Source organism: Hirundo rustica, chromosome 2, assembly GCF_015227805.2.
Source record: "Hirundo rustica isolate bHirRus1 chromosome 2, bHirRus1.pri.v3, whole genome shotgun sequence".
NCBI classification, from domain to species: Eukaryota; Metazoa; Chordata; class Aves; order Passeriformes; family Hirundinidae; genus Hirundo; species Hirundo rustica.
In genome coordinates this window covers 21,021,197-21,597,912 of record NC_053451.1, presented here as the reverse complement: position 1 = coordinate 21,597,912, position 576,716 = coordinate 21,021,197, and the positions used below count along the sequence as shown (strand labels likewise).

The 576,716-nt window shown below is 40.2% G+C and overlaps 9 protein-coding genes across 20 annotated transcripts; 6 read left to right on the top strand and 3 right to left on the bottom strand.

Annotated features, from left to right (window-relative positions):
* The first annotated feature begins 162,925 nt into the window (after window positions 1-162,925).
* On the top strand, window positions 162,926-204,834 carry DCBLD2 (discoidin, CUB and LCCL domain containing 2). The gene is made up of 15 exons (XM_040055838.1): window positions 162,926-163,046; window positions 179,804-180,031; window positions 182,811-182,948; window positions 184,121-184,172; window positions 185,470-185,542; window positions 187,667-187,800; window positions 188,454-188,494; window positions 190,572-190,787; window positions 192,503-192,627; window positions 196,411-196,558; window positions 197,022-197,192; window positions 198,165-198,258; window positions 198,626-198,675; window positions 199,558-199,695; window positions 200,770-204,834. Exons 1-15 carry the CDS (start codon window positions 162,929-162,931, stop codon window positions 201,210-201,212), a joined length of 2,169 nt encoding a protein of 722 aa, XP_039911772.1. The 5' UTR covers window positions 162,926-162,928; the 3' UTR covers window positions 201,213-204,834.
* Window positions 204,835-220,943: 16,109 nt separating this feature from the next.
* Window positions 220,944-228,956, bottom strand: LOC120749041 (cell cycle control protein 50C-like). Of its 2 annotated transcripts, none has more exons than XM_040056129.2 (7): window positions 228,740-228,956; window positions 227,825-227,931; window positions 226,607-226,708; window positions 225,128-225,218; window positions 223,153-223,290; window positions 221,990-222,199; window positions 220,944-221,220 (listed from the first exon to the last, which is right to left on the bottom strand). In XM_040056129.2, exons 1-7 carry the CDS (start codon window positions 228,954-228,956, stop codon window positions 221,030-221,032), a joined length of 1,056 nt encoding a protein of 351 aa, XP_039912063.1. In that variant the 3' UTR covers window positions 220,944-221,029. The 2 variants fall into 2 exon arrangements, with proteins under 2 accessions (XP_039912063.1, XP_039912062.1); XM_040056128.2 differs by having other exon boundaries at window positions 227,825-227,935; window positions 228,744-228,956.
* Window positions 228,957-229,680: 724 nt separating this feature from the next.
* Window positions 229,681-452,568, bottom strand: CMSS1 (cms1 ribosomal small subunit homolog). 8 transcript variants are annotated; one of them, XM_040089124.2, is made up of 11 exons: window positions 452,376-452,568; window positions 451,956-452,114; window positions 249,985-250,085; window positions 245,229-245,300; window positions 242,112-242,241; window positions 239,388-239,447; window positions 238,560-238,662; window positions 237,052-237,112; window positions 236,136-236,223; window positions 234,426-234,514; window positions 229,681-230,350 (listed from the first exon to the last, which is right to left on the bottom strand). In XM_040089124.2, exons 1-11 carry the CDS (start codon window positions 452,434-452,436, stop codon window positions 230,267-230,269), a joined length of 1,008 nt encoding a protein of 335 aa, XP_039945058.1. In that variant the 5' UTR covers window positions 452,437-452,568; the 3' UTR covers window positions 229,681-230,266. The 8 variants fall into 8 exon arrangements, with proteins under 8 accessions (XP_039945058.1, XP_039945065.1, XP_039945071.1 ...); XM_040089131.2 differs by lacking the exon at window positions 452,376-452,568 and adding an exon at window positions 332,150-332,484 and having other exon boundaries at window positions 451,956-452,045; XM_040089137.2 differs by lacking the exon at window positions 451,956-452,114 and having other exon boundaries at window positions 452,376-452,443.
* On the top strand, window positions 262,043-450,556 carry FILIP1L (filamin A interacting protein 1 like). The gene is made up of 10 exons (XM_040089027.2): window positions 262,043-262,260; window positions 283,183-283,288; window positions 303,157-303,298; window positions 348,503-348,592; window positions 371,209-371,495; window positions 373,640-373,813; window positions 380,667-380,845; window positions 431,492-434,225; window positions 446,701-446,885; window positions 448,232-450,556. Exons 5-10 carry the CDS (start codon window positions 371,226-371,228, stop codon window positions 448,320-448,322), a joined length of 3,633 nt encoding a protein of 1,210 aa, XP_039944961.1. The 5' UTR covers window positions 262,043-262,260; window positions 283,183-283,288; window positions 303,157-303,298; window positions 348,503-348,592; window positions 371,209-371,225; the 3' UTR covers window positions 448,323-450,556.
* An 867-nt stretch (window positions 452,569-453,435) lies between the features above and the next one.
* On the top strand, window positions 453,436-485,402 carry TBC1D23 (TBC1 domain family member 23). Of its 2 annotated transcripts, XM_040089079.2 has the most exons (19): window positions 453,501-453,572; window positions 460,268-460,379; window positions 460,592-460,697; window positions 462,621-462,825; window positions 464,089-464,212; window positions 466,376-466,500; window positions 466,613-466,656; window positions 467,555-467,658; window positions 468,437-468,559; window positions 469,514-469,606; window positions 472,140-472,310; window positions 472,528-472,570; window positions 473,322-473,428; window positions 474,082-474,224; window positions 475,626-475,670; window positions 478,676-478,764; window positions 481,472-481,607; window positions 482,149-482,343; window positions 483,548-485,402. In XM_040089079.2, exons 1-19 carry the CDS (start codon window positions 453,532-453,534, stop codon window positions 483,627-483,629), a joined length of 2,088 nt encoding a protein of 695 aa, XP_039945013.1. In that variant the 5' UTR covers window positions 453,501-453,531; the 3' UTR covers window positions 483,630-485,402. The 2 variants fall into 2 exon arrangements, with proteins under 2 accessions (XP_039945030.1, XP_039945013.1); XM_040089096.2 differs by lacking the exon at window positions 475,626-475,670 and having other exon boundaries at window positions 453,436-453,572.
* Window positions 485,403-488,280: 2,878 nt separating this feature from the next.
* NIT2 (nitrilase family member 2) lies at window positions 488,281-500,263 on the top strand. The gene is made up of 10 exons (XM_040089158.2): window positions 488,281-488,323; window positions 490,332-490,450; window positions 492,831-492,951; window positions 493,074-493,162; window positions 494,461-494,554; window positions 495,527-495,601; window positions 496,035-496,113; window positions 496,761-496,859; window positions 497,940-497,995; window positions 498,411-500,263. The coding sequence occupies exons 1-10, from the start codon at window positions 488,296-488,298 to the stop codon at window positions 498,497-498,499; spliced, it is 849 nt and encodes a 282-aa protein (XP_039945092.1). The 5' UTR covers window positions 488,281-488,295; the 3' UTR covers window positions 498,500-500,263.
* A 1,516-nt stretch (window positions 500,264-501,779) lies between these two features.
* TOMM70 (translocase of outer mitochondrial membrane 70) lies at window positions 501,780-525,011 on the bottom strand. Its single transcript, XM_040089110.2, has 12 exons — window positions 524,751-525,011; window positions 516,265-516,438; window positions 515,034-515,160; window positions 512,433-512,542; window positions 510,957-511,105; window positions 509,622-509,829; window positions 508,899-509,033; window positions 507,623-507,730; window positions 506,410-506,526; window positions 505,472-505,569; window positions 504,838-504,960; window positions 501,780-503,900 (listed from the first exon to the last, which is right to left on the bottom strand). The coding sequence occupies exons 1-12, from the start codon at window positions 525,000-525,002 to the stop codon at window positions 503,747-503,749; spliced, it is 1,755 nt and encodes a 584-aa protein (XP_039945044.1). The 5' UTR covers window positions 525,003-525,011; the 3' UTR covers window positions 501,780-503,746.
* Window positions 525,012-527,143: 2,132 nt separating this feature from the next.
* LNP1 (leukemia NUP98 fusion partner 1) lies at window positions 527,144-536,308 on the top strand. 3 transcript variants are annotated; one of them, XM_040056203.2, is made up of 3 exons: window positions 527,144-527,299; window positions 533,587-533,832; window positions 535,844-536,308. In XM_040056203.2, exons 1-3 carry the CDS (start codon window positions 527,153-527,155, stop codon window positions 536,042-536,044), a joined length of 594 nt encoding a protein of 197 aa, XP_039912137.1. In that variant the 5' UTR covers window positions 527,144-527,152; the 3' UTR covers window positions 536,045-536,308. The 3 variants fall into 3 exon arrangements, 1 of the variants encoding a protein (XP_039912137.1); XR_005699522.2 differs by lacking the exons at window positions 527,144-527,299; window positions 535,844-536,308 and adding exons at window positions 533,190-533,256; window positions 533,387-533,476 and having other exon boundaries at window positions 533,587-533,725; XR_009207573.1 differs by lacking the exons at window positions 527,144-527,299; window positions 535,844-536,308 and adding an exon at window positions 533,263-533,476 and having other exon boundaries at window positions 533,587-533,725.
* Window positions 536,309-550,089: 13,781 nt separating this feature from the next.
* On the top strand, window positions 550,090-574,317 carry TMEM45A (transmembrane protein 45A). The gene is made up of 6 exons (XM_040055679.2): window positions 550,090-550,175; window positions 564,576-564,785; window positions 566,670-566,882; window positions 567,353-567,537; window positions 569,680-569,825; window positions 571,053-574,317. The coding sequence occupies exons 2-6, from the start codon at window positions 564,596-564,598 to the stop codon at window positions 571,144-571,146; spliced, it is 828 nt and encodes a 275-aa protein (XP_039911613.1). The 5' UTR covers window positions 550,090-550,175; window positions 564,576-564,595; the 3' UTR covers window positions 571,147-574,317.
* Window positions 574,318-576,716: the final 2,399 nt, after the last annotated feature.

Genomic DNA, 576,716 nt, shown 5'->3' with positions numbered 1-576,716 from the left:
TACCCTTTGAATTTCACATAAATCCTATTTTAAGAGCTAAAGTGGAATATGGGTTTTGCTGGTTATTTTGCATGGAAGTCAGCTTTACATTCGTTATTTTATTGCATGTAGTACTCAGCTGCTTCTAGTCACTGACATTAGCCAAATTGTCCAACTAACAGATATTTTCAGTTTAAATTTGAAAGGAAAGAAAAAACCTGAAACAGAGTTTCTTCATTTTTTCCCTCATGACAGCATTTAATTGAATCCCTCATTATTTCTGACAGTGTTTAATTTCCTTTTTTGCTTTACCCTGTGCCTACAAAAATAAAAGTAGCAAAGTACCTTTAAAATAAAACAAGCAAGACAATTGATTTAAGCAAAAATGAAGGGGGTGCCAAACCAAACCCCTGTATTCAAATGCACTACCTAATGAGAAGTCCACAATGATACCTTGAATTTTGTGGTCAAATATCAAATATCTGGTCTCACAACTACATGTGAAGTTCTAATATGGTAAAAGGACTGATTGAAAATACTTTCTGAAGAGGTTATGAGAAAAGACTTACCTAGGAATCATGGCCAAGATTTAAGCCATTACTTCAATTGTGAAACATTTGGCAACAAGAGATCATATTCATCAAAAAAGATGTCCTAGTTCATTATTTTTGGTCTGAGAATAATTTGGTTCTTTGCTTAAAGCTACTCAGTGTACCAGCAAACAAGCATTATATAAATAGAATAAAAATGCATTTTTTCTTTTATCAAATAACATAGCACCTTAAATAAATAAATAAATAACATTATTTTACAGCCATGTGAGGTGTGAGATATGATCTGTTAATATACAAAATTAATGCACCCCCTCCCATGCAAAATCAGCCTATTTCTGTCTGGGTTGGAACTGGCACAGTTGGCCCAAGGGACTGGAAATCTCGGGGGCTTTGTTTGTTTATTGCTGCAGTGCAGCACAGTTTCCACTGGACAGCTGTGCTAAACTGATGTAACCTCAGACAGAGCTGGACATACAAATGGACAGACACACTCAGAATTCATTGGCCTGTACATCCAAGTGTTTTAATCAGGCCTGATTAACCTATCTGAGCATCAAGCCCTCCCTTCTCCTTGGTGCACACCTCTAATCATCCTGTCATGCTCGGAAGCAGTTTGTTCCTCTTTCCCCTCTTCCTTCCCATAGCACAAGTACTACAGATTTGAGTCTTCTGACAATTTGTGGTATGTAGGTCTTCCTTCCCTGGCCAGATCTTTTGAGGTGAGAAATGTTTCTTTGCTTCAGGGAACGATGGAAATTCAGGAGTATTCTTTGGCTTCTCAGAGATTCAGTTCTGTTCTACTGGGTTTGGAGGATATGATTGCAGTAAGAGCCATGCCTGTGGAAAAGCAAACAGACCTCAGAGGTCATTTTTTAAAGCAGGAGCACCTTTGGAACAGTAACACAAGCTCTGACAGGGTGGGCACGGAAGAGGAGGAAAGAAGGGAGGCCAGAGAGATCCATGACTAATGCAGCAGTAGTCCAGACAGATCTGGATCTTACGACACATTTAAACTATGCCATGGAAAGGCTTGACTCTGATCCCACCGAAATCAGACTTCAGGGAGGGGTAGAAGGGTGCCACTGATTGATTTTATATCATTCTACCTTTCAGTCCTGTTCTGATCAAGTGCTGGAGTGTATTTAAAGCACCCACAAATTGCTTTTAGGGGTAGCTCACTGCTACTGCTGACGATAAATTCATGAAATAACATACACTTCCTGTGCCTGGTGTATGCCAAGTTTGTGCATGTCTGCATTCAAATAGAGATGAAAAATTAAATTTGTTTGGCCTGAGCAGTTTTCACTGACAGCATAACTCATTCCTCTTGAGTTCCTGGATACGCTGAAGCTGAAACTATTTGTTCTGCTTTCACTGCCCAGTTCTTGAAGGCTGGGGTTAGAGCTGGCTTGCTTTATATCAAAGTTGTGCTGAGACACACCGACAGCCAGGGCAAATAAGCTGTCACTTTCCCAATCTCCCCAGTTCACCCACACTTTAGTATAAGACCTTAGAGAAGGATTAGACTTAGTTGCAGATAATACTGGAAATTACACATGACTTTCAGTAATTACCTGAAAATGGCTTTCCTGATAGTATTTTTTTAAAATTGCCTGATATTTGACAATAATCATATGTCTATATAGCCTTCCTTTTTCTTGTTGGAAGAACTGATAAATTCATGTCTTGCAATAATGATAATTGCAGTGAAAACACAGTTGTAAGATTAGAAGTTGTTTTTGTTGAACACATATCTATTTTATCTTGACAGCTAATTTACCTCAGCAGTTTTCCAGGACCAAGAAAGCATCACTCCAGTTAAAAGGAGACTCCTTCTGATTGACAGAAATGTTAGTTAGCATTAGCAGTTGCACTAATACCAAATACCAGCTTTTAGAAGAAAGTGTGAAGTTTTTAATCCTGCCTATTGATTAAATAGGGTGATCAAGAAGGAAACGTGGGAAGAGTTCCAGCTTAAGAATCTGTCTTTTAAAGGTGTTCGAAGATTCTTGCAAGCACATCTAGTGAATATAAGGCCAGTTCTGGTTTACAGTACGACTAGTGCCATTGCTCTAGTAAAGGCCATAAAAATGTTACAAAGCAATTAAGTCTATGCTCCAAAACTGGAACATGCTTGAAAAAGAAAAACGTTCATAAATGAGAGTTCATCATTAGAACATCCTGTAGCTGGATTATTCTTCCATTGTTCTCAACAAGTATATATAATACATGAAGATACTAAGCATGCTTTACCAGCTTGTTCATGTGTTATTAGTGCTTTGAGGTGCCTTAGTTTAGGACCTACCCCAAAGAGCACGGTTTTCAGCAGAATCACTTCAGGGTGTATCAAGTCACTATGAAGTATCAGCTGTCACTTTTGAAAGACTGGGCAGTGTAGCAGGTGGAGGCACAATTTTGAATTTTCCGGATTTGTACTATGAGTGTACTAAAAAAGATCATTTGCAGCTTCAAATCTTGCATCTTCTATGCTTACTTATTCCTTCAGAAAACACCTTTTAATGACTTATTGCTTCCAGTGTATTGAATACAAACTTTTCCTTTGATATTGCAAGTTTTCCAAAATACCAAAGCAATGTGAGAGAAACATCATCTGTATGTTTTGCCAAACAGACTGACTTTGGCTACCCACATAAATTTTCTGGATCTTTTGATCAAATACTCCACCCTGTTGCAAATTTGGAATTCATGCCAAATATAGCATCCAGCAGTGAGATAAGTCTGAATTCTTTCATGTGAACTACAGTGGAGTTTTTAAATTCTTATTTGTGATAAATATTCTGTATATATTGTTACAAGTGTTGCTCAAATTATTTATTCCTCATATAATTTGAAAACACTGTTGTTGCTTTTGAAGTCAACAAACTTAACATACATTCTCAGAAAGATCTTGTTCCAATGCTGGTACAAGTACTACTGCTCCTCCCTTCATAAATGTGTGCAAATACATGTTGTTAGCTTTTGTTATTATCCAAGATTTTAAAAGTTGGTGAAAAATATATTTTTACTGGAAAATGATGTTTGGATAGTGAAAAACAAAAAGCAGGCAGGGCTTACCCACTGAAGGGAGTGGGACTTTTTCTGAGATTTCTATTTAGTATGTCTGACAGAAACGGACTTCATGCTGCTTCAGTTCAAGATATTTCCAAATACATTTTTGGGAAACATTATAGCTGATGGTTTTCATCAGACAAGAATATCCAGTACAGCTAGATTACCTGTTACTTAAGAAATCTTAATTAAAAAAGAAACAGGTGTAAAAACATACTCAGATTGTCCAGGATTGGAAGGATTCTATAAGGAAGAATAAGAAACCTTAGCCAGCATGTTCAGGCAAAACAAAAAGAGGGATAAGATTGTATTCTATAAATACATTAGAAAAAGTGTTATTTAAACTAAGGGAAATGCTGAGACAAGAGCAGATGGATATAAACTATTTGTGTACAGTTATTCTGGATTTTAAAAGGTTTCTGATTCTGAAAGAAATGAGACTCTATGAAGCTCTCCCCTAAGAGTACCAAGAGCAAAAACACCAAAAAAGCCCAACCCCCAAACAAAAAAAAAACCCTTATTGATTATAAGCAGAGCCATCATATGAAAAAGATTATATGGCATAGTTGCCTACAAAAACAAGGGACTGAACTCAACGACCCAAGAGTCCCTTCCAATCTGCTGTTCTTAATTAGATATATGAGTATCATGGGAGCTCTTCTAGCCTCCAGCCTGTTCCTGCAAGAAGATCCTTTTATTTGTATAACTTCTCACTGATGTCCTTGCAAATCTGCAGATCCCCACTGACATGTAGGTGATATGGATTCTTGGATCAAATTCTAGGAAAGGGTTCATGATCCCAGAAGAAAATTCTATATCTGGCTTCTGTTTTCCATCTTGATTTTGCATGCAGCTTCTGTTTCACTTCCCGAAACTCCCTTCTATTCATTGTTTCATTTTTCTTGTGAAGATAACATTTCTTCTTGAAGAATGAATTAAATACTCATTAAGAATACATTTGTAATTAAAATTCATATGAATGGGAATAGTTTTACATGCACAATACTTGTTACCAAGACCTGAGTGTCCTTGTGAAATCTGTGAAGAGTTGAGTGGTTTTCAGATCCTTGAAACAACATTACAACTTTCATTACTGCAGGTCAGGTCTTGTGCCATAAAAATTGAAGCGTGTACTTCTCATAAGATCAGTGGGTAAATGTTAAGGTAGCCTGAGCTTCCAGTGCCAGTGGGAAAAGAATTGTAGTGGGAACCTCTGAAAATGAAGTTCTCAACCCAGTAGCATCATAGCTGATCACACAGTTGCGCTTTATGGAGCTCCATAGTGTAATAGTTTTTGAGACTGAATCCTTATCTTGCCACTTACAGTCACTTCAAAGTCCTCACTAAAGTCTTTCCTTTACACAGGATATAATCTAGCTATTTCTGCCTCTGTTGCTTCACCTGCAAATCAGGGCAGTGTGGCAAGGACTGCACAGACTTGCAGGGGATATCTGGAGTCTCTGATAGAAAGTCCTACCTGTGAACTATTATGATAAATATCTGTCCTAGAAATTACCTATTGCATTGCAAGTTCTAACTTGCTGTGATGGCAGATGGGAATGGAATGATTCCCATTAATTTGCGATGGCTGGTAAACTCCAACAACTTCAGTTACTGCTTTCAGTTGTTCAGGGATTCTCCAATGTGTTGTTTTCATAGGGAAGTTCACCAATGGCAATAACCCCAGCAGTCCTTACTGTTTGTGAGCTTGCAGTGTGAAAGCCATGATCTCCAAAACTGGGAAGAACCCATTTGCTCATGCCAGCAGCCATTCCAGGTCTGCCTGCCAAGCACCACCCACTGCCGAGAGGGAAGTATGGTACCAGGGTCTGAAAGGAATACAAGCCAGCCTTCAAATGCTGAATAAAGAGGACTGAAATTTTCTTAACCCTCCATTCTGAGTGGAAAGGATTTGATTCTGGCATTTTCCTTTGGCAGTGTTTTATCTTCGACTTTGTATAGTTTATTTCTTCCTATTCTGGACACTGTGATGGATAATCTTAGAATTTTATTGCATTTAAAAAAAGACTTTTTTAGAGCAAACTTCTGCCTTTGACATGGTTTATGCCGCTGTTAAAGTCTTTAAATTCAATCCTGACAATTAAACTAATGAAAAATCCATAATACCACTATTTAACTCTGCACTTCAGAAGGTAGCTGCATATCTTATCTCTGGAAGTCTAAAACACAACTACTAATCTGTGGCAAGCACAGACTAAGAACAAACTTGCAAGAAGAAAGTTTGATCTCTCATCAGACATAGGCCAAGAGGTTTCTTTGGCCATGGGCTTGCAAACTCTACAAGCACTTCTTTACTCAAAACGTTGTAGCATGTGACTGGAAAAGACATTTTATCCAAAGCAAGTCAGCCTGAAACCCCGCTGCTATTTAGCTGTAAAATGGAAGCTGAAGTGTCTTTCATTATCATGTGGCACCCTAAATGCTGATTTTCTACTTGGTCTTTTCTCAGTATTTTCTGTACACATGAAAATTTGCAGTTTCTCGGAATGTTTCTCAGTACCTTGCAAGCAACAGCAAATGCAAGTTACATAATTTAGACAGTTAAATGTCTTAGAAAGGCAAACTGTCTTCATTTTCTAGTAAATAGATGAACTGAGCTCATAAATATCAGATCACCTTTATGCAGAGAAATGGGCAAAAGCAAGACTGTGCCTATAAGAGGAGTCAGAAGAGCCTCCTCGCTTTATGATGTTCATGCTCCTATTTCCCATTTAAAAACACTACAATCCATACTGCTGCTTATCTTCAGGGACTGTCAGGCAATTTAATTAGTTAATTTTTTAACAGCATAGGAAATTGAAAATACAGTATATGCGTTGAATATTGTCATTTGGTCTGGAGGATTTTTCAGTGTATGTTTTGGGAAATTTGATTTTTTTTCATAGATATATATTAGCTCTGCCTTGGTCCCATTGCCAGTACAAGTAATTTTGACTTTAACTGAAAAAAAAAAAAAAAAATCTGCTTTGTCTCTTCACATTTAAGATAGCAATTGTTTTGTGTCTGTGGGAGTTCTAAATTCCAAGATCTGCTGGCTTTTTTTTTCCTCTTCCTTATGACTTGCAGGATATATTCATTGCAATGAAGTTTTAAAGGACATCGCATCTGCCCATATAAGGAAACATGGAAAGCCATTCTGGAAGCATAGAAAGCATAACCATTTATCAAACTAATCAAATTTGTTGTTTTAGAAGGCACTTTGAGTTTACTTCTTTTCACCTTAGAGTTAGCTTCTCACAGTGGTCACCAAGCTTTATTTTTTGATGAAACTGAGTGGTTTTGAGGTATTTCAATTTGGACAATTTGAAATAAGAAGTTAAAATCATTAGCTGCACCTCCATCTCTTCAGCTGGCATCTAAGAGCAGGCTTAGGTTGACATCTCTAAGGGATGAAATCCCTACTCTGATCCTTTTACTTTCTCTATGACATCAGGACTTCCATTGCATTGCTTTGCTTGTAGGATATTCAACCTATTTAAAACCCTTTGAGGTCAGTAAAAGTCCCCAGTCAGGAAGAAATCAACTTTACCTCAGCATCCTTCCATTCTTACACAGGGAATCACCATTACAGAGTTTAAAAGAGTCTGAATATCCATGTAGATTCATCTGGATTCCCAAGCTGAAGGTAATCAGAATGTCCTCTCCCTATATTTTTTTCATTTTTTTGGTAAATGCATATTCAGTTAATCTGCAAGGTATTCAAGAAGCTTTAAAACATATTTATAGTTCCTGAAGGTCTTTGCTGCTGTTTCCCTTGAGTTTGAGCTGGATTTGTTTGCCAGTTAACATCAACTTTGATTTTATGAACCACATTATGAACAGTACAAAATAAAGGGTAGGGGATTTAAAATTATTTTCTGTCATTTGTACAGGTAGCATAATCTTTTGAGAATGTGGCCAAATATTAATTTCAATTTAAAATAGTTTAAACTCATGATGATTGTTGCCCCCATTTCACTGGTTTGGAAAAACACACTAAAGAGACTGTATTACAACCTGCTCAACATGTTCAGTTCCAGACTTTCCAGGCTGCTATTCAGAAACATTATATTGTTACATTTCCAGTTAAAGTTATTATTAACAGTGATGAACACTTATGCTTGTCACCCTTAAAATTTCAGAATTTTTCACATTCTGGAAATCCCTATACTTGAGTTTCAAAGCAAGAAATTTTATATTGCCTTGTATTCCAAAGCCTTGAGTACCTGCCCTTTGACGATCCATTCTCCTTGGTCGTACAAACGCAAGGACTAGGATGCCTCAAAATGAATGAACATATTTTGGGAAAAGACATCAAATGACTTACACCAGGATTCACTGCAGTTATCGTTAGAAGATAGCAAATCAGGAAACTGTCACTCCTTATTTGTCATTCCTTTCCTTACATGAAGCCAAATGGAATCTCTGAGAGCAAAGACTTATTATCTCTTTGAGTCCAAGAACAGGAGTCTGAGGCATGTCAGAAATGTGTCATCTGATCTGCTTTCTCTGTGTGATCCAAAACATGCCGTCTGTATTCTTCAGGCTTGATTTGTCAAAATGCATAATGATGCTGACCAAAACCAGAATTCTGTACTAACAGTCAAATAAAAATAAGCCAAAGTTCCCATATAAGACTAGTCTATAAGCTGGTGATCTATTTTTCTTTGCAACCCTTATGCAATCCCTGCTTGCATACAAGGTAAAATGTGGTCTATTGAACAGTAGTACTAGAAGTCATCAAATTACTTTCTTTATACTGTTCTAGGGTGTTGGGCCAGACAAGTGGATTTTGGTTTGTTTTGGGGTTGGGGGTTTTTTTTTGGAGGGGGTGGGGTAGACTGTTAGAGTTTTGGTTTTCTTGTTTGTTTTTGAGATGCAAAAAGGCAAAAAAATTACAGTAGATGGAGCACAATGTTTGAAGGGTGCATGGATTTCAGACTGACACTGGCTTCTGTCCCGATTATTCAGAATACAAGCAGAGTGAGGTTGGTTCAGTCTGCACCCACTGAGGCAGACAAGTTCTGTGTGGTGTTCTCAAGTGTATATCTGTTTGTGTTATGTAAAGATGAAAGTCTTTACAACTATTTTGGCAAATAGTCTTGTATGGTATAAATACAAGTCTCTTCCACTGTATAAATAACTTTGAAAGCTTTGTTGAATAAATCAGGATTGACTTAATATATACAGTCCTTGAACACTTTTCAAGTGTTTTCATATAAATCTCTTGATTTCACAACCTGTTTATGGTGATCTCTTACAAGGCCAAGTGGATGCTGTGAGAGCTTCACTCAGTGCCTCTGGATGCAACTATCTCTTCGCTGTGAGAGAAGAGCAGTAAGATTTACCAGCACACTATTGCAGCTTCTGTAAATGAAGTATCCTTTATACCCTCACTCTCTTACTAAGGATAAGTTTGCATCTTTTCTTCAAACCAGGGAAAACTGCAGGAATTTGATGGAATTGATCTGTATGAAAGAAATCTGCATTTGTTGCATTGGATGCCCTACCGTGTGTGATTGTAAACTGAGTGCCATTTACCTGCATGTGAGAGTTTGTTGCAACTGTCCTTTAAACTCATTTTATAAATGGAAAAGTGCAGATAGCTGAATGAACCTTGGCTAAAACATCTGTGCTGTAGTTTCAGCTCTTAGGGCCTCAGCTTTTCCTAGATTTGTGCAGTTTATGGCTATGGAGAGAAGGAAAACATTTTTTCGAATGTTCAAATGAATCCATTTGACAATGTTCAGCTTCAGTAACCAAAGCGCTTTTGAGAATAAAAGAAAATAGATTTTGCATTCTTAAAGTAAAAGTTTACAGTCTTTTAGAACAGATGTACTCCTGAGGCGGGTGTGAGTATGATGTTAAATCTGATGGGAAAGTTTCCAGAAAGGGCTTTGTTCATTTGAATGTGCTTAGAAAAAAACAGGTCTTAATTATTTCTTTTTTTTTTTTTTTTTGGTAGGATGGGGTGATAACTAAGGAAGAATATTCTCAATATATTATTTTCCTCATAAGCTAAATGCTGTCACTTTGGCATGATTCAGGTTTGTGAACAATGCAAAGCTAACCTGCCTTTGAGGGAAAACCAGAGGCTATTCTCTTTCTGGACTCACAAAGACTTCAGGAGGAGCCTAATGCATGAAAAGAGCTCCAGAGAAACTCTCCCTCGTGCCGTTGTTCCACACGGGATTTAGAGTCTTGGAGACTCCTCTTTGTCATTTTTATGGTAAGGCAAGCTTCCATGAAGAGAATTAGGAAGCTGCTCTTGTACTAACTATCCTGTGATGGGAGGAAAATGCTTTTTCCCAAGAAGAGAGAGTTCTCCCTTTCTCCTCATCCTCATCCTACAGAATGAGTAGATATACAGGAACAAGGATCAGTACTTCCTTCCAAGATTATGCTCAGGATTTTATGGCAATCAGGAATGACTACAACATGTTGTGGCATTACGTTTATGCCTTTGCAACTCTATAGCACAGGGTAGCAACTACTGAACTTTTCACACATCTTCATGTAGCATTTACCTATCCTTTGTTGACCTCTCCTCCTTGTCAGCCATCAAACTTTCTAGTAATTTTATAGCAAACACACACCGAAGTGTATGTGTGTGAGAGAGAGTTGCTTAATACTACAGTTATTTCTGTTAGATTTCACACAACCTAAACTTGAGTTACGATGTGGAAACCAGTGAATTAATGTGTTTCTGGGTTCTTTTAGGGTCAGTTTTTTGAAACCATACACTTAAGTTTGGAAGATTGATTTTCTTGGACTACAGAGCCTTAATCTCAAGAGACATCTGTATTAAAGTAATTTAGTATGAGAATCAAAGGGTTTGTTTACATGGAGAATTGATCAGCACTGCTACAGCAGAAATAGCTTTACTTCAGTGTTACTCCCTCATGTGGACATTGCGCTCGGGAATAAAACCGACTTTGTTTTGAAATAATTACTCTTATTAATTGTTCCAGAATAGAGTGTCCACAGGAGGGAGTTATGGCAGAAACAGCCATAACAGAAATAGTTACATCTCTCTGATTATGTTCACTGAGTAAGAATGCCTTGTGCAAAGGTGGCATGAGATTTGCAAGGGTAAAAAATGCAGTAGATACTGTCATTTCTGGTCTTGTCAGCCAACTGACAGCCAACTAGGTTGCTGGTGTTAGCTTTTTCTGCTATACAAAGATTTGTTGTTGTCACGGTGTTCTGGGAAACCACAGCAATTTTGCTTTGATAGCACTCTTCAAATAACTCAATAAATTTAGTCTAAAACACAGCTTTGTCTCTTCTCTCCCTCTCCCCCATTTATTTTCACCATCTAAATTCAGTTACAATTTGAACATAAAATTCTTGGGTGAAAACCAAGTTTTTATTTTTTCTTGCAGTGTTCCCTGACCTGCTGGTATTTGGCAGTTCACTGACGTTTCATGCCTCTCGCTACCTCTGAGCTAAAGAATACCTTCTTGAAAGATCTTTTCACCCTTGCCACCATATAGTCAGGCTTTAGCACCAAAAAGAATATCAGGATGTCTGGTTTTCTTGGCTGCTTTTCTCCTCCATAACAGCAAAGAGCTTTTTGCTAAAATGTATTTCAGACATTGTTGATAGCTGCTTGAATTTCAAGTGGCTGGGACAAAACCCCCACAACAAACCAGAGAAGCAAGATAAAAGTAAAATTTTAACTTCTCCCATAAAACCTGCTGTTGCAAAATGTTTTGTGACTCCTCAGAAATCTTAAGGAACTGAGGTTTTTGGCAGTTTTCTGTAAAGCTGAGAATTGTATGTTTTAATCCTAGCTCTGCTAAAGAATGAGTCTGTGGCCCTAGTAGAATCTCATATGTGCCACCATTTGCACAGAGACACACTGTACAGCATGTCTGACAGTTCAGGTAACAGCTGCCATGCCGCTGCTAATGCTGAACACTAATTTTTCCTGCTTCAGTCGCAAGTTGTAAAAGAATCATTCAGGAAAGTGGCTCAAGAATGGAAGCAAAGGTGCTGAAACTCTGATAACCTCTTTGTGATGTATGGTGGGCCTTAATGAGCTTACTCTTGCAGTTCTTCAAGCCAGTTCAAAGTTAGATGGTTTCATTGCCATAGGGATGAATCCCAGTTAATATACTTTCTTTTCCAAGGTGGAGCACTGCCTTAAGCTCATGGAGCACAGTAACCTGGCTGCCTCTGGGAGGGCTGCTCAGCAGGCTGGCAGCCAGGCAGTATAGAGTGTAGACGCTGAATACAAAGGTTCCTGTGTGAGGATAGCTCAGCACTGAACTGGAATTTGGTTTCCAATTTGCAGATGAGTACTCCTAGCCAGTATATTGGAGAAGAGGTCTGAAAAGGAAGGAGAACTTAAACTGCAGTTAAAATCAAAGGAAATCCAGGAACATGCTGGCTCATTCCTCTGAGTATAGCAACATAGATGCTTCAAAATGGTGATAACTGGTGCTATAGAATTAAAGAATCTGCACTAAATCTAATGAGAGAAAGCCTGTAATTAAAAGGATAGAATACACCAAAGCGGAAAGAAATTCTCATGGAATCACAGAAAAACAACTAAACCAGATGGTTTCTTTCCCTTCTCCCAACAAATAGCCTGTCCCTCTACCAATGCTATTGCCAATGAGCATGAGAATCAGTGGAATCCTCTCCATCCTGCAACAGCCTTTTACATTTTGAAATACTGCTGTTTCTCCTCACTTTGGTTTTCTCTTCACTGAAGAAAACACCTTCATCTTACTCAGTTTTTCCTCATGGGTCTGGCTGTGTAGATGTCCACTTGTTCTTGTCACTCTCTTCCAGACTGTTTCCAGCAAGACATGAATTATGTCATTCATGCACGACACTTGAGGCTTTATCTGGGCCTCACCTAGAGGCCAGAGGACTCCTTCAAGCATTTAAGTACTTTATATATTCTGCTTTTTTTTTTTTTTTTTTTTTTTTTTTTTTTTTTTTTTTTTTTTTTAATTTACACTAGTTTTAATGTGAGGAAAAAGAAACAAGTGCTTTTGCAAATAAAGTAAACTTATTCATATTCAGACTAGCACTCAAAGTGAAAAGGAGGAAATGGGCCAGACCTGGGCTGCTACCAAGCTTAACAGAAGCTGTGAGTAACGAGTGATTTCCTCCCACAGCAACAGTATAAGAGAAGAACCAGGAAAATGGCAAGAGAAGGAGCAGCAAATTAAAAGTGAGGTTCTCTCAGATATAGGCAGCACAAAGACCAATATTAGATTAAAAAGGTGCCTTGGTTATAACTACAATTCATTGCTTCCTCTAACATGAGACTCCTATGCATCATACAACAACTGCTAATTCAAATGGGATCTTGGGTGTTTCTAAGTTGGATTAGGAGGCAGTAGAGGCATTCAGTCCCACCTGGATCTCCAGAATGACTGCTTGCATTCAAATCAGGCTAACTGGAGGGAGTATCTTTAAATATCAATGTTTAACTGTGCAGTGATTAATAAACATGTTTTGGCTAGCTTGATGTGGAAAGAAAACAGAAGGTAGAGTGAGGATTAAAGAGGGATCTCAAGCAGATCAAGAGAACCAAAGTGTCAAAGGGGCTTACTTTTCTCTAATGGAAGATGTATTCACTTTGCCACGACTTAAACATCATGGCAAAAAGGGGGCCATGTATTGTCCATGAAGTAGCTTTAGCAAAGCTCTTCGAATGGTATATTTCACCATCATTGTGGGTACTTTTGTCCAGCACACTCTTTCCAAGGCTTTACTGCAGCAGCATATTTTGCTGTTTTCCTTCAAAACAGTGTATTGACAAACATGAAGAAAGTATTCAAAAATAAAAGCTATAGAAGGAGATCAGGCAGAGCAGAGAAATCTCTTAATTTGCTCATGAAGTGCTGATCCATAACAACAGAGGCTTTGAACACTGAAAACTTTTAATGCCCTTATTTCTAATCTAGTGCAGTGCCTCTGTGGAAAGAGTACTCTTAAATCTGCACTTAATTCTGACAAGCTGGACTGAGGCATTAAAGAGCTTTTTTGTAAAGAAGGATGTCTGATCTATTTCTTCACCCTGATTGTTGAGTTATCAAATTCTGAAATTGTCCACCTGTCCAGTGATATAATGCTTTTCAGTCACTGCATGATTACCCCTGCAGAAGGAATAGAGCAGAGCATTATCCCCGTCCTCCCATGTGTCCTCATTTCTCAGCAGATTTGTGGAAGACTACAGCCTTTACTAACAGCAGAGTGAAGTACACAAAAATGGGTCACCCATGGCAGTGCTGACTGCCTTTTCCAACAACATGTGTCATTGTGAGACAGTGAATACTTCCCTGAGGGAATATTTCCTTGAGATTGATTATTTGGTAACTGTAACAGTTAAAGCAATGTGCTATTTATCATTGTTCTTCATTAAACTGAGAGACAGGATGTTCATTAAAAAGAAGAATGTTTCTTCTAAATTAAAAGAAATTGTAATTCAGACCAACTGCTTGCATGCTAGATTTCCACAGCTGTTGTGCTCAAAGTGAGGGGATTCAGTGGGAATTGTTTCTGAACAGCACTCAGGTGGTCAGATTAGTCTCCAAGGTCCTGTCCTGAAGTGTTGCACTGCAGTTGTTTCAGTAGAAGCAACTCATGTTAAAAAATATCTGGGTATTAAGAAGAGGACAGTGGGCACACCATTCCATCTGTTTCCTTGGACACAGATCCTAGCTGACATAAGTAGAATCCCTGGGGTTTTGCTTTTTTTTTTTTTTTTTTTTTCCCCTCTAAAACTCAGGAAGCAGTCAACCCTGTGCTTCTTCTCAGCCCTCAGCTTGCTATCTTCTCTAAATATCCCAGTCCAACATGAAAACCTGATTTGGTGGTTAAACCTGTGCCAAATTAAAAACTCCTGTGTGAAGCTGTCCTTAGAAGGCTGCAAGATCTGATCAAGAGGGTAAAGATTGGGATTTCTATCCTCTTAGCCTGGCATGTGAAGCTGTTTCTTAAAGAATTTAAACTATGTAATTGAGGCTCTTTGTTTTGTTTTGTATTTTTCTTGAAACAGGACTAATATGGAAATTTAAAGATCTAAGTGGTCCCTTCTGAAAGTTCCTAACATTGCTATCAGTATCATTCCTTTTTATAAACAGAACTGTTACAGTTCTAAGAAATAAAGTATTCAAAGAATGCACTCATAAAAGATTACGCATACAATGGAATTTTTTAGCCTCAATGGGAACAGAAGGCTTTGTGAGAAGTGATTGTGTGCAATGAACATAATGTTTGAATCAATTTTTAAGCTGCTGCTAATGAAACACCACCATTTGAATAAGGGGCTACAAGGCATGCATCTTACAGATGCACAAAGTATCAGTTCCTGCTCGGCATATCAAGACCCCAGGGCTTTGGAGTGTGAAAAAAGTGTTCAAAAATAACTATTCTAGAAGGGGAGGAGAGGAGGGAAAGAGCCTGAAATGCAGCTTGAAGTGATGTGAGATTTATTCCCTTAGCTCGTGTTTTCCGTAGTTTCATCATATGATTTGGCAGTTCTGCAGAGCTGGCGTTAAATACATCACATGGGAATGTAACAGAGATACTTCTGAGCCTCGGATAAGTGGCAGACCTCACAGAGAAGAAGTTACATGACAGTTCCTACCTGTTCCACTTCTGTAGTTCCGCTTTTCTTTCTTATGTAGTTTCCAGTCTGTTTCTCCCATCACATAACTGATCCGACCACACCTCAGGGCTTTCCTTTTTAGGGACATGGCTGGTGATACTGCTCCTACTCAGATTTTTCAGTGAATGGGAAGGTTGGGGGTATCCTTCTCTTCATTCTCTCTTCACATACATTATCTGCTGCTAGCAGTCCCTCAGGCAGATTTTGTTCACAACTCAATCCCAGCATTGCTCAAAAAGCAATATAGAAATACAGTTAAGGATGAATTGGTTATTCTGAAGGGTTGGGTGAATGGTTCAGATGGGTACGTGTTGTCCACACTATGAATTGTTTCCAAATAATTTCCTCCAAGAACCAAGAAAGTTTGTTTCTTGAGTCTGCAAAAAGGCATATTGCCAGACAACATGGGGGCTTGGTCTTGAATGGACAACTATTGAGCTTAAATTTAATTTTCAGCATGATATGTGAATGTTTCTGTTGCCTTCTCACAAACCTTGCCATCACGATTGTTCTCTTGCACACATATTTATTTCTGTGAGTTTCCATGAATTACAAGCAAAATGAGACAGACACACACACAAAGCCACCAAGTGCATTTAGTAGTTCTTTATTCAAGTGAGTGTTTAGATTGACTGTTGCTTAATAATTGCCCAGAACTGTGTGGAGCTGGGTAGCTCTTCTATGAATATATCTCTGAAATTTCCACTGGTTAGCAAAGTTTGTTGCATACTCATTCCAGCAAGCATAACCCACTAGAAAATGAGCCACTGAGAAATACTGCATTTAGCTAGACCTTTCTTTGGTCTGTTTTTTTATGGTGCTTTTGTTTAACTGTCACTGCATCTGGTGAGCACATTCAGACTAGGGAGACGGAGACAAAAAAAAAAAAAAAAAAAAGAAAAGAAAAGCATAGAGAGCAAGTGAGAAGTTCTTGGAATATTACAAGCTGCTGTGTGACTGGTAACGGCAGGGCACGCAGGCAGGAAACTCTCTCCAAAGGTGACACTACAGTGGGAAAATTTGATACTTATTAGCTAGCAAATTCTATGAAGCAGTAACCTTGAAGTGAATGTTCGGCTGCAAACAATACTGAATGTTCTGCTCTTCTTAATTTCTTTCCCCATTGATTCTTATACCCTTATGCTTTTCAAGATGCATTTTCTGAACTGTATTGTTTGAAATCTTATAGTCCAGATGACATGTTTTCTAGATCTAGGGACTACTGTACATTTTTAAATTACTTCAATTGTTTTTATTTTAAAGTGATCGTCCCATTTAGACAATAAAACAGATTATTGTCTAATTACAGATGCCATTTGGGATGAAGCACAGATTACCTTGTATGCTTTAAAGACAGAAATGAGTTCATTATTTCATCTGCAACAAAGCTGATTTGCTGAATCCTTAGAAACAGCAAAGCCTGGTTCCCATGCTGTCCTGTGTACCATGTTTCCCAAAAATGCTGTATTCTGGCAGCTCCTTTAGCTTGCAAATGTGTATAAGCTGTCATCCAAAACAAGAGGATGTATTGTCCTTAAAAAAAATTGAGAGTAAAAAACCTCTATCCTCATCTTTCAGACATGAATTTATGCCATTATCAGGATTGCATAAATAAAGTGTGGCTTTTTTCCTAGTCTTCCTTTTCCTCTCTCTTAGAACTTTGTTCTCTGAGAGCTTTCCAATAGGAGGGGAAAAAACAACCCAACACTTAGAAGAGCAGTTGAGGGGGTCCAATTCATATTGACCATTTTGAACCTTTTCTTAGCCCACCCCTCAGTGGCCCAACCAGGACAAGAATTAGCTTTAAAATTACTCCATTCTGGCTATATTCCTGGATTAGGGCCCGATTCCCAGAACCACTGCATAAGGTTACCTTTCCTGACAGTTTAGGTATTCTTAATACGCCTGTATTACATGGTAAGCAACATTTTTTGCTACATGACAAGCAAAAGTAATGTTAAAAAGTCAAAGTGCAACATGGGAAAAAGGAGAGGAGATAAAGCAGAAATCCATGGTCACATACCTGCAGGTATCTGTAACATTAGGACTTGGGTACCCATCCTCTTGTTATGAGTGCCAAATGAATAGATCCAATGAAGTCTGTAGAGTTCTTGTGGTGTGTAAACAAATGCAGTCACTTGGTCAAGTATCGCTCCTCATCCACCCTCCACCCAAGCACTCCTAGCTGCTTCAGTGACTGAGAGAAAAAAATGTTCTGTTTCTTAACCCAAATGTGCCGCCTTTTTTTTTTTTTTTGGTCCCCTTAATGTTTTAAAAAACCACAGCTGAGCTGCACTGTTTTTGGGGTGTATCTGCATAGTGACGGTAGCTCCACCCAATCTGCAAGCCACAGGGGCTGGTGGCAGCTCAGGCTGGCACCCATTTTGGTCCATGGCTGTGGTCTGGTGGCGCAGCCCCATGCTCGCACGTCTGAGCATCTTCCAGAGCATCCCAGCATCTGGAAAGAGGCAGCGCAACTTCACACTTGTCTGCACCTGAGTCTGCAAACATCCCTTCTGATGCTGTAATAGCCTCAACATTTTCCGGTTTCAGTGGAGTTAGCAGCTCATCATGAAAAGTTTGCAATGGCTTTTAGGGAATCGAAGCATGCTGACTTAATTTTCACTTTGCATCAGCTGCAGGCAGGCTCGCCAGCTTATTAACAGGACTTGGCCGTGAAGGGCGGTGGAAAGGAGGTTGTGGAGCACCGATACAGGATGCTCGGAGTTAACTGTTGTCTTTGAACAGAGATATTCCCTTTCTGGAGATGCAGTAGCACGACTTATGCTGCCGCAAATAACATTTGGGGGCAGAGAAGCTGCAGAGGAAGGCCTGGCTGGTCTAGAAGTTGTTGCTATGTCAGTGACTCAAAAATCCCCGGTGCCACCCAGCAAGGCCAGGTCACCGCGGCGGTACAGAGAGATTTCCACGCAGGCAGTTTCATGCCTGTCCCGTAGCCCTTCTCAGAGACACGGGGGCAGCGTGGGGCTACGGAAACGAGACGGGTTTAACTTGTTCCTTCCCCTGTCCTTACACAAACGTTTGGTCATACGAGAAAAGTCGCCTTTCCGTACACGTGGGAGAGGCATTTACGCAAACAGCCCCGCCTGCTACCGAAACAGGCGCCGCCCGCGAAAAGCCGAGGGGTGGGAGCACCATCTCCCGCGAAAGGCGGTGAAACGGGGCCAGGGAGCGCGGGGTGACACCGGGGCGGGGGACGGCGACGAGCCGGGGGCGGCGCCGGCCCCGGGCACGGCACCTGCCGCCCCCCGCGGCCCCGCCAGGTGGCGCCGCGGAACCGGGGGTTGCGGGTTCGTGTCCCGGGGCCGCGGGTTCTTGTCCTGGGGGCGCTTCCCAGAGCCTCGGCGACGTGCCGAGGGCTTGTGCCGAGGGCTTGTGCCGAGGGCTTGTGCCGAGGGCTTGTGCCGAGGAAAGGCGCCCGGGGCTCCGGGCTGTCCTTCCCGCGTCGCCTTATCCTTGCCGTTGAGTTCCCAGGGGCAGGAAGGGCCGAGGAGGATGATCTGCCCTGGGGAAAATTGTTTCGTGTCTAGACAAATTCATGAAGTTGGGCGGGGTGAGGATGGAGGAAATTATCAGAGTAGCCATTCCCCATGGGTACGTCCAATCTCCTAACACCCTCACGGCTTGAAGTCCTGCGGGGCAGAGGAGGGGCGCGGAGCAGCATGCTTGCCGCTCCAGCCGTGTTCTAGGAGGGTACACCCGGAGAGAGGAAATTTTCAGCTGAACAAAACGTGTCCCTATCATTCAAGAAGCACCGCAGAAATATTTATATTTCAACAAAACCTTTCCCTGGGAAAACTTTGAAGATGAGGGAGAGTGACTTTGTACAAGGATTGGTCCCTGTTTTGTTTGAATGAAGCCTCTGCTCAGAATCAGCGCAAGAGACCAGCACTGAAACACCAGATTAAAACAAAACAAACCACTTTACAAGTCCTATCAAAATTTCTGTGCAACACTTTGCTTACTTCTGTTTTTTGATGAAACATCAATATGCTTGAATTATATGAGAGTTAAATTTTATTTTGGTATTCTAGAGGGCTGCCATGAAATGGAGTCATAGTCCTCTTGGCTGTCATGGTGATTGATTGCATTTTTTCCTAATCATGGTGAGAGAGCTGTGGTTTCTTATCAGGCTGCTATTTATGTTATGTTCTGTATCTGTCGTATTATCTGCTAGTTGTAAGAGCTGAAATCAATAAAGCTTGATTGCTTGACTATTGCTTATATGCATATGGTTTTTAACAAATAGTTTTTAACAAATGCTGTAATATATGTGGAAAACATTAACTTAAATGTTTGGGTCTAATGCCCTGAGAGAGACCAGTGTTGCCGAATGTTGCAGGTTCTTGTCTCAGTTCACACTAATTTTACAGTAACTGATAAGCACTCTGTTGTATTTCTTAGAAAAATCTGAACTTCCCAGAAATGTCTGAGGTATTACAGTGGCAAAACAACTCAAATTTTGTAGACTTTTGATGGTGCTGAATTTGATGACAATCACAGATGCAATTGTGTAAGGCAATGCCTCATATAGGCTCTCTTTAGTTTAGCTGATTCCTCTGGTATGTTTTGCAAACCATCCTTCATTGCTGGGGTTGTCTTTCCTGTAACCATTTACAGGTAGGAGCCTAGTTAGTACTTTACATTATTAATACATAATCTTGTTCATTTTGGTCAAGACAAGAGGCTTGAACAAATTCCTGGGGACCCATCACAGTGACTCCCCACAGGACTCCGAGGAAGCTGCTTCTCTCTGCTTTATATTGGGCTCAGCTGTAGAACAAGAATTATGGTATTTTATCTATGAGAGAGGTCAAGACTTGTAGGTGAAAAATGTGACTGTAAATTCAAACCTTTAGGAACAGACACATTGGCCGTATGCTGTCTAGAGAAACAGAACAAAAACCCCACCCTTTTGTGGTGACTGATCCAGTTTCTCTGAAGTCTTTTGGAATAGAACTGAAGTATTTCACATGTAGAGAAATCTACACGAAGGCTGTCCAAGCTTGTAAAGTGTCAGATGGACCAAGCTCACTAAATATGTGCAAGATTCCAAAAGCACTTCAGAAAACTTGTTTTCCTTCCACTGGCAACACTGAATTTTTTGTATCTCTGCATAAAATTGTTTATCATACATTAAATTGTAACTGTGTGACATCCATAAAAAATATTTTTCTCTCTCTGCTCAAAAAACAAATAGTAATTTTGTCTATGCCTAATGTATATCTCAATAAACTTTATACTATTTTTTACCATTGAAGTACTCAGCCTGCACACTAAGAACATCATCTAATCAAAGTAACATATCAGAACATATGTGATCACGATAGAATCATTTAGCTAACAGCAGTTTCTGTAACGGTCAATTAAACGGACTCTTGTTGTTTGCACACGATTTTTATAATGAGAACAAGGGTAGTGATGATGGTGTCAGTTAAAAGTTCAATTATTTTTGTAACTCAGCAAGCTGATTCATTCAGATATTCATAACTTTCAGAGCGCTCAAGCAGAATTATTGCATTCTTGCTTATAGAGAAGCAAAAAATTTGTCAGATTTTCAACAGAATACATCCACCCTTTATGAATCATACTGATGCCAAGTATTAGAAACCACAGCCACAATGAAGAATGCTTTTATTGCTCCTACCAAAACATAAATGTGCATGTTCCTATCTTGACAGTAATTTAGCTACAAATGCTATGACTTGCCTTTTTGTAGCGCTCACTGAGTCCCAAAACTTTGAAAATAGGTTTTAAAGTTATAACCACTTGCCTAGATTTTTTCAGTATCCTAATGTTTGCAAGCAGTGTCAAAGACATAGGAAATACTGTGCTTTAGCAGTGTCGGTACTTGTTTTATTCCAGCTTGGTTGGAAATTGCAGAAGGGAGGGAACAAGCATAGCACTTTTAAAATACATTCTTCGTCTGTAGTGTTTTGATGTTGGTCTTCCTTCTGTAATATTGAGCTCTGATTTTCAGAGTGCAGAGTGCCCTTGTGCCATTTAAGGCTTACGGGTTCTTTAAAAATCTGACATGTTTTCATAAACACTTTAGGAAACCCATGAGTTTTGGTGCTGCTGCTGATGTACTCAATTAGGAAGCTTAGAAACATAAGAAGTGTTAGGATGAAGGCTCCCAGGCTCTGTTTCCCACTTAGTTGTCATCTGGACGTACTAATATTTCCGTTAAGAGAAATAAATAGACATCTCTTTGAGATGGTTAATACAACCATTTCATAGGTGGGAAAATGGAATTTCAGGAAAGGATATGGGTTCACAGGCATGTATGCGTGAGGAAGGAATTGGCATCTGAAACAGGATACAGCTCCACCATAAGCAAAGTTCTAAGCCCCATATGTTAGCTGTTTCTTTACCTTCAGGGAAATTGCTTCTTTGGTCTCTGCTTTCTTACCTGGAAATTGAAACAAAACCATAAAACCCTACAGGTGATTGAAGAATAAGGTCTCTAGTGGTTTAATGCAAGACGCTTCCTTTTCTTATTAGCCCTTTTATGTTGATTATATGCAGAGGCCTAAGGAGGCCACCATGGTAAATTGTAACTTAACACATTATATAATGCGAAGTTCAAGTGCAGTGAGTTTCAGTACAGTTTATGTATTTTTCCTATGCGGCTCTATCCTCAAGTTTCAAAGAAATATGCATTCAAGCCAAATTCAAAGAAATTTTTTTTGGAGCTTTCACACTGAGAAACTTTTTCAACCTTTCCAGCAGCTTAGAAACCCATGCTTTTGAAAGTTTTTTTAATGTAGGTTTGTTCCACTTATATTGACTTTATTAAAGTTGTTAATCATTGCTTTTCCTTCCTTCTGGTCTGAATTAGAATGCTGCCCTAACTGCAGAGCTAGAAGGCGGCTCTCTTGAACATTTATCCTGTTTCTTTCTTTATTCTTCTGCTGTCTCACCAGTGTCTCAAAAAATCTGTTTTAACATGATGTCTCTACAGGTCCACCTAGTTTGTCCACGGGCCTGCAAAAGATGAAGCAGGAACACTGTAGTGAGAAATTTGTTTCTTGTCTGTCAGTTTGCTTCTTGTGGCTTTAGCTATGTATTGAATATATATATGCCAGTTTAGTAGCTCCATGAAAGATTTGGTATTGTACATATCTTATAAGAGCTGTCATAGCCTGTCCCTGCTTCATTTTGGTTATGCTGCGTGTGTAATTTCATAAATAAACATTTATTCACAGAATGTAAATTTGGCTGAATCATTCTGCATATGTGAACCATTTATTCTTGAACAGAGTAATGTTCCATATTCAGTAACTTAAATATTATATAACCACTGCAAAGCTTGTCCATTTGAATGGAAAAAGAAAACACAATTTTCTTTTGGCCCCTTTCTTTCATTTCCGTAGAAACCTTTTCAATTGTGATTCAGCTTTGAAACACAAAAACATTAGCTTCATTTTATTCAACAGAGCTTTAGCTTGTGTTTATCAAAGGCATAGTGGAAAAAAAGTAACCTTTTACTGCCTTTTGCTTCTGTTATCGTTTAGATCTAACACTGCTCTGAAATTACTCAAGTTATGTTGTCACATGCAGCATCAAAGCAGATTATTGAATTTTAAGCATTTGCAATACAGGATAAACCCACTGCTTGAATCACAGTAGGAACACTGGTTTGTGTGCTCAGCCTCACTGGTGCTGTCAGCAATATATGAGAAAATAAATACTTCGCATAATTTGCATAGCATTGGCTGTGTTTGCACACTCTGTGAATGATTATGTTCAGTTGTGAATCACTGAGTGCAGAAGCAGGGAGCTGCATGGAGACCCCAAGCTCCATTTTGTGGAACCATGCTGACTTACTGCTGCCATCCAGAGGGACCTGGACAGGCTCAAGAGCTGGACCTGTGCAAACCTCACGGACTTCAACAGGGCCAAGCACAAGGTCCTGTGCCTGGGTCAGGGCAATCCCAAGCACAGATTCAGGCTGGGCAGAGAATGGATTGAGGACAGCTCTCAGGAGAATGATGTGGTGTGTTGGTGTACAAGAAGCACAACACGACCCAGCAATGTGCACTGGCAGCCCAGAAAGCCAAACACATCCTGGGCTGCATCTAAAGCAGTGCGGCCAGCAGGGCGAGGGAGGGGATTCTCACCCTCCGCTCCACAATCATGAGACCCCACCTGGAGTGCTGCATCCAGCTCTGGACTCCCCAACAGACAAAGGATGAGGAACTGCTGGATTGAGCCCAGAGGAGGACCAGGAAGATGAATGATCAGGGGCTGAAGTACCTCTCATGTTATGACAGGCTGAGAGAGCTGGGGCTGTTCAGCCTGAAGAAAAGACTTTGGGGAGACCTCAAAGCAGCCTTTGCATACCTAAAGGAGGCCTGCAAGAAAGCTGGAGAGGAACTTTCTCTGAGGGCCTGTGGGTTAGATATAGGGAAAAAATTCTTCATTGTGAGAGTGATGAGGCACTAGAACAGGTTGTCCAGAGAGGCTGTGGATACCTCATCCCTGGAAGTGTTCAAGACCAGGCTGGACGGGGCTTTGAGCAGCCTGGTCTAGTGAAAGATGTCCCTGGCCATGGCAGGGGCGTTGGAGCTAGATGGCCTTTAGACCCCAGCCTTTCTATGATTCTTTGATTTGCACACATAAAGTTTTATATTAGGACAATAACAACCAGGCAAAAAGATGCAGTCCTAAATTGTGGAGGACTGCTTATCCTTGTTTGATAAGGGATAGGGTGTTGTGGGCTTTCCCCGACATTCAGGTGATGTTAGAGTCTTTTCGCCCTCCGCAAAGCTCTGTGCCAACCAGAAGAAAGAGACGTAGTCTTCAGGTTCTGAATTTTCAAGGTTGCATGCTTCATTTATTGTTCTTATCTTACAATTTTCTCAGTGCCCCATGAAAGATGTTTGCAGCTGCTCGGGCTCCGACTCTGACTCCCGACTCCTCCTGACTCCCCCCGAACTGGGCTGTCGTTATCTTTTATACTAATTGCTACGTTTTCTTTATTTATCATTACTTGCCAATGTCTATCATTTATACTAAACAGGTCATCCCTACTCTGACCCTATCTCTTTGAACTACTTGTGCCACCGTCACAGCTAAAATGGAGTGAGGGAAGAAGAAAGAAGAAGCAGGAGACAACGCCCCAAATCCTCCATCTTGCCCCCATTCACTTCAATGCTAGAAACCTAAATTTACTGTTTTTTCACCCTGTGATAAGGTAAACTACTATTTTTCACACTCTTGTGGCCTGGAATCCATCCCACAGTGCAGGAAGCCTTTCCCATGGACTGAGATCAAAGCCAGTCTCCCTCTGAGCTCTGGGCCGGGGTCCTGGGACCCCCCTGTCCAGGTCTCTGACCCTCCAGGGCAGCCAAAGGAATGCCCTGGACTCCAACAATAGGGAAAGTTGTTAGTTCAGTAGTACAAGCACGATTCACTCACATAAGCATAAGCAGCAGTCACCTCTGACATCATTTTATAGGGTGAGAGGTGGAGGAATTTAAGTATCTACATGTTTGAATATACATTTACTCATTATTTCTTCTTTTTCTGCTTCTTTATGGTCTCCATTGCCTTCTCCTTCATCTTCTTTGTCTTATTCCATGTAATGAGAAGTTTGCTGATAAAGGAATGAAAACCTTGATAAATTCAAGGAGAGAGGACATAGCTCTTCCCTTCTGGGTCTCCATACATACCCCCTAGGCATGTATAAGTCCTTATGCTTCCATATATTTTTTGAATTTTCTCACAGAAGAGCAGCCTGTCATTTAGTTGAGCTTACCCAGCAGACTCTCATGTATTTCTGGAAACTGTGGTTCTTCTCTTGGGCTAGCAGTTTTGTGACTGAGTGGGAATAAAAATGCCAGTCTGTTTAAGCTAAACTGTTGTATAATTCTAACAGCATGAGCAAAGCACAACATAACATTAGAGAAACATGATATTAAAACTATACAGGTCTGTATGTACTTCACCTTTACAAGGCCCTGACTTTCCTCTTCCTGGGGTTCTTAGAAGGTAAACCTTTCCCTAAATTCTCATACAAAAGAGTCTCATTTCCCAGTCTAAGTCATAATCGCTCTCACTTTCTGCTCTCCCTGAAACAACTGCTTATCTCTTTAAAAAAAAAAGACAAAAAACCCCAAAACAACACCCCCCCCCCAAACTAGTCCAATTTGTCTATTATAGATTCTATTAAAAAAAGAAAACCACCCAAAACCGAAAACCACCCATAAACAAAAACCAGGCTTTCCCGTAATGTCTCAGGTGTATGAAGAGTCTTAATCAAGCCTCACTGTAATTTTCCAGTCTGACCATGCCATTATTATATTAGTTGAGTATATGTATGCAGTAAGTCAGCACATAGGATTCAGGAATTATCATGGGCAGCTTTAAATCTGTTTCAGGGAGGGGATTGTTCGTAGCATTGAGTAAAAAAATTGTATATGAGGAAAGAAAAATTAGATATTACTGGTGTTCAGTATCAAAAATAAATAAAAGTTGGGAAAATGTAAAGACTTATGTAGAAAGAGTTTGCAATTCTTAGTCTGTGTTTGGCCTGCCTGATATCTTCTAGACTGAGCATGAGATGAAAAGTATCTAAGTGATTAAAGATTAAGGCTGTTTGAGACTTAAAGGGATTTTGTGCATTTAATGCCTATCTGTTCATTTTGGGCTATCCTTTCATGCTAATTTTTCAGTCCCTAATGGTGGAAAACTGGAATGTAACAACTTCTGTGAGCTAAACTGTGTCTGCTATGGTACTGCTGGGCTGAGAAGAGTACCATAGGCCAGATGCATGTCTAATGTGGCTAGGCTCAATGATCCTGAAAATAGGATGTGGTTTGATCCAAAGTGAGAGATATTAGCTTAATTTTCCATCTGCGAAAGAGTTCCACTGTTCTGTTTATATTACTTCTCTGAGCCTGAACACTTGCTACAGTTCTTTGAAAGGGAATCATTTACCCTCTTCCTTCACAAGATATTTATCTGCAAATTCTCAGGTCTCCAAGAGCCCCCTCTATTCCCTCCCACTTTACCTTGCAGACATTGGCACACAGCTAACTAGTCTTCCTGGCCAAAAAGTTCTGGATGTGGCTCCAAGTAGTGTCATTCAACACTGCTGCTGGCTGAATATAAAACATGTGCTGCTCCTGCTCCTTGTTACACAAGTTCTGCTTCCTGCCTCCACATTGCTCATCAAAGTTTGCTGTGCACCTCCTATTTAATGAGAACGTCTGACCAAAAAAAAAAAAAATCTGTTATCAACTCAGAACTTTAAAGATGTTCTTTAGTCTGTTCAATGTCCCAGAGTCTATTGATGCCCTTTTATATTTTTCATATGTTTGTAGCTTTGTAGATTGCTGATGAATGGCTGTAGCTCCTAGTACTTTCCTATCCTCTTTCCCTACATTTAGGAACAATAAACTAACCTTCTACACACATTCCTAAAATATTGTTTAGTTTTATTCCAAGAAGACAACCAACTACAAGGATGTTCTGTTTTCCAACAAGAATCTGGGCCAGACATAACTAAAGTGGGGCAAAGAAGCCCATGGACAATTTCCAGTGGGGCAGAACGCTGGGAATTATTACCTAACCAACTAACCTTTAAATTGGACAATATTTGATAGGTATACTAATCAACTAATCTTATAAAATTGTAGGATTACTGTACCACATGACTTTTTTTTTGCCGTATCGTACCTGAAAGCTTTCAAGTAAAGCTTTACTTTTATATTATCACTCTAGTGTTATTTGGGAAGATCTCTTCTGTTCTCCAGGCAGCACTATGTTATTTGATCCTTTGCTACTTCAGTAGTAAAACTTTTGTTTCTGGAGCCTTATCCAGTTTTGTGTGATCATCTTTAGGAGGAAGGAATAGGGAAGGAACCAGAAACTGTGATTTTCCAAAAGTGGTGTATTCTCTGTGCCTGAAACAGTGGGGTGTAATATTACAGCATGTACCATGCGTACTGTTGTGGAAAATAGTGCTGAGAACAGTATCCTACTTTTGAAAATGTGATCTCCTATCCAGAAGAAACTTGATACTTTTCAAAGTCTAATATCTTTCTGTCATTGTAAGGATTGTGGTCTTTATGTCATAAAAGACAGGGAGAAACTTAATCAAAGCAAAAGAAATCTCCAAGGCCTTCACAGTTTGCGAGGGCAGAGGTTTGTGACATGGTATTTCCAAAGAGCTTAAGGCCTTCTCTGAGTGAGCCTGAGCACAATGGTAAGATTTAACCCCTCTGCAGTGGTCTGGAAATAACATAGGAAGGGAGTTCTCCACCTGCTCAAGTCCACAAAGGTCACAGGTCTTCCTGTGTAAGGAAGGGAGAACAAAGTTGCAGTGAAGCTCCAGGAAAGGTCTAAAAGACAAAGTGAAGGAGCCGTGTAGAGTAGGTAGTGAGGCATGATAGTTGCAGAGAAAAAAAATACCATGAGATTTTGAACCAAGCATATGAATGGCATCAATGGGAGCACTGCAAGGAAGGGAAGAGGGCTCTCTGCAAGATGCACAACTATGCATTTGGGAACAACTGACTTTTACTGTTGGCTCTGTGATCATGCCGGAATCTTCTCCTTGTGTCTGAATTATTCAGCTATAATCCAGGAGCTTGTCTCATAGGTAGTATTCATATTATTCTGGTATTTGCCAGATAAGATGTAAGGAAGAAACACTTAGAGAAACCATATCTTCAGCAGAAGCTTCGATGAATTTGAGAATTTTGCTGGCAGACATGTTAGGTACTATCCTGTCATTGACAATATATTTTTTTCATACAAAAGCAATTGATTGTATTTACTCGGTAGTGCTCTTTATCAACCTCATTCATTTCAGATGTACAACATTATATTCAGAGCTCAGATTGTGTTAAATCATTACTGAACTTTGCAATGCTCTTGCAAGCTTTGCAAAGCTCATAGGTACAAGGAAAATCCTTTATATTTTCCATTGTGTCAGGTGGGGCAGACACTCTTTAAAAATCCAAGCTTTCACTATACCATTTCTCCTGCCAACACCCTGAATGCTGAATGAGCTAAATTTCATATTTAGGAGCCAAAATAAATATTTCTGCCACTTACTGCTGGCAGTGTTAGTCTGATTCCAGTCTAAGCTAGAGTAAAGATGTTCCTGGAAAAAGAAATCATTGGCCAATGGTCTTTCAGAATGTATTAGAAAGCTGGATGTATTCTGACGATCAGGGATACAGGATTTAAGTGAAATTAGGTTAATAAGGTTTCTATGGTGTTTCTGTAGTGTGTGTATGCCAACATGCTGGGGAATATTTATTTCAGCTAACATGAACTGTCTTACAATATAGACCATTAGTCTGGCTCCATTTGTACGCTTTTCATGGGGTCATCAGATAAACAGTTCCAGAAGGCAATTTTTCTACTTACCTCTGACATCTATGGTGGGAACGGAGGTATCAGTTCCCAGAGGTATCATCTTCTTTCATTGACTACAGAGGAAGCCTGTGCAATCAACCAAGCCCAGATGCATAAGTGACTTAAGTGACTACAGGTATCTATGATAAATTCACCCAGTATTGTAACGTATATGTACAATATGTAGCACAGAAAACTTGGAGAGCCCAGGGAATGCAAAGTGGTTTGATGTGGTGTGGCTTTATTGTTAAACACAGAATTCAGACAAATCTCTGTGGCTTATCCCACATTTGTCCCATTTCTGCAGCCTAGAACCTTAACTTCCAGGGGAGGGTAATTGTTTAACCACGCATGCACCCTCACACATCAGTGACTGTTCTTTCATCTGCTGTGATATAGAAAATGTGAGTACAGCCTGGTCCTCTTCCACTGTATTTTCATAGAGTCATAGAATCATTAAGGTTGGAAAAGACCTCCAAGATCATTGAGTCCAACCTTTAATTGATCATCACCTTGTCAACTAGACCACATCACTAAAAGCCATGTCCTGTCATTTCTTGAATACCTCCAGGGATGGTGACTCAGTCACCTTCCTGGGCAGCCCATTCTGATGCATGACAACCCTTTCCATGAAGAAATTCTTCCTGATGTTCAACCTGAACCTCCCCTGGCACAGCTTTAGGCTCTGTCCTCATCCTATCCCTTGTTGCCTGAGAGAAGAACTGACACCCACTTGGTTACACCTTCCTTTCAGGTAGTTGTAGAGAGAAATAAGGTCCCCCTTTGAGCCACCTTTTCTCCAGGCTGACCAACCCCCATCTCTCTCAGCCACTCCTCATAGGACTTACCCTCTATATCCTTCAGGAGTTTTGCCCTTCTCTGGACACACTTCAATGTCTTTCTTCTTGTGAGGGGCCCAGAACTGAGCACACGATCTGAAGTGTGGCCTCACCAGTGCTGAGTACAGGGGGACACTCACTACCCTGGTCCTGCTGGACCCACTATTTTTGATACAAGCCAGGATGCCATTGGCTTTCTTGGCCACCTGGGCACATGCTGCTTCATGTTGAGCCAATGTTGACCAGCACCCCAGGGGTTTTTTTCCAGTTATTCTGTAGCATGGAGTTGTTCTGACCCAAGTGCAGGATCTGGCGCTTCACCTTATTGAACCCAATAGAATTGACCTCAGCTCATCAATCCAACCTGTCCAAATCCCTCTGCAGAGCATTCCTACACTCCTGAAGATCAACTGTCCACCCAACTTAGTGTTGTCCATGAACTTACTGAGAGTGCACTTGGTCCCCGTGTCCAGATCATCAGTAAAGATATTGAACAGGACTGGCCCCAGCACTGATCCTTGGGGGACAGCACTAGTGACTGGACACCAGCTGGACACCAGCAGAACATTCCCCTCCATCCTCTAGGCCCAGTCTTCCAGCCAGTTCTTAACCTAGAGGAGGGTGCACCTGCCCAAGCTGTGGGCAGCTGGCTTTTCCAGGATAACACTGTGGGAGACAGTGTGAAAGGGTTTGCAGAGGTCCAGCTAGACAAAATCCACAGCCTTTCCCTCATCCACTAGGTGCGCCATGTAGTCATAGAAGGAGAGTAGGTTGGTTGAGCAGGACTTACCTGTCTCTCCTAAACCCATGCCTGATCCTCTGGTTGTTCTGTACGTGCTGTGTGATTATACTCAAGATTTTGTATCCTGCCTCAAAATGTCTTCTAGATTGAACAAAAGCAATCTATGAGACAATATCTATTAGCTAAAAGAGTGGAGGGAAAACACTGAAGATGCAGGGAGCTTGTTTTTATTTTTCACAGAACTGAGAGAAATGGCATTGAGTTGTTGAATATTTTTTTTTCTTATAGAGATGAAACAATATAATAGTTTTAGTAATCCAAATTTCCTGCTTCAAAATGGCACCAGATCCCATTTGAACTTGTGGCAACAAGGGATGTCAGCCTGAAGGGGGCAGAAGTAGAGATTTGATAAGACTGGGTTTTAATTTATGTGAAGTGGGCACTTCTAAAGAAAACTTGGGTGAGATTTAAAGGAAAAATAGTAACATTGGTCTAAGATACAAACAAGTAGCTGGAAAGTTACGATAATGACAGCAGTTTGAAGGAATGGCTATGGTCCCACAGTGCCAACAGCCAACATGCCAAGCAAAGAGTGAGGCACTGGTTTGTTAGCAAAAAGTCTTCTCAGTGACTGATTGGAGGAGTGTCTGGTACGCCTATCTAGATATAAATACCAGGGACAGCAACCTCCGGCAACTCATTTATGATCATCCGAATGTATGAATGTAGGCTCTGGGAATTTGCTAAACAGTGGGAAATTCAGTTGGGTCTCAGAAGAGTGACACAGGGTGTGAATTAATTTTCGCTTAGTGGCAAAGGGGAGGCAACAGTGGGTTCACACACAAAATATGAAGTTCAGAAACTGCAGAAAACTCCCTCATGTTGGTCTTCAAGGTTTTGGTGGGATAAGCCATATGTGGTGATCCTTCTCTTTCCTCCTTCTCCCAGTTTATCCAGACAAGCACTGCTCATCACAGGCTACTTAAATGCCAAATTTTATGGTTTGTTCTTTAGCCATCCTGGAACAGCTGACGTGGAAAAACTTTGTAACAATGGTCAAAATGTTCAATATATTTAGTATTGTATTGACATGTATTGTATTCAGTACAGTGTGTTTCTCACACATATCCTGGAAATGTCTCAGTAGATTTTTTTTGTTTTGTTTCATTTTTCCCAAATGTTCTCCAGAAAAAGTTGCCTTTGGCCAAATACTAAGCATGGAAGACTTTGGCCCAAAAGACCAATATTTTATGAGGTTAATGTATCATCATGGAAATTACTTGATAACCAATGATTAGAGAAATAATAATGATGCCAGCTGTCACATGCCTATGTCACAGGTGGGATTGGGAGCACTGTCTGTCTGCCCCCCATCTTCCCATGATAAGATCTTGTTTTTCTTTGCTTTATAATGCTGTTGAACTCAGACAGTTTAGGCTGAAATTTTCCATGTCAGGTGTCTGCCCAAGGCTGATTATTTTGGAAAACTCAGTTCAGCCATTTCCAAAAATAAGACTAGAGGAAAATATGTTGGTTCTGACTATGTCTAAAAAGCTGTGGTGAAGTTTTTATTTAACAGCTCTAGAACTCCAGTGCTTTAAGGCACAGGTGTACCATTTTCTGGGGCGATGAGGCTGAAAGCAGGGGAAAAGATTTGCGTCAGTGACATAACTTCTGTTGTTCCACTCAGTGCTGGGCACATACGGTCAAGTTATAAGCCTCTTGGAGAAAACATTTTGCATGGACTCTGTAAAGGCCTAGTTGTATGTAAGAGCTTAATATTCCTAAGTTGTATCTGTGCTCAGACCGTTTTGCACCTTAAGGTTTGGCAAGACTCTCTTTGCAACTACGGATAGGTGCTATGTCTGATCTGTGTAAGGGCAAAAGAAACACCAAAAGTAGGGCCCATGACAAGAGATGGGAATAAATAGGGAGATGAACAAGTAAATAAGTGTGAATTATATTAAGATGTACAGAGGCGGTATAAAGGAATTATCTGTGACTAGTCAAGGTGACAGAAAAAAGGAAAGAACATCTAAAAGAACAAAATTATGAGTTCCTGTACCAGAAGATGGGTGCTAGGTTAGAAGTCCTGAGGAACAGCTTAAAGGAATGAACTAGTGAAGGAAATGAACCCTGCGGATCTGGCCCTAGACACGGGCAAAATACTTAGAAGAGCAAAGTCCATTTTCTTGTGGCATATTTTGGCCATGCTAAAGCCCTGAAAATTTGACAGGCTTCTGAGGATGATAGAGGAAGAGATGGGATATGCAAGGCAGCATTTGCCTCTGCTGAATCTCTTATGTCCCAGTTTTCGCGGGAGCAGGATCTCCTGCTCTTCAGCAGTCACTTCGGCAATTTGACATGGGTCACACTTCTTCTTCCCAGGCCAGCCCTGAATAAGCCCTGACATTAGCCATATAATATTGTACATTCATATTGTAGTACATGAAAGTAATTTTTTTCTGGCAGTACTTATTCTACCCAGGTTTGACATATAAACAGACAAAATCATATTAATAAATCCAGACCTCAAATATTGTCAATGAGTGCATAGCTGATTTTTAAAAATAAACAAACCTAAACACACCCATGCTCTGTGCCATTGTCTTGGTCAAGCACCTTTGACGTTCTGCTAGCTTGTGCTTTCCTGTGTGCCGGTAAAATGACAGGCAGGAGGTATTTGACAGTGTGTTTGTGACTAAAAGAAATGGAACTAGTGGAGTACATCAGTTTATAGCAGGTGGTGACATGCAATATGTAAGAAGAAGAGACACAAAGTTGTGTGGTGTGGCGTGTTTGTAAGTACAGATTGGAACATTTTATCTAATGGGAACACCAGGAAAGATTTACACAGCTAATCACAAATGAGTGCCAGTGACGCCTTTTTTCAAATTGGCTGTTATGTATTTATTGTATGTATACCAGCAAAACTACTTCAGGAATATGCTTAAAAATTGTATTTTCAATTTAAAACAAAAATATTGAGAAATAAACAGAATAATAGTGACAACTAGATTAGAGTTGGTACTTAAGGACATTTGGAAGTATGTGGACTTGGACCACTAAATTTGGAGGCAAAACCCCACAAACAGGAAGCCCCTGCCCTCTGGGAAAATTCAAACCTGATTCCATGGTGCCTTACTGAGGCCCAGACATATAATACAGTCTTTGTCTGCAAGCATTTACACATAGGATAGACTGGTAAAAGGGAGATCATGTTTTGGTACACCAGAGATACCTGGGGTAATTCAACTGGAGTAGGAAGAACCACATATTTACAGCTGCATGCCTAAAAGAACGATATGGTCCATAGTCTCCAGAGTGTTAAAAAAATTTAAAAATAGGGCAGTCTCTTGAAAGTTCTCTCTGCTTTTGTCCTGTTGAAATTATGTAACATTTAATAATCCCTTCTTTATTTTCAGATTTATTTGTTAAGTCCAGGAATTATTACTTTTTTCTTGGCAACAGCTAATCCATCATTCTCTAATTTCTCTACCTTGGAAATTGCATTTTCTATTTTACAATTGGCATCATCCTCAAAAGAAAACAAACAAGCTGGTAGTCAGTGAAAGAAAGGACAAGAAACATTAATGAAAGGATAGGGAAAAAAAATCTTCAAATCACGTTTAGCCCCATCTGGCCCTAGAAAAACATGGAAATGGATGATCGAGTGCAGATTCCAGGATGGGCTGCCTTTCAAGGGAAACAAAATCTGGATATTTCTATGTCTAGACCACAGAAGAAAAAATGCTTTGGTGCTAATTAACCCATTAAAACCTTACAAATCCTGAGTGGTGCCTGGCAACATATGTAGGGAAGTTTGCAGATTTAAGCTGCCAAAGGAATTGTAGGAGGGTGCAGCCTGGGAGTCAGGAGATCTGGGTCCTGCTGCTTCCTCTAGCCCTGGCATGATCTTTGATTTTAGCATCAATACTCAGCTTTTCTCTGCCTTTTTTTTCCCCTGTTTAAAGTGGGTCTGTGACATTGCCCTCCCTCCAAGAGCTCCTTGATATCAAGAGAGGAAAAATGCTCTGAAGCCAGTCTTGCCCTTTTATGTTGCATGCAATTTATTCGCCTGTTGTCTAAGTAGAAACTAGACTCTAAGTTTGTGTGCTGTAGTCAGATGTTAAATAGTCACTGAGTAGGCACTTCTTTAGGACCATCTATATTGCTAAAATGGTAAATAAAGAAGAAAATAATATGCTCCATGCTTCTCTTGCGGTGCATATGTTCAGAGTTTCTAAGTGAGGATTAGAGGGATATTAGCCCCTCAGAAACCTATTAATTATGCTTTAGGCTGGTTGTCTTTGAATTACTAAAGCATATTCACCATAAGTGTGCCCTTAAAAAACAGATTCAATATGGATTGAAATGAAAAAGTAAAAAAAAATATTTCACCCAGGCAGGTGCTGCCTTTGATTCTTTCCATGCTTCTCAGCCCATTCCTGCAACCACCTGCCATCATGATCCTGCTGCTTGGGAACAGAGTGGAAATTGTTCCCATATGACTGCTTTTTGAATTCAACAAATACCCACTAGAAGGCAGAAAAACAAAAAAATCCATATTAGCTGCATCAAAGAGAAAAAAAATCAAAATCCAGGCCTGCCTGGATCTATAATACAGTGATCATTTAGTACCTGAGTTTTACCTCTTGCTCCTTTGTCAGCTCCCTCTAATGCCTTGGCAACCCACCCACTCCTCTGTTACCACAGCTGCTAGCTCAGGCCTTGCTGCTCTAATTTCACTGTCTGCATTACCCGCTTTCCCATTTGGAAACACATGTTCCTAGTTTGTTTACATACCACCCTTTTCCTGGATTGCTCTGACTTTCACAAACTGGGGATTTCACAAACTGCTGGGGAGGGAAGTTGGAGAAGGTTGTTTTGGTGATGACTGATGGAAAGTCTGTGTTAGGACTTCAAAACTTAGACAAACTTCCATTAGCACAAGAAGTTAATTAATGATATATACTTTGGGAAGGAGCTTGAGAGGGAAGGGTCACTTTTAGCAATTTGGCATTCCTTCTGTGTTTACAGACACTTCACACTAATAAATTAGTTTAGTGTGTTTCTTTAGCATCTACTTAAATGTTTGGGTTGTCACCCACTGATTGCTAGGTTGAGAAGCAACCAAGTGAAGATTTACAGTCCCACCAGATCAAGATGCCTGTTCAGCAAGAATATTGGCTTAGATGTTTAAATAAATATTGGTACCTTGAGGTTCTAGATTTGCCTGGTAGGATGTCCTACCATGCTTCTCTTCATTCCTTCCTCTGTATGGCCTGTTTCTCACTCCAGCTTCCTAAGGTGTATTTTTATCCTCCACCCTGCATAATTTAAATCTGTATTTTCATTCATTCTTATTCTGGACCTCATCTCTTCTTCCATGCACCTGCATTCAGTCCTCCACATCTTTGTCACTGGATCCCAGGGTGACGCTGGGCTGTCTGGAATCTCTAAGTCACTCTGCATGTTCAAAGCAGGCGGCTTAGAACCATATCCAGTTGGGTTTTGGCATACCCAAGGATGACAACTCCAAAACCTCTCTGGACATCTTTTCCAATGTCTGCCCAGCCTTAAAGTAAAAGAAAAGATTTTTCTCCCATTTAAATGGAGCTTTCTGTATTTCACTTTGTGCCCTTCACCTCTTATTCTGTCTGTGCATTCCACTGAGAAGACTCTAACTCTATCTTTTTAACTCTTCCTCCTCCACCATTTACACATTTTGGTAAGATCCCCCTTTCTTTTTATAAAATCTTTGGGTTTTTGGCTTTGGTTTTTTGTTTGTTTTTTGAGGTGTTTTTTTGGTGTAGGGGTTTTTTGTTTTTTGGTGGTTTTTTTTTTTGGGGGGGGGGGGTTTTGTTTTTTTTTTTTTTTTTTTTTTTTTTTTAATTCTCTCAGTTATCATACCAAATGTTAGACAGGGAGAGGACCACTGCAGTGATAAAGTCCTAAAAAGTACTGGTTGATTACAGGATGAGACTACCTGGAGTCATCAGACTGCCTGGAAGTGCCTGGAAGACAAGTGCCCCGAGGCAAATGGATATTTCCCAGGGAGGAAATAGGCTGAGCTTGGGCAGGAGCTCTCTCCTGGACTTCTCTGACAGTGGTGACAGGGAGTTGAACTCAGTATTCAGCTCAATATTGGCGTGAAGCTGGAGAAAGTGAAGCAGTGCCAGAAGAAAGTCTTCCCTGGAGACAAAGAACTCTAGACAGAAAAACAAATAGCTTAGAGGGAAATAGGGTCAGGCATCTTCTTACTTCTTGACTGAGATAAGAATGGAACATGGGTTGTTTTCATAGAGTAGGTTGCAGAAATCTGGATGGTGGCAGAAATTTGAAGTTCATTTGGGGGACACGGGCAGAATAGTACCCAGGCCCTTGAAAACGTGCCTATGCTAACAAAAAACTGAATGGAGTTTTGAAAATGGAACATTGATAAAAAGTGGCATTATAGGATACAGGACACATTGGTTCAAAAAGGATTTCAAATGCCAGCTGCAAAGCTCAGATTTAACTTTACACCTTTTGCTATAGCATATATCAACATTTATTTACTGTCTTTGAGCTAGTCTCCAGTCCTAAGAGATGAGAGTTTTCTGCCCTTTCCAGAGATTCTGTAAGTTCATGGGAGTGAAACCTTTACATCATATCCTGCTAATACTCATGCCAGAAGTGTGAACAAAATCTGAACTCTAGGGAAGACAGTAATAAGGGAAGTCAAGTCAGCTGACCTTTTAAACCTGGTAAGCAGATTTTTAAAAACATGTTCTGGTTTGATAATGAAGCAAATTTGATTGAATTTGGAGCTTTTATTGTTTGAATTTGAATTTGGAGTTATCTTAACTCCTGAGTCAAATAGAGCATGCCAGCATATTAAACTCAACCTACATAAAGCCAGACTACCAAATGCATGTTGATTTATAACCTGTGAGATTACAAAATCACAATTAAAGAAAATATAAACTTTGAATAGTACAGCTGTGAGTTCAGCTTTGGTCACTTAGGAAACTAGCTTTTGTCCTTATCAGTCCAAAAGCATTCTCCTGACTAAATGGGAAACATTTCTCTTTGATTAAGATTCAAGTGTATAACTTCAGAGTTGAAAATGGAAATATTTTGTTATTCTTTGTAGATGGTCTTTCCACTCTTCATCAGATATAGTGTGTATGCATTTGTAGTACATAGATCTTCCCAATGTAAGCTCTCACCAAGTCAAGTCTTCCATCAAATAAAACTACTAACTTCAGCCGAGATTTCCTCTGCTGAGTATTGTACTAACAACTGATTTTTGGTTCAGTAGCTGAATATTTAAAAAACAGATCTAACTTGAATTATCTATTCCTGACCAATATGAATAAATGATGGGGGGTTTGTAAGCCAAATTAACATTTTGGCATTTGAAGAGAACAGATAAGTGGAGATGAATGACTAGACTTGAGGAATGTGGACAAAGTAAGTGAGGAGGTTTTGGCGCTGGGAGATAAAAAAGGAGTATTGAGATAAAAAGGGAGTATTCTGCCTTTGGCTTTTTCTTTGCTTTTTGTACAACTGTTGCAGAATGTAATGTTCTGTTAATGCCCAAATCAAATGTTGAGTGTGCAGGAAAATGCTTATTTTCCCCATTTTTCTTCTGAAGTGAAAAAAGCAAACAAGAATTGATTCAGTCTAATATTTTGAGAATTTTCTGTCCAACAAATAACAATTATTTGCTCATTTCTACTGACTAGATTTTTATAATTTGAATGGAAGAAGATACACCAAGCAACCGCATTCAGTAGTAATGTGACAGCTATGTACAAAGAGCTAATACATGATTTTGAGTTGTTTATAGAAGCCCATCATTCCCATAAAATTTTCTATGTCCTATAAACTTATTATTTCTTTTTCCTTTGAGGAAATAGCCACACTATGCCATATAATTATGCAGCATCATTCCTGTTAATATTTTATATTGTTTATAGATGATAAAAATTATAGAACATGGTGCTATATTTTATAAGTATCTATTTATCTTTCTTTCTAGATATTTTATTACTAAGTAGTCAAAATGAAATTAAGCAGACTGTGTCTTAAGAAGTGAAGCTGTTTTATATGATGATGAAAACCGTGTTTTCACAGTGACATAGGGTCATTCTGTTAACAAAGTAAAAAGGTGAACAATAGCAACTCTGCTCATAAATCTGTTTTGGCGACATTTTTGTGTAGGTTTTTATTTCCTGAGAGGTTAAAGCACATCACAGAAGAATTTGGGAAAGAAAGATTGTAGGACATTTAAATAGTTTGGTAAGAGGACTTTTAATTTGGTTGTTCATACCAATTCCATTTGAACCAAATTTCATTAGAAGCAGAAGTGGGCAGATGAAATATTTTGATACATGTTTAAACAAAACACTGGTTTAAACAGAGGTCTTATTGCCCTCTATTAGTATTCTAACACTTTGTACAAATGAAGGAATTTATGTGGAGAGTGCTGAACAACATAATGAATTGTAAACATACATGTGTGTCAAAGTTCTCACTGGAAGTATTCAGATCCCACTTTCATACATGTTTGTTTAGAGGGGGGGTTATCTGTGAAAGCAGTAAAAGTAAACCATGCCACTTAGGCAGCCAGCATAGTAGGAGGAATGAAAATGTAGCTACTGGAAACAGCAGCTGTTCCAAATTTGCTGTGACCAAATTACAGGTCAACCTTAGTTTGCCTAATCTGTTCCATGGCATGGAAGGTCTCTACAACCTGTGAACCAACGAAAAATGCTAATTTAGTGTCATTCATAGTCCATTGTGAACAGTTAATACATCTGAACAAAGACCGATATTTGGCCTCATTTGTGCAGGCTGATTAAATCATGCTGGAAACCATTACCATTGCTGCTTTACTCACTGTTTATAAACTGGAGTCCTTTGTTGGTTCTGATTTTCCTTTTTCACACACCTCTCTAATGAAGTGTTGCAGTTACTTTGCAAACTACTGTAACTGAGGAGCCAATTTCTCAGCATTCCAGGGCTAGCTAGTATTCATACTTCTCCCATGTTTTCCTGAGTGCTAATATCTATCTCTTAGTTCTCTTTGGAGCCCATCATTGTACTTAAAAAATGAGTTATTTAAGTCACATCAACATCATTAATGGGGAGACCATTTTACATAAAAATGTTTGTCGTTAACTTCTTGAATATCAAAATACTGCAAGGAGTGTGGTTTGTGTTTTTCACTTTTTTGTTTTATAATGTTATTGATTTCCTTCGTGTCTGGAAGAGGTTGATAGGACATAGTCCTGTTGAAATGACTTTATGTTTTCAGTAGTGTGGTCCAGCCGTTTTGCATCTCCCCATATGATGCCCATCTGTTTCTTTCCCTTATCCTGTAATTTATTTACCCTTTGTGATGTAATGGAGTGATATTTGTATGAGCAAAATATTCTTTGTGTAGCTGTGACTGTATAAAATCACGCTTTGTGTTTCATAGATAGCAGCCTTGCTGTAAAATGCTTAAGAAATATGCAAAGACAACAGTGGGATTTCACTGTTCAGGATGTTTACCTTTTTCTTGAATAACGATCTCTGCCATAATTTCTGACTTTCTGGAGATTAAACCAAAAAAGATAGCATGAAGAAGGACTCAAAGGACTGAAGTCAAAACAACTTTTCCATTCCTGATTTGCTTGGAGTCTGTGAGGGTGCTTAGTTAATGTTGCCATAACCGTTCCTAAGGCATTCTGAGTGCAGTATTGTGGAATCAGTTACCTAGTTCTAAAGGAACTTTTAAGTATCTGAATTTAGGCTTTGGTTATAATATAAAAAATCTTGTAGAGAAATAAACGCTTCAGAGCAAATTCTCAGATGGTTATTTATCACTCAGCATGCAGAGTTATCAGTGGTTTGCATGGGCATTTCTGCCTTTGAAACATTTGTTTTGGAAACTCTTGCCCCATTGTGCAGCACAGAAAAGCCCATATTCATGTTCTTCATTATCCCATATCCTTTGGCACTGCTATGATATTGCTTGAGTGCCGCAGTGTGGCTGATGCCCTTCTGTCTCGACAAAATACTTCTGTTTTCAAATGCCATAGTACAGGTTTTCTCAAGATACTCTTTCTCTCTCTCACTCTTTTGTATTTGTTGTTTAGACCTTCTTTGTAGCTTCTCAGCAGCATTGGTACTCTCTCCAAAAAGAGGGGTGAGGGAGGAAGCTGGGCCTCTTGAAGCAATTAGAAGTTTTGCTTGGATGTCTGAGAATATATGAAAGAAGATCTTCCCTCATAGGAAAAAATCCTGATAGGGAGAAATCCTGATAAAAGGCAATTATATTTGTTCCTGTTATGACTGTAGGGTAAGATTCTTTCTGGGTCTCTGGTAGGACTAGGATAGTGAAATGGAAAAAGCAAAGAAGAATTATGGTGAGATTTTATTTTTCTTTTTAAGATCTTGCTCTGTTAATGTGTAGGAGGTGTTAGTAAACCTGAAGTTTGTGCTTGCATTAACAAGAAAAGAAACTCAGGTCTGACATCTGCAGAGTCCTAGAGAGATTGTGGCACTGCTGGAGACACATGTATGATTTTGGAACTTTTGTGATGCCATGGTATGTCCCTGGCACAGTTATCCCAGCAAACGTTTCAGTAAGCCTAGTTATTAGAGGTGGTAAGTTGGCTGCCTGTGAAACCAGCCTGGGTCAGAAAGACATGAGTTTTCTCGCATTCTTTGTTAGCCACTACTGAGCTCTTGTGTGTAAAATCTCTAGGGTCCCTAATTCTATGTTTGTTAGGGTTCCCATGGGATATTGTACCAAAATGGTTGCCAGAAACAAAATGTCTACCACAACTGGAACTTTTGTAAAACCTTAGAGTCCTTTGTAAAAGGACTTTTGTAAAATGTTGGAGTTTGTTTGTTTGTTTGTTTGTTTGTTTGTTTGTTTGTTTTAATTTGACAGTTTAGTTCTGGCCTTTATGCTCCAGATCAGGTTTGCGGCTCCTATTTCCAAAATCAAAAAAACACCTTATAGATATTATTTTGCAAGATAAAAGACTTATAAGATAATAATTGTATTAAAGATAATAAAACTCAAGTACTTTTGTTTCTCTTTGACTTATGACAATATATAAAAAAGCACATTCCTTTTTATGTAGCTATACTTGAGCATTGCAGATGTGCAGGGAATGGTAATGATATCTTGTCTGACTGACTAAATGAAGACTGTCACTTCCTTTGGACATGCAATAAATGAAAACAGTTTTGGCCCAAGATGAAAATGGGTAGAGAACACACTGATCTGTTGCTAATAAAAACCAACAGTGAGAATTACTCAGCACTGCGAATTCATAAATATTGGTTATATAATCTTAGGTCCCATTAAAATGTGCCCTTGACATCATAGCACATTCATTGGAATTCATTGGTAAATAAAGCAATTATATGTGATTAAGTAAGAACAATGTCAGTCTACCTTTCATCATATTTTAGGTTTTCCATAATGACATTTTGGCAAGTAAACCTGATTTTTGTCTCCATAATAAATGCACTTTGGTATGATTAAAGGCATACCACAGCAGTCAAACTTCCCCTGTTTATCTGGCCGGTTCCATAACAGGAGAGGAGAGAGAGCTCCCAGATCCCAAGTCTCTGTCTGGTGGATGCTCACAGCACAAGTCTTAACTATCATGGCTTATGCTCACTTTGATGGCTGTTTTGCTTATATCCAGTGTTAAGCCTGTATGACTCGTTTCATTACCCTTTTCAGCAAAGTTTGCCAATCATAGCAAAATAAATGTCTTTCCTGCAAGGGCTGCTGTGTTCAGTCTCCTCAGGAATATCTGCTGTGGCAGCAGGATGAGGGAGAAATTGCAGAAAGGGCTGTTTACTGGAGAGGCCCTGCTACAGCAGGGGTGGCTCTGGTAGGCAGATCAGCACCTGACATGAACCACACAGAGCTAGTTGAACAAAAGTAACCAAGCAATGCACTGGGAGAGAAGGATGCAGAGACACTTCATAAATCTGTAATTCAAAGAACAGTTCACCACACATTCTAGGCTGACATTCAGGTCAGCTTATTGCATTCAGACCTTTTCCTTTCTTTTCATCCACGCCTTTGTAAGGTTGCATTCAGCAACCACCATTACAAACAAATGGTTAAGGTAATAAAATATCTTGGACTAAGCTAATCCTGTAAAGGAACTGCTGATGCTTAGTCTGAGAGTGTTGAGAGAACAGAAAATTGGTGGGATGATGGGTTGGAGGAAGACACAGAATGCCTTTTGAGTATATTGCTTCCTATTCAATTTCTCAGCTGGATGCCATATCAGGAATGTACTTTTTCATTTGGCCAAGATAGTCAGTCTTTTCTAATTCTGCAAGTGGTTGTTGGAATGTGAACCTGAAATCAAAAGAAGTAAAATGGAAGAAGCCAAGTACTTCGTGTAAGATTTATAAAATAGTGTTAGAGGCACGTACAGCATTATACAGTTATGGTATTTTTGCAGTATTCTTATAATACAATAGAGAAAAACAAAAGGCCCACATGGTTACCAATGGTTACCAACTCTATCTGCTATGGGGATTTGATGGAAGAAGTGCATTTATCCATCAGCAACCTGATTCTGCTTCCATTGAAGTCATATGGAGTTTTGCCAAAGGCTTTAGTGGGTGTAAGAATAGGATCTGGGAGGCTATAGATGAGGAAAAGACAGAGCTTGTAAAGTTTTCTCAGCATGTTATTGGATAAGTGCCACTGTCTAGAGGGCAGTGGGTGGCCCAGAGAGAAAAAAGAGATAGAACATGAATTCAAGCAATTTTGGGGGGAAAATTCTTGTGTAAAAGAAAAGGCTTTTGAGGGACATCATATCTTTGCATTGACTAGTGACAGTGGAAGGGTCCACTGTGTCAGGAAAATACCAGTAACAAGTCTAGGTTTGATTTTTAAGTGTGTTGTTTCACAAAGTGGTGGTGTCAGAGAGATGCACAAAACAGAAGAAAACAGATTTGAGTGGCCAGTTGATGTTCACGGTTGTCAGCCCAAAGGAGCCAGACCTGAAATGAGAGTGTAGGAAGATAAGCCTTGGAGATACACCTTGTTCTTTGGAGGCTTTTGTTTGCACATCATTACATTTGTAGAAAGCAGTTCTGTAGTTGCCATTCTGGGAAAAGGGCACAGCCATGGAAGGGAGATATATAAAAACAGTTCACACATAACCTAGGAACAAAATGGAATAGTGAGCTTGACTATTCAACTAGCTCCATTGACTTCCACAGGGTGGCCTGCTGAGAACATCAAGAAGAGTGGCTTATCAATTTAGGATATGTCTTTTTCCACTTGCAAATGAAAATTTCCAAAGTGGATATGTAGCTTAGGAATTTATAAGGGCCACAAATTTTCTAGTCTGTAATCCATAAAGGCATCAAGAGGATGCTGCTGGATACACAAAGTATAGTTACAGTACTCGGCACACAGTAGTCAACATAATACATATAAAGACAGGGAGACCTGGACTGTCTGAAAAATCCACTAAATTCACTTCATATCCTGGAGGAGATGTCCTGTATAGACTATTCTCGTGTAGTTTTGCATACCTTAACTTCTCTTGCCTTTTTACCTTGAGAAAAATGGGCAGCTGACTACCTGTGGAGATATCAACACACTTCAATCTATGCAGTTCCATCATGGTGGGCATGGCTAGAGGTGTGTAGGACGTGCACAGAAACTGATTCTTGGAATACCAGTGTTAGGTGTACAGAAAGAGGCCTGAAGGCGTTAAATGTAACAGTGTCAGCCTTTGAGAAAGCAGAAAGACAGAGGTACTTGTATAAGTGTAGAACACTATACTGAATGACAGATTCAATGTCCAGCTCTGCCATTCTCCTCTTTGAATGCTTGGACAGACCATTCTGCCCTCAAATCTCATTTTGTAGAAACTGTAAAAATACGTGTTGTTTCTGCACCTGTTTTATTTCTGGTTAGGGAAATCTGAACAAAGTGGATACAAGGTAGTATGCTGAAGTGGATCAGAATCTGCTGTTTTAAAAATCAATCTCAAAAAAAAAAAAAAAAAATCCCCAAACATACCCAAAACAAATCCAGCTGTTGGCGTCAAGCATCTTCAGATATGCAGTGATGTAGAGTGCAGAGGCCAATATCTTTGTGGTTTCAACCAGAGTTCAGAAACCTTAAGCACTCTGCATTTCTGGTATTTTTCTTTATTTCCCCCCTATGTTTGATTTCACATTGTGTATATCCACTAGCAAGGATTCAGCCAGGGGACACTTCAGGCTGGAAAAGGCATGCCATGGAGTCATGGTAGGGCACCAAAATTTCTGCCTCCATGCTTTTCTAATCCAGGAAAAACATGGTGAAGGTGACCTTATCTGCTGCCCCAATATTCCATTAGGGTTAGAGCTCAGAGAGCCAGAAAGCTCGCAGTCCCGGGGACACTGAAGCTCAGAGTCATGCCAGGCGGATCACATCAGAGCTCCAGTGTTGCCAGCTCCACACCTTTCTAATCTGGGCCTTCCATGGTGATGGGATGGGGGGAAGTAATTTGAGGAGTGGCTGAGATCGCTTGGTTTGTTCGGCCTGGAAAAGACTGAGAGGAGACTTCATAGCTGACAGCTTCCTCATGAGGGAAGTGCAGGAGCAGGAACTGACCTTTTCTCTCTGGCGACCAGTGATAAGACCTGGGGGAATTATAAGAAGCTGTGCTTAAACCAGAGAGTCTTTGGGCGCTGGAACAGGCTCCCCAGGGAAGGGGTCATCGCACCAAACCTACCAGAACTCAAGAAGTGTTTGAACAATGCTCTCAGACACAAGATGTGACTCTTGGAGTGTCCTGTGCAGGACCAGGAGGTGGCTTTGATGATCCTTGTGGGTCCTTTCCAACTCAGAGTATTCTAGGAATCTATTATTCTATTCTATTTTTCTACTATTACCACTTGCAACAGGAAAGGTCAGAGCACAGGATACAAACTTTGCACTCTTTAAAATAATATTCTGGAAGGCACAAAGCTACAGCTGAAAAGAGGAACTCCTAATTCACCTTTTATATCCCTTGTCAGCATTCACAGAAGGGGATACAGTGGAGATTTATGTATCAGAATTGCTAAATTAAGTGAAAATCTAATATCTCTGAATGACCTGATGCCATTCATTAAACTGGGAATCATTGAAGACCTCTCTGTATGTAATCCCATTATATTTATCTGCCAAGAAGCATGGCTAATACGTTCAGCAATTTTATAATGGAAAATCAATTTGTGTATAGTAAAGAGCTTGCATTTTCTTCTTAGTAAGTTTTTAGTATTTACAATGAAAAGGTATGCATCTGATCTACAAGCTGGGCAATAAGCACTCTTGGGTAGAGGAGTAGAAGAAAAAAAAATGGAAAAAAGAGGGACTTCTGCTCCACTGGTATCTCTTCTTGGAATCCTTCCACCAAACACATATTTAAGCACTTCTATAAACCTACTGTCTCAGAAGAAATATCAACACCAGTTGCATTTCAGCCTCTTTTACAACCTGATAATGGTATGTGTTTTTTTAGCGACTTGTGAAGCTCTGTTTCAAGTAGTAGTCACTGTTTTATATTGCCTAATGGCTTTTCCAATTTGCTCTGGTTAAATCTGATAGTAGCACTGTGTGTGAACAGCAAATGGGCATACACAGATTTCCCATCGTGTATGTAGCTTGTTAAAGAGCATCAGCCTGCAATTCTTCCTGCAATTTTGCAGAAGTCCTGTCTTACACCAAATATGGAAGGCGCTTTTGCTATGAAATTTCATAGGTCTCTAGGTTTAGATGCACAGTAAGGCCACACAGTTAAGAGAATGGTAAGCGTGAGAAACTTCCTTTGTCCTTTAGAAACATTCGTCCTTCCTGAAAGGAGTTTGCCCCATGCAGGTGAGGGAGGTTCTGTGATTTGGTGCACAAGTTTACCATATTGCTGAAGAGCTGCAGTGGCTCTGAGGAGTCAGCCTACTAAACTGATTTGCAGTACACACACAGGTCAGGGAGATGCTCTAACACAGCAGAGGCCACACCTTGTGGCCCCCAGTGATGTCCACTAAGCACATGCTCTGTTCACCTGTCACAGAAGAGGCTGCAAAAACACACAGCGCTCATCACTGGACCAGAACTGTGTTCACTTCTGCAGGCAAAGCAGAATTGGCATCCTAACCCACGTTTGATCAAGTTGTATGGATGATTTCAGGCTTCTCCCAGCTTCATTCTCTTGCTTTCTTGTAAAAGGTTCAGTAATGGAGTGAAGCATTAAAAAGAAAAAAAAAAAAAAGGGGGGGGGGGACACCAAAAACAACAAAAACACACCACAGTCCAGAGCTTTCCTTTGTTTCCACATGCAAATTTAAGATTTTTTTTTTTTTTAATTTTGAGGCTGCACTAGGTGTTTTAAGAACGGTACATAGATCTATGCTACAGTGAAAATCACTGGCAATTGCTCTTTTGTTAATGTCTCCTGTCTTCTGAGGAACTGTGCTATCAGTGGCATAGCTTTCATGCAGAGTAATTGTCTTTATGTCAGCTGTGCAGAACACACCTAAAGGTCAATTTATTGATTTATTGATTTATTATTACACACAATTTCACACACATACAACTCAAAATGGACTTAAAAAGGGCTCGGAATATTCCTTTAAAAATATATTTCTATTGCAAAAATGCTAATTAAGGCCATCCAGATGAATCAAATTGTCATATATGGTAGAATAAGAGAATAATTTTGAAATAGAAGTTTAATGTTATTTTAACTCCAAGTTTCAAAATATCTGAAATTTTAACTTAATTTTTTTTTTTTAAATCTTGCTAAATAGCTGGCAATGATTCAGATCTTGGTTTTGGTGGTTTTTTTTTTTTTTTCCAGATTCTTTCTTATGTGTTTCCTATAAACTATAAAAATTATCTTTGCATTTGTGTTTCATATTTGTAAATTTTAATATTTTCCCAAAACTTGAGAAAAATGGAAGCTGACAGCAGCATATCCAGGAGAGAACAGCTTGGTATGTTAGAAATTAGTTAATTTTGGTAAGATCCAATGGTCTGGAAAACGAAATGCAAATTACACATTTAATCTAGTTCCTACTTTTTAAACCAGTGAAACTAAGAGTATCAATTTTAGGATAATAAAGCATAATTTGCTTTTTAAAATAAAGTGTTAGGATTCTTATATCTCTGTAAGAATAAAAACTTAATTTTGCCTCATGTGAAGAGGCTTCTTGCAAAACACTACGGTAAGGGTGGATGTTTAGTTTTTGTGATCTGGGACCATTTATTCATTTTGAGCAATTATTTTCAACACTGATTTTTTTTATCTTCTCATATGGAGATTGTGGTAGTTTACACTGTCTATATGTTTCCTTTTCACTTTCACAGACTCCAGATAAGCAGTTCAGTGGCCCTGTGTTCACAGCCAGAAGATAAAAAGATAGTAAGAGTAATATTATTACATTACTTAGTTTAACACGTCCAGTATTGACAGAAAAAATTATACAGTCTCCCTGTAGACAATCTTATCTTACAGCAGGGGAAATATTAGAATTGACACGATGGTATCATGACCATGTAGTTTCCCATATTCTGTTTTTTTTATCTGAACCTCATTTTTCTTTAAGGATTTCAGTCGTGTGTCTGCTACCTTTCCAAGCAAACACAGGTGTCCAACCTCATACACAGGTTCTTTGGTTCATGTATAACACATATGAAATTGGATTCATTGTTTTTGTTGCCTGGGTATGCATTTTGGTCTCTGAGGCCTGAGAGGAGGGGTTGCTGAGGGAAGACTAGAGGCAGTATGATGTAAATGGGTCATATAAAGTCATGCTGCAAAAAAAAAAATATGTATGCCAAACAGCAAGTTCCTTGAAATTTAAACACATGAATAGTTTTTCATACAAAGTGACTAATATCTGGTCTTACACAAGAGGAAAAAAAATTAGATGGACCCCAGGTTACTCACTAAATTCTGCTTTTTAGCATAAAATATTACTCAGATGCCAAGCCTGCTTACTGTGTCCTACCTTCAGTATTTGGCTGAAAACATTGATGAGTACTTTTAAGTAGGAAGTTTCATGCCAAGCAAACCAGCAGCAACTTAAGTAAAAAGGAACTTTAGAGTGGAATAAGTGAAAACAGACGGTTTCAGTCTCCGTTTCAGAGCCATATGGCTCTCCAGGAATTGTAACAAAGACACTATGACCTTATTGCAGACCAAGTACTGTGATGAACAGAGTAATAACTTCAGTACTTTTTTTCCCCCCTTTTTTAAGGATGAAAACTAGTTTTGTAAAAAAGAAACTTCACACACTTGATAAGGTGAAGGGAAAGTCTATCACTTGGCTAGAATTAAGAATACTCTCTATTGGACTTTACAATGTCTTTGATTTTTGCTTTTATAATGAGTTAAGTAAGAGGAAATTTGATTTGGATTTTCTGAGTTGCATTGCCAGAGACTTATGACAAAACCAGACTTTCAGGAAACCATTTGAAGGAAGTGTATTCCACTGGATCTATAGGACTTCCATGGTCTGAAAGACACACTGGCATTTGTGGAGTAAATGGGATTGTTGGCTCTTCCCTGATCCAACAGGGACTCAACCTACAGATCCCATTCTGGAGATTCAGTGCTTATCTGTGAGAGCAGGACAAAGCGCAGGAAGATGAACTTACCCTCCTTGTTTTAAATTCACTTCCTGGTCAAAGAGTGCGTGGAAACAGCAACATTCATTCAATGCAGAAGAATAGCAGAGGTCGCTAGCAGGTTTAAGGGTCTGTTCTTACTTTTTGTTTTGGTTCTTACACTGGCAGACAAAAAGACAAGGAAACATTCAGCTCTGACAGATACTGGAATTCGTTCAAATGCATTCTGCTTATACCTGATCCATTTCTACATGCTTTGCCTGTGAAACTTGTTTGGATATCTGACAGTTTGCAGTTGTATGTTCATCTGTTAGGTGGAAATGACATTTGAGGTGGAGAGTCCTACCTGTATATTTTTAATGGCTGCTAAGCCAACAAACACAGCTGGTGTGTTGCCAATTTGTGGCATTGTTTTGTCCTAGTCTTAAACTCTCACTTATGCAGGTTACTCCCAGCAATTGAAAACTGAGTGACTCTTTGAATTCTTTCATTTTTCAAAGTTTGCTTTGGGTTTCTGAGGTTTTTGTGAGATTTGTCCTTTTTTTTTGTCATTACTAATCTGTTTTTCTAAGTCTGGACTATTACAAAAATCACACCATTCACAAGAATTTCATAACACATTTCTGTTATGCTTATTATGGCATTATACTGGAGTTTTTTATACACAGTCTTTTTTTACATGCAAAGCTGTTAAATACTCCCTTCCTAAATTTGAGATTTTGCTAAGAGATCTCTGTATAGGTCTCTATTTTAATTTGAATTAACTTTGCCAAATTTGAGCTGTTTATACTGATATTTTCCATGTTGGTCTTAGCCTGAAATTCTTGTTTTAATGTTTCAGATTAAATGGTGCAGATGTTTCCAAGAACTAGATTAGGGATAAGTGCATTGTTTTTATCTATTGTTGATCTTTTTTTCATAAGTCCATCAGGAATCTCTGGAGCCTTTCGTTCTCTGGAACAAAGATTTGAAGCATTAGGATAAGAGGAAAGCCATGAGGAGGAGGTGCAAAAAGAAATGAGATGGAAACAAGCCCTAGGGGATGAAACAGTCTCTCTAAACAATGTTCTCTGAATGTTGCTTTGGACCTGCGTGTCCCAAGTGTTTCTTTCCCTTGCTCTCGGCAGTTAGTTCTGAGACATTTTGGAAAATGATTATTAGCCTTTTCCTGGTGTATGTTGATGCCACTTGGGCAGTCCTCATTATGGCGTTTCCTGAGGGTATTTTTAAGCTTTGGATTGTAACTAACTTGATATCAACTTTTTTCCTTTTGTATGATTAGGTGTGGAGTTTATATCATGAGGGTATTCCAAAGGCAGTTAAAGCAAAGGTGAAGAGACAAATGCACTTCCATAGAGAGCTCCTACTTCAGTGTAGGGACTGAAGCAACATATGAAGAACAGTAGTGCAGAAGGTGACAAGGGAAATACAAGGGCTAAACAAAAGGTGTATACAAAATAATTGTTATGTTTTCTGATATAAAGCATCGCATAGCTGTAGACTCTGTCTGAGAAAAATGGAAGACTGAAAACAAGGCTCATATGAGCACCTGTTTTCAGATGGCTCTTACCAGAATAAAAGATTATAAAGTCTTGAGTGAATAAAACTTTGTAGTTCCTGCATCCATCTCTGAAAAAAAAAAAAAAAACAAAAAACAACCCCCCAAAAAACCCTCACAACCCCAAACAAAACAATAAAACATACCCCCACTCAAAAAAAACCCCAAAAAAACCCCACAAACAAACAACAACAAAAAACCCAAACAAACAAACAAACAAACCCCAACAACAACAACAACAAAACAAAAAACCACCAAAATAATTTTTTTTTTTTAAGATTTCTTTGACTTATGTTAAGATAAACCATAGTGTATATTATTTTTGATAGGGAAATTTTCTCACCTTGAGTTTTCAATTTTTACAGAACACGTAGTCATTATTGCTTTCCAGGCAAAGACTTTGCACCTTGTAACACATGACTTATTCTAGTCTACAATACCACTGTGCTTGCAGAGCTTGGTATTTTTCCCTGGCAACTCTATTGACCCACATGGTTCTGTCTTCGACTTTCACTAGTTGAATTCTCCTTCCAAAATAAATGCCAAAGCATTAGTCAGAAAAAACATGAAGATTCTGCATATAGAGGGGAAAACCCTGTTCTGTAGTTCATTTTTAGGACAAATAATGTAATGGTAAATAAATTTGTCAAAGAAAATTGTTTCACAGATCTGAACAGATGAATATTAATAAGCCCTTTCTTCATCCTTGGCTCACACAGTCCCCTCATGACTGCAGGCAAAAAAACCCTGGACCTTAGAAAACATTTTCCCTTCATGTAGTCCAGCATATTTCACAGATCTGCATTGCCATAATTCATAGCCAAAGATGAGTAAAACTTATATTTTCTGTGAGGTAGATCTCAGTGTCTGGAAAGGTTCAGGAACACATGGAGGCCAGAGTTGGCATCCATTGGACACAATTTACTGAGTCAGCTGCAGAGACAGGAGCTGCAGCCTGAATGGCATCTCACTGCTCCCCAAAACAGCCGTTCCCTCCGTGGCTGGAGAGCAGCTCTCTGAAGTTGCTCTAGCTAATGACTAACGATAACCTATCAAGATATATCAAAAGTGACAAGCCTGAAAAGCCCAAAAAAAGCCTGAGAAGAAGCCTCATTGGGAAAGATGAGGCAGGAGGCAGGAAGATTGAGGAGATACAGCAAAGAATCTGTAACAATCCCAAGGGGAGAAGAAAGATAGGATCACATAAACTAAGCATGCGGTCATCACACACATGCCGAATTAGACAAACTTAACCTTACCTTTGATATTTCCCAGTTTTTGAGTGTTTGATTCTGTAATTAGTTTCTGAAGTAGGTTGTTGAGGGTTGTTTTTTCTTAGTTTGTAACTATACACACATGTATAAAACGAATCAAACTTTGAACAGGCATGTGGAAGGGTGTGTGCTGCCATGGGCTGTCCTGCTTGTACATGCGAGTTAGATCAGTAATTAGGCACTTTCAAGTGGAAGAGTTGAATGAGCACAATGCAGCAGAGGTGGAAGATAATGTGATTTGTTGGGATTTCAGCAGGAATCTGAATCAGTATTTCGTACATCTACATGTTCTTCCTCATGCTCTTCAAAATGCCAAAGGAGGCTGAGGATGTGTTACAAAAACCTTCTAGTGTGGCAAGCAGGAAAGGTTTCTGAGCGCACTGGTTAGGGACAACTGGCCACCTGAAAGAGAGTATGACTGAATAAAAAGCATAATGGAGATGTTTTGCAAGTGGAGGAGAAGGCAAACTATTAGAGCTGCCCTGGTTGCTACTTCTGTTCTTGTCTATCTGGCACAGAGTGTGGTGGGTTTAAAGTCTCAAAATGCTAAATAAGAGACAGACACATCCTTTAATGCTGCTTGGTGTAACCTGCCCTTTCTTTGCTCTTGCTCTGCTTGAGTGGATGAGAAAAGGCAGAGAGGTAAGGAGTGTTCATGTTTATCTCCTCATCAATTCCCTTGCCTTTTAACTAGCTAGCTGATGGGCTAAGAACTCCACTCATCACAGGGTTCAAAATCATAGAGCTTTTTTTGCTTTTAAATCAAATTTATCGATTTGGCACATAATGCTGTATGTCTGTTACAAGGATCGAGATAAAATGCAAGCCCATTTCCTCCTCTCTTCTTCTTCTGCCCCTCTTTTTTCTCTTTGCTAAAATGAATACCAGACAGTATCCTTTGACAAAGGGATAGAGCTTCCTGCAGGTCATTTCAGAGGTAGTCCTCAGATTCTCATGGGAAAATCAGATTGCAAATGAACGACACGCTACATAGAGTCTAGTGTCTGAATAAATTCTGATCTCTTGTCTTAATATTAGCATCTATCAAATGCAATATGTTGTTAAAACAACATGAAAAATTTGAGACTGAAATTATTTGTGTATAGGGAAAAAATTTTAATTGATTTGTCATAATGTGCAGGTACTGCTAGTGAGTGAATGAAAACTGGATTTTGCAAAGGGAAATGGCTGCCAAATACCCATTTGGGTGAAATTTGAATACTTTAATCTCAATTTAAAATTCCCAGACACAATTCTTAAATATATTGTTTTAGTCTATAAATGTTAAAAGATACTCCAATTTTTTCAAGAAAGATGTGTTTATCTAAAGTGATAAAGGATCTGGGTGTAGGATAGTAACACGAGTTCTGTTCAGATGTTTTTCCCCGACACATTTGCACACAGGAGAATAGGGCTGTCCAAGCCCCAGCTTCTTCCCCCCTCCAATCCTAGCAGTCCCCACTCCCTTCTTCCAGATGAATTTACAAGACTTCACATCCAGACTTTTATGCTGCCCATCAACTCATGACAGACAGTCTAGAAAATAGTGTGCCCTGAATGTCATGTAAATGTTAGTCTTAATCAGGCAGCCAAATACAATATTGTGATACAGCTAAAAATGAATTAAAGAACCTGCCACACACACTTTTAAAAATTACCCTAGAAAGGAAGGTTTAGGGAAAGTTCAAATGCATAAAATAAGGAGAACGTAGTCATAACAGGATATGTCTTTTGTTAACTAAAAAAATGAGGAAGGGTCAGCATCCAAAAGAAATTACACCCATTTAAAATGTTACGGTAGAAGGGAATCCATTGCTGCTAGGTGAGAAGGCCTACCTGTCTGTTCTGTCTGGGGATCATGGAAACATTATAGAAAACTAAGAAGACTCAATATCTCAAGGCCCTGTAAAAAAAAAAGAAGTGGCAGGAAAAGCCATTTCCATCATCATCAATAACTTTCACAAGAATTGGCTGAACCCACATTTCCTTTATCCTTACCTTTTAGCTCTATACTAGGGATGAGTGGTTGGCTCCCTTTATTGTAGAGCAACCACTATAGCAATTAAAGCATTTCCTGTTTCTTAATGGTCTATAAGGAACTTTGCAAACATTAAGAAAGCTGTCCTATGAATAGTTGCACAGCATTCTGAGCCACCAATAGGCTACCCAAAGGGAGAGTATTTCTTGTGGTTAGCAATTCCAAGTTCCTGATGCAAAAAGTGATAGCAAAAATGAATCTAAGTGTCCTTTTTTGTGCCCCAGTAATTTTCAGATTGAAGATCCATCTGGACAGTTACTGAATATATTTTTTCCCGTTTCCATACTCAGTTGCAAGAGCTTGCTTTGTGTGGCACATTTGGCACTTTATCCTTACTGTGAGTTGTGGTACGACTCCTTTTCCTTGTACTCTGGTCAAGTCTGTCAGCTGATTTTGCTCTGTCCTTATGTTCTCACTTTCTTTCCTCCTCGGACATTGATAATCAGGTGACATTTCCTATGCTTGCTAACAGCTTTACTGGCTGTTGTGGACATCTCTATTTCTTGCAAACTGATCTGGGGTTGGAGCCCAACAGCCTTGCTCTGATTATAATATGGAGGTTCTGACTAGGTTTGTTGTTTTTCTGTGCTCAGTACAGACTGCAATATTAGTTGCCTAACTGCCTGTTAGTTGTCTGAATTTGTACTCCTTTTTAAATATCGGAATATAACCAAATATTTAATCGTGTCATACTATTAGTTTCTTGTAGGGAGAATGCGAATTACCCAATACCAAAATGGTTTCCTTTTATAGAGAAAGTTGATATCCCTTTTTAAATGCCAACAATTAGGAAATAAAAATTTCCTACATGTTATTTCCATGTGGGAAAAAAAAACCCCAAAACCTGATGATGGTAGATGAAGCAGTCCTGCTTTATGCATAAAGGATGTACATAAGCCATGTTCATCTACATAAGCCATGTTCATCTGACCGTATTTGAACAAAAGCAGTTACTTGGCCTATAGCTCCATGCCTGTCTCTCTGGCAAGCTACAATAAAAAAGCTGGTGCTTTGCCATGCTGTTTGTCTCCTCCTGTCTGTTTTCCTCCTTTCTGTTTACAGTACACACCTAGCACTGAATCCATGTCCAAATCCTGGTGGTTTATTTTGTTTTCTTGCGTAACAGAAGGGCACTGACCCTTCCCTGCCTTTGTCTTAGTGGCCTCTCCCACTTGATTAATTGTAGAGGTGTTTGTGATTTCCTTTAAATCACAAGCTTATCAAGTAATGTCTAGTCAACCACTGGTATTCTGGGCAATTGTGAGAAAATCTGCCTATCAATTTCTTTCTGTGTATTTTTCTTTCAGTATCATGTAATTGCAGGAGGAGAATCAGATTCCAAGCCAGGATCCCGTCTACATAATTTGTTGCTTTTGAGACAGAGCTGTTTTGGGATTTCAGCAACCAAAAGAGCCAATCATCCAGCTCACTTAGCCTGGAAATGAACTCACTTTTTCTCTGCCTGGCTTTAAAGGTGTCAGCGATACAATGTCAATGGCAAAAGGCAGGTTTGTTTCCAGGTCCTTTTAAGTTGAGTTGTTGCTACAAAAAACTATAGCTCTGGCAGCACTTCAGTGCATTGCATTTGTAGTATATTAGCAAAACCGGCAGCTTCCATGAGACTGTAAGGCCTATATTTGCTTCCTTCAAGCTGTGATACAAAGAACTTCATTATAGTATAATCCTCCCAGATTACAACTGATACAACACGTCTTTACAAAGTTTAAAGTTCCTGGTTTTTACTGGAAACTACATATTTTATTGATTTTGGTGTTAACAATGCTTATTTTTTACTCGATTCAATTTCTTTGTCAATGTAAGTAACATTGACGTTTGGTTGGGAATGTATTGCTGTTTTGAGAGAATATGTGGGAAAGAAGTAAGAAAGTTAATGAGATATTAGTTTGATACTACATATTTGAAGTCTGGATACAAACATTCATTGCCTTTGGTTGTCCGCTAGTTATGCTCCACTTTTGAATAAGAAGTCCATTTATCTGAAGTTTTTTATGAGATGTTCAAATCATGCACAATCGTAACTTTCCTCTGTATTGTGAATATTTTTGCTGTTTATAATAGAGACCTAAAACTCATCCTACTTTCAGGTTATACATACAGAGGTTTGCCTTTTTCCTTTGGTGAATGATGTAGGAGCAAAAGCCTTTCACCCACAGCCTTACTGGGCATTGGGTTGTTTAGTCTGTTTTGCCCTTAGTCCTGTCAGCAGTCATCATGGACCCACCTTGCTCTCCTGAGAAGATTTCAAAATCCAGTACTCCAGAAGCAAATCAGAGCCACTGTGGGCCCTTGGTTTATGTAGGAGAACTTTATTTTCTTTTGGGAGAGAACTGATGAAAGTTAAGCTCACTTTAAGGCTTCTTCATATTGGGACTGGATTCTCACCTGCCTCATAGTTCCTAGGAATCACCTAACTTGTCTGTTTGCCTGAAGGAGAAAGATGGTGCGATGGGGTAGACAAAAGATATATCACAATGCTTTCAGAGGCAGAATATTGCACTAATTTGTGGGTCTTGAGCTGGCTGCAGGCAGCCATATCCCATCTACTTCTGACCCTCATGTCTAGTTGGCAGAGTTTTGTAGTTCTTGGCTTCTGACTGGTCATGGGCCACAATACTTGACTCTACCTGTAGACCTGGACTTTGTAAGACTCTTTGTGTCTTACAGCATGGTGGAGCTGCCAGCATTTGCCTGTTCTGTGGTTCTTCCATTACATCAGCCACAAAACTATGCAATATATAAGAAGATAAAGAATTACCAAAGAAAAAAATCTCCTTGGAGCTCTGTATGTGTGTCTTGTTTAAACACTGAAACAATCTACAGAGAATAACACCCATTATCCACTGTCAGTGAAGCGGAAGTGAGAGGCGCACTTGTTCCTCCTGTAAAAGGCAAGAATGACATCCCTTGTTTTTGCATGTGTAAGCTGCACAGCAATCCATCTGTTTAGTCTTTACTCTGCCCACCTCTGTCAATAATGCCATTCTCTCCTGCCTGCAGAAACTGCATGACACTTGCAATCAGAACTGGTTATGCAACTGGACTCACAATTAGAAGGAGGCACATCAGATATGTTTTCTACTGAGTATTTCTTTCAAATTGTAACTTCTTTTTCTGTCCTTGACTCCTAATCCTTCTGCTGCACAAAAGCCTTGATGAAGTTTGAGAAGTTTTTTGTTCCAGTGCAGTAGCCAGGAGGACATTATCTGATTGAAAAATAACTCAGCAGCAGGGTCCTCATTGCAGGGTCCTCATCACCTAACTTACTATACACAGCAATTGCTAACACACAGTATAAATAAGATTAATATATAATATAAATAAGATAAATAAATGAGATTTTGTGACCCTCTCTCTTATAGGATCCTTTTGGATGCAGTGATATTTGGGGGGTTCAGTGTGAGGAACTGAAAACTGCAACAGTGCTTTTCTTGCACTTTGAAGAGACTCCAGATTGCTTGTGAACTTCACTTCAAGGTACAACACTTATTATAGAGGCCTCTTTCTGATGGCACAAGCACACACTGTGGGTCCCATTCAGTGGCACAAAGATCTTCTGTGATAATCTCTTAGGAACTGAGAGTTAGATGAAAATTACAGTTTCCAAACCAGAAAGTTCTTGCTGTTACCTAATACACTTTTTTAACACAGAGGGGCATTTGTTACATGTGAGTCTTTGGCAGTAACTTCTTAACCACCTTTTCCTGAAACTCTCACAGTTGGGAGTTGCTTTCTCAGACTAAGGATAAATTACTTATGAACGCATAAACATAGTTATTTTGTTAATGCTTTGGGTATTAGTGTGAATAATAACATGGCCCTAAGCAAATTTCTCTTCAGATTTTAGACTTGTGAAGGAACAATAAGACCAATTATTCTAAAAAGGGTTATTTTTTGTAACTCTTATGTTGTGTCTTTGCAGAGCTTGCTATTTTTACCAACTAAAATGCAGGGGAATTCTCAAAAGCAGTTTAAAATAATAAACTTGTCTTAGGTCAAGAACAGATCCTGTCAACCTATTGGCTCCTGCTTCTGTTTTGAAAGTAGCATTACTGTACCAACAGCCATTCTTCTGGTGTGAGTTTCCCATGGGTTTTCACTGTGGGTAATCTCTAAATTTTGACCAGGTCTTAGACAGTGACATTACTGGAATTAACAGCTTCTGAATGAGTTCTGTGGAATGACATTTGCATGCTGTACAGCTTGTCCGACAGATTAACATAAAGTCTTGACCTCCTAAGCTTAGCTGTTTTCCTCATTCCAGCAGATGTCACTGAGAAATAGGAGAGACAATTTAAAATAATGATCCACATTTCAGTCTGTCTTGGGTGTTTTTGGTTTGTGGTTTTTTGGTGGGTTTTGGTGGGTTGTTTTTGTTTTTGTTTTGTTTTGTTTTTTGTTTTGTTTCCCAAGAAGTGAAATTATCTATAAAAATTTGAGTAATTAATGTACGTGATTTCTTGACTCAAGAATTTGTGTAGGATGGAGATCAAAATACAGAGCATACACAGTGAAGAATGTATGCTCGTCCAGGGGAGCATTCTCACATAAAGAACCAACAGCAGTGTGTGGCCTGTGGGCTCCTCCTGTACTGTGTGCAGGGCGTCCAGTTGCTGTTGCAGTGCTCCTTGGAAATCTGTCTTCTTGGACCCTAACAGGTTTACCACAAACATGTCTGACAATAAATTAAGCTGTTTGATTTAGGGCCACCAAGGAATGTCACAGAAAGGCTTTGCATACAGAATGGTGAACAAATTCCAGAAACATGAGCATAAAGGAGGGTCTCTCCACAAGGCTTGTTGCGGGTCCATGCTGGGAGGTCTGCGTGCTTCTGAAGCACTGCAGCCCTATTCCCGGATCCAACCTGTCAGCTACTGCTTTATTGCATCCCTGTCAGCAACAGGGATCAGCATGTGGTGGCTGCAGGAACCTCAGCAACCTACCACCCAGAAAGTGGGATGTCATCTATACCACCAAAAAAGCTGCCACTACCTTCATCCTGCCTGGAGTAAATAACATCCCATCTCAACTGACTCACTGTTCCTCTCCAGTACAGCTCTCTAGAGGATTGTGGTCAAAGGAGCTTGCAGATTTTACTTCCTGTCACTGGTGCTATATCAGACTTGATGCAGAAAGGTTGGTGTCCCCAGCTACTGGAGATGCAGTCTTAGCTCAGACTTAGAGACAGAGGGAATCTCTTTGTTTCAGTCTGCACCATTAGCAGGGCTCCAGGCTGAGCTGTGTCCTCACAGGCATGTGCCAACTCTTTTTTCTTCTATCAGGACAGGAACCTGCACACAGGTTCAAAGTGCTTGGCTTGGGGACTTAACAAAAACTATCAAAACAAGAGATGAAACATATAAAAACAGAAGACATACAGAAAAGCGTGCATGTGCAAATGGCAAATCTGCTTAGAAATGAAAGATCCATAAAAAATACAAAATCACACAGTGACAACTTCTAAGCTATTTTTCAGCATAGACCTACAATACCTATTCTCCTCCTTCGTTCAGGGATCAGGCCAGGTATGGTCACCAGAGCAGGCTGGCTGGGAGAATGGATTCCTTGATTCTTTGCCAGAGCTGTAGTCAATCCTCTGGATCCTGCTGTTAAGGCAACAGTAACTGCAATAGCTACAGTCATGTATTTGAACAGAATATTTGGATTTCATCCTGGATGAGCTCAGACAAGCCAATTAACATCCTTGCTATGTCTCATCTGCATTTGGTTTAGTAATATTTTTTATACATGGCATCTGGGAGTGGTGATTAATGATCAGAATGGGGTTTTGAAATTCTTGAATCATAAGCGGCTGTATCGGTACAATGTCTAAATATTTTAAATTATTTTTTTTTTCTTTTAGTGCCAGTGTTTTATACATTGTAAACTCTTCAGCACAGCACGAAACTCCAATCCCATTAAATTTTATTGAACAACTTAATAAAAATCTGTGAAGTTCCAAAGAGAAAATGAACCACAAGTAAGAGCACGAGGAGCAGTTTTGTAAGCCCTTTTGTGGGTTTATGCAGGGATACCTGGGTGCCAATGGAGCCCTCTTTACTCCATTGGTGCAGGCTATGTCTTCTTGACACATTGTTCACAAATAACCACAGGAGATCATCTTGTGTCCCGTGCAGCTCGTATTACAGCAGCAGTTTATGTTTGCACAGGCAAGCCAGCATTAGAAAGCACTCCATGTGCCCTAAGCCTGGTTTGCAAAGAAAGAAATTGATATTTGCTGGTTCTACTGCTGTGGTTGCCAGAGGAATTGTCAGAGTTCCTGATTTCTTCATGACTTTTGCCATGGGAATGTTTTGTGCCAGTGAATTGGTCTGAGGCTACCGCGTCTGCATTAAGCCCTCTGGTATTATGCCTAACAAACTCAAGAGGTTTGGAGCCAGTAAACTGCAGACAGATAGACATAGAGCTCACAAATTCAAGTGCAATATTTGTCTCTTTATATCCTAAAGTAAAACTAGGTAGTAACTAAAAGGTGTTTCATAAGTATAAATCTTTCCTAATTGCATTCATTCTCGTCTTAATATTTAAACGCTTTTCTCATTGTTGTTTTCTCATTGTTCTCTTAACCTGTAAAGTTAAAGAACTTGTGGGCTTCTTTGCTCATAAGGATATCCCATGATACTTAGAAGCAGAAACAGCTAAATATAGGGAAACTCTCCTCCACACAGCCCCCTAGGAAAATATTATGATAAGCCCAGGCCACAAGCAGGAAGACTTGAAAAGGAAAGTAAGACATACCTCTCTGAATCTGTACAAACCTTAGGAAAGCACGGCTTAAGAAATAGACTACATTTAAGCTTCTATTTTATATGAATCAATTTGCCTATGCAATGTAAAACACATGTCATAATCCATCCAGGTAATAGGAACAAGGAAAATTGCTTTCTGTGATCCTGCTGCTTCTCTGCACCCAGATGTGACCCTGGCAAAAGATCAGAGGTTTGTTTTACATTTTGTTGGTCAGCAGTATACATCCGTAAGGCTGTCAGGGCTGCTGCTTTTCCTGCTTGCACATCCATACTGAGACAGAATTGCCTGAACTGTGAGATATCCATAAAATAACAACAAAAAAATCAAATTTATATGAAGCATTTATATATGGGAAATTGAATATGCTGTGGCTCAGATTATCAAGATAATCATGGTTTTGGGTTGCTGTACTCTTAGGATGAGTAGCATGGTAATGCTAAGGGGGAAGAACAGGTTAGAAAGCAGGGAGCTAACTTTTTGGGGAGTGTACATGATTTCAAATTGTATTTCAAGAACATTAACATCATCTGACTTTGGTGTCTAGCTTACATGCCCATTGGAAGGTCAATGCCATACAATGTAGTAAAAATTGTCAGGATCTGGTCACCTCTGCAAACCCTGTTCCACAGTTTTTGCTGTAGTGTCCAAGGTGAGAAAGGATCTGCAGCCCCTTGTGTGTGTGGTAAGAGCATAGAAAAAGTTTTTGTACTTGGATCATTTTAGACATTTTATTAGCCAATTATCTTCTTATAAATTAAGGACAACTTCCAGTGCTACAAGGGAAAGCCCATTTTTACAAAATCATGGCTAACCACATGAATATTAGTTCTGTGAATCCCAGGGAAAGGGGTTCAAAAAAATTCCCAAACATAACCCAAGCTATTTCTTAGAGTGACTCACCATGAATACAGTGAGGAAGAGCAAATCTGCAGGGAAGTGCCTTCATCTTTCAGGTGTGCCCTGAGAAAACTTACTGTTATATAACTCAGGGCAAGGCTGGATAATGTCTTACCCAACAGAAAAAACCTAAAATATTAAACTCTTCTGTGAAGTTTTGGAAAGCTCCCTTGCCTCTGTTTTATGTTCTGTTCATTAAGGAGCTCATGTAACCGGACATCATGCCACACCCTGGAGTCTGGCTGTGCCAATGTGGCAAGCAAATGGCTGTCAGAGTGCAGGCATTGTATTCAAAACTTTGTAACAACCAAAAAATACCCCAATCCAAACAAACAAGAGACAGCCACCCGAACTCCTGACTTCTAGCACACTGCGCTGAGGATATTTTTCAAGAGGATTGTTTTCCAACTAAGAGAATTGGAAGATATATAAAAACCCCAAAGCAATGTACTTTGCTCAAGGCTGAACTGAACTTTGATGTTTACCTTTAACCCTTGCACTGCATCCTCTCACTAACTTCAATCAGGCATGGTGGCCTCTCCACATGGTTTCTTATCTCCTAAATGCGAAGCATGCTTTCAATGGGGTCAATCTAACACTTAGGGCTTTTTAAGGGTAAAATGTATGTGCTAAGTATTGCATATTTAACAGGAAATTGAATCATGAAGTGGTCTTAAAATACTTTTGATGGCATAGAAAGAGCTAAGAGGTCCAAGTAGGAGAGTATTCCTTAGGTCATGGTTCTTGTTTTGATCATGGTGAGTATGGAAAAATAGTCATCATCATCATCCTCATCATCATTATCGTCATCATGTTCACAAAAGCTGTAATTAACTGGAGCAATTGTAGCAGGCTGCTACATTTTTTTTGGTCAGACCTGTCACCTAGGATTATGCACCTTTTCTGTGGTCTATGTCGGTGTGCAAGAAACATTCTGAACAGGATGGTCAGAGTGAGACACCCACATGTGATTGTTCAAAAAAAGCAATATGTATTTCCTAACATGTTCAGAAGAGGCCTGGAGTAGAAAAAGCAGAGTGCTAGCTTACCTTTCCAAGAATTTTTAACGTCAAATGGAGCCTGGAGTTAGAAAAAAGTTTTCATACCAGTCAGTCTGTTATATGCATAAAGCTGGTATTTTACAGGGCATTAAATATTTTTGCCATATTTGAAGTAATTTTCTCCTGTTGGTGCCAATTCAAATACGTGCTGCGTTTTCTGATCTTTGTTACTTACTCCTGACTAGCTCCCTGTTCATAGCTTTCCTTCTCCCAGCCTGCAGTTCTCAGGGGCATCTCATTTTTTACTTATTTTTCCTCTTGATATTTCACTAATTTGTTTTCCATAGCATCTAATCCCTTTCAAGTTATTTGCCTCACATGTTCTTTTTAGTCTGTACTCTCTTTTCATCGCTCCCATTCATTTATTGTTTTTTCTTGTCAAATTTGTTTTCTATTTTTGCTTAACCTCTCTCATTTAGTATTTTTCTACTCTGTCTAAGCAAAATACAGTCAGGAGATAAAAGGGCACTTCTGTCTCATACATTCCTTTCCCAAGAGACCAGGATTGTTCCCATCAGTGCAGGACCAGACTTATTCCTTGATGAGGTCAGTTATATACCAAAATTTCAAGCCCAGTTTTTAATTCCTGTAACAGAAGGAGCACATCTCAAGTATGATTTTTTTGTAATGAACTAAGAATTGGTATGAGATGGTAATCTCATATAATTAGTTGGCTGGTGATTGATTAATGAGGGTGAAGGAACACTAATGCAAGCTATGGGATGATCTAGAGGAGTAACAGCCAAGAAAGCTCTTGCCAAATAGCTGTTATTTCCCTGGTGTCCACATGGACACTTGCCTTTTAATTTCATTAAGTTTTGGACGGAAGCTCTTTTACTACTGTGAAGATTTTGGAACTGTGGTTCCAAGCTGATTTTTATTTTCGCCAGCAGAAATGGACAGCTTAGTGCTCCTAATCTTGGCCTCAGAAGAGCCAAGACATTAAAATTTTAAATTCAGCAAACTTCATCTCTGCATTTATACTGAAACAAGTGTACCTGAACACACACAGTAACTTCCCTTATTTGTGCAAATTTAAGCACACAAGCTTGAAACATTCAGCCAAAATCCCCTCAATACAAACATGAAACCCTTGAGCTTTTCATACTTTTTCTTAGTCAAATTCTTCTGTCCTATATGCAAAAATGAAACTATAAGGACTCCCTCTTCAAAACTATGCAGAAGGCAGGTGCAGCAGCACACTCAGAATCTCCTGGTTCAGGCACCTTAAACTTCAGCCCGCTTATTGCAGGGTGAGTGCAGCACAGCCATCACCCCTGGATGTGTAAGACTGAAATGGCAGAAATCAGAGAACTATTCCCATTCCCTGACAGAATGGCTGAGAGAGAGAACTGTTTGCAATAAGCAGAAACATTGAGCTTGGCAATACTGCCACTGTTTGTTTTCCTCAGTTAGTGCTGGACTAACTGAACACAGGACCAGTTGCATGGAAGAGTTAGCAAGAAATGTGAAGTGCATGGAGACCTTATACAGTGTTCTTGCCAAGGCTTGCCTGATAACCTCTAACCCACATAGATACAGCAATGCTTTGTGACACAGGGGGAAATATACATGTGAATATTCCTTGTCCCTCCCTTTAAAAAGATTGTTTCCCAAAGCAATATGGAATATTTGAGAAAAATTGAGCCAGGACTGACCATGTCTCACAGGTGAGCTCCCCTTGTGTTCACCCCTCCTGGTTGGGAATCAGCATCCACCTGCAGGTCCTTTGCTACAAAAGTACATAGAGGCACCAAGCACTGCTATTCCAGCTGAAGATGCAGTCCCTTCCTTCCTTCCTTCCTTCCTTCCTTCCTTCCTTCCTTCCTTCCTTCCTTCCTTCCTTCCTTCCTTCCTTCCTTCCTTCCTTCCTTCCTTCCTTCCTTCCTTCCTTCCTTCCTTCCTTCCTTCCTTCCTTCCTTCCTTCCTTCCTTCCTTCCTTCCTGCCTTCCTTCCTTCCTTCCTTCCTTCCTTCCTTCCCTGTATGTTTGGAGGAATCTTGTTATAAATGAATTGAAAGTTACAATTACAACTGTCTGAAATGTCTGAAAATAGGATTTTTTTGTTGTTTTGGGATTATTGAAATGGGATTTTTTTCCCCCTTTCTGCTAAATGTTTTCCTTAATTTGTAACTTAAAAAAAAATATACTGATAGTTGTATATGACCATGGGTTCAGAGAGCAGTGATAACTCACTCTGCTGTGTTTGTGTCAGTTACCCAGAGCCTGACATGGCCCCAAACAGCCAAGTTTGCATGTGCAAGCAAGGAAGAGAAAACTCTCGTTGACTTCTCTAAGATAAACTCCTTTTGCAAGCAGAATTAACATTGTGATGATAATGAGAATCTCAGTAACTAAGGAGTTCTTAGGACATTTGTTCAGAAATAGTTTCATTGGTAGATGTGTCACATCGGGTTCTCTATATAGTAGACACACTTCCAAAAATACAGAATCTGGGGTGAGGAAGCATTCAGACTGGATGAGAAATGAAAGTCGAGTTTCAATAGTAAATAATACAGTACAGGAATAACATCTAGTCCAAGACAGAGTTGTGATACAGTTTTCAGAAAGCTGTTGCAGTTGCAACTTTGCTGAATAGTGGTTTATTTTCTGTGTATTTGAGCAATTTTGAAGAGTTTATCAATCACTCTATATTTAGGTTGAAGCTATATGGGGTTGTTTTTATGTGTGAGCACCTATACCAGTGAGGTACATGTAGTATGCAAATATAATATCTGAGGTTGTCTTAAAAGTATGGAAAATATATTTTAAAGGCAGTAATTAACATTTGATTTGAGGAAAAACTTGGGAAGAGCATAGTGTTTCTTATAGAGTAAAAATCTTGGGTTTAGCTTTTTTCATTTCATCATAGCGAATGCAAAATATAACAGCTGAGATTTTGTTAAGAGCTGAACAAAGCTGCCAAAATCCAGTTCTGTTACATCTTGAAACAGCCAGCTAATTTGTGTTCTAACTCCCCTCATCATGTGTATGTAATTTAGAACTGTAAACAAAAAAACTGAGAATTCAGGTTCTGAAACTTATCCATTTCCTCAGTGCTAGTAATGATGATGACCAAAGATACTCATATCTCCCTTTTGTGTGTCAGCATATTATTCAGTTGTCAAAAATCATCCAACTGTATTTCTTGTCATTTTGGTTTTCTGAAAACATGAAATAATGTTGAAAGAATTCACAATCACAGTTATTCTCTCTCTCTTCCACATGGCCTAAGAAACTGATTTACATCACCAATGTAACAAGAAAAGGGGAAGGAAATTTTCTTTAAAATATGTAAGGGAGAAAGTGCATGTAAAGGGAAAATTTTGCTTATGCTTAGAAAGAATGAAAAAGCTAATGTACATCTCTCTTTGGACAGTCGTTACTGTCTCAGTAATGCAGTCTCAGTAATGCAGTCTCAGTAGTACATGAAACATTTTCAGAACTGAAAGGATTGGAGTTTTATTGGCACAGCTGCCCATCCACACACAAGGACTCCCTTGTAAACTTCAGTGTCTTTTCTGGGAAATACGGGACATCTGCAGATGTTTTAAAGAGCGTTGACAGAGGAAGGTTGTTGCTTAGACCTCGTTTATAATAATGAAGTGGCAGGTTCTGTAATAAGTTCAACAGAAGACAAAATGTTCTAATTTGTGCTGATCCTCTTCTCTTCTTGAATTCAAAGAGGAATAAACTTATGACTTTAGGATGAATCCTGAAATAGGATTTGGGGGCAGAAAAATATTTCACTCTGATTTGTATTAGACTCTGTGGCAAGACTAGGGAGAGGAGTAAGATTTTAATGGACATAAAAGATCAAAATTTGTAGGCAATTAAAAGAATTGTGTTACATCTTGTTCTGACTTTAGGCATATAGTAGCTTTCTGACCAAGTATCTCCCAGAATATGTGTTTTCTAAAATATAACCTAGGACTGTGTTTGTAGAGGTATTGCCCTTCAGAGGTGCTGAAAGCCTCTTGGACTTAAAGAATATACTGAGTTTCCACTGTCTTCAACAAGAGAAGAAAATATTCAGCACCAGGTAGGAAGTAAAAGAGACCTGATTTACTGGTCTCACAAAAAGAGGAATCTTGAGATATATAAAAGAGCCTTACATCCTGAATTCTTGAAAGTCCTCGGGAGTTCAAAATGAGATTTCATTGATCCATAGGTCAAAACTCTTAGAAATATGCCTGTCATCAAGCGCTGAATTAAATATATCTTATGATAATCTGATCATATCCATATATTACTGTCTTGGCCTTAAATGTGGTTATGATGGTGCCAAGTATTCCTTTTTTTTCCACCACTGATGAAGTACAGATGTAATAGCCCACGTTAGCAGAAGGGCGATGATTGGGATATAGAGGCCTAAAATTACTGAATTTTGCCCTTTCTACTCTTTTTACCCTGTATATGTAACACGATTAGTATCACTGATGACATTTATAGTACTTATGGTGCACTGCTCCAGATACTGGAAAATTTCCAGTAGGGAAACTTGCTGCATATCTGATCCTATTCCTAGTAAAGGATGTGGAATTACACCAACATAAATACTGAGACAAGTTCTCTCAAATAAGGGCATCTGACAGACAGCAAGTATTTCTTTTGTTTGTGGATGGAAGTAAAGCTCAAGAGGGTGTTAGGATTTCTGAACCTAGATTTGGGTGTGTGTCTTCAAGAATCACCTGTCACAAGGTTTGAATTATGCACCGGGTATAAAGAGGTGCACCAACCTTTAAGAGCCTGGAGCACACTAGCGCAAAATTTACAGTGCTGTCAATTAGTCAGCTAATGACAAAACATCTTACTACGTTTTTACCAAAATCCCTTTGGTTGTAGCCTAGCTAAGATGCAGTTGATCTACCAGTAGTTCTATACTTTATCTTTATTGTGGAACAAAGTTGAGATCTTGCTGGATTGGAATAGATTTCAGAAAAGCAGACACATATTGTTGAAACCACAGTGTGGTAAGGGGTTAGCTGGACATAAAGCCCAGAAATCTTTTGCTAGTGCAAAAAATTAATACATAACCTAACTACCTAGAAAGTGGAAAGTTGTATTGTTTAAATTATTATTCTGTTTGTATCAGAGATGTGGTTATTCTTTAGAAGAGAATGGGAATTGGACATGATGTTCAGATGGTCTTGAGTGACCCTTTACCTTTTGCAAGCCAGTATGGAAGTCCGTGTATCATGTCAGCTCTTGCAATGAGGCAAGAGGAGAGGAGGGAGCAGAACTAAATGGTGGTGTATCAAAAGCTGAAGTCAGACACAGAGGGAAAGAGCAAGCAGCTGTCTGGCAAAGAGGGAGGAGGGAAGTCAGTGGTGGTTTTTTTGGTTTGTTTGTTTTTTAATGAATACCTAATTTTGAAGACTGTGAATGAAAGAGTTCCTATCTGCGGCCATTTCAATGTTCCTAAATGTGCAAGTAAATAGTAATTGAGGATAAATATTTAAGATCTGAGAGTGGATCAGTGATTCTTTAGTTAGTAGTGATTCTTTGGTCAGTAGCCTCTTCACAGGAGAGACAGTGAAGGAAATGTTGCAGTTTGTCCTGCAGTCTGGCCTCTCTTCATATTCCTTCCGAACAGTCTGTGAGAACAAAAGGCCAAGCCTGTAAATAGAAAAGCTGCTTTTGCATGTCATCACTACTTGATAAGTATAAACATAGCCTGTTCTCACTTAATTCCTGCCACAAAATACTTCAGTTTTCCATGTGATAGAATTTATAGCACATGTACAGAAAAACTTGTCACCTGATTTTTGAAATGCAGGTGACAAGAATGCAAGAAACAAGTTTGCTCATTTGTGATTGTATGTCTCTAAAACACTTCATAAAGAGTCTTCAGTGAGATGATTTGCAGAAGCAAAACAGAAATTAGTTTTCAAGGTCCTAAGCAAATTCAAAACTGCACTGACTGTATAGCTTTGAATTGCACAGCTTCCTATGGACTGACACTTCTTCCTGAGAGATCACTGTCTCTGGGGTCTTTTTTCCATGTTGTCCTGGCAAAATTCCACGTAGTATGTGATTACTGAAAGCTGTCCTCAGATGATCTTCAGGATTTCCCAGGCAAGCATTCCTGAAACTGAACTGGGATTACAGAATAGCTAATTTGAGAGTCCAGCTACAGTTTAAAATAAATTCTGTTCTGTCTTCAACACTTCCAATTTTAACTTTAATGCTCAAGTGGCATAAATTATGTACCGAAGCCTACCAGCTGAGCTTGTTGTCATGCACCTTTCTGGCTCTTAAAAAATGAAGTAAAAAGGTAGCAAACAGCTATCACAGAACAGCAGGAAATTTTCTCAGAGCTTTACAGCATGCAGGTGTGGAGGCAAAAGCAGTAAGTTAGGGGGCCAAATAAGGTGGATCAAGCCACATGTTTGTTTAAAAGAGAAGATGGATCAGTGCAGCTCTGGGCTTGAGACAGTGCTAGGAAGTGACTGACCTGAATGAGGAGTGAGAAATCTGTGTTTATCCATGTTTACCCCCGACTAGACCGCAAGGCAAAATACAGGACAGGCTTCTTTCACACTCTCTCCCCTTACCCATGCTCCTCAAAGTCCAGATGTGGCCGGACCTTTGGTCTGTGTGTGATGTGTCTGGAAGAGAACCAAAAGGAGCTGGAGCTCTGGTGTTCTGCTGTCTGGGCTGTGCCATGGACCAGTGAGGATGTAAGCGGTGGGGAAGGAGAGACCTTTCATCAGCCTCTGATCTCCTCTCAGGAAGGTGGGGAGCCCAAGAGCCGAAAACATGGCAACATTGTCTTTTGGAATAGACTGAACATGTGAAAAATCACTGTTCTAATGATAAACGCTGTAATAAATATTGGCAAGACATGAATCCAGCCTCTGCAAAAATGTCTTTTATTTGTTTTTGCAGCTCAAATCACATTTTTCTTAAACACATCTTTTTAAAGTTTGTTATCTTTCACCCCTCTCTAGATGGCCAGCCACATGGTGAAGGAAATGGCTCTTAGAACTGTTTTCTGTAGAACTGTAGTAGACATGAATACCAAACAACTTCACAAAACCACGGAATATTTGGCAAACTTCTAGTCTACTGTACTTTTTTTTAAAATGCTCAAGACAAATGTTTGTGTTGAAGGGGAAAAAAAATCCCCAGGATAAAGCTGTCAATTATGGATAATTTCAGCTTTCCTATATAACCTTGTTCCATAAATCATGCTTCATAAAGAGTGAATACTCTTCTAATTAAATGTTTCTGAACCTTAAAGCATCTGAATTGTAAGTGGATGGTGCTCTGGCTTTTTTGGCATATTACATACAGGACGTCTGGCCAATTCTCCAGTCTTCTCTCAGATATGTTACTGATCCAAAATATTTTCACCAGACACCCTGAAATGGAATCACAAGTTTGCCAATTTCCATTTTGTGTATCTTCCTTAGAAAACTGAAAATTACAGTTCATGAGTATTGGTGGTTTGATTGCTCAATCTCAGAACTTAAATCACTGGAACAAAATAACAACAAAGATGCAGAAGATGGTGCTTCGTCTTTGTAAGACAAAATTGTTTTTAAAAAAAAAAGCACTACCTCATTTCTAGTTCAGGAGTTAAATCAGGGAAAATCAGTGCTCTTAAAACACTAATGAAGTACGGATCAACACTTCAGCAAAGGTACTGCATTATTAGACTGACATTTCCCTGAACCTGCCCAGGTCTCCAAAGCAAAAGAGCAATTTTCAGCATCTTTACACTGTGTAATTTTCAATTTTCTCAATTCTCTGAGCTTCAAGTCAGTGCTTTTTTTGAGAAACATGAAAGTCAGAAGAAAATTCTCAACAGAGGTCTCATATTCTGATTTCCTTGGACTTTACAGCAAGATTTCAAATGCTGTTGAAACTGCCAAAGAAGAAAAATGTGTGTTATAGTATTACAGATGATAACATAGTCCAGCCTGGAGTTTTTTCCTTCTACCCAGTGCTGTGAGAGCTTAAGCAATGTTATTTCACTAGGCCAGGAATTCTAGGCAGAACTTCATTAAAATACAGCTGAACGACCTGCTACATGAACTGAGCTCCACAATAAAGTATTTGGGAGTTTGGCAATGCTATGTTCCAGCAAGTTGGTTCATCATTTACTAAAGCTGAAGCCTGTGGCTTAAACAACTCTTCTTTTCTAGAGAGGGGCAGCTTTTCCTAGATGCCCCATAAGGTGTCCGGTCCTTATTGAAAAGTTCTACCCTGGTTCAAGTAAAAGGATTAAATTTATTATTATTGTCCTGAAAAACACCCCCCTCCCAGCCCCCCATTCTATTCAAGACACATGCTGATCCATCATGCCGGCCCACGCTTCTTCCAAGATGAGGCTGTGTGTTGGGGCCACCTCTTCACCTTCCAGAAAATCTTCCTGGTGGAAGAAATATGGAAAATGGAAGAGAGCTGTGGCTTTAGTAGTGAATCCCACGGGATATACAATGCTATGGTAATCTGACTCTGGAGAAAGAACACCCAGTTGATGTTGCCAGAAGCACACCAAGAAGCTGGTAAAGATTATAGCTAGGCCAGGTCCAGTACTCTAGGTACAATCACCCAGATGTACAGGATATTTAGATCTGAAGCCCAAGGAGAGGACAATTTTAGGAACAAGTTCAGATTTGCTGAACTGGAGAGTGAAGTGATAGCCATTTAGAAGGATATCATCATGTATCCAAAGCTCCTAAGTTCCCTGATTCAGACTCTGTTAGAGATTTTTTTGTCCAAACTCATGTTTTGACCTTGAAGGTGCTGCAAATCCCATGTAATTATAGTCAGTGAGAATTTCAGGAGCTGGATCTTCTAGGAAAATCTCAGCTAGGCAGACCAGCTGCAATTTGCAGGAAGTGATATGAGAAGTACACGTGGAACCAAAAGGCGTATCAGACTGGGAGGGCACTGCCTGGGTTGGTGTATGGTAACAACCTGGCTTCCTCTGACATTCCTGAACTCTTGCATGAACCCAGCTCTTCTCAAAGCCTGAAAACCTTTCCTCAGTCCTTGCGCGGTGTAATGTAACCACCCCACCAGGAAGCTCCAGCAGGAGTTGATAGAGAGTGTATGAGTGATTTCCAATCAAGGATATCCAAATATGCTCTGAATAGTAAGATTGACATAGTGAATATTATTCTCCTTGAAGGAGAATAATATGATGTCTAGTGAGGGGAGGGACTGCAAGCCCATGGGCAATCATCCAGAACAGTAAAAGAAGGCTATCTTTTATATTAGTGTATATCTGTTTATAAATATCATCAGAGGGTTAAAGTAACTGCTTACAGACAGGTCATAAAAATAAAAGAGCCCTGAGGAGTTTCAGGATTAGTTTTAGTGGTGGGAACACAGTATTTTTATTCATAATTGGATACAGTCTGTCATTAGTACAGCAGCCTCTTCATTTTGTGCAGCATAAAATGAGAGGGAACAGTGTCACTTCTGGCTGTGTCATACCAGCAAGTGCTCTGTGCTCAGTAAAGGGCTTCAGTTATAAAGACTGCCAGCTCATCAAGTTCCACTGAGGTAAAATAAGACATTAATTTAAAATGTTAAAAGCCATTCTTGCCAAAACATCATCTGGAGAGCACTAACATTCTCTATGTTCAGGACAAAAGCAAGTTGAATATCTCCTGTCCAACTCTCTCCCTTTTTTTTCTGCCATCATAAATTCCTGCAAGGTGAGTGAACACCAAAAGTGAAGTATGGGCAGTTTCCTTATCTACTTCCAAGTGGCCTGACTCTGTTCCAGCCAGTGAACTCTTGCTCAATGAGACTGATTTTTGACCCTGTTACTTCGGGGTGGCAGTCTGTATCCCTCTTTGCTCAGTTGTCAGTGCCGACATGGCAGTGGGTAGTCTTGCCATGCTCCAGTCTGAGCTTCCTTCTCCTCACTTGACTGGTGCACACAGGCAAGGATCAAGCTGCCCAATGAAAACCCCAGGATGATTATGGAGGTTCATTACAGGGTGCCCAGCTGGAAGCTTGCAGCGGCTCGTAAGGATTGCTGCACCTCAGGAGGCTCCCATTGCCTTTACAAAGGTGTTTCATAAGTAAAAGTATCAGGGATGTTTTAATCCAAACCAGGTTATTACTCCCTCACATCACAGAAGAGGCAGATTGTCCTTCATCCTCCAGCGTTGTTTCTGTTGCCATGGAGTGGCTCAGAGGTGTGTGCCAGGGGTGAGTGGCTGCAGGGTGCCAGGACCAGTGAGGACAGTGAGCCCCACCACTGCCTCCACCCCACCACTGGCCTTCTCCTGCTGCCTCCTGTGCTGCCAGTGTTGTCTGCATTGGCTATCCGAGTACTGTACTCTTTGTGCGCTGTCAAAGGGGAAATTGCAAATTATGGGAAGGCCAGATGAGATTTGGTGACCCTAAACCACCACAGAGAGGATTTTAAAGGGTTTTTAAAGCCAGAGCTTTCAAGTGCACAGCCTGAAGTTAAATATTTAAATCTGTGTTTAGATATCAAAATAAACAGAGTCTGATTTTAAAGAGTTGTGGAACAATTTGGGTTTTCCACACTATTCCCCAGAGCTTGCAAGTTTTTCATTTCTGGCAGCCTCTTTAGATTTTTAGGAATGGAGCTGCACTCCCAGCAGCCTGGGCAAGACAGAGCATCCCTCAAAATTTTGCCGAGTAAGGAACTGAGGACTGAAATCCAGAAAAAAGCTGAGTCCTCTAGTCTGAAGCACAGCAGGAGTCTGGGTGCCTATACTCATGAGCAGGAAGTAAAAACAAGTAAGCAAAAGAATTGAAATAAAAAGCAGGTCCTCTCTATTTGTTAACTTCCAGGCCTTGCCAGTCTTGTATGGCTTTCCTAAGTTCTATAGCTTCCACATCACAGCTAGATCCTTGGAGCTGAGATTATTTCCTTGGGAGAGGACAGAAGTGGGCTCAAACCCCCTGGACTTGTGAGGTTTCTCCTTTTGGAACCTGTGTTCCACTCCTTGCACTGTGATAGGAAACAAAGCACTGTTCTCACTCTTGTCCATATTTCTTTTTCTCTAAAGAAAGCAATACAGTAATGCCAGCTGCCAAAAAGGGGCCAACTGTAGCAGAAGCCATGAGATTGCTGCCGTTTGCACGTAACTGTGTATGTGGCAGGACTGTAGCTGCTCCGCTCATTTGATTGTTTCTGTTCATCTGTTTTAGGTAGCTCCTGCTCACCACACCTTTTTTCCTTACTTGTTTTCCTGTGTGTTTAACTTTTCCCCATACCCTGAATAAAGAATTCACTGGGGGCTGTGAATTCCTGTCCTGAAAACTCATGGTAGTGACTTCATTCCCCTGGGAGAACAGATTCTGTGACCAAGAGTCTGAACACCTATTGTCACCATCTGAAAGGCAGATGCATAATCTGAAATGCCTTCCAGCATCCCCTCTGAGGTCCTTTGAGAGAGGCCAAGACCTTTTCTAAGGGCAGTCCTGGCCAGTTATCTCAGGTATCTTTCTGAGGAAAGGAAAAATTTGGCCCAGTTGATCACTTGTTCCAGAGTTGGACACGAGATATTCATCTTGTTTTTGCCCTGAACACAGAGCATGTTAGTGCTCTCCAGATGATGTTTTGGCAAGAACAGCTTTTAACATTTTAAATTAATGTCTTATTTTACTTCAGTGAAACTTGTTGAGCTGGCAGTCTTTATGACTGAAGCCCTTTATTGAACTGACAGTGGAGGAATTCAAGAAGAACAAATAGCATTAGATACCTAACAGCAGCCTGAACATGACTGTCAGTTGTCACTGTCACATTCAATGATGTGTGGGTGAAGCTGGGACAAACATCTCCAATCAACACCGCATCTCTCCCTGTACAGTGTTGCACAAGACCTTAGTGAAAGATTCAAGTCATCTGTGCTCCAGAAAGATGAATTCACACTGGAACACATGTAGAGGGTCAGTAATTAAAATGGGAAGTGAGGAACAGGCTTTAGGAGGGAAGTTTATAAGAGCTGTGTTAGTTCGGCCTCATTAGATTGAATTTGAGAGCAGAAAATTATTTTTTTCACATACAGAACATTATGGAAGGCAAAGAGTTGCTTAAGTGAAATTAGAACATTGGTAGAAGCACATAGTGATAGGAAGATATCACAGATGCAGAAATAAATGCAAAGCATTTCTAGAATTTGCTTCATCCCTTTGTCTCTTCACGGTGTTCATGCTGCAGCAATTGGGGTCCCTTACAGGGAAAGCGTCACCTGTCTGAGCTCCTCTCCCTCCTTCCACCTCTCAACATGAAAATGATTTTAATAGTTATATAATGTGAGAAGCCTGTGAAAAACCTTCTCCAAATATATTGATTACAAGTTGTCTTTTGGAGAGCATCAATGAGTTGGACCTTTACTCCACAGCAGATTCACCTTGCATGACTGTGTAAAGATAAAGGGTGTTATTCATATGCAATAATAAAAATATATCAGCCATGGAAATATTTGGAAAAACTCATTATTTTGACTAATAGGAGACAAATAATTAAAATACATTAATAAAGGATTTACATCCTTCCATCTCTTAAAAAAATTCAGTTGCAATTTAATAATCCCTTTGCAAAAAATGCAGTGTATAGAGAGGATGTGAGAGTCTTATATATAGGTTGTACCTGCATAATACCCTACCATCATACTGTATCCTGGATACACTATATGATTAACACAATTCCCCATATACCATAATATGTCAGGCACAAAATTGTCCAATTCATGTTCTTACCAGAGCACTTGGGTATAAAACATCCTGAAGTTCCCCTTCCTCCTTCTCCAGAGAAGGTAAAATCACATTATTTCTACCTCATTTTCCTAAATGTCCTGAAGAAGTTTGCCATTGGTAAGGCCCTGGAATTTTCTCCTGATCAGCTTTCTTCTTCTGGTCTCTCTGACTGAAACCTTTCAAGGTCTCCCTAGCCCCCTGGTATCATCTTTTCTCTTATTGGTCAGCAAGTTACAGCTGGTGCAATTCCAGGTTACTATGGGGCTCTGTGCCTGGCTTGGAGCCCTGATAATACCACGGAATGGACATAGCAAATTATTTTCCTTTAAATTCCTATTTTAAAAAAGGCTCAATGGTACCCCAGTATTTGAACTTTCCACAGCTGGTCTTCTAGTTCTTATGGGGTGCCTCCCCATAAACTTTAGATCTCTCTCAGGCAGACACTTAGGGAAACTGCTGATAGAGTGAGCATAGATATAAAGATACTCCATCCTCATGGCCCCTGCCATTTATCCTGGCCTCCTGGATGCTGTTCCCAGTCAGGAGAGAGATCACTAATCCTGGCTGGGCTTAGCACTGAAGTGGCTCTAGTTTCTGGACACTGTAACTGTTAGCTTGATGTGCTTCCATTCACTGCTCCCATTTCTGCATCATCGGTTTCCAGGGATATTGGGCGTTGCACTAAGTCTCGCACTGTGGTTTTAACTATTCCCCAAAACTGCAATAAAAATGAAACAATCCAGCCAATACTTTGATGTCTTTTTCTTACTAAATCCATGAAAACATGGCTCTTAACAGCACTGGAGGTTTTCCCAACAGCTTTCCTGACAAAAAGCAAAATTTAGTTGACTAACAATGTCTGCTTTTTAAAAAAGCTTTTCATAAAAATGTAGAAGGTAAATGTATTTTCCCATCAGTACAACTAATTTCTGGGTGCCTAGATATGATCTTTGCCTCCATGAAGCAGGTTCATGAATGGACACCTAAAGAAATGTGGAATTAATGTATTTATTGATCAAAAATATTTAAAAAACCCCACTCCTTTCTAATGGGCCAAAAAAGGCTTGAGAGGCAGACAAAGCAAATAATTCCACTCATTCCTTCAACTCAAGTGATAGATCAGTGTGCAGACATAGTGTTGAACTGAAAGTTGTCCATAAATATTTCAGTTGAATAGCTTTGCATCATTCTCTCTGGTACAGGCTCCCCCGTGCTCATTGCCTTTACGTTTTAAATCGATACTATGAATTATTGAGAATTCTATTCTCCATAAGATTCTGCACCACAGCCCACAGTTTTTGGCCGTGTATTTCATTTTAGCCTTGATAGAGAAAGGACGACCACTCTAGGAGGCTGTACCCCAACACACACACCCACAGAGACAAATCTGGATAATAATCATCATGGAAGACATTGCTATAATTTTTACACTGTAACTGATAAGAGGACTTCAGAAGAATATCCATGAAGAGGATATAAATTAAATATCTTTTGTTAATTACTTGTGCTGTGGAAAGAGCCCTATTTAGGAGCCCTGTTTGGATCTCCCAAAAAACCATGAAACCTGCCTGGCCACAATAAAAATGCGTAAGTCAGAGAAGGAGAAGAGGAAGATTATTTTACAGAGAATTATAAGACTTCAACCTTCAAAGATTTTCATCTGGAGAAGATCTTGACAAAGTCATCTTGAAAGGGCATTCCAAAACTAAAAGTAAAATCCTGATCTCACAGTCCCCATGCCAACACTGTCCATCCCATATTTTACATTCTCTTATGCATTTAGAGTACATGGCTTCTGATTATTACTTTGCTGGTAACTGGGCCCTTGAAAACTCAATAGAGGGAAGTAGTCAGACAATCACTGCTCTAAACATATTGAGAAGGTTCCTGTAGTAAAAGAGCTTGGTACAAGACCTGAAAGTGATATGAAGTTGATGTCTTGAAATAATTCTGAAAGAAAGAAGCCTGCCTTGGTAGTTATTTTCTTCTCATTAGTTTTAAGCACAGAAGTTCTCAATTGGTTCCTGAAAACCATCTACAAGTGTTTTTGTCTCCCAGTTTGTCACTTCAATTGTCAGTTCTGCAAGAACTCAAGAATGAGTGACTCCTGGAATATGTGGATATGTACTTATATGATGTTAAAAGTATAGCTAACACTAACACAGAACCACTGTTTCTATTGCTGCCATGAAGAAGGTGTGTTAAAATCCATTGATGTAAAATGCCTTATCTGCCCATAGCTGATACTATAAAGGCCAGCTATCATGGAATCACTGTGCCTGAAATTCAGCTTTGCTGAGGTGGGTTTCAAGCAGCTCCTGTCATCTGCATAGGTCCTCTTTAGTAGAGCTAGCATTTTTCATGTGACAGCTGTCAGATAGCACGGTAGTGACATCTTAATAGATTTATATCAGCTAAGCAAGGGCGTTATGGGCATAACTTGGTTTGGTGCTGCTCCACACAGATTCTGGAATAAGGCTAAAATTCTGTATTTTTCTACACTAGCCTTAGCTGCTTGTATCAGTCATCACTGGGTTCTCTGCAAAATCTTTCTGATTGTTTTCTATTTGTCATCTAGCTTTATATTAAGCTTGTGTATAATGCTTTAATCATCAGGCCTTGTGGTCCTTGGCTCAGAGACCAATGTCATTTGCTCTGAGAAATGGAGAGGTTCTGGGCCTGAGGCATCTGCGCATCACAGGACAAAAACAGAAATGCAGTATTTTGTTAAAAGTTTGAACCATCCTTTTTGTCCATTGGAAGCAGAAAGAGTTTCTGTGTGGAAAATGTAATGGATGACATATGATTAAAGATTGCAGTAGAATGTCTACATGTGGGAAGGCCACATTCATCTTGATCAAGCCACAATTGATTCTGATATTCCCCTCACATTTCAGTGCTTGATATTGGCATCTTAATAGTGTTGTTTCTGCATATTTTCTTTTATCAAAAGTTCTACATACATTCTGTGCCATGTTTTCCTAGTTAAAGTGCACTAAAGTGAATTATCGCAGCATAAAACTGGAAAAATAAACAGATCTTTGTTTTGATATAAGAGAGCGATAAATCAGCAGTTTAAACTCAAAGTAAGTTTCAAAATATCATTGGGTTGTAAGTGCAAAGTACCACTGAGATCTAGAGACTTCTGATAGCTAGAGACATAACATTTTCATAGCATGAAGAATCTCTTCATAGAAACTCCAGTTCAGAAAAATGGTACTATGTGTTCTTAACTCCTACAGAAGACAAAGCACATCCTTTTCTGAGCAAGGGCCAGAAAAACAGTCTCATTCCCTCTTGCCCTTCCATTCATAATCACGTAATGCTTCTGTACCAACTCAAAATACTGTATACATAGAAAAATGTGTGTTTCATTGCAAGCATTTATGGATAAATGATTCTGTCCGTTCTAAGATAAATTAATCATTCTGTCTACATTTTTTCCTTATTTCACCTGCTTCTCCCATCTGTTGTCTTCCTCTCTCTCTTCCAGCTCACTCTGTTTTAACCAAGTTTTTTTGTTCATCTAAAATCAGAAGTTGACCCAGCATGTGTTTGCAAATTTTATTTTATGTGCCTTAATAAGGTTTGGGTTTTTTTCTTTTTAAAATCTCTTTCTCTAAAAATGGATGCAATATCTAGGCCATTGGTTTCCCTTTTGTGGGAAGTCATAAGGTTTTCCCCTCTGAATGGTCAAATGAGGAAGGTCGTGTTAACAGAAACCTGACTGATGGAGCCTTTCTGAGCTCAATAATGTGCTCCTGTTCCAATTCTGGGGAAGACTTACTTGACAGCCAGCCACATTTAGGGAGCAGAATGTGGGGTGTTTGTGAGGCAGGACTTGGAGCCTTTCACCTCCTGCTCTAGTGCTCCATCCCAGAGTGAGTTTTGTACCACATCAAGTGCTTTATATCCACTCTTGAGAGTGTGGCCAGGTGTGGCAGGGGTTTTTGTTTTACTTAGGTACACATACTCTATTCATGTGGCTCCAAATGCGAACACTCATCAAAGCAGATTAAATAGACTAATATTCATATGGAAACAAAGCATAAGTGGCTGCTTTCATGACATTTCTAATTCAAACATTTCTGTATGGCCTAACCTGTCTGATAAGCAACTGGTTTGCTTCTTTTCTTCACCTGCTATGAAAGCATCTTCAAGATAAAGAAAAATGCAGCAAACCAAATACATCATTATTCACTTGGAAAACATGATTTAAAGCTTTGGAAGGGTCATGCATTTCTGCCCTGTTTGACTGCTCTTGCTAAAAGAATCCTAGTTTTCTGCATAACAACTTGATGTGTTCCAGGGCTGAACACATTTGTAACAGCCACATGAAAAACCATAACTCTTACCAGTGCATTTGAAAAGCAGAAAGTTTTCCTGTCCAACTGGAGGATTCAATTCTGCTCTACATACTGTCACCAAAAAATTAGATTAACTCCACTTGAAGTCAGAAACATTGTTGCGCTGGAGTAATATAAAATTCAGAAATCAGCTTCTAGACATAATATTTTTCAGTTTTAACAATAAAACCAAGAAAAAAACCCTTGAACTTGGGCAACCCTTTGGCTTCTTGTCTGATCCCACTGACTCTTGCTTCAGCCACTTGCCTCTCTACTCATGCAGTCTCTCACAGGCACATAGCACTGGTTTCAGTCTGTCATTAGATCCATTACTTTCTACTACTCCTTTTTATTCATACTGTCCAGCACATACCACTACTGAATTTGCTTCAATTTCCTCTTCCATGCTGTTGGTTAGTGGCAGTCACATTATCCACAGAGAGAGAGGCTCCTTGCTTTAAGTCCCTGTGCATAGTCGAGAGGAATTCTGAGCCACCACTGCTGTCCTGACCCCAGGAGCCCTACCTAGCCTGGCTTGGCAGCAGGGCCCACCTAGGGAGCGCTGACCATGCTTTGTGGGGCAAGAGCCTCCAGAGAGCATAGTTACTAGAAAATCAAGGGCTCTACTAAGGAGGTGTGAAATGCATTTCTTTAAAAATCTTTCACAAAGACAGCAGAAAGGACTCCTGGCAGGAGTGCCCCTTCCCCTGCCAAATTTTATATACATTCTTTAAAGTATTAAACAAATTGCATACAAGAAATGGCCTAATTTTTTCAAGTGTGGGCAAAACTTATTTTTCCCTTTCTTCTGAGGAACAATTGAACCATGACTCTTGAAATTTAAAAACACATGAATAACAACAGCCTGGAACAAACACCAGGCATGGAAAATGCAACTGAACATGTAAAAGCTTAACTAAATTATAACAGCATCTTATAACATGAAATGTCAAGAAGTCCCTTAATAGCTATAGAATAATGGTGAAGCACATCCAGCACTTAATTTTCGAGGGTTGATTAGGTAATAAATAGCATCACAGGAAGAAAAAATGGAAATAAATGAATGGTGGGTAGTAATAGATAGCACACACAAACTACAGAAGTTGTAAAAAAGTTTAGAAAGTATTTCAGAATGTGTTTTTCTTAATATATTCTTTTCTAATCATAAGAATTGTTAGTGGCATATTTAATAACAGTAAGAAAAAATGTAAAATACATTGGAATGCTGCAAAGTGGTGATAAAATGATGAATGCTTTCAAACATCTAACTATTTTCATAGCTAAGGAATAATATCTTGGGTGTTCTTTTAACTTTGCCATTCCAGTCTGGTATTTTTGTAAACCAGGCTGATATATGGCAGTCAGCTCTGTGGTAGGCACTCCAGTTGCAGTAATATTAGGTCCCATTTCTCCCATCCATGAAAAAGAAAAGTCTCCATTGTAGGAAACAAAACTGCGTGGAAATCAACCTTTCCTATACATTGTAACTTATGGTTGTTAGATACCAATTACACTACTAGCACACATCTAGACCATGGTACAGATGAAGCTTTCTGAAACCCTCTCTTGCACTTGGTTTTTCCACCTATTTCACCCACAGTCAATGCACCCTCTTTTCTGTTGTTGAAAAATGAAGAACAAATTCCCTTTCTTTGCTCTCCAAGAGGAGTTTTGCATCAGAGCAAAAAATAGCTGGTGTTCACTGAGGTGAACTGGCTTTCGCTGAAATTCTTTGCCTAGCGCCTTACAGGTAGTCTTTCCTTTTGAGAAGCAAAGAGTGTTGGCAACAAAGATGAAGTAACCATTTATTGTCATATTCTATTATCACACACACACAATGGCTTATGAAAGGTCATCAGTCCCTAAGGGTGTCAGTAGAGAACTGTCTTAGATTATGTAACCTAGAAATGTGTATTCTATTTCATCTGTTAAAAGCTGTTTTCTAAGAAATGTTTTATCCTTCTTACTCCAGGGGGGAGGGAGGAGGATATCTTGTGATAATAGCCCAGGCATTAAATCCAGGTGGGGCAGTGTTTCTTATCTCTTTCACCACCCCTTCATCCTCCAGGGGGACATCTTCTGATAATGGACCTTAGGGCCCACCAATGACATGGCACATTCCATCATCCCATTGTGAGATGCTCCACATAGTGGGGGAGGAGCCAACTGTTCCTAACTAAATGAAAACTAAGACTGAAGAACACAAGGTATCGTGTTTTTCCACTGGATGCCTGGCGGAAGACTGGGCCCAACTCGTCACCAGTGGACTTTCTACAGGACCATTCTACTCCACAGAACATCCTCTGTTACTCCAGGAGGACTTCCTTGGTCTGCTTCCAACACCCTGAGCAGCAGGGTGCCAGGTTGTATCCTTGACTGTCAGGGTTTTTTTCAGGATCTTTCTTTGCTTCCTTGCTTGTTTTTTTCATACTACTACATTTGTATTTTCTTTTTTTTTAAATATTCCTAGTAAAGAACTATTCCCATGTCTTTACCTAAAAGCCCCTAATTTGCAAAGTTATAATAATTTGGAGGGAAGGGGGTTTACATTCTCCATTCCAAGGGAGGCTTTAGCTTTCCCTGGCAGACAACTGTCTTTAAAAACTGAGACAAGAATATCAAAACTACTGAATTTCCCTGTTTCTTGGGACCTGTCTTGTCTAGACCTCAGGAGTAACTCTTTACAGGGTTTTTTGGTCCCTCTTTTTGTCTATCTGCATTGCAGATGATTCTTATGGATATGCATCGGTATGAATGAGACATCTTGGCCTTCTCGTTAGTCAGTTCTTAGGTAGCAAAAATTAATTTGGGACAATTGTACACCTCCTTTCCCACCTATTCTTGGAAAAGCTGTTCAGCCCTGGAACACTTCAAGTTGTTCTACAAACCTACAACAGTTCTCAAATGTCACCTGCAGCAAACTAGGATTCTTTTAGCAAGAACAGGGGGGCATCAGCTCAGGCTAGTCTCTTCCAACCATTCCATTCTATCAGCCAACTTTGCTCCCTTATCCTCTACCATGAGGCTACTGACACATTCTAGGGGTTTATTTTCTTAGACAAAAATAGCAGCTTCCCAAGACTCTGTGTAATCAGCTATAAATCCAGCTGGGCCTCCAAACAGACACTGGTGCAACTTTCAGCATTTTCACTGTAATGAGTTAGATCACGCAACAATAGAAAAAAAGTCATATTTTCTTTTGTTGAAATAGAAAGGAATAAGTCTCAATCTACACAGGGTTCTTTCCAGGGTTCCACACAGATCTTTCAGTAACATTGCCCATCTGAAAGTCTTTATGAAAACTGGAGCTTTGTGGTATGCCAAATACAGAACATTCTGACAAAAGAGTAGAAAAGCATATTCCAAAGAAAGGAATGCTTTTATATTTAATTCCCTGAGAATATTTTAGCTTTGGGCTTAATTTCTCTTCCAGTATACTTTTCCTCAAAAAAGGCTTAATTTGATTTCACACTGTCTCTTTAACAGGAAACAGTGGAATGCATCACAGTGTTTTCTCACTTGCCAAGATTTGCTTTTTCAAATATGTGCATTTACTGAATGAGGTAAAACCAGATTGCATTCTGCTTGGGCAGCAGATGTGACAGAAGTCTTCAGAAATTCCCTGGTGAATGCTACATGGTGTAGCACCCAAGATGTTTCAGGGAGAGACACTGACAATCTAAGGAGAATTTTTCAGTGGAGAGAACTTTCAAAAAAATGGGTTAATTTTCAGTAGATTAATATGCTCCTGACCTTGCCAGACATGACAGAATACATTTCAACTCATCTCACAGCCAAGACATATTAATTATCTGATGATTTATTTATACTACAATTATCAATCGGTGTTGTTATTTTCCACCCTCAGCTGGAAAGTTGCATTTTCTGTGAAATAATTGTGAAATATTTTTGTGTCATTTTCAATTTTCATTTCTAATTTTGACGGCAGAGGAATGGTATCCTTTTTATTATGTTTTGTGTTGTATAACAAAAAAAGTTACAAGAATCAGATGGCCCACACAGTAATGGTTGCACATGGTCATTATTAGTCATTACTACTATTCCAGGAGCTGACATCCCTAAGGACTATGCTCTATTTTACCCAGGGGAAAATAAGTCAGGGAGAAGGACTGTGGCCATTAGTTTGGGGAAAAAAGCACAAAGCAGAAAATCTAGAAGAAGCAGAAATTGTAATCTTGATTTCTAGTATTGGTTGGTCAGAAACCATCTCTGTGCTTGTTTCTGCTTAAGGGAGGAATATCTCCTCACCAGAAAGCTAAGGTGTATACAGTCCTTCTGTTTGGTGTCCTTTTAAAGCCCAAGGCCTCACTTTTGGTTTCACTTACATTTAGGTTTTGCTTTAGCAGACTAATTTAAACAAATTTACGTCTGCTGCGAATGGGTCACATTTGCCACTGCACACCGGGAGCAGCAAGCAGCCATTAATCTGGGATAAATTGTTATTTAATGCAGATTTACAGCTGTGCATTGTCAGTGGCCTCCCCTTCTCAGTTTGCTTGTGCTGCAGCAATGTTTTTCAAAGGGCAGGCCATGTTCTCCTCGAAGGCTACGGGGAGGATCAAAGGGTGGGTTGGAAGCTGCAGGAGAAGTGATCATCTCAAGCAGCCCTGGCTGCGGTTCCACCGGGTTTGCTTTGGTTGCAGCGCTGGTGCGGGTACGGGGCTGGCAGCAAGGAGGAAGGACAGGGGGACTCCTGTGACTTTGTAAGCTCAATTCCAATTTTCTACTGTTGAAGTCTGTAAAGATAAACCTGTGCTCATCAGCTAAAGGACAGGTCTCTTAAGTTCTTGAAGAGGTTATTCAATGCACACGGTGACCAAATTACCTCATTCTAACAAAAAGAGTTTTCTTTACCCCCGGACAGGGCTGGGGAGTCACAGCACCTGAGCCAACAGAGGCCAGCCTGGCTGGTGAAATGCTCTGCCACACAAGCACATGCCCTGTCACAGCCAGATGTGTTTCCAGGCCCAGCTCTCCGTGCAGACACGAGGTACCAGAATGTTGCTGGCTTCATGCCGGCTGTGGCACAGGGTAAGAACGAGCTGTGAACACCAGGTTAAGCAGCAGAGCCACAAGCTGGGAGCTTGTACTGCCAGGTCATTCAGGGTCGGGGAAAGTGGAGGCTGTAAATACTTGCTACAGTTTTGAAACTAGCCAGGAAACTACAAATTGACTTTAATTGCAGACAGTTTGTCTGCATGGAAGATGTGATTATTTAACTAATACAACATACATGAGCAGCCATTCTGGATCAGACTAATGTTCTTATTAGCACTGTATTCTGCCTCCAACATGAGCCAAGAAGTGTACAAAGAAAACAGCCATACTCAGTACTTCTCCTCAAATACCCTCCTTGCTGCCAGCCACTTGCAGCTCAGGGGTTTCTGAGCTACATATGGTTGAATTTAGCTGTCCTCAGTGGACTGCTCTTCTATGGATTTCTATTTCTCCTTGAACCCGTGTAAAATTTTAGTGTTTGCAATGTCCAAAGACAGTTTATGCCTTGATGTAGTAATTTCAGCAAGTCCTTTCTTCTCTGCCTTGGAGAAAATGACACTTGGAGTCATACCAAGACGTAGGAGCCAAAAGGAGTGGATGGAATTGCCACAGTTTCAAAAGAGTAAAAAAACCCCTCTTTTTGTTAGAAAGAGGTAATTTGGTTACTGTGTGCATTGAGTAACCTCTTCAGGAACTTAAGAGACCTATCCTTTAGCTGGTGAGCACAGGTTTATCTTTACAGACTTCAACAGCAGCAAATTGCAGTTGAGCTTAGCTTTGTAAGTGGCCATCAAATGGCTTGTAACATCTGCTTTTGCTTTTGGGGAGGAAATTAAAACAATGCTCCCTGCACAGCCATCACAAAGTCAGAAAGTGAATTGTTTGGATTGGCATATGATGAGTCATTTGTTACCTAAAGAGTGGCAGAGGTCTCTGGTCATTGATCAAATTTTTCAATATCCAAAATTCAATCTTTGATTTGTACATGTTGGATCAAAGCTCTGCCAGCTTAAGGATCCATTGAGCCTCTGTGCTGACTGCATATTACAAACAAGCTGCACAAATTCTGCCTGCCAATGCACTTGTCTCTAACAATGACTATTGATTGGATTGGTATACAGTGGAAGCATAAAACCTGTCTCATTTGCCTTCCAGTAGGTTGTTCATTTGCTTTATCAGATATTAGTTGAGGTAGAATCATAGAATCATTAAGGTTGGAAAAGGTACCTCTTAAGCAGAATGCATAGGAGCTTTTCTTTTGGTAATTTCACATTACACCTTCAATTCCTAGATCATAGTAGCAAAAAATGTGCCCTTCAGAGGCTGCTTTGTTTTCTCTTAGATTGTGTATCTAAGACTCTGAAAAACAGTATTAACCTACTGAGGACAGAAGCTGTGAAATCTCAAAAATACCAAGTCGATGACTTCCAAGCACATCTGTGCTGTGACATGATAGATGTGCATGCACAATGAATGCCAAGGAAAAATGTACTGTAACATATGTTAGAAGATGCTGTGGGTTAGTCCTGGCAGGCAGCTCATTCCCACCCAGACTGCTTGCTCACTCTCCCAGCTGAATGAGGGAGAGAGTTGAGAGGATTAAAGTAAGAAAATTTGTGTTTTGCAATAAAGGCAGTTTAATAATGAAGGCACTTGTGTGCACAAGCAAAGTGAAACAGTGAATTCATTTGCTACTTCCCATGGACAAGCAGGTGTTCAGCCATCCCAGGAAGGCTGGGCTCCATCACACGTGTCAATGACTTGGGAAAGCAAACGCCATCACTACAAATGTCCCCCCTTCCTCCTTCTTCTCCCAGCTTTTATTGCTGATCACAACACCTTATGGTGTGAATAACCCCATGGTCACTTGGGGTCAGCTGTCCCCACCACCTCTCCTCTCAACCTCTTGTGCACCCTTCAGCCTTGTTGTTGTGAGAAGCGGTGCTGCACAAGCACTGATCAGAGTGGCTAAAACATCCCTGTGTGTTCAACACTGTTTTCATCACAATCTGAAGTATAGCACCAGAGGAGCTGCTATGGACAAGATTAACTCTATCCTTCCCCAAACTGATCCAAAGTCTGTATATTCTCCATATACTGTGCTGGGAATAGATTGATTTACATACCCTCACTTAGCAGTTCTAGAATTGACTGGAGGTTGGTATATCCTGAAAGTGACAGAGAAAAGAAAGCAAAAAATTCAGTAGTTAGTGTTGAGTATAAGCCATGTATGTATTAAGCTGTTATTTTTCCCAGTTATGTTTTATCACTCAGGTGAACTCACTGCTTCCTTAGTTTCACCAATACATCCTGTCACTATTCAGAACAAGGCTCCCAGAGGAATTTACCCAGAGCACCAACACTTTGAATTGCTCCCAAAAGACCTGCCTTGTCTATTCTTATCAGAGAGAGGACCTAGGTAGGCCTTTGGCTTGCTATTTTGGGTTCATGGAACTGGGTGATTTTATTCCCCCTTTCTCAGTGACCAAAAATAATTTAATATAAAGATTTCATCTCCATATTGATTTACACATTTTCAGTTGTATGTGTGTTTCCAATATGATATATTTGAATTTAATTTGTGTTACATTACATACTTTTGTATGCAATGGCTCCCCTGTCTCTTTGCATATTTAATGTACAACACAACTCATGATACCTCAGCAGCCTGGAGTAGAGCTCTCAATCTGTGCAATGATAAGGCTGCCAGAGGGCTGGGGCAGAGAAAACAGAGAAAGCAGCTGTCCTTTTGGTAGAGGTCACAGTGTGGAAGCTCTCATAACTTCTTGGGGCCTGATTCAGGCAGATCATGGACTCTGAAGAGCAGTGCTCTTGGCAAGGGCACTCAAGTAACAAACATTTTGCATGATGAAAAATCATGTCAATGTACTGATGGTAAATGTCATTTCATATTTTGACTGTCCTCGGTCCTCCCAGTTTTCTTCAGGGACCACATCTAACTTTTAAAACCTGAAAAACTTTCCAAATTATCTCTTCATCATAGACCTTTTCTTTCAGTTGTACCGAACCACAATACTTTCCTTCTGCTCTTTTGCTTCAAATTGCATTGACCCGAGGTGTAAGACAGTCAATAAACAAGTTTGAACCGATGGCAGACTTCCGATCCTGTGTCTCACCAGAGCTAGACATGGAAGCTTCCCAGTGCCCTGTGAGATATTTAATAGACTCAGAAATCTTTAAGAATTCAAAAAATGCAATTTCTTAAAAAAAAATAAAAAGAATGCAATTTCTTTTTTTCTTTTAGAAGTTTCTAAGCTATATTAACTGTGGGTTCTATCTGTGTTTCAGATCCACAGTATCTCTAGATAGGAGAATAAGAAAATTCTAAATCCTCAGCTTACTTCCAGTATATTTTTCTTTAAAATGCAAAATAATCTTTGTTCAAGCATACAGAATGCTTGGTATTTGGCCTGGTAAGTTATAGATTTTAGCTCACATAACTGTACTTCAAGATAACTCACATAACTCAAATAAGGTTGACAACTTCTGAATACAGTTGGAAGAATAAAGGCCTTTTTTTTCTCTGTGTCTGAGTGGAAAAAGTTGGAGAAATATTATTTAGATTCCATTTGGAGGACTCAGGAAAATAGAAACAACAAACAGGTGTTTTTGAAAAACTCCAAATATTTAATTTACTCTGAAATAAAACATTTTAATCCATTCTTTTGTCATCATCATTGCTTTTTTAATAAGCTTTTTGTACTTCCTTATTCATAAGGTAGGTCTTGCTAATGGAAAAAAGGACATTTTAAACCAGAAGTAAAAATGTCAAAGCAGACCACTCTGGCTCTCCATAGACAAATATTTCATATAAGGAGAATGAGGGAAATTGCCTTTTAGTCTTCAAAATTCTTTCAGTTGATCTTGGAACAAATTTTGTTCTGTTTCATTGCCTCCAGAGCTCAAATTCTTCTACCACATCTATTGCTCACTGGGAAAAAAAAAAAAAAAAAAAAAAAAGAAGCCCCCTCACTCTACTCAAAATAAACTCATCCAAACTGATGCCAGGAAACACTTTTGGCCTTAGCTGTATGTTCTGAAAACCTGCTCATACAGGTACTGTGTGCTCTAGTAATTCCCTTCAACAGTTGTTAATTGCCTCCTCTTGACCCAGACCCCTGGCTACCTTTGAGCAAACTTGCAGTACTCCTGTGTACAGGGGCCTGTCCATGGCATGACCCAAAGGATCCAAGCAGCTTCTCTGCAACCTCTCAAGTGTTAGTGCAGGGGCAGACAGCTCCTGCCTTCCACACAGGCTCCACAGAAGAGCTTAACCAGAGCTCTGCATCACAGCTGAGAGCATCAGCTGCTCTGATCCAGCAACTATCCATCCACCAAAGTCCATGACTTTGAATTAAATGCAGTAAAGGGAAGCACAGTAGGACAATAATAGTCCAAGAGAAGCCAGCCTTGGACTTAAGGCAATAGTGAATGTTTTGCATGAGAAATACAGTAGCACTTATGGGAAGATCTGTTCCGCAGGAAAATTCTAGGGTGATTGGTCCAGCTCTCTGGAACCACTGCCTTGCTGAAAGAGGACAGACCATAGCCCATACAACTGGCTACTAGAGATGAAACAAATGAATCTGCTGTTGTCGTCACTTAATGCTGTACCATGAATGTTTTTTCACTTCTGAACTTTCAGGTGCAATACCTAAAATTGCATAACGTTCTTCAGCTACTTTTTGTGGGAAGTAGGAGCTGTCTCCTAGATTTGCTGTATTCATTCTTTCTCATTTGAAGAGTTTGCTCCATGTGTGTGGAAAGGAGGAGGAAGGGGATAGGAAGGACAGGGTTTTCCAGAATACTTACTGCTTTCTTGAGCCCTTATTAAGCATATGCACGAGATGTATCTCCTTCATTTCTTGCCCTAATATATGGAGTTTATGCTTCATTTACAGAGCATTATAAAAACTCCATAGAGAATCCAAAAAGCAGACATGCTATTTGACTAAAACATCTGGGAAACAATAATACTTTTTCTCAAGTCTGATTATCTTCATTTTACTCACCTAACAAAATGAGAAAATATGTCTTTAAGTGGAATTATTTGGAATTAGATTAGACGCAGGATGTGTCATTTGTCTGAGATGTAGAAACTTCTGGATTTATTTAGGAAAACATTGCTTTAAAGGGAGTTCCTCAGAAGAAAGCAATTAAATGTCATTTAGGAAAAAAAAATGCATATTGTTGCATAAATGATGAAATATGATTGCAAAATGTATAGCTTTCTCTCCTGGTTTTATTTTTCCTGGTTGGACCTTCTCCATAGACCTGAACCGCAACAGCTAATCGTACTGAAATGTGGGAGAGGTTTTAGTGGTTTTGGGTGTGGGAAAATACCTAACAAAAGGACAATTTCTTGTTGCGCGGATCAGACTTACAAAGTTCTGATCTGACTGAAATTCCCAAGGGTGAAAAACAAGTGCATTGAAAGACTATAAAAATCAATAGCAGTCTTTCTTTTTTACTTTACTGACCCTTAAAAATTACTTTGAGGTTGAAATCCTGCCCTCACTAACTTCAGTCGTTCTTGGATGAGGTCCACACAAAAGTGTTTACTACCTCTGGAGCATTTCTTCAAGAAGTGGGGAGCTTCCCTATATTTGCTACATACCAACTCCATTGGCAAAGTGGAATCAGAATTCAGACAACTTAACTTTAGATCAAATGTATTTATTAATGAAAGTACTTTAAGCAGTCCTGCTGAATGCCTGCATCCCTCTTATCAAAATCTTGCAGATCCTGAGGGCTTTTTGCTCTGTGCTTGATTCTGCCTGAGGAATTTCTGCCATCCTCCTCCAGGGGCTTTGTGCAGATATAATGATCCACATCCACAACCTCTGCTCCTCACAGTCAGGGCTTCCAACTGCGGATTGGAAAGGTATCACAACATGAAAATGAAATGAAATGAAACATTGAAATGTTTAAGCTAGTTTGTGACCTGCTTTTTCTCCTTTAGGAGTGGGAGTGAAAACCTGGATACTTTCCATAATAGCAAATTATTGTTTAAAAAACCCAAGAGACTTTAGGCTACATTTTCTTCCTTAGGTTTAAGTACTGTCCAGAAACAACTCCAGAGGCAAACATTTAAAAAGTCCTCTGTGTACACTTTGGTTAGGTTGATTCCAATCACTTTTGTGGGTACTACAGAGACTGTCATTTGTCTGGTTTCAATATCGAAGTTTCAGAAAAGTATTAAGGTACTGAATATGAAAGCAGAAATGTGTCAGCCTCAGTCCTGCACTCACTTGATCTGCACTAGCTGGGACAGCAGTTCATGTGCTTCAAGTGGTTGTGGTTAAAAATGCTTTTATGTCTATCTAAAGTTACCACCAATAACACAGGGCCCTCTACCAGCACTGTCGCAGGGTACAAGTTCTTGGAAGCCGTAATAACAGGATTGTTTCTCTTCCTGTGTGTATGATCATTTTAACCTTAATTGTAGCTGTTCATTTATTAAAATAAATAACTCAGGAATATAACAAGTTTTAAATTCCAGCTGTTCAAACAGTCTTTTTATTTTCTTTGTGCACACAGTTTGGTGGGTAAGATATTTTATCCTTTTTTTTTTTTTTTTTTTTTACCCAAACTAAGAAATGTTCACTATATTTTCCAGATACACTTGAGAACTACATATGGAACCATTGCTGGTTCAACATGGGGCCATAACTGAACTTAGCCCTTTCTTTAATAGCACGTGACCTATGATACACATTGATTTCTTATTCTGATAATGATTCACAAGGTGACTGAGACTGCCTTTGTGCAGCTTAATATTCCACCTGTCCCTTTGTTCTTCCCTTTACCTGTTAGTTCCTTTTCCCAGAACTTTGCTTAAATGCTTATTAGTATCCACTGTGCCTTCTCCAAAAGGGATGCTGTTCTTTGTCCTTGAGATGTTCACCAGACTCCATTTAACAGCCTTCTTTGAGATGAGAAGCTCTGCTTCTTAGATCAGACAGCTTACAGGACTTACACAAGTGTAGATTTAAGGCCAATTCTTCCCCATGCTCCTTCAGTGAAGCCAGAGAAGGGCTTCCCCACTGCTATTCCCTAAAGGAAGAGGCAAGAGGGCAGAGAGGTTCTGTCCTCCCACGCTCTGTCAGTCTTGAGGAGATGCAGGGAAAGGGAGGCAACTTGCAGCAGCAGAAAAAGTCAGCACTGCTGGCTGATATCCAGGCATGATTCAGAACACAAGTAATGAAAATATTCTCAGGAGCTGCTTATGATTTTAAACGGTTCATATACATTATTGAGTTAGACTGGAAGGGCAATAGAATCACTGAATCCAAAAAGGGTCTGTAAAAACGTCTTTCTTCTGTAGTTTTGTATTCTTGTTATCACACCATCTCACACATGAAGCAAAGATAGCGATTTTCTTCATTCAGTGATGCAAAGCATATGATGAAGCATCGTTTCACTTGTAGAAAGATAAAAGATAAAGGAAATAAAGGAATTTATATCTGCTAGGGAAATGGGACACGCACATATTAATGCCTTGATTTTCATTAGCGTTTAAAGCTGGCAGCACATTTGTCTGGTCTTAAAGCGGATGCAGATCCTTTTCAAACCCCACTCTGGTAAGGGAATGGTTTAAAATGTCCCTGTAAATCAAACTAAGGACAGGGTCTTCTGACCATTTATCTTCTGACCACAGACACTGTAAAAGTCTAATGTGGTCAAGAAAGGCTGCAGCTTTTCTGCATGGTGACAGGTTTAAATAATCTGGAAGAGAGCATGTAAGGTCTGCTTCTGCTTACATGTGTATACCAGTTGCCTAATTCTGATGTGTAAATGCTTCCCATATCCTAAAAATGGCAAAGGCTATACAATTCACCTTAAGTCACCCTGGAACTCTGAATCTAGTTTGTGATAGGAGCCAATGAATTCTGCTTCAGAACCTGTTTCCTTCCAAAAACAAAAAGAAAATCTCTGTGAAGGAGTGGTTTTTCACAGGACTGCTGCCTCCTCATTTTCTCTGCGTGGTGTTCTCCTTCACACAGACTAATTGTCAGCACTTCTGAGTGTGATATCCAGCTTCCAGCATACTATAAGATGCTCATAGGGGAAAACATACCATTATTATGAAAGATAGTGTGCTGTCCCAGAGGACACCCTTGGCAGAAGGAATTAGGAAATAAAGTCAGCTTGAAACTACAGCTGAACATTTGCAGACTGTTACAAAGCCTGTAAAACAGGAGAAATCCCAGCATGTTTCAGTTATATTGGCTCTCCTATATCATGAATCTCACGACCTAGGCAGGTCTGTTCCACAGTTCACAAGAATTAAAAGTAGGAGAGAATAGATTAAAGTTGAGGAAGAAAAAGCAGCAAAGATGTTAGAAGCAGATTTCCTAGCTTCTGATGAGGAATGTCTAATAAGAATTCTAAAAGCTGCCTGTCTTCAGAAATGTTTGCTTGAAGTTCCAAATCCCAATGAAAAATATTTTAAGCCATAAAATTAGTATTTTAATGTTTTGTTTAAAGGCAAGCGTGTGTGTGCATGCACATGTGTGTGTGTGTTGTGGGATCTGTGTTTTAGCTCTTCACCTTGGAAAAGAAGTTCTTTTTTCTGCTTATGAAGAATTACTTGTAGTGATGTTGCAGTTATAAGCAATGTAAATGCTTTTAACCTAAAAGAGAACTAAAATGTCCAGATACCAAGATAGGCAGAGGGCTTGTCTGGAAAAAATTGAGAATGTTGCTCTGAATAGTGACTAACAAAAGATCCTCTTTCCACTTACACAGTAAATAAACTAGGATGAAAATAGCTACTGTCCACAGGTATGACAAAAACAGCTGATTCCTGTGACAACTATGAACAGATGTACGAGGAAACCTTCCCAGGGTTTACAAAGCACTGCTTGCGGGCACCAGAAAGCTTTGTAGCCTAGAAGGATTGCTGATGTTTTACTGGATACCACACACGTTACCAACCACCAGAGAAGTCAGAGATACAGTGATTTTGTCTGAATCCCTTCCCCTCGCCGCTTTGTACACATCAGCGCGCATCCAGTCCCAAGCAGAACTTTCCAAATGGAAATCACACATTGTGCTTCCCCTGAAATGTGCAAGCCATCTGCCACAACTCTGTTTGGGTTTGAGCCATTTCTTTGTGAATAGGTGCTTATCGGTTTCTCTTGTTATTTGTACTTTGAGGTAGGCGACCACCAACACTCTCTTTGTCTAACCAGATGCATACAGAATTATTTTCTATAAATAATAGAAGAGGGACCTGAAAAATGTATTCTAATTTATACTTCTATTGGATTTTTCATTAGTTCTGGCTTGTGTGTTTATTTTTAATGTGTTAAGAAATAGAATAGAGATGTATTGTAAGTATATCATGACAAAGGTGCTAATAACATCAAAGAACATAATCTATTTTATAAAAATGAAGAAGAAAGTGTTTATGAGTCACTATAAATGTATGCCAGTATACTTATGAAGTATGTGAAGTACTAGTAAGCAGTGTTTGTTTTCCCCTGTGGATAGCTGAGATGGTTATCCGTGATATATAGGAGACAAAAGGACAGTTTTGTTTTGCTTTCTTTTGGTTTGGTTTTGAAGAAAACCCTGCTGAAGAAGTGGCTTTTTTTATTCCTTTGACCTACATGGTCTTAAAACTTGGTTTGCTCTCTTAGAAACAATTCCTTAGCCAGTAATCCCCAAAACACTCTCCCCAAACACTGTCTAAGACAAAGTCAAAACTTGTCTTTTTTAAATTTTTTTTTACATCTTGTCTCAGTGGAGCACAGCTGCTCTGTGGGTTGTGGACAGAAAGGTGATCTGATGCACACTTCCTCTGACCATGCACAAGAATGTATAATCATCTACACTACTTTTTTTTTTCCACATAAATTATCCCAAACATAGTAAGAAAAGTAAATGTTATTCCCTCACAAAATGGAAAAGGTCTCAATAATTCAATAATCTGAAGTATTCATTTGATACAAGTATCTCTTGCTTCTTTTTCAAGGCAGGAGATTTATGAACACATGAGCTGAAAAATCTAATTTGGGGTTAGAAGGGATCTGTGGAGCAGGACCACTTTAAAGTTGTTTTAGGTTGCTTGTGACCTCATCTGGTCCAGTTTTAAATACCTCCAAACAAAGAGAATCCATAACCTCCTTGGGCATGAAATAAAATTTTTTCATGTGCTTCCATTTTTAAATAGGAATCTTTATGGTCATCTTACTATTTCCACTGTGAATTTAAGCTTTCATATCCATTGTTAGAAAACCACACTTCAGCTCCTTGTATGATTAATTTACATTTTGCTTTTTCAGAAGACTTCAGAGCAAGGGAACATGTCAGGCTTACTAGTGTTTATTAAACATGATAGCAAGATAGGAAAGCAACAGACACAACCTGTAAGCTTGAGTTCCACTGGTAGGAGCATAAAATGCTTTTCCAAAAGTCTCTGGAATTTTTAAAGGAAATTGTAATTTGATTTTCACTAAAAAAAAATTTAAAACATTCAGTCCATTTGGGACACACTTGCCAGGAATATTTTAGTAAATGAATTTGTTTTGTAAAGAAAAGAAAATTATTTGCAGGAAATTAATTCAGAAGTTTTATCCAGAAACCAGAACCTGAGTTTTAGGTTTTTCCCATGACCGTAAAACTCTGTCCAAAGAAATAAAATGCAACAGACAGCAGAGCAAACAAATGACAAACCGAGGCTGAGTAAGTAGTGGGTGAATTCAGGAAGATGGCATTCTTCCTGCAAATACCTTTCAAGCAGAGAAAACAGTGGTATGTGCCAGGTTCAATTTTTGTAGCAGTTTTTCATACACCTCTCATATTGATGCAGTCTGAGGAACATGTTTTAGAAATTTACAAAACCAGGTTGGCTGCTGGATAAAAGGATAATCCGGCTTCTCAGTGTTTCTTAACCTTCATCATTTGCACCACTCCTAACAACAATCCCTAGGAAAATTTCCTCTATATACACAATATTTAAGGATCCTGTTCTGAATGGAGACAGTTCCTCTACCAGTGTCCAGAAAATAAATGAGTTTTACCCGATGACCAATCTCAAATGCAGGCTGCTCTGCTGTCCCTAACCACTGTTGTTCACTTTCTTGGAAATGTTTGGAAGCACTTAAAATCACTAAGGTCAATTCTTTTAAAATATATGTCTGCCCATAAAGCCAGATGCCTTGGAAACATGAATGCAGTTTATGGATGTCTGAGAGAGAGGAGGAAAGTGTAACTGATACTTTGTTTCCCCATCCCATTTGAAATGTTTTGCTTCTCTAAAGTATGGTATCATTTAAGGAAGAAAGGAAGCACCTTGGTTGAACTCGATCATCTTAGGGGCCTTTTCCAGCCTTACTGTTCCTATGACCTCTCCTAATGTGGAGACCGCCACCAACTCCATCAAACAGTCCTGGGAATGGGCATAAAATATAGGGTTTTTACCTTTCCAGACATCTTGGAGTAAATGTTTTTCTTCTCCTTGACTAAGTATATTTCTTTCTTGTGAAGACAAGTATGGGAGAGTTTGGGGCTTTATGTCTTATCCCTGAAGATGAATGTAAATTTGAAAAAAAAAAAGGTGATATTTAAATAATACCAAACCCTCACCTGTATTAAAAACTAAAAGAGGAGCAGTAAAAATCAGATAAAATTCCAGAGGTTTTGCCAGAGGCTGGTGTCCCTCAAGTGCATCTTTGTTCCTCTGATCGAAAACTACAATGCCCTCTTTAACAATCCAAATGAAGAAGCAGAGTGACAGGCAAAGAGAGAGATCAGCAGGAGAAAAGTATTCTGGACCACGTTTACATGCTGACCTTAAATCTGTGAACTACTCTCTTAATAAGGTCCTCATAATAAATATAAGCATTAATATTTCATGAACAGCAATTCTATGAATTTTCATTCTTTATATTGTAAAATTCCCCCCAATAACCTTATCTCCGCCCATGTTATCTCTGATATTTCCCTTGACAGCATTGCTGTGACCAGTCTGGGGCTGCGTATATATTACCAGCGAATATGTGTGTACTCTTAGCAAGGTTGCTGCAATTAAATTTTATTTATAAGGTCAGAGTTCTGCTCACATTCTCTCAGACTCTGTCTTTTACCCAACAGTGTTTGACACCAATTGAAGTAACTTCATTACCTACCTCTCTTTGAAACCTAGTTAAAATCAATTCACAAAACTCTAGTGATTGAGACGGCAAGACAGACTCATAGACAACTTCTGTGTAAGACCCATTTCTTTGCAAAATTCCCACATTTTGTCAGTTTCTTGGCTTGAAAGAAGGCTGAATTAAGTTCTAGATGTGTCCAGCTGAAGACATCATGTCTTGGCATCAGTGTGTATATAAGAAGTGGTCTTGCTTACAGTGGTCTCAAAAGTTATAATGCTGACCCCACAAAAGTCTTTTCACACTGTCATGACTCGCCTCTTTTAATATCAAATTTCCTGCCTATGAAATTAGAGCAATAGAGAGGAGCAGCAGCTCGAGATTGTGATAGCCAATGGCTTATGGACCTTATTGAAATGGTGGGGCATGAATGGGCAAATTAATACTTAAACTAAAGATTACCCTTCCTGTTCAGGAAACACTTAGTGTGAGGTAGTATAGTTTTAACAGGAAAAACATTGAGGCTTTTGCACAAATATAATGTTGCCAGACTCTAGAAAAACCTAGTCCGATACTCTGGACTAGAAAAATCAGTGTCCTCACAGACCCTGAGTTTAGGTGCCCTACATCTGGAACTGCAAATCTTGGAGTGTGTTGGGTGCCTCATGCAGCTTCCCCTTTTCTACAAGCCAAAAAGTTTATACAGATCCAGAAAGGCATCAGATCTCCAAAAGGAAAGAGCTTTAAGTTGTACATTTACATGTGGGTTGTTTTAAACCCTACTGCTACATCCTGTAAAACATACTAGGACTGCTGTTACTTCTTTATTGGCTTATAAAACTTGATCCTCTCTCCCAAATCCACAAGAGCACTGTTTACTAAGCTACTAGTTCCTATTTTCCAAAAGATACCAGACAACTGTAAGGAAAATTTAGTCTAGGAATTAAAGTTCGTCAGCTTTTTCTGAAGTTTTGGGTTGAAAGATGTTGGCAAAGAAGATGCTGTTAGCAACAAAATTGCTGGTACATGCCGAAACAGTCTCTATATGTTTGTAATGAGATGATTGTTATAGTTTGATTACCCGAGTACTATTAGGGTTGTTTCCAATGGGTTGTATCCATATATAATGCATAATGGAGGGCAGGATTCATGCTAGTTCAGGCTTACCTAATAATTAATAAGGATTTGGATGGGTGATAAATCCAGGACAGCTAACTCATGTGCCTTCTCTAGGTGTAGCTACTGAAGTTCAAGCTTTCAGACTACTAAAATACTCACGTGGCGGCTGCCAGATCCACTTGTGCTGCCAGATGCACTGCTGGAAAAGAGGAAAGTCCCTGGCCAAGGAGGTGAGATGCAGCTGTCCCCTGCCCCCAGGAGGGGCAGTCAACAAATTATTGTCAGAATAGGATGGAAAAGGATAGACCAATAGACCATGGATTAATTCTGAAGAGAAAATATGATCCGAAGTGGACAGGAGTTTAAATTAGTTGGTGAGGCAAAGGGCATTGCTACTCCTACTGTTGGTGATTAGCTGTCCAATGGCAGTTGGGGGTTTATCAACCAATTTGCTACCTTATTGGCATCTAAATTTTCTTCAGGTACCTCCTTTTAGGCCTACACTGTCAGCCCCTTAAAAATGGTTTTCGTTGCAGTCTGAAGGAAGCTGAAGGAAGCAGAACACAGGCTGAATGTTTTAGCAGCAGAGGGATGTGAGAAATGTGGGATCTTTCGCCAAATCTTCTTGGCTCTTCTGCACAAAATTTCACTGATTTTTCCTATGTTTTGACTTCTGACACTGTTCTTTAGGTGCTGTGTGTAGCATATATTTGAGCTGTTGTAGACTCAAACAGTCACAGCAAAAACCTAATGGCTTATTCATAAGGCACGACAAGTTTTCAAGACTCAAGTTATTTCTTAGTAACCAGCAAGTTTCTTAGTTGCACCTATGCATCTAATGTACAGCAAACATTCTCACATTCTCAGAAAACGAGTGTTTCTATTCTTTTCAGTGTGGGTAGAAATGGTGAATAGTCTTCATTAAACTTAATTCTTGCAGTCTTCTTTATGGCATGTCTTTATGGTGAAAGTTCTATTCACCCAAAATAATAATAATTATTTGTATTCCTTTTAACACATTTTTTCCTATAGTCCTTCAGAGGCTGATAAACTAGATGTAATGAGTGACCACAATTGAAATGCAGCCAGTTCTGAGGTGAAACAAAGCAGCTATAAAATGGCAAATAATAACATTTCAAAATTGGTTAGGAGAGGACAGAAGGAGTAATAATATACGCAAGAGAAAATTCAGAGAGAATATAAGAATACAAAACAGGAATATGGTCAGTACATACCGTGTTTAAAACTCACGCTAAAAATAAGAATTTCAGGGGAGGGTTAGTAGCTGAATGTTCTTTTGAGTCTACATTCAGCTTGTTGCCAAGCACGTTGATTGTGTGATAAAAGCAATTGAAATGTTTGACCAAAATGTGAAACATTGGGATTTTGTTTCACACTACACCTATTAGTAGGAAATTATATGTATTTTTACTAGTGAGAGGTATTCTAGTCAAAATAAGTAGCTATCCAGGAGGAGAAATAGATGTGGAGAGAGTCCATTGAGTTTAAGCCAAGGAGCACTCTGTGTCCATCAGCACTTTTACTCCATCACACCTTGTCCACAGAGGGATGTGGCACTTATTGACACCAGGGCACACAGTATTTTGATGGCTTTTTATATTATCTCTCAGGATCCTAAAAGGAAAATGAGTTATCCAACCACCCATACTTTAATTTGCAGGTATTATTGAAAGAGACCATGGAGCTAAGGTGTCTCTCAGTAAATTCTGCCTTGTCTGTATTCTCTTATATGCACTTGGGATTTCCTCTTGAGCAACATCAAGAACTCTCTATTCAGCCTATGAAAACTCCCATTTGCTCCACTGCCTCATGGAAAGTGCACTGGTTTAAATTTCTTTCAGCAAGGCAATATTGGGCTTTGGACATTGTAGACCCAGTTGTGTTCCTAGCCTTTTCCTGGCAATTTTGTTCATTTGCTTTTTGCATTTTTGAGGTAACGCACAGCAGCCCCTGGCGCAGTGGCCCATGGAACCAGCCCTGTACAAACATCCAGCTTACTGGCCCTGTTGGCCAATTGTCAGTTCCAATGGACACAGTAAACATCCCACACTGGTGAAGGAAGTTGGGAATGGCAGCCAAGTGATGACATGAACAGCAAAGTCTTGACTTCATGTTGAGATAAGACACCCCAGGGCTGCACACCCATCCCAGCCTAGGTCTGGTTCAGCATTAGAAGCAGACCAATTCCCCAAGCATTTTTCAATGAACTGCTCAGGGCACTAAGCTCAAATGAAGGCACAGCCCCAGGGAGATCTGCTTCCCTGCAACATTGAGTTCCCACATGCCTCTTTTTTCGGGGGGGATCCTGGTAGGCACCCTATTATAGGGGGAATACCACCAATTCCTACAGTAAATTTCTTTCCTTCTCCTGTCTCCTGGGCTGGCATTGTCTCTGAAAGCTGGAGGGAGAGCTCAAGACCTGGCCAGGGGACAGAGGGTGAAGAGGGGAACAGCTCTACTGCTAATGCAGAGTTGAATTTTGCCACATCCAGGCTGCAGACAGAAAAGGGATTTTTAGCTTTATTTATCTCCTCCATGATTAGAGCAACAGAACTGGATTTTTGCATATATTACTAGGAAGTCTGGAACTAACTTTCAGTAGCAATGAGCTTTATGTCTTTTTAAGTCCCTGATGTTGTTTACTTCTCATGAAAAAAAAGCTGACTTAGTTTGTAGACTGAAATTCAGATGAATAGTTCCTGGTATTAAAATTATTTTGCTGTTACTCCAGCTAAAATGTGAGGAAGCAGTTCAACCTTTCTGGTAGCCATTGTAACCTCCTAATCCAAATGTTTCAGGTGGAATTGTTCAGCAGATGAGCATGCATTTCACAGAAAATGCACGTTGGACAGTCTGAGTAGTAGGAGTGATGGGAATTATGCTGCATTGGCATCCAGCTAACACAAAGGCCAGCTTCATTTTCTGCTGCATTGACATTCTTAGGCTTCTTTTCCCCATTTTTTATGTTTGTTCAGACAACCTGAATCTTGAAATGATGGAAGGGTGCCTGCAACTTCTTGGGTAAGCTGGTGCCATTAGCAGTTCAGCCAAATGCTTTGCTGTAGCTTAAGACTCCACCAGAAATCCAAAGAGCTCTAATGTTCGTACACTCCAGCCCAAGCAGACAATGTCTAAATGTTTAGTCTGAGGTATTTTATTATCTTGTTTCTCATCTATCTGAGAATGAACATTTAACCTGTCCTAGATTTTTAATAATTTTTTTTTTTGCAGTGGTTGAAAAATATAATGAAATCAATTTGCTGAACCTGTGTCCTCCTAGTCCCAGTGAAAGAATAAAACATTTGAAATTCTCTAGGTTAAGGGAGTGAATACTTATTGCTGTGGGCTCTCAGGTGAAATCCATGACTTGTGTAAAAAAAACTTTAAAAATCCTCCAGGCAGAATATTTTCAGAGAGAGGTTTGTTTTTTTTTTTTAACTGTTGAGAGCTTTATTCAATATGGACAAGAGAAAACATTCTTCCATGAAATGCTGGAGAGATTTCAATGTATTGGGCAGCTGGGAAACATTATAGATCAAATGAAAACCTTCTGAATTGAATTTTTCATGGTGGTTGGTGATTATTACTTATTACAGTACATGTTAAATTGCCTTTGCTCACTCCTGATGATTTAGCTTACATATTCACTCTTGATTACATGAAAGGTTTGAGTAGTGGAATTAATTCCTCTTGGAAAGAAGCTCCCAGACTTCAGCATAAGATATGTCCTTCTGGTCAAATATTTCCTGCATTTCCTGGCAGGAAATTTTTCTTACAATTAGATGGCTTGAAAGGAAGATCTCATTGTTATTTCTTGCAGAGATGTGTGGGTGCTATTTTTTAGTTTTACTAGGTGACATAATGATGTCTATCTTAAAATAAATTGTTTTTGAAAACTTCATTTTCACAGACATTTCAGATGAGATCCAGCTGCATCACTGGGCCAGCAGCCACCCCAAATAATTGAGGCCATTAATTTCAGAAGAATGACATCAATGTTCAGTTTGCCCAGGAAGCAGAAGACCCTAGATTATTCATCCAAGTTAGGGTGCTGAGTTTCTACTTAGCTGATTCAAGTCACTTAAGGTAATCTAACTCAATGACAGTGTAATTGGAGTACCCAGATCCATACTAGGGATACTGTAAACAAACCTTCATTTCTCCATCTTTTTCTTCTGTTCATCCTCATCTTTCATGGTTGTGGTGACCAGTAGAATCAAAGCTTGTGAGCTTCAGACTTATTTGAATGTATATATTGTCAAGAGGTGAAGGGAGAGAAGCAAAAGCCTCATTTAGAAGATTGCTGTGCTGTAGGTGCAAGTGAAAAGAGAGGATTTTCAGCAGCCTGTGCAGTTGTGATGTTCACCGAATTGTTTATTCAGTAGTGACTTTGGGACTGGAGACCTGTAATTTGAATCACTAATAGCCTTCCTCCTGCTCTTCATCCATGCAAGTTCATTTTGCTGTGAAGTAAGATTTTATAAATATTTTAGCAGCAACAGTTAACCCTGTATTTAACAAGTTTGGCAGAGCTGCAACAACTTGTAGCAATGAAGCCTTGAAAGTAGCATGAAAATATTTTAAAGCTTCGACCAAAGCAGAATTAAGAACATGAGCTTTTTGCTTTTATGATTACAAATAAGAAGGTTCTTCCTTGTTGCCCAAAACCTTTAACCCTCTAAACCTTGTCTTGTCTGTACAAAGCTATCTCCATTATTTACATTAACAGAAACACAGGGGTGGCTTTAGGACACAAGGATGGTTTTTTTAGACGGAGTAGGAAAATTCACATGCCAAATACTGCTCTGTTGAGTTGAAAGAGAAAGTTATTTTCTTCCATTGCCATGTCACATGATGGAGGAGCATCCACATTTAAAATGGGAGCTAAATCCTTTCTTGTTACCCTCCCCAGGTAAATACATGAGGGTCACTTTTACTGTCAAGATGGATTACATCACTTATTTGTACTTATTTTGGTATTGATCTGAAGATCTATTAAAAGCAGTGTGTTGTCTATGTGTCCTTAAAGAGAAAGAAAACATTTAAAAAAACCTAATATCTGTTGATTTTTTTAAAATGAGAATTTTCTTCTTTTTTTTTCTTCCTCTGCACCAACCTGAGAAAATATTGCAAAATTGGTTTTGTGAATTTTCATTCAAAATTTTAACTAGATGCTTAATACAAAGACAATCGAGATAGTTCTCTGCTTTGTTCTACCCAACATATGGACAAACTCCCTATAAAGTAAGACTTTGCTTTTCCTACCTTTATAATAATTTCATAGCTTAAAAAATTGAATTTCCCCCCACACCCCCTTAGTTGTAATGGTTTTTCTTGTGATTGGAGACTTAGGCTATATGGCTGTACATCTGGAAACTTTTTCTACTTATCTCCAAGATCTTAGTACAAATGATACTAACAGGCAACCAACCAAGGAAATTATGATGCTTGGACTGTGTCTTTGAAAAGGATGTTTTGAGTGATGTGTGGTTATAATTTTCCGGATTGCATTCAGATGTCAGAACTGGCAGTTGCTTCCCCAAACAGCAGGTGTTCAAGCTGACAGACATGATGGTAATAATAGCCAGCATAAAATTTTATGGTGAATTCTATATAGCACAATATCTGTGTTGGACTACATGAGGAGGCATTAGGCAGTGACAGATTTATTAAATCCCCAGACTGATACAAACAGAATATGAATCCAGTCACTGAATGTGGAGAAAGCTAGTGAGTAATGAACATGAATGCTCCTTCATTCCTTCATTGACAAAAACTTTTTCAGTACCTTCTCCATACATTTACCCCATGTCTCTTCCCTGTGAGCACCCTGTAAACATCCCTGAGACACTCATCCGCCCAAGCTCCTTGGGCTGTCTCCCTGCAAACTAAAGTGGAGAAAATTATCAGTAACGTAAGAGCAATGCCCCTGAAAAGTTATGAGGCACAGGCATGGGTACTGGAGGCAAATGTAGAATTTGATATCTTCTTAACCACAGTAAGGCTACATGAGTATTCAAAACCTTTTGTATTATAGGTCACATAGAAATGTCATGAGATGGTTTAGAAAGAACAAACACAGTATTTCAATACAAACTTGGCAGAACAACCACAAAAGAAGTGTTAACAAAAGAAAAAAGAAAAAAAAAGGAAGAGTCTGGTTTTGGATGCCTCTGTTTTTAGGCTTATTCTTAACTGCTTATTCTTAACTGCTGGATGATCTTTCTGACAGACCTGTGCTCCTAGTCTGACACATACATATTCTCTTAAAATATACAATGTTGAAATTTCAACAACATGAAGCTGAAAAGGTGGATGATCCAAAGAAAACGTGCTTGCTATCCAAAATGCCTGTTGTTCTTTTACTTCAAATATTGACATTTGTCTGGGTGCTTCTTGTTGTTTAGGTTGTCCACAGACCAATTTAACCAAGACCAGCCTGCCAAGACATAGGACTTGTCTCAACAGGAAATTTTATAATCATTACCACTGTTTAGTGCCCGCTTTCAGTCTCATTATATTTTTTAATAAATCAATTTAAGTTACAAATTGATGAGGTTTTCTACCTGTATGTCACCATGCCACATGGTTCTGCCCTCCCAGTAATGTTAAATACACTGTTTCTTCTACATTTATTTTCAATCAATGTTTAGGCATGCATAACTAGACCAGTGCTGTTCAAAGATCTGTTTACTGGTCTATTACTTTTAATTTACTACTACAAGCCTGGTGTTGGAGAAAGCCATTAAAAGAAAGTTGTCAGAGGTGATTACAAATCTACAGGCAGACAGAAAGAAATTTCCAGTCTAGAAAAATGTTTCTAGAAAGGCTGAGAGATTTCTGAAGAATTCAAATTCTTGTAAAGACTTGCTAATCTTAAAATGTGCCTTAATCTGTCCTTATTGTATGGTAACTTTCATTTTATATATCTTATGCTGTCATTTCAAGGGACAGTTTAATTGCACAAGAGAATAGAGATAGCAAGGTAAAATCTGATTTAATTCCAGAAAAAGAAATTCACAGCAAAGGATATCAGACACTGGAACAAGAGGCTCAAAGATATATTAAAATTTTCATCCTTGGAAATATTCTAGATTTGGCTGTATATTATCCTAAGCAACCTGCTCTAGCTTCAAAGAAGGATCTGCTTTTAGCAGGCACTTGTACTAGATGGTCTCCAGAGATTCTTTCCAATCTAAATCGTTCTCAGAGTCTCAAAAAATTCTGCATTTTTGTCAATAGTTTGTGAAGAAAGTTTAGCATACTAAGGCTTATAAAATCTAAAATTTTAAAGGATAGCAATAAAATAACATAGTGATAGAAGATACTTCATTGAGTTGTCATAGACTGAATTCATTAGCATTTGTATCAGGGAGATCCCCACTTTCTTTTCCTAGCGAATTGGTCTAACTCCTTTTCCTTTTTGATTAAAATAAAGCATTAGCCTCCACCTTCCACTACTTTTTGCTGTCACTTTGCCAATTAAAATATCACAGATTAACATTCTAATGAATGGTTCATTCCACCTCCCAACAGTGGAAGAATCTTCCCTTCTGCATGTTGATGCTTTTCCTGGTCTCATTTTAAGTCTCCCAGGGTTTCCACTACTGCATTTGCCATCTGCTTATTAAAAAACAAACAGAACTCAGTCTAATGAAGTTTTCCCTAATACCAACCTGTTTTCTTGTCTTATCTTTTCCTGTTGATTCCATTTCGCATATTATATTAATATACCCGTCTCACTCTTTGTGTTTAAATATTTCTCATTCTTTTAGCAGTTTATATGTTATCACCCTCATTTTCCTCTGGGTATTGCTCTTCCCAGCCATTTTTTGCTTCTCTGAAGTCCTGCCATCTTTTTGATCACTGGGCATGTGGAACTAAGCATCGCCTTCAAAGCCCACATATATGGGAGCCAAGAAGAATTTAGGTTATTTTCCCCTTGCTTTGTGAAGAGGTACCTCTGCAAAAACAAGACAGAAGTGCATTTAACTTTCCTTTCCCAAAGTTATATTACAGTCCAGCTGTAGAAATTTATCATCCACTGTCCCCATCAGAGTTCTTTCAGGATTACTGCCTCTCTGGAGGATAACTTCACTGAGAAAGTGAACTCTGGGGTCTAAGAAATGATGCTTTAAGACAGGTTGTTAAAATCACTGGGTATGTATGTCTTATTGGAAAAACAGAGGATAAATGTAGTAAAATTCTCTGTATGCAATGAAGCCAGCATAGTCCTTTCAGCATGTTTAAAATATTAATAGATGCTACCTACATGCCGTGCAACTGTATGAAAGCACAGACTATGCAGAGATTTTCATGCAGCTCCTAACTCACATCGTGTGTTGTAAAGGTCATCTGATGGCCATGGGACTGAATGAGAAATACTTCAAGCATGTGAATGAAGCTAACAAGTGGAGAAAGGAAGAAGAGAATCAAAATCTGTGGAGGAGGGGAGAAGGAAAAGGGAGATGACAAGAAAATGGTAATTCCCCAGTGTAAATACCCCATATAGCTCTCCTACTCAGAGTCTGCATGATAAACTGAGAGCTATCCAAAGTCTCATTCCCTTTCTTTCTGCTCATCTCCACTCCATCTGACTCCAGCCCAGAGGAGGCCTGCTGAGAGTGCGTCTCTGTGTCTGTGCACAAAAGGGTCACTTGTACCTGCTTATCTTTTGGGTATGTTCTTCATTCAACACCACCAGGAATATGTTTCTGATTAGCTAGAAAAAGAACATGTTCTATTTCGCATTGAACCTCCCTTCAGGGAAAAGCAAACAAACGTGTTTAAATTGCAGGAAGAAAAAGTTCACCAATTCAAAGTGGTCTGCTGGGTCTCTAAACTCAAAACAGAAGCATGGGAGGTTTGCCCACCGGAATGAATATGTGACTCTGAATCACCAGAGAGGGAGGTCAGCATGCCAGCAGAGCTCTCCCTTCACTATGTCAGGAAAAATCAGGGGCCCTGTGTTAACTGGGAATTCATCAGGCTCTGGCAGTAATCTCCATCCACATCTCTGTTGTCTGCAGGCAGGCAGTCTTGCAAACAGATGAGCATTCAGCCCACACCCCGGGGATGTTACCACACAGTCAGACCTGTGAGACACTGAACTTGAGCCCCTTCTATACCTGCTTCTGTTTATCATGAAACTCATCTGTAGAACCTATTAGATAAAACAACCTTTGACAAGCCTCTAAATGATAGCTGTGCTGCAGTAACGAGCCAGTCATGTCTGTCAAAAACTTGGGAAAAGTTGTACTCAGTTCAAAACAATACTTCTATTTCCAACTTTTTAACAGAGAACAGCTCCTAAATATGATATCGTTTTGCTAGTCTTTCTGGAAGTCAACCTTTCTGACTGTTTTTCTTTGGCATCTGCTATTCCAGCAAGGAATGATCTTAATAATTTTATAGAGGGTTGGTTGGATTTTTCATCTCACAGTTATTAGAAAAGCAATGCTCATGAATTGGTCAGTGTTTCCAATATATTACAGATTGCATCTCTAAAGTTGAAGCAATAATGATTTTATATTTTTTTTATTTGGGCACGTCTTAGGAACAACACAAATTTTCAGTTTAGCCTGCCTGTAGGCTCTGTCCTGCCCTGTTTGCACTGGCTTCTCTGCTTGTCCTTTGTCCTGAGGGACAGCAAAATGCCTTCCTCTCAGTAGGCAAAAGGGTTATGGGGTTTTTTTTGTTATTCTGTCTGGCATCTGTTCACAAAATAAAACCCCACAAATTGAAGGCATGATGTCATAGAGATCTATCAGAACTCTAAACCTCTGCTGATGCTGCATCTCTCAGTTTGGGAGGAGGGATAGTATCATTAGATACCCTAAATTAACCTGAATTTCAGAAATACAGATTCTGAAAAGGGGTTCCTTTTAAAAGTACATCAAAGTAGGCAATTTCATTCAAACATTTTTTTTGACAGCCATTTTTCTCTCTTTCTTTTGTCTGTTACCTGTTCAATTTTACCACCTTGTTCTATCAGCCCTTTTCTTCAGCTGTGTAATTTCCTTACCTAATAGCTAAACATCAAGTGCAAAGTTGCTGCTGTTTTAAAGTGATCCTAAAAAGATGCTTCCCTCTTTTCCATCTAGAATCTCTGTGAGGCATAGGCATCCTAGTAATTGACATCTATTTTATTTGTGAAATTGTAATATGAAAATACTCATTAAATTCTTAATGAGGAGTTATTTTTGTTCCATTGAGCAATATTTTTTGCAAAATGAAAGTTATCTAGAGTCAAAAATATTATTACAGCAGGATTTTCCCATAGGATGTATGCTCTGTTTTATTTTTTACTAATTTTGTCCTTTGTATTTACATGTTTATTTTTTTAATAAATATTTGAAAGTAGTGCTTTCGGTTACCACAGCAATGCCTGTTTCTAGTGAGAATGTTTAATAATATCTGAGACTTTGTAGCCACCTTCATGTTTTTTTCAAGGGGCGACAAAATTCAAGCAAAAGACTTCCAGTTGCCTACAGTGCTTTTCCGTGCAGTACCAAGAGACGTAACATGCAGGGACTGTGTTGCTCTCCTAAGAATACCTAATGCTGCATATTCCATAGCTATTTTAAAAAGGTGTCTGAGGGGTCAGAGGGAGAGGAGGAAAGAGGCTGAGGGATGTAGTCAGGCTTAAAGCATAGAGATTGTTCAAAATGGACCATACAGAAGATGCTGAGATGCTAATTCACTGAAGTTAAACAATCTCAGCTTAATTCTTTGATACAGCAGTCCCTTTTCTCCTCTGTCTCTGAACTGAAATCCCAATTAGAGCTTTTCTTGGATACAACCAGTGTGATCAGTGTTAGGGATTCAATTTCCTATTACTGATATAAGGACATGTAAGTAATATAAGGGACATAAATGTAAGCAATGTAAGGGTCTTAAAATAACATTCAGCTGGACTTTTTGAAGCTGAGAAGTCCTACCTTGTTCTTCATAATTCCTTAGTGCACCCATCAATGCAGATAACCATGGAGTGGGAATTTCACAGACAGATATTGAACTTAAAAAGATATTGATAATTCGTGGTAAAAATTAACAATTTAGTGCTTCTTGCAGCACCTGGCTCTTTGCTGTGTTGAACATGTACCATTACAGTTGCCTATATAAATACTGAAACAGAGGTCAGGCCCTAAAATAAAACAGAAACCCAACTGTGCTGTCTTAGTTAGCCTCTCTTCTGTCCTTAGAAATGAGCTTGGTCTTTCTCAAATTACACTATCTCACTTCTCTCTGTTGAAAACTTTTCCATTGTGAACTCAGACAATTAGTTTAAAATTGTGTCTTTTGCCTGGCAATGACCTGCTGTGGACAGTCTTGCTGTAGCACAGGGACAAAATGCTCTCTTTCTGGAACAGCAAATATGATCTTTTATCACACAGTCCCATATATTTTTAGCAGGGGGGTAGGGGGTGGGGGAGTGGAGGGAGGGAAATAGAAAGAAAACTATTTATTCAGGCTTTTGCATTGTGTTATCAATACAGCAAGGACCTAGAAAGTTTTAATTCCTGAGAGGTTTGACAAAACTATCCTTAAAGAAAACAGTGAAAGAACTAATAAAGTTGTATCATTCTTGAAAGAAAGGGGCTCTGTTATATGGCATCCCTATAGACTTGGAGATACTATTATTTATAATAATAAAATCTAATTCTTATTTGGCATTTTTTCTGAGTTGGTCTCTGAGTTCCACAGATGGAGTCTTCATCTCCATTTTGCAGACGGAACAACTGAGATACTGACTGTAAACTGCCTGCAAAGAGTTGCTCCAAATGCTATCAGCAGAGCCAGGACCAGGATTTGAGACTTGTGGGCTCAAGCCTTTGCACAATGCAGAAATCCAGGCTGGCCCTGGAGGGTGCTGACACCATTGTCTGAGAGTGCCAAATGACTTGGGCAATTTCTTTGGGGTGCATTTTGGGGAAGCACTCCGCTCTCCCTCCAGTCAGCCACAGTTCTGCTACTGTTGTCAGAGAGAGCGGAGTTCTAGATTTTGAATTTTTAAAGAAATGTTGACCTTAGTACAATGCATTTGTAGCAGCAGCTATTATTAGGGAACCTGTTTGTGCTATTCACATGAGCAAGTCCTACACAGTTACATCTCTGCAGCTGAAAACCTCTTGTAAACTCCAATGTGAGATGAAGTAGCTGTTCTGCAGGCTGCTAGGCTCTCCACACTCAGAGATAATACACCAAATCTGTTATACCAGCAATTATGGCTTACTCACGGAGCCATAATCTTCTTGTGATTATTTAATCAGTCAAGATTTGGTCTCTTCATCTCTTATCCTGCTTCCAAGAGGGCAGATGGTTAACTTCACAGTGCCTTTTTCTCCTTGTTGCAATGCAGACAGAATCTTCACTAATATGGGAAGCCTGGAGGCCCAGTGGAGTACCAACAGAAGGTTTCAAAATTCTTAAGAGAGGAAGATCTGTGAAGATCTTAAACAGCTCGTACTGGCAATGCCCAAAACATCCTTTCTTCACTGCTAAAAAGAAGTTGTCCTAATGTATCCTTTAAAAATAGGGATAAGTAAGCCATTCAATGCAAAATACTTGTTACTATAACAAACTGTGTCATTTTTATACACTGGAATTTGAACAGCTGCAGCTTTTTTTCTATCTTGAAGGAGGTAATTTTTAAATTACCTCTATCTTGATGTTTTGCATTTTGGGGCTAATTATATATGGAAAAGTGAATGGCTGTATCAGATCAAATTGAGGTTGAACTCTGATCCAGAATCCTGCAACCAAAAAGTGACTAGAAACAGATGATGCCTGGATAAGAGCATCAGGAGAGAGAAACTTCAGATTAATACATATCAGCATAGTTGTGTTTTCTAGCTATCTGCAGTTCAGAGACTATCTGAAGCTGACATGACACTGTGTTTAAGCTCTGTCAGGAAAGAGACCATCAAGAGACACTGTGCTTGTGTCTAGGGCAATTACATTACAAGTACATTCAGTTTTTTTGATACCATATGGCTTTCTGTTTAATTCACCCATTTCTTTCTGCAGTTCACATAATTTTCTGAATTACTTCGCAAAATGCCTATTCTTGCTAGTTGGCCAGAGCAGAGAAATATAGTATAGCATATCTGCTCTGGTGTCACCTAAGAAGAAGTATTTTACCTTTTGCCACATCTACCTATTAGCCCTGTTTCCTAAAGACACCAGGTTCAAATGCTGTATGTTTAACGTTTAAGTCATTATCAAAAAATTATTGAAAAGGACAAATCCCAACAAGAAACAAACCCAAAAGGGAAATGTTTTGCTTTATTTTAAGTTCTTAGCTGGACACTCAGATTTTTTTCAGGAGGACACTTGAGTGTTTTGCCAATTATGTCCTATAATCTGTAATACTCTAGGACTTCTCATTCTTTTTCTTCATGAAAAGACCTGCAATTTCTTCTCTGAGTTGCTGAACAGCTAATCAGCTAAAATTGGGACAGCATGTTAAAGTTAGTGATGTGCTATATAAAAGTCTAATGGTAGTGTGTCTCAAATCCAAACAATCTCCTTGGACTAGTAGCATTCCTTGGAGAAAAATCTCTTTTCAGCTTACATCCATAAGAGTGGTATGTATTACAGGCTTAATGTTGAGAGTGTAGTGGAATTACAGTTATGATATAGAAGTTACAGCTCTGATTATCAGCATGTTAATTTATTGTGATTTGGGGTAATAAATCGTGCTCATACTCCTACATGGTTAAGTTTCTCATACATGCTCCATTGGGCTGATTTGTCTGTGTGCATCACTGCTTACATAGTACCAGTAATTAGAATTACACCAATGCTAAAATGAATAAAACTATCAGTCTTGAATGATGGAAGTCTAAAGCAGACAAACATGTGACAAGTCGTTGGACCAAAGACTTGGCATCAGGAATATGTGGAAAAAAAAAAAACTTCAAAGAATACTTTCCAAAGTCATGTATTTTGCAAAGACTCAGAAAGTGATCATTGCTTGGAATTATACAAAAGGGTCTTCTCCAAGATTCATTTGCCTGCTATAGAAGATGTTACTTTCCCTGCCACAGCGATCATCCCAGGCTGCCTGGCTATTTGGCTCCATATGGAGAACCTAAGAGACTTCCTGCTGCTACAGCTCAGCCTTCCTGGGAACTGAAAATGCTAAAAAAACACAAACATGATTATTCTTTCAGTTCTCATTTGGGTGCTTTGATTTCAAAAATATTATCTTCATAGCTGCCTTTTTAATATAAATCATTACCTTCATGACTGCTTTGCACATTGCTTTCCTTTTCACTTAAGATACATCGCTTACACTGGGAGAAGTTGTGCAGCCAGTGATTTGAAAAGAAGGTCAAGTGGCAGGAGTTCTCACACCCAGCATCCAGTTTGCCACTGATATTACATATTGCCTTGGGCAAATTGTCTGGTAGCACTGTCTCTCAGAGGTCCTGTGCATCTGTAAAAGGAGATCTACCCTGTAGTGGTATTCTGACTCTGATCACCGAGCAGTTGAGTTTGCACGCCCCAGCAGAGCCATCCATCTCTGTGTTGTCTGGGGATCTGATCTGAAAATAGAGCATGGAAAAGACGACGTAAAAAGAAAGTGGAGTAAGTAGGGAGCAAGGAGAATGCTGGCCTGCTTCTCACCAGCATCATTCTCCCAAGGGGAAATCAAAGAAACACGAGTTTTGCAGACACTAGCCTCTTAGTTTAATGCCTTCTGTGGTAAGCTTGATTACAGCTGTTGTTGGATACCTGTGCTTAGGCTTCACATAATTTTTTCCAGTGGAATAGTTCTCTCAGTATAAAATTAGAAAAGTTTGTTATTTTTCTTGGAAGAGGTTGTTGGTTTTTTTTTCATAATAAAACTAAAAAGTTTTCTAATTCCAACAAAACCAGAAGCCAGATTGGTCTATACAGTCCTGCTGATTTTTATTCACTGAGGTGAACTTCAAATGTGAAGAGTGTGGTGGGAAACTGGTCAGTGTTTGCAAATTCTGCCAAGAGCTTTCTGCTTGAACACATCACATTTTTAACCTGAAGCACAATGTTTTCCATTGTGTATTATCATAAAAATCACCACACTCACAGAAATGAGCAGATTATTTTACATATAGAGAACTAGTATTCAAATATTATTAAGACACTTAATTTTATCATCAATTAAAATACTGTATTCTTCCTTTTGGTTGTAAATTGTTCCACAGTAAACAGATCTGTATAGCTGCTACTAGAAGTCAGAGTAAATTTAAGTTTCTCAGCATGAGGGTGGCTCCAAGATTAGATTTACAGCTGAATTATTTCCAAAAGAACCATTCAGCCATACCCCAGAACTGTATATTGAAGTCCATGAAGTTTTAATAAAATGTATGTCCTAATTGAAAATGCTATTTTTACTCGGAGCTGAAGATTAGGTATGAATATCTACAGATGAGGGGCGTTTTTAAGGAGACTTTCCTTCAAACCTGATGATCAGAAAATAGTTTGAGGAAACATTTTCTGTTGTTACATGTTATTAGTGCAGTGCAAAGTCTTAAGACTGGTTTGATCAGAAAGATGATCCGGGGAGTCAGAAAATTCCCTCTGACAGCTTTCCTTTGGGCTGTTTGCTCAGGTGTAGGAAAGACCAGGCTGATGTTTCAAAACCACAATTCTCTAACTCTTTCAGAAGGAACCAAAAAACCAGGAGTTACATCAGGTCCCTCTGATCACACTGCTTATTCTCCTGTAGAAACACCTGTATTTAAAATCCACTTGGTGTCTTATCTCCATGGTGAAGCTAGGAAAATTATTATTGGCAGTATTTTCAAGTCTTAGATGCTTAGATTTAAGCATCTAAATATCTGGCTTCATTCTTGAAGTGAATGTGCACAGATTTTATTGTAGTCGGCTGGAGAAGCTGGGTCAGAAGCATTTTTTGAAAATCAGACCACTTATTTAATTGTTTAAATATGGATTTATGAGCAGAACTTCAGACACACTCAGGTATAATTGTAGCTGTCATAGACACCACTGTATTGTCCCAGAACTGTATGTACATATTTCAGACTGATTGTTAAGTCCCATTCTATCACACTTCACTCAATTAGGATGAATTAAAATAACTTTTTTTTGTAATTATTTCCATAAATTAATGTAATAACAATAACTATTATTGTTGTTGTTATTCTAGGAGAGATAGGATATTATTCTTCCTCTGCAGTAGCTGGAGCATAAATGTAGTAGTCCTTACATTTTATTGACCTTTTTCTTTTTTTTCTCCTTTTGTTTCTTTTAAATATTACAGTGCTTACTGAATTAGTGGGGAAGCTTGTGGTTATTACTTATAAAGAGCAAGGGGACCCCCAGACAGTCCTTGCTGTGCCACTGCAGCACTGTTACTACATACTGCTTTGTGCTCCAGGCTTGGGACAAAAATCCAACCTCACCAAGGGGTGTTAAAACTGAGCAATGAAACCCATTTTGCTAAACTTTTCCTGTCAAAACAAGGTTCAATTCTGTTCATTAGCGCCTGAGCAGTATAAGTTTATACAAACCGTGGGAGGCTGAGCATTTTTGATGATTCCAGTCGTACATGGAATGGAATCTTGCACTTTGAGTTTCACCGAACCAGGTGCCTCTTTAGCTGTCATGACTAACTCAGCTGAAATATGTTTGTTCTCTCCTTTGCTTTTCTCTCTCCCCTTACCACAGAGAAGCTGATTAATGCAGAAGGCATGGCAGGGCTGAAGCCAGCTGGGCTAGAACTTTTGAAATGGTTCTTCCCCCTATCCCAAGACAACGTTGTTTCCACTACCTTTTCAACATTCATGTAATATAAAAAGCATGGTCTAAAATTACATGAGTGCTGAAAAAATAAGAGCTAACATGCAAACTGACGAAAGACTTCCAATGGCTGAGTCTGCACAGAAAAACATACAAGATCAGGGGCAACAGTGGTTTTGGGCCTGTTTCTTAAAATGTCCTTAATTCTTTATAAAAGAATGAATGTACTATCAATTCCATTTTTGTTTCTAAACATTCCCAGAAACATATTTAATATAGAACTTTCACTGGTACTCATTTTGCTCCACTGCAGGTTTCCCTGCTATTTTTATTGTCTAGCTTTATCTTTCTCATCCTCTTCAGCAGTACCTCACTTTCTGGATGTTCCTTGCCAACTCCATAAACAATGAGTGACAGACTAAGTGGAGATAGACTAGTAGTCTCAGAAAAGAAACATCAGGAGAAACTGAATTTAGCTTTCAGAATAAAGGAAGTAGGTAAATAAGAAACGACCTGCTCCAAGTGAAGAGTGAAATGTACATGCCAGACTACACAGGAAAACTGGAAATTTTTTTCCTTCAGACACTCGGTAACAAAAACTTCAGTCAGCACCAGTGGGAGATTAGTAGAATGGTAATAGTGTCAGAGCCCAATGTCCTGGGCAGAATATCACAGCAGTGTAAAAAGATGCTTTTCACAAGCAGAGGAATTATCCCTGTCTCATGGATCTTAATAGTCCTGAAGACAAAGGATGATGCAGAGAAACCTGTGATATCCAATAAAGGAACAGGAGCACAGACAGGTACATGATTTTTGGCTGGCTGGCTAACAATTACTTCATGTTTCTAGCTGCATAGATGCCCTAGCCTTTAGCTTCCTAACATGGTTCAGTTCTTTTTTTTTTTTTTCTGTCTGCATCAGTTCCCTCTCCATTCAGTGTCATCACTCTGCTACTTCCTTATAGTTGTCCTGTCCTGCCCACAAGAATACTGAGATGATAGTCATGCCATCTCCTTAGCTCCTTGCTTAGAAAGCAAGAGATCTTCCAGAAACTAAGGAGGTTCTGTGCAGGGAGCATAGACCACAGTGAAGAGGTGAAGGGGAAGAAGTGAACTTGATAGAGAGATGCTCAGCACAGGAAACCAAGGATGAAACAATCAGACAGGAGCATGGGAACATGCAGAATATGAAAGTCAAATTACTCTGATTTTTTTTTTTTTCACTCATGTAAACAATTAGCCTATCAGTATAAGGTTCCCTCTGGTACTTTCCATCACATAAACAGGCTGTCTCACAGTCTGGGAATGATGTGGGAATCATCTGAAAAGCAGATCATTTGAAATAATTGTGCCAGCCCTGGACTGTGAAACAGTAAGAAAATTTAGATTTGTGAGGAAGAGAAGGTCTTGAGCTAGTCGCACTATAAAAAAAATGCTAAAAATGGCCCAAAAAAGCATAAAAACTGGAGAATTTTTCAGAAGATGAGAGGCAAGACGGGCCATCTGAGGTGAGAAACAAATCAACATGTTTCTAAGATCTGCGAAGATACAATAAGCATGTTGCTGTCTTAACCACAGCAGGATTTTCAGTTCCCAGCTACCTTCATCAATAATGAACCCACTAAAAACAAAAGAAGGTTACTTATCAGATATTTTTGGCAGCAGGACAGAGGTTATTCAGTCAAAAAGTCATATGACATACAAAGCCATTTATGACGTCTGCAGGACAAGGATTTTGTTGTGGTGATTTTCCGATTGATTGCTCTTAAAAAATACAAAATTGAATGTAACATTTAGAGAGTAATGCATACACGCACACCAGCAGAACTGTGGGAAGAGGTCTTGGACTGAGGTCGTGTAATTCAGGATTTGGGTTAAGACTGGTTACATATTTCCATATTCATTATTAGAAGGAAGTGCCACTTCTGGGCACATTAAGTTTCGTACAAACACAGAGAAGAAAAAGTTCCTGCTCCAAAAAGCTTTAAAGCTTTGGGGTTTGTCCAGTTATAATACAGAACTTGTTTTAACACATTTGAGTTAGACAAGCTGAAGCCTGTTTCCCACAGGCTTAGCAGCTGGAGCTTTCTAAATGAGTCCTGGACAGAACATAAAGTAAATTTACCCTACTTCACTCCCTTCTTACACAGTGATGTGGCAGAAGGATGCTTCACACCATCATTAAAAGCCAGGCATATCTGCCTATCTGCCTATCCGTGTACACAGAATAGCACGCTCTGTTTTACCTCTTCATCTAATCTCCCCTGAATCCCCTGCAGAATGCTTCTGCATTGTCATTATTTTCTCTGTTATTTTCTTACTAAAATTTTAAAAATTTTGATCTTCAGCAATATAGTATTGATTTGAATCCTAAATGCAGGTAAGGGTGATTTGAACTAATTTTTCATACACATGAAGAAAATTAAAAACCTTTCAATTAAATTAGATATAACAATAGACCAAGTAAGCTCGTAATTTTTTACTGAATCACCTCATCTAGATTACACTAAAACTTCTGGATTCATTCTCAGATGAATTTGGCTTTCCAAAGAACATCTACTTACCTGGATTGCTCTTGTCCAGAGGCTTTAACTCATGCAGTGGTTGGTCTTTTTCAGAAGTCATGAAACTGAAGTTTCGTTAATTTCCATAATAGCAGCAACCAAAAATCTTAGAAATTTCTAAGGACGCTGGTTCCCATGTTTTTATCTCTGTTCTGATGTCATCATGTGAGATGGTAAAGAGGAAAGAATTTTTTCTATCCCATAATGCAGCCTAGTGTGTTGGGGTTGATGTGAGATGTATTTAGGCCCCTTTTATTAATGGACCATCATCTGCACTTGGGAATAATTTAATAAAGGGATTTGCTTGAATTGTTTCTATAAAATGTGTGTTTGCTTCAAGAACCAAACTTTTAGGGGGTGAACAGTGATAATGATTTTCAGCATAGACATTGCAGAAGATTGCATGCATAAGTCAGATATGTGGCAATGGGATGTTGTGCACACCAGCCAAAAATACCTTTACTTGTCAGATGAAAAGAGGCCTCTCTCCTTCCATGTGTGCTTTTTTCAGTAAGACAAGTTTATATTGCTGAGGCTATATGAAAATGTGAAGTTACTGCCTGTAAAATGTCAAACTTAATGCCTGTTTGAGTGGACACCACAAAATCCATATGTTTTAATCTCAGGCAGCACATGAATTTGTTTCCAATTTTGTGAAACACACTGCTGATGGTATTTTGTCATCTGTTAAACCTGTCGGTACAGAATTACATCCTGTATCTGTAGGTACTGAAGGTGGAATTTGTCCTCATTTACAGATGATCAGGCCTACTAGGTAAACTACACTTGAGTTGCAACCACACTCCAGTAGAGTCAGTGAGGCTGCATCAGGGCAGCTGAAAAACGAATGTTCGTTTTTCATCCCAGCATGGGCTGTCTCCAGTCATTGTTTTCATCTGCTGCTGCCTTTGAGCCACCAGATCTTTCTGCCTGAGAATGTTTGAATCCTTTGTATTCCTCACCACCTAAACTGTATCCAATGGGCAACATATTTTCCCTCAGATTTTTAATATTGATTAGGTAACTGAATTTAAAGTTTAGAACTATGAAGGTTTGGAAACATCTGCAGACATTGAATAAAGTCTGTTTTCTCTTCCACAGTCTGCGAACAGCTGGAATCCTCAGCTTGAAAAGGCTTCTTTGTTTCCCAGGTTTCCATTACACATTTTTGTACCACACATGCAAGCTATCCAGGCCTATGAAGGAGGGGCAATTCTTATTTTTGTGAAAGATGTTTGCCATTTTCCATTCTGCACTCTTCAGACCTCTCCTTGTCCAATAAATGCTAAGTTGTTAAAAACGTCCTATTTTTCCCTCTACAGCTATATTTTTAGGGCAGATACAGAGCCAAAGTTTGATTTTTCACCAAATTTAATCCATTGCACACAATTAACATCAGCAAGTTTTCTCTAGATCTGTATTGAGGCATGACACAAACTTTTTGCTAATCTCTTACTCAGAAGCTGTAGAACAGGCAGGGCATGTATTAACCATGGTACTCACTAAAAATATCAGCAGCATTGGTGAAGAGCTGTATGTTCCTTTTTTCCTCCCTCATAATTGCACATGTAAAGTATGTTAGGTGGAGATTTATAGACCTTACTCTGCAATCTTTCACTGAGCATAATTCTTGTCCCGATATATGACTTCACAGATGTTCTGCTAATTTTCCATGATTAGGCCTACCAAAAACTGGTTTTAATAGCATGCAGGGCTTGTTGTATGTGTGTGAAATTATTCTGTGATTTAAATGTTACATAGATAACATTTGGTTTGAGTATTCATCAGTAGTCTAATTTGAAATCTTTGGAATAAAAACAATGGCCGATCAATGTCTATCTTACTTTGTCCAAGTTAACAGAATTCTTTTCAACATGTACTTGGTTGAGGAATCATTGAATACACATAGAAATGTCTTTGAAACGGAGTGATCCCCACTTCCTAGAGTTACATGGCAATATTTTCAAACTTGGTACTGAAAGATTGAGTTGCAATGTGTAGACATTCTTGGTCCTTGCAATTGCACACTCACAGAAATAAAAAGGGACTATAGAAGGTTGCTTAGTCTACCTTTTACCATGTACAGGATGAACTACACTGTACTATATTCTTCTAGCTATGGCTGGTGGAAAAAAACCCAGCTCGATACTAAAAGTGTACCAGAGAAACTCTGCTGCTTTCCCATGCCATGTATCCCAGGCTAAAATGTCTTGAAGCTTTGAAATATTTTCTGGTGGTTTTTCCAAATCTCCATATTTTTTCTGGTTGCAGTGCACTGGAGAACATGTGAAGAAAAATATACACATCTTCTCTTTGCAGCAACTTCTTGTTTTTTGGAGACTGCCTTCAAATTATTTTTGGAGAGACTGACAAAGAGTTTGTAATAATCAAGGCATTTTGACTGAAATGCAGTCAAACCCAGATTCAAAGGACTGCCTTTCAGTGATTGTCTCTGATGATACTTGCAAAGACCTGGAACAAAGATAAGTGAAGTTTGTGCCGTGCTTTTAGTCAGTCCTCTTCCCAATGTGGAAGAGTTACCAATTCTTTTATTAAGGACAGGCAGAATCACATGGACAGCAATGTGCAAAACTTGTACTGAAAACTGCTTTAGAATCATGCACCTGATTACCAGAGAGTAAGGTCAGAAGCAGTCTTCCAGCTAGGAATATTGATTAGGAAGGTATGTCAATTTTTTTTAATGATACCACCAAAAGAGAAATGAGAGTAGTACACTAATAAGACAAGGTTTTTTAGATTTTAAATCTATTTCTGCTGAGGAAGTAAAGGTGAAGGACAGGGTACAGAAATTATTTTTTTAATCAGTGTTGAACTAATTTTTGCAGAAACACACGTTTCCAATAAACCCTCACCTTTCAATCTGTGGACACAAGCCATCAATGGAATTAACTGCTCACAGAAAATATTCAAGCACAGATTTAAAAAGCAAACCTGCTTCATCATTATTAAGTAGATTTTTCATATTAACATCACTTTGTCCTGCTCTTTCAAGCATATGAGATCCCTCACTTTAAAATTACTGTTTCAAAAAGACTCCTGTGTAAACTATTCACATAACTTTAATTTCCTAAAACTACCTCCTGTTGTCTCTAGGTACTTTGTCCTCTCTACCTCTCTACATTGACAATATTTTTCTTGGTCATAAACAGAAATTGACATTTCTGGATTTTATTTTATTCCAGTCAAGAAAAGAAGAGCACAGAAGCTCCAATAAATTATAGCTCTGAATAATACTAGTTATAAAGGAATGGCAAAGCTTCTTGGCAATGCATTTGCAAGCCAGAGCCAGAGAACCAGAGACTAATGTCTAGTAAAAGATGTCAGATTCAATTCTTGCTGCCAATGTCTGGTGAAAAAAAAAAACTGCTCAATACATGATTTACCTCATATGACCCAGTTGGCCCTCAGGGAAATGTTGCCTAATCATCATAAAGATAGTGCAGGTAAATTGTAAGGAAGGCATGTAGTATTTCCCATACATCCCAATATTTGCATACTGTTGTTCCCTGGATTTTTAAAACTGGGCATTTATCCATAACAGTATTGTCAGGGGCTTATAGGAACCTCAGTCTGCTGAAAATAGTGAAATCTTTGGGATTTGAATCATTGCTGGCAGTGGGTGTTCACCCAGTGGATTCAAGAGAGCTTCTGCTCTTCTTCACTGACACTCTATCTGTTTGACCTCATTTTCATAAGGGAGGGAAATCACAAAGTCCTTGTGTTTCTGTGAAAAGCGTAAACTTCCTTTCCCTTTGGCTTCCCCCAGTGGCATCAAAGCCATACATTGAATTGTGCAATGGTATTTTAAGGGACAGAACACATGATATCTGTCAAATACATGAAGCAGAGCTAGCCAGGATTCAGCTCTTGTTCCATAAAGCTGGGATATGGTGTGCAGGATTTTGGTGGCCTATTGGAGCTGTTACTGCTCAGCCCAGGAGCATCGGTGGATGCTTGGGTACTCACCTGTACTAACCATGATGAAATGGCATGAGAGCAAAAATAGCTAAGGTGTTTATCCAATTAGCAGCAAATTGGCGGTAATAGAGGCTCATATCCCAGAACTGTGACACCAGCTCCAAAGTGACATTTCTGCGTGTATGCCTTCGATTAGAGATGGTGGTTTAAAAATGTGATTTCTCTCAGGCTATATAGAAGTTATTCCCTCTACAGTTGGCTCGGCATGCACAAACTTAGACAGCCTGGCAAAGGCATGCTCCCCAAAAAAGTCTAAAAGCAAACTAACTCCCGTCTTCTCTACCTATCTGCTCCTGATGGATGTCCATCGGGCAGTCCATTACCTTGACAGGTTGATCCTAGTGAGGTCAATCAAATGACTACTTTTAAAAGTCAGACACCAGCACATTTGTTTTGCCCTCCTCGACAAAAGAAGGAAGATAAAGAACAAAGAAAAATTCCTGGTCAAGGACAAAACAAGCAGGTTGAAATTTATGCCACTTACCACAGAAACTCAAATAGTGTGAATACCACCTAAATTCCCTAAATAGCATTTCATTAACATGACAAGACAGCTCTACAAAGCCAAAAGATAAAATCAAAGTAAGAAAAGATTGCCCAAAATGAAGTAGTACTAAAGCCTGACCCATTAACACTGACTGGCAAAATGTTAATCAAGAACAAGTTGCTCAGTGCTTGCATCAGTCAGCAGTTCACCATTCAGCACATTATTTCTCTGTGATGCCCAAAATGTGCTCTGCTTGGGTTATCAGCAGTTTCTGTGGCCACCAGGGAGACCAGTCCCCATTAGGACTGCCCAGGATGTTCAGTCCAGCTTGTTGGAGATATACCATTTGAAAACAAACAAACAAACCCATGGTTTTGGGGGCTGCTTGCAGTATTCATTCCTGACAAGATGGCTGTGTGACTCCCAGATAGCAAAGACAATTTTTCGGTAAATAAAATCTGATGAATAAGCTGTCCCCTGGGGTTTGGCAGGACTTAGTAACTGCCTGAGATCTGCTGTAACTTTCTCCATTTGGCCTAAACTCTCTGATATGGGATGCCTGAAAGTTACACAACTACAAGCCATCTTTAACCACTCAAAAAAGCAGACTTGTTTTAGAGACTCTGAAAACTACAATTCCAGCAGGAGCATATGGGAACACTTGCTGTGAAAATCAGGCCATTGTCATAAATGACTGCTTTAGGCACACAAGTTTGGAATAACAAGGCCAGTAAACTGAACAGTATCATTAGTGAATGACCCACCAGTGGCATTCACTCAAAAGCTTGGAGATAGTTTGGATTTCATTCATTAAGATTTGCATGCAACTAATTTTCCCAGCTGCTATTTAAGGAACATTATAGAGCGACAGTGAGAACTTGGGGTTTTTTCAGTTTGAGTTTTGTGCTTTGAGTGCATATTTTATGAAGCATGTGTTTGGCTAATAGTTGCAATTTCATCTCAGCAGCCTCTTTGACAACATGTATTTCTGAAACAGATGCTTATGCTGATGGAGTGACGTGTTCCAGGGTCAAGTGGGTCCTACAAGACATAGCTCTGACTGCCTGCTGCTGGGGTCACCAAACTACTTCAGTAGGTTTATTTTAGCTCCCTGAAAGACACCCCTCCTGATGGCTTTAGCTATGGGCAACATTCTTTTGCTTCCTAAAGACATTTTTTGACTTCACCATGTCACAGTTTACAGTGTTCTAGCAATTCAATCCTGACTTGCTTTCATTTTTTGTAATTTATCCATGGGTTACATGTTGGTTCATCTGCCAAAAACCAATACACAGCAGCAAGTGAATATTGTTAATTAAATTACTACAAGCAGCCATCTCCATTCAGCACCTGAAAAAGTTTGCAAGAGAAGACCAGTCCAGCTGCCTACTCATAGTCACCAGAGACTGGTGTTCAGCTCACAGTTTATCCATGCCATGTTTATGTCTCTGTCATTTGATCTCACAGTGTTTCAGATCCTTCTGTGTCTAATGGGAATACTACAGCCTCTCATATCCTACAGTCAGTTGTTTTAAGGTCTAACTCTTCAAGGACTTCTGTCTATAAAATGGTCTTTGTGAATCTCCTGCTTTTAAGCAAATTTACTCCTAAGCAGTCAAAATTCTCATTCAGAATCAGCACTTGTCTCTCTTTAAGGCTACAAAGAGACCTTACTCTTTGCCCTCTCAGTGTTCTTCTACTTCCCTCAAGTTCAACTCTTCAAGTTCAGGTTGTGTTGTGTGAGAATAAGATAAGAGCAGATCCATGTAAGTCTGAGGTCTTTGTCACTGTCCCCTTTGTCACAGTGTACAAGAACTTCATAGTCCCTAGGACAGCTCCCCTTCCTTCACTGATGTGAGTTCTCTGCTCACAGGTAACAACCCCTACCTTTCCTAAGCTGGTTTCTGGCAGTAGATCTAGAGGAGCACTATGAAACAGTTTCCATGTTTTCCAAAAGGAACAAAGAGAAGAGTGCAGACCAAGTGCATAATGTCCCCTTTTAGCTCTGAAGTGAGATTTAAATAGCGTTTAGATGCCAAGTCCAGGTGTGGAATCTGACTCTGTTAAGTACTCACATCCCCTAGCTTTGCCAAGAAAGGATATCCCAAGCATTAAACCCATGTTTCTGCATATGCTCAGAACAGCTTCTGATTTGGCAAGACTCATCCGCTCCTAGATCTGCTGTTCAAGAGTTTAATCTGATGTCTCTGGTAATTCCTATCGCAGCCTTCTACTATGGTTTGAGTAGAATTTGCAAACTGGCATTGGTAGGATTTATGTATTAGCAATCAAATCAATTTGTAGTGTTAATAATGTTTCTGTAGGAACATTAGGAGATCTCTAGCATTTCCTCCTCAACACTTAATCTAGGTTACGTGAAATTCTTGAAAAAATATGTATTTCTTCTATTCATACTTGATGTTCAGATATAATTTTGGCTAGAGCAAAGCATCTGGATATCCTGAGGGTGTTTCCATTACACTCTCACTAGACAGGTATTACTTCCTGTAGGGTAAAAATGCTGCAGAATAATTTCTCCTTATGCAAGTCAACAAGTATTTTTTGAACCAGGAACCACACATCTGCATAAAAGAAGACATAGGTAGAACAGATTTGGAAGAGAAGGAGCATACAGCTATATAAATGGGAGGTTCTTCAATCTAGGAGGCATGGGGCTTTTTTTCAGGACCTGAAAATGAGGGGTCAGAAAATAAATGGAGGCATTATATTCCCATTTCCTATCAGACACAATAAATAAGTAAATCATATATTACATTCAGTGTACCCCGTATTTGTTAAGAATGTTGATTAATAAATGAAATCTATAGATTAAAGACTCTGGCAGTTTGAAATACACTACATTAATTTAGAGAATGAGTGGAAAATATTCTTAGCCCCAGCACCTGCTGTTGAATTCCTCTGCTTTTCTGTGGTTTTACTATAACACTTTCCAATTTTAAAAAAGTAAAGCAGGCTAGACACAAGATATTGTCAAATGCCCAAGGCAAATAAACTGGAAAAATATTAAGAAAATTGTATATAAATTTATGTAATAGCAAAGGGAATATTAAGTGAATAATATTAAATTAAGAGACAATTCTGAAAAGTAAAAAGTGGAACAGCATCCCTTATTAAACAAATTTCCAAAATGCCCACTGAATCCTAAGGGGTGGAATCTTTCTGTGGTTGCTTCAATACAGAATATGGACTATGAATCAATCTTAATTTATGCAGTGGATTAATGACACATTTTAATGTGAATCACATCTCTCAGTTTCTGTACTTATAAAAGTCACCTTTACTGGCCTCAGCCAGTAAAGAGAGCTCAGTGCCAAGACCACCCAGTGACTTTACTTTGAAGGATGCAGGAAACTGTAGAGTCTTAAATTCTCATGCAAATGCTGATTCTCAAATTCCTAACTTAAAGAATAGGAAGATGGAAACTCATAGCACATTACAATAAAAATACCCTTTGCACCTAGAAGAGAAAAAGTAACTTGTGTGGTTCCCTTCTGAATTTCCCTGTATTTCTCTAGGACGTCCCAAAAAGTGGACAAAAGACCTTTTATCTTAAAGACAATTATGACAAATCCAGCTCAGGGCATTAGGTAGGTGCCTGAGAAGCTGTATCATTAAATCCCTTCTGTTGCTTAGGAAGGGAAAGACCTAAAATGGGAAAGAAGGCCAGTACCATGTTAAACTACTTAAGAGGTCAAATAAAATCTGACTGCAGCCAGCAATGCTTGGATTTTTCCTTTGGCTCAGAGAGCAAGCTGTACATCATCCAGTAAATGTGGACTCTACAAGGGGTCACAGGAAAAAACATCTGCCCAAACTGGGCAGCTGCTTCAGTCCCCTCTTGTTGCCAAGTTCCTAAAAGCGCCCAGAAGCATCTAGGCTGATGCATCAGGTCTCCTGCCTCTTCCTGGGCTGGTGGGTTCATGTCCACCTGAGATCCTTGTGCATTAAATGTGACATGTAATATGCAGAGAGAAGGGGGAAAGCACTGATGAACCATTTGTTCGTCCTTCTTCCGACAAGGCCGCAACTCTTAAGTTTTTTATCCCAACTTGAAGGGGATTGTGGAAACCGTGGAGAGGGAGAGAGAGCTCCAGAGCTCCTCATTCCTTTGCTGGTTTGCCTGAGTCCACACACTTAAAAATCATATACATTCCAGCCTTACCCTTAAGACAAATTGTCTACTTGCAAGAAAGGAGATAAAATTCTCAGCTCAATGGAGAACATAAAACCAGCTTTTTCAGTAGAAAAGCTGGCAAAGCAGGAGGTGGTGAAACCTCCCTGGAGATCATGGCAGCATAGGAAAAGTACGTGGCAATGGGAGGGGTAGTTGCATTAACTCTTCCTGACCCATGTTTTTCCTGTAAATATCTATTAAAATATGTACCTAGATTTGTGTCTGTGTATTTGTTGGTCTACAAAGCCACAAAAAATTACAGCACTTGTCAGTAACGACAGGGATGGACTTTCAACAAAATCAGCTGTTCTGAGACCCCCTCGAAAGAAGAATCATGTTGTAAGTGTAGGGAAAGCCTTTTTCACTTTCATATACCTACAGTTCTACTGCATCTGGGGGTCATTTCTGGCAGGGTAATGCAAGCAAATATAAAGAAGAATCCCATGATGTACTAAGCATCCTGGACTTTACCGTCACCTGTGCTCAGGACATTCTTAGTGCTTCACTATGGTCTGGGATAGAAGTAATCTGCAAGAGGGATGGAGATGATTTCTCATTTTTTATTTCTTTTGAATGTGCTATCTACCAGCCTGTCTTTACTAAAAAAACTGAGATTGGAGCTGGCCTAGGTATTTGGCTAATACACTGGCTTCCTGCCTTCACCTTGAGCTTTTTTCTTTCCTGAAGGCATGGAAAAACTCACAAGTCTGCTTAAAAATGAAGACGTCGTGACACCTAGTGGTGAATTAAACGCCAATAACTTCTATTTCCCTCCGGATTCACGCATGTTTTCCGCAGGCACGTTGTTCTTGGTCAGACTGCTGTGAGAGAGAGGTGGGCATTACCCTCACAGCTCTGGACATCCAAGAAGCTCCTCATTTCTGTTACAATCCCGGGCAATGTGTGTGTCGTTTTGCATCCGAGTTCTTGCGTTTCTCCACAGAAGGTGGCATTGTCAAAGCGCCTGTGCAGCCCCAGGTCATGCTCCTTATTGAACGGGATATTTGGAGTAGCCATTTATACCGAGATCACTCCAAGTGCCTTGTCTTTGGAGAGAAAGGGAACATAGCAGAATCCTGGTATAAGACCAGCTGAGAATTTCAGACTCATTTTCTTGTCAAGTACTTATTCATCAAGGCTGTTTTCAGATGGTGACTGAAAAATGTATTGTATGGCATGCTACAAATTCCTGGCAGGCTACTTAAACTGACTCAGTTACTGGCAAATTCTTTTGCTTTTGAAGACTTCTCAGAGTCTGCCTTGGTCAGCAGCAGTGAAAAAGTACATACTGGCTGTGATACCATGACAAGAAGTCACACTGAAAAGCAGTAAACCAGTCTAGACATGAGCAAAAAAATTATAGGTTCTTTCCAAACAGTGGCAAGCCTTGGAGATTTTTTTATTTATTTTTTTAGGGAAGCAGAACAATGTACAGTTGTGCTCACGGTAACTAGGCTGCAATCACCAAGTGGCGAGATTTCTTGGCTTGTTGAGCCAACTGGCTGGGGAGTGCCCGTTTTTTATCACAAGAATGAGCTTCAGTGCAAAAAATTTCAAGTGAAAACATCACTGTAGGTTGTTTGGGAATCTGAGTGCATGCTTCTTTGCATCTGTAAGGGCTGTTAGCAGTGCAGCCTCACAACTTCATGTCCATATTTGTGCATGCTATATCAAGCTTACTTTCCACTGCCTTCAATGAGACAAACTCCTTCCTCCTCCTTTGTCTTGCAGAAGAGATGCATGACAAAATTGCATGTTGTAACCGAGAAATGGAAACTAAATTACTTGAATATACAAGGTTTGCTTCATTGACAGATTTATTTTACCACATGTATTAGTACCTGTAACTTCCCCAGTTTGCTGTCTTGGGTATAATTAACACTTATACCACCAGAGTGTCTGGATATAAGGCAAGTGAACATAAAAACATCAGCTCTGTCCAAAATGTTCCAGTTTCTATCCCTTGAATCATCAGCATGTGACCTGTTCTGTGCCAATATTAATAACCATTGCTCATGGTTTTCAAACAACTCAAACTATTTAAAAATTAATTCTGTTTACTGTGCCTTCTAGAGGAAGTATTTTGTAGAAGTGAATAATTCACACTGACTAGTGGCTACCCACAAAATATGACTATCCAGTAAGAAAATGAATCATTTAGAACTTAGTTGGCAAGCAGTGGACATATTGTTGGACAAAATACAAAGTGGAGGTCAGATACAGCAACAGAGACCCCTGGGTTCTTTTTCCACTGTACCATACATTTCCTATGTTGCTGTGACAAAAGCAGGCCTAGCCTTTGTCATCCCAAATCCCACCGTTGGCTTCTTTTTTGCCCAGAGCTGTAACCTGTGACATTCAGCTGTCACTCCTAGGAACACTTGTAGACATGAGTTGGAGGCCATAGATTATATTTTGTCTTTGGTTTTCCCTCTATAAAAGTGAGATGGCCACCAACTGGTGCATGACAAGGTTGTTTGAGCCCCTGGCATGAGCCAAGGGCTAGTATTTCTTCAGTCTTCGCTGAAGAGAAACAACACATAATAGAAAGACAACACTAATGCTGGCAAATCTGTAACCTGAAATATGTAATGCAGTCACGGACAGTAGCAGTGCAGGCAGTTTTTGAAGTGCCAAATTGAAAACTTTGGTGTGACTTTGGTCCAGCAACAATGGTGTGTTTGGTCATTCTCCTGCCAGGCAGGACAGTCTGCTGCAGTCTGTGTTATGTGGGTACATACACCAGAACCTCTTCTCTTTTTGCTCTTGCATTTGGATGATTTTCCTCCTGATAGATAGGACACAAGAACTGTAAGGTAGAAAGCTGCTGCCAGAGACACACTGAGGAGTAAGTTTGTAGGTGATTGTCTTGGTTTTGAAAGACTGTTGTCTGCCAAGGAAAGCTAGAGCCTCCCTTGGAATGGAGAATGTAAACCCCCTTCCCTCCAAATTATTATAATTTTGCAATTAGGGACTTTCAGGCAAAGATATGGGAATAGGAGTAACAGTTCTTTATTGGGAATATTTTACAAAAGAGGAAGATACAAATGCAGTAGTAAAAAAAAAAAAAAAAAAAAAAAACCACCCCCCCCCCCCCCAAAAAAACCCACAACCCACCAAAAAACAAAACAAAACAAAATAAAACAAAACAAAAAAAAACCAAGCAAGGAAGCAAACAAAAATCCTGGAAAAAAGCCCTGACAGAGTCAGGGATACGACCTGGCAGCCTGTTGCTCAGGGTGTTGGAAGTAGTCCAGATAAATCCTCCTGGAGTAACAGATGCGGTTCTGTGGAGTAGAGATGGTCCTGTAGAAAGTCCAGTGGTGACGAGATGAGTCCAGTCTTCCTCCGGGCATCCAGTGGAAAAACCGGATCCCTTGTGTCCTTCAGCCCCAGTTTTTCTCTAGCTGGGAACAGTTGGCTCCCCCTCTCCTCTGTGTGGAGCATCTCACAAAGGGATGATGGAATGTGTCATGTCATTGGTGGGCCCTAATGGCCCATTATCAGAAGATGTCCCCCTGGAGGATGGAGGGGTGGTGAAAGAGATAAGAAACACTGTCCCACCTGGATTTAATGGCTGGGCCATTACCAGAAGGCATCCACCCCCCTCCCCCCTGGAATTACAAGAGAAGGATAAAACATCTCCCAAAAAACAGCTTTCAACATTTTTAGGTTACATAACACAAGACAGTGATATTCACTTGCATAGGAGCTTCAATGCTCAGCTAGGTTGCAGTTTTTAAGCTAAGATCCGTATTGAGTGCAGCTGAGATGTGGACAGTGAATCCCCAGTGTATCACGCTCACTTGCATGGCTAAGACTGCAATTGCAGAATCACACAATGGTTAGGGTGAGAAGGAATCTGTAGAGATTGTTTAGTCTAAACTCCTTGGTCAAAGCAGGCTCAACTACAACAGGTTGCTCAGGGTCATACTCAACTGGGTTTGAATATCTTCAAAGACAGAGACTGAGACTTACAACTTCACTGGGCAACCTGTGAAAATCCTGAATCATCCTTCAGTTATAAAAAAACAAAAACAAAAAGGGTTTTGATGTTTAAATGAAATTTCTTGTATTTTGTATTTGTAGATTGTGTTTATTGCCTGTTGTCCTTCCACTGGATACCACTGAGAAGAGTCAGGCTCTATTTTCTTTATACCCACTATATCAGGTATCCATCCATGCTATTAAGAATTCCCTCTAATCCTACTCTTACCAAAGTCAAACAAACCCAGCTCTCAGCCTCTCCTACTATGTCAGATGTCCAACCCGTTTGTGACTTTTGTGGCACTTCCCTGGACTGGCTGAAGTATGCTTACAACCCTCCTGCAGTGAGGAGCCCAGCACTGGACCCAGCTCTCCAGCCTCCCTCACCAGGCTGTGTGAGGAATCACCTTCTTTGTCTTACTGGCCATGCTCTTCCCTGACGCAGTGACAACAGCCACCCTTGCTGCAAAAGCACATCTCTAGTTCATGTTCAACTTGTTGTCTACCAGGACATCCATCTGATGTCCAGTTCCACATTAATGACTAGTTCCAGCTGTAGCTTTCTTTAGCTTCCTTGACTTAATTGCTTGAGTTTCTTTTTAATACAAAGATAAACATGCCTGGTCTGTTGTGCATCATGGACTGCTTCTGCATCAGTACTATTTAATTATTCAGTAGCACTGGGAGCCCTAAAAAGGCCTCCAGGCTGTTGATAATTCAGCAGAACGGAGTCAACTGCCCAGAGCTGACAGAACCAGCAGCACATTACTGTGATTTCCAGGTAACAGTGAACCTCTTGCTGTGCTGTAAGCTTTACTGGTATCCTAACACTGCAAAATAGCTTCAATTGAGGGAGGAGCTGCTTTTGCTAGCAGTCTCATTGTTGTCCTTGTGGATAAAACAGTTCTGTGATCTCTACATACATATTTGGGGCACCTCCCAGGCCTACATTTCTTTGCCCTACAGCAGGAAGGAAAATTCGCCCTTTCCCTAGTAATTGACTGAAATTCTTCTACAAAAAGCCCAACTGCATTCTCCAAAAGGCAACAAAAATGGACACTGCGTTAACACTCCAAAAACAGGAAATACCCCTAACCAACACTCCATGTCATCACATAACCTAGATTTCAGTTGAGAATTTGGGTGTTGTTTTAGATAACAAAATACAACATGTGTTCGCCATTAATCTTCTTGAACATTTGTTTGGCCAGAAACTGTCTCTGATCAACTCACTTATGTAAACAGGTCTATGCTTCAGACTGAAGTGGTAAAATGTTATTCCAAGGGCTTGCATTGCAGGGAATCTCTCCTTAACTCTAATGAGATTCACTTAATGACAGCCTCAGTATCAGTGTCTGTACTTCAAAGACTTCTATGTTCAGTTTAATTTCAAAATTTAATAAAAAAATCTTGCCTCAAAGGAGAAGAGCACAACCTCTAAAAATCTATGATTTGTCCCTACTCTATCTGCAGTTTCAATTTCCAATGATTTTTCATCTGGTTTGTGAAGAAACAAAAAGCTGTTTCTTCTTTCATTACCAAATGGCAAATGCATTCTTTGCAGTGGAACACCCTGGAGAGGCTTCCACTCATCGTGTAATTTTTTTTACAGTTATAGCACCATATAAAAAATTAAAGAAAAAAATGAGGAAAGTAAGCTTGGTTTATTTAAGGAAAATAAACTGTACATCTCAGTTCTGTCAGCTAGTTCTAGGCACAAGTGATGTATTTCATTTACGTTTGAAAATGTAGGCACATAAACTATCAACATTTTTAGTTGCAGAATATTGGTGCAGTAAATTAAAACATGTAATTTCCTACAAGCTCTTGCTCCTGATAGTTGGCCTCTTCATGTCTTTTTGTTTCGGACCAAAACGAGAACATGCAAACAGCTTCAGTCCAGCCAGTCCAAAGGCAGTGTGTGAATGGGGACCAAGGCTCTCCTGGAGCTGTGATCACTGCAGCTTCTTACTGACTGTGAACCATGACCAAACCTTTCTGTCTTTCTTTCTGCATTTGTTAAATGTAAAATATATCTAAACCAGCCAAGAGCCATGTACTTACTCACATCTGGGGAAGTTAGCTCTTCACAGTCTAAAAGAGTTAATGCTTTGATTGCTTGTGGGTTAATCCAAGGCTTGAAACTGTCTGATAAGAACTCATGTCCAGATAGAAGGAGCCCCAAGCTTGCAATAAACACAGCCATTAGAAATATTTATCATTGAGTCAAAGCATTGAAGAGGATTAGTCTCAGCTGCGCCCGTGCCAGAACACAGTATCTTAATTGCACTACATATTTTGGACACTGTCCTGAAATGCTTCCGGAGATTGTAGAGATAAAGAACTCTTGAGATATGGTTTTGTTTTGCTCTTAAATCTGTAGTTCAGTTTACTCAGGATGATTGTTTTAAGGATTTCTTCCAAAGGTCTGCATTCAGTAGCTGGGAAAATGGTACAGAAAATAGTGTCTTAAGAGACATGCAGAGTAATAAGGAAAGTACAAGAGCTAGAAAGAACAGAGTAAAGGAAATAAAAGGCAACTACGCTGGCTCTTAATATTTCAAATCCCTGAAGGGATGAGAAGAAAATAGAGTTACTTTTGTAGCTGCAAAGAGAATTTGGTAGCTTTAGAAACATGACAGCTGGTATCAATGACATGGCTTCTTTTCTCTGCTTTTGGCTAAAATTGTACCCCTCAGAAAATGCTGCAATTCCACGGCATTTTAATGCTTTTAAATGCATTTAAAAGCTATATCTGCCATTCTGCAGAGCTTGCCACCAAAGACAGAAATCCTGACAGAATAAATGAGTTGAAGTCAGACCACCCCTTCCAATTCCAAAATTATTAACGCCATCCCTTTTTCATTTGGACTTCAGTCTCAGTATGCTGAACTGAACAGTTGTAAGTCTCCAATATACTGGGGTTTTTTTGCCAAGTGTTGCTTTGAAGCCCCTCCATCTAGCAGTTTGACCTGCCACAATGCTGTCATGACAAAGGTTCCTTCCGAGATATTATCCCATTATATCTACGAGTGATTGAGATCCATAGAAGTCTAGATTGGTTGTCTAGAGTTGTCAGAAATTACAAAAATCCATTTTAGCCTGTTACATAAACTTGTTTTGAAAGCAAAATGAAATTAGAAGCAGATAGGTTGGCTCATATCAAACAGATAGGTTAAATCAATTGTAATAGTGAATACTTAGAGTTATTTGGTCATGCAATGATTACAGCAATGAGAAAAATAGGAGAAAATTTTGCAGCTGAAGTCATTAAAATGTACCATAAGCAATGTTCATGGAATGTGGTTGTCAGCTTTCATGTTGTTTTTCTGAGGCTCACTGAACAGAGGGAGAGGAAAACTGACTGGGGAGAGCTCTTACCATCATGGATGTCATCCTAGCGTTATCTCAGAGGGATCCATCATTACACTAACACACTACTAATAGAAGCCTGCTCTGGTGCTAAACTTGGATTTTGGCTGCATTTATTCAGTGAGAAAAACTCCCTGGGAGCCCTCATTTCCTGAGTCGCTTTGGAGCACTATCTGAATAACTTTGGGGACAGCAAAGTTAAAGGTGCAGTAAGTAAGGTCTTGGCCAATTCTTTTTCAGAATCTGGACAGCTTCAAGGCTCCCTCTTAAAATCTGAGAACTCAATCTTCCAGGATTCATTATTTCTAGGCTTCAAATATATGTAGAAGTTTAAGAATGTAAACAGAGCCAAAGACCTCTTAGTCTGCAGTCAAGCTAATTTTCTTTTGACACTGCTAAAATGTAATGTTTAGATCAAATATAACTGGTATTTTTATATTTTCTTTTCCAAAACCAAGTTCAGATTTCCCATCTTGCCTTCTGAGCTGGTATTTTTTCCTTTTTCCTGTTCACTCCATCACTCTTCAGTTTCTATCCTAAAGAGAATCATGACTGTGAAAGGCTCCACATTTCAGCAACGCGGAATCACAGAATCACAGAACGTTAAGTGTTGGAAGGGACCTTAAAGATCATCCAGTCCCAGCCCTCTATATGGGAAGAGTGGAATCAACACAATATGCCCAGTAAACTGATGTAGAAAATGTCTGAAAGAACCTGGATGTATGGAGTATTTACCTAAAGTAGTATGTACTGTTATCCAAAAAACCGAGGTAATGTGAAATACAGACTGAGCAAAGTGGGCCCTGAACTGTTTACAAACAGCCGCAACTCAGGTTTGAAATGATCAGTACTCAAAGTGGTCTTGATATGAGACACACAGTGGGGGAAGTGAATGTTACCGTGGTTTTTCTGAGCCTTTTGATTTTCTTAAATGGAGTCAGATCTTTTAGTTATTGTACAATATTAAGAGCAGTTTTCTACCTTTCCCACAGATGTAACAAAACCAAATCCTTTGTTTTTCATTCTCTGTCCTTTGTTTGCATATTTCTAACCTGAAAACAATTGTAACTGACAATTGGTCTGGCCACTGAGGCTGAGGGGTGGAAACCCCAAAACGCCAATCTTCTGCTAGACCCACAAATGTATAAAAGGTAAAAAATAAACAAAGGGGTCTCTTCTCTCCGCTCTTTCAGCTGGGAGCTGGGATCGGAAGGACCTCTGCCTTGCGAAAATCTCTTGTCTGCATGTGACTGCTTTGTGTGTCTCGGTGACAAGTGAATTTCTTTTCTCTTTTGTAATGGGGGTTATCTGAATTTATTTCACATTTATTCTGTGCACAGTACTGGTAGAAAAAATATAAACCCACTTCATGCTGTATTAAGAACCGAATCCACTGCCCATTTCTGAGTATCTTTTGAGTGTTCAAGCTGCCTGCAATCTGACTAGGCATTCAGCTTTTGCACAAGGGGCCTGTCTCTCCAATGGGCCTCTCAGTGATTGAACCCAAAATCCTGACTCCAGCCTTCCCTGTTTTGAGGATGTTTCCCTGTTAATATCTGAATTTTGCTGCATGAGCTTGCCATGTCTGTCTACTGCAGATAGCAGGCACCTTTTCATTTTCCAGGAGCTGTGTCTGTGCTCAGAGGGAGCAGCCAGACTGTTCTCAAACTATGTTCAGGGTCACACTAAGGAAACACCCTCTTGGAAGCTGCCTGGCTCTTTGTTCCTTCCATCAATCTAAAATAAATGCCATTGAAAATGTCTCATTCCTCCTTGTGTATGCAAAGACCATGGGAACACTTACAATCACTGTCTTTCAGATAGTGCATACAAAATCAGAGGAAATAACAATGTTTGGATCTTTTAAGAAAATCCAAAGTGTCCAGATTTCTTTGGCAGACATTCCCACTTTGTTTTTCCAAGCTGAGAATCATGGAAGTGCCTTTTCCACCTCTTTCCACCTCCCTGTCACTCATAAGGCTGATCATACTGGGAATGAGAGACAAAACTTAAAAGTGGATGGAAAAACACATCCAGCTGACCCAAAGGAGAACTGCGTCCTCTACCTGCCGCTGTCTTCTTCCACATTTTACCTTCTTTCTGCAGGTTGACATTCTTCTGCCAATTACTTATCTTCTGTTTTCTCTGTGTGCACAGCAAATCTCTGATGCTCGTGGGACTGTTCCAAGTTCAATAAAATTTCATTTTCTGAAGATTATAAGATTCCTCAAACTCCAGTCAAGATCTAGAGCCAGAGGGAGGTCCAGACTGCATAAATAAAAAGTTCTGCCACAGGCAAGTGACACATATATCTCATTAATAAAGTTCTCAATCTGAAAGTGTTATTTTCTTTATGGCAGTAATCTTAACTGACTATAAACTATTGCTGAAATTTTAACTGGAATTAGGTACATGGTCCTGGCTGGCGTAAGCAGAAAATATTTGCAGTATCCTGACCCACAGACAGAGTTCAAACAAACACTGATGGGAAAATTAAATTAGAGGTACAGGATATTGTCCTTCATTCTCTGCATTCAGCCTACTCAGATGGCAGAATCTGAAATTTATATGGCATTTTAATTGGTCATAAACAAACTCAAAATGATACCAAGGTTGGATCTGAACAGATTTCGTACATGAATATTTAATATGCATAATGTTTGCCAGGAGGACTATTCTGAATGTTGAAACTTTGTATTCTTCTGCAAAACAAGGAAAGCAGCAGACGTGAACAGTGGAAATTTAGGCAGAAAATCCCATTAACACACCTTTTGTGATCCCCTGTGCTGTGCTATAGTGATACGTTAAACACCTGAAGTGTTTACTTTTTCACTAATGCTATCAATGTTTCTATTATTCTCTTTAATTTTTATATCTGTATCTGTCTCCATGCATGAAGTTAAATGGTATGTCAAAGGAATTTAGCACTATAAGAGAGGATTTTATGCTATTTGGCCAAATGGAAAAGTTGGGGAGAAAAATCTATTTTGAAAAATGTGATACACAAATTAAAAAATGAGCATAAATGAAAGCACTTGTTTTGTCCCAGCCATCAGTATTTAATATAGTGCTTAGTTTAAAAACTTTATTGACATTTTAACATATATATAAATTGCAAATAAAATAAAAAGGAAAGAAAATACTATCCTTAAATATTCAAATAAAACATGCATGAATGGGATGAAACAATTGCAATGTGATTTACCAGCCTCACAAACAGCTCAAAACTGTGATTTCTTGCTTGCTTGCTTTTCTTTATGGCAAATAATTCTATCCAGTATCAAAATAATCCATCATAAAGGAATCATCTTAGCCTTCATCAGACCCCTGTTAACACCTACCCCTCTCCAAAAATAACCAGAAGTCATAAATCCAATGTCCATCCCCAAGTCCAATCCTTATTCTATCCCAACAGAACTGGCAACATCACATTTCTCCAGATCCTCCTTTCCAGCCATACTGAAGTGAATACTAATTAACCTTTCTTGATGTCAAACTTTACCTCGGCTTTATCAAAACTCGTGTTGAACATGGAGCAACTACTAAAGACCTAAAGCAAATCCCAGCTGAAAGTCTTGTCCAGTTTTATCCATGCCCCAGCTTCTTTCACAGATTACATTCCTGCTCTTCACAACTTAGATCAACGGTGAAATGGGAATTATTGTTCACACAGAACCCAGGCAAAGAACATGCTTCTCAGGCTTTGTTTATGTAAAACACTGCACCAACCATTGCTCCCCTCTCAGCAGAAGCCCTGCTCATCCACACAGGGAGCACACACCCTTCCAAACCATGGCTTTCATCCTGCCTTAGAGAACTGAAGGACTCCAAAAATAAGCTGACCTCTGCAGCCCCTGCTTTCCTGAACTGCAGTTTTAACACTGTCTAAATTTCAAGTCCAGAAAGATCATCTTGTTCTAGGTCTCAATGCTCTGCAAGAAACCACACCAATATTTGAAACCACACCAATATTTGAAACCACACTAGTATTTGAATTTTGCTTCACAGATCCCTAGTTTCAAATCTGGTCCTATTGGTTGTCACATCCAAAACCTTGTCCATGTTTCCTGCCATTCACTACTCACTGGAAGGATCAGCCACAACCTGTCAGGATCCTTTAAGAAAATTTTCTACATTCATCTTTCCTTACCTTAAACACAATGTTAGCCGATAAACAAAATAAAACCCCATCAACCCAGACACTCTAAAAAATAAAGTTTGGAGAAAACCGCACAGCTCACTACAAACAGTAGTTCCTACATTATTCCTGCAGAACTTTGTAGGTCCATCTATTAACTTGCTCTTGTAGCCTCCCTTTTCCTGGACCATAACATTCAAGATGAGGATGTTTTTTTAAATAAAATGCTTATAAGTTCTACTGATAGCACGAGTGGCTTCTCGTATATCAAAGTTTGCTCTTTTTCCTTAGCTTTTGAAGGAATGAACATAAAACCAAGAACTTAGCCATCTTTGATGGCTACCTGTGATCCATAGCCACCCAAGAGCATTCCTGCCAGGGAATGCTCCTGCATCCTTAGCCCAGTCACTGTTTTCTGTCAGAGGATGAATTACACATTATTCATTGCCAAGAGAACTAGTCCTGAAATGGTTGGTCTACTGCTCCTATTGCAACTAGCCAGAAGCTGTAAATCGTTGCCACCACCAGCCCTCATCCTAGACACACCACACTGACAAGATCCTGAAGTAAATGTATTTGTCCAGCTCTTCCTTTCCTGAACCCTAACTCCCCCTGTAGCCATACAGCTCATCCCTGCCACTCCAGAGCATCAGCCATAATTGTAACCTTGACTGTAATCAGTCGTCTCCACCACAGATTTAATCACCTGCAGATTAATCCTCTCTCTACTGCTAGATGGAAAACCTGCGAAATTAGGCTTACAGGGCAGGAAAAAATGCCAGTACAGGAAAATTATCTTCCAGTGATATGTTCCTTTTTCCATTGCTCAAAAACTACTTTTAAAGGTACTGCTATCAGTTTTTACTGTGGTTTTGATTGAAGAAATGAGTTTTAGGTTTTAGTGTAGCTCCTCAGTGTTTTTACAAACCAGGGCTAACATAAAATCTTTATTAGCAGCTTAATAGCAAAAGGAGAAACACATGAAAGCATCTTCAATATCAGAACTGCTGTGCAAGGACAAATACATTGTCTCCAGTAAATATGCAAATGTTTTACCATGTCTAAGCTGTATGTAGAACTTTGTTGGATGGGATTTTTATCTTTGTCTTTACTTACATTTGCATGTGTTGGAAGATATTTTCACTTATTGCAAAAAAGATTAAGTAAATTTATGAAATCATTTTGTCTCTTTTCCTCAGTAAAATTCTCACTCTTCTAATCCAGTGCTAATTAAAAAGTTGTGATCCCCATTAATTTTAATAAGTTCTGGAAGATACTGTAAACTAGTACCTTATAAAACAGCATGAAAAAATGTTTCAGAATTAACATGAATACTTCTCTCTATATAAAAATTTCTTCGAAAGCAAATTCAAATATCTGGAGTTTTCCACGGGTTTTCCTAATCATATTTCTTTTTTGGTAATGTAAGAAGTCATTTCCCAAGGGCAGTATTTTGTTCCACTTCAAGTCAAAAATAAAAATTCTCTTGAGTTTCATGGGAACAAGAGCATTCTAAAAATAAAATCCCTTCTCTGATAACCTCTAATGGATGTTTTTTTTCTCAGAAAGTAAACACAACAAAGATGACCTTTTCATCAGTTCCATTTCTTTCCTTAGAGTGTAACTCTGTTTAGTGCAAAAACAGCTCAAGGATCTTTCAAGGCAGGTTTTGTCATCTCATGCTCCCTCTGGATTGCCCTGAGGCAAAATTGTCCCTTTCTAGTGATGGTCTACAGCTGTTTCTGGGCATTGATGTAGCACAGGAGCCTCCAGATAAGTAGGGAGAAAGATCGACTGCATCACAGCAGGGGCAACTCTTTTTCGAACTCTCAGTCAGAATTTCTCATCAGCCCTGGTATACTGCCGTGATTACCACAGAAGAGGCTCTAAGTCTGCTCTTAATCCCTGTGAATCCCTACTGAGGATGGGAAGAGATGGGGCTGCCACAAAGGAGCAAAGAACTGAACTCGTATCCCAGCCACAGATCAAGTGTGTAAGTGGAAAAAGAACCAAAATCATTATACAGATTCAGGAATCAGCCTGTGCTTGAGCCTCTCTAGTTATGAATTCTTCAGGTCTGTGCAAAGACCCACAAGAGACATTGTGACCCAAGGTTTCCAGGAGAGAGGCAGATGTTTAAACGTTCTGGATCTCACTTTAGGTAAAACAATGAGCAATGTGTTGTGATGAATGCTGCCTGTGTGCTGTGCCCTTCTCCTCATCTGCTGTTTACTCTTGCAGTTGAACAAGGCTCTGCAGGACATTTCCTAATGTCTTTTGGAGACTTGTTTGTCGTTCTGCATGCATATGTGGTCCCTTGCTCCAGTGGCACTGAGCTGGGTGGCTGTGCTGGGCTCAGCAAACACCACTGTAATTGGAGCACCGCTGTTCACTCGGGTATGTGAGCAGGGTGATGGAGAGAACTACACAGACACAACCCAGCATATGAAAAACCATTGTCAGCATCTCTAGAACAACTGTGCAGGCAGCTCTGCTTAAATAAATGCTGTCCATCAGGTTGTCTGTTCAGATAGAAGCTGAAAGAGAAAGAGACGTTTGCTTGTATAGGCATATACTGCATGTTTCCTGTTTTGCTTGTGTTTTGTAGCTGGATTAAATAAATTTTAAAAAAAGAAAAGAAAAGAAAAAAAGAAGAAGGAGAATGGGAAGGCAGTGGGAAGCAGCTTCCTGCCTACATTGTAATGGCAGAAAGTTTACATTAAACTGATGGATTTACTTGAAGCAACTGCATTCGGAAGACTGTGCTTTTAGACACACACACACACAAGTTAAGTATTTAATTTTAATACTGACAATATATCACTTTGTGCAGCCATTACGCCTTTCGTTTAAAGGTTTATTAAAATATTTCATACTATTTGAGTGAGCACTGCTTACACAAGTACTGCAACTTGTGCTCTTCACCAGAAGAGGGCAGCACGAACCCACGTATCGTCCCAAAAGTTGCTCCACCTTTTTTCTTCCTTTTTTCACCCAACAGCTAAAGTCAATGCAAGTTTCCTTGCTACCTTTTCCCCAAGAGAAATATCTAGTCTCCTTACTGAATCTTTTTCACTGAAGTAAAATTTAAGCATATGTTTTATCACTCGCAGAAATCTCTAAGGATCAACATACTCACAAGGCTGCTGTTCTACCTGTTTTCTTCCTTCCAAGACACTTTGACCTGGGAGTTCCTCTAACATTTCTCCCAGGCACAGAAAATATAGAAGTTAAACCACAGGTGAGCCTTCCAGGTTGATGGCTAAACAAGCTGTGTTCAACTGCAGTTTACAGATGTCACCAGCCTGCAGTCTGCTCTTCGCTCAGTGTTACTTCCAAGATGGGAAGCCTAGAACTGCATCAGCCTCGAAAAGCACAAAGGAGAACAGGGTCGTTGTCCTAAAACATATTTTATCTTACCTTAGACAAAGCTTACCTATTCAGGCAGGTAGAAGGGATCCTGCTAAGAAGATAAGCTGCAGATTCTGCACTGCAGTTCATAGTGGATAATCACAGGAGGTGGCTGGTTCTTCCTTTCTACCTAGGGATTTGCCAGGAGAGTTTACTTACTGCCTAATTCATACGATGCAATTAATTGCTCTGAATCTCTCATCATTTCAGCTTTTGCCTTAATGCTTGTTTGTGTTCCTTAGACCTACCTCATCCCCACGTATGATCTGGGCCCTGGGCTGCCTCTGGCTGCCATGCCTGGCTGGCACTGCTTGGCTCACTCTGGTAGCATGGGGCTCACACAACTTCTGCCCTATTGTTCTTGTTATGCTTGGCTTCCAGCTGCTCCCCAGTGTTGGAGAACAGCTGGGCTTTGCTGTTCCTCACACTCACCCACCTCACAGTAGCTCAAAATCTGCAGAAAAATGAAAGACAAAAAAAATTTAAGTTTTTCTTTGAATATCATCTGGGTAGTACTTCTATATCTCTGCTTATGTGAGTCCTACTTGTCTAAGCTTGTGATTTTCTATTTTCAAAGTGAGTAACAAGGATTTTTCCAAGTCAGGCAGCTTTAATGAAAAGATTGTTTTAAAAATAATTCTTTCTCTCAAATGGACTCTTTTGTGACTTGAAAAAGCCTACTCCCACTCCCTATTCCCACTTATACCCAGAAATTCAAAACTGAAGTCAGCACCTTCTAAGAAATACAGGTTTGGAGTTTCACATGTGCACTATGGCTGGGTATAGATAATGGTGTAGAAAATGTTAGGGAATTATTGAGTTATTTTACTAAAGCTGCTTAATTATGAATATTTAAGATGAAATTGAAGGATGATTTCTAACCACGCAAATTTTAAGTTTGTCAAATGCTCTCCTGTTAGCTGTACTGGGCAGGTTGCTGGCAACAAATTAGATTTTGGCAAAGCTTTGAAGTTTTTGAATGATTTAGGGCACCTAACTTTGCATGAGATGAGTGAAAGCCAGGTTAGAAAGGGACACAGAAAACTGCAAGTTTTATTACACATTTACTTCAGCCTTACCTTCTGTAGTTTGGGTTTCTGTCGTGAGCTTTTACACAAGGGTACGAAGCACAACATTGACAACTTGGCAAGAAATTATCAAACCCTAAATCTCTTTTGGTTCATAAGATTTTTGTTGCTTTTTGAAAAAATTGAGTTGGTAACAGGACATTTTCTGCAGCCTCTTACCTCCTAAAATAATCCTAAGAAGTCATGATAGATAATACACTGTAAGTTATTCATCATCTCAGGCCCACTTAGTTCTGTGATCTCTTCTTAGAGAAATAATAAAGAGCTGGGAAGAGCTATAGATGACTTTAAGGAAGTTAGTGAAACCATCAGCAGCTAATATATATTCTAAGGTCTGTTTGTGTTTTGTGAAGATAAAGCTGTACCTACTCAGCAATTTCCAATGCACTGATTAGTCTGCAATGCTAACAATTCCTCCTGCTCTGTTAAAATAACAGAGTATCCTTTATTTTGAAAAATGTCGTCTGTGTACAAAAAGAGTCTGACTCAATGCGACAATTTAGCAGCCATGTTTCTTGCATTCAGACTCTCTAGTCTGAGTGGGATGTTTCTGAGGAGATTCCTTTCTTAGCCTCATGTTACTTCTTTCCTGAAAGATGGGAGATGGCTTCCTAAAACCATGAGGGATGATATTACGTTTTTATTACAATATATCCCTCTGCCTGCTGATGGAATCTAGCTGAGAGGAGTGTCTGGAAATTGCATAGCCTCCCCCAGCTTTGATTGTCTCAAGCAAACTGGGGTACATTGTAATTCTTATCTAATGTTTCTTAAGGTTTTTGAATTCCTTTGTCTGCAAGTAACAATATTTAATCTTCTCTTTTGTGACAGATATGCATAATAAAATGGTTTGGTTTTTTTTCTTTTCGAGAAAGGAAGACTGCCACAAATTAAATGCCAGGTGAGTAATCGTGCATTCATAATGAGCAAGGACATGTACTCAGCAAGTATTCTGGGCTTTATTTTTTTCAAAGTAATTCCTCTGCTCTTATTTGAGGCCACCAGGCACAGCTGAATTTAGAAGTCTGTGATATTTCTTGGAGGTGGAATTCTTGCACAGAAAGGCAAATTTCTTGTACAGCGGATGCTAACCTAAATGTTCTGATGACTTGATCAAATGCCCCATAAAGCAAATATTTCCATGGGCTATTTGATCAGACTTGAGAATAACATCTTTAGCTTGAAGGAATGATGCTAAGAGTAACTTCTAAAATTCAAAGCCATATAACTCCTATATAATAAATAAGAATAAATATCAACCCTTATTATCAATGCTGTTTACCCCCACTGCCAAGCTACGATCTATTTTATTAAGGCAGTCATCTTTTTTGATTCCCTTTAATATTAACAGAGTGTTTATTCCTTTACCCTCTTTAAACTCTGCCTGATCACATAGCTGTTCCCCTAAAGGAAATTACAGGCTGCAGAGAACTCTGGAGAAATATCTGTGTTTTAATACTAGCTGTATGTCATCCAGGATCCCACCGGAGATGACATTATTACTTTTCAATGGCAAGAGCTGGTCACATGGGAGGTGATGTTTTTATTATAATCAGCTGCAGAGAACTGGCGAGGGTGAGCTCATCTGCAGCTGAGTATGTTTGAACTTTTGCACCTTTCAGTACCTTTCTGTGAGCAGTGAAAACTCTCTCCAAGTGGGATGTGTTAGGGAGTTAGGTTTCCTATAAATGCTGAGATCTTAGAAAACGGCCACAGGATATGAACATTGCAAAATAAAATAGAACCAAAGAATTATGATGTTGATTATTGAGGCAAAGTAGTTTCATCTGGGTTCTGAAGGAAAGGATTATTATGGTTTAAATATCTGATTTGATATTCATCTTCCATTCACAGAATTAATCAAAAGACTTCTTGAATCTAGGTCATATTTCTCAAAGCAGATTCCACGTGCACTGTGGCCAGCCATTATGCTGTGAGTCTCCTGGGAGATGCTGCGCACCTCTAACTCCTGTCTGAAGCTTCAAAAAATGGTCTTTTGTCAAAACCTGGAGAAACACATCACATCTGCTTCCCCTGGACAATTTCCAGACAATATGCATTTAATTGACTTTCGGTGAGGAATAAATGGAAATCTAGTGGCACATCTGGTGCTGCCTTCAAATCAATTTACAGTGGTTAAATAGATTTGAACTGGCACTCACTCGCATGAAGAACTGTCATGCAGCTCTTTGTTCTCTTCACCCCGCTAACCAGGCTATTAAACAGTGTCTTTTGCCTTAATGCAGATTTTGCTGAAAAAAGAAGATGACATTTTGCACATGGCTGGGCTTTAAGGCAGTTAATGAAATTAAAGCAAAGAACTCCCAGCACAGTAGGAAACCCAGATAACAGGAACAATCATTTAGTCAGCACATTTCTGCTCCCACAGGAGCTGAGGCTAATTATCAGGGCCAAGGCAGCCAGCATCCAGAGGGGTGAGGAGATGACAGCACAACAGCATTTCTCTGCACAACTGCCCTAGTCAAATTTATTTACACATTCTGGAGAAACAATGCTTTTGAAACATATTTTCCCAGTGCAGACAGGGAAGTGTAGATAATGGATCCATGCAGTTGTCCTATCAAGTTTTCACAACAATCTTGCAGTTCTTGGAAAGCAGCTGAGGCAGTCTGTACGGTGCCATCCATACAGGTTGACCCTGGGTAATTTTGGAAAAGATGTATCAAAGGAAAAAAGGAGTTTACAGAGGGAAAGGATTCAAGTCTGGAAAATGTCTCTACGAAAAACAGACACTTTCTTCCCCCCTCCCAATTTAAGAAAAAGTCAAATAACATTCCACAGTCATCAAAGCACATTCTCTTATCACCAAGCTGGCTCTGAGTTAACAGCGTACTTATTGATCTTTCTCTATTTTCTTTACTAAACCAGATCATAAAAGGTGAGAAAGAGCAGTTTTGTCTGAGCACTTTTATGAGTTAAAAGCATTATTTTGTGCTTAAGGCACTGAGCCAAATCTTCGAACATCTGGTTCAGATCCTGCTTTTTCCTGTGTGACAAAATATATTTGCATTTCAATTCCCCATCTACAAGGCGGGGATCATGTTGTTTTATTGCTTTACAGAGGTGGTCAGTTCATGGAGTTTATGTGAGTGCCTGTATGGCCCAGTTCAATGAAAATGTGACTTTAAGCTGTGCAAAACAACTGATTACTTAATGTTTTGATTATCCGGTCCCAGCTCTATCACTGTTTTCTGTGGCTTCAAATTATTTTTTCCAATATTGCCATTCATAATATGAGGAAAATGTTGGTTTCTTACTTCCAGTGGCAGTTGTATTAATAAGTTGTTTACAGTGCTTCCAAAAATGTGCCGTAAAATGGAAATTATTTCAGTCACGTGAACTCCATCCGCTAAGCTGGCTGCTGCAAAGAGAGTCCTTCCACTGTTTTTTGCTGCTCCTGCTCATAGAGCCTCTTCCCTGTTGCTTCCTATACATGAAAAAGTCCATTCAGGCTTCACACATTACTGTCTCCGAGTTCTGAGATGTACAAATCCAGCTGCAACATCGTGAAAGATGAGGAATGAGTAAATGATGGTTGCAGTCTGATCTTGGCCAGAACTCAGTTAAGATTTTATCTTAACGCTGCCTTTGGTGTCCAGGGAAAGACGCTGACCTGTGGGCCGTCTTCCAGCTCAAGCCTAATTGGAATGCTGGCTCTTGGCCAACAGCCCAGCAGAAAGTCAAGCTGTGAGACAGGAGAAATCTTGGAGTCAGCTCCTGAAGTAGGTGAAGTGCTCACAGGCAATGAAGCCTTTTTACCATCCACGCTGGGATACGTCTTTCCTTCCCAAGATTTTATTGTTTCCGCGGCTTCCTGATAGTTTTCCAGCAAGATTGCAATCTCAGCCTACAAAGCGCTGGAAGATTGATCCTGGCGGAAAATGATCTGTGGTAAACGGACACGTTTCTGAGGACTCTGCTTTTCTGTAAGGGAGCTGTGTGTTTGGAACAAATGCTGCAGACATCTCCTTTGGGCCGATCATTTCTGTTGTGAGTTAGTTCAGGAAAACCTACTTAATTGCTACACAGGACCACAGCTATCCCAAATATAAATATGCCGATTATCTGGTCCTGTTCTTGTATCCTAAAAACTTCCCCTTTTAATCTTTCACTTAAAATCACAGAATTATATTCTCAAAATTACAGATTCAAATGTTCCACAACCTGTTTATAATGCAGTATTTCTGTAAACTGTGTGCTGGTCCTTTTACTGCCTCCTAATTGCAGAAGGGTATTTTTCTGAGATGAGGGAATCTTTTTCACAGTAACGCAGGAACACTCAACAAATCTATTCAATATCCTTCTTGAGCCAAAAAAAAACAAAAGGAAAGCAAGCAAACAGGCTTTTGAGGAAGGATTCAGCTTTTCATTCCAGGATTCTTACTCAGAGCAATACACATTCCACAATTCCAGCCTGTTCCTGATAAACGCAGAGCACACTCTGCTTTCTCAGGAACAAACATTTTCTAGTAATTTATATGTGTCTATTTGGAGTGATTGAAATGATAAACTAAGTGTTTTGAAAAATGCCTGGGATTTCAAGAAATTGTATGCAGATCTGGTCATACTTCCTCTAGAAGCACACCACATGTTTTGGGGTTCCTCAGCATCCCAGCCAATGGGTACCCCGAAGTTCCTTCTGAAACAAGAAATGCTTAGGGATTTTTTCAGGTTTCCCCTTAGCCCTGGGGGAATAATTGCTAAATATTTTTTTTCGTGGTGAGTTTTGAAAGAGGATGATCAGATAATACAACACAACAACTGCTTATTTAAAGCAGAATATAAAGAAAAGATACTTCTTTTCTTTTTAAAGAAAAGATAGGGTGCACCAGGGATTGGGAATATGCAAACAATGCAGTGCATATTCAATGGGAGACAAAACTCCCTTCTCACCAGTCTGGAAATGTTCAGTAAACAATCAAATGAGCAGTGTGGGCTGGGTCTAGGAAAAACCATCGCTCAGGAGCTGCTCTTAAGTACCAAACACCGTTTTTAGAAAGTCATGCCTTCAACCAAACTAGCCAGAGAAAAGGCTTGTAATATGCAAACCAGTTTGGGTTTTGCTAGTTCTACCAGCAGGTCTAGAAAAAGGTCACTTCCTTTGTAGCCTATTGCTGCTACAGGAACGCTGCAACATTTTAATGCTGTTGGGTACTCCTGAGATGGAAAGGGTATAAAGGACCAGCTTGTGAAATCTATGGATCCCCAGCAGCTTTGATGGAGTTTCTCTTTATTTACATGAAGTAAATCAGGCCTTGGTCCTTCCTTGAGACCACTGTTAAGGAGAGTTTCAGGAATTTGTTTCAGAACAGTGATCCAGATAGTTAAATAGATTTGAATGCATGAGTGGAAATAACAGTGATGTGAAAGTATAATTAAAACTAACACAGTAGCTAGAAAGCTGATAAAAAGTAGATCAAATAAAAGAGTGTGATGACAAATATTGTGAGCAGGCAGGACTTGTACAGAAATTAAGTGCAGAGAAGTTCATTCTCAAACATAGGTCAAATTTCAAGATGTTTCCTGATAACATGGGAGGCAATCTGTGCCTGCATGCAATTCCTCACTTAGATAATGCATAGGAAACAAAATGATTTAAACTCCCAAGGCATCTGACCCTGTGAGCAGTTGTCTAGAAACAAAATTATGTACAAAATACTGAGATATTATCAGAGCCTTGTGCATGTCGTGATTCCATAGCAATGGAATTTGCTGAAGAATTGTGGTCTTGACTCTTGCTTATTATTAGTTTCTATATGAAAGGGAATGAGAAGGAATTTGGAAGCTGTCAGGGAATTCTCTGTGGTGGGCATTTTGCAGACATCCAGTAAATGAACACAGACTACTGAACAGGAAACTGCACCAGAAGGTGTAAATCACAACACTAGTTGCAACAGCTGTGATTAAAAGAAAAAACAAACAAACCAGCAAACAAACACACACCCCTGGGGGGAAAAAAAAAAAAAGGGAGATGGTAGTTTATAAAGTGGGTAATATGTCTGTATGAGTATAAAAATCCTTTAACAGTGCCAGCCAAGCATCATCAGTTGTAGTTAGCAGCGAGAAGGATGAGTTCTGATCATCTGGAAGTGATGGAAGGCAAATTTGGAAAGGAAAATTTCTCTTTAGAAATGGAACAATTAACTATGTCACTGCAGAGTAATTCTCTAACTCTGATTTCTAGTCATACTCATCCCATAAGCCCAGGCTGTCCCTCTGACCATTACAGAAGTTTGTCATGCAAATGTAACTGCCAATAGCTGAATACGAAACAAAAATACTACAATGAGTGTGAAACTGAAGAGCTTCTTTGGACTGTTTGAGTTAATGCTCAAAATAATTTTTTAGAAACTCTTACTCTTCAAAATACAGAGATTTGAGCTATGGGATTTCTAATATTCCAGAATGTTTTATGCTGAGTTCTTAGGTACACGTCTAACATGATGATTTTTAATTAATCAGATCGTATGTTCAATTTAAATCTTACTTCTTTTCAAAGATTTATTTTAAATTTGAATTTGCAACTCCCATTTATTAGTCTGAGATTCATTCACACTCCCTTCTGATAATATTTTGTGGTGATAACAGTAGCCCAGACTGTTCTTTTCTCATTTTATGTTCATTTTGACATCTGTTGGTTACCTTCACATTGTGCTTGGGAACAGACTATAGAAACAGCAGCCACAGCATCACACCAGGACACCTGTGCAGAGCCTGTGGAGCCCAAGGAGGGGAAGATGAAGCCAACAGAGGGGAAGTAATCACTGTTAATCAAGCAGGGTTAATCACCAGCACTCCAGTTCACTGAGCTTGGCAATGCAGTTTACAAGGGCATGCCTTAGAATTACTTTCCCCATCTCTGCTGGAGCTTTTCGAAGAGTCAGTCTGTGATGTGTGGACAGCAAATCTGTGGATATGTCTCAGCCTTATTCTTCTAAGGGTGATTTTAGGAATCCCAAATTTGGCTGATGGTGCTCCAGACTAGCACAGCTCCGCTGGAGGAGCCGTTGTTGTCTGGCCATGACTATTGGTGTTGTGTTTGGGGGACACTTGGCAGCTGTCAAAGTGAATGGAGTCAGGCCAAGAAAGATAAAACACAGGCATGTTGTCTTGGGAAGGCTAAAGCCAAGGGTGCATCTGATATCATCAGCAGACCATAATCAGGCTAAGGCAGAGGATGTTGTAGAATTTCCAAACTCTTTCCAAACTCTGCCTAATCACAACCTAGACAAGAACTTTTTGAGCCTCGCCCAAAAAAAAGCTGAATTTAGATGAGCACTATAACAAGGAGGACGAGTTCTACAGGACAATGCAGAGAGGTATTGAGGAGTCAAAGAACAAGTAGAATTGACTAGAGCCTGAGGGGAAGCTAAACGCTACTTAGAGCTTTTTGAGGTCGTAAGGAGAATGTTTCAAACTGTCTGTATTTAAGTAGATTCCTTAGTCCTAAACAGCAGAGGCAATTTTAAAAGTCTTTTTTCCTCTTTGCTTTTTTGCTTTCCATTGGAAGAAAGTGGAGAGAAAAAAAGTGATGAGGTTCTGTATAAAAACCTTGAGGTGCACAAAGTGCAACCTGCTGTTTTGGCAAATGGTCATTTAATAAAAATCTACTCATGAACAGTTGGCAGTCCTTTAAAAACATACATTATCTTATTGCACCTCTAATATTAGAAATTCAGTTTGATAACTGCCTGCTCTGCTCTTTAGAAATTCTGCTCTACCTTTCCTTTTGCCGGTATCATCTTGTGCAATGAAGAACAAATTCCTCTTATCTATGACCTTACCTATTTGCTCATTTGAACAGCATCACTCATTTTGGCACCTTATCCAGATAGACTCTTCATGATTGTGAATCCAGTCTCCTGAGCAACCTAGCAGCCCATCTCCAAAGGTGTTCTGTGTGCACCCAATCCAGATCAAGTAATTCCTCTTAATAATGGCGACCCATTCCAGAAGACATTTTATTATTTTAAGTAAAATTAATTTAATATTTCCATATCTCTGTTAAAATATCTCAGCCAAGCAATACATTTGTCTTATCTGACATATCTTAATGTCAGTTACATCTCATAGTTAGGCAATCAACCTAACATGCAAGTCATTGTCCCTGCCTCCAAATAATAAATTGTCAACTTAATTGAGAAATTCTTATTAGTCTTTTTTATTTTAGTTCATCACATTTCTATTACTCCTGACTTATAAATCCATCTTTCTTGTACGATAATGTTCCCCCTGCTTACACAATGTTTTATCACAAACTGAAAATGCCTCCCACTGTGTCATCAGCGGATTTCATTAATGTGTTCCTATTCTTTGTGCCAAGGCCATTCATATGGGTATTTTATAATGCTGAGTTCCATAAACAGTCCTGGAGGATGTCTCTCTGCAATCTTCCTTGAACTCTCAGTGATAAATCCTCCTTCTCTCTTTCCCTTCCTCTCTCTGCCAGATCCTCTTGCTATTATCATACTCATTTGTATTCACGTAGGTGATTCCTATGCTGTTTCATATCTTTTCCACTTTAATTTATGAACTGTATGAGAATACGGAAGTCATGATAAATTTGCTGTATTTTTTTTTCCCTAAAAAAGCTGATTGCTGTCAAAAACAATGCCAGCAGCATCTGTTATTTTTCATAAACCCAAATTCTATCTCGTCCTATTTTTTACTACCTTTATGCCTTGTATTTTCCTTTGCAACACGTTCTAAAGCCTTGTATACTGTACGAATTGCATCAAAATGTTCTTTCTGTATTCTTAAATACAGAAGTTTATTTACAAGATGGAAAAATTAGCCCCCATTTTCTTGTGGTGTCTTTGGCAGGTAATCTTTCATTTCTCATTTGCCAATATTAAGCAGTAAACCATATTTTTAAACAATTAAAGTCTCCTTTTTTTGGTCTTTTGATAATTCATACTTTGTTGCTATTTTTTCTCCTCTCTAAGGCTGATTTTTTGCTAAGTTTTTGTTTATTTCTAACATATATTTTCAGGTAGATGCTCATTCAGTTACAGTAAGATCCCCCCTCCAAGAGTTACAGAGGGTTTTTGCATCTCCTATTTACCAGTCCTCCCAAACTTTCTCAACATTCAGGACTCCACACTATTCTCTCCACCCTGCTTCTCCAAATGGTTCTCTTTCTTTTATAAAATTTCTTCCTTTATTTTCTAACACTTTTTTTTTTGGTTGTTATTTGCAATAATTTTATTTACATTGCTCTGATGTAACTCATTATCATCAGACCCAAAACTATTTTATGCTACTGTTGTTCTTTAGCCAGTTGGAGCAAAGACACAGTCCTTACTCAGTAGCACTTTTTCAGTAAATTCTCAAGGTTTTTCCTTCCTAAGAAAAATGAAAAACAATACAACAGAAAAAGAATGTATTTCTTCTATTAGAACAGCACATCTTTCAGTTCATGTGATGACCAGTCTCTTTACCCAGTCCCTGATTTATAGTGATTAAGAGACTGATGCATTCTATATACAGTCTTTTTCTCCACAATGAAAAACCATTTGTCTGAGAGTTTTTCAAGACACATTTTACCTATTCCAGTGATGCCCACTTTATTCTTTAAGGCTAGAGCCCTGCCCCTTGTATAATTCTGATAAATTCCAATGGCATAAATTTTGGGCATGAAATTCTGAGAAGACATAAGAGAATCGGGTCCTAAAAAAGAGGCAGTGAATGTTACTGAGGGAGAATTTTTAGTGTATTCCAATGGATGGAGTAAGCTAGTAATTATGGGAAGAAACTGAGGTTAAAACAAAACAAAACAAAACAAAAAACAAAACAAAACAAAAAACAAACAAACATACTGAGACCAAGATGTCTCCAGTCTGGAGACATCTTCCAAAGGGAATCTCGGAAGCAGAAGTGTGTTGGGCTTTTTAAAAGCAGATTTGACAAAGCAATAGAATAAGAACTACATTTTTTAAGCTGGCTAGGGGAGACTTTTTCCATCTGTAGCTTCTCTATGTAGCTTCCATGTGTCTGTGTTCTCCACCTTCTCTTTCCCTGACAGGTGTTCTACTCCTCTTTAAATAAGGAAGTATCAACTCCCTTTACTGACTTTCCCTCAGTTTTCACTCATAATTTAACCCCAGATTTAAACTGCTGCTGCACTGCTTTGATCTATTCCACCGAAATTAATTCCAGGTAGTTTTTTCTCTTTGAGGTACAGTTCCTCCCTGTGGCCCAGCTAAGGAGGGAAAGGAAGAAAAAAATGCCACCTGCATTTTAACAGTTTTGTGAATAAAGAAACTTTCACTTAATGACAGCTTTCAGCCTGTGGATAGGACTCAAAACAAGGTGGGGTTTATTAATTGTGTTTAATATCACACACTGAAGTTTGAGGCACCAACAGCAGGTGATCAATTTGTGTAAAACTACTGCCCATATCTCTAATTCCTTTACAAGCTTTCTTTGTACATTGTCAGATTTACACGCACTCCCCCCTCAAACACAGGGCTGGAGTCATCCTTCATCTCTCAGGGTTAACTAATTCATCATCAGATGAACCCGTGCAGATCCCCATGAAATGTTTGCTTTTAAAGCCAAGCTTTCTTACATCAGCTTTTGAAATTTTATTCACTTGGACAAGCTGATTAATGGTGTCAGCATTGTTCACTTGCTTTGCAACGCACGCTGAGCAGATGTTACGCTGGCTTGCTGCCCCACACCGAGCACGAAGGGGTAAATCCTTTGAGACCTTGCTTTTGTCAGGAGGTCACTTAACAAAAGGTCAATCTGTTTTATACATAAACGTGATATTGATTAATTGGAGATATTTTGATTCAGTTCTTGTGAGAAGGGCTTTATGTTAGAAGCACAGGGCCAGAACCTGACAGGTCAGACTAGGCAAAACACTGGCTCACTGTAAGGGGAATCTTTCATGTGAGGGCTCCCAGGCTGAGGCAGTCGTGGGACGCTGTCATTACAGTTTGCATTTTTTCTCTCAGGAGGCATGCAGGTGAGGGCTGTAGGGAGAGCTAATGTCTTTTCATCGAGGCGATGAGATGTAAAAAAAGGAATGTTTCAGGCATGCAAATCCCTCTTTACGTGTGAAATGGAAACCACAAACTTCAAGCTCAAGACAGAGTGAGAAGGTAAATGTTTATCAAAAAAATCTGGGTAAGTAGCCCTAGGAAAAATATGAAATGTTAGCAAGAGAAGGAATAATAAGCCATATGTAAGCATTTTCCTTCAAAATGGGCTAAACTTCAGAAATTATTCCACTGAAGTAGGAACTACAACTGGCAGAAGAGAATCAAGAGCATTGATACAAATGTCAGAAACGTTTAACCAAGAATTTTAAGTCAGGTATGAAGTTTCCCAAAGCTCAAGTAGTATTCAGAACCAGAACTTTTAAATTACAAAATGGAGGCTGTAAGCCTACCTTATTTGTTGTCCTGGGAAAAAGATTTTGAATATGCTACTCTCACAGAAAGAAATAAAATCATTATCTCCCTACCTCCTGAAAATGCAATGGAGTTATTAATTTTATTTAATTTACTAATGTAATCATTTTATACATATATATATATATCTCAAATTGTTAATTCACACATGGGGTGTTTGGGTTTTTTTGTCTATTTTTCCCCAGAATTCTTTCTCCATCTTAGCCAAAAAGAAGAAAGAAAATAAAAAATGTATGCATTAATCCCACACAGGTAAAACTTAATCTATTTCAGCAGATGCAAGATATGAATATTCACAATGCTCTGAGATCTTACAGCCCTCCCCAAGGCTCAGGCCTTGCCTCCCAAGAGAATCTCTAACATCCAGTATTAAATCTTCAAAATAGATTTTATAAAATAATTAGTATTTGTAATATTTAAATATCAGAAGTATGATATTATCATTTTTATGTCATACAATGTTTGAAGGGAAGCTGCATCAGCTAGAATGACACAATTATATGGACATGAGTCTGCTGGTCAGGAAAACCTCTTACTTTACAACTGTTCTTGTCTCACAGGTTCCTGGGAGCTTGGCTTTTTAGCTTAAGCTGAAGAGAATGGATTCAGCCCTGGAGGTCCACAGCCATTGCCTGCTTTTGGAGGGTATGACTAATATTTAGTTCAATATTTCATTCACATCTCTAGAAAGACAAATGTAAACTGAAAATGACACATAAATATAACTAGACTATAGCCTGTATTAAGTATATTTCTTGTTAATTAACATTTAGATTGTTTGTATTTCTTTCCCTAAGCATAGGTACCCAGTTTACTTGCATGTCATTAAAATAAGTCTCTGTCTTAACAACCTGTTTGCTTAAACTACTGAGATTTTATATGCAGTAAAAGCCTAAAAGTAATGAGTCTTTTAGTTACTGGACACCTTTAGGATCAGTCTCAGTTATGACAAGAAGTGGTTTCTAACAGAATTCATCTCCTTCCAGCTGACTGCACCCTTCCCCTCAAATAAGAATTTGCAGGCAAAATAGCTGCTTAAAGGTCAAGGGATAAAGAAAAGCAGCCCCATGAACAGAATGGCATTTGTTCCTTCTGCTGCTTCAAGCTGCTGGCTTCCTTGCCCTCTCCAAGAGTCCATTTGCATAACAGAGTTGATCACCTGGCCTTTATTACAGCAGACTGAACGTAAATCATTACTGCAACATGAAATATATCCTAGAGAACACTCTGCTCACAGACATAAAAGTGAAGGTGCTGTTGCTGCCTAAGGATACCGGAGGGGATAAAAGAAGCACATCGATGTTGCTGATTGATTCTCTTTGTTACAACTGGCATGGGAGGCTGCAGGAGGTTTTCACGGTGATGCTGAAAGAAGTGCTTCTTTTAGTTCACCTCCTTTCTCCCTTTGCTGTAAAGTTGTTTAGGAGACTGGACCTCAGACCTCAGTATATAACGTACCACCAAAGCCATCCCCATTTTCGATACCCTCTTGGACTGAACCAGGCTCCAAACAGGGAGGTTTCATCTTACACTGAGATATAATCATGTACTTAAAGATCACCAGCCTAATGAAAAGACCCTCCTGGTCTGCAACATTTTACTGAGCCATTCTGCTTAAAATATATTTTTATATTATATTTATGTATTTATTTTATAAATTATATATATTAAATACATGTATATGTATATAAATAATATATAATTTTATATAATAAAAATTTATGTTACATATATTGTATATATATAATATATATTTATTTATGTTTATGTCTGGAAAGACACTCCTTTCCTTCTCAACATATAAGCAGCTGCAGGCTTTAATTCCTAACATTTAGAAATATAATGAAAAGTACAAGTTCCATATTTAACCTTTTTGACAAGGATTCTTGGACTTTTCTTTTTGCTAGAGCAAGCTGGGTTGCCATGCTTCCTGTATCTGTGCATTAACAGAATTATTGCACGCACACACTCGGTCCAGGACTTCCCAGTGAAACACTGCACATCTGTGGTGCTGGGCCTTGTCTCAGGGAGCCTGTGAGTTACTGCTCCAGCCTTCTGATATTCAACATGGTAATTCCTTCCCTTTACATCTGCCCATAAGATATGATTTAGTGAAGCTTTTCCTTCCCATCTGCTGCAACTGGCTGTCCAAGCTCTACAGGAGCCTCTCCAAATCCATTTTCACTAACATTTTGTTGAGGGTTAAGTTTCCTGTAGAATTCCCCCCCGCCCCCAAGCTGCTAGGAGACTAAATACTGATAGTTAGACAGTGCTTAACCTGGACAAAGGAAGCTGATCACTTAGTTCTGGGGGAGGGAGAAAGCTCCCGGAGAGCTGAGGGTGGTGGTCTCACGGCTCTCAGTCTTCCAGGGAGCACGGATCGGGCGACTGCTGGCTGCCTGGAGTCCACGGTTAACAGAGGAGTCTGGTCCTGGGAATTCTACCATCTGTTGGAGTATCCAGGAATTCGGAGTTTTCTTCGCTGTTCTGCTGGATTTGGGGTCAGCCAGGGTCCAGCCGCTGCGGCTTCTCCGGCACTGCCACCTCTGCCTGCCGAGGACACCCCCTGCCTGCGGAGGACAGTCCACCGCGCCCGGCTTCCAGCCATCAGCGCCGGAGCCTCCACCGTTTGCCCTCGGGGTTCTTGGTTCTGTTCTGCTATTGTTATAATTGCTGTTGTTTTTTCTGTCTGTCCTGCTATATTTACTAGTAAAGGACTGTTATTCCTTTTCCCCATAGCTCTGACTGAAAAGTTTTTTTTTAATCTTCCAAATTATACTAACACAGAAGGAAGGATTTGAATTCCTCATTTCCTGGAGAGGCCTGCCTCTCCTTAGCAGACACCTGTCTTTTCAAACCAAGACACATTTGTATTACTCCTATCTCATTCACAGGAGAGATTGACACTATGAGGTTGGAACCTCCTCCAACGGCTCACATCTTTCTCATGAAGTCTTGCCCGAAAGACACTTCAGGGCCTGTTTTGGCACAGAAGTTGTGGTATTGCACCTCATGAGGAGTGGGTGTCATTTGCCCCTTATGTCTGAAAATGCAAAGGGACTGGGGAACTGAGTATTGCCAGTCACAAATTAACAAACAAACAAACAAACAAACAAACAAACAAACAAAACCCTGAAAAGACAATACTATTTAAAGAAGATGCAGGGCCAGGGAGTCTTTCACCTATCTTTTGATTTTATCAAACTTTTTGGTTGATTTGGGAATCTTTAAAAATTATTTTAATAATCATGAGGGCCAGAAACCTACCCTTTTGTAACATCTTTTATATCTCTATCTCTCTCTCTCTCCCTCCTATTTTTTAATTTGGATATTGATTCTTGAAATTCTTGCACAGTCATTGCTTGCCAGCGTCCAAGTTCTGGCAATAACAGAAAAAAAAAACCAAAAACCCCAACCCAAGTTTGAGGGGTTTTTAGTAACTGGTAATGCTGCTCTCCAAAGAGAAGAATTAGCCCTGCACACATAGCTTGGATTTCACATAAAACAACCCTGTTTCCTCTTCAAATTTGATCAAAAGCCCTCATGTTTATGCATGTCTTTATTAGCAAAGTGTAATATTTCCTTTAAAGCTTTTAATATTTTCAGGCTTTCTTCCATTTAAAATTATAATTCTCGGCTATTTCAGTTAAATGCTACACCAATTTGTTTGAAGTTGAGTCATTTTTGCCTGCAGTTCTAGCTGTGAATTTCATCAGCACCACTTAGAGCTGTCCATCAGCAGCACATAACTTAAATCTATACAAAAGATATCAAGCTTTTCATCATTAATCTGGTGTTTCTAAATGTTTCACATTTTGATTCTCTTCTTTTCACTACATCATTGTACTGATATGGCTGCAGCTCAGCTCAGCTCAGTTTGTATTGGTGGGACTGCAACAAAAGACCAGACAAAGCCAAGCTGCTCTCCAGTTTCTTTATCTGGAAGAGAAAGGGCTGATATCAGCTATTTCATATCCCGAGTCACAATTTTAAGAACAGTCAAAGTACAAACTCTTGAAATAAATTAATTTATTTGCTAAGGAAATTACCAATCTCATCTGCACCTATTTCTGAAACAGAAAATTTGCTTGAAGCTTTTCCTTTTGGATCTCAGCTTCCAGACATTGTCTTCACAGGTCCCAGGCCTCATTACAGTCTCACCTCAAGGTTCTGTTGACATCTGACTCTCCCCATGTAGACAGCATTAGGCACAAATATATTACAACTAAACATTACAGTGGTCTCTGACAGTGATGTATGGACACAGAATCTTCTTTAGACTGGATACAAAGCCCTGAAATGTGCCACACTTAATTCCTCTCTTTCACCTTCATAAGGACAAAAGAAAGGGTGCTCTTAATTATTTTCCTAATCCTAAATGTGATCTGTTCTCCTCAAGCATGCAAATGTATCACTAAAGAGCTGCAACATTTGAGGAGCTCAGCTTCTCAAATTTTTGTAGCTGCCACTGGTGAATGAGGTTGGAAGCAGAAATCAGTATAAATCAAATAATTATTCAACCTTGTACAGTGACTAAATCAATTCAGAGGTAGTAACAAATAAGAGAAGAGAACAAAATAACAAAACAGAGAAGAGAACTAGAACAATATAAGCAAGATACAGAATTTGGAGCAGGCACAAGTCACAAAAGATTGTTTCAACCTGGGCTTTGCATGCAAGAAGAAAAGCTAAAAGACAAAACTAAATCCTGACAAAAATGCAAGATGTTGAAGAGAATATGAAGAACAGTATCTTAACTGTAAAATAGAGAGGAAATGTGTGGAAATAATTGAAGTAGAGGACTCATAGCTCCTGATTAAGCAAAACAGATACAGACTTAAGTATGTTCTTAATTCCCACAGAAGCTAAAGCCATGATTAAAATTTTATCCGCGCTTAAGTGCTTAATTAATCCTATAGTAATCATAGACTCCTCCTTCAGCTTTCACTGAGCCATAGGATTCACTGTATCCTGGGAATTTAAATTGCTCAATACTTTGAAATATTACTTTTATTTAAATGTAAAAACCCCACTGTTATAAGATACAATTCTTGAATGTTTTTCTAACCATTTTTGCTTGAAGGATCTTAGTAGTACTGGGGATTGATCCCATAAACATGAACTTGTTGAAGAGTAGAAGATAGTAAGAGATCCTCCCTAATATTTTCCTTCTCTATTTACAGTGTTTAAATAAGAAAAAAAATAGCTTTTTTTCTTTTTTAATCAGCAGCATCCCTGAATTGTTTCATATTTACAGTGCAGTAAAAATGTAAAAAGAAATATATTCTTGGAATTTATGCTAGTTTTCCCCACATAATGACTTTTAGTGCAGTAAAATTAACAGATGTTTCTTACTAAAATAATCCAAAACTCAGTGTTGAATGTTTATTCTCTTTTAAAAACACAAACCTGTCAGCAACCAAATAACTCTAGAGTGTCAAATAAATGTGCTTTATGTACAGTCATGAGGCTCCTATCTGAAGTGAATTAATAATTAACCTCAGGTAAATATATCATGGTGGCTTTATAAATGTGTTTATCATGAGACTAATTATGTACATTGATGTGAGTAATATACAATCAATACCCATTTTCCTTTCTAAAAGGATGGTCTTAAACCCATTCTGCACCTAAGACTTTGTTATTCTTAAAAAATATTCACCAAAATACACAAGAAAAACTGGAGCAAAGTAAAAACGAGAGCCAAGAGAGGAATAGAATGATTTTTACTGAAAGCTATAACAAAACCTAGAAATCCCAAATGAGATTAAACAAAGTAGCCAAGTGCAACAAAAGTTAGGTTCTAGAACATCACCTGAAACTATAGGACTTCCATCCATAGCCCATCACTTGGTGCCTTAGAAGCATACAATCATAACAGGTCACAGGGACCTTCAGGCGTTATCCGGTTCAACTCCTTGCTCAGGTCTCATCAGATCAAGTCTATCAGGGCTAAGAGAGTCCTGAATATCTCTAAATACGGAGATTCTACAACATCTTCGAGCAACCCAGTCCAGTGTATGACCATCCTCACGGTATTTTTTTCCCCTTTTATCTACGGTATGGAATTTACTGAGTTGCAATTTGTGTCTGTTGGCTCTTGTGCCATCATGGTACACTTATGAGAAGAGGTTGGATCCATTTGCCACTCCTGTCCTGCAGTCAGGTAGTTTGTAAGCAGCAACAAGGTCTCCTTTTCTCTGAGCTGAAAATGCCCAGCTCTATCAGCCTCTTCATGTTCTCCACGTTCTCCATCCCCTGACTGGTTTGGAGGCCCTCTGGTTGACTCTGTTCCATGTGTCAGTATTGTCCTTGTGCTGGAGGGAGCCCCAAACCAGTGACAGTACTGGGATGAGGCGTTACCAAAGATCATTCCCCTGGCCCTCTCATTAATGCAGATCAAGACGCTGTTGTCCACCTTGGCTGCAAGGGCACAGTGCTGGCACACATTCAAACTGGCCTCTAGGACACCAAGGTGCTTTTCCGCTTCCAAACAGCTCCCAGCCTGTACTGCTGCACAGGGCTGTTCCTTCCCGGATGCAAGAACTCGGAATTGCTCTTGTGGAGCTCTCTCTGAATAGCAGCCCTGCCCTCCAGCTGAATTCAGCTTTCGAAATACAACAAAAGAATGTAGAATCTAGAGAGCTATGGTGGGAAAGAAGCCCAGCACTCCGAAGCTTCTCGAGGGAAATGAGAGAACCAGATGGAGATGATAGTTTCAGTTACCTCTAGAAGTTACTCGCAATGGGAAGGAAACATTACAGAAATGCTTAGTTGGCTAAACATTCTTCTATCAGCACTAAGGAGTTGGTTTGGTCTTCTGTCTTTCCATATTGAAAAAACAGTATTTGTGCTGATTTCGTAAGAGGTGATGGCAACTTGCCTTATGAGATAGGTATCATATGTTATCATATTTGTGTTCGCTTCCCACAGCATTTTAATTTTGTATCTGTTTTGATTTGATGACAGTGACAGTTCTGAAGTCATAAACTAAAATCGAGTCTCTCTTACACAATTTTTTGCCCCAGTGGAGCTGCCTGGGACCTCTCACAGACCAAAATATGCAGTACTCTGCACTGGTGTACCTAAACTCATTTTGTGCTGGAATCTTCTCAGAAGGAAGATTCTGAAAGCCATAGTGACCATCTGGATTTATCTAATGCTTCGGATTGTTCTATTGCATGAAAACCATGTATTACGACAAGCCTTTCAAACAGTTGCATTGGAAATCCCTTGGCTCTGTAGATTCTATAAATCTTTGAGTCTTTTAAGGCATATAACCTTTAATGGTTTGTCATTGCTTCTGCCAGGATGGTGGTGGTCCCTTTGCAAAATATGTAAGCTAGGGTCCACAAAAACCATTTGTGGTCAGGGAATGTAGCTTTGGGATAAACTTCCAATATAGATTAGGCAAATTTGGCCTCTGGCTGCTCTTAGGAATTCTGCAAGTTTTCACACCCCCATCTAGAAATCAACCCTCTCACAGATTCAGATATTCCTTTTTTACATGCACAAATAAACCATTTAGAATAGTCAAACCAAGTTCACAAAATACCTTAACATCAGAATATAACACAGGAGGAAACCTCTGTCAGGTCCACCAGAGGCTGTTACTGAATTTCATGTAGGACGTTCAGATGCTCCCCTTAACGCATGGCACCACTAAGCCACAAATTATTCAAGGAGTGATTTTTCCCAGCACACAACAAATACCACCAATGATTGGTGATCTTAGGAATGTGGTCTCTGTAGTACAGAAAGGATGTTATTGTAGTGATATAACTGCTTCATGTGACCTATGGCATGCACTTCTGTGTCTGGTCAATGGAAGACAAAGCAATGTATGTCAATTATTTTTGACTCACCTTCCATAATGTGTTGCGGGATTTGTTGGTGGCTATTACATCTTACAAGATGACTTTAAAAAGATTCATCTGGGATATATTTCTATTGACTTTGTTGTCATTGGGGTCTCTTCCCATGTCAATAAAAAGTTTCAAAAGGGGAAAAATATGAAATGTTCTAAAATCCCCATGTTTGTCATTCTCTAGTCATATTAGAAGCCACCTCCTAGGAGCTGTGGCACAAGTATGGGCCAAACAAATAAAAAACGTGCAACAAAATTTTGCTGTCTTTAGTCTGAGCAGCTGGATCTATTCTGGAATCTTCTGTTCTACCTTGTGATTTGGCACAAGGGGTATGGATGATATGCTCAAGGTAGCAGAGGTAACGCTCTCCATGTTTCTTTGTCAACAGGCTATAATAACCTTACACAAAGCCCTTAATAAGCACGGACTCAGACATAGTTCAGTTTTCAGCATCCTAATAAGGAATAGTAACGTTAAAACAATTACTGAACATAATCTAAATACTTCTTCAAGCAACCCTGTGGATTGGGTAAGACTGACTCCTGAGATGGTTTTCCTGCCATTTTGGTGGGGTCAGCACTGGACACTCGTGGCCAGGAAGCAGTATGTGCTTCAAAGAGCTGTTTGAGAGGAGAACAGTTTCTTCCTAAAGACACGTTTTATGCTGCAGCTGCTGGATCCGGATGCCACAGATGTGCAACAGCCCTTCCACAGCAGAAAGGACGAACCATGAGGCCTATAGTGGCTGAGAGGCTGATCTTTGGAAGCTGGTAAATCCCAAGTCCCTTCTGCTTTGTAGTGAGAGAGCATGGTCAGCGGAGTGCTGAATGCTTCAATCATGAAGCTGAGAGAAATGTGAAATTATGTCTGTGTAGCTGTGGCTCCCACCCTTCCTCTTCATCCTTAAACCTTGCTGGGAGGAATCTGGGCTGTGACTGCAGCTGTGGACGCATGGACACGATGTTTTATCAGCACCTTAAAATTACATTCTTTTAATCTACCCCTGAAAAAGACATAGAAAGTGCTCCTTTCCATAATGATGCTGTTAGAAAGGTGATTCTTTGATCCTGAGTGGTTAAAATCTCATCATTTTAAGACTTGAGAGTTTCAGGGGTTTTTGTTTGGGCTTCTTTTTTAAGTATTTATTTCTCACGGGTGACTTCAGCCTTTAGGGAAAGCTCTCCAACCACACATGGTGAGTGTTCAAAAGCTGGGGGACAAGGGCTTAAGCCGCTATGGCTTGGGACCTCATAGCGAAGCCCTTCCACATCTACAGCTAAATTCACATTTGCTTGTGGAGCACTGTGACACCAGATTATCCTTTCTATTAACAACAGCAATACTCGTGTTTCCGAGGACTTTTGTTCGGGTTTTTCCCATAAATTTTACCTTCATCTCTACTTTGGGAGGGAAAAAAAGCTCCAAAAAGTGAAACATTCGCAGCCAGCTCGCAGAGGAGGGCGGAGGTGGAACAGAGCGGGAATTCAGAGGCGGACTGCAGGAGACTCGCTCTGGGGCCGTGAGCCCCGCGCAGGGCGCCCGGGAGGGCGCGGCTCGGGGCGGGAGCGGAGGGGGCCCCACGCTCGGCGGGGCCGCGCCGGAGCCGCCGCCGCCGCCCGGGGCTCCGCGGCGCCTGCGGCGGGCCGTGCGCGGCGGAGGGGGCGGCAGGAAGCGGGGCGGCCCCGCCGCGCCCCCGGAAGCGGTTGGGCGGCCGCGGGGGACGGACGGGCGGGCTGGCGGGCGCGCAGGGCTCAGACGCGGCCCGGCGCGGCCGCCCCGCAGCCCGCGATGCCCTGGGACCGCCGGGCGCGCCGGCCACGCCGCGGGGCATGGTGAGCCCGGGGCGGCCGCTCCCCGCCGGGACCCGGCGGGCGGCCTCGCTGCTCCGCCCCAGCCTCCTCCTGCTGCTGCTGCCGTTGCTGCTGCGGAGCACCGAGGCGCAGAAAGGTGAGTGCGAGAGCCCCGCAGCCCCGGCGGCCGGGGGAGGGAAACCGGCCCTCCGGGGCTCGGCTGCTGGGAGGAGGCGCCCCTCGGCATGTGGCCCTACGCGCCGAACCTGTCCTCTCCGCGGCCAACAAAGGGCGAGAGAAGAGCCCCGTTTGGGAAAAAACAACCAACCAGCCTAATAAAGAACAACAACAGAAAAACGCAACCCAAAGAAAAACGCAATAAGGAACGTTTTTTTCCTCTCCCGCACTCCGACGGGCAGCTGGCGGCGGGAGGGCTTCACCCGGTCGGGGCTCGGCAGGGAGCCGGGGCTGCGGAGGCGGCTCGGGGCGCAGGGGCTGTGCGGGGTTCGGCGTGCCCCATCCGCGGGTGACCCCGCCTGCGGGCTGAGAAGGGTTCGTGTGAGCCGGGTGAAGGGGAGAGCCTGCTTGCTGTCAGAATTAACTTACACTCGCCCAAGAGTGCGCCGCAGCGTGCGTAGGGGTGAGAGTCTGGGACGTGTGGCAGGCGGGGTAGTAGGCGTTGTTGTTTTTTGGGGGTTGTTTTTTGTTTAGAGAAATCGACGAGATTTCTCCTCCTCGGGTGGAATTAATGAGCAGGCTTTAGCGCTGTGAAAATTACGAGGCACAGTTTGGTCACTTCGTGGCAGAAGATCAGAGGATGCCGCTGTGACTGTCACTTTGATCATGTGCTTGGGACAAAGTGGTGGGAGTGAGTGTTTTGACAGCGTCTTGAAACTCACTTCTGGGTTTGGGAAGATTAATTTTGTGGTTTTCAATTCCACTTGCTTCTTGCACTGGTCTTGAATCGTTTCAGAAACTGATCTCCTCAGAAACTGTTTTGTCACATAACTTTTTCTTTCTATCTCAGGGATGGGAATATGGTTGAATTTCAGAAATGCTACATTTAAAAGCACAAAGAGAATAGGTACTATATGCACTCTACTGTTTTTGCATCTAAATCAAACATTTAACTAATGAATAAAAATTAATTAATTGAATGGGAGAAGTTCAGTGATGTATCCATAGAGCAAAGGAGTTGCGTGGACTTAGCTTTTTCTCTTATTTCTAGCTAATTGCATTTAAGTATGTGCCTATACACGTACAAAACTAATGCCAATAAGCATTTGACGCAGCTGGGTTTGTTTTCTTGTCATTTATAATGGGGCCGGAGAAGACCCATTTGCTTTTGGGAGGAAATTGGGCTGTTTTAACATTTAGTCTTTTGAAGGTTGCTGCTGGAGGAGGCAGGCAGCAGCAGCAAGGTGTTAGTTCATGCAGGAGGAGCATCATGCTTGTGCTGACCTGACACTTGTCTGACCTTTTGGTGGGCAGACTGACTTTGTTATTCTAGGAGAAAGCTGAACTAGCCGTGGGGGTAGGGAGAAGTCATGATTTACCTGCAGATGTCGAATCGGCTCACGGAGTAGTCAGGGGTGTGTCAGGGGGGGTGGGACCATGCAGCAAGAAGTGGTGCTTTCGAGGACAGTAGGCTTTTAGGGAAACAAAGTACAGAAAGGTAAAGTGAAACTCTAGTTGATGCTTAAAGTTTGCTCAGAAGTCTCACTTTTGAGCAGGAGGGTGTCTTCTTTATTGACAAGGTTCATTTTGTTTGTTAACAATAGGCAGAGCTTGTTTTGAGGTGAGGGACTGTGGTATTGTCAAATACAATGCTTCAAAATGAGAAACTGCTAGGGCTTCTAGGAGGAGTTCTGCTAGTGAGGGACTGTTTCCTTGCCAAAATATTTTCCTTTATCTTATTCCAGAGAAGGTTGGGGAGCCCATATCCTCTATATGCTGGTAAAATTCTGATTTGGGTAAGGAGTCCCATATAGAAATGAAGCTGCTGTCTAGCTCTTGAAGGTCTGCACAAAGTTATTACTCAATTAGGGCATTAAATATGTGAACAGGCTTCTAAGAGAAGATCTTGATTGACAATGAAAGTAACCACGAGTTGGGGAATTCCACAATTAAAGTTGCTTTTAAGCTCCTTTATAAAAGTACAGTGAGTGATACTATGTAGGAATCTAGCCTCATTCATTATGTTAGAGGCTGATCCTGTGTTAATAAGAAATTGTTCATTTTATTTTCCACTGTTCAGCAGCTCTAAGTCTCACATACAACATGGTATTTAAATTTTTTTTGAAGATAGTGTTTTCATTTCTCACATGCTTTTCTGCAGAGCACCTTCCTTGTATGAACAGATTTAAAAATAACATTATTTTGGTCAACGTGAAGCTTGTTTTTAGTACTGGGTCAAATGGTGCTCCTCTCCTTCCAGACAGCAGCAAACTGAGAAATGAAAAAGTGCAGGTATTGCCGTGGCGAATGTGTTTTTCACAATAGCCCATTGTATTATCTTGTAGGATTCGAGTGGATTTTTTTTCAGTCTATCATATTTAGAATCATTCAGTGTATGTAACTCAGAATTCCTTGGTCAAGGACTTGAGTGTGTTGTGGCCTTTGAAAATTATGAGCATTTTTAATTAGCTGTTATGCCTTCAGAGGTGCCCTGTGCTGCATTTCATAATCTCGTGCCTTGGGGACTGTCCAGCTGATGGCTGTGCAAGTCAGCTCTTGTGATTTTTGAAACAGTTGTGTAGTGATTCTAGTTCCTGATTGTAAGGAAATTGATATTTGAAAAACACTTAGAGTATTTTTTTTTTGTTTTTCCTGTAATTAGGCAGGTGTGAATGAAAGCAAGCCAGCAGCTAAGCTTCCTGCTCTTCGTGGATTGCATTTTGAGGAACAGCGCTCTTAGCAGATGTTTAGGTATTGACATAAATTTGGTATGGTCTGTTCATTAGCTAAGTTTAACCTCTTTTTTTTATTTTTTAATTTAGAAAAACACAGCTACAGGAGGAATGGTTGCTTAGCTTTCGTCAAAGTAGAAGTTGAATAATGTGTCAGTAATTCTGAAGGAATGAAGCTTGTAGGGTCTGTAGAGCAAGAACTTTGTTTCCACACAAACCAATGTACCTGTAAAACTGGGAGAAAGTGCCTAAAGTTAAAAGGAACCTTTTGTTCTGAAGCTGATTCGCCAGTGACTTGAAGCAGATTTATTTGCAGTCTTTTTTATAAAAAAAATAGTGCTGGATGCTTGTTTTTGAATATGATTCCCGCATTTTGTTCTAAACAAATAGCAGCCCATCAGGATGTTGTTACACGCTCAAGCCTCGTTGAAGAAAGTGCAAAAAAGTGATTCACTACTGTAGTTTAACAATGTTTGCTTCGGTGTAGCAGAGAAAAATATTTTTTGAATGTCTGATACTGGGTTATTGTCATCTGAAAAGTGAAGTGGAAGAACTGATGGCTCTGTGCACGTTGAGCCTCATGAAAGGGTTTTCCATGGCCTTGCGTTCAGGGACTCAGCTGCAGCATTTGTGGATCACTTGTGTGTTCCTTGCTTCTCCTCAGTTCCTCGGGGTCCTCTCCTCCCTCCTCTCTCCTCTCCTCTCCTCTCCGCAGTGCTCCTGCTCTCACCTCTGCCTGTCCCTCCTGCTGGGCACTAGGCACAGGTGCCTTTGGCTGTGGCCAGTCCAGAACTGGGCAGGTGCTGCTCCGTCAGCCCTAGTCCGGGGAGAGGGAATGTGGCAAAGAGAAGATGGCTCTAGTACACATCCAGTGGCTGAGCAAGACGGAGGGAGGCTGCAGCTTCTCCCTCAGGGTCCTGGGAGAGATGATTTCCTGCTGGAACAGAGGCTGACAAGGCTCCTGGCTGCCAGGGTAGCCCAGTGCAGGTGGTGTGTGTTTTCCTGCTGCAGAGAGCTCCGGGCACGTGAATATAAAGCACTGCCACAGAGCCGTCTGTCGCATGAGCCGTTGCCGTGTGCTGCCTTGCGCACAAGTGCTGGTTTCCATTCTTGCTAAATTAGATTGGGTGGTGTCTCGCTGCCTTTTGTATCCCTTGTCCTTGGCCAGGCTCATCTGGAAGGAAGGGAGTCACAGCCAAACCCAAAAGGAATTACTTTGATTAAAAAGACCCTCAGATCTTTGCATGAGACATTTATTGTCCCTCAAATTAACATCAGATTAAGTGTTTTATGAGGAGGAGGGCAGTGCTCTAATGAACTGTTTTGCTTTTTTAATGGGACAGTTTTACTTAAGAGTGCTGAGTGTTTTAAAGATGCAGTTGCGCAGCTTGAGGACTCAGGGGTTGGTACCACTTAGGCAAGAGTGCTGAAGCAAATAAATCCCTTTCATCCCTGCGTTGGGAAGTATGGAAAAATTTTTCAATACCAGGGCTTAAAGTTAGGTTAGGCTTTTTCAGGTTTTCTGATGCTCTTTTTAACTTCCCAGCATTGCACCTTGAAGATGGATTTAGAGAGGAGGAGCAGTGCTGTAAAGAATTTTGTGGAGGAATGTTGTTCCTGAAGGGAAGTGAGCTGGTATTGGAAGTATAGAGCTAAAAAGAGTGAATATTCTTTGCTTTTGAAAACAAGAATCTGAGTGACATTATTTTCCTCTTCCAGTTAATGAGCCTTATTTGAAGTGGGTATGTGGATCTGGTGGGCAGAAGGTACATCCATGTGTTCTGCAGAATATCTTATTTTGGGAGGGTGCCTCCCAGTCCTGGCTTGGCTCAGCCCAGCTCATCTGGGAGCCTGTTGAGGTCGTGCTAGCCTTGTCAGTTCCTATAAAGAATGCAGGAATCACCCTTTTGTGTAAATACCCTTTGGAGCTCTTATACTCGTAAGATGTACTGCATTTTGCATTTAAGCAGTACCGTGCATGTTGGTTTTATATGTATAACTATATGCATGGCTATAAAAATCAGGCATCTGCTTCAAAAAGCAATGTTAAGTGTTCTTTCAGAAGCTTGTTACTGTGTGCATCTCAAGCCAGTGACATTCTAGCGTGTTAGCGCAGTCTTCAGGAAAATTATTTTTCTGCTACTGAATGGAGATGTTCAGCTTTCAAGATTTTCAGGAATGTTTTCCTACGTTATTCATGTAAGAGAAAAATGAAAGTCTCCTTTCTCTGCAATTCTGCCAACCTGCTGTATGCCGTGGGAAATGATGCATTAGGTTTTTAATGCGATCGCTGCCGTTCTGTGTAGTTTCAGTCATCAGCTGGTTAAGGGTTGCCTTGAATGCATCAGCTTTCATAGCTCAGTCATCAGTTCAAATGTAATCCTTGTTGGAATGGCTGCTAAGCGTGTTGTGAAATGTTTCTATATTGGTTATTTTATCCATATTTTGAAAGACTTTTTAAAAAGCTGTTGCTTGTCACCCCCACTTCTATAACTGCACCCTGTGCTTTGGGGAAACGTGGAATTTGTTTTGTAGTTGAAGTATTTCCTTTTCCTCCTGGATTTTCTGATTGAGTTGCTTTTAGATTAATTTCTCTAAATCAAACACTATGGAACATTCAGGGTCCTTTTATTTAAAATAGTTCAGTTGAAACCGTTGTCCAAGCATAGAGTGTGCATTTGTTACTAAAATGAAGTTCAGGGAGGTGGAGAGGGAATAATATTGATGTAGAAGGCCATGTGGTAACTTGCATTAAGATAAAATTTTCAGTCCTGGGGTTTTTTTGTACAGAGTGGTGGGTTGTTATCTGTGAAGCTGGTTCATTAATCAGCAAGACTATGAAATATCAGATTTTGCTAAGCTACTTCCTTTGCCATCCATTACTGGAGGCAGACAGCTTGAGCTGTGGTATTCGTAGTCTATTTGAGCTTGTTGCTTTATAACTGAACACTTTATGTTGTTTGAAACAAGAATTATACTTGACAATCTAATAGTGACTTGCCATTTGGACCACCGAATAACACTGATTTTCAAAGTGGCTTCTGGATGATGCATTTTTTGTCTAGTACCTAAAAAGAACTCCCCAAAACCCGAACACCAGCCCTTGGATGGGTAAGAAGCGTTTAACCAGTGCCTCCTTTCCAAGCATGTAATTTCTGGTGTTTACCTGCATGACCGCTTAGTTTCTCTTGGTGAAAAGTTGTAAGAGGATAACATTTCTTTATGGTTGCTAAACTCTTCAAAAATTAAATTCAACCAGACAGTCCATACTTGTTTAGCTATCTCGGTATTTCAATCAATAGGATCGTGGAATTGTAACACAGTCACTTGGTACTGCTTGTGGCATTTGAATGCTTCCTGTTGGCATTTCTTCAAAAACTCTGTGTTTGCAGTTGTGACTTCTGTTTGGGTTATATTCTTCTTTTCTCTGCAAATACCAAAACAAAATTAATTTTCAGTGAGTTAGCAGTCTTTAAGGTTTAGACCCACACAGCTGGTGGTTTCTGAAGCTCAGTGATTAGTTGTCTCTGATTTTGGTGAGTTTAGTTGCATCCTGAAAATCAAGCATATAAGCATTTATCTTTGCTGTGACAGCTCATACCTCTAAGTATTTTGTTGCAAGTTGCAGTGAGACTGTGATTTGAGTTGACCTCTCTAGCTGTAAAACAACTGGAATATATTTGCAGCAGCAATGTGAAATGCAAGTCCACGAATCATTAGATGTGCAAGGATTCCTAGCAGCAATTGGCAGTTGCTTCTAAAAAAGTGCATTCTTTTGAGGACAAAGGGTTCCTGGAAGCAGAATATGTGTAAATGTGACTATGTACATGTCAGATGCGCTTGTTTTTAATGTTTGCTGACGTGAGGAGGACGTGTTGGCCTGGTCACTGGTCTCTGTACAAGAGGCGTTGTGCATTGTGACTCAGGTAGTCATTATTTTCCTACAGTTATTCGACTGCTGATCTCCAGAACCTCTGTTCTCAGTATCTTACTGAAAATGCTAACTTCTGTCCTGTTAGTAGAAATTCCATGGATCTTGTTTTCGGGTGGTGTCCCCGTTAGGAGGTCCCAGTTCCGCGCCACGGCTGCGATAGTTGCGTACATTGTTAATAAGTAAATGTTGTTGTGGCGGCTGAACCAAGTTTGCGAACTCAGTTGTGTCATTCTTGGCAATACCAGTAGGTGTGTTTTTTAAGAATGTCCTAGAAACAGATGGGGTGGGGTGAGGAGTTGGTTTTGTATTTTGTTTATTTGTTTTCTTCGCCAGGTGTTTAAAGCATGCTAGCTTCAGAAATAGCTAAAAAGTCTCTTTCTCAAGATGCCTTTGCTCAAGTCTGAAAACTTTCTGGAAAAAAATTTAGTGTAACTTCCTGAATTCCCCTTAGTTAGAATGGTGACTAGCCAACTCTTAAGTAGTCAAGGTGTACTGCTGCAAGAAATCATACTTTAAAGGGCCTTTTTCCTCTTCAGTACACTATGAAACCATCATTGTGTAAAATGACTTAAAAGTTAGGATCAGACAGGTTCAAACTTGCCACTTCTTCCTTTTTGAGAGAGAAACTTGAAGTTTTTTATTTGTGTAGTTTTTCAAATTTTTTTTTTTTTTAGGATCTATTTCTCTGACATTTTCTTTCACTGGCAAAACTATATTACAGTGGTTTTGTTAATTGGAGTATTAAAGAAAAAACCAAACAGCTATTTTAAGATTTAGTTGTTGTTGTTCTGTGTGGGAATCTTTGATTTTGTTAACATTTGTCATTGTTCAGTAAAAGTTTTAAATTACTGTATAATGTTTTAACATTCTTCATGGTGTGACAATTCAATTCAACTAATCACAGGAGACTGCCTTATTAACCATATTCTGTAGTTCATGCATCATTTATGAACTGAAAAGTGGAAATAAAATCAATGGTCACGTCATCTATGTGCTTTAATAACCACTCCCCTTCCCGCTTGACATCTTCGCTAGTTAATCACCCTTCTAAATCTTCCTCCCAGATTTTCAAGTTCTCTAAATATACTTTTAGCTCGAGGACGAGGTTTTGTTATCTGGGATTGGAATATTATCTATCAGAATGACAGTTCTTGCCAGGTACTCATCTTTGGATTGTCAGTCTTGCTGGAATCTGATGGATTGTGCATGAAGTCACATGGGTTGTCTTTTAAATTTTTTTTCCCCTAAATGTTTTTTCTGATAGAACGACTTCTCAGAAACAACCCCTCTGATTTTCTTTCTTTATTTTTAGTGCTGTCAGTGGCAATAATTTGATACATACTTGTGAATACTATTAATGATGGAAAAGAGAACTTGAAAAGCTTGACATGCTTCTGAAAATGGTTGTGAGCAGATGATTGTTCTGTCATGGTTTCTAAACAGGAGGGTGGTGTAAACGCTTCCCAGAGTGATGCTGTCAGTCATCACACTAATACTGTTTATCTAGGCCTGGCATTTAATCAAGGTTTTTATATAAATGTTCTGTAAAATTATTCCAGATCTGCAGAAGATTAATTATTTTTCATCCCTCAGTACCATTTTCTCCTCCTGTTCAGTGATCCATTTGTGATTTTCCTAAACTTAGTTTGGGCCATTATAAGACCTCAAATGTTGCTTAACTGCGAAGAGGAAATCTTTCCAGGTGTCTTAATTGCAAATTCTTGGAGTAGAAGGAGTAGCTGTTTCAGTGGCCAGTTACAGCTTTCAGTGTTGAAGGATGACACTGAACTGTTTCAGCAGTTGTGCCACAGCTCTCTGTAGTTTCACCCCAATATAAAATTAAAAATGCAGAAATAGGATGTGTAGAGTGTTTTAATTAAGACTTGGCAAGACAAGCCACTTGTATAGCTACTTGCATGTAAACATGGGGGTTTTAACTGGAGAGAAACCTCGCAGGAATGAGGCAGGTGAAAGATCATTAATATCTTGAGTGGAAAGACAAATTGCAGTGGTGCAATTTTGTGTGGTTGCTCGGCAGAGTTCAGAGCTTATGCCTCTGAAAGGATCGTGTACCAGAGATATAGCAGGGATGCTGAGTATGTTGTGCATGTATGATTGCCTGCAGGACCACACAGGGGTTCATAGCTGACAGCTGCTGCATCTTCAGCAGGACCCTAGCCAGTTAAAGCCCATATCTGTCCATTTTAACTTTGCTCCAGAATGGTTAAGATATGGAAAAAAACATCTTGCCTTGTTCAGTGTGGTGGAAAGAAGCCACTGATGCTTAATTTTTCTTTTGCAGGTTGGTGAGCTTTGTGATAAACCAAGAAGCCCTAAAGCACATTATCTGTTCAATTCTATTTTTATGCAATTCTGTACAGGTGTCAAAGTGCATCTCATTATCACAGGGGTGGAAGGAGGAATGCATTAAATTGAATGCTTTTGAACACTTGTGTACTAAGTCTAGTGATGATCAGTTTTCGTCTTTTTCCTAAGTATATTTGAAAATTTCAAATAAAGCATTTGCGTTACTTTATCTCTTCTTTTTAAAGAGATGTTTTCAAGTTCTCCAGTCCTCCTAAAGAAGGCATCCCTTCCTTCTTGCTATGAAGAAGGTACAGCAAAGCCGATGGGCAGGCTTAAAATTCAGATAGTTTTTACTGAGGCTTCACACACTGACTTCCAACATGCTCTCACTATACTTTTTTTGCTAGATTTGGCACTTAAAAAAAACAATGACTCAAACATTTACATTTACTGTCATTTCCCTAGTTCATTGTGTTGGTTTTCAGTAATACATAATGCTTATTTTATTGGTTGTATTCATAGAGGGTCAAAAGTGTGACAAAATCTTTGCTTTAAGGGAATATCTACAGGGCAAAATTAGGAATGAAGTGCCTTTTGAAACAGATTGTATATTCAATTTTTTTTATGCTGGAATGAGGCAAAGTAATTGAAAATGGGGAAACTCCAGACAGCCCCTGTTGTAATTTTGAAATAAGATTAGGAAATGAATGTTAGAAATCAAGATGGTGCTGTATGCCACTTGCAGCGGGAGAAGGAGCTGCTGGCGCACGGGTGTGGAGTGGGACTGTGTCATCAGTTGGATGATAGCCTTTAGAGAGGGTTAGAAATATATTTAAAGTCTCGGTTCTTGGTGCAGCTGTGGGGTGCAAATAACGACAACTGTGTTTTGATGTTTTCTTTTTGAAAGCATCCACACTTTTTTTCTTTTTGTTCAGGTACCCAAACCAGGAGCTTCCTCCCTGCCAGCTTCTGTTGGTACCAAAAGCTGTTCTTACCTGTGACTGCTGCAGTCTCCTCCCTGTCCTACCCTGCATCCTCTGCGTTGTTCAGGCTCCAGTGGCTGGTGGGCCATGCCCATCCCTTGCCCAGCAGAGGACAGCTGGGATGGCAGCCTGGGCTCAGAGCTGGGGTGCAGCCCAACAGGGGTTCAGTGAGCACTGGGTGGGGCAGGGAAGGGAGAGCTGCTCCTGAGAGGCAAGATGGTGCTGCCACCGTGGATCTGCAGTTTAGGCTGTGCAGTCTCATTTATGAACTGGAAAAGGGAGGGGGGAAATGTTGAGTGTAGTGTTAATTTAGCATGTGAATTATTGGTATGATTGGAGAACGCTTTGCCTCTTAGTTGACATATGTGAGGCTTGTGAAATTTCTTGTGGTCCGGGTGTGGGGAGGAGTTTGAAGAACTTCCAGAAGGTTTGAAGCCCATTCTGACCATGACCATTGCTTATTCTCATAGTGTTTTGCATGAGCGTCTGTGTGTTATTTTTCATTCATTTGTCATATCTGTTTCTGCCGTGTAGCACTTAGAGCACTGAGGCACAACAGTGTTTATTTTTGAGAAAGCGTTGGTGCGGGTTGCAAAGCAAGTGCTGGGAAGTGGGCATGTGCCAGCCAAACAAAGACATGGAGCACGAGCTGTCGCTGTGAGTCAGCCTGGGCAGGGGGTCAGAGGGGCTCCTGCATTATGTGCCGTTGAGCACACAGTCCTCGCACAGGCTCCTCATGTAAATCACTTTTCACCATGCCTAGCCTGTCTCTGTAGGCTCCTTTTGCCAGCATACTATTTAAGCAAGTCATAGCTGTGCCTGGGGATTTACACAGTTTCCTTGGGATCAGAAAGTAAAAACTCTGCAGCAGTCTTAAGCACAGCTGATGTCTCTTCTGTTCTTTTGAAGCTGTCAGTTCAGTTAGTGCATGACAGCAGGGGAAACACATCTTACCTGCTCTGACAACCTAATAATTTTAGATAATTGATTTTAAAATGTTATCATATTTTGGATGCTAAATTTAGGATTCCTAAGTGTTCCTCTTTTGTGTAAAATTCAGTGGCTGAAAGCTAAGACTGGAGTTCCAGAGAGGATGATTGTAAAGCTGGATGTACAGATTAAAATAATAAAGTGCTAAATATCACTAGCCCAGCACGTGGCCAGTGTTTTAAATGAAAACAGTAAAATTTTGTTGTAATGGCATTTTAAATTTTATACTTCTGCTGTAAGAACAAGAATCAGCCTCTGTCTTCTCTCACCCTCTCCTGTCACCCCACTGAGCTGCCAACATTATGAAAAGCAAAATGCTCGCCGTGCTTTTGTCCTGTTCCTACCTTTGTTAAACCTCATCCCATAATTTTATTAGCTGTCTAAGGATGCCCCACAGCAGGTAGATCAATCCAAGCTGAGGCAGCCATAATCCCACCTGCTCTCCACTCCTTGCCCTGCCCCTGGCAGTGGCACCAAGAGCTGCCTCAGGGAGCTGGGTTGATGAAACCCAGCTTGGTTCCTCAAGCCAGGGCACCACTCTTGTGTGACTGCTCTTCCCAGAGCTGGGATAGTTTCTTCCTCCCTGGCTGGCCTTCAGGGTTCTTGAAAATGCAAACACAGGTTGGCAGTGCTGGTGAGAGATGCACTTGCTGGTGTTCCCCTTCTCTCACGCTCTCTTGTCCCTCTGTCGAGGAAGGCGCTGCTGCATATGCACACTCAAATAAATTAGGGGGTTGCTCTAGGTTAAGACTGACAGCTGTTTTTGTGCCAAGTCCCTGCTCTGGTTGGCCATGTGGCTGCAGAAATGTTTGCCTCCAGTACCAGGAAGGGTGTGAGAACATGTGGCCAAAAGTGAGAGGCAGACAAGGCTCGCTTTTGTCTGTGGCTGTGCTAATTTAAAGTGCCTTCAAGTGTTTATTGAGCTGTGGCCTTGCTTGTGGCAGTGTGGGGTATTCTATGTTGTGAAACATCTGCGGTGGGAAGAAATGCCCAAACCAGTGTGTTACTGAGGCAGATAAATGGCACTGACATCAAAGTGGACTGTGTGCTTGTTGGCTTGTTAAGAAAATTAATCCTGACAGAGGAACAGATTCCTTCCTGGAGAACATCACTCTGTGGAATTTGGTGGAAACAGCAGTGAGTTTGGAGGACACGAATAAGGGCATTTGAAAATACTTGTAAAAGCTATTTAGAATTTGATGTCTCTGTGATTTAATTCCTCAGTGTTTCTTATTCATGGAACTCTTGTGTTCTTTGTGTAAGCTTTCTTGCTCACACTGAGAAAAGCAAAGAGCAGATGCAGTGTCTTCTAGTGGTGTGTTGATAAAAAGTAGGGAAATGCAGAGCACAGGAGCTGAACAGAAGAGGAGAAATTATGCTAATGCATTGAATCAGTAAGAGTTGTATATTTGAAGTTAAAATGAATGTCTTAAAACACTCTTTTGTTTACATGACTCTCACAGATTTGGTTCTACCTTTGCCTAGTTAAAAAAGTTTTAATTACATCCAATATTTAGTCACAAACGTACAGAAAATAATCGCTTATATATGTAAAATCTTCTCAGGAAACCCACTGGTCAAATTGAGTGTTAAAATTAAGATTGCTGTTTTGATATGCATCAGTTTTGCTTTATAGATTATAATACTGAACTGTCTAATGTCTTTATCATTCACTCTTCTCCAACTAAGGAATAAGAAAGTATTCGCTGGTCTAAAAAATTATTTTGAACATGTTTTGATAGTGAGAACAGGGTAGCAGTCACTAAGAGCAACTGTTCTTGGGGGGGAAACTTCGGATTAATTGACTTCCACAACAAAATATAGTTAATCTTCTTTTTTTGTGGGTAATTATAACTTAGCATCCACTCCTGCATGTTCAGTGTTCTTTCATTTTATCAAATTCCACATTTTCTTCAAATATCAAAGTCCTGTGGATTTGATGTTTGTGTTGGTCCAAGTCCTGTATTTTGTTGTTGTAAAGAACTTGGCTTTAAGAAATTGTTTTCAGTCATCTGCATGATTGCATCAGACGTCAGTGTGCCATGGCTGGGGCGTCATATGGGCTCTGTCAGGAGGCTTCATCCAGGCTGCATTCAGGTGCCTGCAGAAGAGATGGATCTTGCTGCTGGTGCCAGCAGTCTGCCGTCCTCTGCCAGCTGCTTGAGAGGTGCCCGTGTTTCTAACACAAGTTTTGGTGAAGAGCTGAGCTTTTCCGCTTGGCTGTGAACTCGGTTCCCAGGACATGTAAAATTGGGTGCACATCTGCAGCCTCTGCAGGTGTCAGGTGTGATGTGTGCACATGAGTGATCTGTTGCTCCTACAAAGGGTTTTATCTGTCCTGCAAGTGCAGGAGGTCTGTGCTGTGACACAGAAGGCTGAAAGAAAGCAGGAGATTGTTCAGCTGTGTACTGACAGCAGAGGTGGTCAGGCCATCCAGGAATGATTGATCAGGGATTTGGTGTCTCTCTTCTGTGTCTTCTCAGGTATTCCACTCTCACAGATTAACAGAAGCAGAAGATGCTGTGGCACTTAATGACTTGCAAGTGCACGAAGTGAATGCTGTCCTATATAGGCTACTGTAGTGCAAAGAGTTGTACTTTTTCTTGGAGAAATTGCTGAGTATTGGAGATTGCTCCCCTGCTGCTGGATGTGTGCACGTGTCTCTGGAGTTCATCAATGGTGTTTAAATAAAGTATGGCAGAAATGATGAAGCACCACGTTACACAGAGAGGCTCAAGAATTGCCCTTTTATAGCACCAATACAAGATGTGGGTTCATTGTTCCGCAAGTTCCACTGGAATTATGACTTCTAAAATTTTCCAAATAGCTCATGAGTGATGCTGCTGCCCTCGGCAGACTGTATATGCCATGGTAATTTTCAAATTCTTCAGGCATGAAGTATCTGGCATTTCTGTTATCATTAACCTAAGTGAAATGTAATAAAAAGATCTAAAATGTCCATGAGACATGGAATGAGCTACTGTTAAAAATGAGCTACTGTTAAAAATTTCATAGTAAGATGCTATAGTTCATCACAACCGTTGGTTTCCTTTCCCTACCTTTCTAGTATGATTTGAGAGCAGGTTCTTTAATATGGATAGAGGAGTATTTTTCCTCTCATGTTTTTAAGAAAGCCTGCAACAAAAGGGAGGTTTGAGATGGACGTTTCCATTAAATTGTGTGAGGCAAATGAGAAAGTTTTTCTCGCTAGCCATGGGAAAGAAGACATTGTTCCAAACTACAAGGGATAATATGGTCATTTTTTAGTGATGTGTCTTTAAAAGAAGAGGCTCAATGTCTTTTTAGAACTTAAAATATTTTATTTGGACTTTCTCATCTAAATGTGTTTAGTTGTTTTGGAGTCCTTTTGCTTTTCTCATCAGAAAGCTGTGCCCTGTTCATCATGCACAGTGCAAGTATTGTTTCATGCTTGAGACAGCTGAACAGCAAGCTAGCGGAGAGAAGTGTTTAAAGGAATTTTAGGCATGATCTTTTCTACTCCTAACTAGAGAAATTTACAGTTTAAATACATTTTGGGTCAAAGAGGAGACCCAGGCTTTCCTTTGTCTTTGATTTCCAGCAGCATAGGCTTAAGATGCAAAAAGGTGGGGAAGAATCAAAGATACAGGATCATGTGCATTATTGGTATTCCCAGTTTTAAGAAATAGTATTCGTACGGTGACTGCATTGCAATAACTGGCCTATTGAAATGAGAAATATTTAACTGCTGAGCATTATAGTTCATGTAAGGATTTTTATTCTCCTTAAAATGCACTCAGAACGGTGTATCTGCCCCTAGAGGTGAATGCTACTATGATTTCTTATTCAAAAGGCCGCTGTGTCAGTGTATGTACAGAGTATTTTCAACCTGTGAATGAATAAGCAGTTGCTTACCCCGTCACGGGACAGGAAAAGCACAGAACTGGTAAATGGCTCATTGCTTTTGTTTGGGACATAACCAAAAACTGACTGCTGCTTGTGTGGATAATTATTTTTATACCTGCAATATAAAGAGTTTTGAAATGCTGACCCCATATATCACCATGAATATATTTGTTGGTTTTGTTGTTGTTAATATAATAAATTCCATGCATTTTGTAATGTGTATATTTGCTTGTGAAAAGCCATTTTACTAGAAAAGGAATCCTTTATTGTTACGTGTTAATGTATTAAGACTAATCAGAAATCTGACATTTGAATAGCTAATAAACCAAGGCCATACAGGTTCTGCATAATAAAGCTTTCACTTTTCTTAGGTTCATAACATGCCTTTTGAAAGAAACCAGGATTATAATGACATATAAAATATGCAGTTTAAGTTACCTTTTTACAATGTTGAACAATGGTGTCTCGTGTTAAAAAACTCTAACCTAGAGAAATAATTTATCAGGTGTCATTCAAATGGAAATAGTATTTCTCATGGGATAGAACAAAATGTTTTAAAGCAAATTGCATTCATGAAAACGTGGCTGAAGAACAGCTCCACAAATGTAAGTTTTGATTTTACTAGGCAGATATTCCAGTTAACTTTTCCAGGGATGTATCTATCATTTTCATTCCAGACAGCTAGCAAGATAAACAGCTCTAGTTTGTATCTGCATCTGTTTATGATTCTGTGTGTACTAGCAGCACTTCAGCTTTTATAACATGCAGCTATCTTTCAATGTGCTCAGATTATAAGGAGAATAGTTTTTGTTAGCAGAAATTAGATGTGTTTGCAAACAGATTAATCAGGCCTAGTTAACTTAATCGCAGGGGTTTGTTTTCTCCACATCACTTCAGTGCGTTGGACTTACTTTTCCACTCAGTCTTACATGTAATACATTTAAGAATTTCAAAATTTAGTTAAAATTCTTAAGTATGTGTACAGTTTTTGTACCTAAAGCTCCGCTTAGCTTTTAATATTTAATAGAGGAACTACACATATTATTGTGTAATATGAAACACTTGTAGCTGTAAAAAGAGATTTCTGTCAATAGGAATCATGGTGATCAGTGTGAATGTTACTCTAAGAACACTCACATTTCTAAACCAGCACAGGATTTCTTACATTTTTTTTGCTACATACTGGGGGAAATGCATGTCTAGCTGTTGAGTAACTGAATTTATCAAATTAGAAAGAGGAAACTGATAATGACAGTACACAATTTGTGCTATTGTTTACCATTTGCTAAACAGATCAATTTTAGTACTGTTTTTGCTGTTTAAAATTGATACTCAAATGTTAGGTAGAAGGCTCCATGTTGGAGTCACAGCAAATTCCAAAAAATTGAGTATATTCTCCAAATAAGAGTGAATTGCAGCATTAAAATATCAGTACAGTAGAAAACAACATATCAGCAGTTTCGTAATGGTCAGAGCTATATTTAATATGCTGTATTTTATTTGCTGTCCATTGACTTTCTTCTTTTTCATTGTGTTGTGAGTACGGTAACTCGGTAAAATCAGTGTGCTCTTGGTTTATTGTCAAGTTTCTCTGCGCCTTTTCAGCGCCTGCTTCCTTCTGTACTGAGGTGCTGAGGAAATACGAAATAGCAGGGACGCTTCCTATACTGTGTTTTAAGTCATTGTGGGTCGGTTTCCATCTCTCTGAGGAAGTTGTAGCAGTTCTCTGGTCCCCGGTGACAGTAAGCTAAGCAGAAGGCAATGGTAGTTGGATGGTATTTTGTCACCATTGCTGTGTCATTTGCATGTGGCTTACCTTGGAGCTTCCTCCCAGCGTGGTCGGTGTGGTGCCATGTGAGGCTTTGAAGATGAAGGTGGGAGCTGATTTCTCTCTGTTCTTTCCTAGGTGATGGGTGTGGACACACTGTGCTGGGCCCTGAGAGCGGGACCCTGGCCTCCATAAACTACCCGCGGACCTCTCCCAATAGCACGGTTTGCGAGTGGGAAATCCGTGTGAAGCCTGGCCAGCGAGTTCAGCTCAAGTTTGGCGATTTCGATATTGATGACTCCGATTCCTGTCACTCCAGTTACCTGAGAGTTCATAATGGCATTGGCCCCAACAGGACAGAGATAGGTAGGAGCTTTCATTATCACTATTTGAGAACTGTTGTCTTGTCTAGAACTCGGGTGTATCGTTGGTACTTTGGCTACTTTTTAACAACAGCTGTATGATAAATGCAACACAGAACCTGTAATAATCTTTGATTCTTCAGATTCTCAAAGAAAGCTCCAATGCAGTGTAGGTTTCTTTTCTCAGACGTTTCCTAGTAGCTTGCAAAGTTCTTGTAAGTGGTGAAGGGGGAACTGTGAAACTAGAAGCATTTTCATTAAAAAAAAAAAAAAAAAAAAAAAAAAAAAGAGTAAATAACTATCTATATATATCTCTTACCTGAAATGCCTTTCTTTTTATATAGATTCGCTCTGATTTGAGCTGCTAATCTTGGTGGTGTTAAAGGATGACAGGCTTCAAAAGGTGGACGGTCCAAATATACCCCATGTTCTGATAATGTTCTTAGTTTAGTTTTGGTTCTCTTCAGGAGAATTTTATGACTAGAAGTCAGTGGGTTTTTTTCAAATAGCAGTGTGATGTTATCATCTACATCAAGGTGTATATATAGGGTTTTAAGAGTCTTGTGGTTACTTTGCATAAAACTCAAGATAAATTGTCATTCTTCCTTCTCTAAAATGAGTTGTTATTATACAGATTAACTTTTTTTTTTCCCCTAAAGCTTTATTTTGGAGAGAGAAAAAGAGGTATTTACTTCATTGAGACTGTTTCTATGCAGTTCAAATGCTGATCCTGCTAAATTGAGTCTTTTTCTAAAGAGACTTGTGGAGTGTTAGGTTTATTAAGCCTCTTTTCCAACTGTTACCTAGGTAAGTGTGTGTGAAAATAAGTAAGTGCTTGGAGCTGTTGAGCCAGACTTGGTCTAAAATAGGAAACACTGAATGCCTTAAATGGCAAGGAACGTCAAGTTCTGATAAGTCTATTACTCACTTTTACAAGGGACTTAATGGGTTCAAGTAAATTCCTGCTTCTTTTGTTGCCCTTGCTTTTCAGCTGTGGCCTGCTGGTATAGCAGCACAGTCTGTTGAGGAAATGTGTGTTGTTCTGCTCTTAGTAAGTTAAGTCACAGGACAAACAGTGATGTTAACTTGAATTTTCTTGGGAGAAATCCGGACTTAGCCTAAGTTTTTCGATTCAAGACTACTGACGTGGTCTGACATTAAAATACTTGTGTTACATAAAATCTGAAATTTAGTCATACATTTTTTAACCCAAAATTACTTAAAAGTTGGCCGGTTAGATTAAAAAAATAGTTAGTGGGTTCACTGATAAACAGAGAGGGGTTTTGTTGAAGCCTTTATGGGCTAGTGCTTATTCCAAGCCTTTTGAGTATTTATCAGGAAATCAAAAGAATATTCAAATGCTCAGAGTTATGGTTGTCTGTAGCATAAGTAAGATCTTGAGGAGTTCATAAGATTTCAGTGCAGTCAAACCACTGTGTATCTGTAGTCACACGTGCTTATTTAAGACATGGGAATTCGCTCTCCTGCTGTATTGCTGCTGTACAAAAGCACTCGGGATCCTTCAATGTGTAAGTACAGACAAAATAGCTATTTTAACTTTTAAAAATTTTTAAATTATTTTGTTAGTGTCTGGGAGTGCAGTTCACTCACTTTTTAAAGGAAATTGACATACATACTATGTTTATTTTGTATTATATTTGTTAAGAACTATTCCTGCAGAACTGTGTTACTCCACTTCCTCTACATTAGTGTTGTAATTTGCCTTTATTTGAGAAAGGAGTATTGCCTCTTTTTCTGCTATTTTACAATATGGCAATTACATACTCATTATGAGGAAAGCAAGTGGAATGATGAGCTGAAACAGAGGCAGTGTCGTTTACTGCTGGTGATTATCCACTTTGATTATCCACTGCGGAATCTTAAATAGAGTTACAGATGGTTTCTACAATATCAAATGACCAAGGTAGTCTGTAGAACAGAAGATTATTTTTTTTCTTAACAAGTTAATTAACTGGTCAGTATCTTTACTAAAGCTTCTAGTTAGTGGGACTGGAGAATTCCATATTGAATGGGGTCTGTTTACAGCCATTCATCCATTAATGTGACTTGGTGTCAATTTTGGAATTTCATAGGGCAAATACTGTCAATATCTGTGGACTCCAGAAGTTGAAATTGTGTTATTTTTGGTTTTTTGTATGGCAAGAGAAGTACCCAGGTACAGGGCCTTCGTAACATTTTTTAGGTGTGGCAAAATAGAAGGTGAACTAACTGGTAATATATCCTAATGGTGCTCGCCTGTGATGTGATATGATATATGTATGATACTGCTGAAATGCAGTGAGCTGTGCCTGCTGCTGTCCAGAATTACTGTGACAGAAGCCATGGAAGAGTCTATGAGGAAAAAGTGCTCCAGCAGCTTTGGGAAAAGGAGGGCTTTTTTTCTCATTTGTTTCTCTAGATGCTTCTCATTTTTCTTACTTGGTCCTTTTCCTTGAGAAATTCTTCATGTTCTTTGAAGCTCTGACTGTGGAGGTTATGCATGGCTAGAGGTGAATGGGGTAAGGTCACGTTTATCTGTAGGTATTGGGGTATGAGAGACCTTTGACAGTGGCAGAACAAATGTGGAACTCACAGTCTGCCATTTGCTTTAAATGGTCGCTAAACACATTATTTAGTGTCATGCTCATGTATTTGCTTTTGAGTATGCACCAGAACTAAAGTGAGTCTACACTGCAAATGAAATAAGAGGCTGGAAATTGAATTAGATGCTTATTACATGCGTTATTTTGGATCAATATTTGTTCTCCTCCTTCTCTCCACAGGAAAATACTGTGGGTTTGGCTTTCAAATGGATGGTTTAATTACTTCAAAAAGTAATGAAGTCACAGTACAGTTCATGAGTGGAATTCACACTTCTGGACGTGGATTTCTTGCATCTTATTCAACTACTGACAAATCAGGTATTTATAATTATTTGATAATTTTTCTCTTCTAGCAGAATTAGACTTGTCTATTAAAAACACAGAATCAATTTATTTTCTCCCACATTCTCACAAATTAGCTTCTAAAAATTTAGTACACTTTTCATAATACTTCTGTGTAGGAAATTTGACTGCCAGTTACCTAAAAGTTGCTGTAGTTTTGAGGAAATGGTATCAAAGCTTACCTTGAATAGCAGATGTCAGTTGTCTGTTCTATATGAAAGAACTGCTTCAGATTCAGGACAAAATGCATTTTTTCAGGCAGTAGTCAAGGTGTCAGATAGCTAACTAGTTTTATTATCAAACTCTATGTATTTTATACAGACTAACCTTGTGGAAATTTTTATTTCAGTAGCAATATCCTAGCTGTTAAATGACATAACCTGCTGACTATCTTTTTGTCTTTTTCTTGGTTTTGTTTTTGTGGTTTTTTCCCTGATTTTGGTTCTTTTAAGCCTCTGAAAGGGGTTGCTGTTCATTGTTTTTCGTCTCCTCCCACTCATTTTAAAGGTGAGTGATACACGTGGTCTTCAGGGAAAAGAAAGAGCAGCAGCAACTGCCTCAGAAGGCAAAAACCCTATCTGGAAGTTATTCTAAAAAGAGCAGATAGAGTTTCAATTTTTAATTTTTTAGGGTTTTTGATGCTTTCCTCTGAATTTTGGACTGTATGTGTTGATACACAGCACACACAAACACAAAATTTGTGGTATCAGTCATGAATGCCCGTAACGCAGTATTTTAACATTTGCTCTGTGATGCTTGGGTTCAGCACTGCAGAACCATTAAATGATGAAAGCACAGGCCTCTTTAGCTTATTAATGTAATTTTGTGAGACGAGTATACGTTTCTGTCTCTGATTTATCTCTGAAATACAGCTATAAATCAAAATTAAGCTTCACAGAAAATGAATTTTGTAGTATTATCTTGTATTATAATAGTCAGTAGATTTCTCAGTTACTCAGACAAATTAGCAAGGTTCTACTGTAATACAAAATCTGTTGCAAGAAAATTTAGTAAGAATGTGATTTTTTTCACTCTGAGACCTTTGGATAAGCCTCAGAGGCTCAAATGTATGTATTCGCACACTTTAAAAAGTATTTTCAAGCTTGTTGTCTTTATCATCCTCTTGACCTAACATTTTTTCTTTCCAGACTTAATTACCTGTTTAGACAATGCAAGTCACTTTTCCGAACCAGAATTCAAGTAAGACTGATTTTTACCTGTTTCCCTCCCAGTCTCTTTAATGAAGTAATTTCAGTGTTTCTGCTTTGCTTTGTTACGTATATCTGATGCAGCTTGAAAATTGGCCATCCAGAGAACTTGAGACACCAAAGAATTAGGGTTAAAGCTGAAGAGTTTTGACATTTGCACTCCTCCTTCCTTCTTCTGTCTCTCCCATTTGTGTTATTTACATGCAGTATACAGTAGAACCTCGTTAATTTGTGCTAACACATAGGAGCTAGTATCTCATTTCCATAGAAAGAATATTGCTTTAATAAATATATTATATCAGGTACACAACTTAATTACTGACATTTGTATTACAGTTACCTAAGGAGCACTAAATGATGAAATGTGGTAGAAATTGCAAACCCATTTCACAGTCTGGTGCTCATTAATGAGGTTCTGTGGAGACACAGTACATTCTGAAGGGGAAAATGTGTCATTTCCCTGTTGTCTCCTTCCCCTTTTCCATCTAAAGCAAGGGCAGTGTTTAAAGCTGCAGACTGTTGTGAAGTATCTAAGCTTACTTTTTGGAGAACTTAAACTGTGGCAGCGTGAAACGTTTCAAAGTGCAATCTTTGCATTTCTCCTTCATTTTCCCAGGTTCCAAAATAAGGTCTAGTTGTAGGTTCTGGCCTTAGTCAACATGTGGCAAAGTCTCTGAATTCCCCCTGTTTTCATGGAACCTACAGTGTTGCTTCAGCTGTTGCTGAACTGTGGTGAAAATGTTGATGAGTTTACTGCACTTTACTTTTAGCACTTGAAGATGTAATAATTTCAGGCATGAAGTATGAAATGGCCCTAGAATGTGAACACAGGCTTGCTCCAGAGGCCAGTCTTTTATTACCAAAGCATTGCCAAAAGTTGTTACAAAATAGCATTACTTTTCAGATGTGTTATTTAAGGATGCAAAACAGATAGATACTCAGGTCTCTAGTTCATAAAATAAATTCATTGATATTGTTACTTGTATGACTTTAAATTTACAGGAGCCATGTAGTATTCATATTATAAAATGCTGGCTTTGTTAGTTCATCAGATTGAGACTGGAGCTGTACTTTCAGCTGAGACTTGTTTTAAAACATTTTTAAGTGTCTTTTCTCCTGTTGTGTACTTGTATTTTTGATCTGATTTGATAGGTCTTCAACTAGGAGGTATCCTTACGTAGTGATACATGCATAGGAGACTGTTGTAAATCCAAACCATAACTTTTTTATAACAGTAAGAGAGTTGTAGGTGCATACATATCCTAACTTGATACTTTGTTCTCTTTCAGTAAGTATTGTCCAGCTGGATGTGTGATTCCTTTTGCTGATATTTCAGGCACTATTCCTCATGGATACAGAGATGTAAGTGAAAATACCATGGGCTCGAGTGAATTTTGGTAAAACACATGATGGATAATGCAAGTCAGTTGTAGTTATTGGCATTCGTTGTGCTTCCTGGATGCTGGGATTTGTACCTCCTAAAAGTGAATAACATGATACTTAATTTTTAGAACTGCTGCTCAATGACAGGTGCTTCAGATGTTGCCATCTCCAAGAATTGGAGTAGTGTAGTGGAGTCTCAAACACTTTTGTAAGTCCTGCAGAGAAGGGTGGATCCATCAAAAGAGTGGGGGTTTTTTTCATTTCCTGTTTTCTTTTTGTTGGTTTTCTCAAGCTGGGAAATTGAGATTTATAAATAAAGAATCAGTTATTTTAATGATGTCCTCTTGTTTTTGACACTGTAATGCTTCTTTCAGCAGTGTCTTAGTGAGTATCTTAATTTTTGGTACACTTGAGAGATGAAATACTGTTTATGCTCAGCAGCTATAAAATAATATACAAAACGAAGTTAATACTGTAACAGTAGTTCTGTAAATTGGTAATGAACATCTTTAATAGTGTCCTGTTTACTTAAAACACTGCAAAACCCCGTACAGTATTTTTCTAATGTAAGCCTTTGCATGTCAATGAATGAACTTGCCATAGGCTGGGAGGATGTTTGTTTATTTTTAAGAGATTATAATTTTGCTTGCAGTCAGCTGAAAATGACATAAAATCCCTGGTTTTTCTCTTAAAATACTTTTTAAATAAGCCGTTAGATCTAGCACAGAGGTAAAACAATGTAAAAATATTAGTTACCAAAGATTTTAGTATTAAATACAAACTTAAAATGTGTCTGTCTGGCATTTTTTCCCCAAATATTTGTGAATCCCAGGCTGCTTGCTTAAACAATCGACCCCATGTTAAAATGTTACCACAGTGTAACTGTGTTACTTGTTCTGGTCTGCAGCGAGTCCAAACGAAGTGGCTGCAAGGTAATTTTTGTAGCTGGTAACAAGATGAAATTGATTCTCTGCCTCACAAATTTGCAGCATCATGTAGGATTTCTGCCTGTTGGGAGTTTTTTGCCAAAATCTGGAACAATTCTTTTCTATGGAGTAAAAGGAAACATTTTCCTAATGAAACTTAAGGAAATAAATGCCCCTTGACTTGCTTTCTGTATACTTTATCGCTCAAAAAAGGCAGAGAATTTCCCAGAAGTCAGGCTGTGTGGAAAGAAATTAAATTATCCAGCACTTCAGCCCAAGTTTCGGGCTGAGGTTTCTCACGCATCTCTTTCAAATGTACAGGAACTGTTTGCTGCTTTAAAAAATACCCCACATCTTGATTCTTTTCTGTGTCACCCTAATGTTCAAAGTCCTTGAGGTCTCAGAGCTCTCACTGCTGACATCTGGTGAGCAAGGAGGAGAGAGCTGCATCTCCTGCAGAATTCTGTGCTCTTGCTTTAATGGAAAGGGGAGCTGTGTTGATCCCAGACCTGTTGGATCTTAGCAAGGCTGAAGGACTTGGTGTGATGAGTGCTGCTCACTGTGGCACCTGTAGCCTGCAAGCCAAGGAAGTGACACTGTGACATTTATTAGTAGATTCTGTCATCCAAGGAGAGAAGGCAGGAACATGATACCCTGCAAAAACATTTTTCATTGCTTATCTCCACTGACTTGTACAACATAGGTAATTGACTTGTTTAGGATGAGTTGTATGCATGTATTACTGTGGGTCACAGTGCATCACCTCTTAATTGTGAGAAAATAAATAAACATACTTTCAGTGTGCCTTCTAGTACAAGGCTTTCTATGTATTCACATCTTCTGTTGTCTACTATAATTTATTATAGGCTGAGCCTGGCTGGCTTTTTCAGACTGATTCACCTTGGTGTTAGTTTGAGGTTATTTAATTACAGCAGTTACATTTTAAATACATCTAGGTGAGAACACAGTGAAATGTAGGGCCTTCTTCTTGTGTTTTTATAAATTCAATAATACATAAAGGTTAATGGTTTCTTAAATAACCAAGATAACAGTTAACTAAGAATAGTATTTCAATGTAATAATAACAAAGACTGTAACTGGACAGCATAGCATATGGTGTGGTGTTTAATTTATTCACTAAATAGTATGAAATTTTTCTTTCCCTCCCTCCTTGAAGTCATCATCACTTTGTATGGCTGGTGTTCACGCAGGCGTCGTGTCAAATACTCTGGGTGGTCAAATTAATGTTGTAATCAGCAAGGGCATCCCATACTATGAAGGCTCCTTGGCTAACAATGTCACCTCAAAAGTGTAAGTGTATTTCCCATAATTTCCTTATCTTTAGCATCTTAGGTCTTGGTAGCATCTCCTTACAGGATTAATTTCAGCTCATGGAGTTATATGTTCCCTGGACAAGTTCTCTTCTCTAAGTATCTCACACTTTTGCTGTAGTGTAATTGTTTTACCAAATATCTTCAATCTCTAGACCAGAAATTTTTATTTTCCAAATTCTACAAGGAGTTTTTACCTTCTTGGCCATAAATTCCTACAGGTCTGTGGAAAAACAGTAATTTAATGGCAGCTTTTCAGTTTCAGGGGAAGAATGTAGCTTGTGATTGTATCTCAAGTCCCACAAATGAAAGCAATCACAGGAGACTGATTTCTGATATGTGATTAGCTTAATTTGAAAAGAAAGCATTTTAATGAAGTCTTGCATTTTGCTGGGTAGGTGTTTGTTTGAAAGTCTTTAACCCAGTATCTCTGGACTTGATTTCATTTGAGAAGATGTTTGTACTGAAAATGCTGCAACTTGATGGTAGGATGTGTTAATGATTAAGTGCTTGTTCAGGCATACGAGCATAGGTTTCAGTGGGAAGCAGTCAGACAAGAAAAATAAATGGAAGACAGTTTGTTTCAGTTTTTCTCACTGGGTACTGCAAAACAGCATCTTCTGTTCTCTGCAGGGGACCCTTATCTACAAGTCTCTTCACCTTTAAGACGAGCGGTAAGTGTTACCACATGTATTACGTGTTCCTGCTGTCATACAAACATTGTGAATAGAAATAAGTGTGCAGGTATGATTTCTTAATTTCTGTTCTCATTTGTGAGACCTTTGTTTAGTGCGATTCTGTTCCTCAAGAGTGTATATTTTTGAATTGTTTTACTATCTCAATTTGATGACTAATCATCACTACACTTATAGGTACAGTGGTCTTTGCTTATTTGCAGAAAGAGATTCTTTCAGGCTAATTAAATGAATTAGCTGTAATTTTCTAAGTGGAAGCTAGCTTTTCTATACGTCACTTTAAATGCCATCTTTGAGTGGATGTTGGAAATAATGTGAAGACAGTGGCTTTTCCTTAAGACAGTCTCTTTAACTGTCTTAATAACAATGTAAAAACCATAAAACCATAATATAAGTTTTTCATAAAGTTAAAAAAAGAAAGGAGGGGAAATCATGCACATACTTCTCAAAAGTAAACAAATGCTTTTCCTAATGCATAAATAAAAGGCACAGTGAATGGTGACATAAAGACAGGAATCTGATGGTTTGGTGATGGAAATGTATGAATAAGCAAAAATTAGAAAATACAGTGCACAAAAAATTAAAATTATTTCTCTCTCAGACGTCTACAAGAGCTGAGAGAAGGAATTACATGTCTGGTGTCCTTATGCATAAAGAATATTAAACACAGTGATCCAGGCAGGGTTTGCTGGTTTTTTCATTCTGTCTTTCAGAATGTGATCTGATAGTGTGTATGAAAGTAATTAAATGGCCTGGAAATTGGAAGAGATAGGACAGAATGCTGATCTGGACTTTGTGGATTTCAGTGACACATGAGAAATTATTGAATAAGCTAGAGACAAGATGCAGGTCTAAATTAAAATGTCTGTAGTTGGGTTGCCTAGGAGTTAGCGAGGGGGAAAAAACCCTGTAGTATACTCAAATGAGGTTTATCAGACTGTGGCAAAGGTCCTAGTGTGTTCCTGCTGTTGTAGTTGGTTTCATGGCTTGGCATGAAATAGAAGTGTGTTATTAGTGTGAGAGGTGTGGTCAGTGCAGAGGAAGATGAGACTACTTATACTGAAAGAACTGCCTGACTTTGAGACTTGATAGAAATTACCTGAAGCATCACAAAGCAAAGAGTGGAATGTAGCAGGTATTTAGGGACTGAGCATTTCTGGTTCAAAGTGGCAGCATGTTAGATGGAAAATGACAGATGAGGGAAAGGGTTCCCTTAGTGAGGTGATCCTGTGCTGTGGCAGGTGACGTACATCCAGCAGAGACAATAAACTGTTAATGCCATCTCACAGGCCATGGGCAAGACTTCTCTGGGATCCAGTCACATGTGGGCTCTGCCACCTGTGCCTCCCTTGAGGGATGAGTGCCCACCTTGGTGCAGAGGGGGAGTTCACAGGAGAAGGGAAACCAGGCTGGGCTGTTCAGCCTGCCTGAAGACAAAGGTTGCTCTCTACTTGTACTTCTGGGGACTGTGCAAGTGAGAGGGCAAAACTGTTGGTAATATAGAACAAGAAATTTAGCCCTGAATTCAGGAGATGTTTTTCAGCCACTAGCAGAAGGCAACATGGGAAGAAACATATAGTTAGAGTGATGACCAGAAAAATGTAACTGATCTCAAGGATGTGTTTGAGTTCAACACCACGATTATGACATGACTTCCTACATGCTTTGGTTTTGCTCAAATTAACACTGTGGTACTGGGGTTGGTTTAAAAGTTATACAGACACAAAAAAAAAGGGGAAAAATGAACCAGTGATCTGTTTCCCATTCTTGCATCAACCATAGGTACTCTTAGACCACAAAGTTCCCCAGTGCTTCTTGTTGAGTGCTCTGTATGAGTGGTGACTGAGAGAATATCCACATTACTCTTGGAACAGGCACAAATCATGGCATTCTCATGACTAGTTTGGTTCTAGCATCCCTGTCAGAAAGCAAAAGACAGCGTGTTTTGTTGGTATACAAATTCAGATAGCAGTTTAATATTTGCATGTAAATTCTTAACATCCAAGCAGTGTAACTTCAGTTCTCATTTTCAGTCCTCACCTTTTCTGTTGTTCAGGTTGCTATGGCACACTGGGGATGGAATCTGGGGTGATTCCTGATTCCCACATCACATCATCATCTATTCTTGAGTGGCCTAACCAAACAGGACAAGTAAACATTTGGAAACCTGAAAATGCCAGACTAAAAAGGATTGGGCCTCCCTGGGCTGCTTTTATCAATGATGAACATCAGTGGTTGCAGATCGACTTGAATAAAGAAAAGAAGATAACAGGTGAGTGAATCTGATGTGGCTTCTCAGCAGCATTCAAAAGTTTTGGTTACTGACATCCTTTTTTCCAGTGCTGGGCCTTAGATGAAGCTCAGGTGGCGCTTAATTACCGTTACACTTAATTTGCTTCCGCGGCCTAGCTAATACACTGAGGAACCTGGAGCTGAAAAGGTGTCGTTTCATAGCAGAAGACATCTCTTCCCATCAGGATTTGTTGAAGCGTTTCCTGTGGTTTTATTGGATCCTCGATGCTCCCCTTTTCCTGCTCATTGTCTCCTTGGAGGTGCAGATCAAAATCCAGTCAGCCCAGCCCGCGGGCGCCTGTGACGCCGGTGCACTGCCCTTGTTCCTGCATTTTCCCTCGTGCCCGTCACGGCCCCAGTGAATCCACCAGCAGGGAAAGGAGCATTTCCAGTGCAGCGTGAGGAAGCGGCAGACACGGGAGAGCAGCTGGCAGCCTCTCCTTCACCTCCTCACCTCAAGTGGGGCTTGTGCCCACAGCTGGGGCCTGCGGCCCGTGGCGCTCTCTGCTGGGCCTGGCCGCAGCAGACAAGGCCCAGCAGCGCCGGCTCGGCCAGCCGGGCTCCGCGTTTGGCCCGGCTCCTGCGCACACGGGGTGGCTCTAAGCAGCTGTGGTGACCTGGAGGCGCAGCTGGAGGTGCTGTTTCCCGGGCTGCTCTGGATGGTTTGTTTTCTGTTCCGAGTTGAGCAGCCAGCTCGTGGTTACCGATTCCTGTTGACTGCAGCGTTGCCCGCTCCAAGTAGCGAAGCACTGAGGCGTTGGCATTTTGGGTTTAATCTTCAAGAGGTGGTGGCATTTTGGGTTTAATCTTCAAGATCGGGTTGGTTGGCATTTTGGGTTTAATCTTCAAGAGGTGGTGGCATTTTGGGTTTAATCTTCAAGATCGGGTTGGTTGGCATTTTGGGTTTAATCTCCAGGGCAGCTGTGCAGCTGTTGTAGCTGCAGTGCCAGTGTTAGTGTTTGCTGGTTTAATCGTTCAGAGGCGATTTGCTGTTGTTAATTGGCACGTTTGTCATCTGGTGTAAATCAGAATTCAGGTGGATTTAGGTGGAGAGTTTCACAGAGTCCAGGGCTTTAAGATTGTTGTGAAACGTATTCTGCTGATCAGTTTGCGTTTGTCTCTTTCCAAAATGCCGGAGTTGGTCTGTGTAACCTCAGCTGCATCCCCTGCTATCAGCAGCATGGCTTGCTGTCACTGGATTTGCCAGTGGCCTTTTTTATTACCTCCCTGAGGACTCTTTGGATTTTGCATTCCTCTGCTAATTCCTGTGCTAAGAAGCTTTTCCAGAACAGCTTTCCTGTGTGAGCTGTGCTGCAGCATCAGCCGTAGGGAGCTGCAGTTCTTTCAGTGGTGCCTTTAGGTTGGCAGAACAAGAGCAGGGAAGAGCTGTCAGCACCTGCAGGCAGGGGTGGGCTGTGGTCAAATGAAGGGGCTCTTTCCATCAAGAAACGGGGGGAAAAGGGCTTAGAAGGGTTATATCATGAAAATTAAAATACAAACTAAGTAAAATGAGTTTAGTAAGTTTAAGTCACTGTGCAAGCTTCAGACCCCCTGGCACTTTGGATAAACTTCTTGACGTTAACTGGACCAGTGAAGACTCTCCACTGTGCAGCTCTGGATTCAAAAACCCATCTGTTAATTTTTACAAAGTGGTACCAGTTTTTTTGTCCTAACTGGACACCTCAATTTTCACAGGAATTATAACTACTGGATCAACTTTAGCAGAGCACTACTATTATGTCTCAGCCTACAGAATTTTATACAGTGATGATGCACAGAAGTGGACAGTGTACAGAGAACCTGGCATGGGTAAAGATAAGGTAAAAATACCACATACTTTCTAGGTATGTTCTGTGGAGATTTCACAATTGTAAATACAAGTCATTTTGGTATGGTGAGGAATCATTAAATAACTTCCATTTTCGGTGTTATTTTGAATCCTAAACAGCAGATGAACAAAAGAAAATATGACAACATGCAAATATGTAAAGATTTGAACAGTTCTAAAATTCAGATATTATTTTTATTACTACTATTTGGGGTGGGAATTTTCTATACTAGAAATTTCTGTTACCAGAGGTAGGCTGTATGGTACTGCATCTTTTCAAGAATAATATTATTCCTTTTAAAATAGGTTATATGTTTTAAAATTAGGCTTTTCTTTCTTACCCTCTCGTGGTTACAGAAAATAAATGTTACAGGATGTATTATTTTTCATGTTTTCTAATGTTTCTGTCACTCTTAATTTTTAACCAAATACTGTCAAGTTTCTTATATAAGAGTGCAGCCCTTGCAGCGGGGGTGTATTCAGATTGCAAATGTTTTGCCACACAGAAAAGTCCCTAATCTTAGCAGCAAGATAATTTTATTTTCCCCATGTTTACAGCTCTGCAGTATTTCATAGAGAGAAAAATGAGAATGAACCATGTATTCCCAGTGGTTCAGATCAGATTTTGTTACAGAAATTAGAGGATTCTTAGTAATGTGACTGGAACTAGATTTCCCATCTTTTTCTCAAGATCTTTGTATATGATTTACCTTAGTTCTGTAGGTTTGTGGTATTACTTACATGTAACTGTAACTACTAGTCTGGTAGGTTTTTTAAAAATAAGCTTTAAGGATGGTGACTTTGGCTGTCCTAGGTCTTTTCTTTACTCTCTGGGTTCAGAATGTTTCAAGGTAAGATGTAGCATCCTGTTGAAGAAGTAAAAGGCTGAAGTTTGTTAACTTAAGAGATTTGTGAACACTGAACATAATTGCAGTAGGAAACACTTGAAAGAGAGGAGGAGAATTTACTGTTGGGTCTGAGTCTGCATGTGAACTAAAGTTAGTGAAGTATTCAAGAAAAAAGGAAAAAACCAGCATTTTTTGCTAGTTTTGAGTGCCCTCTTCTGGCCATAAAATAAGATTTCAGCAAGCTGCCTAAATTGTGGCTTCAGTATTAGTTTGATCATTTTCTTTAAAAACCTTTGCAGCTATTGCCTTGAATTTGAGCACATTGTTCCTCTTGCATGCTCATGGAATGAAACAAATTGTGGAGCCTAAAATTACAGGCAACAGATCTCTCTTTGCACTCTGTGTGTCATTAAGGGACAGGGCATGAAGAATCATATGTACCCAGGAACTGGCAGGTGTAGCTAAATGACAGAAAAAAATGGTTCTGTTGGGTTCAAAATAGCAGATTTTCTCTCTATCTGCCATCACCTCACTTGATACAGATTTGCTTTTGGATGCATCTGCCTGCAAGCTTCTCCCTTTTCCCATGCCAGACCAGCCAAGAGGTGCTAGACCCTGTTATTTTGAAACTTGTTTGGAATTCCTAATGTTTTTCAGGAAACTGGAAGCTTTTCCGAGATTCTCCTGTAGTCCTTTCTGCAAATATCTCTTAGAGATATGGCAGTACTCAAGAAAACCTTTTCTTAACTTTTCATGGATAAAAAAAAGAGTAAATGCTCGAATTGGGGAAGAAGGACAAATCAGAGTTGCAGTGTTGGAAAAGCTTTGTTTAACAGCACAGAGGGAAATAGAAAGAGTTTGATAATAAAAAGAACATGAAAGTGATTAAAAAGTTTGTACTGTATTGAGTTCAGAAGCAAGTTAGTTTTTAATGCAAAAATTAGGGTAACTAAAAATACAGAGCTGCAGATAAAGTTAAAGTACTTCTGTAATACTGGACATCAAAAACTTGACTGATAAAAGCCTGGAGTAAAGATCTTTACTGTTAATCTTTCTTGAAGGTAAGAGTTGGCATTGACTGTTTTTGCCCTTGCTGTTGCATGCTCAGGAACCTCAGCCTCGAAATCTGACATGAGATTCGACTTTCAGAGCTGGGCATCTGTGTCCCTAATCTGTAACCTCTGCATGTGTTGCTTGGGCAGCCAGATGTGCCTTCTTTTGGTGCTGGGTTCTGGCAGGCACGGCACGAGCAAGGATACAGTACAGCAGTTTGGGCTGGGTGCATCCCCTCAGGAAGTCACCTCTCTCTTTTGCTTCTCACTTGCATCCTTACCAAAACAAAAAATGCTTTGGTGAGATCTGTAGCTTACAAGCCTGTCATAAAAAAAAAAAAAAAATAGTAGTAAGGGAAAAGTGGCTGTAAATTGCAACCCAGTCTGCTGTGGGCACTTGAACTTCAACTACTTGATGTTGTTCATTTTATTTTCAAAATAACATCATAGGCTTGCCCCTGCATTTACTCTGTCTTCATTTGTTGCTACTGAATATATTTAAGAACAAGAATGAATCTGAAATTCAGAACAAGGACTTGTTTTGAATGGATAGTTTACTAGAATAATTATTTCAGACCTCTAGGCATAGTCTAGACATTTTGTTCAAAAACTCAGCAGTGCAATATGGATATCTCTTCTCTCGTGTATCAGAATTGAAACAGCAGTGATCAGAGATGTGCTAAAAGCTCTTGGCTGCTCCATGTTCTGCAGACACATCAGCTGTTACACAATGCAGTGCTTGTCGTTAAGAATGGCAAGGTGCTGTATTGATTTACCAAGGGGTGTAAGTGAGGAGAAAACTCCTTGTAATATTGACTTTTTTCCAGACAAGTGCCATAATTCTGTTCTGCGTTGTGTCCACTGTGATTCGCAGTGTCTGTACCAGTGCTTTCAAAAGAAAGAACTCGTTCACTGTCATCGCAGGGGTGCAGCAGCCCCACTGAGTTGCTTGTGCAGGGCCAAAGCCCCAGTGCTGTGCTCTAACAGGGAGAGGCAGCTCACTTCCTACCAAAAGACACGGTGCCAAACCATTCCTCCTGCAGGAGACGGAGGCTTGGAGCACTGGGCCGAGCTGCTGTGTTGTTTTAAGCAGCTCGGGGGTGAAAAACCCGTGGCTGGCTGTAAATCTGTCAGCGTGCTTACACTGCATCTCCGCTCACTGCTTTTAAGCTTCAGCCAGACCCGTTGTGTATTGTCACACTTTGCTGAGTCCTTAGGGTGCAAGGGTGGCAGTCAAGGACCAGCTGGAGCTCATCCTTCATGCAGAGGCTGTGCCCTTCTCTTGAGACTGCGGAGAGCTTTTCACATCCTGAACCCAAACTCTTCTATTCTGTTGTGGCTCAGCACTTGAAGGCAGCAGCCACGAGAGGACAGTGTGGTGACACACTTGAGGGTGCCTCCCAGTGCTTTCTAATGAATAGCATCCTCAGACAGGCCGTGCTGAACTGCTGGCCTGTGTGAAGGCACAGCTTAATTCTTGCTTGCACAGCTCCTTGCTATTCAGGTACATTTGAAGAGTAAGTGCAAAACACCAAGAGGGACCACGTTAAAATGCCTCAGTGCCATGGACGTGTGAGATGTGTGTAACAGCAGGCACTGCCTGGGGACCATCAGTAGGATATTCCATGGTAGCTTAATCTGAGCTATGTTGCTGTGTGCATACATGCACTCACCTTCCTTTGTTTTATTTAGTTGTAAGTGTAATGAGGCCGAGGGAGTGGACAAGTGCAGGCAGCAGTGCCGTTCCGGGGTGAATTGGATCCTTCACTGTTTATTCTTCCTAAATAAAACACCAAAATTGGTAGTACTTACTTGATTGCTGTTGTATTTGTAGAACATAACGTTTCTCTTTTTTTTCCCCCCCTTCTTTTCTAGATATTTCAAGGGAATACTGAATTGTACCAGGAAGTTCGCAATAATTTCATTCCACCCATTGTTGCACGGTTTTTTAGGATTAACCCCTTAAAATGGCACCAGAAAATTGCAATGAAAGTAGAGTTGCTAGGATGTCAGTTTAGTATAGGTAAGACAACTGAAAACTTTCAACTGTGCAAGACAAGAAGTGAAACTATTAAGGTTGTAATTGAAATTACTAAGGTTAGAAGTTATATCATGGGTATATTTTCAATATATTCAATACTACTACTACTTTCAATATTCAATACTACTGGCAGTAGTAGTTTCGATGGGTCTTTTTGACTGCATAATCCTTCTTCAACTGGACCTTCTGAGTTTATCCAAAAGTTACTACACTTAACCAGGAAAATACTGAATTTAAGTGTACACAAGGTAATTTACAAAATAAGTGTGTCAGAAGATGCCAATCACCTGCTTTCCATGTCACTGATTCATGGGGCGGGGGTTGGGGGGGGGTGATTTCTTCATTATATTACGTGAACAAAAACTCTTCCAGCTGTCTTCTGAAAAGGAGGTACAGGAAACTAGCACTTCAAAGAACTTACCTTATAAAATCTTTTCTTCTGAAGGTCGTGCTCCTAAAATCACCTTGCCATCACCACCTCAGAACAAGAATGATGAGAAGAATGCTGACTTCATGGATGACTTCATTCATTCAGTGAAGACTTCACTGCAGACAGATAAAACAACTTTCACACCTGAAATAAAAAACACTACAGTGACTCCAAGTGTAACCAAAGGTATCCACCATTTGACAGTAGAAATGTTGAGAACTCCTTATAGTGCTTTGGCATATATAAAGTGTGCTTTCTGCATTGAAATTTTCTCAAAACTTAACAAATTACAGCAGATGATCAATATTTTATTGGTAATATTTACCAGTTATTAAATACACATATGATAAAAGATGAGCAGTTGTATACTGCGTGCAGAAACAAAACCAATCTATCAAGTACTACATATAAATGTATATACAATATATATTTTATAGATATATCATAGTTCCATCTTCCAGAACTCATTCAAACTGAGTTCAGCTTTTCATCACTGAGCAAATTTAGTCAGAAGGAGAAGTTGTAACTTGGACTTCTTTTCTGAATTAATCAGGTATAACTGCTTTATTTAATAATATCTTAGAACAAAACACCTTTGATAGAGCGAATCTTTTCTGGAGCAGTCTTTTTTTACATGAAATTTGAAAAAACGTCACCCGGCATAATCATTTTGTTTATCAAAGAAAATGGTCAGAAAAGGGAGCAAAGTCACTGCAGATGTGGGCACTGCTGAAGTGTCCTTTGGATGGCAGGGGACAGGATCACACACAGACCCAGCACAGACTGATTGGGATTAACCATTAAGGTACTGTGGAATTTACTTCTTAAAGGAGGTTCAAACTTACATGGTGGCACTAAGGGATTTTCTGCCTAAATAATAGAATACATTGTTGAAATGGAAAAACCATAGATTAAAACAAACTGGTTGATTTTGATGAAAAACCCTGCAAAACCACCAGCTGTGCACGCATGTAGAAGAGCCAGATGTTAATTGAAGTTTGCACTGTGGGAGCATCCAGCAGAGTGCTTAGCTGGGGGATCTGGTGTGATAGACACTAAACGTGAAAACTGTGTGCTTTACCCAAGTAATTTTCAAATCAAAAACTGATTTATGAGAAGCTCTTTCTGTCTGACACCACTTAATTTAATGGCTTTCAGATGTGGCATTGGCAGCAGTTCTGGTTCCAGTGCTGGTGATGGTCTTCACTACTCTGATTCTTATCTTAGTTTGTGCGTGGCATTGGAGAAACCGGTAAATGAACAGATGGATGGAAGTGCTTTAAATGATTGTTAGCCTGGTGTGTGGGAATGAAATGCTGCATGTATTGCTGTGGGAACTCTGTGCTCTGCACCTGTGGAAAGAATTGCATTCTTTCTGGGAAAACTTCACTTGACTAGCAAGGACAAAACAGCTTTTTGTAACTTTTTGTTGGAAGTGGTTTCACTAAAAACTGGTTTCTCTGGTAGCAGCAGACTGGTGATGGCAAGCCAGGTCACTGGTGCTTATACATTTAATTTGAGGACCAGTTACAGCCCCGGTGGTAGTTGCTGAGCATTAATTTGTGCATCTTTTGATAAGCAGACTAGCTAAAATAACCTTTTTTCTTTTTTTTTCACAGCAAGAAAAAAACTGAGGGCACATATGATCTACCTTACTGGGATCGTGCAGGTAACAAAATGGGTTTATGAAACCATTTACACAGTGTTTTTCGTTCAATGTGTATTTCAGATCGCAGTTACAATTTCCATTAGCAGAAGCTTCTCTAATGCTAACTGAGGGAGGCGTAGCAAACACTCAGTTTCTTTCCTGGACAAACTTAACTGCACTGCTTCTTTCCCTGATTTCTTTTTTTTCAGAAATAGTAAACATTGTGTTTCCTGTTAAGAGCTGACCACTTCAGGGTTTTTTTTGTGAACAAATAGAAAAACCCTTAATTATACAACACGAGGGGAAAAAATTAATTTATAAGGAATGTCTTTATACATTTGATGGCCATTCCTTCAGTACTTTTTTGTCGTGGAAGAAAATCTTTCATCTTAGCATATAAGTTCTGTTCAAAAATTTTGTCTTCATTGCCCTAGTAAGCATGTGGGATTTGGGTTTATCTTCCATCCTACTGTCCTGTGCCTCATAAACTTGAGATCAGACAATTGCAGCAAGCGGCTCTTTGCAATGACCCTGAAACCACCTGTGCCCCAGGTGCAAAGGGCAGCCGCAGCATTTGAGTTGGTGCTGCTGTGTGACTGTGCTTCAACTTCCCTGGCCTCCTGTTGAAAACTTGCACATCCATGTGTCTGCTCACAGGTAGTCTTAAGTATGTCTTACCCTTTAGACAAGGAACCTTTTAATCACTTTTTTTGGTACATGTCTGCTTCTGATAGCTCACAGCTCTGATGTCTTAGGCTATTACTCAAAATAGTGATAATTGAGTTACTTACCTGCTTCAGCAAAATACAAGATGTGCTGAAAAATATTTTAGTAGCTTAAAACACAGTATATATATACAATCTTGGGTGGTTTTTTGTTGTTTTGTTTTTAATCCTTGTGAAGGATGGTGGAAAGGGATGAAGCAGTTTTTCCCAACCAAATCAGCAGAACATGAAGAAACTCCTGTACGCTACAGCAGCAGTGAAATCAGTCACCTAAGATCAAGAGAAGTCCCAACAATGTTGCAAACAGAGTCTGCAGGTACTTTGTGGGCCATGTTTTTTATATATATATGCACAGAGAGAGAGGGAGAGGGAGAAGGACATATATGACATGCCAAAAAATCGCAGGAATCCAGCTTCATTCAGTTATTTCCTGGTTTTGGGGGGGGAAGAGAGGAGAAATTAATGGTTCTTTGGGTAAGCATATCTCTTAAAATGCAGGCTTTTTTGTGTCTGTTCTCTCATTTCATGTGCTATAGATAGACACTTGCCCAAGTTAATGAAGTAACTGAAAGGTTCTGAAGTTGTTTTTAAACCTCATAAAGGGGTAAAGGATTCTTTTGGTTATATAATAACCTGGAAATAATTTCATGACAATACTTTTATGCACAAATCTGAAATGTGGCACTTGATTCTCTACCCTCACTATGTGGGTTAAATCATACTTGTGATGTGGAAAAGGGGGTTTATGGATAGTGGCACGTGCCCTTTCCCTGGTGACCCAGGCATGGGAGGAGGATGACTGGCTGTGCCTTTGGTTCTGTGCTTACCTGCTGATGCCAGAATTGGGCAGATGTGTATGAATTGCAGCCTCGCTGCAGGCAGAATTACTTTTCTTCTTTTGGCTGCCTTTCTTGTTTTTACCCAGCTGGGCAGGCTTTTCACCTCCAGCTTTTGCAGCTCAGGTTATCTCTTGAGCTGAAACATCTCAGACGACGTGCAGGCTTCCCCCCTCAAAGGACAATCCCTCCACCCCAAGAACCACCTTTTATCCAGACCCAGGCAGAATAACTTTATTTAAATCTAAGTTAAAGAGAAGAACATTTCCATAAGCTTAATTTTCAGGCAGATTTGCAGCATGGGAAGCTGCAGCTCACCTGGGAAGAAGTATAAACCTGAGAAGTGGGGATGTTTGGGCTGTCTCAGTGGCTTTACCTATCGGGTGGAGAAGGAACCATTTTCCTGGTGGACAGAGATGGACCACTGGTTTGATGCACGATAGCAGTGATCTCTGGGAGACTACCGCCATGTTGTATTTAATGTGATGCCGCTGTAAAACATTCCATTAAGTGTGTTTATGTTTTGTTTTGTTTTGTTGGCGCTTGCAACACAGAATATGCTCAGCCCCTGGTAGGGGGAATCGTGGGCACGCTTCACCAGAGATCAACCTTCAAACCAGAGGAAGGAAAAGAAGCCAGTTACGCTGACTTGGACCCTTACAATTCCCCCATCCAAGAAGTTTACCACGCCTACGCTGAGCCGCTGCCTGTAACCGGACCCGAGTACGCGACTCCGATCATCATGGACATGTCCAGCCATCCCAGCACACCTCTTGGCGCTCCTTCCATTTCCACCTTCAAAGCTGCAGGGAATCAAGCTCCTCCACTGGTCGGAACGTGCAATAAACTGTTATCCAGGACAGACAGTGCATCCTCAGCACAGGCACTGTACGATATACCAAAGGGGCAGCCGGCGCCGGGCAGTGCCGACCAACTCGTGTACCAGGTGCCACAGAGCCTGGCCCATCCCACTGTGAGTAAGGATGAACAAAGTTAGCTCATGGGTAAGGCAGAATGAGGGCTCGTTTCTAAAAGCCAGTTCCATAAAGCTCACGGTTTCACTTTTTAAATTCCATTGTTTTGGTGTCGTTAGTCTTAAATAATACAACGTTGAACCAAAAGATGTGGTATGGGAGGTCTGGGAAAACAGTGATTCTGCTTTTCCTTAGCTGTGTGTACAATGAACAGCTTGTCTCCTGCAAAACCTTGGACTTGTTTATTACTACTGTACAATTGTCTGTCAGACACGAGAGAAGAACTCGTCATGATTAGCTCCAGTAATTCATAGATGTGAGTGGTAAATTAGGAGAAACAGTTTAAGTACAAAAGCCTGTTATTTCTTCCTAATGGTACTATTTCTGGGGGAAAAAAAAACCCCACCTTAATACCCAAAGCTCTTAATTTCTGTGCAAGCACTACAGCTTCTAAAATTCCTCTTCTCTTTGTAAAATGTCTGCACAACTTTGGACGTAACAATCTGCTATCATGGCAAAAATCCCTTCAGCTTCATGGCATAAAATATTTTGATTCTGAATTACATTATTTCAGCTTTTGTTAACAGAATTGGGACTTCTCAGCTGTGTGTGCCTCAGAAGGTTCCTGCTTTGTTGGTTAGGTTAGCCTTCCAGAACTAGAAGCTGCTGTCTGTACAATCTCTTTTCTGCCTCTTCTCCTTATGCCACTCAGTCTCATTCCTTCCTAGGGAGCCAGGAGGCACAGATTGACACAAGCAAACTACCTGGCAACTGCTTTTACATTTTTCCCTATGCTGTGAGGGCCACTTGAATAGCACCTGCCTCCAAGTCATACCTCCCTGATGCTCAGTGCACGAAGCACCCAGGTCTTGGAGGTGACTTGAATTGAGAAAGGCCCTGCCCTCCCCCAGAGTGTCCATTATTCTGTGTTCAGGTGTGAGCTTATACAAAAAAAAGATCTGTACATACTTTTGTGAGTGCTTAAGGAAGCACACAAATATTCTAATGGTGCACAGTTTGTGTTAGACATGCATTTAGCACATACGGTACGTTTTAGCACAACTGCCAAATTTAGCCTTAGGGCTTTTTTTAATGATTGTTCTTATTAGAAGCATGAAAGATTTCAAAACCTTTGCAAAAGAACCAGTACCATTCCAAAGAGTGTCCATTTCAGATGTATTTATTGGAATTTGTATCCTTTGAATGTTCCAGTGTTCTGTACTATGAAAACGTTGCAGTCGGTCATTTACTAGGGTAATGTAGACTCATTGTAGCTACGTAATCACAAAACAAAACCAGTCTGAGTGGTGTATTTTCCATTTTTTATCTTGTTAAAAAAAAGCACAGTTTTCTTACCTAAGTAGGAGAGAACCCCACTATAAAAATACTGTATTTTTATTCTAACAGCATTATTGGAAGGATGCTGAATCAATTCCTTCATGTGGGACCCCCTGGCTGCACAGTAGCCCAGTTTTATGGACTTCAGGGGTTACTGTTTGTTTGTGATGCAATTCAAAGCCTTGTTTACAGCCCAGGTCCTTAAACGCTGTGGACAACGTCTGAATGGAAGCCACAGTGCTGTTCAAGAGCTGCCACCATGTCTTAATAGCAGTACAGTGTCCTCACTCACCACTTCAGAATCTGTTTGCAGAGGGGCTGTGTATCAACTCTGGAGTCAGACATCACTCGTGGCCTGTTCAGCATCTAAAATACGATACTATGTAGAATCATAGAATGGCTGGTGTTGGAAGGGACCTTACTTGCAACCCCCTGCCAAGGGCAGGGACACCTCCCCCTAGATCAGCTTGCTTAGAGCTCCATTGAACCTGGCCTTGAACACTTCCAGGGATGGTGTATCCATAATTTCTTTGAACAACCTGTTCCAGTGTCTCACCATCCTCACAGTAAAGAATTTCTTCCCAGTCTGTAACCTAAGCTTCCCCTCTTTCAGTCTGTACCCTTTACTCCTTGTCCTGTCACTGCAGTTCCTGACAAGGAGTGCCTGTCTGGCTTCCCTTGGGGCCCCTTCAGATACTGGAAGTTTGTAATGGGGTTTCCACACAACCTCCTCTTCTCCAGGCTGAAGAGCCCCAACCTTCTCAGCCTGTCTCCACAGGGAAGGTGTTCCTGTCCTCTTGCCAACCTCGTGCCCTCCTCTGGACTTGCTCCAACAGATCCATGTCCTTCTTCTGTTGGGGGCACCAGAGCTGGGTGCAGCACTCCAGGTAGGGTCTCACCTGAGCAGAGGAGAATCCCTCACCCTTCTGGCCACACTGCTTTTGATGCAGCCCAGGATCCCATTGGCTTCCTGGGCTGTGAGAGCACATTGCTGGCTCATGTTGAGTTTTTCATCAGCCAGCACCCCCCAGTCCTTCTCTGCAGGGCTGCTCTCTGTCACTTCTCTGCCCAAGCTGTCTGTGAGCCTGGGATTGCCCTGACCCAGGTGTAGGACAACACCTTGCTCAACTCCACGAGGTGCCAGCTCTCAGGGCTGGCATCTGCATGGCATCCCTTCCCTCCAGCGTGATGGCACCTCACAGCTCGGTGCTGGGGGCAAATTCACTGAGGGTGTGCTCAGTCCGTGTCCCTGTCACCAACAGAGATGCTGAACATTCTCTGTGCTACCTTAAAGCCCAGTTCTGCAATTTCTGATCATTCATTCTCATTCATTGAGAATGACATTTTTTAATTACTTGTTTTAGAGCTAGGTGTCTTAAGCCTAAATGTGAATGTAAGGATGGTAAATAAGACCCATTTGTGAACAGCAAATTCCTGCCTGCAATTGTGCTTTTGATGTTGTTATGTAATTGCAACTTTTTCTGCCTGACAAGAGTACTCTGCAATCTTTGTAGTTTTGCTTAAACAGGTAAGTAACTGTTCTTAGCTATCAGCAGCAACTGTGACTGAAATTATCTGAGCTGATTTTATTTCAAGGAGTGGGAAGTTGTTAGTTCCCATTAAGATGTGATGCTACAGCTACAGCCAAGTTAAGAATCCTCTCCATTCTCAACCTGTACCAGTTTAGGCTTAGAAAAATTAATCTACCATAAAAATAAATGGATGTGTCCAAGCCAGTATAAATAACACACCTGGATTTCATTTTTACCACAGACCAGGAATGGTAGAACTGTGGATAGCTGAAGGCTAAGGTGGTGTAAGAATTAAGAAGTTTCTCTACAGTGGGTTATTTTTTTTTAGCAAACATAATGCAACTTCATTATCTGAGGAGCATGAGGTGTTAACGAAATGGATGTTTTTAAAATTTAAATTCCTTTTTGGAAGGAATTTGGTCTCAGGCTTTGCTCCTGCTTCAGACTTTGGACATGTTATCTGCTAGGGCTAAGATACATTTGAACATGTAACAGTTGGGTTTAATTGCATGACACACAAAGACTAGAACTTGCCTGCGAACAATAAAGCAAAGGTACATTTCATGGGTCTCTCATATATGAAGACATGTATATAAAATGTATTTCAATCTTGTTTGGCTTGAGTATTCTCCCAGAATGTATGTTCTTACCTCAGCATGTATTGTAGTTGCTCAGTATTTGTATATGTTGCTAGGACTTAGACTGTATAAATAGTGAGGGGGTTTTATATGTTAAAAAGTATTTTAAATAAATTGTACATACGTATTACTCAGTATGTTTGCAATTAACACCTACCTTGTATCTAATTCATCTGCAGTCTGGAAATGCCAGGGAATTGTGAGTTACATGGGGTTATTCCCAGTCTCCAAGAGTTTCCTGGCAGCAGGTGGCACAGCCCCTCTGCACTGCTGGAGAGGCTGCTGCTTCAGTTACACCATGGCTACTGAGTAAAGCTGATGCTGCTTGTGCTTCTTCCTCTTCTTCATACGAATTCCAGCACTGCAGTGCCTCACACAAAGAACTCAGTCATAATTACTCATAAAAGAGTAAATGTAGTGAGAGTTCACAGTGTCCTGTTGCAAAATGGAAGAAACACCTGTTGCTCTACCAGACACTCCAAGTGTCTCTTAAAACATCAAAGAAATGCACACAATTAAAACAGGTGATGCTGACCTGTGGGGAGATGAGCACTAAGGAATTCTACTGCATGTGATAGTCCAGTGTCAGCTTTAAGGGTTGTCTGTCCCTTAGGTAAGAATTAAAACAATTGTTGATAATGTAATCAAGGGTGTTGTGGCTCAACTTTGCACTTTTACAAAACCACACGATCAGTAACCAAATTCTGATCTAGAAGAGATACAAAACTTGAAACTGGTGTCAGTTTTCTGTATAACTAGAAGTTCATACTGAGGCTGTCTCTGGTGCCTTGAAAAAGGAAAGAAAACAGCTTTTCTGCCTATGTCATGACAGTATTGCACGGGAACTGGATGAGACTCCTCCTTATAATCATGTTTAAATATCAGAAGATTAGAACAGCTTTTAAGTGTCCTGGCTGCAAGCTGACCTGAACTAGAGCGAGCACGCCCCCACAACTGTATGATCAAATTACAGCACAGAGACTCCCTAAAACCAAACTCAAATAATGTTGTGACATTTTAGCTTTTTTACCTTTGTACATGGCTTGATGCAAGGCAGAATCCAGACTGGTCAGGATGCAGCTGAAGGCAGTGAATGGCTGCAGGGCAGGTTGCACACTAATACAATGCCACAGTACATAAAAGGTATTTATAGACTATGAAGTCTTACATAATTTTCTAAGATCACTTGTCTTGCTCTTGAACATGCTGCAGCATCATAAGATTTTTAGCTCCGCACAACCAGCTTCTGCCAACAATAGGCTGAGTGCCAGAATCCATTCTGCTCAGGAAGGCTCCTTCATTCTGGACATGAGGCTTTCTGAAATAAGGCAAAAACATTGAGTTTTATTAGTTCAAAAAAAAAAAAAAAAATCAATGCTGTATATATAAGGAACCTGATCCCTGTCTAAATTAGCTGATACAAAGCCATGGATGATTAAAATACTCTTTCAGAAGTTGCAGAAATAGGTGTGTCTCAAGCCCTTCTACACCTTTCCTTTATAACCTCTCAAAAGCAGATTCAAAGGTATGGTCTGTACTGCTGTACCTTCAGTAACTTAATTTTTCCCCCTCCATCAAAGTCATACAATTGCCCGGCTGTGAATGTGGGATAAGAAGGCACTGGATCATCCAATAAACTCACCTGCAATTGAGGTGAGCAGCTGCCTCTCTGCTGAAAGAATAGCCAAGATTAAAGACATAAGGTGGGACTGATCTTTCACGTGTCAAAGAAATTCTAAATCCTCTCTCATTGCTATATTTGCTTCACTGAAGCCTGATCACGTAGAAATACGTGGGGGGTTTTTTTGGTTTTTTTTTCCTAAAGTGAGGAGTTTTGCCAACTTTCTGGTGACCAAAACACCAAATGCTTGCAGAGGGGTGGAAAAATAATTTACTGAAACACATTCCCCCTCTGAGAAGAGCTCAGCTGGCTGCACTGCAGCCTGTTAATCTACAGGAAGAGAAATACAAGCTCCTGTCTTTCATATTGTCCATGTTCTCCAAAATACCTAGCTAGAGCAGAAGAGGAGGTTTGTGGAGGAATGTTTTCTGCTGCTCTGCAGCGGGAAGCACTCAACTGGCTTCTGCTTTTGTTTTTTGAGAAAAAATACAGCCTGAAGACTGTGCTTTTTCAAGTTTGGCTCATAGACAATACAGAAAGCACCAATTCCTTCATGAAAGGATAATAAAAAGTATTTGTGAAAACTTAATTGCCATCAGTGCCAGCAAAGCGCAGAAGTGCAGCCTCTGCCAAGGCTTCTCGTGAATCTGCTAAGGAAGGAAGGCAGGCAGGTGGAGGCAGGCAGGAGAGAAGTGCAGTGGAACAACTTTCCCAGCACATCCCTGTTAATGCTTTTGGAAGCTGGTTGCACTCCCTGACCTGCCAGTGACTGCAAAATTTTGGGACCAGTTTAAAAGGTAAACCTCATGTCAACAGTTAAGTAACATTCTTTAGCTGCCAAAGTCATGGCAAGCTACCTGCTTTGCATTTCCTGAACTGAAGAGACCAAAAGAAATTTCCATAGCAATTATTAGCAGCAAGTGAGGAATGGCTACAAAGAGGACAGGGCAGAGGGAATGTTAAATGTGTGTTCTGTAGTTTAGGATCAAAAGGCAGACAAATTCCACACATTACCTCTAAGAGGCAATAAAGTAATTAAGAGCCTGATACAAATAAATAAAACAAAAGTCAGTGCTATTTTGTACTCCTTCATATTTCAAAGGGACTGAAACCAACCTTACCCTAAAAGTCACCTCTGCTCTATCACAGTAAACTCAGTTTAAGGGAAGGATGAAAAATGGACAGACATCACTGGAAAACTTGGTACAGGGAAAAGAGTTTGAAACAGTGTGGAGTGTTATACAAAATACACTAAAAGGAAACTGACAAAAAAAACAAAACAAAACAAAACAAAACAAAGGTCTTTTACAATTACCTACAGGTCAAATTCTACCATTCAGGCTAGGACAGAGCTGACACCAACACCACAGGAACATGTGGGGTTTATGATGTCTGTCTTTGTTTTGCCTTAACTGTGATTCTCTTCTCTTACATTGTTCCATCTTCTTTTGAAAATTGAGAAATCTTTAGGGACTCACTGTAAGTTGAGGTCCAGGGAAATCCAACTCAAAGCTCCACCCCACAGAAGATCCCCTCGCAAAGCTACAGGGTTTGCATGGGAACTGCATCAGGAATGTGTAATTCACATTCACACATCATTCACTGCAGTCCAGCAGACAGCAATACCATGAACAGGAGCTCATCCAGACGTGGAAACAGCACCTGTTCTGAACTGGTTTGTGATGTTCGATCTCCTGACGCAGCAGTGAAAACTCCTGATGCAGAGGAATCTTGTTGAGATCCAGGATTTGTTCTCAGCTCCTTTGTGAACGCAAAACAAGATTGAGTATCAGAAATAACACCATTGTAAAATACCAAAGTGTAAATTCGCTTGTGTATATAAAACATCTATGAAGGAATATATTTGGAATTGCATTTGCAGGACAAAATTAGGATATTCTCCAGAGACTGAGACAAAATACTTAAAGAAATCTGTGGGTTTTTTCTTCAGGTTTTACAATGCCAATTTGTTGTGACAGGTAGAAGAATTATAAAGGAAAGGCCTCATAAAATCAGGCCTGCTCTATTAAATTAATAGTCTGTCATCTCTTCTAAGTGTAGTTAAGCCATTTTCAATTTCCCATGCAAAAACAGTCTTGGTAAGAAAGGTTGGTTAACAACACAACATATTCTTGGGTTGAAAAATAAGTGCATCTGTGGAAACAGTAAAATCTGTTCCATGAGATCCCATAAAGGAAGAATGTGAACAAATCTTAGCACGTACACACAAATCACCTTCTGACCAAAATATGAAGTAGTAAGAAAACCGCCAGCCAATGGGTGTTGCACACAAGGTCTGTGAAAACTGTATATGTTATGTGAATAAAAAATTGGCTTTTCCTGCATGAAGAAAATGGAGTCTCAGCTAACTTACTACAATAGCAATTTTAGAAGAAAAATACCAAAACAGAGGGGAAAAAAACCAACAAACCCTGAAGTTCCTAAGCCATCTGTATTAAGTAACATTATCCAATGTCACTTTGATAGTTACCTTTGTTTCTCAAAATTAAATGGGATCAAAATTCAGTACTTTGACGTGAAGGAAAAAGACCCAACATCCTAACAAAATTCTGGTTCCTAAGAGCAGATTATAACTAATGTCAATTATGTTTTCTCAGCAAAATACAAATAATTTGTGCTTCTATGCATATTTTATAGCATTTTTCCCAACACAGTAAGGAAAGATGAAACCATAATCACGAAGTACTGGTCTCTGCATAAAGCAAAGAAAAATGAATGCTGATTATTAAACCAAATGCCTCTTATGAAACCAGACCTCCACTGGCAGAATTCTCACTCCAAACAGTGGCAGATGCTAAATTTGTCAGCATCAAAAGACTGAAATCATTACTGATTATTTCAAAAGTTTTAATTCCTTTGCATCTGTTATCAGATTTTAAACTCGCATGATAATGAGACAGTCACATGATACCCAGTACTAATACAGCTGCCTGCAGGAATGAGTCCCAGGATGATCCACTGCATCCCAGCTGAATCCTCCTTCATAAATGGGACAGTTTAAAAAGTCTCCCTAGTGACAAATTGCTTGCTTCAGAGGGGGTACAAGGAAGCTGCTTTCCCATGGGAACACTCTTACACTTCAGGGCTTAATTTTTTCAAAATAACTAGTTATGAAATGTCACATTTTTTCAGGATCTTGGATGCAGAACATCTCAGAGCCAGCAGACTGACACTGAACCCTTCTGAGGAGCAGTGTATACAATTTTACACTGTTTCAACAAGTTCTCTTTCCCCTTTCATTTTGCATGGTAAGATATATCTGACAAATTCACAGTTTTCAAGTTCTGCAGTTCAAACACAAATATTTACAGATCTTCATTCACATGGTTTAAAAAAATCCTTACCTGCCATTCTTTTTTGTGTGTCTTCAGACTTAACTTCAGATGCTTTCCATGTCTCCTAATCATGAAGCTGCATCTAGAACCAAATAGAAATTTAACTTTAAAATAAAAAGTTATTTTTCCTTAACTGATCCTTTCACTACAAACACATGCACAATGTATACACAGCACTTGTTTATGAGTGTACAGTAAATATGACTACATATAATTATTTATATGTAGTTAGATAATGTATGTGGTTCCAATTCAAGATAGCATTACTAAGTTTTGCAATTTGAAACCAAACTCTTTATTCTCACATAACTTGAAAAAGCAGCATGTGAAGTCTTATTTTTCTATACAACAAATTATATAAAAATACCACTGTTTTAATCAGTTTTTCTCTAGTACACCTGCACGGAAGTTTATTTCCTCACAGCATTTATAATTCCATAGAGACAAATGGATTTTGTTACCAGCTACTTGGTGTGTATAAACTAAATATGCAATAGCAAATAGTTACAAAAAAACCCCAATGAGTCAAAAGTTGCCTGAATTCTGAATGTGGGTTATTGCCACTTAAAAAAGATAAATAAAATTTTTGCTTTCATATCAAATAAGTTCAGCTCAGACCATAATTATTTATGCCAAAAAAGCACTTTATGTTATGTATTATGATGAGAAATTATTGTACATCATCTCAGTAACATAACTATTTTCAGATAAAAATCTGTCTTCAAAAGGCCTCAAAATAAGCACACCAGAGACTTCCTACCCTTCTTCTAGAGAAGGAGAGTACTAATGCCTGGAAAATGTCAGAATCAATCCAGTGTTTTCCTCACAGGCCCTTAACTCATCAGTGAGAATCACACGTTAGGTAGAGACAACTCAACTCTGGTATGAGCCTGAAACTTTAAAATTATACTGCTCCCCACAGAAAAAGAATATATTTTGCCCCAGAGCTCAGGGCTATCAAATTGAAGTAATTATGGAAAATAATCTTTCAGCAGCTGAGAACACTTAAAATTACACCTGACACATTCACACTTCACTTACTTCTAGACATGATCACTGTCGCCTGTCAGGTTGGTGCTGACAGAAAAAGTAAGTTCCAGGGCAAGTCCCAAATTACAAAACTTAGCCTATTCCCTTACACTGAGTGAGACATTCCATTCCAATCAAAACCCTCCACAAGCAAAGAAATACAAAATTGCCCAACAGGCTTGTGCTCTGCCTTCTCATTTTCTCACCTCCCTTTGAAAAGCAACTCTTGACCTTGTTGGTTAGGACTTGGCTTTCCACTGGTTGCCTGGGGTGAAGTTACGAACTTAGAAATCTGAATGATAAATTCCTCAAGCTGCAGCCTGAAACACATTGACACAATTACAGATTATACACATGCTAAGCAGTTCTTGTATTTAATTCATTTAATCAGTAACAAGAACATGCAGAGAGAAAATCTTACCCGTAGCTTTTCTTCTTAGCTCATCGGCTTCATTCAGGATCAATTTTTATTAACTGCACAGCCAGTGCATGAGGAAAGCTTGCTCAAAGGCTTTCCATGATCACTGCTGGGCCTCATGTCAAACTTAAAAGGCAAAAAATCTGACTATAAGCACCGGTGTAAGGTGCAGATGATGACTCACTGGTTATTCTTTATTAGTTTTAGTGATTCTGATTTCCATTTCTGGATGTCCCACACTGGGATGGCACCACGCAGGCCAGCAAAAGCCGGCCCATGCAGGGACTGTCATCGAATTACACCACTTGGAAGCACACCCTGCCACCCACCAGGATGATGTGGGTGGCAGTGCATCTCCTTGGAGCGTGTCCTTGGCACCCGGCATTGAATCCCTCCTTCCGCCCAGCGCTGGGGACACGGCCCCGCTGTCCCCTGCCGCCGTGACAGATCTCCCAGCGCAGCCTCTGTGGGGAGGAGGGTTATTAACTGCAGATGTTACAATCGTCCTGAGGTTGCTGTGAAGCCTCCCTCTGCACTGGCAAGTAAGCGCCAGGTTTCACCTCAGAGGCAGCACAGTGGCTCCACACTCTTCCCACTCATTAAGACAACCAGCGCTATGGGCAGGTGCTACTTCCTCACATTTTTCCCTTAACCATTCCGGTTTCTTGGACACATTTTGCTACCCAGTGTTTTCAGATTCATTGTCACTAATTATACAGCCCAGAGTTAGCCCAGGGATTCATATAAGTTAGCTGAGAAATCTCAAGACTTTTTAACCTCCTCTTAAACCCTGAATCCTCCAGTATTATAACTGGTAACACAAGTCTTCATTACAGACAGGAAGTGCCATAGGGAAAAAAACCAAAAAACTTCGGGTAGCTGCGTTTCACACAGTAGAAAACCTCATATTCTTCACAAGCTTTTTAAATTGTTTTGGTTTGAGAGGGATCATTTTAGGTGCTTTACTGCAAAGTGAAAATAGCTGCAATAGCATAGGAGCATAACCAAATGGCCTTTTTTTGTTTCACGCTCTGTGTTTTTGTTCGCAGAGTACATAGTACATACTCAATAAATACTAGATATTTTGGTTAGAGCTTTCTGAAACATAAGCTTTCCAGGGAGGGTATGAGCTATTTTCACAGAATCACAGAATGATCTAGGTTGGAAAAGACCTTTGAGATTGTGAAGTCCAACCTAACACCTCCTCATCAACTAAAGCATGGCACTGAGTGCCACATCCAGTCTTTTTTTAAACACCTCCAGGGACGGTGACTCCACCACCTCCCTGGGCAGATGATTCCAGTGCCCAGTCACTCTTTCAGTGAAGAATTTTTTCCTGATGTCTAACCTAAACTTCCCCTGGTGCAGCCTGAGACTGTGTCCTCTCGTTCTGTCAGTTGCTGCCTGGAGAAGGAGACCAACCCCCAGCTGTCTGCAACCACCCTTCAGGGAGTTGTAGAGAGTGATAAGGTCACCTCTGAGTCTCCTTTTCTCCAGGCTAAACAACCCCAGCTCCCTCAGCCGTTCCTCACAGAGTTTGTGTTCCAAGCCCCTCACCAGCCTCGTTCCCTCCTCTGGACATGCTCGAGCATCCCAACGTCCTTCCTGAACTGAGGGGCCCAGAACTGGACACGGCACTCGAGGTGTGGCCTCACCAGTGCCGAGTGCAGGGGAAGAATGACCTCCCTGCTCCTGCTGGCCACACCATTCCTGATCCAGGCCAGGATGCCATTGGCCCTCTTGGCCACCTGGCACACTGCTGGCTCATGTTCAGCTGCTGGCACCAGTACCCCCAGGTCCCTTTCCTCCTGGGCACTGTCCAGCCACACCATCCCCAGCGTGTAACGCTTCAGGGGGTTATTGTGGCCGAAGTGCAGGACTAAGCACTTGGACCTATTAAACTTCATCTTGTTAGACTCTGCCCACCCATGCAACTGTTCCAGATCTCTCTGCAGAGCCCTCCTACCTTCCAACAGATTGACACATGCTCCCAGCTTAGTGTCATCTGCAGATTTACTCATGACAGACTCAATTCCCTCATCCATGTCATCAGTAAGAATATTGAACAGAACTGGCCCCAGCACAGACCCTGAGGGACACCACTGGTGCCTGGCCCCAGCTGGATGCAGCACCGCTCACCTCCACTCTCTGGGCCCAGCCATGGAGCCAGTTCCTAACCCAGCACAGAGTGCTCCTGTCCAAGCCATGGGCTGCCAGCTTATCCAGGAGTGTGCTGTGGGAGACAGTGTCAAAGGCCTTGCTGAAGTCCAAATAGACAACATCCACAGCCCTTCCTGCATCCACCAGGAGGGTCACCTGGTCATAAAAGGAGACCGGGTTGGTCAAACATGACCTACCCCTAAACCTGTGCTGGCTGGGTCTGATACCCTGGCCATCCTGTAGGTGCCATGTGATGGCACTCAAGATGATCTGTTCCATAATCTTGCTGGGCACTGAGGTCAGGCCAACAGGACTATAATTACCAGGATCCTCTTTCCTACCACTTTTGTGAATGGGTGTCACACTGGGCAGCTTCCAGTTATCTGGAACCTCGCCAGTGAACCCAGACTGCTGGTAAATTGATGGAGAGCGGTTTCCCAAGCTCATTTGCCAGCTCCCTCATCACCCTGGGATGGATCCCATCTGGGCCCACAGATTTGTGAACATCCAAGTGGCTCTGACTGCCTCCTCCTGGATAACAGGGGGACCATTCTGCTCCCTGACACCATCCAGCCCAGGAGGACAGCTGTCCTGAGGACAACCTGTCTTTCTCCTGAAAACTGAGGCAAAGATGGCATTAAGTACCTTTGCCTTTTCCTCATATTTAGTTAATAGATTCCCTTCTGCATCTAACAGAGAATGGAGGTTGTCCTTGTCCTTGCCTTCCTTTTGCCATTAATTTGTTTATAAAAATATTTTTATTACCCTTCACAGAAGTGGCCAGATTGAGTTCTAGTTGGGGTTTTGCCTCTCTAATTTTTTTTTTTTTTCCCCTACATGACCTAGCAACTCCCTTAAGCATTTCCTGAGATACCTGACCCTCCTGCCAAAGGTGGTACACCCTGGGTATTTTTCCTTAGCTCCTTCAAAAGTTCCTTGCCCATCCAAGCCAGTCATTTTCCTTGTTGGCTCATCTTTCATCACACAGGAACAGTCTGTTCCTGTGCCTTCAAGATCTCTGTTTTGAAGCATGCCCACCTTTCCTGGACCCCTTTGTTTTTAAGGGCTGCTTCCCAAACTTATTCTCTGAATAAGTTTCTTGAATAGACCAAAATCTGCCCTCTGGAAGGCCACTGTGGAAGTTTTGTTGATGCCCCTCCTTGCTTCACCAAATATTGGAAACTCTATAGTTTTATGATCACTCTGCCCCAAGCAGCCTCCAACCCCCACATCTCCCACCAGCCCATCTCTGTTTGTGAACAAGTCTAACACAGTCCCTCCCCTGGTGGGCTCACCCACCAGCTGTGACAAAAAGTTGTCCTCCATGCACTCTAAGAATCTCCTGGACTGCCTCTTCTCTGCTGTGTTGTGCTCCCAGCAGATATCGAGATTAAAGTCACCTACAAGAACAAGGGCTGGTGATCTTGAAACATTCTCCAGCTGCTTATAGAAGAAGTTGTCCACCTGTTCATCCTGGTTATGTGGTCTATAACAGACTCCCACCAGGATGTCAGCCTTGTTGGCCCTCCCCCTGATTCTTACCCATATAGGCACTCGACTTCGTCATCATTAATCTCAATTTCCATGGCATCCAGAGCCTCCCTAGTATACAGACCCACCTCTCCACCCTTTCCTGCCTCTTCTGAAGAGCTCGTAGCCATCGAGTGCAGTGCTCCAGCTCCGTCACTCATCCCACCACGTTTCTGTGATGTCAACTACATCACAGCTCTGCTGTTGCACCATGGCCTCCAGCTCTTCCTGGTTGTTACCCATGCATTGGTATATATGCACCTCAGCTGGCCTGCTCATTTCAGCCCTGGCTCTTGCTTACCACCCTTGGGCTTGTTTCTGGAGAGCCCAGCTGCATCCTCTTCCCCCTTCAAACCTAGTTTACAGCCCTCCCAATCAGCTCCACCCTTTCATGGCTAGAATCGTTTTGCTCTTGATAGAACAGATGGAGCCCGTGTGGCTCCAGCAGGCCAGGTGCAGTCAAAGTTGCCCCATGATCAAAGAACCCAAAGTTCTGTCCGTGGCACCAGCCCTTGAGCCACTTGTTGATAACGTGCGCTCTCCTATTCCTTTCATCATTTTTCTCTGCCACCAAAGGGACTGAGCAGAACACCACCTGTGCTCCTGCCCCATCAGCCACTTGACCCCGTGCTCTGAAGTCCCCTTTAATTGCCCTGACACTCCTCTTTCCAGCCTCATCCCTGCCAGCCTGCAGTACCAGCAGTGGGTAACAATCAGAGGGACGAATCAGCCCAGGGAGTCTCTCGGTAATATCCCGTACCCAGGCCCCAGGGAGCAGCAGACCTCCCTGTGGGATGGGTCTGGTCAACATACGGGGCCCTCTGCTCCCTCAGAGGGGAATGACCCACTGTGACTGCCCTTCTTTTGTTTTAATGTCAGAGGTGGTGATCTGTGTGACAGGTGAAGCCTAACTGGGAGGATCCCTGGGCAGATCAACTTCTTCTATGACATCTGGCTGACCCTCTGGACCCAGGGCCTTAGATCTATTCTGAAGTGGCACCTGGGTAGGTGATGGGGGGTTGGAGGAATTTTTATTACCTCCCTGCAAAGGGACCCATTTCCACACCCCTTCATCTACAAGGTCTCCTCCTTCTGCCTGATGGCAGGAGGCATGAGAGTCCTCTGACCCCTGGCCGGCTTCTCTCAGGGATGGAAGGGTGAAACTCCACCAGTCTGTTTCCCGTTCACTTTCCCTAATACTCCTTAGTCTTCCTACTTCCTCCTTAAGCTTTTTCATTCATTCATGAATGTGAGCAAAAGCAAAACAAGCCCCACTCTTCTCCTGCCTGGCTTCCATAACCCGAGGAAAGAGGAGGACTCAAAGAGAACAAAAAATGCTCCACAATCCCTCTTTTGGAAACAAGAGATGACCAAATTGAAGGCAGCCGCCCAAGGCACTCCCAGCTCATAACAAAATTATTCTTGGAATTGTAGGAAATAATGCAATTACAGAGACTCCAGTCAAAGCACCTTAGCTCAAAAACTATGCACTATAGCTCAGACTGCGCTGAAAACCGAGAATATTTTACCTAACTTGGCTGCTGCTCGAAATCGTATGGGCTTTCCAGATCACGTGTCAGGATGTTCCATCATCCTGAGCAGCTCAGCCAAACTTCTCTGCCTCCACACCCAAGAGCACCAAGAGTCTTCCCCTTCTGCTGTTCCCCTCATTTTGTGGTTACAGGTTTTTCTCAAATCAGCTGTCTCAAACCTACTGCTCCCAGAGAGGCTTGACAGCACCTTCTTATGTGACAAAAGCAAACGCTCTCTCCTCTTTTAGATCTAGCTCAAATCCAAATTGCTCTTCAACTTCTCTTTATATTTTCAAAGCTCACAAAGCCCTCCCTTCCCTGAACTGCCATCTTTGGCTTTGCTCTTGCATGAGTTTCATTTCTCAGAGGAAGGAGAGGAAGCTTTTATACTGCAATGCATCACTACAATAACACCATCCAAACACTAATATTAATACTGTGCATGTAACACAGCTGGTAATATTAAATAGATGCAGCATGTAAGTAATTTTTCCAGATTCTACAGGTCTGTGATCATGCTAATCTGTTTCAAATGAAGGATCATTCCTTTATTTTTAGATGAAAGCAAATGTCTGTGAATAGAAACAGAAAAACCAACTGAGGCAGACAAGTACCTGACATATATTCATGAGACTGTAAAGCCTGAAAAAGGCTTAGAAAAATTCTCTTACTGAAGTGCTACTGAAATATCCTGTAATACCTGATTAATTTTTATGTATCTCTTTCTAGATATAAGAGTTATAGCTGTTATTAAAATTTAATCCTAAAAGGAGCTGGCAACCAAAACCACTACAAGAGTTTTGACATTTAAATATAAATGTCCCCTACACCTCCCTGTAATTTAGAAATGAGATTTAAATTGCAGGTATGTTTTTCATAATGATGGGATCTTGTCCCCTCCAGATATTTTTGCCATTGTTAAAAACCAAACTAAAGAATCCCAGAAGATGCTCCCACATGTAATTGCCATCTGCAAAGTCATAAACAAACCCCAGAAACACATATCCCATTTGACTTATCTACTTTAGACCATTTTACTATATAAATTTAGATTACATCTGTTAACAGGAATCTTTTGCCTAGTTTTCTAAATATTTTACTAAATATCCACTCACCACCCCCCTAAAAATCTGAATAAATAATGTCCTCCCTTATTCATCTGTTCTAGGTAAAAATATGGGGTGGGGAAATGCACTTTCTAGTAGCGTCAGCATCTCTGACATCACTCATTTCAGTTCACCAAACCTAAACTTCATTTCTGACGTTCATCTTTCTTTTGTTGAGGGTGAAGGAAATTGCAAAATTTCATTTAGCTCAAAGGGACTGAAAATGCAGCAATGATGCAAGATGAGGCTTTAGTAGCTGTAACAAAAGAACCAACAATTTAATAATTTTGATATGTCAAGATACTACAAAAAAAGGCAGCTAGTCTTTTACGGCTTAATGTTGTAGCCCTCATGGTGGTGCTGTTGACTTAAGACTTTTCAGGTACAGCTCAATGTCATTCAGCAATCATAAACCCAGACATTTTTGCACTGAGTTGTCAAGTCTACATAAATCAGTCTCTTTGAGAAAAGAACTCACTCACTGTTGGTGAAAGCATGTTTGATAGATAAGCCAATTAAAATTCTATTTTGGGAATTCTATTTTGGGAACTTTTACCAAGGCATTTAAAAAAATTTTCCTCTTTACTCAAGACCCCTAATCTTAATTGATAAAATCAAATGTCCAAGGCCAAAGCAGCTCTGTACCAAAGACACAGTACTGGTCATAAACACTCCAGGTATTCTGAAAGCCATTTGTACCTCAGGAAAAGTGCAACATCTCTGGTTGCTTCAAACCTCTGCCCTCCAAACCTTAGTGTTGCTTTTCCCTGATCCAACTGACCTAATGATCTCCTAATAGCCAGGATAAATGAACTCAAAATCCCACTGGATACTTGCCTGGATCTGTGCCTCCTGCAGCTGACAAAAGGGGACAATCCCCCGGGACCTGGCACAATGAGGAGCAGCTAATGATGGTTTTCACCATCTTCCTGTTAGGTTAGACCAGTCCTTCAGCCCAGCCTCTCACTTCTGTTCCAGCCCCCGCACGAAGGGGAATAAGGCAGCAGCAGCATAAACAAATTCAACAAACATTTCGTGTAGATAGAGAAGCATTCCCAAGGTGGGCACTGAGAAGCACACCTGCAAAGCTTTCTTGAGAAGGTACAATCTCGAGGTCAGGCACAGGGGCAGACCCACAGCGCCGCTGCAGCGCTGGCACAAAAGGCAGGGGGAGGAGGTTGCCAACACTTGTTTTCTGCCCTTTTGAGCAAGGCAGATTCCATCTGCTGGGAGTAATCCATCAGACCTTCCATTCCCATTGCTCTGGTCTGGGCAGCACCATCCTGGACCAGACAGACGCTGCAGAGCTTCTCAGAGCTAACAAGAGAAACAGTTGGAGCTGGAGCAGCAGCTTCCAAGGACACTGTTCAGAGGGTACCAGAAAGATGTAAGGCATGTGTAGAACTGTGCTGAGATGAAAAATGAGATTTTGGGTTTATAAAGAAAGACTTAGACAACTTCAGGAAAAACACATAGACTTGTTTGAAGACAGGTCTTCTCTATGGAGGGGTTTGAAGACAATCTCTAGTTCAAGAGAAGAGGTTCCTGCAAAAACCTCTGGGAGATAATGGGCAAACACTGCTTGATGGGCCGTGTTTTCTGGATAACTTTTTTTCCTGGTAGACACTGACTCACTGAAATACATATCTCCTTATTCAGATTATTCAGTCTCCTTTTACTAACTTTTTTACCAGATACTTAATGAAAAAATGAAATCAATGACAATTGCATGGTGACTTAACCACCCCTATAATTTCTTGAAAGTCAGTTTCTTGGACACTGAAAAAAACCCCATAAACAAGAAAGAGAAAAATAAAGAAGTTCCTATGGTCTGTTAGGGGCCAGAAAATGTAAGTTCAGCTTTGTCAGGAAATCCCACCAAGGTTTTCCAGAGCTGCATGAGATTACATTTTCAAAAGGACTTAAAATATTTAGGAGCATGTCCCACTGTTAAAAGTGATTTAGACTAACGACCATAAGCATTGTTGAATGCACTGCTTCATGCTGTGTCTTGTACAGCCCAGTGACAGGTGGAGTTCTTCCACAGCTCCTGACAGATCCAGGAGCAAGGGCTGAAATCCAGGAGCCCTGTTTCTACAGCTTCAGGATGGAGGTGACTGGCCCCGAGCAGGAAGAGCAGAGGGGACAGGCACCTTTCCCAGGCCAGCACAAAGCATCGGTGGAACAGGACTGTACTCCCAGGCTGGGCTGGGAACTAGAGCAGCTCCCCTTCTGCTGCTCATGGCTCAGCTACAAAGCAGAACTTCAAGGAAACTGCACCTTCTGTGGTGCTGCAAACCCTTTCAGCAGGGGCCATCTGTCACAGGTCGCCAGATGTCTGGCCCCAGACACTCTCAAAGGCAGATGTTGGTGCCTTGGCATTCCCACATCCCCTTCTCCTGCTCCAGTCTGTGATTCCTTTCTTGTTCTATTGAGGAATTTTTTTAGGAGATAGGCAAGGCACACAAAATACTTATGAAAGGAATTGAAAGTCTTTTATTCCACTTGCACTTTTACAACAGAAAAACTATTTTAAAAAAATTCACACCTGCCACAGTATGCTTGACCTAATTTCTTCAGTGCCGTTCCTTCATTTTGTGAGACTAGAAATAAGTCCTAAATGTGTAAAATTTTGAACATGAACGCTGATGAACCTATTCATGAGCTGCAGTGTATGCTTTAAATTAAGTTGACAGATTTTCTGGTGCTTTGCTTTTTATTGACAGTAAATTACCATTCAGTGTCATGTAAGAATTTGTGAACTTCCAAATGGAAGGGTGGGGTAAGTAGGAGTGCAATTTTGGCCTAATACTTATATTAGGTAGATGGTTCTGCTAAATATTTTACATTAAAGGAGCTTTTAATTTAGGATTTCAATTAAACCATAATTTAAAAAAAATGTAAATCAGTGATTCGATGCCCTCCAGCTCTCAGGTGCTAGATAAATCCAGTAAATTTGATCTAAACAAACTCCAAACTCCTAATAAATGCCCTGTATTCAACCACAAATCAGGTGTCAAACTGGAGTGAATACACTGATGTGAATTGGTTGCTTTTTCAGCATAACTGAAAAAGGTAGATAAAACCAAGCCAAGCCATTCAGCACATGTCTGTGGCCCACAAGCAGATTTTAGCAGTGAGTTCTACCTGCTCAAGCTTTTTGTTGGATCAAGATTGACCTCACTTTTTACCCATCCAAAGCTCCATGTCAGTTAAGAGAAATGTTGCCTGAGTTATGGGCTGAGTAAGAAATTAAAATGGACCCTGACTCCTGGCCAGACATTGGTACCACATAATTTCTTTGCCACTGCGATTCTAATCTGAGCTATCTGCTGTGGGAAGCTCATCTCACTACAAGCTTCCAAGGAAACAAATTTAGGCTCACAGGTACATTAATGAGAATGGCACCTCAGGTAAGTTTGGTTTCTGATGATGGAACAATCCTGTCCCTCAGTTGCTTACATTCACCAAACCTGACACTGAAAATGGTCCGGAGCTCAGGGGAAAGAGTGAAAGGTCTGCGCTGCACCTTCTTTGTCCATTGCACACTTCTGTCTTTGTTCAGAAAGTCAGGGGAACCTTATTGCTTCTGAAAGTATGTTTTCTTTTTCCTGAGCTTTAAGTGGATGCCAGTTATGACAAAACCTGCCAGGGTTGCTGCTGCTCCAGAAACCAGGTAGGCAATTCCCAGGAATGGGTTACTTCCGCCACTCCATACCACGGTTGAAAGAATCACATGCTTCCTCCCCTTGAACCTGGTAACAGGGAAATCTGAGAGAAGGACGTTAAGATTTTGCTAACAAAGTGTACACTGTTTCCAGGAGAAGAGAAAGTAGTGGTTAAACGCTCCAAAAGCTTTCCAAGGCATAAAGAGTTTTGAGGTCTGCATTTTCTGCCAAAACTCCTTTAACTGATTGGTGATGTTTCTGCTATTCTGGATCCAAAAACCCAGCTGTTTTTTGGGAGGTGGTAGGCAGCTGGTGGTAAGAAACACAGTTATTTTAGATACAGTCTTCGTGTGCATGTGGAAATACTTGCTTTTTAAAAACATTGTAAATTTCATATTCATAATTTATAGGACTGCTACTGCATTAATTTGCTCTGAAAGCTCAGTTGAAAACGGGCCTTTTGGGAAGCTCATCATGACCCTCCACATGGTTCCTGCGAGGCTAAGAGCTCACCTTGACCCGATATGTTGTAGCCAGAACGTTATGTGAGTTTACCTTTCATCTCTCCCACGGAAGCTTCCAGAGTAGAACCACGACAGAACCTTTAAAACCACATCTCCATCAGCTGAGAAAGAGGAGAAATTCATGGCCATGTTGACATAACTCCTGCTGACAAAAGCACTGCTGGGTGTGAGGGGGCTTTTGCACCAGCACGAAAGCTCCTGTCAGTCAGGACACGGCCCAAACCCCTCAGAGGGCTCTGCTGACACAGGGGCGCTCCGCACGGTTTCTCTGCCAGCTGACCATTCAAACCCTCTTCACTTCCATCTCACTGCAGCTCTCCAGCGGCCGCAGGGAGCCTGAAAGGATACTGTAGGAAATCCGGAAGGTGTAATTCCCTGCTGGCAGGCCCTCGGCGAAGTGCCGCACGCGACTGACGCGCCGGTAGAGATTCCGGAACGTCGCAAAGGCCGACACTCGCATCCAGACTATGAAGTCGTCGTTCACGTAACCGTTGTTCCTCTCATCGTCCTCGTCCAACAGGTACGCCGGTTTCTGCCAGTAAGGGGGTCTGGCTGTCCCTGGTCACACAGGCACAAAGCAGGAAAGAGGCCGTCAGTAAAAACAGCGCTTGCTGAGATTCTGGGCCTCACACAACCAGCACAGAAAACGAGCTGTGGAAGAGACATAAGACACTGTCCAAAATTATACATATGCCAGGTAACAGCGTCTCCATGCCCACTCACCTCAAATGCTACATATTAGAACCTTCAAGCAAAGGAAAAACAAAGTGACTTGCACAAGTGAAAATACTGCTTATTCTGGATTCTTGTCTCTTCGGCAAGCGAGATGTTCTCCATAATGAGGAGCTTGCCTTCATTTTTACACATTAATATATCCCTGTGCAGTCAGGAAGGCAGCATTTTGCAATCTAATGGCACAGCCTATGACATTTAGAATCTGTCCCATGAAAACTACTCACATGATTAATTCTTGCATACTGCACCCAGCACAGCACTGCCCTGATCCACAACAGGCAGCTTTTAGCCCCACTTCAATAGACATCAACCATAACGAGGAAATAGCCCTAGGAAACAGGTCTGAAGGAACTAGTGACAAAGGCAGCCTCTCATGTCTCACAACTGCCCAAGAATCTGCAAAGGCATGAAGGAAAGATGGGACATGCAATTCTCCTTGACAGATGTTTTCAACAAGAATAAAAAAACCAACTGTATTCGTGCTTTCTCTGAACAGATCAAGCATTACAGGAAACTATAAAGAAGGGTGTTGATGTGGGCTAACTTCAGTCTTCCAAAGCCATTTTCTCTCAATTTCTGTGGTCACTGATTAAAAAAGTAAAAAGGTGGTATTTTGGCTAAATGTGTCCTCTGCTCTCAGTTACCCTCTCAAGCTGCGTCTTCAACTTTGGGAGATTATTTCTCCCAAAGGTGCTTTTTCTCAGAATGGGAGAAACATGAAGGGGGAGATATGGAAGCCACTGAAAAATAAGGACCACCAGCAGAACCATTCTTACCTGCAAATGCAGAAGAGAGATTGTATGCCTCAGGATTGCGAAATTTCACATTTTTATCTGTCCACCAACTGTTTCCAGTCCTCAGCAGTGGCACTTGAATCACAGATGAGTTACGACTGTAAAAAAGATCAATAGTATCTGCAAGGAATACAATAAACAACATCTGTGAGTCAAAGGCAGCCATTCTAATTGCCAGCACGACTAACAAAAAAATGTCACAATGAAGCATCTTTCAAGTGGATAGAAAACCTGAATGTCCTGGGAAAGTTTTCATCATGTGCATGGAGCACTGCACATTTCCCAAGAAGAATTAAGGTATCAGAGACTTAGAACTCCTAAAGTTTTAAAGATTGAACATCTCCTATCAATCCCTGTGCATATTCCTCTTGTCCCTCAACTCCTGTGGGACTTGCTTCTCTGCAAAACACTTTTTGAGCTCTCTAGCTAGTTACAGGAGTTACTGTCCTAGTTAGTTTCCCCTAGAATTTGACAGCTGTCCCAAAACTTTGCTATGCATGATGTGTTTTCAGGGACTAGGGTAGAGGTAAAAGCACAATCAGAGAAATCCAGTCCTTTGGAGAAAATTTTGCTGTAGTTTTATGCCAATTAGAGCTTGCTTACCGACTTGGACAGAAACACTTTCTTCAATCAAAAACCATTTAGTTAAAATTGTGCCTAACCATGCCATCCAGTTTCAGTGCGTGAACAGCGCTTGTTTTCATCCATTATTATTTTCCTACACAGATTAATTTAACATTAGGCAAAAACAGTATAGGACTCATTAACAGCTCTGTAAACCCCTAGGCAGCCAATGGGATGATGGGCAGGGGCAATCAGATGATACAGATGGGGAGGGGTTGCCTTTTAGGAGACATGAAAAACACAACTCAGCTGCGCAAGCATCAATGGACGCATACTTTTTTTTGTTTCCTCCTACAAAACCTGTGCAGCTCCTTAAAGCTCAGACACACTCTTGTGGGGAAGTGATCCTTCTGTGGCCCACCACATCCCCAGCTATCTGTCACCATTTCATGAACAGGAGTTGCAATGCTCTGAGCTCTGCCTGCTCAGTTGCTCGTCTTTACTCTCACTCACATGCTCCAGGACAGTGTGGGCTGCGCACAGCTGGGCTCTGCTGGCTGAGGTCTGAGCCCAACCCAGTAAATCACACTTCCAGGGAAAGCAGGTGGCGAAGCAAGCAGGTGAAAATCAAATGGATCTAGAAGTTATAACGCAACTGGCTTTCACAAATCCCCTGGTGTGGGTAGCACAGCTGCTTGGAAAGAGCTGCTGCCTTCTCAAAGCCTGCTGCATGGAATGGGTTAAAAAAAGAGTGGGAACAGGGAGTGGTAGAAACTGGAAGACAAAAAAGATGGGGTAGCGGAGAAAAGTCTGTACAGTTTTTTTCTGTTGTTGCTTTCCCTTCTGAAGAGACATTCTGAAATCTCCCAAGTGTAACTCATAAGCAAATTTTGCCCACTAGATTACTACAGAGATCAAATCCAGGATCTAATTAAGATTATGTATGCTTCCGGCATTCTAAAAACAAAAATGAAACCACACAGATCCAAAGACCCAAAGTAATGAGAACATGGAGAATCCTTCTTCTTAAGCACATAATTGTGGGAAGGCGGAATCTGGGCTCCCCCATCACTGTTCAAGAAAGTACATTAAAACTGTTGTATCCTCACTCCTTAATTCAAGAGGGCCTAAATTCCTCACTCCTGCTGTCCAGTCACAAAGAAGAGGGCCTTAGATAATGAGAAATCTCCCTCAGTTTCCAAATGAGGGCCGAGTTACTAAACAGTAGGAAGCAGAGCCTCACGTTCGCCAGAGCAGCACCGCCAAAAAAAGCCCCTCGTGAGAGGCTTTGTGGAGGAAGAAGAGGCCTGGCAACACCAGGTCTCCCTGGGTTGGGGTGAGGGAATAGCTCCAAGAGGGACTCAGTAAGGGGCAGAGGAAGGTGCCCACGTACCATTGAACATGCTGTTGGCAATGGCCCCGCACGGCGCCATCGGAGTCCCGTTCCTGTAGGTGCTGAAGGGCGCGCAGTGGCTCCTCTGGATCTGCATTCGAGGCCACACAACAATCAGGCACAGAGCTGGGGTTTGGGTTTCATTTGCTGGTGTCCTCCCATGCCCTCTTCTGAAAAGCCACTGAACAATTAAGTCTCCAGTACCTTTTGGTCACATTAGAGAGACATCCAAATGAACGGGTCTGTATTTCAGGAACACCCTCCATATCTAGGTACAGAAACTTTAGGTCTTCAGCAAATCCTGCCGCTGACTTGCAAGCTCCAGACTACAAAAACAGGTTTGGGGATCTGCTATTGTAAAATGGCTACAACTGAAAATGTTCCAGTGAAGCCTTTGCCTATCCTAGAAGATCTTATTTTTCCTCCTTTTAAATTCTGACCTGGGCTGCATTAGTGCTGGAGAACAGCAGATGTAGTTGGCCACATTACTGCGGTATAGCAAGGGCAAATCTTGATGTATGAAGATACAGAACGAAAAACAGGAGTCCACCTCAGCTTTATCGTATCTTTCCTATCCCATTTTATAAGAAACTATAAATCTTCAGGTTTCAACACAGAAACATTTTCAAGTAACTCCAATGAGGCGTGTATCTGATTGGCACAAAAGCCAAAAGCAGCTGCATCTGGATGCAAACAAACAAGCTGACAGGACACCTGGAGAGTTGTAAGAAGCATTTTATAGAAATGAGGAACATGTCTGGAGAGTTGTAAAAGCATTTTATAGAAACAACAGATTATCATGGCACAACCATCATATATATACTGAAAGCATGTATGGACTATGTGCATATTAAGAAATGCTAGTTTTAAGCCAAAGAAAATATGCTTTTGATTTTTAAGTAAAAGAACCTCAATGCTTTGATTGCATTCTCCAGTTTCCTTAGGCAGGTCTGCTGCTGGTGATGTTGTCTACTCCTTCTTTAGACTTCTACATTGCACACTTAGAATACATGAATACTTATTTCAGAACAAACTTTTTACTGCTCCTTGCCTACTTCCAAGGCAAGATAGCAAAACTAAAGACTTAGGATAACTTAATTCCTTTGCTCTATGATAAAAGCACAGTTTAATACACTTCTGGGAAAGAAGACTGACAACAGAAGAAGGAAAAGCCTTCTGTATATTTATTTTAAAAAGACAATGTATTTTTAATCAGCACTACAAGGTGCAGGTTTGAGAAATACAACACTGGAGTGACATCTTTTATCCCACCCCTCCCATCTTCCTCTCTTATTAACTTATTAGACATAATGGCTCTAACAAGCATAAAAGCTGGGACCGAACACTGAAAATCTGTACTTTATTATTCCCTAGAGCCACCTAAACACACTTATGGTTCTGCCTGGTTAGCTCTCCATATGGCCAAAGGCACACCTGCTGGAAGTGCTGCTGATCTCACAACACAAAAAGAAAACTTACGTTTACATTTCGGCCCAACAGCTGTGCATGACTTCTTGACATCATGTATCGACGGTGGTTTTGATAGAAGTTTTGCAGACCATAGTACATAAAAACATCACCCTAGAATCCAAGGATAAATCCCTTCAATAAGGAGAGTTCATGAAGGGAAGGAGAAATCCTGTTACTTGCTAAAAAAAGAGGGGAATTAAGTACAGATATTAAAATGTCTGTAACTACATCCTAAGCAATACAGCAGTCATGGGCTAGAATCTAATATTTAACCTAACTGTTAATTTTTATGTTTTGGCACAAAATTAAACGTAATTTAAATCAGCAAACAAAACATAAAATAAAAATGCCTGATAATTATTTTACTCAAGCTGGCCATGAACTTGTAATGACTATGAATCATATAGTAGAGACAGGCACTCATTTTCCTTAAAAGAAGGCGCACAAAAACCTTCACATGAAAAGGAGAATTCTAAGCACACAAATCACACATGAAAGATAATTATGCAACTATAAAAACCCATTACTCAGTTAAATTGACTTCTCATCTCAAACATCACTCTAATCTGAAGAATTACGAAGTATTTTAACAGCCTCCCCAATACCGAAGAATCCTAAAGTGACTTTAAATTGCACTGTAATTTTAAGGGATCATTTATTCAGTATAAGATCTCTTTGGCAGAACATGAAGCATTTTAACAGTCTCAACAACACGATCTGGTAGTTTAAGGCAGGAAACAGGATACTTTTTCCAAAAGAAACTTCAGAATCACACTGCTAGACTTGAATTATTTCAAGGACCTGGGGGATTAGCAGCATAACCCTTGTAAAAATGACTACAGGGGTCTACTTATGTAAAGTGGTCAGAGCTTCAGATTTCCTTCTCACTTGAGAGCTTAGCAGGGCAGCAACAACCAACCCCAGGCCAAGGGCAAGGCTTTGCCACTGACTCAGAGAGAGACACAGAGAGTCACCTCCACAATCAAACACCATTTCCTCTACTCCCTTCTTCCCCTTGGACATCTCCCAGCCAAGGATTCTGTTCTTGGATAAAAATACCAAAATGAACAACAAAGGCAAAAGTGTAAAATTCTGAGCATTAGATGTTCTGAAAAAGTACAAAGCAAATTTACTCAGGTGCTCTACAGAACAGAATTACTGTCTTATCATTAGGAATATAGGTAACAGGTGGTACCAACCTGAGTTGGTTTTTTTGCACCCACTTACCAATATCGCTTCCTTTAGCGTGAAATTAACAGAACAGTGGCATTCCTTATTCCAGTTAGAGGAATTTTCACGGAGCTTTGAACAATCTGAGCATTTATCTGAATAATCTATCTGTCAGAGAAGTGAACAAGCAAATATATTGTAATCAAGGACATGCTTATAGGAAAAGGTTAGTGCTTTAGGTCCAAGGTCTCTCAAAGCCTTTCTCTTCTAAGTGACTTCGGACTGCCAAAAACATTCTTGAAAATGAAGAGGTAAAGTGAGGACTTGGCCTCAATGAACAACCACAAAACTTATCCCTTAATTTAAAGCTAGTTCAGAGCCTTTTGATGACTGTTGTAGAACTTTCACATCTGCTCCTCGGCAAAGGAGTGCTGAGTGAAGAACACTCCTGCACCTTGGGCTGGCTGACCAAGGAACGCTTGACAAATCTCCACATGCATCATGGCCCATCCCTGCTGAACAGCCTGGGTGTAGTGCTGAGTGTTGGCTCCAAACAGGGGTCTATTCACAACACCACAGTCCGAATAACCTTTTCTGCAGGAGGGATTTAAACATTAGGGTTCCCCGTATTTCAAGATTTTGCCCCAGAAAACATGGATGTTCTTATAGTGTCAAACAATCTCTGAGGGATTTGCTTATTTCCCTTTAAAACCCCAGAAAATGACATTTTGGTATTACCAGCCAGTGGCAGTAATTATCACCCATATTTCAAATATTCCCACCCAGTGCTGTAATTTTTTTGATGACCAACTGCTTCTGAAGATTTTCAAAGGAATACATGTGCTGGACACATGTCCAAGGCATGAAGCCATTGCTATCACCTTTATTCAGAAGCAAACACTCAAAGCCTTTTCCCTCCAAACCTGGCCTGGTTTCTTCTTTACAGAATATCAAAGAACACCACTCCCAGACCAACCTGTATTTCTCTGACGCTGTTTGCAGACAGGACAAGGCAGACTCCCACAGTGAGGCAGAATGCCCCTGTCAGAAAGAAGCTGGAGAGCACAGATGCGATGGTGAGCTGGGGCTTCCAAGCTGGCAGCCTCTGCTGTTTGAATGCACTGTTATCTGGACACCTGGAAGGCTGGGCTTCTCCCTCTCTGGGAAGAAGACTCGTCTCGTTTTTCATTTTCTTCTTGGTGAGAGAAAGGAATAATATCCTTGTGCTGGAGAGTGTTTCAGCTGAGATACTGTCCTTATTGTTAGGAGACTGTATTGTTTGTTCAGACTTGCATTATGGTGAAGAATTACTTATTAACTAGATCTCTCTTCCTTGTTTTCTGTATTTGTGCCTGGATCCCCATGATCAGCTTGTACCAATCAAGTAATTGTGTACTTTGATCAGGATGTCCAGTTTATGCCTCCTGGAAAAGCTTAGATATATTTTTCCTGCCCCACAGCTCATTAGGATTTGTTATGTCTTATTCATTTGCAGGGATACTGTCAGCTATACTGGAATTTCTGTGTAATTTCAGATGCATTATTTCCTCTCCCCTCAGTTCCATAGCTGCCCAGGTAACAGGCATGGAATACAATGAAAGGAGTTCTGCTCCAGTTGCACTGGATTCCACCGGGGAGGACTGCAGGTGCTGAGACAGCAACGGACAGAGAACATTGCTTTGGAAGACCCAAACAGTTTTCTTAACTTATTACATTAATTGCTATTGACTGAGATGCAATTAAAGGTTGTAAAAAGGTTGCGTGTTCTTTATTGTAGGACTACTCATTTTTAAAATATCCAACTTGGATCAATCAGTATCTAAGATATTAACGATTTCCTCACCTCTATTCATCTCATTCTCTGAAAAAGAATCTACCCGTTCCCTACTATCCACAATGACAAAAGAATCACCCAGAGATCACCTCATTTTAATTTAAAAGGCCAAACATAAGAATGTTTCTTGCACACTTCAACAGTTTGACCAAACTAAAACCTCAGTATAATATACAGATAATTTATCATGCAAAAGCAAAAAGTAGCATTTGGCCAGCTCTAGAACAGATAGGTGAAAAATACCTTCTTAACATGTTACTGAAATTCATACAACTTTTTCAAAGACCCCCAAGGGCAAGAACTAGATTACCACTCTCACAAGAGAAGGACGTGTCTCACTTGGGGCAGCACAGGGAGGGAACAGAAAACCGAGCTGTGCAAAGACTTTCACACCCATGTTTACTCATCTTCAAAGTCTCACTAGTGACAGACAGTAGTAAATCTAGCAGGTGAAAGCAGTGCAACTCTGACTTCAGTGTGACATTGTTCCTGCAATAAAAATAATACTAGAACTACAAACAAAACTTCTGGCTTTTTATTAAAAGAAAACTCAGAAAAAGTTGCAATGTGCCTTCTGTATAGAGACCTCTGAAAAGTCAAAATTCAATGGCAGGCCGGATAATAGCAAAATGCAGCTGCAAATTACTTCCTTGTCGGTAAACTCATTAAAAGAGTCCCAGCTTCACAGATCCATCTCTGCACAGCTTTATAATACTCTTCTCCAGTAGGTCAATTGTTTCTTTCTTTATCTAAAGAAAACAAAAGTCAAAGAAAGCAATAAGAAGTTACTGATAATGATACCATTATTTATTTGCTCAGGCACCTTACTAGAAATTAAAGAAGAGATTCCTATACAAGGTCTTCTAGAATGTTTCCATTTTTTAAAATACCCATCATTTGCCCTGCAGCCCTAAAGTCCCATTTCAGAGGGCTACAGAAAGGCTGTCATTGGCAGAGTTGGTAAGGCATACCAGAGCAAAAGGCCCATCCTGGGCTACAGAATCCCTACAGGACTTTCCAGACTAACAACTGGCATAAAGCAGATCAAGGGCAGTGCAACAGGCACAGCCCAGTCTGTGCCTGAGACACCTGAATGGAAGTGAGCCTGAAGCTGTGCTGCATACAAAGTACTTTGGTTTATGACACTGATATGGCTGTAGCTTATGGCTTATCTAAAGATAAAACAAATGTATTACAGAGCAAATATTGACTACACATTTCAGAGGGAACACAAGGTTCTTTATCATCACAGTCCAGAGTTTCCTTATAGCTCTCTCTTACCATTTACAAATAACTTGTTTGCAGGTTTTCTCTCAGGATTATATCCTTCTGTGCCTCCACTTTGCAGAGGAATAAATGATGTAAAAAAGCCCAGCCAGCCTCAATTTCAGACTGGATGTGCTACACGAAGGTGAAAATAGTTGTCTTTCTATCAAAAGTCCATTTCTCACAAACCTCTTATTTTCATGAAGTCTGAAACTTCCAATTAGCATATTTTCAAATATACTGAAGACTTGGTGTGTGTTTGCAGACAATACAATATTGGGTTTAATTGAAAAAACCTTCACTTGAATCATAAGAACAAGTAATTTGAGGAGCTGAGACAGCTCTGTATTGTCATCCACCTCTGTACAAAAAGCTTTCAAAGCAGGAAGCTTGTCCTTTGGTCAGATCAGAAAGTATACAATTCATTTTTATTTACACCTTTACGCTTCACTTCAATTCCAGTGTGCCAAGACAAAGTCTGATAAACTCCTTCAACTCCTCCTGTGGTTCCTTTGGGAGCTTTCATCTCCTTCTCCCTCCATTGTTTGGGATGAATGAAGTGGGAGACACAGAAACAGAGAATGAAAAAATCCAACAGCATCAACTAATGAGAATCTGAGGCAGCTGAGAGCAGTGGATCAGGGCACCATCCATTGTGTGGATATGATGGGATACAGAACTGCCACGTGGGAAGATCCCATGTGTTTTTAAATTCATATATTTATTAAAATATACCTCTGTGTACAGAATTCTCCGCTGAACATTGGGTGACTACAAAAACGGCAAGTACAATGGACATGTGCTTCCAGCTGTTCCCGCTTTCTGGTGATAAACACAGTTTAGCAATGTTGCACCTTAAGTATGCAAAGAAATTATCGATAATTGAGGTTTGCACTGAAAACAGGCCAGTATGCTGAGTTTCTAAGTGTACAATTTTGCCTCCACAACTAACACAGGTGAAAGAAACCAGTGCATCAAACAGCCAATTCTCTAAATTGTCTTTGGTACTGTACTTCCTCTCTCTGAGAAAACTTATAACCATTCATAGCATGTATTTGACATTTTTCTATGTAATTAGAAAAGCTGCCTAAGACTGTATTCCATATTTGAAGCCCACAGGTTGCTGGAACATCCCACTGGTTTACAAGTGGTGTCAAGATGCCTCATCACCAAAACATTATTTGGGTGTCTTTCGCTGTTGACATTCCTTATACATAACTTTCAGGAATCTGCCTGATGTCTGTAGTGGGATAAATACCTGCAAAATACTCCACTTATAACGCCCAAGATGTCAAAACCCTTTCTTTATGATGTGTTACCTTCAGCTTCTACAGTTTGAAGACTTGTCTGTAATTACATATTCACTATTCTGTAATCACACATAAATATCTATTGCTTATCCTAATATAACATATGATTGTTTTACCTACCTGGATTGAACTCGAACTAAACTTTAATTTTTTATGCTAAGATAGCCTTTGGATTTCACCTTAATAAAATAACTTGGAGTCACAGCTTCTGGCCTGTATTTCTAGACAGACACACAGAACTGCTATGATGCTGCCTAGAGTGAGATGAAAGCTATAGTTGAGGTTTGCAATAGCCCAGAAAGAAATATTGGCAACATAATCTTAATTTTTTGGAGGTGGATCACTTATGGCCTACTTTATGGATATTTACTTCAGATGACTTAAAAAATCCATCCCACTGACATCAGCTCCTTTTATACTGCCTGTGATTTTGTACTGAATTGTCTGTAATTTCGTGTTTTCTGTTCTTTAAAAAACTTACAGGTATAACTGCAAGCACCATACAAAAAAAAGCCTTATGTATTAACCACAAGAGGGAGCCTCCTTGCCTCTAAAAAAGCAAAGGCAGGGTTTGGGGGGGTTTTTTGGGGGTTTTTTTGCTACTTCATTTCTTCAATGCATTCTTTTTTTCTGTGTACGTCGGGCTGTAAAATGCAGCACATTCAAATACTTAGACAAGCACACAGATGGATTAATGACTGATAATTTGTTTCACTTGTGAAACAGCTCAGTGTCTATACGCAAAAGAAGTCCTTTTCCCTGGAGATTCCTTCAGTGTATGGACCTGCTCTAAATGTACAGAACCTGAAGCACTGTGCAGGAAATTGGGAGGTTTCTAACAAGCACTAATGGAGGAAACTGCCTCTTCATCTGGCTAGAAACAGCTGATGCCCCACAACATACTGTAAACATAGCTTGTTACAGCAAGAAATATAAAAGCTGGATTTCAGAACTGAAAAGAATGGGGAATTATCTTAGGAGCATACAAATGATGGATGGTTCTAAGTTGTTTGTAGCCTACTTCTTGTCAAAAAAACAAAACAAAACAAAACAAGAAAGAAAAGGAAAGAAAAAAAGAGAGAACTGTCTGTAGATTAACTCATATGATATTATCTTAAACTCAGATGGAGAAACATAGATGTTTGGCTGAGGTTTTGTTCAGTTTTTGAGGAAACCTTTCACTGAATCACAAAAAATGCTGAGTTGGAAGGGACCCACAAGGATCAAATCTAAATCCTGGCCCTGCACAGGACACCCCAAGAATCACACCCTGTGTCTGAGAGCATTGTCCAAACACTTCCTGAACTCTGTCAGGCTCGGTGCTGTGACCACTTCCCTGAGGAGCCTGTTCCAGTGCCCAACCGCCCTCTGGGGGAAGAACCTTCTGATATCCAGCCTAAACCTCCCCTGACACAACTTCAGGCCATTCCCTCAGGTCCTGTCACTGATCACTGTAGAGAAGAGATCAGTGCCTGCCCCTCCTCTTCCCCTCTTGAGGAAGCTGTAACTGCAGTGGGATCTGTCCTCAGCCTCCTCTTCTCCAGGCTGAGCAGACCCAGTGCCCTCAGTCCCTCCTCATATGGCTTCCCCCAAGGCCCTGCACCATCCTCATTACCGTCCCCTGGAAGCTCTCTAACAGCTTCATATCCTTCTTACATTGTGGCACCCCAAACTGCCCCCAGCACTGGAGCTGAGGCTGCCCCAGCTCAGAGCAGAGCAGGACAATCCCCTCCCCTGCCTGGCTGTGATGCTGTGCCTGATGCCCCCAGGACAGGGCTGTCTCTCCTGACTGCCAGGGCACTGCTGGCTCAGGGCACTTTCCATCCACCAGGACCCCCAGGTCCCTTTCCGTGGTGCTGCTTTCCAGCATCTCATTCCCCAGTCTGTCTGTACACCCAGATGCTTGCCCATCTCTCTCATTTGCTGAGGTGGAGGACTCTGTACAAACTCTCCTTACTGAGGGAACTTCCTGGGGACAGGTAGAACATCCATTGAGCATAATCAGGGGAAACTCACAGCACAACCATAGAAGTCACAACTGTGACTTGCAACAATAAAGGAAAAACTCTTTCTCCGATAATTTTGAGACTTCAGAGTACAGACTTCTCAGTCAATGTGAACTTCTTTGTGTTCCTTTACCACTGAAGACAGCTTTACAGAGAGAAAACTTTAGGGACCAGGACCTGAGAACTACGAACAAAAGTAATGAATACACAGAATGTAACATATATAGGTGCTTATACAATACCTCAGGGATGTCCATCATTCTCCTTAGTTTCTGATCTCTCCAGTTCCAATCCAGAATCATATATTTTGTGGAGTTTAAGCACAGGGCATCTAAAAAGGCAACATAAATTTCACTACCAAGATAATCTCACATGTGCTTATCAAAATGATTTTTGGCTTTTACATCTTTTGCTGTCTGTTTCCAAGGAAACTAATCTTTGAACACTTAAGTACTTACTACGTTTGCTGGTTGGAAAACTAATGCACTGACACTGCAAACTCCCTTAGCCACATAATCCCATGCCTTTTTGGAAGATAAACACAAAAGCAGAACAACTACTGTTGCCAGACTTGTCAAGAGCTTAACATCCTGCCAGAAAGTAATTCCTCAAGCTTCCTCTTGATGAAACCACAGGAGCTGAATTTCCACAGCTGATGTCACTGGCAAGTTACAAGGACCCTAACCTGAAAATTGATGTTACAGGAACACACAGCGTTCAGCAATTTACAGGACAGGGTGCTATGTGAATATGAGTCAGGTCAGTGGGGCTGACAAAGAATTCCTTTATCCTTCAAATAAATGGCAGTAAAAAAACAGGTCCTTTCCAAACTTGCTTTTCAGACATTCTCCTATTTTTTCCCTGGTCTTCTACATGGTGCCCACCATTTTTTCCCCATTGGTTTTGGTTCCTCTCCCTTCTCTATGTGACCTGGCACTGCAACACTAAACTGTCAATAAAGAACTAGAGCTTGGGATAAAATTTAACACTGTGGGGCACCCACAGTTTCTCTGGGCAACCTGTTCCAGTACCTCACTACTCTCATGGCAATGTGCTGATGTGCTGAGCACTAACACTTAATGTTGGTGAAAGCAAGAAAATGATGTTACTCCTGCACTCTTTTGGAAGGAGCAGTAGAGTCCCAAACCACCACCAGTCCCCGACCAAGAGACCATAGTCAGAGCAAGACAGTGTCTCGCATAAGAGGAATGGAAAGAATTGCCTTATCATCCCATCATTTTGTTGTTTCTTTTTCTTTGTGTACATACTGTCTACCGAGTAAGTAAAAATACTCCAAATTTGGGAAGAGAAAATGAGATTTATATAGAATAATTAATTTTATTACAGGCAAATGAGAAGTAAGATGAAATCAGCAAGCAGATTTTTCAGCCACCCCTCCCAGAAGTTTACACTGAGCTCAGAGTGACATACGATACAGTGACTTCTGCCACTATTTCCTTTTGATCCACTTGCAGTGTTTGGTTTCCTGGAGCTTTAAATCTCACACTACGGTTTTGCAATCACTTTCAAGTCAGCATAAATCAGTATTCCTGCCAAAAGAGGAAGCCCCCCCACCTCTGCCTGCTCATTACCTGATTTTGTGTGCACACTGGTTTTGGTTTAATTGGGGTCATTTCACTGAGCTGCCAAAGAGACTCCTGGGCTTGCACAAGGAGCAGGAAAGGGGAAGAAGCATGGACTGGTGGGTGAGAGGAAGCATTACTCTGCCTTTCTCTGCTAATGCTGGCTTATGCCAGCTTAAAGTCATCATAAAACAAAGTACTAGAACCTTGACCTTGTTTTGACTGACATAGCACAAGTGAAGAAACGGAACCATACTTTAGTGCCCAAATCTACATGTTCATGTCAACCTAAAAAAACCAGTTGAAGTTTCACTTTTCATGAGACCAAATATAAAATACCCAGGGAAGAAACCCTCCTTGTTCTCCTACCTTGTTCTACTAGTGCCTTTACTCTCCCAGGAGTTCCAACCCCAATGTGGAACACGCCTTTCTCCAACATATTCATTTGTTCCTTTATCTAATTTGAAGAGAGAAAGAAAAATCACAGTAAACCCATAACTGTTTTAAAATTTCCTCTTAAGGAGTTGGAAATAAATCCATGATCTCATTGTATTTCTCTCTAGAACACCATCAAGTCTGAGACAAATGATATTTGTCTCTCAAACTGTCAGACAATTATATCTGGAAGAAAGATTAAGAAATATAACAAGCCAGCTGGGCATCACACTCCTCTAGAAGTTCAATCTTTTTTAACTTTAAAAATCTGCTATTGCACCAACTATTTTTGGAGGTGAGAACATCAAGATTCCTTCAGCATTTCAAAAAATTCTCTGGAATACTGAAAAACTTGCATTAACTCTGAAGCCCTCCAAGATGAAGATACCGGAAAAAAGGTGAAATAAAGCAAATGACACGTGCGTGTTTGACAGCATTTATATCAAAGGCCAAGCGTCCACTCTTTACTCCCAACACCCCCATAAGGTGATACTGGGGATCCAGGCATTCAATTTGCAGCATCCAAACGTGGGTGCTGGTACAGCTTGCTTCCACAGACCTGTGCTGTGTGAGCCTTCTGGCATTTGAATGAACACTCGATGGGAATGTGGAACGGTGAAACCCAGCAGGTGCACAAGCACCTACATTCTGCACAGGGTTGCACAAGAGCTACCAGAGACAGTGCTTAGTGAAATTCCTCACACTGCAGCAATGAGTCACCAAAGGAAGCACCACCCAACAGAGGGAACCTCATATGAACACTGCATGAAAGGCACCACTGCCAAAGGATTGGAAAAGAAAGTGGGATCACACTATTTAGCTGTTTACTCTCTCTATTAAAATTCCTTACCTTTATGTGCTTTGCAAACAACTTGAGGACTCTGCAATCTCCTTTAAAGGCTGTCATTGACCTAGCAATTAAAAAAAAAAAAAAAAAAAAAAAAAAAACAATGAAATACAAGAAGCAGGGCTGGGCTTAAGACCACACATGAGAAAAGAAAAACTAGCTGGCATTTCTCAATATGTTTGGGACACACACAGTCCTCCAGTGAACCCTGGTTGTACTCTGAACACTTTGTACATTCTTGTTTGCTACTCATCAACAGAGATCAACAACTGGACAGACACAATAGAAGATATCAGTAGGGGGCAATATTGTTTAGATAGCTTTTCAGATAATATTTAATATTACGGCCTGTGCTTTCACAGTTAGCTTAGTTCAAAACTGGTTAATCACTAAATACTAATCAAAGAATAATTCAGTTACTGAGATAAAGGCGTTAATGAATATGAGCGTGCACAAAAGGAAGGTTCTTTGTATGGACAAACCTGTATTTTACAGTCTCCCTGCCCCATGGCTACTGGCAAAACCTAGGCTGCCACTGTCTTTGCTGCAGACATTGTCCAGATTCCAATGAACCAAACTAATCTGTTAGAAACCTTGACTTGTTTTTCTGACACTCCATTTTTGCACACAGTAACAACTCTAGGTTCTGTATTCATCGAACAGGAGACAACATATTAGTATTTGCTGAATGTCACTTAAGACAGCTTGCTCTGGATGCTTCTTGCAGTGCACCAAGTTTTTAATTTGCAAAGTTTATCTACATCTAACCACGTAAGTCTCAGGTAGTAGTCGCTGCATGCATGACTGGCACTTATCTGCCTGATCCATGCTCATTACCTTGTGTCATGGAATCGAACTTCCCAGCTCTCTATCTCATTTTGTACTGACAGATAATCACAGGAAGTAGGGTCAAGATACAGAAGGCAACCATGAAATTTTTGAGGTAGACATTAATTCATCAAAGTCATCAAAACTTCTGGCGTGAGAAGGGGGAGGATGAAGAAGGGGAAAAAAGAGGGACAGGGCACACTGAAAATTGTCATCTCTGCCCAGCAGTTCTGCCAGCCTGAGCCAGCTGAGAACACTGGCACAGACCTGGAGGCACTCAGGCCAGACACACCTTGGCATCTGAGACCCTGAAGTGCCATGTCCTCGCTGCCTTTGGTGCAAAGCCATGACTTCCAGTGGTGGATCGTGATGCTTTATGGACTTTCTCAGTTCCCAAAGTATAGTCTAACATGTTCCACTTCCTTTAAATTGGCTACAGTTCCCTTTTGGTTTTTCACAAAAGTAACACTTCCCAGGCAACCGAAGTACTGAGCATTACCTCAGTCCAAAACGGAACACCACACTCCCAGAGTTCAAGGAAGGAAGGGATATTGCATCAGTTTGAGTCAGTGAAATTGCTGGCTAGCAGAGGACAGTGTCCCAGTTTTGCCTTTTGCCTGCGGTTCCAAGACAAAACTCCTGACCGAGTGCCAAGCTCAACACGGCATTTGCTATTGACATACTTGATGAGCTCCAAGGAGCGAAGGGCAGAACTGCAAAGAACCAGCATCACCACCGACTTCTTCTCCTTGTGGTTCCTCCGGAGCTTCGCCCACTTCGGGCAGACTGCAACGGAAAAGCCCTTGTACCCACACAAAGTACTACACGCCACAATTTTACATCACTGGAGTGCATGATGAATGGTAGCCAGCAGCAAGAACACACATGCCGACTCCTTTGAGGGCTTTGGCAACACTTCTGCACTCAGTCATGGCTGAGAAACTGGAACACGGAATGCCCAGAATAAAAAAAATACAGAAATATCACATAACGGAACAAACTAGATAAGCATTAATAATCAACAGTTTTTAAGGCGATGAGCCCATTGTCTTTGATGAGCCCACTGTCTTCGTTTGCCACAGATGGCAATTTGTATCAGAGAAGATCAACCACAAAGAAACATTTACCAGACCAGAAGTTCTGTCTGTATAAATATACAAGAGAATAAAAATTCTCTTAGTTCATGTCAGCAAACAGCTGCAGGACTTTTATTGTAAGATAATACATAAATGTACTCATGAAGCCACAATAAATTACTGATAAATAACCCCTAGTAATTAAAAGAAAGCCCAGAACTCTTTTTGGCACTAAAAAAAAAAAAAAAAAGTGCTAGAGTGAAAAAGAGCCAGACAAACAAGCCCTGTATTAATAAAGAAATAAACAAAAGCTTTAAAGTTATTAATATCTCATAATAAACAATATTTGGACCTACATATAAAAATGCAATAATATTGTCTTAACAATATTTTTCATACAACTTTCATCTCACCCAGACCAACATTTAAACTCACTTTCCTTCAGGTATGAAGAAAAACTGTGGGTAAGATCATTGGCTGGCAAAAAACAGGAATCTGAAAACATAAAGGAAAAAATATTTTTGTTGATGTATTTTAGCAGCAAAGGGAGAATGCATGTTTGCAGCATAACCACTGGTTATATGGATGAAATTCCAACTTCATAATCCATCATCAATAAATTACCATTTCTGAAACAAAAATTAATGTAGAAGAAACTTTATATGGATTAATTCAATGAAGGTAACACCTCTGAATTGCAATTTCTGTTTTTCCTCCCAGCCTGAAACCTCGAATACAGAGCTGCTGTACATGTGTGATCTCATGCTTTAAAGAAAGTTTTCATATGTCTTTGCCACAATGAATCAAAGCCTCAGCCAAAAGCCTTACACTCCTAGACTGTTCCTCCAACGTACCTACGATGAAATATGTTTGTACATCCCCCAAATAATTCATACATGTGAATGCAAGTATCTACCAATAATTTACTTGACAGTAAGTTTGTTCACCTTCTGGCCTTCCATATTCTACCTACCGATATCGACCCTAACACCAACATCCCCACTGCATTTCAGTGCCTTTCTCTCCCTCCATTTCCTGCTGACTCCCTTTTCCCTGGTCACTATATTAACTAAGGAAGTCTTTTAAAAGCACTCTGTGGCAGACATGCCATTTAATTCTATATAATGGCAGTAAAGATCCTAGCAGGTTCTTTGGAAGGTCATTTCTCATGCCTATACAGAAAATCAAAGTTCTTAAAAAGGTGATTAAAATTCCACGGTCTGAAAACTTGCCACTGCTCTTAAGGGCTCTTTGCCTGATGGAACAGTATGCAACTGCAGAGCATTAACACTTCTGTCTTTAAAGACTTACATATTTATCATTATCTTGCACCAAGCACAGCCCCTCAGGGTGTCCATGGATATTTGCTGATACATTTTCTAAACTAAGGAGGTTTCTTCAAAGACGTTATTCATGTTCACATGGATGGTGCACAGTGCTAATGCTGACAGCATCAATCCAAGATCATCAGAACGATAGTGTGACAAACCTGGTTTGTAGCTAATGCCTGGCTGAAGTCCTGTCTTGCTAAAAACTTTTATTTTTATTGCTATTAAATCCTGAGATTGACATTTACTGGGACTTGAGCTTCAAAGGAAATGAACATGTACAACTGAAGGATCAGCAGCTGATTTACTTGAAAATCATGTTTAAAAGATGCACTTGATGCTGGTGGAGATGGGCAGGGGCTGATCTTCTAATAGATGGTCTCATTGATGACTGGCAGCTCCAGAGCTCCTTTCTATAGGACACAGCTTTGGTCACTGACTCCTCACCAACAATCCAGCAACACTGCAGTATTTACAACAGTTTAAAATAGAAGCTTCAGAAAGGAGGGAAGAAACACACAGCTCCCGACTGCAGCAAGAGACCGTGCTGACTTTCTGACCAACCCTGACCTTGTGTGTTCTGTCAGTGAACAGGAACACACAACTCCAAAGTAGCTGCTTGTTATTTACTCAGTGCTTTGACGTGAACGACTTGACAGCTGTACAGGTTCATAAACTACTTGGCACTCTAAGCCTTCAACTCCCAGCAAAAAAATTAAGGAAAAAACGTCTCTCTCCAACACATATGCAAAATGGGTCACTTCACTAGCCCAAAGGGCTCTTTTAATGAGAAAGAAACCAAAGCAGTTTATTATTTCCTAAAAACCTTATTTGCCAAAAAATACTTAACACAAGCTTTTCAAAGAAATCTATATGGGACTTCTCCAGGTTTTCTCGATCCAGTAACAAAGCTGAGACTGCCCCACAGAAATAAAGAAGGGTCCACCTAGAATCATGGGGATTAAGGAGGACCACATTTACCTAGAGAGACAGGCTCATGCATTAAAAAAGAAAAAACCACTGCTGGACTAGAAGGCTTCTACATTGGGCATAGGTCACTGACAGTTCAAGAAGTCCCAAAGGTGAGTGCAGGTTGGTTAGCAGGCTGCTACCCTTCATGAGCCCTACCAAGAAATAATGGGCAGTGTCTCTGCCTGCACATGAAAGGCAGAGAAGTTCAACGTTGCTGTCATTGCCAGTGCAACCTCCAACTGACAGAAGCTAAGCCTGCTCTGTCCTGCTTTCTGCCTTTTCTGTCTGGCTTCCAGTGGAGACAGGATACAGGGAACAAAGAAGGTCCTCATGGCTAAAACTTGGTCACTTCACACGTGGACCAAAATTGCCTCCTCAATTCAAGCCACACCCTGAAAAAACACTGCATTCAAAATCTCATACCCATATGAGAATGATGGCTCATTATTTCCTCATCTGTTTCTGTCAGGCCCTTATTATGCACCTGGATTGACTCAGACAATCCCAGGAACAAAATACGTCTCTCACAGCATCTTGAGAGCTACTACTAGGAAACATAAAATTTCTATCAGAAAAAGTGAGCTCCAGAAATTAATATTTTACAATAATAAGAGACATTTAAACAATGTTTCATTTCAATTACTCCAAGAAACCTCACATTTATTCCAACGAAACTAACATTTAAACTAAAACAACAAATTAATATTCAGTAAAAAAGAAATACAAGAAAATATTTTCATTAAAAAATACAACTCAAGACCTGCCCCAAATATCTTCTTTCTTCTGGAAAAAAAAAAGAAAAAAGTCAATAGTATCATGAAAGAAATATTATTTATATATTAAATACACTGTAAATTACCTGACAGCTGTAATTCCTCTATTTCAATCACGGAACGGTTTTCACCAAAATGTTGATTAAGCAGATTTTGTAGATCTGCAGGGACACCAGGTTTTGGAGCAGATTTTTGCAGAACATCAGAAATCTTCTTCTAAAAAATCCAAGTAGAATGGGTTAATATGGTATTTCTACATAGCCCTTTGGCTAGCTAACGTCACTGTAAATAAGTGTTCCTCCATATCTTTGCACAGTTATATCAGTTTAATTATGGCTTCATTGGAAAAACACCTTACAATGGGACAAGATTCCCTTTGTCTTTAGAGGGAATGCAGACTTCAGATGCAGGCTGAGTGAGACACTTGGACAAGATGGTCTGTGAGCCTGAACGTGAAAGACCTTGTGCACCCACCTGAAATGCTGCTGTAACAAAAACATAACTGAAAGCTGGTTTTTGAGTTTTGCTATGGCTACACTTGGGTGTCAGTTTGAAAATTCAGGTGTTTTTTTACAATTTGTTTATTATTCTTAAGGCATAACAACAGGAATCAAGTGATAGTATATGATGTGGTTATATTTTGATTTAAACAGGGTAACTATCTATCTATATTTGGAAGGGAAGATGCTTAGCTATGTTCACAGAAGACCATGCCAGGATGAAGAAAATAAGTTAAAACAACGAAACCACAGGTGAAACAGCAAGAATTCACAGCTGCTTTGTTCTCCCCCACTGTGTAATTTTTTTAAAAAACTACTAATTTTTCGAGACTGAACACGAGTTCATAATGATTGCGTTTTACACCTTAGGAATGTTACCAAGTAACAGGTCTGAATTCTCATTGAAGTGAAAGGATTGCTGCATTTTTTGCCATAATTAAATGGAACATGTGGGTAGAATAGCCCAAGGTTCCCAATGACCCATCTGCCAGCATTTAAGAGAAAGAAATTTTAAGTGTTTAAGAAAACAGCAAATTTGCAAGGATGGAGGCAGTCTGGAGAGAATGACAAGAATGTGATGCCTCTCTAGCTCTTGCTGAGATGTGTTTAGTTTTTGAAAGGACAGCTTAAGGCTTCTCAGCTGTGTAAGCTAAACTGAACTCATCATCAAGGGGACACATGGTAGCATTAAGTCTAGAAGCGAAAAGGAGCAGAAGGATGTGGTTAGGATGGAGCAAAAAGATCCATATTTTTGAGGCAAAAAGGGATTTTACAGAGATGAGGTGGGTCTGGAAGAAAGTTTGGCAGCTTTGGAGGGATGGTGGGTACTTTCAGTTTGGTAGACTAAGGTTCAGGACAGCAAGGATCAATGGAAATTTTGAAGAGAGGTATAGCAGGAATTTTCATGTCAGGGACAGACCTTCTTCCATCCATTCCTTCCCTCACTCCATCTCAGCACCCACTCCCTCCTCTCTTCCACTCCCCACCCCTCTGTCTCTGCCTCTTGCCCAATACAGCCCAGATACTCCAATAACAGCAGCTGAACAGGGAAGAGCCCTGTGGGAGCAGCCAAAACAGCAAAGGCAAGGCAAGCACTGCCTCTCCCAGCCACTGCCACCTTGGCACTGCCTGTTTCACCCCTGCCAAAAGCCACCTGTGGGTTTGCCAGACCCCAGCTGAACCTTGGACAGTGGGGGACGTGGGGATGAAGCGGTGTTGCCTTTCTCTCGGTCTAGCTTTGGCCTGGTGCAGAGCCCTCGGCAGTCCCTGGAAGTGTGGCTATTTCTGCAGTGCCTGAACCTGTAGCACTCCTTCCCAAGACTCCCCTTCACTTACCACTCTTGTATTTTTCTGCCATGGAACAAGTGTCTTCCCAAAGCATGACAGGCAGCTTCTGTGTGAAGCTCAGAACCAAACCTCTCCACTGTTCTTCCCAACAACCCCAAATGCTTTTCCCCAGCCCTGCCTCACAGGCTGCCTCAGAAGTGAGCCACATTTGGGAACCTCTGATTTAGCAGACAGCAGGGCAGAACTATCAGGCTCGTTTTACTTGGTAATTCAGCGTAAGACGCTGTTCCACAGGACCATTACCTCATTCATTGTGCCACTTGGTTCCTTCAGAAAAATTATTGCCCTCTGGAGGGGAGAAGCCCGATACAAGGAATTCTTTAAGAGCAAGAGCAAGGACACCTGAGCAAACTCCCTTCCTTCAAGGAGAGCTGTGGGGAAATGTTCCTCATGCAGGAAGTTTTATTATTTTTCTTCCAATTCATTCCAGATGCTTAAAAACAAAAGGGCTTTCCCCCCCTTTTCCTTACTTTTGGAGACAGCACTTTGTTTGGAAGCCACAGATCAACCTAACGCGTGTTTCCTAATGGGGTTTTTTGACAGGCTGTGTAAGTCAGCTTAGTGGCCCAGGGAAAGCAAAGGTGTAAGTAAGCAGCTGCTGTTTGCCTGAGAATGGGGTTTCTTGCTAGGTGGGTTTGCCAGCCTCTGCCATGGCATGCCCTTGCTCTGGCCCCAGTGGAGTAGGTACTGTTCTTACCCTGCCAGAGCCACGTTGAGAGCAAAATCCCGCTCTTCCCGCTTCCCATTCCCTGGATGATTAAGAGGGCTAACGTGACACAAAAAGGCCACCCCTCAGCCTTGTGCAGGAGCCAACTATTTACAGTTTGTCCCCCTTCAGAAAGACAATTAACTTGCCTGGTGCCATATAATCTCCATTTGGACTGCAGGGCGTGTTTGCTGTTGTGGGTGAGCATGGAGCACGGCCAGAGGGACAATACAGAGTATTTATTTATATACTTATGCTATGAGGAGAAGAGTGAACAAGGACAGCCCTTGGCTCAAAAGATGTAACAGCAGCTGGAGCCTGACCACACAGTGGGAATGGGTCAGATTCTGCAGCAACTGAAGTTCCACCCTTCTTCCATGCCCTCAGCCTTTCCTGGTGGGCAACACTCGCAAGTAGGGTGTAGGCATACACAACCCTTGAGGGGAGCACAGACATAATGCCACAGGTCAGGCTGGGAATAGGTATCTTGAGTAAGGTTAAAAATTACGAATTTCTCTTCTTCTCCAAGAGAAGCTGCAATATTATGACCATATTACTCCTCATCATCATGGGTTTGTCCCAAGTCTGCATCTTGTAGCAGCATATAACCCCACTGCCCAGACCCCAAACACACTCTAGGACACTCATACCTTCTTCCTCCTCTTTGCCTTGACAGTGCTCTCTTGCTTTTCTTCAGGCCCACTTAAAAAACATTCTGTAGGCTGAAAAACACATTATTAAAAAAAAAAAAAAAAAAAAAAAAAGTCACCAAAGGCAGGCAAGGGAGGTAAGAGGAGATACAGAAACTATGATGCTGGGCTAGGAGAAAACAATTAAAACTGAACTTCCCTGCCCGTAGAAGGAATCAGATCCTTACAGTTGTATGCATAGAAAGTAATTTTGGAACTGAGATTGTTGCAAGCAAGAGAGGGAATAAAAGAATAGAAAATGGAAACATTCAGGGTATAGTCATAATTCCATAAAATAGTGAAAAGCAGGTTTCGACACTTGAAAAAAATCAAGAGGAAAACATGAACAAAATCTACCAATAAATTTATATTTTTAATCTCAACTATTGCAAATGATAATTTTTCTAAACTTTGCCAGTAGTGTTCTAAACAACTGGGTCTAGGGTGAGCATCCAGACAGTAGAAAATAACATGGAACTGAGCATGATTAATTGGAAACAATCACGCTCTGGAGTTCCTTCTACACTTGCAATGCAAAATTTAGGAAAACGTGTTTCAAATTTCCCCTACCCCGTTCTTGCTTTGTCTCCTCATAGCAGGCAGGGTGAAATACACACAAGAAAAATACATGGTGCATTTCAGAATAATCCAACACGTGCAGCTATCATCAACCCTCTTTTGTGCCTGAGTGAACAGGCTGAATTGGTCCATTTGTACCAGAGTCCCTGCCCACAGAATCCAAGTCTAGGATTTGTCCTTAGCCACCTAAAATTGTCACAAAAACAGAGGAAGTGAGGCACAGACTTCTGTTGGTTTGGGTGTAGCAATTCTCTTTTCTTTTGCCTTCTTAGGGCCTTCTACTGAATGGAAATGCACATTTATCTCTATAGACAGGCTCTGGAACTCAATAAGCAACTTGATGAAGAGTAATGGGAAAACAGGATGAGCTGCAGCAAAAATCTCCACGCTACTATGATGCATTTGGCTGGAAAATGCTGTTCTTGTGAGAAAACGTGAAGAAGACTCATCACATGGAGCATTAAAAAGCTCAGGAACAGCAAATCCAGCACCCCTCCCTGGGGAAAGCCTGAAAGAAAAGTATCAGCAGGAAAGGGAGCCTAGCTGAAAGCCAGAGGAGCTGCTCCTTTGTTCCCCTGGGAAGGCAGCTTCAGTCAGGCCAAGGGGGGCCAAAGGAAAACTAAGAGAAGTTCAGAGTGTCTGAGCCTCTCTGAGCCCTCCCTGCACTGCCCCACCTTAACAGGAGGACGCTTCATGGCAACTGGAGCTAAATGACCCAACCCTGTCTTTCCAAGCCCACTCTCACTGCCTCATCAGGAGCATTTTCTGAGGTTTAATTGTTCATATTATGCCTACATTTCCCTTTTCCTCCCCCCTCCCCTTGCTAAATTAGCAATTAGAACAGGCAACCACCACGCTCAGCACAAAGAAAGGACCTCTCGCTTCCTCTGCTGTGCTGCAGCCACAGCCACTGCCCTTGCAAAGGCAGTAGTATTGTAGAGCAGTGGCTCTGAAACTGGTTGAGGATTGAAATGAAGCTTAGGAATTATGAGAGAAGATTTGGCTGGGGACTTGCTACAGCTAGCAAAGCACTCTGCAGCTACGGCTGGAATGTAACGCAGCCTGCATCAAAACCCATGAGAAGCTGTGACAGGGATTACATCTTGCCTCAGCAACAGAGATCTCTCCCTGTGATTTTCTCAGGTAGAAACAGAGATGATCTTCACTAGAAATGAAGGGAATGACTGCAAGTGGAAACTCACTTAAATTAACAAAATTGTTCCAGAGTTAATGTAAGTTTTTTGGCTTTATTTTTGGCTTGTTGCTATTTCAAAAATTTCTGTCCTGACTCTGATTCAAGTGTTTTTAAAACACCACCATACATTTCTTCATTCCTATCCCTACCATTAGCGTTCCCAGACATTGAGACTGAAACAGAGCTACCCTCTGCTCTACTCTTACACGTCCCAGCTGTCCATAGATACTCAAAGGCCATCTGCCACGTGTTTTAATCATAAATTTTATGTTCAACATCGTATTTATGTGGAGAACAAGCCTTTGGATTGCTTCAGTCAAGAGCTACCTACAAGCAATCCAAAAGTCAGAAAAGGGCCAACCTGAATCTCTGTCCTCCAGCAGAGTATGATGGTTTTCTATCCCAGTTGGTGCTACCACTCTTCCAGCATACTGAAAAATGTCACTCATTCACTCTGGGCCTATTTCTCCCTTCTTACACATCGTGAACTGTTTTACATAACTCTGCAAACACTCCTACAGGTATCTGTATGAGAAAAGAATGAAATGTGCCACATAGCTGAAAAAACTTCTCTGAAAGAAAAAAACTTCTCGCTGCTAAGCCTTCATTCAAATGTTTGAAAGTACCACCAAATGCCATGGCTTCTTTTTTGAAGGCAGTGTGTAACCCTTTCTTTCAACAGCCACAGAAACACATAGCAGGCAACACAAGCACGCAGCAGGCTTGCAGTTAAAGCCTTGCTTCCTTAGAGAAGCGTGTTAAGACTCAAAATTGCCTCCTTTACACTGCATATATATATATATATTTAGGCATAGTATATTATTAGCCCAGCAATAGCAAACCCACTTTATTCAGACATTAAAAATAGTGACATAAAAAGGGAAATTTCGTGGTGGTGAATGGCTGTAAACTCACATGTCTTCGATGATCTGCAGTCTGAAATATTTCAGCATCTGATCTATCCTGAACTTCTGACCCTTATCCAAGCATCAGCTGCCTACCTACTCATGCAATAGCTCTTTGCATGCCACCCTTAAGTAAAGGTCATTTGCATGCTTTCCTTATGCAAGACACAAAGCAGACAACCACTGTTTTTTGACACGGCTCCCTTGTGCTCTGTGTTTTTATGCTATTTTTACATGGAAGTTCTTAAAATGCAGAAAACAGGAAATTTGCGCCGGGACCAGTGATTTATGAACTAAAATGTCATAAATTCCTTGTTTGTTAGTCACGCACAGAACATAAAATATTTCCTGTATTATATTTCTAACATGCTTTTTTTTTCTTTACATGTTGCCAAACTTAAGGGAAATTCAAATGTGGAGTGAAAACAGTCTTGCATGTGTGTGAAATTTACATTCCAGGTCAGCCACACACTCTGACTTTTGGAGTTTGTGACAAAGTAAACACATCACTGCGTCACTCAGATTGGAGACAGATTACTCATTTCACTGTAAGCCCGAGGACAGCCTGCAGACTAGGAACATGGATGCTCACAACTCTGTTTGGTTGTCTCGTGACAGGCTTTAGGGTGCCAAGTCCATTGCAGAACAGCTTCCAGCCTCTGAACAAGGCAGGCAGGAGTAAAATGGGTTTTGTTATTTGCACCAGAACTACAAATCCACCAGCTTTCCGTAAATAACTCTGATTTTGTATGTGTAAAAGACGGGCAATAACTCACCCATGACTCTGAGCTCCCACAAAGCATTTCCCTCTTACAGTTTCATATCTAAACATCAAATTACCTAATTCAACATGCAGGCTGATATTCTTTATATGACAGAAAGAACAGTGGCAGGCGTTCTGCTACAGCTGAGCAGTCCCAGGCTACCTTGGCAAGTAACTTGTGCTGGCTATCCTTTCTAATGTTCTCATAAAAAGGGTCAAGCAACCCTTCAAAATAAAGTATCTTAACCTACTTCTAAATGTCTAAGTGAAAATGGTGATTAAAAATGGCTCCATAAGAATTCTCACTCCTCAGCATCTGACCTCCTGGTAGAGCATGTACAAAGGCAATACAGCTTTCTCCTGTATTGCTTGGTTCTCTTTCCTAATCAAAACATTGATCTCATTCACATATTTGGATCACTTCACCTTTGGTCTCTTTGGAAAGACATCCAAAAGCATGCTAATTGCTACCTTGTTTACACTTCTCTGTTATAAAAAAAGAACATCCCTGCAAATGGCTTTCACTTGGGCAATTGCCTAGGCATTACAGAGTGAATTTACTATAGACCTAGGGGTCAAAATTAATATCCATAATCTCAAGGAGAGATAGCTTCCAATGTAATTTTAGCTCTCTGACAGCCACTCAGTCAATTCTCCTGGGTGGTATGAGAAAGGCAGAACAAATTTACCTTCAAACAAGAAATTTCTTAAAATCAGCTGACTTCGGGATGACTTTTTTCCCCCACAAACTGGGGTGATCCTGCCTGTTCCTTGGCATCCTCCACGTAACGCTGAACAGGACAGTTCCTCTTGGCATTAAATGAAAGTTTTAGCAGCGCAAGGGTAAGAAAACACGAATCCATGAAGACCTAAATTCTTTCTAACTTGGACCTTGAACTGGGGACATGCTTGGGTAGGGAATCTGTACAAGTAAATATAGCTTTCCAGCCTTTGTGTGTGCAGGGAAAGGGAAACAAATGCACGGGGGAATACTCAGTAGCACTATCCAGGGTTGTACCACTGGACAGTCACTTTGTAGGACTGGCCTGGCAATCTCAATTCACACAAAACAAGTGTGAAGTTATTGCTGAAATATACTGGAATGTGATCACTTCCAACTAAGGCAACATTTAAAAAAAAAAAAAAAAAAAAAAAAAAAGATACATGAACAGATCAAAAAGAGTGATGAAAACTGTCCCTTTGCTGAAAAAAAAGGACAGTATGTTTCCCTATGTGTTATCATCGTTGCACTAAACAATTGCTTAATTTACAAACCTGCTTTCTTTTCTTTTTCACAGCAGGTTTGGAATCTGAATCTTGACAAGCTGCTGTCCTGTGTTCACTTGCTTTTTCAATAGCTTCATCATCTGAAGGATCTAATCAGAAAAAAAAAGAAAAGTTCTTGTTACTGTTTTTCAAATCCATCTATCCATCTTTGCATTCAAAAACAGGGATAAAATCTCTAGCTGAAATGTTGTCACAATAATACACTCTCATGATTAGCAATAAATAGAAGCTGCAACAAATGCATTCTTCTTGCTAAGTTTGCTGATACTTCTTCCAAAATAAAGTTATTTCCTCCTACTAAAACAAGTTTAGCAGATGAAGGAAAAAAAGAATCCAAGCAAACACACAGAAAAATGCATGAAATCCCCATTCCAACTGATACACATTAAAGAGGAAAAAATTATAAGACAGGTGTAATGTCCTATTGTGTAAAAAAATGCACACTTTTCCTGCCAAGTACATTTTAATTGTGTTTCTTACTTCAGCAATAATTAGACCACTCCCAAAGTTTGAGCAGAATGTCCACAAGACTAAAACACACTTATGTTTTAAAAGACAACTATTTAAATACAGGTGTCTCTACCCATTCTCTTCTTCATCTCTTTCATCTACAGAGAGACTTTGGGGAAAAAATAAACGCACAGCAACAGCTCCTTCCAACAGTGTTATAACAGTGCTTTAGATGTATTCAGACAGACATTTTTACTGGGGACTGAGTTATTTCCCTGATTATTGCCAGAAGTATTATCATCCATCAAACTGAATTAATTCGACTTCTGTAATTAGAATATTTCTGCCCAACAGGTATTGTCATTATTGCAATCTCCTGTATTCCAAAGCTGTAATTTCACAGCTTCAAGATTCAGTTATTAATTCTGAAAAGTGAGGAATAGGATTTTGTAAGCATCACCCCAAGCACAGATGATATAACTGTATCTATGCAATCACTAGTTGAGAGCCAACTGATGGCCAGAGAACATGAGAGAGAGAAAATCAGCTAGAGCTGGTATTTACAAATTCCATGTTGAAATGGTTATCTACTAAAAAAAGGTAAGCAAAAGGAAATGTGAAAAATATGTAAAAGAATTTAAGTGAAAGGTCAGTAAAGGGATGAAAGAGGGGAGGGAAAATCCCTATTAATCCACAAATGCAGCATTATACATTATGTGGCAATAAGGCAATGGCTTTAAAAATCCTAATGTGACAGAATGGGTAACAAAATGGGTACATATTTATTCCTGGAAAGACACCATCTCATAATCTTCGCTCCTTTCTCCCACCTTGAAAATCTGTGTAAGTCAGCATCCTAAAGTTGGGTTCTGACAGCTGTTAGGAATTCAAGAAAGTTTAGGAAGTTGAAAGACAGTAAAGAAAATCAGCGAATATTTTAGTAGGTTGGATGCCATTTGTCACGAAATCTTACTTGATATAGACTAGATTCTTGGCAAACCACAAGAGCTTTAGAAAGAGAGCAGCAACTGAGGACAGAATTTGTTTTCTGTTCAGTACAACTAAGAGACTCCCAAGTGAAGAGGGTAAATAAATACGTTAATGAACTTGAGACCAAAATAGATGCCACGGAAGAACTGACAGCACTTGTCTGGATCTCAACATAGGATGAAGACATTCTGAAATAGGAATTCACGTAGAAAAACCCTCATTTCCCAGCTCTAGGGCAAATGCAGGAATGTGCGCAAGTGAACATTACAGCTCAGCTGACCTATCTGTTTCATTCTCCTCAAATCAGAGCTGACTGGACTGTGGCCACACGAGTGACAGAGCCCACGTGGAAATGATGTGGCTAGTCCTCTACAGCCCAACACATGGCAGCAGGTGAACAGGGCCACAAAGAAAGGTCAAAGTTTGTGGGACAAAGCTTTTCCTTACATTACAGAGCAAATATCTTTCTCTTGAGGATGTCCAAGTGCTCCTGTACTGTGAGGGTTCTGACTTCTTTTTTTTCCTTGCCAAGGTCGGGATTAATACATGGGAAACGTAGGTTTCAAGTTCAGACTTGGATGTTTATTATTTCTTATCTGTTTACAGACTCACGAGCCATGAGCTCTAACTAGCAAGTTAGAGAAACAAGGTAAAATGGAGTACCTCTGACTCTTTCCAAGGTTATTTAAGCAAAAATTACCCAATAATGAGGTGACACCTATATTATTTATACTTTTGATCCAGTAATGACCACCCAAGGCCCACAATGCAGACCTTTTTCACCCAATTACAGAAAACCAGCTAAATCCACAAAGAAGAAGGAAGAAGAAGGTGAAGAAGAAGGACTTGGACAATGCCCAAAGCCCTCCATCTTGACTCACATGTATTAGTCTACATTAAAACCCCAAAATCTAAGTTTCTAGAATTCCAACACTGAACCATATGGCTGTCCCTGCACAGCAGCAGATCTTTCCTGCCTATTCCTCTCTGAAGTCACTGAGCACTTATGTCCTCCGGCCACTCTGGAATCTCAGATACAACACTTTGTTAGAAGAAGCTGAAAAAGCACATCATTCAGCATACTCCAGAAAGTTTAAAAGATATCTTGGTAATTCAGTGTTACCACTGGCCATTGCCATGGGCTTGTTTCCCTGTGGATCACCCTTTCTCTGGCAAATTTATTGTGCTGTATTTTGGTAGGGCAGCTTCTGCATTTAAGGACCCATCACTGACTGTCTCATTTGCCCTGACTCCAGAGGTACTGAAAGAGCGACCAGCTTTGACACACACCCAGCTCCACACCCTGGGGTCTTGGACACACTGTATTGAAGCAGGCTGTGGAGAGATGATAAAAATGAAGTACATCAAAGAAATCAGAATTGCCTCTTCATCCCTCTTGCTCACTGCGCTTGAGCCCCAAACACCCACTCCAAAATGAGTTTGTGCATGTTTCACTAAACTGAACTGCTGTGTGAGCTCTTTCCCATGTTTCACATTGAAAATAAATGAGAATTGCATCAAATACATTCAGGGGAAGCTGCCTGTGATCTGCAAGCATTCCTTCTGAAATCCCACTTGGCACGCTCTGAAAGGCAAACAGGAGTCCTGTAAGTCTTAAATAACCTCTTCTCTTTCTCACAACTGAAAGACACGCTGCTAGCAATAGCAATCTAAAACTGGACAAATGGTTTCCATGATCTGAAATAGCCTGACAATGTAGCACCTGTTCACTGCTCATTTGAGTTTTGGACAGCACTTCACGGTGCACCATCCTCTGCTCTCAGCAAGAAGTGAGAGAAGAGGGCACAGACTCAGACTCAACAAACATCAGTTCAAATTTGAGCATCCTTCTGCACTACCTGAGTATCTTTATTTCATATGAATGGAGAACTTTCTACCTATTCCAGAAACAATCACCCATGTCCCAGTCAGGAGAGCAGCTCATCTCAAGCTGTAATTGTCTGTGACACCATGTCAGGTCCAGTGATGACAGGAGCATTTTTTTGCAGGCATAAAAGTACCACAGACCAGATTCTGCCAACCATGCTCACATTAAACTGCGTACCTTTCTCTGCAAATAGTTACCTTGATGTCAGCAGGGTTATGCACAAAATAAATCATAACTTGATGCAAATAAATTCAGAAGCTCGAAGATCACATACATGTCTGTAACAGACCAGCACTGTTTGCTCTGCTTTGAGGTGTTGAGCTTCCCAGGGGACGTCTCTCTGCCAGAACAGGAGAACTCACAAATCCTTCCTTAATAATATGTTGGTGAAAATGCAGAACCTAATTGATTAATACAAAGTTGACTTTCATCTGGCTTGAGGTGCAAAGGAGTGGGTAGGCAGGTGCTGAGAGGACACACTGCTTGCAGGGTGATGCTGTTGAGCGCAGCAATTCTCCGCCTCTGCTTCCCCGAGACTTACGCCATTTACGCAACCACAAGGTCGTGCAAGGCATCAGAACAGTCACAAAATGCTCTCAATAGAGAAAAATAAATGAGAATTCCACAACTCTCCACATGCTTTGCTTTGGTATTGCATCAGCAGCATGGCACATACTAACAGGCTTCCCAGTCATCAAGTATTTATATTTGATCTTATTCTGAACCATGTAAAAATGGAAAAAGCCATTTCTGCTTCACACACACACACATACACACACACACAAAAACTTTTTCATTTATATCAATCACTCTTTAAAATATTCCAGTGCACTGGTCTCTAACTTCTTTCAAATTTAATAGTAACATTTGCATGTAGTCCAAGTACATCAATATGTGTACTAATTATATACATGTAAACACACATATTCATACATGCACATCACATTTATATACATTCATATTAAAAAGTACAGAAATGTTTAGACAATTTAACAGGCTCCCTTTAATAATCACCTTTATTAACTAATATATTCACAACAAATTAATATTTTTTCATTATTTACTATGGTATTTTTATAGGCAAACAAGACCTTAATGATGTAGGATGCAACGACATGTGCTTTGATGTGAATGCAATTTTGTTCATACAAAACAGCTAGTTCACACAAATTTGCATTTGCTAGGCTGATTCACCATTACTGAGACTTCTGACCTTCACATGACACTCTTCTACTCTGAAATTATTAACATAGGACTTATAGCGACAACAACATAAATAATTAATTCCTGCAAGAACCAAGGTTGACTGAAAAAGTGAAACTCTTCTAGGCAGGACACTTCCAAATGCCCCAAAAGAAATAAAAAGTTACGACTGAAAATAATCTTAACATTCTTTGGGAAATGCAGCTTGTGGTTCAAGCCAGCCTACAACCGAAATAAAGATAAAGGAGGCTCACAGAAATTATGCCAGACATGGGAAGCTTGTTACAAGACGGGAATATGAAGAAAACAAAAGGAGCTTTTTGAGAGAGGAGGGAGGCAAGGAGGAGAGGTTCTTAAAACTCTTCATAATGTAGGAACAGCCAACATGTAATTAAAAAGAAAACTTGGAACAGAAATATGTTGTTTCACATACATACCCAAAGGTGAGAGAGTGAGAGAAGAATTTCTACTAGGTGGGTTTTTTGTGGTGGTGTGGGTTGTTTTTTTTTGTTTGTTTGTTTGTTTGTTTTGTTTTGGTTTTTTTTTGGTTTGGTGTTTGGTGTTTTTTTTTTTTTTTTTAAATTTGTTCTGGAGCTAAGTGAGATCTGGCATCTATTTGGGGTCCAAAAGGCTCCCAGTGATAGAGGCCAGTACAGGACAAGTTCAATTCTTATCACTAAATTAATCTCTCTGACAAAATTTGAAGGGAACCTGTTTTACATGCCCACAAAGAAGAATCCCTCAACTTTTATTTGATGTATCTGCCTGCAATCAGACACACACTGGGTCAGAAATCCCTGTTTTCTCCCTTATGCTTTCATCAGGGCTACATATCAGTACTAAACTAGAATTTCATGAAAACAAAGTTTGTATGAAATTTATTATGCCCCCGTCCTTTACCTCTTTCTGATTTCCATCCTTCTCTGCCTGCTCTAAAATTATTTCACACTTGAAACCAGATTTTAAATAAAGCCTCTGTTTCCTAATTTTTAACAAAGAAAGTCAGTACACTGTGGAAACAGGTTTTGTATTTGTTATGCTCTCTTTCTAGTTTCAGGTATGATACAGGAAATTATGTGCTTGTCATTATTCTGCAGGTGGGCATAGTTCAGTTTGGGTGTGCTATGATGGATTAATTTCAGGCTGCTTTGTAAGTGGTTATTTTTATTTACTGGTTGATTAAATTGTACTGATCTGTGTCCACTAATCTGGGGCAAACTATTCCTCAGGGCTCCCACCTCTTAAATTCAGTAGATTGAAACATTTTGATGCCAATTAAAATGCCAAGTGTGTTGGGCACATCTTGAGACTTTTCTTAATTGCCATTTCTCTTTGGGAGAAAGGGAGAAGAGGGGAGGAGATGAGGTCAGAGAAAAAAAAAAAAAATGGAGACTTCCTTATTATTCTGTTTTGCTATTAAAAACTGGCCTGAGTCTTTAGTGAATCAGATTAAGTAATCTCAAGGTCAATGCTCTGCTTGGAACTTCTCTCGTTGCATCTCTCCTGCATGTCCCGTCAGGTATACACAGTGCAAGGTCAATCAAATTTCTGCAAAATCTAACAGCTGTCAGCAAAATTGGCTCCCAAGTCCCTGTTCATCCTCGCTCAGCTGAGAGGGCTCCTGTTGCCAGCAGACTCGTGCTGACCACAGTCGCTGGGCTCAAAGTGGCTTTGACAGTATTTTACACCACACCCCTACGGTGCCAGTCCTCGAGGCAGCAGAGAACAAGGGGCTCAGGCTGCCCACCAGTACCCAAACAACAGATGAGCTCTTTCAAATGCCACAGCCCTGGCTGGTGGGCTGGTGAACTTAGAAAAAAAAAGGATTAACATACTACCCTGACAAAAGGGAAAGGTTCTGCGCAGCAGTGGGAGAAGGAGGTACAGAATTCAGCATTTCACAGCAGTCCAAACCATCCCCTGGACAAATCCCAAATTACTCAGCGGTGTGTCACCAGCACAGCTGACCCCAAAAGGAGGATCTCTTTCATGTCTACCAGGTCAATCCTCCCTAAATTCCCTCTCTGTAGGCAGTGGACAGCTTTGATTTTTCCTGTTGAGGAGCCTAATAATAGCTCAGATACCCTGGAGCCCATGGTGTAAAGCCAACTGGCCAAGCAATAGCTGTGAAGCTCTTTTGGGAACTTTCAGACCACAGAATGTCTAAGAATGCAGATTTTATTATTAATATCATTCTTCAGACCAGTTGCTGGCTATTTATCATGGCAATACTTTAGAAATTTCTAGTAAACAAGATAAAAATGTTAGACACAAAAGCAATCTGTCCTTGGGAAGATCACCACAAAACCATTGCATTAAAAATAGCTACGACAGTGTCAGCACCCTTTTCTTTTCTCAGATTGCTCTGGCTAAATTAGAAAGGGTCCCCTGGCAACTAAAGAAAAAGAAGTAATTCTCCCCATCACAGGCATGCATCAAGTGCAGTGAGTGGCACAACTGAGAAATCTAGATGACACGTTACAGAAAAAAATCCCCAAATAACAAAACATCTCCTTACCTCCTTGCATAAGGATTAGCTAAACCATTTAAAACAGTAGAGTAAGACAAGATCTAGTCTTAGAAAGCAGTACAAGAACATATACTCACTAGAAATGAAAGAATAATATTTAATTGCATCAAAAGACATAATATTACAACTTCATGGAAAACTTAGGCAATTTTGGCAGTTTAGCTTTTGCAAAATGGGCACATGAATCAAACGAAGTGCCTTCATTCATTAAGCCTGAAAATTTTTGGTTATTTTGACCATTGAGAACTAAAGCGGGAACACTGAATGCACTGTACCTGTTATTGTCACTAGGAAGCCCAAAGCTGCACAGAAAGCTCTGTTGCAGGTTATTACCAGTTAGTAACCATTCCTCTATCAGCCTACTGCAACTGGGGACCGAGCTGCCTCTCTGCTCGGGCTGAGACAACCTCCACAGGAATTACACATGGTGCCAGCGCTCCACCATCCCAAACCATCTGCAGTCCCCACGGTCTGGGCAGTTTTGCCTTCCAATCTCTACAAACTGAGGACTTCTCTCCCAAAACAGGCGCGTTCCAGCACAACAGTAAGTTTTGATGTCTGCGAGGATGCCTCCAACTGCAGTCTTTACGTGCCAAGGTATTTGAAAAAAGGTATTTCCAAGTGTGCCTGTGAGGCACACCTGAGGGGCAGACAATGTGGGCTCAGCACAGACACAGTCCTATCAAAGAATCAAAACAGCTTCAACTTTGTCCCCATGGGTAACACTCAGCATCAAGTTCTTCACGCCCCAGCCAGGCTAAGCCTGTGCCAAGCACTCAGTAGGAATTCCCTGTAATAGTTCCTAAGGACTGGCAAAAGTTTGTACTACAAAGTCAAAGACAACATTCTTCTAAAAATGCAAACGCTTTCCTGGGGCAGTTCAAAAGGCATATCTAACACAAACAACTATTTTTGCCTGATAAATCCTGTGACAGGAAATTCAGTTTAGGTTCCTCTTCTTTACCTGATGGATAATTTAAATTAAAATCACTGTCCATTCAAGCAAAAAAGAATAGGCTTTAATGGAATAATATCAAGTTAATTTTCACTATATTCTGATCAGATGAAGTTTTTTTATCACAAACATAACTATCAAATGCAAAGGACTTCTCACAATGCATTTCTAACAACTACATCTCCCCTTTTTTAAGGCTTTTCCTTCAATATTTAAAACAGATACTTCCAAACTAATTTTTGACATGACTTGCTGATTGGGAGTGAATTAAGAGACAAAATAAAGGGCATATCAGAGAATAAGACCAGAGGAAATCCTGTGTTGTATACATGCAAGCACAGGAGAAAAAAAATTGTATGATCGAGGCTAGGCCTTGTAGTATAGCTACAACCTTGCCATACTTGTAATTTGACTTTTTCATTGTTATATATTGCCTGCAAGACAGAAAGATGGTAGAAAAGCCAGAGAACATGACTGATCAGAGGTAAAAAGTAGTAGGCCACTCCCCTTCTAATAAGAACAACTTTTTCACCTGCTAGATAAAGGTTGAATATATCCTACTTATGCGTCGGACAATGGAAAACAGAATCACCAAGGTAAGCAGAGAGAACTCAGTATTCAGTTAGTCACTGGAGTTTTAAAACCCATGGTAAGCAAAGGACAAACATGAAGATTTGACATGATAGGAACATGACAGGTCCTTTGACTGTTTTACATCCAATTTAATTTCTTCATTATCAGCTTGCCAAAAAAGAGCAACCAGAGACTTCAGCACAGGGTACAAATCAGTTCTGTTGTTTGTACCCTTCACTCATGGCATCATGAGTGAAGGCTGAGATAACATTCACAAATCACTTCAGTCTACTCTTTTTCTTCTGTTCTCTCAAAAACTATCCTTCATGCTGAAACTTCCAATAATCTCCTTATAACTCCAAATTTAATTCAAAAGCCTATTTCTAGAGAGATGGTGAAGTGGGAGACTGTTTTGTTTAAGTAGCATGGGGTTTTGGCTATTTTCAAATCTACTGGATGGACACTATATATGTTAACCTTGCAAAAAGAGTTTCTCTTCCTGATAGATGCCACACGTTGCACACCATACAGTCAGTTTAGAAACCACTCAAAAGGGTGCCAGCAATCCTGTGCAACAGTTTATGCTCCTAAGACAACGCTATCCAACTCCGAAAAGCAGAGGAACAGAGCAAGCCAGGATACACTTGACCACGCTGGAAACTGTCTGAGCCATTATGGTTCACAATCTCAAGTTGTAAATGCTCCATGGGATATTTAAACTACTACAAATGTCTAGGAATTTGGGGTTAATCAAAAGAAAAATCAGCTCATACATACTAGTTACAGAATGTTTAACTGTGTTGAGGGAGAATCCCACGAGCCTGGCCTGAAATAAGTGCAATACAGGCTTCTGGAAGAGGAAACTGCCTGGGCTCTGGAAAAGTCAGACCCAACTCACTCCAGAGGAAATGCTACCAAAAAAAGCTGGGCAGTCAAAAATTGTCAACAAAAAAGCAGAAAAAAACATTCAGAATCATAAGGAAAACACAAGTTAAGAGCTCAGGAAGAGCTAGACACAAATGAGGGCCAGACTCCCTATTGCATTTTCCTCTTCAAGGTAAAGTCATCCTAAAGAAAACCTGAGTGTACAACAGCTGTCAAACAAAACACTTTTGCATCCATCTTGATGAACACATACAACCACTTTTAAAGACTTTTCCCCTTCTTCCCGGAAGTTTGCATCACTGGGGGTGGTCATGCAACATTTAGAGCCCTGTACACATGAACAGCACCACTCTATAAAAGCCTCCCCAAAGATTAACTCCCTGTCCAAAGCCAACCAGTGTATTATTTGTATAACAAGAAATCCCTCCTTCTCCACAATATTCCTATGGGAGAAGTGCATGGCCCAGGTCCTGATGAAGTATGACTATGCCTGTACTTTAAGACCCAACAAGCACTGTGATAAATTCTTTTTCTAAGAACTACCCATCCATCATGTATAGAAGCCTCTGTTTGCTGCAGAGGGTGAAAAGCTGGTGAAAAAGAGGGTGAAAAGTATACTCCTTATGCTGGGGAGGAGTATATATTCCCTCCTTTATCTTCATCACCTTCCTAGTCTGAACGAAGGGATCTGTGGTGAATCCAATATCCTGGCACTAGAGAGGGGTAGAATTGGCAGTGGCACTGTGGAGCTGGAACTGGAAGGGTTGGTGTGGCTCTCATGAGGGGATCACCCTGGGGCACAGACAGCAAAATGCTCTCCATGTTTAGTGATGCTGGTGACCTGTACATTCAGAATTTCACTATTTACACGATGCTATTCAATAAACACCTATCTAGAGGTGGACTTGTTCCTTTTTCAGGTCCTCTTCTAAATCAAACAGCAGCATTCTTCACTTGTTACAATATTGACTTCTGACAAACATTTATTCTTGTTAACGGGGAAGAAATAGGTAAACTGGGAGGAAAGATGAACTTGGAGAAATCCATAAAACTACTTAATGGGTGGGGTCTAGCCTAGGTCTGACTATGAGCGAGTTTTAGCCAGGAATGTAGCATGGTCCCAGATGTGACATCTCCCTTAATACAGCCAATGATTCGTGCTTTTTTCCTGCTCTCTGCATTGGGAGGCAGCTGCGGCTCACAGCTGCAGTTCTTGCTGTGAGGGTAACACAGAGTCTGGCTGATCCCATGCACTTCAGGTCTATAGATCATGATAAAATTACACAGTGGAACTTGCCAAAAATAGTAGGCTGCAATTAAAAAGGATATATTGCACACTTCACAAAAACTTAACAGCACAAATTATTGTTCACAGCAACACATTGCCATTTTACTGACTACTGATAGCATTCCCACCTTTTTGGCTCATGGATATTTTGCAGACATCTGTAGTATGCACTTATCACAGTCCTGATTTTTCTCAGATTTTCTCCGAACATGGAAAACTGTACACATGCATAAAATGTAGCATACACTCACATAGATGTCACCACCAAATCATATATCCCACTGAAGAACAACGCTGCAAACAGTCTTCTATCCCAACTCTCCTGCCCATCTTTACACAGAACATGAGAGCTGACATTTTGAGCTGCTCTGATTTCTGCAGCTTTTTTTTATTTAGAAGCCTTCATATGACATAGAAGTATCAGGTCTCCATTTGACAGAGTATCGGGTTGACTCCTATCAAGTTAAACTCTCCTTCAGGCTAAGAACAAATACCCTGACATGTTGCCACACAGTTAGAGTGGCAAATTCCCCAGATTATAAAACATCTGTTGAAAACCAGTTCCCTATCTAAGGCACAAGGGTTTGCTTCCTCCTCCTCTGCATATACTTCACATTTCTCTGCAGTTTGATCTTTGATATTGCAGGTTCTCATCCCCTTTTAAAGCTATCCTAACACCTCAAATTTATACGGTAGTAGAATACACATTTGCGGATTTAACTCACTTTTCCAAAAAGTCTTATTTATTGTAAGAGCAAGTGAAATGAGGGATAATTTTTCATAGTCAGAAACATTTAGGGCAACACTGCACACTGATGCATTAAGGTTTTTGAGAGGAGGAAAGGCATCGGGCTTGTCATCTATGTCAGTGCTCTCTATTTAAGACTATTACAATGCAATCTCATCTGCACAGGCCCTTTGTGAACTGACAAGCAGCTCATTTGTTTAAATGATCAAATAAAGCACATTATGAGTCAATCAGTTCTAACTACCAGGAAAATAAGAGCTCATACCTAAATTCATTTGCTGCAAGCAGATGGCGGATTGCTTTTCTGTCCTTTATGCTGCAGTCCTGTTCCCTTAGATCCTCTCTCCTAAGAGGGGGACATACCGAGAGGTCAGTTTTCCGACAAGGTCATCTGCCTTCAGAGTATGAAGAGAATTGCACAGAAAGTGGGTTGGGCTATATTTAGAGTTTGGTCCAACTCCGTGCCAAGGTCCCCCCCGCTGTCTCTCTCTTGCAGCACCGTCTCAGGTTTATTCTTGCAGATTCTCAGCCCACAGAACACACGAGGATAGGAAAGTCGCTCTGAGCTACTGCTGGATCTAGGTTTTTTTGCAATTTGCTAAAAACAAGTGGATCAGCAGTTCAGATGAGAACTCCTTAAATCCCTCGCTCTTCTAGTCCTTATCTTTTTTTTATTTAAGTGGATTTTCCCTTTTCAGTTGAATAAGGAGAGGAAACTGCCTGGGATAGAGCAAAAAGACACTCCTGAGCTAAGGTAAGGCTGCTTCATTTTTGTATTGTCATTGTAATTACAGAGCAATTGATGATTTGGATCAGATATGCTTCTTCTGCTACACCAGTTCTGCATGTCAGCATTAAGGGTGACATTTTTGGATAATGAAATATTTCACGTAAAAATATCAATTCTCATTAGCACTGTCTATAAGAAATGAGAAAATAAAATGGGTATCAGCATGTGCAGCAGAATAAACACTATCTGATTTTTACCTGCTCAAATTACTTTAAAAAGCACACAGCCATGCCAGTAGACTGTATCATTCTGAAAATGAGAGAATCCTGAATGTGTGGCTATGGGCACATCGATTACATATACAGGCATGCATTTAGATGTGCTGAGTGATGTTTCAGCCACATTATTTTGCACAATATGAGCAAGCATGGCAGCAAGTTTGTGATATAGGGCTTGCTGTAAATGGCACAGATACAAGTTTAAAAAAAAAAAAAAAAAAAAAAAAAAAAAAAAAAAGAACACGTGCTTAAATCCTTGTATAGTTCTGAAGAAGTTGCTCAGCTCCAGAGTAGAGGTAGTATTACAGATCATACTGTATTTGGTTTCCTTTCCACTGTATGCTATACACTGGTTCAGCACTGCTCCTCTTTTTAAAAACACATATGGCTCAACAATTTTCCTCAGCACCATTTTAAACTGTTGTGATTCTTAAGAAAAAAAAAACAAAACCCAAAACCTGGACAGAATACATCACTGCATACCTGTCTGTAAGGAGATCCTAACACACTGCAGGTCACATGGGCATCGTGATACTGTAGTGTGGATCCAGCACGAGGAGAATGTTGTCATGTAAAGACACTCCGGAGCCATGGATTTAGCACTGGCACACACACACACTTTCTAATGCAACATGACCACGGCAAGGCCACAGGAATGGTAACATGAAAAAATTGGGTCAGAAGGTCCACTTGATCCAAAGGTCCAAACGCTGATGGGACAGCACCAAAACATTCTTCACAACATAATCACTGTGTAAAAGCCTTAGCAGAGGCAGATGAAGAAAGGCAGATGGATTCTGGATTAAAAGTAAGCAAAGAGCACGAGAGGTCACCAAGTCATTGTGCATTCAGCTAAGGTGACTGGGTGAATTCCTGCACTTATTTCAAGCTGTCTTTTCTTAAAACAGCTGCTCATCAAATAATGCTGTGCATCAGGTTGTAAAACATTCTAAGTTGGTGAAAGTCTTACCTGCTGAAAAAACTTCTCATTTTGCTTACTTTCAACCACGTATAAGATTTTCTCATTCTTTGCTTCTGATTTTGCTTAGTAATTTATACTTGGAGTCTTGAATTTTAAGTTTATTTGACAGAAGTAATAAACACCATCCATTTCACACCAAATACCTTCCTAGCAGTCCTAACACTCTTTAACAAATGAAAATTATGGTATCATGTCATGGAACCAGCTTGGGCTGTGTTGCATGTGATAACTCAGATTCAACCAGAAGGTTGATATTGTGAGAACTTGAAGAAGAGGCTGTTAAAGGAGGGTTACTGAAGTACTGCAAATGCTTTTATCAAATTTATCAGCAAGTAAAAGGCATCCCAGTGTAAAAGCATCTAGTGCATTGTAAGATCTGAAGAATCTTTTAGAAACAGCAGTTAAACACTAATAGAAAAGGGGAAAAATACGTCTTTATGAATTTTAAATGTTCAGGTTTTGCCTAAAGTTATTGCTTAATGAATTGACTTAGTTTTTGTGACACTCTGTGGTACTAGTCTCCCTTTGTCAGAACATATTACTTACTCCCCCATCAATATTAAAGACATCAGGGATGTAGGGTTGGCTTAAAAAAAGCAGCAGTGATGTGACTGAGATTACTAATGCCGCATTCCAAACACCCCCCCGGCAGAGGGACAGGAACACTGCTGCATCACAGTGGCAGACAGGGGCTGGCTTGTTTTGAAGGAAGGGTCATCACACCCTCCCCACAGGAGCTGAGCCTAAAATGTGTCTGTCACCCAAACTGGTGGGAGGTTTGTTGACACAGGGATGACAGGATGACAGCCCTGGAAAACGGCAGTATGATAATGAATATGAGCATGGCATTACCAGAAAAAGCTAGAAAGAAGCACATCTGAGTGAACAGGACTCATATTCTAAGGTAGACAAACCTCAGCCTGCTTCTAACCTGTCTCTAGGGCCAATCCCACTTGGTGGGTTCTTCCTCTTCCTATTCTCTCCTCATAAAACTCCATTAAAAAAATTCCATGAGCTAGCTTTGTCTTGCTACGGTGTGGTCTCCAATGGGCACAATATGTCCATTCTAGTGGAGACCATCATGGAAGTGGAAAAAAAAAAAAAAATTAAAAAAAAAAAGGAGGAAATTTATTTTTTTCTCCTTTCATGTAAGAAATAAAGACTGAAACCCTTCATTTCTGTTAGTGGGGCTGATAAGGCTGAAACTCACCTCCCTTCCCTGTGGTGGAAGGGCATGGCCATACATATTGAATGACATGTCCAAGGCCGTGCAGGAGGAGGAAGGGAAGGCTTGCCTGATGATGTATGCTGCCAACTGGCCAGGCAAAGCTCCAAGAGGACATTCACTCACTCCTTGCTTTGGCACTGTCCCCCTCAGCTGACAGGTGTAAGCAGGGCCAGAGCCAGATGGGTAAATCCAAACAGCACCGGGGGGATAAGTCCCACCAGCAGTCAGATGCCCCGCACTACTCACTGTATTTACCTTCTGCCTTGGGGGCTTTCTTCTGGTGCAACCAAACAACAGGCAACCCTGGGATTTTTCTCCCTCCCTGCCAAGCTGAACAGACAGAAACAAGCTGGGATTTTGGGGAGAGTCAAAGCATACCTCACCTCATACTGAAACAAGGACCTTTAACAAGAGGTCCTGCCAGGTGGCACAGCACCGATGCTACACGGCTCTGCAGTCATCCTGCAGGAGCCAAGACTCACCTCCATCCACCACCGTCAATGCAGAGCTGGTGCTGCAGCCGGCATCCAGGCAGGGACACCCAAAAGGGGCTTGGAAGAGTGTGAGAAGGGTAAGGGTGGCACTTGGGAGTTACTCTGTGAGAACTTGGGTACAGCTCTGCGTAAGGGAGGAACACAGAATTTGGCATGAAAACAGGTGCCTACAACTGCTGAAGGAGCTCTGCCTTAAATCCTGCACTGAAATTTTCTTTCAAAACCTTTAGTGACTATTGCCACAACTTCTGAATATACTTTCCAGGAATGGATGGATGATGATATGCCAATATATGCTGTATAGAAAAGAGAGATACTTACAGACATAGAAAAATCCCACAGCTACAATTAATTGAACAGTTAATGAAATAATTACAGTCATTCTGCTAAACAGTACTTTCCCCTGAGACGTACTTGTAATAAGGACAGGGAAAAAAAGCAAAGTTCATACAACCAGGCACATAACCCCAACCTTTGTCTGACCTGCTTTCACAAATCCATCTCTCAAAAACGGGAAGGAAAAAACACAACTTTTCCATAGGGTGCCCTGCTGGTAGAGGGATATCTCATTGCAGAAAACAGTCTGTCCTGAGGAGAGGAACAGACCCATCATCTGCATTTTCTTTCAGTCTGATATAAGTGTTGGGCCTGACAGAAAGATCTCCAACACTGGTTTTCACGTTTTGCATTACGTGAGTATTACTTTTAACTGTGGCAAATTGACTGTTGTCTACTCAAAGCACAAAAATCTTCATGCACGCAACTAAGCACAGTAAGGCAAGGGACAAGAAAGCCACTGGAACAGTGAGGTACTCTTCAGGCCTGCAGCACCACACTGCTTGGCAGCTGCAAGTGCCACCTCTGAACTCAGGAATACTGCAGGCAGATCACAGTCTGCTACATCCAGTGCCCTGCTTCTCAGCCAGACAATTTGTGGCCAGAGTCAGAACAATTTTCTGGCTCTCAGTCCTTACTTTGGTGATTATTTAGGATGGGTATACAACCCATCCATGTGAGAAGATGAAGGCTGTCAACATCAAAACAATTCCCAATGACAATCCCACCTATACAATGTGGCATTAAGCTAAGCAGGCAGAAACAGTTAAAACTGGGATTATATAAAACTGATACAAATTTCTTATCCTCCATTACAAAAGCCTAAATTTTTTCAATTGAAGCAAATTCAGTGACCACTACTGATGCTAAAATGCCACAAAAAGTAATCCAACAACACTTGAGTTCTTCTGTCTCAAACACCAGAGTGAAAGTGCATATAGACAGCTGCGAAACAGTAAATTACAATTTTACATAAAACGAAACATAGTCCTGTTAGACGAAATTCTTGGAAGTGAACTTTCACTTTTCACTCATAACTAGTTTTTTAGCATACCAATCTGATCTACAGGCATTCACTTCAACAGAACAGGGTCCAATCCCTAGCACAGGTAACATTGCAAAAAAACCAAAGATCAGTATTTACAACATGGTTGTATTTTAGCACAGTCCTCACACACTTTTCTTGACCACTAACAATATTGTGGGTGAATATGAGAATGAAGGATGAAAAAGAAAATAAATCTCTAAATGGATGTCAAATAATTTAATGCTCTCCCTAAAGAAACAATTTCAAAATCATGTACAAAGTACAGTAAAAATAGGCATTTTATAGCACCTTGTCGGTCTTTAAGAACACTCAATTTAAATAGCAGATGAGCAGCAGCCACTCTTCCTGTCACTGCATTCTCTTCTGCTAACACAACGCTTAGAGATGTCATCCAGTACAACTTGATGCACACCCCCCCTCACAACACCTGCCTAAAAGAGGGGGGCAGCGAGGAAGTCCCACTTGGGAAGAAAGTGAGACTGTACAGGATGAGCTTGTCAGTATATGAGAAAAATGAAGGGTTGAGATGATGTGTCAGGGCTCGTGCGCTCGAGCACCTGCTGTTGCTGTGCAGTCCCTCGCACCCAGCCAAGCCAAGGGGCTGCACATTCCCTGCTGCGCATTCACCCACTCACCAGCGCCAACCCACTGAGAAGGAGAGAGAACCAGGCTGCAGCGGAGTTTCTCAACACAGACAAGTAGACACCAAGAGGTTGAAATTATATGACCTTTTTCGCAACTTGAAGCTCTTGAAGGGGGAAAACCAGAGCTTTTGTTCCTTCTCACACGAATTTTCATCTGATTTCCAGCTGTCTGAGGTGGACAGCACGCAGTCTAATTATAGGTTTATTGAGTCTTCCCAGAGACTGGCTCCTTATGTGGGCAAAGAATTTCACAAATCTCTTTGGGAGACTGGATATTCCTCCGTTTTAGACTTCCCTGTCACAAACATACAAGGCAGGTTTCCCATCAAGTTTGCTCCTTGACACTGAAACAAAAGGAAGAGATGCCAGGCTTCATCAAAGAGTGCAGGGTATGGAGTGATCACTGCAGAAGGCACAACTAGACTCTTCCCTACTCACCTCTCTGTGATGCGTCACTTAAATAGAACTGCTAACACTGAAGACATTTTTATCCTTGAAAGTGCAAAGCTATGCTGAATACTAAGTAGTTAATATTATATTTTACAATTGTCGATGATGTACTGCATAGATGAGTGAATACGCTGTGCTTCCTTTGAGTAAATGCCCAGTTCATGTGGTTAGAGGAGAGTTCTAGAGGATTTACTCGGATGGAAGTCAGGGCATGTATGTGCTTTGTTATACTAAAGAGATTGGGAGCATTCATTGAGAAGGACTCAATGAGAGGGGCTGCTTAGCCTTTAGCAAACCACAAGCACTTCTTCCACCTCAGTTTGTCTTTACCCCAGAGAAAGAAAGAAAGAAAAAAAAAAAAAAAAAAGATGCAGAAATATTCCTTAATGGGGTTTGTTGGAGCCTAAATAACATATGTAAAGGCCTATGGGATTCTGGAAGTGTTATAGGAGAATATTATAGTTGTTTTTTATATTGTGACAGAAGGGACATGAAATCCCTTTCTTTAACACTTTAAAATGTGAAAGTGTTTTTAAAAGTCTTTTTGGGAATCCAAACCAGTTGCATTCAGTTCATTATCATGAAGAACAAACTTGGGGATCACTCTGTGAGAGCCACAACTCAGTCGGATACATTTTGATTCTGAGTTACAATCTTCAGGTTCCACTACTGACAGCCACTATCAAAGGCTTCTTTGTCATGTCTTTGCTATTCAGCAGCTTCTGGGAGAGTGCCCCTGACAGGACACAAGAGAAAGATAAGGGTTAGCCTTATCCAGAGGGTTTCACTACTGCATCCAGCTCAAGGACGAACTGCTGACAGACTCTGCAAAGCTGGGGCCAGAATATACATGGGGTGGGAGAGACAGAAGCAGTGCTTTATCTAGGTCCTGAAGTCTGGACTCTGGAGACAGCCTCATAAGGCAGATGTCCTCTGATATCCTTACGAATTCACATGATGTGAGTCCTTCCTTCGAGACCCTGCTGGGAAATGCAGTCTCCACCTTGTTGATTTACTGCAGGACTGCTGATAAGGAAACTCCTGTAGCAGAGCACTACCCACAGCACAACAGGGACAAGACAGGCAGCATATCTGCATGGGGAGATCAGCACCTTAGCCAAAGTTACAGAAAACAGCAATTGTAAATTATTCCATGTCTTCCAATATGGGAAACTGCATAACCCTCACATCAGAGATACTTCGTCTCTCACTGTTTGTCTTTGGGAGCAGAAAGAATGGCCATCTACAATTAATGATATCAGAGCCCAGCATAGCAACAAAAAACCCCAAACAATACATTAAGTACTGTCATGGTCACTTTATCCTTTGGTTTTTGTTTTAAACTGAACTAATTACTTAGCTCAGCAATGGTCAGGACTGGAAGGCTACACCAGGACCGCAATGAAGGTATAACCCTGGGGAACAATTTTGATTATAGTGAAGGTTTCAGCTGACTACATTTTAATTAATCCAAGTAGTACAGCACTCTGAATCCCCAGATATCCCAGATCAATTTGGAGACTAACATGACTCATTTTATAGCATACTTTAACATTGCTCTAATAAATTCTTCAACAGTTCTTTTAAGTCTCAGAGGTAATCTAATTTCTCTTCTATTTTTATTATGGAGGCTTTCAAAAGACATTTCAACTATGTATCACTAAAATCTTGTGGCTGTGGAATGCTGAATACAGCATCAGAAACCAAATACCTCTTCAACACTGGTATTAATTAAAAGCACAAAAACATTCCTAATTACAAAAGAAGGGGGGGGGTTTCATATTGATAAAGCATTTTAATTTTAAATAGGTCTCTATTATAATAAAGATGAGCCACAGTAGCATTTGGTTAAAAAGCTCAGCACTGAACTAGCATAATAATGTGAGATATCCTGACAAGATAAAAAGCAGGATGTCCAGGGTTCAACACATGGTGCAGTGTCATATACATTTTCTGTATAATCCAGGCTCATGGGAGTCATGCCTAAGGCCTGACAAAAAATCACAGAAATACATGACAAACGAAGAACCAGATCCCAAAATAAGCAAGTTTTGAGTTAATACATCATAGGACCCATAAGATGATGTCATTTATATCTTTAAGTTCAAAAAGCACATAAATTTTCCTGTGCATTCTCCTCTGCATCATGAATTCACCAGTGTTTTGCTGCTGTATGGGAATGAAAATGTTAAATTGCCCAGTGCTCTCCCTGCTTCTACCCAGACACTGATGCAGTCCCAGCATCAGTTAAACGCGACCTGCAGAGGTGGCTGCGTACTGTCCCCATCCAGCAGCAGTAGTTGATGCCAAATCTTCCTCCAAGAGGGATGTAAAAACCAGAAAAAGATCCAGACAGTGTGAAAGGATCAGGAAAACCCCTGAAGGCAATATTCAAGCAGACATGGCTAAACCCAAGAGAAAGGCAGCCAGCACATGCCACTGAAGCCAGTGGCAGTGGTGGCAGGAAAGGGAATGAGGGCAAGAGATGTGGAGCTCTGATTCTGAGCCAGAACATTCCTCCTTCTTGTCATGTAGAAAATGCTTTGTTTTCTGCAAAACCCAACTCTTCTGCACCCCCTGCTCAGGCGCTGGGCAGTCATGGTCCCTGCTAGAGGCACTGCCACACAGCGGGGGAAACACCTGCTCCTGGCAGCTCCTACCCCTGTGAAGGGGTACCAAGTCCCTCCCTGCTACACCACCAGGCCAAATGCAGCCCAACTCTGACAGCTGTTACTGCTGTTACCTACATTTTTCAAAAAGACAGGCACGGAAGAGGCTGGGGGAAAGAAAGAGAAGTAAATTCACACGTCCTTTACCCCAGTGCATTCATAAAGCTGACAAAACCCAACCCAATTAAAATAAAGTATGAATTAGATTAGTTTTCCCAGGGTGAAACTGGTGCGTGCAGGATAAAAAAGTACATCTCACTTCTGTGCAGGAACAATGAAATAAATCTGATTTAAGAGAATGATAATGGATTTCCTCTGGCAACAGGTGAGGTACAGACCTATGCTCACATCTCTAGCAAGGCACCTAGTTCATTATTTTGTTTGCTTCTGCTAACCTAAAAGTGCTACAGATATTGTATTTTACAGCTGTCATTACCCCAGCAGTTATAGTAATAATTTGTTTCAGTAAATAATCACAGAATTGGGTAAATGCAATGGCATTTTCTGGAGCATGTAAAGTTTTTCCAGGCTGGAAAGCAGTCATTCATGCTTAGCAGTAATTGTTTGTGAAACCAATGCTTCAAGAGCTTGGACTGAAAACCTCAAAAAGGAAAAAGCATCAAATTATTACTGCAGAACAGGGCACAGAACCTGACTTTTATATTTATAGAGGCAGTCTCTGCACAGATTTGCAAGTCTCAGCCATTTTATTTATTTTTTTTTCCACACTGGGCAACCAACTGAGTATTTAGTTCAGGTTTCAGAAGAACTTGAGTGATGTATTTAACACCCACTGGGCACACCACCACTTACACCGTGTTCAAGCCAGCAGGAAAGGAACAGCTGCTATTGCTCTCCCTGCCTCAGGTTAAGCACCAGGAATGTGTGATACCACCAGCACTTACATGCTGCAGTCTCCAGTGATCAAGAATCCCCATCCTAATTTTCTATTCCTCACTCATTCCGTATCTTTTAATTGCATCCGAGGATGTGGAAAGGTAACTAACACGGTGCACTTCACCTTGGGCTGACCCTACAAACTGCTTCAAAACTGCAAGCTTGGGCAGATCACAGCCAGGACCTCAGACGGGAGCCCAAGAGAGGTGGAGAAGAGATAGGTCAAAAGCCTCCAACCTGTACAACACAGAAAGCATTCAAGAGACCAAATAGTTCTCAATTTCCAAATTGAAAATGGGAAGCAGAAGTGACTGCAGAGGATTCTAATTCAAAAAAGTGCTGCTGTTCTGGTTTGTTGGTCAAGATTTGTGTTAGCCTGTATTTCACTAAGCACACTTGCAGCCTGCTATTCAAGGGTGAAAAAAAGTTCCTTCTGCTGTACTTTTTGTGTTCAGTTGTGGGGTCATTTTTCTAGGAGAGTTTTGAAGTGTACAGAGCCAGGAATTGGACATGATCACACATCCATAGATCTGTGCTGCATTCAACAGTCTGCTGCAAGGTGTGAGCAACTTGCCTGCAGAACAAACAGAAGCCAATCCCAATCTGTCTCGGTTCCTGCCGCTCCTCTCCGGAGGCCCAAAGCAGGCAGCTGCTCCTCCTCACTAGGAGTGCTTGCTGTGGCATCTCAACAGATTAGGCTCCATTCCCCATGAATCTATACATTATTAATCTTATCTGAAGCAGACAGTGCTGACGCCCAGCTTCCTCAGCGTCTGGAGGAATACCAGCTGTGTCCAGCTCAGCACAAGGAAATTGAATCTATGTATGTATTAAGAAGAAATATTTCCTAAGGATTCAGCATCCTTCCCCTCTGCTTTTCCCTGCGCACTATCAAAGCAACTGCCAGGGGTTCATATGCCTCTCCATAGCTCTGCATGCCCAGGAGCAGCACACTCCTTTCTTTATCTTCTGCTCACAAAATGACTGTGCCACCCTCTCTCACACAAGGACCTGCCCCAACAGCCCATCCACTTGAGTTTTTTTGGATGGGGTACGCAAGGACTGTCTTTATCAGACCAACCAGAGATGCCCAGATTTTGCAGCCAGTGGAAGATACGGCAGCACACTTCTCAGAGCACAGGAATGGACACTAAAGAAAACTACCGTACTCAATTCCTTAAAAAAGTACCTCTGAGAAATCCTTCATGTTCTTGGTTCTAAGGTTCAACAATTTCTATGGTTCTCTTCATCAGCTGTGGAGTGTTACAGACAAGAGATACCACACAGTTGCTAAACTAAATAAAATAGTTCATTGCTACTGAAAGACAACCAAACTGAGAAACAATATCTAACCCTGAACTTAAGAATTGGTTTATAGGGGGTAGCAGGTAAGATTCATATTCATCAGCCCTTCTTAGGAGTGACCCTAATGAACTCAATGGCAAATTACACAAAAAGAGGGTAGAAATGGATTTTTATGGACTTACAGAGCTTTTGAAATCTCTAATCATCCCAAAGATGTCTTAATGGTTGTGTAGACATGGCACAGACTGGTGCATCACAAAAACATGGTTCGACAGGTAGATTAATTCCTTAAAATCCAAAGAGCACTAACTACTGTAGCTAATTTTGCATCAGAAACGTGTTTCTTAGAGCAGTTTTGCATTGCAGGCTGCAGTCCAGCAGTAAGTTGGTTTATGAACAGTCACATTAAGGCACACATGTCTTACCCTCTCAGGGAACTCAGGGGTCTCTACTGTGTCAATGTCACATGTGAAGAAGTGCTATTTTTAAATAAAAACATTTCATTCTGGGGTAAAAAGTGAATTTCAAACAGCTTTTGATCCCCTAAATCAGGAACTGAGACTTTGCTAGCAAGTGGGAGAGTTTTCTACAATTCAAAAGGTTACAAGCAAGCAATGAAAGCAACCTGAAATGGTTCAGTCATTTTTACTGTAGCAAGTGACACACCATGTTCAGACTAATAAAAGCACATCAGTTGTTGTTATGAAAAAGACACTAACTTGACCCACTAGTTTTCCACAGGTTTACAGCACTAATAAATCCATGTTTGTGTCATTAATCTAGAGAACTAATGACCAGTAAGAGTGCAGTAAGTGGTGATTAAAGCAAGAGAAATGCTCCATGTTATTGGAGGCACTGTGTGGTAAAGGAGTATTAACTTCAAAAATCATGCTCATTTTACAGTTGGGCTCGCCAATGAAAGCTGGATTTGGATCATGCTAGTGTATTAACATATTCTCCAGTGTTATGTTATTTTTTAAATTGGTGATTATAATGAAACACCCTGGCTGAACAGTATTACCCTCACCCACTTACACCATCAAAACAAGATGTCAAATTTTCTTTTCCTAAAGCCTGATTTTGGCAAAGCAAGTCATCTGTACTCTCAGGTACTGTTTAGAAAGCAAGATTAGCAGATTAAGCCATTTACCTCCTCAAATATTGCACTTTTGACGTTGCCATACTTGCCACATAGCTTCAGCCATGGCAAATAAAAATCTGTCATAAATTTGTGTTTGACAGGGCTCTTTATGCCTCTTGGAGCAGGCTGACAAGCTTTGTAGCATAAGTCCTGGTATGAAGTACTAGGAAAAAAAAAAAAAGATTTCCAACAAGAAAATTGAAATGTATTATACATCCATATTCAAATTCCACAAGGCAAACCTACTCACATATATTTACTTGGCAAATATTTATGAAGGTACTTTGACTGTTTATCATTGCAAGAGAGGAAGGCTGGATAAGGATTTATATCTCAACAAATTAGCTTTAGCCTATAGCCTTCCCCACACTCATATCTGGGCTTGACCTTTACAGTCACCTATGTATTTCTATTAAGATACTTTCACTAAGCCTTCATCACAAGGCAATGACAATTAGTTCCCAATAACTGATTCTCAATTAACCAGACGTCTTAAGGAGCTGATGTCTCACATAGTAGTGTAGGGTTGGAGCCAAGATCTGCCTGTTTATACAGGACAAAACAATTTAAATATACACTAGTAAGAGAGTTAGATTTTAATCACGCAAGACAGTATTCGTCCAAGCAAAAGCACAAGGGGAATACATTAAAAACCAAAAGAAAATAAACCCCCCAAAATGTGGCTGTTGAAAGAAAATTATGGTTGCATTTCACGTGAGAAATGTTGATACAGGAGTTCAGAGCTGCTGCCAAGGTTATGGTCATTCTGAATACATATTGGTCATTCAGCTTCTACCCACCAGATTTAAAGAATAAAACAATGTATAGGTTTGCATAGATCTGATACTTCATGTAAAATGAAACAAGTTGTTTGCTTTTTTTGTTGTCTTGTTTTTGTTAAAACCAACTACCATTCTGCATGTGTTTGGAAAAAGTCACATTTTTCAGGGGTCTTTTAATGAATTGTAGCAATTTATAAACCCATTTCAAAAATAAGTATTTAGAGGTCATGTAAGCAATGAAGTCAGAGAATGGCTGAGATCCAAGCATTGTGTAGACTGAATGACATGATCCTCCAGACATTTTTCTGCCCATGTGGTGCCATCAAAGAATTTTGGGGTTTTTTTTGTTTTTGTTTAAACATCATGACAAAAATTAGGAAGGAAATAGAAAGACATATGAGAACTGTGAAAAGAGACAGGAATAATGCAAGAGGGGCCATATTCCATCACTCAGCCATGGGCCAGCAGAAGAGAAGGAATGAGATAAGAAGAAAAATCAGAGCAGCAATGGCAGCCAAGTCTTTTCTTGGAAAGAGCTTAAGAACAAAAATAAAACAAAAAACAACCCTCACATTTCTCTTCAACATCAGCTACTCTCTGTACTCTCCTCTTCTCATCAGTTTGGACATGACTTTGACCAGGAAACAATTTTCAATTGCCCATTTGGACTGTGAGGTGCTTGAGGAAAGTGCTGAGGACTCGGCTGTCATGACATTAAATGTGGTTGGCAAAATACTCTGCTCTACTAATTACCTTTCCTCAATCAAAAAGCTTCCTGGGGGTGACCAAGGAAAAGGGGAAGGAGAAACACCACCTCACTGTTGATAAATTATCTGCCATTTCAGACCACTGGAAAACTCTAGAAAAGTGCTGCCTCTTGTCCAGTTTAAATACGAACACAAGAGACTGAGGCACCTTGATTTTGACAGCCACGCAAAGGATTCTTCTCTGGCCTGGCCACCAACCATGCCAGGTCTCTGTAGCAATTTGCAGCAATATCCTTCACTGGATTACACTGCTAAATTAGCTGCAGATGCTTCTGTAGTCAATCTTTCCTTAGCTGTGTGCTTCAGAAAAAAGGAACTGGAAAAGTCTGCTTCATCGGCTCTGTATCAGCCACAAAAAACTGCACGAAACCATGAAGCCAAGCGCAAACGCCCCTGGAGAATTCTGGAGCATCACTGTCACATCCCGATTTTACAGCTTCACCCACTCAGCTGAAAGGATGTGTAAAACCAACATTTCTGGGGACAAAGAAAATCTCATTTCATTCTTCTCTCATTACTGAAGTGTGGCTGAAACCTATTCTCAGAAAAGCCAAAAATAAATAAATGTTGGTCTGTGCAGGAAAATTTTAGCCTCAGAAGTGGAATTTCTCACAAGAACTGCTGAGCAGCTGAAGAGATAGGAAAGAATACTATTATTTCCCTCAGCTAAAGCAAATGCCAACATGATTCTATTGTCTCCCTTTAAGGTTCATGTACACAAAGGGAGGTGAGCCTATCAGCAAATAACAGACTAAATTATCACATGCCCATAAACCTCTCATCCTATAACTGCCATACACATGAATATCATCATGAAAGCAGATCCCATGCTCAAGGTGAAAGCCATCTAAGGCCTTCCTGTTAACTTAAGCTCCATTTCAGACGCTGAGGTGCTGTTTCTTAACAGCATGACACAAGCCATGGTGCTGACAGCAAGGCTGTTTCTGAGAAACACCACTGCACTTCCATGCCTCACTGTTCTCCTGTTCCTCAGGTTGACCTCCATATCTGAAAAGTTTGTTTGGTGTCCCAACTCATCCTATACCATGAGCTAAAACCCTTAAAGTTAAACCCTTAGTTCTTCATTTTGGGTTTAAGTCTGAGATTGAGAACCTGATAAAACCCAGGATACTCAAACTATGTCCTGCAACTACAAAATACAGTCCTTTCCCCAGCACCTTCTGAATACATACTGGAAAAAATACTACAAAGCTCATCAGAAACAAAAGCCAACTTTTCTACAGAAGAGTAGACTGAGATTTCAGAGGGCAGCCACAGCCTCTAGTGAAAGCAGATATGCCAGAGCACAGAACGGGAAGATGATTTTTCCCAAATCACAGGCCAAGTTAAATGGCAACACCAGGAACAGTATGCAAATCTTACTGATGTGGTCAAACATCTGCAAGCCCATGTGTGGCTTTTCTGCTTATTTATGTGTCTCTACATCTCGTTACTTTTCACATGCTGAATATGCAAGACTGAACTATGCTTTTCCCACACTTGGGAAGTGTTACATGTAACTGCTCATTATTTTCATGGAGTGGGAAACATACCTTTGAATACCCTTTGTTCATCTAAAATCCTGTGTCTTTATGCTTGCAGTTACCATATTTCTCTTAGGGTTACTAGAAATAGTACCATATTTCTCTTATTTCTGAAAGATCTTTGTGGTTAAATAGGGCAAATCCTCCCTGTCTCTTACTACTTCTAAGGTTGTTTCTCCAAGTGCCCACTGTGCTGAACTTGGGTTACAAGTTACATTATAAAAGAAAAAGCCACCAAGCATCCCCTATAGTCCTGGTGGCACATAAGCAGGGAAGCTCAAACAGGCAGGGAAAGAGAAGATGCTGTACTCCTATCCCCAGCTTTGTATGTGCAAAATCCCTGTTTCTCAGGACACTCTTGGTGATTCCTTGTCCCACACAGAGCCCACAATGCGGTTCCCACTGCACATCCCCTTTTCTTTGCTTCTTAGGGAATCAGGATTTATATACAACAACCACAATACGTCTGTGTGTATGTCTATGTCTGTGTGTTGATCCCAGAGCTTGTGTCTTGGCCCACAGACATTGAGCCAAGATTTGACAAAAAGCTGCAGAAAGCAAATTCCTGCAAGTTCTTACAAGTTTTGTGAAAACGGGCAGGAAAGCGATTCTATAATTATCTTTGTGAAAGGCGAGGTTGGCATGTGCAGTCCCAGAGAGAGGGGAGCATCCCAGCAAATTCCTCAACCATGGGAAAAGTATCCATTGAGACTCACAGTCAACCACTCAACACAAATTCATTGGCAAGTATGCATGTTCGACTCAGTGCTCAGAGAACTACTCATCTGGCTAGGCAGGCACTGCAAAACATGGCCATTTGAATGATTTATTCCATTCTTTCTTCTAAATCTTTCCCAGCATTGGATCAGGAGGGAGGAAACTGGTGGGTGACACACATTTGCTAGTGCAGCAAGGATCTTTATAAAAGCAGATATTGTATTTTCCAAATTAAATAGAGAAAAAAGCCAATGACAGGGTGTGGTAAGAAATCCTGTTTGTTTCTAAGCCTCTTTTCAAACACTTTGCATGCATGTACATTCAAAAACAGAACAGCATCCATACTTAAATAAGCACCAGAGTAGAGCCATTGCATCTGTCTTGGGGTAGCTAACTTTACTTTTTCAAGGTCTGTATTTCAGGGCACAAGTATCTATTGGTAATTATGATGACATATCCCCAGTCAGCACTGGCTGTGGCTGCTTAAATAAAAGAGGAAAGGGGAAGACTGAGCCCATCATCACCCTTACTCAAGTCATGCCCCTTTAGCTGCTCACACAGTTCAGCTGCACAAAGCAGCCTGGCAACGGCCCTTTACCCAGGCTGTTTACTGCTCACCCTGCTCGTGATGATCCAGGGCAGTCACTGAGCACAAGCAAGCCACTCACCTGGGAGATCTGCAGCCAGCTGGAGGAAGCAGGCAGTGACCTTTTTGGCCAGCAAAAACCACAGCAGGAAGACGGTGCTTGTACAAACCTTACCACGCCACATAAAACTTCCCCACTGGCGTAATAATGCGAGGGGAAACTATTTCCCACCCCAGCTCACTATGTGAGGATGCAGCCTCAGTACAAAGGGATGCATGAATTTCCAGGCTAAAAGAGTTGTGCCAGACCAGATATGCACACTTACGGAGTTCAATCCTGGGCAGGCACATTATCACACACGTTGCCCACAAAAGCAGCAGTGGTAACAGTACAGGAAGCGCAGAACTGAGGACAGGAGACTCAGACACGCCCAGAGGGTCTCATCAGTGAGAACTGAGCTGCGACACATTTTCTCTTGAATTTTCCTTGCCCCAGAAACTAACACAGTGTGGCAGGAGGGCTGTGGACTCCCTAGAGCTCTGTCCACCTACCCCAACTGCATCAAATCTTGCTACCTAATGCCACCATCTTCTCTCCACCCCACAGATAGCTTCCTTTCTTCCCCCCCTGGAACTCTGTTATTTTTCACAAGTCGAAATTACCAATACTGATAGAATTCTAACATGTCTTTTTTAAAAATTATTTTTAAAAAGTTTTATGATTGCACTATGTACTCCAACCCTCTCCACTCAATCCCTATCTATAGATCCTTCCATAGGAATTATTCCATTTGTTTTCTAGTTTCCCAGGTGCTGACATGACAGACCTTCAACCTGGTCTTGCTCAATCAGCAAAGGAGAGGTCAGTGAATTGGCAATAACAAAGTAATTGAGAGCCAGCAACAGGGAGGGGGAGCTCAGATATTCAACAATAATGTACTAGCACAATTGCATCCTTCCCTCCACAAAGACTCCAGCATAAATAAAAGCTTCAGGAACAGATCCTTCATCGTAATCTCCTAAGATTGTTTTGATCTGGTTACTTAAGCACAGTTTGATTCGCTTGCCTTCATCTGTGGCTGGGACATGCAACAGAAACAAAGAGCTGACGCCTGAGGTCTAAAGAAGAGACCAAAATACAACAGGCCCTACACATCTGTGAAACTTGTAATAGGCAATCAGGCAAGGGTCTGAGTTGAATCTCTCATCCCTGGTTTTCTGTTGCTTTCACATTCCCTGAGTCAACAGCCACCTCTCCTTTTAAGAATTTGGGATGAACACGCATTAATTGCCAGTTCTCACAGATGAGCTCACCTGGTCAGAGCACGGTGCTAAGAACACCCAGGCTGGGGGTTTGATCCCCATACAGGCCATCCACATAAGAGTTGGACTCGATGATCCTTGTGGGTCCTCTCCAACTCAGAGCATTCTGTGATGCAGGACTTACAGGGGCACAGCGCCTCTTCCACAGCATGCAATGGGAAAACCATTTCAGCAAAATTGCTCTGCCAAGGCTGGGTCATACAGTCAGTGAACAGGGGCTACAGGGATCCCCTGAGCCAGTCAGATCTCTTATGTGAGAAAAAGTGGGCCAGAAAAACATGTGTGGGAGGCAAGGGAACGGGAGAACACCTCTCCCCAGTAATATGAGATTTTGAAAAGGCTGACGTTTGACATAGAGAAAGGCTAGGCTGAAACATCTCTTTCTAAAAAAACTCTCCATGCATAGCAACATGAAACTCCTGAGTGAGAAGTTCAACAAAACACAAACTTTTTTTTAGCAGGGAGAGCCTTGTTAGCTCACCAGTACATGGGAATCTATATGAAAGAAAAAAGCAGCAAAGTATTTTTAAAACATCAATTTAAATCCAGACCAGATCTCCCTCCTCAGTAAGGCTTCAGTGTAGTTGCTCCTGTTAGTGAGGGACTGGAAGTGGTGATATTTCAGGCCTGTTCTTCAGCAGTGCTCTACAAGCCCTGGCTCTGAAGCCAGCCTGCCAATCACCCACCTTGCTCTGTTTGCACACAAACCCAAGTCGAGTAACCTGAGGAGACATTAGCAACTCAACACTCACCGCAGTTTCATGCCGTGGTCTGACCAAGTGGCACAAGCTCTTAACCACAGCATGCTGTGCACGCTAATCCCTCCTTGATAGTTCATGTCAGCTCCCACTGTGAATCAGCACGGAGAGCAATGGATTCCGGCTTAACGAGTGCACTCAATTGCACTTGCACTTTTTGGACTGAGAGGGATTATCATTCCTACCTACATTACACAATGATCCTGACTACAGTCCATCAACATCCTCCAAATGGTGCCTTAGCAGGGCATATGTGCAGCTGGGGGGTCCCAGCAGAGACTGCCTGAACAGCTCAGCCATTCCCTTCAGGGGAAAACACCGAAGGAGCTGATGTCATTCACACTTCACCTGACTGTGTAGAGCCAACCACAAGACAACAGTGACACTTTAGAAGAAGCGTTCAGGACATGCTTTTCACTACCACAGTCAATCCAAACCCAGCATCGCTGCCTCCACCTTATCCCCCTATGCAAGAGTTCAAAAAGCTAAAACATGTGGATGATGAAAACACTCCATTGGGATCTGGAATATGCTGAACACCGGGAAAGAACATGAAGTTAGATATTTTCTGTATCCAGAAGTATATTTTCATGACATATTAGACTTCCTAATTTTTATACTTCTTTGAAATTCAGGTCCAGAGTGAGGTGAGGCCCCAAGGCAGTGGGCAGAGAAATGCGTACAGCCAATATGGCACAGGGTAACAATTCCTTTGACTTGCCCATCCAGAAAGGGCAGATACTTTGAGAGGTACCCACAGCCTGATTGGAGGAAACTTGTGGATACAAACCTGTCCCAAGCAAGGCTGCTCCTCACTCATCCAGACTGGGAGCAGGTCTTTCAAACACTCAATAAAGAGCAAAGCATTTGGAAGCACGACTGCTCTTAATGGATGTGCCAAGAAACTAAGAGTTCTGCTGTTATGGAGGGAGTCAGTTATCTGCAGACAAGATACAGTGCAGGATCACTTCTAAAACAGAGTCAGTTACTTCCTTCCAACTGGTATCTGAAATCTGCCAACCAACCATGAGAAAAGTATTCAAGAGAAAAAATAGGGGAGCACAAACATGGGGATTAGCTGGAAAAATAGATTGCCTTTTGTTTATTACCATTGCTATTTTTAATTGCAAGTGGAATCAGAATACATTCTCCTAGTGATAATGTAATTTAAGCCGTGTGTTATTCAGCATTGTGTTGAATCAATATTCTGCAAAATGTTAACTTCCATGCCAAGTTCATCCCTCTATCCCATCCCCAATATACTTGTTCCAAAAAACTCACTATATTTAATCCCAAAGTTTATAAAGCAGATAACAAAAGCTATTGCAGTCAACTCTAGAGAATTACTTGCCCAGTTCTCTTGAAATCTCTATGGAAACTCCTGCTGGTGTAATATTTAAGACTTTAGTCCCTAAAGCAACATTTTCCATATGACCTCAGACCTAAAGCTACCTAAGTTGCATCAAACTGCTCCGACATGTTGACGCTGGCATAAGCTCAAGTTCTTTAAAAATACAGTTAAGATGTGCAATAAATAGAGAACAATGAAGTCACCACATGAGAAAAAAAATTCAAAAGTTACCGATCAGAAAAAGCAAGGCAGATCTTGCACAGAAACATGAGCAACCATTTCAAAGAGTGGCTGAGTGCCCTCCTCTCTCAGAGCTTGCTCAGCCATTATGCTCTTAAAAGTACTGCATGTCACCCTTCAGTTCTGTCAATATGCTATAGATCAAGGATGGAGACACAGGTTAATATACAACCCAAGGGAGGTGAATATATTTGAAATTCCATCTGATCCTCATCAAAGGAAAAAATTCTTCACCCTTACTTCAGAGTGCAGGAAGTTACCAAATGCCCCTGAGGACAATGGCTGCCCTTCTGCAAATAAGGCCTTCCCCCCCGGAGCGACACCATCAGCTCCAGGTGGACTGTATGGGTTCTCCATGGGATCTTCACCTTTCAATAGTGGCTTACAACCAAGAATGTTACTATTGAAGAACAAGGGCGGAAGGGCTGAAGCCCAAGATAAGTAAGCCGCAGGGCTGACCTCATCTGCTGTTCCCGAGGGCATTGCATTTAGGATCGCATGAAGTTCCTGAGACAGCATATGAAAAACAGACATTGAGGTTTTACTATTCATAGGCAGGAAGTAAACAACATTTAGCAGGAATTAAAACCACTTATTCAGAGAAATTTAAAACACAAACGCCACATAGAAATCATGCTGGGGTTAAAGCAGTACTTTGATCCAATGAGGGAGCACAAGAGGAACAGGCCACAAGAAAGTCCACACTTGCAGTGCACACACACACATACACCTGTGAAGGTATAGAGAGAACTAGAGATGCAGGTATCCAATGTTCTTCAAGAAACATGGCCACTACATTAAAACACTAGAATCTGAACCATTAGTTTGGTTCAGATCCGCTCGCAGAGAAGTCAGTAGAAGAAAAACAGCAACAAAAACCTCCAAAACAAGCAACACATTTCAGGGGGCAGAAAATCAAACTCCTCATGAGCACTTCTGAAAGTCCCCATCCTATGTGCATGCTCTGCTGAGAACAACCTGTGTGAGCTGTCAAAATATTTCAGCTTTTGTCCACTTTGAGGTCTGTCCCATACAGATGAGTCTCCCATGAGTTTCCCCCTTAATACGTGTATGCCTTTAAATATTCCCTAATACTGAAGCTTATACTTCTAACATGCTGCAGACATTCAGGGGAAATTAACTGGGAAATAAAAGGTTTTAGAAACATCAACAATACCGAAAAAAAGCAGAAGATAAATATGATGGGCCCAGAATTTCACACCTATCACTGCAACAAGCCACGTTCTTTTAGTCAAATATTTTCATTTTTTTTCCTACAGTGATGACCTCAAGGACATCTATCTCTAGGCCTTAAATCACAGGGACCTCAGCTGTCTGAGCTGCAGCCTTAGGACCCATAGATGAAGGCAGCTGGCATTGTTCTCCATTCATCTTGTCTGTTACAGGCTCGTGTGGACTGCACTGCAAGCAACACAAGTCCTGTATTGATCGATCGGTCCCCTGCCACCAAACTGGCCTTGAGATCAACTTAAACCAGAAGAACCATATCAGGTAAACATCACAGAGCAACTGTTCCAAGGAAAAGGGTTAGACAGATATGCAGTGATCTCCCCTAAGTATTTCTCTCCCCCACACTGCCCACCCCAGAATGCTCAATTTGTTCCAAGCAGTTGGGGACTACTGAATACTCAGTGCTCTGAGATCAACATTTTTGTGTTTTCTTCCCTTAGAGGCAAATTAATAACTAAGGAAGAAATAATTTTGAAAGTACAACACTCAGTGCTTATATAATGTCAGCAACTCAAAGAGGTGCATGTACTTTTTAATGTACTTAATCAATCACAGTTCTAGAAAACTGGACATGCCTCTACTCGGTCTTTTACAATAGATACCAGTTTTTAGCAAAAAAAAAAAAAAAAAATTGTCTTTTCCAGTACCAAAAAGTCATACTTTTTAGGACCTTAGAAAGGAAGAAAACCAGCTTTTGGTCAATTGCATCTAATGCAGCCAAAGTCTCACATTCAGCTAATAAAAAAAATTCTCTTGATTTAGCCAAGCTGTACTCCACTGATATCTGGGTATTATTCTGGTGCTAGAAACACTTAATTCCTAAAAACCTGGAATTCTATTCAAAAGCTATTAGGATACATGAATCTTAAGTGACAGGTACACCACCAGAGGACAAAAAACCTCCTGGCTTTGAGTCCACACATTAAAAACAGTAGGTTCTGCAAGAGAATAGACACATACTCCAGGGCCAACTTGCTGCTCTGCTTTGCCCCCCTGGCTTTACAATTCTACATATAACTGAAATAAACCCAGCTCAAAGCACCATTGTGAAAACTCAATGTACTCAAAATTTGCTCCATTTACAAGCTCTCATGTCCTAAGAGAAGGGCATAGAACACAATAAAAATATTAGGAATTGGGTTTTAGGAACTGTGATCTCAGAGATGAGAACAGAACAATTTCAACTGAAGTCAATGGAATTATACCCACAGACATGAGATCACAACGTGGCACTCAACAAATACCTTCAATCATAAAATCCCCAGATGCAATGCCTGTGGCCAACATTTATATTAGCCACACGTGCATTACCCTGAAAGAAGGTTTTAATTATTTTTATAGTGAGATAATGTTCCCTCGACGATCCTAAAGTCTAGTAGCATGTAGCAATTAAATTTCATTCTTGAGAAGACAATAGCAAACATCTGCTACTTTGAATCTATACAAAAATTAACAATTTTTCCATTTCTTCACAATAACATTGACTTTTCCACAATATCATAAAAGCTACTGACAAGCTACATAAAGAAATTTGAGGAGAAAGCAGGGGAAAGTCTTCTCTGGGGCCAAGCACAAACTGGAAGTTTTACACTTTGCCAGTTGCAAGAAAAATGAGAAAGAAAACACTTCATTCTGTAATAAAATATCAGCTAACACACTTAGCAGAAGGAAACACATTCTTCACCAGCCAAATCTGACTTTCATTCAGTGAACTAAAAATACATCTAGAGAGGTTTGTTAATATGGCTGACCTCAAAATTTGGAACTTCCTTCCTTCCAGATGCAAAACAGCACAAAATTATGCATTTTCAGGTAAGGATCCAAGGGCCCCTCTACTGTGTATTCCCCACAGAAGTTAATCACAAGCCCAACTGAACACAGTCAGTGCCTGAAACTGCGGAAACACTGTTATCCCCATGTATGGATAGAATATTAGCAATTAGTCTCCTGTGTGTTTTCTAGGATACACTTTACAGAGAACATGCTTCTTCCCTACTACACATAGTTTAGAGTTGCAGTTGTTCGACTTACCAAATTTAAAACATAAGCTAGCCCATTAGGACAAATTCCTGTGATGAGCTGATTTTACATGGCCAATAATGTATTCATCTTACACCGTCAGGGATCAAGAGTGCCAGCAGGACTCTCCAAGCACAGGAACACTAAGGGATAGAACCCCAGCAGCTTTCCTTCTTGGGTGACCCTTAACATTAATCCAACATAATGTGCTTACAGCACTCCCAAGTACCTATGTGTAATAATTTGGGAGATTATTCTCTGTTCTGTAGTTTATCTTCCAAATAATTTACAGGTTTGGATTTTTTTTTTTATAACTTCAGGATAGATAGTGAGTGGCTCAATAGCTCCCCTCAGTTTTTGGCTATGTTTGTAGAGGCCAGTAAAAGGAACTGCTCTAAAGTGGGCACACATATTTAAATTAAAAGGAAATTCATGAGATCCTACCCTTGACTGTCTGAAGAATACCTTCAGCTGTTTTGATACATGTGGGGGTCTATATAAAACCACTTGGAAGCAAAAATTTCATCCCAAACCAGAAATGGCACTTCTGTTATTGGCATGGTGGTGTGGAATGTGGAGTTTCAAATAATGCAGTCATTAGGAATAGCAGACATCTCAAAGACAAAATCTAAATAAATGGACTAAATTTTTCTATAGCCACTGACAAAGAAAGTGAGTATAATTGTGTGGGAACAAAGCAACAGTACAGCTATTACTCAGTGTATAAGCCCTGAGCAACTCAGTTTCATTATGCAATGTTTAATTCAGAGGAGTAAGACAGTCCCTGCATCTGAAAAATTTAATCCAAACCAAATTAAAATCACAGGGCAATGTAGCAAGCAGTTTAAAACACATTCTAAATAAAAATGCAGAAAATGGATGTCTGTCTTAAAAGTGACAAGGATGTACAGTTCGATGGGTTTTGTTTAACTGCTTAATTTTGAGGCCAAGCCTCATTTGAATATTTATTTCACTCAAACTACAGATGAGGAAAAATATATTCATACAGTCTATAACACTCTTGTGTATAGCTACTGCTTTCTTGTAACAGGGCTGCTTCACTCTACTTTTAACTTGCCTTTGAACTCCATCTCCTTAAGATGCCTTTGCAGTAAAAAGAGATGGTCAAGTTTGCAGACTGTCTTGATGTTACATGTAAAGAGGAGCTCTTCACAGCTGGCTCACAGTAACACCCTCTGATCACTCCTTGGCAACAGCTGTGGACATCCACCACCTCTGTCAGCCATGAAAAACAAGAGGTGGGGGAAAAAGCCTACAGGTTAATTTGGTGGGGTTTTTATCTTTCATTCAGAGGTGACAAAGAGACACAGCTCATTATGTCTAAGACAGTACACGGCTCTGAGCTGCTTGTCACATAAAACCAGTAAATTGCCTTCCTAAACAAGGAGCACTTACCTAAATAAATTGTAGGCTAGAAACGTCTTGCATCACCATGTCAGGACTTTTAGGTCATGCAGGCAGGCAAGTGCATTCAAAGCCAGGTAGGCAAATGTCTGATTTATGTTTCAAAAACTTAAACAATGTAGTTATTTCACAAACCTTTTTCTAGTGCAACATCTTAGTTGGTTCATCCAGTTAAAAGGCTCCAGGATGAAACTGTGATACTGTGAAAGAAGTACATTGCCATCCATTTTGTTAGGAAGGACGATGAAGACATAGGAGAACACCCAAAAAAGCAGTAAAGGAAGCTCTACTGTATGTAATAATCATACCAGCTCTCCATCACTGTGTAATTTAGTATAAAAGTGGTTCTTGTTTCCTCCTTAGTTTCTCATCCTGCATCTGGCAACTTTTCCCATCCATTGTGAATGATCCTGATCATTCACAACTCTCTCACACCTCAATCTTATTGAGTCTTTACTGTGCCTTTGACTTAAATAGGAATTTTGCTATTGGTGCAAAGAAATCCTGACCGAAGTCTTCAAATAGCGCCAATACATATGCCTATGGCTAAATAAAATAAATGTGAAAAATGAGGCAATACAGCAGTTAGATCCATTACATGCTCTTGCAGTGACTAATAATTTCTTTTGTGTTTCAGAAGATTTTTTAAGAGTCAACTGAAGCATGAGAAAATATTTAATGTGATTTTCCAAAGCACTGTATTTCTGAAGCTCTGCCAGTCATGCAATAGATTGAACAGAGCATTACAATGTATGCTCACTGTAACCACAGGGATTCTATGACACAGGTTATTTAAAGCCTCGTGAGATTCATTTACAATTCTAGGTAAAGCAACTGTCTGAAGCTGTGTTTCAAAAACCAGAGTGCAAATTTCACAGCCTCTAGTTCCAGCAATTCACATCCTATAAAATATTCAGAATTTTTATCTTTTGCAGAATAGCTGGAATCCCATGCTCTTGCAAGACAATTTACATATTTTTTTCTCCTAAACAATAAAAAATAACAAGAGCTGTTAGCAGGTTGGAAGAGGGTCAACAAAACTAGTGTCATGGGCTTTTTATTTCCTCTCTTTCAAACTCCATGGGGAGTCTAATGATCAAAACTTAGCAAAGTGCATAAGTATGTTGTGTAACAGGATTGTCAGATCTCTTGGCTTCAAACTAAAAAGACTATAAACCAAAATTCCTGTTATGGCTATTTCTTGATGTTTGGTGGTCTGTTACGCATTCCCAATACAGATAGTGATTTTCATCCTCTTGCCATTAAGATTTTCTCATTAAGAGGTATTGCTGCAATACTTCCGTGAAATTACTGTATTTGGGGATTTTTCTTCTGGAAGGAATGTAACAGAATAACTAATGTGTCTATCAATTTCCATTCTCTTGGTTAAAAGTGGAAGGGACGAATTTTAACCACTTGCTTGCTTTGGCTAGCACATTGACAAAATGTCATAGAATCACGGAATCATTTAGGTTGGAAACAGCCTTTGTGTTCGATCCACTCAGAGCATTTCCACAGTGGAAGAAGCTCCATCTACTTCTGTCCACAGAGACCTGTCTGGATGGACAGTGCAGACCCACAACAAACATCTGAAATAAAGCTGGGTCTTCCTAGAAACACCTGAACTAACATTTCAGTGCTGATCCCCAAGAAAAGGGAAAGCAGACAAATTTGAAGCATATTTTGTACTTATGCTTAAGCAATTCCTGGTTGAAGCTTAAAAAGCTGGTTTTGATCAATGAAGTTCTCAGTGCTACATTAAGGAATGCCTTGCCTTTCTTTGTCTGATGAGATGGCCTAAGACTTGCCACAGCAGAGACAATCTTTCCAAAGCTTTCCTTATTAAATGCTTCATCTATTTGGAGGGGTTATCTGTACAGTAACCCAGCGCTGTGGACTACAACCAGTGACCAGCAAACAGTTTTGAGCTTCACCAGTGTGACTAAGAAAGGAGTCCGGCCTAAGTGCCATAAGCACCATAAGCCAAATCTTAGTCACACGGAATTCAATGGCAAACTTCCCGCTGATTTTGTGGAATTCAGAACTTACTTCCTAGACACAGACACTTATCTATTAAAAAAAAAAGAAGGAATCTGACATTAGACTTCTTCAATATATGTGCTCAGGTAAAGCTTTTTGCTACATTTTCACAAGCACCTAATGTTGAAACTTTTCTTCCAAAATTAAAATGTCACATCCTTTGGTATTTATTTAGTATTCTACCTTCCCACTCTTGGTATTTTACAAGCAGATCTCAGCATCATAAACCAACACACCACATATAAATACACACCACATCAGATATAGCAGATTTCTCTCAAAGAAAGTGAGTTCACAAATTCTGAGGTCAGTTGAGTAGTTTTTCCTCTAAATAGCTAAGTCAGACTTTCCCCTAGTAAATGTAAAGTAGCATTTTAGATCTTCACGTATCACTTGAACATAACATTATTTCTTAACTTCTTAGAGAAAATACTGGCGCTTAAGAAGCTTAACAACACAGACCTAAATCCCCTGAAATCAAAATGACCAAAACAAGAAACTCAATCAGGAAATTAAGTAAGTTCCTAAATTTCTGCACATGGCTGGACTTGCCTCAACAGGCCTTAAATGCACCTGCAAAATATAAATGAAAGTTAGCTAGATAATCTTGTAACCATAACTGCAAATTTTAGTGCATATTTTGAATAGTTACTTGCTTCCAAAAGATGCTAGTATTTATTTTAGCTGTTTCATTTAGAAGTTTCTTTCTACCACTTCTCCAGAAGAAAACAGAATTCCTTGATTTTGGTTATTTGCCCTGAAAACTGGGGTAATTTATTTCAAAGTCAGTCAAGCTGTGTCTGTTTTGTGGAGAGACAACTAACATCAATTGTACACTACAAACCAACCAACTGACCGCTACTGGGTTTATAATTTCTCATATTTTAACACACTGAAGGCAAAACACTTCAGGTAGAATATTAAAAAGCCAAAAATCAACTCATCCCAATGAGATGGTTTAATTTTGGTACTAGTCAGTGGTAACTGAAGTGCAGAAGTGTTTCAAGCAAATTTTTAATTATGCAGGTAAACTGGGAAAAGATAACCAGAAAGAACTAAAACATAAATCAAGCCAACCATGTATAAAATTAAGATAAAGAACACACATGCCATATTATCCTTTGAAAACACCCAAGGGGCCAGATTTCTGCAAGAAGCAGTGCAGGTTTTAAGGAGCAGTGGGCACTGTCATTAGATGAATCCTTACTCTGCACTTACACCTTCCACAACTATTTGATGCACCAGAAGGTGTTGGGAGTAGCTGTGGTCTTGCTAATCCAAAACCCATGCAATCATCAGAGTTAAATGAGAGCTGACTAACATAATAAGGAGTTAACCCTTTAAGTAAGATGTTGTAGAGTTCCTCCTCGAGGGATTTCTTAATTGTTATAAAAACAATGTTCTAAGTCCAGCTTCCGTTGGTAGAATAAAAACAAATGCTGCTTCAGTTACCAAATTTAATGGTTTTAGTATCATTGTAATGACAGGCTCCAAAATAACACTTTTCCAGAGGTCATGGCTCACAGATTCCAGGCAATCCATCATCAAAACCTTTCAAAAGTAGGAGCCAAATTTAACTTCAGCACCTGATAGGACAGTATTAAACAGACAGACTGGCACTAAAGGATTATTACCTAGGAGCTTACACAAAGCCCTCAAAAACGTGTGTGTTATCATAAATCATACTTAGGCATCTCATGTGATCTCAGCAAGCAAGCATGGGTGAGTTCACCTCATATGGCACTAAAATCAATGCTGCAGATTTACTGCTTCCTTCTCCTAAAGTAATGATGAAAGCCATTCTTCTTCCATATTACTTCCTCCACTGAGCTCTTCAGGCTATTGTCTTCTGCTGTAGACACAGAACTTCAGCCTTGCCCATTTATTTGCCCTAAAACACAGAAACTGATCCATCTTCTGCAGCTGCTAGCTTGTTCAAACCACAATTTAGATTTTTATCTGCCTCATCAGATTTCCCCTTTGGTGATACCTGAGTAATTAATTTTATTTTCTCCACACAAGCCTGTTTTTTTCCCATCTTTTTTCTAATTAAACTTTCACAAGTTTTTCAAATGGAGGAAAAGCCAAGCTAGAAAATTGTTCTGGGGCAAGGGAACTGCTTTTAATTTTAACTTTTAAAAATGCATGATATATGGGTCTTCCAAACGAGTAAGATTTTAAAATGCAAAGAAAGTAATTGTGATTAACAGATGGTTTTACAAGAGCAGCGGTGAATAAAACCTAGCCACTAGGCAAATTCTAACAAGCCAAATTGACCAATTATAAAGGAAAGAGGTGATGGCATCCAGCTGCAAAATAAGCACCACTTTTTAGAAATTTTCTTTTAAACAATCTTTGGAATTTATTGTCAGATTTTATTTGCATCTTTTGCACTGAACTTTATGATGGTGTCCGTCGAGAGATGAAAGTTGTGATGTAGTGTTACTAATCCTCTTACCCAAATATTTTGGACACTGATTACAGCATTATGAGAAACACTCAAAACTCCAAGGCACAGGGGCATAAAAATGTTACTAAAGGCCATCCCTTCATAGGGGAATGAAAAGGCTTCAAGGAAGCACAGTTGGATGTCACTGGTTGTCAATGCTCAAAGAAGTCAGTTTGGCCATAAAATTTCCTTCACTGCCCATCCATACCGCTAACTCAAGCTCCTGCTGCTCACCTGGTACAGTATAAGGTCTAAAACCACACATGGCTACCAGTCCCTAAAAAACTTCAGTTTGCACGTTCCTCATCTACTTGATTTTAGGCGGCTGTCATTAGAACAAGTGGAATAGGCCTGATCTGACAATGCTGTCAGAAGAACTGAGGCTGCACAGCCCCATGCTCCCCGGTGCAACCAGCAGCAAGGCTGAAAACGTGTCCTCAGTAGGGGACACACAGCCTCTCCCTGCCTGAATGGGAAGGGCTCTGCTAGTCAGAATATGTCTGTTTTGTATGCATACACATGAACTTATTACGCATGTGTGTGTGCATATTTATACACACACACGTCCACACACATGGGCAATATATATTCCTTCAGCAGCTGGGCTCACAGAGTCTGCCCAGCAGCCACTTCTGGATCCCACTCCAGCTGCTGGCACAGACTGGCACACACATATCCAGATATCTCCAAAAAGTGCTCTGGCATTGATTCATCTTGATGGGTTTCAGATCTGGACTCAGGAACAGAGGTTCTCCTGAGACAGTCCTGGAAAGGACTCTAGACCTGGTGTCCCTTCCTTTGTGTCTTTAGTTAGTTTTCTGCCTGTCATTGTGTCCCTGTGCTCCTCTGAGCCTGTGGAGGTGGGACTTTGGTGGGCTGATGGCCCCAGTGATGGCCTGGGAGGGGTCCAGGACAGAGTACCAGTTGGGGTCCTCTGTCTGCCTTTGTCTGTGCTCACAAAATGTAGCAGATTGTCCCATACAAGAGTGACCTGGCAACTAAAATGCCCTGCCCCACCTCCAGATTCCTTCCTCTTCAATTAATCTATTTTTCTGTAATTGGTGAACATCTGCTTTTCCTACTGAGCACTTGGTATAATTTAGAGGAAGAATGAAAGGCATCTGTATTGGAAGCACAAAACAGAGGCACTTGAGATCAGACAAAACAATCCTCACAGAGAGCATGAAAATAAATTCCAAACAAATGCAAAGGTGAATTTTCCAAATGCCAGTCCCCCTCGCTTTAGGAGATGCATTGAGCATTTGTCTCTGATTTTTTTTTTAACTTTTAGTTTACTATCAGGCAAAGAACTCCATTAACCTCATTCAACATCCACCATAAGCGTGGGTATCTTCAGGCTGGCCCCACCCAGAGCTCCCAAGCTCGCTTTGCCACACAGGATGCTTTCAGCCAGTCCAGCACATCCCCTTGGGAGAAGAGCAGGAATGGTGGCCAGCAGAGCAGACAGGCCTCCCTGGCCCACGCAGGCAGAGCCGGGCTGGCTGACCACGGTCCTGCCAAGAGGTATTTTTGCTTTCTGACCGAGCACTGCAGGCAGCAGCCCGCTGCATTTGTGGGGAGTTGCTAAGCATTTCAGCCAATACTTTCCAAGCACAGGGAAAATTGCTGCTGCTTATGTAATCTGTCTTTTGCCAAATGGGAATCTGGGAGCTCAGCTGAGCTGACGTTAGCATTTAGGTTACGGAGCCAAAACATTTTTCACTCTGACGCTCTTTTGGTTTCCACCACTGACTACAGATTCTGCTAAAAAGTGACGTCACTTTCCTAAATGCCACCTATAGCATTAGGTCAAGCAAAGTGCTTCGTTTGAGGTACTATTTGGAAGGCAAGTTTTGGGAATACAGGGACATCAAGTCATACACAGCAAAAGCAGCAGCAGCACTGACCTGTGTAAGCCCCACAGGGCACAGGCACTGTGTGCCACCTGCTTATCCCATGTGCCAGTGGGTACCCTGCTGACCTGGGGCTCCTGGAAAGACACAGCCCCAAGTGTCTTCATACAACCTTCCCAGCTGGCTTCTTAAATTGGAAACTTACTTAACCTCTTAACTGCCAGCACATAATGGCATTGATTTACACTCACAATCTGCAATATTTCCCTTGAAGAAGTTGAGTTCCTTATTTTTATACCACTTAACATAAATATCTATCATGGAAAGAAGATGTATAGGCCAAGAAAAGAAAACAGAGACAATTAAGAAGGATCTTTCTCAACGAAACCAGCATACTGATTAATTGAAAGCCCATTTCATAATTTGTCAGGAAACAGCAGTGATGAGTATCAATTTCAAAATAATAAGCATAAAATAATTACAGAAAACCAACTGAAGGAAGTCTGTTATGGAAATCTTTTACAGCAGTAATAAACCCCAAATCCTGGAAAACTTTAAATGGTTCAATACCACATGCTCTTATCAGGTACAAAAGCTGGCTCATAAACTGCATATGAACGAAGAACAAAACAATGGCATACACCAGATTACATCTGTGATGAGAAAAGGCTCATCAAAAAAGAGGATGCCAAGCCACCTGCCACTGCTGTAAATTGAGCTTGGGTCAGTCCTTACTCTCAGTCAGGAGATCATATGGATGCTCAGAAAAGTCTCAAGTTTAGAAACTTAACTCTTGTATATGTATACGGGAAAAACAGTCTCTTCTGTTCACCTCATGGAACCTTAAAGAAAACAAGCCATGAGGGCATACTGATGCAAACAGGTGTGACAGGAATCACGAGCTCCCTCTTCTGTAAATACCTTTGGCTGGCAAAGCATTTCTTTGCCCTTGTATCTACTAAGGGATCACTTCAGCAGGGTTAATGAAACAGCTGAAAGCAGCAAAACCGTTTTTAATTCAGAAGCCCCTAAACATTGTCCAACAAGGAGCAAATTCAACTAAACAGACAGGCGGGTGTTTGGTGAATCTCTCCTCCCTAATTAAATTTTAGATACCTTGTGAAAAGGATATGCAAGTGATGCCATCTCCGAACCAGCCTCTGGTTGTGTCACTGCCGTAACTGAAAGGGTTGAACTTTTGTTATTCTCAAGCCCAGCACTCTGCAACAGCAGAAAATGCTTTTACATCTTTCTCACATGCGCTGCTAATAAACTTGATGAACAGGTCTACCACTCTCTCATGACTCAGCAGCAGTCAAGTTTGTTTTGGTAGCTACGTGCCTCTTCTCTTTCACTATTTTCTCCAAAGCTGATACATATTTTCAGCTATTTTAAAAAACAAACAAAAAGACCTAAAGAAAACGCCCACAAGCAAACAAACAAAAAGGTGAAGCCAAAGAGATGCAAAGACAAAACAGGTTTGCTTTGCTTGATCTGGCTAACCACAATACAGCAACATAAAAAATCTGGCTTTCTTCAATACAGTATTCAACTTGAATGCCACATGTAGGGGTAAGGGTAAGAGAGCCTTGTGACACTTGCAGACACCTCACTGCAGTTTTCCTGTCTATCTGTTTATCACAGACCCATGTCAGTCAGTAAAGCTGATTCTCAGTGAACCAACGACAGGTGTCATCAAAGTAACAGGAACTCGCAGCAGGGAAAATCCGCGGCTCAACGCCGGCGTGTCCCGGGCTTGACTCATGTCTAGTTATGCCAACACACTTCAAATGGTCAAATTTACTTTGAAAACCTGATGGACTCCCCTCAAATTATTTCTGTAACAGCAGTAAGTAAAAGCTGGAGTACTGTGAGATTGGATTCCAATCAGTGTGATGAAAAACTCCCTAAAAAAGAGAAAATATGAGGAAAGCAAAGGAGAGATGGTGGATTTTGGCTATGGCTGCCGCTGCTGTTGCTTTGCTGCACTTTATTTTAAGTAAAGCTACATTTTTAAACACTGACAGTGCTCAGTAAAATTTAGTAGCTATAACTTACAGTTAATCTTGGTTAGATTCTCCATCACCTGAAGTCTTTAAATCAATATTGGACGCCTCCTCAGAAGATAAGCTGTAGCTCAGCCAAATTTATTAAGCTGTATAAAAATCTACTAGATTAGGCTCTCTGGTTTGTGTTTATGTAAGATTGCAACCATGACATAATGTCTCCAACCTTAAGTATTCACTAGGCTATAGAACATCCAAAATTCGAAGCCTGTATGTGAGAGCTATTGACTCTAGTGCACCAAAGGTGGGCACATAAAACATGATATGACAAACAATTAAAAAACAGTACAATAGCTCCAACAGGGGCAACTTTAGTGAAGTATGGAAAAATACTGCACACGCTATTATGCTGCAAATACAGTGCTGAAAATAAAATTCACATCTTATAACAAGACAAACAACTACAGAAGGTATCTGTCTTACCAGCGTCATGGCAACTGTAAAAGAAAACACACACACTGACCTGAAATAGTAGCAACTTCTTCCCGTTAAGAATACTGCTTATAAGGGAACGAGCAAAAGCCGGCTGACCACATATCCATAAAAGCTGGGAATGTTTTCTGTTTCCAGAAACTGTTTCAATGCCTTTACTATTTTACCAAAATAAAAAGAAATCAAAACAACCAACAGAAAAACAAACAAACAAAAAAAAAATCAAGGAAGAAAAAAAAAAAAAAAAGATGGGTTTGTCACGAATTTTACAGTCCCCAAGTACACGAAGCTAACTAGCTGAACATACACACATACACACACTTCAGGGACTTTTCATAATCCAAACCATCCAATTTCCACTTGCCTCAGGATGTGCTGATAAAAACAAACGCCCTTAACCAGACCCTGATCCCACAGGCTGATCTAACCCTTTCACACAAGCATGCCACTCCTTTGTCTCAACAAAGAGACAATGACCTGCTCACACAAGTAGGCTGACAAAGTAAAAAAGGAACAGCTGCATCTACCCAGCCAGGGATTAACTGGCATTTCAGCCCTGTCTGTCCATTGAACAGCTTTCACATTACTAAGATTTACCACTTTATTGCCATTAACTCCACTGAATTTTTAAGAAATGCTATACACAATTGGATACCCCTGTAAGAAAGGTTGTACCACGCTTATTGGAGACTCCTTCCTAAAGAAAATCTTGCACAGGATGTTTTACAATTGTGTATCAGATATCGTCCCTTATCACTGTTGGCAGATTTCAAAAGAGAGAGAGAGAGAAGTCCTGAAAATAGCCAGCTCCTAAAAATCTGGTAAAAAAAACAGAGCAAAGAAAGGAGATCATAATCAGTGTGTAGGGAAAAAGCCCCCAGATGTGAACTGTGCCACTGTCAGTCTTATTCGATGGTACAGCACCAAAACAGCTTCTGACTGAATGTAGCAGACAATGGCTATTGCCCGGTGTAGTATTCAATAAGGAGAACACTGTGGAGTTGGATGTATCCAAGCAGAAAAGGACACTCATCTAGTCATTATCCTATTTTCAAGCCACAAACAGTTTGGATTTGCTTGTTTAACCATCATATATTTTTCTATTAGCAAATGACTATGTATGTATGTTCACAAGTTCTCCACATCTGAGCAAAAACCCAAAGCAGAAAATCCTGCCTAGAAACAAGTATCATTTACCATCTCCTATAATAAATGTAACTGTAACAGAAATAATCTTACATACTGCACTGCACATTTAAATATTGTATAGCAAAGCAGAAATAAGAGCTAATACGTATACTTACATATACCCTTCATGTCCTTACTGTGACTGACACAAAAGTCTGATTTACAAATACTTCATAAATTTGTGAAAACTAGCATGGAAACTGTTCTGCAGCTCAGTAACCTGTTGGAACTAACTCAACAAGTGCTGTGCACACAGTCCTTCCCTTTGAGCCTGTGAGCCACCAAGGGGGAAGGGAAAATGGCAAAACAACAGGAATGTCTTTGCATTTAATAACCAGAAACAGTTCGGACTGCTATTCTCTACCCTGTTCACTGACTTCTAAGAGCTCCCATTTAAACATCTAGAATAATTTACTTCTCATGACTACTTAATCCAGTTCTCCAACCTGAAAGTCCTAACAGCTGCTGCTGTTTGAAGCATCCAGAACATTACTTGAATATACTTTGTAAAAATGGCATTTGCTAGTAAAAGCAAAGCTCTTAAAGCTTAGGGGAAATAGCCTCGGGGTTTTCCCCTTCTGAGAGCTTAAAGTTTTATGAGTGAACCTAAAGGACTGCCAGACTTCTGAAGTGACAACACATTACCAAAAAATTTCCTATGTGTTTTGCAAATTTGAAGTCAGCCACATTTCACAACTGACATCAGGGTTTTTAATATCAGCTCTAATGAAATATAATTCTCCAATGACATAACTGTGAAGTATAGCATTCTCATTTCACTAGCTGGCAGAGGGGTTTTGGCCTTATTATTATTATTTCTTATGCAGAGCCAAAAGTGTTCTAGGCCCTGCACAGACATGCCTGAAGACAAAACCTTTTCCTTGTATCTGCTGTAAACACAGAGACCACAGCATATTCAGCTTTACAGAACAGGTCACACATTTTCACACGTCTGCTATGGCCAAGTCATATGGTAGGACACAGGAATAAGACAAAAATGTAAGAAATAATTTGCCTTCATCTTCTCTACAGTTACACTTTCACTAAATCTCTTTGGGTAGGATTGGATAGTTTCAGGGTTGGGAGAATGTCACTGTTTATTGAAAAAAATCCTACAGTCAATGAAGAAATTCCAGCCATCATCACAAAAGCCTGAGGGGAGCCGGGTGCAAGCTGAGAATTAAAATGATAGTCTTATTTTTGAATCTGGTTCTTCCTGAGGTCACAACTCCTCTGCTGGATGAGAGAGGTGTTTACTTTAGAACTGATACATGCACAGCTCACGACAGTTTAACCACACACCAATAAAAATTAAAAAGCTGCCATTTGAAAATGACTGAACTAAGGATTTAACTGTGAGGAGCTCTGCCTTCCCTAGACCCTGAAAACTCAAAAAACAGGGATGAGAGGAAAAGCTCTACTCCTCCCATCAGGGCCCAAACCCCCTGACGACTGAGATGAAGTCCAGGCATGGAAGACAGCAGTCAGAGAGAGGTTTGTCTACTCCAAAGGCCACAAGTAGTTGGTAGGAGCATCACACATGAGCACTTTGCTCTGAATTTGTTGCTGGAACAAGCAACAACAATAACAAGGTTGTACTCACCCCTTCACCTACACACCCCGCTCAATGTACATTTCTTCAGGTCTCCAATGGTGTTGCTTGGGAAAAAAATTGCCTCAGTTTGGTTGTTGCCTGAATGTTGTGCTTTGGGATGGAGCAGTGACCCTGGCATCACCAAGTGCCTGGGGATACTGATACTCCAGGGACACCTCCACACACAGCTCCAGCTCCAGCAGGAATTTGGAAGGGGTATCTCATGGCACAGCTCACAGCAGCAAGTCTAGGCCTGACCTGCTAAAGCATACACAAAAGGGATAAGCCATACTGACAGTTAAAAAGGGGATGCCTCTACTGTGGCAACATCTCCCAGTGGCTGTCATGAGGGGAAGGTAACAGGACACAGTCTCTTTGCCACAGGGCTGAAGCAAACTCAGCTTGAAAAAGAGTAAGAACCAGCATTCAGCACATTAAGTTGAAAGGTGGAGAGAAAAGCCTCCAAAAACGTAAAGGGCAGATGTCCTGTGAGAGTTTACAAATAAGTACATTTGTGGGGTCCACTTGTTGGCTTCTTGTCTAAGTCTTGAGATAACACCTTGTTGGATTCGTAAAACACAAATGTACTTGATCAGCAGATATTTCCCCTTTGGCCTGGACACTGATCAGGGTATCTTGGTACCCTTGCCCTCCTTTTGCATCTTTCTGAAGTCCTGAGGCACATTTACTGGGGGTTTGCAGCCCCTGAACTGCAGCCTGAACATGGTTTGAACTCTTAGTGAACCACTGACAGCTGCACATACTTCTGTTTGAGGCTGCAGCAGAAGCTGAACAGAAATCATGTTTGATTTTTCTACTTTGGTGGGCAGGTGAGGAGAAGAGTCCACATAACGCATCGTGGTGCAGCTTGCAGTGGTGGTGGCTGTCTCCTTTGGTGCCGCAGCTCATTTCTGTACAGATAGCTTTGCAGGATGAAGTAAGTGTTATCCTTCAGTTTCTCCAGACTGCTGACAAACATTACGCTGGTTTCCAACGCTGATGGAACACAGAAGAGAAAACACAGAGCGTGACTTCCCAAAAACAGGCAAAAACTTTGGTCCTCTCTGGAGGATGCTCTGGGACGAGGCAGAGGCTAAATGGGGTCAGAACAGCCTTTCCCAGCTCCACATAGCCACGTGTAAATCTACAGTAACAGAGGTGTTACCTCTGCGGGGCTGTGTGAAGCTTGCGGCAGACAACAGCACAGCAAGGGAAAAACTGCAAGGCACGTCTGCTCTCCACAGCCAAGAGATCCCAGTCAGGACTAACACACTTGCTGCAAGGTTTGCCTGAGAAGGGAGAGAATCAAAACCACGGAAGGATGGCAGGGTTTGTCCCACTGTAAATGCTGGCATTTATAATGGAGAACAAAGTGTCACCGGATGCATGTTGCAGACATTCACGGTTTGCTTTTCACGATGTCACGTAACAACGCTTTGTACTAAGATTTCACACAGTAGTAGGTCTTTAAGTAATTACATTTTCTGCTTGTAGGAAACGGTCTCCTTGGACCATACCAAATAAGCTATTGTCCCAGCAATCATATTGCCATAACCAGCTACCAACATTTGTTTTAAGCCTCTGCCATTTCTTAAGAGCTCTTACCTCTTTATTAAAGGAGAATGAAAGCCTAAAATTGACAGAATACTCTTCCCCAAAGACAATAGCCCTTTCATCAGGCACTGAAGCAATAAGTGGCATAGGAAGGAGAAAAAATCATTAGTTACAAAAACTAAAGCCTCTGTTTATGAACTCAAAAAATCCTATTTTTCACACAGTTCTAGAGTCCTAATATGTAAAGTTATATTAAAGCAGTATTAAATCCTCTACATCTTCCACCCACACAAATGAAGCAGTCCCCTCCTACCCCTCCACAGCTTCCAGCCTCAAATATCCTGGTGTAAAATGATCAGACAAAATAGGTGACTTATGTTTTTATTGGTTCCTCCAGACTATGACGACATTTCCTAAAACACTGAGCCAGGAAACTATTAATGCCTCTGAAAAAGTGGAAAGGGTCAGGCTATTTCAAAGGATGTGTTTGCTGAGAGGCCTTTGTTACGGATGTATAGGCCACTTAAGATTTGATTAATAATAACAAAAGTATTTCGCATTCCCGTAACATTTCTAGCTCCAAGGTATATTGTGAACATCTTTGTTACATTGTGTTACTAATAAATTCTTGTATTTCTTGTGTTATGAGAGCATTACCCCTTTTCACCTTTCTGAGAGCTAAAATAAGCAGGTTAATAAGCTTGCCTAAGATTTTGTAAAGTGGTATATCCATTCCAAGACCGGTATATCCATCCACAGATCCTTATGTGCTCCTAATCTCAGGCTGTTACTGGAGAGAGAAAAGGGTCTCAGCTTATCACCATTATAAAAATGACAGACCTGGGAGATTTTCTAGATTTATCTCAGTTGTGTTGGCCTGCATTTGGCAGCAGAAAGTCAGGTCAGGCACTTGCAGGCGGGGTCAGAGATCCCTGAGAAAAAGCTCTGTGTGTGTTATATACAAGCACTAAACCAGAGCAGCCAGTACTCTAACAGGAGCGCAGCACAATGCACGCAGGACAGAGAGATCCCAGAGAGTCGTCCAAACTTTCTAGTTTTCTAGCACATACTACATGAATATAGCTCTTTGTCTTGGCTGCTTCGTCAGCAGGTCTGGGAAATGGCAGGGGGGACACAAAGGACTTGCACAAAAGCCTTGGAAGTAAAGATGCTCCCAAGACATCATCACATCTTTAGTGGCCGGGACAATTTCACCCACAAACGCGGTTCTGATCCTGCCTGCACAAGAATACGTGGGAAGGTCAGCTCCCTAAGGCAGGAGTGCGAAGCAGATAGCATGATGCATTTTCACACGGGAGAGAGCTGAGACATCCTAAAAGAAGTACAAGCCACTGTTTTTACTGCCTAAGGAACTTCACCCGTCCGTCACGTCTCAATCCATCCCGGTCGGCCCAGACGACAAACGCCGCAGGTAAAATCCCACTATTGCACAGTGCCACCTCCTGGGCAAGCGAGACTGGAAAAGCACCCTGTGTCCCTCCTCTGCCGCAGCATCCAACGCGCTAGCGTCGCGTCCCGAGCCCCGGCAGGCCCGGCACCAGCTCCGTTCCCAGCGGGCAGGCCGCGAATCGACGGGAAGGGCAGCGGATTGTTCACAGCTCTCCCCGCAAACGAGAGCCGCGGCGATCCCCCTCTTGGGTGAGGCGGTATCTGCACAGGCAAGCACCGCACAAAGCCACAGGATTAAGTTCACTCTGGGTTGCTGGCTAATCACAAATTAGCCATCAGGGCTTCCTTTCAACATCCAAACAGGAAATGGGAGTGGAGGAAGTTGAAAGCTTAATAATTTCTTGCATGTTAACAAGTTCTATGAGCCGCTCCAATAAAAAAAAGCTTTGCTAAGTGAACTTAACCCTAGCGCAACAGTCTGTCCCAAAATGGCAAGCATTTATCTTTGAAACCAAGCCGTGCCTTTTGGAAAGACAACGGATGCAGACATTTAAATCAGCATAATTTAATTCCCAGGATAAGAGGACATCAAACGGTGATCTGAAGCTGAGGATCCTAGATACTGTAATCACTAACGCTGAGACTACAACCCCCAAACCAAACCCAAGGTGGGAACCCAAGCATCTCTCTTGAAATTTAGTGAATAAACAGGATCAGAAAGGCAACATTTTAGTTATCACAAACTGTTAAATCCATAATAGCCTCTGACGAAGGAGTAAGAAAGTCATGCCTAATGTTAGCTCCATTTCTTTCCACTGTCTTTTAGGGGTACTGTACTCTTTGGTTGTGCACACCCCGTAACATTTACCTGGCCACACACAGTTAAGTGCCAGGAAAGCTGGGAAATAAAGTCCCTGTAAGACACTGAGAACCCTAAAATGCCTAAAGGAGCACAGGACCTTCAGGCCTCCACGTCAAGCACAGCAAGGAACATCTCTTCATCTCTAGGTTACGAGATCACAGCCCCTGGCAATTGGGAAAAGCCTGGCCCATAATACACTCCTAATTTGGTACTATCTTCACAGCAGGAGGAGGAAAAACAATTTTGTGCAACTGTTGAGCAATTCTCAAGAGTTCAAGACAGATGAAAGGCCAGTTCCTTGGTTGCCTGAAGATATTAAGACAGATTAGGGACAAAAGTAAGATGACTTAAATGGGTGGATGTAGACTGATGTTTTGAGGGCACAAAACTGCAAGATAGAATTCCTTGTTTTTTTATGAATGTACCCAACCAAAAAGAAAAATCTCTTGGAAGAACTCTACAATACAGAAAGAGATTATTTCAGTGGGCTGCATGAAGAACAGAACAGAAGCAAAGGAATTTGGAAAAGAAACCCTGCTGTCAATATAACCACTACACAATCTCATTATCTCCCAGGGATGCTAGCAAGAACAGATATATAACATAGTTACCATGGCCCACAGTAAGCTGGCTACAGTAAATAAAGAGCTAAAACTACATGGGTGTATGCTCTGCATGATGGAGTGCGAAAGTAAGGTTTCCCCTACTTTCAGCAGTAGAGACATGGGCACTCCTAGCTCCAATGCAGCATCTACCATGAAGTGTTGCCTGCCATAAGCCACCTCAATGTGCACATAGTTGGAAATTCAGACCTTGCTGTGGACTCTCGTATTACTGTTCTGAGCAACAAAAAAGGGGGAAAAGTCTCTTGTACATGAACATCTGAATTTCCATTCTGGGTCCTTCAGATTATGTTCACAGTAGGCATTCCTTGTTTCCAAGGTGACAGGAGGAAGAGCGGGTATTTAATCAGCCTGGGTTTTAGACCACCCATTTTCAAAAACTCTCCAGAAGAGTTTTGAAAGCTGAAAAGCAAGGAGTCTGTAAGACTGCTGGGTTTGGTGTTGGGGTTTTTGTTTTGTAAGACACAATTATTGGCAGGTATTACACCTGTCACTGGCAACACCAACTCCTTCTACAGTACTCGTATTGTGACCCTGCACTTCAATACTTGTGGTACCAATTGTGTCCAAGAGTTTATTTCCGTGGAGTCACTAACTAACCACTTCTTTTTTAGGATGTTTGCACCCAGGGCAGCAATGCCACTTCCCACTACGTGATAAAGACCATGAGGACTTCGCAGGACTGCCACCTGCGCCTTGGCAAAATGACGGCATCTGCCAGAACATTCGGGTTTCCAGTCTGTGATGCTCCAGCAGGTTAGCTGATCTTCACTTAACTTCTGTAGTACCAAATGGTTTTCCTTAAGCCAGAGACTTCTAAATTTCCTTCCCTCTACTTCCAGTGAGAGAGGTAACAGTTTCCAGACAAGGTTTCTTTGGTAAAGAGTGCTGATGAGCTCATACCTGTTTAGCAGCTATCACTCTATCAACAATCCACTGTCAAAAAATGGAGGAGGAATGTGCTTGACAATGTGAGAGATAAATTATGATCTGTGTCCTCCTTGCCCTACATTCATGTAACACACAAGGCTCACATGTGCTACTCACTTAAGTGTCTAAAGGTGTAGTTGTGACCAGTTTCTCTGGATCAGACACCAGGTAGCTGTTAAATAATATTAAGAATGATTTCACCATGCGATGCTTGTACTGGATCTCACCCAAAACCTTTTTATATTCCATATATTACTGTTTTGCTGCAAATGTGGTCTCAAAGCAAAGTAAGAACTTTGATGAATATATGCATGAGATCATCCAGATGAGGAGACTGCATGTTTACAGAGGTGTGGAAACACTTGACAAAATAGATTATCTTTTTCAGTTTGTATTCCAAAATAAAGGTTTTCTTGGATGATGAACTCAGGAGTTCCCTGAGTTCTGTTTATGGAGGGCAGCCTAATGAGTGGGACATCAGGCTAGCAGCTACATGGCAGAAAACAAACAAACAAACAAAAAAAAATCAGCAGGACAGTGCAGAAAAACCACCATTTGAAAATTTTCTTGAAGGTCACCTACTTAGCAGCTTTCCAGGTTAGTCTCTGGGAACCCCTGACTCAGATGTTGGAATTCTTGTGAGGAATATAATTGATCCTTGTGCAGAGTTTTCCTCCTCAAAGACATATTTCCAAAGGTTTACTTTTTTTTGTGATGATTACTGGGCTCTGTGTTACACAAACAGAAGAATGACAAGGCAAGAGCAGACATGCTAACCTTTCAAATGATATGGTAGATGGAAATGCTTGTATAAGCTCAAAACAAGTGGTAGTCTTACTGAGGAGGCCTCCAGGTCTAGTAGCAGCTCGTATATTTCAGTGGTGGTAGAAGGGAAGGGACTCTTAGCGCTTAAATCTTCAGTAGATTTTAAAGTTCATTTTCATAGTCTAAAGGCTTCGGAAGGTAATGATAATTTGTGGTATTCTCTAGAATAATTGTGGTCCTGTTTTGGTTCCGCTGTATCACAAACATCCAAGAATAGGAAATATTTCTGCCTTGTATCACCACTGCAAGTGAGAGATTGCCTACAGAGGGAAGAGGAACAGCTGTGGAGGTAACTGCTATAAAAGATATCAGCCTCCATTTACACCCCTTCAAGTGCAAGTGACAACTGTAAACTGTACCTAAGATCTGAGCACACAACTGTGCAGTTAATAATTCACTAATGGAAAAAGATAAAGAAGATTTTTGGTTTGCAGGTGGCTCTCCTGCACTTGAAATTTCTGTGCATATTTTCAAAGGCCTCTCATCCCCAGCTGCACGCAGATTTACAAAGTAAGAGATGTTAGCAACTTGTTCTCCAGTTTGCAGGGATGGCTGAAGCTTACTTAAGCTCTGGCAAATTATTGGGGAACATCTATCTTACTCCTTTGGTACAAGCAGGTGTAATGGAGAATTCCCTTCTGCTGAAGAAACTACCTGAGGTGCAAACTAGGGGTCTTTCTCTGCAAACTTTCTGCCTATTAATTCAGATGTCATGAGGGGAAAAGCCACCAGTGAAACGGAGAAGCAAACAGATAAAAATCTCTGGAATGTCCTCTCTGCTCAGAGCTCAGGAAAACTCAGTTACGGAGGGAGGCCTGGCGTGAGCCCCACGCTCCCCCAAGATGCAAGGGACTCCTTGAGGGAGTGAGAGCAGCAGTCCCAACCAAAAAATTTCTTTTGCCTCTATTAGTCTGGCAGACCTGACAATGCACTTCTCAACCTCTGGGCAGGGAAAGCACGAGTTGGGTCACGCCCTCCCGTCATGCTGGATCACGGGGTGCTGCCTGTGGTTGGAGGACTGCGTGACAAGAAAAGCGTTCCGGCACGGCTGAAGCGCCCTTGTTAAAAGGTGTTCTGTGCCAGTCATGACTGGCAGAGATCTGGCTTAACTAAGTAAACTCCATCCTGCTCCTCATCCCACAGGACAGGTGTGGCTGATTGAGAAATCAAGGCTCGAGCTTCCCCAAGGCCCAGCCCTGCCTCTGTTGCAAACTGGGCATGGTCCAGGTTAGGCCGCAGGGTAACGTGAGGTCACGGCGTGATGCTCACGGCATGCACCGTGCCAGGAACGGTCAGTGAGTCACACAGCCCGCAGGAAGGTGCCTGGTCCACGGGAAACAGAGACCCAAGAAACACCACTTGCTGTACGCTGAAGATCAGACGGCGAGGACGTCTGGCAAAGCCACCCAGCTGCTGTGGAGACAAAGGCTATGCCAGGCAGCAGGTTTTCTAGGAGACAGCCAGCCAAGGAGGCTGCATCTGACCTGTGGTCTGTTTAAGAAACACAGCCTCACTGTCTTCCGTGTTTTATCTCATTCTGATCATGGGTTAAGCGAGGCACTCAGCCTATTGTTCTTGCCACGTGATAAGTAACTAGCTACATGTAAACAAAGCAATTAAGCTCCATAAGGAACTGTTTGCCCTTCAAAGCTGAACTAAACATTGCATTTTGATTTTGGGAACCCAAATGTGGTAAATTACTGACAGTTAACTATGACCATGGGATTGTTTCCTGCACAGAAAAGGCTCCCGGAACATGCAGCACATACTGGAAAATCACCTTTCCTCCTCTTTACCCTGACATTAACCACCTAAAGACCTTGCTGCACTCACTGCTAGCTGCCTTTTGCTGAGTATCACCTTAGCATAACTAATTTATGATGATTTATGATCATTCTTACTGCAATTTATGATAAGAATAGAAAGAGAAGCTTCTTAGGCTGGCGTAGCTTGTTCTAGATCCCTGCTCTTCAGCTGTAAAACCACCAGGCTCCATCAGCACCCCTCCAGGAGAACACCTCTCAGTTGTTAACTCCTTAATGTATTTGGCAGTCAGACAATTCAGTAGGGAGCAGCACAGCACAGAAATACACACCAACTCATTATTTTCTTATTAGCTGTACTCCTGTTGCACCTAAACCCCCTTATCAATATCAGACTGTCAACCTGCTGAACAGAATATGCACAGAAGAAAGAATCCCATCCCAAATGCCTTCAAGACCTGAAGACTCAATATTTTAAACCCAACAGACACATCCAAATCAAAAAACCCCAACTCTCCCACTGCTAATATGTGTGTGTGTTCAGCTTTGTAGGGTGAATTTATATATTCATAGAATGTAGTAATCTAGAGCAGACAAGGTAAAAAAAAAAGAACCACCAAAATAAAAACAGAAAGGAAACATTACTAAATCCATTTGGGGCTATTAAAAGCAAAAGTAAAAATGCATTCTGGCATAGCACCCAATATAATGTTCACTTTTATATTTTAAATGTGCAGTTTGTTCCTTTGCAAAGATTTAACAGCTGTCCCCAGTTAGACACCTGCACTGCAGCTCTCTGCTGTGCCTGTCACTGTGGGACAGAGGCACCTGAAGCAGGGACACAACTGAGGAAGGAAGACCAGGAGCTGGCTGGAAGAGTACAGATGTAGTGGGCTACCAGAGAGCTCCCACCACACCAAGAGGAAGGACACAGCCTGGAAAGTGGTGGCAGCTTTCTGTTCCCAGAGTTCCCACTGGAAATCTGGGAGTTAAAACCACAGTCATGGTGGATCCTCTTATACAGTCATTAGTCACGCTCTCCCAACAAACTCTGCTATGTGGTATCTCTGCTTACGCTGCCTTAGAAACATCCCAGCCTCCTGATGAAGTTACTAGATAAATTGTGAGTTTTGAAATACAGATACACAAAGGTTAAGAAAACAAACCCTCTTACTATTTACTGCAGTGCTGCAACACGCACGTCTCCATCTCTGACCAAGGGTGAAAAACACCATTTTGTGCAACAGAATGGCAAGGACAACAGTTGGGAGGCTGAAATGGCCTGTTGTGGTGGTGTTATCCAACTGACATATGGCTGTGGGACACTGGGACACAGGCTGTGCAGGTGCTCTTTCTAGTCTATTAACAGAAAAAGCACAACTTACTTACAAAAGATACCAAAATATGCTAATTTGGTTATTTTTATAAATTCTGGGTGCCAAAATGGGAGGCAGGACCAAAATGAAAAAGATATATTTATCTTTGGTAAGATTAAATTTCTTCCTGAGATTCACCCACCCTCATCTATATTACTGGCCATCAGATTTTTACAACTACCTTCTCTATTCCTTACAAATACTTATGGGCACACCTTCAAGGCCGCCCACGTACAATGGAGGAGCTCTGAGCATCCTGTGTAGGAGGCAACAGTGGCAGGGACACAGAGAAAAACATTCAGCTGTTTCTAAATCCAAAGTTCCCATCAAGTGCTGCTTTTCTGTCCCTCTGGTTTCTACTTTTTTGACTACTGAAGGGAATCCTTCATTCAGCAGAGACAAAAAGGCCTAAAGCTGCTTCATGGGATATATTTTAGAGTGGGATAATTTGGGAAGGAATGCAGGCCTAGGGTAGAGCTTCTTTGGAGGCACATAGGGACCTGAAGAATTTGGGGCTCATCCTATGGGAAGATCAAGTTAACCCAGAAGAGACAGAAGGCTGTGAAGGGCTGGACTCCAAAGCCAGGGGTGAGGGGGCTAGACCTGGGACAGACTGTAGGACAGTACCTAGTTCCTAGTCTCAGTGAAACTGGTATCGAGGGAAAGGTCCAATTCTTCTTACAGCCAACACAGGAACAATATATGAGGTCTGCAGCTTTCTTATAACAGTATAATCACAGTATAGGAATTCTGATTGTGAAGGAATTGAGGTTGGGAAGAAAAAGGAAAGCTATTTCTAGACCCATGCAGTGACTAGATATGCCAAAGCTCAAGCTTTCACCAAATGGGCACAATTACTTTCAGCAGGTTCTACTTGTCCTTTGGACAGCTCAGCATCCGTCCTTTCCAAAACAACATTTCAGAGGAAGATATTGTAGGAGTGCAGGTCAAGATGCACTCTTCAAAATCTACGGTGTAGTACAAGCCTTAGGTTTACCCTTATTCCTTACTTAAACGTGGTGTTTCTCTGCCTCCTCTGTGCCCTCTTTCATTATTCAATCCTTGGCTCCATTAACTGTATGCTTGGCTCTTTCTCTTCTGCCTTCATTCTCTCTGGTTTTCTTCCTCTTCACCAAAACAGTCTTTCCTTCTTGCATGCTATTTCCCCACAACAAAAATCATAACGTTCATCTGATTTCACATGAGTAGCATAGTTGCTTTTATGTTTGTACTCCCACATTTTTCCTTCCATTGATACTGTTCACAAGCCCTCTGGAACAAGGCCTGTTTAGAGTTGAACTGTGTTTAGCAGAGTAGCATCCAGAAGATCTTGACTGGCCCCTCAGTAAGCCCAGGACAAAGGCACTTAACAGCACTGGTTGGTTAACTTGCCTCTTACACAGCTGCCACCCTATTCCACCTTAGGATCTGAAGTTTAGGTCAACACATTAGTACCGTGTCATTCCCCAGCGCAGTACCTGAGGCAATTTTCTTCAAGGTCACTTTACCAACAACTTTTAAGGTGGTTGAAGAATTCTACCTCAGAACCCAGGCAACAAAAACCCCTGCTGTACCAGGGAAAACTCTTCCAAGGTACAGAGCAAAAGGCTCTGTACCTTCCAACCCTAATAAACATAAGGCATTACCCTGCCCTTGTCTCTGCAGGTCAGAGGGCTTGGGAAGCACCTGCATCCCATGGTGTGGAGCATGGCAGTAAAACCATCTCTAGAAAGATGGTTCAAACAAGGTAGGACCTGGGCATCCTGTTTCTCATGGCACCATCCTCAAAACGTACAACTGCTACCAAACATTACACTATCAATTTCCCGCTGAACCCAAAACGCACATCACAAATATCCAAAAGAAAAAGAATAAAAATATTTATGTCTTAAAACATGCTGACTGGGTAAACAAGATTGTAGCTGGGTGTCTGTTATGCCCTGCTTCCCCATGTGCAGGCTGAGGCAGATATAAATGCTTTCAGCAGACACTGCTGCGATGCTCTCATGGCCCATGGGCTGCTCTTCCCACCCCTCTGCCTGGCAGGAGCAGAGCAAGGCCTGAACACAAGGATGGCTGCCTGCTTATGCTTGGAAGGTGATGACCCATGAGCACTCTGCAGACACTGAGCTTCTCAGCCAGCTGAAATAAATCATTCCCAGACTATGTGCAAACACCATGCACGACTACAGGTACAACTGTCAACTTTCCATCAGGTCCTGAGTGCCTGATGGAGCCTGTTTGTAGCTACAGAATAATGCCTTTCTCCATCCTTCATAAGTTATGATCCTTCGTAACTTTTTTGGTGGGGCAACTTACTCTCAGATAATTATCTAAAATGTAAATTAAAAAAAAAAAAAAAAAAAAAAAAAATCATGACCAAAAATGGTCCTCTCCAGCTCTCACTGCAAACATTTAGAAGTCCATCTGTCCATTCCATTGCCACCGGTCACATTCCCCTTTACAGTGCCTGTGTGCTAGAATTCATTGTGTCATAAATGTGACAAATCAAATCATCCATTACATTAATACCTATTACATTATGTTGCATTTGGCCAAAACTATCCTTCATACATAGAGGCATGTGCCTTTTATAACTCAACATCTTTGGAATATATTAGTTTTTCAGTGTACTTTTTATACTGCAGCTTTATGACAAAAGATCTCTAAACCTATATATACCCTACCTACCTGTATCTGTCATAATATTCTTCCAAACTCTTCAAGATGACAACTGAAAATCTGTAACCTGTAGAGAGCTTGCAACATTTCAATCCCATGCAGAAAGTAACTTCTATGCTTTAAATGTTGGTAAGCAAACACAGGAAATAACCATCCAAATAAAAATACCTGAGGGTCCTTCTTTTTTTTTTTTTTTTTTTTCCCAGTTAGCACCTTAAAGAGTACACTGTTTTCATTGTTTTCATGTAAGGAGAATTCAGATAGTTAAGAATAATTTTATGACAGAAGTTGAGTAACGGAGCTCCATTTCAGGTATGCACCTGAATTCCTGACTTATCCTAGACTGAATGTCTGACACATCCAGTCAGCTTGTCTGATTTCCAATGACATCTCTGTATTTCCAGCCCAAGTATATACTGATATATCACTCTACAGTAAAGACAGAAGATACTTTTCAAAGCTTCTAACATCTGAAGTGCTTCTGAAATAAGGACTTGCCACCCTAGTCAGAGCATCTCAGATACGCATCTTCTGCAGATTTCTTCTTATAAACCACAGCATTAATAGGAAACAACTTGTAATCTACTGAACTGTCAGTAAGAGAACCAGCAATAAAAATCATTTAGGCTCTACTGTCTACCCAGTTGTTCTAGTTAATTCTTGTGGTTTTATCATCACTGTTTTCTCCCCTTCCTCAGTGCCTGAGAGAATCAACACGTGGAGTGTGTTTGCCTGTTTAGCCATGCAAACACAGCAGTGGCAGAGAATATGCTTGAAAATTGTCTGAACTATTATAGAGAGAAAAAATGGATTTTTATTCTCTTGAGTAGTCACAGCCATTACTTGTAACAGGGATATGCAAAAAGCATTAAAGTGGATGCATGAATTCTTACTTGATGATATGCTGTAGTCCATTACATCTGAGGAAGTGTTGTTACAGGGAATACTAGTGAGAGCATTTTGATATGGGCCACAGGACTGGCTAGCACCAGTTTCACTGCTCAATGTAGCATATTTTTCCTATTATGTAATGCTTATTGGGGGTATTATAATGATACATAGCTGAAAGCCATCAGTAAAAGCTTTCACAAGGGACCAGGCAGAGAAAACTGATACAATGATAAAGAGACAGCACTTGATTGTTTTTCCTTATATTCTTTTGTACCTTTTGGTGGCTGTTAAATCAGTATGCTCTGATCAGATCTCTTAACCTCACCTGCCACCTTTATGATACCATTTGCCAGACCAAATTTAGAAAACAGCTGCTGGGAGAAGGCTGCTGTCTCATCACTTGTGGAAGGTCACTAAATAAGGAGGCAGCAGGGGGGAGGTCTCTGTCAGGTCACTTCACGTCATTACAAGCAGTACAAGCTCCATCTTTCCCAGGATGATTTCGTTCAGCACATGCAGATGCCAAAATGGTTAGAAAGCAGACTAACGAGCTGGGGCAATTACAGGGAAACCTCTCAAAATATGAAACCATATTAGGTGGCCTTTTATTGACTATGCCTAATTTAAAATTTATATGTCATCAGGGCAGACTTGCAGAAATCCTCATGAATGCAGTGTAATCAAGCTTTTATTAAAACTGGACAGACGTTTTCACCACCAAAGCCAGGATTTCATTAGGAACCTTTCTCTGGTTACTCTGTTGAACTTTCTACATTTACAGAACTCTGTCAAAGTTACCTCTTAAAGATTTAAGACTGAATTAACTGATACTTTCCAGGGTGCCATTTATCACCAAGAAAAAGTACACTAATTTGGATAGTTTAGGGTATGCAGATCTTACATATTTTGTTTTGAGAATCTTCAACTGTGCTGGTGAGAAGCAGATAAAAAGAACTGCTTCCAGTCTCAACCTCAGATATTAAACAACCATTTAATTATCAAAAGGAATCAAATGCAAAGCAAATGAAAGTTCAGAAAGTAAACAGTTTCATGTCTCAAAAATCCTTCTGTCACTTACAGATCACAGAGGTCTAAGAATCCACACCAAGTGGAATTAAATACAACAAACAGGGTGGAATCATTATGAAAAATTCATGTGAAATTAAATGACTGAGCACTACTTCAAAGCAGCTGGCGATAAAGTTACTCCACCAGTTTATCCATAATCCCATTTCTTGACCAAATATTCTAAATTCAATACAATATAATTATGAGATGCTGAATTGCATGTAGAAGTCTGCCTATCAGTTCTTTAAAATACCACAGTGAAAGGATGCATATTCTAACCTCACTGTGTAAAATATAATTTTGGAACCCCCCTATAATTCCAGGATGAAATCACCACAATTGGTCTAAAAATGCAGTATTTTAAAATCTAATACCTCATCTTTTGGGGGGGAAAAAATTCTTGCCTCTTGCAAAGGGAGAGTGAAAGGCATCTCAAGATTGTAACCTTAATGGGGGTAAAAATCCACCAGCTGCTTAAAACACGGAAAACATTCAGTTACAAGTCCCAGTCCATTTTGGCACCTGGTCACTCTTGACAGAGCAGATGCAGACAGAGCGTGCAAGGTGTAGGATGAAAACATAAGAAGTTGCACACTGTCTCATACATTGGAAAAGGGATAAGACACAGAACTATGGGCTGATAACATGCCCATGAACTCATTGGTTCCAGATGATTCCTCCCCTTCATTCGCTTCTTCGGTGCCTTCTGGGCCACTAGAAAGGCAAGTTCCTTCAAGCAGAGATCTCAGTAAGGTCATGCCAAACATCAAAGGCACCAACAAAGATGACACACACACAAATATGTGAAGGACATAAAAGAAGGCAAGTCTGGAGCAGCTGTCAGAATAAAGGAAGCAAGACTGAGGCTGGGCAGACAATAAACGATCAGAGAAAGAAATGCCGGCAGATTAGCATCAAGCTGAGCAGTGAAAACTAAAAGGGAAAATTGGTAATTGCTCTCCCCTGGAACAGAAAAGCAGTCAAGCTAAGAGGAAAAACTTGGTGAAAGAACACAACTGTCACTATAATATTGGCCTGTCCAAACCTTTAAGTCATTTAAAGCAGGCAAAATCAGTGTCTAAGACGACAAACGAACAGGAGTCACACGCGATTTATCTGGCAGCCAATATTGAGAAAGCATGTGGGATGAAATGACAGAATTCTGTCCTCGCATGAATGCAGTCAGAGAAGCTGGAAAGCAGGAAAAAGCTGAAGATGTTGCAAGCGTAAGGGAAGAGAAAGCAGGGCTCCCATTGAATGTAGGCAACTAACAGAGCCAAAGACATGTCTAGACACACTGCAAGAGCTCTGTGAGGGTCAGGTATGGGAGCAGCCCAGCTGTGACTGCAGAACACAGAGCAGTTTATTAGCTCATATACCAACCTTGTTAGCAATCCACCTGGGGAGAGTGACTCTCTCGAAGTAACCAAAGTGTGGCGTAGAGTATGGGGAACCTAATGCTGTGGGGGATAAATAAGACCCTCCATTCCTATGTGAGTTTTTTTGAAAGAAAAAACAGCTTGCAGTTGGGAAGAATTTGAAAACGACATCTCTTGGATTCAGTCCTTGAAGTCTGACAACAGCAGTTTTGGTTGCAAAGGATTGTGGAGTTGCTGAAAACAAGGAACACAGCAACTCTGAGCTACAAAATCATTCACTGATTTTCTCATTTGTCAGTCAAATAAATTAGAACTCAGGCCTCCAACCTCAAATCCTTGTCCATAGTTACTGCAACCCCTATTTTTAGTAGGGTAAAAATTATATCCACCCAGACAATAAAACAGGATTGTGATTTGAAGTCAAATTAGTACCTTAACAATTTCTGGATCAAAGAACTTGAGTACTGAAGTCACCTCTTCTTTCTGTTCACTCAGTCCTCCAAGCAGCCACATGATGCCTAACACTGTGGGTTTGGGCGCATGGAAAGCCACTCACTGGAGCTTGCCCAGCTTCAGCTCAAGTACAAGACCAAACCTTTTCATAACAGGAACTACTTCAAGAAATCAGGAGGGACAATAACTCCAACAAAGCTATGAAACAGCCATATTTATATGAAGTCACGATTAATGTCTTACCATGTCCAAGTGCTTTAATAAAGTCAGGAACTGAGTATGTGGACCTTCACATCTGGGTAAATGATGACTGTGTATAAAATGGAGTTAGCATCCCATCTGCCCTACAAACTAAAGCGATGTGGTCAGCCAGGACTGATTTTTGCAGTGCTTGTAGTTTAGGTAAATCCAACCTATGTCAAGACTGAGAAGAGATCAAATCCAGTTGAAGATTTTTAAGAGAAAAGACTATAAGACGTAGACAGCAGAACTAAAGATCCTCACACAATAGAGAGATAATTTGTGCCATGGAAGCCCAGAGAGAATTGATCACTCAGGCTGCCTAAGGCTTTTGGGCGTGAGCAACATTTTAATGAACACTGCACCCACGCTCTAAGCTATTACATAGACATTCTCAGAGCCACTGTTAGACAAAACTGATGGAAGGATGAATCATGACTCCGCATGGGCAGCGTCACAGAGCTGGTAGAAAGCTGAGCCATGACCTCAATTTCACGCTCAACTCTCGTCCAAAGTATGCACCTCAACAAAAAGGCAAAAACGTACATTAAAAGTGCAAGCACTTCAATAGATGCTCAGACCATGGTCTGAGATACATCTGTTCTGTGAGGAAGAAAGGGAGGGAATGAAATAATAAGCCTGAGGGCACACTCCAGTATTTCTTCCATGACTTTTGTACATAAAGTCTTGGAACTTTCCATTGTCTCAGGACTCCAGGCAGTTTCCATCATCTAAAAAGGAAAAAAAATCAGCAGTCTACAAGAATTAATTGGGGCTGTAGGTATTTGTGTTTTAACATATAATTAAAATGTTGAACTGAAGTGAATTAAAAAAAAACGTGCTGTGAATACTGCAGTGCATAGGCAAATATGAAATATACTGGTGAGTCTTATTTCCCAATGTAAAAGCTTGCAGAAGCAGAAGCTTGGTCTGCATAGGAATTCAGTCTCCAAACCTGAATATTTTAGAAATCTACTCAATTATGTAAATCAGACATCCTTTTCTGTTATGGGGTCTGAAAAAGTGTCAGTCAACTTTTGTGCTGTCCTACCTTGTGACACCTAAACGCTGTAGAATGTTAGAAATGAGGCAACCAAGGTCAGGAGCAGTCCGTACTCTACAGCCATTTAGACTGAAAGAATATTTATTTTCAGTTCCTACAGGGGCATTCATAGAATTTTTTAAAGGGATCAAAAGGTCCCATTAACATTCCCCTGAGCTGCTATAATGCAAATCAAGCATAAAGTCATTAAAATTTGGTGTCAAGAAGTAGACTTTTTGTAACTGTAATTGTTTCCTAATTAGAGAAGAGACTATAGGGCATGTGTGGTTTATAATATTACATAACAAAAATAGCATTCCTTTTAACAATTGTCTAAATGCAGATTTAAACAATTAGCCAAAATACTGCCTCAAATATTATCATGTCCAATTAAAAAAAAAAAAAAAAAAGCTTTTAAAAGCACTCAAATGCAGTTATAGTAGGAAAGCCATAATATCCTATTTTGGTGATGTAAAAAGTCTAATCAGTACCAGGTGGATGAAGCATCAGTCCTAGAATGTCTTTATTCTGTGGGTTTATATAAAAAAGAGATGAGACCAAATCCACACCTAAATTCGACAAAATAATTTTTTTAGAGAAATACAAGGGCCGAATTCATGGAAGACCATGTGGACAGGTCAACTGATACTGTCTCAATATACTGCTCAAATAATCAAATTCAGCTTTTCAGAACCCTGTCCACCAAATACACTGCTCTCTCTGCCCCTCTCGATTTTTGCCAAACACTGATGTATGACAGCAGGACAGGCGAGGAAGGTAAAGATCCTCGAGCTGAGCTGTTCCAACCACACACCATTACAATTTAAATAAAATTTAAAAATTTTATTTAATATATCACCTATTATTTGATGTGTATATACATATATATATGTAAAATATGCACTATTAGTAAGCATTATATCCTCACATACATTTTCCAAGCTTGCCTTGTAATCTCGCAACATACATTTCCTCATGCTTTCTGCATTTCTGTGCCCAGTTCTACTGTGCTGTGTATTGTAAGCTAGAAATTTTCTTTCTCTCACGCTCAAGGACTCCCGTGTTTCTCCCCTGTGCTCCTGCACCTTTACCAATTTTTCCGTAAAAATAAAAAATTTGCAATAGACTTTTCTCCTCTTTCTCTACCCACATAGTAAAGAGGTTCCTTCACCTACTACCTGCCAGAGCAAATGACACAAAATTAAAGGACTAAGTATTCCGCTTCTGGCATAAATGACAGCCCAACTATTAGGACGTGCTTCTTCTCTAGAAGGAAGTTGTATAGACTTTAGTTATTTTTTAAGGTTTTGGGCTTTTGGTTTTTTTGGTGGTTTGTCAGACAGTGTCAGGGTAGTCAGCTTGCTCCTAGGGATGAGAAGAACCATAGGACAAGCAACACCTAGTGACAACTCATCACCACGCAATGAAAGTACAAATAAAAGTAAAGACTGGCAAAGCCTAGAGTTTGGAACACTAAGAAAAACAAAGCAGGAATCATAAATGTGGGATGCTGAAGGAAGACAGAGACAAGTGATGATAAGAAGATACACAGCCCATGGGAGATCACGAATTCTGGGATTAAATCCCACAAAAGCTTCTAGAATACGCTCAAAGTTTGTTCTGAAAGGCTGATGGGTAGATGGGAGTTATGAATATCAATAAATACCTTATTGAGGCAGCTACTTATTTGTTTCAAAGATCAAGAAGTATAGGAATCAGACACCTGCCAACAGAAATGTCATACTTCTCCAGCCCAAAGAACATTGCAACCTTAAAATAAACCCCACATTGGGTTGAAGTGCCTGATTTTGTTCTAAATATCTGAAGAGGCGAAAAAACAGAAAAAAAAAAAAAAGAAGGACAAGGCCAGTTCAGCAGTTGGAGTTGGAAAGCAAAGCAGAGCAGTGACAGTTTTGTTCTAGTTTTAGACGTGCAGTCCATGGAATCGGCTGAAAATAGCCAGGCAATGATGCCTGTTGCATTCTGGAGATTAGGATCAGGCAAAGGCTTTATGCTGGCTGCCAGCATTTGAATAGTTTTGAGACATTTCAGAAGACTACGTGATTCCAGAAGACCTTTTTTGTTTTTAAACTAGAGGGTGCTTTTAATAGATGTTGACTACAGTCAGGCCTTGTTTGAGAAAAGTACTGCTTATCTCAAAGTAAGCAGGACCCAGACAAAATGCTGCATCGGGTCACTGCCTCCTAACGAGATCTTTACTTAGGAGCTCTACCCATTGTGTTGAATACATGCAGCTTGAAAGTGAAGGCAGAACAACCTAACTGGTAGCAAAAGGTGTTAGTTAATAGTCAGGGTAAGAGCAATACTGGATGGACAGTAACTCCAGGACAAAAGCAGTGTCTGAAAAGCTTGTTCCTGGATTTCAAGCTGTGAATATCACCTGCCCTCAGTAACTGCAGCTTTGAGCAAAAGTGATGAGGGAATTACTGTTAGTTCTCATCCACCTAAGCAGGTTCCTCACCACATATAAGAGAACAGTCACAAGCACTGAGGGAAATGTGCTCATGTTTTGGCCAACACGGCACGAGATTAACAAGAAATGATAACTGGTGTGATTAACAAAAACCTGCACAACTCCTTCATTCTTTCTGTGAGCAGAGACAACTGGATGGCTACTGGATTCCAACCTGAATTGAACCAAAGCACCTGGGAAACTGAAATGAGATAACACTTTTGACACACAATTGTCAACAGCTATAGAAATCCTTTTTTCTCCCCTCTTTTTTTCCCCAAGAATTGGAAATAGCGACTCACTAGCTCTGCATCCTACAAATCCTACCCCCTGCAAGGAATTTTAATCATCACACTGCAGTCAGTTGAAAAAGCTTCAGTATTTAAAGGAAACTCGTGATTTTCAGAGTATTTTCTCCTCATATTGAAGGAAGCTGTTTAAATCTCTCTCCTTTATTACATGCTCCAGTACACCAAGCCATCTGAAGACAGGGAAATGGATTAGATAAATAGAAATATTTTTGTTATGACCTAATTTAAGGATCTTAAAAATAATACGATAACTTCAAAAACTGAAAGGCATCAAAAGGCTTAAAAGTATTGCAAAGACATGAGAGTGCAAGATATCTGGCAAGTATTGATAGAGCAACGTTTAACTCGAATGAGAAACAGGAGGCATTCAGAGACACATGGATACCATTCACATAAATTTATTACCAGGGCATTTCTGTTACTGTAATACTCTTTATACCAGGAGCCACATGCAATGGCTCAGCCTTTTCTGTTTATGTCATGTTGGTGAAAATTAAAGAAAGGTTTGAATTTGGAATTTGCTGCCCACCAGTACAATGTAAAAGATCAAGGTAGTAGAGCTTCTGCTCTTTGTAAAAGAAACCAACAGCCCTCGGAGAAAGCAATTTTGCAGCTTCTACAAAGTTCACACTAAACAATAGAGGAGATGGCTACAATGCAAAATTATGCTTGCCCCATAATACATGCAATTAACATCAGTCTAGCCCACTTCAAATTGCACCTTTAACAAAACTGCCTCATGTTTCTATCAAACTAATAAATGCACCGCTTCCTTGATTACCTTAAAAATTCATTTGTGCATTTGCACTAGCACTGAAACTTCATTAGCATTACTGCTTGTTCTACAGTATACCTTTAGTAAACCACTTTCCACCACGCCATCAATGGTTTTCAAACCATCTATTGCAATTCCCGCATTATTTTTACTGCTTGTATTATTTTCCATATTGCATTCCTCCTTTAGAGAAGCACTTAAGACATCACGTCAGCCTGAGTCAAAAACCTCCAAATTGTAAGTAGTAACAATTTCTCCTTATCAGGCAGTAAGTGTCCAGGACCCAAATAAGGTGAAGTAATTTGTAAACTGGAGAAATAATAGGGTCATAAGAAAAATTATTCCAAATGGTATCACAAACTGTTTTCCCAGTGGATGTCTGCCTCCACCTGTACACCAAATTCACATCATTAAGATATGATGGGAAGAACTCCTCAGCCGCATGCTGTTCACTACCAAGTTCTTTGATTCCCATGTACGATGCACAACCTCCTCAAATCACTCCTTGGTTTCTTGTGTTTATGGCTTCTCTTAAAGTAGCTTACTTTAGGAGAAGAAAAATACTGTGCCTAAATCCACAGGAAACATCACTGCCCCAACTCCAACCCGCATTTGTTTTACTTCTCCTTTGAGTTCCACTGCATGTGCCTGTGTCCTACTGTCATGTCCTAATACTCCTTGTCATCTCGCTGAGCTTATTTGCACAGCCCAACACTGCACTGTAAACCCCAGAACTTACACTCAGTTGGCTGCTGAGAGAGATGTGCTCCATTTTTCTATGATACAATATCCCAGTGTGGTTCTTTACAATAAAGCAGGGACAGAGGAGCTTCAAAAAAGCAGAGCTCCACAGGATGCCTGGTGCAGTGGACAGCACCCAGCCCAACACCTCTGAGAACTCCAACCTGATATAGTCACATGAAAACTACATGTTATAATGGCTCATTCCTTTTTTTTTTTTTTTTTTTTTTTTAAACCAAAATGCAGCCAGAGACAAAAGCAGCAACGCTACAGCTGTTGTTAAATCTAGACAAAACTCTTCCCATAGGTAAAGGGAGATGGGCTTATTAAGAAATATTTTATCCTGTGAATTCATGAAACCTCAAAAGCAAAAGAACATGGTTGTTCCAAAGAAAATCAATGTGTTTTCATGCAATATACTTCCTCCCCTAGTTTCTCTGACAATTCCTTCATCAAGACTGTCCCTTTTCCAGCATCTTTCTACTAAATGTTTTCTTTGGAGAATAACAGTGCATTTTGCAGATGGAACAGCCTGTCCTGTCTTTATTTGCTAAAAAAACCCACCCAAACCCAACAGCAAATGCAAAAACCACCCCAAAGCAACAAAAAAGAGAGATTTTTACTCAGAAGTAGCATTCCTAACATGAAAAAAAAAAAAACAACCACCTCACGCACACAGCACAAAGATTGTTGATTGTCTCACTCCGCTGGAATGCTTCACAAAATCCCTTATATCCCCATATGGAAGAAAAAGTCACAGCAGTTCTTGACTCTTCACCTATATTTTACAAATACCTCAGCTGAGAGGACACGTAAATTTTGCTCTCAGTTCTTCAGTGTGCTTAGGTCTCTCCACAGCATTTTAAGGCAAATTTCAGAACACAAATTCCATTTAACCAACATAGATGATCATAGAGGAGAGGAAAGAGGAAAGGAGGGAAAGATGGTTATCATTGATAACATTTTCTAATTTCTCACATGAGTTACACATTTAATTCCATGAAATTTCAATGGGATTGAAATAAGACCACTATGACCTAAATGCAATGAACACACACAACTCCATTCCACTCCACCCCACCACAGCAGTCACAGTCTTCCAACCGGGGTTGTACCATACTGAAATAAAATACTGACCATAGACAGTGCCTCTCACAATGTGCGTAAAGTGTAAGGGGACACAGAATTATCTAAGTCACTGGGTGTTACAGACATCACAAATGCACATAATGGTTTTTCTTACCTGTTTACCTAGGGGTTTTCACAGCTACAGTTCAATTCCTGCTCAAGGCCACAAAACAGGAAACTTTTTTGCAAGTCAAGGCAGATGGAGAATTTTAAGGGCCTATTCTCTCAATAAATACAATCATATGAAATTGTTAAGTGAAATATTAAAAAGAAATATTCTGGCCAGCTTTCCACATTCATGGAGGTGGCTGATTTTTTTTCCTCATCTGGCATGTGAGCAGCTGATAAGTGAGAATTTCAAGAAGCCTACAATGTTGCTATGTGAGACATTGTTACCTCAAACCTTTAACAACAGCTGAAGCACAATGTAGGCTGACTCCAGCACAGTAAATTTGCACAAGAGATTAAGGATGCATCATTTGAGCAGGGCAATATAACAATTTCACACCACTTGTAACCAATCTCTTGCTGCTCCTGTTAGCAATTAATGTCATTCACACATTAACAAAGGAAAAAAAGCAAAATCCTCAAGGCTTCACTGCTTTTCCTAACATGAGTACCCTGTTTCTCTGTTATTATAAAGATATTTCTATTTGTATGGATGACAGATTGAGGATTTATAAATTACTAATTCCCCAAATCTGCTTTAAATCTTTCATTTCACAGATTTTTTAACTCAAGTTCCATATTAGAAGAGGGGATTAGTATCACTGTTACAGAGACTACTGCCCATTAGTATAAAAACTTTCAGAATTTTGAGTCAGTGCCACCGAAGCAGAGCACTGTGCTGGATGGGAAACTGTTACTGCACTTATAATAGCTCATAATATGTTCAGAAATGCAACAAATCTGGAAAAAAAAAAAAAGTCTCAGCTCTAATTCATTACGCTTATATACTTAAAATAATCCATGCAGTGCTTTACAATCCTTTGCTCTTCCATAAACATGGTGTAATTTTGACATTTAAGCAAAAAGACTGCTCTGATTTATTTGCAGATTAAGTTGTACTTTTGCACTAAATGCTCAGCTGCTCTGCCCAACAGACCAAATCATGACATTTGCTCATATATGGTTATTCTCAGTTAAAAGCTCTCTCCATCTGCCTGGAGGTTTATTAATAACTCATCACCATGGTATCACAGCATCTTAAGGAAAATAAAACACAGAGATAGTTGCTAGGCTCTCCAGCCTCTAGGGATAAAAGGGAATATTTCTCGAGGAAGACTGGGAGAAACCCTTTTGGTGCATTTACTGATTCCCCTTGAGGGTGAGGCTAAGCCAAGAGATGGCCCCCATACTGTGTTCTGAAAGCTTCAAGTACTGCAGCCATCACTCAAACATGTCACCCATAATCCAATTCTTTGCACTAACACATTAAAAACAAATATCCAGAAATCCAAACTCTAAGGAAAAAGAGATTGGGGTGAAGGAATTAATCAATTTCTGCACCACTCCCATTTAACCCTCAAAAGGACTCTGCAGCCACATCATTGTTGCCCCCAGTCATATCAACCACACCAAGCTGTTTGCCAACATGCACTGAACCCAACACTGCCGTGCTGTAAACACATCTGACATTGGAGGCAGAAACAGAGAACAGGTCAAAGGTCCTCTACCCAGAAGATCTTCAGCTGTTTCTCACAAGTATTTTCCAATGTGCTGAACGTGAGGAGTGCCTTTACCCTTTACCTGTAACACCCTACCATCGATACTGAGAGAGGAGGTGTCCCCGTGGTTCTGACAGGTTTAAGCTCCAGAAGAAACAGGCAGTCTGCACTCTTGTAAACATTATCTGCTTCAATGAGGTCAGCTCTAAACATGCTAACATCTTCAGAGCACTAATATAGGGAAGCATCAAACTTAAATGCAGTAAAACACATATAGCAGACAGGGCTTGCTTGCAGATCACATCCCTTTTCAAAAAGCATGCACTGTCAAGGCTGCCACACTATTATTCCAGGAAAGAATGGGACTGCAAAGGAAAATCTGTCAAAACAACATGTATAATGCAGGGCACAAGAGTGTGCTTCCTTACAAACAACTACAGTATTAACTAAATGTTTTCTAAGGCCAAAAAGCAATGAAGTCAGAAGTCACACCTTTAGCTGGTATGCTGCTCTGATGAAGTGTCTCATGAGCAGGAAAGCTTCACAGAATCATTACGTCTTCTGTCAGGGAGAAACATCCAGCCATGCAAACTCTCCAGTCTACCCCCTGAGAGAGGGACAGTGAGTGCTTGGTTACACCATTCCCTTCCCTCTTCCCTGTTCAGACCTGAAAGCCAACAAGTCTGCAGAGAGAACGATAGGATGTGGAGATTCAACTCCAGTGTCATCTCCTTCAAGTCGCACTACTCGTTCATTTCTTCACATGTGAAGTCAACCCAACAAAAAGGTTGTGTGGCTCAGGGGACGGGGGAGACCAGAAACACCAGAGCCTTTCCCACTGAAGGGCTGCCATGACACAAAAAGCCACAAGGAGCAGGTCTGCCACACTCCCCCAGAGACGCTGCCATAGCTCAACTTATTTCCTCTCAGAAGGGCTTTCACTCTTTTGTGCTATTTGTTCAGTATTTTAGAAGAGGGGAAACTGCTTTTTGTCACATATTTTTCAAACTCATATTACTTCATCCTGAAGCAGAAGTCTGTCACCTCCATTAAGGATAAGAGGCTGTATTTTGATCTCTCAGGCGGCCTCATGTTAGGCTTCAAGAGCAGTTCAGCACAGGAGGAGATTACTCCTCTTGTCCTTCGGCTGCTCAGCTAATTAGTGCAAGCACCAAGAAACCAGAAAATCTTTTTCTTTTTTTGCCAGATAGTTGTTGTAGTTCTGAGAGGCAATGATTCTGGCAATGTGAAGCTGTGTGCTACTTAAGGTCTTCCTTAAGGGTGAAAAAGAAGCCTAGGTCAAGGTAAAAATGTCTGGAAACAAACAAATCATCCTGATCTAACCATGCCTGTCAGGGTGCATTTTGTCCATCTCTGTATCCAAAACATATAGAACTAATTCTATTTTCTAAAACAGTAATTGTTGATTGATGAGTCATCTTTCCTGTAAATTTATTTTTTAAAGTGATTTTGGCATTGTTCCTTGAAATTCCTCTCTGGCTATGTAATGGAAATTCTGACCTCACACTCTGGTTTCTTTAACATCACAGACACACAGATTATGAGTTTAGGAAGACCAAACAGTTGAATAAAGGATGCAATGTAGAAATCTGTAGCTTGAAAAGAAAGCAAGCTGTACTAAATAAACATGCAAGTAAATATTTAACTGTGTGGCCATTAGGTCATGTTCCTAATAATACAGCAACTCATTTATTGTAATTAAGAATTCATGGGGGAAGGGGTTGCTTTCCTCTTTTCTCTCCCAAAATTGGTTGTGTGGTTAAAGTTGCTGGCAAGTGAAACTCACCAAAATATATCAAAGTTTAGGGGTTTTTTTCCATTAATTAGCAACTCCCCATATTACTGTTTCTAAAGCATACTGCAATTAGTAGTCAGAAAACACAAAGTAGAAAGATGCAAGCCAGAAGAGAGTAGAAAGAAAAGAAAAGCACCAAAGAATACATTAATGAGACACATTTATTGCAGAGGGTAGCATAACACTCTTCAGACTGCAACCACCAACAGTAAGGGCTTTTCTTCCCTATTCTCCCTCCATTTGGGGCAATGGAGAAAGCACATGGCAGCTCAAAGTCCTCAGCTATGCTGAGTTCAAAACACATACCAAAGAACTCAGAACTCTGAATTGCCTTAGTCCCATGAGAAGAATTGGATGGGTTTTTATAGCAAGAACACGCCTGAGAACTACTCTGATTGATCTAAAATATCATTTAATAAATAGAAGAGAATTTCCTTCCACTCTGCCTGGATTCAGCTGGCAGGAAAACTCCACAGTAGAAACAGACAGCACTGTAAGCACCTGCTAGAGCCGGCATTTGCGGTCAGTCAAACACAAATCACAAACCACCATGGTCAGCTAAATCCATCAAGTGGCACATTCATGGCTCATGAAGGCCAAGCCTGTTGGAAACAAATTCACTATCTTCCAGCTGTTAAGTGGGATGGTCAATGGACATGATAACATGAGCTTCAAATTATGCATTCTTGGAAAAACTCTAAACAAGATTTCTCAGATGACAGCACTCTTATGGTCTCTGATAATTCTTCATGGTCATGCCAGAGGGCATCCCACTCCATCCCACCCATGTTTAGCTTGCTCCACCAACCAGCTTTCATTCAGGCTGAGCAAAAGGGACAAGATATTTGGGAATGAGCTCTACTAGCTTCTCTAACCACAGGGCAGCCCACAGCAGTCTCTTCACAGGTTTCATTAGACACTGAACAACTCAAATGGCCAATTTAAGCCAGAAAAACTGCAGCAAATTTGAAGCTTTGAAGACAGTCCGTGCTCTTGCCCATCAACATGGCACTCTGAATGGAAACCGTGCACCCAACAGTAAATTAGCTCTGCCTAGGTAGGCTGGCACGTGACCGAGCTGCTGGGACTACAGGCAGCTTTGCAGCTGTTTTGAAACTCATAGGAACATCTGTTCTCAGTCTGTTGATTTGAGGGAATGAGTTAATGTGACTTGTACAAGTCTGATGGCTGACTGATAAGGTTTCAGAAAACATGTGTGAAAAGATGCTACTGAAAAAAAAATCAATGTTTTGTAACATTCTCAGCTCTTATCATAACTTTAATGACATTCTTTTGAGTTCTCAAAAGAAGACAGTAAAATTATTTGGTTTTTACCTTTTCAGTCTCAACAATCAACCTAACAGCTGGTAAAATGCATTGTTATTTGAAAAACAAACAAAACAAAACAAACAAACAAAAAACAACAAACCAACAAACCAACCTTCAGATTTTCATGTAGACAACATCAATAAAAAAACAGTTCAAAGTTTCTGATAACAGGTAAAAGCCAAGCTGAAACTGTTTCTGCATACATTAATGGCTCAGAGCTCGCTGTAAATTAATAAAAAAAAAGCCTGTGACCTACAAATGAAATACAGTTTTAATACAAGCTAGTACAGACTCCCTTACATACAGTGATCAGTGGGTGCAGGAGAGAAATGGCCAAAAGCTTTCTTATTGCATTGATGCAATTTTAAGTAAAGCATTTTCAAATTCTCCACATCATTCTCTTCAGCTTCATTGGCAAACTTCCACTGATACTGGGGGAGATGGGCGTCCTTTCTAGTCACACACATACAATGTTATAAGAGTCGTTGGGCAGAACATGGGGAAAAAATATTTAACATCTGTGTAGCTCCTTCAGCTGCCCGGGAAACATCCACCAGATGTTCCTAGATGTTACCTCAGCTGCCTCCCAAACCTCTATCACATCTGCTCTCGTCCTTGCTGAATACCAGTGGTAACTGAACTAATGTTTCACTTAACTCACCTTTGTAAAATATTCTCAACACCCTTGAGGAACTCCTTTTTAAGGAGTCATGCTACCCAAAAAAAGAAATGCAAAAATCCCCTGTGATTACATGATTGAATTTCCAGAAATTCTCAGGTTATTTAATACATAGGGAATACCATCATCTATACAAAAGTATTATTTGAAGTGATGATATCTTTTCATAAACACAAATATTGAAACAGCAACAGAAATAATGGTCCACAGAAACTACCAGAATTAAAGAGGAAAAAGGGGAAGGAAGAAACTCCGTTGTTATTAAATACTCCTCTTCATCAGGGACACCAAAATTCTTCCGCAAGTCCTTCCTTATAATACCTAGAACTGAAACTATTTCCTGTGTTCAGCTACTGAAAATCTCCTCTGCCTATCACCTTTATGATATGCAAGATTTGCTTACACTTAGCAACAGTGGAAGTACTGCACTCGTGTTGAGTAGGGAAGAGGAATGAACACAAAAAACCCCTTAACCACCAAAAAATCCCCATGCACAAAAAAACCCCACAAATCACCAAACACAGAGAAAGACCACACAGATCAAAAACTCTTAACATTTTCTATTCTGGAATTTTAAAAACTCAAGTTTACACATAAGCAATATATAGCATCTGTGTACAATCTAAAATAATCCAAAAGAAAGTATCTTCATAAGACTGTTAGTGTAGTCCAATTTGTCTATTATTCTCAATGACCATCATTTTTAAAATGTGTAATTTTTAAATGCGTATTCCAAACTCTCTCAAGTTTTTCTTCAAACTTTGTATTTTCAGCCCAAAACATTTTTCTAGGTATTTTCCAGGTGTGCTACACCATACTATGTAATGTAGAGAAAAATACAATAAAGGCATCAGAAAAGCAAAATATGGACAAATCCATGTTACCACTGTGCTCTAGCTGATACCCTGCATGACCCCGAACAAATGATTTAGCCGCATTCCCACCAAAAATGGAGAGGGCTCCAGACTCTAAAAAATGACTGTCAGACCAAAAAATGTTTACAGAGCAGCTTGCAATCATCAAACAGAGAGTTCTGTAAATGGAAAGTATTACAGCATGTGGGATGTTCTAGCCATGCGTTTAAAAAAAACCCAGAAGAGCAGAAAAAAAGAACCTTCACAATCATGACTAGGCACATGCTCCAAACAGAAATGAAACTCCTGCTTCTCTGGTATAGCTCTTTGATTTTTCATTACTTATACTTGATAAATACTGTGTCTATAAACAAGAAAAATACATCAAAAGCTCACCCTTTCAGGATCAAATAAAAGCTGCTGAAATACTTTGCAAACTGCAGGCACGACAAGGTTCTTGGAAAGAGGCAGTATCTAGTACCAGATTTCATTCCTATAGCTCAAAGTTAAATTTCCAGGTACCAAGGTATTTTCTGCAGGTTTCAGTCACCTTTATAAATTAAGGGATAAAAAGAAAATGAAAACTATGTGTGCCAGGTCAGAGTGCAACAAAGAACATACTAACCATTGACTTGACAGATGGAATGAGAAGCTCTTGCCTTTTATTTGTGCATGAGAAATGAAGATAACTCAATGTTTGTTTGCAGATGAGAAATCAAGATACGTTTATTTGCAGGAAAAGAGGGTATCACTATTTGAAAGGAACACAGAAAGTTTCTTTTTCTCCTCCTCGGTAAAATTTGGATGAAGGAACAATGAAATCAAATGCCACTGTTTCCTAGAGAAATACTTGTTCAAGCAAACAAAGAAATACATCCACGATTATGAAGGGAAGCCTAAAACCAACTCTAACTTGTTTCCAAATGCATAGCATAAGCAAAGCAAAAGCCTCCTATTTTCTCCATAATTATTTTTTCTTACCAAAAAAATCAGCTATACCTTTCATCCAACATGTAAGTCAAAACAGATAAAAGAAATAAGCATTTTCTCTCCATGTGTGAAATTAATGATTAACCTCGATAATTAAAAGCATCAGAATGCTGAACACCCATTGGTTTCTCTGAGCATTCATCCATACTGCACATGTGACAGTGGTTTCAAAGAAAATCTGGATTAAATAACATGATTCAGATGTGAAGAGGCTGACAATAAACAGCATTTTAGGACTGTTCAGTCATAAACCAGCAAGCTTTAGCACTGCATGTCCACATTAGGAAAAACGAAACGGCTTCTTCCGAGAACACACGCTGGGTCTTTGACCCATGTGCCTGCATTTTCCCCCTGAAAACCAGGGGAAATTTGTTTTCCTGATTTCTTTTGTTCCTTACAGCCGCACAGAATCAAGTGAAACTACTTAAAAAAAAAAAAAAAAAAAAAAAAAAATCACAACTTTGCTTTTAAAATCTTAGAAAAAAGTTTTACTCACTTTTGTAACTTTTAATAAAATCATTTTATGATGTTGTTGTTTTAAAAGAACAATGCTCACACAAGAACTAAAAACAAAGCCATAAAAGACTTTTCTCAAAGATTACTATGTGGACTGGATGGCCTATGATAATGCAAAAGCTACTCAGTGCAAACACGTCCTGATTGTAGCATAAATGATAGGGCTACCCACAGCAAGGAGGCAACTACAGAGCTCTGGGAAGAAAACACAAAACACAGTGACCTCTTCCACATTGTATAAGGGCCCTCCTTCCCTATATCCCTTCAAATTCCAACAGGCAAGGGTCTTTTGGCAGTTTCCATAACCACTAATTCTTCTATAAAATGAATGAAAGAACGAACACTGTAACTAGTCTCACCGCATTTCTCAAATTTTCTAGGCTATGGTGGATGGATGAATTTATCATGCTTTAAAAGAAACTTCACAAACGCAAGTATATGTCACAACACACCATTAGCAGATGCTGATTACAAAATGTGTCTGATGGAGGGTCAGGTGTGCTTAATCATACAGTTCACAGTAAAATACAGATTACTATGGATATGTTACCACAACGAGGCACAGTTTCCAAACCCCAAAGTTGAAAATAGATTTCAGAATAGAATTTGAGCAGATTTGTCAAAACCAGCAAGACATGACAAAAAAAAAAAGGCATGACTGCAGACTTGTCCTCCTGTTCCTGAAATCTTTCTCTGGCTGTTATAGATGACAGACAGGACTAGGTGGCCAATGGTCTGACAATACATCTGCTTCTCAATGCTCAGTAGAAGTCACATATAAAGAAGCGATACGCTTTCTTAAATAGTCTATCCATTCAACTGATTCTATGGTCTTTTTATTACTTAATTTTTTAATAGAAGTCCTTTTATTGTTAATGGATGTGGTTTATGCAAATCTTATCCACCACAGACACAGATTTATAAGTTACTCTAAATTACAGTGCTGTAACGGGACAGTGAAACTCAGTGTAGTAATTTCCAGAGGCATGATGCCTAGAGCCAAAGTTTAATTTCAGCTCTGAAGCAAATTCCCTTTGCTCCTTTAGGTTACTCATCTGCATTTCCTCCTCTCTAAACCCTCTCCAAACCTGCCTCCCAGGATTGTGCTGGAAGTTTACTTAAAGAATGTGACTCAACCTAGCACTGCCACCTGAAATCCAGATATAATCAATAATGAGCCAAAGCTCTACTTGGGCAAAAGCTGCATCGGAGGAAAAGCGCACCTTCCATTGTGCCTCTCCGAAGTGGTCTCACAAAACACCGAAGGAAAAGCTGTGCTATTTTTATCTCTGCCAGCAAGTGCAGCACTCTGCCTTTAAGTGTGCAGCCAGGAAAGCTGCTTAGCTTTCTTAGAGCCACACTCTGACCTGTGGCATCGTGGCTTCTCTGCTAACCAGCTCAAGCTAGCAATGCAGACAGCAGACAGGTGATAATCTGTGTTCACCCGCCTACAGAGCCCCCAGATGCAGAGCAGAGGCATCACTGGTTGTGAGCATGCATCCTCTGCCAGGAGTCACCTCTCCTCAGAGCATACGTCTCTCTTTTAGTACACACAGCCAAAGGGCAGGTCAACACTCCTTAAACTCGCCTAGCTGCTTGCATTATCATTCTCTAGTCATTTCCACCCAAGACAGATTAGCCCAGATGAGCTCCCTCAACTTTTTTGGTTATTCTGAGCCTGCTTGTTTTGACCAAAACAAGCCAGGGAACAACTGCAGCTGAGAAAGTTGGTATGAGAGGGCAGAATTTTGCAAAAGATGTGATAAGTTCTTGTAGGCAACCAGCACGCCATTAATGAATGCCCAAGGACTTGTTCAAATTATGCAGCTGCCAGATGCACTCCTCCCTGTGTCACTCACAAGACTCCACAGTCAGGAGACTCCCTGTGTACCAGATTTGATCACCTCCATCTCTCTGTTCAAGTACTTTCATACACTGTGATCCCAGTTGGTTTTGGCATCAGTATCAAGAAAATAATTTCAGGCATGTGTTCTTGAAGAGACTGTTTTTTATGTAACACTAACCAGCTTCACATTATAGAGCAAAAGGAAGGGGAAGCTACTGGAAGTACTGTAACTGCAAAATGTCATTAACTTTCCATCTGGTCAGCTCCTGGCAATTCCAGAGGTATCACAGCAGGCACGTTCATGTCCCACCTCCCTGGTTCTCATGACAGTCATCATCACCCCCTTAACTTTTTGGCCATAAGGATCACTTCAGCATATACTGCAGGCTAAAGATCCTCACAGAGTATTTTCAGTCCTTAACTACAGAGCTGTGAGACAGCTTGTGGATGAACGTCCAGTTCTAGTGACAAGATGAAATGATGGAGAAGCTGTTATTGCTCTCAGAAGCAAGCTGTTCCTCTAAGTTCCAGAACCAGTTTCTGCAAGTAAGTTTATGGAAGTGTAAGGAGAAGAGCTGCCAAAAGAAAAGAAAAAAAAACCAAAAAACCCCAAACCCTCACCAGTCATTTAGTACACAGAAAAGCGTTAAACTGCTGTCAGTCATAAGTTCCTCAAGGTCTGACTGTTTCTGTACCAAGTGTACTGCCAGATCCACTAAAGAAAGTGAGGACAAAATCAATGCATGTGCTCAGACACACACAGTCCACGACAGCCACCTCACTCAGATCTCCGGGCAAGATCAATTTCAACTATGCTGATGACCATCCCGGAAAAGAGATTATATTCAGATTTGTAACTGATAATAAAAATAACCCCAAACATATATTAACACAAGACAAAACATGAGCATCTCACAAGAGAATTATCTGAAACCTAACACTTACTTAATTTCATTTCATCACAACAAGACAGGTGATCTGCTCATAAGCAAATGTTGGCTGTTTTTACTGTGTACCATGTTAGAATCAAGACATTACAGGCCCCTGTAACTGACAGCAAACCAGAGAGCCAATGTTCAAAGAACTAACGCTTTCACCTTATTCTAGATGGTTAAATTTAGTTTCAGTTGGCAATTTTGCCAGGTCAAAAAAAAGAGCAGATGAACTCAGACATCCAATCTTTCCACTCTACATAAAATTCATTAGCAAACTTGTACACACTTTCCATCTATTTACATTTACTGGCACCGAAGCACCGAAAGGATATGAACTCCTTTCCCCTTTTCCCCTGCAGCAACACTGTCTCCAAGCCTCATTACCTAAACTGAATATAGTTATAGGACAACTACGAGCAGTCACACATCTAAGAACCAATATATTAGTCAACAACTGATTATACTAAAAATGTGATACTCATTTGAGAATATCCTTATAAAAAACCCTAAGAAATCCCATGACTTTTTATGAGTCTTTTAAGCTGTAATCAATTTATAGCCTAGAAACAGAGTCAGCTGCTATATATAATCAAGGCTCCTCGTAAGAAGCACAGCTTTGCAATGACTCAACGTGCATTGTTCTCAACCTACATGAGCCTGAAACACTGCAATCACTACCAAGCACAGCTCACGGAATCTTCCCACTAAAATCCACAGGAAGGTAATTTCACCTTCCCCTCCCTGTCAGAAATCACTGGAAATTGCTAGAAAACGGAGTCTGCCTTCCTTTGCCACAGCTACTGCCTTCCAAACACAATTCCCACCTTTGATATCACTAGGTAATTAAGTGCCCCCAGTATAATTGTGATGCCCACATGCCTTTATTCTTGTTCCCTACCTAGTATGCTGTCAGGCAATGGGGGCCTCTCCTGAAGTAGTCTTGACACCTCCACAGAAAGACTCCCACGGCCCTGAAATGCTGTTCTGTTCTTAACATGCTCAATGAGCCTGGCAGGAGAGATCATACTCAGATCCAGCTTTCAGTTCTTCCTTCCTCCACATTCTGGTGTGTGCTGGCCCTTTGCCCACAAGTCCAGATCAGGAATGCTGGTAGGAAGGGACATTGCTCATCGCTGCAGAACACCTCCTCTGTAGGGAAATGCAGAAATCCTCCTGGCCAAAGCTTCCTTTTGCATTTGGAACAGACCTTGGTTTAACAAAAGGCAAATTTTCCTATTCAAGTGGGAAACAAGCAGAAAATGCAACACATATGAGTAAAACTCATATGTGAGTAAAAACTCATGTGAGTGAGAATTCCCATTCCTAGTAAATAATTATTATCTGCAGTAATAGGCAGTGCAGATCCCACCTCTCTTCTTTATGTGCGTGTGTGTGTAGGGTTGGATTTTTTTCCCTGCTTTCTCTCCCCTCTCTTTTTCTTTAATTATAGCATCAAAAGAAAACTAAGATGTTTTGGAGACATAAATGAAGCATTCCTGCTCAGGAATGGCATCAGCATCTGGACACCTGGCAAAACATAGTTCAATACCTCTTGTACTTATTTCTCAACCCCTCCTGACAGCAAGCATGAAGAGTCTTGCCTTTCTTATTTACCAACAAGAATTAAAGCTGAGAGTGTTCAGAACTCCATTTCCATAGGTTTTGTTCTAGATTGCTTTGATCTGGGGGGAGGAAGGAGGAGAGGAGCAGAGCACATCTTAAGTTCACAAAGCTAAAAGCCAAGATGCACAAAACTGAAGCATTCCAAAGTTAAAAATAATCATCCTTAAACTGCAAGAGCAGAGCTGTAATTTTGAGCAGTACAGCATGACATCACGGTTTATGTGGGGCCAGCTCAATAAATCAAACTGTGCCTAATTAGAGATCATACTGCAAATCTACATTATTGGGACAAATAATTGAAACAGAACAGTCCGTAACACAAGCCAGATATGTTTACTAAAATATGTTTTTTTCAAACTTTTATGTTCACTACTGCTCACAAAGCTTTCACATTTAGTAAATTACAGACCCCGAAGCTTTTATTTTAGGCTGACTTCACTTTCAAGGAATTCTTCAATTAACTTTACGTTGCTTCAAGCTCTTCATCCAAAGAGAAAACAATCTGTGGTTTCTAACTTCTCCCAGTGCCAATGGCTGCCCTCCATGTTCGACTTGCAGGACTTACTGTCTTTTTAGAGCCAGGATCTGTTTGTCTAAAATCAGCCTAGTTGTCATAGTATTTTGACAAGTCCTCTATAAAAGGAGAACAAACCTTTGTGGTGGGTGAACCGCTAAGAATAATGAAGGTTGTTCTCATAATCTCAACAGATAAGTGCCAAAATTAAGGAACATTCAGCAATACACCCAGAGCTGAAATCCCTGAGTACCTCAGTTGCCCTTCTTTCCCACCTACTCCAATTTGTCCAATTTCTACCTTTTTCAGTTGCTTTTCTAAAATGTGTGCTTTTTCTCAAATCTAAAGGCAATGATGTACGCAAACATTTGTAGCATAAAAAAGGCCCCTGTGCTATCAAACATTACTATCTGTAGATGGTCAGGATGCCTCTGGAGTTGTTGGAAATGCTGTGGAGACTGTGTGACTATCAGTTTCTGGGTAGATAATGCAAAATCAAGAGCCAAAGAGTTTAATAAAAAGCATGAGCTGGACAAAAGGGATAGGATTCATTCCTAAACTGCACATTCCTAAACTCCTCTTACAGCTTGAGAAATTTGTGTGAAACTTTCTAATCTCAGAAACAAAAAACAGGGGAGAGTTGGCAGCTCTCCTTCCTTCTCCCTTCTGATAATTGGCTTGGTAAATGCACCAACATAGAGATGATTAAAAGAACTCTGAAGACAATGTCTGAGAAGAAGAATGTTTGACACTCTCAACAAAAAAGGACTATATAAATATAAGAGATATGTCTATTAGTGCAGTATGGTTGTGAAAGTAATTTTTTTCTGTAGAGTATTAACCAAGCACAGATATGGAGAAAGTATCATTCACTTTTTAATACATAGATTTTTAGATAACCCCCCCCCCCCAGGGTGTTTTAAAGGAATCAAAACACATCAAACATTAAATGCACAGCACAGCAATATTTATAAAGACATGACAAATGAGTTTCCCGCAACCACAGCCACCATGATCAGCATAGCCTTAAATAGCCATGTACCTTCCAGACCTCCATTTCAATTCTTTGTTACAATAAATATGCATCAAACTTGTGATTTAAAAAAAAAAAAAAAAATTAAAACTGTTTTTGTGGCCAGAAATATTATGACTGACCTCTGTTAACTTCAAGCATTCAGAGCCATAGCCATTCCAATTCCCTTACATCCTCAGTGTGCAGCAACAGATTTCTCAGAAAAAAAAAAAAAAAAAGCCAACCCTGTAACTATTTGGACATACTTCTGAAAGCAACAGTGAAAATTAAGAAAGCAGCCTTCCCAAAGAAGTATCTATTTTTGAAATGTGTGCTTTTAAAACACAATGCTTATGGAATGAACTACTTCAGTTCTCTTGTGTAAACTTGTACAGATTGTTTGCTATTGATCTTTTGAGTCATATTTTGGCAGCAAACTGGTATCCTTGTAGAAAATATAAGTACTGCAGAACAAGTGATGTAATCTACATCTATATTTAATTATTTTTTTTCTTCTAGTTAAATTTATATTTCAAAACAAATAATCTGAACTGCATACTTCATTTCTTCCCCAGATTATGAGTTTTATGATATTGAAGACATTCAGAGGAGACAGTTTGTCTGTAGGAATGTGGCTCCTTTAAGTCACAGGACAGACCTCAGATCAAAGAAAGTAGTGTTTCTATCTGTACTCAAATGTAGGTCTATTAACTGTTTTCTTAACTGAATGACATAAAGTGACTCTATAAAACCAGTGCAAAATCTGACCTCAAGGAAATGAAATATAGGGTTTTTTCACAGGGTATTGTTCTTTCCTCCCTGCCCGCAAGCTACTGTCCGTTCAGAAAACAACGCACAGAAGAGAAAAAGAAAACTGCACTGCAGCAAGGCTGTCCCCATGGCCCAGGCTCGTGCTGTGTGTGCAGTATGTATACATGCACTGCATGCTGATGTGGCCCAGAGCAGGGGCACAATGTCCAGGTGTCTGGTCCTTCGTGGAGTACATAACACTCACTGCATGGCAGCTGGACAGAGCACAAGTGGAAAGAGCATATGGAGGTGGGTAGCTGACAGAGTGAAACTAATGCAGTACACCAGAGAGGGAACTACAGCTGTGCTCAGCCTCAAGCTCTCGAACACGGTAGTTCTTTAACCAACAAAAGAGATTGCCAGGGAAGGACAACAGTGAGTGAGAGAAAGTACATAAGCAAGAGTGTGTGCAGGACATGGGGCATAAGTGCTTTCCCCCTTTCCTCCTCTCAGGTTTCTCCCACTGAGACCCACTACCTAAAGGCCTGAATCTCTTCTAAGTCTGGTTACTCTAAAAATAAGAACAAGGTCAAGGCCAGTATATAGAGAACAAGTATAGGAATCCCACCTTTTAAGTCCTAGATCAATGTCTTCTTACTTCTCTGAAGCAGTGATTGATGCCAGCATTCTCACACCGTTTCTTCACTCTCATGCCATCAAGTGCCACTACTTTTCTATCCTACTGTCCTTGTCACACTGCTTCCCAGCTCTTCCTCACTGTCACCTGAGATCCAGTTTCATGGGGAGCCGTAAAGATAAAGACAAACACCATACACCCACCTCTGGAGACAACTACAAGCTCTGTCTCCAAAAGCACAGCATCTCAAAACTTTTCGTTCGAGAACATCTCTAACGGCCCTTCAGATAGAACGGCAAGGAAGGTGCTTATTTAAAAGACTTGAGAAAAATTCAAAATTAACACAGCTTGTGGTGACTTTATTAGAGGCTGAAGCCCACACAAAATCTGTTTGAATAATAAGCAAGAGATTTTTGCCTTACATTACCCAAAGGATCAGACAAGATGACTACAGAGGGTCCTTCTGACTAAGTTGTGACAATACATATGCTAGAGAATTTTAAAGATCAGGTTTATTTCCCAGTGTGAATTACACTATTTCTTCTTTTAATCTTCTAAAACCAGACAAATCCCAAAGGAATATTATGCACACAGCAGCCCAGAGCCTGCCTTTAGATGCTGTCCAAATGACATACTTTCTGACCAAGGAGATAGCAATACCTCTGCTTCCATTAATTCTCTATTAAGAATCACAGGATTCAAATTGTTGATTTGTAGCATTACCTCATGCTGGGCCCCTCACTGATTAATTAAAACTGTATATGTATAGGAAAAAGAACAAAAAAGCAGAACTGCAGTAGTTTGAACCAAGAGTGTCCCTGATAAAAGAAATGGGCTGCTGTTCCCAACTCCTTTCCATAGGTTGATTGTGAATTGTAACCAGACAAGCTCTCCTTTTTCAAGCTGCCAGAAACTGGCAAACATGTCTACTGCACAGGAAGTCATATTTATAGTTGCATTACTTTCCACAATAAACCAATTCTCCTATAATCAGAAGTTGTCTCTAGGCTTGCTAAATGAAAGATCTTTTTCCCTTGAGACTGCAGCCTCTTAACAGGAAGCTTCCAAATCTACAGTTAGTAATGGCTGTGGAGGGAAAAACATGGTTCAGTACAGTCCTCACATCATTATTACACAGTAAAAACATGCCAGGCTTTTTTATTTCAAAAAAGGAGAAACAGCTCTGAATTCCTGGTATTGCAACGCGTGAAAATTACCCTGCTGAATGACCATTTAATTTTCAGTGTGTGTTTAGCTGACCTACTCTTTACTAGCTAGCTTTAAATTCTTCTTGGATATAGACAGATGAAGGGCTTCTACTATATAAGCCTTATTATATACTTGGGCAGGGCCTTTTGAGCATGCAGGTACTCAGCAAGAAACCTGAAGCAGTACACTGCTTCATTTAAGGGAAATATATTTCAAACTTCTCCAAATTACTATTAACTGACAGTTAATAACTCGCTTGTACATTTTTACTATCACCCTGCATATAGAAAATTATTAAGAAAAACCCAAACACCCACTTGAAATTTTCAATCTCTCTTCCAGCAACTGTATCAGAGTATTTAGAAGGGCATAGCACTAGTTTTGGCCAAGAATTCCCCCTCCTCCCTTAAATTCAGAGAAAAAGAACACCATGTCTTTAAGGAAGATAGACAGATTAATACTTTACCCATGCAGAAATTCTTCAAAACCAAAAAATCACTGCAAAACTCATTCTTACCTAAAATTAGAAGAAAAGAGAGAGGAAAAGGTAAGAAAGATTAAGAATCATCCCTTGGAGCATTACACCTTCAAAAGAGAAAGATTTCCCAAACAAATCTAAAGTAAACAAGTTACAAGAGAACAGGAAATTACAATTTCTTCAAAACAGTAATTAACCTTACAAGGGAAACTACTATCAATATAAACAAATAAGTAATAAAGGAAACCATTTTACCAGAGGGAAACCTGTCTTGAAGCAGCGTGACAAGGGAATATAAAAACATTTTGCCTGATGGTCTCTATATGGGTCTCTAAAGAAAACTGGAGCAATTCTGTAGTAAGGATCATGCAGACACAACCTTCAACTAGGTAATTTTCAAGGTTTCAAAGAAGAGGCTGGACCACAGAAATTCAGAAACTTTTAAATACAGGACTCAAATTTAAATTGAATATAATCTCATACTGTTGTCATACATAAGCAAGAGGATTTTGAAGGATATCTACCAGGCTAAATTTCTTTTATAATCATAGCTTTCCATGCCCAATCCTTGTTATTTATAAATAACTACAGCTAAAGTAAGCAGAAGCATCATGGTGATTATTTCATTATATTAAATGGTAATCAGAAATGAGAAAAGATGAAAAATCAAAAACTTGAACTTTCATCAGAAGATGATGTTTTCAAAAATTTGCCTAAGGAGCATGCATACAGAATTGAAAATAGATTTAACATTCAGAATGTAAAATCATTACTTTCAGATAAAAACGAATTCTCAAATCTGAAGGATATTTACTTTCATTGCTTGCATTTCTTAAATAGCTGCAAGTGAGCAGTAGTCCTCCTGTATTTATTCCAGTGGAAGAAAAAATTCATAGTGGTGTAAGAAAGTTATAAATAAAATAAATACCAAAAACAGAAGGATTTTTTTATTTCAGAATTTAAGTCAACTATCTGCAAGTAACAGCATTTCAGACTGTCCTTATTTGTTCTTGTTTATTACACTGGTGCCATTTGCGGCTTCTTGTATTTTAGCAACTGGAACATACACAGTAAAGCTAGCAACACAACAGAAGTTTAGCAAAGGCAGACATAATTTGATTTAAAAAAGCCACCACAGAAAAGAGCAAGCAGCTCTACAAACAGTGGAACCAATGTGGTTTGGCTTTCCATGAATTTGGCATTTGAAAAAAACATAAGTAGGTCCACAAGCTCACATCAAGATTTCTCCCTCCTGCCTGGGAAGCTGCTGGAGTGAAATTTGCTGAAACTTACTATCATCAAATTCTGTTTCTCAGCTGGTCCATCCCCACCACTGGGAATGACTGAAAAACAGATTAAAAAGTCCTTCTTCCCTAGAACAACAGTTTAGTGACAGAAGTACCAGATCCACTACTTTTACATAGGTTCGTTCCACTTTTACTAAGTGGCATTCAGCTAAGGAAAAAACTCTTCATATCTGAACAGCTTCTAAAATCCTACAGCAGTGCTAGGTTTTGTGACTTCTTGTTATCCTTTTCATCCATTTAGGAGAGTCATTGCAAGAGAAAAACCTTTATATGATATTAAAACAAATCCCCAGTCAGCACATTCCAATATATACATACAAGGGGGATTTAGTAAATTCAGCAATGAAAAGTATTTGTTATAGAGATCTAAAAGAGAAATACACCACCTATGCCTCATCACCCGCACAAAGTGAGTTTTGTCCTACTGCTCCTGAAGAGATTTGGGAAATGGAAATTTCCAGTGCTAGAGAAGCGGCAGAAAATAACATGTACAAATTAAGGATGTCACAGGGTTGCACTCAGGAAGCTTAAGAGGTTATCTCTGGAAACACCTTCTCAAATGGAAAAATGGTGGTGGCAGCAATCACGGGAGATGAGGGAAAATCAGGGCTATCTAAAAACAAGACAAACTCACCAACTCCCAAGGGGAAATTTAGAGCAGGACTGAAGGAAGATCTCTGACTGTAACATTATGCACTTTTCTCACGTTGTTAAACCAAAGAGCAAGAGGGCACTGAGAAACCCTCTGAATTACCCGGCCGCTATCGACCTGCAGGAGCTCAGACCAAGGGCTCTCACAGCGAGCCAGAAGCCAGGCAGCAACTATCCTGAAAGGGTTTAAAGTACAGGCAGGCCACCAACAAACCGGGAACAAAGGCTTTGCCTCTGAGAAACACTGGAAAGATGTAGAGTCTCAAACAAAATGCAAGAAATCCCATCACAGAGGTGCTGTCCAGCCCCTTCTAAAAAGCCAGAGGAGCCAAAAGAAAGGCTCCAGGCACGGACCTCTGCATTGCTGTTCCACTGCATCACAAGCATGGACCACCTCTGTTTGCCGAGTGATGCCTTCACGGCACAACCCTTAAGCATCATGCTTACCCCCACAACAAGATCATAGTTGTTTTCAGTTCCACTTGTTCTATTCAAGGGTGGAGGGTTTGTTTCTTTTGTTTATTTGGGCTTTTCTTTGAGTTTTTGTTTTGTTGTGGGTTTGTTTGTGCGGGTTTTTTTAAAATTTATTTTATTTTTTAACCCTGAGATTCCCCATATCCTTCTGGGATCTTGTAATACGAGACTCCTGAACTTGACAATATGAGACTCTTGACAAATGGATACCAGCAACATCCAAAGCCTGAAAGCACATTGGAAAATGCATTTCTATGCACTTTCCCTGGAAGATAAGGTGCTAACACCCAAGTGAAATAGTTTGCTGCAGGCTTCCTATGGTGCTGGTACAACTAATGTACTAACAAAAGCCATAGGAAGAAAGGCATACATAGCAAAAATAAAATACTGAATCTGCATTGTTTTGGAGACTTCACAGGACCTTTTCTGAACATGTAAGACTCATGTCGTCCTTTTGCATCCCCCTATGCATAATGATCTTTGGCCACACAGAAGATATTAACTACTGAAATACCAAGATGACCCTAGCAAGCCTTTGAGAAAGGCACCTAACTTCACACCGAAACACATGGTGGGTGACCTTGGTATTGTCAGACAGGGTCTCTGCAGCTTGACAACACACCACAAGTGCCAGACAAAGCAGAGCATGAGCAAAAGGCACAGTACCCCTTAGGTAAACCTAGATTTAAGTAGCCCAATAAATATGACTGAGCTACAGCTAGAGCCATTTAACCCACTTAGTTATTTTGGCTTGGTACGTTTGTTATCTGGCTACCTGAGCCAGGACACTGCTGCCAACATCTGTTTCCTGCCTCTTGGGTCCTTCCTCAATCAGAGCTTCCTCTGGATTTGTGGGCTTGCCTGAGGCAAGGAGCCAGGCAGAGCTTGCTCTCTGTCTCTACAGGGCTGTTAGCTGCTTTGTGCAGCAAGAGGTAACCACAACCTGATGAACTGGAGGGCGGTGATATCCTGCCTCATAAACCTGCACAAGTGAAGGTACAAGTTTTATGGATCAGTTATTTTTTTACACTTCTACTTCATTTGGTGCCTTTCAATTCTGGGGAAAAAAAAAAAAAAAAGAAAAAAAAAGAAAAAATAAAGGCATTTTAAATCCATGTTTGATTCATTTTCTATCATTTTCTATTTGCAAGCATGAAAGAAGAGGGGTTTGGACAAAAAGCAAAAGATCAGTTCTACAGCCAAGGCACTGGCTATTGCACCAGCGTAAAACAAAAGCCAGAGATACCATTCCACTGCTCAAACTGAAAGACAGATTCTAGAAACACAGCTTACATAAAGGCACGTGTCAAACAATATGCGTATTTTTTGCCTAAACACCGACTCACTGAATAAAATCTATGTTACTCTTTTATATAAACAGTTCCTTTAAAAGCAGGAAAATCAAATACAGACAACATTAAGCTGAACATGAACTTTTGCCATCCCCATTCAGGCATCTGTTTAATTATTATCATTAACTCCATTAGCAAATGCTGCGATGCATGTAAAATGTGTTCATATTGCATTCAAGAACTTTTAGATATTTTAATGATATGTTTACAATAAGAATTTACTCATCTGGTGCACCTTTTGAGATTAACAGATCATAGGATGCTTGTTTTCCTTTAAGATATGTTTGCAAAATGTAATCAAAGTGCACATAAAATTTTATCTCAGGCATCAATAGAAGAAGTAGCTGAGCCTTTTAGAAATAAGTTGGGTTGGTTTTGGGTTTTTTCTTGCTAATTATTCCCTTTGACCATTCTTTTCTCTTAAGGCAATGTTATTTCCAAGAAATGTCACTTTTCCGCTTATCAAGGTTGTTTACATTCTACACAAATGTTATGCTCCCAAGCTTTCATTTTTGAAAATGTCTGAAAGCGAAGTGGATGATGCTGTGCTTGTAAAAACATTCTTTATTAACAGAATGAGTCTCGAGGCATTTTAGGTTTCCCACAAGACATTTTTCTGTCTATCATTTCAGAACTTTTTCCCACACATTGTGCTCCCAATATAGGCTTTGGCAGGTTGTGAGATACAAGCTGGCTGGAAGATGATAGCCTGCTTTCAGCATATCCTTGTACAGCTAAACATTGAGCACTTTTTGCACAAGATAATTCAGACAGCAGCTCATACAGAGAAAAGGTGACAGTTCCAGCTGAGGAAAGCTAAAGTCCTGATGGATGCCAAAGACTTTGTGACAGTTCTACAGAGAACACAAGATAATCTTGAAAAACTAATCCGCATTACTTGAAAATTCTATGCAGACTTCATTCTGGTCTTTTAAAAGAGACTTGAGAACACATGACAGTTAAAGAACTCTAAGTATCAGTTACATACACATATAGCAGAAGAAATATTGTCTGCAGGTACACGGAGCCAGCCCTCAGTAAGGGAATGACCAAGGCTTCAAAGAGTATCAGAAAACAAGCCCATGTTTTCGTATCAGTAACATGAATTTCCCAAATGTCTCATTAAGGAATCAGTAGGTGAACCAAATCTGATGGGAACTCTTGCACCTGCAGCCCAAGGAAGTTTAAAAGCTGGAGACAGCAGCACAAACTTGCTGTTTGTATTTTGTAAGCTTTTATCTGTACAAATACACAAGAAGAAACAGGAGGTTTTACTGACAGACAGCAACTGACTCACGGCCCTATTGCAAAGCTCACTAATGTCAAAACACTATCACTGTTAAAGCCATGAACGTGAAAAAGACTTCAGCTGATAAAAATCAGAATTCATGTAAGGACAGAGAAAGTTTCTAAAGCTATCTGGATCACAAATATCTAATGGCGCTTTTCATTTAGCCTTACGGTCAGCTATCTGCAAAAAGTGTATTGAATGTTTCATAAACACAGTTTAAAACAAAAGTACTTCTAATCAGATCTGGCAGGAAAGGGAGAAATGCATACATAGAATGAGGTAAGTGTGATCTTGCCCAGCTGAAGAACAGGGAATGGCAGAGCTTCAGGCCATGACTCACACAGACACTAAACAGTAGAGAGCTACAGATAATTCTCAGGTAAACTTTGCCTGAGCCACTACGTCATCCTTCTCTACCCTTCCTGCATTAATCATGTCATTAGCAACCTGACGCAGCCCAAGAAGAATGTCTGATTTACAGGGAGCAGAGCAATGCTAACAGAACAAACCCTTTGGCAGGTCAAAAAAGGAAAGACCAACCTAAATTTCATTTTAGTTTGAACCACACCCTAAAAAGAACGTGGAAACTAGGAAAAAGAAAAAAACAAAAAAAGGTATCTTCCCAGCGTGAGATTATAAACTTCATTAAAGGTTCCTGATGAACCAGTTACTTAAGAGTACAAATACGAAGGAGTTGCAAGAGTGCACGGATAAAAATCCAGCCCAAACATGTACCTAAACAAAGCAAAGGGGGTGGGGGGAAACCCCCAAGCTTTCTTTTGAAGTTTTCACCACAGTTACGTAATTTCCATATTAGTCTAGATGTTTTTAAACATCTTTTATAGTGTACAGTTCGGAACTAATTGTACAATAAGTACAAAGTGTACTGTTAGGAAAGATTCATGTCTCAGCCAGGTATCTTGGTTACTCCACTTAATATAAAAAGGATAAGGGGAATCACTGGGACAAGCGAAAAATGTAAAATTTCAGAATTTCTTTAAAAAATTACTACTCAGTCTGAATTGATAGCAATCACTTCGATAAATGTGGCTATAATCTACATTTTTGTATATGGTTATTTTACCTTAAATATCCTGTAAAAGTAATGGTCACTTGAAGGAAGGGCAGATCACTACCATTCACTCTGAAGCAAATTAAAAAAACCCTATAAATTACCTTAAAAGCAGAATGGAATTATCCTTAATTTCTTGAAACAATATTATCACCCCAAACAAGGCGTGCAGGTAGTCGCAGGTGCTGTGTTAAAACTCAAGTCCACAAAAGCCATTTCATAGTAGCAATTTCTAGAAGAGCATCATCGAAAATGTGTGCTTAAGTCTAAGTGTACGGCAAACCCACTTATGATGGTGTTTTGTTCAGTTTCTCATGGCTTCATCTGTTTCTAAGTCTTCCTAAGTAGACTATTTTCTTCCTTCCCATTGAACACTCCCTTTCCCTCACCTTCCTCTCACTTTATCTTAGCAACAATTCTGTGAACTGCCAAATTCACTTCTTACCTTCATGACTTTGAACCACAGGGTTTACTTTCCATCTTAAAGCAAAGCCCTAGAAATTGAAATCTCCTTTGTCTTTGACCCTCTGCAACAGCTGAGCTGAAATGTGCTACCTCTGTTAAAACCAGCTAACCATTTTGTTCCTACTCATTTTTAATGGTATCCTTTTTGCAATATTAAAAGCGATGTAGAAAATATGAGCAACTGTATAGCTAAAATGGCAGCACAATGATAACAATATTAGTGGAATGCAAAATAACAAAGAAAATGCACTTATCTTCTCAAGCCAGTTTGGAAAGCTTCTCTATCACAACACTAGCCCTATATCTCTTAATGAAAATGTTAAGAGAGATGTTTTGAAGGTTTTCTAAACTTATATAAATGGCACATCCCTTTCCTGGCTTCTTGCTTTAAAGCCGACAGTAACTCCAGAGAAGCAAAAAAATTCTTCTGTCCCTGGTAGTTGTTCAATGTCAAGTGCTAGAAAACACAGATAACCCCAAATCTGAAATAGGCAGTAATCTGCCTTACAACTATTCCCTTTGTCATCAGTCTTTCTGAAGGTCAGGTAAAGACTATGTGGACACAGTGAAACAGCTCTCAGAAGAGTGTCTACATTGATAAACAGGGCTCGCCAGAACACAGTAGAGGTGTTTGTGCTTCATTCAGCAAAAGCGTTAAGGACAGTTTCACAACTTAGGTTTATTTTGGGAGGAGTGGGGATATCTGGCTTGTCTTTTTAACTTAAGACCTGAAATCAAAGAAAAGATTTAGAGATACAATGCCAACAGCTTAATGAATATTCTGTAGTGTATATAAGCACCCTGGGGAAAACCTACCCTCAGATAAACAACAGATTTCATCTTCCCCTGCCCTGAGGAATATGAACCAGGCTCAGAGTTTACACCTAATTCAATAGTGGCTTTCAAAACAGACACATCTAGCAAACACTCCTCTTCCCACTCTGCATCCAAAACTTTCTCTTGGAAACAAAAGGCCTCTTCCTTGACAAAGATTTCACGGGTATCTTCCAAATCTGCCAACAGCTTGCATTACATAGTACACCTAAAAATTTTAAACTGACCTTTGTCCCCTCTGAGAAAGCTGTCTGTTTGAAATGGCCCACACACAGAAAGCAGAAAGCCAGAGCTCATAGAGGCTCTTTCAAATACATTAGGTACCTGTCCCATCGGGAGAGCCTGTGCGTGCCTCCACGCACGCACAAAAGGGTGAGCAGAGCTTTCTGCAGGGTTGAATATCCCACAGCACATTCCTGGGTCCTTGGTGGCTTTTCCTATAGCTTCCTCTGTGGCACTGCTTCATTTGCCAGCAAGGGCTGCAGAATGAATGGCAAGGAGGAGGAACTCCCAGCCCACTAAGGCTGCACACCTACTTAAGTGAGACTGGAAGTTGCACTTCCCAAAGGGAACGTGAATTGGAGCTCGCATGGCTTTTGCATACCCCTCGCAAATGCACGGAGTCTTCTGGTGGTGGGAACTGAATTGCATGCCTTCTGCCAACTTAAAAATCTATCCCTAGTAAAGAAAAACAAAACCAAAGAAACAAAGCAGACAATGGCTACAGAGACTCCAGAGGAATGTAATGACTCCAACAAAAGGCAACAACAGTAGTGTGACAAGGGTTTATTATTAATGGGTCAAAAAACAAGCTCAAATGACTCAGACACGGAATTAAATCCCAGCAGGATTCCCTCACATCGCCCTCAGAGACGGCAGGCCTTCATGTAGTTTGTATTCAAGCTCTCTCAGCATCAGTAAAAAGAAGGCTCTATCTGGTCTTTCACCTCTCAGTCAGAAGGATGCCTTACCAAAACAGGGCAGCAGCACTTACCCCCTTTAGCAGAGCAGAAACAGGCTTGGAAGAGTCAAATGGTACCCTCTGAAAGAAGGGCAGAGAGTCAAAGCAGAGCCCACACAACTCCTACCAAACTGCCACAGATGCAATGCAAATTGATTTTAAGAATTCTGTAACAAGATGGTCAAGAGAGTTTGTATAACTACTACTCAAAAAGCACATAAATAGGCTGTAAGCATGGAGAGAGGTGACAACAGTGGAGTGATTCAGGTATTTTATCTCATTCATTCAAGGAAGGCATATCAAACCACCCTAAACTACAGTCTTGCTCTTTGGAAACACTACCTACCCTTGCCACTATCGGGACTTTCATGCACCTCACGAATACTTCAATATTTCCTTTTGGTTGTTCATTCATGTGTAGGTGTCATTCCAAGTAGACAAGAGAGAGCAGGATGTTGTGATTTTGAGCATTTCTGTTTCACAAGTTAACACCTCACAGAACTGACACCTTTAGCTCATCTATGCCAGGCCTTATCTCAATTAGCCAACTTAAAAAGTTCAGCAGCACAAAGGTTAAAACATTGATTTAACAAAAAAATCTCAACTGCTTGTATTTTAAAAAAAACCCCACCAAATCAATTCAGAAATCCTACTCTTTTCAAAAACAAACACACAGTTTTTTAAGCAGAGCTTTCTAAGCAGTAAGACAATATATTCCTCGATGCTCTGTGTGTATCATGGAAGAGCCTTTGATGAGGACAATCACAACAGCCAGTTGGAGTTTCTTTCAGAATACCAAGACAAGCGCCAAATTCTTCTATAGATTTGATGAGGAAGGAAATGCTTCAGCTTGATGTCTAAAGATGCAGGAGAAAGATCAGAATACACTGAGATCAAGAAGGGACTGTCACTGAACTGGCAGGAATTATGGACTGAACAGAATCAAAATCCACATTTATTGGTCAAAACCAACCCTATATACTTTGAAGAAAGATAAAAAACAAAAATAACATTTTTTACATCACTGTTACAAAAAACAACTTTAAAGTTCCTTGTGGTAGATTTCCTCGAAAAGTCAAGGAGACAGACTGATGGATCGACATAATTTCTTATATCATGCATTGCTAGATGATTTTGTAAGGTGAATATTTACAGTGCATCTCGCAAAATTTTTTTTTGTTTTAATCAGCAATTAGTAAAAGAGGATTCTGGTTTTATCTCCCTCCTGCATCTGAATCAGTAACTCTTTGGTAATTACAAAAACTTTCTCCCTTTTGACTTCAATAATGAATTCCCCACTTCACTACCAAAACTTCATAATTTAAACAAGAAAGCCACTACAGATCCAAAATTTTGTGCCTCTAGCATTTAAAAGCAAAGATAAATAAAATGTAAGCAACAACGCAGTGCACCTGTACTTTTAAAACTCAATCACGCTTCTTTTATTAAAAGCTGTTATTGCAGCCTTTCTGGTATTTGTTATGTTATTAAATTAGCCAATAGAAAAGGGATCAAAAGGCACGTTACCTGAAAAAGTTTGAGGCAGACAATCATGGGAATACTTGAGACTGCCTGACATTGACATTGAGACAATTCATCCAAAAAGCAGTGGGAAATCAAAACAGCCTAGTAGAACTTCAGAAATCTAAGGGTTCATGAAAGAGTTATCCAGAGCACATGAGCTAATCCAGACTAACTGGTGCCTTCTCCCTCTACTCTGTCATTACCCATCAGTAATAGATGGTTTAATGCTAGAAATGTATTATGCGGTTTTTCACTCTTGGCAGTAACTTCCAGAAACAACAGACAAATCTAAAATATAATTCAGTTTGAAACAACTGTGTGTGTATATCAAATGAGTTGATACCAGCAAATAACAAAAAATATGTCTTCCTGCATCTAAATAATCCCATTTTCCTTCCCTTTCTTTTCTGTTACATCCTTGGATCATCTAAAACCACAGATCGTACTTGTTTCACTCCTCGGCATGTAGCAGGGCTGAGTTTGGTTGCACTCATGTCTTACATCCACTAGCCCGCTTTTATCTCCTCATGCACATCCCCTGAGGTCCAAGGTCACATATCTATAAAAAAGCCCAACCTCTGCTATATATATATTCAGCATGCCCATGATCCTGGCCATGAGCTGCACTTTTCAAAGTGCCCTTCAAGGTCAGTGACCCAGCCCCACAAACAGGACAATTTCCAAAAAGGAAATTACTACACGAGTTCCAGCAGCTAGAATTTGTTCACTCCCTACCAACATAAATGTTCGGGGTTTTTTAAACTATAGAAGAATATAGAGAAAAAAAAAAAGTACAGAAGAAACAAGTTTCTAAATGAAACAAAGATCAGAGGCTAAATAGCAGTGCTTTATTTTAGTATTCCTACAGGCATCTGCTAGACTTTATTTCAGTTAATCATATTATTCCTGTGCAACTTTTTAAATGGTAGAATCTTTACTGGATCTAGTCTAACTCTTAATAAATTATTTTATAAAAACTTTATCAAGCTAATGCTGAAATAAGGACCTCTGCAACCTAAAGAAAAAAAATCTCTCAAGCAATATTTACTTATGCTTGTTTAAAAAAAAAAATCATTTATGTTTGATTTTTACTGCAGGTTCATACTCTAAGAGGCACAATTCTGGAGACAACTAAGAGGAAATTTAGGGAAAATATCCCTAACTATCAGTGGAAGAGCTCTGAACTGGTAGGAATTATTTTTATTTGCATGCTTTTATGTGGGTACTTCTGAAAAATATAAATAAAATACAGGCTTTCTCATGTCTGAACTTTGCAGTAGAATGAAAATAATGAGAGTCTGTACATAGAGGACACTTTTTGCAGATAACTTGGTAGATTGAATAGTAAAAAATCTTAAATCTTTCAAAAGCCAATTCTTTAAAATTCTAAGTCAGAGAATGCATTAGGTGGAAAAATGAGATTTTGTTCTGCTTACTAAGGAACTCAGTTGATTCAATTAGTGAAAAGCACATTAGATATGAAATCAGTCTTTGAGCATAAAGTAAATGGGAAAATGTAAGTAGACTTGTATTCTTCCTTTACCACTTTTTCAAGTCAAAGATACCCGTTAAAATAGTAAACAAAACTATCAAAAATTATGTGAAGCCCCCACATGTTTAAAAAGTAGATTCATACAGCCAACAGTATCATTATATTAAATACATACAGTGGTTACCACAACTGCTTTTGCCATTAGAGCAACAAACAATGTTTGTTCTGGACTGAAGTGATGTTTCTGTAAATATATTCTGCAGTTTCACTGTTTCATTTAAATTAATATGGATCTCATGGGAGAAAGCACATTTCTGATGTCTTTGCATGAAACACATACCTTCCTGAAACACTTCCTGTCTTGCACCCATTTTTGGATATTATCACTGTTGTCTGACAAGAATGAGGTCAGCTAGGATTTGTAGCAATACTTTACAGCAGCTGTCCGGCATTTCTTTGAAAGTCCACAAGACTTTAACTCCTTAACTGCCGCACCAAAACAGACCTTGAAGCCTTGCAGGAACACTGGAAGAATAATGACTTTTCAGCATGCTGAATAGCCTCAAAGGGTTTAACAGAGTCAAGTAAAAGACTGACCTTTTCAGGTGAGCAAAAATGAGCAAGATCATGAAGAGGGATGAGATCTTAAGAAATGTTACCACCTTTGTGGCAGCCAGGCCAAATCAGGAATGGGGAGGCAAGACAACATGATATACACAGAAGAAAGAGATATACTGTGTTTGAAAAACAGCAGAGAGACACCCAGGTTTAAAATAGTCAGGTTTATCAGCATTCTCCCACAGAGAGTCACTTGGCTGACTCTCAGCAAATAAAACTCTCCGTTTGCTCAGTAGCACTAATAAAGCTGCACTTAAATTGTATAAGCAGCAAAGAGTACTGTGAATTTGCACAGAATTTAGTTATAGGGTTACACAACAAACTTCCATCCCAAATACTCTCACAAAACTTCCTGATGTTTTAAAACTAGCTGTCTCAGGTCAGGCAGACTGTCAGAAACTTTTTAAATTCGTATAGGAAGCAGCATTCACACAATCACCAGCATGAGCTCAGTGCATCAATTAATCTCTCAGTAGCAAAAATTGATTTGATCTGTATCAATCATGCCCATAATTCCATTAAACAAGCCAAAATTGGCACCCGTGTTAGACTGGCTGTGGGAGGGCAGACACAAAGATGCAGGCTTAATGGTATCTGGCATACAAGCTTTACTTGTATAAAAGTTAATGTGTTTAATTATTTTTAAGTTCCACTCCTGGTGTAAATTTACTTGCTATCAGCTTCCTGAGTTGCACGGGCCAGGGTTTCCCTTTGAGCAGCTTTAAGACGATACAAACTTAGCACCTCACCAAACCCAAGTTTCTTTGCTTTGTTCCTTTTCCACATTGTGTAAGAGCCGCGGAGGAGACAAGAACAGCTGTACACCACACCACAGTCTCTCCAATTCAGGCACCAGAAAAGGCTCTGAGGGAACAGCAGCTACACGTGCAGAGTATGTGTTAAAAATGCTCAGCTATGAGACTGGTGAGAGACTGTGATCATGCAGCACAAATATCAAAATAAGAGAGATATCCACAGATTATTACTTTCCTTTTTCACTGTGTTTACAGGTGTTGCACACATCTTCCCCCTTTATGTACAGTGATTCTAGTTTGCATCTTCTTCAGAGAATACCATGATGACTTTGTGATTTCTTTGTGATTTAAACCATAATTTAGTTACAATATTAAAGTTGGCAAAGTTTTAAAAGACCAGCATTCCTCCCTAGGCTCCATACTGCTCACACTTTGCAGGGTTTTGGCAGCAAGCGACTTAGCTCATCTGCTATCAGACTCCGAAACACTTCAGAATGCACAACAGATCTAAGAAAGCACTTACAAACTCGACTTGTGGGGGGAGAAAAAGCTTTAAAACCAAATCTTTCACAAAACTGATTCTGTGTTCCAAAAGCCTCCGTATGCCTTTGGCAGCTTCTGCTCCCACCTGAGGCAGGGCGTACCCACACGTAATGGATGTTACACATGTGCGTGCAGGTCTGCAGGACAACCTCTGTGCTTCCTTCCAAATGGCAACTTTGCAAGAAGCAGCTGCCACTGTGCACCTCATTGTGTACAGCAGCTCAAGCTAAAAGCTGAGAAGCGAGTCAACACACAAGAAATTAGCTCAGCAAACCAAGCAAAACACAAAGAATGAAAAAGTAAGCGATTTCCAATCAATTCACCTGGCTCATATGAATTAATTGAACAAATGCTCACGAAGCAAATAACATTCAAATGAATGTTCCTTGTCCTATCACAACAGCTCCTGATGAATTCAATTACAGTGATTAGAGTAAATATGTATTTAATTTTATTATACATAACTGAAAGATAAAATAGGGGAACCATTTAATTTATAATAGGCCAGAAATATTTTGGGGTTTCAAACAATTGCAAAAGCTCAAAAATGTTACTGGAGACTCATACAACAATTCCAATTAGTTTGTCTTGGGTACCTAACAGTCCAAATACAAGCAACATATACTTTAGGGACAAATTATTTTTGATGAAATGGGGAAAAACCGCCCAATCTTACAGGCAGGTTACATGATTATTTTAGCTTTTGCTTACTGATGAATCATTGACTTCATCTTAGTCTAGCTTAAAGTGCCTATAATTGGTCATTCCATAAACTTATTGTGAGGCTTATTCACAATTACCTTAGTGTTAAAGGGGAGAGGGATGGAAAGAGGAGAACATGGGAAATCAGCTAGGGAGGCTTTGTGTGAAAACCCAGTCCAAAAGACAAAAAAAAAAGGCAATAAAAAAACCTCTAAGAGCTCCAGTTGCTTTACCTGATACATGGAGGTTGATTTAAAATGTTCACAGCAGCCTTCAGCAAAGTATCACCTATCCTAAAAAACTTGTAGTTTGAGGCACGTGAATGTTCACTGGTTCATTCAGTTGAACAAAAGCAGACAGGAGCAAGAAGGAAGCCTGAATCATTTTGCCAAAGCTAACAGGAAAGCAACTCCTGACAGTTTTGGTGCGGATTCTGCTCTGGAAATATAAGAACCAGGAAATATAAATAAGGAAAAAAAAATAAAAAATCACAAAGTCTTATGAGGACTGCAAAATAATTTCCACAGTAATGCAGAGGAAGTCTCATTCCTTGTAATACCTTAAATTAGAGGGAACAAAATAGTGGAAAGTAACCCAAGGAAAAAGCTAGTACTGGCAAGTAGACAGGCTATATGGAATACATTTTTTTCTTGTATCTCTGACTTCTATTAACATTTTTGTGGCTCTTGAGGCAGCAAGGTAGGAGCTTTGGTTTATACTCCATAAACACAAGCCAAAAGCCTCCCACAGTTCCATTTGGTAACTTCAGCTTAACATGCTCGAATATACACAGACTTCTGACAATGATTCAATTTCCCACTCAAGCATAAACTATGCCAAAAAACACCCAAGATTATTTCAACTAATAAACACTTGGTTAAAAAACATGTCAGATCAACTTGGTCTTTACATCAATTTAAAAGCCTCTTACCACAATCATTGCCTGAACCATAGTGTGCTGCAGGAAGCACCGAAAGCAAAAAATGATTGATAACACTCATAGTGTTCCTCTGACTGTCATCACTTCTGTGGTTGCACAAAGCTTAGGACCCTGCACTTGGAAGAGGGATTCTCCTGCACTTGGCTTGTGCTGTGAAAATAATTTTAAGGATGTCAACGTCCTGACTCCTGAAGACTAGGATTTAGGACAAATACTGTGCCAAAATTTAGTTCTTAAAACTAAATAGATCAAAGTCCTGTATCTTGTCATGGTGCACAGTTTCAAAGCCCTCTCAAAAAGCTGCCTTTTGATTTAACCTTCACAGACATCTCTTCACATGAAATACAATACTTAAAAATATGTACACTGTTACCCCAACTTAATACAGATGCTGTTCAGTAGCATATTTATTCTCTTTGTAAAGCAGTGACATTTGAACTTCAGATTTTCCCAAATTCCATCCAACTTCCCTACTAAGTTTGTATCTTGAGTATTAAAAAGACAGCCGAAGCAAAAAATAAAAATTTCAACACAGGGACACAAATGAAGTGCAAAGTAACTTGTGATATGCTGGATTTACTGTAGATCCTGTAATTGTCTTCTCCAGATGGTTACTCTTTCCAAATTTTCACAGTTACAGTAGTGCAGAAGGCGTATCTGGTATGGTTAGCTCTTGCCCAAGAGGCTTTTCCACTGTAACATCTCTAATAGACCATTCTGATGAGCAATTAAAGAAAACTAAGGCAAATTTCCACCAGACAGATGAAAGGAATACAGCAGAAATGTACACACCAAGTAAAACATTGATTGGAAAACCATTCCCAGTAGCTGTCACAGCAGCTAAAAGCTGGTTTTCCTAATCAGGACTGATGCATGTTTGAGGCTACACTGCCCGTAAGAGCAAGCCTTCCCCTCCACAACTACCATTCTGAAGCCAATCATGGACAAATAAAATACTAAACTTGCTCAAAGCACTTGTGACAAAAGTTCTTAGACAACCCAGTTCAACAGAAAACACATGTATGCAAACACAATGTCCTGTTTACATATGTATTTTCTCCTACAGAATGGTGACATAAGCTAAAATTTCATTCCCACTGAGAGATCAGTTAACTACTTATGGAAAGATGAATCACTCTTCTCAACAGAAATAATGACTCATGACAGCAGTTAACTTCTAATGTATAAAGTATTGCATGGGCAAAATTAGTCTGACTCCCTACTGCAAATAATTAGCGGACTGCTACAAAATGTATTTCACTACCTAGCTTTAAAAGGTACTAATAGAGAACTAATAGTCTAGAGTCTCACCTGTACTACAGGAAAAATGTATCAGGAAAGTCAGAGGATATCTAGTTCAAAAACCTTTCTGACAGTGGCCAAAAGCAGATGTTTGCAGAAAGACAGCAGTGGGACTGATCCTTCTCCTAGCATGCCCTCAGCTGTCACTCAAGGATTTAAGCTGCCTTCAGAACACCCTTCTGAACGACAACAACTAAACTGTTCCTCTGTGAATGTCCTCACTGAAAGCACTCACACCTCTGGCCTCAGCTGTATCCTGTGGCACTCACCTCATGGGTTTAGCTACCTGCTGTACCCCATCAAAATACTTCATTTGATTTCAATTCTGTGGCAAACTGATCCACTGAGTCCCCCATCATCATGCTATGAGCAAATAACTATTTCCATTTACTTCATGCGTACTGCTCAGGATATCTGAGTCCTAAATCACACGTCTCTCACACATTTTCTTTCCTATTTCAGCAGTCATGATCTGTTTGTCCCACGAGATAAGAGCATAGGTAGTCTGGTGCTGCTTCACATTTTCTGATGATATGGAATGAACTGCATCCCATACCCAAAATATGTTTGTACCAAGGCATAATGATGCCTTCTGGTTTGGCTTACCTGCTGTGTTAAAGCTCTCTAGTTGCTGAGCATTGCTGGAGACTAAGCTGAAGTACTCCCAGAACAACCAAGGCATCTCCCACAAGCCGTTTTTGCTGAGTATCAGTTGCTAATAACTGCCTCAGGATCTTTTTCTTAGAGACAGAAGTACCTAATTAAATAGGCTGATAAGCCATCTATTTTCACAATTTTCCTGATACAATTCTGACAATTCTTAAGCAAAGCAAACTCCGGTATGTTGCACTGAACAAGAAGCTCAAGCTTTCTCAGAAGCAACACTGATTCCTTTGAGAAGGAAAAGTGCACAGCAGGGAAGGAAAGAGGCTTTCATACTTCAGAGTTTAGGTTCTTAACCAATCTGCTGCTACACCTCATGGAGAAACCAGGGCTTCTCCAAAGTGGGAATCCACCTTTGGAATTGTGGAAGTGCCTTTTGAACACCAGCTCCATCCCTCTTCTTTGTCTACAGCCAGACAGGCTAGGTACATGTGCAGAGCTAGTGTGAAAACCTTCCTGCACAAGCATTTATACTAAGAGATCTGATTCTGGACACACAGTCACCCTTTTTTTACAAGGTATCACGGTCTCAGCCCTTACAATTCCTTCTCACAGTGGAGTAAGTTTGCATACGTGTATGACCAGATAGTTTTAGAGACAGGTAATTTTATATATGTAAATACATATGAGCCTTATTTGTGTCCCACAGAGTTACTCACAACCTTCCAGATGCTCTGCCCAGTTCACCCTGCACGCACAGCTTCCCCGAGACAAAGACGACGCTCCAACATTGGTGACACGGCCACTTTCCCAAAACTGTCATACGTGTTTTGTCAAGAGCTTCCTCCCTCCCTCCCTTCCGCCCCTCCATCCTCCCAGGCCACCCCGCTGGCCGCAGTGCCAAGGTCAGCAGGTGCAGAGGAGCTCTGGGCACAGCAGCAAACCTGGAGACAGCCGGGGCGGGGAGCACAGCAGGGACACACGGGAGCCCTCGGAGCGGTGCTGGCAAACACCCCTGCTCCAGCAGCTGCCTTTGCTGGACCTGCCAGGCCAGGGAGCAGATGACCAGGGCCCATGCCTAACCATGCAGCTGCAAACTGGACAAAGCCGTGCCTGACAAGTATCGTACAGGCCCTTGGGGAAGGCAGCCTTAGATCTCCACAGGGTTACGTCTTGCACAGGTGGCCTGTACAGCTTCACGGGATACTGGTCTTAGGAGTTCTTTCAAAGCTTGCTCACTACATTTATTACTGTAGTAGTGACTCAGCCTCCAAACTATTTTAACAGGCCCTGAACAATAGTAATCATTTAGGATCTAGTTCTGCTTGCTAAACTGAACTGGATCTGGTCTGGATTCTTAAAGCCCCACATCTCTGACAAACTCTGTTGATCACAGAACATGAAGGATATCAGTTGGGATAACACTGGCTTAACAGACATTTGAAGAACACACAAGAACAGGAATCAGCTATAAGGCTTCTTCATTGTTCAGACCCCAAAGAAATGCAGTGCATTGCAATATCTCCTTAGCAACAACTTCATTTTGAAAGGCATGACGCAGGTGCAGTAAGGTAACGATCATCAGGTTTCTGAACAATCACTTGTCAATTTTTTCAGTGGCATTTAGGAAGCCTGTCTAGGACTTAGCAGGACATTAAGAAGCTGTATATATTGTGTTCAAATAAAGCAAAACTAAATCTAGAATGTACATTTGCAAATGACTACTTTTCATTTTATCCCAAAATGACTGGATTTTACTCAACTCATAGGAGAGCAACTAATTCCAATTTAATTCTATTTTCTAAAACAAGAAGCACCAGTATTTACAGTTGAAACCTTTGCCTTTTAAACAAATTGCTAATGTTAAAGAGATGGTATGTTTCAGCAGCTCTAATTTGCATGAAGCTGAAACCATGACCTAAATAATCTCACTATGTAAATGCTCTGAGGATAAACCTATGTAATTTGTCTTAAGCTCATGCAAAACCAGAAAATTGAACAGTATGAACAGTTTTCCTGACATTACTAAGGCTAGTGTGAAAAGCCACAATCTACGCCATATTTATAACACATAAGCATTTCTTCTGTATTTTTTCCTTCAATTCTAGCCTTAAAAACCAAAGCAGATAGTCAGTTTTACTTCTTAGTTATGAATATACCTTCCCCTCTCTTACCCCAGTAAATTCTAGAGTTTGGTGGTTGTTAAGGGCTTTTTTGTTTTTCTTTTGTGACAGTGGTGGTTCTTTGGTGTTTGTTTTTTGTTCACCGGGGCGGAGCAGGAGTGTTTTGTTGTTTGGGTTTTTTTTCTCATTTTCTTCATTTTTTTTAGGCTTTATGACAAGAAACTGACCAAACCTTAAATTAAACATCTCACTTTTTTCCACATTTGTTTCTTTAATTAATAAATATGTTTGTGTTAACAAGAGACCTTTAAAATGCTACATTTTGAGACTGTCCAGACTATACTTAAAGGCAAATACATATACTCAGAATCAGATGAGCAGTAAGAGTCACAAAATACTGTCCCTAACCCTGTAATCCAATCTTGTACATGCAGCCTCACAGACTCTATTGGGTCTATCAGCACAAAGAAAGCTTGTAGAATCCCACCATGTGTGCTCTGATGTTTTCTGGGTGTTTGGTATTAAATGATACAGGACAGATTTGCAGGCCTTTCATTTAAAAGCTTTACCTTTATTTTACCTCTGGAAATTTAACTTAAATTTTGGTACCAGAGAGGCATTAGGATCTGTGATTGCTCCCCAAATAGAACAGCTTGCACCTACAGGAACATCTAGCTATTCAATGCTGTGTATCATCTTAACCAAGGTAAATCTTTTTAAATACTTATTCACTCAAACAGAACTGATTTAAACAGAGCACTAAGGAAAATTATCCTCTTAGATACTTAAATCTTAAATACTATTAATGCACGGGAACATATGATCACAACATACACACACCTGCTGTACATTAAAATGACTCCTTTACAACCACCCAGTAATTAAAAGGGGGAAGGGGTGTCCGCTTCAGAATTTATCTTCTTTTTTTTTTTTCATGCTAAGCAAATGTTCACAAACAAACTTACAAATCAGAAGTTTGACCGGGCAGTATCTTTTCCATATATTTATATGGAACATATCTATAGGAGAGATCTCTGTACGTTCAGATGTTGAGGTGCACAGGCACTCTCAGAAGTGGCATTAACCTGCTGGTTTAATGTATAACAAATTAGCATTATTTATGTGCAGAAGAGGCATGGTGCTCTCAGGAGCTAAATATTAGCTTTTGATAAAATAATTTTGGTTTAACTCTTGCTAAGCAGCTAGCTAAGGATATGTGCCTGCAGGATATGACTCACTGCTTCATTAGGAAGGACCTGCATGTTAAATGCAAACATTTGGAGTCACCTGTTCATGCCCTCCTCAACAAAAACTCTAGACTTGTCCTCAGCTGCCAGGAAAACACCAGTAGAAACGTAACATAATTGCCACCAAGACCAAAAAAGCAATTTCAACAGGGCAGATGCACCCCACTTGCGATAACTGCTGCTCAGGGAGCAGTTCCTTCCCCAGTGCTCTCATTGTAATTGCAGGGCTGAACACAGGCAGCAGAAGGGTCCCTCCTCTGTCCCACAGCTTCCACCTTGCCTCTGCCTAGTTCCACACTGCTTGTCACCAGCCATCAGGGGCAGGTGGATGAACTTTCTGCACGTCTCCAGCACCAACACACACGTGACAAAGCCGCACCAAAATGTAGGACAACTGGTGCCAAGCAGTTCTGTTGGGCAATACAAAGATTCTGCTTTCATTTTAAGTATGATTCTTCCAAAAGGATAAAAAGGTGTTTCAAGTGGGCTTTTCAGAAAGACCTTTAGAAGGGTAGGAATGGGGAAAAAGGCATCCAGACTTTGGTGTTTCCTTTGGACCTTCCTGAACATCAGACTCTTGCAAAATATCCAGAGATGCTCTCATTTAGATCTGCAAGATCTGTTTCCCCCACTCTCACTAGCCACTGGGCTAGCAGCTGGCCAGAGCCTTATTTTATTTGAGCAAGTGGAAGAACAAGGAGAGGAACAAACAACAGTACGTGCTCTATGCCACACGCCTTGCCCTTCCCCAAGGACTCGGCTCCAGTATCATCAAAACCAGGATGAAGTCACAGCTGCAGCCACAAATCAACAAATTTGCCTTTATGTGTGAACCTCATGTGGCAAAACTGTGGGGTCCTTATGCAGCAAAGAAAGGAAGAGATGGGTTTTATCTACCTGCCCTATGCCAAAACACTTATGGCCTCAAGACCAAACTTCCAACATGATGGAAAAAGCAGAAGAAAGCACAGCTAGTGACAGAGAGGAGGGACATTTACCTGGCTCACTGACCTCTGTCCCACCTCCTTTTTACTGGGAAGAGGCATTTGAACTTCACTGCTTACAAGAAACTTCCCATTAGAAAGCTGAGGCTTCCAGTGTGTTTTCATTGCATTTTCCAAAGTCATGTCATCAAAGAAGGGCATATTCCTATGGGAATACTGTAAGGCATTAAATTAAATAATAAGGAGTGTCATGGCTAGTAAAACACATAATGTGAAAACATACAAAAGTAATTTCACTGTGTAAAGTTACTTTTCTAATTCTGTGCTTTTCACATTTTCCTGGCAGACACATATAGGCGCAGTCACTAACTAATATGAACAATATTAAAAAAATATAAGCCACCACTGTAATTTTACTTTCACTTATTTAAGGCAATAATCAATTTTAATGAAAAAAAAAGTCTTTAAAAGCTAAAAATGAACTGTAAAGCTGACTTGAGAATCTACAAGGAAGCTCACATTTCCTGTGTGTTCATTTCTATGGAGGTGAACATGCAGTAGATAATTTAAAATAGCCTGCTGCCATACTATCAACAGATAGAACTAGAGGTTAATAAGAACAAAAAGAAAGAATAAAGAAAAACAGAGAAAAAAAATATATCCCAAAACAACAAAAAAAGCAGAAATACACATTCCTGTCACAAAAAGGTGTTTTGATCCAAAAGACCAACACAAGACTTACTTCCACTTCTACCAAGGCCTAGGAATTAATGTTTTCAAGATTTCTTGTCACCCCAGGGCACTCTTATCAAAATCCTGCAATTTGTCCATAGGCATCACAAGAGTCCTATGGCAGTATAGGTGGAGCTGGATCAGCAGAGTACAGGGCAGTGCCAGTCAGCACTCCTGGCTCGGAGGTGAGGAGGGAACCTCTGCCATCCATCCCTTCCCTTCAGCAAAACCCCACACCTAAACCCTCTATGTTCCACAGACAGTAAAGCGCAATCTGCATAGAAAAGTGAGAGGACTGGAGATCTGAGAGAGAGATACTTTTATTAAACACATGGGAAAAATGTTTTGGATATTTATCCAAATTTTCCTCCTGAATATTAAACATGGTGGATATGAGCATGGGGAATGAGTTGGGGAATCTGCCACGGCCATGCACGTGTTGCAATTTTGTAGCTGCAGCTGGAAGAGTAAAATGCCAGAGCCAATTTTTTGCACAGCTAAGGATTATCCCAGTCAGACAAAAAGATGTTAGCCTGCTGTCACATACTGAGGTATTGTCACGAATGAGAAAAGCAAGCAAAGAGGAAATAAAGCAGTATCACGCTGGTTTTGTATTGCAGACTACAAAGAAAACCTTGGTCTTGTTGCAAAGTACCAAATCACAGAATGTAATTAAGATCAAAACTTCAGCCTGTGTAAGAAAAATCCCATCCACAGCTAAAGGAAAACCCTAATATCTACAAAACAGAAAATTAAATTATTTCATTGATGATCAGATAAACCAACAAAATATTGTTGTCCAATTCCTAGGTAGCAGCAGAACACATTCATTGATGGAGATGGTATTAAAAATGTTTGTCTTAAACCAACAACTAACAAAAAAACCCTAACCCACCAGCTTGGAAACCCTAGGTCTAGATACAAGCCTGAAGTCCTACCTAGCACCCATAGATGCTTTATGGCAGCATGACAAAACCAGTAAAATGCTTCAAAAGAGAAACTGTTCTCGACAGCTTCTAAGAGTTAAGAGCTCTGTCAGAGAGCCTATAAAAATTTGGTCTGAATGATAAAAGCAAACAGATCTAAGAAATATATAAGAAAGAAATTCCAGGCCTTAAATAAAAATCAATTTGTTTTCCTAAATGCTGTCTAAAGGTGGGAGATCCCAGCTTAGGGAGAAGTTCACAAACTTTCAAAGCTTAGCTCATATGTGTCTGTGTTGTTTTCATGCAAAAGGAGATAGAAAGAAATTTTTTTAAGAAATCAAACCAAAACTAAGAAGCAAGAAACCAAAGCCCAAAACAAACAAACAAAAATGAAACAAAAACAAAGAAACAAGCAAATCAAGATGTAAAATTTCTGTGATGTGGAAGTCATACCTGGACATTTCACTGAATGCAATAGCCACAAAAGCAGATAAAATTGATAAAATTAAAAAAAAAAATCTCAATTGACTCATTCTTACACAAAACTCTTCTACATGCACTGTTCAAGACAATTGTTTGAAGCAGAGCAACCCACGGAGCATAGTGGGGGAAAACCCAAAAGAGTTGGTTTTAAGAAGTTATTTTATTCATGACTTTCTTGGTAAAATTAGGAGCATGTGTGGATTCCCCCACCTCCTCTTTCTCCATACAAGGCATCTCCTGTCAGAGAAGGCTGCAAATGATCAAATCAACGGAATAATGACCTTGATTGTCTTAACCAGCTCTCCATAGACATGAGTTCACAAGAGAGGCAGCTTCCTCAGACATTAGTAAAGACCTTTGATCTGTCTTTGAAGAAATTTTTCTCAGGATATTAAAAAAGTCTGTGGTTTATTTTCATGTGTGGAGAAAAGCAACACTGAGGTGAACACTCCCACACAAATGTCTCAACAAATCTACGCCTGTCAAAGATACCCTGAAGAAAATTAACATATATGCACTTTGAAGGTGTAGACTTTTATTCTGTAGTTCTCATTGTAGCCTCTGATGCTTATTTTTATGACTCATGGATGTAGAGCACTCCATACAAACACCAAGCAGACAAAAAAACCCATGAGTAAATTGGAAATGGAGACAGCTGCAAGGGTTAAGAAATTTCGGTCTCAGACACCCAGACCCATTAATGTGGGTTAACAAATTAACTTACACTAGATAACAGATCCTAGATAACCCTTGCTTGCTAACCATACATTTTCATTGAAAACAAAAGCAAGATGCTTCAAAACTTTGTGGGCTTCTACTGTGTTTTGACCAAAGTATCTTATAGAGGCTACTTATTTTGTATTTGCTGTGAGCACCAAGCACAAGAGCATTACAGAGCTACACACTCGGTACGCAAATACATTAATTCAAATGTCATATGTATGTGTATGAAGACACACACACACACACACACTGAAATACAAGAATTCCCACTGGTTTCTTCCTGTTCTTTTGCCCACAGCTGTCACAGCTAAGAAGATCATAATGTTGTATTTCTTCAGTTAGGGTCTTTTCGAACAACTGTGATTATAGGCTGCTTTTCAAAGTGACCTTGTACCACATTACAAGCATGTTGAAGGGCACAGAGAATGACTATCACAAGCACTTTGGCAGAGAAAATTTACCTTCCGTCAGAAAGGCAGGACCTTATTACAGTAAACACCACTGAAACAGTCCTGGAATGTGCAACTGTGTATGTGAAGGAAAAGTTAACCACCAAAGTCAGAGGTGTAAAAATGGCACTGGGCTGAGTAAACTCCCTTTGCCTTTTAGTCTTACAAGCTTCTCTTAGTTATATTCAGGTGTTGCATCCTAATTATTTTGAGAAATATTTCTAAAATTAGGAGATCTGTCATGCTGCTAAAAACACAGGAAGAAAAATATTCAGTTTATAGTAGTTAAATCCTGCTTAGATGATAAAAACAGAACATTAAATATTCTCATTTTGGTAGTGATAGGACGTTTTTGGTAGTGATAGGGGAAGTGACAGAGAATACTATAAAAACGGGATTTTTAGCTTTTATAAACCTGCTATCACAAAACTCACCGCGAAATATTTATAGACTGACCACACAGTGATGGTATTTTGGCTGCATCAAGTCTGCTGAGGGCAGCAAAAGAAGTATGGGCAATTACCTAACCTATATTGTCAGGAAGACAAAACTAGTTGCTTTTGTAGGTTCCCATTTACCATAATCGTGTTGAATCCAGGGAAGAAAGGGCCCATCCACACCTAAGCAAACGCATGGAACATTTAGGAGAGATTCATGCCGTAAGAAAGTTTCCCTGGTTTTTAAATTCTGCCAAAACATGTACTTACAGAAAAGTAATGCCATTGCTGAGACAATACCTTCACACAGGTTCACACCATGAACCTACAAATTCATTTACTAAGTTTCAGTAGAGAGAGGGAAAGCAAAAGCCAGAAGCAGTGGTGCTGACCTGGGAGGCACATGGAGCTCACGTGACAGAGTGAGAAATGAGATATGAATGTATGAACTAAATCAGACTGATAACCTGTAAAACATAAAAGCTAGGAAAATCCCTCAGTAATTTTGTAAGAGAACAAACCCTCAAACAAACCACCTCTAAACAAAACAAAACCCCTTCACCATTCTGTTGACAGGTGTGTGACTTTCCACACAGAAAATTCTGGTCTATCCTGAAACCCAAAACTTAGAAAATTTTGGATTTTTTCCTTCTGTAAAATAACAAGACTGAAATCAAACAGATGGAGTCCCCTTCTTGCAACCTAAAATGCCTCACTTGAGCTATTGCCTGTGGGATTTACAGTAAAATGTCACGAATGCAAAAACCTATTTGTTTCCCAAGTCTGAATATCCTACCCTTCATTTTCATGAATGTCTCCAGGACAGATGAATCTGAGAAGGGTCAACCAAAGTTCCCAGTGTGTTCTTCTTAAGGATAGCCTGAGCTTGTTTCTCTGCAGGACATTTTGTCCAGTGTCTAACCAGGGCTCCCAGCCTGAATCAAGGCCGGTTCCAAAGAGGGCAGAGAGAAGGGAAAAGGTACTGACATCTCTACAAATATCAGGGAAACTGATGCTTACAGAATTCAGAGATAGCCACAGTGAGGAAAAACTGAAATTATCAACTGAAACACTGAATTATCCAGCTACATAGATGTCTACAGTCCATGTAATTTCAAGATATTCCGGGAAAAGGATTACTTTAGACACACCGTTTCCAAGATAGGAACATTTCTGTTTCATGTAGCACTATTTCATGGTTTTGCTTCAGATAATGCTGTAATTACAGAATAATTATACACTGGAGCCAAAATTACAGCAGCTGAATAATAAACATTAAACCACATTTATAATAGTAATAAATATTAAATTCAAGAGCAAATTAAATATTAAATATTACATTACAGACACAATATTATATAATGTTAAGTATTTCTTATGCTCATAAAAAGAGAAAATTCTATACTTGGAAAGTAAATTTATATAATTGAAATTGGAACAGCTGAGTTTTATTTCTGTTTACTAATAAAAATCTGTCATACAGATAGTGTAAGATTCACTTTTTTTTTGTTTAGCAAGAGAAGCAGATTGAATGGCATTGCAGAGTTTACCTTTCCTAACACTTAGATCTACCTGATGTTACAGCGACATTTCTTCACATTTTTTTCACGAAAAATCACTCTTGCACTAATCCTTATAAATAAGCCACTGTTAGAGTCTAATTACAAAATAAGTGTGAAACATTTTGCTTTAAAAAGAAAGATAAAACAAACCCAAACCCAAGTGACCATACATAAAAGAACCCCAAACCCTATTAATCTCAGGGGCAATTCAGCAAATTATGTAAAATTCCCCTCAACCCTCTATTCCCAGCAGTAGAAAGCTAAACACATTCTAGGTATTTTACTTTTTATTCCTCCTCAACCTTCTGAATCCATGAAAATATATCCAGAGATGATAGCAGTGTTGTCACCCCGCAGCAGCACATTGAAGGTACAGTGCACCTGCAGCGTCAGAGTCCTTCTCCTGCTGCAATGAAACCCTTGGCTTCACACTGCGCCTCATGGCAGGGACAGCACCTCACCCAGAAGACAAAATCACCTCAAGCATGACCACTGTGTCTCAGCTACTTGCTACAGGAACTGTACACTTGTAATGTGATAAATATCATCTTCCAAGACTACCATCAACTTGGCAAAATGCTGGACCACAAACTAGGAGAGCTGAATTCCTGTGGAGGAGAGAAAATTTGAAACAACTTCTGCTAAACCCTGCCTATTACCATAGAGAAGGGAAAGGGGAAAAAAAAAAAAAAAAAAAAATCAGTCCACGTCTCAAAGTACTGATTTCTGCTGGAAGCTTTGTGGAATCCAGGCCTTCATTTCAAATTTCAAGAGATACCCAGTTTTGCCAAAGAAATGTTGTGTGATGCATCAAGGAGCCCAAACCCTTGATTTTCTCATGGATCATCACCAAGAAGTCTTTTACCCAACTGTCTGAAGAATCTTATTTTAAACAAAATTTGATATCTCTGAACAGCAGTATACATTCCTAACCATATATTCCTAATGTGAACATTTCAAATTTGTTCAAGGTGAGCATCTTATGCCTTCATGCTGTGCACCACGAATGTGTATGCGTTAAACTGCCAAATGTGGGCAAACACCACCTAAGACTTAGTAGGAGATGGGTTGAGATCAGTTCATCCACAGAACAAGCTTAACTTGAGCTCAAGGCCACAAACCCAAGACCTAGTCACATGGCACAGGTTCTTTTCTCTTTTCTCCTGGCACAAAATCCAATGGGGGTGGAGATGTGTGTGTGTGTGTGTGTTTATCTGTATCTGTCTATCTGCAGTTTGAGACATTACAGCAATGAAGACCTGACCACAAATTCACACACCAATAATGAAATTACAAGTGATACAGATATATCCTTCAGAAGAATCTGGTCAAAACCTCCCTCACAGACTCAACCTTCTAAAGATGACTGGAAGCCTGCACACATGCAAAACGGACCTGGGAAGATCTTAGCTACCACACTCACAACATATCCCGCAAAACACTACAGGATTGGAGGAGGGAGGAGGAGGCAACAGATGGTGGAAATTTCACAGTACCTTTACTGCAAGCACAGTACCATGACAACTCTAACACAGTTCAAAAGGCATCTTACTGTCCCAGAAGAGGCTCCCTGTAGCCAAGGGATGAGGAATCTGGCTTGTGGTCAGATGAACATAAACCACAACCAGCACAAAAATGATGTCCAGTTCTCACCCATGCACATTTCCTGTCTGGGAGTGTTCACATTCTTGGCTGAATCCAGACTTTCTTCCCATTTGAGTTACTGCAGGATCCCCAAGGGCTTCAAAGACCAAAATTTGACAAGATCCTGTGAGTGGGGAAACAGTCTGCTCATTTATTTTCCTTCTGCTGCTTGACTTCCTTCAACTCTGCATGCCAACAGATGCATCAGGATACACAGGTAAGGACTCTTGCATCAGTCTTCCCAGAAAAATGGCTTAATTTTGCCATTTCCCTGGCAGGATGGAAACACTTACTTATCCCAGATTCCCTGAGTGAAGAACCTATTAAAGAAGTCTCTTTTCACTAAATGCCCACCCTTTTGCGCACCAAAACAGCACAAAGTCTACTGAGAATGAAAGCACAGCTCAAACGAGATAGCTGGTCATGGCAGAGATCATCCTTCTGAACAGAACATCCCTCTGGATAAAAGCCACTTCAAATGGTTTTCAGGAAAACACTAAAGCAGTCTACCCAAAAGGAGGTGTTGTTTTCTTTGGAAGCGAGGCAAATCTACCACAAAGCAACTTATTTCCACTTAGGGGAAGAATAAAAGTCCTAAGCACATTCTGTCAGAAGGCACCAGTTCCAGGAAAGGCTCAGTGATGCTGTGAAACGGCCATATCCTGGGATTCTACCTACTAAAAAAACTTTTTTATCTTCTACCCCAGTTCAGTAGGTGCATTTGCTGGCCTAAAGGCCACACCAGGACTGCAAAAGAAGAATAAAACAAACCTCTGTGGGACCCCTTTTCTTCTCGCCCCAATCCACACTTACAGTGACGGGCAGAGGATTGCAGACTGCTTTCCAGAAGACATCATGTGCTTTGCACTCTCCCATTACATTGGTATGCCAAGCAATTGGATCTCAACTACTTTTAAAAGTCAGTCTGTTGATAGGAGTCCTATCCATTTCAGCAAATCAAAAGCACTGCCCTTTAAGAGATGCTTTAAACCAGAGCGATATAATTCCTTGCTTAGTCACGGATTTTTGGAAGAAGCAGCAAGTTCTTAACAATTCAGGGTCCTTACCCTGGGATTAATAGAATATGTAGTCCTGTGAGGGATTTTGTTAGCTCGTAAATCAATCACTGACTAAAAAGGAAAACACTAAAGGTGAAAATAAACGCCAAAATATCTCTTAAAACTCCTAGATGAAGCCATCTCTGAAGGATATTTCAGTCTTTCCAACAAAAGTGCAGGGATTTCAGAACCACCTGCTAATCCACTGCTGCCAAAGAGACAAATGCAGTTTAATCTCCTTCAGAATATGATTGAGAAGGTGGAGACCAAGTTAACAGCATAGAAACATTTGGTCCTTTATTCACCTGGCTCTTAAGGAAAGTATATTTTGACACTTCAGACTGCTTGTTCATCACCAAGAAAAGAAAATACCTCCTTTATATGCAGAGGACAGCATTCAGTTCAGAGATGAGCAAGATCTTTAAGAAAGAGAACAGAAAATAAACCGTAAAAAGAACAAGAACATGAACACTAAGAATAGATGCAAACTTTTCTGAGTCTCTAACTTGCAATTATTTGATTTACCAGAATGGTTCAGTGTAACCCAATCTCATTCCTCTTAGAATCTGGACCCAGCCTACCAAACTGCACTAACCTTGGGAACCACGAGCTTGGGAACCATTACACTGTCGCTTCAAGCAAGACACCAGTGCAAAAATCTTCTGTGAAACAGGCACCTCATAATGTGAAGGAGGTGTTCTGCACAATAGTGCAGAACACAGGCCTTGTGCTGTTCCATTAGCACAATTACGGAAAACTAATCCCTGTACAGTACCCACAGCATAGTGGTCTGTGATTTCAGGAGATGTGACTTCATGATCTGGATGCTCCCTTTCAATCTTCTTTTAATTTTGATGCAAGCAATGGTACATAATGCATCGTATGAGAATTCTGGCAAGCATCCTTGCTTCTTCTGTTTACATAGCTACAACCCCTGCTGTTTAGTAATTGAGCCAAAACAGATGAAAGATCATAAGTGCAGGGCACAGACACACAATCAATTCATTTTTAGCAATTGTTGTTCACTGTTTTCTAAGGCATCTTATATTGTCATCCTTCCTGGTGGTGCAGATAAAAAGGGCTAAAATTAACTTCTGTACAAAAGTTTGCCACAAGACACAAGAGTCAGCTCTCCAGGAGAAATCAGAGCCTCTGTGAATTACAAACTCTTACAAGAAGAAGCACTTTTTTCTTGCCTCTTTTTTTTTTTGTTTTCTTGCACACACACACCATCATTATAGAATGTGGGTTGGTTGAGACAGATACACAAAGGCAAATTTTACGCTCATTAGTCTAATCCTGAGAACCTGGGCTCACTGTTTTAGGTGCCACAAACAACACTTAATGATACTTACAAATTTTATGGGTCTATTAACACTTTTACCGTGTGGAAAAAAAGCCAATGCAATAAAACGTTGTTCTTCATTAACCCTTCAAGAACATGGAAAGAGTTGCTCAAAACAGAAAATAACCCAATGTACCAAAACACACTGGTGAAAACTTTTGAATGATGCTAGTTCTGTTTTAAATGTCTCATTATGGTCATTCCAGGGTCTAATAACATTGCAGAAAACCAGTACCCTCTGGAATAGAATGGGTGTTTTTTCTGTTTTGTGCTAAGGTGCAAGGGCATGAGTAGCTGATGTGCTGTCCAAAATGTCAGGTGTGTTTTGAAGGTGAGTCCCTTGGGTGGTAGCACATCTAGGAAGTCTGACAATTTGAAGTGAGGAATTTCAGGGTGGGTGGGTGGGATGTTTGGTTTTGTCCATTTCTGAGGTCCCACTTTGCTTGCTACACTACACGTTTGAAGTTTGAAGTGCATTTGAAGTTTTAAATTGCCCTGTTACACGTACCTACCTCCTCTGATAACCACATTAGCACTAACAGCCTTCTGTAGGCAAACACTACAAATAATAATGACTATCACTGTACAGGTAGTAAGAAAGTTTAAATAAATCAACTAAGAAAGAATATGTTAATAAACCAGGATAATAATACCAGAGTGCTTGCCCCTCTCATCAGCTACATTCAAGTACCATTAAAAAAGTGCCTGAAGTATACCTTTAGTATTTCACTTCAACCTCTAATAATTCACATTAATTGCTTAATTTGATGAATACTTGCATTACCAGATTTGATAGTAGGCACTGGCATTCAGGAATTTCAGAACAGAATGCAGGTAAAGTGTACATAAGAACTCTCAACAAGAAAAGTAAATAGTCCATCCTGGGAGACTGAAAAGATGCCATTCTCCATAGGGGCACAGCCTGTCTGGCAAGTCAGCTGGCCTTCCCAAGGACCAAGTGCCTTTTGCCAGTGCAATAAGGACTGATCTACCTGATTAGGAAGCAGGCATGACAAACCTAAAAGGGAGTCAGAACTAGCTCTCTGCAGCTGTGAAAACTGGGTGGCATGTGGCCTTGAAACCAATAGCATACATACATACAGTGCAAGAGTAAATGCAAGGGAAGATATCCTTCTTGGACTGTTTTTCAAGCTCAGGATTTCCAGGTGCACTCAATTCCAAAAGCTTGAAAAGGTGTGAAGCTCTTCCTCATACGCTGTTTTCCCTTTCCTTTCACAAGAAATGTCATATTGACATTTGTTGTCAACAAGTTCGATAGTAGCTAGATGTCCACTGCTGCAACTTGCATGAATGAAGGGGATTTCTTGGACTATTTATGCATTTCATAGTATCCCGTGCTTGTGGTGTCAGAGCCCACAGACCATCTCAGAGTACATTCAGGTTACCTGATTTAGCTCACAGCCCCTGAATTTGAACTTAAAAGCATGACCTTTAACTGCACACAAAAGCCAAGTAGGCATCCAGCACCTTACACTAAAAGGAAACCAATAGCATTCTTCCCAAGTAATAATAATCTGTAAGCAAGAGGCAAAAAGTGAGTGTCCCAATAAACACAGTGGATAAAGAGAATCTGCATTTGACTGAAAGACCAGGATGAAGACCAGCTAAAACTAATATCACCAGCTAACATCATTGCCAGCCTGCTGTGAACAACTCTTGGTTTCCTACATGCACATGCTCCCATCCAAACCTGATGTTGTTGATGCTTCACAAAACAGTTTCCAGTACACACTGCTGTGCAAATCTGACATGCCATAGTTTTCTGAGACCCAGAGAAATAAGCTTTTCTTATTAATGAGTGCTTCAAATCAGACTTCAACATTATAGAAAACTCACCTTCTTTTTTCGTAATGTTTTTTATAAATTCACCCCGCTCTCAGCCATCATCCATTATAAACCAAATGCTACTTCCACCTCCTCTGTTCTTGCAGAAAAACAACAAAAGGAAGCGTTCTTAGCATTCAGTGGAAAGTTACCACAGTTAAGGAGTGCAGTCACAGAGTTTAAGATTTAGAGTCAGAATCTAGTGGGAGTAGGGGAGGAGGCTCTCAAAGAATTTTATCAGCCACAGAATTGAGGCAAAAGAGCAGCCAAGAAATCATCTAGTGCCTATCATAGACCGTAATGATTTTCTGGACTCTCCAGCAATTAGTTTGGCTGTTTAATAAGAAAAATTGTGCCTTATTTGTATTTGGAACATGTTGATTTTTACCTTTGAATTGCGATCAAGCTATTGTTTGCTAGACGGTATCCATGACCACAATTTTCCAGCAGAGGTGGACTATAATCCATTCATGCCTTAATCTGAGTGGTGATAACCAAAACACGAGTTCCTGAGGTTAATCAATATTTGCACAGTGTTAGTCCTTTATCTGCAAAGGCATTACAGTATGTTTCCTTAACAGTGGAACTTCAAAGGGGCCTAGTTGGGATAAGTCTCCCTTTTACCAGGTACTAACACCTCTAGAGTGCTGGACTCAAGCACAGCAGAAGTAGCAAGGTTTTATACTGCATGGTTTTAAGAGTGGATAAGTTATGATCTGCCAGGTAGTTTGGTTTTGGTGGTGTTGGGGAGGGAGCATTTACAGTGCTGCTCAGTTCTTGCAGTCTGGATGTTTGTTTGTCCCTGCATTTTGCCAAACATGGATAATGCAGCCTGCATAGCCTGCAGTAGTGGAGGACTGCTTTTGTGCTCTCCCTTGGAAAGACAAAGGAAAACAGAACACAGTAGGAGTCAGGACACTATTAAAGCAAAACAGAAAGATCTTCCTAGTGAAAAGCTTCTGAACCTTAATCTGCCTCATCATAAGTATCTACCTGAAAGGTGAGATAGGGCTTGTCACAAAATAGGAAATGTGGTCTGCAGTGCTACACCCAGCGCTGCTGCTAAAGATGATGCCTGAGAAGTATCAAGGAGGGAATTGTTACAGTGGCATAACACCAGTAAAGACTCACTTCATTACAGACATCCAGTAAGGATCACAGCCCAGTCCTGTTGGTTTGCATGAGGTTGACAGCTTTTGTCAAATGACAAACAGCCTTGTGTGAACAGGACAATTACCATTCTGGAGGGAATAACACCCACCATCAATTATAGTAATAGTTTTATAGACTGTTAGCTAAAACAATTACTTTTCTCCCCAATTTCCTTCAGCTTCAGAGATATAAACCATGCATTCCAGAAGCAACAGCACCGAAAGCCCAACCAGACCAAAGCTGAGCCAGCCAAGGGCGAAAGACCACCACAAAGAAGAGGTTGGTTACAGCGGGAAAGGAAATGCACAAACACAGCAGAAAGAGACGGACGATGTAACCCAAGCCAGTACCACCCTGAGAAGTCCAAAGGCAGAGAAAAAACAAAAAAGTTCTGTCAAGAAAAGAGAGGATCTTTCTCGTGATGACTTGCTATTTCTTCTCAGTGTCCTCGAGGGTGAATTACAGGTAGTGTATTGTCCTACTTTATATTCCAAATTAAAAGGCACTCACCCTCCACCCCCATTCCCCCCTTCACCACAAACACAGGCTGCTTTTCTGTCAAGGAAACACCTTAACCAGTCTGATACAGGACAAATATGAACTGTAGCATACAAAACCACCCCCAAATTATAGCTATTATAGGTATCAGACAGGAAACATGACCTTTATACCACAAGCAACTCTCAAAGCAGACAACTCATAAAACTTTCTCTTTGTGCTGCCCCATTCTAAGTATCTTGAATACAAAGTATTTATCACTGTACAGCTGATATGGGGAACATATTACAGACCTTTAAGATGTTTTACTTAATTATGTCTTACCCTCCCACTCCTATGAAGTCATGAGCTTTACTCCCTAAAGTACCACTTCACAAGAAGTAACTCAACAGTATTCTAACACTTTTTGCTATAAAAATCAAACTAGCCATTTTATTTCCCATAATACAAAGCAGAAGTGTTAAGTGTTAGCCCACAAGTTACTGGATTTTAAGAGTGAGCATTTTTCTACCTTGAAAAAGAACCATCTGCCAAATGGTAAATGATGCCTAACCTGGTCAAATGTAATTTCAGGAAGTGGAACCAGATTTCCAGTGAGCAGGGAAAATATTTCTGTGGCAGGCTTATTGCACAGAAGAAGTAACTTTAAAACTACTCACAGGCAGAGAAGAAGGGAAATGGGCCAAAGTGGCTAAATGGGTGTAGCACATGGTGTCAGAGTTTATTGCCTAAACAGTACCTGGGTACTTCTATTCTTAACATATGTGAGTATGTTTATATAATAATACAGAAATGCCTAACAAAACATACATGTGATTGAATATTTAATATCTGCACCAATCTTTGAGGGTAGATCTCCAAGGCAAACTTCTACAGATTGTTTCATTATGAAAACAGAACAATTTCCATATTTGCAAAACATTTCTCTCCTGCCCACTTGGCCTTTCCTTATTTAGATTAAAATTCAGATGTCACACATTTTTATATACTTATTTATATTATACACACGTTTTTCACTACACATGCATCATATAAATATAAAAATATAAATATACACACATACATATATACATATATGTACATGCACTTCAATTATTAAGGTTTAAAGCTGGAATAGAGAAATGAGAAACTGGGAAACAACAAGCCTGACATGAACATTTTAAATCATGTCTGAAATTTAAAAGGAAGCAGCACTATGAATGGAAAATAAGTAATCTTTTATCCCTTATTTTCTACTTCCTGTAATCCCAAATCAAATCGCTGAAGATCAGCTGTCAATCCAACCACAACTAAGTTTCTAATTTAGATGTCATTCCTTTACAAATTCCAGAACACTCAAGGTGTAGAAAGATCACTCTTCTATTCTTTTCTGCAATGCTAAGGATTGGAAAGAGACTATTTCATATTTTAACATTTTTTAAACCGTCATAAATGGGGATACAGAAGTCTTCCAGCCAAAAGGAGTCAGAAAAAGTGTTACCCTCCCGTGGTATATTCTTCTCTCTGATTTCCTTCCTTTCTATTCTGTCCTTCTAGAATTTGGACATACTTGTTTTTAACTGAGATAGCTGCAGACAATGAATGCTTGAGATAGTTCATGTAGTTTGCATCCCTACAACGGAGGCAGGGGGCAACCTTTACCACCAGAGGTATGGAGTTGGGGGAAAAAACCTGAGAGGGCCACATCTGTAGTGGGTTTAAACTACAGAAGTAACCTAAACTCAAAACACACAGAATGTACAACACTTTCATGCTTCGAGAAACATCCTACCATCCTGCATTAAAAAGTCAATTTCTAATACCACAGGCCAAACTTTGCCCTGAAACTGTCTTGTGAATGTTACACATTGGTCTAGAAAGAGCAAAATGATCAAATCATTAAAGAAGTGTCTGAAGATTTTGGAGTTTATGCTGAACTAATAAAATACAAAGACCAATAATTCCCTCATGCTTTTCAACTGTCTTCACACTACTGACTGTTTTGGAGCACTTTATGTACACAGTGTTATTTTAGAAATTTTTCAGTTTTCTTAAAATCAAAAGCAGAGAGCTAACCTGTAAATACATATTTACAGTCTAACAAGATAAAGCCTTACTTTGTGTTTCTGCAGGCTCAAGATGAAGTTATAGGAGTACTTAAGGCTGAAAAAATTGACTTAGCTTTGCTTGAAGCACAATACGGCTTTGTTACTCCCAAGAAGGTGTTAGAGGCACTGCAGCGAGATGCTATTCAAACAAAGGCTGAGCAATGGCAAGAAGATATCTATGAAAAGCCTATGGGAGAGGTAAGAACGAGTAATTGATATTTAACCATAGTTCCCACCAAACTCAACAGAAAACCTCTCACCCACTGCTGGGGAAGGAGGCAAATGAGCTCTAAATCTGGAATGGAACATGAGTGTACGTAAGTGAGAGCAGAACAAAGTCCAGGGTCCAGCTGGGACCTAATGATCCTCACTTCTACTGGAGACTTTACACATCAACAGACATGATTTTGTCTGATTCAAACCATCTTCTTTGTCTTCTTCGCTTTCTGTTATCCGATTCCCAGGCCATACAAGCAGAAGCCTGGCCAGTCCCCACTTGTGCCATGGAGGCCCATCCAACAGCAATGACACAGCTGAGCACCTTTGTTCCCATTAATTCAGGAGCAGTCATGGGGATACCTGCTTGGCCTGCAGAGTTACTATAATGAGCTGGAGAAGAAACTTCACCCAGGCACAAATCTAATATTCTCACATTATACTTAAGTAACCTTTAGTTTAATTACACTGCTATACTTTCTGAACAATGTTATCTGATTCATTTCTGCCCTGCAATGCAAATCAGATTGCGGTTTTTTTATCCCGGGTAGTTGCCTCCAATCCAGATAAACACTTTTTAACACACTGCTCTGTAGGGATGAACATCACAAAATAAAAGCAGAAATTATGAATAAAATTCTCCTACCAAATGTTTTCCAAGTTTTTTGAACTGAAATATACCTAAGGGCACACAGATCATTCCAGACAAAATTATGTCAGGCTAAAGGTCAACTCTCATTTCAGAAGCTCAAAGGTTAAAATCTATGGATATAATCTGTAACAGATAAAGTCCATCTATGAAGCCTAATTTATTTTATAACATTGTGGTATTATGTCACAGAAACTTTGGGCACAAATGAAAATGATTTGAGAAGTCCAAAACAGTTTGAAAACATAAACTCAGTCTGTTACTTTACATAAGTTTATACACACTCTTTCCTTCTTACACTTAATGGCAGAGAAATAATTTCTAGCACCAATGGATTTGGCAGTTTCAAAAGGCAAAGATTAACATCCTGAGAGCAACTGAAAGAGTAGAAGGACCACTGCCACTTCTTGGTCTTGGTAAACCAAATGATACTGTAATAGGCAGGCATTCCACAATTTCAGTTTCAAAATCCCCCTGAATTATGTCAGAGATCCATTTTGTTCATTTTTTGTTGGTGTTGTTGTTTTTTGGGTTTTTGTTGTTGTCGTATTTTTTAAAACACATATAAAGACCAAAGGAGAGGTGTAACCAGCCACAAAGTCCAGGAGCAGACTATTTAAATCCTCCCTTTTGCTACTAGGACAATATACCTTTGTATCTGCATGTGAATCTCACCCTTGGGAGTTTTGCCTGGTAGCTTTGAACACAGAGAGTCTTCCCAAAAGTCAAGTGAACTTACAATTAATTTCAGAAAGTAACTGTAAGATTTCCAGTCCTTCACCATTCTCTTGCAATACTCTTACTTATTCTAAACATAAAGTTTCTTGGCAAATTTGATTAAGAATGTAGTGAGAAAATTTGGTGATGACAACTTTACTCATTGGGAACAGGATTCAAAGGTGAAGAAATGTAGCAAATTAGAAAGCAGTATTAACACAACTTCCTCTGCAAAACCTATGAGAAGTGTGACACACCAAAGCCATTTCATCTTTGGCCATGAGGAGATTTTATTTTTTAATAACAGGTTTTTTCAATCAAATTTGCTCTACAGCTATTTCCTTCTGTGACCCAAAAAATGTCAGATAAGATTACTGTTAGCACTCACATTTGAGGGCCATAGACTTTTATTTTGGTTTTGTTTCTCAAAGGCCTAAATAGTTTTTCCATTCTGTGTGGTTTATAAATCTAGAAGTAGTCAGATTTCGTGGAAAAAAATCTGTATTCTGATCCGTTGTCACTTCTCTTGAATTGACAATGAAAAGTATTCAACATTCTAATAAATACAGAATATATAAGATATATACAGAACAATATAAGAATAATTTTCCCTGATTCAAAAATAAACAATCTTTTTTTGAAGGAATCAAAAAAATCAGAGATGGTGATGTAGGAAAAGAGAGATAAAGATGAAGACTCTGCAGAATTTGTGGTGGTCTTTTCCTCTTCTCTTCATGGTATCAGAAAGCAGATTATGGTTTCTAACTCTCCCAATAATACAGCCAAAGATAAAAAAGAATAAAAAAGATCATGTGCCTCATGTTCGAAATAGAACAAACTTCTTATCACTTTGAGAGCTCCTCTAAAAGAAGAGAAATAAGAGGAAAAGTCTTTTTCATCCATCAAGGATAATTAAAAATTGAATCAATTTTTGAAATCCCATTGCCAATCACCCTGGGGAAAGATGTACCCTCATCAGTATTTTCACAAAGTCTATCTGATTGTGTCCTCACAATAACTGCTAAGTGTTGGTCAAAACTTTCCAAGCACCACAGCTGTAGGGCACCAATAATTCAGTCACAGGAAGAGATTGACACAACAGCGCTGATAACGTGGCACTCAGGAGAAGACCACCAACCTATCTGCATGGAAATTTGTCTCAGATAAGGTCGAAAAAGGCAAGGGAAGAAGTGCTCCCATAATCTCTGGTAATCCTAAACTCAGGATTATTCATTTATAAACAATGACTGTGAGGATATTATTAACAGAAATAATATTAGACTGAACTTAGGATAAAAAGTGTAAGTGCCCTGGATTTTCCTCTGGCATACCACCAAACACAAAACAATCTAACAGGAAAAAGATTAAGAGTTCAGTTCTGATGTAATGGATACGAAACACACCATCCTCCCTTGACTTCAGTCAAGAGTTAGTGGCAAAATATAGTTAAACTACTAAATTCATGTGAATTTTTGGCTTGCTCAACTACTCACAGTTACGTAAGGCTATGCCTCTGATTTTCCATTGTATTGTACAGCGTGTTCAAGCATTAATTCTAGCAGAAAGCCCATATGGTTAGCAAGAACAAAACAACAAATCACTTAATTAAGATTTTATCACTTTAATTTTCAACAGAAGACATTTATACTGCTGCTTATTAATCCTCTGTGGTTTTTAGCTAAGGACTGTGTAGGCTGAGTAAACTTGTGTGCATGTATATAAATCGATATTTCTGTATGGGTACATCTAGCACTTGGCCAGAGCAATCTGAGGAACCCCGGGCTGCTGGAGACAGGATCTCACACCAGCAGGGGTTCACACGACTCGTCTCTCTTCTCTGCTGGAGACGTGTGAGTGAGCCCCAAGATCTCACAGGGAAAATGCAAGGGTCCAATTTGCTCCCCAGGGAGGTGTCCTTATCTTGCAGACGGACACATCATTTTCTCAACAAACCGCACAGAAGGGCAGCAACCCAGTCCCAGGCTCGGCTCTGTGTGGTCATGCAGGGAGGGAAAGGTGTGCTTGCACAGGGATACACAAGTGTCACAAGGCCAAATGCCTATTCCTATTACATATCTCACAGGCAGATCTCAAGTGTGGGCATTAATTGTGATGTAGGATTGCTGTCTCTCCAGTTCTCTCCTTTAGGACCCACCCGTATCAGGAGACAGTCCCAGCACTTCTGCCCTTCCCTCTTGAGCTCGCACTCCTCACCTTGTTCCCACCCACAACAGCCAAATGCTCACAATAGAAATGATTTGACAGCACACTTAAAAGAAACAGAAATGCATCTTGTCCCAGCAACAGGAGAAAACTGCAACATGCAAACTGCTGTAATACAGCAGCTTATTTACTTTTCTCTTACTTTTTCATGTGAGCAGGTCTCCCCAAGATACTACTCTTCTTTTTCCCATTTAAAATTCTTTGTTCCAACTCCCTGCCTTGAATACACACCTCACCCATCCCAAACATCAGCTTGGAATCCAAACTGCTGTAATCTCAACAGTGACAAATGCGCTACCGTGAAGTACAAAGTACGTAGAGCTGCAAACCAAACCCTGGAATTACTTACTTTTATTTTTGCATACATGCTGCTTGAATTAACCTCTTGTAGCCGTTCAACAAGTGTTCTAGAGCAAACAAAACACACAGAACACATAAAACCTTCCTGGCGGGTCCCACATCCTTTACACCAAGCCGTGCAAGAAGCAGGGATATTTTATACTTGGTTAATGTTGCTTAGCTGATGACTAACCCAACCCTCATCTCAGTCAAGCATTTACACGTTCGGAACCAGGATCACCTCATTTATGATCAGCTTGTAGCCAGACATGTCAGTGCTTTCTTACGACAGCAATTTACATATCCCCTCAGATATTTACATACACTTTCCAAGTGGTGGTCCAATCCACATCAATGCCTTGACTTTCTTAACCCCATGCATGCAGCCTGCCTGACCTCACACTGAGGGCTGAGACGAGCAGGCACTCGTGCAAAGCTGATGCCCAGTTCCTATCAATTTAAGCAAAACAGAGCCATAGTTAAAAGCAGCACTGCCCCAGAACTTTGGCAAAAACCAGGTGCCAGGTTGCTTTCTGACAACAGTGTATACTCATCTGACAGCATCATCTTTAAAAAGACAAGGATTAGAAACTTAGGTGATAGCACTTCATGCATCTGTAACACCTGTTCCAAAAACACTTCTGAAATCTTGGGTGGTGGGGTGGGGGGAGGATATTGATAAAACATCTTTCTGGTAAGTTAGAAACTAAACAAAAGATTTCAATTTTTAAAATTTCCACTTCTGGAAAAATAAGGGAGGGTGGACAGTTTTCCTCAACCTGACCTTTTAAGGCAATCCAGTTTTCAACTGCTTTAAAAGATACAGAAAGCACAGCCAAAAGACTCCTGTATAAGGCGACTCTTGCTCACTAAGAGAGATTGTACATGCAAGGGTTTAGGTAAGAAACAATTTTCCAGGGGAAGTCCTGCTTCAGGATCATGATTCCAGTAAACAGTCTCCTTGCTAGGATAAAACATACAAATTATCAGTGAACAAAACAAAAAAACCTTAATGATCTGCTGTAAGAGCACCACAAAACAAATAATCAAAGGTTTCTTCATATTTCTTGATCATGCATGAAACAAGCTCAGCTATGTTACAACAGAGAAGACCCCCTAATGCTGTAAGTAGAAAGTGCAGAAAGTTTCGAAAAACGGTTCACATTTTTGTTGGAATATTTTGGACTCAAACCATCTTCAAAGCCTTGTCAATAGCTCCTTCTTCTTCATTCTTCAGTCAACAAAAGTTAACAATTATTTAGGAAGAACATAAGAGAGTACATATAGCTTTAAAAGAAGCTGAGATGAGCAGGAGAAGACTTGGAAACCTAAGAAGATATTGATGATATCCTCACTCATTCAAGAAACTCAGGTTTAGGCATTCCAGCTCTCCCTGTCACCATTTCTATTGGCCAAACTGTGAATAAACATGAGGAAAAGATAATTAATCATACTCCCTGGAATTAAATTGTCCAAAACAAGCAGTGGCCCTAAGAATCTGAAACCCCAGTGTTTCTTGTGGCACATAGAATTCCTTGTGCGGGAAACATCAGAGAACCAGAACCAGCTTTGCTTCCCACACTGTCCATTTGTGAATTCTTTCCTATTAATAGAGTGAAACACTACAATCAGACTGACCTACTAGAATAGACTGTGGTTAAAAGGAGGCACTGGGCTGTGAGCTCAAAATTTCTCTTTTCCAAAACGGACACAAGGATTCCTAAGTTGACCTGATGAGGGATGCAGTCTCCGAAGGGGAACAAGCAGGGAACAAAGTTACTTACAGACTTCCCAGATCTTTTGATGGCCTCCAGTGATCCTCCCTGAAACTTCAGCTAGATCAGTACTGGCCAAGGAGGAAAACCACTCATGGTTTCATACACACACTTCTACAACTCGGTCACATACTGAACTCAAAATTGTAACAGAATCCTCAGAATCACAGTTTTCTCTAAGTTTGTGGAATTATTTTAACAGCATAACTCTAGTGAGCAGTTAGCCAATATTTCAGTGGTTTAGAAAAATTAAAAATCATTGCCAAAAGTTAAAATACATTATTTATATTAAAATACCACTATACAGTAGTATTTAGAAAAACTGAAAATTTTTTGTTGAAAGGGTGGTCAGCCATTGGAATGGGCTGCCCAGGGACATGGTGGAGTCACCATCCCTGAAAGTGTTCAAGCAATGACTGAGCATGGCACTTAGTGCTAGGGTTTAGTTGGCATGATTTGACCCAATGATCTTGGAGGTTTTTTCCAACCCTAATGATTCTCTGATCATTTGAGGTGTTAAGCAGAAATCCTTGAGGAAGGGAATACTGTGCTATAAAGGTGCCATCTGAAAGACAAAGACCTCAACAACACGTGCAATCTGAGGAACAAAACACGAAACTCCGCCATTAAAAAGAAATACTTCTAACTATTAAAAAATTCAGCACTTACTTATTCCAGAAACCCAGAGCCCCGCACAGAGTAAGCACAAGAGACAGGATTACTTTGCACTCTTGGCACAACCATGCATTTACTGTGAAACCAGAAAACTGCTTTTTGATCTACTTCTACCTTACAAAAACAATTTAATGCTCTTATTTCCTAGGCAGCTATAAGTGAGGCAGCTATTTCTAGTCAGTCACCCACTGTGTGAAGCACTGGACAATGCTTCTTCTGCCAAGACATCTGGTTCTCTACCACAATGATCAATGAGAAAAGCACAACTCTGAGAACAGTAACTGTTAATTAGTCAAAAAATGTTGAGGATCACTCATGGCAGGAGGAGGAAAGGAAGGTGACTGAGGGTCCTGAAAAACAGTACCTCATTTTTCTAATTTGTTTGGATTAGACTGAGAGAATTAAACTGATACCAGATGATCTTTTTTTGGTTTTTTTTTTTTTTTTTTTTTTGCAGCTTGATAAAGTTGTAGAGAAACAGAAGGAAGTTCACAGAAGAATGCTGGAACAACTTCTAATGGTAGAGAAAGCACACAGACAGACACTGTATGAACTAGAGGAAGAGAAGAGGAAGCACAGCAAATACATGGAAAAAAGTGATGAGTTTACAAACTTGCTGGAACAAGAATGTGAAAGGTAAGGTTACCATATACCACAGAACTAAGAATTAAGTACAATTTAACATTACTTCAAAGGATCCCTCTGCTTTCTTATATTGTACCCACTAAAAATCATGCATATTTGTGGAATTGTATTTTAAGAGTTCAGCTATGAAAACATAACTAATGACTTCTAACAAACAATAATGTCTACATCTCTATCAGCCAGCAAGGTAGGTCAAACACTTGGCAGATTGTTCAGCACTGTTGCAGGATGCCAAGGATGTTATGTTACACTGCAAAGAATACATGCAGATGTATCTACCACCTTATAACCAACAGGAAGCAGGTGAACCTTCCAGTGTGTTTCAGAAGCTTGGTACACACTACAGTATGGAAGAAACAGAATGTCATCAGGCATGCAGCCTTTCATCAGGCAGAAGAAAAAGACATGAGGAAAAGTAGATATTTGGACAAAATATAGAAATACATAGAGAGAAAAAAAAAGGCAGAGGATAATTTCCAGAAAGCTTTGAAAGTAAGAACGACAAAGGTCTCATATCAGGGTTGGCATAAAAGCCATGAAAACAGCCTTATTGTTAAAGAATAACCTGAAGGTGCCACAGCTTGTTTAAGCACAGAGTTGCAGTTTCAATGTCAATTCTCAGAAGAATTAAGAACTTAATATCATTTACTGACTTTAAAAGAAGCCACTTTATACTGTGACTTCTCTGAATCTGCAATAAAACTGAACACATCCTAAGGAAAAAAATACCAAAGAACATTTCCTATTCCCTGTATAGCTAGCCCAGAAGATAGGAGAATATTGTCTCAGTTTCCTTTTGCTTAGGAACAGATGGAAATGTTTGGGTGTGAGAACGTCAAGCCTATTCTAAACTCACATTATGCATAGATAATTCTTCCTTTGCTTGGCCTGTGTAACATCATGTCCTACATATTCTGGCAGCGCTCACCCCGTGTGCTGCACCTCTCTCCTGCACGTCAACCAAAGGCAGCGCACACCAAGCACACAGCCGCATTTACGGCTCATAGCTACAGAGCCTGCAGAAGAAAACGCTTTGCTTCTCTGAAAAAATGTGTACGGATGCAGGCAAACAACGGCACACAGAGAAAAGCACATACTAGGAATTATTCTTAGGAATCATCATCAATCAGGAACCAAACTCAGAGATCAAGGGAAGTTTTCATCTCTGCTGTCTTCTCCTTAAAATCTGAGACATACATCTCTTAGAAGCAGAGCTAGACAACTCCACTTGCTAAGAGTGGCAAAATGTTACATCAAAATGTGCTCACATTGTGAAAAGCTGCACAGAGGAAAAGACTGAGCATTAGAGTAATTTTTTTGTTTGTTTTAAACGGGATAGACGTGAGATTAAAACTCCTTTCCCTGTCCCTCTTTTATATCCCTCTACCCTCCCCCTCTGCCACACCTCTGTTCCCATTCCCAAGAACACTGTAAAGCAATTACACTATTGTCTGCCACTTTTAGTCAAGCTGCTTGGAAAATGGTGGGAAGAGGGGGAATGCTGAGGTGCTTAAAGAGCCCTTAGAGGATATAATAATAGATTTCAGGTAAAGAATCAAATTTTTTTTTTTTTTTTGAGGATGAATTTTTTGTGGAAAACCTTAAGGGGATGTGATGTCACTAGCTGAGCTGATTCCAAATTGTTTGCCAAGTAATGTCACCATCAAGATCTCCACACAGCTGCCTGCCATAACAGGAAAAAAACCCAAACAAACAAACAAAAAACCACCCCAACAAAAAAATCCACAACCAAAAAACCACTCACCAAATTAAGGCACAGCTCCTCCTACATGAGCCTGCCTGACATGGCAAAGTGACCTTTTCTTCCACTTCAAAATCCTTACCAAAATTTACATTTTCTCAGGATGCAAACTTTGCACTTGGATTAAGAACAAACAGAACTCTATAAAAGTTTCACACATAAAGCAATGACATGAATTTTTGCTTTACCTCCAACACAAGTTTAAAAAAAAAAAAAAAGGCAGCAAGTATTCACCAATGAACTTACTTTTTTTTTAGTCAGAAGCAATAACCTCTTCTATGTGATGGATATATAGCATTCCAAACAGTATTTCACATTCAAAGCAAAATCCCTGATTTTCAATTAGCCAAAGACTTGTCTTGCTTTTATCAAAGAGCAAGACTACAGTATATGCTAAAGATATCCTTGGAGGGTACATAATGTATACAAGGCAAAGAAGGTGCATGAATAATATGTGACTATGGGATCAAAAGGCAAAAAACCCTAGATGTTATGAGATGATGCTGAGATTCTGAAAACTACTTATGGCAAGAATAAAGAAATTATTAGTTAGATCCAAGTCCCACAAACTGTTCTGGATATACTTTCAAATAAGGCAGAAAGAAAGCACTTTCTCTCTTGCCTCAGCAAAAACAGAACTGAAGAATTTTTAAATGAAAATGTTAGTGATAAATTTTATCAGATGATCATGTTTTACATAAACTAGACAACCCTTTGTCTCTGTGGCCTTTATACTGCCTTATGCCCTTCACTGATGGCATCTCCCATAGAAAGAGTTAATGTTTGGATTGTGCAAAATGTAAGTCTTCGATGACTCAGTAAAAGCTCTTGACCTTAATCATTCAAGAATTTGACTTTACAGTAAGGCAACAAGACTGTCCTCAGCAATTGTACATTGTCAGATTTGGGAGGATAAAGCTCATGACAGGATGAATGAAAACCTTCTAGATTATAAGAAGCAGATTAGCATTCAATGTTAACCCTTTAGGCATTTTAAGCATTTTTCTTGTTGCCAGACAAAAACTAATCCTCCATAGTCTTGCTGTACTTCAGAGACAAAGACTGATCTTCAAACTGAACAGTCTCATTCCCTACAACAGACAGCAAACAAAGAATAAAACTATCCTTCTGCCATTGTATTGATCCATCTTCAGTCACACTTTTAAAGCACAGAGCCACAAACAAGCCACAAGCCTGAGAACCCCTAGCATATGAGAAGTTCTGTGGAAAAAAAGAGGCCAATGGACAACTGGATAGGTCTTTCCTGCACTTCAATATGAAAGACTGTATGTGTGTGTAGACAAGACAGGAACACCAAGACAAACAACCTGTGCAGGGTAGTGTAGCAGACCAAGTCAACTAGAATCCAGAAGGGAAAAATTCATTGGGCGCAGCAGTGTGGGTTTTTTTTCTGGTTGAAGCTTAAAGAAACAGCAGCACCAAAGTTCAGAGGAATGTAAAAAATAGTGAGTCCAGAAACTGGATACACAGATGACTAGGTGCACCTAAGAATCATGCCATAAAAGCTACTGGCCTTGTTTAGAAACTCTTACATTTCAGGAGGCTGGGATATGGAGAGCAGGATTAAGGACTACGAAGAAAACTTACTTTAGACTCTAATGCAGAGTCCATTGTATCTTCCCTGAGGATATGTGCATTTGTCCAAAATCACTTATCCACATTCCAAATTTTTGCAGCACAGTTAAATAAAAGCTGCTGTTTTAGGAAACATTTTACAAGAGTAAAATATGAAACTAGAAGGTTCTCCAGCTATGCAGGTTCCCAGTTTGAAGACACATGTCATATGTATACAAGTATTTATGCATTTATGTAGTACTCTCTACCCTACAAAAAACCCCCCAAAAATAAACCCAAAAAACAAACAAACAAAAACCCAAACCCCCAACAAAACAAAACAAAAAACCACAAAAGAGCAAAATAGTAACATGTTTAACACTTACACAGTCCTTTTCCACTGGATATCTCAAGGAGCTTTAAATATTATCTAAGCACAGCTATTCCCCGTTTTCTATTTACTGAAATTAAATAAACATATGAGGAAAATAAATCAATCACAGGTACCTGAGGGTTAAACTGGATGGAAAGAAGAAATGTCCCAATGTATAGGTGTGTTCCTTCTTCAAACTTTCTATATCCTATACAGACCCTCAGCTATACAACGAGTAAAATTTTATTACAAAGATACACCTGTTAACAGGTGAATGTTATTCAGTAGGACAGGGAAAAAAGGGAGCTTGCTAATAAGCAATGTAAATACATTTTTAAAGGTAGTTATGATAAATTTTTCTCACCGAATTCAAATATGAGCACAGAACTCTGCAGTTTGGTACAGAAGGAAATCAATAAGACCTTAAGGTTAAGGATCATCTACTAATATGGGCCTTTTTCTATGAAATCTAATCTGCAGAAGTCTCACGCATGTAGTCTTTCTCATCTAACAAAACACACAAAACACTGCTGCCACCTGCAATGTCAGTCAGTTAACACAACAGCCTATTGATTGATACCGGTTGGAAGGGGTCTCTAGAGGTCTCCAGCACAACCTGCTAAGTGCAGGGCTAAGTTCACAATCCAAGCAGGTTGCTCAGATCCTTGTCCAGCTGACTACTGAAGATCCACAATGTCAGTGATTGTGCTGGCTGCCTGGGCTCCTGATGCAAACTCAGGCATCTTCACCAAAAGATCCGTTCCCTCACTTTTATTGTAGGCATCACTCTGATCTGGATTTTGCGCCATGTTCAACCAAAACTGCTCCCAACAAAAGCTTAATAACATCTCTTCTGGCAAAGCTCTTAATCCATCTTCACTTTCTCTGATAATCTGGCTGCCTTGGGCACAAAGGAGCTCTCAACAACACCTCCTTGCCATTTCTATCCACACACTTCCTGTGACTCCAGCTTGGGTTTATTTCTCTGAGCATTCCACAGCATACTCTGAGTTGGAAACTTAACCACTGTCCACCTCTGCTCAGTTCACAGCACTCCATAGGTCTTATTCTTTATGTCTTTTCTTCATCCATTCACTCCCTGGGCTTCTCCTCATGAAACTCAAAGTCAGGCATCATCTCTATGATGATGACTCAAGTGTACTCCAGCCATCACCAAAACAATAAATCTCACCATATGAGCAACTTGTCATCATTCCCAACTCCATGAGAACAGAAGGGAATCAGTCTTTTATCCCTTGGCTTCATCCTTACAATTCTCTAATACCTCCATTCTTAAAACTGGGGTAACTGCTTGTCACTCAGCCTGGTGTACTTGGACACTTTACCTGAGCCTTCCCACATTTAAGTCACACAAATTCTTGTTCGTAGCACCTCCAAGGAAAAAAAATAAATTAAAAACCAAAGGAACAAACAAGCCAAACACACGCACCCAAATAAGCCAAGCATCTTTCTGTATGTTCAAATAAATTATTTTTTAGGCCCTCACTTAAAATACTTTTTGATCACTTCCACATTAGCTATTTCAGTCTTCTCTGTATCTTCCTTGGATGCACACTCAATACTGAATTAAGGCTGTTTTTTCCCTTGTGTACCTTCACAATACACTCTTTCACTCTAATACAATGTTATTACATGGAATAAACATCACACTAGAACTGTACCAAAATTAAATTATATTACAAGACTGCTCAGGGTTTGAGTTGGTAAGAAAGTAAGGTAATTTCAAGGAACTGAGAGCTCTAGTCAAAGTGTTTTGGGTTTATTTTAAAGTGTCACATGAAAATAATTGCTACCAAGAGTAGATCAAGTAAACAGTGCTTGAAATTCGGGACAGGGTATCAAGGAAGGAATTTTTAAATAAAAGCTGAAGTGTATTAGTTGCCAGCATACCATTGCTATACTTTAATTCAAACACACTGGGATAATGATATTTTGCATGTCCGGCTCTGGAAAATTCAATATTCTGGAAGAGTGGGTATAATTAATATTTGCTATTTTTCTTAATGAAGCCAATTAAATATTATAAGAAGCAGGACCTTATCTCTGCAGAGAACTGCAGTAAAAATAAACACTGTCAACTTATTTATTCTACACGTGTTACCAGCGGTTTTTAATTTCATGCACACTGAACTATTGTTGTAGATTGCATTGTACTCAAATGCAATCATTTCCTTTTAGCTTTCTGGCAATGAGTTATATGTATTACATATGCTGGAGACTATGTCTTGCAAGCTGTGAAATGGATGCCAGATCTGTGTACATTTGACCTTTTTCATGGGTATCTTGTGTAGGTGAACAAGAAAGACCCACCACAAGCACAACATTAGCATTCTCATTCTACATCACACTCCAATGGGACAGCCCCACTAATAACACCACCGAGGCACAAAGAGAGACTCAAGGAAGTGATGTACACAGATTAATTACCTCATGCTCGTATGCGGAAAACTATGTAGTGTTGCACTCCATAACTTTCAACAGATGTTGTGAAATCAAATATTTGTCACAATTCAGGGATTTGAAGATGCTTACAACAGCCTTTGTGCGTGACAGAAGATAAAAATACTTTATCTTAAAGCAAATAAATAGCATTTAGGGTAAAGATCCCCAAACTGTTAAACAAGGTCACACTATGTTTTTTCAATGCAAAAATCCAAGAAAAAATACAAATAGAAAGAGGGCTCAGCGTTAACATAACTGAGAAATTCTCTCTAGATCGGTGGTGCAATTCAAAATTATTCCACCTACTGTCATTAGCAAGGAGGTGTGAGACCTAAAGGACAAACATTTCTCATGCAACTCCACTGACATTGGTGGAATGACACAGAGAAACAGACTCATATTTAGATTTCTTTTAATTCTGGGCGCACAACATGTCTGTTCACTGTTTCAGGCACACTATCACTATTAGCAACCAATATCATTGCACACTTGAAGGATGGGCAGGGCACAGTGAACAACCCTAGCCAAAGGACATTCTGCTACACTGCTACACTCGCCTCCTGTGTGGGGAAAGAGATGCTCATTGCCCTCCCTGCAAAAGGACATAAATTCTGAAAAGGACAACTGTGGAAAGCCACCCTTTACCACCAGGGTGGTGGCCCTGGTCAGCACTTTTAACCCTCATGTCAGAGCTCACAGGGAAGGATGACCTTTCTAAGCTGGCAAGTGTCACTGTATTTATGGCTCTTGTAATCAACACCTAAGCAGTGACCAGCATGGGCGATGAAGCACAGGCCAAATATGCTCAAAGGGAGGCACTGCCCTCAGTAATGGGGACTCACTCGGGTCACCAATTCACACTTCCAAATAAGACTGAGTGCACTGCTCCGTGAGTGGCACAGCATAACAAGTCTAATCGTAAGCAACAATAGAAGCAGATGACTCTACCAAGACCTGTGTGTGACCAAAGAAAGACAGGGTGCACTTCTGACTCATTGCAGGGTGGGGCTGTGAGAGAGCGAGAAATTGGCACAGGATTTTGTAACTGTAACTTTGAAAAGCAAACACACAACATCAGACAGACAGAAAAATCCCCAAATCATCTCCGAGATAGAAAACTTGACACTCTCATAATTTTCCAAAAAAAGCCATTGCTATGGGAAAAGATGTACCCTCCTGCCTCTTTGAGTGTGAAGGAGGAGAGATCGCCTCCTCCTTAATGAAGTAAAGATCTTTCTTGTGGCAGAAAAATTTAAGTGACTTACATGTGCTATAATTAGTTTCATATCTTAAAAACAGGCAGGAGAAAATGGCCATGAGAACTTAGAATGCAGGTCACACATCAGTGACCAAGACTTGTGATCTAAACTCAACCAAGTTTCCCATGGCATGCTGTGAGCTTCAGTGCATTTATGCCCAGCTAGAAAAGCTCTGTTATATACATGCATATGAAAAAACGATGCATGGGAGACTGAAGCAATCTAAGAAAAATGCCTCAACCTCATCTCTGTGCTGAGACAGTCATTTCAAATAGAGAACAAATAAAAAGATCTAAAGTCCTAAATCGGTTGAGAACAGAGATTACTTGAAAAAATTGCTAAAAATAAACACCAAAATCTCACATGGCAATTCTGATTTTCATGTATTACATTATTTTGTTTCTTGAGCCTGAAATGCACACTTTAGAGCCTTTCAGAAAAACACCACACTCTGGGACAACATAACACAACCTATTTAAAGTCTGAAGATCAAGAGTGCGAACACACTGGAAAACTATGTTCAATATTTGTATCTTTCTACTAAGAAGATTGGAAAAAAGACACAGAAATTATCCAAAAGTTTGAGAAAGACATATTGAGCTCTGGTTTTTAGAATTTGTGATTCAGGCTTGTGTATGTTTCAGTGTGTGTAATGACAAGGCACAGGTCAGACGTCCAAATTACAGAAAAGTCCTGATCTCCCTAGAAACGTTCTATAAAAGTTGCACTGTCATAAACAGAACTATACTTTTCTATTCATTCAATAATTAATTCTCTTTAACAGTTCAATACAGTACTTCCTCTACGGAAACATTCTAAAAACTTGGCTAAGACTGAAAAAGAACCCTAAGGCACCTATTTTGGTAACAGAGAGATCAATAGCTGATAAAACCATAGGAGGAGACTTTGAGTGGGCTGCAGTAAGGTCTGCTGCTTCAGGACAATTCCAGATGGAGAACTGCCCACTCCCCTCCTGTGGTAGGTCTCAGCTGCACACCCCTTAGGGTAAATTCTGACACAATGGCCCTTGTGAGGCACAACTTGAAGGAACTCCAAAGACTGAGCAGGCAGAGAATTAACCAGTCCCTTCATGCTCCCACAGAAAAGTTTATGATGGCTGGTAAAAGCTGGATCTTGTACAAACATTCTGGCAAGGGAAGACTCCAGCACTAAAGACTCTTGAACCATAACTTGATCATCAACAACAGCAACAAGCAGATAAAAAACCCAAACCCAACAGTCGTGATGACTACTGAGAGATGTCAGGGGAAGTATTCTGCCATAGAAAACTTTTATTCCTCCCTCCTCCCCAAAAGAGGAGATTAAAAGCCCAAAAGGGACAATAACACTGAAATTACTCAGTTAACTGATTTATGTTTGGCAGATTTGGCCTAGCATCAGTTACCTTCTCCCAGACTCTGCCTTTGTGTTGGAGAAGGGAAACTCACTGAATCCAGAAACACGGTTGTTTCCAAATGTGTACTGAAGATACCTTGCACAGGTCTGCTCCCTTTGTCTGACCAAGACCCACTGAGCATCTTCAGCAACCAACTTAAGGCACTACAAAAGCACATCACTAAAGCTGCTCTTAGCCTTGTTTACTTCCTTGCCAATACCTTCCAAGTCACACATTCTGCTTGAAATTACATGAGCTGATTAAAAACCTTCAGCTTAAAACAGAGCTCTTCACTTTTAAAAGCGGTCAAGGTCTTTGGCTTTTAAATACTACTGGAAAACTCCTTAGCCTCAGCACTTTGATTCACAGCATCTTCAAGTCACTGAGGAAAGACACATGCCTCACAAACATTATCAGGTACTAACAGGTACTAAACCCTGTTTTGCTTAAAATACCCTTTCATTTCAGTAAACCATAATTGTTACCATCTCACTTGCACTTCCTTACACATGATGCTAGACATCTCCAGGGTAAGGATGTGCGGGAATTCCGTAGGGATCAAATCAGACCATAACCTTGCAGAAAAGGAAATAAAACCTAGCAGAAATGGAGACCATGCACCCTCCTCTCCCTTCACTCTGATTTGTTTGCTAAAAATGTCAGGGTTATCAGGAAATTCTGAGCACTGTAAACCTTGTTCTGACATATAAATTTACTATTAAAATGACTTTTAGGAATGTTCAGATCCTACAGCTTGCGTTTAAGTCATCAGGAAATTGGGACATAATTTATTAAATGTTTAGACAAGATTTCACATGTTTCTCATTTCAAAATTTCATCTTGCATCCAACTGAGGAACTGAGAAGCAAGACCTACTCCCTGAAATCCTAAAATTCTCCCTTTTTTTTCAATAGTGTTGCCAGCTAAACTCTGGATGTCTTTGTGTTCTGTCAGACAGGAGAATGAGTCAGTCTGTCCCTAACTGGCTTTCTAAAAGGGAAATTGAGAAGTTTGACGACATATTTGGATAAACACACTCCGTGGATAAAGTTACTTAACTTTTTATATCTCTAAGTTTGCAATAAACCTCCAAAATCCTTATAGTCTAGATTTAACTATAGCCAATAAAAACTATAGGTTATAAATAAAGTTACTGAAAATCACTCTGTTAAAACTCCAAGGACCTTGTAAACATGCTTATCAAAGCTTCACCACTGTAATACAGCACCTCATCCATAAATCCATGTTATTAATTGCTAGTCATCCACAACTCTTATTGAAATATCAACCCTACATAGATTGCCTTTGGTCCAGAACCCAGTTTTCTCATGGTCTCTGAACATAATGTAGCAGCCAACACTAGCTCTGAATGAAGCAGCAGTGAGTAAACTCCAAGTTTATATAGTTCAATTCTCCTGAAAAGACAATGAAAACTGCTGTGATCATCTCTATGTGCTTTAGGTCTCTCTGAGTGTAGCATTTGGCCTAGAAATAAAGGATGATTGAAATATACAGAACTGAATATACAGAAGGGCACAAATGCTGAGCTGATTTAGCTTCCTAAGCCCTCAGTTTGCTAGAGGGTAACGAGGTTTGTAATATCACTTTGGGATGCATCATTTCTTGCAATAGCAAATATCCAACAGCATGGTGTGTAACTCAATAGTTTTATCAAAGGAACATTCTTACAGGTTCAAGATCCTGATCTCCCTGAATTCCCATAATTCCCATCTTCTTTAGCTCTGTATTAACTTCAGATGCAAAGTAAGAAAAGCAGGAATTCCGATACAAAGAAAGAAAAGAAGGCATTCCAAACAGAGCTTTTACTAGCTGCACAACATAAAACATTTCTTTCACGTGAATCAGCCTGTTTTCCACATATGCTTATTAGGATTATCGAATTTTAAGATTAGTTTGGTCAAAACTTCTTGTCTGCAACCAATCTTAAAATTCAGCTCATTCCATATAATATCAGATTTCACTGCCAGCATTGCATTAAAGTCTGTCATTTAACGGTTACATATGCAAAGATCTGAGTCTCAGAACAGTACACACAACCTTGCCCTTGGGTATTCTGATTACTAAATGCAAAGACAGGTGGTTTTATGATACGCAGCAGATATCCACAGAATTTCTTGGAGAAAACTGAGAAGGACCTGTTCATGATAAAATAACAACATATAAAAGAACTTTCAAAGTGCTTGGAGAAAACACTTAGCTTTTTAGCCACCTGACAACAAGACTGTCTCCATGGCTACATCTTTGAAATAGTTCTAGTACCAAAGCACAGGTGATTACAGTGATATTTCATAAAGTAGTTGAGAAAATTATGCAGAAAGAATTCAGTTTTATTAGACTGTGGAAGGCTTTTGGAATAGGATGCACAACTTTGCCTAAAATACAACAAAACCAGGCTACTGGTATTTAAGCTTAAAATTGAGATAAAGACTATTTAAATTTAACAGAAAGTTGGCAGGTGCAGATGCAAGTAGTTCAGGGTAACACACCAATTAGAGGTGCAATCATTAAAACTCTCTATTCTTGGAAATAAAGCATTTAAGTAGCTAATGAAGATTGACAGGAAATAGCAAAGCTCTGTCTAACTAAAGAGCATTTCAAACAAGCAGAATTAAAAAAAAAAAAAAAAAAAAAAAGGACAACTACAAACCAAAGAACAAGGGTGCAAGAGCTCCGTTGCAATTTCAAGAATCCAACATAAAAATTAGTCTGTCCAGTTGTAAATGTGGTTTTATGCAGTTTAATGGATAAAATGTGGTTTTATACTTCTAAACTATGTGAGAAGAACAGAGAAATATGATTATACTATTGATAAGTATTTAAATCAAAATTAGAACACATTATGCTGATGTAGGAGTTCTACAGCTGCAACAAAAAAAGAAAAACAGAAAAGTGAAGCCAAACAAGATAAATGTATTTAACTGTGTAAAAGCATATCTAAATCTTCTGTGAGTTGAAGTACATGTACAAACAGATTATCATATAGATGCTAGATACTGATCATCAGTCTAAAATAATGACAAGGGCTGAAATCAGAATCTGAAGACCTTTCTCCTCTGAACAATGAAGTATAAAATTAATTTGGTTCACTTGTCAAAATCTACTTTTTATTTTGTATTTATCCCTGACTGACAGCATTGGATTCCAATGTTTCGGAAGTCAAGGAGGTTTCCACATTAGACTCTTTATGGAGAAAGAGTCTGTGAAGCCATCTGAATCCACACTACTAGTAGAAAAAGCTTTAAATTAAATTTGTACAACACAAAGTCTTACTAGCAATTACCAGGACTAAATAGTATTTAAGTATTCTAAAAGAACTTGCATGAAAAACTCATGAACAATTAGCTGGTGGGTCCTTAAAGCTGACAGGGAAATGGGAGACAGCACTAGTTTATAAAAAGAAAAGAAACAATGGTAAAGAAGAGAACTGGCATGTATCTGGTGAACACAGAAATCTCAAGCAAGTTGAGGGAAAAGCAGAACGATGTGCCAAGTCTGCTGTCCTTCCCCACCTGTCCTCAAGTAATGCTTTGCTGTTCTATACTGTTAATCCTGGTATCTGAACTGAAGCAAGACTAACTCAGCTTAGAGCAGTTCATTTACCCCTCTCTCCGTATGGATATTTCTCTTTAATGTGCATAAAAAAGCCCTTGAGGGTTCGACTACTTACATACAATTGTTTGAAACACGTATTTACAATGGCCAATTTTAATTGAATTTCTTAGCCTGTGCGCCCATCCATCATCATCCCATTTCTTCATCCATAAGCTAACTTCAACTAAAATGCAGGAATCTTCTGAATTACTCAATGTCTACTGGGCTCTTGAAAACAGATTATATTTTAGTGTCCAGGATATTAAGCAAGAATGCAGTTTGACCTCAATAAGAGTACTTTGCAGAAAACCTTTGTGTTCCTCCCAACAAAAAGCCTGGTAGCTTGCACATTATTGGTCAATAAAATAAATCCAGTCATGAAACAAACTTCCATAACTCATTTAGTTTCACTATTCAAAGAGCCAGCTTTTTTTCCACGGCAAATAATGCTGCTTTTACAAACAGCTACCAATCCTTACTGCGCCCAAATGAAGAAGCACAATCAGAAGTTTGATTTGCCATTGCAAAAGCTGAATATTTGGATAGCTGTAGGATATCACAACCTTCACTTTTTCCTTCTTTTCTTTCTAAAAATCAAAGAATGAGATCATGGGAACCCATGCATAAGCCTCTTGAAAATATCTATAATGAACCATTTAGTCAAATTTTAAAGAAGTAAGTACTAGCATGTGGCGTCATAGTTTGAAAAGAGCTCAGGCATGCAGCCTTCATTCTCCTAGAGAGCAGCAGCCAGACTTCCCAATGAAATAAGGCATGCAGCAGTTCATAAAAATAATGGGGAGAGGAATAAAGATGCTGAGCTCAAGGGAACAGTTAGGCTTTTAAAAATCATTCCAAGTAAAGCAGAGCTCTCCTACCTCCAAGAAGAAAGGGAGAGGCTGTTTGTTTTTAAAAGAAAAATACTAAAAATATCTTCAATTACATTTATCTCAAAAAATGCTGGAGAGAACATATCACAAATGAATGCACACAGAAGAGCAATTAGACAAAAGGTATATGACAAGTATTTAAGACACTACAAGAATTAGGACAGAGGAATACTTGGATCCCAACACAAGATGACACTTAAGACCAGGAATGCAGAAAAAAAATCCATCCTGAAGCATTTGAACACCATTCCACTTCCTTATAGCATCCAGACATTTATCTTAATTATTTAAGAAACTTCCCATGTTATTTTGTTTGTTCAGCTGTTATAATTGCAGTGGGAAAGAAAAAGCTGGTGATTTGCTGTATAATGCTCAAGAAGCCCTTCCTTATTTCACACAAACTTCTCACTTTCCTGCATAAAATGGAATGATGATGCTTAAGTCATTACAGGTGTCAAGCCTTACTCACTGTCATTGCATTCAGAACAAATACATAAAACAAGAGAGTATAAACAACTACATGTTAGAGGAATTTGTAAATACCTCATAAAGTATATACTAAGCAGACATTCAGATGCAAGTTTTCTGCATTGGTTTCTTTCTTTTTTTTAATGTTAATTCTATTTGATCCATCTGTTCTTAGAAACTTCAGTCCTTAGTATTAAAATCATTCAATTCAATTTCCATTTCTGTTCTTGTCATCAGCTCTTTAAAGAGTACATAGTTTTGCAGCCATTATGGCAGAACATGGAGTTTTGATTGCAGCTCAAAAAGAATCCCAGCCTTCCCTTCCTATTCAGATTATGTTACTGTTTCTCCAGTCTTACACGAGATGATCTCAGGACCGGTATATCATAGCACCTTCTAGTAAGCCTAACATGGAGTAAGTTCTGCCCTCCTACTGCTCATGTCCCCCCTCTGCTTTTGAGTATAGCTGTAAATTATGTCCAAACAAAACCGGATCTCTGTTCCATATTTGGCATTAAAGGCAGGATACAGCCTAGAGATTCAAAGCAGGGGACTTGGTTCAGAAGGCTCCACTCGGGCTGATGCCCAAGATCCCAGTGTTGTCCATGGAAATAAAGCTCCACTCACGTGACTAAAGACAGGCATCTTTACACACACTAAAATCCCGCTCCAGAAGTGATGACCTGTAGATAACGTAGCTAGGTCACTACCCCTTTCCGTAACCTCTTGCTGATTAATTTGCAGGATAAATCTGTACTGGGCTCTTTACTTATACCACAATCACTTGTAGCACAGTTTCTGGTACTTCTTCCTCGTGTGCAGGTATTAACCAATGGCTCTGACCCAACTTATCCATTTCGCATCTACAGCATCTGCCTATTCAGATTTCTTACCATTCTACTTATGCCTACGCATTTAGACTTCACATTTCAGTTTTAAGGAAACATCCTCTTGAAAGAAAATGAAATCATCACATTGGGGGGAGGCAAACGGCAAAATCAAAATCACAGAAATATCTGAAAATTATACATTTCATAGAAGTCCGCTAAATTGCATTTTGCATTCTGAGTTTGGACCAAGTGGAATGTGATAAGCAGGTATGCCACGCATGGCGGAATTTGTGACAGTCCTCACTAGGATACACTTGGTAGTAAAAAATAAAACTATTAGGAAAGTGGTTCCAATGCCACATGGTTAAAAAAAAAGATAAAAAGTGAGAAAGAAAAAAAAAATTATTTGATTACTGCTGTCTTTTCTCATTACTCATGTAGAGATATCCCTATTTATCAGCAAAGGAAAGGAAAAATATATAATGACATTTTCATGGGAAGGGGAAAAAATACAACCCCTATTTGATTCTTAACTGTTTGGCCAAGTTTAGAGTTACAAACTGTGTTCACATTAAGAAACTTAAGTTTGTTTGAATGTTTATTTTATAAAAGTTCTGAGCTGAGAAGCTTGCAGAGTGAACTGCATGATACTGTCAGTGTAAATTACAGGTTTTGTTTGCCACAGCCCTGAGCAATGAGCAGCTGGCCAAGAGCCAAACGAAAGGGCATAATTTAAAACACTCAATCAGTTATATTCTGAGATATTTTGTTTAGTGTTTAATAAGCTCTCCAGGGATGGAGAAATGACTAAAGCACATTGTCCTGACATGAGCTAAAATGGTCCCCTCTTGTCACCACATTTCTGGGAATTTGACATTAACGCAGTAGATGAACCTAAGTCCATATATAAACACATACACACACATATATACACACTCATATTTTTGCACATATGTATATTGAGATACATTTTATTTTAAAGATTTTCACATCTGATGTTCTTTAGTGCTTTCTACCTTTCAACTGAAACATCCATAGCCAGTGAAATTTCCATACCCATTTAAACATTCACTCATCTACTCTCTCTGCACGATTTCTTGTTTCATATGTTAAGAGAGGACACAATGGAATGCATCATACAAAAAGGATCATGAATGGGGAACTGTTCTTTACCTTGCATTATGGAAAAAGAAAGCCTCTATTAATATAAAAACACGGCAACTCCAAAACTAAAGGTACATCAAAAAGCTTGTATCTTTTATTGAAAGAGAGATTATGACACTTCAACCAGGAATTTCTAAGCCCAAAAGTTTAGGAAATTCTGCTGAACCTATAGATACAAAACAAAGGCACTGAAACGGTTGACACTTGTTTCTGAGGATTCAGTAGCATGCATGAAAAAGAAGGGAAAAATGTAATTTTGAATTCAAATGTATTTCTGATTAGAAATCAAAATGAGACATTATTAGAGAACAAATTATTCTGCCCATGCTTACCCTACAGTTTGCCTCCTACACTTCTGTTAAGCATTCTATGCCAAAAGTCCTGATATTATGCTAGAACAAGTCCTAACGTGCTTTACAAATCTTTTTATTCTCGGCTTTCAAGTCACTATGAAATAGCAATGGCTGCTGTTGGTGCCCTTAATACACATAACTCTATATGAAAAAATTAAGGTATTTTTGAATTCCTGGAAGGAGGCAAAGAGAAAGGAGTTTGTAATGTCTATTCCCAGACAGGGAGGAATCAATGAGAAGTGTAAAATTCCTGTCCTGGTGACCATAATGTCAAGTGCATTTAGGTTTCAATTAATGTCATCTATTTACATTGTTGAAACATTTATTTCATTAGTATACAGGTAAGATATTTTTGCACACTTTATTTTCTCCACACTAATAAGCTAACATCCTAGGAGTTTACATCTTTTAAAATCATACAAACATTCTGCTTAAAAGGAAATGGTATAAAACAACATCAGAAGACATTCTAGACTTTAAAGCCCAAATATTTACATAGGATGTCTGCTCTAATCATGTTGCATCCTCCTCTTAGAATATTTACAAACTTCAAATTATAATTTGCAATAAACCCCCAAAGCATTAGATTTGTTGTCTCTAGTTTATTCAGAGAGCTCTCCAGAGTATGCAATTTCTAATCATCTCTAGGCAAAATTTCAACATGGAAAACAATCTACAACAGCATCAGCACTTCAGACAGGATGGGGAAGTAAACAAGAATAGTGACCCCCAAGACCCATAGAAGAAACTCATCACAGTACAGTAAACTAGCACACCTTATATCTGAAAAAAACAACTCCAATGACACTGGATAAAAGCATTTAAAGAATTTTCAAGAAGCTCAAATCTACTCCTATTGGAAGCTGTAGCTGAGAGAACATCTCATCTTCTCAGCATTAGAAAAAACAGATTGAACTCCACCACGATATCCAAATCCAACTCAATTTGCAACTGTACTCAAAACAGTTCAAACCCACTGCTGTGCGCCAGCACAGGTCACACACGCGAAAGTCAGAGCTACACATCTGCACAAAGCTTTTTTTAAATATCCAAAGCTATACTTCAAGAAGCTAATAGTTCAGTAAAAACAAGAGTGACTTTTTACAGGGCAACTAATTGGCAGTACTCCTGCTAAGATCAGGATCCTAAAGTTCAGCTGATCTAGAGAAGGATTTATCATTAGGAAAAGACAAAATACTGGTGGATGTTATCTAAAGATAGGTGGCATAAAAGCACAGATTTTGACCTTCAGTCAGGGAGGGATGGCAGCAGGGGCTGTCATATAGCATTTGCTATATGGTGATTGAGGTAAAATGGAGCAGTAAAACTTTTGTTCAACTCGGGAAAAGGAAAGGGAAAAAGGATGAATTCACTGCTAACATCTCACAAGAAGTACCTACATGTGCATGTGTGTTCCATACCCAGCAAGCAGCCCATACGTGTCCCTTCGAAATCTGTCCTTCTACCGGATGGCTGCCACTCATGGCACACAGACAGGCAGCAACCCTGTTGCTTTAAAAAGCTGTACAAACCATTTGGAGTTTCCCACACCATAAGACTACAGTTACATGGTGGTGAAGTACCAAAAAGCTCTTCCTCTGACATGCCAAGTCCACACAGCATTTCATGCTGGTGCGATGGCCAATCCAAGGAAAGCCTCCAACCAGTTGAAGTGTTTATGATACAAAATGTAGTTCCCTCCTCAACCATTAGCTGCACAGAAACCAAAGCATGACCCGAGCAGCAGAAGGACCAAGCCTCTTTAAATGCACTCTTCAAACTGATGCATAATTAGGAGGCAGGGGGTCATAGAAAGGATAAATGTCCTGTCCCTTCTGACCTGCACTGCTGTACTCTCTGCATTTGCAGGATTCTGCTTGCATGGAAGTGGTTCCACCAAAGTCAATTTACTAAACTAAAAAGCCAACAATCAAACAAAATAACCCAAACAAATTACAGGGCAATTAAATGCATTTGCATGTAAGTAAAATAAGACATATGGAAGCTACCAATTAGAAAATATTTAATAATTTTCCTAAAACTTCTTTTAAAATGTCTCCTCTTTCTTCCCAAACAAGCAGTACATTAATAATTTTTGTTGCACAGGTTCCTCTCTCCACGCAGTTAGAAATTCTTTTTTTTTAAACTGCAAAGATTTCTATGAATTTCAGATGCATTTTCCTGGCTTTTTGCTAACATGGGTAACAACCAGAATAACATAAATAGGTTTCCTTTCAAAACATTTGTTTTAATTAACTTTGCTGACAGTATTTGCGATGTCATTTACTCTGGTAGTGATACTAGCTCAGATTTCTCAAGTTTTCAGAGTGTTACTTGTTGACACAATACTAATTACGGAGGCTGTTTTCATTGTTTTGGTTTTGTTTTTTTAAGAAGCTAGAGCTGGCTTTTAATCTATTTTTAGAAGTGTAACACAGCATACTTTCTGAATTTCAATAAGATTGGTAAATAAGATCTGCCCTTCACTCCCCAGAATAAGCCACAATTGTTACCATAATGCAATCAACTTACCAGTATTTATAATCTGACATAAGACTTAGCATCTCAAAATTAAACCACTAGACCATAAAATCCCAGAGCCAGAAGAGGTCAGAAAGAAGAGTGAACAAAATTAAAATGTCATTTAGTCAATTTTCCTTTTCCATGCAAGGACTAAGATCCCCATGGAACAAGGGCCAAAACAAGACCAATCAGTTGCCAAGTTACAGCTCTCCACGGGCCCCACCACTCTTCAGAAAAGAGGCCACATTTCTGAAGGCAAATGTGGTGGGAGACATTCTCCCAGGGTTTTGATAAATCATTTTTCAATAGAAAGAAAACAGACTGATTTCCTCCTAAGCATTTCAAGAATATATTATTTGGATTGTAGAGTTTTCAGCTTCAGGCCAAAGAGCATTCCTAAACACACATTTTACATGTCATCAGAAACTCTACAAGACCAGGTTTGACCTTGAACTTCCCAACAACACTCTCCCTTGAAATGAATGTTTCAATTCAGGGCACAAAATTAACTGACACACAGAAGGAACTACCCACATTCCCTCCACATCACATACAGTTTGAGATTCTGCATTTTGCTTACAATTGGGCACAGACGTATGCGTGGGTAGAAACCCTTGTTTTTAAAAGTCAGCGGGTTACCTCAGCATGTACTGCACACTGGAAACACTATTTTGGATGATGCCTGTTTCCAGGACAGCTATTCTATTCATTAAGCAGTACACCTTATGTTGCATTAAGCATTAAACATTCTAGCTAACTCAATATGGTTAAAAAAAAAAAAAAAAAGGCACAAACCTGAATATTAAAATAAAGGAGGCTTTCAATTCTTCCTCTTTTAAAATGAGAATGTGAATGAAGGTTGGTTTGTCTACTTGCATCCAGATTTCCCCTTCTGTTCCTTGACTGAGGCTCTGAATATCTCCTATCACCTTCCTTCCACTCCCTCAGAGAGCAGAGAAATTATGAAGGCACTGTAAGATGAAGGCCACGTATAGAAAACCGGAATAAATGGAGCATGCATTTTTGTCTTTAAATAAATCAGTCCCTCAGAAGTTAAGTGTACCAATTATGTGGCTAACGTTAGGGCAACAAATTTTTCCTTGCCTTCCTATTGCCATATGCCTGTCATTTCTTTCCTACATTTTCCACTCACTGTTTCAAACATATGTTGCCACTTAGATGCCAAGAAAGGAATCTCTGAATTACCCCCTTCAAGAATGATGGAATGGCAGACTGAATGGAGCCAGAAAGAGCACCATTAGCAGTTGTTCACACTTCTGTTTTCTCTTAACTTCCTCTTCTCCAAAGTTTATTCCTTCTATACAAGGGGTCTAGAACTATAAAGCCATCTATGACTCATGCTGCAAAATATACAGCTGCAGCCATGAACTGGAGAAGCAATTTTTTACTTTTTTTTTTTTTTTTTTTTTTTTTTTTTTTTTTTTTTTTTTAAGGCCACCTTAAATAAACTTTTTTCTCCTTTAGTTTCCAGACGGAAGATTCCTTGTGAATCGCTTACCCAAGCATCAACACTGGTGATCCAACATTCTTGTAAACTTACTGCTCAGTTTACCAGTGGTTTACAGCTGTCCTCACTGCAACTCCTGCTTCCCAGGGGCAGCTGGGGTGCACACTTAACAGTTCCAGAGTAGCGCACCTCAAAAAACATCTATAACACTACACATGCCTTTGTTTTTGTTATCAAGAGAAGACCATGAAAAGCTAAAATCATGCAGATAATTCTTCAGGAAAGTGGGTGGAAAAAAAGGGGTAAAAGATGAATGGAGGGGGGAAAAATGGATGCTGTCCACTAAAAGAGAAGTGAGCAGTTACCTTGGTACCATTAAACAGAAGTAATTAGTCCATCGAGAGATAAATTTTTAAAATAGGTTTAAAATAACCAAACATTTCCAAAAGGAGTCACTCAATGATAAAGAGCACAGAAGTAGATATATTGGCCAGTTTCAAGGGAAGTTTCATAGAATAAAAAGTGTTAATAAACTAAACTGAATTAAAACAAAACTTCATTATTTTCTTCTCTGGTGCTCTTGCACAGACTATCAGCATCACAATCACAACGTGACAATACTTGATCTTTTCTTTTTCTGGTTTAGTGTTTCGTTTCTTTGGTTCATGGATTTCAGGTTTTTGGGTTGTTTTTTTCTCATTTGGTTAGGTTTTTTTGATTGTTGATTTGTTTCAATGTGAGGAGATGTAGACAGAGGTTTCCAAAGGAAAAAAGGGAACCATATATTCAATGTCAGAAAATTACCTAAACTGCATAACCAGAGACTAAAGAATTACCTTTTACCTCCATTTAAATTCTCAAGAGCATAATGAAACCAATGGAGATGCACAGCCTGAAACCTGGTATTTTCTAAATTTTGCAAAGCCACTGGTAATTACTTAAAGACATGGGTTTATGCTAAGAATGGGAACTATCCAGCATGTCTTACTTTTATTTAGTTTTGTTACTGAGTGACTCTTCTTGGACATGCTGGGTTATTTTCACCTGGTTTTTAAACCTGATTTTCATCCCAGGGTTTGATGTTTGTTACTTCCAAGGTGTCCTATGAAACTGACTGCAATTCATGTAGAATTATGCTTTTCCCTACATTTCTGAGTAGCATTCAGGATTAATTCAGAGAAGCCAAAAAGCTGAAAGGTCACAGGGCAAGATCCACTGTCAAAAAGAGAAATCCTACAGGCTGATGCTTCCCTACCAAAACCTGGAGGGTGTTTGTGGTGATATTTTCCTTAACACATCAGTCATAAGTATATTTAGCTCTCCAAATTAACTCGTAATCCTTTGTCCCAATGTCTGCTCCACTGCTGGTATCAATATCACTGGGAGACTGAAACAGGAAGATGCCTACATTAACTGGCAGGGAGAAAATGTCACACAGGCTCATCCCACCCCCCAACCCTTCCCTTTCCACTTCTCTACACAGACCTGCTAATAAGTAGAAGGAAAGCAAAATGGTAGGATGCTACACATCACTTATTGCTCATCCAATGGATAACAGCTGAAACTTGCATTCATCAAAAATTTGCATATTACCGTTATAAAGTCTACTGAGCACTCATCCACGCCATCCTGGGTATGCATTTCCAAAAAAAACCGTAAAGAATTACACTGTCTGCTGTAACTGGACAAAAATACAAGTTTTAAATTTTGCTGTACATGCCTTGCTTTTCACTTGAGGATCTTCAGTACTACACACAATTCTGACCCAGTGGTCCTTGAAGGATCAAGGAGAGTATTTTGAGGCCAACACTTCCAAAATCAGTATCTTGTTTCAAGATTTTTATGGGAGCACTGTCCATCTGAAATGGATGTGGTGAAGAACTAGGGGAATTCTGTGAAATGACCAAGTCAAATTTTTTATTTCTAAGGATAACAAAAAGAACTTGTCAACAAGTTCCCACTCTTCAACAAACATACCTCAAAAGCAAAGTCAATGTTGATGGATTACTCATACTGGAGCCTAATTTAGTTTGGGAGCAGCACAAGCGGGAAGAGAGGAACAAAACCCATGGCCTTGAGTTCAGTCAGCATTTTCCCTGAAAAACACCTTCTAGTCTAAAAGGTACACATCCCCAAAGGCTGACTAGCAGTTGTTATTTGAAAGTTCGGTGCAATATTACCCTGAAGCCACATATAAAAACTGCATTAAGACAACACAGGAAATCACATGTAGATCATCATAACATAAAGCTCAGATTTTTAATGTGGGAGTTCTGTTTGGGTTTTGTTTTTGTTTTTTTTTAATGTGGTCTCAGCACAGAGTAAGAACTTAGCTGTTTATTTAATTTATTTCATGAGGTTTATGAACTCCATGTTCATTAAAACTAGGCTGAGATCACAAAAAATATCACGACAATCAATAAAAGACCAAACTTGGTATCACTTTCATCTAGCTTGAGAATTATAAGCTCTGTATTATACCTTTCTCAAAAAAAGGTCTTATTAAAAAACAGATCAGTTCTGAACTGGACCAATTAAAATCACCAGACGCATATTTTGCACATATGGTCCTTAACAAGTGAATAACTCTAAAGAGTGCTTAAATTAGCTTAGAAAGACAAATTTAATATTCTATAACAAAAAAAAAAAAAAAAATTCTGGTATTTTTAAGTGGATCATTTTCCAGTAAATTAAAACCAAGACTGGATGGAAATTGGTCTACCTCCTTTGAATTCATTAACAACAGGAATTACACCACATGAAAGTTCAGCAAATCAGTCTATAAATGTATCCATAAAACTCTTCTGGTTCTTTCTGTTTCAATACATTTAAGTGCATTTACAGAAAGTTGATGAACTCATTAAACCAATTTAAAAGCTTATTTTCTTTAGCTACACCCTTCTCAAGTGAATCCTATCTCCAGGCTCTTATTTCACTTCCTAGCTGTTGACAGGATGGTTAAGAAATGGTTAATTCTGCAAGATTATGTCTTCCATATGCAACTACCATTCAGCATCCCACCCTAAGGGTACAATCAACCAATAAAGGCTTTGTTCTGATTATGTAATGCATGTATTTGATACCCCACTTGAGAACTCTGTTGGATGTAAAGACAGCTATAGCCTAGTGACTTTGCAAGTAAGATGATGTAATATTTCTTTGTAAGCAACAAAACATCTGAGCATGCTCACTGTGAACCACAGAATTCAGAAGCCCAAGCACTTTTCAGTCTGAACCACTCAGCCGCTCGAGAGTTGTGTCCCTCTTCATGGTTTGCTTGCTCTGCAGCACTTACAAACTTTCTGACACCAAGAACAGAATCACTATTTTCTTCCAAACTAGTCACACAAAAAACCCCCCACACAGAACAACCCAGCCCAACTTCATTTGAATTTACAGGCTCTGAAAAAATGGAATAAAATTCTCTCCCAAACTGCATCTATGAACAAGAAAGAAAAAATGTTTTCTCTAAGCAACTTTAAAAAATGCATATGCCCAAAAGGCAGCAGCCAAAAGAATACCTATGAAATCTGTGCAATTCCTAAGAGAGAAATTATATGTGGAATTCCAGCTTGTACCAATACACCTATTTCTTAAGAGTTATGAAGGTATTTAACTTAGGAGTTGCATTTAAATGTTGCACATGAACACATTCCCAGTACATTCATTATTCATCAAAGTAGTAAAAGCCTATAAATGTCATAAAACCATGGACACAAACATACACTTTAAAAGGACTGTCACCTGATGGGTGTCTAGATATAACAGCTTCCATAGTTCAGGTCAATGAAGAAGTGGTTTTTAAAAGAGAAGAAAAGTTCAGTGAAATATTCAAATATTCACCAGAAAAATGACACAACAAAACAATAAGGTTCTATTATCAGCTGAGTAAAATCACTGTCACTTAAGAAATTACTATGACTAGTGAGAGAGAGAACAATGTCAGAGTCAGAAGAATGAAGACAGATAAAAAAAATCAAACCCAAAGCTCTACTAGAAAACAGAGTGAACATTTTTCTTCATTATGAGAGACGTGACTATTTTCTCCATCCTCAGTGCCATGCAATGGATGGTAACAAGTTGGCCCTATCTGAAACACAAGATTTCCAAGACAAGTCCATGCAGAAATGCAATACCCAGGCATCTTCCTTTCTAAACTCAGATTAATGTCCAAGTGAAAAACACGTATTTGCGATTATGTGCAGATTACGTCCCAATTCTGGACCTCTTCCCTTTCCCATTGACCTCCCTCAGGGAACAAAAGTGCAATCAATGAGCCTCCCTGCATTCCAGTAGAAATGCTAAAAATACTTCTAAGCATTCCTTCCCAGTCGCTCCATTGGACACTGGCATCTTCACATGGCCCTCCCTCCACCTACCAATAATCCACTAATGGATTTTCTTCTCCCAACATGACAAACTGGAACCTCACCTGACCAATGTTAGCCTCTTTTATTGGTTTTGGTTCTTAGACACACATAAAAACCAGAGAGAGGCACAGAATAGCAAAAGAAGAGAAGAAAATAACTTTATTAATAGCTGGTGCTGCAGTTAAAAAAGAAAAAAACCCAAACCAAACCAAAAAAAACAAAACAAAAAAACAAAACAAAACAAAAAAAAAACAAAACAAAAAAAAAACCAAAAAAAAAAACCACCAAACCAACAAACAAAAAAACCACACAACAACAACAACAACAACCCACCAACAAAAACACCCAAACAACTTCACAGGGTGATTTGGTCTCCCTATTATACTGCAGTTATGAAAAGAAACAAATTATTGTACTTGCAACAGGATTCACAAACACGATTCCCCATTTCTTTTTGTATTACTTATGTTAATGCTATTCCCTGAAGCTTGTAGAAATTCACTACCAAAAATGGGCAGCTTTGCTCCTTTTGGTAAGTACTTAAAATAGAGAAAATGCTTCCAATAAAGCCCAATATCAAAGCAGAAGTAATGAGTCCAAGTTTGACTAAATGACCCAAATTTTATGACATCAGAACATGTAGAACACAGACCAGGATACCATTTAAAGCTAAGGTACCACAATCAGCTCTTAGTCATTCATTCTAAATATTAACTAGCTGAAAGAAGTCAAAATCCATTGGATCCATCATTCATTGAAGTTCAAACACACCAAGAACTCTTTTGTGTAAAACTGCATAAACTTTTTAGAGTGATTCCCAACAGATCTGGAGGCACTTCAGAATTCCCTCCAACTCAGACCCTGCTCTCCACGAGCAAAGCCACTGATAAGAGTTTCCACAAGCCCCTGAACTATGAGTGTTTCTGCTCCAGGGATACCTATGCCTACCACAACTGCTCCAAGAACTGCAACCATCCGTCACACTGACTGCTGAGAAAAATATACTTAGCAACATTTCTGGGCATGACTTGCTTTGATTTACGTACACACAGATAGCCAAAAGTTAAGGCTCCACTTAGGTTCCCAAGCCCCAAGGTCAAAGCAATTTTATAGCTCTCAAAGTGTTTATTCTTGTAAAGCTCTGTATAACCTTATGTCACTCAGGACACATCTTAGGCTTCTAGCAAAATAACTCCTCCTATTTTGGTAGTATTGGATTCACGTATGCCTCTCTTTACTCAGCAGTAATATCAAGAACTGATTTGTTTTATGTGAGAATAGCCTCTGCCCATGTACTATGGAAATCTGAAATTTAAAAAAAACAGAAAAATAAAGTAAAACAGACAAGAATTAACAAACTTCCTGTGTCCCAAACTTGAATCAAACTGAGGTCATGCACTACTGGATTTAACCAGTACAACATACATTAGGAAGTCAAAAATATACTTGTTCTTTTGCAGCTTTGTAGTTCTGGGCCTCTATTTATTATAAATGGAATTGAGACATTTCTGTGTCATTTTAAAAGTTAAACACAAAAAGGCTGCGTAAGTACTATAACAAGGACTGCATCACAATAACTAGGACCACTTTTCTCCTCTGTCCTTGCTACTGGCTAGAGTTATGCACAAATATTTACCTATACATATAGTTCTGTATTTATTGGAGTGGGGGCAGGGGGTAAATAACCCAAAGATCTATAAATTTACAGTGCTTAAATCTTTGTTCTGTAGAGTCACAACTCTATGTTCTTTCGTTGAATCCATTTAAGAAAGCAGCTTGTTTATTCTTTTCTTGAGTAATAGTTAAGTCTGCTTATAAGATAAATGTACTATGAGATTCCATAGCAGAAGATGCCACTAGAGATTTCACTTACAGGAAACTATCACTACAAGAAAGAACCCAATACATTGCTCTCCTTAATCAATTCCACACAGCTCATCCTGACCACACACTTTTTAAGTGCAATTTGTATGGACTATAACTATCTTTCATCTAATTAATATTAATCTTTGTATTAGAAGCTCCTGAGTTCACTGGCCAGAGCAAACAGAAGCCAGAAATTATGCTCTGTCAAAAAGCTTTCAATCAAATTACCCAGGGGAAGCAACATTAAAAGGTACAGAAGCTTCATCCTTACAACTAAAAATAGGTAACTGCACAAAACAGGTAAAAAATAAAGTACCCAACAACTAAAAACTCGACAAAATAAAGCAGACTATAAAGCAGTGGGAAAGGTTGCAGGGAAGACTGTTTAAAGAGCATAGGATTTTAGGGACTAAAAGAAAATTTTGCCTTTCCTTCAGGTGCTGGATGAGAATTTCCTTAAACCTTTTTTTTTTTTTTGCGCTTTAGTTCAATTTTCAAGCATGAAGCAAGCTGTAGGCTATTCAAGCATTTAGTTCATCTCCTGAAAGACTTTCTTAGTAATAGTCCATCCTGTTGACATAACACCCAGAGACATGAGATCAATAAAAGTGTTCCCAGATAATGACACAACTTCAATATTGCCGAGTTGAAAGTAATGGTTCTTAAGGCTGATACGTCTCATGCCAACTGCTGTAAAAAAGCCAAATTAATACTCTTTTGTATTTGTTCCCCTTCCTCACTCCAGGGTTTTGTAAAATTTTTGTTGCAGACTCTGGAGCTGTGGAGTGTCTGAGTCTGCTAAACACATTTCCCTAAGCCCAAGAGACTCCTCGAACAGTACCTGCTGTGGGCAAGACTAACACAAAGAGCTACATGTGACTACACCCTAGGAGGTCAAGAAATTCTGTAAATACTTTTCCAGACCAGAGAACTGAACCGCACAACTAAGTCACATTTCCAAACTATGAATCCATCAGATAGCTCAGCAATTCTGAACCCCAATGGGATCAAAGTTTTACGAGCTATATTACATCCCTAGGAATCCGCAATCTAAAACAGCCTGTAGGATACATTTGCCTCTGCATTATTTCAACACATATTCCTTGAACAGGTACCAAAATCACCAATAACTTGAAGCACTGTGCTTTAAACAGGAACTAATGTATAGCTACTGAAATTACAGAGAATAAGGAAAGCCTTTTTGAATGTATTTCTTATCAGGAATCCTAAGGGAGGGATTTATCAAGGCAGAGAACATGTCTGATGTTACACATATTTTGTAAAGTAGATGCTGCATCTAGTGACCCAAAGAAGGGCCTCTGGGCCCAAGAACATGTTTGTGTTTTACTCTGCTCAGCACAACAAAAAAATACATTCTCTCCTTGCAAATTTTGTCTTCCTTAGCAACCATACACATTCTTCTACAGCCTTACTCCCTTTGAAAAAAAAGCTCTTTAACAGCTCTGTTTTCACCGGGTTAATCAGTAGGAGGCAAGAGAAGCCTGTTCAACATAATTGTAACAATGACATCTAGGCTTCATGATACATTTTAATTCTGCACTCTCTTTACTTAACCACCAAAAAGAGAAAAAAAGCATGACAGATTTGTACTCCACTTTGCATAAAACCAATGGCACCAATGAGGCTTCTTCCAGTTCTGACGCTGCATTCAAGCCCACATTCACCTAAGTGTGTGCCTGACAGGCTTCTGCTCCCAAAGTAGCCACTGGCCTCAGAAGGCTCCTGTAGATCTGCAACCTGCAAAAAATGCACTGAATGCCAAACCCCTTCTGCCTGTGTGCTGGGCTTTGCTCTCCAAGCCATTGGTGGAATGGCATCACCCAGCAACAAGTGCAGGAACATCAGACACAAAGGGAAAAGCATAAGGGAAGAGATGGTGCATGATATGGAGGAGCTGAAAGAGCCTGCAATAACTTGATCTACTTTTTCACCTCATGTCATCAAAGCTCTGAAGGAAACATCCTCCACTGGCACCATGTTCAATTCAAGACAGCGTGAAAAGCTGAGTCAACAAACCTGTGCAGCTTTTACTAAAACAAGAATTATACTGCTATGAAAAGGAGCTGATCACTTTGAATAAAATGACAAATCTCACATACATAAAAAAGAGACAGGGATTCATGTGAAGTCAGACTCGAAGCTCAAAATGTTTCAGCCCTATCACTTCCCAGAAGTTCTACAAAAAGAATCTTGCTTTGACCTGATTCAAAGGAAATGGATAAAGTAGTACATAATGTCACTTCTTCTGCAGTCTACTGACTAAAGACAGTCACTTAAAATATGTTCTACTTCACATTTATAGACATGAAACTGAGCACCTTCCAAGGTCCTAAGTCTTCACAGGATCAGAACTCACTTTTGCTACTGCATTAATACTGAAATGGCTGTCGTGCCTCCAGAAATAGCCCAACTAAACAGGCACACTTGTGGGTGGGGGAGGGCTGATTAAAAAACCTCACTGCAGAACCCATCACAAACAAAACAAACTTCCAAGCCCAAACTTCTTAAAACACACTCTTGTACAGAGTTTTAATGAACTATAGAACATTATCTCATTTTATCACAGAGAAAAGATTACTTGGCTATATATGGTTTATATAGAGTAGGGGAAAGCATACAAACTGAATTCTCTACAACCTTTTTCATGGTAAACTCTGCCCTGCAAAAAAATTGTCTTTTTCATTAAAAAATTACCTTGGTCCCATATACAAAATGAAGCCATCTCTCAAGCAGATATGAAGCACTTGCAAGTTCTCCTTAGAAGCCATTAGTAATTGAGAGGTGCAGTCATCAACTTCCCAATACAGTGCCCAACATAAAGGGATCTAATCATCCTTAATATTTGGCTAAGAATTTTATTTGTATCTGCCAAAAAAAAAAAAAAGAGAGAATAATGGAATCTGCAAACAATAGGAGAGTTTGAAAAAATATTTCTCCCTGCTGCCAAAAAAAATTAAAACCATAGAGTAATGGAGATATAAATCTCTCTCCGCCCATGGTCCATAGTAAAAGACACATGAATCTGAAGAATGTTATCTTTAGAACTTTCCCCTGCTTCTGCTCCTAGCCTTCCACATGCATTTTTCAGTTGTCAGTACATTTCAGACTGTAAATAAGCCATAGTAACCTCCATATTTATCTTTGCAATATTCAGAAATTAATCTATACATTAGGATATGAACTCCTAAAACACTTTTCGGATGAAAAAGAAGAGATCATCAAACACAATGCTATGAGAAATAATAAAGATAATTTAGAAATTTTTTGAAGGATGCTAATAATCTAAGAAATAATTAGAGCGAATCTTCTTCCAGTGAGTAATGTCCTAACTCCCACAGATTTCAGAGACAAGGCTGAGCAGAGAGAGAAGAAAAATCTTTGAAATTACATGAGTCATTAAAACATTAAATATCAGATCTCATTTATGCAAGGCAATAAAATTCAACTTGTCAATTCTGCATATGTTTCAGTTCTCTGGGTATCACATGCAAAACTTAACCAGACCAGCTCAAAAAAAGAGAACAGTTTTAAGTAACGTAAAAGACTAATAAAATTTTTGACAGTATTTGTACTTCAGTAGATATTTATTTTTAGAATATGAAAGTAAACTAAAGACTTAGACCCGAGGGAGAATTTCAAAACCCCAAGTTTCAACAATATCTACATGAAGTATATGTGACCAAGAGCCTGATTCAGCCAAGTGTTTCAATATATCATTAAAATCAGACTTCTGCTGAAGCCCTTTCTTTTTTCAACAAAAATACACAGGGCTATGTTTTAAGTGCTTTGTTGAACTGAGGCCCAAGTTCTAACTTCCTTTATTTATCTTAGATATAAAATGGCCAAAAGAAGGGGTCAAATGCTGCAATAGATAGGTTATGGGTTTAAGGACACTGGAACTGCTGCTATGAGACACCATGGGAAGAAAAAGTAAAGAGAAGCAGTTTAACGATGGAAGCAATGGGAGGAATTCAGATAGTTTAAGATAAAGTCTAAACAACTGCCTCAAAGTCTTTTAGCTTACTTGTCCTATCTTCTTGCCTCATATAATCTTCCATTTCCCCAGGTTCTATTTTTCTAAAGTAAAAGCCTGAAAGAATGTGGCCACAAATAACAATACAAAACAATAAGCAGAGAATAGAAAAAAGTCACCGCAAGCAGCTGCAGAGAGCAGCCCTGCATTGACAGGAGATGCACCAATGATTTAATAAGATTTTCATTTGGTCTCTGATTTCTATAAATCAACAGTTCCTTTTGCTGTGACAATACTTGCAAATGCACCAATTCTGTGCAAAACTATGTGTAGTAACTAAGGACACAGAATTAATTTTCAGGGAGCAATAGAGAATGAGAAAGGCATAGCTGCCTGCCCATAGGCTTTTTTTTTTTTTCCCTCTTTGGTATAGTTCACCAGTGACAGGATTCCACCCACAGATACTGAAAGAAACTGTAAAAATGCAGTAAAGGAAGGCTTCCTTGCAACACAATTCATTGCCTCAGATGAAAATAAGTTGTTCATATTATAGTAGTCCAGAATTTTTGATAATATATCCAAGCCCCTAAGAGGGCTTGCATAGCACTGTACTACGTCCTATAAGTCATAACAATGTAAGTGAAGGAAGTCAGGTCATTACACACTCAACTGATGCTCTTTGATAAAGCTGGTTTGCAGAAGGTCACAGATGTGCACTTTTGTATTGCAGAGAGGAATTAATTAAGAAATGAGGAGTTTGTATTTTGGCCATCCCCAGATGTAAACATAGACTTATAAACAGAAGGACTTGCATTCCCTATTCCCTGTTCCCAGACTACCAATAAACTTATCATCAGCACTATTTGAGCTGTGTTACTTGCAACTCCAGAACAGAACTAGATTGTGAGGATGAATTTTTGATTACCAGCTTTTGAGAAGTCCTCTGCTTCAAAGCTGCTTATGGCTTAAAACAACTGTTTCATGTGGGAGAACAAAAATGCAGGCAATTTTCATATAGACTACAGAAACAGGGTGTGTGCAGGTGAAGGGCAAGTTGCAGAAAAACAAAACAATTGCAAAGGGAAGGGAAGAAAAAACAAAACCAGGACACAAACAGTAGTTCTCACCCCTAAAGATTTATACATTTAAGCTCACATACACACATACATGTAAAAAAGAACGTATTCACATTTAACTCCTACCTACCTCCCACTGAATAACCTCCCTGACTCCCCCTGCAAATCAGAACTGGATGCAGCAGAATCTCCACAGCCTGCTCTTAGTACCCTGCACCTGCAGTTGTCCTGTCATTTTAAACAGAGTCCCAGCAGAAAGGCTGAGTTTGTACCTGACGATATTCCCCAAGGACACCTAGATGAGCTTGTATTTTGAATGATCCAGATTGGCATAATACTTTTGAGAAAAACCAGACAAACTGCTAGCCTCCACAAACATTAGCCAAGGAACTCAATAGGTCAATATCAGCTAAAGGACAGGTTATTTCGTTTTTGTTTGGATTTGATTATTACTCTCCCTAGAATAGCAAATTAAATATTATCCTGGTCTGTCCATTGGTATATTCAAATAAGATGTTTTCTATCTCCAAAACCATTTGGGAAGGGTCAGTATTAAATAATGTGAAAGTTTTCTGATGAGGCATCCAAATCCGAACTTTCTCAGAAACTTACAAAGAGGACACAGCAGGATCACCCATACAAATAAGCAGCAGAGTTCTGAGGAAGTCTTTACTCAGTAACCATGCAAGGGGATGACTGGAATTTTCCAACTAAAGAATAAGTACCCTTTTCAGGCTACATTCAGGGTAAATATATGCAAGATAGCTAGAAGATGTCTGTCTTGTTAATGAAATGCAAACATCTTAATCACCATTTGTCTTCTACAGAAAACACCCCCAAATAAGTAACTTCCCTTATTGTTAGCATTATGTTCAACATGACAAAGCAGGCAGAGAACAGCTCAAACTAGAGAGATGAAAACTAAAATTCAAATGCTGCAAATAAATTAATTGTGGATGCACCGACTACTACTACTAATGGTGTAGAATGCCTTTCAATGGTCTAATTTACCCACCAATATAAAAGGAGTTTATTTCACTGACTCAAATTAATGCTCAGTGGACTTTCAATGGCAAATTTTGTGCATTTCTTCTGTCATCAATGTTTATTCAGGGTGTACACTACAGGACAGGGATACAAGAGATACATTTTAAGTTTTTCAATCTAAATCTTACTTTTTGGCTTTCTGCCTCTTTCCTAAATATTAAAACAAACGACTCATTTCTTCAAGACCTTCTTACTAAAAATAGTTGGTTGGACTGCTTAATTGTGTTAGCTGAAACACAAACATATGAAAAAGGAAAGGGGTTTGTAGAGAAAACATTGAAGAGAGAGAAAAAAAAATCAGATTTCATCTGGCCTTCCCATCATCACTTAAGAGAATTGTTTTGTAGTTACATCATCAGGAAATAAAATACTATCCTCCAAGGACCCCGACTCTTTACAGAAGGAAAAAAAAAGGAAGGCTCAAAGTTCATATCCCCTCTCAGAGGAGTTCAGCTAAAGTCGCATTTTTTGTCATAATAAAATTAACAGATTAAAAAAAAAAAAAAAAAAAAAGGAGTAAGAAAAACAGAAAAAGCTCCCTTAGAACAACTAATTAAACAAGATTACTTGGAATTTAGTTTTTCCGTTTTCAAACTCTCAGCTGCGGGACTAAGTGGAAAACATTGTACCTAATCAGCAACAACCTCTAACGACTTTATTATCAGTGCTAGAGAGGAACTGCCCTAACCCAAACCTTCCGCGCATTCTTCTTGGCCCTGAGCTGGTGGACAAACGCAGTGTTTCACACAGTGCTGGGCTCAGCCGGAGCCAGCACCCGGTGCGAGCTGCCAAGGGCGAGCTGAGCTGTCCAGGGCCGAGCCGAGCCGCCAAGGGCTGAGCCGAGCTGTCCAGAGCCGAGCCCAGCTGCCCACAGGGACCTGAGTTGCCCAAGTCCAAGCCCAGCTGCCCAAAGGGACCCAAGCTGCCCAGAGGGAGCGGAGCTGCCCAGGGCCGAGCCCAGCTGCCCAAAGGGAGCCGAGCTGCCCAGAGGGAGCGGAGCTGCCCAGGGCCGAGCCCAGCTGCCCAGAGGGAGCCGAGCTGCCCAAAGGGAGCCGAGCTGCCCAAAGGGAGCCGAGCTGCCCAAAGGGAGCCGAGCTGCCCAAAGGGACCCGAGCTGCCCAGAGGGAGCCGAGCTGCCCAGAGGGAGCCGAGCTGCCCAAAGGGAGCCGAGCTGCCCAAAGGGAGCCGAGCTGCCCAGAGGGAGCCGAGCTGCCCAGAGGGAGCCGAGCTGCCCAGAGGGAGCCGAGCTGCCCAAAGGGAGCCGAGCTGCCCAAAGGGAGCCGAGCTGCCCAAAGGGAGCCGAGCTGCCCAGAGGGAGCCGAGCTGCCCAGAGGGAGCCGAGCTGCCCAGAGGGAGCCGAGCTGCCCAGAGGGAGCCGAGCTGCCCAAAGGGAGCCGAGCTGCCCAAAGGGAGCCGAGCTGCCCAGAGGGAGCCGAGCTGCCCAGAGGGAGCCGAGCTGCCCAGAGGGAGCCGAGCTGCCCAGAGGGAGCCGAGCTGCCCAGAGGGAGCCGAGCTGCCCAGGGCCGAGCCCGGCTGCCCAAAGGGAGCCGAGCTGCCCAAAGGGAGCCGAGCTGCCCAAAGGGAGCCGAGCTGCCCAAAGGGAGCCGAGCTGCCCAAAGGGAGCCGAGCTGCCCAAAGGGAGCCGAGCTGCCCAAAGGGAGCCGAGCTGCCCAAAGGGAGCCGAGCTGCCCAAAGGGAGCCGAGCTGCCCAAAGGGAGCCGAGCTGCCCAAAGGGAGCCGAGCTGCCCAAAGGGAGCCGAGCTGCCCAAAGGGAGCCGAGCTGCCCAAAGGGAGCCGAGCTGCCCAAAGGGAGCCGAGCTGCCCAAAGGGAGCCGAGCTGCCCAAAGGGAGCCGAGCTGCCCAAAGGGAGCCGAGCTGCCCAAAGGGAGCCGAGCTGCCCAGGGCTGAGCCCGGCTGCCCAAAGGGAGCCGAGCTGCCCAGAGGGACCCAAGCTGCCCAGGGCCGAGCCCGGCTGCCCAAAGGGAGCCGAGCTGCCCAGAGGGAGCGGAGCTGCCCAGGGCCGAGCCCAGCTGCCCAAAGGGAGCCGAGCTGCCCAGAGGGAGCCGAGCCGGCGGGGCAGCGGCAGCAGCGGAGAGCGCCGGGCAGCGCGGCGGGGCCGCACCGCGCCTTATATGGCAAGGCGCTGACGTAATGGTGCATAGGCTCGGGCCGCCCGCGCGCCCATCCCTCATTGTTCCGCGGGAGCGCTGGAATGCTCGCAGCAGCCCCGATGCCACCGCGCAGCGCCCGCGCCCCGCAGCACCGCCTCAGCCGGGATTGCTATAGCCCGCCAGCGCAAGGTAAGGCAGAGGGTGGGAAGCGAGCCTCTTCTGGCGAGCACTGGCGCTTCTGGCTTTTTCCTGTTGAGATACCTTCTTTTCTAAAAAAGTCACTTCCAAAAGAGGGGTGAGGACTGAGAAACAGTGAAATACCCCAAAACAGCACCAGGAGATCTAGAGGATGTCTAGTGAATCATATATAGAGTGACAATTTCAAGCGCTAAAAACTGTCTTTAAAACAATTCCTGCAGAGGCAACAGATGAGGAATTAACGTAACATTAAAGAAGGAAAGAGTTATGAATTACACACACTTTCCAAATGGTCGGATAAAATCATGACTGCATTTAAAGCTGTGGAAGGAGTCCAACAGTATTGTAATATATTAGGTAGAGCTACTGCCTCTCTTTCTGCTGCATTTACATGCATATGCTATATATTAGTAGACATGTACGCACACATGTCTCTAAGCATTTACTATACTTTTGAACAACTTCTGCTGTAGTTTTCAGAGCGATGTATAAATCGCCACAAACATTACTTCACAGTAAGATTATGCTATGTCGAAAAGGAAGAATTGCAACTAGTTTAATTACTAACAAACTTTTCATCTCATACACATTGCTTCCCTCTTCTATCTTGTGTGCAAATGTCAAATCACAAGAGGGCAGAACTGTCAGATTTTGATGAAAAAAACTTTTAATCCTGGTCAAACACATGACGAGTGTGAGGATCAGAAAGCACACTGCTTTGCTAAAGGCTTATTCTGCAAGATGCTCAACAGTATTGCAGCTATTAACTCCAGAAAACAGGGAAAGAAAACCAGCTCTGAGGAGGCACAAAGCACCTTGAGAGATTAGACTTCAGTGTGTTTATAATTCACACCTGCGTAGCATGCAAAATTACACTGTCCTCTCCGTTAATTAAGGGCCAAACCCTGTCAAATCTTTGTTCATAAGAACAACTGCAATTAAGTCAATTGTACTGTCCTACTTCCAAACTGGAAGTACTGAGCGCTGCTCCTCAGAATCCTATGTGTAATTTAAAATGTTAGAAAAGTTAGACCTTAAGACGTTTAATTTCAAACTCTTCTTACATGTAAAACATGTCTTTATGGTATGTTCTCCTTTTCCTTAAGACAAAAATTAATGCAATTTTAAGAGAGAAGTAAGGGTTCTTTTTCCCTTTATCTGATGTTTTGAATCCTGCAAAATCCTTGTTCTAGCATATATTTAGGAAAAATCAAAGCTGGTACTAACCATATGCATTATTTTAGTATCACACATACACGGATTTAGAGACAGACAAAATATCTTGTGTGGACTTTTTAATAACCTGTTTTGGGCTTTAAACATAGAGAAAATATGAAGCAGTTATTTTCAACATGCCGCTAAAAATATAAAGAGACATTTCATTTCAAAGATAATTCAGGTATTTGTGTATTATTAACCTGGCCATTAGAGAGAAGTCACATCCATGTTTCCAACATGCTCTTTTTTGTAACAAGCAAAGTTTATACCTCTGTTGAGAGAATCAGGGAAGAGAGCACTGTATAGTGTATATATAGAACGAAAAGAATCCTAGCAACCAGAACACATGTAATTTCACAGCACAAAAACAGTACCCCATATCAGTATCCTGAGCCCCTTAAAAAGTCTTCTGCTCACTACACTGTCATATCTGCCGAGTCCTCACAGTTTCAAAACGATTACTTCATTTTCTAAATATCCACAAGTTATAAAGTAGAAAACTTAGCTATGTTATGAACAGATGTGTTAGGAACCAAAGTGACAGTCTTCAAGAAGTGTGTCTGAGTAGAAAGGCTGAGTTGAGGAAGTCAAAAGACTACAATATAGGAAAGAAAAAATATTAACAGTAATGCTACGCATGCAATGAATTTGATAAAAGCACTAAGTAGAAAAAGGAAAAAAGTCTCCCCATAGGTAAGAGACAATTTCAGCTGCTCCAAATCCAACAAAGGAGGCTGACTTCTATCACTAATTACTGCTTTAGCAGTATCTGAAGTACCATCTGTACTCTGAAAACGACTAGCCTAAAACAAATCATAACATCTATCAAAAGCCAGAACTCTACTTCCCCCAGTCTGTCTTCCTCAGATTAAAAGGGAAAACGTTCTTCACTTAATGCTTACAGGACCAATTTTGCTCTCATTTATACTGGTAAAACTCCAAAATAATTAGATGGAGGCATAATGATTAAACTGTCTCACTGCTGTTTTTCCCCACCACCACCTCTGTATTAAACTCCTGTATTTTATTAGATTTCTTAATGGTCTGGGTATTAATTGATCAGTATTCCTTATTTTAAGATTCAAATGCTAGCTTCTTTCAATTAAAAGGAAACAGTCAAAGATAAGAATCATCATGTAACTCAGTCTCAAACAATTGTATTTCTTCATCTATATTTCTTTTTATAGTCATTTTTCACAACATCCAATGTGACAACATTTTAAGAACGAATAGATCCTCCAGAAATGAAAGTCAACTTCCTATCAAACTGCAGTGATCCTCTTTGTTCCTTTCCCGTCACTTCCCTTTCCTCCACCGACAAACAGCTGCTGACAGCAGAATTTTAGAGATTTGATCCAAAAGACAAGGGATAATTTCTATTCCCCATCAGTATTAGTAAAATTATTTCTTGATTTGTGCTGAGTAACAGAATTTTCATACTATTTACCTAATCCTATGATGAATTACAAATTTTGCACTTGTCATGGGATTAAAAAATAAAGCCTGTTTTCACTCCCAGTGAGTTTCCCGTCTGTGGCCGATCTGAAAAGCCTGCTACTTTTCTTCAGGAGAAATTATTTACCACACATAGTTTGGCAAGGGCAACAGAGTAACTACAGCTCCTCTGGACCTTTCCTACAAGCAACTGTTCTCAAATCCTGGGTGTGGTACTACCTGAATAAAGTTAATTTAAAAAGCAATTAAAATATCTAAGTCAGAGAATCCTAAGGAATTTACAGTGTAAGAAGACATACCTTTAAAAACCATTGTATAAGACTGTAGTTCCCTCTCATTAATAGTTTCCCTCAACACTTTATCTTGTCAACAAGTTGATTTGAACTTAGAAACTGTGTCTTAGCAATAATTTTTAATTGCTTAGGGTTTTTCTTTCATACTGAATAGATTCTGCCATGGCACCCTTGGGGTTTAGGTTGAGCTTCTTGATGTAGTTGAAAGCTTGGTTAGTTCAACCATTCACTAAACTGTATTACTCAGCTCCAAGAAGGTAAAATCACTGCTGAAAGATTCTAAATATAGTGCCCAGTCTTGTGATTTAAGTGAAGTAATGGATACTTTGACTCTTAACACCTCTCAGTACATTAGGCTGATTTTGAGGTTTTGCTGTGTTTTCTGTCAACAAGACAGAAATCACGTTGATTGCACGTCCAGTGCACCATGATGTTCCTGAAGTTCAGTAGCTGCACTCACACCGATGCACCACTGGAGCACTCTCAGGCAGTTACAGCCCACTTCTCCAGAGTGTTCTAGCAGAACGTATTTGAAGATATTCTGAGGCAGTCTGTAGCCACCAGTTTAAAAAGTAGGAAAAGCACCTCCCAAGCAATTGTTCCTCACCAGGGCTGATGTGACTGTGAAGAGGTGAATGCTCGTGCAAACAACGAATGCTGGCTGAACACCCAGCAACATCATCATAGAACCCTCCTTTAATAGCAATATGGAAATATTGGGGGTGAAAGTTCAATGCAACCTTGCCATATACGCAACATCTCCACACAACTCAAACCCATAACCTCGGTCATTCGAGCTGATAAACGCATGTACTTTGGGCCTGTTGCAGAAGTCACACCTGCTGCTGCTGCAGCTCACTGTGCACAGGGTGATGATGTAACACAGCTGCTTGACTTCAGCCTCAGGCTGGGCAGGTGACCAGCAGAGAGTGGCTGCTGAACTTGAGCCATTCTGCTTCATGCTGCATGCTCAAAGAAGCTGAGAGACAAGAGCGCACAATCACCTGACTGCTCACGCCCAAACTTCCCAAAGCTTTACAGGTGTACCTCAGGTAGGGTGCACAAAGCTCTAGTGAACGTGACTGAAAACCTGGATGGGAAAAGTCCACTCTGGACAAGAAAAACACTCATCTTGCATACATGTCAGGGATGTGAGAATACATCAGACTTCATTATCCTTTATAGAATTCCAAAGGCCTGGGAAGGAACACAACAATTGCACTTAAAAGACAGATAGAGTTTTGAAGATCTGCCTTAAACCTAATATTCAAAGCATTTTCTTTCAAATTCATTGCACACAGCTGATTTAAAACTTTGTCTTTATTTATTAGAAACACAAACCTTATCTAGTGTTTGCATAGCAACTATCGCAATGACAGAGTAAGAGAATGAAGGAAAATTTTAAAAACTGAAATGAAGCAGCATGATGCTACTGCCATAAAAAAACCACATAAAACTGGCTGCTTAAAAATAGAAAGTAATGCACTCATAAAACTCGCATGTTAATTACACACTAAATTTTAGGACGTGGACAAAACTAAGAGTTAAGTTTAAGCTGACTGAATTGTCAGCTTTCAATGGATTTAATCTTTTTTTGGACAATTTATACAGCTTTCCGTCAATAAGTCTAATTATGAAGAAAATTAGGAAATTTTATAGCATGTAAGTTTGACCTACCTGAAACTAACATCGCCCATCACATTCCCAAACATGACTCTACTCTACTTAGCCACAAAGAGGTTTCTCAGAAGAAGCCTAATAAATGCCACAGTTGTTTTTGTTTTCAACTTCAAAATGCTACCCCCTGGTCAAGCACATTCTACACCTCAGAAGAGCCATTCTGTTACCAATAAAATACCCATACAAAAAAAATAAAAGGGAAAGTGATTGATATTGGGCACACAAACCTGAGGGTGTAACAACGCCACATTTGGAGCAGCCAATCCCTAATTTAAATATCTGAAATCCAGTATTGAACACACTAACCTGGATGTAGAAACGTGTGGAAAAAAAAAATGCCATGCTCATGTGTTAATGCTTAAATCTGAAACATTTTTCTTAACTTGCAAAATACTACTATATACTCTTTCATGTAAAGAGGGAAGGTTTTGGGTTTTTTTTTTTAATTAGCAGCCAAAAATTAAGTTCCCAAACTAAACACTAAATAATCTTCAATGAAAAGGCCACCAGGAACTTTGGCGACCCTAAAACCTCTAAAATCTTGTTTCTAAAGACATATCTAATATATAAATGAGCATGTTCGTTTGCATGCATATGAGTAAGCGGAGCAGGGGGATGAAAGCCTCTGCAGCGAGGTCAGCAAGTACAGCTTCACTGCAGGCCAACTCCAGACGGCAAAGAGCTCCCTATGAGGGTGGTGCGGGGACGACACCAACCGGTGGAGAATGCTTAGGCTTGTGCTGGGAGATTGGCTGGCTTCTGGCAAAGCAGCAGACAGCAGCTGACACCAATAGTCAAGCTTACATACGTTGCTAACCCATACAAAGGAGGAGAGAGGAAAACGTAGCCTGGTCTACAGAGGAGCAGCCACTTTGGAAAGGGTCTTCTTGCCCCTGCTTTGTTCCCAGCTGCCACCCAGAGCTCTAGAGGATTACTGTCATCTCTGTAAACAGCAAAAATTTCCTTATTTCAGTCAGGATTAACTGGGTGGGAGGAGTCAGAAATTGACATTGGTAACTTTCTTATAACTTGTAAATGACCCTCGCATATATTTGGGTTAAAGCAGTTAACTAAACAACTTGCAAGTTCTGTCTAGGGAGAAGTCATATTTTCAGCATTTGAAATCACAATATAAATTAATGCTAAAAGCTAAAATGTATTACATCAGAAACATACTGTACATGAAAGCATGCTACAGCTCCTTCATTTTCAGTGACATCTGAAACAAGAAACTATAACCTGAATACCACAGATCACTAACCAGGAGGCAAGTAAAGAGATCAAGTAGGGCATGTAGCCAAATGTCACGTAACTATAAATCAGTTTAGGGTACACTAACAAGGCACAGAATGTTCAATTGAATTCACAGTTCCTTAAAGAACAAGGAACACAAAGTCTTCATATGAAGGCACAAGAGAAGCATACACGCACGTGACCCTTCTCTTTCCTAAAGAAGCCTTTTCCTATGACAGTTTTTGAAAGGCAAAGAACACTGGAAAACAACTAAAGATGGAAAAAGTATCTCTCTTGGCTTTAGGAAGACTGCCCAGACCAATTTTAAAAGAAATCATTGATTACAGAAATGCTAGAACAAGTTTAATCCAGTTTTTTTCATCCCAACAATTTAGGGTTTTTTTTTTCCCTAGGTAATAGAGAAACATTTATTTTACAAAGCAAGGAAGTTGCTCCAGCTGCTGAACACACGTGCAAGTAGCTAAAAACCCCCAAACACCATAGTCACCCTAAACACTGCTATTGGCACTCTGAGTGGACATATGACTAAAGGATCCAATTTCTTTTACTCTTAAGCAGGGTATTTGATCTTTAACACAGTGAACAACCAGGGCTGCACAAAAATGGAAAAATCTTACTTCAACACATCATAATCAACACACCTGAGAGTAAAAGATGTTCTTCAGTTAGACAATTCATTACAGGTAAAGAAGCTACTTAAACTATAATTTGCTATTGAACTGTAAATTAAATCTGTGAAGTAAACCTTGGTTAGAACTATACCCTTAAAAAAAATTCTCAAACTATCATCTTCAGGTTTCCAATGCAGCTTCCTGTCCTGTAGTCTAAAACAAAGTGTTAGTCCTCCTTGAAGAAGATCAGTTTGGAGAAACCATTAAACTTAAATGCTGAACCAGAGCACCTTTGCTCAGGATTAACATGTTTTAGACAAAACATGCATTGATGTTGCACCTTTAAATAATTCACGAAGTGCTCCCAGGTCTATGTGGCCAGAGGCCACCAGGAGAAGAGAAAATACAACTTCCAAGCATTCAGCAGGTTTACAATGGATAGCAAGGTCACTAAGTCACCAGAGCTATAGAGGTTCAGTACCCAGAAGCAATTTGTAATGCAAAAGAAAAAGTTCTGATACAATTTCTGAAGGTCACAGAGTGCCATCCAGGAAACTAGCAGGATTCTTCATTGCTTACAGCTTCAAAGCCAAGTTTAGCTAGTTAACCTTGCCACAATGCATTGCTACCATCTCTCTCACCTGTTCCTCCAACATGAAGCACTGGCCAAGCCTATCTTAGAGAAAATGGGCACCCTCACATTATCAGGTCTATGGGAAAAGATGCATATTTAGCTTCAAAATGAAACTTCTGTTTGATATTAACACTACTGTTAACATTATTACTTACAGTTTTGGCTACCAGAAAAAATTGCAACTGTATTAGCAAATCTGATAAAAGCCTCAACTGCACTGCTTCATGCAAATCAGCATCAAGGAAAATTTAAATATCTCAAGCTAAATTTGCAGTTACAATTAAGGTTTAAGTTTTCTGACAAAAAAGAAGAAATGGGGTGCCACTCAAGTCCGATTTCAAACACTCAGTTTATTAAACACATACACAGATCTTCTTCAGGAAATAAGCACACCAGAAAAAGGACTTACTTTTGTCTGAGGATGTAAGCATATAATAAAGATTTATGGGTATGAACAGAACAAAACCCTCAAGAAGTAATGGAATTTGAATCCTCCTGCAAAGTAGTGACATCACCTATATAATTTCTGAGGAATGTTTGTCTAATTGTTCACAACCAGCCTCATTCCTCCAAATAATGGCAAACTCTCAGTCTTCCCTAACGGTGCCATTCAGCACTAAAGTATCTTTAACTTACCATGTTTAATCTATGTCATTTAAATCACAATTTCAGCACATAAATTCTTGTACACTGAGCATGAGGAGTGCATAATAAAGTTTGCAGACAAGTTCCACCTGTTTAGAAGCACGTGACCACTGACCAGCTCATCCAGGGCTGGTGGCATGAGTAGGATGCCTTCAGTTCAAAAGAATAAGTGAGCATGGCAGTATGGAAAGTTCTATATTTTTCCACTGCTGACTGATAATAATGCCATGGTTAGCATAAGAGATAGGCACAGTGCCTACTCTGCCCATGGATGCAAATGCAGTGCCAGACATTTATTTTTATATAAAATGTGTGTTAAAATTGTTTTAGAGAACATCCCGTTCCTGTAAATGTTATGGGAAAATGACATTTACGACTAACCAGTCTCCTCTGAGTAACATGATGTGGCTGAGTGCCATTTTCTGTCATACTAAAAATATTAACTAATTGAAGTTAAAAAAAGTTTGTATAAATTAGATCCTTGCACAATTATGCCCAATTCTGGTCAAGAGAGCAGCACCAGAACTGCCTCAGGTGCATCATATACCAGAACACCACCTATTTACCCACCCGTGCCTCCCTAAAAACATTCTATAAAAGAGGCCCACCTTAAACCTACACACTATGATGTTACATACAGAATTAAAAAAGGCAGGGCTCCAAAGGACACTTTTCAGGAGCTGAGGTAACTCCTGCAGGAGTTTTTCACTTGGTAAATCCTAGCAGGAGACTGCAACGTTATCGATTCCCAGTACTGACACTCAGAATAGAAAATGCAAACCCATTCACCTGCCCACAGGGTAAGGGGTGGATTAAACCCTGACCTGCTTGTCTCTACAGTATTGAGTGTTTTATCGCACTGGTGATTTTAAAAACAGCTCAGTAACTGTGGTCAAGCAATAACAATAACATTCTATCAGGAATAATACTTAAAGTAAGTATACACTTAAAGCAAAACTCAGGTTCATAAAAGACACACAATTTCTCCCATCAATTTAAATGGTTAACATGTAACATCAAATGCCATCATTCCAATGACACTGTTGTTTAAAAATCACAAATTACAAAAACCAGTAGTTGTCTGTGTTTATTTTGTGTAATTACTGCACCTAAAACCTATTTGGATTAATAATAATTCTTAAAATCTCTTACAGTAAGTTGACACTGTTTTTCCATTTTAATAAATCTGAGGATCAGGCACAAAATTTCACTTGTTAAAGACGAAGACAAGACAGAAGCAGGACCTGGATTAGTAACTGAAAAGTTCTGCCTCAGTCTTGTTGCTTTGACCCCTATACCACATCTCTCATGGTTCATCTTCCCATTTCCTTCAGAAAGCTTTCCATCTGCAAAACTATAATTTGCTGGCTGACGTAAATTTGAACAGTTCCAAATTCTGGTGTTGCATGTGAAATTACTGGCTTTATTTCTGACTTTACAGGCAGTAGGATGGGAGACATTGAGTGAGATGGGGGAGCAAGGGGAAGGTGGTGAATATGCACTAGGGCAATATTAATAAATTACTAACTGACAAAACCTAAGTGCTGTTCCTGTAAGCTGGTTACCTTATTGAGGTATTTAGATTCAGAACAGTAGAGGATTATGTCATGCTGCATGCACAATCATATGGCATTGAAATGCCAACAGTAATAGTTACCGACTTCAAAGAATAACTGAAATAGCTGTTAAATCTAGAAAGAGGAAAGAAGAAAAAGTGTGTCTCAAAAACAGTGACAAGTCAGAGTCCAGCTCACAATTCATTGTGACATGTTTTCTAATAAGCTGAATGCTGGGACCCAGAGATTTCAAGGCTAACTTCAAGTAAAGCTCATTAATATTGTGGTCTTCTCAGCTTAGTGTTCATTTAAAATGTTTTTAGGATAAGCAGTCGAGTGTTCATTTAAAATGTTTTTAGGATAAGCAGTCGAGTCAAAAAACAAACCAAACCAAAAACCTGCCAACAATTTAATGGGAGAGTGTCTTCTTTGCTCCCACCTAAGAATTCCACTCCCACCTCCCTGTCATAATCTCAAACACTGTAGATGGCTGCCATTAAAAGATTAGAAATGAATATCAGAATGAATAATTAGCACACTGACATTCAAATCCCTGCCACCACAGAAAGCATTAATGCTTTTTACACAAGACTGATGTTTTGATAGGTGATTTCCAAGAACATCTAGATAAGGAAAGAATGTATTTCAAGATAGAAATTTTTTTCTTAAACTGAGGTTTCATAATAAAACAAAACTGAATTTTAGTGCTGAAGTAAAATTACTTAACTGAAAGTTAATTATGTCTTAAATCTTAAATTAACCTATATATATATATATATGTTAAAAGTTTCTCACACTGTCACTGAATTTCATAACATTTATGAGTTCAAATATCCCTATATCACCAGTAAAAATATTCAGCAGCTTAGTAGTTGTGAAATCATGGTCACAAATAACATCAGTGTTCCAGAATAATTAATTTTTAAAAGTATATATTATCTACATATGTTTACTCAGCATCACAGGTAAATACATCTGGTTATCCATGTGAAATTCTGTCCATTAACCCAGAACTGGAAATACCATTCATCCTCTCTGACTTTTATTAAGACTTGTAAAGCAAGTCAGCATTTTCAGCATCGGATAAAATGATAATTACTTTGTGATAGTCTATGGAGTAATAAGAACTCACACTTCCCTCATTATAAGTTCTCATTTTATAAAATAAAATTCCTTATTGGGAAATTTGCCTTACACAGTCTCTTGCAGTCGAGACACCCTTTGTGGAGGTTTGCATCCTGGCATAAACGAATTCTTTGAAATTTACAGATGTAAATTAACATAATGGAAAACGAATTTTAAAGTAAGTGTTCACATTCTGTTGCAAAGTGCTGACTGATTCAGACAAAGCTAGCAGATTACACAACAGCTATGGTATGTTGTTGCTGCTGTAATTTCAAAGGCTTTTGACTTTATGACGGGGGGGAAAAGAAGCATTAATAAAGATAATAGAGAGCTATAAAAAAAGCTGTAACATATGTCTTCATAAAAACTGCATATTGATAAATAGAACTGTAGGCAAAGGAAAAGAAAAAATTTTTTAAAAAAAGGCCACCCCAAGACCAGAAATACTTTAGCAAACACAAATTTTGTTTCAATTAACTGTGGAAGGCACAGACTGGCTTTCTTACAAAAATAAATATGTAACTGCACTGGTGTCAAAAAATTAGAAGAACTTGCAAGATTTACCAGAAATGATGAAGCATGTTTCTTCTCTTATTAAAGGCCAGACCATGTCTTATTGCTAACTGGGAAGAGTGCCTCAAAGAGGCATTACTTCATCCACATTTAAAAGCTTTCAGCTTAAAGCTTTTATTTGCTTTGTACCAGGGGAAATTCAAGCCCATGTCCAAAACCTTTAGAAGTAAGTCTCCCTCATGTAATAACCTGTAGAACCTCTCGTAAACCACATCTTTCATCTGGGGAAGGGTGAAGAGCACGACCTAGTTAAAAATATGTATCTTTGTGATTAAAAAAGAAAAAAATCACAGAAATTAAAAATCACTATCTTGTCTGCAGAATGGTCTGAAACAGATATTGACAACATGTACATTAAAAACTCCACAACACTTCAGTGAGAAGAAAGACAAAAGCTGAGCTTTATGAACCTATTGTTGTTTCACTTGCATCCTTAGAAGACAGCTTTTTCTAAAGTTACAACACTGTTTAAACAAACAAATTTAAAAAATCATAAATTTTATTCTTATTATTCAAAGAATATCGAATCATTCCAGAACAAATTAAAAAAAAAAAAAAAAAAAAAAAAAAAAAAAAAAAAAAAGAGTGTTGTAATCTCAGCCTCCCATACTTTCTTCAGTTTCTGTGAAACTCAAAGGAAAAGTTGCCCCCTTAAAATTCTGTAAAAACATAAATTTCACAATCTCCATGTAATACCAGGTCACCCCAGGAAAATGGAAAGTCCCTCTTAAAGACAAAATGTTACGACATGACACCAGGACAGTGAACTGTAATGGGAGTCTCCACATGGCGTAGAAAATACAGTCATTATTTTGCCAAAAATAATGTAGTGTAGCTATATGCACTTGGAAAAAAATGAGGAAAAACAACACAACACAATTGAATGCACAGCATTAACACCAAGAAGCTGTAGCCTGCATACTGAGGGAAACAACTACAATGAACAGAGGAGAGCTGAGAAATACAATTCCTTCCAGGAACTAAAGGAGCAGTTAACTGGTATTGGAAATAAGTACAGTATTAAGCCACAATAAAGCAATAATTTATAACAGAAGCTCTGAAGTAATAAGACACTGCCCTGACTCTCTTTAACTACCTATCAGTCATGTTCATAAAAACAATTTTCAATGTCTGTTTTTGCTGGCCTCAATTCCGAAAGGGTTGTTGTAGTCCTGTGAAGTCAACTGCTTAGAATTGTGTAGAAGCTTTTTGTAAATGATATACCTACCTTTGCCTAATACAAAATTACATGATCATGAAATTTAGCTGGCAAAGAAAATGATAAAAATATTTTATTGGATAGGGAGTGCCTGTTGTTTTTTAAAAAATATTATCTATGTAAGCCAGCTTTTTTGACCTTTGCATATTTTCAGTAAAATTGCTCTCTCAGATGCTCTGGATACTGTTCTTCAAGAAGACAGTATTTTGGATGAAGTTAACACAAAGTATTTTTACCCTGTCACCAAAATCACTAAGTGCTACTATCAGTTACAGCACTTCTTCAAGCACATGACTTCCTAATTCAGATTATATAGATAACCAAGCACCAATCCACAGAATTCAGGTTCCAAAAAAGCAAGCAAACAAACAAACAAACCCTGACCAAAATCAAACAATTAATTTAAGAACACAAGCAAACAATAACACCAAAACCCTCAAACATTTTAGGGTCCTCTTCCATTCCTAAGTGCGTATGTGCAGACACAGTCACTGTGACCTACTGAACCATGAAACAGGAGCCCAGCAGCCAAGGAAAACTCTTTGCAAGTATTAACAGACTCCCAGTTGACTTCTTACAATATCAATGTTTATCCAAGAAATCACTATCTATTCAGCACTGTTGACGGTTATTTTCTGTATAAGAATATAAGACTAAGCATACCGTTTTCAAAAGCAAGTGAAAACACTTAAGGACACAGTATAAAAAAATATACCATGCTTAATACATTCCTTTTTACTTTCTGGAAACATTAAAATCCTTCAACTCCTAGTTGCTGCACTATGCTCTTAACTTCAATCAAGTGATTTTATAGAAGTATTTTTTTTTAAAAGAAATACATCTCAGTTATTACGAATATTTGCTTTTGAGTCTGTTTGAATCTTAAAACTGCATGTTGTCTTTTGAATGAAGGAATCATTTTTAAATACCCAAAGTCTATTGGCATGACCAAAGAAACAGACTCTCTTGAAAATCCTTACACAACAATCCAGGTACCAGTAATATAGGAACTTTTGTTCAAATAGCCCATGCAACACAGACTTGATCAGACTTGACATGATTGTCAACTTATTTTATTCACTATTTATGCAGTTATCTTATTTGAATCATAAAAAATTTAGACAGCATCTCTATGAAAATTACAATTGTTTGTTACTGTTTGGCCTAAGGGATTCTTTCCAAAGCAATTTAAGAGGCATGACTTGTTGGATCATTAGTGTTTCATTTGGCCAGAGAGATACCAACTAGTTAATATGAAGTGTTGGGTAAAACACTGATTACCTAAGGTATTAATGACCGCAGCTAAATCTGCCTTAAAAAAATAAATTACAGTGAAGCAAGCTAAAATAAATCAAATGCTAGTAAGCCCATGTAACCATATTAATATGTCTTAACTTCATGCACACACAAAGCCAGAGTTCACTCCAAATGAAATTGTTGGTTGTACTTCTGTTATGGTTTTATAGCTATGGCAACGGTAAATCATCAATTGAACTTCACTACTAAAGCATTCAGAGACAAGGGTGGGGAGGGAAAAAAGATTTTTACACTAAAAAGAATTAGAACTGAAAGTAGCACTGAAAAGGGGACAAAAGTTTATATACCATGAACACGGTTAAAAGCTGCCTTTGAGAGGGTGCTGTCCTCCCCACATTTATTTGTTCTGTCAACCAGCAGCATTCTTTCAAACTCATTTCACAAACCTCTCCCTCTCCATTTCTGCATTTTCATATCTGTTTCCCCCATTATGTTAATTGGCTGTTGTACAGAATTTGTGACTGCTTCAAGTCTTTGATGTTTATGGCTAATTCCCATTCTGTTAGTTTTTCATAAAAAGCATTTCATTACATTCAACATAGCACAACTTACGTACTAAAACAGAAACAATAAGGACTATGAAGATGTTACAAGAAATTTTATTGTCTTGGATTTCTATACAACATCACCATTAAATCAGACAAGTCTGGCGGACTGGTACAATGGCAAGGACTTCCTCTCTCTGTGCAGGAAAATTACATTGTTTCCAAAGGGGATGCTGCTGAGGCAACCTGTTGCTCAGGAATATATGCCTTCAGTCAGCCAACAGCTAATTAAAAGCTGTGCAAAGGAGGCCCTTATCTAAACTCTTCCTGAACTAAAAGGGAGACTGCAACAGGAACTTGTCAGTGGGAAGCTGTAAAGACTCATCACTTGGACACGGACATCACAGTAGTGACCATAAACAAATATGGAACAGGAATCCTATGTCTCAGCAACATCTACACAGCTGTCATTGTATTTCAAAGGGGAAAAAAAATAAGATTTAATGGGTGCTTAAACAGTCATTTTGTACAAGTACAGTGTTGACAACCAAGTTATTTCCTTCACGTGATCTACACAACTGAGTTTGTACCATTCTTATGAACAACATACAAATTCTAATTCTTTATTACTTCAGCCTCAGCTTTTCAGATTTTTGTTTAACACCAGAATATATTTATCTTGGCTCTAGGAGAAATGTAATTGAAAGGAGGCATATGTGCTGGCCAAACCTAATCATACTTTAGACAAACTCCACAAGCATCTCCTTGACAAAGAAGTCTACAAAAGAACTTAAAAGGTTGAGGTATTTTGAGGTTTCTTAGGATCTTACATAAACAAACACACAAACTTATTCCAAGTCTCTTGCAAATTAATTATGTTGCATCCCAATAAAGACTGAGTATTAACAAACTTATAAAACTAATTTTGGAAAATCATCATGAAAACCTTCAAGAATCACGTAGAAGCAGGGTTGTATACTGAGGTATATCTGCAAATCCAGGTCTAACACACATGAAGACATTTGGGCTTTGTTAAATTCAAAAGGCACAACTGAATACCTGTTAATTTGCTGACGGCATTTTTGTGTGTGTGTGTGTTTGATACGAAGTCACAAGGCCTGCACTTTCACTATGGACAGATTTACCTAATGTTGCTCTGGTATGCTGCTTAAGGATTCACAATAGGCAGCCTGACTAACTGCCCATTGTGGCTACATTTCCTTCACATACTCAAACGTCCTTAAGGTTTGATTATAAAATCTCAGGATGGTTTATAAGTAACAAAGGTAGGAGATTTATGATGCTGTAAATTATATCTGCCCTTGAGGGCTGCACTGACTTAATTTCTCAAGCATTGTAATAATCACATTTCTTAAAAAAAAAAACAAAAAACACACACACACAAAAAACCAAACAAAGCTTGCATGCACATATCTAGCCTCATCAAACAGTTAAGAGAAGTGCAGTTCCAGTGCTGAGTAACAAAATCATTTTGTTGCACTGATCTCTGTCAAAAGTTGAAAATGTAATCAAAGATGCACAGTAACTGAAGTTGCTGAGTCTAAATGATCATATTGAAGTGTTCATTACAAAAGAACTTCTAAATAGGAAGTTAAGGCCAGTGGGCACTGCCAAATGATACTGCAAGGAGAGGTCTGCTTGTAGTTATAATTGGATGTTCATGGACATCTGGCAGAAATGTCGTAATATTTCAAGTGTGTTTTTAAATGCCCACTAAAATGGCTACAAAATACAATATTATTTCCTCCCACAGATTGAAAAAGCTTCTTGAACAAGAGACAGTGTATCAGGCAAAAAAAGAAAAGGAAAACAACAAGAAAATAGCTAAACTGAAAGAAGAATTGACTAAACTGAAATCCTTTGCTTTAATGGTGGTGGATGAACAGCAAAGACTCACTGAGCAGTTGAATCAACAAAGTAAAAAAATTCAAGAATTAACCACTTCTACAGAACAAGCACATGAAAAGCTGACTTTTGCTGAAGCAAAAATTCGAGAAGAGAAACAAAGATCCAGCAGGCTGGAAGCTGAAATTCAAGCCCAGAGCAGTAAGATTTCCCAAGACCAAGAAGCAATGATGGCCAAACTCACCAATGAAGACAGTCAGAATCGCCAGCTCCGGCTAAAATTAACAACTCTTAGCCGGCAAATCGATGAGCTGGAAGAGACCAACAAATCTTTACGAAAAGCAGAAGAAGAACTGCAAGACCTAAGGGATAAGATAAATAAGGGAGAGTGTGGGAACACCACACTTATGACTGAAGTAGAAGAACTACGGAAACGACTGCTGGAGATGGAAGGAAAAGATGAAGAGCTCATAAAAATGGAAGATCAGTGCAGAGAACTTAATAGAAAGTTAGAAAAAGAAGCATCACAGAGCAAGAACCTTAAAGGGGAAGTTGATAAACTTAATAAAAGAATTATGGAGCTGGAGAAACTAGAAGACGCTTTCAACAAGAGTAAACAAGAATGTTACTCCCTGAAATGCAACCTAGAAAGAGAAAAAATGTTAACAAAGCAGCTGTCCCATGAGCTGGATGGTTTAAAAGCAAGAGTTGGCGAGCTTGAAGCAATTGAAAGCAAGTTAGAAAAAACTGAGTTTACACTTAAAGAAGATTTAACAAAGCTGAAGAGTTTAACAGTGATGCTTGTAGATGAAAGAAAAACTATGGGCGAAAAAATAAAGCAAACAGAAGAAAAGCTGCAAGCTGCAACTTCTCAACTTCAGGTGGAACAAAATAAAGTCATGTTGGTTACAGAAAAGCTGATGGAGGAAAGTAAAAAGGCACTGAAATCAAAATCTGATGCAGAGGAAAAAATGTCCAGTGTTACAAAAGAAAGAGATGAACTGAAAAACAAACTCAAAGCAGAAGAGGAGAAAGGAAGTGATCTTGTTTCCAAAGTGAATATTCTAAGTAAAAGACTTCAGTCTCTGGAAGATGTTGAAAAAGAGTTTCTCAAAAATAAACGTAAGGAGAGTACTAAATCTAGCACCTCCTTGCAGCAGGAAAACAACATAATCAAAGAGCTTTCTCAAGAAGTTGAGAGGCTTAAGCAGAAGCTCAACGAAATGAAGTCCGTAGAAGATGATCTTATGAAAACTGAAGATGAATTTGAGTCTCTAGAACGAAAATATGTCAGTGAACGGGACAGAGCCAAGCTCCTCTCAGAGGAGTTGGAGGCTGTGAAAGTGGAATTGGCGAGGTATAAATTAACAGAAAAGGCCGAATCCAATCAGGAGCACCTTTTTAAGAAACTCAGAGAAGAGGAAGCTAAATCGAGTCACCTTTCCAGAGAAGTAGATGCACTGAAAGAGAAAGTTCATGAATACGTGGCAACAGAAGACCTAATCTGTCACCTGCGAGGCGATCACACAGTCTTACAGAAGAAACTCCTCCAGCAAGAAAACAAAAATAGGGAGTTAGCAAGAGAAATGGAAAGCCTCACGAAAGAACTGGAGAGGTACAGATCCTTCAGCAAGAACATCAGGCCCGGTCTCAATGGAAAGAAAATTCCGGATGTGCCAGTTTTTTCTAAAGAAATCCAAACAGATCCAGCAGACAATGAACCACCTGATTACAAAACCCTCATGCCTTTAGAGCGAACTGTCACAAATGGGCAGCTCTATGAAGACAGTGATAATGAGGAAGAACAAACAGTGTCTTTCAAAAGTAGCTCATCTACCGCAAATGCTGCAAACAAAAAATTATGGATCCCTTGGATGAAGTCCAAAGAGAGCCATCCTCAAAATGGAAAGATACACACAAAGCAAAATGGAAACTGTGCACAGACTGGAGATCTAGTGCTAAATCATACACCTGGCCAACCCCTTCACATAAAAGTAACTCCAGACCATGGACAGAACACAGCAACCCTTGAAATAACCAGTCCTAGCACTGAAAGCCCTCACTCCTACACAAGCACAGCAGTTATACCCAACTGTGGCACTCCAAAGCAAAGAATAACCATTATTCAAAACGCCTCCTTAACACCTGTAAAATCAAAAGCAGGAGAGGGTTACATGACCCCAGAGCACGTTATTTCTCCTATTACTATGACTGCTTTTGCAAGATCTCAAACTCCAGAATCATGTGGTTCTTTAACTCCTGAAAGAACAATGTCCCCTTTGGCTTTACCTGGCTCAAGTTCTCAGGAACAAACATTCTCCTCAGAGCCTTTGGAAATGGGAGCCAAGCATGCTGTTTTTAGAGTATCCCCAGACAGGCAGTCATCATGGCAGATTCAGAGATCTAACAGTACAGGATCAAGTGTAATAACTACTGAGGATAACAAAATCCACATTCATTTAGGAAGTCCTTATGTCCAAGCTCTCACCAATTCCAAGCCCATCAGCCCTTGCAATGCAGTGCAAGACAACAGAACTCCAGCACTAGCTAATGGCCTACCCACTAAGCCCACCAATAAAATCACCAGCAGTATTACTATCACACCAACAGCCACTCCTCTTCCACGGCAATCACAAATTACAGTAAGTAATATCTATAACTGACCCCCATCCATGCTGACACCCTTACCAGCAACCCATCCTGTTTTTCATCCCAGCAAGAATTATTTGGAACAGCCCCTTTACTTTGGGAAAGATCTGTGCATGAACTATACAACAGCATATGGAACTAACGTTAAGTTTTGCCTGCTTAGTGTTATCAAGTGTGCACTTACTGTATATCTTCTCATTGAAATACAGTTATGTAAAGTATTTAGTCTTGCACTTGTATAAATGCATCTTTATGTATTGTCATTTTCAAAATAACTCACATTACTTTTGACTGCAACTTGCCTTGGTAAAATATTTTAACATTACAAAAAAAACAGTAAATAATTGATTATTTTCATCATTGCTTGCTGAATTTTTTTTTGTTTGTTATGCGTGGTTTGTATTTTTCTGCATGTATGGTGGAATTTGAATTAAGCCATAATACTGCCTGCTAACTTCAGATAAGACTTGATTCATATTCCCTGCTACTTCCCAATTCCTTCTAGCCCTCTCATTTCAGGTAATTATCACTACATCACACACAAAATACTATGTACTGTATAACAATGTTTGGCCAAAACTCTTTTTAAACCTTCCTGCAAACTTTGCTTGTAAGTGAACCGAGTTCAGAAGCCTGTACCACAAAGTAATTCTCCCCAAACAAGGGGTTTTTTCCAATACAACAGGAAAACTGCAATCATTTAGGTATGCTGTGAGACAGTAAACAGCAGCATCTAAACAATAATTCAGGAGAACAGATTTACATAAAATATTCACATTTCATCTAAGCTCCTAGCCATCAATTTGACAAACAGTATACATCACACAAGTACACTGAGGAAGAAACAAGATTACCAAACTATGGCATACTTTCACATTTTTCACTTCATTGACAGGGAAAGCTTGGCAGAAGCATTAAGAAGGAATACTAGACCAAGTCTCCAAACATTCAGGCCTCTGGGTCTGGGATAAATGGGAGTGCCATACAGAATGGACAAAGCAGGTTAAGGTATTTCAATGACAATTATAATGTTTGTGCCTAGGAAAAGGACAGAAATTTAATCAATTCTGTCCTTTACATATGTGCCAAGCAGTCAATTTTTATTTCCCATAAAATATTGTTAATGATAGAGCAGCTTCACATACAACGTAAATAAGTCAAGAAGATCTGGAATGCACTTTCAAACTTCTTTTTCCATGAAAGCTGTACACTCCAAATCTAAATTGTAACAATTATTCTTACTCTAAAAAGTTAAATGCCCATAAATTTGATGCTTTCGAGGGGGGGGGTTACGTACTATTTTTAAAAAAATTAAACAGCAACTTCCTTATCAACAAGGAAGTTTGCAAATAAGCAGAAAGTCCCTATTCACTAAATCCTTATCTTAGTTCTTATTATATTCACCAGAGGAAAAAAATATTTCTGCAGCATAACTTAGCAACAGATTCAGCAAAGAACTTTGGCCCACGATCTTACATAACAAGGGGACTTCTATCATTTTAAGTCCTTTGATTGACAGGAAACAAAATGTTTATAACTGTAGATAATAACTGCTTTTAGAACAGTTTTTATTGAAAAGCAAAGTCCACTGCCCATATACACTTCTTTTCAGTAAACAAATGGGGGAAAAAATTAAATTATATAAGATATGTGATAGAAATGGATAATAACATATGTATTACAGCTGAGCAATGGCAATTTCAAAAAGAGAAATTGTGTGTGGACCTGCACAACCCCAGCTTATATAATCTGAAGTTACTAGGCTTCATAAAACATCCTTCTTCCTTGTTTTGTCTCACTCCATCTCCACGGCTGCACAGGTAAGCTCTGACTAAGACCTTGGCCAGGAGTACATAGTCTCATTCTGCAAAGCAAACTTGGACTCCCACCAGCTTCAGCAAAAGTTACTGATTAAGACAGCAACCAGAACTCAGGCAAACCAAAATTAAAAGAAATTTTTGGAGCATGTTGGTTATATGAACAAGTTACCTAATTACATTCAGGCTGCACATTCTTAACTGCAGGGCTCAGTTAAGAGCCCAAAAATCAGTACCTTCAACATACATTCTGTGCACTGCTGTTCTTTGGGATACGGCATATCCTGCTGATCTCTACCCGAGATCTCTGCAGGAACACATTGCAAGCATGGTACTGAGTAACTGTCTGAAGTAGCCACTTGCCAGCATACTAACAGACACCAAATTCTCCAAAAATTAAAGGATTAACACTTGTCCTCCAGAGGCACTAATATTTTCTTCAGTTAGACGTAAAAAGGGCGTAGGAAAAAAAAAAATTAAAAAAGCAGATCTGCCTTCAAAAATGCACATAAATGTGTTGATCATTAACCACCTGGCCATCTATTACAGTATCATAAAAGAAAAGCACAAATCAAGGCATAGCAATAAGCACACACAGTCCTTTGGACACTTACCAAGTTATTATGAATAAGGAAGTTCAGCCTTTAAAGCTAAGATTTGAATACAAAACCTAGATGAGAGTTCACACCATTTATAAGTATAATCATTTAACAGGACAGTACTCCTGCCCCTGTCTTAAACTCATAATGATTTATCAGTAGCTGTCTAATTAAAAAAAGACAAAGGAAGCAGCCACTCATGACCATTAACTCCTAAGTAAGAAGCTTCAGCAGTGCCTGGAAATGAAATTGCTACATTTCCTAAAAACACACCTTGACTGAGGCAAGTTTGCATTCCTCTACTGATGAAACAACCTCTGTGTAGATTTAACTAAGTTCACAGTGAAATTTTTGTCAGTCATTCCAGCAGAAAAATAAAAATCAAGTAATTATTTTTGCCTGAAAATAATATTTGCACAACAAACCAGGTTTTTTTCAGTTTGAATTCCCAAGATTGGTTTCAGAGCAGAGAAAATAAACACCTGGATGTATTTGCTGAGAGCTGAAACTTAATTGTTTAAACAGAAATAATTCAGCTGCAATTTTATCATAAAACAGCAAATAGAAAGCATAGCTTAAGGAATAAAATTATCATAGCTTAAGGAATCAAATCATCAATTTACAAATTAACCTCAAATTGTTCAGATCATCACTCCGTATTTCAGTGTATTTCCGTTTTGCTGAGTGGGAATAGCCACCTGGTTCCTTGGCAGACAATAAGGAAACAGCAGAGCAAGGAGAAATTTAAATAAGTTATCTGCACATTGATTCAAGCACTCTGAAACAAAACATCAAAGCATAATAATTTTAAAATTCATCAAGTAAGGCAGCTTTTCTAGGACTTTCAACTACTCTGTAAGTGGTAAGTACTGCTGTTAATTTGGAGGCTGAGACACTTTTGCTTTCAACAGTTGCTCAAAAGCCTAAAGTCTGACAGGTACGTAATGGTTCATTTAAATGTTACGGGGAAATAAGGTCACATAATAAGCAGCATATATCAGAGGGATTAAACTGTGAAAGAGGGCATAAAACCAGTTTTCAGCAGATCATAACATCAATCCTTCTCTTTTCCAAAACTCTTGGCAAGCATCTCTAAGGTCTAAAAATCCAGCCTTTCTCCTTTTCATTTAGTTCCCAGCAAGAGGGAGAATTAACTGATTAAAAAATGACAGCAGTTACCAGCCCACTTTCCTTCATCTTTTTGGGTTTATTTCAGTGAATGATCAAATGGAGAGAAGTAAAGGCAGAACAAACACTTTGTTTTTCAGCCATTCTTTTTATGCGATTAAATTTCTCAGAAGAAATACTTGCAATTTTTGTCCTTACACAGAGAATGAATGAGGGGAGGGAGGAAAAGGAGGAAAAGGAAAAGGAAGAGAATATGAAGTGATAATGGTAATGTGAGACCAAAGCGCCCATCCATCAACTATGAGGTAGTATCTCAAGTTATTTAAAGACCTCCTGCAAGCCACTAATTAAGAAATAGAACTGACAAAAATTACAGGAGCAGACTGCTAATCTTCCTGATCTGAAACACCGTAGCCGATACGGTGTCTGGGGACAGTATGTAAGGCTGTAATAAGAAAAAGATCTGTATGCAAGCGTTTCATGCAAGGATTAGGAAGGCGTGCTCCCCACACTAGGGAAAAAATAATCAGAAACAGAATTGTACAGCTCTGTTTTCTGAATAAGTTTCAATGGATGCTGCAGGGTCAGATGATGGAAATGGAGTAACCATCTGCAGGATGACTTTGTCCCTAGGAAACAGATATTGAGACAGGCAAAACAAAAACTGACAACTGCCTAATCTCCAGGCTTAAGGAAAGACTACCAAAACATTGTGTTACCAAGAAACAGAAGAGAAAAAGATCTTAAGCGCAAGTGGGTGCATAAAAATGTTTTAAAATTAACACCAAGTACTTCAAGTGGGAAATTGTTAAAAAAAAAAAAAAAAAAAAAAAAAAAAGACAAGCCATAAAAATTTAAGCAGCATGAAGTGTTTTCACAGATCTACAGCCAGTGGCCCCAAGATGAAGCTACATTCTCTCTGTGCTCTAGCTAGCACTTTAGCCAATGACCCACGATACTGTGGGCACCCAGAAAGCCAACAGCAGAGTTGCCAACTTAATATGATTCTCTTCTGACCACAAAGTATTCTTGAGAAACACTTTTTGAGTACCAATAAAGGACCTCTTTTAATCAATGTCCCTTCATTTGCCATGCAGAGGTCTGACATCACAGGGTCTTCAAACAGGGATGGGCCAAAGAAGCTCCTTCCTCTTTTTCACCCCTACCACAACCCAGATTACAGAATACTGCCCTTTCAGTTGTGCTACCACCACTGTTCCAGAAGGCAGTACTGTGAGCCAGGTCAAGAAACTAACCTGGATTTAAAAAACAAAAGCAAAACTACAAACAAAAAGCCATACTCCACAAATCCTCATTAAGAAAACCCAAACAAACGAACCAAAAACCAAACCACCTCAACAAAACAGAATCCATTTATCCATTTCACAGCATAGCTTTATATAAGAGCTACATGAGCATAACTGAATGGACAAGCAAAAAGGAAAAAGGAGCATTTTGTAGAGCAATTGCTGCCAAAGGCCTGGTCCCATCACCATTGTCTGAAGAGACAAAATCTAGCATGCAAATACATCACAAAGCACTTCAAATATATAACAAATATTCATCAGTCCCATTAAAATAATTCTGTATCTCGAGAGAGAGAAGTTAATTATTGACTTGTGCAAAAACCAAGCAAGGCAGCTTTGAATGCGATTAGTACCTACATTTTCTTATCCTTGACTGTCTCATACTCAAGCCACTATAGAACATGTTTTGTCCTGAAGAAACATCAATCTTAGCTGGATAAAAGGTAGTCTTTTATTTCAATTATCATTTATATATATATATATTAGGGGAAAAAAAAAAAATATATATATATATATTGAATATAGGACTCTGATAACACATCTTTTAATGTGGCCTTCCAAGAGGAAAACAGCCTACTCAGAATAAAACCATGATTGTAATAGCAAGAGGGTCTTTTTCCTTCTCCACGGAGAACCTCTGTAAACCTTTTCAACATAAAAATTTGCTAACATGGGGAAAACATCCTCAAAGCTTTTGAACAGACAATATTGATAAAGAAAATGTTTTCACATTAAAAGGTGCGTGTGGCTATAAGTGCAGTTTCAAAAAACTTTAAAAACAGCCTTAAAAATACCCAAAACACAAAAATCCCTCTGTGCCCCCAGTCTGTACAGAGTGATCCCCCACTGCCAAGAATCTTACTCAACAAATGGCAGAGCAGCTTTAAACCAGCTGGGCTGCTGGTCTCACCCAGGCCGTATTCTCTCCAACAGCACTGACACCGAAGTGCCTGCAGGAACATCTAATGCCAGCACTCCCCTGTGTGGGCCACCACTGCTATTGCATTTTTGAGCCTATTTCCTCACTATAACTTGACTTAAAAACCTTCCAAATAAAAACCTGGTTCATGCAGTTCTAAAAAACTTCTTCAACGACAATTTCAGTTACCCAGGAATCTGGAACAGGGATGAAATACCCTTGCCATTAATAATCTTGCTAATTTCTAAACTAAAATTACATTGCTGAAATTGTACTCCAGTATTCTCTTTCCTGTCCCCCCGCTGGACTTGGAAAATTATTTTCTCTGCAACACATATTAGAAAACAATTATCACATCTCTTCTCAGTTTTGTTTTCTCCAGATTAAACAAACCAAATAGCTCTCCCACTTAATAGCTCAAGTACTACGACTCTAGATTATTGTAGAGTCATATTCCCTCTGTCAAGCTGTTTATAGTGGTGAGAGAATGCAGTGAGCCAAGCCAGACACCAGCCCTAAGTGAGTTACTGAGAGTAAGGATTACATATCTCAGTATAGTCACACACACAGGTGTGCTGCATAAAGGGGAATTCAGAGCAACTGAGACCTCTCACTTTGGATTCCTAGAAAACAAATGCCAGCATCTAGTGAAAGAAAAGTAAAGAAGAAGAAGTATCTGAATGCTCTGTGTAGTTGAGGATGCCTAATCAGAAATTTCAGCCAAAGCTGTCTGGCTTGGAGACCCAAAGGGAATATTCAAGTTTATCACTTAATCTTAACTCGTTCTCACTTGCAGGCCTGGCTTTAGTTCTGACTGCATTCAATCACCCAGGAACAAACTGAAGTCTGGCAAGAGGTACGCTTGTGCATACAAGAGACATGGACTTCTGAGTAAAAGGATCTGCAGCACCATCCCCTGGACACTTTCACTAAAGCTGCTAATGATACTCTGTTACTCAAATATCTTAAACTAAAAATTCTGCAGTGAGAAAGAACCTTATCCAAAGTTATTTCTCCTAAATCAAGTGCCACAATGACATAGAAAAACAAATAAGAAAACTTACAGCATAAATACTACATCCTCCCCCCTTTTAAATAAATAAAGTTCAAACAGGAAGCAAAGCACACTTCACACTTTCAGAAGGAAAAGGAAAGGATTAGGACCAAAAGCAGGAGAACTATTTCAACAGCACAGAAACAAATATTTTCTCTCCTTGACACTCCCACACACACTTGTCTTAGCCCACTCCCTAAAGTGAGCACTGCACTGTGTTAAAAGCTGCCCCATATAAATAAGCCACCTCAGTCCCCACGGGGGAGGAAAGAAAGGTAGGTTTGCAATATACATCCTGATATTTCAGAGCAAGCTTTCTCCACTGTCTTCTTGAAATTAGAAGCGCCATTTTCACATTAATGTGGGAAAATTTCTCAATTGTCACCTGTGCCAGTGTTTGTCCCCATCCCTGAAGTACCCACTGTCATCTGCTAAGAGACAAATGTAGTCCTTGTGTAGAGCTCACACTCTCACACGCTTTCTTCTGCCAATTCCTATTACAGGCAATTGATGCCTGCTTCAGAAGTTAATTTAAAAATGAACTTTAAATGCAGCCTTCTTGATACTTAGGTCATTGCTTGCCTTGAAAAATTAGCTATAACTGTTCATTTCTCCAACTAAACACTGCTGTTTTCCAAGCCTAATGCCTTGAACCAATATGGTGCTATTACACTTACAGACAGACATACCACATAATCTAATTTAAAAGTGGCCAGTTTAATGCTTTTGGGGTTGCCATTGATGATGCAGTAATCATTTGCCAACACTTACTTAGACATATCAAGTAAAGGAAAACTGCATAACTACTCAGACAGGTCACTCCCGGGCAGCATTTTGTTTCTGGGGGTGTTTCAAGAGCATTAATGGGAACTCACAAGGGATCTCCAGAACATGAAAGGCAGCTCAGTTTGTTTTTTGAAGAACAAACAAATCTTTTTTCCTCTTCCATGACTTAGAAAGATAGCAGATATAAAAAGTGGCCTACAGACAGGAACTCGAGACATAGCTAAACATCAATGATGAACACAAAGCCATCAAATTCAGAATACAAATGGGAGTTCAAAAAAAGGATGAGGGAGACTAAAAACATTCATCTTGAAGGAGAAAATGAACTGGTAGAAAGGATGCATATATTTGATGAGAACTGAAGTAATTCATGGTGTGCACACAGACTTCCCATACATAGTTAAAAATCAAACTGAAAAGACACACCAAAATCTATAAATAAGGGGTTTTCAGGCATTCAGGTCTGTCTATAAACCAGACTAGACATCCTGCTACGGCAAATGTATCTGCTTACATGCCTCTACACTAAGCAGTAGGGAAGGAACTAGGAGTATTGCAAAAGGATTTTCAGTACAACTAAACCAATGCAGAATTTTATATATGGTTACTTCCAAGTGCTTTCCAGACAACTCCCACGTACTTCCATTCCCTCTTTACGAGTACATCCTACAGCAGCTTAAGCACTGATCTAGTCAACTGACCCCAAATGTTCTGTTTACAGCTCTTAGCTGAGATTCATAATTTGCCAAGTACATGTTTTAGAAAATAAAGTTTAGTCCTTGATCTAGCTACACATGTACTTGAATTCAAGCAGCTAAAAGTCAACAAGTGTTTTCCTTAAATTTAAATTATTCATTATTTCCTCTCTATTATATCACATGATATATAATTTATATCTAATTCTATATTGTGATATACAATTTATATAATTAATAATAAACCAATTTTTAAGTGCAGTAAGAGGAGGAAGAGAACTAGATAGGCAGGTTGTTAAATCCTTGCCTTCATTAGAAGTTAGGTTGGTACAATCACTAAAGTGCAAGTTCAGTTGTTTATTTGCATAGGAAAAAAGCCCTGTAATACAACTGTTATCCTCAGGTTTGAGCCTATGCCAGGAGTCAGAGCAATTCAGTTACTGTGGCTACAATCAAACTAGGCACAAAAGCAAAAGAGAGCAATACTAACTCTGTAAGCAGATCAAACTTTGACAAGCCCATCAGTTATAATGCACCTCTAGCCACTAAATTAGTATAATGTAGATGTACTCAATACTGTCATTCAGAACAGCAAAATACAACATTTTGAATCACACACACACACAAAAAAAAATTGCTTGAAATTAAATCTGATGGCTCAGAAGGCCACATTGTCAATGCTGGCTTTAAGGAGCTAGACACTGGTACAAACTATAGGCCAGAGCACAGATGATATTTCAACACCTAACTTTTCATTGGTTCAATAAAACCTTACAGCCTGAATACCAGAGTCAGACACAAAACCTGTGAAAACCTGGGCCTATGAATACGTTCCTGAAGTACTAACACGGCTGGTCAAGCAACTCCAGACAATACTCCAATCACTTTGCAACCTCTCAACTGGAACACTTCCCAAAAAGACCCTGAACCAAACAACCAAACACAACTCTTAGAGATACAATCTCACTTCAGGACGCAAAACTTTACATAAATATTTTTATCTATTCACCTCAATATACCTAGCAAATGATGGCTAATGTAATTCTTTTTAGTAAGGAAACAGACACGTTTTCTATCATTTCTATCATTAATTCTGGCAGTAGCACTGCCAGTAACAGCCCAAATAACCCAAACATTTTATTCTCAATATTGTGCCTCATCTATCAGGCCACACCATATGGTCAGAGGAAAACTATTCCAACTCAGTAGTCATGGAAGGCCACTCAGCAGTAACACAATTATCCCCTCCATCATCAATTCCTTTCTTAACACAGCACCTGTAGTAATTGAAGCAAAATGCTTTTTTGTTTGGGGGCAAAGGGGGAATTCATTTTTTTGCTTCCTTTCCTACTAACAATATGAATGCTAAAATTTCAGCCTACCATGAAAATGCATGTTAATTTTGTTTATTCAGCATTTACGAAGAGTTTCAGTCGGGTTTAAGTGAAATAGTGGGATGCAATACAAAAGGAAATCTTCGCTGCCACCTAGAGGTAAAATCTTGAAGGAACACGGGAAGAAAAATGCATCTCCTTTTCCCTTACTCCCTTTCAAAGTCAAACTCCTTCCTCTTTCAATGCATTTAAAAAAAAAATAAAAAATAAAAGTACTACAAATTGAAACATGCTGATTTTAAAAATAAAAAACATGAAAGAGGTTTTAGACACTCAGACCACGTATCTCCTCTTGGTTAGTGACCAGTGTTAAATGTCTGTGAGTATTAACTACCAGGCACACAGAGTAGAACACCCAGCCTCTGGCAGCTGCAATTTATAGCTGCAATCTCCACACATCTTTGTGTTTAGCAGTCCTTGATGGATGCTCCGAATCAGTACAAATTGTCTCCAAACCAATTTCTATCATCACCTCAAAAATAGTCTGTCCCAACGAGTTTCACAGCTAATTGACAAGGAAAAACACTTTTCACATACCTTTAATCCACCCCCAGTGGATGCCCTCTCACACATGCTAGAGAGCTGCACTATTCACCATAATGCTGCATTTCTGCTGCTGTTTATTTTTTCTCACTACCATCTATTTCCAATCTTGAAAAGCTTTAGTGTTCGTTATTCAACTTCACTCAGAAGACATTTCATAATTTATGGTCTTTGCCACCCTCTTTTGCATTATGGCATACCCTTTCTTGAGCTGTTTGGACAAAACCCAGCAAAAGATTCACAATGTAGGATGGTTTGGATTCACACACTAAAAAATGATGGGGTTTGTTCTCTTCTTTTCTTTTCCTAGTAATTCCTAACCTGTCTGTTACCTTTTTGACAACTGATAGTTGCTGAGGACATTTTACGGGGATTCCAAGATCATAAATAAATGTCCCTACTGTACATGAACTAGTTTTCCCTACATATATTATTCTGCAATTGTTAACACTGAACTGACACACGTTTTTACTCACTAACACAAATTACTGTCAGCTCTTGCTTCTAATATTCTCCCTGTTATACCATATGCAAATATCATTTCAGTACTGCCTTTCTGTGCAGTTTATGAGTATGTTGAGTATCAGAGGTGTCTCTGAGATTCAGGTGCCATCTTCACTATACTATTAAAAACTAGCTCACTGTCTGGTACCTATCCACTTGCCACTTATTAATCTTGAGAATTTTCCTTGTTTTTCCACAGTTTGCACACAAAATCTGCTCTCATAAGATTCTTTTGTTAGAGACCACTATCAAGGGAATTTTTTTAAAACTTACCTAGGTCTTTCTCTCCCACATGGACCTCATCATTAAACAATCCAATAGCATGTACCTATATAACAATATCTGACTAACAGACCAGAATATTATCCCTGACAAGAAATGTGGATGTTTTCACAAAATTAGTAACCATGTGGGCAAATTTAACTGACATTTCTACACTTTGATCAGTTCAGCAGTTACATTTATGAATCTTCTGTGAAGCTTTACTCTAAAGTGGCACTGCACCCCTCCTAGCACCACCAACAATTTCAGTGGTGGACTGCATATCACAAACAATTCTGCAATTTTAAGAATCATCTCCGTCAGAACTCTTAGAAATGCACCACATTGTTCGGGGAGATCATTACTATGTTGTCTCTTTGTTATCAAACTTCAATTAGGCCCAGGCTGATTTTTTTCCTTACTCATGATTCATCAAGCACATCTGTGAAATGGAAACTTTCCCAAAATTCCTCCACGCTGAACACATGCAATGAACTGATGTTGGTTCAGCTTCATTCTATTGAAAAACCCTGCTGTACATCATTATCCACAGGTAAATGGCAAGCTTTTGATTTGTGATTATTTTTATTTTTTTAATCAGCCCAGACAGATCATTATAGCCACTAGGAAGTTTTCTCAAAACCCACTTCGACCTAGTTCGTTCTTACTCATAATGAAGTCACTGGAACTCCAACACTATTTTCTATTGTCCTCATTTGAATACCATTTACATTTTATGTTTAAAAAAAAAAAAAATAGGTGAAGTTCTTTTACCCTCAGCTTGACTGAAAAAAGGTGTAAAACCCCTTGCGATGCAAAAAGGTTTTCTCATGAGTAGCACATGTTTAATCCTGGTTTCAGATAATGGTACTTTTCAAACGAACTTCTTGCCTTTTTAGTTTTTCACCCCTTTTCAGCGCATTTCGTAACTCTTTTGGGGCATATTTATATTTTTTTACAATTAAATACAACTATGAGCATTCTGGAGGGAGAGCTGTCTCACAAATTCATTAATTTTGTGTACACTGGTCACTGTCAAAGAATGATCTCTCATAGTAAAGTATGACCTGCATATTTTGCCTTCTACTCTGTACTGAATCAACTTTTGCTTCTGCATTTGAAAGTTCTCTGATTATTCACCCAGAGAAGCCACACAGCTCAAGACTTTGCACTGCATCACTCACTCAGCTCCCAGGGCTGAGAGTCAGCTGACAGACAGGAAATCCCTCTCATTTATACTCTGAGTCTCAATCCATGGAGTTTCTTTGACATTTACCAATCAAGTAGGTAAGTTAAATGCAAAGCTTCTGTCTCCGTTACCAACAAGATAAAGGAAGTTTAAACAAACAGTTCTGAAAGCAGCGCATTCAGGTTTACAAAGTAGAAAAAGCACTACCAAGCAACAAACAAGGGTTATTTCTCCTGCCTGAGGCATGATTTGTGTTTTCGGTTTATTTCCAGATTACCAATACGTTCCGTCGATCAATTCCAACTCGGATCCCCAAACCAAAGCCTGCAAGCACAACCAAAGCACCTGTCAAAATTCCTGCAGGACATCTCAACAAACCACTCCAAGACAGCCCTTCTGGAAAGATACACATTATAAGGACTGTGTCTAAAGCCTGCCTTCAAAGTGGAGGGAAAAGGTAAAAAATTTTCTGTGATCTATGACATTAAAATGAATTTAAGAGACCTTAATCTCAGCAGCAGTTGTTTCCACTGGGCAAAAATTGGTAACCATCCACATAGTCAGCACATCAACAGTCACCAATCACAGGACATCAGGACAGCCAAATTCTTAGGAGCCAAAGTTAACTGTATGTCTGCAGGGACCATGCTCTGCTCCATTTTTTCTGGTGCACTTCCAGATTTTGCCACTTACAGAACAGAAGCACGAGACACAAATAGGTTTCTACTATAAATTCAGTTCTGACATGTTCTACAAATGACAATAGTAAGGTTATTGCAGTAGATTTATAAAAACATGGTCACTCACATGAAGAGGAGTTGCAGAAGGTGTCACGTTTTCAAAGTTAGTTTAGCCAAGAAATGTCTCGGTATGGATATCCTAAATTCAACATTAAGGGTGGAATGAAGAAAGGCATGGAGAAATCTGCTCTTGTATAATGCACTGAATTTAGAGAAATGCACAGCAATCCTTGCTGTGCCAAGCATCACTTTAAAAGCATGATGTGAAGATAAGCAATTCCCTCCTCAAGGACTTAACTAGTGTGATTATCGCCACTCCAATTCATGCTGATGTTATATTAGGAGAACAGATGTGAGAACCAAGATGGACATTGTTTGCATCAGCTATATAAACTCTCACCATGTGGACTACAGTATTTAGATTTCAGTTCACTTAAACAGTATTTTAGAACTGATTAAAATTAGTATCAATCTTAACAGTAAGTTGTGGCTTACACAGAAATGCAACTTTATTCTTGCATTCCTCCACAATTTTGCCCTTCCTTTCAACTCCTCACATTCACCTATAATATGTAACTGGATTCATTGCTCCTAGTGAAGGTTTTTGTTGTGGTGGTTTGTTTTTTTTTTTTTTTTAAATTGAACTCTTTGCACAAGAAATTCAAGTTTATCCATGGGAGAAATTGTGGTTTTGCTTTTCTTAAAGCATAACTTCTTTAAAAGACTTAAAATTCAAGGTTGCCCTTCAGCAAACACACACACATTACAAAAAAAAAAAAAAAAAAACCTCAAAAAACCACAAACAAAAACATTAGAAGAGACTCCATGTTTGTTGCTTCCAATTTTCTGAAAAATAGCAATTGTTACTCCTCAAGAGAACTTCTCACTGTTCTACAGAACGTTAAGAAAGACTAACAAAATACTACTACTACAGCAAGGAACCCTCACACAACAATCCTGTAATACCAACTAACACTAGTTACTGCTTTAAAATATTAATTTATTTAAAAATTAATTTATTTCTCTGGCACTAATGTCTCCCTCGTTCTTCTTCCCCTAACAGAGTGCATTCCAACAGTCTAAATGGCTCAACTGATAATATGTGGAGAAACTCCCTACACATAGGTGTTTCTTTGAGAACTGCCAAATCCTAATTTCTAAATAAAGCAAAAGCTGCTGGTGATCACAGTGCCACAGCCAGAACTGCAATCCTTTTGCTGAAGCAAGGAGAGATTCTGATGCATTCAGCTACCTGATTTTCCCCTTTCACTTCACAGCTAAGTTTACTTTAACCACTGAGACAGTACAACATGTTAACACTGCTGTCTGATGGTTTTTGCAAATCCACAGGAAACCTATGCCTTCCTCAACAGTTTCACAAGAAATTCTCTAGAAGTACTTAAAAAAAGTTTTAAAAGATCAGTCTACTGACAAGTTATTTCAGCTGTGTCCTACAAGACACATCTGTGTTAATATGCAGACACTAAAGAATGATTTTTCCACAGTAAAAAGGAAAGGCTTCCTGTTTTATTCGCTAAATCTGCAGCTATCAAGTTCTGAGAGTCTGTGTCATGTATGCTCAGATCCCAAGACAGCTCACAGAAGCCCACCATTGCAGCTTGCAGAATGAATGTACACTGATGTGAAGAAACACAGATTTCAAAAAGCAGCTGTCAACTTGGCATGTTTATCATAAAGACCTTCAAGTACGGACCAAGTTCTATTACAAGGAATAGCAGGTCATTGATAAGCCAAAAAAAAGGTACAAACCTCTTCATACAGAGTCCAGCAACAGACCTCAGCTCTGATCAAGCAACAGTGCTCCCACTGAGTGCGCTGTAATGAAGAGTCTGCTTCTCAACAGCTGCAATCTCACATTACAAAGTGCTGTTAACTGGCACCTTTCAATATGCAGAAAGAAAAGAGAACCCCTGGCAAAAGAAATCGATTCCTGCAATAGCATCCTTTGCTTTAGAGCCCACACAGGACCCCACAAGCACTGCCAAATCATCCTCTGCGGTCCCATATTGTACTTCTCATCATTGTGCTGCTGACATGCAAGAGTTCTGCTCCTGTCTTGCAATGACACAATTAATTATAACCTATGAGGGCCAAGCCCCTCATGGGTAGATCCTGCTTAAGGATCTAAAACTGACAAATGGGGATACTACACTCCTACGGGATTAAGGGTGATACAGAAAGCATGGAGAATGAAAGACAAGGAGTGGTAACTAAAAAGGAGGAAACTGGAAGGATTTCTGAAAAACAGAATTCCATCCCTCTCCCTCAAACTGACTGGGAGATGAGGCACACTGGGTCTGACAGGCAAGACCCAGACATTTATAGCGCTGTGAGAATTGCTCTTTTCTGTTCACGGAGGGAAGCGGAAAGTTGGTGTCCTTCACCAGTACAAAATGAACTCCTCTGAATTCCTTATCCTTTCCCTTGTAATTCTGAATGCAATATAAAAAGCACATGAAAGACTGGACAAAGTTGTGATGCAAACTGGAAAAAAGGAAGGTAAGGAAGTCCTGCAGTTGCATGAGGTGGGACGTGTAACACTAAATGACGCTGCTAAGTAGAGAATGATCCCTAACCACTCCCTCCACAAATCGCATCTCAAAGGTTTGCTGAAGACGTTATTTGGCAAGATTCCTTAGTTTTTGTCATGTGACAAGGTAAAAAGATGGGTAATCCCTTTAGCACTTTTTCCTTGAGTTTTGTGGGCTTTTTTTACACCTATAAATCACTTGCAGCAGAGTAAACATCCATGTCTTAAGGCGAGACTAATTACCTTTAATCTTTAATATGGACTCTAAAATAAAGACTTCCAAGGATATGGCCAAAAGCAAGTTTATAATTACACATCTGTACACTAGGATATATATTTATATATATTTTGTGTCTTCTTACTCTTTAGGTGGAGTGTATGAACAATGTTCATACTCATTTTAAAAGTAGCCTTTTCTTACTACAAGTGGCTAAAACCTAAAACACTTTTGAGAGCTGAGTTCTGATGAATATTCTGTAGTCAGAGCTTATTCTAGGGTTAATTTTAAAGGATGTGTCAAAAGATCAGTTTTTCAAAAGTACATTTTGAATTCTGCTTTGCATCTGCAGTTATAGCAGAGATGTTAAATAGGTCAGCAAATGAGGTTGGATGTATTTTTTTTAAACGAAACTTGATGTTTCACAGAAATAAAATTGACCAAGTCCTTCAAAGGTGCTCACTAATGTGCAAATATTTTCTTGTATTTCTGCCTACATCATACATTGTGAACCCCGATTTCCTCTTCTATGCCAACTGAATTTAAAGCATTTTACAGTATCGATAAGATGCTGTACAAATTACCTTTGATTTTACCTGTTCTACAGTGAAAAACAGCTACACAAAATAAAAGTAACAGATGTTTTATGTTTTCTGATAGCTTGTGTCAACTTCATCCAACAACAGGCTCCATAAAAAGAATCTGCCAACAAGTTTTTGCAGGTGGGCTGCAGACAGCAGAGTACCTGGTTTGCACAACACTCACCTGTAATCACTACATGTAACATGCACAAAGAATGTTCTTGGAGCAAAGTATATAGGATTGGGTTAGAGACCTCCAGAGGCTATGTTCCACATGAATTCTTTCAGTAGCTCAAAAATACTACTGCAAAAATCCCAAGCAGTTTTTCATAACTGGAAAAGTTGTCATTCACAGTCTCACCTCAGAGTGAGATGGTTCATCCACTATGTCAAAAATTTATCAAAGTCCCGCCCTGTACCCAGTTTCTAAAGGAAAGCTGCCAACATTTTAACAGTCAGCTAACCATCTGCCCCAAATGAAACCTCTGGTGGCAGAACATGCAGGCAGGCTCTTCAGAAAAATTCCTAATGAAGAGCATTAGAACTGGGACTGCTTAAGGAACCCACATGAGACTAAAAATAAAAATTAAATGCTCAGAAGCCTAATTAGGTCTTGTGAGCCCCCTCTATTACATACATACAACTTTTATATTGCTTCCACTCTTAACTATTCTCCGACTAGCTTTTCACAGGAAATAAACACCAATTATCAAGACACTCAAAAAACTGGAGTCTTTCCAGAGATGCAGATAACTCCCAGTAGTTCCCAGCTCTTGACAGTATTGTATTTAAAAGAATTTTTTAAAACAATCAATAAAATGGGTCACTATAAAGTCTAAAGGCATTTTAGGTGCCTAGATCTACCTAAATTTTCACAATAAATGTAATCGTTACAAATAACACATTTTACAGCTTGTGGTTTCAAGACACATTAAAAAAAATACAAACGTACAAGCCAGGTATCATAACCATCATGGAAAAAGAAGACAAACCAGTCACATCACCACACTCAAGAGCAATGGCTGGAGAGAACTTTTAAACTTCTGCCCTTTCACAGTAACACATAGCAAGGGTGATGCGACACACCCCAGTGAGCCCATGGGTGATGCTTTTTAAGTACCACAGATACTTTTCCCTCCAAAGGCTCTACTATGGATTTACTGTTTCCTAGGCCTTACAGAACTGCAAGTAAGCTCATGCCGGTAATGCCAAATACAATCACAGAATACTCTGAGGTGGAAGGAACCCACAAGGAATATACATTACGCAAAAGTCTTTCATCAAATAAACTCTTGGGAAGAACATACACTTTGGAAGGTAAATGAATGCAAGGGAGAGCTGAGCTCTGAATTCAAAGCAAGAGGATTTCCCATTCCCCTCGCCCCGCTTTTTAAACTTTGTATAAATGTATTTTTGTTAAGTGGGTTCCTGTTGTTACCTAGGTACTGGTGTTTTCGTTTGCTGCTCCATCGTCTATCCCAGGGCTCTGATAGAGACCGGACATCACCTCGATGCAGAGATACTGCTTGCAACAAATCCGCCCTCGGGAGCAAGCAGTGAAAAGTAGGCACAGGGGGCAAAAGCGACAGTGGAAAACCTGGGGAAGTAAATTAAAAGCAGAGAAGGGAAAGGCGGAGGTTGGGGGGGGGGGGGGGGAAGTGGGGAAAAAACCCAAATCCAACTAAAAGGAAGGAGGGCAGGAAAGAAGGAGGGCAGGAAAGAAGGAGGGCAGGAAAGAAGGAGGGCAGGAAAGAAGGAGGGCAGGAAAGAAGGAGGGCAGGAAAGGAGAATGCAGGGCAGGCTCCCAGGCAAAAAGCTTCAATCCCAGCGTGAGGAGCGAGCTCCATGAGAGGAGTACCTGGAGTGCCGCCCGCCCCGGTCTCGGTGTCCCACCACGGCTCCTCCAGCGTGTCCCCCATGCCGCCACCGCCGCCGCGCCTGCGCACTGCCCGCGGGGCGGGGCCGGCGCTGCCTTGGGCACGGCCGCTACCGCGGCTGGAATTGCATCGCGTGGAATAGTCTTCGTAGGGAGAAGTAGGCTTTCAAATTCGTGGGGTTTTGGGTCTTGTTTTTTTTTTTTTTTTTTTTTTTTTTTAGCGGAAAATATAGACGTGAGAGAAAGAGGAAAGAATTAAAATTATTATCCCGTTCTTCACAACATTCACTTAATTGCCTCAACCCGGTTTCATACTGTAAAATACCTGCTTTCTTGTTTGGGGTAATTCGCGTAATCTTTTCTGAGGAACAGATAGGCGCCTGCAGAGGGTGCGCGTTACCTTGGCGTGAGTGTTGCCGACCCTTTGGGGCCGGAGCCCGCAGGGCAAGGTGCCTATCCTGTATCTCTTCCCGCAGGAGCCGTCCCGCTCCCAGCCTGGGCGTTACCTGCTGGAGCACATCCCGAGTCAAGCCGTGGAAGTGAAACAGACCAGTGTAAGGACTGGAATTTCTCGTAAGGCGGCACTGTTATTCCGTGTATAACACGCTCCAGTAATTTTCTTTTTCCCTCAACTTCCATTGAAGTATACTGTTTTTCCCCCCCCTTCAGGATACAGGTGGGTGAGGAACGTACATGACAGCATTAGTGTCGTTCTGCCCAGGGTTTCTAATGGACGCCACCAAGAGATTTTTTAGCCCTTGGAAACGGCTTGAATCATGTGAATTTCCCCGACTCGCGGAGTACGTCCAACCTGTGGCACGTTAAACACTGTGGGGGAAACCACTTAATGATCAAACCTACATTTGGCAAAACAGTTCAGCCTTACGAAAACCGAGAACATTAAACCTCCCTCAAAGCGGCTCCCCCGCCCTACTCCAGGGGCGGTGCGCGGCCGCTCCCTCAGAGACTGCCCCTGCCCCGCCCCCGGCCCGTGCCAGGCTTCCGCGCTTTGCGGCCCGCGCCCTCACCCGGCGGCGCGGGGAGGCGGGGACGGGCCGGGCCTCGGGAGGAGCGGCCTGGCCGAGGAAACACCTCCCGAGCGCGCTTTACGGCCGAGCGAGCGGGCACGTCAACAGCTATGGCGGAAGGGGAAGAGGCGCCGCCGCCGCCGGGCAGCTGGTGAGTTATGGGGGTGTGGGCGCCTCCCTCCCGCTCCCCTCCCGCCCCTCCGCGGCGGGGACGAGGGGAGAGAGGCCGGAACGCCCCGCCCGCCGCCGCTGTCCCCCCGGGACCCGCCGCGCCCGGGGCGTGTGCGGGATCGCGCTGGGAGCCCGCCTGGAGCCCCCCGCAAACGCCGCCGGCGCTCGGCGGCTCCGGCTGCCCTGAGAGGAGGGGGCCCGTCAAAACGCGGGCGAGACTCAAAACGAGGGCCGTGCCCAGCCTGGAGCCAGGCGACCGCTCCAGTTTAAATGACAGCTTTAATATGCGGTAGGAGCTGCTCCAGGAGTCCGCCTGGAGTGGAGTTGCTTTGTTCAGTTCAGCTTCCCCTCTCGCTGCGTGCTTGCTCTCAGGAACAGGTGACAGCAGCGGGTCCTGCCTCGTTTTCTGAATGATTTTGCTCACCACCCTCCTTTAGCGTAGCTATTACTTATAATGGATTTTACATTGAACCTCTAGGATAAGAGTAGAGACTGTTTCTGGAGCGTGTATAAGATCATTTTGATGGTAACAGTGATGTGATTTTAGTGTTTGTTGCATGCGTATTCACACAAGATTGACGAGGCTTAAATAAACATTGTGTTTAAACACTGGAACCATTCTTATTGCACCCAGCATCTCCATTTGCGTCTTCACTTTGTTTTTGTCTTTGCGCTTCTGCATTGCATGTGATTTCTTTCTGTGGCTCTGTGCCACACCATTGCTCTTTGTCCTTTCCACGTATACGCTTTTCAAGCAATTACTTTACAAACCTGCTTTTTATGATCACTTCCAATCTGATGTTTTTGCTTTTAGGCCCTGTTTGATGTGGCAGATTCAAAGTTTCCTGCAGGCTGAGCCTAGCCTTTGTGCTTAGTTACCTCACTGTAAGGAAGCCAGAACACACACACAGGTGTGGGTGGAACCTCTTCTTTGTCTAGGTTGGTTCTGCAAATACAGCTCTTGGTTGAAACAACTTAGTATCATTAACTAGAAAATGAAAGTTAGTTGGTGTCATTTTTCATTCTTGTCTTTTTTCCTTTTAGTTACAGCCTCAGAATTTATAAGGTTCCTTCTATAAACACAATGTTGCATCAGCATTATTTTTAAGTACAGACCTGACTGTTGGGCCATGTAATTATAAAACGAGGGATGGACTCACTGACAGCGCACTCTTGACACTTTGAAATATAACCCTGGACATTGAATAAGAGCCATACCTCAAATACCTCTGGAAAAAGTACTTCACATGACTTCCATTACTAATATTGGAATAATATTGCTGTCTCCCAGATCACAACAAACTTCTCTAGAGTTTCTGTTAAGAATGAGGACAAGTGTGTTTCCAGACACGTTTTAAGGCACAGCCTGCATTGTTGATATTCCGATTGGCAGCATCAAAACTATGGTAAATTTAATATGCTGGTAAATTTAATATGATGGTACTAGAAAATGCAAACCTGAAGGCATTTTTTAAAACAGATTTAAGTCTTCATGGGAACAGTTAAAGAGTTTTATGCTTAAATGATGCATTAATATGTGACAGTGCATCCTGTTACTAGAGCTATGTGCTGTGAATGACAAAGTTGCATTCCTTATTGCTTGCTTAGAAACTTCACATGGCTTTCTGGGTTTTCCTGTTTTGGTTTTTGTTTAGAAGACAGTTGCAGTGGAGTATTTCCTTTTTCATTTATGCATTTAAAGTATTGTCTTGTATTCAAATTTCAATGCTGTGTGAAACAGTTGTTGTTGAAAGAGCTTTTTGGTGTAAATTACTACACTGTCATATTTTGAAGTATATAGGATTTCAAGTTTAAAAGATACCCAAACGTATAATGATACATATGTATGCCTGAGCTCTATGATGAGCAAAACAAACAGTGCTGATTCCGTGTCCTCTCTTCACTTCCTTAGGAGGATTAAAAGGCAGATGGAATTTTGTGTTCAGAGGCTGTTGCAGCACCTTGAGTGTGTAGAATCCAGATGTAGATCTCAAATAAATCCTCACTAACATAAAATTCCCCGTTTGTTTTCCCTGTGTTAACTTGTTACGCAGTGCTTGTATAATGGATTTGGGTGGGGGGAAAAGTGTCACAAACTAATTATGAATTAAACCCCTCAACATCTGTACTGACTGCTTGGTGTTTTGCTCAACAAAAACCAGGACACTTTGCCACTGCACAATAAAATAAAATTAAAAAGAAAACCCAGCATTGCCACCACCCCAAACTTATGTATAGAGAAAGATGAGAGTGTATTTTTTTTTTTTTCTTCAGTAAATACAGGAAGTTGTTATCAACACTTTTGATTTTAAAATGAGCAAAATCAGATAGACTTTGTTTGCTGAATGCTTCTTTTGAGCTATTTGGCATATATTCAAAAGCTAATTTGTGAAATTGCCAGCACTGTTTTGTTTTGGAAGACATATCTGTCCAAAGCTAAGAATGCTGTGAAACACAAAAGAGGCAGGCTGCTTTCAAACTGCTGTAAAATTTTTTTTGTCTGCTTATTTGTTTATTTTAATCATAATTTCAGTCAGTACAATACATCTAGTCAGTAGACAGTATAGACACAAATGAGATGGCCTGTTATTAGTTAAAATGTTTGTAATTGGAAGTTATAGATTTTTCGTGCCTCATTTATCAAGGAAATCAATGATTTGGACCTTATTTTTCATGTTCAGATTTTCAAACAGATTAATGGTTATGAATTAATTTCTAAAACCTTTTTGTAGATGTTTGTTTAATACTCAAGCTTCAGAAAACTTGATCAAGTAGTAGTTTTTAAGGTCTGTACTTGGAAAATCAGGACCTGAAGTAACTAAATATAACTGTAACCACAGATGGAATCATTACTGTGCATTTAACTTTGCATTGGAATAAATCATCTTATGGGTCCCAAAATGCGCTGCAACTGCATAAGACAACACGGTGACAAATCTAGTTTCCATGTATCTTTCACATTCTCACAAACTGGCTAATTAGTACTTGGAGCCATAGTATTTCTTCTGAAAGACTGTGAACAGAAAAGTCCTTTCCAGTTAAGCACGAAATTGAAGAAAAAAATGTCAGGGAATTGTTTTTCTCCAAAATTCTATTGGAGAATAATAGATGGTTCCGTGGTGTGCTGGATACAATGGATATTTTGAAGCAAATGTGAGGGATTGATTTTAGTTTGTTTGTTTTCAATAGAGAACAAACACTCATTAATTTCAATTCAATATAGCCCTTGTTGAGGCTTTTTCCTGGTAGTTAGGAAAATCCTGAATTAAAAGTAGGAACTGTAGTAATAGCTTCTATGAAAGTATGAAATTGATTGTAGTATTCTTAACACTTTATGTAGTTTATTGATCACTTACCATTATCTTTTCCCTGCTGTTCACATTCCCACACTTTTAATCCTTTCACTAGTATTTATGAGTGATTATTACCAAGTATCTCAGTCATATATAAATAATACTTGGAAAAAGTGGCTTAAGCTGAATTCCCAACAGTTGATCATTTTTTCTTGCCGCCAGCTTACACCTCTTAAGTTAAAAAAAGGTCCTGTTTAATATATGTGAAGATAGCTACTTATTGATTACAATGTCACCAGACTGGTGTGAATATAAGAGATTTTTCTGTAACTATGGAGATTTACTGCAGATACACTAATAGGAATATTTTGTATTCCGACATTTTGAACAGTATTTCATGTGGGAATTTACCTTTCAGGCCAAGGTTTGGGTGTAAGCTGGAATTCTACACTTCTAACCAAAATTTTGAGTAGCCCCTAGAAACAGGCAGTGAAGCCGTGGCAGAGCAGAAATACAGATGTTCAGGTGTGGAGGAGTTTGCCCATAGGGAGAAGTGCTGCTTTCTGTTCAAAATAAGTGTAGTAATTGTCCATGTGAACAGAAGACTTCCTAGCTGCACTTCACTCGTGAAAGACAAGGATCCCGATTGCTAGCAGTTTACTGGAATATTTATAGAACAACTGAGAGAGATAAGGTAAACACAGCGAGTGGACATGTGTTAAAGTATTGAAATCACTTTCATGCTTTGTACTTTGCAAGTTAGCCTGAACAAAAAGTTTATTAGAAAAGAATTTACCTAATCTTTGAAAAGCCCTTACTTACAGCCTATGAGCAGTTTTGCAGTTGATGGAGGAAGTGAGCACCTAATTGAATCACAGCAGAACAAAGCTTTTCCCCCCTGCTGTTTTTTCATTTAACTCCTAGTTGGTAATGCATCACATCTTTTCATGTGGCAGATGGGCATGTCAGTGTCTTGCTTTGTGAGGTGAAGTAGTAAAACTGGCATTTGCCTCTCGTCTTTACAGTGTAGAAAGTGGAGGTGACAGCGCTTGGAAGAAGTTTTTGCAAGTGGTAATATATTTTCAAGCAGCAGAAGCAAACATTTGCAGATAACAGATTGGTGTTAACCATGCACAGCTTGTTGAATGCTGGGTACTAGTAACTGGTGGAATTAGTACTTGTGGGTTTGTGAAGCATTCTTTGCCTGATGATTCTGTAATTAGTGTAAATGTAGTTTTAAGTGTTGTTTCAAGTAAAAATTACTTTTTTATTCTCAAAAGAGTTTCTCTGGGTGACATAGAAACGAAGTTAAAATTGCAATTTAAGACCTTTCTACCTGAAATGGAACGTGTACACAGCTGTTGCATTCATTTCCACATACCTGTTTAGTACTTGGATATAGATGTAGCAACTAGTTATACTTTGTGTGCCGTAATTCAAGGCCTGGCTGTTGCTCTCTTGTCTGTTTTTTGTGCACAGTGTTCACAGAAATGTGCAATACATCTAAGAGCACCTCATTCTCTCCAGCTGATGTTTGATGTTAGCTTCTGTTGAAGCTAGAGCATCCTAGAGTTCATGCAGTTCTGCTGAGAGCTAGGAGGTCTCTTTGTGTAGATGTCCTGGAAATACTTGATGTTTATTCAGGGCTAACTGTTCCATTCATTTAACTTTTCAGGCATTGACTATTATGTACACAACTGGACAACAGCATAGGTGATGGAAGTGCAAGTGTGCTTCCATATTCTGCTTCACCTCCATTTCTGTCTCGGGAAAGGGATTGGCAACCTGTGCAACCTGTAGCCCTATACAAAACAGACTTTGGGATTTCTTTTCTTTTTTTATAACACTAAAAACGTGAGAAAATAAGGCAAGTCGGTCTCTTTGTAATCTATGCTTTCTTTCATCTAAATTTGCAAAATTACTTGAAGAAAATAGAGTTGTGCCCCAGTGTATATTTGAAATATGATTTAAACTGCAAACCAAAAAGTAGTGACAAAGAAACTGGCTGATACAATTCAAGGAAAATGCTTATTCTTCAGACCTGTAAATACTTCAAGAATTCTTGAGTAAAGCTAGCTAAATACCTGCATACCTTCTTCCAGGTCTGAGATTTTAATTTATTTGTCCAAAAGGATGTTATTTAGAAAATCAGAAATGTGTGTTTGAAGTTTTCAGGAGACCAAACTTGTGAACCTTTATATCAAGGAGTTAGTTGTGGATATATGTAAATTAAAGTAGACAAGAGACAACTGCTGACATTCTTTTTCTGTGGCTATTTGAATTGACTGCATAGTAGTCATGGAGTAATTGAGAATTGTACTGTTAACAGTTCAGCATCTGTTATTCCATGTGTATAAATAGATGTGTTATTCACCAGGAATGCATCTTCCAACGTGAATATCTGTCCTGGAGGTTCTTTGTTTTGCTCAGGCTGTAACCCCCCTGGATGTGTGTTTAACTCACCAGGTATCTGAGGCAAAGCCTTTCTTAAGGCAGATGTCAGAGCAAGTAGAGAAGGATTAAGAGGATATAGCAAGGGGGAAGTTTTGCCTATGGGACCTATGTGTCACTGCCATTGCTATTTTTCCAGCGAACCTGTTTTGCCAGTGCTACATAATATTGAAATCCTGAAATCATCAGATGTGGTTCTCCCATTACTGACAGCATGGAAACATTGAACCAGTCTACAGGAGCTATCAGAGAGATTTTAAAGTAATCATTCTTGAATGCTGAATTCCTTCTTATCTCTAATGCTTGTGAGCTTTTTTTGTCTTACGACAGCAATCATCATTAATGTTTGTCTTGTCAATTTGTGTGTTTTTCTACTCTCTGTGTTAACACTTTTTTGTATGTTTTAATTCAGACTTGTGCATATGTCCACACTTAAAATACTGGAACTATATATAAATTTGAGTTTGACTAGAAGGTCTTTTCCCATTTCAGGGAAAGGTGAGGTTAGAAGCTGACTGTTCGAAACCTTTGAATTAAGTGTTCTGTTTTCTAGGGTATCTAATATTTTATTTAAAATAACTCCACCGTCTAATTTAGGTGCAATGTTTGCTTTGTGCGTGTGTGAAAACTTGCTGAAATTGGAAGTTGCCGAAAGTTGTAAACTGCAACTGAATTTGCATTATGATACATTTTGCAATGTTGTCACTTAAAACAAGAAAACTTCTTTTTTCTTGTATGGAAGTTGAATGGAATTACAAACAGTCTTAAAGTAGAGGAATAAATAACATTTTGTGAATATTTCTTTTTAGTAATTTCCAAGTTGTCTTATACCTTTGCATATGTGTGGGATTTGCCTGACAGTAGCCTTCAGTCTACACAAACATTGAAAAATAGTATAACTGGTTTTTAAAATTATGTTTCATTATTTTAGGATAAAAGATCTTGCAGACGCTCTAGAAGAAGGAGGCTGTGATCTTGAAACTGTGAGAAACATCATTCAAGGGAGGCAACTGCCTGCTGATCTAAGGGCCAAAGTCTGGAAGGTAAATATGAGCTTAAATCAAGAAGCAGGAAATACTTGAAGCAATGTTTCAGTTGAGGTAAAAGATTTAATTGCCAGGCATCTCTACAGAAGAGATGTTGTGCTGGAATTTTAATATGCATCTATGTTGATTCAATTTAAGAATAGTTCTCTAGTTGAACAACTGCAAAAAGACACTAAAATATTTAGAGGGCTCTCTATTTTTGTTTTCAGATTGCTCTTAATGTTGTAGGAAAGGGGGACAGCCTAGCATCCTGGGATGGTTCCTTAGACCTACCCGAACAGAGTATAATTCATAAGGATTGCCAAGAGCTGATTGGTAAGTTCTGTCACGTTTAGATCATCAGTTTGAAAACTTCTGTATTCTCAGTTGTTTTAAGACTTTTTTCAATTAAATTATCTGATTGATGTTTACATTTTGGAGGAAGATGAAAGAGCAGATAAAAATCAGTAAGCAATTATAAGAAAATAATAATATCTTGCCTGTACACAGACTTTGGGGAGGGATGACATCGTGGGAGTTTAAAGTACTAGTTTGTAAATGATAGCTTGCATAGCCAGAAAGGTTTGTGGGATGAAAAAATGGTAATTATTTTCCAAGCTCCATCTTTTAAAGCAGATATTCTTTGCATAGTGTCCTTCAAGTTTTTGTTTGTGGAAGGCCTGGTTCTTAATCTAAAAACCAAGCATGAAAATGCATACAACATTTGAGAGAAGAAATATATTAAACATTTTGGACGTCAAAAACTATTTTAAAGAAAGATACTTTTTAATAGCATTTTCAGTGAACATGAAAGGCTGTGTTTGTGCAAGCAAGATGCTGCCAGGACAAAGGAAATAATACTCTGGTATGTTTGCAAGGAGCTGCCTCAGAATGTGCTTGGCAGCTCATCACAGAACTGGTCAAACCCCTGACGTGATGCAACAACACTGATATCACTGATCACTTGATGGAATCAATGCTGACTCATAAGTCAGGATGCATCTCATTACTTCAATAAGACAATCTTCTAATTTATTACCTATCACTTTATTTATTCTTGTGCAATTGAAAGTTGAGGCAGAGGAAGGAGTTGGTGCATGCATACATACCTGCCATTTCTGAAATGCAGTTCTACACTTTCTAGCCCTTAAGTCTACTAGGACTTATTTTCCTTCTCTCTGTCCTGTAAAGGGAAGAGATGGGAGTGGAATCCCCACTCTCTCATTTAATCACAGGCTCTCTTCAGGAAGATGCAAAATATCCTGGTTATATTCATAACATAGAAAATTAAACCCTTTGGTTTCTTATAGTTCTCTTTTTGTATTTATTGGCAAATATTTTGTGATATGTAAGGATTTAAACTGGTAAGGGGAACAAATGTAAAGTTACTTCAGAAAGAATGTTATATGGACACTTCATTTTTTTGTTGGATTAAATGTTTCTATTTCAGTGTTTTAGCAAAGCAAGTAGTCTCCAAATTTAAAGTATATTCTCAGTTGGCATGTGAGTTTTATGTATTGTTTCATTTTTCTGAGAGGTAGAGAGAAGGAATGCCAAATACTGACTGATCTTGACGGGAAAGTGTTAAAGACTTTGGTAATAAAAAAAATTATTAACAGTAATGAGGCTCGTGGTCTTCTTGTAACTGAGGGGGAAAGATGTTTCCTAGAAATTTAATGCCACTATGTTAATGTTGTGTGTACAGATCGCTTTCCCGCATCTTGGACATAAAAGAATATGACTTAAAGCGTAATGCTCAAATTTAAGCCTGTAAGCCTAGCTGATCTAAAACTTCTGATTGGGATAAATTTGCATGTCAGTCAGCTTTTGAGGAATTGAAGGTATGCGTTGTGGGTTGATCTATGTTGAAATTCAGATAAATTTGTTGTAGAGTTGAGCCTAAGTTGTGTGCTGAGCACATCAAATAGGAGTAGAAGAGCAGCATTCTGTGCCTTGAAAGAATCTGCCTCTTTCTTTCATACACATCCTGGAAACCCCAAACTTCTTTCATCCTGTTGTGGTGTTTAAATGATATTTAAATGTCTTATCCTACTGGGTTTATAAAATTACTTATATTTTGATACCTTTTTAAATGCCTTTCTGTAAGAATTTAATCCAAGTAGCCAGCTTTTTGTGTGTCTGATTTTGTTGTTTTTTTTCCCTGTTCAGTCCCTATTGGTACAATTCTGCTATGAAATAATCTCATACAATTTCTCTGAAAAGCCCTTAACACAGTTTATATTACTGTGCCTGTTTCAGACCAGTTGTCGGTGCCAGAAGAAGAGAAGTCAGTATTAATTTTGGATATTGAGTCTGTTATTACTTTTTATTGTAAATCACGCAATGTTAAATACAGTTCTTGCCTCGGCTGGATGCATCTGCTCAAACCTCTGGTGCACCTTCATTTGCCCCGCAGTGATTTGTACAACTGCTTCTATGCTATCATGAATAAATTCATTCCAAGGTAAAGCACTTTCTTTTCCATATGTGCTGGTTTTTTGGCAGCAGGAGTATTCTCTGAAAGATGTACATGTTGGTTTTGGCTATTTGTAGCCATGTTGTCAGATTCTTTCATATGATCATAAATTTCAGTGCCAGTTGGTTTGAAATCCAGGAGATGATTGTGTCGGTTTAAGATGCACAGTTAGCCTGTGACTGATCTAGACTCAATATGCCTTTTAAAGAACTGTCCTTTCATGCAATATCAAAAACATTTGCTTACGAACTAATTCACATAGGTTATGTGAAAGTGGTTTTTGGTTCCCTTTCCTAGCATTTTTGGTATCTAAAATACTTCTAACCCTTCAGAAGCAGTAATTCATAGGCACTAATTAAGGCTCAAAATCTCTTAACAAGTAGTTGATATTTTCCCTATGTTCTATTGAGTTGTGTTTAAAATTTATTATTTTTAAATTGCTAGATATTTTTAATGACAAATACTAAATTTGAGTTTTTCATGCTGTTAACGAAGGTGCTCTCACTAAAATGAGTTCTTGTGTATGTTGGAGCACCATGATACTTCAGCTAGGCTGGATAGTCTGTAATTAAAGATCTTACTCTGATTGCCTGGAGGGGATATTCCAGCCTGGCTGATGGATATGTGCCCAAAATATGAAAAATGCATGTTTGCTGTAACAGCAGGAAACATTTATCGGTCCTGTCACTTGACTCAGCTCGTGTCCCTTTCTGCACTGAAACACTCTTGGGCTCTGTGAGCTGTTTGGGGATAGTGGCATTACGGTGCTTTCAGCTGTAGAAGGCTTGCAGAGTATCTGGTATTTGAGCTTCTCTGCAGGAATCTAGGTGGTGTTTCAAGGAGATGTAGACTGTTTCCTGCTTTTTCTATCTTCAGTGGGAGAATGAAAGACACAGAAAGGCCATTTATAGTGAAACTCTGCTCCATTGGTACCATACTTTCCTTATTTTGAGATTCAATTCTGTTTTAAATGCTTCTGTATTATATAATCTGTCAAGTATTGACAGTATTTCATTCTGCTGCCTTAATAATTTAGTGGGGGTTTCAGTGTTTGTGGGTTTTTTTGTTGGTTTGATTTGGTTGATTGGTTTTTTGACTCTTGAGGCAAGTTGACTTCAGGATCAGTCCCTGTGAATTAAAAGAGCAGTGTACAGGAAATAATCACATAATCACAGATAGTAAAGAATTGCTACTAAGTCTGAAAACTGCAATATTACAGGGGAGTTTATTATTTTCTTTGCTACTTTTTAGGGATTGTTTTATGAAGGGAAGACCCTTTCATCTATTTAGACTGTTGCTTCAGTACCATGAGCCTGAACTCTGCTCCTTCCTTGATACCAAGAAGATGACTCCAGATTCGTATGCACTCAACTGGGTAATAAAGTGAAAGTAGGGAAACATAATGAAAAATAAATTTCTGTTAAAATTTAAGTACATGGTGCCAGTTTATAGAAGAGTAGTACAAGCAATTAGAGCTACATACATTAAAATACATTGCATGTTTTAATAGAGTGTGGGCTTTTTGTCTTTAGTGTTTAGCATGAGGTATGAGGTCTTGGTAATGTCATATTTCTGTTGTACTGGTTTAGACCTTATTGAGCCACTGATACTAGAAGCTTCTTGGAGTAAGGAAGAATGAGAGCAGCTGACTACTCAAAAAGCAAGAAGCCCTGATGTTAGTTCTGATTGTGGGCAGCTGTATGTTGTAGATATGGGTAAACATCTAACAGGTCTAACAGGTGTTTTAAACCTGAAGTATAAATTGTTTTACAAAGCTCTCTGCTAAGACATGTATGTATGTCTTAGAATTTAGGCACATATATTTTGCAACATTTAAAGCATTTGTCATTTCCTCTTCAAAACTGCCTCAGATTGTGGGTAGTTACAAAGATGCTTTACTTCAGTCATTTTTTATGTGTAGCAGGACTACAACAAAATTTTTGGTTTAATGCTACTACATATATGTAATACAAAATCATGATACTGTGCTTGCACAGGCAAAGTTTGTAATTTAATAGAGAAGGCTTTGACCCATGAACTCTTCTAGGATCTTCTTTCATACTCATTGGCTATGTAAAATTTTTTTCAACTTTGTGTATTTTCAGTTAAAGAAGACTGAAATGAATTATTAAACTGTGAGGTCTGTATTTGGTTTTTTGATTTTATTTTGGTTTGGTTTTTTGGGGGGTTGTTTGTTTGTTTTGTTGTTTGGTTTTTTTTAAGGCTGCTGCCAATTTTAGTATAAAAATGTGTCTAGGAAAGTTTTTCCCCTTTTCAAAATCTGCCTTTTGCGAGTCTCATGAGTCTTCAAAAGTGAAATCAGGTCTTTTTTTGCCACTCAATTTCCATTTTTATTAGAATTTTCCTTAGTAAATACAAAATTCTTTGAAGCTGTTTATTTGATTTTTGGAATCTAATTAGAAAAAGAATCTTCTCTCTGAAAGGTGGTGGTGAAGGAAGTTGGTGTAGCTGCCAGTCCTCAACACCATGCTTCCTCATGTACAATTTTAGGAAAAAATCTTAAATTTCATTTTATATAATGAGATTACAGTAAAATTCCCTTTTTCATCTGTGAAAAATCTCAGTCTGTATAGGTGTATCACTAATATTTAGAAATATATAAGCAACATACAGCGACCTGCCATTGTCATCTTGTTCATGGAAGTTTTGTCTGCAGTTGCATTTCAGTCAGAATTGAATGAAGTTCTTTTTATCTTTTGCCATGAGAATGTACTAGGAAGTGTTGAAATATTCCATGATGGTGTTTTAAAACAGATACCAAGCTTTTGAAAGCTATAGCTGTGTTGATAGAGAATTTGTGTGCATCAGCAAGTTCAGTGAGACCCCAGTGAAGTCAGGTGGTATGCATTTGATTTAGGTGTGATTGTAAACTTATCTGGCATGTATGGGAGGAAGTTCCTACCTTTTATTTGCTTTGAACTTTGTATGTCAGAGAGGATGTATTTTCAATACAGGCAAAGAGTTTCTTAAATGGTAATGAAAATTTTCTGATGCTTGCAAATGTTTAATTACTCAGTCATAAAGCATCGTAATGTAATGCTAAGTAAGTGATGTTGTCAAACTAATGTGCAACCATGTTCAATTAGCCCAATTCTACTGTGAAAAATAAAAATAATTATGTTTGCAGGATCCTTTCAAAGCCCTAATTGCTATGCTATTTGAGTAAATATATTCTCTCATGATTGTCTTGTTGGTATAATTGGTATTTAGCCGTGACTGTGAGCTAAACAGTACTCCAGCTTGATTGTGTTATCTTCAGTTGAATTTGCAAGGCTGACAGTGTACAGCCAACTTTGCCTTCACAGTAGTCATATTTATTCACAGATACTCTGTAGTGTTGTGCATGGTTGGTTTAGAGGTTAGAACCATCCTTCAGTATGCTGTGCAGATGTAGGTTTTATCATAATTTTGTTGGTTTTATTTTCTTTTAGCTATCTTTTATCTCTGTTAAAAATGTGTTTCTGATAAGATTGTTCCTGGTAATTGCTTTTTCTCACATTATTTTCCAAATTTATAGCTTGGAAGCCTCTTCTCATACTACTGTTCAGCTGAAGTCACTCAGGCAATATGGGATGGATATCTACAACAAGCAGATCCATTCTTTATTTATTTCTTAATGTTGATCATCCTTGTCAATGCAAAGTAAGTGTATAGTTAATTCTTTGGGACATTCTTTGCTGACAATGTATTAATCCAGGTTTGTTCATTTTGGTTTTACTGACTTAATCTATGCCTGTGACTTTACTGTTTTCAGAGACGTTATCTTAGCACAAGAATCAGATAAAGAAGAAATGATAAGTAAGTACTTCTCTTACATAGCTGCTAGTGAAATATTTACTGTATACTGTAATCCCCATTTATTACTATTTTTGTTGCTAAAGAGCTAGATTATTTTCATTTGATTTTTCTCATTAATGAATCCCTTCACCCACTAATTCCTTTCTTACTGTTCTTTTGCTGCCCTGTTCTTCACCTTCTTTCCTTATTCCTTTTAGTACTCCCAGACCTAGTTTTATACTTCAGTTTGAAGTACTGGAAACAATCACCAGAAACTGGTCTTTCTAAGACCAAAGCAACAGCTGTCAAATCCTTCTTTAAATCTACTGCACTTGTTGCATTTTCTGGATTTTCTTCATGCACACTTGTTTTGAGCCGGTTTCACTGGTTTTATAGAACATGCATTATATTTCAGTCGAAAATTTAAATAACTCTTGCCTTTGTATTTTTTTTTAACATACATGATAAAATGTAATTCATAGTCTCTAGTAGTTCAAAATGAGAGTACTTGGAATTTTGTGTCTTTGCCACACACTGCAGAACTACACCCTTGGGTTATCCTGGACAGAGAGCAGTGCTACTGATTAAGTACTCATTTTCAAGGATTCTCGTGATGAGACCTCTTCAGAAACATAGCTGACTTAGAATTAGAACTGAAAGCTAAAACTCTACAGAAGTAAAAACATGGTAAAAAATAATTTGCATAGAAGGTTCGAACATCTAGCTAAAAGCATAAGTTTCCTATGGATAAGGAATATTTCCTGGGTCTTCACTTTTCATCTGGAGAGTGGATCAATATTCATGTTTAATCATTACACTAGATTGTTATGCCTTATTAAAAATAAGTTCTTTTAAGATCTGTGTTGCTTGATTTCTGTGTCTGAAATAGTGTTGCATTTATGTTGTTTGTCTGTCTCAGAATTCTTAGAAACATCACCAGCCAATCTCGATTTAGAGGATATAGAAGATCTGTTCTCTTTGGCACAATATTACTGTAGCAAAACTCCGGCTTCCTTCAGGAAGGTAATAACAGTAATTTTGAAATTCTCTTCTTTTTGACAGTGTTTAAGCTCCTGCTGACAATAACTTTGAATATTTCATTGCAATATTCTTTTTTTAAACAGTTTTTTCATGTTGTTACTCTGGTGGAATTTGCTGTTAGGATCTTTGAAAGATAAGGTTAAGTGAAACATATTAGAGAGAAGCTTCCTTGCAATATTCTCGCTTCGTGACTGATAACCTCATTTTCCACAAGAGGTTCTTGTAAGAACTGATGAAGCAAAACTTCATATTAACACAATTGCGTTGTAGTACAATGCACAGCAGTGCTAGCTGTATTTGTAATAACAAAGAGGAAAAAGTCTCTTACTGTAGATAAATCTATTATCACCTGCACTTTTTTTTCAGCTCTTCCTTACTCATGATACTGACTTAGTGAATGAATGAAATAAAAGTATTTGATAGCCATTGCCCTCTGCTTATATGTACTTTCTCTGATGTGTGTAGACAGGTATGGGAGGTTTTTTTGTGGGGAAAAAACAGAACAAACAAGTAAAAACCAAATACCAGGGGCACTTCATCATGTTGGCATGGTATAAATGGAGAGCAAGCATGTTTGTGAATGGAAGTGCAGACCTTGCCATGATTTTCAGAAAGAATTTCACTTGATGATTCGTTACTATGTGGACAGGATACCGATGTGTGGAACTTAATATTTGCGACTTAGTGGATATAGTTTGTTTTAAACTTTCACACGTAAAGACAATGACTTCAGTTAATCTTTGTTTCCTTGCCTTATTAGGACAACCACAGTCTTTTTGGCAGCAGCTTGCTGGGCCTCAAAGATGATGACACAGACTTGAGCCAGGCTCTCTGTCTACCAGTTTCTGTGTCTGAGATTCTGCAAGCAAATCAGCAACAAGGAGTCAGTATACTGAATTAACCTTCCCTCCTAATTTAATAGAAAATATCAAGCACTAACCATTAGTTTTAAATGCTAACAGCACAAATGAGTATTTGCTATTTCAGGAAAAATATTTTTGTCTTGAAGTTTTCTCCCTTGTAAGTGATCTGCTGTCTTCAATGCATTTGTGCTGTAGCAAGGAGCATAGGGGAGCTTAAGACAACTGATTTGAATGTGAGGGGTGTGAGCTGAAAGTAGTATCTCGTTAATTTGAATTCCTGTACAGAAGTAGCTACTGTAGAGGAAAATTTAAAACTCACTACTCAGTACCTTTGAGAAGAACGTTATTAAGGAATATCTGTCTTTTTGTCAATGAAAGGTTTAAATGAAAAAAAGAAAATTGATTAAATCTGTTTCAGCAGAGGTTAATTGTAGGCATAGATGCAGGGACTTCACTAGATATATTTAAGACCTGTATATGGATCATAATGTAGCTAGATTACAGTGTTTCTTACTGACTACTGACTTCCTGTAGCAGTTTCCAGACCCCAGTTTTGTCATGCATAGTTTGGGTTTTTTCCTTGTCCAAATAAAGTGAAGCATCTGTTTATATCCTGTCCAGGTTGTGGGGGGATATAAACCCATGCTTGTGTGCTGTAGACTCTTGGATTGTCTTATACCCACTATGTTTCCTCTCTGTAGAAATTATATCCTTGCACTTGGATGATCCTTTCCCATGTAGAAGCTGATATATTAATATGCATTAATATAATGTATTTCCATGCACGAGCTGATACTAGAATACTACTGTCTGGTAACTGTAGACAAAATTCAGATTAATGAAATGGAGTAAGATATTTCTTAATAGCTCTTAGCCTCTCTGAGCAGTTCCTGTAGTAGTGGAATTAGTATTAGACTAGAATAGAATTTTGTCAGTAATTATGCAATTTTAAAACTTAGAAATTTCTCTTTCAGGAAGGAGTGAGATTCTTTGTAGTGGATTGTCGTCCTGCAGAGCAATACAATGCTGGGCATTTATCAACAGCATTTCATTTAGACTCAGATTTGGTTTGTATGCTTTTTGTTTCTTTACTGGTATTTAAATCTTAACTGAGATAGAAGGGGAGGGAAATGCCTGCCTTGAAAAATAAAGTATCCTTAATTTAGGCTCTAGTCTGTGGACTGCAGTGTCTAGCTATGTGGTGATAAGGTTTCAAAAATTAGGTTCTCTGAAGGAGATGGTAGAACATCATTGTACTGAGAAGTTTAGTCCTTAATGACATTAGAATTTGGGATTCCACTCTTCCTGTTATTTGGTTAGGAATGGAAGCCCATACAGGCTAAAGACTAAACATTGCTTGGTGGAGAAATCTCTTTTTAGCATCCTAATTTCCAGTGACTAGTGTAATTAATTTTTAAAAAAAGCACTTTTTTTCTTTGTCTCTTTTTTTTTGCCTCAGCCAGTCTTACTACAGTCTGCTTTTACAGGGCATATATCTTGAAAAGGATTTGGTTGCTTCTTTAAAAATTTTGCTATCCAATATGAAAGAGAAAGTGCTTTAATTTTGACACTGAGATGTGCTATGGATAAATAACTTCAATATTTTTGTACTTTCTATTTGATAATGAATTCCTAATTGAACATTCAGTTGTCTTTTTCTCTGTCTTTTTTTCCCCTCAAAATCATTTCTATTTCAGCAGTGTATTCATCACTTCTAGATTAGCCCTCAACTATTTTACTTTAAGCAGTCTGTGGAAGCTGTATGGAATGATTTATTTGAATATACACCATGAAAGACTTTTATTCCTTAGTTAAATTTGATCCTGCATCTAATATCTTTATCTCTCTAATTAAAATGATGTATTATTTAGTGTTAGATGCACATATATAATATTAAATATAATTACACAAGAGAGAAAAGGAGGCTGAAGTGCTTTCTGTAACTATCTGAAGGAGGTTGTAGCAAGATGGGTGTCACTCTCTTCTCCCAAGTAACAAGCAGAAGGATGAGAGGAAGTGGCTTCACATTGCATCAGGGGAAGTTTAGGTTAATTATTAGGAAAAATTTCTTCCCCAGAAGGGTTGTCAATCATCGGAACAGGCTGCCCAGGGAAGGGTTGAGTCACCATCCCTGGAGGGATTTATTACCTGTAGATGTGGCACTTGGGGACGTGGCTTAGCAGTGGAGAGTTGGCAGTGTGATGTTCATGGTTGGACTCGATGACAAGGGTCTTTTCCAACCTGAATGATTCTTTGATATGGTGTGCTTTTTAACCTAGATCAAAAATCATTTAGGGAAAAACTTTCCCTCTCCTGTGTGGGTGTTCTGCTAGCCTTAATTGAATGTCATATTCAGTGAAGTAGAAATAACCATTTTAAATTATTGAGTAGTACAAATAGCTGATAGTATATGAAAAAAGGAGTCCATGCAAACAAGTCTTAAATTAGATGTGATCAGTTCATATGTATTTAAATTGTATATTGGAAGTAATGGCCCTTCATGAACCATGGTGGATTAAGGTCACCAGGTTCATGCTTGTTTTTAAAAGTTCAATGCTAGGAAAATATTATAGGGAAAAATCTTTGCGATGAAAAGTCATTAATGGAATTTCAGTGCATTTTAAATTCAAAAATATTTTTTATATATATTGTATTACAAAAATTATTGTAAGCAGAGACAGCGGGGAAAGAAAGCACTTTGAAATCCATCTCATTTATAGCTAGAGGAAGTAGTGAGATTTGGGACCTGTGTAATAAAGCAGCAGCCTGTATCTCTAGGAAAACCCCAGTTAAAATTCAGCCTTACTTACTGATTGTTAGGTTGTGTACTTGTGACTTTGTCTTTCATCGTTTAATCCACTGTACGGACAAGATAATGAGAATCCCTTCTGCCCCCCCCCTCAATCCAGTTACAAGTCAAAATTCCCTTATGAATTTAAATAAGTACCTTCCCCACAAACACAGGTTAAAATTTCAGCTGTATTGAGAAAGTCCTTGTTTCTCCACCTCTCATATAGAACTCATTTTTTCAGCCATCATAGGCCTTCATGAATCCCAGCCTTAACTTTTTGAGAGTACAAAGAATCACAGATACCTCCCTGTACTCTCAGTTGTAATTTCTTTTCCCAAATCTTGATGAGTAAATGAGAAAAAGCTTGGTGGGGAGGCAACAAGAGGAAGACTTTACTAGCATCTAGAAATTCTAGGTAACTTAAAGGGTTTCAGATCTCCAGAGTTTGAATGTGTTGTGCCCAAGCATGTGTAAATATGGAAACCAGTCCCACTGCTCTATGACCAAATTAACACAGCATGAAAGACTTGTTCCAATATTACTTGATGCCTGCAGAAATAAACTAACAAATGTTAGCTGTATTTCTTTCCTGGGGAGAGCAAGTAGGGTGAGGAATAAAGGACCATTCAGAGTGTTCTTTATGTAACGAGGTCTCAGTGAGGTTCTCTCTGTGTGTGTGTGACTTTCACAGTGCTGATGTTGCCTTGCTTCTCAACAAACTGTAACCATTCTCAAAGTTTGTCTCCTTTCACAACTCTTGTTACAATATATTTGTGTCAAACTGCATTTTTTGTTTGTTCATTCCACAGATGCTTCAAAACCCATCAGAATTTGCACAGTCTGTAAAATCCCTGTTAGAAGCACAAAAACAATCTATTGAGTCTGGCTCCATAGCTGGTGGGGAACATCTCTGCTTCATGGGAAGTGGCAGGGAAGAAGAAGATATGTATATGAACATGGTGTTAGCACATTTCTTACAGGTACAATTAAATTGCTATTGGTTTAACAGTTAAAAGGTGTCTGCATGTGTCATTGATGGTAAATGATAACACATTTTCTCCTTAAAATCTGAACTGGTTTTTACGTTGCTCTAGTTTACAGTTTTTAGTAAACAAACTAACCCCTGTTTCATTACCATACTTGCCAAACTCATGCCACAGGTTTTTGCTCTGATCAGAATTATCTTTTCTGTTGCAGAAAAATAAGGAGTACGTAAGCATTGCCAAAGGAGGCTTTATGGGTAAGCTTATTAATAATGAACTTTGACTTGAAAAATCTTGATATCTTAGCACTGTTGGTATTTTTGAGGCTTTTGCTAAAAACTGTCAAAATGAATAGCAACTAGATCTCATTTGTCAGGTTTTTGTTTTGTGTAAGTAAACACTGTGCACCTACACATTTGTGGTTAACTCTTAAAGCTTACCCAAATTTCTGAGTGGTGAAAAATTAGTGCAGGAATTGGGAAAATTCCCTCTTCCAACTTGTCATTCTTGATGCTTTAACTACTGTGGACTGCAGATTCACATGAAGATGCAACTTCATAATTACTATTTACTGCTGTTATGATTTCTTAAATCAGGAGTTCATAATTCTGCAGTTGATGTTGCTGGAAATAATCAGGCTCTACAACAGTGGAGAGATCTGTGCTACAATATGACAAGAGAGGCATTTTTGATCAATATGTGTGGTGTTGCAAGAGCTGTTTTCCAGATCAAAGCAGTGATTTATTTTTAATTGCTGCTGTATTCTAACTGTTTACCAAAATAGTTAGTATATTAGGCAGATAAATAGGCATTAGATAATTAGATTATCTTAATGCCTTTGATACTACTGAAAGAAAAGCCAAGGATTTTAATAGTGATTGCTGTATTTATCTATTTTATTGAATTGTGGAGAAAAATTGTTACTGATTAGTCTCATGTATATACAATATTTTCATCAACAGACTAAGTCCAGTGTAATTTTGAATGTTTTTAATGACCTTTTAACAGCCCTCCAACAGCACTTAGCAGATATCAATGTGGAAGGACCAGAAAATGGATATGGCCACTGGATTGCTAGTACAGCAGGCTCAAGAAATAGCATCAACTCTGTTGATGTAAGTGAATTTTTAGCATAAGGTTTACAGTGGGATGGGAGCCCTAGGTGTACTGAATTTTTTCTTCATGTTCCTCATTCTATTCCGTGAAATGCATTATTGCAAGTCATGACTGTTTGCACTTGTGTGTTTAATTTCAAACTATGATCACAGTCTAGCCAGAGGTGACTTAAACATTTTTATCCTTTTGAGGGGGAGGAGTTTGTAGGCAAGAACTTGCTACAGTCATTCTCCAGTAGAATACATGCAATAGACAACTCCTCCTTCCCTGGCTCTTACTCACTGTGGGAATAAATTACTATAAAGTGGCATACAATTTCATGGCAAAGCTCAAAATTTTGTATTTTCTACAGCTGATATGTGTAGAATTAAGTTTTTAATTTAGATGCAACGTGTTATTAATAGGATTCCTTTGTCTAGATGTCCACAGCAGAGTGCTCAGTAATACAGTTTGTCAGGCTTGCTTTATTGGATGGTATTTTCCTCAGTCACATATAATTGCTGTTAAAGAAATATACAGTTGTGTAATTAAGGCTCTACTGAGTACCAAAAAGTAAATTGCTGTTTTGTAGTCTGTTTCCTTTTTAATAAATTCATTGAGATGAAATAACATACTTTTATATGATTAATCCTGAGAGGAGTTACTTTTACAGGGTGATTCTCCAAACGGTTCAGGTGATGGAAAAGGAGTGAAGTCCCTAGTGAATAAAATGACGGTTGCTTTGAAGACTAAATCGGTGAATGTGAAAGAGAAAGTCATCAGTTTTATTGAAAATACGTCTACTCCAGTGGACAGGTGTGTCCTTTATATCTCACTGTGCTGGGAGAAGTGACTTCCTATTTCATGCAGCTGTTTTGGAAGTGTGAAAGCTGGGCTAATTCGGAAAAAGTTGTCTTCCATATTCAGTTTTTTAATTTTTTGCCGCAGCCCTCTTCACAATTTTATCATGAGCCTACTGTGCTCCATAGTATTGCAAGGCCAGAGTGGGGTCCCTGTTGCCTTGAATGTTTATCTAGAATTTGTAATTTAATTTCACTTATAAGGTGTCAATTTCATGTTCAGTCTAAAAGTGAACAGTGATTTCAGTTCCTTCCCATCCTGACTCTAATGAAACAGATTAATCACAGCAGCATTATGGATAGGTTTTTTTCTTGGTTGGTTGGTATTACTCTGTTTTGGTTTTTTCTCACTGCTGCTTCTTGCCAAATTGAGTTTACCTCTTTTAAAGATCTTAATTTTTTTCAAGTCTTTATGTAAAGCTGCTTTGCAAACTCAGAATCCACCCCTGTTTTTGGTTTTTGTGTCTTCAGGTACAGCAAGGAATGAGAATGTGCAAGTAGATTGAAGAACACTTTCAAATTTGGAAGTTATAATTCCAAATACTTATCTTAACTAAATACAAGAATAACAGCTTTCATCTGTCAGAGCTTTAAATGAAACGCCTTGTTGTAGTTATTTAAATTCCAGCCTTTGAAGGTGTATGTTGAATACCAAGACAATGGTATTCAGGAATCTCAGAGACCTAGCAGGATTTAAAATACCAAATGAAGAGTAGTTTATAATAGTCTTGTACCTCAGATCATTCCTTCTTTTTGTGTTGGAAAATGTTTTTCTAAATTACTATTATTACTTTTATTTCACAATTACAGAAAAATATTCTTAAACAGCATTTAGTAGTAGCTTTTGCTATGTGGAGAATTAAACTGAATGAATGTGAAGATTTAGATTTAAAAATAGGGTAGATTTAGATTAGGTATTAGGAAGGAGATCTTTACAGTGAGGGTGGTGAGGCGCTGGCGCAGGTTGCTCAGGGAAGCTGTGGCTGCCCCACCCCTGGCAATGCCCAAGGCCAGGCTGGATGGAGCTTCAAGCAGTGTGGTCTGGTGTGAGGTGTCCCTGTGCAGGGCAGGGTGTGGAACAAGATGATCTTTAGGGTCCCTTCCAAGCTGAAACATTCTGTGAAATCAAGTGATGCTTGCACCTAAGCCAGAGGTAGCATAGGAGATGCATCTTTTGGATTGTTTTTCAAGTATTTCTTTACCTCATGTCCAGCTTTCATGAAGCCTTGGTTTTATTTACAAGCATCCTCCTTGAAGAAGATACATTGCCAATATAGAGAATTTCAGCTATTTATCTAGGTTTTTCCTTTACATTTTTTAATTCTTTTGTTCTGTCCTCTGCCCCAATGTACTGTAGAATACCTTTCAATATTTCCTGGCCAGACAGAGCAAGCATGGAGCGGTAAGCTTGATAATTAAGCAGTCTGACTAAAACCACCTTTCTTGTTTTTAGCATGGCATCACAATGTTTGTAAGCATTGGTTACACTGACAAGCTTGTGTATTTTGATATTAATTTTTTGAAATATATCTAAATTAATTGCTTTTTACAAGCACTGGTCAAGAGACTAAAGGAAGAAAAAGAATGTATTGGCAGTGCTTTCTTCTCTTAGTTTCTGCTTTGCTATTTCTGTTGTCTTCCTTACTATTGCTTTTTATGGATTTTTTTTTAACCTATCATTTCCAATATACTTTTTATTAGTAACCTGTACTAGTAGAAGACACCAGGAGCAGTTACTGAACAAATTATGGCTTAAGGTTTTAACAAGAGAGACTATAAGTATGAAAAGTAAACTTTTCCTAAAACATCATCACTACTTAGATATGACAGGAAACCCATATGGAAATTCTGTTTAGAAGTCTCAATTTTTATGCTTCTTATCACATGGTGATAGAACATGCTTAAAGAAACAGACATGATCATTACTGGGAAAAGAAAAATTATAAGTAAATATGCTTTGCAATCCTACCTCATCTTGTTCACATAACTACTGCATTTCATACAAATGTGGAGGCCCTTCTCATTTGCCTCACATACAGTGTCTTATAATTATTTCAGAACTAAAAATTGTGAATTGAGGGGTTTTTTTTAAATTCCTTGTGATAATTGAAGAGCAGCTCATGCATAATCACATTGGAACTTTGGTTATACTTTAAGAATTCTGTAGCCCTTACACTGAAATGCATGAAGATTAATGCTGGATGAATTATTGAAAATTTTAAAAGTGGGTTTCCAAGGATTTTTGACTAATTTTTCTTTCAAGTAGTTTGCACATAATATGAGCTGAGATTCACCCAAAAGCATCACAGAAAGGTGTTGTTTGTGTGAGCAAAATCAGTAGTAATTTTAGCCAGTATTCTGTAAAAGAAGAACAATGGGAACGGCCCAATAGCACACAATATGTTTTTTTAATTTAGAAATGCTAGAGATCATGGGGATTGTGCCCCACATTTTGTTGATCTGCTTCTAAAATATAGTAAGAAAGTGTTAAAATACTAAATTAAATATATGGTGACTCTTTGATAATTCAGAGATGCATGAATCTGTGTTTGTAACCAAGAAGTTTTGATATATTGAGATTTTTCTTTGGTTATTTCGCTTATTCCATCTTTCATTGGGTAGATGCAATAATAAACTAGCTCATACTGTATATCCCTAGAGTATTTTCTTAAAATTACAGCTCTTAAAAAACTAAAATGGCTTTTTTTTCTGTATCCATTCAATTAAGTCTACTTTGTGTTTATCACCAGGATGTTTCATGTGGCAGGTTTGCCACCAAAGGACATTGCATTCTATTTGTAACCACATAATGATGGCCTGCCATGTAAACGGATTAAAAGGAATCAGTTTCTGGCTTTTATGAAGTAGCTTTTTACTCTCTTGTTACTCTCTGGTCCTGACTAACTTCACTTGATAAACATCAGTGAGATCTGCTCTTAGATCGTCTCTGTATAATTCAATTTGACATTATTTAAATGTGCTGCTTCTTACTCAATTGGTTATGTATGACGAAAGCATATTTACAAAAGCCTCCATGTGGAAGCACTGCCCTCTTGAATTGTCAGTGTCATTGATGCTTATTGTCTTAAACACTAATGAGCATGTTCTTGTATGTTTATTTTTGTGCCATTGTAGACCACATTTCTGTTTGTTTGTTTTTAAAACCCTTTTCCTTTACCTTTTCCTTATTTTATTTATATTAGTAAATTTTACCCATAGAAAATGTAGTTTTCTAACTTCCAATTCTACTTTCAGGTATCCCTAAGTAGTAGCATTAATTTACCTGTTACTAAACCTGTTCCCTGTCCAGCTTGGTTCTGCAGTAGCATTTAAATGGAGTTGTGCATGTACTTAAAACAGGAACCAAGGCTTAGAGTTGGTAGGAAACATAAATGCACAGTATGGGGAAGGAGGTTATTGAACTGGAAGAAAGGGAAAGGCAAGTTTTTTGGTTTTGCTTTGAGTTTTATAAAACTGATAAGCATTGCCACTTCTAAAGGCTAAAATTATGAACTGTTAGGTTTTTTCAGAAATTGCCTATATTGTTGCTTTCTGAACTTTCAGGTTTTTTCTCATATTTTTCAGGTATTCTTAACAGTTGAGGGCAAGAGCTTTTAATTCAGCTGTGACCATGTAATTACAGCATTCTGAGCTGGAGCTTTAAAATATCTCAGGATTTGCAATCATACTGTCACACATTAAAACTCAGTTGTGTGTGTTTGTGTCATTTGATATGATCTGTAGAAGCAATTTAAATGTGATTTTTGACATCAGTATCACAATGGTGTGGGATTGTAGCAGTAGGAATTGTCTGAGCAAATATTTCAAGATTTGATTCAAGCTGGGAATGTGAACAGGAAATCAGGGTTTAGACTACAGTGGATGGTTTCTAATAACTCCACTGTGTAGTTCTTAAGGCATTTTGTTATCTTTTGAGGAACTGACCATAAAAATTAACTGCCAGACATGTTAGTTAATATTCTTCGGTTTTTGCTTCATTTGAATTTGGCATCCTTGTGAAGTTGCCCTGACTGTCCAGATATGTTTTAGTTTCACGCTAGAAACTTCGCATGTTGTCAGTTTTTGGGTCTCTAATGTATGTTGCAATTTGAGAAGGTGAGCAGAAGTTGGGGGGGGGGCGTTAAAACAGCATTTTATTTCCACTTGCTTTGTTACAACAGTCAGCCTCACAAAGCGACTGAACCGTGTGCTTTCACTAACCAAGTTGCTTCATGGGTCACTCACGTCTTCCTTGCAGGCAGTTTCCTGAAATTCTCTTGTCCTTCTCTGTTGCACAGCTGTGTTTACATTTTGCTCATGTGCTACTATGAAACTCAGACCATCAGTTTGAAGTTACTTTTCTTCTCCTGTCCCGTGCCCTTCTCCTGCCTTTTTCCTTGCCAACAGACATGTCAGCAGCAGTGACAGACTAGGCAAACCCTACCGTGGTGTGAAGCCAGTATTCAGCATCGGAGATGAAGAAGAATATGATACTGGTACAGTAGATTTTCCTCTTACCTAGATTAGCTTATTTAGACAAAATTATTAAGTCGGACTAAAGCCAAGAGTGTCTCTTACATCTTTGCCTTGCAATATGATACTTGTATATTATTGTTCATTTGTGTTATGGTAATGCCTAGGACCAACACTCTTCAAATATACAATAGCAGATTAAATAAAAAATAATTTGTGGTAGGCACCAAACTGCCAACAGGAAGAAATTGAAATAAGCAGATATAATGGATCTTTTGTCTTCACTTGTTATTTCTGTAGATCTTTGTCTGCACTGATCTTGTACACGTAAACTGGCAATTGTGCTTTTATTACTCACAACAGTAAGCAACATGTAAGAGACCTGGTTTGGTTAATGTATCTCAGTTTAAATGTCTAGTATTGTCAGTTAGTGTAATGATCTGAATTTCTGAAATACAGTTGGAGCTAGACTTAAAATGGCTAATGTGTGCAAACCTCTCCAGTGTTTCAGACTTTGCTTCTCAGCACTGAATCAATTCATAATGGATTGATATATTTGCAGATTGCTGTAGAAAACAAAGTGCAATTTTTATTTAAATCCTTTATCTAGTTGAGAAACTACAGGCAAAACTGGAGCACCACATATTTCATAAAGGTTTGTTTGTAGGTTTGTTTTTTTTTGAGATCAGTTCTGACTTTCTAGTGGTGCAGACCTACTGCTGCCCTGGTTTTGCTCTGGTAGTTTTAGCCCACCCCCAGTCATCATCTCACAAATAACTCTTCTGTGGCCAAAAGGCGTATTTGGCTTCCAGGGGTGAAACAAGGAACCAGTCTGAGAATCTCTGACATGCAAAAGAAACAATTCAGGAAGATTAATAAGAGTCACAGGTTTAAATAACATGGATGACTAACAGTTGATCATCATCTGCAATATAAATTTTGAAGTAGAAAAGTGAAATTATCAGGTGGAAGCTTTAATGCTAACAATATTTTTCTCCAAATGCCATGTAATTAGTAGCACAGCTCCTTGAGCATCCTTAATAGTGTTTGGCAAAGTCTGTGCAGTTTCAGAAAAACAGATTGTCTAGAACAAGTTTTCAGTAATGGTTGTTTGCTAAGTTCTATTTAATACTTGCTTTTAAAAGCACTGTTACACTTGGTAAGTGAGCAGAATCAGCAATTTGAGTAAGCAAAGCCAACACATATGGAGTGAAATATGTATAATCTTGATACAGAAGAATGCAAAAAGTGAACCTGTTTCTGTATAATTGGTTTTGTGAAGTTGTAGCGTGTGGGGTTTTTCTGCAGTAAGTAGTTGCAGTCAGCTGTGATTACTGCAGCCTCCTCAGGGTGGATCTGCTGGAACAGGGGGTGGGACCAGGTGACCTCCAGAGATCCCTTCTATTCTCAGCTATTCTGTGATTCTGTGACATGAGGGTGGATTATTGTTCCATTTGCTTCAATTCCATAATGTATTTTTCGGTGAAAATGTTTTCCAAAGTGTGTTTCAAACTCTGATTTGCATTGAAGTAAATAGTTTAACAAAGTGTAGGAAACTGGCTTTGGAAAAGGCTCTTTAAAGAGCTGTCCTGAGTTATTTCTGGGAGTAATTTGTATGGAGTTAATATAGTTGTTTGTGTTGGAAGACTAGATTGCTTAAATTCTTCTAATGTAGTACCAAAATTGCTATGTAAACATAATAACCATCTTTAGACACAAAAACAGTATTTTGCAACTAAAAAATAACATGTGCAGGAGTTTTGGGTGTTCCACAGACATCTGTGCTGAAAATATGGGGCTGGAATACGTTCTTAAATATCCTTTAAAAAGGATGTGAAGCCAAAGAACAATCTTTGCTAATGTTCCAAGGTTATTTGAGATAGTAAGGACAGACTGAGTCTTTTGCTAATCTGAATGACTGGGTAATAAAATGGCACATGACATTCAGTATGAATTTAATGCAAGAAAGACATTAAACCCCCCCCAACCACTTCTACTTTCAGATCCAATGGTGGTAGAATGATTTGGCTGTGTCCAGCAGCAGTGGGTTTATAATAAGTAAGCAGTCCTTAGCAGTCAGAAAAGCAGATCAGTATTGTGTGTCTTCTGTCCTTGATGTCAGAAACAATGTTTGAACAGGAGAAGGTTCAGAGACGAGTAAGAAGGGTGAGGAAAGATGTGATATTAATTTCACAAAAGGCACAGCTGAATGTTACAAGTCTGTTATGTGAAAGAGGCATTTTAAGGGAGGAAAAGTGATCCACAAAAATAATGCCTGACCTTGAAAGGGATCAACAAGTGTTCATTTCTTCTTGTAAAAGAAACTAGAAGCCACAAGAACAGACTCTCCTGGACTGTAGTTGGCTTGGTCTTGGTACTCCTTGCCAAAAGATATTGGTGCTTTAAATGCAAAGGGTTTATATGGCTTCAAGAAAAGTCTGGACCATGTGAAAGAAATCCATGAAACTTTACTGAATTGATAAATCAGACCAGCCTAAGATACCCCCTGACCTAAAAGTACTTGTTTGTTGAGAGAAAAATAAGAGAGAAGTATCAGATATGCCTTTTTCTTCCTTCCTTCTCAATAATCCTGTGTGGTTACATACACTTGCTTTGAACCAGCGTAGCTACAGTGGATTTAAGCAGATCAAAAAGTTGGCTGATGGGTGTGGAAATACTTATATTTTTCTTTTTCTTTTTTCCCATTTTTACCCCCTCCATTCAAAACAGATGAAATTGATAGCTCCTCAATGTCGGACGATGATCGAAAAGAGGTCGTCAACATCCAAACGTGGATAAATAAACCTGATGTCAAGTATAACTTTCCATGTAATGAAGTAAAAGAAAATGGACATATGTTTCCCAGGTACTGAAATTAATCCTAAATTCAATGAAAACATCCATCTTGATACATTCTAAAAAAAAAGTGTTGGTCACTTATCCTTTATTATCCTTTATATTAAACCAGGAAATGAAAGGGTGAAACAACTAGAACAAAGTGTTACTGTATTTGCATTCTTGTATTTGCAGTGTTTATTAGAATAGTAATTATGTATAAAACCTGGTGTAAAGTTTGCTTTGAAGGACAAGATAATAAGAAAAATTGAAGGGGGAGAGAGGGGCTGGAGGTACTTGCCATGCTCAGTGCATCAGTAATGCTGGGGGCAACACCGTGCTTGTTTTCAGAAATGGCCGTGCTACAGCACTCAAGGCAAATCTGAAGTATTTTTCAGAGCTTTCTTAATTAGATATTCTGGAAGTTTTAAAATTGTTTCTTAGATTCGGTATCTGTATTATCTAGCTCTCTCCATGAATAGAATAGACTATTATTCACGGAATTTAACTTTCCAAATAGCTGATATTTAATACATTAACAAAACTAATTTGTATTTTTCTTTTCCTTCAAGTCATCTCCTAGTAACAGCAACTCACATGTACTGTTTGCGGGAGATTCCCTCACGGAAGGGACTGGCTTACATACAGTCTCGACAAGCACTCAACTCTGTAGTCAAAATCACATCCAAGAAGAAACACCCAGAGCTGATCACCTTTAAGTATGGAAATAGCAATACTTCAGGCATAGAAATTCTGGCAGTTGAGAGGTAAGCCATCTCAGTAGCAGAGGAGTGAGTGGCAATGATATCCAGGGTTAAAATCAGGGGTATGCTATAATTCCCAGAACTGAGTTCAAAAGTAGTAGTTTTTATTTAGGAATACATAATTCAGATAGGAGCTAGGAAAAAAGATTTGCCAGCAAAATGATGAGTGTACATGAGACCCAGAAGAGAGGAACTGCAACTACAGTTGTTGGAGATGGGATGTGTGCAAGTGTTTTCTTTTTGTAGTAGGTCTTAAATAAAAATGAAGTAGACAGTTCTCTGCAGCAAAAATATGGATTTGTGAAGAGTCAGATTTAAGAGTATGGTCATTCTTCTGTGGAATTTTTTTTTTTTTTTTTTTTTTTTTTTTTTTTTAAATCTGACTCATATTCTCTGTGCATTGTGCAAGGAGTCCAGAAGCCTGAACTCAAAACTATGAAACTATGATTCCTTGAAACCTGATTCCTGGAAGTTACATGTTGCCATGCTCAGTATTTGCATGCTTAAGAGGGGAAAGGGGTCAGATGGAGCAGTGTATCAGGCTTTTTTCCACTGGGGTAGCCTGCTGTTTCTTGGCACTGTTTTAAGAAGGTTGCTGATACCAGCTGAGTGTTTTCTCATCCTCTGCCTTGGGAGAGAACTGTATGCAGTGGATGCTCTGTTTTCACAAGAGAGGGGAGATGAGTTTCCTGCCTAACCAGGCACATTCTGTGCCTGTTGGCTCCTTAGGTTTGTAGTAGGTCAACAAAGATAAATTAAAACCTTGCAGAGAACTATACTGCTTGTTGAATTACTTCATCACCACCTTGTGCACTGGAGTAGATTGATTTAGAGCTATCTATAGGAATTAAAAAAAAAACCCAAAACCAACAAAAAACAAAATAGCACAAAACAAAAACCAAGCAAGGACTGCTATGCTTCAGTCAGACAGTGCTATCTGTAGAGATCTTGAATGTCCTGACCTGTCCCATTGTCGATTTTTCTTTCCAAGATGGCCTGTGAAGTACTCCTCAATAGTTCTAAGTTCACAAAGAGAAAGTTTCATAGTATAATCAGGAATTAAATGTTATTTTCTTAGTATTTTTTCATTTTTATATATTCCCCTCTTCCTTTCCTCCTAGGCAGAGGAAGAATGAAAAGAATTGTGGAATTTATACTCAAAAATTTTATAGTGAATTAATGATGGCTTTTTCTAATCTTTTTTAAGGTATTTGATTCCAAATGCAGGTGATGCTACCAAAGCCATAAAACAACAGATCATGAAAGTATTGGATGCCTTGGAGAGTTAATAACTAAAGACTTTGTGTACAGAGACCAGTTTATAAAGAAGAAGCAACCAAGATACTGTATGTGGACACAAGCTGACTGTTTCCCAACTGAATACTAACTTAAGAGAATTTTTTGGTTTCCTGGTGGGAGTGCCTGAGTAGCAGGCTTAAGATAGGGTAAATTATTATCCATTTCTGAACAGGATTTTTGTTTGTTTGTTTTTTAATTATGATTTTTTTTGTTTGTTTTGTAAAAGTGTTTATTATAAAGGTCAGTTTGTTTCATTTTAAGGCAGCCTTAAGGGGGGTGAGTGATCTGCATCTCTGCAAGAGCAGATGCAGCTGGGTTCACATTAAGTGTGTTAAAGGAATGAGGGACTGTGAGATACAGAGAAGCAGTTGAAAACACAATGGTTTTTAAATTATTATCCCTTGCAAATAAAATGTCTCTGTTGCCTACAGTCTAGAAATTTGATTTTGCTTACCACGTAGTATCAAAGACTAATTAAAAAGTTAGGGTTTTGAGCACAGCAGATACAAATCTTAAAAGCACTGTTTTCGCATTAAAAACAGTTAAATCCAGTTTTGGCTGCAGATAAATGGAAAAAATACAAGCAATTCGTAAAATTAAGGGTTTTTTAAAGTCTTAACCAGCTGGGCTAAACAACTGGAATTGGTGGTAAGGATTATTTTTAAATACTGAAATTAACTGCAGTTTTTACTACAGGGTTGTGATTTTTTTTTTTTTTTTTTTAATTATGCAAAATTTTGCATTTCATAGGTTGAGGTTGTTTCCCTTATAAAGATGAGTGTGTGCACTGAAGTGCATGTTTTGTGACAGAATATGACAGTTGAAAACAAGTTGCCTTGCTCCTCAGAAACAAAATATCTAAGAAATTTAGATGGTTAAAACCCTTCAGTTCAGCACAAAAGTGAGTACACGCTGATGAAAGGTGTGTTCAGCAAGAAGATGTGTGCACACAAAACCAGGGAAGAAATTCCAGTGCTGTATACCTGTGATAAATGTATTCTTAACCGGTTGTCTTCATTGGTTCAAGCATTTGTTTATATTATTTTGAGTAACAGCTTAGTTAGTGAATATTTGTGAGATGGCACATAGTTATGTGATTGTTCATCATAAACTTTCCATTTGTTCAAGAGTGGTTCTCTTGTTCAGAGCTCAGTACAGGAACATTCTTTTAGACAAGGCAGAGAATCTTTGTAGGCTGATGGGAAATCACCAAAAACTGTGAAATAAAGGTAATGGGGATTAGCTTTGCTGCATGAAGTCTTCTGAGTACTTGAATCAAAGTCTATGATTTGGTACGTCATCAGAAGGTAAAATAGGTTAAACTGACCTTTATAAAAAACATTTATTCTAAGTTATTTTACTAGGAATCAAGCTAGGGCACCTTAATTCTGGAACTAATAACTTTTTTTTTTTTCTTCTTACTATCTGAGTAAACACCAATAGAACTTGAACTGTTAAAAATATTTGCATGAAATTGCACCTGGGCCAATGCTCATGTATTTATAGTTTTGCCCAGCAGCTGTTGTATTACATTTTCCTCTTCCTAATCCTTTCTGAAAATATCCTCAAGAGTCTCTGACTCTGTGCCTACTTCAGCAACAAGATTTTTTCATGTAAAGATGTTTGTGCTACTGTTTATAAACTACAGTTGTAAATAAACCAGTACAATTTGAACATAACTTGTTCTGTCAGAAGGCATTTAGTTGCATACTGTGTAAATTCTCTGAATCAATTAAAAGTTTTTCCTAAAGGTGTTTTGTAAATGGAAGTGAATTTGATCTTTGGAGTGGAAGAAGCTGATTATGGATCATAGGGAGCTACTGCCAGTGACTTCTTAGTGTAAGTATTTCAGAATTTAAGTTAATTTTATTAAGGACTTTTGGGTGAGCATTCACAGGAAGGTCAAAGTGAATTAATGAATAATCAAGTTATAGAAAAGATTTCTGCATAAATTCCAGACTCCTCAGCATCATATTTTTATTATGAAAATGTTGACAGAATGATACAACATACTTCTCCTAGTCAGGAGGGGGAAAAATGAAAATGACACTCAGTTGTTAAGCAGGTGTATTTGAGCATTAAATGTGAAACGTGGCTAATGTGTATGCTTCGCTGTGAGGACAGCAAATACAGCAGACCTTTGAGATCTACTGCAAGTGAAGCAAAAGGAAGTCGTTTATAAGTTCCTTCTCTGCAGAGGTACATAATCCAAGCAATTTTGAGACTAATTATTTGTAAATTTTAAGGCAACGTACAAGTTATCAACTGACCTCTTATCTTAAGAAGCTCAGCCCAAACTATGAATAATTTCAATGGTGCTGGTGTATCTCTACCCACAGTCTAAGGGCCACTTTTGCCTTACAGTGTGCATACCTGTAGTTACTATTTTTCTTACAAAACCTGTATTACTAAGCAGAAATTCTAATTATAGTACTGTAGTCACATTTTTTGAAAAGGAAAATCAAAAAAGTTGGTATGCTACTTCCTGTCCCTTTTAGCTTCAAGATTTTTTTTTTTTTTTAGTGATTTGCTAGAGATGTGTTGGCTCTTGTTTTATTCTGCATGCACCACTGTCTACAGTGTTGAATATAAAGTGACAGTTGTTATGATGCAGGACTGATAGAAATGAGGTCTGGAGTGGGAAAGAAAGCATTGGAGTAAACTTCCCTGCCAAATGAAAGCTCTTACCTTTGTGTCATAGTGAGAGTTGGTGCTTCTGTGCTCACTGACAGCTCTTCACTTGTCTCACAAATTCTTTTAGGTTCTGATTTGTATGAGAATTTGTAAAGAATGTTACGTGTATTACCCCAAAAAATACTCTGGATTGCAGAGTTGCAATTTTTGAAATTGCCTTTTCCTGTTAGCCCTAACACATGGGTCTCACTTTTGGTTGTATCTTTTCCTTCCAACTACATGTCAGTTGTAGTTTCAAAACTTCAGGTACTGTCAAATAAGCTTTTTCAATATAGACATAGTCTACTGAATGTGTGAAGTTTCCCTTTAGGGAAGGAAAAAGGTATGTAACCATGTTCTACTGGGTGTACTTAGTGCTTTCAAGATACTTTTGTTTGGAAACTTTGAAAAATGCATTTTATCTCTCTGACCCATGGGAAATAGTATTTTTGGCCTGTGCTTTGCACCTTGAAGAGATGATACTACTTAATTTTTTATTCTTTTTGTTATTTGGGAAGAAGTTGGGAGACAGCTGTTCTTTGCACCTGGAGCCCTGCAAAGTGTGATGTTTTGAAAAAAAAAAAGAAAAAGTCATATGCTGTTTCTACCACCATGGGCATGCATAAAAAAAGAGGGAGGCCTGCGAAGGGCTGCTGCACTGTCTGTTCTGCCATCCTCTGGCTTGCTCAGGTTGGGATGAGTGGTTCCCTTTACTGTCCCAAGGGGCAGGTTGAACAGTTCTGTGGTTGAAGGAGGGTTTGTAATTGCTGCACGCAGTAGTGGTTGTGCATTTTACAGTGGTTATGCACTTCCCATCCCTTTATCTCTCTGCATGTTTCCTGAAAGGGAAGGTGTGTAAGAGATTGTTCACCCTGGGTTACCCATTTTATCTTTACCCATTCTGCCATTACGTGCTTTCAGTTTACAGACATAATCTTGTGTGAGAAATACTGCTATGAAGCAAAGCTACAATTCTGTAAACATGCTTCTAAAAAGCCCAAGGCTGGAAAATATGTACATGAGACAGCAATGTTTTGTGCTGACTAAAGGGGAGAGCTTGGTGTTTAAAGCCAAGAAGGAGTAGCGTAGTACTTAGTGTGTTGGTGTCGCAGAATTGGCAGTGTTGGACAGGACCTCTGGAGCTCACCTAGTCCAAGTTCCCTGCCAAGGCAGAGGCACCTAGAGCAGGTGACACAGGAACTTGTCCAGGTGGGTTTGGAACGTCTCCAGAAAGGGAGACTTCACTGGGCAGCCTGGTCACTGCTCTACCACCCTCAGTGTAAGGAAGTTCCTCCTCGTGTTGAGGTGAAACTTTCTGTTTTAGTTGGTGGCCATTGCTCCTTGCCTTGTCACTGGGCACCGCTGAAATTAATTTGGCACCACACTCTTGACAAATGCCTTTGAGACGTTTATATGCACTTACGAGATCCCTTCCCCTCTCTGGACTAAGCAGCCCCAGCTCCCACAGTCTCTTCTCATAAGAGAGATGCTCCAGACCCCAAAACATCTTTGTAGCCTCCACTGCACCCTCTCTAAGTAGCTCCTTGTCTTTCTGGTACCGAGGAGCCCAGAACTGGACACTGCTCCGCATCTGGAGCACCGTAGAGGTGTTTGCACCTTCGGAGAGGCTGTTCTTGTAAAGAAAGACGGGGTGTCCCAGGTGAACGAGTTACCTGTAAACCGGAACAGGTCCCTTGCGCGGAGCCCTTAGCAGCCCTAAGGCGGCCAGGGGTTGTTGCGCGGGGCAGGGCAGAGAGGCTCTCGGCACAGCCGTAGCTTTGGGGGCTCCGCTGTTGCTGCCGGCGCTGAAAAGGGGCCCGGGGGAGCGCTGCCCGCCCGCCGCAGGCCGGGCAGGGCGCGGGTGCCTCGTCGCTGCGCTTCGCCGCTCGGGTTAAAGGCGGCGTGAGGGCGGCCCCGGGTAAAGCGCGGCCGGGCCGGCGCCGCGAGTCCCGGCAGCCCCCGCGGGCCCGGGCGGAGCCGGCAATGCGGGCGGCCGGCGGAGCCATGGCGTGTGAGTGGGAGCCTCTCCCGTCCCTCTCCTGCCGCGATCCCGGCCCCCGCCCGGCCGGGAAAGGCTCCGCGGGGCGCTGTCCCGGGCGCCCCCGGCCCCGGGGAGACCTGGCGCAGCCTGTGGATGAGCGCCGGGAGGAGGGAGCTGCCCTGGCGTTCGGCTGGGCGCGGACCGGCGTTCGGCGCTCGCCCTGCAGGGCTCAGCTCCTCAGGAAATGCCAACGGGCCGCGCGTGCTTCGCTTCCGGCGTTTTAAAACAAAAAAACAAGCGTGTTTTGTAATGTAGCGGAACAAATGTGAACCATTGTTTTACTCCGGCGCGCTTTGACCTGGTTGGGGCCTACATTACTTTAGGCTTATCCTGAGAATTGCTTTTAAATAAGTTTTAAGGCAGCTGGTCAAGGCTGGGAGCAGAGGTCTCTGCAGCACTGCTACACATTTCTCCGCATTTCTCTTGCTTCCACATCTGAATGTTTGTAAAGGAAACTGTGGCACAAATACATGTGTTCTTTTGTGGCTGAGCTTCAGTTTTGCACCTTATCAAACTCCGAACCTGAGACGTATAATATCATATTTATATATAGGAAATAATATTAATTAGCTTACGTTTCCTGGTGTTTTAAACATTATGGGTTTTTTTTCCCTAGTGCCTTTTTTTTTTTTTTTTTTTTAAGCAGAAACGTAAATATTTTATGGCCAACTTTTGTGAACTAAAAATATTCTGCAAATACTGGAAGTTTTTGACAGATCCCTAGTATGATTATCTCGGTGGATCTGGAACCTATGGTTACATCTGTTCAGAATACCAGATAAGCTTTGTTTGCTCAGTAGAGCCAAGAGTAAAAGTCTCTTACATGAGGAGTGGCAAAGGGAGCAGTTAATCATTTGCTTAACCTCTAGAAGCTAGCTGCTTAGCTACTGAGGTTAGAATTAAATAGGAAAAAAGTTGTATCTCTACTGCTCCTGACCCAGTCTCATCTGCACTTGAATCAGCTTTTCCAGGTTCCCTGACCACTGGGACTGTCTTGCTTCCAGCTTTGTCTTTTTCTTATTGTGATATTTGATTGTATGATGTGGGAATTTTCCAGACATGAGAGGCGCTATAAAACTGGGATACTTTTTTTTGATAAAGCCAGAGAGGATTGGTTGGTTTGTGTTTGTTTTAAAGGAAAGAGTTCTACCTGATCAGGGTGTGTTTCCCTACAACCTGGGGTGCTCGGGGGTTAATGGAAGGAAGTCCAAGGGGTGTGCACAAAACCTGGCTGCTTGGAGAGCCTGCAAATGTGTATCCTGGTTAGTGGGAGCTGTTGATAATACTTGCAACTTGGCCAGAAACCAGTTTGCCAAGAAAGGTTAACATCTTTCCTCATCCTGTCTTGTTTTTTATAGCCATTTCCCAGACTAGGTATGAATTGAGGGATAAAAGAAAACAATTCCTTTATTTGGTGCTTTTTGGATTATCCAGTCCTTTGGTGTGCTAGTGGAGGAAGCCTTTCCCATGGACTGAGATCAAAGCCAGTGTCCCTCTGGGCTCTGGGCCGGAGTCTCAGACCCCCCTGTCCAGGTCTCTGACCCTCCAGGGCAGCCAAAGGAATGCCCTGGACTCCAACAAGTGATATTTTAGGCAACTTGTGCGACCAGAAGATGGGCTTCCACAGTGGGCAGCAGCCTGGGAAGGAGGGGCTGGGTGGACCTGTGCTCTCCCTTTCTGTAACAAGGCTCCTTCCCCTAGAATATGGACTGGGTATTGCTGGCGCAGGAGCTCTGTGATCCTTGCAGAGTGGTGGCCATGCATGGCTCCCGTTGGCAGTCCTGAGTTTCAGTGCTCTCTCTGTGTTAAGAGAGTGATTCCAGAGTCAGACAGAGGCTGCAGAATGAGTTGGTAGTTGTTTGTGCATATGTTTATATATTAAGTCATTTGTTTGCTTCAATGCTTGTTATTGAATTCAGTTTTGGAAGAGTTTCCTAGGGGATTTCTGATGAATAATTTTTTTCTTTTCTGCCATCAGCCTTCCGCCTTGCTCTTATCCAGCTTCATGTATCTGCTGTTAAATCAGATAATCTCCAGCGGGCCTGTGGACTGGTGAGAGAAGCATCAGCTAAAGGAGCAAAACTTGTGGCTCTACCTGTGAGTAACAATCATGGCCTACTTAGATGTATGGATCAAACCCTTCAAAACCTCTTTCTAGTGTTATTAATGCAATATATATTCCTCTTCCTCCCTGGACAGCTTAGATGCTGTATGAAGCTTCAAAATAAAACTAAAAAATCCAGGGGTTGTATCTGGCAGCACACTAAAAGGTGGGGAATGAAAAGGGAAACAAAAACAGGTCGATCTTTTTTGTAGTATAATATTCTGGTAAAGTTCTTGCTGGTTTAAATCCTAGGCAATGGTATCATTGATATATTCTGAATTCAGGTAAGTGACACTGTAGTTTGAATTGTACAATTGTAGTTGCTGAAGAAGTATAGAAAAGGACAGTTTTCAGCTGAAGAATGTTGACATGAAGGTGAAGGATGGTGCACAGTAGCTCTCTTTGCTGTAAGCATTCCAGATACTTGAGAAACAAAATAGACTAAAACATATTTCCAGCAGGTCATTTGTGGCTGAATTGTGATTAAGACATATTTCTCCCGTGACTTCCATGTGTGGAATCATAAGTAGCCACTTAAAATGATCAGTCACTTCTGACTTATTTTTTGAACTTCGGCCATAATTACTTTGCTGAAATTTCACACAATGGGTGGGCTGGCAGCAGGGTGAGCTTCCCAGCGCCGCGTTGAGCTTTTCTCCTCCCTTCACGGGGTGCTTCTGTTGCTCCTGCACCCTACAGCATCTGACCCAGGAGTGCAAAGTTCATCTCTGGGTGAACTTTAGGTCTCAGTTTTACACACTGAATGTTTTCTCTCCTGCTGTCATGGGAGAAGCACTGAGCAACCTTCCCAGCACCTCTGTGCTAACATGGTTCTTGTGTTGCAAATGTGACCATTCAGTGTTCTGCCTTGGTCTCCTGTGTAGAGAATACCTGTGATTTACTGGTTTCATCATGTGTACAAACATTGAATTTTCCAGACTTTATTTAGCTGAGATACTCACTTTTCCAACAATGATTTATGCTTTTAGAATACAAGTTGTCAAACATGGGCAAGGCATTTCACAGACTTTTGGGAGATACATTTTGCATTGACATTCGGGCATGGGTATGAAATATTGTCTTCCCTCTGTTCTGTTTCTTTGGCGGTTCATTGTTTGCTTTAATAACTTTATATAAAGAAAAGTTACTCTCGCTGAATATATGAAGATGGAAGCTACTGGCTTTGCTTTCACTACTTGGAAGTTCAGCCCAGATTTCAAAAGTCTGGGATGCTCATTTTGACAGCCTGTAGAGCCTTCCCTTCCTCCTTCTTCCATTTACAGATTGTGCTGTGTGTTAGCTGGTACCTGGTGGCCTAATTCCTGTATAGGGGGGAAAAAAAACGTTTCCAGCTTGGCTTCATTTATTCCAGTTCAGTAGAACCTACCTCAGTTGTTAAGAAGTTTGCTTGAGCAAATAAAGCAGAAATGTTTATTGTGCTAGCTGGATTTTTTTTTCCTCCCTTTCTCTTTGCGGGGTTGGTGGGGGTGTGTTTGTCACTTCTGATGAGCAAAGGGTGGAGGTATCTGGGCTGGGAGTCCCTTTCTCACAGAAGAGAAGTTGCTGCCACAGTTTGATAGCCTATCTGTGGCCTCCAGCTGTCCCTGTGGCCTTCAGGGGACAAAAAAAGTGTTGGGTTTGGTCTCACGTCCTCATAGAGCTCAAAAGTGTAACAGAGTGAAAATTCCTCCTATCCTGGGCATCTCAAATACCACCAGCCCACCTATCTTAGGCATCTAAACCCCTCTGTTAATCTGACTGTGTAAAGATTACATGTCTGGTTCTGAGGGATGGCAAATCTTTAACTAGGGCCTAAGGTGGAGGACACTGTTCAGTTGTGAGGAAACTGTGTTTAAAGGATTGCTTTAGCAAAACAGTAAGTAATTTTGAGAAATGTATGCTTTTGCAGATATCCTTTTAAAAATTAAGAAATCATGGGTGGTGGAAGAGCATGAGCATTTCACAATTTTGAGGGGATCTGTTGTGCTTGTAACTTGCCAAATGAGCTGTGTGGAACTTGACTTCTCATTCTAATGTGAACATCCCTTGTGTTCTTACTAAGCCCAGAGCAGTGAATTTGCTGGCCTTCCAGCTTGCATGATAGTGTTAGCTCATGTTCTGTTTGGCATGCACTCCACAAACACACCTGTTGTATTTTCAACAATTGTCCAGGTCTCTCTGGCCTTCCTGGCATTTTCTGGTTTGCTTACTGAGCTCCTATAAACTAAACTAAACTCCTGTAACCAAAGGTTGTTTGAGAACATGGTTAAAGAGGAGTTTGGAAAGTTAGGTACATCTCATTGTAGTGGTGTTACTGGATTTTAGCTTCTCTCTCTTTTTTTTTTTTTTTTTTCCTCCCTCATCTATTTCTAGGAATGCTTTAATTCTCCATATGGAACCCAATACTTTAAAGAGTATGCAGAGAAGATCCCTGGGGAATCAACACAAAAGCTGTCAGAAGTTGCAAAGGAGTGCAGCATCTATCTCATTGGAGGTAGTTTACTCTTAGTGACCCATCTCCCTGGGGGGAAAAATGGGCAGTGTCTATTACTGCCATTGGATCAAAGTTACATCAGTAACACAGAGGGGGAAATCTCTGTTCTCCCCTTTACAAAGGATCCATTCCAGAAGAGGATGATGGAAAGCTCTATAATACATGCACTGTCTTTGGGCCTGATGGTGCTCTGCTGGCAAAGCATAGGAAGGTAAGATGGCAGAACACTGTTATGGAACGTTTTCTCAGCAGTGTTGCACAGACTGTACTTAAATGAGTAGAACCTTGCAATAACAGTAAGTTGTGTACCATCACCCATGATATTTCATTTAACTTTTATTTGGGGCATGTAAACACCACTTCAGAAGATGGTCATAAATTTGTTCTGGATAAGGATGACAAAATACTAGAAGATGAAATTGGCATTCCCCATATGCTGGGAAAACCATGATAAAGAGTAAAACCTGATCCAACTCGGGTATCTCTGTACCCTGGCCTAAGTCTAAAACCCAGTGCCGCTTCAGTGGGATCAGGATTTTCCCTCTTCTTCCTAATGGATTTAGTCCTTCTGTTACAATAAATACTTTATAAATACATTCTTTACATGCTTTGTGCTATACAATGTAGACATGCAGAGTCCAAGTTAAGCTGTCACTGCTGTTTATAGTAGTTGTTTACTTGCTGTCGTCTTCACCTCAACATTGCTTTATGCCTGCTGGGAAACTGTTTTCCATTTGTAACTCCAGTGTCAGTTTCTCCTCATGGGACTGTTCTGTTCATTCTTATCCCCAGTTTCTGCTCATGGGACTGTGCACACAGGGATCACTCCATGAGTGAACAACAGCTTATTTCTGTCAAGGAAAAGCCAAAAAGAAAATGCAGGGTTACTTGGAGCAAATAAGGTAGTGCAAAATCCCTCAGTCGTGCAGGGATTCATTTACTCTGTTTGCTGATTCTACATCAGCATCACTCACTAGATGACTTTTTGTGTTACCCTCCACCTGTCACAGCACAGCAGTCTGCAAGCCCAGGAGATGCTCATAGAATGAGTGCAGGCTTGTGCTAAGTGTGAACAAACAATAAAATAAAGTCGGCACTGCTGTTAGGAAGCTCCAGTCAGGAACAACACCTTCCATTGCAGGGGAGGGATAGAGGCTGCTGCAGGTCCTCAGAGGCATCTGCATAGCTGAAGTCATGGGTACTTTATGGCTTAGTGAAGGTGTTTTCTGGAGAAGTTTTACAGGAATGAGATTCAAATGTTAGAGACAAAACACTTGGTCAAGACATCTAGCTGTATTGCATGTATTTGCAACTTTAGACATGTATATTTCTGTAAAGAAGAAAATACTTTAAATCATCTTTGGAGGATCTACCAATCTTAAGCAATTTTTACTTTTGATCCTTACAAAAGAGCAGTCTAGATAACAGCAGAAAACACATGCCTAAAGAGGCTCAAATACCAAGCAGAGAAATTGCTAGTAATTGGTATTAATCATAATATAATTTCAGGTTCATTTGTTTGACATTAATGTTCCTGGGAAGATACAGTTCAAAGAGTCTGAAACACTGAGTCCGGGGAATAGTTTCTCCATGTTTGACACGCGTGAGTATAAGACAAGCTCTCTCTTTAAGGAGCTCTACTACAGTAACACTAGTCACTCTGGAGTTCTCTTCCCCCTCCTCCCTCCCAGCAGTGGATTTTTAGACTGTCAGATTGGGCATTTGAAAACCATGGCAAATAGTTCAAGTTTGCTTCAAGTGTTTGGGTGACTTCTGAAACTTTTAAAAAGGCACTATGGTTGCAGAAGGACAGAGGAGTACTAAGGGTTGGAACATATGGCACCTCACTTGCCTTAATTAAAGAATGCTTCTATTGATTCGTTAGAGAGAAGCAATTGTATTTTTGTAGCAGTTACAGCTTGAAAGTGGTTCTTATAAAAATGGCCTAGAAAAGAAATATGTAACAGCCTACACTGGTACATTGCTTCATGCGAGGATGATATAATTATGGAGACAATTAACTAAACCAGGAATCCCATTCCAGCCTTCTTGCATCAACCACCTCAGATAAAAAAGCAAAATACCTATTCCTCCCCACCCCACATTGCTCAAAAACTGACACAGTCTGTTTACAGAGCTCTCCAAAGAGTCTCTTGTCTGCCACAGTCACTTTCTTGTCCTTGCACTGTGCATGCTCTAAGCAAGTACATGATTGTATTTTTACTCCATGAAAAGCACGGAGTGTTTCCTTTTATTGAAACGAAAATAACTGAAAAAATTGCTGCTAAATGAGAGAGGAGTATGTTGCACAAAGAGCTGATACAACATGATTTTGTGGAAATGGCTGTTCTTTACGGGTAGATAAGGCTGCTTCTCACAGACTTTCTGTCATCATGAAGCATGAATTCTCCCCCACCAACAGCCAGTGCTTGTTGGACGCACAATTAAATATGGCTCCTCCTGTTGCTGTGGCCACGTACAATAGCAGTTGGCAGGATGGCTACAGGGAGTCTGGTGATTGTTTTGTGTACTTGTGCTGGTGATCTGACTGCTCTCTCTTGTGTTTTGAGAACAGCATACTGCAAAGTGGGCCTGGGCATCTGCTATGATATGAGATTTGCTGAGATGGCTCAAATCTACGGCCAGAAAGGTGAGGCTGGGTCACCTAAGGGAACATGGGCAGCCCTAAGGCCAGCGCTAGGCAGGGTGGTACGTGCTGGGTGATCCCTGTGACCAGGCATTCCTTGATCCAAGTGATCAGGCATTCTTATCCCTGCCTGGTAGCATAAAATGCATCCTGTGGCCAAGACTCTTTCTCAGATGAGTGACTTCTCTCAGGGCATAAAGTAACCATCACTTCCTGATGCACATGTGGTGGTGGAGTGATGGAGCTGGGGGTATCCCCACAACAGCTCTTGGCTGATGTAACCTGTTAGGTGTGGACAGGCTCTGTTTGGTTCCATTTTGGCCAGAGGCTGGGAAGTATGGAAAGAAACCACCTTGGGTTTCAGTGTGAAGGGCCACTCCAGGGTAAACCATCTTCCCCTTACTGATGCTTGGGTTCTAATTGTCTCTTAACCAAGGTTGCCAGCTGCTGATATATCCAGGGGCTTTTAACATGACAACAGGACCAGCTCATTGGGAACTCTTACAGAGGGGACGGTAAGATCAAAGTTACAGCTTATCCCCCTGTTCTAGAGGAGTTTTGGTGCATAGAACTGAACTTTCTGTGTTCCAAATGACACTTGTGCATCAGAAGTGGTGCTGCAGGACCGCTCTGCTGTTGCAGCTGTACCATTCCTCAAACCTTGCATGGGTCACCAAAATGATTTTACTGTCAAGAAGAAAAGCAGGAGGTACTCAGCATTTACTCCTGCCTGCCCCTGTCACGCCCTTTCAGTGACGCTTTCCTATGGCCTTATAAGCACCCTTCACACACAAATTCTAGAGAGAAGAGCCAGGAACCATTTGGGTAGTGCTCTAATTACAAGTAGAAATAGACTCTGAGATTCCTGAATGCTGTATTATTTATTAATTTGGTCAGCTTCAATCAATTTTGCTACATACTGAATGAACCTGTGAATTACATTATATTCTATGTACTAACTCTGGAGCCAGGTGCTAGAGACTTCTCTTTCCAGGCTCTTCTTTCTCTGACCTTTGTATCATTCACAGTTTGGGCTAGTCATTTAGAGGATATGTAGCTTGTCCTTCAGAGTGGACTTTCTCTTCTGCTTAATTAAATGGTATTATAAAAAACAATTCTTCTCACTTTTTCTCTCCCTTCCTTCATTTTTCTGTGAACACAGAGCTGTTGATAATCAACTCTACGTAGCTACTGTATCTCCTGCTAGAGATGAAAAAGCATCCTATGTTGCCTGGGGACACAGCACTGTAGTAAATCCTTGGTGAGTTCAATAAAATAAAAAACACCACCTTTTTTGGGTTAAAAATATTTTAGTTGGCAGTCACACTTCAGTCCTGCTTGTCCATCTACTGTGAAAAGTGCATAGTCTTGGTAAAAAGCGTGTGAGACTTGAGCCTACATTCTAAAGATCATCATTTAAAAACAGCCAGACTAAAAAAAAAACAAAAACAAAAACAAAACAAAACAAAACAAAAAAAAAAAACAACCACACAAGAGGAAAACTAGAACTAGTTTGAGTATGTATTCAGTTTGGTAGTAAAGATGTTACTTAGTAATAGGATTTAGCATTAGTTGAGCTGCTGACCTTGTCCCTGAAATTCAGTCTATTATATGCTATGCATAGAGTAATTCTCTGTGTAGAAGCAAACCATCTTAAACAGCTTACACAGAACTATCTCATTTCCTCAAAGAACAACACAAAGAAAGAACAAGAAGGATGTCTTCAGCTAGAGAAGAGAGATTCTGACTTGAGCAGAAGTCACGCAGGTGCACAGGAGGTAAAAGTGATCAAATATTCAGGCAGTTGTTTTTCTTTCAGATAAACCTACTGATTGTTCTCTTCCAGTTATTTGCATAGTAATAAAAACTTTGTGTCTTGAGATTTTAACCTTATGTGATGAAAGCAGTGGCAGAACACTTGGGGGAGACATGATCATGTTCAGTAGTTCATGCAGAGTAAAAGTACACTATTAAAAGCCAGTAGGATCTTCAAAGGTGAAAGTGTTCATCTTTGCCAGTGTGGTGGTTCCTCTCCCCTTGAGGCTAGTTGCATGCTCACAGGCAGTGGTACTCAGAGTGGCTTTTACCACAGTTCTTGATCTTTGAAAGGCACTTACGTTAAGTGTGTATATATCACATATAAAAAGTGCCATATATAAAGTCTGGAAGCCATTTCTATTGTGCCAGAGTTATAGATTATGATGCTGTTTTAAGGACACTGCTGTCATTACAGCTGTAGGCATCAATGGTAGGAACTCCTTTTTGTAGAAACAGCAGCAACTGGACTGATGCCTTGAGACCAGTGTGTTAATCCTGTGAACAAATGTGCTTAATTTTGCAGGGGTGAAGTCATAGCCAAAGCTGGGGCTGAGGAAACAGTTGTATACACAGATATAGGTAAGGGGAAAATTGTTGTGTTTTTTCCCCCGCTTTTTTTCTGGAACACAGGTCATGACACTAAGGAGGGACAGTTTTTTAAGTCTGTGGCCTTACAAGTGCAACTACAGATGCTGCAGCATTCCTCTGCCTTGACCACCTTTGCTGAGTTAAAGTAAGAACCAGCAGCACTTGCCTGTACTGTTCTCTATAAAAGCCTCTGTAGCTGTACCCTTCTAGATCACTTCCTTAGGAAGAAGGTGCCACCTTAGTCTAGAGCAAAGCTGAGGCTTCCTTCAGCCCTGGCTGTTCTCTTGCAGTGCCCTACCACCCCATTCTCCATCAAAGCTGCTGTTTTCCCTGTCTTATCTCAGAGCAAGTCAGGAGCTTTCTTTTTTGGCCGTTGTTCTCTTAACTCTTTTCTTCTCCCCTGCAGATCTAAAGAGACTTGCAGAAATACGTCAACAAATTCCTATTTTAAGCCAGAAGCGTTGTGATCTCTATAGTGTAGAGATGAAAAAGTGAAGATGGGTGAAGAGGGAAGGTTCAGCTGTCACAAGTGGCTGTTGCCTTCATCTTTGGAAGGATTTCCTTAGTAGTTGCTCCACAATGCACTGCCAAGTGTACCAGTTAAGAAACCACCACATAAGAACTTGGTGCAATTCTAATATGATTGAAATATAACTTCTGCGTCTCCTCTCATACTTAAGTATTTCATAGTATTTTACAGCCAGGATAAAGATGGAGACGAAATCAGTTCAACACTGAACTTAATTAGTGATTAACATTGATTTTTATGCATCATAATGTTTTAATTACCTTCTGAGTGTTGTTTTGTAGAACACAGAAATGGAGATTGTGTTCTCTGAAACTCCCTCTCAAGTCAGCTTTGGTATTCTGAAGTTTTCAGTGAATTATCAGAAAATCTAGAAGCATGGTTCTTCTCACTCTGTCCTTTTTAGATGTACATGACTTAACCTAAGTCCTTGAATGCCCTCCTTCTAACTTGGGAAGCTTAAAAATTTAACACACTAAGCAAAACAGGCCAAATTCTGCTCTGCACTACTCAGGACACAGCAAGAAGCTGACAGACAGAGCTGCTCCTATAGAAGAATCTGTGACAGTTTTTGGTTCATGTCTTTTGTCTGGATCTGTGTATTAAATTCTCCTTATGGCAAATCCTGCTAGTTGCTGAAGTGACATGGGTTACTGTGTTACAATTCACACCTTGCTTTTGCTCTCCGTACTGCTTCCTTAATAGAATGTCTGAGTGTGTTTTAATTCTGCTGCCTGGAAAAGGCAGAGGGGAGTCAGGTTGGAAAACCTGTTGCACTGCGTCCTTCTGCCCGCAGTCTCCCAGAAGACTGCTCCATGTTTGAGTGCAGTATTGCCACCATGGGCAGCTCCCATCCACTGCAGAGAAAACATTCCTCACTGTGCTGCTTTTGCAGGAGACCAGCTGATTGTGAAAGATGGCTTTAAAATACTGAAAACCAGCCAAGCATGTTGCACTTTGGGTTTTGGGGGTTCTTTTGAAGGAAGGTATCTTTTAATACAAAAAGAATTTACAAATTATGCTTTTTATTCCTTGGGATGAAAAAAAGAAGCAACTTACCAGCCTTCCCTGATAAGCTTTTCGTTTTCCAGCAGCATAAAACAGCCATAAGGCTAAAAGGTATTTCAAAATACAAAAATGGAAGGGAGAGAAGGTTTTGTCTTGATCTAGCTAACCACATTTCCCCCAAAACCATCTTCCTTTTATTCATGTTCAGCAATCTTCCTCTTCCCAGTCTTTTTGGTTTGGTGGGGTTTTTTTGGTGGTGGGTTGTTTTGTTGGGGGTTTTTTGGGTTTTTTTTGGGGGGGGTGGGGGGGGTTTGTTGTTTGTTTGTTTGTTTTGGTTTGGTTTGGGGTTTTTTTGGTTTTTGGTTTTTTGTGGGTTTTTTTTTTTTTTTTGGTTGGTTGGTTAGTTTTTTTGGGGGGGGGTTGTTTTGGTTTTTTGTTTTGTTTTGTTTTAATTATTTTGTTTTAATTATTTTGGCTTCTCTGCAATGAGCTTGGTGTGTGTTTTATAAAGAAAAACAAACACTCAGCCACGCCCTAACACATCCTTCCCTCAAAAATCAGCTCCCACCATTCCACTCGGTGGCATTCTGTATCAGCAGGTATTTTTGGTCTGTACTTTTCACTGCATTTTGCTGCACTGGAACTTTTAAGAAACAAGCCACAGAGCACAAGGTGAAATGAAGGTTTATTTGTTGAAAAATAAATATTAAAAAATTAACAATTTACCATTTGAGCTGAGTCTCCTACATTAGATTAGTGCTTCCCACATACTCAGCAACCCATATCCATGATGGCCATTGCTGGGTTCTAACTTCTAAATCAAAATGATTTTAACTCTTTCCCTCCACTCCCTCTACTACTTCAACACGCAGGAGTAAATAAATACTACCTTTGGAGGATTAAAGTAGTGCAGGACTCTCATGGGCTGACCACTTAAATCTGAGAAATGCAAAGTGCAGTTTGCAACAGGTACCAGAATCTGTGGTCTGAACTCTCCTCCCCTGGAATCCCAAATGGAGAGGATGGATGAAAATCTATTACAATCTACTTTGGTGAACTCAGCTGACATGAGCTCAGTTCTTATCAGTCTATCAGGACAACTTCTAAGCACCTTGTTTTAGTAGGGTATTTAGTAGGGTCTCCAGTGTGCTGCACTCAGAAGTGATACAAAGGGGACTGTGGATTTGTGAGGTTTTCACTGAAAAAATGTGCGGCCAGTTCTTAGTTGTAGCACTTGAAGCAGCCGATACTCAACCTTTGTGTCGGTAGGAAACAGGTGCTTCTAAGTATCCATATGATATATATGTACCAGTATTCTGTAAGTACACGAAACTCATCAGTAACAACCCTGCAACGGTTCCAGAATTTCAGCCTGCAAGAATTTAAATTATTTTTGAAGAAATGGTAGAAAATTGGGCAGTGTTGCAATTGCTGGGCTGGTTAAAGCTGCATCTGAGCTGCTCTTGACAGTTCCAGAGTAAGTTACAGTACAGCTCTTTAGTGTATGTTAGTTCCCTCTTCTCTTTCCATCTGGAGTTAAATCCTAGGAATTCAAGTCACAGCTTAGAATCATGGAATTTGCTGAGATGGAGGGGGCCCATCAGGATCAGAGTCCAACTCCTGGCCCTGTGCAGGACATCCCAAGAATCACGCCGTGTGCCTGAGAGCATTGTCCCTGTGAACAACAGGGACCATACAGGGTGAGAATTAAGTTGATAGACAATTGTATGTAGAAGCAACTTCCCAGAGTATCCCTCTAGGATACAGGCTTTATCCAAGTCTTCAGTATGAACTTCCTACATAATTTCAACTTTTTTTTTTTTTTTTTTTTTTTTTTTTAATAGCAGTAATACTTGTTTCACTTCAAAGTTCACATGCACACCTGGCTTAAAATAAAACCTCAACTGTGTCAGCAATTTACAAAAAGTCCCTTTCATCAGAGATGCACCTGCATACACACATTAGTAGGGTCTCAGATTCCCAGCCTTCCTGGCTTGACTTCCTTTCCCCTGTAATCTTCAGCTCTCAAGATCATACCTCTGTGGGTGATGGAAGCAAGCAGAGATCAGATTTGTTGATTCTATGTCTCCTCCTCATTCCTTTCTTAAAGGTTGAAGTGAGAGAAGATGACAAGGAGTCAGTCAATTAACAGTTCTTCCTAGATTTAGAACATAAGCACAGAGCTCACCACTGCAGAGAACATCTTCATCAAAACCTGTTCTTATACATGTCAGAGAGAGATACTTGAAGGTAGTATTTATTTTTTCAGTTTACAGGTGATATGTCATTTACAAAAAAATTACAGACAATGCATCCTTTCAGTGCAGTTTCAAACTAGTTGAAGAACAGGCAAAAGTCTGTGATGATTTGGAATGCTAGTAATTGACAGCACATGCTTTTTTCCCTTAATTGATTGGGTGGGGTAAGGAATGGGGTACAGATGGGGTGATGAGGAGAAAATGCCAATGTAAATAAGGCCATGCGAATAAAAACTCCTTTGAGAACAGGACTCCTCAGTCTGGCATATTTTTGTTCTTGGGTACTTGATGCACAGATCGGAAGTTGGAGAAGACATTTGACATTTGTTGTGTTCAGTGCCCCTAGAAGCCGCCAGTACCTTCCCATATCTTCAATTCTACACCATGCTATGATTTCAGATCACCTAATGAGCTACTAAAATAATGGTTAAATCTTTATGTCTACTCTCCACCATTTGAATACTCAACCGTAGTTGCTGGGAGAAAGGAAGGTCAAGTTGAAAATGCAAGCTGCTGCTGTATGGTGGCACAACTACAGACCAAGACAGTTTGACTACAGCATCATTCCTTTCTTTAAAAGGTTAAATACATTAGACAATTCACCACGAACAAATCTATGATTTCAGGATGGAAAGAAGCCCGAACTAGTGCATCATAAATTAAGCTACATCATTTGCATGAGGTCTATCCAGCCACATCAGTCCAGGGAAAGGGAAGATGGACTGACTGACTTCCACACCAGAAAGATCAACCCAAAGCAAGAGAGCCTTCTGTGAAGTTCCTAAGAGGAAAACTATTTCATAATTTGCCCATCTGCTGTATGCAGCACCACTGCTTCCTTTCTACAGTATTTGTAATCTTGGACAAGACAGGGTCTACAGAACAAGGAAATGAGTGCAGATTGCAAATCCATTATTGGAAGTTTGAGCCTATGCTTTGTTCCTTATCTCACTTAATCCTGCCAAGGGGCTCCTAAAAGGAGATCAGAACTCAGCAGCCTCTAGAGACGGAAGAGAATTTAGATAGTCTATCAGCTGCTACATTTATGCAAAAGCATCAGAGATTACAAAGATGATATGCAAGCATGACCTTACCTTTTGGAGCTTGACTCCCAGCAGTGCTTTCTGTTCTTGAAAGTCCCTCCGAACCCTCCAGAACAATTTCCCGTGACATTCAAGTAAGGACTGCTGCACAGGAATACATTCTTTCTTCCAGTAAAGTCTACACTGAAGCAGTGTTACCTGACCTCCTTCCCCAGCCAACCTTTTTCCTAGCTCTCCTATGCAGTACTCTAGGGCTTTCTGGGGTTAAAAAAAGGACTGTCAAATTAATTCCCTGATAGCTGCCACAGGACTATTTCTAAGTAAATTATGCAGAGGGTGGAAGGGGATTTAAGGGAAGATTGTGCATGCTTGCATATGTTTACAGGGATCCTCTCCACATTTACTGACTTTAAAAAAACATCTATTATTAAAGTTTGAAAATTAATTTTTGCAAAATTAAAATCAACCCTCAAGGATTAATTGGATATAAAAAAGAAACCTATTTTACAGCACTGACTAGTATTACCTTTAAAATCAACAGGAAAAAAACCCCACATGCTGTAATATTATTTGATAAAGCAAAAATCGCCCACAACATAATCACCCAAAATGAACCAGTGTGAAGTTTTTATTTGCATGGCCAAAATATGTTCCTTTGGTTCCCCTGCAACTTTATTTCCCTTAAAACACTCTAAGGTTTTTGCTGCAGAAGGAACAAGATGCAGCACTGCATACTTCCTTGAACAACCACTCCCACAACACCTAAACATTTAACAGATGTAGCAAATGACAACACCACGAACGGGAAAAAACTAAGTTCCACCATTCAGCATGGTCTGCAACAGCGTCTTCAGGGCTGGCTGAAGTGGGCAACTTCACTTTGGAAGGTAATTTCCTCCTTGTTTCTTTACAGTGTTGGTGGTTTCAATCCATACTTCTTTGCAACTTCTGTCTGGGCATAGGCAGCATCACAGAGTGAGTAGAGGTGGGCCATCTCCATTTCTGATTTGGCCAGGTTGATAGCTTTGTTGAACATTTCAATGGCTTTATCCAGATTACCTCTGAAAGAAACAAAAAGTTATCCCAGTTAAGACTGCCAAAGCAATCTTGTCATCTCTAAAACATCTTTTTTCTTTCAGGACTTACACTCTCCACCATTAAAAACTTAGGAGGACTTTGGGAGGAACCACCACAAGAACTTGTGGTGACGCTGAGTAAACTCAGAGAGGTTGTTACCAAGCCTAAGCAACTAGGACAGCTGTTAAACAGCCGTGCTCTTGAGAGGCCCCACGGGTGGTGGTGCAGGACAAAATATTTTCCACAGGACACCAAGTTCACTACAAAGATAATGCTGGACAACTGAATGAAGTCTCATCTCCCCTGAAAGGACTCAGTATACAAAAGAGGAAAATTAGCACAGAGAGAAGCACATTATTTAAACAGGCAAACGCTTGCAAAATTTCTCATGGCAGTAGTTTGTCTGTCCTTTAGAGGACTAGAATATTAAAAAGAGTTGACTGTACTGTCAGCTACACCCCAAACCTTTGCACAACTGCAATACAATGTTACAGAGCAGTGCATTCCTTTCTCCCCCAAGAACTGTAAATTGGAGTCCTGTTGGCTGCAGGAGAAAACAGCACAGGATCCTCAGTACAGACAGTCCAATGTCCAAGGACAACATCAGATACACACAAAGCCAGGTAATGATTAAGGAAGTCACTTTAAATGCAGAAGGAATGTATTTAAACATGCATGGACTCATCTGCACGTTGTCCATTAAGTATGAAATTGGTGATAAGAAGTTGTCAGATCATAAATCACAATTATGCCACAGAGAGTGAAGGGCTTTACCTAAGAGTTACGGAACAGAAATAAGGACTCTGGGTAAGAGCTGCCCTTACAGGATCAGGGAGAAGATCTCAAGACTTAGGAACCATGAGGAAATTGAAAGAATTTCAGAAGTAACTAAGACGTGTAAACACTGCAATTCAGCATTACCTTTGCACTTCAATCGTTCCCATGGTCTCATATGCAAAATCACATTTGTTATCAATTTCAATGGCCTTGCTTATGAGTTCTAATCCTTTGTCTAAATCTTGCTTCCACTGGAGCTGAAGTAAACTACAAGAGAGACAATTTCAAACAGGCTTCACAAACTCTTCCAAAACCCTCATCAGGGTAAGCAAAACCATCTCAAATGTGTAATGTATTTAATTTCTAAGGCAGGTACACAGTAACCTAGTAACTTCACAACTTTTAAAAACACCTGTGTGAAAGTCACTTTCAATAAGCCACTTTACTGCTCTAAAAATTTTTTTTCCCAAAAGGACTTGGTACATGTTGTTTTCTAAAAGAAAAAACTTCAACACAAAGCTGAAGCTAACAGGGCTAAAGGAAAAGTCATATCTACTTCAAGCAGATACTCAATTTAGCAATGAATGCTGATGAAACTTTCCTGAACCTTATTTGCAGCTTTTTCAAGACAAAATATAGAAATACATTTAAGAGCACAAAGATGCTTTCACAGTTGTTTTTCCTGGCTAAACTTCTAAACATAAACATTAAATTCAGGTTGATTCATCTAAATACACCAACTGCTCTCAACCAAAAGGACTGCAAATTCAATACATACCCTTTATGAACATATGTAGTGGCATTGTCTGGCTCAAGGTCAATGCATTTATCATACATTTCATCAGCCTTGCCAAACTGCTGTTGATCAGTTAGTGCCTGAATCAAAAGAGAAACCTGTTTGTCAATAAGCAACCAAAGCATGCACTCTGCACTCAGCTAATTCTAATTAAAATTATATTGACAATGTGAGACTGGATGTAGTTCATTTATGGTAGAGCAGGCCAGGCACATCAGTTACCAGAGTTAAGTTTCAAAATTGAGGCTTTTTTGAAAGCTTCTGTGCTTTAAGTGCACAAATTACTGACCAGAGTGTCACCTGTAATGGGAGATCCACAAACATACTGTGCACTGTAAATAAAAACCACGCTAAAAGTCTGTACCTGCAAGCTTCAATTCTTCCTTTTTCAAATGTACTTCTTTTAGAAGGAAATGCATATATATTTGCAACCTACTTAAAATCAGAATGTCTCATGCTTCCTACTAAAACCAGCAGTATGTTCTTAGAGAAGAAATTACAGCCTCTGTTACAAGTGTACTCCAAGCAGCTGTTCTAAACCACTACATGCCACTGATAGCAGAACAAAAATGTCAGCCTAGTTCCACACATCTGACTCTCAAGTTACCCAGAGAATCCCTGACATTCATCAGCTGAGATGCCACACACATGCAGGAAGAAGGGAATCATACAGGAATAACCTCTGCCTCCTAATAACCACTCTCAACTCTCATTACTTATATCCTGCTCCACCAATTCTCCCCGTACTTCCTCTGCCCCAGAACACCCATAACCACAAACACAAGTAGCTTATTCCAGGCAGCATCTCATCCCAAAACTTAGTGTCAAAAATCTTCATCTGTTCTTTGAAAAAATGTTATATCCAAGATAAAAAGTACAAAAAGAATGCAGCATTTTCTTTAAGAGGTAGAAAAACATACCTGAGCATAGAGTGCATAGCCCTCGGCACACTTTGGAAATTTTTTAATGACATCTTCAAAGCCTTTCATGGCTGCTTGCACAGTCAAAGCATTACTTCCTGTATAAGCCTGGCGATACTATTCCAAGGAAAAAAAAAAAAGAAAAAAAATTACACCATCACCAGATTAAAAAAAGGCTGATCAGGCCTCTACCTACCTCCCAAAGAGTTGTCTGCATCATAATAATTCTGAGTTATTTTACATAAGCTGAGAGAATTGGGATTGTTCAGCCAGGAGAAGAGAAGGCTTTGGGGTGATCAAATTGTGGCCTTCGTATATCTGAAGGGAGTCATGAGGAAGATGGAGAGGGATTTTTTACAAACAGCATGTAGTGACAGGACAAGGGGGAATAGATTCAAATTGAAAGACAGTGGGTTTAGATTGGATATTAGGAAAAAATTCTTTATTGTAAAGGTGGTGAGACACTGGAACAGTGCCCAGGGAAGCTGTGGATGCCTCATCCATGGTAATGTTCAAGCTCAGGTTGCATGGGACTCTGAGCAACCTGGTCTTGTGGAAGGTGTCCCTGTTCATGACAGGGGAGTTGGAATGAGATGATCTTTGAGATCCCTTCCAAACCAGGCCACTATATGATTTTGTGCTAAGTTCCAGAAGGTGACAAGCCTGTACATCCTACCAAATCAGTTTTTGGGAACCTACCACATGTCCAGGTGTCTGGACTTGGAGAGGAAAATGGGTGACAGAAGTCATAAGGCCTGGTAATTGTGACTCTATTTCAAATGCTTAGAAATTCCAGACTTGGCATTCCTCCATGTTCACACCATGCAGAGCTGTCCTGACAAGATTCTTGCACACTGAGTCATTGTACTAGCTTGAAATAGTTTGTTTTCCATTTCTTGATGATGACTGTTTTCCAAAATAGTAAAGCTTTATTAAAATCAATTTTATGTGCTCCAATTAGAATCAAGATTTTTGTTCCTCTCCCACAGAACAGGAAAAATGTTCTCCTGTTTAAACAATGTTTCAGACGGAAAGCAGCAAACCCATATTCCAACTGAAGAAACTGTTGCATTATTTCTTTACCTTATTATTAAAAGACAGAGATGTATGTTGCCCTACTTTCCTGTTAAATTGGAATTACCCAGAGAACCACAGTGTTTTCCAGAACTCTTTAAAGCAAAAGCACCCAGATAAACCCCAGCACGTTACCTACCAGAGCGAAACATTTCTGTGCTTGCGCCAAGGCAGAGTTGGGTCGCAATCGGATACATTCATCAAAGTCTTCCACAGCCTCCTCAATTTGGTCAAGCAGGATTTTCAGCTAGCCAGAATGAAAGAAAATCCTATTTCTCTATTTCATCTGTGCTTCAGACACTCATATGATAATTCAATTAGCATCAGTTACTCATATCATCTCCAGCTCAGTTGCAGAACGGTCTAGAAACCTACAAAACCCACAACTAGAGATCCCTGTCATAATGTATTATCAAAGCCACTGATGGCTTTGGTTACCTGCACAAGCAGGCAATGACCCTGTGTAGGGATTGAGAATGCTTGCATTTTAAACTGTTGCCATCACTGCATCAGCATTATCACCAGTCTCCAAAATTATGCCGTGTTTTCTCAAGTTGTTTTGCCTCTCTTGTAGACAGTATCTGTGGACTATTTGGACACTGAAACATTTCAGCTTCTCTAGCTTGTATTTCAACTTCTTTTGTTGGATTGGTTTTATTTTTTTATTTTGTTTTGACATTCTTACTCCTCCGCAGGAGCAGAGTTCACTTCATCATTCTCTTACTTAACTGTGAAGCCAGTGTAAAACACAAACTTTCAATCTGCAGAAAACTTTCGTTCCATTCAGTCAACACATAGCACCATTTTCATTTCTGAGCACTAAAGATATCTAACAAATTCATGGAGAAAAACCCTTGATCCATGGAAGTCTTCCTTACAAATATGACTTAGCCTGTCTGCATATTCCAGTGTTCCTTTTTTATTTCTAGCACCATTCATCTTATACGTCTGTGGCAGCAGGCTTCTCTAGGACTAGAAATTAGTCAAGAACACAGCAGTGTCACAAGGCAGAGAGGGATGCGCTGAAGAGATCCAGGCCCAGGACACAGGGCCGCAGGTGTTACCAGGGACACGCTTCCTCTGCTGTAACAAAGCTTCCTGCTGTGCAGATGATGCTCTACCATCCAGGCCCCTTCACAGAACAGCTTTTATCTGCTGTAAATGTACACAAACCCCAGTACTTCTAAGTCTCAGTTCATACTGACAGAGGGCTTTCCTATGGCCATAAAAATAAACTGCTTCTGCCTGACCTGAACCTCCAAAACAGACTGTGTGTTTATCCCACAAAAGTTCCCAATTAGGAGCTCATGTTTTTCTGCCACAAACAGTATAAAATGTCTCCAACGACACCGTTTTTCCTTTCAGTGCATACTGAAATAGCCAAGTGTTGGGACCAAGTCTCTGAGGTTTCTTACTTGTCCTCGATGGTGGTAAACGTCAGCATTCTGAGGATCGATGTCAGCAGCCATGTTGAAGTCCTGAGTGGACATCACAGGCTGCTGCTGCTGCATGTACATACTGCCCCGTTTGATCAGAGCGTTGGCTCGCAGCTGCAAAACATGGTCAGGGAAACATCAGCCACCCCAGCCTTCCTCCGCGTTTAAGGCTCCGTTACAACCACAGTACGTTTTTCATTTGACTAGCTTCTCCCACTGACAGGATTCAATTATTCTAAGCAGGAATAAGTTTCATATTGACCCTAAGTGAATGAGCTCCCTTACTTAATTTCAAAAATGTCAGCCTACGCTTCTATCTCAAGTGGATTTCCAAGCCCCCCACAAAATCCTTCTCAATTCCTATGTTACAAATACGTCAGCATTTTCCGAAGCAGCTGAATATGCAAGTGCAATTAAGGTTTTTCACTTATGTAGAGTGGATAAGCCTCCAATTCATTCAACTTCCCCCATTCTTTAGTTTGTGCTGCTTATCACCTTTAGTTTGCACAACTCACTACAGCTGTCTCAAAAATCAACAAGCCCTTAAAAAAAACCAATTTATCAGTAACAAAACAGTAAATAAACCAGGATATTCCCATTAATGAATCTGAAAATTTGGACAAACAACTTCTTGAAGTATATTGCAAGTTTATCATCTAACTTCTCAATCCCAACTAAAGTCCAGCTGTGACAGATTCTTACCTTCACATTTGCATCTTCCATGCTGATGACCTGATCTAGGTCTGGTTTGGCAGCACTTGCATTGCCAATAAGTAAGTAGAAAGTAGCTCGCAGAAGCAAAGCTTCTGCCATGTATTTTCCCTTTGCTTCAATTTCTTTTGTGCTTTCACTGATAATTTTGTCATAGTTCTCTTCTTCCATATATTGTTTTGCTCTCAAATAGCCAGAGCTGTAAATGATGTAAGAACAGTTGTATATATACATGCATTCACTGAACACTGCAATTTCCATTCAGATGTTTCATCAAATCATTACAAATACTAACTTGTGCTATACTTTCACAACACGAGCATAATCCCATTGGAACATCCATTCCTGGATGGAGCCATCATAGATGGAAAACAATTTGCACAAAGACTGGCCAAATTACATTAGAAATAAAGAAGAAAATGTTTTAAAGATTTTGAATGTAAGCTTCATTTGCCTCTTGAGGGTTTTTGTCACATGAAGAACAGTCAGAATTTCTGGTTTAAAACAAGAGGATTGAATTCACGGACAGGAATGTGACATGTTAAACTTAGCAACGTGCAGCTTGTATGTGGAAGAAATTATTTAATAGCAAAAAATCACAGCACTGCCTTGTTCTCAGCCATATCCTGGATTCAGTGAATCTGCCTGCAGATCACGACATTCCCTCTTACTTTAAAAAAATTCATAATGCTGTTTGCAATGGTTTGCAAGCTGACAGCACTGCTATCTTCCAAAAATAATCTGGAAAGTAGCAAAATAAATTAAAGAACCATTGATGTGGTGCTCAGGCTCCACTAAAAAAATACAAAACAAAACCACAAAACCAAGTTTTTCAATGCCAGAACAAACTTTTCATTTATGGGCAATTTGATTCCAGAAAGATAAAACACCCTTTCCGCCTCAGTTGCTGTAAATGCATGTTTTCATTTATAAATCCCCTTTTCCCAGCTCATCTTCTCCCTGCCAGTCCAAAGGCTAACTTGCTCTTTTCCTTGGAAACGCTCCTTCAGTATAAAATATTCCTTTCCCCCAAAGCATCATTCAGCCTTCTCCAGTTCTCCCATCTCCTAAGATTTACTGTGATACTGTTGTAAATATTCAGCATATTTTCCCAGTCTCATTGTCTTTCCTCTACTTATTACAAGCCTGGAACTAGCCCGTCAGCTTTCACTAAGGTCTCACTTGCAATATTGATATCATTTATATCAAAGGAATCTCCATGCCAAGTACTGCACAAACAGCAGCGCGTTACACTGAGCAGAATGTCCCAATCACTGAAAACTTAATTCCAGTACCAAACAATTCTTAACTGGACTGTACACTCACTTTTCTTTTACTTCAGAAGCCTCTCCCTCCTTGTCCTTATCTTCATCTGATTTCTCACCCTTAAGCAAAGGTTGGGAAATTATATCATCTGTGAAAGAACTGAAGTAGGATTTAATGAACTGTGGTGAGGGCATCAGAGGCTCCCGATTCTGAAACAGAGAAAGGTAATTCCAAGTCATTAGGTGGTAAGGTCTGATGGTAAAGATGGAAATGGATAGCAAACATGACCATTAAAAAAACCACAAAAAACTGATGGAAGAACCAATGTTTCACTATGTCATCTGATAGCCCGATGTTTTTGATTTGCCTTTTTGATGTTTAGGGTTTCTTTAAACTTCAGATCACAATGCAATACCCATAACCAGTGAAAACAAAATGATGATATCTGGGGAGGAGGAAGATTGTATCTTTCCACATATGTGGCTAGAAATAAGGACTCTTAGGATATCATAAGACATTGGGTAGATGTACTAAAGCATTGGGTGTGCACATAAACTGAGTGAAAAATGCAAGCTGGTGATCTAAGCATGAGCCTAAATTAAAGCAGATTCTGAATGGCAGTTTTCTGCTTTCTTCAACTTGTCCAAGAGAAGCTGCTGTCATTGTTACAATGGAGACTAATGAGGCAATACCCTAGTTCTGTGTGTAATTTGGCCCAGGCACCACACATTTTACTTAAAGTCCCAGAAGTAACACCTCTCAGGTAATGAATCTTTTCTACAACCAAAAAATATTTCTTGTTTAAAATAAACTGCACACAACAATTACGATTCAATCTCTCCTGCAGGAAAACACGGAATGCACTCTTCTGAAGCACACATATCTATGTCCACCACACTCATAACACTTTTGTTGTGACTATTTGTTGTACACCTCTACACTACACATTTATATGAATTTCTGTAGGAAAGAAATTGAGCATCTCAAAACCAACACAGGATTTCAGTACTTGAACCACCATCAAAACACAAGCAAGAATGCTTTAGTAATAACCAGGAACGTGTTAATATCTGTCCCAACCTTTTTGTAAACCTACAGCCACTTAAAAAGACTGCTCCTGGCTACCCCTATGCTTTCACAGTTCTCTCCTCTGCAGTTTCCAAACATTCAGGCATGGATGTCTGTTCCAACACACCCAGTTTCCAAGAAGTTGCAAGTTCACAAAAGCCCTATGTAGGGCAGCACACCAACTTAGGGTGTCTCCTGAATGTCGTAACAAAATTCATTCTTAAAGGGAAACAACTGCTAGAAGTAGATCTCTCTTCCCTGCTGAGGTTCCAAAAACTGTGGAGAGGTCCCAAAGGCAAATAACATTGGTACAATGGCAGCTTTGTAGAAACCAGCTTGTGTCGCTTCTTACGCTTGAGCAGATGAAGACAGTGACTTGTTTACAGCAACTGACAGAACGCCAACAAGCGACTTTTCAACAACTGGTCAGGTGAAATAACAATTCCTCAGCAGTATCACAAGTCCTACCTTGTACTTCTCTTTGGCCTTTTCTTTTCCAAGGAGTTTAAGAACTTTATCAGCTAATAACATACTTTGCTGGTTTTGGAAGGCTTCTAAAATGCAGACTGCTGTGACATCTAGGAAACAACGTACAAAAGTGAGATTAAAGGAATTCTGACAGTCATTGAAGTACACTATAAAATGTGCCACTGAGTACAATGAGGCACTGCTAAACTAATGCACGTCCTGTTCTCAGGCAAAAGCTTCTGTTCCCAGTTTGCTGTATTTACTGTATTTTTCAAGACACATATTTGTATCCAAAATGATCTTCCTGGGATAAAAGGACTTCATGACAATGAATGAAAAGAAACTACATTTATTTTTCTGTTCATGTTTTTATCTAGAGACAAACACACTTAAATCAACAGTGAAAATGTATATGTCTATCAGGAACTGTCAACATTTTGAAACTTTGAGGAGAATAATTACATTCATATGATGTTTGCATTAAAAGTCCTAACACAACTTCTCTGCTGGGACTGGTCTTTATCTTCTACTTCTAAAATTCACATTCAGTCCCATCACATTTCACTCCTTAGTTTAAGAAATCTGCCTAAATTCTATCTCAAATTTTTCTGCTCACCTCTGTGACTTTGGAAGGGAGCAAGGAGAAATACCTTGCTGGCCTATTTAAAGTGCCAGCCCCTATCACATGGCTTTCATTCACACAGAGAAACCTCTGCAATGTTAACCCACTGCTGCCTGAGTGAAATGCACTCTTACCACACACAGTTTCTCTGGATCCTCTACTCAATGCAATGCTACCACGGGTTTTCCCTGTTTTGTTTTCATTTAAACATTAGTGAGAATGGACAGAGCCTGGACTTGAAATTCAAGCAGTGTATTGTCTGAATATGCTTGAAAAGTAATTGTCTTGCCTTGGAGTTTTAGTATATTTCTCAAGTTCTACACTGCTAGAGGGACTATTAAGCCATCACTTATACAGAAACTCCCTGCACTCCTGCATGGTCAGGAGGCACATCAGAGCACCTGGGAAAATATGGAAAATACCCCCAGAAAGAACATATACAAACCCAGGAGACATGCTCTGCCCCAAGACTGCTGCACTCCAGGCTTGGCTGCAGCAGCAACATTCTCAAATTATACTGCCAGGGATCACTGGAGGAGTTTTCTGCTGGTTGTGGCTGGGGGTTTGAGGTTGGTTTGGTTTTGTTTTCGTCTGCTACATGGGCATACCCTAGTTCCTGGGATTTTACTGGCCATATGTGGTTGGCAGGTAAAAGCAAGGTTATAGAAAAACAATTAAAAAAACCAAACCAAAAGAAAAAAAAAAAACCAAGAAAGCTTCAGATCTGAAAAAACTGCGAGCCAAAAAATCAAATAGAAATCAAGGCTGAAAACTGACATTGTCACTAATCTTACTGCTATTAGCACTAAAAAGAAGTTATATTTAAAACTGTCCTACTGTCACAGGGACACTTGACCTCTCTTGGGGCTTTTATCACCTTGGAGCTACATAAGGCTTAGATTTTATTACACCATTCTGGAAGTGTAGCTGATACACGGTGGTCACAAAGGAATGCACTAAATGAACGAAGTTGTCCTTTTCTGGCCACTGTGATCTCAAAGGGCATAAAGGCATTCTGCCAGCAGGTAAACAGATAGATAAAATTTCCACATCTAATTTACCTTCTAATTTGGCAGACCTAATTCCTAGCTGTTACACATAATGAAACTGATTTAACAGTTAGATTTGCCAGCCAAAGCACTGCCTTATTTTCTGTCCTTCTCTGATAATGAGCACAGCTGAACATCTCGTGTCTTTTAACCTAACATCAGCAGGAATGATTTCACTTGATGAAATTTATAAGGGTAATTTCAAGCGGTGTACTGTAGCTGAAAAGTGGCTGTGAGACAACACATCTGACCTGCAGTTCTTAATTTCCATGGCTCCTCAGTGACATATTCCTGACAGTTCAAAATGTATTCTGTTTACGAATAGCATTGGAAGGACTTGACACAGTAATTTCTTCCAAATACAAAGTATTAATATTAAAAACAAAATTCAATCTGTTCTGGTTTTCATAAGCTATGCACCAGAAAAAAATCCTACTGAAGCTGTTTCCCCTCTAATAACTGTCCAATGCATTTAAACTACTGTAATACTTTTATTTCTGACCATATATCTCTTCCTGCAAAAACACTCTCATTTCTGTAGTAGTGTGATTTCTCTAAAACAGAGAAGAAAGTCTCTTTACTACATGGAAATAGAACAACTGTTGTCCTGTCCATCAAATTAGATGAATTCTATTCTAAAGTGAAGGACTTTGATGGAAAAAGAATACCTTGAGTTGCTACAGTGACATCAATTTCTCAGCAGTCATTTCAGAAGTGAGCAGATGAAAGCTTGAGAAATGTGAAAAAGTTTCTTCCGACAAGAGAAGAATATGTATTTGCAGAAGCTACGAATGGTTTTAAATACATAATTCTGTATTACTGTAGTTACAGAAGTAAAAACAAAACATTTCCAGAAGCTGCCATCTCCAAAGCTCTCCAAAGCAGCAGAGCTAATTCCACTTTTAGGTATACACAGCATGAGCCACTCACCTTCTAAACATTCCTTCTTATTGTCCAGCTTCTCGTGGGCCTTCGCACGTCTGAAGAGAGCTTTGACATATTTAGGGTTAAGCTCAACAGCCTTTGTGCAATCTTGTGCCACTTCTGTCCATTTTTGCTGTGGGCAGAAAAACAACACAGTGAGAGGAGCCCCACTCAGCTCCTGTGTTGGCCTCCCACACCCAGAGGGCTGCCGCGCACCCGGAGGTGGCTGCGGCTCCCAGGGCTCTGCTTCTCCCTGCTTCCCTCTGCTTCTGCAAGTCCCACTGGGAGAAACTGCCTGGGCACCACTGCAAACCACCTGAACCAGAGAAGCCACACAACAGAAACGGAATTCCTACAAAATACTACACCAGACAGTGTGCAAATCCCATGGGAGAAGATAATGAGTTGATGCAAACAAGCTTGCAGGAGGTAACACTGGGACTGAAAGCCTGGCGTAAAACAACTCAAAGAAAAAGATGGAAATACAGTGGAAACAAACAAAATTACCAAGGTGCTAAACCCCTTAAAAAAGAAAAAAAAAAGTTATTCAATTTATCACAACAGGCTTTTTTAACAGAGGAACCACATACATTTGGGATTCATTAGGGCATGAATTTGTGTTAGACAAGAACTAAATCCAACACAGTCTCTCACTCGATACTTCAGACAGTACAAAGCCAACCTTTCCACTCCTTTATACAGCTCACCAACTCGTCCTCATAAGCAAATCCATCATACCATAATAAGCAACACTAGCTGACTTCTAAAATAACACCAAGTATACTCAGCTGTCGAGTAAATATTACTTCCCCATGTGCAAAATTTAGGCCCTGGCCTTTAACTAGGATTTCAATGATTTTTTTTGTTTAAAGTTTGAAGTAGCATCCTTCCAAAATATTTGGTCTTTCACCTTTCTTTCACGGTTAAACACTCAAATAGAGAGAAATAAAATTAACTTATATACAAGAAAATTGTTCCAGAGAATAAGAAACGAAAACTTTGTCTTGGAAGAACAGGATGCATAAGAATTATGTAAGACAGACTGAGTGTAGTTAACAGAAAATAATTTTTTTTATATGTAGAAAAGAATGATGAGCCCAAAAAAGATGCAACAGCGTCTTGTTGTGAAAGCAGCAGATATTATCACTTGGGACCTTTCATTGGATGAAAGTGACAAAATACAAAATTGATAATGCCACTTTTTACAATAAACACGTAATTATCTTTAATTTCTTACCAGTTGTTCATAGGCAGCAGCTCTGTTTTGATAGAAGGTAGAAAGATCAAGGTTTTTTTCAGGAGGACACAGCCTGATAGCCTCAGTATAACACTGAATAGCTAGCTCATATTTTCCTGCTTTAAAGTATTTGTTTCCTTTGTTCTTGGCTGCTTGGGCTCTACCAAGAGGACTCTGAAAAAGAAAGTGAGAGGTCAGTTCAAATTAAAAAGGCATCACAGCACACAAGCTATGCACTTTAGGGCTCATCTTCAAAGATAAAAAATGGATCTGAGTTGTAAACTGTAGCCCAGACTTCTGAAGAAAATTTCACTGATTTCAATTCCTGGAAACACACAATAATTTTCTTTTGCAAGTGTATCAGATAGGAGACAACCTTTTCACAAGATTCACTGCAATGGTAATAAATGATGCAGTGATTTCTGTTTGGAAAGCAAAAACAGATTGTAATCTTTTACATGGCTGGTGATCAGAAGAACCAATAAGGTAAGTTGTTTCTCCAAAGGCTAAATGTGCAAAGACAACAAGGCCCTCAAAGCAATTCAAACAGAAGAGTTTCCTTCTGAAATACATACAGCCTGTAAGACCAGAGGTGATTCATCAGACTATGAATTAAATATGGAAAACACTTTGTGGAAAGACCTACTGAGCAAGACAAATAAAACCTGTAAGGAAAATAAAGCTGGTCTGCCTTTCATGCATTAGGCAAATCAACTTTATAGCTGCCTCCCCTAACAGCTTCACACACTCTCCTTCGTGCAATGACAAGTGTTGGACCATCTTAGCAGGGGATGGGAAACTTAGCTGACTGGCCCGAGATCCTGCTAAATGCATCTTTATGTTCTGCACCACACACTGATGATTTGTATTTCTGCAGAAACTAACAATGCTACCTACCTGGAACCCCTGGATTTACAAATCAGTTATCAAATCTTGTGGTTTGTAAGGGATCAGATCTAAAAATGCTCTCTCTATCCAGGGGGCATGACCCACATTCAAGAAATAAAAGCTGCAAAAGATCTTCTTCTTCTAACATTGATCTTCTCGATTTCTGCTCCACTGTCACAGCCTTGCTTCATGGACAACATTTTGGGGCAGCTCTGCCAGACCAAAATGAGCAGAAGTAGGAGCACACATGCCATTCCACCAACCTTTTTGAGGAGGGAAAGGCTGCAGAAAGGGGGCAGGAGTGCCTTTAACAACAGCTGCAGGATTCACTGCATATCACCTGCAGTCCAGATCATCGAAGATTTGTTGTGAATTGTCCCTGCCGCTCTTTGACCATATTTCTGCCTCCTCTACCCACTTATCCATTGCCAGGGTCAAACTGAACAGATAGAGACAACCAGACAGCTGTAACACAAATTTGAAAGAAACTTTGCATTTCATTTGCCCATTCCCCTTAATGTCTGCTCATTTCATTCCAACCTGATCAATTTTTGCATCTAAGTGATTTACTTTAAAACTGAAAACCTGAGGGGAAGCCAGGACTTGCTGTACAACCTGTCTTTTAAGACCTGGATCCCTATCCTGGCAGGAGAGAATTAGACAATGGGTACTAACCTCAGTTCCTATAAATGTAGGCATCCAAATAGAACAAAAGTATCTTAGTGGCATTCTCCTGAGGGGAGACTTACAAGTGAAACCATATAAGGGAGGGAAATTCTTAAATATCCCTACTGCCAGCAAAGCTCTCCTCTCACAAGTCATTAATCACTGGGCTCACAGGAAATCAATCTGCACCATCTTTATTGTTCACAGAACAAGGCAATCTGCAAGGCTTTCAGATTTTTCTGTTGTAAAGCTTCAAATTTAATTTGATAAAAGATTATTAACTTCACCCCATACACTGTGTGTAACTCTATGGACCTCTAAGCCACAATTAGACTGTAACTATTTTTACTGGGAAAAGTAACTATGCATCTGATAAGTTGTTTCTTTAAAACTTAACCAACGTCTCAAAAGGTTAAATTTATTTCGAGTAGGTCCTAAATTTACCTCCAAATACAACAATGCTTTTCTTTTAACAAAGAGAAGAGTTATGCATATGCTGCAAACTTAAATGCACGCTAGTCAGCTTGAATTATCCTTGTGCATTTCTAGAGCAAACTACACTAAAAATGCCTTTGCGTAATAATCTTACGAATCTTTAATCAAAACTCACTGCTGTTCCTATTGACTGGGGTCGAAAAAGAAAAACACATATGGGCCATGTTGTAACATTCATACAGGTGTTCCCAGTGTGAAAATTACTTAAGACTGCAGAGATCAAGCCTATGGGCAGCGAGATTACTACTTTATGATCACTGCCGATTGCTTCATCCCAGGGATCTCCTACCCCAACATGTGCCCCAGGCTGAGCAGGCCGTGTGCTCCATCCTAGGCACGCGGAGAGCCCTGCCCCACAGCCCTTGAGTGAAAACACAAGCTATGGATGAGGACTGTGGATACCACCCAGTGCAAGGACGGCTCCGCTGTCAGCTGTGGGAGCTGTAACTGGAAACAGCACACAGGCAGGTCTGGGGCCCTCACTGGCGCTCTGCTGGCCTCTGGGAAGCAGCAAGCCTTCAGACAAGCCTACAAAGTGCACACAACAGCGATCAAAAACTTCAGAGACTACAGACGTGAAGCCCAAGTTATTAACTCTGTTATGCGAGTAGATTTTCAGTAACAGTTGCAGGATCACAGGCCACCCGACCAATCACACAGAAATGAATCACGGAGCATTTGCTGACTCCTTGGTTACCCCCTGCTGCACCCATTGCGTGAGGCAAGAAATGTGGGGCTAAGGAGTCAGAACGTAGAGCACAACACAATAAAGTCAGCAGTAGCCCCCGAGGCAAGGAAGAAATCAACTTGTTTGTTTATGCTGCCTTAAACTAGACTGCTTGTTCTGAGATGTTTTACCTCTGCATCCTTACTCAAAGTACTCTGCTGTAGCCCCCAGTATGCACCCAAAACGCCACCAAATCCAATGTATGCTTTTGTTTGGTTTGGTGGGTTTTTTTGCTGTTGTTGGTTTGGAGGTTTTTTGGTAGCTGCTTGTTTTAAAAAATTATATTGAAGAGCTCACGTCACAGTATATGCTGCAACACCTTTTCATGATAGCACAAATAAGAATATGAAAATTAATTCTTCACATAACATCAGTTTTTGAAGGTTTATCAAGCCTTAAATTTAACCCTTACGAAGTTTTTAAGTGTATTTTTGAAAATACCTTCTCAATTGCTACACTGGACATACCCGAGATGTGTACATAAGAAACTGATTATGCAAACAAACTTCATGTACCTCATGCACAAGTAATCAAAAACTTCATTCTTCCACTTTCTTGCTGAAGTAATAATTCTAGACATTATTATCAAATTTCACTGCTTCTCCTCACCAGACCCATTGCCATCCTATGTGGCACACGGGACATTTTTTATTCCCAAGGTGAAGGTTCATATAGAGCAAGAAAAAACTCTCCAGTTTGTCATCCTCTGGTCAAAGAATCTGTTCAACAACCAAACCAGCTCAATAAAATGAATGTAAGTTCTAACAGCTCAACAAAACAACTCAGAAGTTATTTGCAGCTACACAAAAAATAACATCGCAGGACTGCTCTCAGCAACTGTTCATTAACAAGTCCTAAAACAGAGCTTAAGCCAGAGGACACTTGTGAAACTGAGTTATCTCTGGTACTTATCCAGGTACCTCAATAAGCAGATTGCTAACTGACTAAAGAATAGACAACACTGACAAAATTTTCTTAACTTCTACTTTAGCCTCAGCAAATGTTCTTTCCTCACAAAATGTTCAGAAACTCCATGTAAAACAGCAACTTAACAGCAGCAGACTGCTGGCTGCAAGAATAACAAGGCTTATTAATTCCCAGCAATGGCAATATAGTTAAACTAGCAGTTCAGAACCTTGTATATTTCAGAGAGGCTGTTATTCAGAGCACAACAAGAAATTTCCTGCCAGCCAGTGATGACAATGATTCACAACAGAAGCATGAGCAGAAAGTTTCAGCGTTTTCTTTTGGTTGAAAAGGATTTGCATGAGCCCTTGCCTGACAGATGACATGGAGGGCAACTACTGTTTCAGACATCTCAATTCAACCTGCAAAAAAAATAAAGCCTTGGTCTAGACCTATTTTTCATCCTTTCCAAGTGAGAGAACGCTCTTAATGAGATGAGCTACCAGGAAAAAAAAATCCTCTTCTCTGAATAGCTATCTTTCCACTACTTTTTTTTTTGACTAAGGTTCATCTCAAGTATTTTTTCAAACAGAGGCATTAACTGATTATAAATGATTTTAAAAGTCTCTTTAGCATGAAAACCACTATAGGAAGATGTTTACATGAGCTTTAGAAGTAAATTCAAAGCACAAGCAAGGAAGTATTATACTCTGAAAAAATGAAACGGAGTTTACAGGAAAAATTCAGAGTATTCTCAGTCAGTCACCTTCCTGCTAAACAAATTTGCCATCCACGCCTCCCATGAATAAGCCAAGAGTCCAACAATTGTTTTACTGCTATTATTCACACATTTAGGAGTTTTCTACACCTGTCCACTACAGCTAGCATGAAACAGAAGACTTACAGTAGGTTGACCGTGAGATTTATTAAGCAACAGGTGCACAGTACAATAGAAATGATGTTTTAGTTTGCTTAGATCAGTTTAGAGTAAAACCCAACGTGAGCGTATCAAGACTAAGGGGTTCAATTTGTTCATATCCTGATCTAATGTCACGGCAGTGAGAGAGGAGGCATTCAGCAATTGCTACTAAAACAGACACTGGAAAGAAGCCACGCCAGTTGGCTGCTGATCCCGCTATGTGGCCCCACAAAGGCCGAGGAGTTTGTCACGTTCACCCACCACCGCAGTCAAGGACGGTACCCAGCTCACAGGAGAGTGCACGGAGACAGGGAGCTGCTGTGGGCCCCAATGGCTTTGTCTGCAATTCACAAGGCCACCCAGCTGACCTCCTCTCACACCAAACACAGCGTTACCCTGTGAACTTGCTGAAAGAGTTAAGGGGTGAGATTTGGACTGTCACAGAGCTGCAAAAGGAATTGATTCCAACCACAGGGGAAAAAAATACTGAAGCAACCAACACATTACCTCACTGACTAACCAATGCTCACCCCCGTAAGACAAGGAGGGTATAAAAACCTGCTAAGAATTTATCATGGAATAAGTTAAAAAAAACCTGGGCACCAATTAAAGCAATATATGCAAATCACCCCGTGTTTTAGTTAAGCAATGCTCCCTACAAGCCAGGAGAGCACGTAAAAAGCATCTGCTATTAAGTGACTAAAACACATTTCATCTAAATTATAAGAAACAATGACAATTGTCATTAACAGAGGTAATTTGGTTTTATGACCTTTGAGCCATCCATAGATGCAGTTTTATCTTCATCACTTAACTGGTCCAATAATGCAAGTTCACTGTACTGTTAAAGAGCTGTGCTTACAGGAGAAGGAATCTCAAAAGTAGTTCAGCTTTTCCCAATATAGCACCTGTGCTAAGGGCTTCTGCCAGCACAATGTCAGTCACAGATCACACACTTGGCCAGTGCATCAATGTCGGGAGAATCCTCTGGTGCAGACACAGCCTGGGAAAAAAATGTGAGGCCTGTGCAGCAGGTAAAAGAAAAGCTGGAACTGCATGCAAAATAGGAACAAGTCTGAATAAAGAACAGGGAAGTTATTGGACCTTAAATATTTTTAAAGAACAAAGGAAAAAAAAATCAAATTTGTGTCTTCAGAAAGTGACCAGAATATCAAATGGATAAAGGGACTGACTTAATGAAAAGCACAAGAAAGTATGAGTCCTAAGTTACATTTATGAGTTAAAGAATAGTTAGCTGACACCGCTGTTGGTAGCAGATTCATTATTGACCTATGTGTGTACCAAAAGATTTTCCACTTGTATTTCAACTGTGAAATGAATTACCAGCTCTTATTCACTGTGCAGACTTGTCTGTGAAATCCAACTGAGTTTCAAAAAACACCCATCATGCTAGAAAGGCAGATTAATACAATACAGGCAGTTTTACAAGTGAAGCATCTGCAGTGGTTGTATTTTCAATCATGTGTCTCACCACTAATATCCATAACTAATAAAATATGAGAGGAAACATGAAATCTACATGGCATCACTGCTTTGGAGATGAGTAACAGGAAGACAATCCTCCACACACACATAAAGCAGACCTGGGAACTTGCAGCCACATTTGTTTTCCTGATGCACCTGTATTTTGACCAGCGAGATGATTATCTCTCATAATCAATCAAATCTGGTAACTTCTGCAGCTTTCCTAAGCAGTATCTGTCATTTCTTTACACTGTTAGCAATGACACTCCTCAAGAAACTTTGCATCAGGTCATACCACTCAACTTATGCTTAAATACATAGAGCCTTCTGTTAATTCCATTTGTGGAGCAACACACAGTATTTTAAACCAAATACTACGTGTTTTAAATGTTTTAAGTGCTTCCTTCCTACAACTGCAGAATGACTACAAACCCCTGGATGTTGCTGGAATTCAGAAACACAATCAAGAAACACAGAGTCAACGCACTAACAGGGAAGTCACTTCAGCAAGACAAAGGTCACGAGCAGCCTGCAAACCAGAGCTCACACGCAGCAAGCACGCTCCCATAAATATGCCAGATGCTGCTTGCCAAAGCTACCACAGTAAACAGTCTGAATTCGTCCTCTGTACACAAGTTGCTCAGTACTGCTTGGTGCCCAGGAAGGAACAAATCACTGCACTGAAGAAACTGCCTCAAGGTTCAGGTTTTACAGCTTACTGTGCTTCCAGGAATGCCTGAGAGTAGCTATGATTCACTAGCTGGGGAAGTTGCCGCCTTCCTCACCACTCCCATGTGTGCCTGCCACTGCCCGCCCAAGCGTGTCAATCTTCATCGCTCAAACCATCGAGGTTAAAACTGACTTTTTCCAGTCTCCAACAAGTGATTTTTTTTCCTCTCCTGATGATTTCATATGGGAAGCTTAAACTGTCTGACAGTTCAAAGCATTTTGGGTGATACACAAGAACTGGGGAAGAAAATGCAGCATGGGATATTCTTATCAAAGCCGATCAGTTTGTCAAATCCATGACTTTAAACATGCTTGTCAACTGCAACCTCACCTCAGTAATGCTGTGTGACTGGCAAGGTACATCTGGGACTGCAGATGTGCAGCAAGTGAATCTTAGAGGTATTTTTTCAAATACAGATACACAAGAGAACTGTGGGTCTGATTTGCACCCCAATCTTACATGTTGTCCTTGAGTTTTTGCACAGACCATTTTATCTGAAAGTTCTCAGAACGGTAATTTACAACAGGATAAATGTGTTTTGAGAGCACACCTACTCAAGCAAATTCTGCACAATGAAGTCTGCTGCATAAACTGTGTGGCTTCTATGTTTTCATGGAACATATTCAATTTTAAAACTATCTTGGTTGTGTTTTCATTCCACCTTGCTGTATCCAGCATCTCACACACAACAGATCAGAGATTTCTTTTTCAAAACACTACTCCTGGAGGAAATTTACTCACAGCTATTCTAGATCTCAGAGGCAGAGGTACTTTCCCGCTTTAGCAGCACAGATCCATGCTCAACCACTTGATGAGAAGATGCATTTGGCAATGCCTGATCTTGGAACAAACTACTCCCAATGCCTGTGTGGTGAGGGCAGAACCACAACCATTAATGCCTAGCTAAGAACTCTGTGGGTGACATAGGCTGATCACAGAGAGACATGGAGCGCCAGAAGCACAGGTGACAAATGTGATTTAAGGGACTGGAGCATCTCTCACAGGAGCAAAACCTAAAGGAGAATGGCCTGGTCAGCCTTGAGAAGAGATGGCTGAGAGGAGACCTCATCGATATCTATCAGCACCTGGAAGAAATATGTCAGAAGGACGGGTCCAGGCTCTGCTCAGTGGTGCCGAGCAACGGGACAAGAAGCAATGGGCAGAAACTGACGCACAGGAGTTCCACCTGAACGTGAGGAAGAAATTCTTTACTGTGCAGTAAAGACCGAGCACTAGAACAGGTTGCTCAGAGAGAGTGTGGAGTCTCCCTCAGCGGAGATATTCCAGACCTCCCGGACACAATTCTGTGCAATGTTCTCTGGGATGGCCCCGCTCGGCCCCGGAGGTTGGACCAGACGACCCACTGCGGGCCCTCCCGACCTGCCCGCTCTGTGATTCTGTGACCTGCCGGGCGTGTCACGCAGAGCACGACCAGGATGTCACCCGACTCCATCCCATCGGACGCCTGCTCCTCGGTCAGGACCGGCACGCTGACAACCGCTTTCCGGACGGGGCCAGAGGCCCGTCGGGCCCCGCCGCCCGCAGATCGCAGCCCGGGCATCCCCACGCCGCTCCGGGCGGCCCGGCCGGCGGCGGGACCCCGGCCCCGGCTGTCGGCGCGGCGAGCCCGGCCCCTGCCGCCGCTACAGGCGGCGCCGCTCCCCGCTCACCATCTCCTCGTGTCCGGGCCCGTCGGGCTGCCCGGAGCCGCCTTCGCCGCCGGGCCCAGGGCTCGCCCGCCCCTCGGGGGTCTTCCGCTCGCTCGCGCCCTTCCCGCGCCGCGCCGCCCGCCGCCCCCACAAGTAGATCGCGCCGGCGCCCAGCAGGACGGGCGCGCCCAGCACCAGCGCCAGCTGCCAGCGGGACAGCCCGGCGGTGCCGCCGCCGCCTCCCGGCGCCTCCACGGGCTTCGAGGCGGCCATGACGCCCGGGAGGAGGAGGAGGAGAAGGAGGAGGAGGAAGAAGGGCCGGTGGACACGCGGGGCGCGCCGGGAGGGCGCGGGCGCACCGCCGCTTCCGCCCGCCCGCAGCGCCCCCTGCCGGCGCGGAGGGGCACCCGCAGCCCCCGTGAGGGAGCCCGGGCGGGGCGGGGCTCGGGGCCAGGCTCGGGGCCGGGCTGGGGGCCGGGCTGGGGGCCGGGCTCGGGGCCGGGCTGGGGGCCGGGCTGAGGGCCGGGCTCGGGGCCGGGCTCGGCGGAGCTCCCAGGGAAAACAACGCCGGAGTGGCCTCGGGGCCGGAGTGATCCCTGTGGGAGGAGTTCTGAGCCGCTCACGCGAGAAGTGCGCTCCGCATCTGGAGTGCCGTGTCGATTTCTGGGCACCCCAGTACCAGAGAGATGTGCAGCTCGTGAAGCGGGTTCAGTAGAGGGCAGCGAAGGTGATTAAAGGAGTTTTTTAAGAGGAAAGGCTGAGGGAGCTGGGCCCGTTCAGCCTTGAGAAGTGACGGCTGAGAGGGGCTCTCATCAATGTCTGCAAGTACCTAAAGAGAGGGTACCACGAAGATAGATCCAGACTCTGCTCGGTGGTGCCAAGTAATGGGACAAGAAGCAATGGGCAGAAACTGATGCGCAAAAGTTCCACCAGAATATGGGGGAGAAATTCTTTACTGTGCTGGTGGCCGAGCACTGGAACAGGTTGCCCAGACAGGTTATGGATCTCCCTCACTGGAGATATTCCAGACCTGTCTGGACACAATCCTGTGCTCTGGGATGACCCTGCTTGAGCAGGGAGGTTGGACCAGATGATCCACTGTGGCCCCTTCTGACCTGTCCTGGTTCATTATCTAATCCTGTGAAGTTTCAGCTAATGTGGCTGATTCAAACTTCCTAGGACTTTGTACTTAAAGAGTTTTGGAGCAATCCTTGTTATAAATGAAATCTTTCTGCTTTCTTCCCAGTTATTAATTGAATCTGTCATCAAAATAATTTAATATGTGTAGTGGCTTCACGTTCACTAAATCCAGAAGAACACCAGCATGCACCAAGGACTGCTTCCAGTAAGAACTTTGAGTTCTTCCTCCCGTGCAGTCTTCCAACACCATCCCAACAGGCTCTACAGCCTTAGAGCCCTCATTGTCCTCCTGCCAGGTCCCAAAGCACATAACACATCTTCCAGTTTCATACCATACATTCATACCATACAGACAATTTTGCAGATATTTTGAAAAAAAGGAGACACAAAAATGACAACAAAGGTTACAGCCACTGTGCACTAATTACAGTACAGAGCCTCGAGGAGACCCTCAGCACAAACACCACGTAGGGTACATGTGGTCAGTTTAGACACTTGGTCTGAGGGCCAGAAGCCGTTCCCTGGCCCTGTTCTGTTCTGTGATATAGGCAGGGCCTGTATGGCTTACACCCAGGGCTGGTGAGGAAGAACCAGCACATTTTTACCCTGAGTGCACTCAAGTGAGGCAGGGCCTCCCATACCCCTGATATGGCAGATGTGAAATTACTCAGGTGAGAAGAAGCAGCTGCTTCAGGGAGAGTTTCTGCCTAGGCAGACAATGTTTCTGGAATACTGAAGGAAAAGCAGAGGCAGCAGAAGTCGGGAGAGAGAGAGCAATAGGGGAAGAGTGGGCCCTTTGTGCTCCCTCCCGCAGAGCTAGCTAGGTCTCTGCAAACAGCTGTGCCAGCTTCTGACCAACATCGATATGTCAATTCCGCTTCTCAAAAATCACAAGCCTGCTTTGGGTCTGCCCCCCGCAGGCATGTAACTGTGGGCAATCCTGCATTGGTATTGACAGCTGGGGCACTCAGCAGCAACACGGGGAGCAGCCACAGCCCTGCCACCCACCCCCTGTGGCAGTGTCATATTGGACATCACTGCAATGGAAAGGTTACAGGAAACCTTGTTGAAAAGAGATGAGAAAGGGCTGACTTTATGTTTAGACAGCGCCCGGGGCTGCAGTGGGACAGGTTTTGGGAAGGACTGCAGAAAGAGTGGTTGAAACTGTGTCTCTGCTTCCTCTTGTTGGCAGAACAGTGTGAAGCTACTGGCTTGGTGGTGGAATTTGACCTTGTTTGGTTGGGAGACTCCCGCCTCCCCTGCCAGGTCTGGAGCATCTTTACATGGAATATGATGAGGATGATGATATTTTCTTTGCAAAATGGATGAGCAGCTTCTGGGGCCACAACTTGATCGATGAGGAGAAAGAAGGCAGAGGCCACAAGAAGCGCCAGCCACGACTCTGTAGCGAAAGGAGAGCATCCCTACCGGTAAGAGCCGTGTGCAGCTTTCTCTGTGTGTGCACGTGGTGTATGTATAAATATAACTTCCATCCCCAGAGGCATGGCCCCAGGGATGTATGAGGAGTATGGGACACCTTGTCAAGTAAGTTCAGTTCCTGCTGGAAGCTCCTAGTTGCCTTTTGAACAGAGCTGTCTGACAGGGTCGAGCCTCTGGGGTCTTGGAGTACAGAAAACTGGCAAACTCCAAGATAAGTGATGATAGGACCAGAAATGTAAGGAGAAGTGTGTAATAGCCACTTAACTATGTACTACAGTGTTGTTCTGGCTGCTCTGCAGAGATCAAAACATTTTGCACCTGCATACATAAAGACTGGCTGTAACGAGTCTGTTCTCATGTGAAAAAACGGTATAACTCCATATATATTTAAAGGATTTAGACTTAATTATGCAACTATATTGTCTCCAGGAAGTTTTGCCCTTTACCCCTTGTGACTTACCTGTATTCAGGTAAGTTTAACTTCTATTTTAAACTAGAGGATGCAGTTCCTCCTGTTTTAGAATATCTGACTCTGAAAACAATGATACAACACATAACGAAGCTTACTAAACTGGGAAGTAAGATTTTAAGGTAGAATTACCTTTTTATTCTTAAAACAAAAGAAGTGGGAAAGGGGCAGGTTCATGTACAGAAGGCAGCTCACAACTGTCTAAGTGATTATCAAAATTAGGTTAACCTGAAAACAGCTGTTTACAGACTTTTCTTTATTCAAAGATTGTTACTTTCATTTCAGCTTTTAAAAGAATATTTACGTGGTCCAAACCTGTCTCCTTTTTTCCCCAAATACATCAGTTTTCTTAACAAAGATGTTATGTTTCCTTACAAATAATCTTTTACTTATATCCTTAGATCATTATGGCTGCAATGAAGCAAATGCTAATATATTGGGGAGGAACAGCTAATCTTTTCCATGCCATTCTATGTTCCCACCATGCAAGTTCTTCTCCTCTACAGCTGTCAGGTTCTAAACTGTGGGATTTTTTATTTAAAAAAAAAAAAAAAAAAAAAAAAAAAAAAAAAGGGGGCTAAGAAAAACAAACAAGTCCAAAAACACTTTCTTCCTGTTTGAATTCATGGACAGGCTGGAGAGGTAACCTCCATTCATAACTTCTGGTGTGATCAGCCACATTTGTTATTTACTCTTATATTTCATCTCAGCCACAGATTGTAAGACAGACTCTGAGCTAGAGCTTTGCTGCTGTATTCCATCAGAATGCTGAATCCATAACATTTATTAATGGGAGGGGAAGAAGGTTAATTTATTTTATTGTATTTTACTTTTCTTTTACTCAGAGACCGATACATATGTGATTTCTTTAGACCTCAAGAGAAATTGGACTGTAAGAATGTACTTTAAATCTCTTTCCATTCGGCAAGGTGCTAAACACATCTTTTACGTTTGTGTCTGCATTTGTGTGTGCACAGACATTTCATTTGAAGCATGTCCTTATCTTCAGTTTGTTCAGAAGCTATTTAAATATTTAGCTAATAGCTATTCAAATACTTTGCTATACTTGCATTCTTGAATCCATACCTAGAATCTAAATTAATTTAGCTGACAGAAAGACTATGATTTTTTGATGTTACTGTTTAACAAGCTAAAGATATTGTGTACTCTTATTTATATCTTGCCTTTACATTAACTCTTCACACAAATTTGTCTTGCTCCACTAGTTTCATATAGAGGATGTAAATTTTAACTGCTTTATTTCTCAGTGCCAGATGTTGACTGGAGGAATGAGATGGGAAGATTTGTCTAGGGATTTTATGATTTAGGGATACATTTTGAAACGAACTCTTGATTTGCAAGCTGAATAGTTGGTAGTAAAGAGCACTAGTATGTGTTCTCTAACCAAAGCCAGAATGGGCACTACTGATGCCTTGGAAATACCTCCAGAAAAAGCATCTCCTCATTGAGAGCAGTAACTTGAGAGCTATTGCACCTGGATGTGTGTGGTTTTTTGCACAGTTACTCCAAAATATAACTACTGTAACATTCTTTATTGCAAATTATAACTGTTGTAAGATTCAAAACACTGGTACTGTTATTTAAATGTTGTTTTCATTTTATCAGAACAGTGCTAATTATCAGGAGGAATAATAACTGAGATTAGCGTGCATCTCTTCTGAAAGCTAATACCTCCACAGCAGGTGACAGTGTACCCTTTCTTCTGTCTCAGCGTTGAAAATTGAGATAACTCCTCTGTCTAGATGAAAATCAAGTCAGCGAGTTCTGACACAGCTGCTGGGAAAAGTTCCTTGCTCAGGTACAGTGGTACTGCCAAAAGAGCACTGCCAGCTCACCTGCTCTCCTATCCAAGGCTGGCATTCAGGGCACCGGCAGCGGAGCAGTCCTGCCCCTGTGAACTGCTCCTGCACCACGAGCCTTTTGTGCTGCATAGCAAAGTGCTCTCAGGGTAGCACAAAAGGCGGTTCTGCTGGAAAATCACTTTCAGCTCCAAACGGGGGTCTTGGTCTTTATAGTTTTTCCTGTGCTGTAGTGAGACATTCAAGCCACTGCTCCCACCTCAAAGACAAAAATAAACTCCTGTGGTATCCTATCGTCCCCACCCTAAATATGAATAAAGCTTTGAAGATTAACTCCCAAACTAACAACAGTTTTCATTTTTTTCCCCGATATCTTGGTATACCTCACAAACACTACTGAGATGAGCTTTGCAAATTGCCTTTGCTCTTGTCATTCACACTTTGCAGAGGGGAACACAAAATTGTGTTCATCCTTCACTGGGTCACTTGCAAGTCAGGCTAAAACATATAACTCCAATCTGTCAGGCTAAAACAACATGTAACTCCACTCTCCTGGAATGCTCAGAGCTGTGTATGTTGCTGTGGGCCAACACTGAATGTAAAAACTGCTTGGGGATAATTAAGTCAGCTGTTTCCATCTCCCTTATTTAACTTGTTCCCCTGGCAAACTTCAGACAAATTAACTGTGATACCCTTTTTGAAGCCTCCAGCTATGACTTTCCGTGACACATTGTAGTTACCCTACATAATTTTGGTTCAGAGCACATCTTACTTCCCAGACATTTTTGTGGTAAGGAAAAAGGTTGGAGGCGAAGGAGAACTGGTAAGTTTACAACGCTACACATGTGTCTGCCTTAAATAAACATTGTTGCTCACAGGAGGGAATTGCTAAGAGCAGCTGAGAGTGGGAGCAGAACAAATGACTGCTGTTGACGTTACTGACGTTTAATTTAAACTAAACTTAGACCTAACATCTCCCACAATATTGTTACTATAGACCAGTTGAAGACCAGACAAAAACATTTTAAAGAAATATATGCTTTTCTGTAACCTTCTTGGAAGGAAATGAAGCCATATGAAAGCATCTGAATGTCAGATGTTCCAAGATATCCCTAAAGTACTCGGGTCATTGTGTAAACTCCAGCAAACAATGAACACTTGTGCTGACACACTGAAAATTAATGTTCTTACTGACAGCAGTGCAAGCTCTCTGATCAAGCCCAAAAGATGTAAACAATTAACTTGTCTACAACAGAAACTGAGAAGGAGATAAGGGAAATTATACTGACAACAATTTTTGTTGTGTGAAATATTTTTGTTCCTGTACTTTTTGTGTGTTTGAGATGGGCAATTAGCAAGAAGATTAGCTGTTTTGTAAATAGACACATTGAACATGAGTGGCCTTTACCCAACACAGAAAAAAGGAGTACAAATTGGAATCAGAAACAATGCCTGAGATCCCTTGGTGCTTCTGGCTTTCCCAGCACTGGCAAATAATCCCCATTTTGATAGTGGAGAATTTAATGTATCATGCAAAAGCCCTGTGAAAGAAAGCACGGTCACAGTAATATGATTGTATGGACCTGTCTCTGTAGCTTTACCCTTAGCCCACTGAGGCAGTTGGGCATTTCAGAGGAAAGCTTGTCCCTTTTCTGGATCATTGCTGCCATATCAGTAGATGAACTGCAGTCCTTTTGTTAAGGGCTTAACTGTAATTCTAGCTGTGAAGGGAAATTAAAAAACAATGTCTTAATAAAAGAAAACATTTACGGACTTTGCAAAACAAGGCTGATAGAATGCAATCCCCCATTTGAGCTATCCTCCTGTGTCTGCTTTAGTTTTTTTCCCAAACCCTCTAGGAACAGATACCAGTGCTTTTTACCATGAGACAATTTTTATTTCCAGGAAAGAATATATGTTGATGCCATTAAAATGTCAGAGAAGATGTTTAGCTTGTTGAGCCTGGCATGGCATGTGTGCTCCTGTCCCTCAAGCACAATGCAATTGCTTTGATACTTTCTAAAGTAACAAATGTGACCTTACAGAACCTGCATCTGTGTTGACTGGTTTGAAACCAAAGCAAAAATAATATGGGAGCAATCATTAACACTACTCTCAGAGGCAGTACATATTAATGGACATAGTAAACTTATACCTGGAAAAGAAATGGAACCAGTACCAGGTATTTTGTAAACACTCTTCAATATTCTTTCTGTCAGGTGTGAGATTTATTATTTTTAGCATCCCTCATCAAGCCTGTCTAATGTGATGAAGCTACAGCCATATGAATGCACGGCCTCTCTATTCATAGAAAGGCTGCATAGGTCACTGTTATGCCAATACAATTATTGCATCTGGGCCAGAGTGAATGAAATTGTGTGCAGGATATGTTGCATGTCCCTTGCAGTCCAAAGTTTGTAGATTCATGTGAACACTATACCAAGCCAGTTTAGTTTCCCCCCCTCTTTGCTAGAATAACAAAACAAACAAACAAACAAACAAAAAATTTATATATATATATATACACACCACAAACCCTGTGCTGAGTGCAGGGTTTTCTACTGGATTGTCATAGAAAGCATTGCAGAACTGGTGGGATAAAGCTTTCTTGGTTATAGACAATCACAGCTCCCGTAAAGCACAACTTCTCAGGGTTACTTAGTAGCTGAAGGCTTAGCAACAGGCTTATGCAAAACAGAGAATCACAGGATCAGTTAGGTTGGAAAAGACCCCTGAGATCATCGAGTCTGACCTTTGACCAGTCCACCACCATGTCAACTAGACCATGGCACTGAGTGCCATGTCCTGTCTTCCCTTACGCACCTCCAGGGTCAGTGACTCCACCATGTTCCTGGGCAGTCCAATTGCTATGTCTAATCATCCTTTCTGTGAAGAAATTCCTCATAATGTCTAAAACAGATATGCATTCAAAAACGTATGCAGCAGCTGGGTGCCTGGAGTGCTTTAAAAGCTGACACCTGCAGGGATGTATTTTTCAGTACCTCCTATCTCACAGCTTTGACAATCTGCATCTTACCAGTGGGCAGCTATTCATCCTGAAAATCATCATCAGCTGGCAGTGTTTGGGGTATCCCTGGCTCTGTGTGATGTCCTTTTCACGCCTCTCTTCTACACATCTGTTCCTTTCTAAAACCACCAATACATGACTCCACAGGACACAGCAGTTCTGAATCAGTTTAATCTCCTTTCCAGACATTCAATTAAACACAGCTGATGCAGATCAATAGCTTTTATCTGCATGCCAGGCCTCAGAAAATTGAATCACACAGAAACTAAACAACTATCTACTCGCTCCCCACTTCGGTCCTGCAAATATAATTGTACAAATCTGTTTCCTACCACTTCTTTGGTAAGGATGTGTTCTTCAGTACCCTGAAAGTGCTCCTTCATTAGTTCAAGACAAATGTTCCCAATAAACCAGCAGAAAATTCAAATATGGGCAATAAAGCATCTTGTCTGCATGTAGGCTGTGCTGAAAACTTGACAGAGTTGGGTGAGAAATGGTTGCTGTCAGACTCTAAACTCAAACAGCTGATAAGACCTAGAGCACTGCTGGGTCAAACCTCTTATCTGACTCATCTGGCCACAAAAGGCTGGGTAATGCTTTTTGAGAGTCCTGCCTAGAGACTGCAGCTAGGTGCAAGCCCTGAGTTTTTGACATTATGAAGAGTCCCAGTTCCTTTTAGTGTCTGAACACTAAGAGGACCCAGCACATTTTACACTTGAAATGTTCATTGTGTGCCAAAACTTATATCCTCAAATAATAGGAAATTCTGCTGCTGCTGCCTCCAGGAAGCAAGCTCTTGGCAGTGTGATTCTCCTACGCTCAAAAAGAAAGACACAGAATTCTGGGGAAGGTCCTTCACATTCCACCACTGTTTGGGAGAGTGACCATGGCAGAAAAAAAATCTGCCTAGTGTGTTCTACTTTACTATTTGATAGTCAACAAAGATATTTTGTTTTTCAGGCCAAGCTTTCCTCCCTCCATACAACACGACTTCATGCTTCTGCCAAAGGCTCATCTTCAGGCCACCTCAGGGGCTCCAAGGAATTTCAAGAAGACCAAGATGTCAAATGCCACTGCCACAAGAAGGCAAGCAGAACACCCTCAGCAGACAGCTCATATCCAGAGACAAGATCAAACTCCATTCAGAAATTTGCAGAGTCCTTTGGAAAACAGTTACATCTCAAAAGCAAACGCTCAGTTTCTTTGGTAGGTAACAACCAACTTAAGATCACTACAGAAGAAAAAATCTCAACCAACCAAGTCAGCTTCATTCTTTGTGTAATTGCTGTGACTTTGCTGGGGGAAGTGCAGAAATAAACTCCAACTGGAATTTCTCATATTATGTGGTCTCAAATTACTACAAGTAGCACAAACCAGGTTGAAGTTGTGTGATTAGTATGAGGACTCTTGATGCGGTGTTACTGTCTAGGCTTATTTGGGAATGTTTATCCTCAAAATGAGGCACCGCACTGGCTCAAGTGGCGATGTTTTCAGAGGTTTCTATGGCTGTGGCCACAAAACATGACAATACAAACCCAGGTGTGCTTCACTTCTGCTGCAAGACCCAGCTCACTTTTTCACCGCTGCTGACCTGACTTAACCTGTGTGGAATTATCTGTAATAGTGCCAGATGCTGCAGGTTTTGAGAGGCTTCTCATTTACCCCTCCGGACTGAATCCATCTGCTTTCTGTGGTGTCACCACGCAGCTGCAGCAGCAGCAGCTATTGCTATAAGTAGCAGAACATATTTTCACTGGAAGGGCATGCAGGCAGCAGGGGATTCTCCCCCCATTTCATCCTTCTCCCCATCATTCTGTCCAGAGCCATGAGCATTTTGTCTGGTGTGTGTTGATGAAGTAGCCAATAACAACTTTTTGTTTATGACACTTTAATATACTTTTATTATTATGATACATAGTATCTGCTGTATCATGCAATGGAAGAAAGGGTAATAAATCTTGACTCATTTTAAGTATCAGTAAAACACTATCAACTGTCACTCCATTCAAAAAACTGTGCTTGAATAATATCTGACATCATCAAATAACCACAGAAGGAAGTATTCTTTTTTTTCCCAGTTTCTTGATACTGACAATTCGTATGGAAAAGTAAATTTCAACTCTCTTTGCACAGCAAAAGAGGGGGAAAAAAAATCTCTTTTTCAATTTGCAGCATAATTACATGATCAGTCCAATAATTATAGTGCTTGCATGGCCAGTCTTCTAAGAATATGCAGAATTATGATGATGACAGTACTGTTATACCATAGTCAAAATTTCAAGTGCTTTCCCTAATCTTCTTTTTCCTCTTCAGGAGCTATTCAATTGATTTCATTTGGAAATTTACACTGCCTCATGTACCAACCAGTGGTTGTCTGGTTTATCATTTATAATTTCTCAAAAATACCTGTGGCTAGAAAGTCTGTGAGTGTGCAGTTGATGTATGATTAGGTTTAGAGAGCATAATGTATTAAATATGGCTTTGGTTCCAGTTAAATCATGGATTCCAGTATACCCTTCTATAATCAGCAGTGAGGTGTGCTGACCTGTATTTCAATCTGTTTTTCAAGCAGACCAAGGTGTTGTCATTCCCTCAGTCACAATTGTATTTTGGGAGATGTGAAGGACCTGTGAATCTCAAAGAACTGAGCAATAGGTCAGAGATATGAGAGGAAGTTTGGAAAATTTTTTCACATTCAGAGCTCTGTGGGTGCAATTCAAACCACCATGATCAGCTGGGTGAAGAGTGTGGGAATTCATCTCTTTTCCTGCCTATTGCTTTTCTCATATAAATGTGTCTTTGAGAAACCTTCAGACCTTGGTTTCAGTGAGGTCTTTGCAGCTAGCACTGAGCAGCCTTCAGGGACATAAAGATGGATCACATGAAAGCATATTAACATGGAGTCTGGGCTGAAATCTCAGAGCCCTTCCCTTTCTCCCTCCTGTCTGCTCTCCTCTTCAAGTCCACTGAGCTTGTGACCTTCCTATCATATACAGAGTAAAATCAAAGTGTGTGTGTTGCTTGCTGACCTTTAGGGTGACTGGCTTGGGCCTCGAATTTGAGCCCATGATGGTAAAGCTGATCTTGGTGATGCAGGTTACTGGAATATTTTGTTACATAGTGAAATAAAATAATGAGGTGATTTGTTTTTTTTGTTGTTGTTGTTGTTCTTGTAGGAGTCTCTTTTAATTCCCTGCTATTTTTTCCTGCCTTTTAGCAACCTGAAGGTGCAAAAGAAAGACGAGAAAGAGAAAAATTGCATTTGAGAAAAAGCAAGTCTCATAAGAAAATGGGAGAGAAATCAGAGGCAAGGAGAGAGCGGGAAGAAGCTGAAAGTTCAGAAGTACCTGAAAAACACAGCGAACAGTTTCCATCACAAGCAAGCATTCAGAAAGGTCATGTATGCACAGGCAGCTAGAATGCATTGAGATAACCAATCTTAACATTCCCCCTGAAGAGCAGAGCATTCTTGTTCTGTTTTGACTAGAAGAGGCCTATTAGCTACAATAACCCCTCAGTTGGAAAATAAAGGTAAAATTCAACTGTATCACTGGCACCATGTAACTACCTTCCTTTCTTTACTTTTGTCATTAGAAATGTGACCTTTGTCATGGGAGTGTATCAGTAGCAAGATCCAAGTTAGAGATTAACCATCATAAGAGGATTTCAGGCATATTTAGCATTGCAGCAGGACAGTGGTGGACGTGCTTCTTTAAGAGGAGACCACCATCTATGTATTACAGAGTCATGCAAAGCCTTATGTTTCTTTTTTAATTGAAAACAGTTTTTTTGGTGGGTTTGGGAAGAAAAAGTACACATAAACAGCCAACTGCTTCCTGGCCCTGACATTCACTTGGATTTGTCTTGAAAACAAGTATCATTTTTCTCTGACAATATTTCAGCTCCAAGTTTGTATAAGTAAGAGGAGAGAAGCCCATGTTCTTTTCTACACCTCCCTGATGTCTCACTTCTCTCTGCTTTTCCTATCATTGTGCATTGTGACTCATTTCACTGGCATCTCCCAGCCCTCCCCCGTGTCCTCAATCCCATTTCCCCACTCACACAAATAATTATTTCTCTCAGCTTCACTCTCATTACCTTGCTTCTTTTGTGGCCTTTCCTCTCTCCATTTACTACTTTACTGCCTTGTAGCTACAAATCGCTTTTGCTAAATCTCTACTTCTGCTTCATCAACATCGGAGCCTTGCTGAAAATTCTTCAGTAAATGCAGAGATGCTCTGTCTCTCATATTTCCATATAATCTCTTCAAGGGGTGGCTGAGGCATTGCAATCCATTTTCCCTTTTCCAGAATTTGGGCCAAACTGGTTGTCTATGGCAAGCAGGATATAGGAAAACTGTTCCTCTGGCTGAGGATCTCCTGGACACAGGTGTAAATCTCATCTCCACAGGCTCACAAACACATACACACTCCCACAATTCCCCTTTCTTCCAAGTGCCAGCGTTCTCTGAGATACAGCCCCGCTCTCTTTGGGAATCATCTCCCCAGGCCTTGTATGGAGAAAGCCTGATTTGGATTACATGGTTAGAGAAGAGTGAAGACTAATGGAGTCATGAATGAAAATCAAGGTCTGATGGATATTCTTCCTGTGATTTTTATGTAATTAACAAAGATCTTACTAATTTACCTTAGAGCCTTACTTTTGAATATTCAGCCCTTTAAAAGCTTAGGGCATCCTTAAAACTTTGTAACACTTATATCCATTAAGGGATTGCATTGTTTGGGTTGTTGTGTTGGGGTTTTTTGTTTGTTTGTTTGTTTTTTGTGTGTGTGTGGGTTTTTTTTTTTTTTTTTGTGGTGGTTGTTGTTTGTTTTTTGTTGTTTTGTTTTGTTTTTTAGGGCTTTGGAGGATATATAAGAAAGCAACTGAACCCTTACTGATGCTTGTAAATTGCTTCTTGCCTGGTAACATATATTATAAACTAATAAATTTAATAATGGAAAAGTGTTCCTATGCATAGTTCCTGTCCTTTCCAATCCAGATTGAATTTTTACAAAGATCTTCTGTCAGCTAAAACTTAAATACAGATGACTTTTCCTTTGCAACCTTAATATGAAGACCACATTACAGAAGGTCTGGATCGAAAAGAATGTGGCCAGCAGTGTCTGAGCTCCTCAGATAAAACCTCTCACATACATCCTTTCAGGTAACAGCCTGTCCTCACATCTTGGGAGAGCTGAATGCCGTGGCTGCATCAGCTTTGCCTGGATTTCAGGCCATCAGCTGCCTCCTGTTTTACAGACAGGTTAACTCAACCAGTCCCAGCAGAATTTGCTTGTGCTCATCGGACCAACATGCTGGTTGTACACCACACCTGATGGAAAGAAACCACAAAACAGAGCTAAAATAGGGGACTCCTGTGTGGCTGTCTCTGACTTGCTGGTTACCATCTTCCTGAAAGCACAGAGAAGCCTCAGTGCCACCAGGGCAGCTGTGCAGCTCTGCCTGCACACAGCTCCCTTGTGTTTCACCAAATCCCAACTCTCTGATGGGAGAGTCTGTAAGTGTTTATGTGCTTTTGAACCGGCCTGTCAGCCCCTTGGTGTGACTCTGGAAACAGAAGCTTTCACATAATGCCCTCTGTTTACTCAAAAGTGTTTTCTCTTGCTTTGTATCATGGCTGATTAGACCAACTGCCCTTTCTTTATTAGCTCAGTCCCTTCCAGTCTGAGGCAATAGTATTACTTAGATGGACTGAAGAACGAATGAAAGGATTCTCCACAGAAATTAACAAGTATTCCATAACAAATCGGGCATTTGGGAAGGCAGGTAACAATCCAAAGAGGAATCTGATTGCAATGGCATGTCTGATATTTCTGTTTCCACAGGAAGTGGAATATACACGTAGTCAGAAAGACTCCAGAGGTTTCTGTTCTCACAGGAAGTCACTAGTTCTGTTGCAACTGACATAAAAAATAGTCACTGCCTTGATTCCATCCTGAATTCCCAGAGCAATGGGGCTAGCTGCAGGCAGCTTCTGCACACCCATTCCTGTGCAAACACTCTTTGCTTTTTCTGACCTTTCCAAGAGTGGGATGGTTGCAAGTTGTATCAGAGTCCAAACCCTGGACATGAAGGAAGCTTCAGTGGGAAGCAAAGACAAAGGGATAAAAAAATCCATATGCACACTGGTAAGTATTGAAAACATGAAACAGAAAGGGGAATGAGCCAGAAAACTGGTGTGATTCAGGGACCCATGAAGGAAATATTAAACTTGCTGTGTCTCACAGGTGGAAGACCATGGTGTGATAAAACACTCATCCCTGTGAATTCTTCCAGCAGTTCAGGCTAGCTGGGAAGTGCTCCTGTGGGAAGGGAAGATGTACAAACCTTTCAAGAGCAAGAGAGACATACCCCAGTGTTTTCTGAGAGGGCTAAGAAGAGGACATCTGTTGTGGTTACCTCATATGTTGGGTGGGCATTCCCAAAGCAAAATATTTATGCTTGCTTCTCAGGAATTGTTTAATTGCAGCATGGCTTGGAGGGTGAATTAAATTTTGAGAGCTGGTTAATTTATTACGTATTGGTATATGAAATGCTGTTCCTCTCACAGGCAAAATGATGTAACAGCTGTGTTTATGTACATGCTCACAACAACCCTTTCTGGGGAAAAAAAAATAGGAAATATTTAAATGTATTAATAAAATAAAAATGAAACAGCCACGAAGTATAACTGAAGAAGAATATAGTACCTATTAAAAAAAAAAAAAAGAAACAAATAACTAAATACAAAAAAATATTAAAATATTAATCGTCAGGTTTTTGTTCTTTAGCACCAAAAGTGGTATCAGGGTAAGCACAGCCCTGGCTCTGAATGCGCTCAGTGTACATGTGAATAGTGTAAAACCATTTAGAGATATAATCAAGCTTGATAACTGAAATTATTCGCACAGAAATGAATCATAATCACAGGACTTTGAGCTTATCACAGCTTTCTGCCAAAACTGTTGTAAACAAAAAGTCTTGAAATATTTGCAGCCAAAATCTAGTCATTCAATGAGAGACTTGAACACTGAAATACAACAAACTTCATAAAGAATGCCCTGCCTGCAGCTGTTGTGCCAGAGCTTTAGGTAATTTTGTGGGAACAAATGTGAAAATAACACTCATCATAGGAATCATTGCTCATGTGGATTTTCATTTTCACTGTTGTTCTAGATGGGCTTGACAGATGATATTGCTCCTATTAGGAGGATCCCTCTGAATCCCAGCTCAGTATCTACAGGTCTTTGGAAAAAGATAATTTCTCTCAGCTGTGTCTTGTCCCTGAAGTCAGACAGAAAATAACAAAAATAAGTGATACAATGAGCATCAATATTCTGTCATACTGGATGCATTCCTGTCCTTCTTTTATGTTTTTTCAAAATGCTTCAGTTCATACAATTTCTAAACTGACAAAAAATTTTGGTGTATTGAGAAGACCAATACTTGTGACAGTTGTACATGAATTTTCATCAAAAAGCCATCAAGGCCCCTACAGAGTGCTCAGACTGGAGAATTAGTCCTGTTCTTGATAATGAAGTATCAAAAAAGAACTCTTTTTTTGCTCTAAAGCTTAAGCAGAAGGATTCACGGACATGGTTGCCTGCAGCCATATTCCACGGTACGAGGTGAGTGCTAAGGTTTGGTCCTTTGAAAAGCAACCCTTCCTGGACCATTACGGAATGGCTCTCATTTGTTATTCTGCTTTTCCTCTATACACAAAGTACCTCTTCAATGCTTCTCGTAAGTTTTTTAAATACAGTGGGTCTACTCTCCCTGAGCACTCTCTCCTACAGAGAAATTTGTCTGTCAGAAAGCAGCTACAGTGATTTTAGATTAGCACAAGTTTATGCCTGGCAGAGAGGAATGATTAGAGGGCATTTCTTTGCTCTAGTGGTCCCAGCAGCAATAAGAGATCCTCAGGGAAAACAAGGTAACTTTGGGCTGCTCTCACCAGTGCAGGACTGGCAACCACAGTTTAGCCCAGGATTTGGGATATGTATAATATATATTCATGAATTCCTTCTCTGTTGTGCCACGTTCCACATGCCTGCAGGTGCAGATGAAGCTGCTTCAAATAACAGATCTTCCATTCCTTTTAATGCCTTTTGCATGGAACAAAAGGACTCTCACATTAAGATAATCCAGGTCTCAACTGGTCAATGGGCATCAACCATAATGTCCATCACTCACTCAGGGTCCTCACTGCAATGTGGTTTCCTAATCCAAAGCAATTCTGAGCTGAGGGTACTTATGACTGATAAAAATTTCTTTTCAGTTGAAGCAAGAAGGTTTGGATCCATGTGCAATTTCTCATGGTGTCTTGGGGACAGACAGGAGCACAGAACTTCACTGCATGCACAGCTGTCATAAAGAGGGGTTCTGGCAAAATCTCAGTGCCTTATTTTCTGTTATTTGCAATATAGATAGTAGAGGAGGGACAGATCTTGACTAAACCCTGAATGCTGGTAACTGAGAGGTGATACATCTGTGTGTTGAAGCTGCTGCAGTAATCCTGTATTGCCAGATGCTACTTAGAAGGTAGGAGAACCCTCAATATTATCTTTAATGGCTTCTATCAACATTTTGCACTGATGGAAAGACCAAAGGTGAAGATGATGGACCACACTGAAGCTGCTGCAGCCAGAGTATGTCATTCTTTAAACAGTGCTCTAAAAGAGCTGCAAGCAGCTGGGTGTTTCAATGTGTACCTAAAAGAGACCTACAAGATGTCTGGATAGCAGCTTTTCACGAGTGCATGGAGGCTGTGGACTCCCCATCACTGGAAATGTTCAAGGCCAGGCCTGACTAACCAGATCTATTGAGATGTTTGTTGCCCATGGCACAGTGCTTGGAACCAAACAATCTTTTAACCCAAACCATTCTGTGATTCTATGATGACAGAGATAAATTATATGGTATAGTTGTTGCCTATGTTGATAACCTCAGGAAAAGCACCAAGCACCTCTTTGGAGGTTCTTTCTGTAGGTGGCATCTGAGCCACGTTGGTGGGGTGTGGTGAAGTGGAGTGGAGTGAGAGAAGCAGGGCTGTGCTATAGTGGCACTTTAAAACACAAATCTTATATCAATACTATTTGGCCTGGTATCAAATAAGGAAAAAAAACCCAAAAAAACCCCGCAAAACCCCCAACCACTGGATAATACATGCTTCTAGAGATAAAATAAAGCTCTGTCCAACCTGGATCCTGCTGAAGTTATTCTGATGATAAGAGGACTTCATCTAACAATAGTAACCTTCCTTTCCTTAAGATCAATGATCCAATAAATAATTTGGACCAGGGATCTAAATTTCTGAAGGGAATATATCAGCTCCACTCCTTAAAATTCCTGAGGAATAACAGGAATCCTTGCATTAAAATCCTGTTTGCAAGTGCCCTTTTCCTCTTGCTTTTAACAGAGTATTCAAAAGCTGCTGCTAAAGAAACCAACCTGTCCCACATGTCATGTCCTGATTCATCTGTAAAGTCAGTGGCAGGTTCTTGCCCTCTGTGATGAAGAAATGAAGAAGAGAGGGTCCTTTAGGATTACAGAGGGGAATTATTCTTCTAGATACAGAAGAAAAATCAAAACTTTACTCAGTGCAGTAATGCATTATAAGGTCAGTGTAAGTGGTGTGGATTTTTACAAAGTTCAGAGATGAACTTTGAAGATAAAACCTCTTAGCTCCTTCCCAGTGATTAGGGAAGAAGTCAAAATATTTTTACAGTTCCTTGGACAATGTAAATCAAAATTGTACATTTCCTACAAAATGCATTGTTTGCAAGTTCTTTCACATATGATCATTAATCAACTAGATAACCTTCACAGCCATTTTCCAGCAGAGGGAGTCTGTCTATAGTGCATGTGAGAACATGCACTATAGTCCAGTGCAAGCACAAGTTTGAGACTAAAATAGTTACAGTGCCAGCAGGAGGCAACCATCATCATCAGCACAGGTCCAACTAGTCAAATTTTGCCCAGTGTTGTTCATATATGACTTTTTTTTTTATATAAAGGAAATCAATATACACTGAAACCCATGGCAGAGTTTAGTCTGGTATTAGGGACAGCAGTATTTACCCCGTGGTCAGCAGAAAAGCCCGATCCAGCTCTCTCCTAGTCCTTACTATAGGAAAGAGAATGCATTTTTTGCCCCAGGTTTACTCTGACAGAAGTTTCTCAGTGAGAAAAAGCAATAGCATTTTTATTCTTCTAAGCAGCACAAGTACTTTTCACAGGCAACATAACTGAAAATAAGCCATATTTTAAAGTGCATTTCAAAACATCTCTGTTCATCAAATGCAACCTCTCCTGCACAACTGCCAAGTGAGATGGGCAGCATGTCCACCCTAATTTTGGCCGGTCCAGTTCAGAGTCTGGGATTTGGGGAGGTTTGTGCTGCTTTGCTGGGCTGAGAACTCCCATGGCAAAGGGCAGGGACACGCTCCTGTCGGGCAGCTTTACTGGGAGGGTACATCTGGCAGTGGGACAGAAATAAGCACCTGGGGAGCAGCAGGAGTCTTAAACCACTCAGCTTCTCTGCACAGGCAATGTGAGTTACAGTCCTTGGCCTCTCTCTGTTATTGCAGATGAAATCTGGTCACATAAAGCCATATTGAACTTCATTCTCCAAGCACATACAAACATGCTAATTGCAGGGGGATTACTCATGGTTGTGAAGTGAACCACAAATGGACACATTGGCAGGATCGGTTCATATGTCCTGTCAAGTAAATGTGTAATGTAAATTTGCTCAGAAACAAAAAGCAGGTAAAAGATCTGTATTTCATAAAATAAGCAAAATAAGTCACAGGGAAGTAAATTAAAAAAAAAAAAAAAAAAGCTGATAGTAATTGAAAAAGGATAATTTGGCTGCAAACTTCAGCAGGAGACAGAGAACCAGAACTGACCTTCTTTCCCTTTTACACTTATCACTGGCTTACTAAATTAGTAGGGAATTTCATTTTTGTTGTGCCAGTTCACCAAGGTACAAAATAACATTTTATGTCTATTTATATAACATATGCACTATACATATATCTGTGCAGATATATACATATCCGCACACACAGAGACTTGTGCTGACAATGAGGTATTTGTATATCTGCATCTCCAGGAGAACTGTGCTGTACTGTGGGTTTCTGTCCACCACTCCTCCTGCTGGCCACAAACTATTACTTTTCAAGCTGCCCCTGGGTTTCTCTGCTTTCCCTCAACTTTCTTGCTCAGAAACAGCTTTCTCTCCATCAATCCCCAGCTTCCCTACAACAGCCTTTTCCTACAGAGATGCTTAGCTGACTGCCTGTGACCCCATTTGCACCCAGCATCATCTTGCAAGCTCAAACCCACGTTCAAGTGTGCCTGTGCTGATAAGGTGTCTGTCAATATAGTCTCACCCATAGGCAGATGGACATTCTCATGCTGTGGGAAACTTCATGAAAAGGCAGGAGAAAGCAGGAGTCTGCACTGTGGAGGTGGCAGTGCCAGCTGGACTTCTGGAGGAGGAGGACCCTGGTGAATTAATGCTGAAGCACCTCTGCAGCTGTGACTTGGAGCCCGGCTTGGGAGCAGAGTTGGTGATGCCAAGGGTGAGGGGCTCAGGCTGAACTTTCTCATGGGGTGCATCCCTGGGGAGGAGTGTGGTGGAGAGAGCCCAGAGCTGCCTTTGGGAGGCAGCTGGTTTGTAAGAGGTGTTTTGGAATGCCAAAATTTCCCTGAGTGGCAGCCAGCCAGAGGACCTCGGGATCCATTTCCCAGTGAGATGGGACACATGGCTGTGTGTGTAAGGAGCTGGTTGGGAGAACAGTGGCTGAGGGGAAGTGATTGTCTCCTGGGAATATTGCACCTGCTCACAGAGACTTCTGTGACTTGGATGGACTCCTTCCTTATTATGGCTCTTTCTCTTTCATGTGAGTGATTAATGTGTGCATTGGGGAAGCTTTTGTGCACCAGAGATTTTATGGCCCTGGTGGGATGAAGATTGGTACAACAACCACACGTGGCAAGCAGGAGGACATTTTCCTGCTGTGCTGCAGAGGAGCCAAGGGGGAAAGGTTGCCTATGCAGTGACACTGGGTTTCCAGCCTCCTCACCACTCCACGCTCACCTTCTACAGCTGTGGTCCTGCTCTCACTTTCCCTCTTCTGCTGAAAAAGCATTTTTCCTTCTTTCTCCCTAGGCTGGGCTACAGCTGATGATTTTCATATCGTTGCTTAACTGGGCAGTTTCCCCATCCTGTTCTCTCTGCCTGGTGTCTCTGCCTGGAGGGTTGTTCACCCTGATGTCTTTCCCCAGCTAACTATCCTGACTCACCCGAGGTATGTGCAGAACGGCAGCAAGTGAGCCAGAGAGAGGGAGACAAAAATTAACAAAACAATGAGGAAGATAAAACTGCAACTTTTCAAAAATATGGGAAGAACACCGTTAGATTTACAAAGTTAAACTCTCAAATGCTGAACAAATCCAGACCCAAGGCTGCCTTTGGAGGGATAGTTCGGCCCCTTTTTCCCTTCCCCCACACAACGTGTATTATGTGACATGATTTAATTGTTTGGCTGCATACTATTTTTCCCACAGGACTAGTGCCTCATTTAGTGTAAACCCAGGACAGCGTCTGGGAATGAAGCTGGTCTCTGCATTTCCTGGACTCAGTGTGTGACTAGGAGCCCCGTTTATCACCACCCAACCCAGACACTGCGCTGAGTTCGGAGCTGACAGCATCTCCATGAGGTTTTCTGGGGTGGCTTCCCTGCAACCTCTGACTATTTATCACCACAGTGTGCCTAAAGGTGAGAAGCTACTATTTTGAGGGAACTGGGAACTTTTTATTATGATTTGATGAAGTTTTTTTGAATACTCCATTGACTCTGGCATTTGTTCAGAATACTTCATGATTTAACTGACTGCTGCAGCAGACTTCATTCGCTGTTCTGAGTGCTGGGTGCTTCTATAAATCTATAACCTGAATATCTCCTACCAGGTGTCTCAATCCAAGAAACCATAAGCCAGACATGAAGATGTCTCACCTAGATGTGACTAAGGAACTTGATAGAAGCAGGGAGAGTTTCTTGTTCTTTCAGCTGCCATTTCTTTCTCTGCTAGTAGATTATTCCCTGTTTCCCACAGTCCTCTGCCTTAGGTTTCCATGTCCTGGATAAGGTAGGACTTGGCTTGATATTTGACCCTAAGTGAGCGCACCAGATGAGCTCTCCACTACCTGATGCTATTTAGAAGTCAAATCTTGTAAACTTGTTTGACTTTTCTCTTGCTGACCCTCCTTTATCAAAAATGCCGGGTCATTTTCCTCAGCGTGAATAATCTTTCATTTTCTAACATGAAACTTGCATCATGAGCTGGAGCACGGTAAAAAGAAATGCCATTCCACATTCTCAGAGGTGATTTTCAGAGCTCTGTGTTGATCTTTGCAGCTTTAAAGTCATCTTTTCTCTCATTCAGCTGATACCTGATGAGACAAGGAACAGCAAAGATTCTTGTTGGCACTGTGGGGACAGGGCTCAATCTTTTTTTATGCATTTGTGACATGGTTTAACATTTGCACAAAAGCAGCAGAGTACTGCAGACAACCTCACCTGCACAGCTCTCAGTGTTGAGACATATTTGCTTCAAGAACTGAAAGTCTCAGAAGAAAAACTTTCAGAACCTGCAAACTACTTTCTCTTGGTGCTTGTGCTTTCCCAGATTTCTCCATTCGTCATCATCATCATCCAGATATGGGAAAGTCTGGGGAGAGAGTTCTTTTACTACTCTTGGTATTTCTGGCTTTATTACACTAAATTCTCCATGCCAAATTGCTACACTAGTTCAAAGGACTCTGATCAACTTGAAACATAGCCAATTACCTGTGAATTATAGTTTGTTTCAGGAAATGCTCCTGCAGTCACTGCAGTTCCTCTGCTCATGCTGATAGCGTTAAGCTGAGCTCTGCTGACCTTTTTTATCTCCATGACTGTTTTTGCATGTTCTTCTAGATGAAAGAATTTCATAAGGGGAGGTATATTTTTATATGCTAGAAATCAGCTTGACAAATTGCATGGACAGGATACAAACTCAGAAAAAGTACCCCATTTAAAAGTTTCTTACAAAGGTCTTATAGGCTACTTGTAAAAAAAAAACAAAACAAAACAAAACAAACAAACAAACAAAAAAACCACAACATAAACATAGCAAATAACTATTAACATAAAAAAATTAAAAATTTCATGTGTAATGTAACTACTTTTCTCCACTCTCACAGATTATAGGATTAGGCCTAAGCATGTTTAAACTTTACAGATTTAAACTCGTACCTTCAAAATTCATGCAGGAGCAAATATCCCTACTAGCACTCCCAAGAATGGACTTTTTTAAGATGGGTCTTTATATTCAAATTAACTTTTTTCATTTATTTTGGTGTTACAAGATGTTTTAAAACCTGAATGTCAATGCTTGTTTTTCCTCTAGTCATGTCCAATGCATGTATTTGCTCTTTATTCACTTGTTGCATGAACTTTGCAAGGCCAGAATTATTTGTTTAACTTTCTGGGCCCTCTATCCAGAGAGCTATTATTTTATCAGCCACACTTCTATGGTACATTTCATAAATTCATAGAATGATTTAGGTTGGAAGGAAGCTCATAAACCATCAAGTTCCAAGCCCTTGCCACGGGCAGGGACACCTGGTTGCTCTGGGCCCCATCCAGCCTGGCTTTGAACACAACCAGGGATGGGGCATCCAAGCTTCTCTGGGCAACCTGTGCCGGTGCCTCAGCACCCTCACAGTAAAGAATTCTCAGTAAAGAATTCCTCATATCTTCCTTTCTCCCCTTTCTGAAAACAGGAGCAATGTTTTCCTTTTTTTTCAGTGACTGGGGACTTCTCCTGACCATTGTGACTTTTCAAATATGATGGAAAGTGGCTTGGAGAGCAACATCAGCCAGTCCCCTCAGGATCCTGGGATGCATCTCACAAGGTCCCAGACACTTGTGTCTATTCACCTTCATCAAGTGAACCTGCTCTTCACTTATGGTGGGAGGGTCTTCACTCCCTCAGCTATAAATTAGGTGTGGTGCTTCAAAGACAGCTACAAACAGCAAATGCAAACCTTGGACTCCAAGTGTTCAGGGGAGTAGATCAACATTTCACTTCAGTTTTCACCCAGAATCAAGTCCTGGAAATGTAAAGTAGTGTTCCCTCAAGTGCCCAGGCTGAAACCAACTCACCTGCCCCCAGGTGCTATCTTGCTTTCTGGGCCAAAATGCAGATGTTACAATAAACCATCTAGAGTTCTAATTTGTCTGTAATGTGCTCATGAATTATTTGGATCAAAGCATAGATGTGTGACTTCATGGCTGATGTTAGTGCCTGTTATCTGATAACTCTGATGAAGTAAAAGCACTGGACACCACATTAAATGCAATGTAATAGACCTGTGGTTCTTGGAGCCACAGGCATTTGACCATGTGACGTTTCATTGAGCGAACTCCTGTGGAAAGCTGTTAAAGCACTACTTGCAAATTCATCTCACCTCATTTGGGCTTTGCTGTGAAATAATATTTTTGTTCTTTGCTTCAGGTAACTAATGCTCAATGTCAGCAGTGAACAACCAAAAAACTAATCTGTTTGGATGTTCTATTCCCCCAGCAAGAGAAGAGCTCTATTGCCTGTCTGTGTGTCAAGCATGTATCCTAAGTTTGCAAGAGGAGTGTTGAATTAATTTCCTAACTAGCTGTGGAATAAGGCAAAAAGAGTAAGGTCAAAATGAAGGAAGGTCTGAACTTGACTGAATATGACAGCACTGCTGGCTTTTGTTGACCTTAGGTAAAAACATCACAAAAGATGTTTTGTTTTTTTTTTCCATAGTCTCTAAGAGTTTTGTAGAATATTTTATGTGGTTACTTTGCCATACTCTGACTCGCAGAAGTGCAGAATCCCTGCAGGGCTCCTGGGATGCTAGTTGGAGTTTTTTCATTGGCAACATTGGTTGTCACTTAGAATGACTTTTAAGTCATTTTAAGTGCGGATGGAAATGAGGAATCCCAGGAAGTGATTGTTACTCCAGTGCCAAGATAAACATCAAATCAATGGCAAATAGATGAGGAAATTCTAATTATCAGTATTACTGACTGACTTAGCTCAGCCTAACTGAAAACTCTTCTGCAAGAGAAGAATATCCATTAAGTAGGGATTAATGTTGTGAAGTGAAATGCACTCTGCTGTCTGGAAAAAAAAAATAAAAAAGCAGAAGTCACTCAGACCAGGAAGCAGCTTTCAGAGAGGCTGGATTTCTGAAGCACTGTTTACAGAGAGGTGGTCCTTCTGGAAAATATTATTGCCCTTTTCTCTGTAGTCATTACATCATCCCACCTGCAAAGGCATCTGCTTGCCAGATGCTGAGGGGTATTTGCTGGAGTCCTATTTATCTGAGAGTGAAAGTGTCCCTTTGTGATAAAGAGCAGGCATGGGTCCAGCTGCCTGAGAAGATCAATGAGTGTGAAAAAGTTTTGCTATTTACATGGAGTTGATTTCCTCCACAAATTTCCACAAAAAACTTCTGGATCATGAAAAGCAGAAATTGTAAATTAGGAGACTTGAGGGGGATGTCTCAGAATTCAGTCCAAGTTGTGATTTACTGGTAGGGAGAGATGCACCTCTGCTTGGTTATTCCTACAGCCACAGGGGAACCTGGCAACACAAGATCTTGATGCTGACAGGGGTGGAAAAGGGTCAATGGAGTCTTCTGGTGTAGTTTAAACAGAGCTTCAAAACCCGACTGTCACAACCTCCTGGCAAATACCTCAAAGGAGGATTTTTCCGCAATGAAAGATTTGAGGCTTTCACTGGCGTTCTCTGCTGGCTGTTGTAACAGAGGTGATGCAGTGTAAGATGCCCTCCCTTACACTGTGAATGATTCGGTCACGCTCTTCACTACAGGATGACATATGCAAATAAACCCGTGGTTTCCTTCTTTAAATTTTATTTTTGGACATTCTTCTTTTGGATTCAGGGCTGTACCATAAATCCCTGCTAAATTACAGGAATGACAGCCACCGGCGCTCATTTTCACGGAGAAAACCACGGCCGTCGGTGCTCGTGTAAATAAAAAAAGGCCTCTGTTATATGCAGCCATCAAAGGAAGGTTTGTATGTCTGAAAGTCTCTCTACTTTTCCTATTTTTCCTCGCCTGCCAGGGCTACCGGGAGCCGCTGTCCCCGGCCGCCAGCCCCGCGCCAGCCCTGCCCGCTCCCGGCCGCTTTTCCTGGAAAGCGGGGCAGGAGAGGGGGCGGGCAGCGCCGGATCCCGCGGAAGCCTCGCTTTCCCCGAGCCCCTCTCCTTCGGCTCTGCCCTGGGTCCTTCCCGGCCGGGCGGGGAGGAGAACGCCCGCCCCCCGCGGGGCCGCCAGGGGAACATCTGGGCGGCCGCGCCGCGAACATCTGGAGCGGCCGCGGCGCATCCCCCGGGGCCGCAGCCGGAGGATCCAGCCCCCGGCGAGACCCCCGAGGAGGGGGAAGGAGGGCGGAGAAGGGGCTGCGAGGGAGGGCGCGGCGCAGGTAAGGGCAGCCCCGCGGCCCCGATCCGCGGCTGCGGGAAGGGCCGGGGCGAAGGCGGGACGGGCGGCGGCGGGGCAGGGCGGCGGGATGTCGGATATCGCCGGGTGGAAGGACGACTACTCCATGTTTGCCCCGGCTCGGTCCGCGGGGGGCACTTCTGAGGTGAAAGGCGCGGACGGGACTTTTAAATCGGCAAAGGTTTTCGCGAAGGCTGCGGGTGTTCCAATGCGGGAATCCCGAGCATTCAGCCTCATGTGCAAGAGGTTTTGCAGCCGAGGTTCTGGATCGCTGAACAAAGGAGAGGTTAAGTTTTCGGCTTCGTTCTGAGTTTGCTACGTGGTTTTTCTCCTTTCCCTACCTCTTGGGTGTGTCGAATGGAGATGTATACCCAAACTTGAATTTCCAGGCAAAATTAAAAGAATTTAAATGAACTTCATGACTTCTTACTATGTGAGAGAAAACCTAAAATTATCTTAGCTTCTTTATTTTATTTCATTTCTAAACAGAATAAGCCTCAAGACAACAATTTCCATCCTTGGATATGTTCCATTTTGTTTCAGTTTTCCATCAATAAATCATATTCTGCTCTCCTAATAACACTTAATACTTGGCATGGTATCAAAAAAATATTAACTTTTTGATAAAGGGCTTTCTGAAGAGTTTGGGAACTGAAGTACTTAAGACCAAAGTATTTCTGCTTTTTACTTTTAGAACCAAGTGTTTGATGATTACCATGCATTTGCACACTTAGGACTAGTGATTTCTCCACTATGTACAACTTTGTTTGCATCACCTTATATTGCTGTTTCTGTGGAAGTCTTTAAATTATGGCATAAGTTGTACTCCAAGTCACTGTAAGTACCTTGTTAAAGGAATGTTTCCAATATCCATTTTAGATACAAATTCCTCATTGACTCTGGAGTTACCTCTGAGAAGTTTGCCCAGATGTCTTTTGCTTCTTTTCAGGGTTGCTTGTGTGACTTTTTTTGTATTTTTCTCTTTACAAATGAAGCTGGGCAAACCAAACAGATTTCTCTCAGTTGTGGAGACTGTGGGTAGAAATAACTGCTGGAGAAGAAAACTCCAATGAACCTTGAGGAGTGGCTGGAATAATTATCCCTGTGTTTAGGCAAACTGCTGTTTACTCTCTTCTGGCACACAGATCTGCCTGCAAAGATCATTTTAGTCCATATTGCAGATGGCCAGTGCAGCAGTGCAAAAATGGGCTCCTTGTTCCCAGTCTGAAGAAGTACACAAAACAAGACTGCCCAGAGTTGAAACTCTTGTCAGCTGGCTCCATTTTCTTATGTGTGACCAAACACACTCATGCTCACTTGCAGTTGGCAGTAGTAGTAATTTTGACCATCTCTTCCAAGCTACGAGCAAGATAAGCTTCTAAATCCAGGAATTTCAAATTATATGACATTGGTTTTGAGATGCCTTCGTTTTTAGTACAGTGACTCTCTACAGGGCAGTTCTATCCCATCAAGCAGCATGAGCCAGACTTGGGCCTTAATGCTGCTTTTTTGCTACAGAAGGTAAAAAGAAGTCTTAAGTCCCTTTAATCAAATTATGCCTAAATCAGGGCCTGGTATAACACTTTAATGCTATCTGAGCAACACTCCTAAAACCTTTGGTCCAAATCACCTTGCACTTGAGACATTTCTAAGACAAATTGTGTAGCATCTGTAATGCCAGCGGTTTTGGAAGAGGATCTTGCTGGGTCTGCTCACTCTGTTAATTGTGTTGTTGGAGGAGTTGCAGGAACTGAAGCTCCTGCTGCTGTAGCCTTGTATCATGGAGGGCTCTTCAGTTTCTGCTAATGTTGTAGTAGTAGTACAAGTTGATTCCAATTTAATGAGTATGGGGTGGTCCTGTAGAATGGAACTACACCTCTCAAGCATTTTTTCTTTTCTAGCTGGGCAAAGCCAGCCAGCCATTTCTCCCAGCTAGCATCAATGCTACAGTCTGCCTTGCTGACACTCCCATTCAGTCATTAATGTTTCTCTTTTTGGTTTTGATCCACACAGCCTTCTGCTGTTGATAGTGTGTTTCCCCCAAGCTATAGCTGGTAGAGGCAGTGCATTTGGCTCCCCTTGGAGAAGCAGTATTATCAGGCAGCCTGATGACAGACAAGACTACAGGGAAAATGTCAAGGTGCAAAGGCAGGTTAGCCAAGGCAAAGCTCTAGGTGCAAACCTCACCTGCTCTGTTGCACAGCTTTGTGGAAATTACCGATAAAAAAAAAAATTATGTATATATTTTTTTTCTTATCACAGCAGAATGCTGTAAGCCCCAAGCACTCTTATAATTGGTTACAATCTTCCATGTGAAATCCACAAGATTTAAACATTTATTTTTAATTGCTTTGTTTGCAATGAGGGCTCACACTAACTAACTGTACTGCACAGACAGATGGGGTGGCTGAAGATGAGGAAAGACTTTTTGGCAGGGCTTGTTGATAGGACAAGGGGTAATGATTTAAAACTAAAAGAGGGTCTATTTAGATTAGATATAAGAAAGAAATTTTTTATGAGGAGGAGGGTGAGACACCGGCACAGATTGCCCAGAGAGGTGGAAAGGTTCCTTCTAACCCAAACTATTTTATAATTCTATCATAAGGTTATGAACACTTGATGGAATAACTTCAGAGAGCAAAGATTCATGAACAAGTGGCTGGCCATGGATGAGACAGCAAAATAAAGAACAGTGTCACAGCAGGAACCAACATTCTGGACACATGTGTCCCATGTTTCCAGCTTTCTCCCTTGCCGGGGACAGAAGTTCAGCTCTTACAAGTGTCACCTGCTTGTTGCCCAAGTATGAGCTGTTATGAGCAACACATTAGCAAACTGAGCATTTTTGTAGTTTTTCAGTAAGAAAAACAAGTCCTTCCTATGAAAAACATCAAGGACTTAATAATGACCTCCCATTTGTTGATACAAGCTCCCTTCCCATTTTTGCCAACTTGAGACTGTCCTTAAGATGAAAGTTCACTAATGCACACAGCACAGATGACACTTCTGCTTCCTGTATTTTGTTAGTGTTTGATGATTCCTTAAAACAGGGTCTTCTTTGTAACCCAGTTTCTCATCCAAAGGCTCTGGTCACCCCAATGTCTGGGACTGTACATAACGAAGAAAAATTCTAATGGTTTTTCTGCACAGCCACCAGTAGTTACTGTAAGGGAGCAACCCCTGCAACTGAAGAATTATAACTTATATTGAGGTCAGCAAGCCCTGTACTTCACACCTTCATGCCTTCACACCTCCTCTACAGCTATCTGAAAGGAGGTTGTAGCCAGGTGTGGGTCTGCCTCTTCTCCCAAGCACGCAGGGACAGGAGGAAAAGGAGTAGTCTTAAGCTGTGCCTGAAGAGGTTTCAGTTGGACATTAGGAAGAACTTCTTCACAGAAAGGGTGGTTAGACATTGGATTGGAGGGCCCAGGGAGGTGGTGGAGTCACTCTCCCAGGAGGTGTTTAAGGACAGACTGGACGTGCCAGTCAGCACCCTGTGGTGTAGCTCTGTGGTGATCAAAGGCTGGGCTTGATGATCTGAGAGGTGCTTTCCAAGATAATTGATTCTGTGATTCTGTGACCAGTCTTCCTTCAGGCACAGGGTTCTCTTTCAGATATGGCTTCTTTGCTGGTGGAAAATATCCACTGAAGACCACTAAAACATTAAGCTTGCTCAGCAGACTCCCCCCTTTTTTTTGGTTGAGTCTTCTTGTCTTCAACAACTGCTTGGAGACATAAATAGCAATTGCAGTAACTTCTAAGAGTCTGTAAAGAGCTTTGTAAATGTCAAATGCAGGATCTTTCACAGCCCAAGTGGTCATTAGTATTTATTACAAATATTTTCCATAGTCAAGTAGTGCTGTCAGCTTTGCTGTTTTACGAGATCATTCGACTGAAGCCCCAACTGTACTGTCAAGATGCTGTAGGAGGAAGTCCATGAAAAGGATGCCAACAGAAACCAAAACATATTTTATTTAATTTCCTCTCCAGAGCAGGGCTCTGATCTCTAAATCATCAGTTGATACATCAAACTTTTGCTGTCATGACATTTTCCCAGCCTGGGAAGCAGAGAACATTTAAGTGAACACAACTGGAAAGACAAAGAGTAGCCAGAGATTACACCCTACAGAAGTGTTTTTTGTGGCAAAGCCATGGAGCAATCTTCCTAGTGGCAGTGTAACCTCTGCTGGACCATGAACTCCAGGAATGGCTAGAGACCTGCAGAGGTTGTTCACTGAAGTGACTCAGGCTGTTTCAAAGACCATAGGTAACCCTCCCCCACCGGTCTGCCCTGGAGAGGCCTCATCTGGGTTCTGTGTCCTGTTCTGGGCTCCTGAGTTCAAGGAAGACAAGGAATTACTGGAGAGTCCAGCAGAGTGCCACAAGGAGGATTAGAAGACTGGAGCATCTCTCTTTGGAGGAACAGCTGAGGGAGCTGGGCCTGTTTAGCCTGGAGAAGACAGCTGTGAGAGGACCTCATCAATGCATGCAGACATCTTAAGGGCTGCTGTCAAGAGGTGCCAGAATCTCTTCAGTGGTGCCTGGTGATAGGACAAGGGACAGTGGGCACAAACTGAACCACGGGAAGTTCCACCTGAACATGATGAAAAACTTCCTTCCTGTACAGGTGACTGAGCACTGGAACAGGCTGTCTAGAGAAGTTGTGGAGTCTCCCTCACTGGAGATAGTCAAGGACTGTCTGGATGCAATCCTGGTCAACCTGCTCTAGGTAAACCAGCTTTAGCAGGGAGGTTGGACTAGACAACCTGTAGAAGTCCCTTCCAGCACTAACCATTCTGTGATTTCATGATTTTGTGATTCTGTGATTAAAGGAATTGACTTCAAAAGGAGAGTGACCGCATATAGGAATTTCACTGCCATCACAACTTGGGTTAAAATAGGGAAGCACTAGGAGATCCAGCTGAGCCCTGCTGAGCTGAGCCCTGGGTGGATTAGAAAGCAGAGATGGTCTCAGATGTTAGTGAAGAGCTCCCACAGCCCAGCAGTGGGTGTCACAGCATGTCCCTCCTCATGCCCTCTCTGCGGCAGCACTCTGCCTCTGCCCCACACAATCAAAAACCGCCAGGCTGGGAGGAGCCCTGCAGCACCTCAGCTGGAGGGCAGCAGGTGACCCTCTGTGACCCTCTGTGGAGAAGGGAACTGCTACCCTGCATGGGGAACAGATGGAGGGTCACCCCACAGGGGACACCCCACTGTGGGCATGGAAGTGGCTGCGGTGGCTGGAGCCAAACCTGGTCCCAGCACTGCTGTACCTACAAGAGTTTACTGACATACCCGTGCTATTTTACCCTTTATTTCAGCCAGTGCTAGGAAATACCAGGGTTTATGGCCAGTACAGGAACTATGAATATTTCATAGGAAAAAATTACTCTTACGTGTCCCGTGCACTTACCAGGTTTACTTTTTGTGTGTATTTTTTGAACTTGTGCTGCTCTGAAAAAGGCTCCAATCTGGCAGTTCTGAAAACCAAAAATTTCATTTCCCCAGACAAGCAGCTGCTCAGATATCAAGAGCCAATGGTGAGATTATTATGTAGTACTTGTTGTCCCTGGATAACCCCTGGAGATAGCCTGCTCAACTGTGGGAGCAGAAACAGTCAGCAGATGCACAGAGAACGGGGAAAGAGAGCCAGAAAACTGAGGGTCATGAGAGATGATAAACACAGTGAGGAGCACGCAGAGGACTGACAAGTATCTGGGAAGGAAGAGTGACAGATGCAAGGCACTGAATAAGAATAGAGTGGTACAAGCTGTGGGCCCAAACTCATCACTGTGGGAGACTGTGTCCCGGAGTCCCTTCTTTCTAGGGCCAGCAGATAGATTTCTGGTCATTGCCTCTGGGATTTTTGGTTTTCATCCCTGTCTTCTTGGCTTGAAGATTCTCTCAAGGCCTGAATTCTTCTTCAGACTTTGAAGAGGTGTGCTTATGACATTTCTTTTTTTTTTTTCTTTTCATGAAAATCTTTATCTCCCACACCCCTAAACCATAAATACCAAGGCTGTCCTGTCACTTTTTAGCATTTCAAATAGTCCTGTGTCCTGCTTTCATTCGTACACACAGCACTTTGTTCCAGTCTAATTCTAAAGCAGCTATAGGTGCCAGCTGAGTATTTCCTAAACACCAGAGCAGTGATGTAATCTGGAAACATGAAATGCTTTCAGTCATGGCATGAAATCAGGACTGCGTTTATTGAACAATTGGAGCAGACAGTTTTTCAGATCAGCCTGGCTGTCTGTGGTGTTTACAGCATGATGGCTGCAGGACAAGAGGCACTTGCCTCGTGAATAGATCTTTAGCTGCAAGTAGGAAACTTTGGGACTGAATTAAACTTGTCCGTGATTTTCTCTGTCTGACATGCATTTCAGATTTGCTGGTTTCCATTTTTTGTAAAAGCTGTATGATCACAGCTTGTGCACTGATTAGAAAATGCCTACAATTGTTATTTCCTCCTCTTATCTGGGTGCATCATTCTCACCCATATCACAATCCATTCCTGCAGCTGTTATGGATAAATAAACATATTCCATCAAATATTATAAACTCCACATCAGTGTTTTCTAATCTAGCATATGGAAGAAAAAATTGGTGATGTTTAATCTTTTGGTCTTAACCTTTGTTGTCATATGGTTGTGTGGCAGAAATGGAAGCATTGCAGCAGAGTGAGTTTGTGGCTTTATAACTTGTGCCATTTCTGGAAAAGAAATCCACATTTCTGGTCGACAGTCCTCTGTAGCATCCCCCAGGGCTTGACAAGCACAGGAAATTGCAGGGCATACTGCTGTGGCAGGAGAATGTGCAGGGAAGGGAAGCTGCCTGCTGCAGGGCGGGCTCTGGCTCAGCTACCTCTCACGTCCCTGTCCCATGTAGGTCGTGCTCCTAAAACCCTGTCTGTCATTTAAAGGGAAAGGGGATAAAAGGGAAACTAACCTAATTACTTCAGAAGCAACTGAGAAGCCTTCTGAGTAACCAGGTGGTTTGCAGTCTTTCTCAATTGCACTTCCAAGACTTGCCTTAGACCCCACAAAAGTGGAGATCAGAAATCAAACTGGTAAAAACTGGTAAATGTTATGAAACATCTCTCCCAAAAACATCAGAAGATATTTAAATCAATCATCTGAGTCTATTTCTTGCCTGCCTTTCATGCTTCTGATGGTGTGAGATAATTTTCAGGCTAAAAAGGCAGCTCTTAATAGCCGCAAAAATGCATACCTTTTGAGTGTTCACTTGGAAACCTCCTTTTTCAGTGGAATCCCATGTTCCCTTCTGACCCCAAGGAGTAAGATGCAGCCTGAACAGAGGGATGAACAAGCCAGGTACACAAAGCATTATGGCTACATGGGGAATTTGTTGGCAATTGTGAACAGCCTGTATTGGTTTGGCAAAGTGTGGCTGTAAAACACTTTTGCAATACCATGCAGCTTTCTAATTGCTGGAAAAACCTTAATCATGCAGTGCTTTCTGTGGTTATCGCAAGAAAAACTATGCCTGGAATCCTCACATTAAAAAAAAAACAAACCAACAACAAAAAAGGCATCTCACACTGACAGGTAGCTGTAAATTACTCTTGTTCTTTATTCCAATCAGCTGCAGAAATGTTGACTGGTATTTAAAATTTATAAACTATCTCAACAATTCCGTTTATTGCCATAATTATGCCCAATTACCTTTTTCTCTGGTTTCCCTGAGGACTGAGGTCCCTGAGCAGGGGTGGCAGGATGGGGGTCCTGGGTGAGTCTGACTGAAGAAGTTGAAGCCTGTGGCTGTCCTGGAACCCTGACAGCAGCCTCCTGTCCTGGTGTGCCCCACACTCTCCTGAGAGCAGCATTTCAAGGGGCACCCTGTGTGAAAAGCCTGGATCTGGGCTGGAATATGTCCTTTGTCCTGTTCCTGGGCATGCTCCTTGGAGCAGCAGCCCTGCTGGCTGGCAGAGGAGGACCTTCCCTCATCTTGACTCCAAAATTTACTTTGCTAGAGCTAAAAATTTACTGTTGCCCTGGCTGCTGTGGCTCCATGGCTGCTCGCTGGGGGTGGTGGAAGGGTCCTGAGTGGTGAAACTTCAGGGTGGAGACATGAGGAGTGAGAGATCCTGCCGGAATCCTGGGGGTGCACACAGCAGGTAACAGGGGTGATTCGATCTGCAGCGGGCAAGGATGTACATGTGCTGGAAAACCAACCCTGTCATCCGTGGGGAGGACTGCGGGCAGGTGAAGAAGCTGATCTGCCCAGGGATCCTCCCAGTTAGGCTTTACCTGTCACACAGATCACCACCTCTGACATTAAAAGAAAAGAAGGGCAGTCACAGTGGGTCATTCCCCTCTGAGGGAGCAGAGGGCCCTGTATGTTGACCAGACCCATCCCACAGGGAGGTCTGCTGCTCCCTGGGGCCTGGGTACGGGATATTACCGAGAGACTCCCTGGGCTGATTCGTCCCTCTGATTGTTACCCACTGCTGGTACTGCAGGCTGGCAGGGGTGAGGCTGGAAAGGGGAGTGTCAGGGCAATTAAAGGGGACTTCAGAGCACGGGGTCAAGTGGCTGATGGGGCAGGAGCACAGGTGGTGTTCTGCTCAGTCCCTTTGGTGGCAGAGAAAAATGATGAAAGGAATAGGAGAGCGCACGTTATCAACAAGTGGCTCAAGGGCTGGTGCCACGGACAGAACTTTGGGTTCTTTGATCATGGGGCAACTTTGACTGCACCTGGCCTGCTGGAGCCACATGGACTCCATGTCTCTGTTAAGGGCAGAAGATTTTAGCTCATGAACTTCTGGAACTTATTGAGAGGGTGTAAACTAGGCTTGAAGGGGGAAGGGGATACAGCTGGGCTGTCTGGAATCAGGCCCAAGGGTGGTAAGCTGGGAATTTAATACAGCAGAGAAGAGGCAGTCCAGGAGGTCCTTAGAGTGTGTGGAGGACAACTTTTTGTCACAGCTGGTGAGCAAGCCCACCAGGAGAGGAACCATGTTAGATTTGTTGTTTGCAAACGGATATGGGCTGGTGGGAGATGTGGGGGTTGGAGGCCTCTTGGGGCACAGTGATCATGAAATTACAGAGTTCTCAATATTTGGTGAAATCAGGAGGAACATCCATAAGACTCTTACGTTCCAGAGGGCAGACTTTGGCCTATTTAGGAGACATTCAGAGAGTTCCTTGGGAAGCAGCCCTTAAAAACAAAGGAGACCAGGAAAGGTGAGCGTGCTTTAAAACAGAGATTTTGAGGGCACAGGAACAGACTGTCCCTGTGTGCTGAAACATGAGTCGACGAGGCAAACATCCATCGTGGATGGGCAACAAAGTTTTGAAGGAACTTAGGAATAAAAAGAGGACGTATCATCTTTGGAAGAAGGGTCAGGTCTCTCAGGAAGTATAGACGTTGCTAGGGCATGTAGGAAAAAAATTAGGGAGGCCAAAGCTCAGTACAAACTTGGCAATTTTTGCAAAGGATAATAAAAAATGTTTTTACAGATATATTAACGGCAAAAGGAAGGGTAAGACCAACCTTTGTTCTCTACTGGATGCAGGAGGGAACTTAGTAACTGCAGATGAGGAGAAGGCGGAGGTGCCTATTGCCTTCTTTGCCTCAGTCTTTAGTGGGAATACGGCTTGTCCTCAGGACAACTGTCCTCCTGGGCTGGTAGATGGTGTCAGGGAGCAGAATGGTCCCCCTGTTATCCAGGAGGAGGCAGTCAGAGAGCTGCTGAGCCACTTGGATGTTCACAAATCTGTGGGCCCAGATGGGATCCATCCCAGGGTGATGAGGGAGCTGGCAGATGAACTTGTGAAGCCGCTCTCCATCATTTACCAGCAGTTCTGGCTCAGTGGTGAGGTTCCAGATAACTGGAAGCTGGCCAGTGTGACACCCATTCACAAAAGCGGTAGGAAAGAGGATCCTGGTAATTATAGTCCAGATAGCCTGACCTCAGTAAGGTAAGGTAATGGAGCAGTTTGTATAAATTGCCATCACGCAGCACTTACAGGATGGCCAGGGTATCAGACCCAGCCAGCATGGGTTTAGGAGAGGTAGATCATGTTTGACCAACCTGGTCTCCTTCTATGACCAGGTAACTCATCTGGTAGATGCAGGAAAGGCTGTGGATGTTGTCTATTTGGATTTCAGCAAGGCCTTTGACACTGTCTCCCACAGCACACTCCTGGATAAGCTGGCAGCCCGTGGCTTGGACAGGAGCACTCTGTGCTGGGTTAGGAACTGGTTGGATGGCCAGACCCAGAGAGTGGTGGTGAACAGTGCTGCATCCAGCTGGGGCCAGGCACCAGTGGTGTCCCTCAGGGTCTGTGCTGGGGCCAGCTCTGTTCAATATTCTTATTGATGACATGGAGCAGGGAGGTCATTCTTCCCCTGCACTCGGCACTGGTGAGGCCACACCTCGAGTGCTGTGTCCAGTTCTGGGCCCCTCAGTTCAGGAAGGACGTTGAGATGCTCGAGTGCCTCCAGAGGAGGGAACGAGGCTGGTGAGGGGCTTGGAAAACAAACCCTGTGGGCAACGGCTGAGGGAGCTGGGGGTGTTTAGCCTGGAGAAAAGGAGACCCAGAGGTGACCTTATCACTCTCTACAGTTTCCTGAAGGGTGGTTGCAGACAGCTGGGGGTTGGTCTCCTTCTCCAGGCAGCAATTGACAGAACAAGAGGACACAGTCTTAAGTCCTCTTAAGTCTTAAGCTGCGCCAAGGGTTGGATATTAGGAAGAAGTTTTTTACAGAAAGAGTGATAAGGTACTGGAATAGCCTGCCTGGGGAGGTGGTGGAGTCACCATCCCTGGAGGTGTTTAAAAAGAGATTGATGTGGCTCTTGTGCCATGGTTTAGTTGAGGTGTTAGAGCATGGGTTGGACTCAATGATCTTGAAGGTCTCTTCCAATGTAGACATTCTGTGATTCTGTGTGATTCTGTGATGCCAGCTGTCTGTGTGCCTTTCCTAGGCTTCAGGACCACTGACTATGCCTGGCAGGGTTGGGAGAATGATTTGGACAGAGTTGAAGTGAAACAGGTCACCAGCTACAGGAATGCCTGTGCCACCTGGTGGGACTGGGTGGATTAGGGGCCAGGCCTCATGGCCCCCATCTGTGGCCATATCCTTTAAATACCGCCAGGAGTGATGATCCCACCTCTTCCCTGAGCAGTGGCTTGACAATTCTTCCAGTGAAGAAATTTCTCCTGATACCCAATCTAAGATGATGAACTCTAGGGAAGGTTGTGGGCAGCAAGGAATGTTTGCTGCTGAGAATGTGGCTGTGGCTCTGCCAACACCCTTGGCCCTGAAATCACTGAGGGTAAAAAAGAGGGTCGTGGAATTGTACATCCTGCAACATCCATCCAATGTTGCAGATATAGACTGATAAGGCTCTGTAAAAAAAGCCCTCAAATTTATCAAGTATTGTCAGAACACGCTGCTGCCATCTTTATCCAATAAATAGCAGCTGCTGTCCCAAAACTGTCTGGCTCTCAAGCTGTGCAGAAGAGCTGGGAAGAGATGTTTCGTCCAAGGGATGCCAAAGGGAGATGCCAAAGTTCCACATGGAAAGGCAGCAGCCTGACATATTGCTCTCTTCTCCTTTCACCTCCCAGATCCATCTCCTGACCCCACAGTGACTTTCCTACTGAGGAGTAGCCTCACCATATTCTCATTCTCATATGGTGAGGCTTAGCCTCACCATATTCTCAGTTTCATACTAAGCCCCCAGATTGTGCAATATCCCCCAGTTTATTTGCAGACAAAACTTCTCAGTCACATCAAAACTCTGGGTGTTGGCAGGTGACTTCTAGATTCACCAAAAGGAACTCTCAGGCCTGAAAAGAGAAAACTCATGAATTAGGAAGTTTAATCGGTTTAAGACAAGCTCTGTCACAATGTTTTCAAGTTTACTAGAAACTTTGAAGGGTAAGTTGTGTAACTCCTTTCTGAAACCAGCTGTGTTGAGATGCAGCATTCCAAAGGTCTGCCACAATAGCTGACTGGCAGAACTGATGCGTGTCTTTCTAGAGAAATCCTGCAAATAATCCCTAACACTTTTGGATAAACTCAACCCGAAGTTTACACTCTCTAAAGCTAATAATATGTGATTGTATTTCTTTTAGCAAAAAAGCAATTTTTCTGCTTCTATTTTGTTTATATTGGATGTGGAACTTCAGCTGCTTTATCAGTCTTTTCTTCTTTTTGCTTGTTTTGAAAGGTAAAAAATAGTTTAAAACAAAGCTTCTTTATGTCTTGCCTAGATTTAGTGCAGAAAAATCCACCAGTGTTTAAAGATCTAGGTAACCCGGGTGTGAATTTGCAGATTAAGAATTACTTTTGAAGCTTTGTATACCCTGCACTACAAATGATGTCAACACAACTCTTCATTTCACTTCTCATGCATCTGTACTCTCCCAAGGAAAGGTTATTTGGCGGTTTCATTTACCTTTCTAATCCATTGTTTTGCTTTGATGTGCAGCACGGGGTAAATTGTTCCTTTTGAACTGCTTTGTACCTGTGGTGAATAATAATGAATAATGAATAAAGTCTTTCCAATAAACGGTGTTCAGTGAGATCAGACATGTGAGGAAAACCCACTCCCCTCCCCTCCCATCTTCCCTTCAGTCAAAGAAGAGAAAAGACAAAATGTGTCTGAAAAGACAGCAATGCCTTCCAGGCCAGCATGTTTAAAAAACCCCAGAAATTAAGGTTTGAAAAGCAAAAGAAGTATTCTAAAGGTTAAAGCAAAGTTTAGATAACTGAAGCTGTTAGTACTGTCCTTTTTTTGAGGCAGATAGTGCAGTGAATTCTGGCAGGGATGTGCAGGCAGGTCAGACTCTTTGAGCTAAAGATGTCCCAAAATGAAGAAAGAACCTCCTGGCTGAGATAGGTCTGGGTCCCACAATGGGGCTGAGCTCCCCAAACCTCATCAGCGAAGTGTGCTGTGGGCTGCTGCAGAGGGAGCAGTGCTTTCCCCACCTGCAAATAAAACATGCAGGCATCAACCCCGTGGCACGTAAAGGGTGATGGGGGAGGCAGAGGAGGTGGAGCAGGGCTCCCCCAGCCCTTGGACCCCCAGCTGCAGGAGGCCTTCCCCACACAGCAGAAATCCCAAGAGGGAGTCCTTAATGTTTTTTTTCACAAACACATCCCTCATGCCCCCTTTGGCCGCCCCACGTCTGGCAGGTGCTGCTTCCCTGAGCTCCATGCACCCATCTCCACATGGGCTCTCCTTCCCAACGTCCAAGTGCAGACACCAGACTCTGCAACACCTGTGGGGACGCATCCAAAAATGGGCTTGCTTGGGCAACCAGCATCACTTTTCTCTGCTCTGGTGCTTCCCCAGTGCTTCCCTAGAAATTATATAAGCAGGTTATTATCCAGGGAAAGCTTTAAAGCTCACCTCTCCCACTCAGTAGCCCTTACAGTGGGAGAGCTCAGCTCTGGAAGAGCAGCGGACAAGCAGGGGCTGCAGGACCCTCTTCAGCATCCTGTTTAAATCAGGCCAGACTCATGCTATGCATGAACAGTCATGTTTTATTTTCTTTTCCTTTGTGGCTAGAGAGGCCACCTCTCCTCGTGCAGATGGGATAGCCTTAGGAGAACTCCAGGACCTGAGCATGTGGAAGTTTCTCTTCTTAAAAAAAGTGCTTTTAGTGGAGTTGAGCCTCCAGAACTAGGAGAGGGCTCACGCTCTGTGGCTAGACAGCCTTACATGAACCAGCTGCAAGTGCTCCATGGCCCAGAAACTGCAGTTTAAAACTTCTTATGCAGAGCTGACCATAGGAAATACTCAGAAAAAAGAAAGATATACCAGAGCTTCCATGTTCCATTCGTAACCAGATGGCTCCAGTGCAGTGTGGCAATTGAACTTTTAGGTCGGCAACAATAATAACACAAAGTACAATCCTTCTAAAGTGGTTATTCTTGATTGCTTCCTGTGCAGAGACTCAGTATGCCTTTGGGGCATGAGGCACAACAACTCAGTTTATAATATCTTAAAGCAACATTGCAATTTAAAGTTAGAACTGTCATTTTGATGGAGAAGGCACTGGCTGGAAGGCAACTATCCTAAATCCCAACCAATAACCTTGTCACACAGTGCACTTGATGCTCTTGATAACATATATTTAGTTGTGGGTGCATAATTCACCCACCAAATAATGAGAATTACTTGATGTTTGTAAATCATAACAAGACATCTGGGTTGAAATAAAAAAAAAAGGCCATTTACTAGTGAATATTTACCCATTTGATGGGTATGCAATTCATTTAAATTAACTGTGAGTACTCAATTCAGTGACACACATTGGATCTATGCAAGGAGATACTTTAAAATTATGACCCACTGAATCCTCCCACTATTCCCGTAATCGGTCTCTGTTTGTTTCTCCTTCAGGTATTGCCTAGCAGAAAACCATGGGCAATTTCAAAGGCCATGCCCTCCCTGGAAGCTTTTTCCTTCTTTTTGGTTTATGGTGGTCGGTGAAGTATCCACTGAAGTACGCCTGTCGAAAAAACAAGAACGCTTGCTACCTTGGTTCCAGGGCAGGATTCCAGCGCCTGGAGTTTGTTGAGGGCGTCATCAAAGCTGTCTTTGCCCTCATTGGTAAGTGAGGTGGACCAAGGGCAAGGCTGTACCTTCTAACACTTTTTTTGCTTTAAATTTTGTTCTCTGATAAAATGGATCTCCTTGTGTTCCGCTCTTTTGCCCTCTAACCACTGAGAAGTGGCGGGCCTGCTGCTGTTAATTACACAGCTGTGGCCATAACATGGTTTCCATCCATAGCATCTTCTGGAGCTTCTGTGAGGTCTCCTGACCACTCCTGAGCACTTGACCACTCCTGACCTCATCTCAGTGCTCGTGTACTGTTCACTGTTCAGGGAGGGAGATAAGATATTTAGGCAAGGGGCTCTCATGTGCACGCTGGGAGCACCAGGCTGTGAAGGTGTTACTTTTATATTTTGAATACAACCCTCGCAGATGCTGGAAGCTTCCACTGATTTCTTGATAAAATATGTAGATGATGCAGATGAGTTTTTGATTAATCTCAGTCAGAAGTGAAAATATTCACACAAAAAGACTGAACTCCAGAATTATTGCTGCAGGACTGTTGTGATGGGGTGTGAGGGAGCTGTTTGTCCTTCTGTTGTGTCCAGGCCTGGGTGGAAACCCACTGGGATGGTTTTGAGGGCTGTGTAGCTGACTAGAAATGTTTAGTTCTTGTTTACATCGTGGCAGGCTGTATGAGAGGGATTTGGCTTTAGAGGTAAGTAAACTAAACAACAGGGGATCTGAGGAGCTCAGCACTTGCGGCTCGGGTTGAAAAATATCTAAATTGTAAGCATTTTTCACTTCCAGATTCTATTTGTTTGCTCTTCTTTAGATGCCCAGATTTGCCTCATTTCTAATCAAGGTGCAAGCTGTGACAAAGTCTTGTTCTTGCTTTTCCTTCTCTGTTAAGATACATCAGCACCGACTGTTTTATCATTAAAAATGATAAAAATCTAAATAATAACATTCATTTTGAGGCGTGACTGTGGACATCTTTCCTACAAATCTGCCAGCCTGTGTCTCGAGGTATTTTGGCAGCCAAAACATTAATCTACTTCTTTTATTTTCACTTTGAAACCATAAGCTATTACTTTAACATATGGAAATTCCAATTCCAATCAAAAGTATGGAAAAAACACTTGGCTAAAACAGACAGTAAAGGCATCAGGAGTAAAACCTGCTGTTTCCATGTTAGGAAAACTGGAAATGAAGGTGGAAAAACACTGCATTTTTCTACAGCGTGTGTACACATACAGCAGGTATATGTACACATATATGTACCAGCAGGATGCTGGCCTATGCTTTATAATCAGCTTTAACTTTTCAGAAGCAGAAAAACTTTTAAACCCTCCCCAAACTTCATTGATCATATAAAACATTTTAAAGCAATTTTCCCTTGCTAGTCAGCAAGACACTGAGGGGCCAAGGTAAGGGAGAGAGTGGAGCAGAGATTCAAATACTAACTCTGTGTACATTCCCATGGCACTTTTAACAACATTGCACGGTGGAGGGGTTTCCTTTTACGGCTTTAGAGGAAAAAACCCCTTTGAATTATAAGTCTGAACTCTGTCATCCTGCATGTGGCAGGGCACTGAAATGGTAAATCTTTCTTTTGGAGACTAGCATGTGTTCTGCTCACGTTTGAACCACTGGAAAAGGCAGCTGAAAAATTTGGTCAGAGGACTACTACAATAGCAATTGTTTAAAAGAAGAAAAAGCAGCAGAGAATATCTGTTTTCATTTTCACTGCTGGAAACTGCAAGATGCAAATAGTTCCACCAGGAGTGGAGCAGAAGCCTGATTTCCTCTGGCTCTCCACTCTAACCTCAAACTTGCTGGCATTATGCTGCGTGGGGATATACTGCTGCCTCTACTGTTTGTGTAATTTATACCTTAAGTACCAAATCAAGTGGTTTTTTCTCCTTGTTGCATGCACAGGGATGGTGGCTGAGCAGTTTGTTCCTGATGGACCTCATCTGAAGCTGTACAACTACGAGAAGCAGCACTGGGATCACTTGATGAACTGGCAGCACGCCACCATGTACCTCTTCTACGGCATTTCAGGGCTGGTGGACATTGTGGCACACGGGACCAACGCTCTGCCAGCGGCCATGGACAGGATGATGCTTTCCTTAGCAGTCTTTATTGAAGGTCAGCTTACCTCTCCCTGCAGGGCTGTGCAGGAATCCCATGGATGGGTATTGATCATTGGTCTGGGAATCTGAGATCAGCCTCACAGAATGTCCTCTGGGAGGTGGGTGTCCCACTCCCTGAAACACTTCAAAGAGATCACAGAAAGATCAGTCTTGGCCCTCCTTACACTGCCCAGTCCTGATCCCACATTGTAGAGGTGTATCTTAGCTTTCCTACCTAGCTCAGGCAGCAACAGAAATGTCATGAGAATAGCAGCAAAAGCCTGTTTTGGGTAAATGCTCAGCAGCTCAGGCATATGTTTGATGTAGGGACTGACAAGGTACACAACTAGTTAGCTAAAGCCAGCATGGGTGAAGGTGATACTGGCATAAAGAGAAATACCAGAAAGGTTTCACTGTTTTCTAAAAGCAGATACAGGGAAATTGCAAGGGAAGAAATGATCTTTAACTGATCACAATTTATTCCAGGTTTTCTCTTCTGCTACCATCTTCATGGGAGAGCCATGCTGGATGTTCATGTTCATCAGTTACTGCTGTTTGCTATCTTTGGAGCTGCTGCCTGCATATTTTTGGAAGTTTTTTTCCGTGGCAGTATTGTGCTAGAGATGCTCCGTACAAGCCTCTGCATATTACAAGGCAGCTGGTTCTGGCAGGTAGGTCCCTTTTCTGCCTTTGTAATTTCTCCCTCATCAGAATTGGTCATTTAATCCTTTTCAGAGGTTTCACAGGTTGTACATATGCCCTTTAAACACAGACCTCAAAAGACTTACGGAAAATAAGTTCCTTTAAAGAGATACAGAAAAAAATATTCTTTTTAAGATGTAAAAAAGTATTTCTCGTGTCCATTTTACAGAAGAAGAAGAAGAAGAAGAAGAAGCGGCTGTTTTACTTCAAGTGCCTTTTATTTGAATCAATAAAGAAGCTAAAGTGTTTTTCTTGAGCTCTCCATGTTACAGAGCTCTCTGACCCCTGTAACATCCTGTTCCAAATTTGCCAGCCAAATGGCAGTGATTTTAGAGCATGGAAATGTATGTTGTTCTTTACAAAGAGAGTCTCCACTGTCAGCTGCTGGAGCAGTGAGTAGATGCCCAGGGTAGTACTGGACAGGTGAGGCAAAGGCCCCATTGATAATTGCCAGGTTCAAAAGGTACTTAAGTTACAGATTCCCATTAGGAGACTGGGTGATGTAAAGGCTCCTGCTTTTCTAGAGCTCTGGGAGCTGACCAGAAAAAAGAACAGCCAAAACTTTGATATTTCAGGGATGGGGCTCCTGAAAGGACTCTTCAAAACGTAGCTTCCATGCCCTCACTTACTTGTGAGTCTATCCAATAACAGATATTTGACAGTGACTCTTTCTCTGCTGTCAGCACAAGAGAGAGATTTAAGGAGTTGCTGGGAGTTTGAAACAGAAATAGGAGCACTAGTGCTGATGTGTGTTTCGTCTTATAGTGGAGAATTGAGGTCACTCCAATGATTTTTCTTTCCGGCATGTCTAGACTGGCTTCCCTTTTTTCTATGCTGGCCAGACACGATGAATAAAAATGTTTGCTGTTTCTTAGGAGGACTGGACCCTCAGCACCAAATCAAATATTTAAATGCTTGCTCTGGCACAAAGACAGACCTCAGAACTGGCTGTATTTTTCTATAAGTGAACTCAAGAATGTGGTGCTAGAGCACTTGCTGTATTATTTTCTTGTTTGTAAACTTTCAGCTGGTTTAAGAAGCTTTGCATAGGAGGAATAGATGCAACCATTTATTCATTGTTTTCTGACTAGTCTAATTTTAGAACAGATTATTTCTTTAGCCCCAGAGACAATGTGGGCTTTGTTTCAAAGTAAAAACTGAAGTACTAAAAATAAAAGAAATTTAAGCGTGGCTTTTTTCACACCCACATCAGACTTCAACCATCTGTGTGACAGAAAACCACACACTGACTGCAGCACAGGAAATTTGTAAAAGGTAAAGGGACTTTCTTTCTGCATCATCAACGCCCTCATTCATTGAATTCTCTGCATGGAAATGCAAAATGCACTCCCCTCCCTCTTCCTCTCCTCTTCCCAGTTTCTAAATTCTCAGCTAAACTGCTGAGTGATGACTTTGAAGAGTATTGAGCAGTACAGAGGGTTGATGTTTGTCATGCAAACCCTGCACAGCCACAGCATTGACCATTTTCCCATTTTATGCACAAACATGAAATGGATCTTTCCCAGCTCTGAATAAAGACATCAGCTACGTATTTTACACGGATTTACAGTCTTGCATGGGGAAGCTCCATTTTTATGCCATTTCTGACCCTTCCCTCGGATGGCCCAGAAGAAATGGACTTGTGGCTCCCCTTTATTTGTTTGCTGATTATTCATCTTCCCAGCCGTGTAACGCGTTCCCAGACCCTGCCGGGAAGAAGGGAGGCAGTGCAAATGGCCAGGCAGGTTTTCTGATCCATGAGGTGACTTCAGTTCGGAGCACACAGGGCTGAGTGCCAGCGCCTCTCCTTCCAGTGCACAATTGTGATTGTTGCAGGGCTGGGATGTTGGGCAGGCTCCTTCGTTTTCTGGGCAAGAGCAGCGGGTCTCTGGGACTGGCACTTTATCTTCAAAGGCATTTCTGCACAGAGCTGTTTAAAGTGATCCATCACACCTGAGACTGACTACAAAATTGTTTTTAATAGTAAACGCAGAAATACGGAACACCACAAGAAAACTAAATGTCTGCCTTGTGACGGGTAGCATAAAACGTGACATGGCATAGGGTGCCCATCAAATGACATGTACTAAATCTCTTTTACTTTACTACAGATTGGCTTTGTGCTTTATCCTCCAAATGGGAGCCCAGAGTGGAACCAGACGGATCACACTAACATGATGTTCCTGACCATGTGCTATTGCTGGCATTATGCCTTTGCTTTTCTTATACTTGCAGTGAATTACACAATTGTCAGCTGGTAAGTTACTTGAAACGCTACAACTTTGGTGACTTGTCTATTCAGTCTAGTAGGAGCTTTGTTTTAGAAAAGTTTCACTGACAAATGAAAATATTTCTATGAGGTAATTAATTGTCTTGCAAGGTAAAATAAAAATAGTTATTAGTAATCAATGAGAATCACATGACATTTCTTCGGTAGAAAGGGGAAAGAACACATCCATAAATACAGCTCTGATAGCATAATAATTCTCACATAAAATGAACTCCAATAGTCTTCCACATTTGTAAGTGCATATAAAGTCATAAGCAGGAGATTCTTTTTACCTGCAGAATCTTGTCTCCCACTGCTCATCTCTGCTAATTTTAAGTGGCTTAGTGAGCAGGCTTCATGACTTTGAAGATTATTACACAGAATTCCTTGCTAGAGATTCCCTGTGATCAAACCTGATTTCTTTTTCACTGGTCATTTTCACCCCCTAATGTCTAAAGTTAGCCCTTCTCCTTGCTGCCCAGTGCTAATTCTGACAAAATTCCAACTGCAGTGTTAATTTGGCTGTAAAAATGCCTCCGCCATCAGACCACAGAATGTGATCACCTTCTGTCCACGGGACCTTACCAAGGCTTCTCCTGCAGTGTCCTGAACACGTTTCTCACCCCGTGCTTTATCCCTACCATCCTAACAGCCCTGTTGAACCATGTGAAGCACATAGTTCTTCCAGTCTTCATTTGCACCGAGGTGCCAGTTCCTTTTGTACCTCAGTCTGAAGGCACCAGCACACAAGGCTGGGTAACTGCTTTGATGTATAAAGAAGGGCAGCTCTTGAGAATGGGGCAGCAATCTCACGTCCCTTCCGATGCTGGCACCAGTGGCACCATCTGACGAGGCCTCGGAGGAGGCTGACCATGGCATACTGGCAGAGTTCCCCTCTGAGGTTAGTTTGGCCAGACTCACAGCTTTATGGTCCCTTCCCAAGCGAACACGGCGCCTGCACAACGCTGAACCTTCTGGAGGGTTCGCTGAGGTTTGTTCAAAGTGCTCTGTGATATGTCCATAGGAACAAGTGCTCACAAGCTGTACAGTCAGGATGTATCAGTAAGGGCAGCACTTGCTAACCACGGAATCACGGAATGAGTCATCCTAACTCACTGATGAGACACGAGAGAGATAAAACAGGATTTCACCATGTAAAAAATGTCAGATGAGCCTTTGCGTTTTTATTGACGACGTTTTGGTTGTTGTTTCCAGGGCGGTCCGTTCGAAGGTTAAGCAGTCCCAGTCCATGGAAATGGGTTTACTGAAAACATCTGAACGAGATCATGAGTCAGAAGAAGAAATTTAGCATGAGCATGGCTTGGCCAGTTTGCCCACTCCAACCATTAGGCTAATTGATACCTCATCTCTACATTTTTTTGCCATCCTTTTAATTCTTTACTATGACTTGCTTTGCAAATATCAATCCCCTATGATGTCTACATCTACACAGGTTTTTTGTTTGTTTATTTTGGTTTTGTTTGTTTGTTTGTTTTTTGTGAAGGGTAAACTTGATATTGATTCATGGTGGTTGCACTAGTACCTTGCTTATCACATGCTTCACAGAAAACCAGACTAGTATTAGACAGACTTGGTGTGGATGAGGTGGCACAATGAAATCTCTGTGTTTGCCTTATTAAAAGCTAAGCAAAACGTTTTTCAGCCGCTGCTGGACATAAAGTTCCCATAATTAGGGTGTCTAAATATGTGTGTTGGTTGCCCTGCAAGTACCTGTAGATAAATAACTGTGCAGACCTGGAAAACAGTAGAACAAGATAAAGGAATCACAATCTCGCAGCTGTCTCGTGTAACAACTTTGTGTCTCTGCTTGTGGCTTTAAGTTAAACAGAGAGAACTTCTCACTGTGAACCCACTGAGTCGTTCACTGGAGAATGTGTGGTGGTTCAGCCCCCAGAGACAGCACCAAGCTGGCAGGAGGACCAAAGATGTGCATGGTGATCAAAACCAGTGCAGTTGTTCCTGCTTGTGCTAGACACTCTTGTCTGTTTGTCATGCTTCGACTTTGCAAGGCAGTGCAGGTGACTCTGCCTTCCCTTGGTGCCTGGAACAATTTCTTTTCCAGAAAGGCTGAGGGGTGTCTGGCCAGGCAGCACCTAACTGCAAAACCAGTTCCTTTCCCAAAGCTATTTCCTTTCCTTTGGTGGAGTTTGGTGGTTTTCTGCAGGACCCAGAGCAGACACATTACCCGCCACCTGAGTCAGGAGCGGGTAATTCTGCTCTGTGGCAGGATGAGATGGTTTTACATGCTGTATCACCCCTTCGGTCACCATGCAGCCTGCACAGTGCTGCACAGTGACCTGTGGGAGGGCAGATGTTGCCTTCTTAGTAGCTCCACACCCAGCTACCAACAACAGTGAGGGAATTAAAAAACAGCACTGCTTTTAAATGCATTTATTTTCTCCACACAAACTGATCTAGAGAAAAGCACAGTATTCATTGCCAATGGCAGCAAACTGATTGCTTTAAAAAGCTAGCTAATAAAATACCTTGTACTTCAAAGGGATCCCAAGACACAAAAAATCCTTACAGGCTTTTTCTAAAGCTACTTTACCTTCAATGCAACATAAATATTTACTTCACTTTTAAGATCTGCCTTTTATCTTCCCTTTTTCAAGGAGCGCCTTTCTTAGCTGCACATGCTGTCAGTGCTGTATTTTAGTCTGTCAGTTTTGTCAGTGCCTTTCCAAAATCAGTGATGTTGTTTATTCTGAAGGAGATCGTCAGAAACTACTTTGCTTTTCACAGGTAGAAACAATGCAAGTTTCTTCACTGCTTTTCTTGATAAATACATTTAATAACGTGCAAATATTAAGGTGCTGTATCTCTAAACTAAAAGGATAACCTAAGAAGGATGAAAAACACAATAAACTCAGCTTTTGTATGTCTTCTTAGAAGACTTCAGTTGGTAGTTTTAAAAATTATTTTAGAGGTTTGACAAGTATCATGAAGTAACACCTGTAACCAGGTGTCAGATTATCCAGATGAATCTTCTTTGGGAAGCCAGAGTAGTTGGCTCACATACATTTCTGCATTTACAAATATCAATGAGGAAATTGCACATTGCTAGCCAAAGATCACTGCTTTTCTTAGCAATTGTTGGCCCTTTTTCAATGCCTTTCTCTGAACGCTCTCAGAGATTTTGGCAAACTTTAGTAAAGCCTGTCTCGGGACATTCTTGTAAGATAGGTATTGGTATTTGTAGCTCCGTCTCAGCTTTACAGTGGTCTCACTACAAACTCTGAAATAATTGTATTTACTCCACTCTGCAAATCTAAGATTTGAGTTTGATTACTGTGGTTCCATTAAAATCAGATTTTCCGTAGAAGGAAGATCCATGGCTTCCCTGAGGAGCTTGCCTGTTGATTGCAGCAGGCAAATGTACCCCCGTTACGATCTTACCTTCATCTCACCTCATCACTGCTGTGTCTAAATTGTGGGGATTTTTTTAAAGGGCAGATTCTTTTTCCTGTTAGAATCGTTGGGCTACAAAGCTTCAGTAGTGCTAGGCAGAGAAGACAATGCTTGTGCGTTAAAGAGAACTTGGGGATCATTACAAAAGTCTGTCGCAATAAGCCAAAATCAGTTGATGAAGCGAGCCTCATGGGTGAGCTCTGCACATGGAAGGTGCTTAGCAAAATCTCCTTTCAAAAAGAATCCTCCGCTTTTAGAGAAGGAAAAGTGACAGTACTTGAACTCATTGGCCAGAGAGTGGCTGCCTGACACCCTTCCTCCCATGGAGAGGAGCCTGGGGACTCTGGCTCTGTCCTTACCCACATCCAGCAGTGGCTGTAGAGCTTGGTCTTTTCTTTGGAGAAAAACTGGGCAGGATTTGCTGAGAGGTACCACCTGCACCTCCCTCTGGGGCCCTGCTGTGAATCTCTTGTAAATGATCACAGGACTGGACAAATAAGGCCAGCACACACCTGCTGGCTTTGGTGCAACCATGCTTAGCAAAGACGCCTCTAAAGAAGCCCAAACTGGAGGCTGATGCATTCTGTGACACAGAACAGTAGGGCAGGCTTTGTGCAAGAGGCTCTCTCCTCACATTAAAAAAGGTGGCATTACATTATCAAGCTTGGAGAAATGCAAGGAACAGCAGATCCCGAAGTCCCAAAGAAACAGTAGTCTTTTGAATTTAATTTTTAATACTTATAGTACATGCAAAGTGAGTGTCACAGCAGGGGTTTGTGCCTGACGAATTTATGGTGCCACAAAGGAGAGAAGCACACTTATTCAGGGTGGGGCATTGCTACATGGAATGCCTGACCCATCCTCCTGCGTCCAGAAGAGATGCCCAGGAATGGTAGGGCACCTATTACAATGAAGAAGGCACAGCCTTCGTCATTCCACAAGCAGAAGGTATTGCCTGAGTTGAACGAGAGGAGGGAAGTCTGACACGTTTACAAATGACACTCAGAAAAAGGAAGCTGCTCTCAAGAAAATTTAAATTATTTTTAAATATTGGTGCCTTTGAAAAACTATATGGTAGTTTTTACTAGACAAAATACACCTGTAATTTTATTTAAATAAAATTGATTTATTCATGTAAGATGTCTGTCTTGTTTCCAGGGGAAGAAATATAACCATTTATGGGAGAGAATGGGGTGGGATAAACAGGTTACTCTCATAACCCATCCAGACATTTGAACAAGTTGCACTTTAATTCAAGAAAGGCCAGTACTACCTTGTCATTAGAAACTGTGATGTTTGTTCTATATTCTTTAAACAAACACTTTTTTTCCCCTTGTAACTAAACATAGCATGAATGAAGAGCAAACATGACAGTAAGGAATTTGAATCCTCCAGGTTCACTCATCCTTAAAACTTAGGCACTAAAAAACTTCAGTGGATCAGGTACCTTAATGCACTCCCCCAAAAAGTTTCAATTCCTCCAAACAATAGGAGTTGGGGTAGGAGTTGCTGGTACAGAAGTTGGTGGAAGAAAACAGAAAAGTTTTTTATCCAAAAATGCCTTCAGCATGTGCAGTAGTGGAAGGGAGCCTGACTCCCAAGGACTAAGCAACAAAGAGAACATCTGTTAAAAGGGAGAAAGACAACTGGAAAACTGCCGGAAAACTTCTCCTTAAAATCTATCTTAGGTACAATATGTGCTTGCTCAAAACATGTGGGAGTAAAAAGCCTAATATTTGTCAAATAAGGAATAACTTGTCCTCAGATGACTTTTTTTGAACACCAATTTCTATCTCTTTGCAAGGTAATTGCTGCAGGTCATGGAATTTTATATTTGATACACCTCTCAGAATGAAAATATGTTTAGAAAACTAGATGAAAACCATAATTATAAATATTACATCAACACTACTTAGCAATTTAGTTTAGAAAGGAAGCTGTCGCCTAAAGACTATTGCCATTTACTGACAAAACACTCTGCCAGAGATGGCACCTAAGAGGTCAATGCAAGGGCACAATAAAGGCATGGAATTGGAACAGAAATGGTTTTGCTCACATGCTGCGGTTACCAGCCACGCCCTCCCGAGGAGGAGAAGGGAGAAATGCAAAGCAGGCTGCCGATCCATACAGCTGAGTAGCAATTAAGCAACAAGAAATCACTCCCAGCACTCTGAAGAACATGGGAGGGGCAGCTGTGTTCATGGTATACAGCATTCCAGCCTCCAGTGTTATTTACCAGGGACAAGGCTCTCAGACACGTGGTGGGATTTCTATGACTCCTGTGCTGCAGGAAACAGCAATGCCAATCTTTCATTTCCAGTGGGAATGACAGTAGGAGTGAAAGCTTGCACTGCTTTGCTGGAATTTTACTGCTTTGTGACTCTGACTCAGATGCAGTTGACACAAAAAAAAAAAAAAAAAAAAAAAAAAAGTCAAAGATGGTGTTTACTGCTGGCACCACACTTTGTGCACACTTGAAAACAAAAAAAAGAAAGGAAATAAGAAACATCTGGCTCTAACTAAGGCTTAAAAGAAATTGAGGAAAGCAGAAGAAACATATCCAGTCACTCAAGAACGATTTTATCTCCCCGCATCTGCATCACAGATACAAATTTGCAAGTGTTAAGGGAACCTTTCAGTTTGATTATTCTATCATATAAACATGGTTTAATATTTTCATAAATAAAATATACTATCTTTTAAGAGGTGTTCATTCATTTGCATTGGTTTTGCCATCTGGTTCCTTAAGTAATTTTTTTTTCTCTGTGTTTTATATAAAGTGTTCATGTGAAGTTAGAAATTCACAATCAGTTTCGCTCACAATCCTGCTGCAAATTCCCGGCTGACAAACTGTCTTCCATTTGAAAAGCTGGGCTTGCAATCCAAAGTTTTGGATTCTTAGTATTTCATATACACAAACTCAACATTCTAGTTAAAGATATCCGTGATGATGTTAGCCATGTAAAGGAAAGAAGCAAGGATGCTCTTTCCATTGAATAGGAAAGGAAGTGTAAGTAACCCTGAGAATGAATTACAATTTCTTTCCTATTTCATCATTTATAAATATCTGCAATGATCTAACAGCATTTCTATTAGCAAAGGACTCAGACCCGTGATTCAGAAGCTGGGTATGCTTTTAATATACCAGACTTAGGTTAGCAAAGCTGGATGGAGCTTAACTTAATGTCGCTGCACTGTTCTTTGCCTCAGTTTCCCCATCTTCAAGATCCAAATTACACCTGGTTCTGTTTTGTCCGTAAGAGTCCTGCTCCAGGATGAGCATCTTCATGTGTGTCTCTTAGATCCAGTTTTCCCTTCCTATCCCTTTCAACAGCAGAAAAGCAAACATTTAACTGTTTATGGCAGGAGGCTGTAAAGTAATTAACATTTCAAGGGTCCAAAGCATTCTCTGTGAGCAGGATCAGGAGGAGATGCTTCTGTCCAGCT

Coding starts and splice junctions, on each gene's coding strand:
- DCBLD2 (XM_040055838.1), top strand. CDS start 162,929: ATGGTGAGCCCGGGGCGGCCGCTCCCCGCCGGGACCCGGCGGGCGGCC. Junction 185,543..187,666: donor TTCCTCATGGATACAGAGAT/GTAAGTGAAAAT, acceptor CCCTCCTTGAAG/TCATCATCACTTTGTATGGC. Junction 198,676..199,557: donor ACCTTACTGGGATCGTGCAG/GTAACAAAATGG, acceptor ATCCTTGTGAAG/GATGGTGGAAAGGGATGAAG.
- LOC120749041 (XM_040056129.2), bottom strand. CDS start 228,956: ATGAAAAACGAGACGAGTCTTCTTCCCAGAGAGGGAGAAGCCCAGCCT. Junction 227,932..228,739: donor CGTCAGAGAAATACAGGTTG/GTCTGGGAGTGG, acceptor TCTGACAGATAG/ATTATTCAGATAAATGCTCA. Junction 225,219..226,606: donor TGTTGGGCCGAAATGTAAAC/GTAAGTTTTCTT, acceptor CCTCGAATGCAG/ATCCAGAGGAGCCACTGCGC.
- FILIP1L (XM_040089027.2), top strand. CDS start 371,226: ATGCATTCCAGAAGCAACAGCACCGAAAGCCCAACCAGACCAAAGCTG. Junction 371,496..373,639: donor TCCTCGAGGGTGAATTACAG/GTAGTGTATTGT, acceptor GTGTTTCTGCAG/GCTCAAGATGAAGTTATAGG. Junction 434,226..446,700: donor CACGGCAATCACAAATTACA/GTAAGTAATATC, acceptor GTTTATTTCCAG/ATTACCAATACGTTCCGTCG.
- CMSS1 (XM_040089124.2), bottom strand. CDS start 452,436: ATGGGGGACACGCTGGAGGAGCCGTGGTGGGACACCGAGACCGGGGCG. Junction 452,115..452,375: donor CGGGGCGGGCGGCACTCCAG/GTACTCCTCTCA, acceptor TTACTTCCCCAG/GTTTTCCACTGTCGCTTTTG. Junction 239,448..242,111: donor AGAGGAATTACAGCTGTCAG/GTAATTTACAGT, acceptor TTATGTTTTCAG/ATTCCTGTTTTTTGCCAGCC.
- TBC1D23 (XM_040089079.2), top strand. CDS start 453,532: ATGGCGGAAGGGGAAGAGGCGCCGCCGCCGCCGGGCAGCTG. Junction 481,608..482,148: donor AATGGACATATGTTTCCCAG/GTACTGAAATTA, acceptor TTTTCCTTCAAG/TCATCTCCTAGTAACAGCAA. Junction 482,344..483,547: donor GAAATTCTGGCAGTTGAGAG/GTAAGCCATCTC, acceptor ATCTTTTTTAAG/GTATTTGATTCCAAATGCAG.
- NIT2 (XM_040089158.2), top strand. CDS start 488,296: ATGCGGGCGGCCGGCGGAGCCATGGCGT. Junction 490,451..492,830: donor CAAAACTTGTGGCTCTACCT/GTGAGTAACAAT, acceptor ATCTATTTCTAG/GAATGCTTTAATTCTCCATA. Junction 494,555..495,526: donor TTTCTCCATGTTTGACACGC/GTGAGTATAAGA, acceptor TTTTGAGAACAG/CATACTGCAAAGTGGGCCTG.
- TOMM70 (XM_040089110.2), bottom strand. CDS start 525,002: ATGGCCGCCTCGAAGCCCGTGGAGGCGCCGGGAGGCGGCGGCGGCACC. Junction 509,830..510,956: donor GCTTCTGAAGTAAAAGAAAA/GTGAGTGTACAG, acceptor CATCATTTACAG/CTCTGGCTATTTGAGAGCAA. Junction 507,731..508,898: donor TTTACCACCATCGAGGACAA/GTAAGAAACCTC, acceptor CATTCTGGCTAG/CTGAAAATCCTGCTTGACCA.
- LNP1 (XM_040056203.2), top strand. CDS start 527,153: ATGGAATATGATGAGGATGATGATATTTTCTTTGCAAAATGGATGAGC. Junction 527,300..533,586: donor AAAGGAGAGCATCCCTACCG/GTAAGAGCCGTG, acceptor TTTGTTTTTCAG/GCCAAGCTTTCCTCCCTCCA. Junction 533,833..535,843: donor GCAAACGCTCAGTTTCTTTG/GTAGGTAACAAC, acceptor CCTGCCTTTTAG/CAACCTGAAGGTGCAAAAGA.
- TMEM45A (XM_040055679.2), top strand. CDS start 564,596: ATGGGCAATTTCAAAGGCCATGCCCTCCCTGGAAGCTTTTTCCTTCTT. Junction 564,786..566,669: donor AGCTGTCTTTGCCCTCATTG/GTAAGTGAGGTG, acceptor TTGCATGCACAG/GGATGGTGGCTGAGCAGTTT. Junction 569,826..571,052: donor AATTACACAATTGTCAGCTG/GTAAGTTACTTG, acceptor TGTTGTTTCCAG/GGCGGTCCGTTCGAAGGTTA.